The 443,621-nt window shown below is 44.5% G+C and overlaps 1 protein-coding gene across 1 annotated transcript; it reads right to left on the bottom strand.

Moving 5' to 3' along the window:
* Positions 1 to 44,034: 44,034 nt before the first annotated feature.
* On the bottom strand, positions 44,035 to 396,987 carry CAMK1D (calcium/calmodulin dependent protein kinase ID). The gene is made up of 11 exons (XM_054016595.1): positions 396,690 to 396,987; positions 241,056 to 241,187; positions 184,778 to 184,852; positions 113,045 to 113,183; positions 102,944 to 103,070; positions 87,064 to 87,139; positions 69,857 to 69,969; positions 68,019 to 68,097; positions 58,409 to 58,496; positions 57,748 to 57,886; positions 44,035 to 52,862 (listed from the first exon to the last, which is right to left on the bottom strand). Exons 1-11 carry the CDS (start codon positions 396,779 to 396,781, stop codon positions 52,741 to 52,743), a joined length of 1,182 nt encoding a protein of 393 aa, XP_053872570.1. The 5' UTR covers positions 396,782 to 396,987; the 3' UTR covers positions 44,035 to 52,740.
* Between the last annotated feature and the right edge of the window lie 46,634 nt (positions 396,988 to 443,621).

Below are 443,621 nucleotides of genomic sequence, written 5' to 3'. Positions count from 1 at the left end.
AGAAAATTGTGTGTGCACTTTGCACATGCAGACACATGCATACAATTCATGCCTTGTTTTTACATGGTTACTATGGTCACACTTTGAATCCTGATAACTAAATGTACCAATTTAGGTGTGTAATTGTAGCACACATGATTCACAGAGTTAAGATCAGAGGGACCATTAGATCATCTAGGCTGGGTGGAATTTAATGACCTGCGATATACGGGAGGTAGATTACCCCCAAACTGAGCCCAATAACTTGTGTAAATGACCTTAAACTCTACCTCATTCTCCCATCTGTAAAATGTGGATACTACTACTTACCTATCTGGCCAAATAGTGAGAATTAAAAACATTATCTAGACTTACTGAAGTGATACGTATTATTAAGCAGACTACATCTGAGTATGCAGATACTAGGAGATCCACATTTCACAAATACCCACTAGCTTTGTAGTTTGTATTACTTGTGAGATATGTGCATGTACTGTATTTAGTAAGGGCTGAAACATGGAGTCCAGTGATGTGTGTAGGTCCCTGCATTAAACACAAATGCACTGTCACTATGCTCATGGTCATGCACTGTGGTTGCAAGGGGTACAGTTTGTAATGCATGTAATGATGGAAGTATTGTCCCTTTCCATCTGAGGAAGATACCTGGTGGAAGCACGTAAAGCCAGATTTTGACGGGTCCTTGCACAGGTACACAACAGTGGTGTAACATTCTGGCTAAGTGTGAGTGTCCAAATTCACAGTCTGACAAACCATCAGGGATAGAACCTCAAAAAAGCAATTGTCTGCTGCCGCCACCTGGTTACGGTGGGGAGCTCACCCTCCTAAAAGCTGGAGCAACACCCCTCCTTCTGGGAACACAACAACATCTCAAGAGCAGTGCAAATTCTCCTTGTTTCCAACCAAAGCTCTCACATGTACAATATTTTGTGGGATGTTCTACATTTCAGTCAAATCAGGCTCCCTGTCTCACTAATTTAGGAAGTAATACATAGATGAGAGCACATCTCCCCCCATCAAAATATCCCTTAGCCTAGAGGAAGGTGCACTGGAATAGGATCCAGGAGACCATGAGGTCAAGCCTCACCTTTTCTACTGACCGGTGTTAATAATGTGCACCTTATAACCGGGGCTCCACAGTAGAGGCGTTTAAGCCAGGACCCCATTGTGCTAGGCGCTGTACAAACACAGAACAAAAGGATGATACAGTTGTACCAGGTAACTTCCATTTTTCCGTAACTTAAATTGTGTTGGTGTGGGGAACAGCATAAATTGAATTTGGGGGTAGCCTGATCTCTACCTGCGGTGTCAGGGGGAGGAAGAGAGTGAACTCCCCTCACACACAATACACACACACACACACACACACACACACACACAATCCTTTAACAGCCAGGGCAGGGACCCCCTCACACCTCCACCCACATCTGTAACAGATTGAAGAACCATTTCATTTGATTCACACAGTGAGGCAAAATCCTTAACAATGGGTTTATGGTTTAAAATACATATGAAATTTATCAGCTGTGGCGCGGCGTGTTTCAAAACCCAGGTGTTACTTATGTCAAGTCTTTGGTCACATGTCAGTGGTTTGTGTCACTCAGCAGATTTGAAGGGGAGGCCACCAACAGAGGCCTGTACTTCACAGGCATGGACTGGCCCCTAGATTGTATAGCATGAAAGTTCCCCCAGATTTAGGGAACGTGTCTATTGACAGAGCAGAGCAAACCAAGTGAGCTGGATGTTTCCCTCTCCTAAACCACAAGCATCATCATGATTTAACAACCCCACACAGGTGGCGACGAGCAAATCATGCAGCGAAGGAGGAGGATTTATGGAGGACAGTGTTAGCAGCTCTCTCTGGATTGCAGCAACAAAGAAATATAGGCAAGACAATGATTCCCATATGTCTGAATATTAATTTGGGGGAACAGCCACGCTCTGTTTCTGCGTTGATTTATTTAATTTTGTTGGCGTGCGGGTGACAGAATAATTGTGTCTGGAACTAGGGACAACAGTACTGCTTCTGATATCAATTGCACTCCACAGAATAATTCCACTCAGATTAGATTTATCCTGTTGCAATGGAGATCACAATCTGGCCCAGTATTTTTAAGGCTGATCATAGAATCATAGAACTGGAAGGGACCTCGAGAGGTCATCTAGTCCAGTCCCCTGCACTCGTGGCAGGACTAATTATCTAGACCATCCCTGAGAGGTGTTTGTCCAACCTGCTCTTAAAAATCTCCAATGATGGAGATTCCACAACCCCCATAGGCAATTTAGTCCAGTGCTTAACCACCCTGACAGCTAGGAAGTTTTTCTTAATGTCCAACTTAAATCTCCCTTCCTGCAATTTAAGCCCACTGCTTCTTGTCCGATCCTCAGAGGTTAAGAAAAATTGTTTCTTTCTCCTCCTTGTAACAACCTTTCACATACTTGAAAACTGTTATGTCCCCTCTCACTCTTCCCTTTTCCAGGCTAAACAAACCCAATTTTTTCAATCTTCCCTCAGAGGTCATGTTTTCTAGACCTTTAATCATTTTTGTTGCTCTTCTCTAGACTCTCTCCAATTTGTCCACATCCTTCCTGAAATTCAGTGCCCAGGACTGGACACAATACTCCAGTTGAGGCCTAATCCAAGCGGAAGAATTACTTCTTGTGTCTTGCTTACAACTCTCCTGCTAATACATCCCAGAATGATGGTTGCTTTTTTTGCAACAGCATTACACTGTTGACTCATTTAGCTTGTGGTCCACTATGACCCCCAGATTCCTTTCCAGGTAGTTATTTCCCATTTTGTATGTGTGCAACTGATTGTTCCTTCCTACATGGAATACTTCGCATTTGTCCTTATTGAATTTCATACTATTTACTTCAGACCATTTCTCCAGATCATTTTGAATTTTAATCTTATCCCAATAAAACCCCAATTTCTCCTATTCACAGAAATATAAAGTCTCCCTGGGCCAGAGAATCCCCCATCACAGCGACAGAGGAGAAAGTTTTACTTTTTGGGATGGAAACACATACAGAGACCTGAATGAAACAACATGACAGAACATGAATAGCAGATGAAACTGACAAAGCCTGTCAGCTGGTTCCAGCCATAAATCTAAGTAATTGCTATAAATTTCCACTTTCCCCCTATTTAACCACAAATTATTTTAATTTCAGTCACAGTAACTTTGATATTTCACCCAAGCTCAGAGCACTTGCCATACAAAACACAGTTTCCAGCATCAGTTTTAGTCTAGGCACATTCATGTTGCCAAAAATGATAAGACAAAGAGCAGCCATGTGGTCCCATGGGAATGAGGCGAGCTGTTATTTACATTACACCTAGAGGCTCAATCCAGATTGGGCTCTCATTGTGCTAGGCACTGTACAAACCTTCGTAAGGCACAGCCCCAACCCCAAAGTACTTACAATCTAAATACACAGACAAAGGGAACCAGGAGGCACTAAGAGATGAAATGATTTGCCCAAGGTCACACGGCAGGTTAGTGGCAGAGGTGGGAACAGAGCACAGCTCTCTTGAGTCCCAGTCCAGTGCCCTATCTACCAACCACACTCTCTCTAGTTGAGTTCCTATCCCAGCATTGCCATTGACCTGATGTATGACCTCGGGTAAAATCACTTCACCGCCCTATATCAATTTCTAATGGGCCAAGGTCAATGTACAGCCAGCCTTCACACCTAGGGCCAACGAGAGCATCCCACATGCAGCTGTGGCCAGAGACAGACAGTGTCACATGCCATGGATGACTGCCCTCTGATAAGATTTGCTGGTGGTTTGAGGGCTCTGCACTTGGCTGATGAGGCTGCCATAAATTGGCTTGGCAAGTGCCTCATCAGATAAGACTATAACCTCCCTATGTCCTCAGTTTTCCCAGCTGTGAAATGGGGATAGTGACACTGAAATTCAGTGACTTGTGTCGTGCAGGCGGTCAGATAAGATGATCACAATGGTCCATCCGGGCCTGAACATCTATGAATACTTCTCTCGATTCTGTGCTTGCTTTATGCTGCCTACATCCTTTAGATTCTCTGTCTCCAGTTGTGTGCACCTCAGCTGTTTATACAAATTGTCTGAGTTCTGGAATCCAGATACCAGAACACCACAGATGCACTAACAAAATAGCTGATAAGGCTAGAGCCAGTTGGAACACAGGATTTTTTTCCCCTGCTGAAAATTTTGATGAAAACAAAAATATTTTCATTGCCATGCGTTTCCCCGCAGAAAATGCCAACTTTTTGGCCCCAACGTTTGGCTGCACACCAAAATATTTCAGCTAAAGCCTTTCCTGGTTTTGAGCATTCATTCCCCCCTCTTTCTCCAACAGAATATTGAAATTTTTCATGTAAAGCAGAAAAAAAAAAAATCCATCAAAAAACAGTTCTGACAGAAAATATTTGACCAGCCCTAGATAAGGCCCTGCCCTGGCCCCATTTCTGTATGGCTAACTCCAGTAGCGAGACCCTATTCCAGAAGCTATTTACTATTGCAATTATGTTCTACTCCAACTGCCATCTTCCGAAATATGTTAGCGGTAGTATCCCCCCAGCACTGTTGTTTTGATTTGAGGACAAAGTACTGTACAGAATTGCAAGTGTCAGTAATGACAAGTTTCAGAGTAACAGCCGTGTTAGTAATATTATTTATTTCATCACCTTCTCCTGCATCTTCCTCCCACAGGAAAAAAAAAAAAAAAAAAAAAAAGTCCTGAATCACAGGTCTGGAGATTGTCATGTACATGGTATAAAACTGAGACAGTGCAGTAGGATCCAGCATACAATCAAATGAATGTAAAAATATGCTGACAGGGCAATCTGCTAGAACTGAGCATATGAGCTTTGCTAAGGGCCTGATCCTGTGAGGTACTGAGTGCCCGCAGCTCCCATGGACGTAAAGGACCATGTGGGATCAAGCCCTAAGAACTCTTGCATTCTATAGTCTGCTACAGCTACGCTGGGCAGAAGATGTAAGTGAGCAGCACAGCAATTCAGCATGCTTTATTCAAGGGTAATGCTACAGTGGGCTACAGATTAGGGTCAGTTTTCACTGTGGAATAAACAATTACCCACAGCCAATTATATTTCAGCCACAGGCAATTATTCTAGCCCAAGTGTGAATCAAAGGAATTCTTTCTTGGTGGGTTTGAGAGTGAGAATAGGCATTTTTCCACAGGTATATGAAGTAGAGCGGAGGCTGGAGTTTAATAGCTAAGTGTTTCTCTTTTTTTCCCATATGCGACACTGCATTCCACACAAGGCTGTAGTGGAACCAAACGAGCATGACTTAATGGTTACAGATGGGTCTCCTGGGATGTCGTCTTCCTCCAATACTAATTCACTGTGTGAACTTGGGTAAACCACTTAACCTCTCTGCCCTTCAATCTGCCCCCTGGAAAATACGTACCTACATCCCCAGAAGTCCTGTGAGGCTTTCATAGTTCATCTCCGCACAGGACGTTGAGGTCCTCAGATGAAAAATGATACTCATCTGCCCCAGGCAGCGACATCTACAAAAATGTCACCATTGTTGTCAGTAGAATCTTGGACAAGCCATAGGGGCCATACAAGTGCCCCATCTTTTGGCATGTGATCTATCTAGAGGCCTTCAGGGGTTTACAATCCTCTTTGTCCCTTGGCTGGTTGGCTCTCTCTCCACATAGAATAAAAGCGCCAATCCTGAGTGCAGCAAAATTGGATTCCTGCCTAGGGGAAATGTGATCCCAAAGCAGCCATTTGTTTCCTCTTGCTTCTTCACTACCAGAAGTCATTAACAGTTAGCAGCAGCAGGCCCAGGAAGAGAGCAGCTAGGCCTAAGATGACTGCAGCTGGCACAGTGAAGAGAATGAGGGTCTAGGCAGCAATGAAGCAGCCATGGCTGGGCTGGGTCAGCTGTTTCAGGCCCACAGGGCTGTAAAATGGCTGTGCAGACATTTGGGATCGGGCTGGAGCCCGAGCTGTGGAACCCCGTGATGGGCGAGGGTCCCTGATCCCAGACTCCAGTCTGAGCGGCTCCCTTTCACCACATCAGCACCCCCAGCAGACAGGCGGGAAGTGACCTCATGCTGCATCTGTTACATGGCTGCTTCTCCCTTTGCTCACCTCCTTGTGAGGATCAATGGGCCTTGATCGGCAGCAGTCCTTTTATATCTCTTGCTGGGGAGGGAAGGCAGTACTGGTTTCTTGCTTGTGGAGTCGCGTATTGCTTTCAAAGCCATGCCTTCCTAGGGCTGGAGGGGCATTTTTAATTAATAAGGGATGGTATCATAGAGAGATGTGGTTTCAAGTTGGGTGGAAGAGTCGTAAGTGAAATGAGCCTGGTGGCCGTATTCTAATCCCCATGGATGCTTGGAATGCGAACGGAGACAGTCATGCATCAGAATCAACTCAGAGTTAATTAAAGGAAATAGTACTTGGCACTTGGTTTGCATCCTCAAAGCACTTTACATATGTTAACTGAAATTAACTAGTGATACCCTCAGAGACCAAGAGAGAGGCTACTGTACCAATCTCATCCACTGCAGAGAATAAGATTACACCGTTTCCCTTTATGTTTAGTGATGCTCTAAGCAATCAGCTTGGCTCATCGTAAAATGGGCAGGTTTGTCCATGGTATAAAGCTACTGACAAAAGTATCATTACATGGTCCCCGGGTGAACGTGGTCCATCATGTTTAGTGTCACCGGAGCTAGCCATACAGAATTATTACCATATCTCCTTATTACCCCATATTCAAAGGCTTTTTCACTCAAGGAGGATTTCAATTCCTGCACATACTGGCATTCCCACATCTACCTGATTCCTATAGAAACAGCAGACAGCCGCAGCCCCAAAGCTCACCTACGTCCTATGAACCATTCCCAAAACAGACTTCTGAAAACAGAGCGATGGCTATATTTTATTTATCATCTTCCTCACTGTGGTAGAGAAATGTGTGTCACTGGGAGGAATAGCTCGAGGTCAAATTCCTTTAAAGTACGCTTAACTCAGGTAACTGAAACCTCAAGCTGAGGAAGGAAGGGACCCAGGCATATTTTCAGAAATCTGTAACCATCTTATACTTTCACTAATGCTGCTTTGAATGACCATTTGGAAGTTTGCCCCCTCAGCGATTCTAGAACTCAGATCTTCTTGTTCTGAAAGTACAAACCTCTACCACTCAAGCTAAAGGAGAATCTCCCTTTAACAGCTATCAGTACAAGACCTATAACAAAGCAGAGAAGTTCTGAGTCCATCCAGTGCAGGGTATGTGTGTGTGTATATCCATACATACAGCCGTATGCACACACGGATGCACCTATGTGCACACGCAGAGTTTGTTATAGTATTCTTCCAGAGTTAATTATCACTCTCAAACCCTTTTGAGTTCTTCTAAGCCTTCCTTTCCTGAGGTTCAGAACAGGCTGTCTTGGTGTGTTTTGTTTGGAAGCAAAAGGGTGTTAAGAGTTCCGATTAAGCTTTCAATTATCTAAATCCAAGACTAAGTGGAAACTGAGTGGAAAGTTTCCTACTAAGTAAGAGTCTTTGTAAATGCCAAGCCTGTTTCTATGCAGATAATCCCTAGACTGTTTATATGCTGGAGGAGCTGAAAGTCAGATTCACTCAGCATCCCACCCTTCAGTTACACCACAGATCAGTCTGCAGAATGGCTGCCAGACCTGCCTCAAAGAGCTGAGCAGAGGAGGTTTACAATGGAAGGTGCCCATCACACACTGCATGGTGGGAAGACCTGTCCGGTTCCAGGGTCAGTGATACTCACCATCCTGTGAGTGTAAGAAATATAGCAGCAAGGGCAGAGAGGGAAGGTCTTCTTCATATTAACTCCTCGCACCTTGGCTCTCCTTTTTTGCTGAAGCACTAACAAATGTTCTCCAGCCGCAGCCTGGATCTTCAACAATGCACGGGGAGGGGGAGGGACGAGGCAGCAAAGGCTACCGAGCTGCCCAGCCCACCTCACACTGGCAGAGAGGCACAGTTCCCCGCAGAGACCCCCATACCCTCTCCCTCATGCAGAATGTGCGGTGCCAGCTCATATGGCTCGGTGAATATGGCCCCTGCCATGGGCACTGACTCCATGGGTGTTCCGGGACTGGAGCACCCATGGGGAAAAATTGGTGGGTGTTCTGCCCCCACCCCTCCCACCCAGCTCACCTCCGCCTCCCCCCCGCCTCCCTCCTTGAACGGGCCGCTTCTCCCTCTAGCTCCCAGTGCTTCTTTGAGCGCGCTGCATTTCCCCTCCTCCCCCCAGCGCTTGCCGCCGCAAACCAGCTGTTTTGCGGCGGCAAGCACTGGGAGGGAAGGGGGAATGCAGCACGCTCAGAGAAGAGGTGGGGCAGGGATTTAGGGAAGAAGTCCAATAGGTGCAGGGAGGGGGTGGAGTTGGGGCAGGGACTTTGGGGAAGGGGTTGGAATGGGGGCAGGGGCAGGGCATGGGTGGAGTCAGGGTGGGGCCAGGGAGGGCGCTAGGAAAAGTTGGCACCTATGGCCCCTGCAGCGCACTCTGGGTGTGCAGGAGCTGACCCACTCTTACCTGCTGTCCCAGTGGTGCCCCAAATTTTCGGTTGCCCTACGCATTCACTTTTCCTGCGTGTGCCTAAGGACGGCCCTGTCTCTGGCTGACACGTAACTACCTAATTACCATCCAGGTGAAATGAACTTGACTAATTGACCCTTCAACCCTTTCTCACTCCTGATTGGGAAGGGGCTCATCCCATCACAGGTCCCTTTTCCTCCTCACTGATATCACATCCACCAATATCACAACCCTCTGTGGTAGGGCTCTATACAGCAAAGTTGTGAGACAGTCTCATGAGTGACACAGTGTAGCAATGTTTGACTCACCCCTGCGGCACCTCCTGCTGGTCATCTCAAGGAATTAGCTCATTTTGAGCCTTGGAGCGCTCTCTGCAGGCTGGTGATCTGCCTTGCCACTGGCCCCATGTCCCTCCCAGGACCCCGGTGCCCCTTTCTCTGGGTGCTGCCCCCTGGCAGTACCCCCACAGTTCTGGGTCTTCCCCCTCCCAGGGGAACCCCCACCCACTACCCCCACTTTGCCTCAGTCTTGGCTACTGCCCAGTCTCCATCTAGCTCCCATTCACTGGGGCTGACTGCAGTATAAGCCACTCATCATAGGCAAAGGGGTTTGGACCTGCTGCTTCTGCCTACCCATGGGCTGCCCCCTGCAACCCCGTACTTAATAGGCCTTACCAGGCCTGCAGCCTCAGGGGTTTCCAGGCTGGAGCTCCCCAGCTCCCTCTAGCCTTCTCCAAGCCCTGCTCTACTTTCAGTACCCTCTCAACTTCCAGGCAGCTAGGCCCTTCTTCCTCTACTGCTAGAGAGAGACTACTGCCTCTGGCTGCCCTGGCCTTCTTATAAGGCCCGGTCAGTCTGTTTGGGGCGTGGCCCCAGCTGCAGCCACTTCCCCCAATCAGCTGGGGTTTTGCTCCCTTCCCCAGCCCCAACCCCTTCAGGGCTGGAGCGGGTGCTCACCCCACTACACACAGCAAAACCCCTTGCCACTGGGAGCATCACCTCAGCCCTACTGCCCCTTGTGCAGAACTCATGGTGAACTGCCTACGTTGGGGGTCTCAGATCGCAGCATGATGCCTTCTCTCTACTGAGCCATCAGTCTGACAAGCAGTTGGGTGACCCAGGACAATAGTTGCTGATTAAAGAACTTCAGATACTTGTGTTTAAACTCAGAAGTTACAAGGACAGAGAAAGGGAGCTTGGCAGGCTGCCCCGCTCTTCCAGGTCACCAATGCATGCGAGGGCCTGCCCAAAACACTTTCCATTGTATTACTCAGCAGAAAGTTGGAGCCTTTTCCTTCAGTCTTGGCCCCTGAGACTGCTAGCCATTAACAGTGTATGTGGACTGGCAGTACTTGCAAGAACTCAAGACCCGTGGTTACTGCACTCCTTGTCCACATGCTCAACATCATCAGATCCTGCTACTCCTTCAAACACCCATTAGAGTGCCCTGGACTGATAGCTCAGCCCGCTTAGATAGACAGCACGAGACTGCGGGTCTCTGCCGTGTCAGTCCAATGCTCCTGGTTGGGCCTCTCCACTTAAATATAGTGAATCTGCTTCTCCTCTTACTTGCACTGGTGTAAATGAGGGGACCACCACCGAAGCTGGTAGTGACACTGGTGTGAAACTGGTGCAGGTTTCTGGCCCAATCCCTTCTGAAGCTAAACAATTGACTGAGTGTGTCTGTAAAGCAGCCATCTGGCTGCCTTCAGCCTGCACAGCAAAGTTTTCTGTGATCTAGAAAACAACCGACTCAGTGGCCAACTGTAATATGATCTGTGCTGAGTTGCATAAATCCAATTGTATTTCCATTCAAAGCAAAGGAACTGATCAAATGATCACTTTTGTCCAGAGACAATGGCGATTTATCATTATAAAATGGCCTTTGGCTCAGAGCATTGGTACAGGCGATTGAATTCAGCCCAGCTACTGTTGACCTGCAGTTGGCGCTGTCTGATGACAGTTTGGTGGCCTCTGTGAAATGAGGTGGGGATCACAGTCCAGTTCCTAACTGACCACCACATGATTGACTCCTCTTCCTTGTTTCCTGCTGCTTTCATAGGTAACTAGGCTTTTCTCTGCAAGGAAGAGAGCCAAAACCATGTGAGCTGACTGTTTTCTGGAGACCAACTGATAATGAACCCCAGCGGAAGGACACAGACCACAATTTAGGAATGCTGCAGCAGTAAAATACATCGCACTTCCCCTGAACCTTTCATCTGGAGCCTTTAAAGTGCTTTATAAACTTTCATTCATTAAGCCTTTCAACGGCTCTTTTTACTCAGAGACACCAAGAGATCGGTAGCTCACCCAAGTTCACACAGCAAGTCCGTGACAGAGCTGGCTTATAGAACCTGACCCCCAGTCCATGGCACCAGTTTCTAGAACCTTCCAGTGCCCAAATAGCAGGGACAGGATGTGTGAATAAGACCAAAAAGGAGGGATACAAAAACACTGACTCATGCAGGAAACTGAGAATGCTGGGGGGGAGCCCTGTTTTTAGTGTAACTCTTTCCACAACTTCTCTCTATCTAAGGTAATTATATGTCCCCCCCGCCCCCATTGCTGTAGTATCAGAGTCTCACCATCTTTAATGTCAATTAAAACTTCTACATCAGTCGGAGGATTCTGCATTTCTGACATAAATCATTTTCTACAATGGAGGGGAGAGAGAGTGGGACAGAGATAACGTTGAGACTAAAGTGAGCGACATCTCGTGAGGCGAGGGACTCTTGAGGAGGGCAGGCATGACACTTCATTGCTGTAAAGATGCAAAGAAGATGAAATGCGCTCATGTGTCTGAGAAATCACCCTGGAGCGTCTTACTCTCTCGTCCTTTCTAGCTTGGCCAATGTAAACAGGGGTTTGAAAAGAGCTGCTTTCTCCAGGTGTTCTCCCCCGTGATTACACAACGGACATGCTTGTTGGATCAGAGAAAAGGATTTACAGTTTCCTTTTTCTATTTTGCTCTGTTTATTCTAGAGGAGACACCATAATCCAAACACTAATTTTTACAAGACTCAATCAAATCCTCTGTCTGAAAACCGGCAAGTTTCTATTATGTCATCCGCTTGGCTCCTCCTGCCTGTGCTTATGTTTCAAGAATTCCCGAGAAAATGTTAGGCTGTGCTGGGGTTTTCATGCTAAACTCATTCAATGATCCAGAATCTATAGGATCAGGATTTTTTCTCTTTTTCACAGCCTCCTGTACAGCGCGCACCCCTGGGCAGGAAACACAGCTTAAACTCTTTGTGGCTTGTTAGACACACATCTGCTCTGTGTGGGTATGAGAGTTCCATCCGGGTCATTTCCTTTATGACGATGGTACACTGCACATGGGTCACCCAGGGGGCTGCTGTTGCTCAATTCCTGAGGGACCTGGTGAGGTGTAATAAGAGGCAAGAGAACATGGGAAAAGCTGAAACTGATGATGGGGACAGCAGGAAGACCAGGACAGCAGGTGTCATCATTTATTTACATCTCCAAAAGCATTTTTGTTGCACCTACACTGCTCGCTGGCTGGAGGAAACGTACGATCCTCCAAGCAACGGGAGTTTAGAATCAAACCTACCACCAGAGGGAATTTCCAGTCCAAAAACACAGAGGAACAAAAGGAAAGATGAAACACACCATCCCCATTTGAAGTATAAGACAAAGACATGACTATTCTGCAATGCTCTGTCTGTTTGAACTGCTCCCATGCATTTCTTAGAGGAGCAGGGCACTCTTTTAAGGTGGAGTGGAGGGGGTTACTTTTTTATTATTATTTTTTTTTAAATAATACAGCTACAGACTTCAACTCGGGGGATAAGGAAAGGGGAATGTCACAGGCTGTTGTCAAAACAGTATTTTCCTTTTTCTGAATGCCAATAAAAACAACCTTACTCCAAAGTGGGAAGAGAAATGATGCATTATGTTTGCCTCAAGTAATTTTTTGGCTATGCTGTAGATTATTTTATTTATACATTGTTGGGGTTGGTCTTGCTTTGAGCAGAGGGTTGGACTAGATTACCTCTTCCAACCTTAATCTTCTATGATACATGAAATACATTGTTGGGGAGTTGGTAGCATCTCCTCTATTAAAGTTGTCCAACATTTTCCATGATAAGAGATTCTTACAACTTTAATTCAGCCCTCTTGTGCATATGCATTGTGAACAGTCTTTAATGACATGATCATATACTGTCCCACCCCCACACCTCCCCAGAAACCAGGACCCTATTGTGCTGGCTCTGTACAAACCCATCAACAAAAATAAAGCCCCTGCCCCAAAAAGCTTACAAAATAAGTCAATAATTACGGGAAGGGCAGGTAGCACTGCTTATAAAGGTTCCCGCACACGACCCATTGTAAGACCCTGTTTTCAGTTGTTTAAAACGTTACCAAACTTGCACTGTTTGAGCTGAAATTTCCCATGTCAGATGTCTACCTCAAGCTGAATATTTTGGGAAAGTTTCAGCCAAAATGGTTTAGTCATTTCTGAGAACAAACCTAGCATGCGCAGGGGGCACCATTGTTTTGCAATGTTAGAAAAATTCTGGTCAGGGCCGGCTCCAGGCACCAGCTTAACAAGCAGGTGCTTGGGGCGGCCAAGGGAGAGGGGCGGCACCTGCGGCAATTCGGGGGCGGCAGGTCCCTCACTCCCTCTAGGAGCGAAGGACCTGCCGCTGAACTGCCGTCGCCAATCGCGGCTTTTTTTTTTTTTTTTTCCCAATTGCCGCTGCCAATTGCGGCTTTTTTTTTTTTTTTTTTGCTTGGGGCGGCAGAAATGCTGGAGCCGGCCCTGATTCTGGTGACCTTTTATTTGAAAAGCTCTGGCTTCCCCATGGTCTGGAGCAGGGACTTGAAATCTGGTGTGTGTGTGGGTGTGTGTGTTCCTATCAAAATCTGCCTGAATTTGGCCAAATTGCAAGCCTTTGAAAAATCTCAATTTGCACACGCTCAGTAGAGATTTCTTCAACTTTAGCAGCTAAAAACTCCACCGATTCCATACTCACACAGCATGCTCAAGCCTCTGACACTTCTTAGTACTGACCAGACTACACATGTACTATCCCCATAGCACAACTGAGCATGCTTCACCCCAGGATTATAGGGGCTCAGAAGGACTATCCCTGTAATTGCTGCTCTTTGCTGGACACCAGAGCTGTCTTTCCTGTGCTCTCACTGAGCCCCCGGCTGGTGCAACATGGAGGAGGAAACCACCTGACTTGAATGCAGAGGGGACAAGAGCTGGATGGGGGAGGGAAAGGAATAGATTGGGACTGGAGGAACAAGAAACTGAGTAACAGCTGAGAGGGGGAGTGACTGGGCAAGGAGGCTGGGCCTGGGATCTGGGGTGTGGGGGGGAGGCTGAAACTGGTTGGGCAAGGAGGCTGGGCCTGGGAACCAGAGGGAGGGGAGGCTGGGACTGGAAGCTGATGAGGAAAATGGGGGCGGGGGGGGGAGACACACTGAAATTGGATGTAGAACGGAGGAGACTGGGACTGGCTGGGCAAGGAGGGACTTGGAACCAGTTTGGAGAAGAGGGATGGGGAGATCTGACAAGGAACAAGGGTGTGGGTGTAGAACTGGCACTGGATGGACAAAGACTGGGACATGGAGCCAGAGAGAACGTGTTGAGATATTGGCAATTCAACAGGAGGTATATTCCCCTGTAGGTCTGTATGAACGCAGAGCTCCTTCATGGTGCTAGATATTACCGTGCCTTTCCAATACCACCTAAAACCCAGGACCGTTGAAAAACCCATCGCACTTACAGCAGATGTAGGTTGCTATCTGAATTGTCCTGCCAAAAATCCAACTCAGGCAACTATATCCAGCTTAAGCTCCTCCTGGTATTTCTCTTCACTTCCTAAGCTGCAAGGGGTAGTTTGGTGCCGAGAATGCATTCTCCTGAAGAATCTATCAAGGCAGTGAATCCCACACAGCTACAACTCCTGCTGTATTTCAGGTCAATACATACTCTAAGTCACACCTTTATAAGCAATCTAAAGGCACCAGCTAAGGTCCCAAGGGCACACCCACTGGAGCCAGTGGAAGTTCCTCCACGGAAGATTGGCACTGAGAGTATGAAATAAGCGAGTTTCTCTACCATGAGGCTTATTTTATGCTTCATCTACCTGGGTCAACAGTTTTCTTGCCATCCCTCCCCACGTCTGGCGAGTTGAACGGAAGGTAATGGAATGTGGTTACTTTCCCTTTGGGTCTGGACTTGCGGCCTGGGCTCCAGTTCGGGGCAATTAATCTCCCCTAGAAAACCCACCCAACTTGCGTCCCTCTAGCACAGGGGAGCACAGTGGCAGCAGCTGCTTCTTGTTTGCCTCCTGGTTGTTTACGGTGCTTCCCCTACCATTCACTTCCCCTCACTGCTAAAATACTGTGTGAGCCATTCGATACCACGGCCTCTGGCAATTTCTAACTAGCACTGGAGGGTTTCCTGCAACTCATCTGATCTGCCCTCCCCATATGGAAAGCTAAAGTAAGCCCCAAACCATCCACATAGACAGCTGGCAGATTTGAATAATGATTGTGTGGTCGACCTGGCTCCTTCTCGCTGAAGGAGCTGTAGGATCAGTGATTCCAAGGAATCTTTACATGCACCTTGGGTAACACCAGTATCAAATAAAAGGCTTGCTGTTTGTCAAGTGCTGCCTACAAGCTGTAAATTACCCTTAAAGCAACTGTTAATGAACAAGGGGCCAGGGTGAGGCAATCCCACAAGTCACAGAGGTGAGGTGACCTAATGCTGTCACTGAGGTCTCCCTGGGCTGCAAGTCAGGATGATGTTCCAGGAATATTTCCCATAAATTACCCAATTGGATGGGAAGGGAGGAAATGTCGCTGGTTTCCCAAGGCATCACATGGTGCAACATTTTTGTATCTCCTTTGATTGTCCTCACAGATGGTTACAGTTTCGTGGAGGTAGAGTTTTATCATGCTAGTCCTCCTAATCCACTCCCCCTTAACCCCCATGTCTGTTTCATCCTGTCGCAACCTGAGACCTACATTGTAAGTTTAAGAGATGGGACATTCAGGAGTGTGTTTTTCAGAGTCCTCACTTGAATAAACTCTCTCAGAGATCTGGCAAAGGAGTTACTCACATCTAATACAAGGCCTGAAGGTTCACCTGTGGCCATGGAAGAGGAAACTGGTGGACTGAGAAGCAGAAGGATGAGCCACTTGGGTAAACGGAATTCAAAAAGCTTCCCAAATCAATTACTTCATTGCATGCAAGTCCCCTTAGGTACTCAGGTGACAGACATCATTTAAGACATTGACATCAGCTATGTCAGTTAGGCAGTTATTGTACAAAGTGAAATGGCCTGTGTTGTTGTGACGGTTTGCAGGGACTGTCTATGAACAACTTGTGAATCCTTTTTCATATTTGTGAACTCTCTGTACATTTATGCCCTTACGGTTGTGGTTCTGTAACTGTATTGTTGCACCACACTTCTTGTGGCAAGGAGAGGGGGACTGGCACCAGGGTGTCTGCTTCTGAATGGGATGGTTGTTAAGGACCATCAACAACTGAATAAGCCCTGCCCTGGCAGAGCAAAGGGGTGACTGCAACCTAGGTAAAGCCAGATCTCAGCCAGCGAATGGAAAAAATCAAGAGGAGGAACAAGGAACCAAAGTGTTAGTGCTGGATTTTAAAAATTCAGAGACTGGTCAGAAGCACAAAGGGATCTTGCAGCAGGAGAAGAGACTCCATGACCTGGGCGAGAAGCCCAAACTGGAGGTGTGAAGTCCAGGAGAGAGAAGACCCGGAACCCTGAAAGGACACTGACTGAATCCCAAAGAACACTCAAGACTGAAATAGGGAGTTGTGTACAGGTATTTCTTGTTTTGCATGAATCTGTATATTTTTTTTACTGTCTAAAGTAGAGAGCAACTGGTTTAGAAATCCCTCAGCAAAGTCTGTCTTGTTTGCTTCAACGATCATGTGTCCCTCAAGGTTTATGTTACAGTATCCACAAGGGTGGAGCTCAGGGGAGGGCGGGCTTAAGCTACTCGGCAGCCTTGGATGGTTCAGTTCTGGTCTTGGGACTAGGGCAGGTGGACCATGAGAGCCCACTTCCAAGAAGGGGCACCAGACAGAGAGTCTTTGCACAGGGAATGAGTCTAGAGGCCAAGGGAGGGACTGTGCCTGGAGCCTAGCTAGATCCTGGGGAGCTTAAGAGCCCAGGGATTCAGAACATGAGTCCAAACACAGCAGCCTGGGGAGTGTCCAACAGACAGGAGCTCGACCCTTCAATCATCATTATGGACTTAAAAATGAGGAATAAAAACTATGAGTGCAAATCAATTTGCCATAGAGGTAGTTGCCAAGGCAGGTGGAACAGGGAGAATAGGAGTATTAAATGTTAGTCCGAAAGACAGCACACACTACATGGCATCCATTATAAATATAGGACTGGTCATACCAGTTTAAAATCACCAGTGCAGCCAGTCCAGCAACCTGCCTCCAGCTGTTGCCACTGACACATGCTTTAGAAGAAAGCAACAAAAAATACCCAGCCCGATAACATGCCTTTTCAGTTGCTCAGAGCTGTACACGTTGAGTCACTGACCCCAGTGGGAGATTACACTGTGATCCGCTGCGTGAGCTTTAATTACCTATATCATTATCTTAGCTTGCACAGACACAACGACATTTGAAGGTCATAAAACTATCCCGCTTTTCCAAACCCAACCACAGTGTTTGTCTCAAATACACGATCTGCAGCTGTGAATGGGACAGCTAAGAGGTTGAATGCGACATATTACACAAGGGATTGGTTCTATTATGTGATGCAGCCCCACTCACTGGCACAACAGTCATACTGTGTTCTGAGGTACAAATGCCTCCCCCAGACAGCCATATGGCAGCAAAAGCCGGTCCCCTGAGGGATAACAAATATTGGCCAACAGGTGGCTGATGCAATCTGGGAGGCCATCACTGAACGTCATTAGAAACACAGGGTCAGTCCTATTTATCCATTTCACTGGACACAGAAACAAAATAGTCAAAACAGCTAAAACCTGGGCTAATGTTGATCTATGGTCAATTGTCTACAGTTTCCAGCCAAACTGGAAAATGATTAGGGGGCTGGAGCACATGACTTATGAGGAGAGTCTGAGGGAACTGGGATTGTTTAGTCTGCAGAAGAGAAGAGTGAGGGGGGATTTGATAGCTGCTTTCAACTACCTGAAAGGGGGTTCCAAAGAGGATGGATCTAGACTGTTCTCAGTGGTAGCAGATGACAGAACAAGAAGCAATGGTCTCAAGTTGCAGTGGGGGAGGTTTAGGTTGGATATTAGGAAAAACTTTTTCACTAGGAGGGTGGTGAAGCCCTGGAATGGGTTACCTAGGGAGGCGGTAGAATCTCCTTCCTTAGAGGTTTTTAAGGTCAGGCTTGACAAAGCCCTGACTGGGATGATTTAGTTGGGAATTGGTCCTGCTTTGAGCAGGGGGTTGGACTAGATGACCTCCCAAGGTCCCTTCCAACCCTGATATTCTGTGATTCTAAGCTCTAAAATAAAGAAGCAGCCTCTCTTGAGCAAATCCATGTCCCTTCTTGGGCTGTTATTTCTGTGAGCTCTATAGTAGAGGTACCATAGGATCCACCGTGGAACAGAGTCACACGTGTGCACTGCAGAAATCCAAAGGCAAGTGGTCTCACTTTGCCATAGCAGCGATCACCGTGTCACCGGTGTCAAGCACGCCGGATGAACGTTGAGCCTTAACACGCTGTAACTGTGGAATGTTCATATCTCAACAGATTTTTAAGAGTCATGTCAGTAGCCTTCTGTATTAAAGGGAAAAGAGACAATAAACAGCAACTAATAACTAGGCTCTTACATTTACACAGTGTCTTTGAGCCCAATCTATCCCAACAGCCCTACATTTCACCTGTCCCTGAACTGCAGTCACCGCTGTGATTGAACAAGGCAGCTATTTAACAGCCCCCCGCAACAGCACTGATTAGTTTAAATGAAGACGATCACATCTAATGTAGACTGCAGGGGTATTCGTGCAGGCAGATGCAATTTGGCCAAGGCACCAGGACAGACACCCTGACTCATTACAAGTCTTTAGTGTCCAGAAGGGGTCAGGGTTTTACGTCTCATCCAGTACACTGGACCTCTGGCAGCACAGCTCCCAAGAACTGGCAGGCATAACAGTAATGGTATATTAGGTGATAGTGACTAGTAGTCTAGACAACCCATCTAGTACCTTACTGAGAAGCACAGGGTTTATTGCTACAGCCTGCCTCCAACAGTGCCCTTAACAGACTGCAGGGGCATTGGTTCAGCACATACTCTAGGGGACAAAGAGTTCCCTACCTGAATCACCAGCATTGCCTGCTGCAGTATTTTGACTTTTCCCTGGAGATCGCTAATGTCTCACTCAACCGCTCACCAGCCCTGACCTTGCTTGGTTAGTCAGATCTAACAAAATCACAGCCCGGGGATGCTACGGCTGCCAGCCAAAGATCATGCTGCAGTCAGGATAACTGACAAGCACTGAAGGCCCTGTATTTATTTTTTTGGTGTACAGCCGATTCCCGGTTCTTTCCCTATGCTTATTGAGTCGAACTACAATGTCAACATTAAAGATGTTGTTCAAGTTGGTGACTACGGACATCACATTCTGAAGTTTGCTTTCACCAATTTCTTCCTGTACATCCTTAATACCCAGCTTGGTATGTGTCTGAATACTGTATTTACTATCTATCTAAAGTACGGCTATGGTCCCCACTGCCACCACATCTTTAATCCTCGCAACAGTCTTCTGAAATGGGGAACTGAGGCACGGAGAGGCGTGAGTGCTCTCCTACAGTTAGGTGCCTAAGCCAGACCAGCTCTTTCTCAAGAAATGCCTCCCCTGCTCAGTATCCCAGTGGTTAGAACATTCATCCAGGATGTAAGAGCTCAAGGTTCAAATCCCGACTCTGCCTGATTCAGAGCAGGGATTTGAATCCAGACCTCCCACCTCCTAGTTGTGTGCCCCAAATAGGGTGACCAGAGAGCAAGTGTGAAAAATCGGGATCAGGGGAGGGAATAGGCATCTATATAAGACAAAGCCTGAAATATTGACTGTCCCTATAAAATCAGGACATCTGGTCACCCTTGCCCAAAATAATGGGCTATATAGGAGGTTATCCTGGTGTGGACCTTTCTCAAGCTCTCCTACTGAATTCAGTCCACTGTGTATGAAATACCTGAATAGGCACTGGACTGAAAAGAAAGCATGAGAATGACTCCATGGCCTGGTGGCTTAGGCCCTCCCTTGGGAATGGGGAAAACATGGGTTCAAGTCCCTGTTCAATCAGGAGAAGGGTAGATTTGTATCTGGGTGCCCCAGGGGAGTGCTCTGACTACTGGGCTGTGGGATAGAAAAGGTGGTGACCCCTCCACAGCAGGGTTTTGTGCAGGACCCAGTCTGGCAGTGTGCTGTAAAGCAGCCTCATAGCCCATCTATTGGATTGGGCCTGTCAGATGGGCGACTGCCTCCTTTGTGAATCCCACCAGGGATCGGGGGTGAGTTAGGCACCAAGCAGCCTGCTGGTGTCTGGGCTAAGACAGTTCTGTGCATACCCATCGGCAGAAGTTTTGGTACCTGGAGCACTTCATCAGTGGAAATTTCAGGGCTTATAGACTTTAAATGTTGCACTTTGGCACCTCTGGGCATGGATAAGTGCCCAATTCCCCCTTATGAATCTAGCCCTAAGTGACTTGCCCAAGGTCACACAGGAAGCCTGGGCCAGAGCTAGCAATGAACGCAAGGCTCCCATGTGGTAAGCTAGTGCTCTAATGAAGGCACCATCCTCCCCCTCCAGTATAAGTGAGAAGTGTCAGTCCACATAGCACCACAATTTCCCCCTAAACACCTGCGTGGCTGGCCGCTCCAAATGTGCCAGGGCTCTAGCGGTTAATCTATGTTGCTGCACAATACCTACGAACGCTTTAACCAGGCTCAACATTCAACCCCTCTTGACCAAGCAGCAAACAAGAAACCAACTCGTTGAGATACAACCTGAGGCTCCAGCTCCACTAATTATACGTTTGAGCAGCTACCAGAAGAACACAAAGCTGTGAACAATTATGCAGCTAAGTAGAATGCAGGGATAATGGATGGCAGGCCAGCCGTGACCCGCTGAACCTTGAATGCTGTGATTGATTACTGTGCTGGGGTCGATTCCAGCTGGTCACACAGGGACAAGAGACACTGCTGCATCTGCCAGGCGGGAGAGCCACGTTTACACCGGGAGGCTGAGTGTTTAGCACTAGGGCTCCAGAATAAATCAAACATCTGGTAGGGAGAACGAGACAGCGCTGCGCTGGCAGCACTGTGTGACCCTCATTTCAAGGGCAAAGATGAAATCGCCGTTCCAAAAGCAGGAGAGACGTTGCTTACCGGAAAGGCCCCGCTTGCAGACGAGAGCACCCTTTTGTGCCTCCCACTTCTCCCCTACTGCCATCCGCAGGCTTAACACATCTCAGCACAAGAGCCTGAGAGCCAAAACTGAATCCACACACGGTCCACATCCGTTTGGCCTCCTTTAGCGGCGTGGGGGGAGGGGAGGAATAACAGACTCCTGCTCTGTGGATCGGACACAATAACACTGACCAGTCGGTTACACATGCACTGCACCTGGTTAAGTGGTGTAGCAGCAGCCACGCTGGACCACACTCCACCTGGCACTCCTGGAAGCTCTGCGCCTCATTGTGATCTCATTGACACCGGTGTAAATCCGGAGCGATATTCAGGGCAGGTCTACACCGGCTGCGCCGCTGTAGTGTTTAAGTGAAGACACTCCTACGCCGACGGAAGAACTCTCTCCCATCTCTCCCACCACCTCCCCGAGAGGCAGTAGCTATGTCAATGGGAGAAGCTCTCCCGTAGACACAGTGCTGTCTACACGGGGGGTGGGGGTTATAACTAAGTCAATCAGGGGATGGATCGCACGCCTGAGTGACTTAGTTATACTGAGATAGGTCTGTAGTGTAGACCTGGCCTAAGCCACACCACTGAGAGAGGGGAAGGAAGCCTAAGGCTTCCAGGAGTCTCAGTTGTGGCAACCTCCCCCTGCAACCTGTGACTGAAGAGCCACCACTTAGCCCCCAGTTTTCTTTCAGTAACTGCACAGGAAAAGAAAGAAGGAAGGAACGAGACTCCCACGGAACTGAGGGCCCATGGTGCAGAGCAGGGCCAGCTCTAATTTTTTTCCCGCCCCAGGCAAAAAAGAAGAGCGCCACGCCACCAACACTCCTCCCCCGCCCCAAGTGCCACGCCGGGCTGCCCAAACCACCCCGCCCCCAGCACCGCCCAACCCCCCCTCCTCAGCACCGCGCCGAGCCACCCAATTCCCCCCCCCAGCGCCACGCTGCCCAACCCCCCCCCGCCAGCGCCGCGCCGGGCCGCCCCCCAGTGCCGCACCGGGCCAGGCTGCCCAAATCCCCGGAGCCCCGGGCCGCTCAACCCCCCACCCCAGCGCCGTGCCATGCCGCCGAAACCCCCGCTTCCCCCGAGGGCTGCGTCGAGCCGCCGAAACCCCCGGAGTGCCAGGCCGCCGAAACCCCTGCCCCCCCCAGCCCCTCGCCTCACCGCACCGGGCTGCCCAAACCCCCGGAGCGCCCAACCCCCTGGAGCGCCCAAACCCCCCAAGCGCTGCGACGGGCCGCCCAAGCCCCCGAAGCGCTGTGCTGGGCCGCCCAAACCCCCGCCCCCCCTCCCCCGGAGCGCCGGGCCGGGCTGGCCAAACCCCCGGTGCGCAGGGCCGGGCTGTCCAACTCCCCTGAGTGCGGCGCCGCGCTGCCAAAGCCCCCGCCCTCCCCCACAGTGCCGCGCCGCCAAAACACCCCCGCGCTGCCCGGCCGAAACAAAAAAACAAAACAAAACAAAAAACCCTCGAGCGGCCCCTGCCACCCCAACATTGGCCGTCCCTTCTGAGGTGCCGCCCCAAGCACGTGCTTGGTCAGCTGGTGCCTAGAGCTGGCCCTGGTGCAGAGTTAGGACATGCAAATCTGGGGCTAGGCCACACACTTGTGTTTAGGTATATTTCAAGGGGCACCATCTACTTAAATATCACCTGTCTGGAAATGTTTCTGACTGTTACAAGCACTAGCTAAGGGTCTTATAGCAGAGAAATTCAGGGATGGGGAGGGAACAGGAGGGGGGTTCTGTTTTCCCCACTTTGTGCTACAATCTTTTGGGTCAAGCCAGTTCCCCCAGTACAAATAGTTGGAGCCCTCTATTTTTGGGAGGGTCTCACACACAGCAACAGAAGACAGGGCGGCGGGGGTGTGTGTTAAAACTTGGACAACATGACAGTAAAACCACTGTAATCAGCCAGGGGATTAAGAGGCAGGAACTAATTTTAATTCCTTTTAAAACCTGTCTGGATTTCAAACTGAGGGTGCCTCTGGAAAAGCCCTAGGGCAGTTGGGGTGCAAAATCTCCTCCCACAATGATAAAGGAATCAAACAATGAACTACTTGCAGAATACAGAGTAAATTCTGCATGGAACCCACATGCTGACTGCTGATTTCTTACCCGTAGCAGTGAAACACAAATATAATACACAGAGATAGCTCAGCATTAAGAAGGGGGAAACATAACCAGAGGGAAGGCCGTTGGATGCAATCAGAGGCAGCCAAGTTTCAAAATGGCCAAATTAAGACCACCGCTGCTTGTCTCTGACAAATTGAAGGACCAGGCATTTAAAGGGAACAGGCACCTATAAAAGGGAGTGCCAACCCCAAGAGTTCAAAAATCATGAGGTTGACCCTAAAAACATGAGACTTTTTAAAAGCTTTTTTTTTTTTTTGGTCCATTTTCAGGATTTTGAGTCCCCTTCCCTCCCCCCCAGCTCCCATGTGCATCAACCTTAAACACACATGAAATGTGCACACACAGAATGCAAGCCCCTTTCCCCTGTAATGTCCAGAGCCCTTAGCAGCTACACTCCCACAATCCTTCTGGTCCCCTAGCAGGCTCCTTCAGCCCCCTCACTCCCCCAGCCCCAACCGGTGCCAGACTCAGAAACGCCCCCCCCCTTCCGGCCTGCAGGGGTGGGGGTTTCTGCTGAGTTCTTACCTCCACTAGTTCCCCCTTCCTGCACTGTGGTAGGGGAGCAGAGCTGCCGCTTCTCTCAAGTTTGGGGAGGGGTTAGACCCACTGTGCAGCATCTGTTTTGGGCCTCTACCCCACTCAGAGCACCCAGGGCACTCTGGTATTTATTGTAGCCTGCTGTGCAAAAGCGGCCCAGCAGCCTCTAGTGGCCAGGAGAGGGAGACAGATGGTTGGGACAACGTTCCTGAGCCTGATTCATCCGCGCTAGAGCCTCAGACATCCATTTTAAAGCCACAAAGGATCATCATTGTCATCTAGGCTGCAGTACTGCCAAGCCCAACTATTCAAAAGTCATGAGTCAGGTCCCCCAAAATCATGAGATTAGCTTCAAAATCATAAGGGATTGTAGGGTGTTTTTATTTAATAAGAAATTTTAGGCTTAGTTAATTTGCCTTCTGAGTCTTTAGGTCTGTGGTCCCCAAACCGTGGGCTAGCGGGCCATGGAGGAACGTCCAGAGTGGCACGGCGGGGCCTGGGCCAGCCACCATGGGGTGCAGGCAGGGAGCGCCACCCAGCCCCACTCTGCCCACAGCTCCGCTCTGGCCTCACCCCAACCCCAGCCCCTGGCTGCAGCTGCCGCACTGGCTCCGCTCCCAACTCCCATGGGATGGCTAAGTACTGCTGCAGAGAAGCTGAGTCTGAACAGAGCTATCCCCAGGAAAGTCAGATGAAGATTAGCTAGGGAGGAGACATTCGATTGTCCTAGGAGAAACCAGGCCATGTTGGCCTGAATGAAAAAGTCAGGCCCCAACTACATTAGACATTGCATCTCCAGCTATGAAACCCCAAGACAGTTGCTCTCCCTATAGGTGGATCAGAAAGACTAGGACAAAGTGCAGAGGGGAGGCATTCTTGACCCAGGGGATCTGAATATTATAAATCAAAATATATAAACAAAGTCATCTCCAGTGTGGATGCTCTCACATTTGAGGTATTTTAGGAAGAGTCTTTATAGGCAATAGGCGCTCCCATCCCCAGAGAGGCTGGTGCACTGAGCTCAGGACCAATGCCAAGTACCGGCACATCATCTAAGGGCTTGATCCTATGAAATGCAGCAGGTCTCCTGCAAGGATCTGAGACTTCCTGGGCTTGAAGATGTTCAGCATTATGTTCACACAGCCTACACACAGAGAAATTAGTAATAACATAAATACTCTTGCTGGAAGGTTGCACTGTAACACTCTCTTATTCTTTCTTTTATTATTAAACCTTTAGCTTTCAGTTACTAAAGGATTGGCACCAGCATGTTTATTGGGTAAGAGCTGAGTTATATATTGACCTGGCTAAGTGGCTAATCTCTTGAGATTGGAAGGACCCAATAGTTCAGGTGTGGACAAGCGGTGGCTCCAGAGCCTCATGCAGCTCTTCAGAAGATAATATGCGGCTCCTGCTAGGAGCCAACTCTGGGGAAAAAATGGTGGGTGCTCAACACCCAACTGCAGCCCTATCAGCGCCCCCTCTCTCCCCCATGCATCCTGCACGGTGCAATCAGCTGTTTCGCAGTGTTCAGGAGGCTCTGGGTGGGGAAGGACAGAGGAGTGAGGACGTGGCATGCAGCCTCCCTCCCCTAGCACTCAGCTGCAATCAGCTGTTTCGCAGTGTTCAGGAGGCTCTGGGTGGGGAAGGACAGAGGAGTGAGGACGTGGCATGCAGCCTCCCTCCCTCTCTCCCCTAGCACTCAGCTGCAATCAGCTGTTTCGTGGCGTTGAGAAGGCTCTGGGGGAGACGGGGGAGGAGAGAGGACGCGGAGCACAGCCTCGCCCCTCCCTCCCCCAGCGCCTCCTCCTCCCTCCCCATGTTTCCTGACCACCATGATCAGCTGTTTTGCGACGTGCATGTGGCTCGGGGGGTGGGGTAGAGAAGCGAGGACCCCCCTCACTCGGGGGAGGGGGCGGGAAGAGGCGGGGCAGAGCTGCGGGTAGGGACTTGGGGAAAGGGGTTGAGTGGGGGTCGGAGCCTGGGGCAGAGCCAGGGGTCCGACACCCCCTGGCCGGCACCAAGGTCTCCTTGAATAAAGCACACAGTGACTAGCTCGTGTGGAAATTTTTAATTAAAATTTTTCTTACACCATCTAACAATGGGAGGCAAGTGCCAACAGAAAAGAAAATACACAGATGAAAATCGAGGCTTCCAACAGGAGTGGGAGCATAAGTACTTTTTCATTGAACGTAAATGGTAAGGCCATGTGTCTTCTTTGCCAGACGTGCATCTCTCAGTTCAAATCTTCAAACTTGCAGCCTCTTTTCACTTCTAGCCATGCACATATGGATCAAGAATTCCACACGGTTCTAAACTCCGCACTTTAAAACTGAAAACTTTGAAAAAGCAAACAGATGTAGAAGCCCAGTTCTTCACCAGATTTGCCAACCGATCGCAGACTGTAACGTTCGCCTCCCATTATGTGGCCTGGCACATAGCCCTACTTTGAAGGAGAGCCTATAAAAACGTGCCTCACTGATGTGAGTTCAATCCTGTCACCAGAGAATGAGAATCTACAGAAGAAAATTTCTGGCCTGCAGCTTTCACATCACACAATAGACCACAGATTCTCCGACCTGAACAGTGACATCGAATCGCAACTGCACTCGCAACTTCAGCAGTGTGAGTATTTGAGCATCGCTTTGGACGAGTCGTGCCATGCACAGGATAAACCGTATTATCGGTATTTGTCCGCACTGTGTCTGATGACTGTGTTGTAAGGGAAGAACGCCTCGATATCGTGTCACTAAAGAACAGAACTCGTGGATAAGATCTAAAGCAGGCATTGATGTTGGTGGTTGCGAAAAGCCACTTGCCTTTACAGACGCTCACTGCCATTGCAACGGATGGGCTTCATCCATGTGGGGATCTGCGAATGGATTAGTCAGACTTTGTAAGTTTGATGAGAGCTTTCCTGAATTTTGGACATTTCACTGTATTATTCATTGGGAACAACTGGTATCTAAAAATCTCAACTTTGATCACATCATGAAACCTGTCTTGCACATTGTGAAATTCATTCTCTCAAATGCACTCAATCACAGACAATTTCAAAATCTAATTGAAGAACTGGATGAAGACGACTCCCCTGACAATTTGCCATTTCACTGCGCAGTTTGATAGCTCTCGAGAGGTAAAGTTATTTCCTGTTTTTTCGAGCTCCTGGAACCAGTAAAATTGTTTATGGAGGAGAAGCACAGAATACACCCTGAGCTTACAGATCCTGGATGGGTTCTAGACTTGGCATTTCTTGCAGACATGCTGCTGCATTTGGATAAACTAAAAGTGGACTTACAAGGAAAATTCCGGTTGCTGTCTGATCTAGTGCAAGGCGTATTTGCGTTCATGAACAAATTGCAGTTGTTTCACAAACAAATTCTTGAGGGAAAGCTGACACACTTTCCCTCAATATCTCAACTTCAAGCCAGATCAAAAGAAGATGCAGCAGAACCCCTAAAACGGAGCACAACTAGGTATGCGGCGTGATTAAAGATTGTATGGACAGTTTTGAGGAAAGATTCCAAGATTTGCAGCAGAAAAGACCTCAAATCAGATTTCTAATTGACCCTTTTAGTCCTGAAGCCGATTGTCTGAACCCCCTTTAGTCACCGATGAAGCAACATCCCAGATGGAAATAGTAGAACTTTTGGAAGATGACAGATTGAAATCTGTTCAGAAAGAGGGGACCCTTACTTTCTGGAAATCTGTACCAAAGGATAAATACCCCAACATCAGAGCTGCCGCCCTAACATTAATCTCGATGTTTGCCTCGACCTATCTTTGTGAGTCTGTTTTCTCGACACTCAAACGTGAAATCCAAGCAGCGATCCGTTTTGACAGACAGCCACTTAAGAGAACTGCTGCGTGAGAGCACAACTGAACACAAACCAAGCTTCAAGGGAATTATTGAAAGCAAAGATTGCCAGAAGTCCCACTAAGTAAAAGAATAAGTTGTTATTATCGTTAACTCTACATTATAAATGCATAATAAATACACATGATCAACTTATATAATGATTATGTATGCACGCATATATATACACACATAATCATTACATATTACTGTGGCTCTTTGGCAATGTACATTGGTAAATTCTGGCTCCTTCCCAGGCTCAGGTTGGCCACCCCTGCCATAGTTGATGAAGTTGGTTTTCAGTAACCGCTCATCATAGAGTCCCGTGTCTGGGTGGTGAGCCAGGGCTGGAATGCCTAAGGAGACTGCATTTTTGACTTCTTGTGAACCAGTGCGGTTACTTTTGTTACTGGCTTGGTATAATCTAATGTTCGAGTAACCACCAGTTGGGGGTGAGTCTGCCCTATTTCTCAGCAGTTTAGCCTGAATCTGGCATTCTCAGCTGTGACCCACTGAGGCATGACGACAAGTGTCCTGTAAACAGAGTAAAGTCCTAGGGCCAAGATCCTCAAAGATGCTTAGGCACCTAGATGCTGTTGGTTTCAATAGGAGTTTAACGCCTAAATACCTTTCAGGATCTTGGCCTAGAAATCTGACCTGCAAACAGTAGTGTAGCTAGCTGGGTGCAGGGGAAGCAGCTGCTTCCCCTCAGCACATTTCCCAAAAGCGGCACCTGCTGGGCCGGCGCTGGGGGCAGCACGGCCGGAGGAGCCATGGGGGGTGGGACGGGGACGGCAGGCACGGCCGGAGGAGCGAGGGGGCCGGCTCCTCGGCCATCGCACCCCACGCTCAGCGCAGCCCCAACATCGCCGCAGGCGCAGCCACCTCCTGCGGCGGCTCAGGGCTCGGTGGCTAAGCGCTCCCCACCCCGAGCTGGAGCCGGAGCTGGGGTCTGCCCGCGGCATGGGGCTGGGATCGGCCGGGGACAAGCAGCGGCGCAGGATGGAAGGTGAGCGGCGGGGGTCCAGTGCCTTGCACTGGGGGGTCCGGGTGAGGGGCTCCCCGGTGCCGGGCCCGCAGGGCAGGGGCGTAGGCCACGCTGTCTAGATGGGGGGCCCTGGTGCGGCGCAGGAGCCTGGAGCCCAGGGCGGGGGGGACAGGACCCCGAGAGTGGGGCCGGGCGGCGCAGCCCGGCGGGGAACACCTGCAGAGTGGGCTGGGCAGGAGAGACTGTCCCGGGACCGTGGGGGGACGGGGGTATCCACACGCCCGGGAAGCCCGCAGGAGTCCTGAGCCGGGCCCCGGGGTTAATCTGGGGGGGAAACGGGAGGAGCCGGGGGGGCGTGGCCAGAGGAGGAGCCAAGGGGGAGGGCGCCTTTTTTATGTTTGCTCCCCCTACACTTAGACCCTGGCTACGCCACTGTCTGCAAACCCTTTTCATGGGAGTAGTCCTTGCTCAGGCAAAGGATCCTAATGTAGTCAATGTGAGTCTGAAGCAAGTTCCTCAAACTGGGATCCAGAGGGCCTGTGATCCAAGCTTTATCACTAAGTCACAGATGAAAAGCCACAAGCTTTGATATTCGCTTAGTTTGCCAGCTCGTTGGGGTAGGGCGTGTCTCTTTGTTCTGGGGTGGCATATCCCCACAGCCCGGTGAGGGTCCTGTCCATGACTGGGACTCCTAGGAGCTACCACAACCGCAATACAAATAAATAATAAAACCATAGTATTAATAATCATGAATGGCCTCTAATGCTAAGCCATACATTTTTATATCGATGGTGTTATGACCTGAGGGCCTCTTCTGGGCTAGCTCTGATGCATGGGAAAAGGTTCCTCAGACTAGACTGTAAGCCCACTCCCCTCGCCTTCAACTCCCTCTTCAAACCCCATTTTGGATGTGACCCTCTACAAGAATCAGCCAGCTCATGGGGGTCAGCTTGAGCAGCAGAAGCCGGTGGTCGATGATACTGCTCTCGTTATATTTGAAACAGGTAAACCAAAAAAAAAAAAAGCTATTAAATGTGTGCTGCCTGTATTTCTGGACGTGGTTATTCTCTGGTCATTCTTATTTGGGGCACTTGGTTCCATAATTTTGATGAAAGTTTCCTGTGAAAGTTCTGTCTTCTCCACTCACAAGCCTGTCTGCTCTTGGTTGATGCGGGGGCCGGGGGGAGGGGGCCGGGGGGGAGGGCGGCCGGAGCCCTGGGAGGAGGGCGGTGAGCCCCGGTGGGGGCTCCGCTCTCCCGCCGGCCGCCGGAGGGCGGCCGGAGCCCTGGGAGGAGGGCGGCGAGCCCCGGCTGGGGCTCCGCTCTCCCCCCGGCGGCCAGAGCGCAGGGGGCAGGGCGGCGAGAGGGCGGCGAGCCCCAGCCAGGGCTCGCCGCTCTCCCCCCGGCGGCCGGGGGGAGGGCACCGTGGGGGAGGGTGGCCAGAGCACCGGGGGAAGGGCGGCGAGTCCGGCCATGGCCCCGCTCTCCCCGGGGGCCGGAGCGCCGCGTCGCCCCCCTCCAGATGCCGCCCCAAGCACAAGCTTGGTGGGCTGGTGCCTGGAGCCGGCCCTGATTGTGATAATCTAGTCTGACCTCCTGTGCAACTCAAGCCAGAACTTTCCCACAACAATTCCTAGAGCAGATCTGTTAGAAAAACATCCATTCTTGATTTTAAAATTGTCAATGATGGAGAATCCACCATTATCCTGGGTGCATTCTTCCAACAGTTAATTACTCTGTTAAAAATGTATGCCTTAACTTTCAGTCCAAATTGTCTAGCATCAACCTCCAGCTTGCTGTGTTCTACTTTTCTCTGATAGATTAAAGAGGCCTTATTAAATATTTGTTCCCCATGCAAACATTTATAGACTGTGATCAAGTCATCCCCTAACCTTCTCTCTGTTAAGTGAAATAGATTGCACGCTTTAAGTCTGTCACTACAAGGCATGTTTTCTAATCCTTTAATCAGTCTCATGCCTCTTTGGACCCTCTCCAATTTATCAACATCCTCCTTGAATTGTGGGCACCAGAACTGGACACAATATTCCAATATAGCAGCAGACACACCAATGGCAAATATAGAAGTGTAGGGCTAAGAACTGACCCCGGCGGGATCAGAAATGTACCTGCTTGGTGACAATGCACTTTTTACAATTACATTTTGAGAGCTCTCAGTTTGGCAGTGTTTAATCCAGTTAATGTGTGCCACGTTAATTTTATACCGTTCTAGTTTTTTAATCAAAGTGTCGTGTGGTACCAAATCAAACACCTTAGAGAAGGTTATGTCAACACTATTACCTCTATCAACCAGGGCCGGCTCTAGCTTTTTTGCTGCCCCAAGCAGCAAAAAAAAGCGCTGCCCCCGAGCGCCCCCGCCGAGCGCCGCGCCGCCCCCCCCGCCGAGCGCCAGAGCCCGCCCCCCGCCCCCTGCGCCAAGCGCCGCCGGAACCCCCCCCGAGCGCCGAGCCCCGCGCCGCCTCCCCCCAGCGCCGCGCCGCCGGAGCCCACCCCCGCCCCCTGCCGAGCACCGCCGGAACCCCCCTCCAGCGCCGCGCCCGCGCCGCACCCCCACCAAGTGCCGCGCGCCAGAACCCCCCCGAGCGCCGAGCCCCAAGCTGCCCCCCCCACCGAGCGCCGCGCCGCCGGAGCCCGCCCCCCGCCAAGCGCCGCCGGAACCCCCCTCCAGCGCCGCGCCCGCGCCGCCCCCTCGCCGAGCCCCGCACAACCAGAGCCTGTCCCCCAGCGCCGCGCTGCACCACCGGAGCGCCCCCCTCACCCGCGGAATGCCGCGCCGCGCTCCCCCCGCCGCCCCTTACCAGGTGCCGCCCCAAGCATGTGCTTGGGTGCCTGGAGCCGGCCCTGCTATCAACCAAACTTCTAAGCTCACCAAAAGAAGATATCAAGTTGGTTTGACAAGATCTATTGTCCAAAAACCATGTTAATTTGCATTAATTATATTACTCTCCTTTAATTCTATATTGATTGAGTCCCATATCAGCTGCTCCATTATTTTGCCTAGGATCAATGTCAGGCTAATAGGCCTATAATTACCCAGGCCTTCCTGTTTTCCATTTCTAAAAATTGGCACATTAGCTTTCTTCTGGCACTTTCCCAGTTGCCTTTGTGGAAGACATGATTTAGCCAGACACAAGTATTGGACTGAATACTGCGGTAGCATGTGAAATTTGGTGGCCTGTGTTATGCAGGTGGTCAGAGGAGATGATCTGATGGTCCCGTCTGGCCTTAAACTCTGAATCAATGAATCTATGATCCAGTGCTCGTGGAAGTCAATGGGAATTTTTCACTGGACTTCAATGGGATTTGGATCAGGGGCTGTGAGGCCCTGATTCATCAAAGCACTTAAGTACACATTTAAAATGAAACCACATTCTGCTTAAGTATCTTGTTGAATTAGGTGCTAAATGTGGTGGTGGGAGCAGAATCTAAGCCCATCATTTTTATAAAAGTTATTGGAACTTCTCCATCAAAATCCCCGGGCACCAACTGGAGACCAAAATGTCCATGTGCATGAACTTTCAGTAAAGGGATAATAAACTGACCTCTCCTGCTGGGGAGCTCTCTGATCTGAACTTTACATTCATCATCTGCTGTGTATTTAATCCCCTTTATTTTTAATTAACTGCAGATTTTCTTTGGTTTCACATTTCTGGCTCTTTAACTTCACAGCAGCATTTTCCATTTAGCACAGAAACAGGCCTGGGGACAGGCTGATGATAAGCAGCATTGGACCGAGCTGGTGGGCTGATGGCTAATAGGATACAGCCATAGGCTGGTGTCAAGGCTGGTCCTAGGTCAGAGCTTCACGAATGACCTGGAAGAGGGAGTAAGCAGCATGATAACAGAAGTAACAGTTGGCATTCAGTCGGGAGGAGCTGCACATGCCGCGGAGGGCGGAGAAGGGAGAGAGATTGGAGCAATGGGAAGAAAATCACCAACTGGATCCCTTCCTGTGTGAAGTTTGCTAGCAAATCCATCTGGTGTGTGTGTGTGTGTGTGTGTGAGAGAGAGAGAGAGAGACGCGGGTCCTCAACGGGCAGGAGACAGCTGGGATTCAGTAATGCTGAGAGAGGGGCAGGCGTGATTGTGAGAGCAGAGTACACGTGAGTTTCCAAAGGCAGCAATGGCATTCAAGGCTGCATTCACAGAGGCATCACGGCCCAAAGCCGCTGGTAGAAGTCCCTCTCCTGTGGTGCTGGTGAGATCACTCCGGGCATGCTGTGTTCTGAACTGGGCACCGCCTTGCTAGAGTTCAGGGCAAAGCAGGGGAGCTGGGGGAGCTAAGTAGAACATACTCTTCACTCCTTGTGTCCAGGTTCTTGCCATATTCCAGATTCTTCTACCACATCTGTCAAATCCACCTCTTCCTCTTTGTCCCTAATTCCAACACCCACACCGACGATGCCCTGTTTATCTCTTGCCTATAACCTTCTGCTCTCCAGCCTCCCAGCTCTTCCGCCACCAGTCTGTGCACCTTCTCCGCTCCCATCTCCCCTACCATATTAGCGCTCCAGCACATCCCACTCGAACTCGAGCTTCGTGGGGCTCAGTTCTGCAGCTGTTACCCTCCCCCCTTGTCAGGTTTCGGAGCCCAGGCGCTTGCCCCAGCCCGAACGGCAACAGTGCTATTTTTAGCCTTGTAGCGCGAGCCCTGCAAGCCTGGGTCAGTTGACCCAAGCACTGAGATTTGGTCAGGCTACGTCTACGCTACACCCCTCTGGTGGCGGTGGTGGGCCTGGGGAGCACCACGCAGCAGTGAAAGCCTGCTGCAGCCCCGCTGGGCGGTGTCGCTACACATGTCAGTGGAGCCTTTCCCTGCAGCAGGAGTTTTGCCCTGTGGCAGGGATGGGGTTCGGCACCGAGGAGGCAGCAGGACCCTACACTGCTAACCACAGCAGTGTAGATGGGTGAGTCGAGAGCCATGGAGGGTATGTAGTGGGTATACACGCAGACCCTCAAGTGTCTCTTTACTCTACTTGCCTAAGCAGTGCCTCACCAGCAGGGCCGGCTCTAGGATTTTTGCCGCCCAAAGCAAAAACAATTTTGCCCCCCCCCCCCGTTCTTTAATTACCCCACCCCCGGCCCCGCCTCAACTCCGCCCCTTCCCCAAATCCCCAGCCCTGCCTCCTCCCCCCAGGCTCTCAAGCCTAGGAGGGAGGGGGAGAAGCGGCGCCCGCGCTGCGGCCACTCGGGATCTCCCCCTCCCTCCCAGGTTTGAGAGCCTGGGAGGGAGGGCGAGTAGCGGCGCGCGAATCAGCTGTTTCGCGCGCCGTGGCAGCAGCAGCGGAGGTGAGCTAGGGCGGCCGAGGCACATTTTTAGGGGTGGCATTCTGGCGCCAGCCATGCCACCCCTAAAAATGTGCCGCCCCAAGCACCAGCTTGTTTTGCTGGTGCCTAGAGCCGGCCCTGCTCACCAGCTACGCTGCTATTTATACCCAGGCTTGGGGGGCTACCTGTGTATGTGCTCTCTGTGCCATTGCAAGAAGTGGGCAGTTCAGACATACCCTTGCGACAAGCTTTTTAAAGGTATTGATTTCCATAGGCGTTAAGCACCTAGGTGCTTTTGAAACTCCCACTAGGCTCCTCCCTGCATCTTGAGCTGCCTAAATACCTTTAAAAATCCAGGCCAAAAGCCACCTAACTCCCATTGATTTCGCTGAGAGTTAGACCTCTAAACGGCTGTGAGGAGCTGAGGCTAAGTGATTTGCCCAAGGACACACCGTCAGTGGCAAAGCAGGAACTTGAGCCTAAGGCCGAGCATGCTAAGCCCTGGACCAGCCGTCCTCTCTGCAGGCTGTGGGGATGCTAGTGGGGGAGCTGCAGAGCCACCTCTTCTCCGAGATGAGGAAAGTGGGGCCCTGTCACCTGCTTTGGTGCAAGATAGTTTATATCATGGGGGACACAGAGGCGCAGCAGCCCCAACCACATACTGTTCTCAGCCAGTGTGCGGTGAGGAAGGGGAGGGGATCAAGGGGCAGCCCTCGTCCATACAAAGGCACTGAACTGTGGACACAAAGCAGCAGAATGACGCTGGGTAATGACACAAGGAGCCAGGGACAAGCACTGGAGTGGGCGGGAGGGGTGCAAAGCTGCATGAGATGGGCCAGGGCAGGGACAGCGAGACCGAAGAACCCGCATCATCCTGCAGGTGACCCAGCCTGGAGTCACCCAGCTAGGGACAGGTGACATTGCAGCGTGACACTGGCAGACCAAATACCAGTCATGGGTCCCAGCCAGCAGGATGCATGCTCTGCCTCTGGCTGCCTGCAGGGTTGTGCAAAGTGTCCCTTGCAGCCTTGGTCCTGCTTAATAGCTGGCCCCTTGTTGCTACCAGTTGCTGTTTCCCATCCCATCTGTGATCAGCTGGCTGTGGGATGCAGGCACACTTCACTGAGCTGTTATAGCCTTCACCCTCCCCTTGATGTTCCCCTCCACATTAGCAGCTCTCTTCTGAGGTGGCTGCACGGTACACATAGAGGCTTGCAAGCTCCCTCTCTACCACCTTCTCTGACCATGTGCTGCAGGAAGGGGGCGCATACAATGTTTTGCTGTTCCCCAGGCCTCTTCTTCACCCGTAGCCATGGCCACACTTTCTTGAAGCAGTTCCTGGGCTGTGCATTGCTGGAGCACTGTGTTTAGCATGGCTGATTTGGTGTATGCTGCCCAGCCTTTCCTACATGGAGTGGGGCACCTTTTATTTGCCTTGCCCCACTTGTATGGGAGAGAGAAAAACCCCTTCTTTCTATAATATATGGAGATATACCTATCTCATAGAGCTGGAAGGGACCCTGCAAGGTCATTGAGTCACTAGCAGGACCAAGTATTGATTTTGCCCCAGATCCCTAAGTGGCCCCCTCAAGGATTGAACGCACAACCCCGGGTTTAGCAGGCCAATGCTCAAACCATGAGCTATCCCTCTCCCCATAGATATCAATATGCTGGGAGTCAAAAATATCTCACCTCTACAGAGCTCAGCAGTTTCTTATTAGTCCCTCTTGACCAATGGAGAAACTGAGGCTCAAAAATGGTGAGCTCAAGCTCGCAAAGGAAATCAGTGGCAGATTGAAAATTAGACCCCAGGCATCCTAACGCCTAGTGCCAGCCCCCTGCTCCAACCAGTAGCCCACACCTTCTGCTCCCATTCACCCTAGGGAGAACAGGGGGCCCACCTTCGGCCTGTTCCTCTGCAGAGGTTATTCAGAAACAAAGGGTTTCTCTTCAACGGAGCATCTGCTCATCACACTGGGCCTTCCCCAGAGCGCACCTTCCTGAACTTCCCCTTCCAACGTGAGGCAGGCTGTCGCTGGTGGGCCACCTCAAATCACAAAAACCTCCACGCCATCGCACGTGGCGAGATGGGAAGGTTTTTGGCTGGAGGGATGAGCAGTGGTTTGAGGAAGGGGTCCCCTTCCTTCCTTCCTTCCATCGTGTGGAAGCTGAACTGTTACATTATCAGATTTACATTCTAATGGACCGAGCCTCCTAGCAGTAATCACCGTGGATCACTGATGTGTGCATTTATAGATGATTGGAACCAGGCTGCATTCTCCTGGCTTTGAATCTGGGGCCAGGTTTTGGCCATGTGTTTCCTTAAGATCCCAAAGGAGCCTTGAAGACAGGCATAGACAATGAGTTGGCAAGAATGAGGAATTGTTTAAACTTTATGATGTGCATGTAGGAAAATACAACCCGTAGGGCAACTCAGTATATTTCTCTCTTTCTCACACACACAAAATGAATGGGCTAAAAAAAAGAGACACATTGAAAAATGACAAGTTTTTCTCTGATTCACGTATTTATCACATGTTTCAGGGATTGCTGACGGAAGCATTACAGTGATGCTATAATACTAAGCTGTGCTCTACTCATGGGCTTGCTCCGAGGAAGAACCAGGGAAAGACACTTGAAAATAAATCCACGGCCTATGGACAGAAAGGAGACAAGTCACCGTTTGCTCGTCATTTGATGGGCCCAACCCAGGAACATTGTAACTGGGCGCTGGACAACAGCAGTTAAGCCACCACTCTGACCGCTGCAGCTCTTTAGTTGCCCCTGAGCACAGCTGACTATGGGAACTGCGCCCAGTTGATCGATTGGGGTGGGCTGGAGAGAGTTAAAAGGCTAATAAATTCAATAGCCCACAGGGTAGAAAAGGCCCAGGATGTCAGTGGAAAAAGGGAGGAAGAGGATATGTGAGAGCAAGAGAGAGAGCGGGGCAGGCTTCTAATCAGAGACACATGAGATCTCACCCTTTCTTGCCTCAGGAGCTGCAAATGCTGTAAAGGTGGTGGAAAAGAACGCTGTAAATTAACCACACCAGGCATTTTACCCAAAGAAAGTCTCTGAACCATTTGTGGGATAGAAAGTAGGCAGGAGCAAATTTGCCCTGCCACAGGCATAATGTTGTAAACTGTGTTAAAATGAAACACTATCACTTTCAGAGTAAGAGCTTCCTGGTCCTGCTTGCAGGGTAAGAGGCTCTGTAGGAAAGCATGCGATCATAGTCAGTCAACAGAAAGCCTAAAGTGGAGTGAATTGTGCCTCTTTGTTTTAGGGAGCAGCCTGTTTTTGCTCTCTCTGCTTTGGGTTCTTGTGTGTTAGGGTTCTGAATTCTAAGAAATAAAATAGTGTTACGGTGACACCTTCCAGAAAGAGTATTTTAGGTTTTTAGCTAACGTCTCTGTATGTGTATGCCATGAACATAACATAACATCCCCCATTGTCATGTTCTTGCATCACAATAAATTACTTTGGAGAAAGATAGTCAGGTGGTTGCATTCTATCCAAGATTCCAAGCCTCTCACCATAGCTCAGGGATACAAATGGAAAACTGATAAAATCAAAGTGGAGATGAAATTTATTAGATGATTACAGATGATCCCAAACCAGACCTGATCCAAACCCTGTCAGACTTTGCTGTGCTATCAACCCAGGTCTGAATCTGGCCCAAATCCATTTCTAGATCAGTGTGGTCTAAGGGGGAAATAACTTGGAGCAACATCTCTCCTTCCTCCGCCCTTCACATCCAAGCCCTTGTCAAATCCTGGCATTTCTTCCTCTAGGACATCCCTATAATCTGGCCTTTCCTCTCCAGCCTCAGTCAGACCTTTGCTCCAGGCCCTGATCAGCTCTCTACTTAGTTCTTGCAAACACCTCCTCTTTGGCCTCCCTCCATCTCACCTCTCTTTCCCATCCAGCCCATCTTGTCTGTGATATGTTCTGCATATAAGCTAATTTTACCAATCAAATGCTGCTGCTGGGCCAGATTCCATAGGGCCAGTGAAATGAAAATCAGAGCAGCTCAGAAGGCTTTTGCTGTCTCTGCCGTTCCTTACATGTCTGAACTCATTTTTACCTCCCTACTTTCTCTGAACCTCCGCATCTTCTCGCCTAGCCGTTCCTCTAGTCACTTTCCCCCACACTCCGTAACCTTTCAGGTTACTCCCCACACACTGAGCCACAAATCCTTTATGCCCAGGGCTGTTCCTCTCCTATGCATCTCACCTCAGCACCCACTTCTGCAGTGATGTTCTCCTGCCTTGACCCAGGCCTGTTTAGCGTCAATATTGTTGTCCAGTGTTTTGTCTTCATCTGAGTGAGGACCCTGGAGCAGGTCTTTGTCTTTCTATTTGGTTTTATAATGCACCATGTAGGCTTAAGCTATAAATCCAGGCTTTTCAGCCGTGAGTGCCTGTAGTTAGGCACTTATTTTCAGTCCCGTAGTGAAGTGTGAGATGCACCCAGCTTGTTGAGTTGTGTGTAACCCCCTAGTCAAATCAAACTGTAGTAGCTCATGCGTTTCACTGTGGAGGTTTTGGGTTTGATGCCCACTAAGTCAGCCAAGATGGTGGCGGTCCCACATATCTCCCTGTGTGCTGATCTGGACGTATATCCATTATCCAGCAATTGCCATTAACAGTTGTCCATGGTGGTATCTGAGTTATCTCTATAATTAGCATAGGCTATAACAGTGATATCTCAGATACCTCTGCGGGTAAATGCTGACTCTCAACAGAATCATAGAAGATTAGGGTTGGTAGAGACCTCAAGAGGTCATCTAGTCCAAACCCCTGCTCAAAGCAGGATCAATGTAACCCACACACCTCCTGGGTGTGGTGTTCTGTCCCATCTAGTGGCACTGAGATCACTCAGAGTTTAAAATGATTCTGATCTACAGCCCTAGCTAAGAAGCATTTAGCTCATGTGGTAGAGGCTCATGCACTAAGCTCCAGAGGGCCCAGGTTCAATCCTGTCCGCCAACAACCAGGGTCTGGCAGTGTTACACAACCCCAACTAAATCATTGCAGCCAGGGCTTTGTCAAGCTGGGCCTTAAAAACCTCTAAGGATGGATATTCCACCACCTCCCTAGGTAACCCATTCCAGTGCTTCACTACCTGCCTAGTGAAATAGTTTTTCCTAATATCCAACCCAGACCTCCCCCACTGCAACTTGAGACCATTGCTCCTTGTTCTGTCATCTGCCACCACTGACAACAGCTGAGCTCCATCCTCTTTGGAACCTCCCTTCAGGTAGTTTAAGGCTGCTATCAAATCCCCCCTCACTCTTCTCTTCTGCAGACTAAATAAGCCCAGTTCCCTCAGCCTCTCCTCATAAGCCATGTGCCCCAGCCCCCTAATCATTTTCATTGCCCTCCGCTGGACTCTCTCCAATTTGTCCACATCCTTTCTGTAGTGGAGGTCCCAAAACTGGATGCAATACTCCAGCTGTGGCCTCACCAGTGCTGAATAGAGGGGAATAATCACTTCCCTCGGTCTGCTGGCAATGGTCCTACTAATGCAGCCCAATATGCCGTTAGCCTTCTTGGCAACAAGGGCACACTGCTAACTCATATCCAGCTTCTCATCCCCTGTAATCCCCGGGTCCTTTTCTGCAGAACTGCTGCTTAGCCAGTTGGTCTCGAGCCTGTAGCAGTGCATGGGATTCTTCCTTCCTAAGTGCAGGACTCTACACTTGTCCTTGTTGAACCTTATCAGATTTCTTTTAGTCCAATCCTCCAATTTGTCTAGGTCACTCTGGACCCTATCCCTACCCTCCAGTGTATCTACCTCTTCCTCCAGCTTAGTGTCATCTGTGAACTTGCTGAGGGTGTTATATAAAACTGATATGTGCCTTTCAGGAATGGAGGGTCTCAGTCCAGATGGCCTCCTACAGAAGTAAACATTTGTTTGTAATTTTGTATTTATTTTTAGCCATAACTAGATTGTGATGCGAAACAAAGCCATGTGGTTCTTATCCCCTAGCAAAATACAGCCAATAGCATCGCACAGCACGTCCATTGCCAGGAGAACCACACAGCCCACGGGTTGGCCTAACAAATGGATCCCTTAGTCCTGTTACTGCTTCCTAAATGAAGCCCTTTGTGAAGGTTGTAAACAGACCATCAGCCAACCACTACAGGGCCAGATGCTGCAGTTCTAAAAACAAGAACTAAAGGATGAAAGATGAAAGTTGGGTAATTGGGAATTCAGGTTTAGTAAACAAAGCCGGAGAGTCAGGAACATACAGCAATGTAATTCAAAAACCCGACATGCTAAACGGTCTGGAAGTAGAGAGCTGACTACATAGATCAAAATGCTCCTGCTACCCTGCTCCTCACAGCTCTCAGCAATTCTGTAGGATTTCTATTGCAGGAGCGCCCAGAGGCCCCACTGAGACTGAAGGTCCATTGTGCCATGCACTGTACATACACACAGGAAGAGACAGTTCTCCCCCACCCCCAGCCAAACTTACAATCTAAACAGACCAACAGCAGGAGAAAAGGAAGAAGTATCCTCCTGATTTTACAAATGGGGAAATGAGGCACAGAGAGACTAAAGCCCAGATCCTCAAATGTATTTAGGTGCCTAACTCCCCTTGGTCTGATTGGGTGTTAGGTGTCTAAATACCTGTGCAGATCTGGGCCCAAGTGATTCACTCAAGGAGTCTTTGGCAGAGGCAAGATTTGAGTGCAGATGGGTTGAGAGTAGACCAGTGCCTTACCCCCAAGAGCACTCTTCTTCTTTGCTCTTCAGGGAGGGAAGGTCTCCCTTCGCACCACCTCCGCCCCACTCCTCTGCCTCTTCCGTTCCCAGGGCCAGATCTAGGCACCAGCAAAGCAAGCACATGCTTGGGGTGGCACAATTCCAGGGGCGGTATTCCAGTTTTTGGTTGTTTGTTTTTTGCTTCGGCAGTTGCGCTCTCGAAGCTTGGGGCGGCAAATTTTTTGCTTGGGGCGGCCAAAATCCTAGAGCCGGCCCTGTCCGTTCCCCCTTTATTTCTAATAGCTGCAACTACCGGAGCTCCTAGAGAGATGGCACAAACGCTCCTTCCCCACATGTTCCCACACCATTGTCGCACTGAGGCTGCTGAGGGGGGACTCTGAGGTGTTCTGTCTTCTGGGAGTCTCATCTACCCCATGCTGATAACATAGATGGTTCCTCCCATCAATGGACAGAGCCTCGAGGAAAAAAGTGGTGAGGGACCATCAGAGCCCCTATGCAAAGGAACATCCTTTTTAAAAAAAAGAGAGCAAGTTGGTCATTGAATCAGCCTGAGTCTCACTTTCCTAATAGATGAGGGTCACCAAAAGGCACTCTCCTGAAAGCTAAGGGAACAACCCTGCACCCACTGCAGGCAGTGGGAGTTTTGCTATTGACGTTAGTGGGATTGGGCCCTAAATCCTCAATATTATCAGCCCTGGAGTGGCTGTAGTACCCTCCATTTAGGGGATGGAAGAAATGATGATGGGGACCCAAAGAGATGGTCTTGAAGCCAGAACTGATCCTGGGCATCTAGTAGAATTTAAGTCCATAGTAAAAGGCACTACTCCAACACAGGAAGCTGCACAACAGCGGCAAAGGCCAGGCCTGGGGCAATCACCCTTTAGCTCAGCCCTTCCACTGCTCTCATTCCCCTCTCTGTGTCTGCAATCCTGAAGCCCTCACTCATGCAAACCTCCCATTCATCTCAAACAACAGCAGCAATGCCTGAGCAGGACCCCCAAGGACAGGCTCCACATAGGACAGAGAGAAGTTCATTGGAAAGCCACTCACTGTATGGAATAAGAGTAAGGTATTCAAGGTACCATAATTTCTCTGCACACAAAGCTCCCCAAGCCTTTTCAGATAAGCCCAATGGCCTTCCCCTTAGGAGTGGAAGTGGCTGTGTTCCTTGGCAGGGCTACAGTAGCAATATTTTCAATAACCTTGTCTCTGTCCTGTCCCTTTGCTTTCATTGCACTGTTTTATTTTACAAAAGAAAAGGGAGGCAAAGAATGTGGTGCTGAGCCCGCGCCCGTGAGGTGAAGGCAGTGAGGTCAAGTAAACACCGACACGATGTACGCAATCCTGCCTTGGAGTGAAAGGCCTTCAATTGTTCTGCGCTGATCTTCTCTTCCTGTTTCACAGGGGACTAGTCACTGCTTAGTGCACACGAGGCAATTGTTGAGTCTACAAAGCAGCCAACAATCTTACAGCCAAGAAGTGGGGGTAAGGCTGATAGAGCTTCCTGGAATTTTATACAGAACTCAAGAGCCAGATCCTCAGTTGGGGTAAATCAGCCCCGCTCCATTTAAGTCATGGGGGCCGACATACGCCAGCTGAAGATCTGTCCTAAGGTGATGAAAGGTGGTTAAAGTCCTGTAGCGAAAGATTTTGCCTCAGTCCCCACTAACAGACCTGTGGTGAAACCACTTGTATCTCTCTGAGCTCCTCACACCAAGACACAAAATTGTGTCTTGACTAAACAGAGGACACAGAGAGAGTAGGTGACAGAGTCAGGAACATAACTCAGAACTTCTGGTTCCTAATCTTGTGCTCTACCAGTATGGTCCAACTAGCAACATCCTCTGCTTCCTGGATGTCCTTAGGAGCCATGTTTCCCTTGTTTACCTCTCCCTTTCTCCAACCCATCAGCACGTTCAAAGCTGTTCACATGCAGTCACTGTTCTCTTTAGGAAGCACTGGGTGGGATAGTTTTTGTTGTTCTTTGCTTGCCTGGAGGGGTTCTGTTGAGTGACACAAGCAGTCCCCATGGGCTGAGCTCATTGTCTGCATAGCCTTCCCAGCCCCCTGCTGAAGGCGGCTGTCATTGGTACAACGCTGAAATAATCACATTTTCAAAGGGACGAGATGTACCACAGAACCACTTTCTGATATTGCTATAATGGGTCAAAAGTTCATCTCCACTGATCTCACGAGAGGCACCTGGGGGCGTCTAGCTAACATCTTCTAATGTGACATTCTGTCAGAGGTCATTGTTTCACATAACAGCTTCAGGAGATATTTGAGGGGCAAACTTTCACATGGGAAATAAATGTACAAGTCCTTTAAACAAGTACATTTTTGCAGTGCCACAGTCCTTTGCATTATATAATTGTTTTAAATGACAACACAGATCTTTTTAAACAATGCTGTGCTGGTCCCCACAGTGAGCTATTTTGGACAGCTTTAGAAGGGACCGAATACAGCGTGCCTCATTGACAAGGGGCAGAGCTGAAAGCATAGGCACACAGAACTGACTGGTATGGAAATCCCAAAGGGGCAAATCACTTTGTAAATCACTGTAGTTTGTGCATTACACACCAGGCACTGGAGAGCCGGCCCTACATTCTGCAGCAAAGGCCTTAGATCCTACAGTGCTGTGATGGAAATACTGCTGTCCTTTGTTTCCCCATCCTTTCTGTTCCTGGTTTATTTAGAATGACAGCTTTTTGGGTCACTGATCTCAAATTCTTATTTGTTCTCTCTTTCACTACCTAGCACACTGTTGGTGCTGTTTCAATAGCAAATAAAACAATAACGTTCCAAGAGCATTTAACTAATAAATAATATATCCTCTCTTTGGGCATCATATCCCGTATTGACAAGGAGATGGAATAGATAGTAATAATTGTTTTTTTCATTGCTTGTAGGTCTGTTTGAATTCAGTGGGACTTGAGGGAGCTAAGTGCTTAGAATGATGGACTCATTAGTTCGCGTGACTGAGTGATCCTAATAATTAATATTTGTTCCATGCACCAGAGAAAGGCGACATTAAACCCTGGACTAGATCCTCCACTGGTGTAAATCAGGACAAGTCCACTGAAGTCATTGGAGCATTGGTGATTTACACTAACTAAGGCTATAGCCCCCTATAATCATCATATTCAACTTTAAGAGGAGGCTGAGGAAAGAGCATATTTTTTAAATATTTGTTCCCAAAATTAGATCTCTTACACATTAAAATTTTGTAACTACAGCAATAATAGGAGACAGTGTGGCCTAGTGGCTAGAGCACTGGCATACTACTCAAGCAACCCATGTTCTAATCCCAGTTCTGCTACTTGCCTGCTGAGTATCCTTGGTCAAGTCACTTCACACCCCCCCTCAGGTTTCCGATCTGTAAAATGGGAATAACGGTGCTGACCTCCTGTGAGATCTACTGAGGATAAGAGCTAGGTGTTATAACCATCTCAGCCATACAATTCTCTTCCTCTCCCACACATGCAGAAGGATTAGTGTATCTGAAAATAGTAGGACACTTCAGATCATGGTGATTTAATTGGATTTATTGGAGGAAAACAATTAATCATCCCTTTCACTTATCATTATGATAGAAATCTCGATATGTATACATGATTGTCAAGGCAGAGAATCATTTGCGACATAGCCCCATTAACAATTTGCAGGTTCGCAAACCCATTACGCAGGTTAAACTTTTTGCAATGCCTTAGTACATGCATGGAGTAAATACACTATTTCCCTTCATTTGGACAAGGATGTTGTTATGAAATTGTATCAATCACAAGGCCTGTAATATTAGGCACACTGACATTCCTGGATTAAAATTGTAAGCTTTTTTTTCTCTTTTTGTTAATAAAACATGCTCGCATCTTTGTAAAAATAAACCAAGAGATGTTTTGCAGTCGAGTGCTATTTCGGGAATCCTCCCCAAATGTCCCTTTGGGCAGGCTGGGCTTTTTTTGTCCCAAGCCAAATGTTAAAAATAAATAAAATGCAGAAATGCTGCTTCCCACCCAGAAGCAAAGACTCAGAGAGAAACGTCACTGGCCCGGATGAGCAGAAACATGAATCACCTAGTAACTCACTCTGAGCTGATTAACTGGTCCGATGTTCTACTCAAGTCTGTGGGATGTCAGGGCTGCAGAAGCTGGGCATGAATAAAGAGGTGGTAAATACTGACCTGGCTTTCTCACCTAGGGCAAGATTCAGCCCTTGCGACCCCAGGCTATGCTTGGTGGGTGTAGAGGGTGATGCAGGAGGGATTCTGATTGAGGACTTCCTCTGTGTGCACAGCATAGCAGCACCTCTGTCTCCCGTGGGCCCTGATTCCACAAAGCACGTAAGCACATGCTTACCTTTAGGGCACACAAATTCTGTTGACTCCAATGAGACTGATGTGCTTGGAGTTCTTTGCTGAATTGAGACTTTGCAGAAGGGCTGCCCACTGCTTTGTGGGCTGATGCGGACGGCAGGGCCATAGCAGAACCATTCCCCATCACCCCTCCCTGTATCCTGTCAGCCAGCGGGAAGAGCAACTCTTGCTTCATTCTTGTGATGCTAACCCCAAAAGCATGGAGGAGGGAGGTATTATGCTTTCCGGTGAGATTCTAGTCAGCCACTGTGCAGGGCTGCAAGGGTAGGAGAAACTAGCTCTCAAACTAGCTAGAAGGTTTTAAATTCACTCCCTACATCACCTTGGCCTTACTTTTGCTGAAATTCCCCTGCCAAGCATGCTGCTTCCAGGGAAATTGATTGTGAAGGAATGACTGAACCCATCTTCCTACTGGCAAGCAATTTCCTAGCTCTCAGCTGGATCCCTTTGTGGATTTTGAGCTTTCAGTAATGTCCGACTCTTCTGTAATATAAACAGCAAACACTGAGCAATCAGGCAAATTGCCCTCTCAGCTGATTAGTTGAGTGGGGTTCCAGCATTGATACTGAGAGCTCTGTGTGACCTCCTCTCTCTTGTCCAGCCTCAGAAAAAGAAATCACGAGTCAAAATGATTCGCAGAGACCGATCAGCAGAAGAGAAGACGAGAATCATTTCCAGGTAGTACAGAAAATAGGGTTGAAGTCTTTTGTTGATAAATACAGACTTGAATGCCTGGAGCACAATGGGTTAAATGCAACTGAAAAAAATGAGTTCTGACACTTGATGCTTTAGGAACAACATGACTAAGATATTCAGCAGCTGGCTTGGTCCACAGCAACAGAATATTCTGCAACAGATCTGCAAAAGCCAAATTCCAAGAGCTTCTCAGGAAAAGGCGGAAAATATAAATTGACTTAGCCTACATTCCAGTCTAAGTTTTGCTGTTATCTTCAAGCGCAGAGACATAGATATAACTAACATGTTTGCTTGGCAGCCCTCGCTGTGCAGTAAATCCAGTACAAGGGATTTTAATGGTAGATAATTGTTTTTAAGCATACGTGAAAACAAAACAAAAAACAGTTTTGATTTCCCTGAACCAAGACAGGTGTAACTGACGGATGCATAGAATGAAGCCGCTCTAGACAGAGATCTTCCCTTAAAAACTGCACAGCATTTAGTAAAAGGACAAAATACATTCTCAGGCTTTGCAGTGTTTTGTTCACAAAACGTCAGCTTTTGCAGTTAGCGCTAGGTAACGATGGATTTCGAGTTACAGATACATATAGTCATTTCAAAACCAAACTTAAAAGAAACCCCAGGGGACTGGGTCCAGGATGTGTTTACAGCAAAGGCTTGGGAAATGTAGAAATAGTACAATTTAATACATGCAGTGCAATATCGTGCATTAATTGGACATTTTCATGTCATTGTGAGTTTAGCAGTGATTTTCACGACACTCACACACACGCCCTGTTTTCCCTCTCTATCGTGGAAAAATGTAGGCACTGTGAATCTGACCATGCTAATAGAAACCAAAGATCAATGCACTGATCAGCTGTTTTGTTAGGTGGAGTCCTGAAAAATAACATCTGAGATTAAGACACTCGTATGCTTAATTACAAATGTAATTTATATGGATACAATCCTAAATGAAGCCAGAAAAGGAATTTATGTCTTAGGACAAACTTTTAAATATCTGTGAAATCTGTATAAAATAAGTAATCACACCAAGGGAATATTGCACACACAATAAAGAAATTGTCTAGTAGACATGAATCTAAGGGTAAGATACAACTGTACTGGAAATTTGGGATAATTTACAGGGATCACATAAAACTGCTGCTGGGTGAATAATCTTCTATTGAATAATTTACCAAATGAATTTTTGTTCACCAAATGTCTATGAGCAGATTGCAATCCCCTCATATATCTGTTACTTGAAATTACTGGCTGGATAATACTTTGCATTAGTGAGCATTCTGTTGCATTTGATTTTGATACTGTTTTGATTAGACGCACAAGTCCACATGATAGGTTTCTGTCCTTTGAGTGGATGAGCATAATTCTTAGAATCAGATTTCTGGTTCAAATGGTCATGATAATGAAAGCAAAATTCCCTTCCCATGAATATTCTCTGGTATTTATTTAGGCCCAATTCAGCAAGGTACTTAAGCATGTGCGCAACTTGAAGAACATGAATAGTGCCATTGAACTGATGTATCTGCAGAAACAACACTTTGGAGCCCTAATTCAGAAGGTACTTATGCATATGCCTAACTTTAAGCATGTGATGAATCCCATTAAAGTCAAACGGGAAGCAAAGGTAGACATGTGTTTCTGTACCTCGCTGAACTGGGGTTCCATGGTCTCTCTCTGCAAACACTCTAGCCAGTAAATTGGTTCCCGGAATATCTGCAGAGAACAAACACAGAAGTCTAAATTCTGTTTGTAAATTCAGCCCAAGGTTTTGCAGTATTTGCCCAGCTCTGCTCAAGACAGAAGTTGTTGGTTAATGGGGGTGGAAATGTTAGCACAGGTTTCACTGAATCTGACAAATACAGATCCACTTCCCCATTCACTTTTGTTCAGAATGTTCTCACTGCTTGCTAATGACTAAAGCTATTTGGGCTCGAACCGGGGCTTGTTTCCTCCTGGCTCATCTGCTCTTCCTGCTTCATCCTGCAGTGCAGGATACACACCCCCAACGCCCTCCCTGCAGGCCTGGAAGGCCCTGATTCAGTGGGAAGGGTGTGATGCTGCAGTATACCATACCCCTTGTGCATCACACAACCCTGCACCATAGTTTGCAAAGGCTTTGGTAGGCAGGGATGAGTTAGGGGAGAAGTCAGGCTAAGCCATTGGTCTGTAACCATGAAAACACATCTACAACTCTCTTCTATGGAGGAAGACTATACCAGTCACATGGTGTGTGGGTGGCATGGCAATGATTAAACTGATCCAATGCCACGCTGTCAATTTGCAAGGGTAAAACGCCTTTCTCCATGAGTTTCACCCCAGTGCGGAGATTCCCAGGACAAGCCCGAGCCACTCGAGTGCCATGATTTTTTCTATCGAGGTACTTGTATGGCCCCTTCTCATGGTGATGTCCAGATTTGTCTCCTAATGCTTCATTTGTGACATTACAATGACCACCAGGGCAACTGACTGCGATGTCATAAACATGGGATTCTGCTGTCACTGAAGGATCAGGCAGAAAAGGGGGAAAATAAACCAGGGCTGTGAAGGAGAGAAACTTGTTATAGATACAACTGTTGTCAACAATAGCAAAGCAAACCCAGGAAATACATGGATCAGAGGATATACCTCCTCTTTTTTCAAGCTGACTTCAATGTTAAAAGTCCCCATTTAATTTCTGTTTTCAGAACCACCTAAAAATAATTTTCCCCACGGAATACACATTACATGATCATTTAATCCTTAGCAGCAGCGAATCAGTGTCTACTATTGTTTTTTTTTTAAATTTCAGTCCACTATACTAACAGACAATCTAGAAGAAGGTGAACTAATAAAGCTTTTCTGAACCGACTAGTTTGATGGCACCTGCATGATAGTGACCAATGCAGAAGAGACATTACCTGCCCAGAAATAACTAAAGCATAATCGGGGCGGGTGAGTTTCATTTTGCCACAGACAGTCTTTTCCCATTCACCTGCCTCCTCACTAGCTGCGCTGCAGGGTCAATATCCAGTTTGTCTTTCAGGAGGTGATCCAGTGGGAAATCTAGGCTGCTTTAGGAATAAAAAGTCAACCGCAAAATCAGTGGTGTGTGGCACTGACACTGCAGAACTGACATTCAATCTCAGGAAGTTCCCAGGCAACCTACAGTCGCCAGTCTCCTGCAGGCGACTGGTGTTAGCTGGGTTAGTTTTATGTTTTCCTGACAAGAACATTGGTGTTGGTGTCACAGATGAGAACTGTGACTCTGGAGGTAACAATTGAACAATCGAGGCTGCAAGCAAAGACCAGAAGGAGGGAGTCCAGGAAAAAAAAAGTTAACAAATCACAGTGGTGCGATTTAAACAAATAAAGCTAAGAGGAGCATAACTCAGGGGCAAGTCTCCGAGATGGAGACCACATGCAATGAGTGAACCACTAATGGTTTGATGAGATGGCCCCTTGGAAAATAACCAGCTGTGCTTTCTTATGATACCTCACACCCACCTGCACTGGTTACATACTGTTCATTTTTACACTCATTCATAACACTGGTTTAGAACTCAACTGGCAGGCCAGGCTGGGGTGTAGTCTGCCGAGTTACACCTGTCACTAGACGTGTGGGGGTGTAAGTTGAAAAGATTTGGCTCTGAAGAGGGATAGATCCGTAGTGAATCAATGACAGTAAAAATCTCCGCTCTCCCCTTCCCACAAATACCTGTCAGATCCCCAGCCACAGTTCTTGAGAAACAAAAGCTTTCCATCTCCTCGACTTCTGGCAGAAAGAAACGTTTTACTTTTAACTTCTTCTGATCCTTTTCTTAAGGTACTAATCCACATAGAGCGATAATAAAATGATCCAATTCTTGTGGAATACCAGCAACATTAAGACAAATCTAATTTCCAGTCTAGAATGAAATGGAAACTATTGTAAAGCCACAGCTAAATGTGACACTATTCACATCCAGCAGGGAGGTATTGTAGACATACTGGACGGTGGCAGAAAATTAACCAAACATCAATTGAGGGAGTGCGCTCTTGCAATGGACTTGCCTTTCTGTATGGCACTCCTCTTTATTTTGCCGAAGGAAAACATTTATTTTTGCAAGACAGATTTGAACTGGGCCATATTCTGATTATTGTTATAAGCAATTAAATCAAAATCAGAAACTTCAGTCTGATGTTAGAAGAGAATGCAAACAGCGATAGATGGGGGGGAGGGATAGCTCAGTGGTTTGAGCATTAGCCTGCTAAACCCAGGGTTGTGAGTTCAATCCTTGAGGGGGCCACTTAGGGATCTGGGGCAAAATCAGTACTTGGTCCAGCTAGTGAAGGCAGGGGGCTGGACTCAATGACCTTTCAGGGTCCCTTCCAGTTCTATGAGATAGATAGGTATAGGGGCTGCTTGAGCTTCACTTTATATGCAGCAGCATATACAGGAAAGCACCATCGGCCAAATTCTGGGTTAAACCAGTGTGAATGTGGTGTAAATCCACTGACTCAAAATCAAGTTACTTCATATTTACACGGGTGCAACTGAGATCAGAATTTATTGGGCCAACTGAATTTATTTGGAAGATGAAGTTCTGAGATAAGTTAAGGCTTTTAGGGCCTTATTATGACTTAAATGAAGGTCCCTTTACACCAGTCCGGCAGCATAAATAGGTCTTATAGTGGCATAAATTGCATTAACAGCCACTTTAAGCCCCATTTACACTGCCAGAGAGATGGCAAGAGACCTTAGTATGAATATGAATAAGGCCCTAAATGAAAAACACTGTATGTCAGGGGGCACACTCCAGTTTTAGATAATGTAGGATTTTGGATAAGAGGGGCTCAGCTCAACAAGGTCCCCCAGCATTGACTGCTGTTCCTGTCTACCAAATCTGGGGCAGAATTCTGCATCACTGAAGCCAACGGGAATTTTACCGCTGACTTCAATGAGACCAGTATCAGGCATTTGAACGTGTTTCTTAGAAATTAATGGCTGTGGCTTTTTGATTTTGCTTTGAGAATGGAGCCAAATAACCTCTTTGAAGAGCAATTCCTCTATTAAAAACCGAGCATGCATATCAGTGCTCTGGTATGTCACTGTCACGTGTTGGTTCAGATCCTCGGCTGGTGAAAATCGGAGTAGTTCGACTGACTTCAATGGAATGACGCCACTTGACATTGGCTGGGGATCTGGCCCATTATGTCAGAGACTGGCTGCATCTCTGAGGTTTTACAAGGTGATATAGTGGAGTGTCAGATATCCACAGTGGAAAGTCAGATGCACACGAGTGTTTTATGGAGTTCACATTAAATCATTATAGTTTGAATGTCTGTGCTAGGCACAATATGATATGGGGTTGTTGGGAACCTCTGGGGGAAACTGGTTAAATCATACTCTAAATCTCCAGACTGAAAATGGTGCACAGATTAATACTGACTCAACCGAGATCTATTATATGTAATATCTTTATGAGCGGCTAGTGCAATGACATCTTTGTAAAGAGCTAGCACTATGTACCACCTGGTTTTCTTGAAATCCTGACTCCTCTGAAGCTAATGGCCAAACTCCCACTGACTTCAATAGGGGCAGGATTTCACCTTACATCTTTGACATCTCAATGAAAAGTAAATGTCATGGCTTTTCGTAGCATGTTCACTACGGCCGTATACATTCAGATGTGTCTGTGACTGGTTCATCTAATTCTTTACAGACAATAACTGACGTGGATGTGGCAACAGAATCGTTTAAGGAAAAATGATTCCTGCCTCTCTGTGGAGATGGCTGTATTTGGGGTGTAGGGAGCTAGTAATAGCTTAAATGTGCCTCAGTTTCATCAACTCCCCTTCTACCTTTTCTCCTCCTAGCAGAAAAATCAAAGCTGGGAATGACTTGTAGAGATCTGGTCACGTCTCACAAGGTTTGTAAGTGCGGTGATCTCTGAACACTGCCTTCTCTTCTGTTCCAGGATATTTAAAACATTTATGATAAAGCAGTGACAGTGCCCGTTTTTTGCCTTTTCTATGCTTGCGGTGGCGTATAGGGCACAGGTAGCTTATACACCACAATGAAAGGCAGGCTGCGTCCACATTGCAGTGTGTAGCATTATCACCACTTTACAGATGGGGAAACTGAGGCACGGCATTTTTTTTAAAAAAGGCCAAAACTTTCAATAATGCTTTCTGATTTTTGGTGCCCAGCTTGGGGCACTTGGGGCCTAGCTCTGAGCCACCAATAACTTCAGCTGAGGTCAGTGGGTTGCAGTGCTCACCAGCTCTCAATTAGCAGGCCCCAAACTGGAGGTACTCAAAATCAGAGGCCACATTTGAAGTTTTTGACCTTGGGCAGTGACTTGCCCAAAGCTCAAGCAGCAAGGTAGGGGCAGACATGGGAATAGAACCCAGGCTCTCCTGACTCCTAGTTATGTGGCCTCACTGATGGACCACAAAGGGTTTAACCAAGGAATAAGAGCTGCAGGATGAAGCATTATATCATTTTCCACATGCTTGCTGAACTACGGGCTACTCCCATCAAAGTCAATGAATGTTGCAGGTTCACAGCACGTCCTGATGGATTGTTTTCAACCAACTCTCACCATTGTTTCCAAGAAGGAGGAAGAGAGGGAAAGCAGATTGTTTTAGTGTAATGGCACTGCTAGATCCAGACAGGTGTACAGTCCAATTTTAGGAATTAAAAACGGCATGCATGCTTTTGAAACCCTCCTGTTTTGGAAGGTCAATGCAAATCTCTACCGACAGAAGTAACCTATCCCTCAGCAAACTGGAAGGAGGGATGCAACTGGAAGTACTTGCTAAAAGAAAAAAAAAAGTCTATTTCTCAAAAATTATCTCTATTTAAATAATCCAGCCGAGACCTTTTTAGTTAATGGAAAAAAATACAACATATACTGTTACCTACACTGAGAAGAGAGTAAATCACCGGGAAAAAGAATGCGCGTCTGTTAGTTAGAACATTGCTAGACTCATATATACAGCACCAGAGACTGTTAAATCCGTTCCCCCTGGAGTCATTGCAGTTTGTGCTAAATGAAACATTTCAGAATTGCAGTATAAAATATGGCCATAAAAAAATCTTCTCTCTTCTAGTCCTTCGCCGAGTGCACAATGCAGGATGAAATCACTCGGAGTAGGTACGCTCGACATGATGGCTTTCCCGTCTCTATCCCCCTCTGCTGATCACTTGCTCCCCGTGTGCACTGTTGTTACTGTGGTTGGCCTGGGTCTCCGTTCTCCTCCTACTGCAGAAATACCCGAAGAAGCAGATGAAGCAAAACTACAGAGAGCAGATGGGGACATACCTAAAAGGAAAGCCAGAAAAACAGATGAGCAAACTGTTAGAACGCCGATTTGCTGAGCCAGAAATGACCAGGGTCATTCTATAAAGTGGAGAGGAAATAGTCACTGGAAGGATAACCAGCATGGTTTTCCCATTTTTCCTGCTGCGATGAAGTAGCAGCTGTGGATTCGTTGGGGCATATTCTCCCCACTGTTCCATGTGCAGTTTCTCCCATCAATATCAATAGGAGTTTCATGCATGGATCATGAAGAGAACATGCCCAATTACGGTACCCATTTAGTTACAATGGTGCTATATTTTTTAATTGGCGACTCGTATCTTTTATAATAAAGAGTTTTCTGATTTTAAAAAGCCCTCCAGAATTGTACTAATCCCCCAGACTTACACAGACATCTGCACTAGGGATGGTCAAAACTGTTCTCCTGAAACTGTTTTTTTGATTGAAAATTGTTTTTTTGGATACATTTTTTGTGAAAAGTGTCTGCTTTCCACAAAAACCTCAATATTCGGTCAAAAAAAATGAACACCCAAACCCCAAAATGTTTCAGTTGAAAGCCCAAATATTTTGCCTGAAAAATGAAATATTTTGGTTTTTGATATTTCAACCAAAAGTCAGAAAACTCTACAGAAAATTACAATGAAAACAAAGAACAACAAATTTTGTCAAAAATTTCCACAAACCCGACCCCCTATTTTCTGACCGATTCTAATATGCACTTCAACTTCGAACAGATTTTGTACCCAGAAACGGCCAAGGTTGGCTCTGTATGTGGTTCGTGACTGCACATCACATGGTGAAACTCTGTTAGTGATGACGGTAACTAACAATGCGTCCCTGCTGTCAGAGGCCTGGGCTGCCGCACAGCAGTTTTCCTGGTACTGGTTCAGCACACAGGATTTTTGCAATGCAAACAGGATGCCCTAAGTATGTTTGTGTAATTGGTTTAGCCAGTCCTCTCTTCTCATCCTGTTTTCTGTCTGTCAGAAACTCCCAGAGTGCATTGCACCACACGCTGCTGATGGTACTCTCTGTGCATGTCCACTGATGCTCTAGTCTATCCTCTGCTAAGGCACTGGGATACCTGCCCAGATTTTCCCTGTGGGCACCAGTACAACCATAGTTAGGCAGCATGAGATACAGATGCACAAACTAGCTGTGGTGTTAGAAAGGCTGCTGAACGGTAAGCAGCTACGGTGACTGTGCCCTCACCAGATACAAAATCACAGTTAAGAGCATTAGGGTCAGATTCTCTCATCTGCTCAAGGACCAGAGGGTGGGTCAATTGACGTGGTTTAAAGTCACATTTACATTCCCTCCATCCTGAGACCGACCCCCAGTATAAACAGCCTGAAGCCTGCTACAAGTTTTGCTCAGGTGCCCCCTAGCCAAAAGGACATTCCAGCATCTGGGGATCGCTTGGGTGTAAAGATATCCCAGCCACATCCCCTTTTCCAGCATCATGGAGACCTGCTATTCTGGCTGTGCACTGTAATCCCACACGTTTCCCCTGACACAAGAGGGAATCCCCAGAGATCCAGATATCCTGGCTTTATGGAAGCTCTACATTGCTTGAGCAGCATAAAGCAGCCAGACAGGGCTAAGAGTCTGGCCCATATCCTGGGCAGGGTCTAATTTACTTATTTAGATTCACACCTCCTTTACCGACATGTAATTTATACCATCCTAATACAGCACCTCTGAGTTAGCCTCATGTCCTCACACAAGTAGGAGAGAATTAGAATGTACCCTGGAAAATCTAGTCTCAGACTATTGTCGCCCCGGCCGCGCTTCATCAGTGTTGAAACTATTACAGCACAAATATCAATGTGCAGAGGGCCAATATATTTTGTGACAGCATAACATTTACTATTAATGGTATTAATCAGTATTAAAAATCTTAGCACTGACAGCAATTGCTTTATGTAGCTCGCCATTCAGTCACAGCTGCTTGTTATGTCGAGCACTGCCGTCTGAATAATAAGATAAATTCCAATAACGGAGCCGCATAATTGGCTTCATTGTTGTATAATTGTTAATAAGCATCTCTTGATGCTGAAGGGCAGCATCTGTAGAACTCTGGGCCCCGTTTCTTTTCTTCCCCTCCCCCTCTAGCTGACGTTCTCTAAACTAAAATTAAGTTTGAAAAATGCGAAGATGAAAGTGATGGCCACGGCGTGCCAGAACCTGTACAGCTAGCACGGCTTTCCCCCAAATCCCAACAGAGAGCTGACTTTGGAGGCACTACTTGAGAGGCACTGTTTGAAACAAGACTGGTCAGTGGGTTGAAGTGAGACTAACCCGTTACACTGGCTGGCAATGAACTAAAGGTTGGTTGCAGTGAATAGCTCGCATGCTCCTCTTGTTGTATAGAGTAAAAGCCATTCACCTGAGTGAAGTTATTCCTGATCCATGTGAGGGAAAGTGAAAGGGGAATGAAGCCCCATATCTGTGAAGCAGGAAGAACCTTGGTTTTCTTTAGTCACTCACTTAGTGTGGGACCATGGGCACGTCACTTGACCTACTACATCTATCTGCAGCTGTGCCGTACTTTTCCCATGTAAGAAATTCTTTCCCAAATAAAACTAATGAGGAAGAAGGAGGCAGGAAAGAGCTCTTCAGAGATATTCCTTTTTCCCAGGACCCAGCTGATCTGCAGATTGTATTGGATGTATAAACTTTCCCTTATTTTCATGAGTTGTATTTGCAGTTCCTTTGGGATTCTACCACTACTTGCTGCATTCCCCCTAACTGTTCTCTTTAATTTACTGCGTATTCACTAGTAAGATCTCTCATTGTGTTCAGTTTGGGATGCTAGGGAATCTTGCCGTTCTTTTCTGCCTTAAATTCCAGGTGACGTACAAACATACCCAGCTCAGCATGTCTGGTCCACTCTTAATGTCCTTGGCTGCTTAATCCATCATTCTGCAACATTCCACTGCCAGATATTGTACTGGGCTATCTTAGCATTTGTAACAGCTGTAAGTGGATTTTGTTCTTGTTCTCATCCTCCCCTTCACCACCCCTTGTAAACAGTGATTTCCTCATTATAATAATCAAAACCCATTTGAGGTCAGAAGCAGTGACAGTTTAATCTTCCATTATCTACAGTTAACAGTGAAATCAGCAATCAGATTCTCTGGACCTAACTGACGTCCCGCATTTGTGTACTGTCCTCAAATTCAAAATGAAACCTCAGATCTTCATGCAGCAGGCTCTCTGCTGCAGTCTACCATGGTGAGAATGTTTTAGCTCCACAGTAGAAGTGATTTGTAGATAAGAGGCATCATATTATTCATATGCGGGTGACAGTTGGGTGATTTAAGAAGACCACCTGGGAGAAAAGTAGTGCTTTCCTGTAAGTTGCTGGAGCATGTGGAACTGGGCTAGAATGGTGTATTCCAGGCAAAAAGGTTTTAGTGTGATATATTTCCAGCAATGAAGATTATCTGTATGAATCTCTACGGTGCCTGACATGCAAATGGAAAGGGCTCTGTTTTGGCTGACATTGCTTGAGTTGGGTGGGAGGAAGCAGAGGGGTTTGGCAGCAGTTGTAGTCCTTGCAGGCGTTCTGGCTGATGCAGCCGGAATGTTTCCAAGGTGCTGGAGGGTGCGCACGCCAGAACGGGGGCTGTCACGTCTTTTAACTGAGTCCCTGTGTACTTCCTTGCATTCAGGAACGGAGTGGGGCAGGACTTTGCAAAGGGGTGCACGGTGGTGGGCAGGGGTGCGAAGGGGAGAAAGCAGGGTCAGCCAAAATCTGGCCCAATGAGTAGGGTGATTAAGGACTAAACATACAGTTCCATATGCACCATAGTACAATGAATCAAACACTGTGGTATGCTGCTGTAGAAAGGGCCAATTAAACCACCACTGAAACTGAGAAGTAACGTGCAGTCTAATAAGCCATTAGCCTATTCAGTTGCACATCTTAAATCTCCATATAACAGGACCTGATCTAATGGCTAAGTTTATATCTCCCATTTTAATTGGCTTTTTGTGATGTAAAAACCTCAAAAGAGAGAGAGCAGGGAAGAATAAATCAATGCTCAAAGGATAGGGATAAAATGAACTTCATTGTGAAGGAAACCCTGAGCTCTCCCAAATGATCCCTGTTGCTGCCACCTCACCCTTCCCTGACATTCAGAAAAATATATAGGGCAGGTGTTCAAATCCCTTAGGCCAGGGGTCGGCAACCTTTCAGAAGTGGTGTGCTGATTCTTCATTTATTTAAGGTTTCGTGTGCCAGTAATACATTTTTATGTTTTTAGAAGGTCTCTTTCTATAAGTCTATAATATAGAACTAAACTATTGTTGTGTGTAAAGTAAATAAGGTTTTTAAAATGTTTAAGAAGCTTCATTTAAAATTAAATTAAAATGCAGAGCCCCCTGGACCGGTGGCCAGGACCCAGGCTGTCTGAGTGCCACTGAAAATCAGCTCGCGTGCCGCCTTTGGCACACGTGCCATACGTTGCCTACCCCTGCCTTAGGCAGTTTTGAAATATCAGTCATGATGTATAACAATCAAGACACCGGACCAAATCTGATCTTAGTGTAAGAGGGTACGACTGCTACTAAAATAAAAGTGATTAGTGTCCACTGACATCAGAGCCGATTTGCCCCACTGATTCTGGTGTCTCAGCTAAGGGGTAAATATTACAGCCAACCAGAAAATAGTTTTTTTCTCCTTGGGAAAATAAAAATACCGTAGGGTCAAATTTGTTGGGCTGACACAGTGGGAGGAAAGTAGAGTGATACGAGCTTTGATCCAGGTTGCTGTCAAAGCTGTCACACATTGCAGGAGAGAGCAACAGAGGGTGACTGCTGATTGATCACCGGTACCCTGCTAGGAGTTGGCAGCAGCCTTGCTATGTTGTCATGTACTTACAATCTTTCCTGGTTGTTCCATCGGGAAGTGGATTGGCCAGGCTGAGGGTGCTTGCCACGCTTGCATTTGAACTGTCCAAACTGCTGCCAAGATGTAACTTTCTCATATGTCTCACAACTGCTGTGGCATTAAATGCTTGCTGGAAAGAGAGAAAAAACCCCACTTGGTTGTGAATTTATTCTTTTCTTTCAGAATTGTCAGATATGGATTTAAAAATAACAACTTTAAGGAGTTATACTTTTGTAAACTAGATACAGAGAAAAAAAAAGCGCCTTTCTTAAGCCTTGATTCTGTAACTCTTACTTCCAGTGAGTAGCGCTTAGGTAAACACTGCTGTCTCTCACGCCCTCTCTGTGCCCAACCTGCAGAAGACAGGAATCTGTTCTAGCAGCTGCAGCAGGGCCTTGACTCTTTAGCTCAACCTATAGCAACTCACATGTTTGTGTCTAGAGGTTCCTGGTTCAATCCCCAGTACAGCAGCTGTAGCTTACTGATATAAGTAGTACTAGTCTATCTACAATTCTGAGCCACAAGTAAGATATTGCATCATCCCTTTAAAAGACTGTCACACAATTCAGTGTACAGGAAGGTTGCACCTGCTTTAGAAAACAGGTCAGTGTTCCTGGCTTGCAGCGTAACCCCCTGAGAACATGGCACTTACTCTCCATTTGCTTTTTGCAAAGTTCTTTCGGATCTGAGCACTGACAGACTCATGGATATTTTTGCTGAGGGCGGTGTCCCCTGCGATCCTGAAACAGAAAAACAAGATCTTTTTACAGATGCTTTGCTCTAAAATACCCGTCTTTGACACCCCTCGCTTTAGAACTCACGGTCTCAAAGGTTCTAAGGCCAGAAGGCAGCACGGTGATCATCTTATCGGACCTCCTGTATAGCACATGCCACAGAACACCTCGGAAATAGTTCCCATTTGAATTAGAGCGGTCTTTTAGGGAAAAGATCCAATCTTGATTGAAAACATACCAGTGATGGAGAATCCACCAAAACCCTTGGCAAGTTGCTCCCATGGGTAATCACATTGACTGTGAAAAATGTGCATCTTATTTCCAGTTTGAATTGATCTAGTTTCAACTTCTAGCCACTGTATGTTGTTATATCTTTGGGCACGTCTTCACTACCCGTCGGATCAGCGGATAGCAATCGATCTATTGGGGATCGACTTATCGCGTCTTGTGAAGATGCGATAAAATCGATCCCCGATGGCTCTGCCGTCGACTCCGGAAATCCACCGCGGCAAGAGGCGGAAGCGGAGTCGACGGCGGCGCGGCAGCGGTCGACTCGCCGCCGTCCTCACAGCCAGGTAAGTCGACCTAAAATACGCAACTTCAGCTACGCTGTTCACGTAGCTGAAGTTGCGTATCTTAGGTCACCTCCCCCCCCCCCCCCCCGTAGTGTAGACCTAGCCTAAGTCTGCTAGATAGAATAACCCTCTGTTATCAGATTTCGGTTCCCCATATAGGTACTTACAAACTGTGATCAAGTCACCTCTTAACCCCTTCTGTTAAGCTAAATAAATCGAGCTCCTTCCGTCTATCACTATAAGGCACGTTTTCCAACCCTTTGATCATTTATAACGGTGACCAGAAGTGGTCAGTGTAAGCATGATTGTTCATGTATTGAAATTATGGTATCATCTATTCTAGGGTTTTTTGTCTCCAACTTCCCACTGTCGTTACCAATGGCTTAGACCAGTACTGATAGCACTGATGGGAGCATCAGTGTAACAAAGCACCGATGGACACTGGCATTTTGACCACTCTGTAATGTAGACTTGATCTAAGCAGGATTAGACAACATGGTGATTAAAAGACCACCTATAATCCTGTCTCTGCTAGCACACCCAATGTTGCTTCCATTTTATTTTGTTGGTGTGTGGCTGCTTCCTAGTACGATTACAAATCTGGGTAAAAACACCCGTTTTTTCTTTTATGTGATTTCTAAAGTTTTAACATCAATATTTTATCCTCCAAACACGCGGCAGTTTCCAAAGGAACTCCAGACTGCCTGAATTCTGTTTGCACTGGAGATTTTCCTGCCACACTGAAATGTATGGAGTTGGTCATCATAACTAATGTAAGTTTGCACTCAGTAAAGCAGATACATGGAGTCTCTTAGCAAAGAAACGTGGACTGTCTGAGATAGCTCAATCTCCACAAGACACAGCCTTAAACATTTCCAGTTCTTGCATCAATAATTCATTTGCACAAAGGGACAAATTCATCCCTCCTGTAAACCCAGTTATCTCAGTGGAATTACACGTAGGGTGAATCTGGCCCATCAAGCCAGAAGGGCTGTTATAATAACAGTCACAGGAGTCAAGGATACCATGCCATATGACAGAGGTAAATCCTACTGTCAGCCTGGCCCAAGTCCTGGGGCTCAAACCAGGAAGTAAAGGCTGGGCTCCTGGGTGATTTCACACATTCATTACATGGTTCCAGAAGTAAATTCAATCTTTGGAAAAAATGTAGCAGATGAAGCCACCTGAAACCTTCAGACTAGCAGGGACCCTGGCAAAAATAAATAAATAAATAAATAAAAATGCAGGAGTTGGTTACAGTGCCCCCAAAGTTTCTTGGAAACCCAGTGACATTGCAGAGAAACTGGAGACGATGAAATCCTCCACGTTGATAAATCTGACAGGTCCAGAGACATTGATATCTGCAGTGCCTTCCCAGCGGGAGCACAAAGGGGCCTACAAACTGGTAAACAAAGTCATTCATAAATTTCAGGAACACTATGCCCCACGCATGAATGTTGTTGGTGAAGGCACAGTTGCTTAACAAGGTACCAGCTGAGCCCATTATAGCATTTGTTTGCAGGGCTAGTGGAAAACTGTGCTCCCTGAATGAAAGTGTTAATAAACTGCATAGGAACAGTTTATGTTTCCCACTTGAGCTTGTCCAATTTTATTTTAGAAACATGGGCAGCATCACTACTTGGGAATGTATTTACATCTATAATCTCTTCCAGTGGATCCTTGCTTTTACTATTTTAAAAGTGCTCTAGAATGCACATCTGCTATACGCGACTCTGTACCGAGCCTGGATTCCATAGATAAGCAATACTTTTACAGTTTGGGGATCATTTTCTGAAGTTCAGGTGGTGTTTTGACCATTGTTTTCAAGGCTTCCAATCGCTTATGATCTGTTTCTGCCTCAATCAATTTCTGCCCATAAACATATTCATGAAACCACACCCAACTAAATACAATTGTTATCGTTTGTAAAAACAATTTGTCAGCTTGGACATAGTCCAAGTTGCGTGTTAGCCAGTTCTTTCCCTGCTCTGCCACAGACTTTCTGTATGACCTTGGACAAATCATTTACTCTCTCTGTGCCTCAATTGCTCCATCAGTAAGATGGGGATAACAGTATGTCCCTATCTCACAAAGGTGTTGTGAGGATAAATACATTAAAGACTCTGAGGCATTCAGCTACATAATGGGGACCATATATCTTTGTAAGTCCGGGCAATTGTCTTGCAGGACAACCCTCAACCAATCATAAAACAACAACAACAATAAATAAATAATAATAATAACAATACTAAAGAAATAAACAAGAAGAAAAAGACTACTTTGTACTTATATAAGTCCTTCCATCTGGAGGATCTCAAAGCACTTTGTAAATATTAACGAATTCAAGTAGCAGGAAGCTACTTAGAAAAGCAACATGATTAAGGCCTCTGTCTAATAAAAAAAGGACTGGAATAGAGTATGGCTTCATGAGGTGCTGAGCATCACACAGGACTGGACCAAGACTAGCCTAAGTGGATTGAGCTTTTCATTGCTGGGTAACTGGCTCAATCTGGCATTCGTCTACCGTACAACCTGAGCGCTCTTTGTGAGCGAGCGAGTATTTAGTCTGGTTGTGCATGGAGAGGTATCCACCTCACAAGCGACGCTACTTGGCATCACTGCGGACAATCTCAGTGCAAAGGTTGAGGACCAAATGAGCCCGAGGAGCTGAACTGTCCTAGAAGGGTGAGGTCTGAAGCACATTGGCAGGGCAGTGTGTAGAAGCTTGTTTTGTGGATACATCCAAGACTTCAGAAGCCAGTATGGGAAGTCTGACAACTTTCTCAAGAACTCAGGGCCTGATCCAAGGACGTGTGCTTGCAGAGGGAGCTGAGGGTGCTCCAGAACTTCCAGGAAGGGACAGCAATGGCCAGGTTGTTATTGCCATAACAAGTAGCACCTTCCTCCACAAGTAGTTCCCCGGAAGCTACTGGGATTGTTCATCTCGAGTAAACATAATAGAATCTAGCCCTAAAGTTGCAAAATAAATTAAATGTATTTATCAAATTTTATTTGATCTAACCTGATTTATTTTATCCATCTATCTGGGCTCAGTTCTACCTTTACTATCTATCTAGACATAGCATTACTGAGCTTTAAAGGAACCTCCAAGACAGACAAAAACAGTACACTCCCTTTTGGATGATTCTACAGCAAAATACCGCAAGCACATATTTCTTTCAGCCTGTCCCTCCCTGCCCACAAGGGCAGTCAGAATCTTTCATCTAGTATTATCTTCAGAACCCTCATGCTTATCGAAGGCAGCCAATTCAAACTTTCTACGGGCCAAATACTGCTTGGAAATACTCGGGAGTATGATGACAGGAAACGTGGAGTTAGCTGTGATGGATAACGCTGGAGGAACATAACAGTTCTGATTTTATATACACATATACAAACACACACAGATGCATACAGTATCAGAGATAGTCCAAAATAAATAGCGTGCAGGGATGAGCCAGAGAGGAGTTTGATTTCCTGTTGTACGCATCCCTGGTTCCTTCAGGGAGCCGTTTTACACTTCAAACAACACTTTCTGAAAACAGAGCTCTTTGTAAACGATCTTCCTCCTCTGGATGGGAGTTATTATCTGACTAGTGCGTTCAGCACACAAAATACACGTAGTGGGACTATTATAATTTGCAGGGGCCCAGGCAATAGCAGGACAACACGCTTCTGCATGGACAGCGGGAAATCAAGTATCTGAGTGCCTCACAGTCATGACTGGATTTATCCTCACAGCACCCTTGTAAGAGAGGGAAGTGCTGTTATCCTCATTTTACAGACAGTGAGGTGAGGAAGACAGTCTAAGGTCACCAAGGAAGTCTGTGGCAGAGCAGGGAATTAAATGCAGGTCTTTCGAGTCCCAGCCCAGCCCCATAACCACTGGACCATCCTTCCTCTCCTAGGCAGCGGTGCTGGAACAAAGTTTCTAATGGGGGTGTTAAGCACCACTGAACCAAACTGTAAACGTGTATATAATGGAAACCATTTCAAGCCAGGGGGAGCGGCAGCCCCCCCAGCCCCCCTAGTTCCAGCATCTAAGCTCCTAGGGAGCATGTAAGTGATCTGGTTTCTTTCCCTCCAACCTGACTGATGGAGGCTGAGTTAGGGCCAGTTCATGAACTACCGACCTCTCATGGATTTCAATCACAGCTCTGTGTATCCTGATAGAAAAATCAGACCTTTGCATTTCTACCTCTTACTTTTAATCACTTCACTCTTAGCTATGTGGCTATGTGCCTTAGACTAGAGTAGGATCTGAATTCTGCCCTAGCAACATACTTAATACAGACAAGGTAGTTGAGGTAATATCTCTTACTGGACCGTGAAAAAGACAAGCTTTCAATCTCCACAGAGTTCTTCAGGTCTGTGGAGCTTAAAAGCTTGTCTCTTTCATCAACAGAAGTTAGTCCAATCGAAGATATTACTCACCCACCTTATTTCTCTGATCTCCCGGGACCGACACAGCTACAACAACACTGCAATAATACATTTAATAAACATAACTGCTATCATTAATACTAGCACAGAAAATATTAAAATGTATCAAGCTGCAGCAAATCACACCGCTTCTTTTGTTACTCTAGTTTTCCATGTCATTTTCTGAAAAGTCACAATGGACTGATGAAACCGTATATTCACTTTTGCAACAAATCGTAAACGATAACCCTGGCAAAAGAGAATATAAATCACCTGTAGACTAAGCTGGAGAAGACTGTGTAAATGTGCAGATTATGCAGTTTAGGATGTAATCATCTCTACCAACAGGGCTTATATATTGCACTTTTTCTTTTGCAATACTTCATTGTAATTATTAGCCTCCTTTTTCTGCCAACTCTGAGTTTAAACATACTGTCTTCCTGCCAAGGCCATTTGATTATAAACAGCAAAGCAGCACATAAACGCAGGCAGCTGGGGAACAGATACAGTTCAGACACATGGATCATTGGGAAGAGGCGTTTAAATTTCTTAGGCCCTGATCCTGCAAACATTTAAGCACATGAGTAGCTGTACATACCCGCATAGTTTCTGCAAATTCAATGGGACTATTCACGTACATAAAGTTACTCACGCATTTAACATTTGGCAGGATCAAGCCCTTAGTTTTTCCAATTTGCTTGTTTCCTTGGGAATTATTTTACTGAAAAGATGTGATAGTTAAAGTCATAGGCACACTTTGAAGTGAGCTATGTCTGGGTAGATGCAGTCTTGGGATAACTAACGTATGTAGTTGTAGTTGTGTTGGTCTCAAGATATTAGAGAGACAAGGTGGGTGAGGTAATATCTTTTATTGGACCAAGTTCTGTTGGTGAGAGAGACAAGCTTTCAAGCTACACTGGTCATCTTCAGGTCCTGAAGAAAAGCTCTGTGTAGCTCAAGCGCTTGTCTCTCTCACCAACAGAAGTTAGTCCAGTAAAAGATATTACCTCAACTACCTTGTCTCTGGAATAAGAGGAAGAGGGCGAATTTTTATGAGCTTGCGCTGTGTAGATCTTTCTATATAGCACAAGACAATATACCTTTGGGTCTGCACTCTAAGGGAGGAGGACACCTGAGTGCTGGGACAAGTCCTTTAAGCTGAATCTTCCCAGAGCTGATCTCAGTGTCTTTCTGCAGCTGGGTGTGGCCCTGCCTGTGTGTGTGCTAGAGGAGGCTTAAGAGCTTGGCTCAGCAAGACAGGTTAAAAGGGGGCCCATGCTGGCAGAACAGGTGGGCTCAGTGGTATCTCAGCACATCAGGTGGCACCTTGAAGGGGGGCAGCCTGTCACACTTGGATTCAGCGATGCTTTACATAGCTAGGAAGGGCCTTATAAATAAACCACTGCCTTGAAAAGCCACACTTGCAGAACAGCATCTCTGCAACAGAAATGACTGAAAAACTTTTTTTTAGACAGAAGGTTGGATTCTGTGGAAAACAGCAAAACTTATGGAGCAGTCCATGATTTTCTACTGGCCTCTGGCAATGACTTGCAAAAAACAAACAAACAAACAAACAAACAAACAAACAAAAACAAAAAACGACAACACTTTTTATCTTCCTGCTCCATTGGTAGGGGTCAGCAGCTGTGTGTTCGTCTTGCCACGTTTCTTTATTTTAGTCCAGCAACCAACAGCAATGTTACCATGCCAAGACTTGGATTTGTACATTTTGTGTATGTTGGATAATAACGTTTTGGAAAATTTGTCCTTCAGAAATATAAAAGGTCACCCAATTCTCCGCTGGGAGTTGCATTTCTGGTTCTTTACTCTATTTTGGAATATCCACTTCTATCAATTGTATAATTTCTTGAGGCTCAGAATGATATAATTCGAAAACACTTTTTTTCCTTCCCAAAAACTACAAACAGTTTCCCAAATTTCCTTTTTGTTACCAAGACGATAGGTACTGTTATTGATGGGACAGAGGAGAATTGCAATGATTTATGTTTTGACTTCTCCACATTTCTCATTCATATTGATGCCGGCCATTGATCTTGCTAATATTTTACATATGCAATGTATTTATGGTAGTGGGTAGGTGGGAGGATGAAGACAAATAATCTCAATTTCCTAGATTATTTGCGTGACATCCTCCATGTCTCATGTCATTTTTTATTATTAGAAAAGAGATATATTGCTCTTTTCTCCACTTGTTTTTGCCCCTTTGATTGAAAAGACTGAGTCTCAATCTAACTGTAATCACAGCTATTGTGAGAGCCTGCAGTCATTGCCTGATGTGGTACTCTAGTTATGATAACTCTGTGCCATTATACCAAGGTTTTCAGGACTATCACTTGCTTTCTATACATTCACAATTCATTGACCTGCATCACAAGTCACTAGTTAACTAGAGGAGCAAACCATGATCCTAATTTTTGGACATTGCAATCAGCAAGGAAACCAGCATAGCAAGAAGCATGTTTTTGAATTGCACTGATTTATGAACATCAGGTTACATCCCATACCATTACACAATCTACTGCTAGGTAGTGGGGGATAATTTTCCTATATGTAAATGAAAGCAGCATCAGTCACACGTTTATAAACACAGGGTATTGCAAGGCGCATTGTGCCCAGACAATCAGCAAGTGGTCATAGTCCGCTACAGCTCCTGTGTTCTGCTGTAAAAAACTTGGAGACAATCTACCTTTTCTTCTGTCCCAGAATTTAAAGTAACAACAAAATGCAGACAAACCAATGAACTTCAGTGAAGGGTACCAAACACCCTGAATCCTAATCTAGGAATCTGTTCCATGCTACCACTTTTAAGCCTTATTGAAACTTAACATGCTTTTTAAATGGATAACGTGGTGTGCACCCAAGCTACATAATTTGCAAACTGTGCTACAAGATTATTATACATCAAATCCAATTTTAGAGTCAGATACCTAGACAAGTGTGCTACAGAACCATGTTCAAGTCTGCAGTGGGAGCAGAGATCAGAGCATATTTTTTGAATTTCCATGTTGCAGATACATGAAGCAAGTGACTGTTATGTTAACATCTCTGCATGTTCATTTTATGACAGTGCTGTAACTTGGTTGCATCCTGCATTCAAGTACACTGCTGCAGTGGGGTTGTCCAATGTAACTGAGTGCAGAACTTGGCCCATTGTGCTCCAATCCCCCTACAGGACAAGTACTGCAGTAAATCAAGCTATTGAACTTATTATTGTTCAAGCTCAGCAACTTTATAAATGGCTAAGGGTACATGCAGGATGAACTTGAGGTGCTGAGGAAACACATTGGTCAGTGTTCCATCCAACCTTATGAAACCACAGAATGCAGTGATATTTTCAGTAGCTGTGATGTTCCTAAGTGGAAAAGGATTTCTACTGTCATTGATTCCAGTATCCTTTCCATTGCAATTATTGTCATTATTGTACAATCCCCAAAAGCAGCATCTCTCAGTACAAACATGCCTGCCCAAAAGGACTTGTATCGAAAACCCTGATCCCCTGAGTGCTTAGAATGATGGCCTAGTGCAGTGGTTTTCAGGCTGCGTACCCCTTTCGAAATAATGAAGTCTACCACATACTCCCATCTGAGATAGGGTCATATTATACCTATGATTAGATTGCCAAGTCTGATTAAATAAAGTGCGTTGTCTGCCACTACAGGATTTTTCTCATGTACGCCCTGACGAGCGCTCACATGCCCCTCTTGAAAACCACTGTCCTAATGGATAGGGCACTGGCCTAATACTCAGGAAATGTGGGTTCAATTCCTGCTTCTGCTACAGACTTCTTGCATGGTCTTGGGCAAGTCACTTAGTTGTATATCTACACTGCCAAAAGAAGTGTGATCTTATCTTCAGTTAAAATAGCAGTGAAACATAGTCACTTGAGGAGGAGTCTTTGGGCTGAACTTCAGCTGTTAGCCAAATTGTGTCTGTACTGCTATTTTAACACAGATTAGCGAACTCCAGTTAAGAACATACCTTTTTTTAAAGCAGTGTAGACATATCATTAGTCTACGCTGTGCCTGTGAATTGTGGATGATATCTCCCTGTCTCACTAGGGTGTTGTGAGGTAAAGTCTTTCAGTAGTTGTTAGGTGCTCAGACGCTACTTGGATGAGGGCCATAGAAGTAAGTAGATGGCTAACTTTAATCACATCCCATTGACTTCAATCTGAGTTTTAGCAAAATGGCAAAATTCTGCATTGATTCATGCTGATGCAACCCCACTGCAGCAGTATAAGTAACTGAGAGCAGCAATTAGCTAATTATTCAAGGATTTCAATGGGACTGCTGGCAAGCTAAAACTTTTGGCAGGTTCAGAGCCTAATTTCAGATACAATGGAACAAGCAGGGAGAACTAGGGGCCAAAGACAGGGGTTGCAGCAATAAGTTACTCAGCAAAGGCTAGTATACGGCACGGTGGAGCAAACATTCCCCCCCGTATGCACAAATTAAAGAAAAGTCTCATTTCTTGAGGTCATTGCAACAGAAGTCATGTGTTAGTTGCTTACCATGGGTGCCGGGCTGCTTGCTCACAGGTATATCTTTTGTTAGGGTCTTTCTCCATCAAGTTCCGAATAAAATCTTTAGCTGTAAAAAATAAAATAAAATAAGCAAAAGCAATTGGGCTGATGCCTGGAGAAGCAAGGACACACAGTGGTATTTAAAGGTTCGTCTTAATGACACTGGTGTATGACACAATGACTTTCTTCCCCTTCCCCCGCCCACTCAGACAAGACCCTCATCAAAATGAAGTGTGCCATTCATAAGACTAGCCCAATAGGCAAGATCAATAATAATAATAAAGACACAGGAGTCAATTAGTCAAGTTTGATCGCACGGACTGAGCATTCCAACTCTGCATTAAGGAGGTCAGACAGATATTTAAGTTTCCACATTCCTATTTTAACCATTTAATAATTATTTAATAGGCCTCCCCAGAAGTAAACTAGCGGCTTCACAGAAGACACAGTCACTGGCCCCAAAGGATTTGTGTGTTACATTTTAAATGTGACGCCATGAGTGAGGGTGACCAAAAGTAGGGAGGGGATGGGGAGAAGAAGAAGGAGGGTTACAGAGCCTGTGATTACTCATTTCAGTCAAGTCACATCTGGGTGGTTCTGTTAATGTTTTGGCTGCTGTTAAATATAAGAAAGATAGGTGGTGACTGTGATCAGCTCACGTGGGCTTGAAGCAGTGTGTGTTCAGGAGACTTTTCAATGGAGAGAAGACCACTGAAGGGAGGACATCAAAGGTATCTGGGGTAACCTGAAAAATGTGACCCAAGTGCCTGGCTGAGAAGCCAAACTTGGAATAAAGTGGCTTGATTTAGGCTTCTGGGGTTAATCTGATCTATTTGGGGGAGATTCCCAAAAGCGCTCTGGGGATTTCTCAGGAAAAGTCCCACTGACTTTCAGCTTTGTTGTCCTAAATTCCCTAAATCTTCTTCTGGATGGATTTCTACGATCACCATGGTATCTGGGCACCAGATGTACACAGTATGAAATTTTGTAGTACTAGGAAGTTGTTAGCTGCCCCAAGCACAATCCGGCCTGGGACTCCAGTACATAATTGGGTGGCTAGCCCACCCTGCCACCTGTGCTGTGCCGTGCCGGATGCACTGATATTTTTAACATGCTCATTTGATCAGAAATAGCACCTGTACATCTGTCCAAGCTGGAAATTATACCTCCAACTCCAGTGTACAAATACCTTAATAACATGCCTGGGTTAAACAGCAAGTCTGGCAGATCAATCCAGAACGTCTGACTCCCAGCCTAGTGCTATAACTATTAGACCGCATGCCCTCCCTTCCCAGGGGATTGATGGGATTTTTCTTTCCTTGTTTTAGCCATTTTCATTTGGAAGCCATTGATTTCCTGGGTTTGCTTCTTTCCTGTTTACACTGCACAGATTCATCAATCTGACCAGCAATACACATTCAGGAAAAAAAGCTGAATTGTTTTCTATTATTGGAGACAGATGAAAATGTGCATTTTATTCGGATGTGCTGGAAAAACGAAAGTATGTTGTTTTCTTGGGGCTGAATACTAATTCTCATTTCATGGTCTTCTCTACAAGTCAAGTTTGGGTGCTTTATGCCTGATGCTGGGAGGAGACAGGACTTAATTTGAGGCTCTCAAAGAAATAATTTCCCATGATGCTTAAAAAATATTTGGGTTAAAATCCTGCCCTCAGTTGAACATATAGTTCCCTCTGACCTCAAGTTAATAGGAGTTAGGCATACTATGGAGATCCAAATTTCACCCTTGGAAAGTATGCATGGTAGACGTTAGTAATATGAAGGAATGTGCAAGACGTGGCTATTGCAATTAAATGAGCTCCTTACCAGAGTCCGAGATGTCATCCCAATATGGAGAGTCAAATTCATATTCCGCCTTAAGAATCTGCTCAAAGAGCTTGGAGTCATTTTCATCATAAAATGGAGGATATCCACAGAGCCTAATAAACAAAACATATCAGGGGATGTGAAGCACTTCAATCGCTTTCTGGGGAGAAGGTAACAAATGAGGAAGAGGAATTCATATTCGTGAATCATGACTGAAATACATGGCACCATTCAAGCTTCCCAAAAGAGTCACGTGCTTCTCTAATAGATGCTGTCTTTGGTCAGGAGCAAGTACCTTGTTGCAGCTACAGACAGAGTCCTGATTGCTGAAGGCCCAATCCTGACCCTTGTGTGAAGCACAAATGAAGATGGACTTTATTCAGGAATTCTCCATGGAAACCCCAGCACAGCGGCTACTACAGCCTCAGAGTTGCAGAGGCATCTGTGCTCCACCCCCACCCCCGGCTCCCTTTTCAGGGGGCATTTGGCCAATGGACCCACAGGATCAGACACAATAGCCATGATCCCCTTATCCATCCCTGCTCCTATGAGGGAGGGAAGTTTTCATGGAGTGCTGCTCCATGTTGCAGAGAGAGATCAGAACCCCCGGCACAGCCTCTATCACAGCTGGGACCTTTCTCCATAGCCTTCCTTAGCCCTTCTGAAGTCTCTGGCCCCCAAAACGGTCCACACACAATTTAAATCGACTTCCTTCCAGTGGTTTAGGGCCCAGGCAGCTCCGATCTGGTGACAGTGCAGAGGCTCCCTAGGCTGGCAGGCATGCCCTACCCTTGGAACTCTGGAGCGCAAAAAGGAAGCATGGCACCTGTAACAAGCTCTGCTGGCTGGGGCAAGGTAGAGGCAGAATCAGGACTAGCCCTGAGCACTCTCTGGTACATCTGCATTACAGCCAGGGGCGTGAGTGGCAGCTCATGTAGACACACCCGCACTAGCTGTCCTCTAGTTAGCTTGCTAAAAACAGCACTCAAAAAACACATACACACAAAAACACTCAAAAGGGTGTGGAGGCGCAGGCTTCAGTGCCGGCTGCATAAGACTGCCCAGCCCTCCTGGGCATATATTTGTGTGGGCAGCCCACGCTGAAGCCTGTGCCGTGGCGTCCTCACTGATATTTTTAGCAAGCTAACTAGAGGACAGCTAGTGTGGATACATCTACACGAGCTGCCATTCATGTACCCAGCGATAGTGCAGGTGCGCCCTCCCTTTTGTGCCAGAGGCACTAGCTATGAGGGGAAGGTTCTTTGCCCATCCATCCCATCTTACTCTTAATGTCCCACAGAAAATAAAACTCCTGAATCACTGCTAAAGAAAAGCTGTACTTATCAATCATTATTATTTGGATTTGGATAGTACCCTCAATGCACTAGGCACTGTTTGCCTACACAGTCTCTGCCCCAAAGAGCTTACAATTTAAGGGGGAAAGCAATATACTGATAAAGGGCAAGGGAGGGTGAATACACTCAAAATATAGATAATTTTATATATACATTTAAAATTAAATAAATACATTCTAGCTCTACCCAAATGCGTCTCAACCTACTCATTATTAGTTGGCTAATTTCTTGTAGGTGTCATATCATCCCTCCCCCTATGTACCTAGCATATTTATCTAGCTCCAGCCCTCATGGTATCTAGATGCTAACAAGGTATATTTGACAAAGAACTACAAATAATTTAATGCTTGATCTTTTGCATCCATATAACAAAAAAAAAAAAAAAGATCCAATCCTGGAATCCTTGTTTTATCTTTACTTAGGCAATTCTCCTGGCCCTATGTATTTATAGCTAGACATTTTGGAAGCTTAGCGCTAAGATAACTAGAATGTTAGCATACATAAAACATTGTCTGCATAGTTAGACCAGATGAGCAGTGGCATTTTAATTAAAGCATTCAAAGATTTTCCCCAGTTGTCTTGTTTTACATACAGGTCTGAACACCACAATTGTAAAATGAGAAATGTACTTTGGAGATTGATCCAGCATTTAAGAGAATTGTGCTTTTGCTCACAGTAACACAGGACCTTTCTATCTGCTCTGTTCCAACTACTATGTCTGCACTGAGTTGCACCAATCTTCATCACTTATCTTTAGGTTAGGTTAGTTCTCATGCTGTCACTTGAGTAGTGTAGGGGCCATGTGCTTCCATAATGTTCTGTCCTGTGTCAAATCTGGCACGTTACACCTATGAGGAACAGGTGTTTATTGACGCTGTCCGGCCACTGTGTTTGAGGAGGTCTTTTCCATCCTGCATTCATTGGGTCAAAGTTGAAGATGATTATAGCAGAGAAGTTGGTAGGCATTTGGAACAAAAGACCATACCACCTTTGAGAGCACTGGGTATCTGTTTGAGAGCACAGGACCTGTTTAGTTAGAAAACAGATATCTTCATTTGGCTTGAATTTCTACCACTCAATGTTTTTGATCATTCAAAGATGCTTAATCTGAATGATACTGAATTAATCTTTTTAATCTTGACAGTGGAGGCCATGTTTCAGTCCCATCGATCAGAATACTGACCATATATCCGCAGCTTTGTCTCTCTCCTTATCAGGGTGTTCAATTGGCAGAAGACATTCTCGATGAAGCACTCCATTACTGATGCTGCTTTTGCAGTGATGTCTTCAAGTTCTTTCTCGGTGAAGCCCATGTTACCAACAACAGAGCCGAGGGAGGTGAAATCACCAACAATCTTGACTGGGAGGTTGCCCACTAAGATGCTAGAGCCTGCAGTGCATTCAGAATTACTAACAGGAAGAATTTTGGTTTTGCCCCCAAATTATTTTCAGGCTGACTTTTGCAGCTGAGCTTTCTGGGGCTTTAAGCACAGCAGTCAGCTCGTGCATTGCTTTGACGACTAGCGCTATGTCACTGGCTTATCATCAAGACGCATGCCTAAAATGCATTTACTTAGTGTCTGTTCAAGCACGTGGCTTATTGCAGAGTTCTGGGGCGGCAATGCAACTCAGTCGAACACCCAACCTAATTCGGAAGAAAGCAGTTCTCTTCCCAGTTACAAGAATGCAACTTGAGGAGTCATGCAAGAGAAGGAACTTTCTACACAGCTTGTCAGGGAGGACTACGAGTTTCAAGATTAACCAGAGTGACTCCCTGTCAGAGTATTTGAGGTGTTCATCTGAGCAGCTTCAGTTTTGGTACTGCACTTGTTGCTTCAACTGTACCGCCACGTCTCATTGGTAGGCAGTCTAACCTTCTGTGCTAAATGCACTGTACAGGGCAACACCAGCTCTGCCAGACTGGGTGGAGCCCATCCCGGGGTTCTCATCTTTGCCTACAGGACCCATGCCTAGGGTCGGATGGGCTAGCAACTGCTATGAAAGTAATGAATGTGTTTGCCTCAGATCAATGTGATTTATGATATATTAAAAATTAATCTCACAAGTAGGGGTCTTTTATGTATTGAACAGAAAAAGTGTTAACCCTTAATAAGGAAGGCTCAAAGAAGCTGCTCATTAGAAAAATGTCCAGGTTAAAGATGCCAATCATTGGCCTCACTGAAACCCACCTTAAAGATAGAGGGGAAGAAAGAACAGGCAACTATCATCTTATGCAGTCAGGTGCTCAGGACACGAGAAAGGAAGGAGTGGGTCTCCTCCTTAAACGTCATATATGCAAACTGATCTCTTCGTCTGAACCAATTTCCAGTCACCTACTCAAAGCCCAGCACCAGCGTAAGCATGGAAGATGGACAATTATTCTTTGCTATGCTCCAACCAACGAAGCTTCTGATGAAGACAAGACAGAGTTCTACAGTCAACTCAGCAATCTTCTGTGAACCACCTTGAATGACGACATCGTCACCCTCCTAGGTGAATTTAAGGCTATTGTTGATAATTTGAGTAAAGCATGAAAAAACGTTACTGGGCCTGTTACCCTGGATGGTGAACACTTTTTACAGTTATGTGTTTCTCATGAGCTTGGCATTATGAACACCTGGTTTCACAGGAAGCAAATTCACCAATTTACTTGGCGGAGTAATGACGGCCCAACAAAGAAGATGTTTGATTACGATAATCTCTTGTAATTGAAAACTATCCATTTGCCACTGAAGAACATAAAGTCATCTCTGCAAATTTGTCTTAGACTAAAAAGCTCAGGCAAAGCAATGATTGGGTTACCAAAATTTGATTTATCTAACCTAAAAATCGATAGCATTCGAAATCGCGATGCAGTTGAAATCTTGAACAGGTCTGAGACCCTGCCAGAGTGTACTGATGCTGAACCTGCCTGAAAGGACTTCAGATCCCACATAATCAATGCCACTATGACCATCACTGGACCCCAAACAAAGCGCCCAAGAAGCCCTGGATCTCTGTTAATCCCTTAACCATCACTGAAAAGCATTGCGTGGCTCATTTGAGAAGTAATATGTGGTCACATATTGTAAGCTACAGGGGTGCTTGTAATAAAGCAATAGATGCTGACTGCAAACCTTTTGTGGAAATCAAAGCCATCACATTGGAGGAAGCTTCTGTGATGCTTTTCGCAGGGAGCCCAGAATGGTAAGCCACTGTATTACCACACCACCTCAGCAAGAGAGAGCTTTGCTGGAGCTTAGACGGTGTGACAGGTCCTTGCCAACTGGTTTGTCTGCCTCACCAGCCAACTCCTTGAAACTCTGCCAGTCTAAACCTTGCCTTGCAAGTATCATTCCGTGAACCCCAGTTCCCAGAGGTGTCTCTCTGCAGTATCCAGTCCCCCTCACTGGGACTCACAGAAATCATTAAGTATGCTGCCTCCAAAGAGGCCATGCGCAACCCAGCCTGTTAGAGTAACTGAGGACCCACACTTTAATATAACAGCACTGAGATGGTTTATAGTAATACTAAAGAATGCAGATTTAAGTGATACTAAGCAAGAGAAAAAGAGACAGATCTGGTTACAAAAATAACATGCTGTCTAGTAACTGAAACATAACTTTAGCAAGCTACAATCTTGGCCTAAGCAACTTTCTCATTACATCAAGCTACCAGCATCCCCAGCCTTCAAGCCAGAAGGATCCACTGTTCACAGAATCAGAGGGCATTGCTCCCTTTGTCCCCAAATGACGGATACCAACACGGCTTTTTGCTTTTCCTTATATTTCCCCAAACTCATTATTTTGCCCCCACGGTCAGGATGACTCCCTGCTCTTCTTCTCTTCCTATGGACTTCCCGTCCTCCTGTTGACTCTCGTGTAAATGGGGCGCCCATTGTTTTGGTTCTACAATGCTTTATTTCATTGGTGACAGGGAGATAGCTGCCTTCCCTCCCGTCTGGAAGAAAACCTGTTTCTCCCTTTGTTTGGTCACAGACTTTAAAGCATAATATCAATGACTATCCATAATTCCTCATATAGTGTTAATACATGCACGTCACAATTATATTAATCACCAGTGTGTCACTGGCTTTCATAAAAGACCTTACTTGATACACTTTTATAGTACAATGATATTGTATACAATCAGTTGATTCAATCATTCTTTGTGGTTCAGACCCCCTGGGGGTGTCTGGAACCTGATTGTCACACCTTCTGCCAGAAACAATGTTGCCTCCTAATATAAACACTTGCGCGACCTCACTGAGGAGAAATGTAATTCACTCAGAGTGATCTACTTCAGTTCTGGCCAGCTAATCAATACGAAAGTGGAGTGCAAGGCATCCTGGAGTGAACTTGAAATGCACCTCCAATTTCTTTGCACCCTGACATTAAGGCTGCTGATGAATTGACCCATTACACACAAAATGATCCTGGTGAATTCACTATCGACAAACTCCACAGCGTTGTACAGAAGTATAATGGAAATAAGGAGGTAGGAGTATGTGGAATTCCTGCAGAATGGTTAAAAAGTGATAGATCAGCTGTTGCTAATGGCTGCACACACTGTTCAATATCATCTGGAGAACAGATTCAGTCTATCCGACTGGCAAAAAGGCATTATTTTCCCCCTTTGGAAACAAAGGCAGCAAATGAGACTACTGCAACTATCACAGCATTACTCTTCTACCCTTCCCAGAGAAAGAATTTGCTTCTGACTTGCTGGCCCAAGCTGCCGATATCTTAAGGAGAAAGAGAGGACCACAACAAGTTGGCTTTACTCCTGCCCATCCCACGATGGAGCAAATCTTGACAGAGCGGCAGCTCATAAAAAAGTGATGAGAATTCAAGCACCCCAATTACACTTCTCTTTAGGCCCCGATGTGAATTGTTCTTTTACACACCTGTCTGATACAGAACTCGTATAATACTTTCATAAGGTTTTCTTAACCCCCAGGATGATTAACCTAAATAAAGTATTTAATTCAAGAGAGCCAGCCATTGTAAACAGACTAAGGATTTAGCTGAAACATTACTCTGTAGCACCAACAGGAGTGAGAGAAAAAAAATCTGTAAAATATAAAATAGCAGCGTTATTTATAACACAGAGCCAGCTTCCTGCCCTTAAGGTTATTTGAACCCACTTAACACAGAGAGTAAAATTATCGATATTTTGTTAACTCTGAAGATTCAGTCTGCTTTACAGATAGATTTTATATACTGGGCCAGCTCCTGATCTAAGGTACAACAGAATAAACCTGGAGTAACTCCACAGGAATTTGTAGTGTTACACTGGATTTACTGTGGTATAACTGAGGCTGAAATCTGGCCTTTTATCTTTCAAAGCCGACGTACTCTGCTGCTGACAGGTGTCCCATTTGGGCAAGTGCTCTCATCAAAGGCCAATAAGATGTTTTCACACCAGCCAAGCACTTACATTTAAATCAAGATTGGAAGTGTTTCTAGAAGACATGCTCTACCTCAGCCACAAGTTATTGGACTCCATGCAGGAATCACTGAGTGAAATTCTATGGCTTATGTTATGCAGAAGGTCAGACTAGATGATCACAACAGTCTGTCTATGCATCTAAACAAGACATAACATGCCACATGCCTGATCAATGAAAACATAAAATAAAAATAATTCAGACAACTGGGATAAAGCTCCATAGTTACTTAACTCTATGACTGCTTAAGAATGTTAACGTAACCTACATTATTATGGCAACTATCAACGCTCAGAGCCCACAGTCACAGGGACTGATCATGCCCCCACGATACGGACACGGAGAGGAAGCTATTCATCCTGAATAATACCATCATGGTTATCTTGCCTGTGCAGCTACCTTCAGGTGTAGAGATCTTGATACAAAGGAACCTACCCAGTTTCGCTCTTCAGCAAAGGGTAGAAGGGAAAGCTTTACACACAGAACAGAAACTGACTAGAATTCTAGCCTCTCTCTCTGTGTGATCTCTACTCTGTAGCCTTTCCATGCCAGAGTGGGAGAGTGCTGTTCACTTTGCAGGCTACACAGTACTGCTAAGCAGTGTAGTTGTAGCCATGTTGGTCCAAGGATATTAGAGAGCAAGGTGGGTGAGGGAATATCTTTTATTGGACCAACTTCTGTAGTCTCTCTCACCTACAGAAGTTGGTCCAATAGAAGATATTACCTCACCCACCGTGGAGCACTAAGGGTGACATTTTCAAAAGGGCTGAAGAGACTTGGGCACTGAGGAGCCTCAGGCCCACATCCTGAAAGGTGTTTCCCCCACGGTATTGGAATATTGGGACTGAAGAGTGAGATCTGTAAGGGCAGGGAATGACGGGGAGGGAAATATAAACTTATGAATGGCTCATTTGCTACCTGTGGGTTATACCGAATTGTATTTCTGTGCTGCAGGGAGCAGAGCTGCTTATTTAAATAAAATGTACATAAAATTGATATAAATTTCAACAATTGTATTTTTTTCCACTATTTTTATTTATCTAACTTTTTGTTTTAACCAGTCTACAGGGTGGTCGAAATCTCTCTCTCTTTCCTTAGGTGGGCTCTTATCCCATGATCTAGATAAAAGAGGCTCCATGGCTCTTGGCCCCTCTCCTGCATTTCCCAGTATCCTCCTTAAAAAACAAACCAAAAAGGTCCTGAGGAAATTACAAACCCTGGCTCTTGTGGTCTGCACGCTCCTTCCTGTTCCAGTGAACAGGCATGTGCATGTCCTGTCAGGCGGCTCTAGCGAGAGTAATAACTCATTTAAAGTGTACAGTATACTGATTACTTTGGCCGAGGTACAAGAGCTAAGTTAGGTTTACAGAGGTTTATGGCTGAAAAATGTTCCGCCTTCAGGTAATTGCAGGGACAGATGGTGGCAGTTAAATACTGCCCTGTGCTAGGGAGCCATACAGAAGCATATGCCCAAGAAAGAGCTCAAGGAGAGATTCTCCCTCAGCAGGAGCAGTCCCGTCCAGAGCTCCTTCAGGAGGGCCTGCACTGCACCATCCCCGAGAGGAATGTGCTCCACTCTCTGCATATGGTCAGCTCTGCTGACAAGTCCAGAACTAAGGGAGTCATTTTCTCACTCCATTCAGATATTTGCATGTTCCTCTCATCACAGCACAAGAACAAGCTCTTGTTCCAGCTGATTAGCTATTATTAACTATCCCTGATATTAACACTTTTCCAAGGTCTCCTACCATGGGCAATGCAACAGAACCTGCTAATAGGTGAACTGGCATAGAGTGAAACTCTGTGAATGCTGAACATAGAGAAGAGCCTGTATGTGGCTGGCAGTGTTCAACTGAAACACCCCACCCTGTTAGGAATAAGTGGGTTCTGACAACAAACTGAGCCAGATGGTTCAGTACCTCTATCTTGATATATCCGAGATAGCAGCAATTTTCTAGGGAAAGATGATATAGGGTGTGAGCAGGGCAGCCCTGAGAGAGGAACCCCAGGAGAAGCCAAGCATGGAGAGAAGGTGTGAGTAGAATTTTATGTCATCTTATTGTTAATCTGTTTAACAGAGCCAGAGCCCAGGAAGGGAGATGAGTTTGGATTTCACACAGAGCATGGACTGGCTTTGCAAGGCAAAATGGGAAAGGACCCTGCTCAGAGTCCCGAAGTCATCCCACATGCAATTTGTGATGGCAGTGAGTTGTAGTGGAATTCCACTTTCTGGGCCAAATTCCAGGGTCCTTACCTAGTTTTTACTTGATCCTTACTTAGCCAAAATCCTTGAGACTTAGATTTGGCCCATTGTGAAGATCCTGTGTGAAAAAAAATGACCTCACTTTCAGAAGGTTTTGCTATATTTCTTTAGTTATGCGAATAGTCGAAATAAAATACACAATCTCTCTCCAGTGGGAAAATCCTAGTTCGCCCTGGGGGAGTTTCAATCCACTGTTAGCTGTCATCATTTTCTTGAGTACTTTAAGGACTATTTAAGGGTCTTGCCACGTCAGAAATAGCAACTGGCTGTTTCTTATGTTTTCTCTGTGCCTACCATTCCCACCCTTCCCCAAATGTACTCCCACCCTGTAACCAAATAATAAAATGGGATGCTAATAAGAGAAAAACGGCCGGTCTTGCAAAAGAGAACCATGTTTTCTGATGTTCTACGGAAAGTGCTGTAGGGGCCTGCTTAATGTACCTATTTCCTTACCAAAGCAAAGCAAAACAAAACAAAACAAGCTACACAAGTTCCCACTGCATAATGGTTGTGATTCCACTTACAGGAGAGGCTCTACACATCACATGCATATTGCCAGTGTATAGCTTGCAATCAATGGAGGACGTACCAGGGTAAATCATGCACACTTTTTATTGATATAATAGCACATGTTGAAATCTCTGTGTGAGGGGTGCACAAACCCCACACTAGAGAATAAGGGGTTAAGGAGCAGCAATGGGCCCAGGTGGCCCTGCCCAGCCATATCTGCAAAGTCTGTACAAGCTGGAGACGGGGCTTAAAAGGGGAAGCAGAGCAGCTCGGAGGAGAGTAGGCAGTGGAAGGGAGCAGAACTCTGCTCTGAGTTCTGGGGAAGTACTTCCCAGGAGCTCTTGTGGCCTGAGACTTGGGAAAAGAGACCTGATCGGACCTACAAAGGAGAGACTTGGGAAGGTCCGAGACTTTATTTGTGATTCTGTAATTTACTCCATGAGCAGAAGGGCAATTTGGGTAGGAAGCGGTCCAGGGGGCAGCTGCATAGCATCCTAACGTGCAGCACATAGCTGCCCACCATTGGGCCCTGGATTGGAGCCCAGGGGAGAGGGTGGACCCAGCCTTCCCTAGCCACTCCCAAAAGACAGGGCATCAACAGAAGCCTTTACCTCAGTAGAGTCCAGCTGGGGAAGACCCTAACTGTTCAAAGGCCCAGACCCGCAAAGTGCCCATAATAAGGTGAAATCCCTGAAGCCCTTGGAGAAGCTGAAGGACAGGACTATAACTGAAAAGGGGTAACCACCTGCTGCACTCATGCCTGTCCCCAAGGCAGCAGTGGGGGTGAATGTTCCCTTTTACACTCTGTAATGGGTAGAGGTAAGGCCTGGGGCAGACAGGTCTGACTTTGAAGCAATGCCCTGTATGGGAAGTTGTCCAAGTGTTACTTATTGTTGGAATATATGTATTTTTTCTCATTTTGAGCAGAGACACTCGTTCTGGCTGACACTACCACCTCTGATTGAACTGTACGGCTCTCCAGGGCACGACAATATGGAGAACACTGAGCACATTAACAAGGATAATGAAGCTACTGAAGGACTGATTTGGGATTGTATTTTCATAGGGTTTAACTCTGGCATCCTGGCCAGTCCCGACATGGGTAACCACATTCTGCTTTCATTAATTCCCCCTGCAGTGTCGAATGGATGTTGTTGCTCATTTCCTCTTCTAAGCTATTGGGCAGCGACGCTTGGTACTGCTAAACTTGCCACAATTCTCCCTGTGGGGGGCTCTGTCTCAGTGGTAGTGGGAATTATTTCCTGTACATCAGGCTGTTACATTTTGTACTGTACTTTGGGAAAATTTCAAGATAAAGTGTTATATAATGTAAGTTATTAGTATCATTTCATGCACATCTACATCGAAGTAAAAACCAACCCAACAACAGAGATGGCACGGTCTTTGGGAAGGGGACTGCCTTCTATAGATCCCTGTTGCTTAACAAATAATAATAGTAAAACAGTAACGATGCTACTCTATCTATGATTTGTTAAATATAAATAATCAGAGGCTCAAGCAGAATGTGCTGCAGCCCATGACTCTTTTCAACTTTATAATGCAATTTTCTATTTTTTGCTTCCATTAACTTAATCTTCGCCATGTACAGGAATCCGAGGGACCAGAATTTTAGCCACTTGGCATTCATGAGCTTGTCCATGTGGGTCCAAACCCATGGGATAGGAATTTGATAAAGTCTCTCACTCTTTTTTCTAGTAAACTGAACACATACCAAAACTGCCTTGTCGCCAGTGGGAAACGGAGCCCAACAATGAAGCTATTTCAAACTGGAAAATGTTACAACTGGAATAACAGGAAGTTTCAAGCTGCTAAAATTAGTTCTTGTGAGTAATGACTTTTTATATAAAATGAGTTTTTGATAAAATAAAACTCCATTGCTGCAGATGCTGAAATCTGGATGTGATTTTTAAAAAAGCATTAGTGGCTGGCACTGAAAGAAGGGAAGTATTTCCTAAGGCATCTTCACGTATCAGGGTTACATTTTTCTGTGTGCTTATGATCTATTATACAGCCAAATATCATCAGAAATAGTAATGCATAAGAAATAGCTTGTTTTCTCAATGTCATAAGCTCAAGACTATCCTAGGAGAGTGTGTGTTTCTGTTTGGATGTAGTTAAAGCACTAACAGTAACAATATTTTAAAAACATTTATGTCCTGCTTCTGAACTGGGTTCCCCTAAACTGCCATCTTTTTAAATTCAACAACAGTGACGTGCTAAGCGGAAGTAAGCTCTGGTAAATGTTTTCTTTTCTGCACAGAAATTATTTTGAATCTGACCCCCCTCAACACACACAATGATTGGAACTAACAGCCTGGTTTGTTAAGCAGGTATTGGCTTCACCTTCACCCACTGGAACTTTTTAGCCAGTCTAGAAATAGTAGAGTTCTCTGCCTAGTTGAGAGAGTTATTTTGGAAGTGTTAGCAAATAATGCAAGTATAAAGTCAAATGCAGTCACTCATCTCAGGCCAATTATCATCTTACCTGAAAATCCTAAACTGGTCACTCTCTCTTCATCCAGTCTAGGCACTAATACTGTTCTCATCAATGTGGTATGAAAAAGCCTGCAGGGCTATTTACTATGAAGACTGGGAGGAAATCCCTTCTCTTTTTCACCAAACATGTACCATTGGCTAAGTCCATCACAGGGGCTTCCACTTCCTTTCAAAGCATGAGGTATTGGGTATTACTGGAGATGGGATGTCGGAGTAATGGTGTGGCAAATCATTGTTATTATTAAACTTTTTAATGTATATAGTAAAATTAGATTTCTATTAGATATCTAATCCAGAAGCCTTAAAATTCCACCTCTTCTTATAGGACCTCATTGTTATTCAATGGATTTCACCCTGCTGGGCAGGAAATTCCCGATAGGGTAGGTATAATTTTAAGACTTCAGAGCAGTATGTGTATCTTTTTTGAAAAACACAAGCCCAAATTGATTTTGAAAACAAATAGGAGATACTGTTGCATTGATGCCAGCAAAAAACAGTTTCACTGGTGTGAAAACAGTGTAAATTGGTAACATTGCTTGAGCCACGTCTCAAGGGCAGGCCTGAAACCTTCCATCTGATAGTTACACACCGATCGCTGGGAGGACGTATTTCTTAACCTAGTGCTGGGGGAGTACACTGTTGATCATTTTCATGAGCTCAGCTCCTGCCTTCAGACTGCTAATTATAAAACAGGGATATTAGGGAGTGTAAAAGCAACTAGTGAAACAGCAGCAAAAAGCATTTGGTTGCATGTGCCATGGCTGAATGGAGCCGAGGACATGGATAGAACATGGACTAATTTTATCTCTGCATAACCAGGCAGCACTAGTCAGGCCTGCTTGTGTGTAGCCGTAGCAACACGAGTATTTCTATGGTAAAACCTTTACACTGAACTGTAACCGGGAAAGAGAAGCTAGTAGTGGTCAAGCCTCAGGCCTGCTGTTCTCTACCATCTAGCCCCTGAGCCAGGCTGAAGTACCATGCTTAGCATAGGCAGGACTGAGGACTTGACTTAGAAATGGACAGAAAAACCTTGCTAGCCTGTCCCTCTATTGCTAACCTAAGATTCAAAGCTTCAGGAAAACACATGAGGAGGAGTGCTTCACTCAGCAACGTGCCTTGGGCCCTGCAGCCCCATATTTGCAGCTGTTAGATGGCAGGTCTTGAGGGCAGTGAACACCACTCCTTTTTAAAGGAGTATTAGAGTCCCCAGGGATCTCTGAATTGTATAATATTAGGGCTGTTGATTAATGGCAGTTAACTCACACAATTAACTCAAAAAAATTAATCACAATTTAAAAAATTTAGCGCGATTAATCGCAATTTTAATCTCACTGTTAAGCAATAGAATACCAACTGAAATTTATTTTCAAATATCTTGATTTCCATTACAACACTGAATACAAAGTGTATAGTGCTCACTTTGTCATTTTACAGTGCAAATATTTGTAATAAAAATAATAATGTCAACAAAATAAATAGTATTTTTCAATTCACCTCAGACAAGTACTGTAGTGAAATCTCTTTATTGTGAAAATGCAACTTACAAATGTAGATTTTTTGTGTGACATAACTGCACTCAAAAACAAAACAATGTAAAACTTTAGCACCTACAAGTCCACTCAGTCCTACTTCTTGTTCAGCCAATCGCTAAGACAAACAAGTTTGTTTACAGTTATGGGAAATAATGTGCTTGCTTCTCATTTACAATGTCGCCAGAAAGTGAGAACAGGTATTCGCAAGGCACTTTTGTAGCTGGCATTGCAAGGTAATTATGTGCCAGATATGCTAAACATTCATATGCCCCTTCATGCTTCGGCCACCACTCCAGAGGACATATTCCATGCTGATGACTCTCTTTAAAAAACAATGTGTTAATTAAATTTTTGACTGAACTCTTTGGGGAGAATGGTATGTCTCCTGCTGTTTTACCTGCATTCTGCCATACATTTCATGTTATAGCTGTCTCGGATGATGACCCAACACATGTTTTTCATTTTAAGAATACTTTCACTGCAGATTTGACAAAACACAAAGAAGGTACCAATGTGAGATTTCTAAAGATAGCTACAGTACTGGACCCAAGGTTTAAGAATCTGAAGTGCCTTCCAAAATCTCAGAGGGATGAGGTGTGGAGCATGCTTTTAGAAGTCTTAGAAGATCAACACTCCAATGCAGAAGCTACAGAACACGAACCACCAAAAAATAAAATCAACCTTCTGCTGGTGGCATCTGACTCAGATGAGAGAAAGTGAACATGTGTCGGTCCGCACTACTTTGGATCGTTATCGAGCAGAACCCATCATCAGTAGGGCCCTATCAAATTCACGGCTATGAAAAATGCCTCATGGACCGTGAAATCTGGTCTCCCCCTATGAAATCTGGTCTTTTAGGTGCTTTTACCCTATATTATACAGATTTCATGGGGGAGACCAGTGTTTCTCAAATTGGGGGTCCTGCCCAACAGGGAATTGCAGGGTGGTCACAAGGTTATTTTAGGGGGGGTCGCGGTATTGCCACCCATACTTCTGCACTGCCTTCAGAGCTTGGCGGCTGGAGAGTGGCGACTGTTGGCCGGATGTCCAGCTCTGAAGGCAACGCCCCGCCAGCAGCAGCACAGAAATAAGGGTGGCAATACCATACCATGCCACCCCTCCTTCTGTGCTGCTGCCTTCAGAGCTGGGTGGTTGGAGAGTGGCAGCTGCTGACTGAGGGCCCAGCTCTGCAGGCAGCAGCGCAGAAATAAGGTTGGCAATACCATACCATGCTCCCAACCAGCAGCCACCACTCTCCAGCCCCCCAGCTCTGGAGGCAGCACCGCTGCCAGCAGCAGCGCAGAAGTGAGGATAGCAGTACCACAACCCTCCCCCTCCCCATAATAATCTTTCAATCTCCACACAGCTCCTTTTGTGACAGGACCCCTATAATTACAACACCATGAGATTTCAAATTTAAATAGCTGAAATAATGAAATTTACTATTTTTAAAAGCCTATGACCATGAAATTGATCAAAATGGACCGTGAATTTGGTAGGGCCCTAATCGTCAGCATGGACGTATGTCCTCTGGAATGGTGGTTGAAGCATAAAGGGACATATGAATCTTTAGCAGATCTTGCACGTAAATATCTTGCAACCCTGGCTACAACAGTGCCATGTGAAAGCCTGTTCTCACTTTCAGGTGACATTGTAAACAAGAAGTAGGCAGCATTATCTCCTGCAAATGTAAACAAACTTGTTCGTGTGAGTGATTGGTTGAACAAGAAGTAGGACTGAGCGGACTTGCAGGCTCTAAAATTTTACATTGTTTTATTTTTGAATAACCGACAGCAGGTTTTTTTTTGTACATAATTCTACATTTGTAAATTCAACTTCCATGATAAAGAGATTGCACTACAATACTTGTATGTGGTGAACTTAAAAATACTATTTCTTTTGTTTTTTACAGCGCAAATATTTGTAATCAAAAATAAATATAAAGTGAGCACTGTACACTTTGTATTCTGTGTTGTAATTGAAATCAATATATTAGAAAATGTAGAAAACATCCAAAATATTTAAATAAATGGTGTTCTATTATTTTTTAATAGTGGATTAATTGTGATTAATTTTTTTAATGGCTTGACAGCCCTATTTAATATATGTCCATCCTGCCCCAGAATAGCTCTGCTCCTTCAGTGCTCCTGAGACTGCACAAGGCAGGATTTGGCTCTAAGGATTTAGCAGTGCCAGTAGCTTTGATTCTCTCTGCAAAATTCTTTTGCCTCCTTCTGTTGTTAAAACTTGCGCTGAGGAAAATCCAGCAGTCGGTGATGTTTTCAGAGGAGAACATTGCAGACACTCAAGCAGAACAGCGAACGAGTCAGAAATCTGACAGTATTCAGGATCGTGGTGTTGTTAAAGAAAAACCGTGCGATATACTTAAAAAAAGAAGAAGTAAACAACCATTTGGGTGGCACTGGGGAAAACAAGTCATAAAATTTATACTCAGGGCTAAAAGAAAATGCAGTTGACAGACAAACAATATGCACTGTGCAGCAAGGGATAATGCAGCAATTAAATGGTGTGTAGCTGTGCTGCATTATGCAAAAGTTATTCCTGTTGACAAGCCATCCAGTGTTTGCACAAAGGGAAAAGGAACAAAGTAGGAACAATTTGATGCTGTGGCACTTCAGTCGCTTTTGCTGCAGACTTGTTTGACTGTGACATTTGTATAAAATGAAAAAATATCATCACTGGAAATATAAGCATCAACAGGTCTAACTTGGCTTCTGTTATACTTAGTAGCAACGGGGCTGTTCCCTGCTTCAGTGTACAAAGAGAACAAGTTTGTCAGGTTAGCTGTGCCCTGGCTGGCCTATCTGAGCCAGCCTATTGCAGCAGCCTAAACATGTTTCAAGGAACCACACATGGTACAAATGCCAATTGATGTAAAGAATCTAATGCTGCAGACAACATACACAATTCCTATCTAACCCACATACACACACAGGGAGCTGGGCCCAGAATGCTGACATTTATAACTCGGCATTCCTCACTTGAGCTGAAGGGAATCTCCCATAGACATCACAAGCAGCAGGTGCCTTCTCTTCCCTGTAGGCCAACCACTAGAGGTTGACCTCACACATTCATACACACACAGCAGGTTTCAGCTGCTGCCCATTGATCCCCAGCACTGTTATAGGCCCAGCTACCTAGACAGCAGGAATGTACCACTGCATCACCATGTCCCTGTGCCCAGGGGTTCCCAGACTCTTTCCATCTTGACGCCCATATCCTTTCACTTTCTGGCCACATCACAAATCGTCTTTGAAAATGTGCTACTGGAACTCCCTGGTGAGTGTGTTACAGGTCCCCCCGTGCCTGATCAGCAGAGTATGTGAGTCAGTTACAGTGTCACCTAAAGAGTCTTCAGCTCAAGCTGTAACTGCTCTCACTTTTAGCTCTGGAGGCCTGTGGTTCAATCCCTAGTGTGGGGGCCAACATGGCAGCTTTCACATCAGATGGGGCTTGTCCAGGATTCCAACTGCTGTGGGCTCAGACAATTGGGATGAGATTCCCTTGATCAGAGGAAGAATATACACAGGCGAGTACGTGTGACAGATCCGATAGTTATAAAATTAACAGATACTTACAAAATGTATGCAATTACCCCAATAGACCAACAATCCACCGCTTTGCTGTAGGGTTTCTGGGCCAGCACTTCAGGAGCTGGAAAAAAAAAAAAAGTCATACAGCTAAATGTAATAAGACCAAAAACTGTGCATGTTGCCAACATGTAGGACTCCACTGTCATTCATGGTACCTAGAATCCCTTGGCCAACATAAGAACATCTGTACTGGGTCAGACCAAAGGTCCATCTAGCCCAGTATTCTGTCTTCCAACAGTGGCCAATGCCAGGTGCTTCAGAGCGAATGAACAGAACAGGAGATCATCAAGTGATCCATCCCCTGTCATCCACTCCCTGCTTCTGGCAAACAGAAGCTAGAGACATTCAGAGCATGGGGTTGCATCCCTGACTATCTTTGCTAATAGCCATCGATGGACCTATCCTCCATTAACATATCTAGTTCTTTTTTTAACCCTGTTATAGCCTTCACAACATCCCCAGGCCCAATTCTGTGTAATGCTCACTATTTATTTTGGGAGCTGAGACTATCTCGACTTGTTCCCTACCTCCCAAACTCAGGTCTCATATTAGCAGGCCAAACCAGAAAGTTTTAAAGCGTATTTATTGAAAGAAAACTGTGAATCCGAATGCAGAGTTAGCTCATCATCTTCCGATGGCGATTAGAGGACTGAAAACAAAAACAAACACATAAAAAAATATAAAAAAAGACAGTCAGGGCACAGGATCATCAGCTTCCCGTCAAAAGAACTTTTGGTAATGTGAAGTAAAAACAAGACAGTGTTGCACAATTGCTCAAATGTACATTTATTAAGTTGCCAGCTCTGCGGCATTGTGCTATCAAATGGAAGATTTCAGGAAACAACTCAAATCGAGGGCCATGTGTCACCGAGCTGATATGCTAAATCTCCAGGAGAGGAATGAGAGCTAGACAACTGTCACCATACCTCCTACAGCCTGACTAATGAAGCATCACAGTTGTCAGAGTCAGGGGGAGCCACTTGCCCTTCTGTCTCAAGGAGCAAAGAGACCACAATAACTGAGAGAAACTAAAAGAGCTAGGAATTAGAGCACACACAAAAGAACTGAGCCTTATTTGCATTTAAAACTGTTAGCTACTAAATCTCGAGTTCCTGTGGAAGATGGAGGTTGAACATTTATTCAAATGCTTGTGGGTTTTTTTTTTTTTTAAATCACTGAAACTTAAAAAGGCACATTTACCACATGAAAGTCTGGAGAATTATGTCTATGCTGGTAGCTTTCATTTGCAAATGCTTAACACTGAATTTTAAACCCCATGACCTTAATCTTTTTCATGTAAAGAAGCTTTTGAATTTTCAAAGCAAAATGCCCATAGTAATGCAAAAATCATTGCTCATTATATTTATAAAGTTGACCTGCGGTGTTGGGTTTAAAAGCACAGGGTTTTCTCATGAGTACTGAGAAGTTTAAGGCCAGGTTCGGCCACAACTATTCATGTTGAGTAGTACTTTACTCTGCAGGTAATCCCACTGAAGACAATGGGGGCTACTCCAAAAGAAAGGGGCCACTTAATGTGGGCAAGCAAATCACAGTCTGGCCACTTGCAGTACACAATGCAGTACATTTACAGAGTGCCCACATAAAGATTTCCTGCTGCAGAGAACGAACAGTCTAAATAAAACAAGGCAAAGGAACCCAGGAGAAAATTTCTGGAGGAGGAGGGAGTGGAAGTTATTCATGATGAGGAGTTGCTTGGAGGAGAGTGTACAAGGAGGGATTTAAGGAGGACAAGGAACTTGGTTTCAAGCCTTCTCTCATACTGCACCCTATATAAGATACCGCCTCCTTGCTCTCACTGCAATACCTAGGGGCATGGGTGAATTCTCTATCACTTGCATTCTTTACATCAAGACTGGATATCTTTCTAAAAGATATATTATCACTGAAACAGAAGTGCAGAAATTATTGGGTGAGGTTGTTTGGCCTGTGTTATGAGAAGAGGTCAAATTAGATGCCACTTCTGGCCTTAAGAGTTGTGAATCTATGAATACAGATAATAAGTCTCTGCCCCAAAGAGCTTAAAATATTACTGGAGAAATGAAGCCCTGCACCAAGAGAGCAGGGAAGGGGACGAGGCAGGCAAGGATCATGAGTTCGCTTTGGTGGCTAGGCCCACATCTTGGTGGCATTTTCTTTAAATAGATGTTTTATTTTATAGGATAAATCGGATTATGATTAAGGCTGACTTTTTGCTTGGGGTTTTTTTGCTTGGTGGAGGGAGAAGTGTAGAAGGGGTAAGTATGAGTAGTGGAGGAGGAGCTAAAGGAAAAGAAGAACGGAGGAGGATGACAGAAAGGGTAGGCGAGGAAAGGGGAAGAGAAGACGAGAAACTGGCAGGGGAATGTGTGATCTGGTAGCAAATTGAATATGGGAGACAGAGGGATGAGAGGAGAACAGACAGTTCGTTAGACAGCAGGTGTAAATAAAAACAGTCCTAAAGGTAGGTTGGGGGTTCCGATTGCATCTCCTTGTGGCTGGTGTGTAGTATATACATTACATGGCCCCCTGCTCCGAATTCTGCTTCTGGAAGAGTGAGGAATGCTCTAGGAGCTGGAACTTTAAGCTCTTCCCACCGCTGCTGGGGCAGCCTAGTGTCCTCAATGACTCCTGGGGAATCCAGAGTGGGGTGTGGTGTTGGAAGCTGCAGTCCAGCCTGCTGCTTCCTGGTGCCAGCACATAGCCCTTGGCTTCCTGGAAATTTAAGTTGAAAACCCCTAATTCGCATCAGTGTGTAAACCTTTAGAAAATAGCAGCTCCCCAGAGTCCTTGGCAGAAGTGAGTGGGGCTTTTTGCCACGGCGTAACTCATCACATATGTTTTAATGAATTAGACCTACAGAAAGAGAGGAGTGAATTCTTCCCCACTTGTTAATTTCACTCTCCCTACCTCCATTTTCTGTCTCCGTTTCTCCACAGCCATCTGTCTTGTATTACTGCATAGCACCAACAGCCTCTATATTAATCACAGTTCTTGCTTTCGCCCATCGGAGCAACACAAGCAACTGGTTCTCACAGCTCTCTCTGAATTGGTTCTTCAGATCACTTATCACATCAGTTTTCTTTAGAATTCCATTCCCCAGTGTTTCTCCCCCAGCATATTGATCATTATGAGGTTTGGTCTGACCTGGCCTGGCCTGGCCTGGGGAGGAAGGTTGGCCCACTGGTTGGGGCACTAGTCTGGGTCTTGGAAGACTTGGGTTTAATTCTTTGCCCTGCCATGGCCTTCCTGTGTGACTTGGACTAGTCACGTAGTGTCTCTGTTCTTCAGTTCTCTACTCATGGGGATATTGCGAGGATAAATACATTACAGACAGTGTAGAACAGGGGTGAGCAAACTTTCTGGCCGGAGGGCTGCAACTGGCTATGGAAATTGTATGGTGGGCCTGGAATGCCTGGTGGGGGAGGGGGACTCTATGGGGTGTAGCATAGGAGGGGTGACTCTATAAGGGATGTTACCGAGGTGGGGGTAGGGGAAACTCCTGGGGTGTGGTGCCGGGGTGTGTGTGTGTCTCTACAGGGGCGGTACCGGGGACTTCTAGGGGCCATGCCGGCAGAGGCACCAAGGTGGCCGTACCAGGCACCACCATGGGCGGAGGCACCCTAGCTGGGACAAGGGTGGAGCCGTAGGAGACCGGGAAGGGACTGGGCATGCTCCTGTGTAGGGAGGGGCTGCCAGATAGGGGTGAGGTTCTGATCTTGGAAACAGTGCGGTGAATTTGTGCCTGCGCAGTATGACTTTGTGTGTGCTGGAAGATGCTGGAATTGTGAGTCGGGGGCTGGGGAGCGCTGGGCGGGCAGAGCGGGGTAAGTCCCCGACCCCGCTCCCCGGCGGGAGCTCGAGGGCTGGATAAAAATGTCTGATGGGCCGGAAGTGGCCCGCAGGTGTGAAGGATAATGAAGGCCATATAAGAGCCATAGATAAAATATGTGTCCACCACTGCTATTATAACAAATCCTATCCTCAGATGCATGTGCGGAAGTCCTGTTGATAAGTGTCAAAAGCAGATCGGGCCATTGTTCTTGCCTTGTTTTCTTCACATGCCCCTACCTTAATTGTTGGGTTATTGCCCTTTGAAACAAAAACCTATAGCCATGCTACTTTAGCGTTCAGAAAACTCTTTTAGAGTCCCTGCCCTTCTGCTTTAGAAACCACCATCCCGAAAAAGATGCAGACATTAACAGTTATTGCAGGCTCCGATCCTGCCATTGACTCTGCATGGGTGGATCCTGAACTTCAGTGGAACTCCATGTTCCATCTACATAGTTCCCTTTGCAGGACTGGGGCCATAGTCCTTTCCTCAGTTTGCACCACTCACACCTCTCAGAAGCTGGCCAAGTACCGTACTTCTCCTTTTAGGCTCCTCTCTGCACTGGGGGCCCAATCTGGCTAGAGCCTCCTGCCGCCACAGGTGGCAGGGGGGACCCCCAACACTCCCCGCCACCACGGGTGGCAGCAGGGATCCCCGCAGTTCCCTGCTGCTGTGGGTGGCAACAGGGATCCCTGGAGCTCCCGGCCTCCCTGGCGGCGGGGGAACCCCCAGAGTTTGGAGCCTACAGTGGAGGGAGACCCTGGAGCTCCCAGCCCAACCGCAGCTGCCAGGCTTCTCATTTTATCATGGATATTTTTAGTAAAAGTCAGGGACAGGTCACGGGCCTCTGTGAATTTTTCATTATTGCCCGTGACGTGTCTGTGACTTTTACTAAAAATATCTGAGACAAAATCTTAGCCTTAATCATCATGGATCACAAGCTAAATATGAGTGAACAGTGTAACACTATTGCAAAAAAGGCAAACATCGTTCTGGGATGTATTAGCAGGAGTGTTGTAAGCAAGACACGAGAAGTAATTCTTCCGCTCTACTCTGCATTGGAGTATTGTGTCCAGTTCTGGGCACCACATTTCAGGAAGGATGTGGACAAATTGGAGAGAGTCCAGAGAAGAGCAACAAAAATTATTAAAGGTCAAGAAAACATGACCTATGAGGGAAGACTGAAAAAAACTGGGTTTGTTGTCTGGAGAAGAGAAGAGTGAGAGGGGACATGATAACAGTTTTCAAGTACATAAAAGGTTGTTACAAGGAGGAGGGGGAAATTGTTCTCCTTAACCTGTGAGGATAAGACAAGAAGCAATGGGCTTAAATTGCAGCAAGGGAGGTTTAGGTTGGACATTAGGGAAAACTTCCTAACAGTCAGGGTGGTTAAGCACTGGAATAAATTGCCTAGGGAGGCTGTAGAATCTCCATCATTGGAGATGTTTAAGAGCAGGTTAGACAAACACCTGTCTGGGATGGTCTAGATAATACTTAGTCCTGCCATGAGTGCAGGGGACTGGACTAGATGACCTCTTGAGGTCCCTTCCGGTCCTGCAGATTCTATGATAGCCTACAAATATAGGAAAGGTGTGAACTTCAAGTGTGGAGAGGAAATATTTATCGTGATACACGGGAAGTGGTACAACAAAGATCTATGGGATGAGATTTAAAGGGAAAGCCTGCATTAACTACACCTCTACCTCGATATAACGCTGTCCTTGGGAGCCAAAAAATCTTACCACGTTATAGTTAAAACTGCGTTCTATCGAACTTGCTTTGATCCACCGCAGTGCGCAGCCCCGCCCCCCCAGAGCGCTGCTTTACCGCGTTATATCCAGATGTGTGTTATATTGGGTCGCGTTATATCGGGATAGAGGTGTATCAGGAAATATTGCTTGACAGTGAGACGTATTAGGCTGTGGAATAAGTCTCCCTAACAAAGGGAATTGGCATAAACCCCACTGCTTGGGACTTATAAAGCCACAAACACTAGAAAGTCCACTGTAGGCAATGAAACTGTATTGGCAGGCAGATGCGCTGGGTGTATTTAGGGTAAATACAGCCCTTAACTTTGCAGCCATGAAGGGCCTCAATAAAACAGACCTGGTATGGTTCTGCAGTACAAAGGAGGCAGCTGGATTCCAAGAGAGGCCACAGAGGGTGGGGGAGGGCAGGGTATTGGTTGGCCTAGGGAGAGTCAGGGCTGGAGAACATCTCACTGCATGAATCCTCCTTTATAGTAGGGGTATGCAAGACTGCTTCAGCCACGACAGCAAAGCAGGATTCACAGAGCAGCTCTGCAGCAGCGCCATAGATCTGGTGAGGAGGATGTCTCCTTCGTCCACCTGCCCATAGATCCCCCCAACATCCACTTGCTTGAGCTGGGTGTTGCCCCTTAGAGTGGCTCACTGAGCAGAACAGTATTTGTAAAGAATGATTGCAGTCTACAGTACAGGAAAGGTGTGAACTCCAAGCGGGGAGAGGAAATATGAGGTACACAGGGAGAGGTAGAACACATATTTAAGGGATGTTTTTTTCTTATCTGTTGTTACAAAGATAACTTAAAGTGGCCAAGCTGGAATTTACACAGCTTCAGCCATGATAACATACAAACAATCCCTATTTTCTGAACGTTAATGCAATGGGGGTGCCGGAACATTGCCCTGCAATTGGCTACAGTCTCTGAGGAAGGTCTGACAAATGCTGTACTCATGCTTTATTTTTGCTTTATTACTCATGTTACTGCCTAAACAACTCCTTGTGTTGTTACTTGCTAATAAGGATATTCCAAAAGACTTACTGTTATTTTCCACCATTTGGCTCAAAGTGATACCAAGTAACTCAAAAGCAAACATGAAAATCTATTAATTACTTTCGTGCCTTGGCCTGGTGTCCTATCCAAGGTTATAATAAAATTACAGCTTTGACATGAGCTGAGATCTCTGCTGGATTTCTGGCAAATCAGAAATGTGGTGAAATGGCCTTTCAGGAATGCAAGACAAAGACCCAAAATGAAGGGGGAAAAAAACAGATACCCAAGGTCCCAGCTCCACGCTCCCCACTGAGAGCCCGGATGGGAACCCAGCTGCCCCCTTCGGCTCTTGGCTCCCTTCTCCCTGCCGGGAGCTTGGCAGCTGACCAGACTCTGGGTCTGGATCTCCCAGCCAGAGGCAAGAAGCCCTGGGTGGCTGCCCTCCTGCTCCCAGCTGGGAATGGGGAGGTGAGAAGCTCGGGGGGCAGCTGGGCTCCGGGTGGGGAGCTGTGTGGAGCTAAGAGCCCTGGCTCTCGGCTCCCCACACTGCCCCTCTTCAGTCAGTGGAAGTGCGCCTGGTGAGGATATGCACCACCGACAAAAGGAAGGCAGTGTGGACATCTCCCCCTGCAGTAATTACTGAGGTGGCCATAAATCAACCTAACACAGTTCGACTTAAGATTGTAGTGTAGACATGCCCTTAAGTACTTTTGAAAATTTTACTCCTTGTCTAAACTAGGAGAAAAAGGTGGTTTTTTAAATCATGTTAGCTAACCCCACTTGAAACACCACTTAGCAACTAGCATTTAAGACCTCTACAACTGTCCTCGCCTGGTGGGAGGAATGTCAATAGGACTATTTACATGTTGAAAATTAAGCATGTGCTTGAGCATTTTGTTGGATCGAGGACAGACTGCTCAGCGTGTTGCAGGACTGAGCCCTAAATTCACTCACTGACGAAAAGGCAGTAGCTTGCCTGGGACAGAATAATGTAATTGTCGTATGAACAGACTGAAATGTGAGAAGCCTCCTTAAATGAGTAAAAATGTAAAATTATCTCTTGGGAAAACACCCTAATTGAGTTGAATCGGGTTAAATTATCCTAACAGTCACCTTTTTACCGCAGAACCAATATTTCTGACAACCCTCCTGAAAGAATAAGACCTTCTCTGAACTGTTCATATTGATTTAATCTGTAGCGCTGGGATTTAAAAGCCTAGTTAATGTGCTAATGTACTACTGGTTTTAGGCATTAGACACTGACAGACCATTTCCGATACATTCTAACTTGATAAGTAATAATTTATTTTTAGAAAGAAAACAGTGATATTTATCAAGAAGTTTAACTCTAATTACACATTTTGGTTACTTAGCAAGTGACTGAACCAGGTAGATAGCAGTTCAGTGTATCACGCACCACCACTCTTTTGAAACAAAACTGAGCCTATGGGCTTGTCTACACTGGCACTTTACAGCACGGCAATTTTCTTGCTCAGGGGGGGTGAAAAAACACCCCCCTGAACGCTGAAAGTTTCAGTACTGTAACGTGGCAGTGTAGACAGTACTACCCAGCGCTGGTAGCTACTCCCCTTGTGGAGGTGGCTTTTTTACAGCCCTGGGAGAGCGCTTGCCCAGGTCCGGTGCTGCGACTACACAGCCAAGTTAAAGTGCTGTCGCAGCAGTGCTTTAACATTGCTAGTGAAGACATGCCCGGAGTCTACACTGAAAACACTACAGCAGCACAGCTGCAGCGGAGAGATTGCACCGGGGTCGTGCTTGAGTGTAGACATTCACTACAGCGCTGGGAGGGGTTCTCCTGTCACTGTAATTAATCCACCTCCCCAAGAGTTAGTAGCTAGGTCAATGGAAGAATTATTTCGTTGACTTAGCGCTGTCTATATTGGGGTTAGGTCGGCTTAGGTTCATCTCTCGGGGAGGGTGGGGCTCACAACCCTGACAGATGTAGCTATGCCGATGTAAGTTTCCAGTATAGACCAGCCCTAAACGAAGCTCCACTTTTGTCCCAGCTACTAGAGGGCTTGATCCTGTAAAGTCCTTCTCTCACCAGCATGGATAGACTTGAGTGCATTTATCACCTTTTAGACTGGAAGCTGTTTGGGGAAGGAAATATCATTTACTAGTTGAAGTTCAGCTAAAGACTTCGGGGGGGACCCTCGATCTGCTAACTTGTGTTAAAACTACAAACTGCCTTGTCTTCACTAGGATTTTACCTCGAGCTAAGAGCCCACCTTTGTTTCACTAGCGAAGACAAGGCCACAGTGTTTCTACAGTGCCTCGCACAATGGGATCCCTATTGGGTTGGCTTCTGGGCGCTACCACAATATAAGTGCTAAATAATAATAATGGATATTAATAACCTCACAGACCTGGGCCCTTATGCCTTTTGCCCGGAGATATGCACCCACGTGTTCCCAAGGGGTTTAAGAATGAAGTGGCTGAACTAACAAAAGTAGGCAATTTCTCCTTAAAATCAGCTACAATATCGAAGCACTGTGTGTTGTACCTATCTTTAAAAAAGGCACGAGGGATGATCTTGGGAGTTACAGGCCACTGAGCCTTTACTGCAGCACCAGATGAACTAGCAGAAACAATAACTAAAAAGAGACAGTCATTCAACAGCTAGATTAACATGATACGATAGGGACTACACTGGCATGGCTCCTGTGAAGGAAGACCTCACCTCTTCAGTCTACTAAAATCTTTACTAGCCATGGTACTCAGACACCATGGCAGTGGGTGCAGTGATAGAAGTGAATTAGAACAGTACTGTCATGGATCAGAAACTGGCAGAAAGATGGGAAGCAAAGAGTATGAATAAATTATTCATTTTCAGCGTGCTAAAAGGCTAACAGTTTTACAGCTCAGTGCATCAGGTGTTAGCAGAATTGACCCCTAAAACTGTTAACCTTTTGTCACTGACTTAAGTATTGTGGCTTCCGATATACACTGGTGTAAGATAGACTTACAGAACCAGGACTTAAAGATCTAAAGCTGGCTATCTAATAACAATACTCCCTGTCTCTTGTATAGCTCTTTTCATCAGTGGCTCTCAAAGCACTTTACAAAGAAGGTCACAACCATTATTCCCATTTTACAGACAGGAAAACAGAGGCATGGGAAATTGAAGCAATTTGTCGCAGGTCACCCAGTAGGCCAACCAGGAACAGAACCCAGGTCATCTGAATCCCAGTCCAACACTCTATCCACTAGGTCACAGCATCACCCGTAAATCTTTGCATAATAATTCATTTTGTGTTTCAGGGAGGAAGGAACGTTACATTTATGCAGGGTCATTGGGCTACTGCTGAAAATTCTGGTGATACTACAACCCAGAAAAGCTGTTTGATGTAGATAAATTGCAGAGAAAATATGCAGATGATGTGCAATCAGGTATAGCACTAGCAGTGGCCTCATGGCAGGCATAATTGCGGTGACTGACAGCACAATTTCACTGTGCTTGGAGAGTGTTGTCTGGGCAACCAATGACGAAAAAGAGACAACATTGAAGAGGAGCTAGCTTCTACAGAAGAGGAAAAAAAACAGAACAAAACTCTAAATATGATGCAGATGCAAAGTTGTCTGGTCTTTAGGAATACTGCAACTGTGCTGTGTTGGCTCACACCACCTGAGTCAGTATCAACGTAACCAGTGTGTTGAAGCAGTGGGGTCTATAGCATGAACGTATTCTGATTTTGAATTGTAGAGAAGAAAAGAAAATGGGGGAAAATGAACATTTAAAAGGGTAATAGCTGTTGTGAAGCAAAAACAAAATGAGAGAGGCAGACATGAAAATACAACTGTTAGAAAAAAAATGATTCCCATAAGCTTATAAAGATAGATACACACTATGTTACCATCCAATGACTCCACACAAAATTGTGGAGCTAGGAGTACGTGTGAATTTTAATAAATAATATCAACAACTTTGATAACTATAGCACTTTCTATTATTTGCAACATTAATGAATGAATCTTCATGCCCTCCCATACCGTGCTGGGTAGGTTTTATCCCCATTTTACAGATGGAACAACAGAGCAGTTTATGTGACTTTCCCAAAGACACACAGGAAGTCTCTGGGGAAGTCAGGAATAGAATCCAAATCTCTGGACTCTCCATTCTGAGCTTTAACCATACAACTTTAATCCAAATGTAATGGAGGATATGGAAGTCATTCAGGTATCTGAGAGTTCAGAGAACCTGGGGAGCCATTTGTTTTAGCTGAAGTAATGATGTGAGCATGTAACTTTGTATGTGCCAAAGCCTTTACTTGAAATCTGCAGTGCAAAGACTTGTGCACATAAAGCAGAGTGATCTGATCGTATTTCAGGATAAGAGGTTATTTAATGAGTAAGATTCAGGGGCCAATGTGCATGATTATAGTGAAAACTTGACAAAAAATGAACAGAGATAGTGAGGCAAATAGTTCAATACAGAAAGAAAGATTGTGAATGGATCTCATAGACACAAGACCTCTACCATCAGGAATCCAGTATCACCACCCTCCTAACAGAGGTCAGACAATCAAGCCATCACTTCAGTGATGAGCTGCCTTAATCTACCAGGGAGACCTAACACTGTGGTTAGAGTCCTGTCATCAGCAAGATAATGATGAATATGGAGTCACCTTTCTAGGAGTGGCAGGTCAGTATCCAGACAGTGAATGATCAGAACTCCCTAAGTATCAGTTAAAGTGGCAGAACTTTTACTCGTGTGATCAGAAGAACTTTATTTCCAGAATGTGTAAATGGCAACATGAAGAGGCAGCATGAGATTATTCTCTGCCAGATTGGAGTCAGACTCTCATGTTCAGCCACTCTTCAACAAACAGAATCTTAAAATTGATGTTTCTTACAGACTTATTGTTTTTGGCCAGTGGCCCATGGAGAACCTGCTGAAACATTTTAATTAAGAGAGCTGAGCAGCCTACATGAAGAATTATTGAATGTACTGTTTTAGCTCTTACTCAATTCCTCTATCGAGCTTCAAAAACAAGGTCTCTGATTCAGCTTGATTAAATAGAGTCCAGAATGTAACCTAGTGCAGGCTGTCTTATGTTTCACAAAGTAATAAGAGATATAAGGCCATGATTGCTGCAGAGTGATCAAGACAAAAGAAAAACTGTTTCTCTTTCCAAGGTTACCAAGATAAAATCAAGTGTATTTTGTGCAATATAGAGATCATGTGAATCCATGAATTTACACCAGGGATGAACCTGTCTCTCTGTTTCATGGGCTCTGCTGTGTTATAGTCAGGTTTTTATACCATGCTTATCACTATGGGATCTGAGTGGTTTCTATTTCCTCCTAAATCTATGTAAATTCAGGTGGCTTGGCAGTCACTAAACAAAAATCATATTGCCCAAAGTCATTAAACTTCCCATGTGGGTTTCTCAACAATTAGAAACAACGCACACAGGAGAATGTTAGAAACACAGCTGGGCCATTCTTTCACCATTATTGCAACTTGCAGATTGAAAGGGAACAGCGATCTTGCTGTGTTGGAAATCAGCGCTTTAACTGAGTGATCACTAAAGAGTGTAGTATTTTTATAGACTGAGCTCCAATTCTGCAATTGTATCAGAGCAGGTGGAGTCCTGTGATCATGCAGAACCCCAACGATTACAGGAGTAGGTGGGTGAGATTGTGTGGCCTGCAAAGTGCAGGAGGTCAGACTAGATGATGGTCCCTTCTGACCTTAAAATCTATGACTGCAGCCAGCTAGGGTTCTGACATGGTGTAAATCCACCCAATGGTATTTTTGCTCCTGGCTGCAATTCTAGTCCTAGGCCAGAGAGAGAGAGTTTCCACATTCTTCATTTCAAACATGTCAGTGTGGTTGCAATGTTTAAGGGGGCGGGAGGATTCCTACACTGCTTCAGTGGGCATCCCTGCCTGGGTGACCATCTCCACCTCAGCCCTCCAGGGGCTGGGCAACTTCAGTTTGCTCCCGACAATACTGCCATCACAATTCTGAAGGGAAACTGACCTCCTGTTCTTGCCAGTGAATGAGGGGGATCATGAGGGTCAGCCAGGAGATGCCATGAATGAGAGGGAAATGGGGGGATTGAATTTCACCAAATTGCAATATTTCTCAGTGCCCCTGGATAACAGCTTCCAGGGGGACTGTCCAGACTTAATCATCAGACCTGAAGACAGAGGGGAGCCTTCAATACTTTTTATTAGGTCCAGAGTGGTCTTGGAGCGCAAAGTAATCTGCAAAGCCCTGGATACCCCTGTATCTATGAAATTGTTGGCTGCTCCTGAATTCATGAGGGCTCATTGGATGGACATCCGTTAGGGCTCTCCGAGGATGTGTAGCTGGATGAACACGTGCAAGTGGGAAGCCCCTGGATGGAGCTTGGTGAGTGTTCCAGTAAGGACTGAGGTGCAGGGAAATTCTTATCTCACAGAGCCTAGGCTGGTTCTCCTCACTGAACCTAAGCGGACTCGTTTCCCAGATTCCTTGGAGCTCAGATGGGACAAACAGAAATGGTGTGGCCAGGTTCGCGACAACAGAAGCATATATGGTGCCGTTGGCATGGTTCCTTTTATTCGGGTGGACAACGAGCCAGATCCACCTGCATCAGTTCAGTGGGTGAAACAGGTACTGAGGTAATGGTAAGTGGATTGGGAAGTGTGGGGGCTGCACAGACCCTCCCTTTTCCTCTCTTCATTCCCATAACTGGTTATTTATGCAGAGGATGAGGTTAATAAAGGCATCCAGACTTGTGGGCATCTCCACATGGGTCACTTCATCTTTGATCTCCTCCCTCAGACCCCACCAGAATTGGTACCGTTCCACCGCCTCATACAACTCTACGTCTGCAATGAGATGGCAGAAGTGTGCCGCATAGGAAGCCATGGTACCCTTTCCCTGTGGAGTTTCTTTAGAGTGGCCTCAGCCAAACGGCCACGATGCAGGTCATCGAAGATTGCTGATATTGATTGGAGGAAGGTGTTCCAATTTGACAGGACTGGGCTGTTACTCTCCAGCAAGGGGGAGGCCCAGTCCAGAGCCTCCCCCTTCAACAGACTGATTACGACAGAGGCATAGGTCTGGGGACACAACAGGAACAGAAGATGGCACTGGTTCATGAAGCGCCAGAACGGCTGGCGACTCCTATTGAATTGTTCTGGTAGAGGCATTGTGAACCGCTGTTCAAGGCAGGGCACTGTGGTCTGTTTCCGAAGCAAAGTGATTTCCATGTGAAGCTGGCTTACTTGATCCCGCAGCCGCCCACTCTCTGAGTCAGTTGCAGAACTTGGGCCTGCAGTGCTTGGTTCTCTGCCTGGAGGCAGGCAGCCCAGTGCCTCTGGAGGCAGCAGTTGGGTTGCTAGTTCTATACTTCTTGCACTGGGCCCACCCCCTTTGGCATAGGTGCAGGAACCAGGGGTGTGGGGGGTGCTGCAGCACCCCCAGGTTTTATGGGGGCTCTGCTGCTGGCCCCGCTCCCAGGGTCCCAGCTGCTGGCCCATGTCCGGGGCTCTGGCTGCTGACCCGGCTGCCGCTCCCCACCAGGGTTCCTGCTGCCACCTCGCGCCTGAGGTTCTGTTGCCGGCCTCGCACCCAGGTTCCGGCTGCCGCTCCCCACCGGGGTTCCGGCTGCCTCCCCGTGCCTGAGGTTCCACTGTCAGCCCTGCACCCAGGGTCCTGGCTGCCAGCCCCGTGCCTGCCCCCAGCCTCGGCTCCCTTAGCCCTGTCCAGGTCCCCGCTGCTCAGAGAAACACGGCCTTGCTCCCGGCCCCAGCTCAGGGGGAGGAGGGGAGAATGGACAGGGGTAAGGGGGGGGGGGGGCTGGCTTCCAGCATCCCCACTATTAAAAATGCTCCAGTGCCACTGCCCTTGGGGATGACTGTACGGTCTGTACAAACTGTTGGGGCTGGGATGTAGGCAGCTGGGCCTAGTTTTACCATAAGCTGGATGGGTTGGATCCTTGCACCAGCCAGAGTTCAGAACCAGAAGGTCAGAAACTGAGAGTCAGATACCAAGAGTCAGGCCAGTCAAGAAACCAGGAGGTCAGGGGCAGGTAGGAAAATCCAGTCTCATTTGACCACACACACAAAACTGTATGTCAGCACAGATACAGAGAACACCTACTTCTGGCTACTGAAAACCTTAAAGTTCAGATCCTTCCTAGGTAGAAACACTAGGCCAAAGGTATCCCTGGCACAGGTGCCATTATTTCAATGTAATTATTTAAACGGAATTACACTAAAGATGAATGTTACACTGTAACCTGTTATAGTATCACAGTATTGGAACAGCTACTGCCATTTTGCATGCTCCTCTGAAATATAATGTTTGCCTTTTAAATAAAGTCTCTTAAAAAGGTATCCTGCAAAGATATTTTCCAGTATTTGTTTAATTATTCTTTTTAAACTATGCTGGTAAAGGGAGCGGGGAGTGGGGGGGGGGGGGGGAATGTAATCTGACCAGCAGTGCAACACAGCATCTTGGTACATTAACGTCTTAGACTGGACAAAGCATCAGAGCATATAAAATGGAACAATCTGAGGACTGGACTACATATAGGGTTTTTCCATCTCTATGAAATTTCCATGAGTCTATAACTCAGTGTGGCTGGACAAGAGGTTTATTTGAGACTTCAAAATAAATGCAGCTCATCCATTTTACTTACTAATACTTCTCTTGGAAGGAATTTGTGAAATGTGATCCTTTATCATTAAAAACAAAATGATACCTATGTTAAAAGAACAGGAGTACTTGTGGCACCTTAAAGACTAACAAATTTATTAGAGCATAAGCTTGAAAGCTTGAAAGCTTATGCTCTAATAAATTTGTTAGTCTCTAAGGTGCCACAAGTACTCCTGTTCTTTTTGCGGATACAGACTAACACGGCTGCTACTCTGAAACCTATGTTAAAGTGTCTCAGTTTCATATGTGATTGAAAGAAGAAATGGATAAGAAGGATATTATTCAAATGCTTCCAGTTCAACAGCAGGCACTGTGTTCAAGACAGCTCACCCTTTGAAGGAATACAATTATAGAGCTTAATCCCACAACCCAAGTTGACCACAGAAATAAATAAATGGCAGGATCAGGACACAATAGATGAAAAGGACCAAAGAAAGAGAAGCGTTAACTTCAGAAAACTCTAGCTAACCTCCTCAAAATCTTTCACCTACTGTACACCGTCACCAGAGAACAAAGAGCATTCTCTTATATTACCACCATTTTCACTTACGCTTCTTTAATATACCTCGGAATAACTGATGGTAATTATGCTCCAACCACTTACCAACATATCCTGGGGTTCCACACGCTGTGGACATGACGTCTCCTTTATCCTCCATCTTTGACAATCCGAAGTCACTGATCATGATTTTGGATTCTTCATCCTGGCTGTAGTACAGCAGATTCTCAGGCTAGGAAGAAGTTTGAGACAAATATATGAGTCCAGTAAAGAACAAGGTGACACTTTACATTTATTATATTCAATTTTTGAAGCGAAGGGAAGGGGGGATTCCCCAGAACCCTCAACCAATTCCCCATAATAATCATTCTTCAAAGGCAGTACCAGCCAACCTATTCTCGTGACTGAGAAGGATTCTATGGGGAACCAAATCAGTGCCACTGTTAAGGCAACTAGCCAGAGGCCCTCCTCTTCAGATGTTGTATGTACCATCTCTGAAGCCATTCCTTTTCTTTGACACCCCAAGCAGGAACCATGGCCCCTTCTTTCTCCTGACCAGAGACATAAGGGGATTGCCCTATATACAAACAAGGACAGTCTCTTCACTCTATGGTGATAAAACAGAAGAGTTCGCTTATATGCAAGTATAAATGGTAAGTATTATGTAGAACATTCAACACATTTTACATAGATGCAGTGGGGGTTAAACTGTAGTTTAAAAAAATCCCATTAGTGTTAGAGAATTTTTATATATATCCTGTAGGAAATAAACTATGATAAAAGAGTAAATGCCATTAAAGTTAATAGAGTTACACCAACATTGATTTGGCTCCAGTTAACTAGAAAAAATATTGCACTACTGAGAATAATGAACTAGGAGCCGAGTAGAAATCAGGAGTCTCTTCACTGAGCTCCATGGAGTTGTGCTGATGTTAATCTGGTTTGAGATCAGAATCATGCCCCAGACACCAATGTGCTACATTGTTGCTAATCCAAAATGTCCAATACATCTGCTTTTAATAATTCGTTATGTTATTAACAAACAATACAGATCTTACTAAATACAGTGCACTTCTGGGAAGTGTAATTTGAGGTTTTACCTCCCAGGGTGATTCCATTACTAAGGGTTTGAGCCTGCAAGGTGCTTAGGGTCCTCTGTGAACTCCCAGTGAAGCTGTGGAAGCAGTGGACAATCCACACCTTGTAGGGCCAGGCCTTAAACTTGTTACATTTTTACAGCACGAGATTACCAGCTTTGTGACATAGTATTGGAACAAGGTACAAATACCTACCACTATTTAACACATTTTCTTCTATAAACCCAATATGCGCTCCAAATGTGGATTTTCAGGAAATAATATATGACACAGATGGGGCAATTCAACATCATTACATTCACTGTGCCAAACCCAGCCTTGGTATATAAGGGGGCAACTCCACTGAAGTCAATAGCAATGGGCTAGGGCTGAATTTGGCACTTTATCTTATAGCAGAACTCAGGAAGTCAGACACATTTTTATGTTTCACTCAGATGCTTATGAACTCTTAAAGTATTTCAACAACACTCACACCGAGCCAAGAACCCAAGGATACCAGAGTAGAAGAGACTGAATTAAATGTTTAGGACCTGACCCTTCATACCTGCTTTTCAGTGCTCAGTGTGGCATGGTGACGTGGCAAAGAAGGAGATTATTGCAAAGGGGGCCATAGGGCCTTGAGATGCAACTACTTACAGCAGCCCCAAGGTTGCTTTAAGTTGTATGGACCAATAGCCCACAGGGCAGTCAGGATCACTGGGGCATAAGGATACTCCGGCCATGTTCCCTCTTTCCTGAATATTTCCCTTGAACTGGGAAGAGGAGCAGCGAAGGAGCCGTTACACCATCTCTATACCATCCAGATATTCCCCTTACATACGGAGTATCGTCATGGGGTAATTAAGCCAGCTTTCTGGCTGCTGTGGACCATCAGAGCAGCACCAAGCCACGTTGCTGGGCCTTAATTTGCAGGACTGAAACATAGCAGACAATGATGTTATCCCCTTGTCCTCACATGCGCGTGTACACACAAGTGGAAACAAACGTATGACCTTGCCCAGTGTCTTCTAAAGGGGCTGAGATCAGAAAGGAAACAGGGTTTCTGAAAAACAAAACAAAATTGGCTATGCTGCGTGTACTGCTTTTCTAAATGTTCTCTTGGTACCTCATGAGTCCCTCGCCTTCAATGCCCTGCATAGCTCTATCTCTGCCGTGCCTTACCCTTGGATCTTCTTCTGACATCACACAGGGATGTTAAGGGTACAGCCCCTGGGCTGGATCCGTTCCATGGTACAGTTTCATCAGGACCACGGACTTTCCATGACTCTGTGGGCTTTGTCTATATGACCCCGGAGACCACACTATGAAGGTGTGATTCATAGAGTGCATCAGTGTGTCACCACTCTAGCTCCCTGTGTGTACCTTGCTAGTGTGCATTGGTGTAGTCCTGTTTCAAACAGGACTAGATCTATGCACACTAAGGAACATTTAGTGTGAGCCAGCAAGTTCCACATGGGGGAATTAGAGCACAACACACTAGTGCACTCTGTAAATCACACTCCTGTAGTCCAGACTCTGGCGTAGCAAGCCAGCAGTACCTCGCACACAGGCGTAGAACCGCTCAGTTGCGTTTAAGAAGCACTGGGGAAGCATAAACCTGGTGGAAACTGATGTGTGTCCGGGCAAGCGGAAATGGCACTGAAGAGCGCTTACCCATTGGCTGGAGATTAGATATCTCACCTAGCAAGTCAAAGAAAAGGAAACTTCAAATAAGTCAAAGGTTGAATGCCTCCTGCAGCTGGTGGACTCCCTTTTAAATAAAAAATTTAAAAAGAGAAGAAAAGAAAAAGGGGTGAGGGGATACCCTTCTTCTACTCTTCCCTTCCTTCATTTCTTTATTCAGCTTGTAACACATGGCCATGTCTTTATCCATAAAGAGAAAAGTAGATCATTTCTCTTGACAGGCAGGACATTCGTGGAGAATTTCATATTTCTTTGTGGACATGAATGGACAGCACATGTGCTTGATATGTAAGCAATAGGTACAGGAGCGGCGCCAGGGTTTTTGCTGCCCTAGGTGGCAGCGCTCCTCCTCTGAGCATTCAGGGGGTCTGAGGTCTTCGGCGGCAGGGGTCCTTCCGCTCCACATCTTTGGGGCACTTCGGCGGCGGGTCCCGGAGCGAGTGAAGGACCCGCCGCTGAATTTCCGCTGAAGACCCGGAGCGGAAGGACCCCCTGCCGACGAATTTCCACCGAGGGCGGCAAAATGCTGCCCCCCAAATCCTGCCGCCCTAGGCGACCGCCTAGGATCGCCTAGTGGAAGTGCCGGCCCTGAACAGGTAGCTGTGGTAAAATAATACAACATTCAAAGGCACTATGAAGCAAACCAGGATGAGAAGTATGATAAATAAACAAGAAAATTATGTGAAGATAAATACTCCAAATTAGCACAGTTGTTAAAAATGCAGCCATTAATGTTTACTAATGCTTATCATGCAAGTAATTCTGCTTTTAAGGCAAGCTATGTGATTGCCCATGAAATAGCTGTCTCATCCAAATCATTTTCTGAGGGAGAATTTTTGAGGAACTTCATGCTATAAGCTTCAGAAGTACTGTGTCCAGATAAGTGGGAAGCTTTTGCAAATATCAGCCTCTCAGGAAACAAAATTGCTGAGAGAATCGAGTTAGCTGAGAATCTGAATAGTCAACTGCAGGACAAAGCAAAGTACTTTGCTGCTTTTTCAACGTCAATTGATGAAAGCACAGATGTAAACGACGCATCTCAACTAGCAGTGTTAATTCATGGAGAGCGTGTGTGAAGCAGAGGAGCTTGTAGAATTGTAGACACAACAACAGCAAATTATCTCTTTATCAACTTGGTGAAAGCTCTCAACAAATTGGATGTGGACTGGACAAGAGCTCTGAGTCTGGCCACAAACAAGGCATCCTCAATAGTAGGTAAGAAAGCTGGAGTTGCAACAAAATTGAAGACCTAATTGCAAACTATCAACCACAAGCAACAGTTTAGCAGTTTTCATTTTATTTTACATTAAGAACCTTTCTGTAGTAAAATTTTGGAAATGAATCATGTGATGAATGTGGCTGTTAAAAATGTAAATTTTATTCGAGCTAGAAGTCTCTAATCAGTTCAGCCTGCTGTTGGAAGAATGTGACATTCATTGTGGACTGCCATATCAAACTGTAGTGGCTAAATTGGAGAGTTGTATTGAAGCACCTTAAGAACATAAGAACGGCCATACTGGGTCAGACCAAAGGTTCATCTAGCCCAATATCCTGTCTTATGACAGTGGCCAATGCCAGGTGCCCCAGAGGGAATGAACAGAACAGTTATGACATCAAGTGATCCATCCCCTATCGCCCAGTCCCAGCTTCTGGCAAACAGAGGCTAGGGACACCATCCCTGCCCATCCTTCCTAATAGCCATTGATGGACCTATCCTCCATGAGCTTATCTAGTTCTTTTTTGAAACCTGTTATAGTCTTGGACTTCACAACATCCTCTGGCAAAGAGTTCCACGGGTTGACTGTGCGTTGTGTGAAGAAATACTTCCTTTTGTTTGTTTTAAACCTGCTGCCTATTAATGTCATTTGGTGACTGCTAGTTCTTGTGTTATGAGAAGTAATAAACAACACTCCCTTATTTACTTTCTCTACACCAATCATTATTTTATAGACCTCTATCATATCCCCGCTTAGTCATCTCTTTTCCAAGCTGAAAAGTCCCAGTCTTATTAATCTCTCCTCATATGGAAGTTGTTCCATGCCCCTAGTAATTTTTTTGCCCGTTTTTGAATTGCGTTCTGAGATCAGAAAGGAAAAGCCGTCACTGAATTACAGGTCAATGAATGGCTTCAAGACCTGGCTTTCATGGTGGATATTACAGAGCACTCGAACTTGCTCAACACAAGAACGAAGGAGGGCAGCCAAGTAGTGATAGAATCCTATGACAACATTCACGCTTTTGAAACTGAGCTTCAGCTGTGGGAGAAGGAACTTTCCCAGAGTAAGTTGGCACACTTACCTGCCTTGAAATCACGATGTGACACTGTTGGGACTCAGTGTGATGACACCATGGGCAAAATTGCTGAACTGAGAAAGGAATTTCAAGAATGATTCTCTGACTTCAGGAACTATGAGGAAGAGTTTGCAATTTTCAGCACAACCTTTTCTGTTAATGTGCTCGATGTACTAGAGGAGCTCCAACTGGAACTTAATGAAGTGTAGTGTGACACTGCTGAAGGGCAAATTTTCCAATATTGGGGTGTTTCCAAGTTTACCAATATCTGGATCAAATTATTCCAGGCTGAAGTCCTTTGCATCAAGAATTCTTTCCATGTTTGGGAGCATGTATTTGTGTGAACAAGTATTCTCCATTATAAATATCCACAAATCTAAGCTACTTTCTGAACTAAGCAACACACACCTGAACTCGATACTCAAGATAGCCTCAGCCCAGTCATTTGCTCCAAATGTTGATGCACTAGTTCAAGCTAAGAGGTACCAGGTATCGGGGGAGCAGCAGTAGCGATCACTAAAATCTAAAATAAATGAAATTACCAACATGGTTTCTCTTTATCTATTTCTATTTTAATAACTTTTGCTGAATGTGGCCCATGCCAAGTGGCACGGTATCGGATCAGGCCCACCATATGAAATGCATTTGACAACCCTGCATCGCGTACGCTGGTTTTACATTGGTATCTGGCTGTGTGGGAATTACCCCTGATTTACCTCGGTGCAAGGGAGATCAGAACCAGGCTCATGTCTCTAGCCCCACACTTGGGTCCCAAACTGTGCCAGTTTGGCTCACCTTGCTGCTTCCTTTGTCTCCTATTACCATAAATGACACCTTATGTAACCTCTTGCTACCCTCCCTAACCTTGCACATTAGAATGGCTTAGACATTTTTGACGACAGCAAAAGTACAATGAAAAACAGAAATGAAATTTCATATATATTTTCATGAAGTTTTCCTCCTTTTCCAACCACCCTTACAAGCAGCCTCATTCCCTTTCTTCACCCCCCTCCATCCTCACTCCTTTCACTACCCCTTCCATCGCAGAGCTCCCTCCTCACTTTCTTTCCTGACTAGAAGCTGATTGAAATTTTCTGACTTTCAAAATACTGCTGACATTTCAAAATTCAAAAATTAAACAGGAAATCCCACCTCTCTCCCTACAGTCCTGCTTTTCAACCAGTGAGAGAGGGGGTACAATAGTTTGAATTGCACACATTTTAATTTCTAAAATCTTCAATATTTCTTTTGTTTTTTACAGTGCAAATACTTGTAATAAAAAATAAATATAAATTGAACACTGTACACTTTGTATTCTGTGTTCTAACTGAAATCAATATATTAGAAAATGTAGAAAACATCCAAAAATATTTAAATAAATGGTATTCTATTCTTGTTTAACAGTGCAATTAATCGCGATTAATTTTTTTAATCCCTTGACAGCCTTCGTATTAACTGATTAATTAAAAAGGATGCTAACAAGATGAGTCTGTACTGATTAGAATCTCTCAGGACCTTTTATTGTTCAAACCACTGTCCTCCACCCTTTGTTTATTGTCATTCTTTGCTGTGTTATTTAGATCAGAATCTCTCGGGGTAGAGACCTGCCTTTCCCATCCGTTAAGTGGTGCTCTACAAATAATGATTATAATAGCAATAGTTAATTATTGATGTTACAAAGTAATAGTCCCAATCTCAATCTTGATTGTGGGACCATCTGGCCTCCATCAGGAACTTCCCAGCCTAGGAATCCACAGGATCTGCTTGCCCACTTGCAGCCTTCTGCGGCAGCCACAACAGAGTGCACTGCCAGCCCTCTGCTGGGCCCAGGTTCCCTGATGGAGTTGGGCCCACCTTTACATCCTGTAGCTGGGAATCACCAGCTCCAATCACTAGATTCTGTCCAGCTGGGTTGGATGATTCTCACCAACTACCTGCTGGGCTCCTCTCCAGAACAGGGCTGGCTGTTCCCTGGTACTCTGGCCCTTAAAGGGGCAGACTGGCCTGTTTACAGTGCTAGGGCAGCAGGTGAATTCCCGCCCAGCTACTGCCACTTGGGGAGGTGGAGTACCTAGACAATGAGAGAACCTCTCTCATTGGCAGAGGTGGCGTATTCACTGTAGCTGTTTATATGTAGACAAGTCCAAAAACTTTACCAATATGTAACGATCCAGAAGCAGAACCAATGAACAGACGAAGATAAAGACTGTACTGGTGCTAACCCAAAGCAGGGCCAACTCTGTCTGCCATGAAGAGCCACTCTTGTGCATTGTCCCATACAAAACCTGTGCAATAGCAATGCTGAGCGTTATTTTTAAAATCGGACTCTGGTCTGTCAGCCATACCCACGTGTTTTGGGACAAGTCTTTATTTTATCATTTCTCCCCAACTGGCCCTTTTTATCAGATGTGAAAAATCAACATCACCACCACTCAGCATTGCCATGTTTATGCAAAGTTAAGACAAAGCAATGAGAGGCACAGTACAGTCCTTACCATCTGCTCAACAAAGATTTGCGGCAGCAAGTTGCTTTTGCAAGACTGGAATAAAAAATGAAACCACCCATGTAAAACATAAAGCTTCATTCATGACTCTGTTACCATCAGAGTGTGACACTGCCCAGCTTCTCTTTAGGTTGGATTCCCCTTTTGTGACCTGGGAGGACAACGTAGGGGAAGAGGCCAGAGTATCAACAGCTGAGGACAGGAGATGGTTATAAAGTCCCACCAAGTCACTGACAACGGATTGGTTGGCTTGGCACTTTTCCTCAGTCTTCTGATAGCCAACAAATCCATTGGCCTCTGTAAAAGAGTACAGGTCCTATATCCTAAGAGGAAAAGTGAATCCTACCTCAAAATGAAGACGCATTTTCCATCTCTAACCTCTGCCTATCCAAGTATTTAGATAGCTCCCAACACCAGAGTCACTAGGCTCTTCAAATGTTAATTAAACTTAGCCTCACAATAACCCTGGAAGACAAGGAATTTTTATCCCCATATTAAAGATAGGGAACTGAGGCTGGGAAAGACTAAGCAATTGACCCAGGGAAACTAAACTAAGCTAGTGGCAGGAACTTAACTTAAATTGCAGTTTAGTTCAAGTCAGTGCTTTAACCACAAGACCATCTTTTCTCTCTTGTAAGTCTATATTTTGTTACAAGCTACATTAGTTTGCTCTTTCACTTTTATCCTACACTAAGTGAAAAATTTGTGACCCCAATGCTGAGTATATATTCAGTTATTGTCTTTTATTAAAAAAAATATGCCTTCTGCTACTGTATTGTTCAGGGTACCCAAGCTTAAATGTCCTGATTTTATCTAGCTACGCACACCATTACATCTTTACAAAGAAATATCTGCTTATCATCTCAATGGCAGCATTCAAAATGGACGGAGAAAAGAATGAAGAAATAATGCTATTATTTGAATAGAAGGGATGAGCGATTCTGCTATAATGACACCTGGGCACAGCGAGGAACAAAGAGTAATCTCAAAATCATACAATTACCCCGTGTTCTTCAGAAAAGAATCACTTGTGCAGAAACACTTACAAAAACGTTGGCTCAAATGGAATGACCGTAAAGGGGGAATTGGTAAACATTTTCCAAACAATTAATCCTCTGACACTCTGTATTTAAAAGCAGCACCCTGGAACCCCCATATTCACCCTGTCATATAATTATGATATATTGCACACAAAGCATGCCATGTAAGACATCATATGAAAGTTCATGATCTGCTGAAACCTATTATTCTGTCCAAATACGTATATCATTTGTGTGTATCAAGTTATGGGATTTTGCTGTATGGTTGTTACTGAAATATGTGGAAAGTTTGCTAGTGACATACAAAGGAGGCAAACCACTCCCAGGAGGATGTTCAATGACCATTAATCAGCAGGGGAATTGTATTCAAGGGATTTACAATTCAATGGCAGTTGCACAAGACCACACCAGGGGGTTGCTTAACACGTGACTCAGCAAGGCCAACCAGGACAAGTCTGGGCTAATATTTTCCAGTCACGTGGATTGAGGGTATAAAATAAGGACAGTGGCATCATGCCTGGGCCTTTCTTATCCTCCACCTATGCTGGAAGCATCAAGAATGCTGGAAAGACAAAGACTTCAATTGAGGAGACATCCAGTGGAGTGAGAAAACTGCTTGATTGAAATACTACCTAATGTAATAAAGTTTAAGATTTAGAATGTGCGTTTACCTTTTATTTTCTTTGATAACTATCTCTGACCTTTTATGCCTACCACTTATAATCACTTAAAATCTATCTTTCTGTAGTTAATATGTTTTGTATTTTACCTAAAACAGTGTGTTTTGGTTAAAGTGCTTGAGCAATCTCAGCTTAATTTACAAAGGCTTGTTTAGGTCTTCTCCACATTGACAGAGGGGCAGACTGTCTAATAAACCTACACTGGTCAGGCTTCTGACCAGGGAAAGATGGTATGGCTTTGGGATGCACCACTGGAGAGACGGGGGGAATGGGCTTGTGCCTTTCTCTGTAATTTGTGAGTGGCTCAGGGACCATTCATGCAATCTAGCTGGGTGTGGGGCTCCACATGCGGTTATGCTGAGTGATAACAGCGCCTGGAGGGGTTTGCTGCTGGTCACTAGCAAGGCATTGTGAGAGACAGCCCAGGCTGGAGAGTTAAGGGGGCACCGCAGTCCCATAGTTCCAGGTTGTAACCCAGGGATTCCGTCACAAATCCCTCATCATTATAAGTAGTATGTAGTATTTAATACATCACTGTAAATTTGCAAGGCACTTTTTCAGAAGTAAAAACACATGCGTCTGCCCAGAAGAGCTCACATTCTTAATGTAACGGAAGTCATTTTCCCCCAGGATAGATTTGCTGTAATCCCACTCACCACTAATGTTGCTGAAGGTGGCAGGAAAAGGCCCTTCATGAGACAAGATAAAGAAACACTGCTCTAGATAAAACACAGGACAGCTGTTCAGATAAGTGAGGGTATGGATTATACAAAGCCTCACTCAAAGGATGACTCTCTACTCAAAGTGGTAGTCCCACAGTAGTCGTGAACAGTGTGAGTTAGGCTTTGCGGTAATTGGGCCAGCACTCATTAATACTATCTAGAGATACAAGTAAAGTAAGTGGCCTTACCTTGAGATCTCGATGCACAATGCCCATTCTGTGCAGGTAGTAGACAGCATCTAGGACCTGCCGTATCAGAGTGCTTGCATCCTTCTCGGTGTAAAATCCTTTCTCTACTATGCGGTCGAAAAGCTCGCCTCCAGACACTCTGAAAAACATCATGGAATATGGAAGTGTGAAGATGTGCTTATAACTCTCTAAAGGTATGTCTACACTGGGGCCGACTGCAGCTTGGGTAGACGCACCCAAGCTAGCTTTAATCTAGATAGCTCGGGTCATGGAGCAGTGAAGCTGCTGACGCAGTGCATGAATAATTACCCAAGGTTCTGGGACGACTCGTACAGCCCATATGGAAGCCGATACAGCCCCAGTTCCACAGCGCTGGCAACCAAGCTAGCTAGACTAAAGCTAGGCTCCGTGTCAGCAATGTACATATACCCTAAATGATGGCCAATGACAGTAGGGTGACCAGATGTCTCGTTTTTATAGGGACAGTACTGTTTTGGGGGACTTTTTCTTATATAGGCGCCTATTATCCCCCACCCCCTGTCCCGTTTTTTTACAGTTGCTATCTGGTCAATCTAGATGAGAGTACAGAATCGGATTCAGTTCAAGCAAGTGATTGTCTAGTGCTATGGGGATGCTCAGATAAAGTAGAAAAAGCCTCAAATATTAGGATCTTGGGGGGCTTCCCATAGCACAGAAGCTGGTCAGTTTGCTTTTAACACTGAATCCACCCTAATGGGACAAAAAGGTTGATTGAAAACAATAAGGTAATAATTATAAAACAAAAAACATCATGGCTACCCTACTATAACAGAATGGCCCATCTAGTCCAGTATACTGTCTCGACAAGGGCCAAAGAAAAAGTATTGGGCCAGACTCACTAGGGCTAGCTAGCACAGGGCAATTACACTTTCCTAGGCCAGCAAGATCCATGAGTAGATGAGGAAGGACAGGGAATATTTCTGATACTGCCCAGCTGTAATGCACTTCGTGTGTGTAAGTTAAAGTCTGACATCGCCGTCTAGTGGCTGGCCCAGGATGATTATAAGGGGCTTACTACTGTCAGCAGCTTGACTCATGCTTTAGTGGTAAAGACTTGTGTTTTTGGAGCTGGAGGCAGGGTTCTATTCTCCTTCCCCGTCTGTGTGAGATTTATACAGTAATTGTGTCGGATACCTGCAGCACATTCATTCATTTTACTGCTTTGGGATTCCTACTGGGGAGAAGAAAAGGGCAGCCTCTTCCAGAGACTTCACCATTTTACCCATTCCTACTTGTTCATATATCACAACCTAGACACACGCTTATGTTTCAAGACTGTTGGGCGAGCCTGGCCTCAGATTGACTGGCAGAGCACAGTTATTAACAAGAGAACAAAGATTATGAGATCAGTTCCCCACCAGGTAACCCAGACTGGGAAAGGGTTCCATAAATCAAAGAGAAAAATAAAATGGAACCATCCCAATATTATACTTATACTACATTACACTTCTCTTCTGCTCTGCTAGAAATAACATGCTCCTTCACCCATCTTACATAAAGAATGGGCCACATTAAACTTTTTAATGGAACTTTCTGTGAAAAAAAGAGGTAGGTCTTTACTAAGCTATTGAAATCATAAAACTGTCAGCAAGAAACTTTAACTGCCCCACCAGGACAAATAAAAGATTTCTATTTTAGCAGGCAAACAAATTAAAAAAAAAAAATTAATGCGATATGTTTTCTGCAAGCTGTACCACTTAACATATAATAAATAACAGACTGAAATGTTCTTTAAAAACAAACCTAATAAAGGAAAAATAATAGAGTCATTAAATGCTCATGTGGGGGGAGCTTTACGTTATACAAACACTAGGTAATTCAGTTGCAGGCACTCCAAGCAATAATCTGTTTGAATAATGATTCTGAGATCACTTCCTAAGGAAAGTTAGGAGCTGAAACAGAAGAGACTGCTGCTCCTGGAAATTAACATGTTCAACTTGGAAACTGAAATGAAATCTAGGAGAAAATAGCCATTTAAACTGAATAATCCACCAATTAGTTACTAAGCAACTAAACTGAATGAGCCACTGAAATATTGAAACTAAGATGAAATTATTCAACAGATGTGAAACTCACTCAGGGCCTGGTCCAAAGCCCACTGAAATAAATGGAAAGGCTCTCACTGGCTCGGATAAGCTATGGATCAGGCCCCATGTGAGTCCCCTCTGTGTCACTTAATCTTTGTACTTCCACACTGAGATCAGGGCTGGAAGCCCGGATCCACAATGGTCATGCAGAGGCTCTCTGCACTCCCTATGCACCATAGAGGGGGCTCTGTGCTGGCCACAGAAACAGACTGATGCAGAAGGTGGCAGTAGAGGGGCAGGTTGGCAGCAAGTTGGGTGAGGGGCTCCTGGTCCATTATGTAGTTCTAGAGGCTATAACATCTAGCCCAGGTGGCAAGGAGGTACCACAGCCTATGGCTGCTGCAGCTGCGGAAAAGGAGATGTGATGCAGCTCCACACCCTGGATTGCGGTGATTTTTGTCCACTCTCCATCCTGGGCATTTCATTTGCACAAAGGCTGAATGCTCACCCTATAGGAATCCTCCTACATAAAGATTATCTGGTTGCTACAATAGGAGCTATATAATGAAAAGTGAATAGATACAATGGACAGGCAGGTGCTAGTCAATACCGCACAGAATGCTGCCCCAAATCCTTGGCTTTTAGATCCACATTCAATATAAAATCCAGCCAGACTCCATTCTCCTTGCCATGGAAGAGTCTCCTAAATGCTGTGCAAAGAATCTATTTCTCCATCCGCAGAAGGCAGATACCGTTTTATTGAATCTGGCTTTTATTAACTGCCTGTCTTTTCATATTTTCCCCAACCCCTCTTGTACCCTCTGGATTCACTGCACTGAAAATTTAGTCCATGCCATAATTAATGTGATTGAATACAGCATGTTTTCCTATGAAATCTCTGTGTGCTTTGTTGTGCACTCCACACAGTTCCTTGGTTTTTATTCCTGAGATATACTGCTTTACTAGACACTGATTTACAGCATGTGCTTTTATGTGCAAGGTCTCTCTCCTCCCTTACTCCCAGAGAGAATAACTCCCTACTATTTTTAATCAGAACTACTTGAGATTTCCCACACACACACACTCCACAAGTCCTTTATCTCTTAATCAAAAGCTCTTCTAACTTGAATTTAGTTCAGTTGATCTACTGTACCCAGGCTCAATCTGTTTATAATTTACTTTCAACACACGGAATATATTTTCAGCCTATTGAATGACGCATTGCAAAACAGAGCTGAAATGCAGACACACAAGATAGATATTCCCTCTTAATTCAGGACGTGACTGTGACACCAAGTATGCATCATGCAGGGACCAAAGGGGGCATATGGCAGCCTTTACTCTCTTGCATGGGTTACCTGTGTTGCAAGTCCAAGGTAATGTGCACTGGCACAAGACACTTTGTATCCTGGTGCAGTGTATCTACACTATGGGTTTGCAATGGTGCATCGACATTGGCATAACTATATTGGTGCAACAAGCCCTGGGATAGACAAAGCCTTGTCTCTTCAAACAAGAAGCTTCAAAGCCACAGGTTCTGCCCCCAAGTATGTTCTGCCCTACAGCACATAATGGTCTAAACCTGGGTCTCTCTAGCTGTGTCATCCCTAGGGTTACCATACATCCAGATTTCCCCGGACATGTCCGACTTTTTGGTCCTCAAATCCCCGTCCGGGGGGAATTTTCAAAAAGCCGGACATGTCCGGGGAAATAGGGAGGTATAAGCCAGGGTCCGCCCAGCCCCAGCACGACCGGTCGGGTCCGCAGTGCAGCCCAGCCCAGCCGCCCCAGCGACACTGTAGCGAGCTCGGGCGGGGGGGTGGGGGGGCACAGCCGCAGAAGGCGGCGGAGGGGCCGTTGCTGCCCCCGCAGGCCGGGCGGACCGCGCGCCCCAGCCGAGCCCACAGGATCACGGGGAGGCCGGGCCCAGCCGGTGGCTCGGGCTTCCCTCGCGGGCGGGGACCCCCCGGCCACTGGGGGACCCTTCCTGCGGCCCCGGCGCCGCGGGAGCTGTTTCCAGCGGGGAACGTGCTTGGCGGTGGCAGGAAGGAGGCTGCGGCGCAGGGGCGGGGAGTGTGGCGTGTGCTGCGGCTGCAGGGACCCACGCCGCCCCGGTCGCTGCTGAGCGTCCGAAACCCCCACCAGGCAGAGGCTGCCGGGTGAGCGGGGGAGCAGGGCAGGCGGCAGGCGCAGAGGCTGCAGGGCGAGGAGGAGCATAGAGGCTGCAGGGTAACCCTAGTCATCCCTGTCTTGGAAGGTGAGCACACTCTTCGGTAGCTGAGACTCAGCCCATTATATTGAGACCAGGACCTTGCACTCTGTTCTGAAGTGAGCAGGGAGCCCTAGGCGTATGAAGCGTTCATGAAGCCCTCCTGCAGTGTTTGCACTGGTCTTTGGGATGAGCTGCCGGTGGGTGTGGCACAAATTTCCCACTTTCTGAGGCAGTTACATTCAGCCTCAAGTAGCAAGAGTAGCAGTAGCTGAAGCTGGAGGATGACAGTGTAGCGACGTCCTTGTCTTAGAGGAGGGGGATGTAGTTTCCTGGCCAGACAGATACGGAAGGAGACATTTCTCATCACTGTGTCAATCTGTGTGACTGAGAGTAGACTGTCTCTGCCTCACAGCTGTCACTGTCTAATCTGACTGGATGTACTTTACCAAACGTTGGCGCAACAAGGACTGGGAGCAGCGGCAATTTTTCTCCCTTCGCTGATTCTGATCTTGACTCTGTGCAAGGAAAATGGCTGGACAGGAACAGCCAAGCGTGATTACTTGAAGGCAGTTTAATCCTGGTAATGACTCAGGTGTTATGGGAATCTGGAGTAACATTAACACAACAAGTGCCTAGGGGTGTCCGATGCATATTCAACAAAAAGGGGCTTGTGTCTGGCCCTGTTACAGTTCAGTTCGCTCTACATTCTGATGAGTCACTGCTGACCATTTATTTTAAAAGGAGACAAAGAACTAGGGTGACCAGATGTCCCGATTTTATAGGGACAGTCCCGATTTTGGGGTCTTTTTCTTCTATAGGCTCCTATTACCCCCCACCCCCTGTCCCGATTTTTCACATTTGCTGTCTGGTCACCCTACAAAGAATGGTCTTGTGAACTCAGAAAGCAGGAGTTCAACTGCTAATTCTGCCCCAGACTTCCTATGTGACTTTGTGCAAGACGTGATCTCTCTCTGTGCCTTGGTTACCCATCTGTAAAATGTCTAATACTTCTTCTCTGTTTCACACCGGGTGATGTGAGCTACTCAGCTATTATAGCAAAGGGATGTGTACCAATATCTGCACAGACAGGAGGTGGGCCTTTGGTTCCAGGGCAGATGTGGTACTGAATTTAATACAACTAACAATGACGTGTTTGAGTAAAAATAAAAAATAACAAAGTTAATACTTTCTACTTCCATAGCACCTTCCATCTGGAATGATCAACAATCACTGATCACCCAAATGAGGTAGGCCAGAATGAGTATTATCCCCATTTTTCAGCTAAGGAAACTCAGACACTGTGATTAAACGACTTGCCCAAGATCACACAGAGTTTGTGACACAGCCAGGAATAGAAGCAGATCCTGACTCCCGAGCCAATCACAATACCACCCTTGTTAGGAAAAGTACCTTTCCCTTGATCCACTGTCCCTGCTTCAAGACACTGTGTAATACTGTCTGGCTGAGTGTTTGAACAAAGAGCCGTTTTCTGGAAGTGGTGTGCTACATGTGTGGGTTGTAAGCTGAACTTTGCTTTTGACACTTAACATTTGTTCCAAAAGGTCTATACTAAATAAACCAGATTAAGAGTCAGTATAGCCTGCTTGGCGACTTTGGGTAAATCACTTTACCGCATAGTGCCTCAGTTTCCTGATCTGTAAAATGGGGAAAATGATATTGACCTCCTCTGTAAAGTACTTTGAGATCTACTGATGAAAAGCACTATGGAAGAGCTGGATATTACTGCTATTCTATTATTAGTATCCTGGGTCTATTGCAACTCATTTTCCTCACAACTGGGAAATAATCCATTGCAGCGTTCCTGGCCAGTTGGAAGACAAGATTACTAATTTTCCTAGCAGAAATGGTAGATGCCTCAGAAAAACAAGTAAAAGACATGGATCATAAGCTCTTCATTCCATGGAGCAAGAGTGGGCATGGCAAAACAAGTGAGAATTCAAAATATACTGGGGGAAGGGAAAAGAAGGACAAGGGTGACAGTAATAAGGTCATGTAGTTAAGTGGTAAGAGGTAAATCAACTTAACAGCCAGTCAGCATAGCGCTTAGACATTTGTATTGATCTCCTGGGCCAGGGTCAACATCACCCAAAGACATGATCCCATCTTGATTGTGTCCTTGCAAATCTCTGTTTTTGTTTTCTTTTTTCTCCTCAGATTAAATAAGAATAAATTGGTATTGTTGAAATAGTAGAAAAATGGGTGAAAATACGTATGATAGAGCTATATGCACACCACCCCCATGGAGCTAGCACACAGCAACTGAAATAATAAGAAATGCACAAAAGAAATAATGAGAGAAGAGAACATTAAAGTAGGGTCTAACTTAATATATATCAGCACAGTCAAATTAAAAGTAAAACAATAAGATAGAATGCACTTGACAGTGGAAGACTTATTAAAAATCTGTTATCGGAAAGCGAACAGATTAATACTGTATACTTTCTGAGTTTGTGAAAAGGGTAGGTAGAAGGAATAACAGGCAATTTGGGTTAGAGTAATATGTAGTTCCGTAAGACTGTATTGACACAGATTGCCATTGCTTGGGTTTATTGTACATAATAACGGCTCAAGTAACTGGATATTCATGATCTGGTGGTAAATTGGGCTTGATTCTCCTCTCTGCCATTGTAAATAAAGAGTAACTCCATAGAAGTCCATACAGACAGACAGGTATATAAAACTGGTATGAGATCCAAATCAGAGCCTCTGGTTTTATAGGATGAAGAGTGTCCAAACAGAAGATATTATAAATAGAGCTGTTAGACATTTGGTTCGTTAAGGAGGTGGAAGGTTCCCTTTAACAATTTTGTTATTTCTGTTCATGTGCTTCAAATGAAGCAAAGTAAAATTCAGCTGAAATCACCTTTTTTTCTGGTTTCCGATAAAAAACCTGCATGGTTTCGACCTGAAACCACAGCTTGACCAGTTTGTTCAAAACTTGACTCAGGTTCACCAAAAACAGAGACAGGCCGAACCAGATCCTTGGATCTAAACCACCAGATCTGGACTTAGCTCCAAGATCACAGTTTGAATCTATACAATAGTGGGCAGGATACAAATCCCCACTGTGAACTTTGAGAAAGTTTGCTTTTCAATCCACCAAGTTCAGGACTGTTTCAGTTGTGCCCGTGTGACATTACTGACATAACCTGTGATCATATAGATCACTGTTGCAACCACTGTTATATATTTGCAGCAAATATTGTACCAAGGTTGTCGTGTAAGGTGTCTATGGAAAGGTTATAATTTGCTGATTATGATTATGCTATCTGTATGGATGTATCATTTTTGTAGCTGAAGTTATGAATATTGGCTATGTACTTGTATATCAATGTGTTTTGATTCTAAGTAGCCTCAGTAAAGCATTTGGTCAGCTTCTTGAGAAGGGATTATTCTCAGTAAGTGTCCAATCAAGAAACACTTGACGGACAATGGACTTTGGGAGATGTCAATCCACATCTGAAATTTCTGGGAATGTTCAAACTAACATGTAAACAATGGCGTCGACCTGTAAAGACTGAGTCGTGCATGGATATGTGACTTGCCCATGTGACTCCAAACTCCATCTTGCTGTGATATTGCACAGGAGAACCAAGGGGATTCCACCCACTTCTACACCTCTACCCTGATATAATGCAACCCGATATAACATTAATTTGGATATAACGCGGTAAAGCAGCGCTCCGGGGGGGGCGGGGCTGCACACTCCGGTGGATCAAAGCAAGTTCGATATAACGCAGTTTCACCTGTAATGCAGTAAGATTTTTTGGCTCCTGAGGACAGCGTTATGTCGGGGTAGAGGTATAAATCCTATAAAAGGCTGCTGCATCTCCTCCATTTTGTCTTCAATCCTACTTCTTGCATCTGGAGGAACTTTGCTACAAACTGAAGCTTTGAACAAAGGACTGAATGACCCAGCCCAGCTGTGGATGTACTCCAGAGACTTGATTTGAACCTGCAGCTTATTCCATCACTGCTACAAACCTGAACCAAGAACTTTGCCATTACTGTATGTAATTGATTCCATTTAACCAATTCTAGCTCTTATCTATATCTTTTTCCTTTTATGAATAAACCTTTAGATTTTAGATTCTAAAGGATTGGCAACAGCATGATTTGTGGGTAAGACCTGATTTGTCTATTGACCTGGGTCTTGGGCTTGGTCCTTTGGGATCGGGAGAACGTTTTTTTTTACTGGGGTATTGGTTTTCATAACCATTTGTCCCCATAACGGGTGGCTCTGGTGGGGATACTGGGAAACTGGAGTGTCTAAGGGAATTGCTTGTATGACTTCTAGATAGCCAGTGGGGTAAAACCAAAGTCTTCTCTGTCTGGTTGGTTTGGTTTGTCTTGGTGTGCAAAGGAACCCCAGCCTTGGGCTGTAACTGCCCTGCTCTGAGCAATTTGTCCTGAATTGGTACTCTCAGTTGGGTCCCGCCAAAGGCATCTTCGTTACAGCCCGTCAGTGAGCTATGAAGTTTGGATCTGGATCTAATATCTATCTTTGTGGTTTGCAACAAAATCCTTAACTCCCCTGGGTTTGGGTTCAGGTATGAAAATTTCATGAAGCTCTCATGAGAAAGAATCAGACACCACAGAGATATCTCTTAAAATGAAAAATTACAAACTCAGTCACCATCTATTGTTTTCCATTTTTTCAACTTCTTGGTCCTCCCCACCTGGGATTTATGATGCATAGTAACTTACTATATGAGAAGATCCATTGATTTCAATGGAAATACTTGTAGTGTCGGCACTACTCAATAGGCATTTGGGTGTCAGAATCTGGCCTCAGACCAAGTTTAGGGTCAGACACGGAGTCCAGTTTCATCCATTACATTGGTGGTGTAATCGATAAATGAAAGCATTTTGCTGTCACCTCAGATTCATTTCTTCTTCAGGAACACTACAGAGGGTTCCATTGCTTCAACAGAAAGTCAGCCACATTCTGTTTTCATTCCCACTTTCCTTCAGCAGTACTTGACATTTTAAAAACTCTAATTTACTTTTATTACCAGATAAAGACAAGTCCCAAATAAAACCACATCTCCAAACATCTCATTCAACTTCATAGCTGCCTCCTAATTCCCTCTTATCAAAACCCAGGATCCAAACACCCCTGTGTGCTGGGCGGTGAACTTTGCACCTGGGACCTGAAATCTGCACCTGAGCTTTGCAGCTTGGACCCACCTTTATTCCATTTTTAAAACAGGACCAATTTATGGCACTGCATAGCTCTATCTCCAAGTTCTCTTAAGGCTAACCACCAATCCACCACCAGAGTGGGATAGATCTGCTGTAGCTACATTGCAGAGGGCACGTCACTAGTTACAATGTTAATCTTTATAAAATAATATCTATGTTGGAATTTGGAACGAATAGACATTAAGTTACATTTAAATGATCATTTATTTGATGATTCTTTTCCCTTGTTGTCAATATCCATTTTTAAGGGATAAATCCTCCCCTTAATACAGCCATTCAACTTCCTATTGCTATTAGCTGTAAATACACATGCTCCTATGCCATTTGGCAAAACATTTATATGTTTAATGCTGACAATTTAATTGTTTGTTTGTTTGTTTGTTTTTTACAAAAGTCTTATTGATGACATCATCAATGGTGGATTTAAACAAAAAACAATAAAGCTATATAGTATCAGGAGGACAATCCCTCATGAAGAACTGCTACTGGGAAGTCTGCCTGATGTCATGACTACATCTTCAAGTCACAGTGCAATAGAAGGATGTATCTTTAACAAAACTCAGTGTTTTAATGTGGCATCACATCAAAACTATGATGGTGCTTCACTGGGACTTAACATTCAACAAGCAACAAGAACGATTAAAGGTCTAGAGAACATGAAGGAAGGCTGAAAGAATTGGGTTTGTTTAGTTTGGAAAAGAGAAGACTGAGAGGGGACATGATAGCAGTTTTCAGGTATCTAAAAGGGTGTCATAAGGAGGAGAGAGAAAACTTCTTCATCTTAGCCTCTAAGGATAGAACAAGAAGCAATGGGCTTAAACTGCAGCAAGGGAGGTTTAGGTTGGACATTAGGAAAAAGTTCCTAACTGTCAGGGTGGTTAAACACTGGAATTAACTGCCTAGGGAGGTTGTGGAATCTCCATCTCCGGAGATATTTAAGAGTAGGTTAGATAAATGTCTATCAGGGATGGTCTAGACAGTATTTGATCCTGCCATGAGGGCAGGGGACTGGACTCGATGACCTCTCGAGGTCCCTTCCAGCCCTAGAATCTATGAATCTATGAATTCACCCATCAGGGATTAGGGATGCCAGGTCGCCCACTTGAAACTGGGATGATCCTAGAAATGTGGAATAGGTATGAACCCAACAGGTACAGAGCTGGGACAATCAGGTGAGAGAGTTGGTCTGAGAGAGTTAAAGGTGCAGTACCGGGAAGTTCAGGCTCCAAATATTACTTTTATGAAATGGAAGGGTTTACAAGAACTATTATTAATACAAATGTTTTCATTTAAAAAAAAATGAAAACTTGGTTTTTTGTTTGCATTTAAATTTCCTTTGCATTGTGCAAGTTCATGAGAAACGAAAGGAAATATGACTAGCACATAATCCCAAAGGAAAGACATACTAGCTGCTCTAGTCTCATTGTTCCAACTTAGTGAAATGCAAAAAGACAATGAAGAAACAGCCAAAATAAAGAAACTCATAGATTTCAGGTCCTGAAAGGACCATTATCACCATCTAGCCTGAGCTCCTACAAATATAATTAGGCAATTAAAATTCTCTTAGTGCCAGTAATCTAAGGTGTTAATAATCAGGTAAGGATGTTTGTTACTATAAAACTATTATAAATCCTGCAGAGCCCTACGTCATTCAACATGCACCTTAGAGAATTGCACCAGATGCCTCATTCACTGCACATCATAAAATATTCAAACTGAATGAGGCAAGAATTTTCCTTGCTATTGTAGCTTTAAATCAGAACTTTAAAATATGGCCCTTTCACAAATATGTGCTCGTAGGCCATCAGAGGAAGAGTACAAGACTTACTGTGGTCTGTTTTTAAAAAATACAGATATAAGTATATTATTATAGGCGGCACAGGTAGTGATGCCTCTGGTTAAGGTTGCCTGACACTTTCCATTAAAAGATGCTGTTTTCAGGTGCTTATAACTTTGCCAAATTGTAATAGTTTAGGATGAAATTTGCCAAGCAGGCTGTCTGCCTCAAGTTGTTTTTTGGGATTTTTTGACCAGATAGCAAGTGTGAAAAACTGGGGCACTTTTTTGGGGGGTGGGGAGTATAGTTGCCTATATAAGACAAAACTCATTGTATCAGGATGTCCAGTCACCCTATCCCCAAATGGCAACTAAGTCCGCTCCACCCCAAAGGCACGGGCTGAGTAGAACTTTCCCTGCAATTCCACAGGGAGACTGTCTCTCCTGTGCTCTCGATGTACCCCCGGCTGGCACCCAGGCCGTGAGGAGAAAGAAGAAGCTCCTGACTGGAGGTGAGGAACTGGGTCTGAGGGAATGGTCAGGGGAGAGACTGGGACAAGGAGGTAGGAAGGGGATAAGGACAGGGACTGGTACATGCAACCAAGATCCGGGGCTGGGGTGGTGGTGAGGAAATGAGCCTGGGCCAGGAAGAGCAGGATAAGGAGCTAGGGGAGAGTGGGTCTGGGAAACAGAGCCAGTGAGGACTGGGGGTGAGGGATAGGATGTGGAATTGGGGAGGAGGGATGGGGACTGTGACATGGGGCTGAGGGGAAGTGGGATGGGAGACTGGGCCAAGGAATTGAGGAGGCAAGACATGGTCTGGGAGGTGGAGCCAGGGAAGACTGGGACACAGGGATCAGAGCAAGGTGCTTAGTAGGGGCTGGGTGATGTAGAATGGGCACCAGGACTGGAACAAGGAGCTGAGGGGAAGTTGGGGGAGGAGGCGGCAGGAAAAAGACTGGGACTGAGTAATGCACACGCTGTACAGGCTGGGACAGAAGTGTCCGTAACCTCTGAAATACACTCCCTAGACTAGAACCCAGGATTCCTGAGTCTCAACATTCCTCTGCTGTCAGCAAATAGCTGTGAAAGCCACTGGTAAAATGTGTGCCTTATCTGCTCTAGTGCAGGCTCTCACAGAGGAAGACAACCTACTACTGCTGCGAGTTATTCTGTTAGCTCAAGTAGCAGAGGTTTGTGCTGACAATAAACCATGTGGGAGCCACTGCAATTCCACATGATGGAATATTCTGTTTTTTTCAGTTTGCTTTTCTAAAAACCTAGAAAATTAAGTAAGTAATAATAAATGTTAAAAGAATGCTAAGGTTGCAAAGTAAAATAATAAAAAATTAGGAAATTGCCTGTGGAACCTTAATTTGAATCCTGGTACATATGCCTTATGATACAGTCTTTAGTTACACAATCACATACTACTTTTTTCATAGAACCCCTCCAGAGCTGTAGCTCTTGGTGGGGTCTACACTACACTTTTTCCAAAAATTCCCTCTGGTTCTAACACCACTTCAGCTCTACCAATGGTAGCAATGATGGGAGCAGTAATACAGATGTAGCTGCAGTTGAGAGCCTGTGTTTTACATACAGTGTCACCTAACCCTGCTCAGAGTAGGTCTATGACATGGTGCTTAAAACAACAGTGGTTTGTGAGATCTTATCTATACTGGTGTGCTCACTGGTGATAGCAACAACGGAAAATGTAGGGCTACAAAAATTCAGAACACCTTGACGAGGTTTGACTTGAACTGTATTTTAACTCTACATGTAACAAGTGCAAGGCCTGGCCTGAGACACATCAGTTATGGTGAAACTAGTGACTGTCATTTATGGTGATACTAGTGGTATTATTATTAGTAAGGCATCTATCTATATTAGAGAAATTGCACTGGTAAATTTTCCTAATGTAGCTAGGCCCTGAGAAATTCTACAACAAATTTTAAATCTCAAGCTCTGCTCAGCAGCCCACAAACAAAATGAAAGGCAGATGATGGTTAAACAGTTTCCATTCAGGCTATCCTTTTAAATTTGTTTGGTGGCGCCTACAGTAGCCAAGTAAAAGAAGCAAATCTGCAGATTACGAGATTTAAAGCGTGCACATTCCCAATGTTAATTAGTTATGTGTTTGTTTTCCCTCCACAACTTTTAATTAAATCAAAAGACAAAAATCAGGGTGAATTATGGCACCATTCATTCACATTCAATGTGTTGTCAGGCTGGTTGCCAAAGACTCAGTGTCATCAACCTCCCAACATTAGAATGCATATACCATAATTCAGGCCCTGAAGGGTCTCGCTGAGATCATAAAATATTTTTTTTTTAAATGGGCAGTATAAGTTAACTCACTAATGAGGTTAGTTTTGAGGAAGATATTACTCTCTGCTTTATTCATTTTCTTAGGTGGAATTCTAGCAATTCAGTCCGAGCATGACTTCTCTTGCCCAGTTTTTATAGATATACACACACGCACATGCATATGTTATATACATATATGTATATGCGACTCTGTAGTCTGAATGTTTCTCAGTTTGCTGCAACAGAGTAGAAGAATGAAGCTCTGTAAATCCACTGTAAACACACACATCTGAGGTATTTTTCTTACATTTCTTGGGGCTGGAATACTATATTTTATAACTATTGTCCCACTTCTACCGTATTATCTAGAATAAATCGATATTTAGAATCCAGAGGAGATTCGCCACCTGACAGCAATTTAAAAGTAGGTCCGATTTCAGGACTAGTAGGTCAGATTCCATTTTCCCTTTAACCTGTTTTCCAGTGGAAACAAACCTCAATGTCCTGCCAGCATTTACTAGGAAAAACAAGGCTCTAAAAATACTCATAATTGAAGTAACTGAAAATGGAGGCCTTAAATTACGCAAGGGATGGTAAACAACTATTAAATGTGGAAATTTAAGAGAACTGCTAATGTATCAGTAAGGATTGTCTTGATTCTGAAGAGAACAAAGAAAAAAAATAATGCATGCCCCAATAAGAGCAGGTTTCAGCCCTCAACACATTTTCTCCTGTTTGCTCGAATAAAACACTAAAAATTCACTTTCCCATGTTCATTCCCCTTTTAAGTTAGATTTCCACACAGATTCCAGTGAATGAGTTTGCAGGTAGACGTGTTTATGGAATCAGTGATTTTTAAGATTATATTAGATAATAATCACAGAAGGTGAAATTCATCCGTGGGCAGACGACCAGGAGAAGTCCCACGTAAGCCTTTACTTTGAGATCTTCTACAGGATCTGTGTGGTACATAGGCTTTGAGTTGGTCCTCTGCCCAGGAGTAAATTTAACCCAGAAAATGCATTTTGAACTCAATAACCAACTATTTGTCCCAGAAATCTAATTCTAAAAGTTAAGCTCATCTAGAAAGCGAATGGAAACAATAAAATGAAAGCTAAATGTCAAATCCAAACGAGTCAACACAACTCAAATTTATCACAATATCAAATTTTAATCAGGTACTTTATTTAACAGGTTATTTATATAAAAAAACACGCATGAAAAATCTGCATAGCAAAATTATTCCCAGAAATTGTTCAGTGGCTCTTGAACAACAAATCTGAGGAAACTATAAGCTTCTTGCAGATAACTGGCGAACACAGACAGAGATGAAATCCATCAAATAAATTATTCACTTAAAATTATTCACTCAACTCTGGCCTGAATGTACCACAAAGACATTTTTTAAAAAAACCTCTTCAATTTACTTTCTCAAGATAAAATATGACAGATTCATAGATTTTAAGGTCAGATGAGACCATTATGATCATCTATTTTGACCTCATGTATGGCACAGACCATATAATTCCTGCATTAAATCCGTAATTTCTGGTTGAATTACAGCATATCTTTTAGCAAGGCATCCAATCTTGATTTAGGGACTTCAACTGATAGAGAATCCATCACACATCTTGGTTAAATTCTGCCCAATGATTAATTACGTTCACTATTAAAGATTTGCATCTTATTTATCTCGCTTCCGCTTCCAGCCATCGGCTCTTGTTGTGCCCCAGGACCACACTCTTGCCCAGATTAATGATTTTATTCTCTCTAACTCATTCTCCTCTGATCTCACAGTCTCTCTTCTTCTCCCTACATTCACTGACTCTGCCATCCCCAGAGGCTGGAAGCTACTTTCCCCATATGCATGGACACCCCACTCCCCAGTAATGCAGATGCGGGATTCAGTGCACAGTGCATGAGCTGACTGTTTTGGAGAAAGCTGCTGTGCGTTTCAAAAGGGAGCATTTCTCCCATGGTGACTCATTCAGGCTTGGGTGAGCCAAATGGGAAGAGTGGGCGGTTCCCAGGGGTGGAGCCCACAAAGCCCTCCCTTGTCTGGAGCTGAGATCAGAAATAGCAGTAGCAGAGCAGTAGAGTTGAAAGGAGTGAGGCATCTTCTCTATCTCTTGGACACCAGTGACCTTAGCAGAGCCTACGCTCTGCCCCTCTCCCTCACAGTCCCTCCACTGCTAGCTGCAATCTCCCTGACCTACATGCTCCTCTGTCTCCCCTAACTCTTCCTAGCTCCCCCCCTCCCCATCCCTTCCTTCCTTCTACTCCCATGCTCCTATTAACTCATCCCCTCCTGGCTACTCTTTCCTCCACCTCATCTGTCTTGTCTATTTAGATTTTGTTCTGTGTTTGTACAGCACCTAGAACAATGGGGACCTGGTGTATGATTGTGGCCTCTAGGCAACACTAAAATGCAAATAATAAATCATAAGCAATTGTGAGCTCCAGGGGGGTAGGGACTATTTTCTCTATGTACTTCTACAACATCTCATACAATGGGGCCTTGATTCTGTTTAGGGCTTTTCTGGTGCTACCATAATGCAAATAATAAACAAATAATAATAAGTTACTGCAGAACTGGAGAATCCCGTCAACCTTCACCCTTAATTAATCCTGAAAAGTGGGTTTTATTCATTCTATTGCCTGTGTATCAATAACAGGTTAGAAATAATGTTCAGAGATAAAACATCATGATTAGATAGCACCTGGAATTTTTTGCACTGGAAATCAACAGACATCCTCTCCCATTAGCAAGGGCTGATTTTCCAGGCCTTGCAGTCTGTGCTGATAATGAACTGCAGGGGCCTGCAAGGACCAGCTAATTTATTTTTTGTTTGGACAGAGGATGGGCAGTGTAGTCAGGCTCTCAGGGCCTCAAGGAAGCTTTTATAATGCACAAAACAGACATTAAAAAAAGCCTGCATCTGGTCCTAATTCCTAATATTCTCCAAATAAAACCAGAAGTCGACCATGTGAACCACCAAGACAGCTGTATTTGACGAGAATGCTGCCCCAAGCTCAGCTCAGTGGGAAGCTCTTAAGACAGATAGTTCTTGGGGGAGAATCCTTGACCATGGAACTCCTTAGTGGAGGAGATAAGAATGAACTGATGTCTGACCATTCATGGAGCACAATGCAAAACCCACCTGTGCACAAAGACCTTCCTGCAATAGTGTAAGGGGAAAAAAGACAAACAGAGACACCCACTAAAAGTACCTGGACATAGAAGGGGCAGAGTGCGGTCTTTACAATTTTAATGTGGCCATTAATTCTGTGTTTGGTGCCTGATGTTACTGAGATGGGCTAAACCAGATCAGATAGTTAACTGATTGACAGAAAGAGTCAGCGTCGTTAGTATATGCAATAGCAGAATGTATTGCATTTTGAAAAGAATAAAAGCTACACTTCAAGGGAAGCCTTTTGTCGAAAGATAAATCAGGATCAAAATACGCAAAAATCTCCAGGGTGCCTACATAAAACAAACAAGCCCCAAGGCTTATTTTAACAATTCCTCAATTATTGACCTACTGATAGCAGACTTAAACCAGACCGTTGAGATGTCTGTAATGAAACTCATTGATTCTGCATGAAGAGTTATTTTCCAGGAATCTATTCACACAAATGAAAACACATGCACCCTGATGTTAATAATGAGGACTCAGGCAAAATAAGGAAGATTTAAAAAAAAAAAAAGTAGTTATTTGGTACTGCCACTTTTGGAAATGTCTTAAGAATCCAGGCTGGCCTGCTGCCAGATGTTCTATTTTTACTGGGACCATTCCATGGCCCAAGGAGAGTTTTTAAATGTCTGTTTATTTATTATTGCTCCTGGGCTGCAATGTATTCTCACATATTACAGAGAGGCATTTTAAATGCCCTGCAACTGAAAACACTTCAGATTAAGTCATTGGCAGTTAATGAAAGTAACTCTGCAGTAATTTTTTTAATGAGGAGAGCAAACTGGTGTCATCCAACTTACTGTTACACTAACACAGTAAGATCACTTTCTTATGTTTTTAGGAACATAAATGGACGGTGCCATAACAACAGGAAAAAAATACACATAACATTCATTTTCCTTAATGTACTTTAAGAGGCAGATTAATGAGAAGTTTGCTCTATAAGCAAATTAAACTATTGCACTGTAAATGTTGATGCTGGGAAAAACAAAGTCAGAATGAACACAACTAATTAGACTTGTACAGGAGCTGGGCTGACTGAGTAAAACTACAGCCAGGTTCTCACAGATTCAGTAGCACACAGGACCTAAATTCTGCAGCAAGGCCCTGCTATCAGCACAATTCAGACTGTCTCCCTTGTTTTATGGAAAGCATGACGGTCACCTGTTCAGGGCCAGATTGTGCCTTGCCCCTGCATGGGTCTGCAAGTGCTGTGAGGGTGGGAAGGTAGGATACAAGAAGCATTTCCTTCTAGTGTCCCTCCCTCACAGGGACTAGACACAACTGCAGTCCCCTCTCTCAGCCATAGGTGCTGGAACTAGGGGGCTGGGGGTGCTCCCACACCCCCTGGCTTGAAGTGGTTTCCATCATATACTAGGGTTACCATACGTCCGGATTTCCCCGGACATGTCCGGCTTTTTGGTGCTCAAATTCCCGTCCGGGGGGAATTTCCAAAGAGCCGGACATGTTAGGGGAAATAGGGAGGCATAAGCCAGGGTCCGCCCAGCACGATCCGCCGGGTCCGCAGTGCAGCCCAGCTGCCCCAGCTACAATGCTCAGGCGGGGAACGGGGAGGGCTCGGGCTTCCCTCACGGGCGGGGACCCCCCGGCCACTGGGGGACCCTTCCTGTGGCCCCATTGCCCCGCGCAGCTTGGAACCCAGCGCCGTGGGAGCTGTTTCCAGCGGGGACAGACAGGCCGGGGAACGTGCTCGGTGGCAGGAAGGAAGCTGCAGCCGGGGCTGCAGGGACCCGCGCTGCGGAGCGTCTGAAGCCCCCAGCAGGCAGAGGCTGCCGGGTGAGCGGGGGAGCAGGGCAGGCAGGGGCATAGAGGCTGCAGGGGCGGGGGGGTGCAGGGGCTGCAGGGTGAGGAGGAGCAGGGCAGGCAGGGAAAGGGGGGCTGCAGGGCGAGTGGGGAGCAGGGGTCTCAGAGGCTGCAGGGGCGGGGGGGTGCAGGGGTTGCAGGGCGAATGAGGAGCAGGGGTCACAGAGGCTGCAGGGGCAGGGGGGTGCAGGGGCTGCAGGGCGAGTCGGGAGCAGGGGTCACAGAGGCTGCAGGGGCTGCAGGGCGAGTGAGGAGCAGGGGTCACAGAGGCTGCAGGAGCAGGGGGCAGGGCAGGCGGGGGGGCACAGAGGCTGTAGGGCAAGTGGGGAGCAGGGGTCACAGAGGCTGCAGGGGCGGGGGGTGCAGGGACAGGGCAGGCGGGGGGCGCAGAGGCTGCAGGGGCTGCAGGGTGAGTGGGGAGCAGGGAAGCACTTAGCAACCCCCAACCAAGATCAGAGCGGGAGGGAGGAGGGGGAATGCGGGGTGCTCAGAGGAGGGGGCAGAGTTGGGGCAGGGGCTTTGGGGAAGGGGCGGGGCCGGGGAAGGGGCGGAGTTGGGGCAGGGCCAGGCCCCCGTGGAGTGTCCTCTTTTTTCAGTGTTGAAATATGGTAATCCTATCATATACAGGGTTTACAGTCTGGTTCAATGGCTCTCAGCACCCCCACTATACAAATTGTCCCAGCACCCCTGTCAGGGACAGCCCCCTACTAATATCCTGTGGGTTGCTAGCTATGCCAAACAGGGCAGGAAGGAAAACTATAGCTCCTCCTCCCCACCCCCCACATCATACAGAACTGAGTTGATGCACCAGGGAAAACATGCTGCACTCTACTAATAGATGGAGCCATGTGTGCATTTTCCCTGTGCATAATCCCTCCCAGAATTCCTCCTAAGGCAGTTCCGTACTGCACCCCCACCCCCACAGGCAGGCCCTGTGTGTTAAAGCCCCAGTCTAACCCTCCCAATGTCTTGTGTTCCAAAAATATTATATAGCACCATCCACAAGCCCTAGGTGCAGCCCAGAGCAACAACAACAATACAAGCAGCAGAAATACACCAGCTTTAAATCACAGCCACCTAACTAATTGGCCCTGCTCAACCATCCCTCTCCCATGAAAAAGCCCAAATAAGTAGATGAGCCTTGAAGCATGCTGTGTGGCAGTGAGAGTTTGGACACTGAAGAAACGTAAATCAGCAAACAATGTTATCCTGTTTCTAATACGTAACTTTCAGGAACGCAAGTTGTTGTGATAGTGGGCAAGCATGTTTTTGTAAGGAAATTGTGGGCTGTTGGAGCTGAATTGAACTATCACTATAACAATTTAGTAAATTCTTAGTGACTTCAGGGAGTTAGTGTTTATCTTCAGTGTATTTAATTTGGCCTAGGTGGCATCTCCGGACGCTCCTGTAGATAAAACCACATGACTTCAGTTTTATAGAATAAAGGGATTCAGCTTCGACTTAGAAATAAAATGATCTCACGACTATATTTCTGTATAATGTTTCTTTAAACAAAAAGCTCACTGTTGTAATGATTATTGTTTTATTTCTGATATTTACATTGCAAGGATTTGTAAACCTGTTAATACTTACTAAATAAATGTGCAGTATTAAGAAAAGAAATATAACAATTCAAGCTTTCTTTTTCATTTTGTCATGATTTTTAAGGGTCAGTCCTGGACTTTAGATGCCTTTACCATATGTTAAAAATACAGTAACGTGAAATATAAAACCAGCAGCTTCTCTTCAACCCAAAATCAAAAATAACCAAACAGATGAAATCAAACCCAAACAATAACCCTCACTTACTGACAAATATAGCACTTTTTATGTTCCTGTGCTAGGTGCCATATATCTTCTATCCTCTAAGAATTCTGGCAGAGGAGGGGAGAGGGGTTAGAAAATGACTGTAGAAATTATTATATTATCGTTGTTTATATAATGCTCACAGCATACTACAAGATTCACAAGCAAATATGAAGAAAAAGACCTTGACCCAAAGAGCTTGCAGTCTATATAGTGAGATGAGTGCCATGTATTTGACATTGAACTCTGGCACTTAAATACTACAGGCCAGATCCTCAATGGTGTAGCCTCATTGACTTCAGTGGAGCTATGCCAATTTACATCAACTGAGGATTTGGCTCAAAATGTACTTAAATTTGAGTGTGACAAGGGATCAAGTTTGTGGCTGTTATGTTCAGATCATAAACAGAGAAATTAGATAAAAAGATAAATATTCTTGCTGGAAGGTTGCAACATAACACTACTTCATTTCTTAGAATTCAGCCTGATAACACACAAGAACAAAAAAAGAAAGAGAGAAAACAGGCTGCTCTCTATGGCAGTGAGGCACAACTCATCCCTCTTGCTTTATGATGGCTCTTTCCATACTGACCCTGTTCACATGATTTGCTAGAGAGCCCACTCGTCTGAAAGCAGGACCTGGAAACCCCCACGCTCTTATAGTGATAGCTTGCAATTCCAACATAGTCCTCAATACACCGCACCACAGTGGCATATACAGTCATCAGCCGTAACCATGAGAATTTAGCTGTGCAACTCACAAAGCAGAGCAATAATTTCAGAATAAAGTGACTTTTATTCCAGAAAAGAAAGCCCATATATGGAGCTAATCTGAAATAGCTATTTGGTTCAACTTCCCCATGTAGACAAGGTCTCAACATCATTAGGTTCAGAGACTCAGAATTAGTTAGAAATGTAAAAGACATACTAGATTATTGGGCCTGGTCTTTAAGGAGCTTCAATCCAAACACTCATTTTGCACCCACAATTAGTTGTGGGTGCAGTTTTGCAGACGCAATTAACCTGTTCAGGCATTTACACCACATCTATTACTGTAGTATCTCAGGGACTGCACGCTGCAGGCACAGATGCTGGGATGTAAACGTCTATATTGCACACGGTAAGTCACCTCTACAGCAGCAGTTATTTGAGGCTGCAAAATGAGAAACCAGTCTTAAAAATCAAGCCCACTGAATCCATCCTCCCTGCCAGGGCAGAACTCAATCCTTAGGTGCATATATTAAACTCATTAAGCTGATATTACACTTGGCCTTAGCCAAAAGATAAAGGTAAAAACATTAAAATGGTAAATGTCTATAGTCCAGATGGCCTGACTGGGTAAATATGGCACAGATGCTACTCCAGTTCCATATTAAACCAAAGCACACACTATAAGGAAACAGGATTTTTCATAGAATTGATGTTGGTAAAAAAGTCAACATTATTATTAATATAATAACCATAATTGATGTTTTCATGGCAGCTGCCTTCCTAATGGATCCTAAAGCACTTCAATATGAGACAAATCATGACTCACAGGTAGGTAGAAGTAAGGGGTACCTGAGCATCTTACTGCTATGCAAGCCAGCAGGAAGAGAGTTAGCATAGCCCAGTGGTTAAAGCCCTAGCCTGCAATTCAGCATACCTGTGCTCAATTCTCTGCTCTGCCACAAACTTTTTGAGTGACCTTGGGCAAATCACTGTCAAAGCACACTACAGAACTTTTAGTGCACGGCAGCAGGCTCCACACAGCCAATTAATGTACAGCAGGCTAGAGCACTGTACATTCACACCTTGGCGTGCTGTGCACTAACAGACCACGTAGACAAGCCCTTAGTCTCTCTGGCCCACATCTGCAAAGGTACTGAGGCTTTGTAATGCTGAGTGTTGCAATGCCTGACTTTTAGCACCTACAAAATCACAGGTACACATTGAGATTCACAAAGGCTCCCTGCAGAATGCATGGGGAAAGAAAGAGAGACAAGATGAGTGAGGTAATATCTTTTATTGGACCAACTTCTGTTGGTGAGTGAGACAAGCTTTCGAGCTTACACAGAGCTCTTCTTCAGGTCTGGGAAACGTATTTCTACACTGCAATTAAAAACTTGCAGCTGGCTTGCGCCAGCTGACTAGGACTTGTGGGGTTGTTTAATTGCAGTGTAGATGTTTGGGCTCAGGCTGCAGCCCGGGATTTGAGGCCTTCCCACCTCACAGGGTTCTAGAGCCTGGGCTCCTGCCCTAGCCCGAACATCTACACTTCAATTAAACAGCCCCTTAAGTCTGAATCCCACAAGCCCAAGTCAGCCAGCCCAGGCCAGCTGCAGGTTTTTAATTGCAGTGTAGACATACAGAGTGTCACAGCTAAATACAAAGGGGAACAGATTGTTTAGCATAAGTAATTAAAACATATTTCCAAGGGACCACTGAAGGTGAAGTGGCCCATTAACACCCCTCCGGTCACAGGGGGGGGAAGAAAGGGAGGGGAAAAGAAAAAAAAAAGGCAGCTTGCCAGGGGAGGTGGTTAGTGAGTTATAGATTGTTGTAATAAACCATTGAGCCAGTGTCTCTATTCATTCCATGATTTTTAGTGGGTGAGGTAATATTTTTTATTGGACCAACTTCTGTTGGTGAGAGAGACAAGCTTTCAAACTTACACAGAGCTCTTCTTCAGGTCGGTAGAAGCTCAAAAGCTTGTTTCCCCCACCAACAGAAGTTGGTCCAATAAAAAATATTACCTCACCCTCCTTGTCTCTCTAATATCCTTGCACTGACATAGCTACAACACTGTAGCCATGATTTTTAGTGTCTAGCAAAGTTATGAATTTAGCCTCCCAAGCTTGTCTTTTGAAGGTGGTATGCAGATTTCCTTTGAGGATAAGGACAGAGTTCAGATATACAGTGATCGTTGTGCAAACAGTGTTCATACACATGTGACATGGTATTTTTGTCTTTTATCATTTTCTTGTGTGAGTCCATTCGAGAGCACAGTGATTGTCTGGTTTCATCCGCATAGCTGCTTTCAGGGCATTTAGTGCACTGGATGAGGTATACCACATATTGTGATAGGCATGTGCAGGGCCCATGGATCTTGAAAGGTGTGTTGTGGGGGGTGCTGATCATTGTAGAAGTGGAGATATGTCTACAAGTTTTGCATCTGTTGTTCTGGCAGTGTCTGGTGCCACTTTGAGTTGGTGTGGCCTGGTCTGTGGGAGCTTGCTTCTGATGATGAGCTTGGAGAGGGCGTGGGGTTGTTTGAAGGCCAGGGGAGGCAGTTCAGGAAAGATTTATTTCATTATGGAGTCCCCCTTCAGTATGAGTTGTAAGTGTTTAATGATACTCAATAGGGGTTCCAGTGTGGGGTGGTAGGTGACAACTAGGAGTTGGACAGGGTTTTATTTCTGTATTGAAGTAGGTTCTCTCCGGGTATTTGGGTGGCCCGTTCCACAATGTGATCCACTTCTCTGGTGGAGTGTCCTTGTTTGATAAAAAGAACAGGAGTACTTGTGGCACCTTAGAGACTAACAAATTTATTAGAGCATAAGCTTTCGTGGACTACAGCCCACTTCTTCGGATGCATACAGAGTGGAATAAATATTGAGGAGATATATACACACACATACAGAGAGCATAAACAGGTGGGAGTTGTCTTACCAACTCTGAGAGGCCAATTAAGTAAGAGAAAAAAAACTTTTGAAGTGATAAGATATCAAACTGTCTGTACTGGGCTATCTTGATTATCACTTCAAAAGTTTTTTTTCTCTTACTTAATTGGCCTCTCAGAGTTGGTAAGACAACTCCCACCTGTTTATGCTCTCTGTATGTGTGTATATATATCTCCTCAATATTTATTCCACTCTGTATGCATCCGAAGAAGTGGGCTGTAGTCCACGAAAGCTTATGCTCTAATAAATTTGTTAGTCTCTAAGGTGCCACAAGTACTCCTGTTCTTTTTGCGGATACAGACTAACACGGCTGCTACTCTGAAACTTGTTTGATAAAGGCAGTTTTAAGTGTGTTAAGGTGTATAGCTTGTACTTTCTCCTCAGAACATATTTTGTGGTATCTGAGCCAAGCTGTAGATAACAGATTTCTTGGTGTGTTTGGGATGGTTACTGGATCTATGAGGGTCGGTGTGGTGATCTGTGGATTCCTTGTAGGTAAAAGTTGTCTGTAGCAGTCCACTGCTGAAGCTGACCGTACTGTCCAGGAACTAGATGCTAGTGAGGGAGTGTTCTAGAAAGAGTTTAATGGACGGGTAAGTGGTTGTGGTGGAAATCTATGAAGGAATTTATGTCGTCTGTCCAGAGGATGAAAATATCATTAATATATATCAGGTATGTCATTGGTTATCTAGTGCATTTGTCCAGAAATTCTTCCTCAAGGTAGCCCATGAAGAGGTTGATATACTGGGGAGCCATCCTAGTATCCATGGCTGTACCCATGGTTTGGACAAAGTGTTTGTTGTTGAATATAAAACTGTTATGGTAAGGATGAAATAGATGAGTTTGGCGATGTGTTTGGGATGAGTATTTGAGGATTGTCCATTGTCTTTTACATATTTGAGGCAGGCAGCCATGCTGTCATTGGAGGGATTTTGGTGTATAGAGAAGTGACATCCATGGTGGCAAGGATGGTGTTCTGGGGGAGGTTGTTCATGTCACAGAGTTTCTGGAGAAAGTTGGTTGTGTCATGGAGGAAGCTGAACCTTTGGGTGGTGAGTGGCTTGAGGATGGTTTCTATGAGTCCTGATATTCCTTCAGTAAGAGTGCCATGGCCAGAGATGATGGGTCTGCCTCGGTTCCCTTGTTTGTGTACCTTGAGAAGAATATAGAAGGTCCCTGAGGTGGGTTTGTGGGGGATGAGGTGCTAGAGTTTCTCTTGGAATTATCCAGGGAAGAATTTGATTATGTCCTTAAATTCCTATGTAAGCTGTGGTATGGGGGTCGTCTTTTAATTCTTTCTACTAGCTGGTGTTAGAGAGTTGCCAGTGGGCCTCATTAGAGATAGGCGCTTTAGACTGTGAGTCACAAAAGCCAGAATGCTAGGCTGGGAACCGCCTAAACTAGCCAATGGGAGATGCCGACAAGAGGTGTGTGCTAAGCCCCGCCCCTCTCACCTAAGTCTGGGCTGCAGAGACATGCAGCTAGCAATTCACAAATGGGAGCTGATCTCCTGGAGCCAGGTAGCTTAGGTACCTAAGCCATTTCTTGTCAGCATGAGTTAAGCAGATGCCTAATTCCACAGAAACCAGCCAGAGGAGGAGGTATTTCTACTCACCTTATAACTTTTAGCTCAATGCTTAGAGCACTCATATGGGATGTAGGAGACCAGGTTCAATTCTCCTTTTACTTGATGGGGGGGAAAGAGGATTTGAACAAGGGTCTTCCACCTGTCCGGAGAGTGCTCTGACCGCTGAGCTATGGGATATCCTGGTGTAGGGTGCCTTCCATTGTGGACCTGATGACCCATTCTATCTCCCCAGGGCGTTCCCCATCCTTCCACTTGGCATCTCTTTACATCATCCCCAGTAGCAGTTACCACATACAGCAGTCGTGTGTGTCTGTGTGCATGCACTGCCTCCATCCTGAGAGAGGGCTCAGGATCGAATGGCCAGGCTGAAGCTAAGCAGCCAAGCCAAAAAGACCTGTCACCACTCGGACTCTGTATGTAAGAGTGCATGTGTGCAGAACGTGACTAGACTGGAATCCAGGCTGGCGAAGATAGAGGCACACGATTTGGCCATTAACTCCTAGGCTAGCCAAGTAATTAGTGGGGTGGATGCCAGTTCCTCTGAGGTGGAACGTGCTCTTATGTTTTCCAAGCACCCCATGTTCTGTTTATGTTCATGTTATAAAACAACAAAGGACCGAACTGGCTCCCATTAAAGTCAATTCCAGAGTTGTTGGGTTAAGTTTAGAGGCAAGAGCAACAAGGGTGATGTCGTAGGGGGCATCAGCTATAGACCACCAGATCAGGAGGATGAGGTAGACGAGGCTTTCTTCAGACAACTAACAGAAGTTTCCAAATTGCAGGCCCTGGTTCTTGTGGGGGACTTCAATCACCCTGACATCTGCTGGGAGAGCAATACAGTAGTGCACAGACAATACAAGAAGTTTTTCGAGAGTGTTGGGGACAACTTCCTGGTGCAGGTGCTGGAGGAATTAACTGGGGGCCGTGCTCCTCTTGACCTGCTGCTCACAAACAGAGAAGTATTGGTAGGGGAAGTAGAAGTGGGTGACAACCTGGGCAGTAGTGCCCATAAGATGGTCGAGTTCAAGATCCTGACAAAAGGAAGAAAGGAAAGCAGCAGAAAATGGACCCTGCACTTCAGAAAATCAGACTTTGATTCCCTCAGAGAACTGATGGGCAGGATCCCCTGAGAGGCTAATATGAGGGGGAAAGGAGTCCAGGAGAGCTGGCTGTATTTTAAAGAAGCCTTTTTGAGGACGCAGGAACAAACCATCCCGATGAATAGAAAGAATAGCAAATATGGCAGGCAAACAGCTTGGCTTAACAGAGAAATCTTCGATGAGCTTAAACACAAAAAGGAATCTTACAAGAAGTAGAAACTTGGACAGATGACTAGGGAGGAGTATAAAAACATTGCTTGAGCATGCGGGTGTAATTAGGAAGGCCAAAACACAATTGGAGTTGCAGCTAGCAAGGGATGTGAAGGGTAACAAGAAGGGTTTCTACAGGTATGTTAGCAACAAAAAGAAGGTCAGGGAAAGTGTGGGACCCTTACTGAATGGGGGAGGCAACCTAGTGACAGATGTGAAAAAGCTGAAGTACTCAATGCTTTTTTTTGCCTCGATCTTCACAGACATGGTCAGCTCCCAGACTGCTACACTGGCAGCACAGTATGGGGAGGAGGTGAGTAGCCCTCAGTGGTGAAAGAACAGGTTAAGGACTATTTAGAAAAGCTGTACATGCACAAGTCCCTGAGGCCAGATCTAATGCATCCGAGGGTGCTGAGGGAGTTGGAGTCTTTGAAAACTCGTGGTGATTGGGGGAGGTCCCGGACGATTGGAAAAAGGCAAATTTAGGCAAATATAGTGCCCATATTTAAAAAAGAGAATCCGGGGAACTACAGCCTGGTAAGCCTCACCTAAGTCCCTGGAAAAATCATGAGCAGGTCCTCAAGGAATCCATTTTGAAGCACTTGGAGGAGAGGAAGGTGATCAGGAACGGTCAACATGGATTCACCAAGGGCAAGTCAAGCCTGACCAACCTGATTGCCTTCTATGATGAGATAACTGGCTCTGTGGATATGGGGAAAGCGGTGGATGTGATATATCTTGACTTTACCAAAGCTTTTGATATGGTCTCCCCAGAGGTGAAAATAAGCCGGTATGGTCGGGTACGGCGTACCAGCAAGAGCCAGTACGCTGTGCCGGACCGCACCGGCTTCCGCGGCGGGGATTTAAAGGGCTCGGAACTCCCCGCCGCAGTGGGGAGCCCAGAGCCCTTTAAATCGCGCCTGCAGCTCCGGCGGCCGGCCTGGGGCCGGGATTTAAAGGGCTCAGAGCTCCCCGCCGCAGTGGGGAGCCCAGAGCCCTTTAAATCACGCCCGCAGCTCCGGCGGCCGGCCTGGGGCCGAGATTTAAAGGGCTCAGAGCTCCCGCCGCTGCGGGGAGCCCCGAGCCCTTTAAATCCCCCCCCGCAGCTCCGGCAGACGGAGCTGCGGGGGGTGGATTTAAAGGGCCCAGAGCTCCGTGGTGGCTGGAGCCCCCGGCCCTTTAATTTGCCCCTGAGCCCGGGGGCTCCCAGCCACCTCTGCAGCTGGGAGCCCTGGGTTGATTTAAAGGCCCTGGGGTTCCCAACCACAGCTGGTGCCCCAGGGCCTTTAAATCTTGAGAGGCCCCGCCTCTTCCGGTTGAGTCCACGCCTCTTCCGGATGAGGCCACGCCCCCCTCAGGACTCCGACAGTACCAGTAAGTCCTGTAAGTTACTTTCACCCCTGGGTCTCCCACAGTATCCTTGCCAGCAAGTTACAAAGTATGAATAGATTATAAGGTGGAGAGAAAGCTAGTTGAATCGTAGTGATCAACAGCTCGATGTCTAGTTGGCAGCTGGTATCAAGCGGAGTGCCCCACGGATTGGTCCTGGAGCTGGTTTTGTTCAACATCTTCATAAATGATCTGGATGATGGGATGGATTGCACCCTCAGCAAGTTCGCGGATGACACTAAGCTGGGGGGAGAGGTAGATACCCTGGAAGGTAGGGATAGGGTCCAGAGTGACCTAGACAAATTGGATATTGGGCCAAAAGAAATCTGATGAGGTTCAACAAGGACAAGTGCAGAGTCCTGCACTTAGGATGGAAGAATCCCATGCACTGCTACAGCCTGGGGACTGACTGGCTTAGTGGCAGTGCTGCAGAAAAGGACCTGGGGATCACAGTGGACGAGAAGCTGGATATGAGTCAACAGTGTGCCCTTGTTGCCAAGAAGGCTAATGGCATATTGGGCTGCATTCATCGGAGCATTGCCAGCAGATCGAGGGAAGTGATTATTCCCCTCTATTCGGCACTGGTGAGGCCACATTTGTAGTATTGTGTCCTGTTTTGGCCCCCCACTACCGAAAGTATGTGGACAAATTGGAGATAGTCCAGCGATGGGCAACGAAAATGATAAGAGGGCTTGGACATATGACTTACGAGGAGAGACTGAGGGAACTGGGTTTATTTAGTCTGCAGAAGAGAAGAGTGAGGGGGGGATTTGATAGCAGCCTTCAACTACCTGAGTGGGGGTTCCAAAGAGGATGGAGCTTGGCTGTTCTCAGTGGTGGCAGATGACAGAACAAGAAGGAATGGTCTCAAGTTGCAGTGGGGGAGGTCTAGGTTGGATATTAGGAAAAACTATTTCACTAGGCGGGTGGTGAAACACTGGAATGGGTTACCTAGGGAGGTGGTGGAATCTCCATCCTTAGAGGTTTTGAAGGCCTGGCTTGACAAAGCCCTGGCTGGGATGATTTAGTTGGTGTTGGTCCTGCTTTGAGCAGGGGGTTGGATTAGATGACCTCCTGAGGTCTCTTTCAACTCTAATCTTCTATGATTCTACGGGATCCTAAACGCATCCCTATAACAAGTATGTTAATATGTCCATTTTTGGTACACAGCAATCTTATTCTGTAGCTTCTGTAACCTACAATAAATGACAGAAAAAACTGAGCTCCTGGCCTGGTCTTACAAAGAAAGAGTCTGTCTATCTGTCCAGGGAATGAGCCAGGTGTATTTATGGGATGGAGGAGGCTATTCACTTTAGCCCTTTGTTATAGAACAATATAGAAAACAGATTTCAGGCAGATAATTTATGAAGTGCTTTTAGATCTCCTTTAAATAATGTGTTATAAAACTGCATGAACATTCACAGCCAATGATGAAAATGCTCTTCTGCTCTAGCCATATTATTTATGTTGCCCTGGCTGTTATACTCAGCTCTCTAGTCCCACTCCTTTACCCCAAAGCAAGAATTGATCAATTTAAATGTTGTAGCACCACAAACATCTGGTTTCTATTTGGCTGTGGTATTCCCTGTACAATATTAAAATGTCATCAGTTCAGTTTTACAGATCACGTAAAGGCCTTAGTCAACCATTTAACAGCTAAGGAAAACATATGGCAACTACATATCAGACCAGTGACTGTATTAAAAGTTTAAGGATTCAATTAAAAGGAATCCTTTCTAGTGTGTTCTCAAGAAGTTCGGAAAACAGAAATACCAAATGTTTCTTTACAATAAATATAAAACACAAGGCTGAAAATCCCTTTTTTTCCCTAAATGTATGTATGAGAGAGGGAGTGTGTGTGTGTGTGTGTGTGTGTGTAGATATTTACACAGCACTTAACTTGGTAAGGTACCTAATTAAAGTAAACTACTGATGTGAAAAAATGTTGATATTTTTACGGAAGAAGTTGTCTCTATTTTTTTTTACTAAAAGGCGGCGGCTCTGGCCCAAACTCCCAGACTCAATCTCCCCGTGAATTCTGGGGGTGTTCACTCTGGATCTGAATGTCAGAGCTAGCTACAACTCCATGATGGTCCTAACCAGCACATTAGATCTGAACACTCTAGTACTTTGAGAGTTTAGATTCAAAGCAAGCTGCGCTCTACTTCCAGAACTGACTGCAGCCGCATTTTGAATGGCTACCCAGCTGAATTATTTCCATTCTCGAGGTCTGAGGTGCTTTAAAAAGAATGATGGCTGCCCCATGGAAATAACAGGTAGTAAAAAGGTAATGTCCTAGATGCACCAGATGCAGTGAACTGACACTACAGCCTTTTACAGGTTCCAATATGTAACAAGTGACAATGTTATGTTATGATATGATAGTAATGCTCCTACAACCATGGATGCTCATAAAACCAATCAGCTGGTGACAGTCTGTGGATACAGAACTGCTTCCGGATAGAGGTGTCTAGTGGTTAGAAAACAGGCCCTGAGTTCTATTCCCAGCTCTGTCAAGATTTTTAAGCAATGGCTTCCATTTTTGCCCTCGCCATTACTTGCAGGCATAACACAGAGTATATGGAAATGTAGGTGGAGACTTTCAAAATCACAAATGGCAATTAGGCCACCTAACAATTGTGTTTTTGAATATCTCCCACCACTGCAATGCAGCCCTGCCTGGTTTGGAGGCCAGCAAACAACGGGCACACACCGGAATACTAAGGGGCAACTTCTGTCGGGACACTGGAGCAGAACTTCATTCTTAACAAGAAGCGCTAACACATATGCAGGTCTTAATTCAAGATTAATACGAGTCTTTCCATTAACTACTCATTGTCTTTGGATCAGCCCCTTAATGGCCACAAAGAACAGACAAGACATGGTTAAAGTCTCATCCCAAACAGCCCCGCACAATAATAATCCACATGGAACTCAAGCTACAGCTGAAGGAGAAAGGACTGAGTCAACCCAGCAAAGATACAAACCAATATTTCAGAGTCTTGGTGCTTAGTTTGCTAAGGCACCATTTGCCTTATCTGTGCTGCTATGACACTTTCCTTTCCTCTTTAATATGAGATCTCTTCAGTGATTTAGGAAGCTTATTCGTTTTGTTTTGCTGAGGACTCCTGATGAGGGAGGTGGAAATCAGAGGCCAGAATCTGACTCTAGCTGCACTTCCCTAATTTAGGGCAACATTTGTTGCTCAGAAAGTCACAGATCTCATCTCCCATATTCTATTCTAATTCCATTCGCAGCTCTCCCATTAGCTCACAGTGAGACTTTGGGCAAGTCACTTGCTCACCGATGCCGCCATTTCCCCATCTGTTAAATGAGAGTGCCAGCTTTGTAAGATCCGAGTATTGTTATTACATGTGTCAAACTTCCACTGCTATCAATACTGGAAGACTATTGAAGCGGAGAGCCAGAGAGAGCTGAAAAAAAAGCACAAATTTGCTTACCTGGGAATCTATTTGATTTTAATTTTTGTGGGGGGTTTTGTTTTTTGTTTTTTTAAATTAGGTACCACTAATTCAACCTAAGAATGCAAATAGATTTTTAAATGAAAATCATACTGAAAAGTGAGCAGGGGGCATGTTGTGAAGGAGACTATGGCTTGCAGACATTAATGCCTTTTATTAAACAACAATATAACAAAATACTTCAACATATACCTCAGAGTCTGCAAATTATGCTCACAACTATGCAGAACTGCTTTACCTTTCAGCTTTGGGGCATTGTTTAAATATTTACTCTGGTACTCTTTTCAAGAAAAGTCAATTTATTACACCCAAGTGGAGATTTAAAACATCAGGGAGCCATCTGGTGGCTTGATTGCCTTCTAATTAAAATCCATCTCTTGGGTTCTCCACTTCCTCTATCTGCACTCTGTTGTTGAACTACACTGGCCAGTACAGAGCATAACTGGAAAGGAATGAAATATTGTTATGTTTCATGAAAATAAAATGTAAATATTTGGAAACCGCCAACTAGAGTACGGGCCCTAACAAAAAAGAAAGGGGGGGGGGGCATGTTTTTTGCCACCAGTTTCGAAATACAACTGGAAAGATGTTTATACAGAATGCTTAGTTGTTCCAGTGAAATGAATGAGATATTTACCTTAAGATTTTTCTTCTTTTCTGCAAACTGCTCTATATTTCATAGGACTTTTACGGGGAACATTTATGAGGAAAAAAGTTATGGTCACAGAACAAAAAAAAACCCGCACAAACAAACAAAAAAATCCTCCCTCAAAAAAAGAAAATTTTAAAGTAAGTAGTAAAATAATTACACTTATAGGAAGGACCTAAAAGAATTTTTAAAAAATGAAAAAAAACCCACCCTTCCAGTAGGTTTTCCCCACTGTCCCGTAAAATTTGATAGAGAATTATATCCTTGCTATAGAATTCTATGGGATACCTTAAAAACCTATAGAATATAACAGAGAACAATCTCCTTTCTAAAGGGGTTTGTTTTTTGTTTTGCTGGTTTGGGTTTTTTTTAAAGTCACTGCTAATTTACTGGTTTTACCTCTATTAAATTCATCAAAGAACTTAAGAATGTGAATAACATTAAGCATGTGATTAAGTACCAATTAAATAAATGGGATTTAAGTACATGCTCAAAATTAAGCATGTGCTTAAGTGCTTTGTTGAATCAGGGCCTAGGGCTGTAAATAAACAGAAGACTTAATCCTGTCAAGCGCTTGGTGAAGATCTTAAAGGACACAGCCAGACTTTTATGGCCTAACAATACACAAGTCATTCCTGTCAACTCTACTCAGGATTCCTTGGTTCTGTTCCTGGCTCTGCCACAGAACTCCTGTGTGACCTTAGGCAAATCACTTAATCACTCTGTGCCTAATTTTGCCTATCAGTAAATCTTGGATAATACCACTTACTTGCCTCACAGGTGTATGGTGAATCTTTAATGAAAGTGCTTAGAGGTCCTCAGCTGAAAGGTGCAAAGCAGAGGTATTTAGGAACTTAAATCAATGCTGAATATGAGACCAAGGAGCACAAGTCCTATTGACTATTGATGAGACTTAGGCTCCCAAGTCACGTAGGTGTTTCTGAAAATTTTACCCCTGGTTTCCAACTTCCCAAGAGTTCAAGGAGAGTCAGATCTGGTGTTCCATTTCGGGCCCATGTCCATCACAAAGCATTATTATTACCATCGCAGAGTGACTGCCAACTGGGTTAAGTCAGCTGTGCAAATGCACTGTGAGGAACATGGCCCCTTAGACATTTTGTGAGTACATAAGGGTTTTCTCTCCACTCTCATAAGAAAACCTAATGTAACAATCTGCATCATGAAGAGGGCCATTACTGTCATTACTAGATTTACCTGACGCACACAAATCAATGTACTTGCTTCTTTCCCACTGTGTGGAGCCATGCTCTTTTTGACATTCAGTCAATGAGCCCTGGTGAGAAAATAGTTCCTTTTCATTTAAGAAGATGACTAAGGCCTTGTCTACACTACCAAGTTTTGTCGGCTGCCTTTTGCTGACAAAACAGGGGAGGTGTGCGCCCTACAAAGCTACTTTTGCCGACAAAATAAAACCACCTCAACGAGAGGCATAAAGCTTTTTGTGGCAAAGTTAAAGTGACAAAGCGTCAGTGTAGATACTGATGTTTGTTTTGTTGACATAACTGGCTTCCACCAGTATCCCACAATGCTTGCCGTAACCACTCAGCTCACTGTTTTAATCTCCGCTGCCCTGAAGTCATGCAACCCTCCCCTTTCAAAGCTCCATTGCTGCTCTGTTTGGGGGACAAAGAGCAAATCTTTAATGGCGGAATGCTCCTGTTCTGCCCTGCACCGGAACACAGCGGCAGGCAGACTGCTGCTGCAGGGGACAGGGTGGGACTGCTGTGCTGTTTTCACATTTGTCAGCTCGGAGACCTCACAGAGCGGCTCAGGATGCCGCTGAGGAGGCTGTGGGAGAACTCAGAGGGAATCACAGAACCATAGGCAGGCAGGCAGGCAGAGCAGGCTGCTTCGGGAGAGACTGCTGTGCCGAGCAGAGCCAGGGGCTGACGTGGGGGGTGGGTGTCCCTCTCCCTCTTCCTCAGGATAGGTTGGTCAGCTTGTTGTCTCCCCCGCCCCAGACACACCACTCTCCTCTCCCTCGCCACCCACCCCCTTCAGTTCAAAAAGCGGTAGACAATCTACTAGGATGCCCCTGGAAAGATGGGATTGAGAAACCTGCATCTTGTGATGCTGTACCTGCCCCATGAGGCATTGTAAACCCTTCCCGAAGCACTCTGTGGCCAGTTGCACAATGGGATAGCTACCCACAGTGCACTGCTCTCTGTATCGATGCAAGAGCTGTTAGTGTGGATGCACTCTGCTGACACAAGGAGCTAGTATGGACATGCAACAGCAGTTTTAATTAAAGCGCTTTAATTAAAGCAGCATAACTTTTGCTGACAAAACTTTGTAGTGTAGACAAGACCTAAATGTCATTCATCATTATCACCTTTAAAAATGCAATGCATGTCCAATCCTTGCTCCTATTTAAAACATTTCATTCATCCACATCTGACACAGCGCGACTGTGGGGACTGCACATAAGACGGTGCTTTCCTGTAAGAAAGCCAACTCTGAGGAATCCATTTTGAAGCACTTGGAGGAGAGGAAGGTGATCAAGAACAGTCAAAATGGATTCACCAAGGGCAAGTCATGCCTGACCAACCTGATTGCTTTCTATGATGAGATAACTGGCTCTGTGGATATGGGGAAAGTGGTGGACGTGATATCTTTTGACTTTAGCAAAGCTTTTGATATGGTCTCCCACATTATTCTTGCCAGCAAGTTAAAGAAGTATGGATTGGATGAATGGACTAGAAGGTGGATAGAAAGCTTGCAACATTGTCGGGATCAATGGGTAATGATCAACGGCTCATATCTAGCTGGCAGCTGGTATCAAGTGGAGTGCCCTAGGGGTTGGTCCTGGGGCCAGTTTTGTTCAACATCTTCATTAATGATCTGGATGATGGGATGGATTGCACCCTCAGCAAGTTTGCGGATGACACTAAACTGCGGGGAGCGGTAGATAAGCTGAGGGTAGGGATAGGATCCAGAGTGACCTAGACAAATTGGATATTGGGCCAAAAGAAATCTGATGAGGTTCAACAAGGACAAGTGCAGAGTCCTGCACTTAGGATGGAAGAATCCCATGCACTACTACAGGCTGGGGACTGACTGGCTTAGTGGCAGTTCTGCAGAAAAGGATCTGGGGATTACAGTGGACGAGAAGCTGGATATGAGTTAGCAGTGTGCCCTTGTTGCCAAGAAGGCTAATGGCATATTGGGCTGCATTAGTAGGAGCATTGCCAGTAGATCGAGGGAAGTGATTATTCCCCTCTATTCGGCACTGGTGAGGCCACATCTGGAGAACTGTGTCCAGTTTTTGGCCCCCCACTACAGAAGGGATGTGGACAAATTAGAGAGAGTCCAGCAGAGGGCAATGAAAATGATTAGGGGGCTGGGGCACATGACTTATGAGGAGAGGCTGAGGGGACTGGGATTGTTTAGTCTGCAGAAGAGAAGAATGAGGGGGGATGTGATAGCAGCCTTCAATTACCTGAAGGGGGGTTTGAAAGAGGATGGAGCCAGGCTGTTCTCAGTGGTGGCAGATGACAGAACAAGGAGCAATGGTCTCAGTGGGGGAGGTCTAGGTTGGATATTAGGAAACTGTTTCACTGGGAGGGTGGTGAAGCACTGGAATGGGTTACCCAGGGAGATGGTGGAATCTCCATCCTTAGAGGTTTTTGACAAAGCCCTGGCTGGGATGATTTAGTTGGGGTTAGTCCTGCTTTGAGCAGGGGGTTGGACTAGACGACCTCCCGAGGTCTCTTCCAACCTAATCTTCTATGAAGACCTTGAGTCTACAAGTTGCACTGACAATTGCCATCTGGTGTGAGCGGTATCTGGCTGTGGTATTGATGGGAGCTGTGGAAGCTGATGACATGGGGTATGTTCACTTCTGGAAGAGAGCGAGTGTACCATCCCATGAATAAGGGGGTTATGCACACACACACACACACACACCTCAAGAGGATGATATATCCTGCAGTGTTTTGAAAGATATTGAATGACTGTAGCCAGATCGTTGAGTTGCTAGATCCTGATGGATGTTCCCAGGCTTCTGACAAATGTAGGTAGCCTGCCAGGATGTTACTGCCTGACCGAATTCATTTGGGGGGGTATATTTCCATTTTGATGAATGGCAGTTTGCCTCCCTGCATGGCACTGATGCTGATGGGAGCTTCTTGTACATATGGCTGTATTTCAAGTTGAGAGAGTTCACTCCTGGGTCATTGTGCATATAGATGCTAAAATGAATAATGCTCAGAAACAAAAATCATTTATAAACAGATGGCAAGTTATGAAACCACACAGTAAAGGAAATGCAAACACCATTTTTTATTTCTTGGCACTTAAGGTATATCACTCAAAGTGGCTTTTGGGGATTTTACTATGATATTTAACTAATATTCCTCCTCCTGTTTCTCACTCATCTTTTTACTTGTTTCCTTTATTTTAATCCTTTGTATTTCTCTGCAATCCCCATAGGAGGAGCCTCTATACCACGGTGTTTGGATGCTATGCCTGAGAGCAGCCAGAATTTGAGATCTTTGGATAGTATTTGCAGTTTTACCTTTTGTGCACAACTGTTTCTTTAGTGATTATCCAGCACGCAAGCTTTGTAAGCCTGACTCTGAAAGAGGCCATTTACTGGTGTGAAAAGAGTTTCTTGGGATGTTTTTTATAAGTTGAGATCTTTTCATTCAAAGATACTTGAGGCATCTGCAGTTATAATTACAGGACCTAATCCTAAAATCCTTGTAAAGTGGGATTATTGATGTGAGTCAAGTTACATCAATAAGTGTTTGATGGGATGGTTACCACAAATTTACCTTAACAAATTCTCTGACCACAGTACACAGGAAAATTGGAAGTGCTAGTAACACAGCTAGGTAACTTCTCAACTCAAAACGGCAAGGGAGGCAGAAGGGTCCTGGATATGGCTAGGACTAGGATTCAGGAGACCTGGATTCTATTCTTGACTCAGTCACTGAACTGTTTGGTGAGTGACCTTAAGGCATGTTCACCTCTCTGTGCCTTTGTTTTCCCTTTCCTCTCTTTGTCTTGTCTATTTACTATTCAAGGCTCTCCACCTGTCTTCACAGTGCCTAGCAAAATGAAGACCTACTCTCAGCTAGGGACTCTAGGCTCTACCATAATACAAATAATAATTAGAACTGTCAGTTAAGCACAATTAACTCAAGCGATTAATGCAAAACAAAATTACCTAGATTTAAAAAATAGTCGCAATTAATCACTGTTTTAATTGCACTGTTAAACAATAATAGAATGCCAATTTAAATGTACTATAAATATTTTGGATGTTTTTGTACATTTTCAAATATATTTATTTCAATTACAACAGAATACAAAGTGTACAGTGCTCACTTTATATTATTTTTGTTACAAATATTTGCACTGTAAAAAAGATCAACAAAAGAAATTCACCTCATAAAAGTACTGTAGTACAATCTCTTTATTGTGGAAGTGTAACTTACAAATGTAGAATTATTTTCTTATATAACTGCACTCAAAAACAAAACAATGTAAAACTTTAGAGCCTACAAGTCCACTCAGTCCTATTTCTTGTTCACCCAATTGCTAGGACAAACAAGTTTGTTTACTTTTACAGGAGATAATGCTGCCCTCTTCTTATTTACGTCACCTGAAAGTGACAGGCATTCACATGACACTGTTATAGCTGGCAAGGTATTTACGTGCCAGATATGCTAAACATTCATATGCCCCTTTATGCTGCAGCCACCATTCCAGAGGACATGCTTCCATGCTGAATTTAAATTGGTATTCTATTATTGTTTAACAGTGTAATTAAAACTGCGATTAATAGCGACTACTTTTATGATTAATAGCCTTTTTATTAATCGTTTGACAGTCCTAATAATAATACAAGTTTATGCCTGTAAGCAAAATTTGCTGGTAGTATCAACAGCTGCTGGAAGGGATGGTTTTTCTGTGTTATAAGTCTGGCTAATAGAAATCTTTATACTTATTAGAAGGTAAATTACACTAGCAGGAACAAATCTTTTATTTTGCAGCTGTATAATTATTAATAATTTTAATGAGATGGAAACTGCATCATAAGAAAAAACAGTTCTAAGTCTTTCCAGGATGAAACAAAGTTAATATAAAATCTAGTATACATTAATTTATCTGCTTAGATTGATGTCATGAATAACTTTAGGAGTTATATCAATTCTTTCTTTTTCTTAAACTAATAAACTCATTTGCACTAAAGTAATTGATTTATTCAAGATAGACCAGCCCAAAGAATCTCTTTCAACGACTTTTTTAATTAAATAATTTTCCAGGTAAGCCACCTATAAAACTTGTCAGACATACAGATCAATTCTATCTAGCCAGAAAAATCTTACTCTTGTGAAAGAATAAATCCTAATCCCTCCCTGTTACCATTAGACCGCAGAATCTCTAGCCAAATACCAAGCTGCTTGAAGAAAGAGATCTAAATACAGCATGATAAGGAACATAACTACCTATTCTCTACCATCTCTTTTATATCCCTAAAATTAGCTAGTTTTAGTTCTGATTTTCTTTGTTTTAAGGAATATTTGAAACTGTAGAAATAGAAATGGGAAAAACCTACTAGGTCCTTTAATCCATCCTCCTGCCAGTGTAAGATTGTTCCCTTTAACTGTGTAGGATGGTTCCCTAGCGCTGTGTCCTATTCTGTTTTAAATGACTTCAGCAACTGGGCTCCCACAATTTTATTTGGAGGGTGATTTCTCCATCTAGCAGATCTCACCATTAGGAAAGTGTATCCCGATGCTCATTTTAATAAATATCCTGTCACTTACTAGCCTTCTTTTTATCCCAGCACTGGTAGCCCCCTGAACAAGCTTGAGTGCCCACCCTATACTCCACTCACACCTTGATTTACTGTTCATACTGTCCTCCCTGAGGTTTGGCATTACAGATAGCTCAAAAGCAACAACTCCATAGAAACCTCAGCTTTAGCTTCCTCACATAAATTGGCTGTTCTTGATGTCTTTTCTGAAGCAGCTCCTCCTAGAACTGTTGCTAGTCTTCCTGCTGGGCTGCAGCCCGGGTTTCTATCACTCTTGTTGTGCTAGTCATCTCAGGACTTCTTCCACCCTCACCCATTGTGTCTGGAGGGAGTCTGGAAATCTTATTACTCGTACCCAAATGGGGAAGGCCTGAGTCGCTACCCGATCCTCAACAAAAGCCTGGAACACAGTTAACTGAAGTCAGTAGAAAGCCACATTGACTTCAGTGGGCTTTAGATCAGACTCCAACAACATAACATGGACACTCAGCCTAAACTTCCTCCGCTAGGAGTCAGTGTCTGTCTTAGTTCCCTCTTCCCAAAGGGGCTCTGCCACCTCCCATATGTCATAAGTAGATTTAATGAGCTACACCTGCCACAATGATTCACCAGAACTTCAGCAGCTACATGCCAGGTTCTAATTGCTGCTAACAGAGTGAGTCAACAGAAAAGCCCGGACACCTTTTCTCAATTTCCTTGTGCTACACTAACAAGTTCTTCTCTCTTTCCTTGGGGTTTGCATTCACCAGATACTTGTGCACAGTTAACATATCCCTTTTTAATCATCATTTGACCAAGCAACTAAATGTGTGTACTTTTAATAGGGTTACCATATGTCCTCTTTTTCCCGGACATGTCCGGCTTTTCAGCAATCAAACCCCCGTCCGGGGGGAATTGCTGAAAAGCCACACATGTCCGGGAAAATGGCCGGCACTTCCTCTCCCCCTGTGGCTCTGCTCCACTCCTCCTCTCTCAGATTTACAGAGCCAAGCTGCCCGAGCAAGCGCTACTGGCTTCAGGCAGCCTCCGGACCCCGAGCCCCCAGCCAGGCACTTCTCCTACCCGGCTCCAGCTGAGCTGCTCCCACGGTGCAAGGTCCAGAGGCAGGGGGGGTGCTGCCTGAAGCCGGTAACGCTGGCTCCTGCAGCTCTGCTCTGTAAGTCTGAGGGGGCGGAGCCGAGCTCGGCTGGAGCTGGGGAAGGGACGTGCCCAGCCAGCTCTGGGTCCTGAGGTAGGGGAGGGCTGCCAGAAGCCAGCAGCTCGGCTCTTACAGTCTGAGCTGGGAGGAGCAGCTCAGCTGGAGCCCAGGTAGGAGAAGTGCCTGAAGCCGGTAGCACTAGGGCAGCTCGGCTCTTAAACAGAGCCGAAGAGTCAGGGAGCAGCAGCAGTCGCCAGAGCCTGCTCTAAGGTAAGCCAGGGATGCCAGCAAAGCTGGGAGTACCATGCGCCGCTGATTGCACAGGTGGGGGGCAGCGCTGGGGGAGCTGCTCCGGGGAGTCACCAAAAAGCACTGACTGGTGGGGGAGGAAGGGAGGGCAGTGTGAAAAAGGCAGGAGTGTGCAGAGGGATCAGAGCTCTGGCTGCGATGGGCATCGGGCTGCCTTGCCTGCAAGTGGATCAGAGCTCCTGGGGCTGGGGTGTGCTGTATGGCACTCAGCTCCCCATTTGTGATGAGACACAGCAGTGTGGTGGATCACTGCGAATTGATGAAGAGTGTGACAAATTCTGTGCTGAAGTGAATAATATGTACAGCAGATGCTTAGAATATTTGGAGATGTGGCTTAGACCCCTTGAAGACTTCTCTTGTTTCAGGTGGATTACCCTGAGTGAGACACCGAATTGGAGTGATGTGGAACCTTGTATCAAGTACCTGACCGATAAGGGGATGCAAATTGATGACGTGAAGTGTTTTGATCAGTTCAGCAACCTGAAGAAGTTTACAGAAAGTTGCAACAGTGATGAAGAGTTCAGTAATTTGCTAGCACACCAGAAGTGGACCAAATATTTTGAGAAATCCAAAAACATTGAGTGTCATTCAGAACTGTTAAAGATTGCACAGTTTTTCTTTGCTATTCCTTCTCACAATGCAAATGTAGAGCGAATTTTTTCACTGATGCAAAGCCAGTGGACAAAGGAAAGGACCAACTTGAATGTTGAGTCGTTGAAAGGAATTCTACTTGTACAGTACAACTTCAGACAAACTTCTTGTAAAGACTTTCATGCCTTCTTAAAGAGCAATCAACCACTGCTGAGAAAAATGCGATCTGCAGAGAAGTATGCGTGGGCACATGAGGAGAAAGAAAACTGAAGTACTGGTGAAAGGAAAGGACTCACTACATATAAAGAATTACGTTTTAGAATTAAAGAATTAAATAGCTCAAAATGTCCGGGATTTTACCCGGCAGGGAGGAGAACTGGGTTCTCCAAGGCATCTGGGGAGCTGGGAAACAGAACAGTGTGAGCTGCGTGTCCTGACCGCTCCCAAAAACAGAGCGCTGGGGCAGATCCTCCACTGAGCAGCTTCATTAAAGTCATGGGAGTCTATACTAGTGGAGTGCCCGACTTTAGAATTGGTGCAGTTGTTTCGTGTGGCTGGGAGGGAGGAGGGGGAATGTGGGGTGCTCAGGGGAAGGGGCGGAGACTTTGGGGAAGGGGTTGGAATGGGGGCAGGGAAGGGGCGGAGTTGGGCGGGGCCAGGGGCGGGGAAAGGGGTGGGGCGGGGGAGGGGAAGGGGCGGAGTTGGGGCGGGGCCGGGGCCCCGTGGAGTGTCCTCTTTTTTCAATGTTCAAATATGGTAACCCTAACTTTTAATCTATCCTCAGTCAGTTCTGCCAGCCTCTTAATCATTTCTGTAGTTCTTGTCATGGCTAGTCTCAATGTACTACTGCTTTTTCAAATGTCACAATAAACTCAACAATCACTTGTGAGGCACCTACAGTAACCATTCTATATGCTTAGAAAAGGAAAGATTACAATGTCAAAATCACCAGGAAATCTTGAGCTCTTCATGGTACTGTACTTTAAAACTCACTAGAATATGTTTCACTTTCCACCTTTTAATGTCTCTCAAAAAATATTTCAATGGAAAATTGAGTTTTCAACAAACTGGAAATGTTCGCATAAAGCGTCTGTGTTCCTTGAAAAGTTTCAATTCCTCATTGTAAAACTGAAAATCTGAAAACCAAACATTTTTGGCTGAACACCAAACAAAAACTAAATCAGTTTTTGGGTTTTCAGTTTTCCATCAAAAAAGTTAAGATTTTCTGCTAAAACCGCTGATGGAAATGGGAAATGTGCATCACTGAAATTTTCCATGGAAAAAACCCCAACCACCTCTTCTGCCAGTCACCCCAAAATTGGCTTCATTAAAGTTCCATATGATTACGACAATATATGCCTTTCTAGAGAGTAGACAGATAAGCAATCAGATTCTTCGTTACTCCCTGCCCCAGTGTGAATTCTAGATAGCCTTCTTTGCAATTGCCAGATTTTCACAACTGGTGAAAAATTAAGCTGGACAGATGCACTTCCAGCCTTACAGATCTCGCCCTGGGCTGGGTTTTTTTACCTTTCTGTTTTTAACAGTGGAAAGGCTCCAGGCATCTGGAGTGTGGGCTTCCCCTCAGCCCACCAGAGAAGCACCTGTGTTTCTCACACACCCTGCTGGCTCTGATTCATCACCATGTAGGATTGCAAGCAGAAGTGAGAAGTAGCTCAGATGACAGCTTTTCTCCAATAAATTCCCTCCTCCCTTCACTCACCAGAGAGCTGCTCTTCACACTCCATGTGAAGTGCTGTACATCATCTTTGCATTAACTCCTACATACCAGCTGCTAGAATTAGCTTGAGATTGGCAACATCCTCCCAGTGCCTGATAACACTGGTCTACAATTTCTGAGACGTCGTCTGCTTCAGAGATAAAATGTGCTATTTATTATGTATTTTGATGTGCTGAATTCAACTATGACAATTAAAACAACTGATTGGCTACTGTTTCTAAGATATTTAAGTTTTTACATTTTATGTCTATGTATATTGTGTAGAGAGTAGAGTTTTAACCATCAATTGTAAACCTAGGTCTTTTCAGGTGTTTCTGGTTGCTTTACACGATAATATTTCACCTGTCCTGTTTATGTAACACTTTAAAAATCAGCAAAATGGTTATATAAATAAAATTTATTATGAAACAAAAGGCAAAAAACTATTATGTACATAGTTTAGTCCTATTCAGTGTCTACTCGGCGCTTCTTGGCTTGTCTCTTGTATTCATTAAATGGAGCATCTCTTGTCACTGTCCTGCAATAGTCTGCAAGCATTGATGGGCTCCATTTGCCCTGATAGCGTTTCTCCATTGTTGCAATGTCCTGGTGAAATCGCTCGCCGTGCTCGTCGCTCACTGCTCCGCAGTTCGGTGGAAAAAAATCTAGATGAGAGTGCAAAAAATGTATCTTTAGTGACATGTTGCAACCAAGGCTTTTGTATGCCTTGAGGAGGTTTTCCACCAACAACATGTCGTTGTCTGCCTTGTTGTTTCCGAGAAAATTTATTGCCACTAACTGGAAGGCTTTCCAAGCCGTCTTTTCCTTGCCACGCAGTGCATGGTCAAATGCATCATCTCGAAGAAGTTCACGAATCTGAGGACAAACAAAGACACCTTCCTTTATCTTAGCTTCACTTAACCTTGGAAATTTTCCATGGAGGTACTTGAAAGCTGCTTGTGTTTTGTCAATGGCCTTGACAAAGTTCTTCATCAGACCCAGCTTGATGTGTAAGGGTGGTAACAAAATCTTCCTTGATTCAACAAGTGGTGGATGCTGAACACTTTTCCTCCCAGACTCCAATGACTGTCGGAATGGCCAATCTTTCTTGATGTAGTAGGAATCTCTTGCACGACTATCCCATTCGCAGAGAAAACAGCAGTACTTTGTGTATCCAGTCTGCAGACCAAGCAAGAGAGCAACAACCTTCAAATCGCCACAAAGCTGCCACTGATGTTGGTCATAGTTTATGCACCTCAAAAGTTGTTTCATATTGTCATAGGTTTCCTTCATATGGACTGCATGACCAATTGGAATTGATGGCAAAACATTGCCATTATGCAGTAAAACAGCTTTAAGACTCGTCTTCGATGAATCAATGAACAGTCTCCACTCATCTGGATTGTGAACGATGTTGAGGGCTGCCATCACACCACCTATGTTGTTGCAGGCTACAAGATCACCTTTCATGAAGAAGAATGGGACAAGATCCTTTTGACGGTCACGGAACATGGAAACCCTAACATCACCTGCCAGGAGATTCCACTGCTGTAGTCTGGAGCCCAACAGCTCTGCCTTACTCTTGGATAGTTCCAAATCCCTGACAAGGTCATTCAGTTCACCTTGTGTTATGAGGTGTGGTTCAGAAGAGGAGGATGGGAGAAAATGTGGGTCCTGTGACATTGATGGTTCAGGACCAGAAGTTTCATCCTCTTCCTCGTCTGACTTAAGTGAGAATGATTCTGGTGCATCAGGAACCAGCAGTCCTTCTCTGTGGGGTACTGGGCGTATAGCTGATGGAATGTTTGGATAATGCACAGTCCATTTTTTCTTCTTTGACACACCTTTCCCAACTGGAGGCACCACGCAGAAGTAACAATTGCTGGTATGATCTGTTGGCTCTCTCCAAATCATTGGCGCTGCAAAAGGCATAGATTTCCTTTTCCTGTTCAACCACTGGCGAAGATTTGTTGCACAAGTGTTTCAGCATATGTGGGGCCCACCTCTTGTCCTGATCTCCAATTTTGCAGCCAAAATAAAGGTGATAGGCTTTCTTAACCATAGTGGTTATACTGCGCTTTTGTGATGCAAAAGTCACTTCACCACAAACATAGCAGAAGTTATCTGCACTGTTCACACAAGTACGAGGCATCTATGCTCACTTTGCCTAAACAGAAATGTGTCCCTTTGCAAAATCAAACACTGACAAATAAGAGAGCACGACACTGTATGATTTCTAGAGCTGATATAGGGCAATTTGTTCAGCAGAGTGATGTAAGCTTCGTTATGATTGCATCATCCATGACTTCTAGGAATAACATGATGCAATTCATATCATGTATGACGCAATACCAGCTTCAGATTGCATCATTCATTGTTTTGCCTAAAAAGCAAGTACTGTCCAAACCCAGTCATAGATTTATTCATAGGTCCAGTCAAAGATGTATTTTAGTCATTTCTGGTTTAAACTGAGATCCCTTCCCTTTATAACTCACTTATCCTCTGACCCTGTTACAAAAAGCCAGAAGGTTTCCTGGGGTCCAGTCTCCATCCCCAATTGAGGTTGTTAAATAGTCATCTTTCCCCACTTCTTCTCCTGATGGCTTTGTTTACCTTCTATGTAAATGTGCTTTTCTTTGCCTTTGGTCACATATCTTACATAGGAGACCCATTCAAGTCGGTGGAACCACATGCCTTTTTCTGAAACAAGCATGGCTTAGGCACTGCTTGCCAAATACATGTTAAGAACACATTTCAGCACATATCTATAAAGTCCTTTGTGGGTTTATCATACATACATCATGCAATGATTTTCGGGACCAGAGCATTACCAGTTTGTATACAATACCTTACATGGCATCTTTTAGATACAGCTTATGACAAGTGTGTTAGGTGTAGTGAATATGTCAGGTTTGATAAGAGTTGCAGACACAGAATAATGAACCACCAGTGGGCCTCTGTGTCAGAGCCACAAATACATGTAAAGTATGCTAACTCACAGTTGTTAACTTTGGTGGAAAGATCTAAAGTTTCACTCCTGTTCTATAGCTTCCCAACCAAATTTGCTTTTTCTGTGGTTTGCATTATCACTTGTTAAACAAAGCCATAGCTATCTAGGAACACGTTGCTATGCTATTGCCGCTTGGAACTTCACTGTAAAGACAATAACCAGGGCATTATGAATCTAAGCAGCTCAACTTTTGTTTGATAAGCTTATGGGGCTTTTACATAGATATCTGATCTATTTTTTACATATATTGCCGAGATTCTGTAATGTTCATTGTGAAAACTACATGTAGTGTATATAAGGTTTATAATTGTAACGAAGAGACCGACATTATAATGAAATATTGAGGAAATTGAAAAAAAAAAACCAACCAACCAAGTTAATTAGCATCACTATCAGTAGGCACAACTGAATATGGTCATTTTCTTGCTGTAGGAAAAGATTTACAAAAAACCCTTCACATTATACAAGGTTTCAAGATGCTCTATACAGGATTATGAGAACAATACAGTCTATTTTCAGCTCACCAAGAAGAGTGAATCAACAGCCTTTAAAAAACAGTCTTTCTGGTGATTCATCTACAGAACGTATGTGTTTGAGGAAACAGGGTGGATTTATATCATCTCCACTCAGCATGCAGACGTTCTTTCTTGTAGATCTAAGTCCAGGTCCATCAAAAGATCCAGACAGCTGATTAAGAGGCTGGAATCACAGGGGAACACACAAGAAAGACGTAAATACTATTCTACAGTGTAGCTACATGTATTGGAGACTAAATGAAATAACAATTAAATATATTTTGGAAAAGCTCTTTTATGTCAAGTTGAGCCATCGGTGCTTGCCAAAGGTTGGTTCTTTGGGTTAGATGCCACTTGCTATAGCTATAAGAGTTTTATCCACATTTATCAGAAAGCTCCTGTAGAAATTTCTGAAAACTTCTGGGTATATTGTTAGAAGTGGAAACCTTGTGGCCAACAGCTTCTGCTTTCAATCTTTCAGGTCTAATGGGTTCTGCAAATCAATATTTTTTTCTTCATAAGTTAATAGTACAGTATATGATTGCACTGAATGTTATGCTACATATCAAGTGAGAATTCAAGTTTGAGCAAAGTACAACAGCTTGTATTGCAGGAATTGTCCTAAAACGGGTAACTGTCACTTAATCCTGTTAAGAGGCCTGTGTTATATAGGAAAGAACTAGCTGGAGGAATAATATGTTATCTGAGAACAGTGCTGATATTCACAATCTAAACTGGGATACTCCCATGTTTGCCTTAATGTGGTGCATTCAAAGTTTGAGTAGAATAAACACAATGCGGGTTGCGTTTTGCCTTGCAAATCATCATTCAAGACCATTCAACAGGACTGAGACCTTGAGGCCATTAATATAATTTAGAACCAAAAAGCTGTATATAATAGCACATAGAGTTTGGTAGGAAAACAATTTTTGCACTAACAAATATCTGGGGGCTGATCCACCTCTGACTTACATCAGTGCACAACAGGAGTAACTCAACTGAAGTCAACGGGATTACATGGGTGTCACCCTGGTGAGAGGAGACTTGAGCCCCCTGGTGTTAGTTCATATTCCCTCTCCCACATTTCTTTCTCACTCTCTCTCTCTCTCTTTGGACTGTATTTGGTAGAGAACCAATTACCATACAAGGTTATGCTGATAAGTAAAATGGACTGAATTATGATAGATAACAGCATATATCTTTGCAAAATACTTCTAATGACTCAGATGGCTGGATACTTACTGCCCTGAAGCACGAATTGTGTCAAAGCAAGAAGACACTGAAAAGAGTATGTCATAGTGAAGCTCTTGAAGCAGTAATTTTGACTTCAGGGAAATCTACAAGTAGTACAGATGCCACAGAAACAATGCCACACAAACAAACAAACTGATATGCTACTTACAATGAAAAAGTAGGAATAAAGCTTTTGAATTGCATTTTTTTTATTAAAATGGCCATTTCATGCACAACTACATCGTCTTCCTTTTTGCAAAATAGTTATTTGGGAAATACACTGAAATCAAACTAAATGAGTCATTAGGATACATTATTGTGCCCACACTCATATTCTCAATCGTTATGCTTGTGTGTGTGTGTGTGTTGTATTCCTTTCTGTCTATCCAATGAACTTGTATGCCTCAACGAACAAGTATCACAACAATTCACAGCCTTTAATGTATTGATCCTCACAACTTCCCTGTGAGGTCAGTGGCTGCTATTATTCACATTGTACAGAAGGGGAACTGAGACAGAGAGAGACTAAGTGACTTGCACAGGGTCCCACAGGAAATCTGTGACACAGCAGTGAACTGAGACTTGGTCTCTCAAGACCTAAGCTAGTGCCCTAACCACTGGACTAACTTTATTTTCATTCCACTTGCCTTACCACCGTTCTTCATGGGTCTTTTTGTCTACTGAGCCTGTTAGCCATTTGGGGCAGGGACTCATCTTATTATTTACCTATAGCACATACCATTGTTGTAGTATTTGAGTACCTAGCACACCCCGGGGGTGCTATATAAGTAACAATAAATTTTGCAGATTTGGGGCTGGACTGTGCATGTCCCTTTGCATATAATCAGGTAAGAAAGCTGTAACAGGAAGACTTTCCTGTTTCTTGTGCCCCTGAGAAGGGTCTGGGGGCAATCTGGTCATTGAGTTTGGCACTGAACTTTCCTAAAGAGGGCTGGAAGGGCAAGAAAGGGAATCCAGTGATTAGGGCACTTGCCTAGTCTGCAGGACTATGCCCTTGGGGAAAGCATCTATTAATCCCCTGCTGTCTTCAATAAGCAGCTCCACCTACTCACAAATAAAGAAATAGATATTCCAGCTATTCAAATTCTGGACACAGCCATTCAGTCATGAGCCAGCCTGGGCTCAGATTGTTCGATCCTTAACAACACCCTCATACTAATACAAATGTTCCTCATTGTTACCTTCAGTGGTTCATGCATGCTGCTAACGGCATCCACCTCTATACTGCACACATTGGGTGAAATCCTGACTTGAATGAAGTCAATGTGAATTTTGCCATTGACTTCAGGTGGATCAGGATTTTACCCATTGTAAGTTTGGATGTCGTACTACTACGCTGTTTAGTACAGCTATATACCTATCTCATAAGAACAAATACATATGCATGTTCTTGTTGGCTACCTTTGTATATAATGTTACAGAATACAATATATTGAGTAGTTTGCATTATGATATATAAACTTATGTGAAATGACAATGAAAGATGGATGTGTAAAGTATACTAAACAGATACCTTAGTAGAGCACTTGGTGAGAGATGATAAAACTTTATATTATGTGCTTTGAAATGTTTTTCATAGTGGTCACAACTACCACTCCAACAGCACATACTCTGACTAATTCTCGGCACTTCTACAGCACCTTCAAGCTGAGGAACTGAATGGACTTCACAGACATTAAGGGCCAGATTCTAATACCCTCATTCAATGAGTCCCATTGACTTCAAGAACTAATTAATTAATATTAACTAGACTCCTATTAGGAACATATTACACCATTCCCACTTTGCAAACAGGCAAATTACAGCAGAAAGTTAGTTGACGTCACACTGGAAATCAGTGGCAGAGCTGGGAGTAGTACTAAGGTCTCATGACTTCCAGACTTGTGCCTTAACCATCCTTTCTGAAAGGCTTGGGAGACTTTCCTGCTACTAGTCTCTTTACAGCTAGAAGGGAAAGACCTAGAGTTTGTTCACGTAGGTAAAGTGGTGTGTCCTTTACCCCGCTCTGCAGCGCCGCTGTTTCCATGTTGTAGAAAGTTGTAATTCCTGTGGTAGGAATTTATTTAACTCTAGTTTAATCCTATTTAATTAAAATAATAGCAACAACTTAGTTCTTATTTTAAGAACTTATCAGACTTCCTAAATACACGAGCATCACAGTCGCACAGTCACCAACCATTGAGAAACATTATGTCTCACATGCATCCACTTTCACTTTTTGCACCATATGTTTGCCTTCTACCTAATCTCCAACAAGTTATTCGCTCCCTCTGTTGCTCACACAGAAGCAGCTGTAGTGCTCTACTATACTAAGCATTAAGCATTAAGGGATGGAGACCCAGTGTAGTGTAATCAAATTCAGAGCAAAACACTACCTCACAATTCATGAGTAAGGCTACGATTTAGTCACAGGTATTTTTAGTAAAAGTCATGGAAGGTCACGGGCAATAAACAAAAATTCACGGCCCCTGACCTGTCCATGACTTTTACTAAAAATACCTGTGATTAAATCTTGGGGCGGTTGCTGGGGGGAGCACCCGGGGCCAGCGGCACCAGCCGCCGGGGGCCAGGGACCACAGCTGCTCCGGCCCACAGGGGACCACTGTCGGGGCCAGTGGACGGCAGCTGCTCCAGCCAGCTGGCCAGGAACTGCTGCCTGGGGCCGTGGACCAGAGCTGCTCCAGCCGCCCCAGGATGGCTGCCAGGGTCCGCTGGAGCAGTGGCTGGTGTGGCAGTCCCCAGGGCCACACCGGCAGTGGTTGGTGTGGCTGTCCTGGGAGCCAGCTGCTTGGGCAGCTCTGGGGTCAGCCACACTGGCCCCTGCAGAAGTCACAGAGGTTGCAGAAAGTCACAGAATCTGTGACTTCCACGACCTCCGTGACAGACACAGAGCTCTATTCATGAGATTATGAAAAAAGGGCATTTGGACTAGCTCTTGATGCAGTTATAAACATGGGACATAGTGTAACTTCCATTGGTGCAGCTGGGGATCAAAACTGCTGAAAACCCATGCAAAGTATGTCACAGGGTGCCATGCAAAAGGGAAAGGCCAGTACAGGATGGAACCTTCCTCCTCTGCTGATCTGCCTGTGGACACAGATGGGGCTACAGGGTGCAAGCTAAGCTTCATGTGACCTGGAGCAGAATAGGGGACAAATATCACTGTAGTATATGTTCCCCTCTCAGGGCAGCGTAAATTAGGCTGCAATTTGCATGGTAAGTTACTCCTGTTCTGAAGAGTAGTAACTCCATCAATGTGGCTAAGAAACCCTGCAGAGAGGGGACTTATGCAGCAGGGGCTTGTGTGGAGATGGCTAAGCGATGGCACTGCAGCAGGGACAGGAGCTATGTTGCTTGGTCCTTGCGTAGTGTGGACAGGGCAAGATCCTCAGGCAATAGCTCTGTTTATTCCATATACATAATTTTTCTGTTCGTGTGAAATCAGAGGAATAACTACTGTTTAAGTGAACTTTTGTGTTGGTCTCTGAACATTCCCCTTTGTGAAAGGCTAATAGATCTCTCGAATTAAGCAACATGAGGCCTAGTCAGTTCTTGGATGAGAGACTTCTCACAGACACCTCTATCAAAGTTGCCTAAAAGCAGTACTGCCCTGCAAAGGAATTATCTTGAGTTCCTTGGTGATTTGGTATGTGGCACGTTTTCCTCTGACACAGTGATAAAAGAATGCCCCAGGTGCAGTTTATAGTTGGAAATGTTATCCTTTGCATGAGACATAAGGTCTTGATCATTGCCTATCTAAAACTACATATTTCTTAGACTGCAAGCTGTTTGAGGCAAAGCCCAGGCTTTCATGTGTTTGTACAGCACCTTGCACCATGGAGCACTGATCTTAATTTGTGCCTTTGTAATATACCTACTGTATACTACTGTAATATACCTATTTAATTAAAATAATAGCAACAACTTTAAATACTTCTGCAGTTTCAACTGAAGATTTTATTCTTCCTGTCCCACTTGCTTCCTGACCTAACCTGTTCTTATTTTAAGCTGCTGTTATGTCTCTCCCCACAGATGGATATCCGTATTTCAATGGCAAGCAAAGGGATTCCAATTTACAATTTGTTAAACTTTGAGGGATAAAAAGTGCTATATAAATGCAAGATCAAATTTTATTTCTCCAGATAATCTCTTTATTTTTAAATCATCTTTCATAGTATTTGGTGTATCTTAAAGAGCTACCAAAAATTCAATGACCAAAAAAAAATCATATATCTATATATATTATAGCTAGACAGTAAAGTGCAAACATGAATCAAACATCTTAAAATAGCAAATCTAGCTGTAAAATCCAGTGAGAAAGGAGCAGATTTAACAATCTCTGGCAGAAAATTTCATAACCCAGGAGGCAAAATGTTAAAGTACTTTGTCAAAATGATTGTGTTTAGTGTTTACATGAAGAACAGCATTAATCAATCAAAAATGTCTTGGATTGCAGTGACAAAAGTTCAGCCAGATGGTATTGGTGAGGGAATGGAATCAGGAAATCTCTCTTCTCTAAATGCACATACTCAACCATATTTATTTTCTTCCTCCTTATAGTTTTCCTGTAGTTTCCATTATCATGCATTACACAGGCAACAAAGCTATCTAGGAACTTCATTGCTGGCTCTATGATGCATACTAGCTACTTAGAACTTCAGAGCAACAGCAGAGCTTGAACACAGCTTCACAAGCACAGAACCCTACTGACTGACCTACAGGAGAACCACAGCTGACATCTAGCAATAAAAAGCTTATGACATACTGATGAATAGTTCTGATTCTCTCCAGCAGTTGTTGGTGGCATAGTCTATTTGTGTGTGTGTGTGTGTGTGTGTGTGTGTGTGTGTGTGTGTGTATACACTCACCAATCACTGCATTATATTGCACAATGAATACAGGTACCCAAGCGTGTCATTTCAGAAAATGTCAACATGTAGAACATTATATGTAATTATATTCTAGCCAGCAAAGCCAGAGGGGGGGAGTGGCAGACATAATGGAGCATATAGACTTATGAAAAGTCAGGGGGTGCGGGTAAACCAAGGTCAGGGGAAGGCAATTGTCCCATTGCTAAGACTCCGATTATGTCACGGAGGTCACAGAATCCGTGACTTCCAGACACCCGTGTGACATTTTCTGCCCTGGGCTGGAGCTGTCAGCAGGCATCTCCAACAGCTCTAAGCCGCTGCTGGCGACAGGCCCACAGCAGCTCCTAGCCACCGGGCAGCAGGGGGACCCTGGAGCTCCCAGCTCCTGCGGAGACCCCGCAGCAGCTCAGCTGCCACGGGGGGCGAGAGGACCCCGCAGTGGCTCAGCCGCTGTGGACAACGAGGGGATCCCACAGCTGCCCACCTGCAGCGGGAACCCTTCCCCAGCAGCTCAGCCACTGCGGGCTGCAGGGGGACCGAGGAGCCATCAACTGCTATGGGGCTGGACACTCCTCCCTCCGCATTTTGTCAGGGATATTTTTAGTAAAAATCACAGACAGGTCATGGGCTTCCGTGAATTTTTGTTTATTGCCTGTGACTTGTCTGTGATTTTTACTAAAACTATCCGTGACAAAATCTGAGCCTTACCCATAGCAAATGATGTCCCTGCATTGTGTGGCTCTCCCTCCTCTAGTAATCAATACAGTACATAACATAAGAATGGTCATACTGGGTCAGACCAAAGGTCCCATCTAGCCCAGTATCCTGTCTTCCAACAGTGGCCAATGCCAAGTGCTCCAGAGGGAATGAACAGAACAGGTAATCATCAAGTGATCCATCCCTGCCCATCCTGGCTAATAGCCATTGATGAACCTATCCTCCATGAACTTATCTACTTCTTTTTTGAACCCTGTTATAGTCTTTGTCTTTACAACATCCTCCAGCAAAGAGTTCCACAGGTTGACTGTGCGTTGTATGAAGAAATACTTCCTTTTGTTTGTTTTAAATCTGCTGCCTATTCATTTCATTTGGTGACCCCTAGTTCTTGTGTTATGAGAAGGAGGAAATAACACTTCCTTATTTACTTTCTCCACACTAGTCATGATTTTAGAGACCTCTATCAGATCCCCCCTTAGTTGTCTCTTTTCCAAGCTGAAAAGTCCCAATCTTATTAATCTCTCCTCATCTGGAAGCCGTTCCATACCCCTAACCTTTTTTGTTGCCCTTTTCTGTACCTTTACCAATTCCAATATATCTTTTTTTTTTTTAGATGGGGCAACCACATCCGCACACAGTATTCAAGATGTGGGCATACCATGGATTTATATAGAGGCAATATGATATTTTCTCTCATTATCTATCCCTTTCTTAATGATTCCCAACATTCTCTTGGCTTTTTTGACTGCTCATTGAGTGGATGTTTTCAGAGAACTATCCACAATGACTCCAAGATCTCTTTCTGGAGTGGTAACAGCTAATTTAGACCCCCTCATTTTACCTGTATAGTTGGGATTATGTTTTCCAATGTGCATTACTTTGCATTTCTCAACATTGAATTTCGTCTTCCATTTAGTTGCCCAGTGTTGTGAGATCCCTTTGTAACTCTTTGCAGTCTGCTTTGGACTTAACTATTCTGAGTAGTTTTGTATCATCTGCAAATTTTGCCACCTATGTTTACCCCTTTTTCCAGATCATTTATGAATATGTTGAACAGTACTGGTCCCAGTACAGACCCCTGGGGGACACCACTATTTATCTCTCTCCATATCTTATCAAGTAAGATATTCAGACCCCCAAACCATTAAGGGCTTATAAAAAAGAATTTTGCAAGGGGAAGAATGACACTAAACTGGGAGGCGTGGTAGATACACTAGAGGGTAGGGATCGGATACAGAGGGACCTAGACAAATTAGAGGATTGGGCCAAAAAAAACCTGATGAGGTTCAACAAGGACAAGTACAGAGTCCTGCACTTAGGACGGAAGAATCCCATGCACTGCTACAGACTAGGGACTGAATGGCTAGATAGCAGTTCTGCAGAAAAGGACCTAGGGGTCACAGTGGACGAGAAGCTGGATATGAGTCAACAGTGTGCTCTTGTTGCCAACAAGGCTAACAGCATTTCGGGCTGTATAAGTAGGGGCATTGCCAGCAGATCGAGGAACGTGATCATTCCCCTTTATTCGACATTGGTGAGGCCTCATCTGGAGAACTGTGTCCAGTTTTGGGCCCCACACTACAAGAAGGATGTGGAAAAATTGGAAAGAGTCCAACGGAGGGCAACAAAAATGATTAGGGGTCTGGAGCACATGACTTATGAGGAGAGGCTGAGGGAACTGGGATTGTTGCTTTGACAGGGGGTTGGACTAGATGACCTCCTGAGGTCCCTTCCAACTCTGATATTCTATGATTCTAATGGTGCAGTAGCCAGGGCACTAGCCAGTAACTCAGAAAACAGGGGTTCAATTCTCTGCTAGTCTCAGATCTTCAGAGGCCTTTAGGTGCTTAATTTCCATTGAAGTCAGTGGGAGTTAGGCACCTAAATCCCTTTGAGGATCTGAGCCACAGTACCCCATCTATCAAATAGGAATAACAGTACTTTCCTACCTTACAAGGAAGCTATGAGGTGATACCATAGTAACAGGGGCCCTATAAGTACCTAAAATGGACACGACTTTAAGACTGTGGTAAAACAAAAGGTATTAGATACTCTTTTTGCTGCTCTCCAAACAAACTCGTAATAGCAAGATGTTGTCAGGGCTTCAAAAAAATTTCATCCATCAAATTTCCTAAGTTGTGGAGCTGTTTCCAAATGCCCTGGACCCCTTGTGCAGTATTTAACCCACAAAATATTTCAAAGATCCTGTAGAAAGTGTATGTCCTAATGATACATTTGTCAAGTAAGAAGCCCTCATCTTCTTAAATCTTCATTGACTTCAGTGGGCATGACATCAGGAAATGTGAGCTGAAAGCATCATCTCCATCTTTAAACAGTGACGATAGAGGCATGGTAAGACCATCCCAAAGACACTGGATGAGGTTGTACATTAGCTAGCCAGGTTTTTATTGCAAGAACTCAAACCTCAGCTTTAATTATACTTCTTCTTTGCACTTCTATAGAGGCCTTAAAATTCCACCTCTCCTCCAGTGGATTTCAGGGTGTAATTCATGGAATAACATTGATTTCCTGAAAAATGACTCTCCTTTCCTGCAGAACATGTGGAGCCGAAAGAACCATAGTCCCTGCCACTTCAGGATGTCAAAGTTCTATACAAAGATGGGTTTACAGCTGGGGAGAAACTGAAGTGCTGAATGGTTAAATAATCATAATACCTAGCTCTTATATAGAGCACTTTTCATCCATAGGTCTAAAAGCGACTTACAAAGGAAGTTAGTATCATTACCTCAATTTTACAGATTGGGAACCTGAAGCACCAATGACTTGCTCAAAGTCACACAGCCCTCACTGGGAGTTTTGTCTTAGAAAGGAGTGAATAAAGAGTGCAGGATTTGGCCCAGTGGGTACAGTTTCCTCCCAGATTGAGGGATAAATAGTCTTTAACGTGGACAGGATGTGCCCATATCATAATAATCCAAATATGATGAGTGCATATTCTATAAATGCATAATCAAAAAAGCTATCATCACAAGGATTTTTTTTTCTACAAAACACTCCGTTTTTTAAAAACTAAATACCATTTTGGGGGAAAAAATCCAGAAAATTTGTACCCGTTATTTAATTTTCCAGTGAGAATGGCCAAAGCACAAAACTATGACAAGAATTCCTGCAGCTGTTATAAAAATAGTTTCTGTAAGCAGAGGTAACCATAACACTACAAAAGAAGGCAACACAGTGCTTCAAACAGGAATCTGAATTGCCTTAAAAAGTTCTAGCTATGAGAAGATCCCTCCTTAGGGCCCTGATCCCAAAGTCATTGAAAAGAATGGAATGAATCCCATTGACTTCAAAGGGTTTGGATCAGGCTCTAGATGAATCTAAGGTAAGATGCAAGCTTGCTTTCAATACAGATATAAAATGCTTTTGTATTTGATGATCACGCTTCATATCTTGGTCTCCTGCCTAATGGGACCTTTTCCCTATTAGATTTTACACATGGCCTTTTGATAATGTAATTAAAATGAAAATTGCAAATCAGCATTATATTGATTTGAATTTGCTGAAGGGAACTTCAACAAAACAGCCCCCCAGACTATACCAAGAAAAGAGAGACTGGAGCTTGGGGGCGACAGTGCTCAGAAAATTGAATTTGGGGCTTGCTTACTAATTTTTATCAGAATATAATCCTCACAAACCAGACTTGACCATCTTTACTCACATTGTGTAGTACAGTGCTCCATGAGTAAACTCGGGGAGAGAGGCAAGTTTTAAAACAGAGGTTGCCAAATAAAGAATAAAACTTCAGCAAACGGCAATTTTAGCCTTGCATTTTCATTTGGTACAGTATGTTACTTCATTTTAAATCTTTCTAGGCTTCTATGGAAGTCCTCATCTCTCCAAATCGGTGCAGCTACTTAGAGTAATAATTAGTACACCTCAGTGCACTGCCTAAGAGCATTCGACTCTATCAGAATGTACTCTCGGACTGTGCTATACATGGACTTAATATTTATTATTCATCTCCTAGTAAAGCTACTTTGCCCCAACTGCTAGGTGTTTTATTGATTTTAGTGCCGGCACCGTACGATTTAAAATTACCGGCTACATCTAGAGCCCGTGTTAAATGCAAGAGACTAATTCAGCTACTATACAAACAATAAGTAACCAGCAATGAAACTTCTGGGCAAGGCAAGGCATGAAAGAATGAAATAGTTATTCAAATCCATCAAAATGAGATGAAAATTGCTATGCCTCTAAATAGCAATCTGCCTGCTGTTTGAAGAGAAAGGGCTCATTCCTGCTCTCGGGGAGGCAGGGATATTATATGTGGCTACTGGCAGTTATACATCACTGTCTGTCTTGTGACTCATCTATATCACATGCCTGCCTAGTGCTGTGGCTAATTTTTACAAGTTATGCAGCACTGGCACATGCACCCACATAGCCAGGTGCAGAATGGAGCTCAGAAATTAGAAAGTGTAGCTCCATGAACAGCAGCCTCCAGAAGTTCCTCTCTTTTTCAGCACCCTAGTACAATCGCTAGATCTGGACATCTGACTTACAAATCTTTATTTACCTTCCCAATCTTTATGTAGCTTTTTTGTTAATAATGAGAGTTGATGATTTATTTATTTATTTTTGTCTTGCCAGTGCAGGTAGGAGGGATGCCAGGCTTCCTAAGGGAAACCGGTACCGGACTTGTTTAGCCACTTCCAATCAGTACATATCCCACACTTCAAATCATACCTAATCCTTACAATTACAGGCAGGGAATTATCTGGACATATCTCGAATTCATCTTGGGAATCACTCTGCTGCTCATTAATCTGTTACTAAAACAGCTGCCTATCCATTCCTGATCACTTCCTGGACTTGAATCCTTTCCACCCTGCTTACCTCCTCTCGGCCACTGGCACAGAGAGGAGGAGAAACAGCTTCCTATCGAGTACTTTGGAGTGTACATTGGTCAATTTAATCATCTTTCTTTCGAAGACAAAAATATGCAGAAACTGCTCCTGGAGGAATAACCATTGCTCATTTACCAGACGTACAGTACCAGTGGATCAGTTTACTATTAGTTCAGTAACTTGCACAGCCCCGATGGCAAATATTGGACTATAGTGCAATTAATCCCTGTAGATTAGATGGCATCAGTATAGTGTCATTCAATCAATACATCTTTGTAGCGTGACAAACCACAATGAACCCATAAAATCACATGTTCTGAGTCCATTAAATACTAGGGACGGCTTGAATCCAAACCCATATATTTTGCAGTTTGGGCCCATTTCTATTAAATACCAGATCTAGATTCTGAAAAACCCAGTTTTGATTCCTCTGATAGGCAGCTGACGCTTGGGAAGCACAGTCCAGGGTGCAAGCTGGAGACCTAGGTTCAATTCCCTGCTCCTCCACAGACTCTTTGTGTGAGCTTCGGAAAGCCACTTGTTCTCTCAGTGTGCGGTAAAACCACTTCCCTTCCCCATAGAGGTGTTAGGAGGATAAACATATTGAGAACTGTGTTACTACAGCGATGGGGGCCGTATAACTACCACTGACAGAAGTCAACCACTTCTTTTGTCTTGTCTATACTGTACCCATCACCATGGTGTTGGAGCATCTTGTCTCTTTTAAAAGCAAGCATATTCGCACTCACTATCATGACCACCTATCTTCTTGTTATATCCCTTTGCTTTCTTCTAAAGACTACTTACTGTGGGAGGGGCAAAGGCCCCCCATTCAACACTGATGTTCAAGCTTCCCCCTGAAGGAGCCTTAGGCAGTAAATAAGAGCAGAATTTTATTTCAGACATGTTACGAAGGAGGTGAGAGGACAGAAGAAAAGATGGTGAGAACCAAATTTCTGGACCCTTGGTGCCACAGAAAACAATGCTAATGTGCAGTGGGATCTTTGGACCTGGTTTTTAGAAGCATGGAACTCACAGATCCCACTGACTTCCTCTGGAGCTGCGGGTGCTCAGAGCTTCTGAAAATAGGGCCCTTCCATCATGTGTCCTATTCCTCATCGCCAAGAATGGGCATTTTGGGAACAGAGGCTGGCATTTGCAAAGTGGTCGAAGAGTGGCTTTCAATGGGAGTTGGGCACTCAAACTTCTTAGTTCCCACTGAATGTTCCAGTCAGACACTTGTAGGACATCAGAAGTATGGCACTATCAGAAATAACGAAGAGTACACTATGTTGAGACCTAGTTGGTTTCCTGTCCTCTTCTACGAAACCAACCAGCTGCTGAGTGCCAGGTACGTCTACACTTACGGTAGTGTGTAGATTTCACAGTAGCAGCCGTGTTAGTCTGTATCCGCAAAAAGTTAGTCTCTAAGGTGCCACAAGTACTCCTGTTTTTTTAGTAGTGTGTGGAGTACAGATATTGCCCACCCAGATAGCATGGGTATAAACAGAAGTGCAGATGGTGAGGCAAGTAGAATAAAGTGCCCTACATGCCTGAACCCTAGGGTATATATCCTACATGGACTCTCTATATGCCCAAGCAGCGCCTCCCATGTCTACATTGCTATTTTTAGCAGTGTAGTGTCTTTCTGCCTCCTCGCAGCCGGAGCCTTTCCCTGCACAGCCTTTCCTCCAGCAGAGGGGAAAGGCTCTGGCAGCTCCACATTGCCAGAGCCAGTTGCCAGTGCCTTTCATTACAACTTGTAGCCACACACTGCAGTGACAAGTGTGGACGCAGCCTGTCTTTCACTGAGGTGTATAGCTACTGTGGAATGTCTGTACTCTACGTGCCACCTTAAGTGTAAACACAGTAGATCCTGACTTTTCCATACTTAATGTACCATGTAAACTGCACAGCTCCTGCTTAAGCTACATGTTTGGAGAACTGTATATTCTGCTGTTAAAGCACTAATCCTGATGCATAGAAGTCACTGAAATATCATCATGAACTATTGAGTACATAGACATTAAGGCCATGTCTACATGTACAGTGATGCACTGGTGCAGCTGGACCAGTACTGTGGCACCGCTGCAACGCGTCTGGTGAAGACGCTTTATGCCAACGAGAGAGAGCTCTCCTGTCAGAGTTAAAAAACCACCCCTATGAGCGGCATAAGCTATGTTGGCAGGAGAAACTCTCCCGTCAACATAGCGCTGTGCACACCAGCACTTATGTGGGTGTAACTTATGTCGCTCAGGGAGGTCGAATATTCACACCCCTGAGCGACATAAATTTTGCTGACATAGGAGGCAGTGTAGACATAGACTTAGTTCTGGCTCTAGTTCTGGGTAACGAGTCATGAGAAACATGCATATGAACGAAATCCTAGAAGGCATTCTGTCCTGTAAGTCTATGTGTTGGTTTAATTAGCATCCTGATGTGATATCTGTGTGGCATTTGTACCAGTGTTTTGTAATATAGCATATACTTGCTATACTTCTTAGGGAAACTGGCAAACAAGGCATTTGCCTTAACTGTTTGTTGTTTTTCTTTGAGGCTGAATATTTTAATTTAAATGTCACTTTCAAATACAGTATATGCTTCACTGCATTCAGAGTGCACTCATGCATTGGTTATTAAAGCAAGAAATTCAATGCTTAACTACTGCTTAGTGCTTTTATTTACTTAATATTCAGCAGGCTTAGTGTGTGCTTAGGGATATAGCTTTTGATAATAATAATAATAATAATAATAATAATAAAGTCTATAGACTTAGTGCAGATATGTAAGTATCTGGTTCAGCTGGTTTCCAGAACTTTTACAAGGTTACCACAAGTCTGCGTGTGTCCGGATACAGCCCACCAACAGCAGAGGTAGAACCTGGGTTCATCAATCAAAATTCTTAGCTCGTAAATTCTTTTGGGCAGGGATGACATCTTCACATCTTTTTGTTTGATATTTAGCACAATGGGACCCCAAATGATCAGGCTGTTGCTGTAATATAAATATTACATAAATAACTATAGTCATTAACTACAGTTAGGATCTTTCAAAAATCAAGAACACCTAATGCCTGTGAGTTCAAGTTACCTTCCATGTTGCTAGTCAGCCAGATCCAGCACAGTTTAGCTTGGGAAGGGGCAAGGAGGACGGTTTATTCAGGGGAGGACAGAAGGAGTTGTTTTGTTCTTAGCTGTTTGAACTTTATATACCCCCAAAGAGAAGAACTTTTGCTTTGGCCAGAAGGTCAAAGCCTCAAGTCACCCTACCAACCCAGGAAGACTATTCCAGTGGTGAAACTGAGGGACAGACTGAATCTGGGCAAGACAACCCTTCTCTAGGATATCAGCACAACTCTTTGGCAGCAGACCACAAAACACTGGATGTTGCATGTAAAGTTAGGACAGACTGGTGGGGTCATTGTCATTTAAAAAAAAAAAACAGATATTAAAGGCCCAAATACTCAGAACCAACCTCCAAGTCAAACACATTTTTTTAAAGCACATAGGTCCCAGTACTTAAAAGCACTAAACGTCTTTTACAAGGTTCCAAATGTCCTCAATTCCATTGACTCCAATGGGAGTCACGCCCAGTGTTCCCTCTAATTTTTCCCACCCATATGTGGAATGAATTTTGTTATGTGCATCACCTCCATATTGGTGCACATAACAAAATTCATGTGGCAGGGGTGGAGCAGAGGGGTTCGGAGTGTGGGAGGGGCTTAGGGCTGGGGCGGAGGGTTTGGGTGCAGGGGGGGGTGAGGGCTCCAGCTGGGGGTGCGAGCTCTGGAGTGGGGCTGGGGATGAGGGGTTTGGGGTGCACGAGGGGGCTCTGGACTGGGTAGGTGAGGCCAAGGGGTTTGGATTGTGGGAGGGGGCTCCAGGCTGGGGCAGGGATTTGGGGGGTTATGACTCCGTCTGGGGGTGCAGACTCTGGAGTGGGGCCAGGGATTAGGGGTTTGGGGTGCAGACTGTCCCGGGGCTGTGATGGGGAGAGAGAACCCCCCCCCAGTTCTCTCTCCCCACAGCAGCACCTGGGCTGGGGGGGGGGGGGGGGGGAGAGGCGTCTCTCCCTGCCGCGGCAAGTCCAGGGCTGGGTTGGGACCATGGGAGGGGCGCCTCTCCCCCGGCCGCAGCAGGTCCGTGGCTGGGCTGGGAGAGAGGAATCTCTCCCTATTGTAGCCCTGAACGCCTGCGTGGCACTTAATAGGCCACTGCACAGCTTAGAGGGAACTTAGGTAGGGTGACCAGACAGCAAATGTGAAAAATCAGGATGGGGGTGGGGGTAATAGGAGCCCATATAAGAAAAAGACCCACAAATCGGGACTGTCCCTATAAAATCGGGACATCTGGTCACCCTAAACTTAGGTCACATGTGTTCAGCACTTCATCAAATCAGAACCTTAGGGCCACTGAAGTCAAAGGGAATTTTTCTAGTTCAAGGTCTCATTTGGACAGCCAATGTTTTGCACACAAACTCAGATGTGGGTGTTCAGACTAGCTCATTAGATCCCTTGCTCCATGCTTCATAGGTGCAAACAAAGGGCCTGCTCTTGCAAGCCATTCTCATTTGAACATTACAATTGCCTTCAACAGGACTAGCACATGAGGAGGGCCTGTATGTGCGAGTAGAGGGTGGCAGGATCAGGCCCACAATTTGTACATCAATAACTGAGTTCCACACATGAAAAAAATGTAGGTGCCAAATAAATATTTGGTTCACAGATTTCCAGGCCCGAGTGAGGCCTTCGTGAACATATGGATCTTGGAATTTGGAAGAAGCTCCTGATCATATTTAAAATCATTTTAAAAGCAGGTCAAATCTGAGGCCTAAACTTCTAGACAATAAGCACAATCCTGTTCCCACTGTAGTAACTGACAGAAGTCCAGTTGATTTCTGTGGAAATAGGACTGAGACCAGTTATAACGTAGAGTGAAGTCCTGCTCCATACTACTCTTGCAAGTATTATTTTGTAGGGGTCTCTTACTGTCCCTTACTACGTATCAAATAAATACATGCACATCCAAATTAGATCCATTTTAATATATAACTCTCTAGCATGAACAAGAAATATCAGAGTATATAATATACATCATTAAAAAGTCAGTATATTATTTGTGAATAATAACTGCACCAGTGTATCTAAAATAGAGTGGCATATCCCTGTACATAGAAGAGGAAATAACTGCTAAATCTCAGGAAACATGGTATACGGCTATTGTTGGTCAATGACCCCCCACCCCCGTTTAGTCTCTAGCAACCAGAAAGTCTACGATTAATCTCAAACAAAGCCTATCTTCAAAACAAGCCAATGAGTTCAACCAAACATTTACTCCTGGAAATATTTTAGCTTCCCCACTCCTCGCCTGTATCCCCTGGAGAAATATTGAATTCAGCAAACAAAAGAAACAAACCCCTTTCAATATTTTATTGTTTGTCTTCATTCGCAGCAGGTAACTAGTTGCTCAGATCTTAATGTTATTACATGGCATCAACATTAGGAATGGAGAAGTGGGTACCTTAGTTTGAAAGCTCATCATTTGAATTCACAGAGGAAGCATGAAATTACAACAATTCTGGTAAAAATCAATCCTAAATGCTCTATGGTGCTTTTCTACACACATCTCCATTATTCAGTATTAGCAATTTCTTTGCAGAATCCTCATGTGGAAGCGGTAATAGCTCCTATCTCATTTTCATATTTTTATATTATACGTGGGGCTGGTAGCACCACCTATTATTAAGGTCACCCAACACTTCCCATTATAAGATCGCATTTTCAGTTGCTTATAACTTCAACAAACTTTAACCATTTGGGCTGAAATTCTACATGCTGGGTGTCTGCTTTGGACTGAATTCCTCTAGAAAATTTCATCCAAAATGGTTCAGCCATGTCTGAGAACGAGGCTACAGAAAAATACATTAGTTGGTCCACGTTACAAAATCCTGGCAACCTGTTCTTTGTACAGTTCTAGCTCCCACCAGGTTTTAGAGTAGGGACATAAAATTTGGCAGGGAGGTGGCCTCTGTATCAGGAATGTATCTTTTGCTGTTCCTGTGCTAGTCAGGCTTAGAGCAGGGACCCCGACTCTCCTGTGTTCTTAATTGCACTCCTTCCCAACCCTTTTGGGCCAAGGCAGAGTGGAGGAGGAGATGGCCTGTTTCAAATGCAGAGGGGACAAAAGCCAGACCTGCAGGAGTGGTGTGTGGAGTAGGCTGGGACGAGGAGCCTAGCGAGGACTGGGACTAGCTGGCCAAAGAGACTGGGAGCCAGGAAAAGAAACAAGATGGGGAAGGCAAAAGCAGTAGATGGGGGGAAACTGATACTGGATGAGGAGCCAGGGGTCATGGGGCAAAGAGACACTTGCTAGGAAAGGAGACAGGAACTGGCACCCTATGGGTTGGGTGAGAACTGGCAGTGACTGGGCAAAGAGACTGGAGCAAGGAGATAGAGTGGGAGGACAGGACACTGACCTTTTACAAGGAGCCCAGGAAGGGAGATTGGGAGTGGGAACATGGGTGGGGGAGAAAGGGGGTTATAGCAGGCCAAGGTAAAGTAGAGATTGCCAGACACGAGGGAACTGGGACTGGCTGAGCAAGGAGACTGGGACCAGAAGAGAAGCCTGAGGAGTAGAAACTGGGACTGAGGTGAGGAGAATGGGACTGAGATCAAGACTCATGTTTGGACAAAGTGTTTGTTGTTGAATGTAAAATTGTGATGGGTGAGGATGAAATGGATGAGTTTGGCGATGTGTTTGGGGTGAATATCTCAGTGTTGTTCATTGCCTTGTAAATATTTGACGCACGCAGCTATGCAGTCATTTTGAGGGATGCTGGTGGATAGAGAGATGACATCTATGGTGGCAAGGATGGTGTTTTGAGGGAGATTGTTCATGCTGCAGAGTTTGTGGAGGAAGTCGGTTGTGTCCTGGAGGAAGCTGGGCCTTTGTGTGGTGAGTGGTTTGAGGATGGTTTCTAGGAGTCCAATAAAAGATATTACCTCACCCACCTTGTCTCTCCTGGGACTGACACAACTACAACAACACTGCATAGCCTATTACTGCTGTCACTTATTCCATTAGCTTATGTGTGGTGGCTCTAAAGTTTTCCACCCTGCTGAGGACCCATGTGGGTGTCAATACAATGCCACATGATGGAATTTCTGTTTTTTCATTTTGTTTTTGTAAAAAGCACAGAATTTTCACAGAAAGAAATATGTTAAAAGCATATTACGGTTGCAAATTCACTCAAAAGTTAGGAAATTCCAAAATTAAGGTTGCCTGTTAAACCTTAGCATGGCCCCCTTGTGCCTATGCATTATGATATATTCTTTAACTACATGATCACACAGTTTCCCCCTACGCCCACAGGATCTCTACCTTGTTCAGTGCGTAGAATGGATTCTGCTCCAGAGATGAAACAGTGTTGTGCAGTGAAGGAGACTATCTGTAGGACTCATGTTTCTTTCATTTGTTGCAGAAGTTGGATGGTATGTAATGAATGAGGCAGAGAACTACTAGGTCAGTCTCATGCTCAAGGCCGTTCAGTGGTGCTTTGGAGACATGGACTTTATCCCTGCCCTGCCACAGAGTTCCTATGTGATGCTGGGCAAGTCACTTAAAACAAACTTTTCATAGGTGGTCCCTAATTGGGTATGCCTCATTTTCTGGGTGCCCAACTTGAGACCCTGGCATCTGATTTGTAGAAATGTTTGTTAGGAGACTGGGTGGTGGGCAGCCTGGCCTAGTGGGCAGAGCAACAGTCACAACCAGAGTCACAGTCCAAATGCCAGAGCGAAGAGCCAAGGCAGAGTCCAAGCCAGGAATCAGAGCCAAGAGTCAGAACCAACATCGGGGCTTGAATGCCAAAGCCAAGGATCAAGACAGAGCCAAAACCAGGAACTGGAATCAAAGGCCAGAACCGGATCCATGGAGTCAGAGAAGACAGGAGCAGGGCTGGTTCCAGAGCATGAGCAAGGCTGAGACAGGACTGGAACACAGCCAAATACAGGGAAGAGTCAAGGCTGGGTGAAGGACAGAAGGAAGCCAAGCAGAGGGAAGCAGAATCCACAAGCATGTGCATTAAACAGCTAGGGAGCTGCTGCTGGGCTTAAGAAAAGGCCTGCTAACTTCCTCAGAGACTCAGGCAGGGCAGTCCGTCAGCTGGCCTAGCTGATGTGGCCCAGCTGTGCTCGTTAGTCAGTCAGGAGACTCACAGCTGCAAGGCCTTATTCCTGACAGTGCTGAGCACTCACAGCTGCGACTGAAGTCAATGGGAGCCATGCTTTAAACACAGAAAATGTGTACAACACTAAGTACTCTGAAAAATCAGGCCCTTGGTGTCTCAAACTGAGCACCCACAATGAGTGGATACTTCTGACTATATCTCTCTCTACCTCAGTTCCCCATCTGTAAATGGGGATAATAGTAGCCCCATATCTCACAGGGTTGTTGTGTAAATAATGAATATTTGTCAAGCATCGTGATATTACAGCAATGAGCACTACACGGAAAAGCCATGAGAAAATGAGTAATACTTTTTTCAAAGCAGTGTTATATAGACATGGATTTGACATTGATTTTGTGCTGTTTTGGAAGCATCACTTGTTGATGTTATTTGAACAAAACAAATTTGGTGACTTTTTTTTTTAAACTAGAAAAACTTGCTTTCATGCACTGTCAAAAATTGCAAACATTGCACTACAAGCTCCGAAGCCTTCTAAACTGTTTACTCCTGGGGTTTTAAAGCATCTAATGTGCTGCAATTCAATGTTATCAGAGTGCGGCTTACCACACTTCCTGTGCCTTGTATTAAAAAGCTAGAACTCTGGAGTGTATTCCCTGTTCTGTGTAGAAGGGAAGGTTCTTTTTCTATTAACACTATTCAGTGTTACTTACATCTAGAGCACAGATGGATCCAAGCTTCAAAATTTAGATCTAGATTTCAACCACCACAAAGTGTGGAGGTGCTCAGATTTGCCTTCGTTATAGTCTATCAGAAATAAAGGCCAGCCACCAAATTCAGATTCATACTCAGACATTGAATCCTCCCAACGCTGGGGGATCTCTCACAAAGAGGAAAAAGACCTTTCTGCCTGTAAACTATCTATGGTTCTAATGTTCCTGCCGATTATCTCTATTTTAATCAAAATGCCCTTTCCCGGAGTATAGCTGAAGTTATACGCTGCTCCTCCAAACAAAGGAGGTTTTAAATAAAAGTAAAACATAGTAGGACTGGCTTTTTCAAGGCAAGAGATAAATGAAGACTACAAGCTAAGAAACACAAGAAATATAAATAACAAATTAGGCAGAGATGTAATCAAATGGGTGCCTGGCTCAACATAATGAATCTGAGCTATTGTAGCAACAAGTTGATGTTCCCTAGGAAACATCATGTGTAAATCTTCCTATATGGAATCCAGGAAATGGGGCATGTTAAATTGATCTTAATTCTTAGGAACTTAGTGGCATTCCAGTCCTAAATGCCAAACTTTCAGAAGTTCATGCTATGGGCCAGCACACAGCAGGGCTGAATACTTATCTACATCCTCCCCCCTTGGGTGATTTGACCCTCTCCCCACGGAGTGCTGGAAGAAGAGTATTTCCTTGCTGTATCCTATGCAGAGCCAGAACCAGTCTGGCTTTGTTTGACTTGCAGCAAGTACCTGGGATAAAGGGCAATAAAAAGATCTAGTAATTTCTATAGGATTTTTCCTCATATTTTAACAGACAGGAAATACAGGATTAATTTCAGTCTAGTGTATAGCAATCAGAACACATGCAGCAACTTTTCATTCTACCTGAAGGAAATATTTAGTGCTACACCCTCTATTGGTTTCAGTGGAGCTCCAATGCACCTTAATGGAGCTGTGTTCATTACCCCAGCTGAGGTCCTTAAAATCCAACTTCCAGTCAACCTGTTTTACAAATATTTAAATAACAAGAAGAAAAAATTTGCTACAGAATGAAGAGGTAAATTATGAATGAGAAGAAAAGTACATTGATAAATATCCCCCTGGCATGCCAAGTTATAGCTAAACTACAGAAACATGTAAGAGGGCCCCTCTTCATTGCAACAGCTAGCCTGAGCTAGGATACTCAAGATACTCTATTCCAACAAGTGAGGGTGATGACCACACTGCAAACAACACTGGAGCTTCACAGAGTGATTGGATTAACAGAGTGATTGTATTAGCATCCCATGAGTTCTTGTAACTATAGCTGCTGCATTCCTACTGAATTACCAGGTCCAATGTCAGCAGCACCCCAACTTCAACCCACCCAAGAAGGCCAGCTGGCAGGAGTATAAAGCACCCCTTAACTCAGGGGTTTTCAAATGGGGGATCGTAACCCATCAGGACGTCGTGAGATTATTATGTGGAGGGCCATGAGCTGTCAGCCTCCACCCCTAAACCCCACTTCACCTCCAGCATTTATAATAGTGTTAAATATAAAAAATGTGTTTTTAATTTATAAGGTGGGGTGGTCACTACTACAGAAGTTTGAGAACCAGTGACCTAACTTAAACTAAAGACAATACTGTGTGTAAGGGAGCTGGGTTAGGGCAAAACTCAAGTTATAGTTTGAGCTATCAATGCAGTGAAGACAAGCCCATAAAATTTTAGAATTCAGACAAGGGGAATATCTATCTCCTTGATAGTGTGGAATTGTTCTCTATGAGATATTTCTAGTGCTTTGTCCAGACTGCTTTTAAATAACCTGAGCTATGAGGCTTCCACTACTTCTTGGGTCTGAGATCTCACAGTGGAGAAGTCTTTCCTGATATTCAGATTCAGCTTTCCTCCTCTTAATTTCAGCCCAAACGGTCCCTTAGCAGGTTACCAATAACAGAGAAAACAGGTGAACTCCAGTTTCACGGAAATAGTAGTGAATGTCTGAAGCCTTAAAATCACAATTTCAGAATAACGGATTTTGGATTAAATAAAAATTTGGATTCAGGGCAAGACACAAATTTCAGGCAACATGCAGATTCAGATATGTGGCGTTTGGAAAATCAGGGTTTGCCTGAAATTAAATAAGTTAATAAATAATAATAATAATTGATATTTTACTAAAGAAGTTAAACAAATGCCAGTATTCTTAGACAATTGGTCATAAAATTGATATTTTGAGAAATTCACTTGGTTTGTTGGAATTTTTAGGACTCTGATATTCCTTTGCAGCTTCTCCTGCAGTACTCTGGGCAGGGACTGTCTTCTTTGTACAGGATCTAGCACAGTGAGTCCCCAATCTTTGGTTAGATTCCAAGGTGCTATCATAATAAATAATATTAAATATATCTGGCACTGGGATGATCCAGCTGACTGAGAACTGGAACATTTATAGCATTATGTAAGTAGGAGGACATTTTGATTTCAACTCAGGGTTTCCAAATCAGGTTTTTGAAAAGCAAAATGTTGAATCCCGGCCAATGGGAGTGTGGATCCGGTGCTCGGGGCAGGGACAGTGCGTGGAGCCCCGTGGCCCCCCGCCTAGGAGCCAGATCTGCTGCTGGCCACTTCCGGGCGCAATGTGGTGTTGGAACAGGTAGGGACTAGCCTCCCTTAGCCGGGCAGCACTGCCAATGGGACTTTTAACGGCACTTTGCAAAAAATATTGACTTTTAAATTTTTTATTTTTACATTTGATCAATTTTTTTTATCCAAAACATTATCAAAATCATTACTGAAATCTTGCATTGACCCCAAACCCAACACTTTCCATTCATGTTTTTCTTTTTGTCTTTTGTCCATCCAGTCCTAGTTTTGCCCTCTCTGATACTTCCAGCTTGTATCAGTTCAGTTAATGAGTTGGCCACATCAGGATCAAGAGATAAATTCTCAATGTTGCCAACACAGTTGTCTCCGCATAAGAAGTTTACATGATTATAATGGGGCATGGAGGGACAGAAATATTATTCAGAGAGCTAATGTCAAGGTGAGCCTATATTTATACATATTTCCATTGGTGGTGGTAAGTGATTTCCATCTGACTTTCTTACCATCCGAGAGATCAATATTTGGACAGGTGTTCAGTGTACACCTCTCATCTGCTCCACTGGTATTGTTTGAGCACTGTGGTCAGACAAGGCAGACATTTCCTTTCACAGTTGGCTAATGGGTACAATCTTCTCATTTCCATATTTAAATACACATATGTGTGCTTATCATCTTTGATCCTCTATATCGCAGTACAGACTACATCATCCAGGGCTCATTCTTATGGTTGCTTTTACAATCTTTTATTTCAGAAGAATGAAAATGGGGAGAGAGAAAAACTAACCTAATTTGGTTCCCAGACAACTGAATTGTAGCAATTTTATACATATGGGGCCTGATACTGATCCCCTCGCACAATCCAGCTAGTACTTTACTCTGTGAGTAGCCCCGCTGATTTGAATGAGACACTGACAGATATGGTAATTTCTTCCATAATCTTGGGAGACCTTATTAAGTTTAAATATCTTTAGGGATACACTGTGTTAAAATGAAAAGTTTATGTATTATGCCATAGGTCATATAGCCATAAGCCAGGATTGTATGTAACCTCTTTAGGGGAAGATGTGATGTGAGGCCTGGGAGTTCAAAGGTCCATATTGAAAATGTGCCGGAGAAGAATAGACTTTGGTCACAATAAGTGTGAAGTATATTTCCTGGGGAATACCTAGGGAGAGGTTAATGCAAATTCTCCATCCCCAGTTATGTAAAAACCCAGCCTTTTGAAGCTACAACCTGAGGAGTGGGTCATTGTCTGCTGATTGCCTGTTCATGGAGATTGGATATCAAAGGCATGAGCTGTATAAAGTTGTGGTTTTGAAGGACTAACATCTACCAGAGCCAAAGGTTGGAGTTGGGGATGACCTCTAATCAGCTTTTTAGCATGCATGCAGGTTCTTTTACATTTGTAATGTGTTTTGTCTATAATACTTTCACCTTAAGAATAAATGTGCTTGCTTAGAAAGAGCTATCTGGTAACTTATAACTGCAAGCAATACACTGGTCATAGCCTCTAGAGGGAAAGCAAAGTGCAGACACTGGCCTTTTAGGCAGTCTGGCTTGCTGGAGATGTCACAGTGTAAATCAGGGAGCTGTGCAGCCTTAATACCCTAGTCAGCAGGGAACGAGACAGGGGTTTCAGCCCAAGAAAGGTGACAGCTGAGGAGCCAGGAGCCTAGAGTGGGTGCCCTTGGTAGACCATGAGGAGGGGAATGCAGGTGCAGTTACCCTGAAACTGTAACAGAGACTATTCACAGAATAATATTATTACACAATTTCAGCAAGAGCATCAATGTCTGGCCCATAGTGTTTTAAGCATCACTTCACCCATCTTCAGGGTCTTCCTCAGACTATAGCAAAATGAGTACATACTTCTAATCTGTTCTCACCTTCTTGGTTAAAGAAACAAACAAACAAACAAAAACGCTGACAATTTTGACAAGATGGTTAATTAATGGCATTACTTACAGTTGCATGACCAGGTACAAGTGGTTTGGACTCTCATATATGTCTTCCAGTGCAACTATATTTTCATGTTTTATTCTGAAAAGCAATAACAACAACAACAAAAGGTGAGTGCAAGGTCAAATGGTGAACTTTAAGCAGCTGCCCAACAGAAAGCTATTTTTAGTTAGATGTTACTTGGCGCTTGCGATTTACACAGTCAGAACTGAACCCAGTTCCGTATAAGCTGTCAGGAGTGCCTGGCAGCCCAGGAAACTGTTACTACTTAGCTAGCAGGAATGTTTCATGATGAAATATTTAAAGCATTAGACTTTTTTCTTCTCCTGTCAGATGAATAAAATGAACATCCAAGGTGGTATTTGGATGTTGAGTTCTCAGGACAGTAGCACATCAGAGTATAGGGATTTGCAAACTGTAGATTTACTGAAGCCAGTGTGCAGTTAGTAGCCAAGAGTGCAGGGATATGCAGATATACAGATGCTGACCGCAGTGTTGACATCTGAGAGGCCACAGCTGTACAAAATCCTCATACTCCAAGTGGCTCCATTCCAACACAACACCCCATAGACAGCATCTTCTCAGCACTTCCTCATACCATTGTCAATCAGAACAATATACTTTATGCTTCAACGGCGCTTTCCACCCACAGATCTCGAGCACCATAATAAATTAATTATTCAAACCATGACTCCCTAGTATTGTCATGACCCTCATATAGAAACCTTCTTATAATTTAAAAAGCCAGCTGAGTAGTTGGTATCAAGGCACAGATCACTGCTGCTTGGTATCACTGGGCCCCTGCTTTGTTAAAAGTGTTAACTTTTGGAGGCGAATCACCTCATCAGACAACAATCTCATTAACTACTTGGAGCAAATCGTCTCTGGGATTATTGCTTAAGCAATTCCAAACAATTTCTAAAGCATACATTTAATTTGTATTAACCCTAAACTTAAGACCCTAAAGAGACTAACCATTTAACTGCAAGGGCTATAATATTAATTATACAAAGTGGAGAAGATTGCCTTAAGTGTGAGAGAAATCCCTGAAAAACTGTAAGCAGAATGTGCTGATTAAAGAACATACACACATTCACACACACAGGCAGAAAGAATAGCAGAGGACACTCATCAATGAATGGTAAACCCGGTAAACTTTTTGGGGCATAATCCACCCCAAATTTATGAGAGATGCAATTAGGTACACAAAGCCCAATACTGAGCAGCGCTAAAGCATCCGACAATCCCACTGAAGTTGATGAAAGTGCAGAGTAGCCGGCATCCTGCAGGCTCTGCCTCATCATAATGTGCACATATTGGGTTGGTCCAGCTTCCAGTGAGAGCACTGGAAAGATTGCCATAGACGTCAGTGAGAGAGAGAGATCAGACTTACATTCAGGAATGAAAAGCCACATTCATATAAATGACAAAAAGTAATGATCTGCCTTAAAACCTCCATATTCAGGAAGTTCTGTATCAGTGGCGTATTAACCGAAATCTAACGTGCTGTAGGATATCATACAGCAATATATGTGTGGCTATAGGTCTTCTGCTCTCCGTAAGGATCTGAAAAATCCTTTGTTGCTCCAGTAAATTGTCCAGAGAAACAGCATCATAGCTCAAGCATTATAATATACATAAGAGAGCACTGAAGAAGATAAGCTTTTAAGTCTTAATTCTGGTGTGCAGGAATGGATGTCTAGTATCTTGGCTTTTCTATGGAAATTTTCCAAAATTATATAGCGCAGCTGCCTTAAAAAATTTCTCCAGTCACCTGTCCTGTCTCATCCCAAAACTCAAAAGATGGTAACAGGAAAGCAGGACTCCCTGGTGCCTGATTTTCATGATGAAATGATGAAAGAGGCAGTAACTGAGCAGATCAACCAGCTGTGTGTTTTTTCCAACCCTCGCTGACTTGATGTCATTTACATTCTAAGCTGGATTTGTTTGTATTTAAATAAATACACAACATCAGCCCTCAATATGGATCGAGAGTTTGTAAAATTCCATTAGGAAGAACACAGCCAGTTTTGCCGCAGTGGCTCCATCAGATCAGCAGAATCGGCAGCTGCCTGGCCTGCAGAACATGTAGGAACCATTTATCTGGTGTGGCTCTGTGATGTGACAAGCAGGCTTTTTTTTTTCAGTTTGCCTCAGGCAACTCAAGACCACAAGGGCCTGATTTTTGGAAGTACAGAGAAGCCACAATGCTACTTGAAGTCAATGGCTCAACACCTCTGAAAATCAAGCCCTAAGGCTAGTGCTATATTTTTGAGCTAAGGGAGTAGAAAGCATCTCCCAAACAGTCAACTTTTATTTTCATCCTGGCAGGGTGGAGGAGGGCTGGAAGGTCTACATTTGAAGTTAAAAACTCTTCAAAGAAAAGAGAAGTTCACAATAAATGCTCATAAGACCTGCTACGCTAGCAAGAGCAGCTAGAGAAGGCATATGTGCTTGTTACCAATTAGCTGGCTCTCTCAATGAAGGCCGAAGATGATCAAGCTCTATACCTTCCAGCAGAAATCACTATAATCAATGGGAACCACTGACTGTTCATCTGCCGTGACATTCAACTTGAGCAGAAATACAATTTAAAAAACAACAGGAAAGAGAAATTGCTTCAAGTTCTGATAAAGAATGATTAAACTTTCTTCACTGGCGCACCCACCTGATTGTGGTAATGGACATGTGTAAGCAGGATAAGCGACAAGCCTGGTGTACCAGATGTGTGTGTCTCTCTCTCTCTCTCAGACAAAAAGACTGACTTGTCCCAGGTCACACAGGAAGTTTATGGCAGAGCAGAGACATAAACCCATGTTAACCACTGGCCATCCTTACTCTCTTGAACTTTCCTGTTCCCTCTCCTCTCTTGCATAGTCATCTCCTTCCCTCCTTCTCACTCTAATTTAAGGTTTCGCGTACCAGTAATACATTTTAACATTTTTTAGAAGGTCTCTTTCTATAAGTCTATAATATAGAACTAAACTATTGTTGTATGTAAAGTAAATAAGGTTTTTAAGTATCAGAGAGGTAGTCGTGTTAGTCTGGATCTGTACAAAAGCAACAAAGTATCCTGTGGCATCTTATAGATTAACAGACGTATTGGGTATTCACCCACGAAAGCTTATGCTCCAATACGTCTGTTAGTCTATAAGGTGCCACAGGACTCTTTGTTGCTTTTTAAGGTTTTTAAAATGTTTAAGAAGCTTCATTTAAAATTAAATTAAAATGCAGAGCCCCCCAGACCGGTGTCCAGGACCCAGGCAGTGTGAGTGCCACTGAAAATCAGCTTGCGTGCTGCCTTTGGCACGCGTGCCATAGGTTGCCTACCCCTGTCCTAGAGTATGCTACCCGACCCTAGACTTCATGGGAGAGTCCTGATTGCCACACATCCGTTCCACTTCCTGCTAACTGGAAGAGATAAAAAATGGACCCTGTATTTATTCTGAGCTAGACAACATATTGATGTTCCAGCACTACTTAATGACACAACATTATGACAGGACCATGGCAGTGACAGCACAGTGTGTAGATACCATAGAGCTGACAGTTTAGATTAGAAAGATAATGTCCACAAAGAAAAATACCTTGGTTAAAAAACAGTTATGGTTGCTTTAAAGAAACCTCAGCCTACACAAATCATTACAAAATGTGTCCAGTTAAGGCATACTCCAGTAACAGACCTCGGTCCTCCCACACATCACATTCACCATTTTCACAGACAGGTACTGTCCCTCTATAGACAAATCCTGTGCACCTCCATCATGCAGGCAAAACACACACCATGTTGTCCTCCATGATTAGTGTCCCTGTCTGTGAAATGGATTTAATACTGCCTACTTCACAAGGTTCATGAAAATGGTTCACACAACATTTGTAAGGTGCTGAAATAGAATGAGGATGTCAATAAATAAATCAAAGGAAAAGGCCTCTAGTCTCACTCCATCATTCTGCATCTCAAATACCAGGCACTAAAGGGCTTTTCCAGCTAGTGGAGAAAGGCATAACAAGAACCAATGGCTGGAAGCTACAGACAGACTAATTCACATTTTTACAGTGAGAGTGATTAACCATTGGAACAAACTACCAAGGACAGTGGTGGATTCTCCAGCTCTTGATGACTTCCAATCAAGACTGGCTGCCTTTCAGGAAGATATGGTTCAGTCAAACAGAAGTTACTGGGCTCAATGCAGGGGTAATGGGTGAAATTCTATATAGTCTGTGATATGCAGGAGGTCAGACTAGACAATCTAATGGTCCATTCTAGCCTTTAAAAAAAGCTATGACTCTACTTACATCCCTTTTCCAAAAACAAAGGCTAGGAAAATAAAGGAAGGCCGTTACTGTATCTGCATCAGCACTAAGAGAGGGGAACAGTGCACTTGAGCAGCATCTAACACCTCAGCTGAAGCATCAAACAACCAACCTGAGTTTATACCAGCAAATTGATATGAGCAACCAAAATGCCACCGACTACTATTCTAAAAGTAGCAGTGTACAGACAAGAGCTCCCAGGAGCTGCTTGGATTTGTTTTAAAACTTATCTATTACAATGCACTAGGTACAGGGTGGGTTTCCTTTGCTCAGTATTTATTTGTTTGTCCTGTCCTGTTGTAAAACAACTGAGAGCAGCTTTGATAAGTGGAGCGATAGCAGGTTGTCTTCTTTCATAGATGTTCACTAAGAACCACTGTGTCCACTATTAGGGAAATCTACGTCACAGCTTCCTAAAGCAAAACTGAAATTTCGGAAAGGACGGATTCTGCTCCCAGGATGAGACCTATCCCACTAACTTCGATGGGAGCAGGATCTGTCTTTGAATGGGAACTGATATTTCTCTGCTTCATGCAGCAGCAGATGGTGGTGACTAGCACATGGCACTGAGTGTCCAGAGACTCAAATTTATCCATAGTACATTGGGCACACACAAGGCAACTTACATTACATAACACCACCTTAAATGCTGAAGCGGTGACTCAGGGGGTGCATAGGAATCTGAGCTGGCCTTTGCACTAAGGGGTGAAATTCACTCCCATATTTATAAAACAACTGCAAGGTCCTTGGATGGATACTGCTGTAGAAGTGCAAAGGATTACAATGTGGAAGTGGAGATATAATGAGAGAAAGTATATCCATGAATAACTAAGAGGTTTCTACACCTCCGCCAGCTCCTGCTTGTCCCAGAGCATCGCTTGTATATTACTAGAGATCACTAATTATGGAGGCAGCATTCTCTGTTGATTAAAGCAGGGGACCCAGGTTTTATTGCTGCTGTGGCTGCTGACGTGCTGTGTGACCACAGGAAGGTCACAAAACTGCTAGTCTAGTGTGTAACTGATGATAATTAGCCATCTGATAAAGCACCTTAAGAACCTGGATGAAAGCCGTATGCAAGTGTAAACTATTAGGATTTCATTTATAATTATATTGATCACATTTGGCATATTTCTACATGGGGGTGTAGGATCACGGGTGGTTGTTTAGAAGGACACTAAATAAAAACCATGGGAAAACAAGAAAGGTGTTTATGAAACACAGGTTTCCAAAACAACAACTGGTTGCTGATCAGACTCTGTCAAATATGTGGGGCATAAAATTAAATGATGCAAACATGTGACCAGGATGCAGGGTAAATACTTTGCTGGAGAGAAGAAAAACCTCCTGTCTCACTCATCCTGACATTCCCCATCCTCCTCCCCACTCAGTCCCCTGAAGCTTGAAGGCCCAACTAGACCATCCTCTGGGATTGTATACTCCAGTCGGGATCTTATTCTCTTCTTGCTGAATTTTAGTCATCATCCCAACAGGGATGCATCTTATATACTCATGGTTGGGTCTAAAATATTCTATTGATTGACAGAACAATCCATAGCAACTTAAAGCAGCCAGGAAAGATCGCTCAGAGCACTAAGTACTAAGACAGCAGCAATTGCACACAAAGGAACTGCTTGAAACCATGTTTACAGAGAACAGTGTGTGTGTTTTCTAAGCTGATATACAAAAGGCCACAGTGGAAAGTTTGGAAGCCTAGGCTTTTAAAAATCACTGTGCAAGCCTGGGTTAGTAACCAAAGCTTGTCACCCTCTGAGGGCTCTTCAGCAGCCTGTATCAAATGAAACTGCTGGTTCAGTCAAACTTGCATCCCAATGTCAGCACCACTGCTCCCAATGGGCAACCTTGCAGGCAATCTCAGGACTTGCCTACACAGGAAGTTAGTGCGCAGCAAAATAAAGTGTGAATTTTTAGCACACTGGCTACTCTGTACTAACTCCCTCTGTGGACACTCTTACTAAAAGTGCCTTTGTGCACTTTAGCTTAACACACTTTAAACTGTACTAAGCTAAATTGCCCAAGGGCATTGTTTGTGCACAGAGCATCCACCCAGGGAGTTAGGTCCAGTCTACACTACACGGTTAGGTAGACATAATTTGCCTTGCGTCAACCTACCTGTGGAAGTGTCTTCACTTAAATTCGGCTCCCATAAGTGCCTCTCTACGCTGATTTATTAACACCACCTCCCCGAGCAGCATAGTGTCATGGTCAATAGAATTAGGTCAACGCAGTGACAATGTAGACACTGCATTGCTGATATTGACTGTTACTGGCTTTCAGGAGCCACCCACAATGCCCCACACTGGTGAGGACGCACACTACCGACACAAGGAGCCAAGTGTGCACACACACACACAAGCAATTTAATAACTGCGGAGGCTGTATGCCAACATAAGTTAAGTCAACATAATTTTGTAGTGTAGAAATGGCCTTAGTGTGGAGTAGCTAATGGGTTGTAAATTCACACCCTTGCTTGCTGCACATTAACTTTCTGTCTGGATGACCCCTCAAAAGCGGCTGAGGACTGAATGGGCTACTGAGACTGGACTGCTATCTTGCCTCCAAAGTGCTGTTCCTCCAGGGAAGAGTGGAAGCACATGGGGTGAAACAGAGTGTGGCAGGTTTTGTCGATAGTGGATTTTGGTCTCTAGTGTTTTCAGTCCAGCACCTTTCATCAGCAATAAAGCAGATGCACGAACATGCACACACACACAAAATAGAGATAAAGCAAGGAAATAAACTTAAAGAAGCCCCTGCAGTAAATTGGCCTCAGCTTTACATGGAGAAGAGATGTGGACAAAAGCAGCCAGATGCTGTGTGTTTCTATGACACAGATGACTCTGCATAATGGTAGTTCACAAAGCTAAAACATCTGCTTTTTTTTGTTGCTGTCACTGTAAGATCACGGGTTTTAAGACAGCCATGTTCTTATGTTTCTCGTTATTGAGCCATAGAAACCTGAAAGAGGTTTTCCAGACTTAATAAATACTCCCTTGAACCAAATAGGAAACAGCAGAAAGGAAATGCATTGTGTGCTCGAAGGGGGGAGGAGAAGAAAGATATCCTGCAATGAGCGCTACAACTTATCTACTATGCCCTTCCTCAGAGGTCACTGCAGAGAAGAGTGTTGTGAAACATCCCCCTGCAGTACAGCGTGCTGCAAGGGACTCCCAGCAGGCATTCAAATGTAGCTGGGACAGCCAACTCTCAGGACGAAACCAGACGGCCTCCACAGCTCTGTTCCTGTTAACCCTGGAAGAAGATGATTTTAACATCGATATTACTAGTCGATTTAGTTACCTCAGGGTTGGAATTACTTTAACATTGGCTGTAACATTTTGTATGCAAAGAAATGGACCGATGCATGTGTTCACTAATTTCTAATTTGTTCTGAAATGGTTTCCCTGCCTTGCTCTAGAGCTATGAATGGTCCCTTAGAATATGTGCTAACTATTATGCTAAACTATCTGTTCAATCTTGTATTTAGTTGTGACATTCTTAGTACCTTTCCCGGACCTGAAGAAGAGCTCTATGTAGCTCGAAAGCTTCTCTCTCTCACCAACAGAAGTTGGTCCAATAAAAGATATTACCTCACCCATCTTGTGGCTTTCAGTTATTTCTGTATCCACCTATGGCAATGCGTATTCTGTATTTAACACACCTTTGATTCAAATAACTTCCCAGGAATTGCTCTTGCTTTAGAGTAATTCCCTACTATGACCTATTTTGAGCGGCTACCTCATTTGTCACACAGCTTGTTACTGGCATCAATCCATTTCCTTGTCTTTAGAATCTTATTCATCCTCTCTAAGATCTCCCCTTAGTCTCCCTTATTCTAAGCTCCACAGGGTAAATCCAGGAAGGACTTTCAGGTCCTTGAAGCCTTGAATTATTTTAACTGCCTTCCTCTGCATACAATCTTTTCCCTCTCAAATGTTGGCCTTAAACCCTGGTAACTGGCGAGGCATAAAATATTCAAATGAGATTTCACTAGTGGAGTACACTACACACAACTTCCACATGTTTAGAATTCCATGGTTGGAAAACCTAAGCTTGCATACGTGACCACTGCCAAACCCATAGTTCCTGAACTGTGTCCTCTCATATATTATACTCACTGTGACTATAATCCATGTGTTTATTTTTTAGTTTCCAGCCTTGTTACACTGCATTTTGCAACGCTGAATTCTGTAAGCCTCCTATGCACGCAAAAGCTAAACTCTTCCAAGTCACTCTGAATTCAGTAGCATCTTTACTCTGTTGACTGGTCCAACCACTATTTCAGATGTATTATGTGTTAAAGAAGGGCTTGAACTATACCCCTGCATCCAAACATATCCTCAACTTTTGTGCAGGTCACATCTGGCTGTGAACTCTGTGGCTGTCCCAACTCTCACTAATGGGACAAATCAAATCCCTGGACATAAACACCTATGAATTTTGGGTTATCCAGCTCTAGATATGAAGTGTGTGATACAAGCCTATCACTAATATATATATACACCCAGGGCAAATTTAACGCATAGGCAAACTATGCAGGTGCCTCAGGCCCAAATGAGTGGGGGGCCCCCAAATCATTCTCCTTCTCCACTTTCCCCACCTTCTCCTCCTTTCCACACCAAGGGGGCACCAACCACCCACAGCACCACCCTCTGCCCCAGCACGGCAACCCTAATCAATGGAGGTGCCAGGGAGCCACACCCAAGCGGCGCTGTGCGGTCACAACACCTGGAGGCGGGAGCAAGGCCCAGCCCCACAGGATAAGAATGCTGCTGCTATACAGTGAGTGTAGGGTGGGTTCACTCTCCAACTCTCGTCCCCACCCCCACTGCTCCTCCACCCCATGGATTAATCCAGCTCTCTATATACCCTTCCCAACAGCATTGCTTTCCAAATCAAATAGACATAATGACCTAGAATAAAAGAAAGTATACCCCTGTATGACTGAGCCGCTTCTATACCTCTGCCAGCTCTTGCTGTCACAGAGACCAAGACCCAGAATGAGAATCACTTGTATATTACTCCAGATCATTAATTACGAAGGCAGGACTCTCTCTTGGTTACAGCAGGGGACCTGGGTTCTATTGCTGGTTTGGCCACTGACCTGATGTGTGACATAATTACAGGAAAGTCACGTAACTGCAGCTAATACTAAGACACCTGGTACAGTATTTAGAGAACCCTGGATGAAAGGCAGATACAAGTGTAAGTCTTAAAAGGGGCTCTGAGGGCTAACTCGGGGGCTTCAGGCTGACTGGGTGTCTAAGGTGAGTGGTTGTGATACAGAGATGGTCACTATATTAAATCCAGCTCAGGCCAATAGTAACCAAAAGCTAACGTCATGTGAAGGCTGATCAGTGGATGTTGAGAAATGAGTCAGAGGTTGTCTGTCCCTTTCCAAGTGTCAGTGTTACAAAAATCACTGCCACTCCTGAACTAACTGCAGCCTCAACAAGCAGCACTTTGGATTGAACAGGCGTCAAGGTGGTACTTTTCTTCTACGCCCAGAGCATGATTCAAAGCCCATTTAAATCAATAGAAATATTTGTTTTGTTGTCAGTGAGATTTGGATAGAGCCCCTAGAAAATAGGGCTGGGGTTCATTGGAAGGGGAATGTCTGACCACAGACAGAACAGCTATCCTGGTATGCCATACCACAAGATGAGAAAGCATTCCTGGTTTACACTGAATGAAGATTTCATTGATAACTGGTACAGCATTCTTTTCCTAACCTCAGTGGATCTGACATGACTGTGATGTGTGCAGGGATATCCTGTTACATCTAAAACCATTTTGCAGGCAGTAAATTTACGTAAAGAGATATTAGTCATCCCTGAAATATTCATTTCACACAGACACAGGGATTTTTCTAGCTGTCTCCTTGTATCTCTGGCATTAGTTTGAATATACACAAATGTAGAGTGAGTGCCACACACCGTGATCAGAGGAGTTACACAAAAATGTCGAGAGCTGCTAGTCTAAACTGTACTAGGACTCAAGAGTTTTTAAAACTGTTTGATTGCTTCATGTAGAAGATAAATAATCCTTAAGTCTTTTATGTAGTTCATTTCACACATAGCCCTCAAAGCACTTTACAAAAGTGCAGAAATCCCAGAAGCTCCCTTCTACGGGTGGGGAAACTGAGGCACAGTCAGGGGAAGTGACTTTGCCAAAGTTCACACAGCAGAACAGAGCTAGGAACATAACCCAGCTTTCCTGACTCCTGTGCTGGAGTCTTATTAACTGGACCTCCCTGCAAATTCTCTACATAGTTTAGGTAAGGTACCTATCAGTTTGGTATCTATGCATTCTTGTCTTTACCTTCATGGCTCTTCACAATTCTGCCCTTGCCTACTTCCCCCACAATCCTTCTACTAATCATGCCAGACCCAGTCGCCTGCTTCTCCAGGTCCCACAAGCTCCTTCAAGCTTCCTTCCATGCAATCCCCTGTGAAAAGCCCATGGTCTTCAAATCAGGACCACAGCGACACATGTGCAAACCCTCTGAAGGAAATAAGGCTTGCACAGGTGTCACTGACTGGGGTATAGTGGATAATTCTGCTATGAGTTGAGTTAAACCTGGTTATTGTAGCCAAAGCCTTACAAAAAGAAGCCATTGTAATCAGGTGGCTGAAACAATAGCAGTGCCACCCAAAAACCATGGAAAAGCTGAGTAGAAGCTAAATTCTGTAGCTCAAGGAGTTTCAAATGTAGGGGCTGGGGCTTTAATTGATGGAACTGGGGGGTTTTGGGTGGGGAGGAGGTGAGAGGGAGACAGGCATGCAGTTTTTCCTGAACCCTTCTCAGAGTAGGACCATGCGTTAAAACGGGACAATCTGCTGTGTGTCATGTAGGATACCTGTTAGCCAAGGATCTGCTTTGCCCGTGTTAAGGGAAACCGGAGAGGATTAGGGCAAGAACTTGGCATTCAGACCCCACAGCCAAAGGAGGAGGCCTGGATGCAGCCGTGAGTCAGAGGCAGAGCATCAGGCAACAACACAGTACTCAGCCAAAGTGGTGCCAGCCAGCTGCCTGTTGGGCTGGGCTGCCTCCATTGGCAGGAAGATCAAGGACTTAGGAGTGGGAGGAAAATAAGAGTCCACCCTAGGGGCTGGGAAGGAGAATCTGTCTTGGAGAGGAAGGAACAGCCTGAGAGTCTGTGAGTGGGAAAGGTTGGGCTGGGATGAAGAGAATGCCAGGGAGACAGGGATTGAAAGAAAAGCTGATCTGACAATGTCCTGAAATTCTGATGGATCTGGGGCTTCAATCCTAGGCTGTGCAATGCAAACTAAGATACTATAGTTATGGTAGCCATATAAACACCTAGAGGGCACTGATGTAATCAAGAGGAGAATTTGGCCCATCGTGTGCACTGGGCTATGTTCATAGTCACATCCAAATAGGAATATGCCTGGAAATAGTATTTTCCCCATACAGAGTCAAACAACAAACACTCTGCCCAATTCATATGGGGAACCAGTTCAAATTCAATATGAAACACTCCCTTCTGCCCCACTGATGAAGGCAGCAAGTTCCAAAGCAGGCTCAGCTTGCAGGCAAGGTTTTCACTCACCACAAAATGTGTGGCACAGCCTCAATTATCACAGGTCTGTCCCATCAGCCCCCAACCTGCAGAGCAACTAAAGCCTGTTTTGTTTACCTGAGACCTTGCCACGTTGGTTGCTGGATTTCCCCATTGGGCTGGTTCCTGCAAGAGGAGCTGCAAATGTTCACAGGAGGCAGCAGGATTGTGCAGGGCGAGTTAGTAATTGCACTGGGTTTTGATTTCATATATGAATGCCAACAAAACCAGTGCCTCTGAGCCTCAGTTACACCCTGCCCCCAGTTTCGGACTAGCCAACTATGGGCTGACAGGGGGGTTTAAGCCTCATAGCCTTAGGCTTGAAAATAAGAATTCCACTGGGTCCTCAGGTATCCTAAAGGTGGCATCTCAGCCCTCCTGCGTCCTAGGGCTGACCTTGGCCTACCACGTTGTGCAACAGAGACTCCCTTGATTTTCTGCAGTCTACCTCAAACGCCTCCACGCACAACAACCCTCTACATGACAGACCAGAGGGGGCAGCCACATGCCACAAACTCTGCTCCGCAAAGAGCTTGGGGAGCCGTATGTTCTGGGGAAGGCAGAGTGTGAAATTAAAAGGCAATGTAGCTACCCGTATTTCATAATCACTATCGTCAGGACCTTTCCTCGGTCACCCATGTAAAGTGCTTATGCCATGAGTCATGTATATAGTGTACTGTAACAAAGTACGTAGGGACACTTTCCAATAGGGAAATAATGGGGGGTGGCTCTCGGGCAAATGCCTATTCTGATATTGTGCCAATTTTAAAACTAGTTATTTATTATACATGACTGTACTCACCCCCATGGTTCCTCTAAACTCAGTGCAGACAGCACCACTATCCAAACCTATGGGCTGATCTATGAAGCCAGCATAACTCTTATCGGTTTCAGCTAAATTACTGACTTACACCAGGGATTGTGAGAAGAGACTCAGGACCTGGGTCTTATGCTACTGAACATCAAGTGTAAAGGCTAAAGATGGGCAGATTTGTTTTGCTTAACTTAGAACTCGCACTAACATTGTGGGTTCAGACACACGCTCTAACCCATTTGTTATTGGATTCGCTATGTTCTTAGGAGAGATGGGGGGGGACAAAGAAGAGAGTCGAAGAGAAGAAACACTCAATGAAAAAAATTAAACACACTGAGCAGAATCAATTCATGGAGTAATTCAATGGGGCCAAATCTGGTAGCCTTACTCGGGCAAAACTCCCAGGAGTCTTACTTGGCCACATTCCAGTTTCTGTTACACCGCCATAGAGACTAGAATAACTCCATCAAGTGAAAGCAAAACTTGACACAGTGAATGGTAATGACTGCTGCTTGACCGTGATAATATTATTAGCATAAATTCTCCTTAATAATGGGGTATTTGGCTGGTGCTGAGGAGTTAAGTGGTATTTAACCAGGTGATTAATAGGTCTAAAATGTTATACTCTAGAGCAGGGGTTCTCAAACTGGGGGTCATGACCCTTCAGGGGGTCGCAAGGTTATTACATGAGGGTCGCAAACTGTCAGCCTCAACCCCAAACCCCGCTTCACCTCCAGCATTTATAATAGTGTTAAATATAAAAAATGTGTTTCTAATTTATAAGGGGAGTCGCATTCATAGGTTTGCTGTGTGAAAGGGGTCACCAATACAAAAGTTTGAGAACCACTGCTCTAGAGGTTTAACACAGAAGTTGACAAATAAAGATTTTTTTAAAAGAAAAATATGAAGTGTTGTAGGTATCATTTATATGTTTGTACTTTTAGCAGAAAAAAATCTGGAACCACAAACCCTCAAAATTTATTTGGAGCGGCAGGGAAAGAGCAGGTGGCTGTGCTATATATATTGGTCCAAACCCAGAGCTAAACATCCCTAAAATGGTGGGAATTTGAAATCCAGATATGCATTTATCAGAATCTTTAATCAGTCTTTTAAGACTTTTTTTTAAAATAGCCTCTTCTTTCAATTGGTCACGCTAGCCACTTAACTGGGACAATAACCTTTCCAATTTAGAGGACTGTACCATTCAGTTACCCTTACCATGTCAGGAAACTGGGAGTGAAGTTTTCAAAACCATCTAGTGAAAACAGGACTTTGACTCTTAAGTTCCGTTGACTTTCAATGAGATTTAGGCTTACAAGGCTAGATCCACAAAGGGATTTAGGCACCTAATTGCCACTTTAGGAGCTTAAGTCCAAATATTTAGATCCTTGAACCCACATCATCCATCTCTCCTGTTGAAACTGTTCAACTTTGTATAAATAATTAAATAGACACTAGAGCAGGGACTCAAATTTGGCTCACCTACAGGCCAGCTAGGTGTCCTAACCACCATGCTATACAGCCATTCTCACACTTTCTCGCTCAATGAGTATTTAATTATTGACAGATAGTGGCATGGCTTCAACAGAAGAGAATGAGAGAGAAAGGCCACCCCAGCATGTCTCAGAACCCACTGGTTATCTGAAAGATGGGAGATATGAGTTCAATTCCCTGTTCCAAATCCGGCAGGATGGGGGACTTGAACCGAGATCTCCTACATCCCGGTTGAGCGTGCTAACCACTGAGCTAAAGGTTATGAAGGAGTACAGCTACTACCACTTCTGTTTTTTGGGAGAAAGAGCACAGGTGCCTAACTCTACGGTTCATGGCTGTGGATCCTAAGTGGAGATAGGGACCTCCCTCTGACTAGTGTGACCATATTTCCCAAAGTAAAAACGGGACACCGCACGGAGCTGGCCTGAGCCACCTGGCATCGCTGCTTGCCTGAGCCCCCCATGCAGAGCTGGCCCAAGCCACCTGGCATCTCCACTCACCTGAGCCCCGTGCTGCCCCAAGTTGGAGCTAACCACCTGAGCCCCGTGCTGCCCAGGGCTGGGGCTGACCACCCAAGCCCCACCACCCAGCACCTCCTGTCACCACTTGCCCACCTGAATGTTCTTCTGCACCCCTTCAGGAGAGCACACCCCACTTTTTTGGCAAAACTGGGCATTTGTTCCATTTGCTAAGAGCATATGTGACAAATGCCCATTTTTGCCAAAAAAAGTCGAGACCTCTGGGACAGGCCTTGAAAAGGGGACTGTCCTGGCCAAAACGGGACGTATTGTCACCCTACCTCTGACCTGGATTTTGACCCCTAAATCCCTTTGGGGTGGGGTTTAAGGCACACCCCTCTGCTTGGCCTCTTCTATTGCCTAGCTTAGCTCAATGTGCTGGTTTTAGGCACCATTCTTAGGTGCCTAACTCTCCCCATGCATTGTCTAGGGAGCCTGGGTGCCTAAGTATGGATTCCACTGGACGGCAGGGTGCCAAATATTCTTCATTGCAATGCTGAGTTTAAGACCTTTTGTGGATCTAGCTCCTAAATGCCTCGGTCACTTTTGAAAGTGTTACTTCTCCATAGCATGGAAGGTTAACAACTGTAAGAATTCCTTTAATAATGAATGCTAACAAATCAGACAGCATTATCCACAGTAATAACAGGTCGCAAACAGATTATTGATGTTATAAACAGTAATTAATGGCATGGGACAACAAACCCTACATGCCAAATACATGTAAGTTCTCACTGTAGGTGCAGCAGGGTAGAAAACAGTATTGAAATGACACAGAGATTCTTTTTTCATCATTCTAAATTACGTGACTGCCCGTTCATTAGCTGTTTTTATGGCTTCATGAATCATAGGCAGGAGCAGGAATTCTATGAAAAATAATGGCCACAAGTGTATTTCAGAGACTACAGGGGATAATGATGGGATGTTTGCCATTGTGAGTTCTGAGGTTTCATTCACCAGAATCAGAAAAATAGGAAAGATGGAAAATTAGTTTGTTTCCTGGCAGTTAACAGTCTGATTTCCAACCAGTCAGAGATATACACTGCAGTGCTATAGTTTCTAATACTTTATGCAGCCAAGTCACACATCCAAGTCACACACGGTGACTCATTTTTTCCAAAACGTTGTATCTAATTAATTCAAGGTGTTTAGAATGAAAGGTAGCTATTAAGTGGTGTCTGTAATAAAGGGCACTAGATGCTACATAAGGGCTGATGGACATAGGGTATTTTGATAACATAACTCTTGCCTTTGATGTGCCAAAGGCTTGGTGGTACATCAGAAATGAATCTTGTGTTACTTCTTTTAATCCATTTTCTTTCCACCTTACATCCATTAATAAAAATATGCTGGATTGACAATGCAGGGAGAGAACAAGACCCAACATTCCCCCACCAAATGTACCTGAATTCTGATTTAGAAGGAAAGTATCTTTGGAGAGGAAGGTGATTAAGCAGTTCAGCCTCTGTCAAGAGTAGGTGTCTGTGGAGGAGGTGGTAGTGATTTTGTGGTATTGACCCTTGTCCACTGCATGCTGGACTGGGACAACCAATTCATATAGGCAACAGAACAGTCATCAGAGGATAGCTGTTTTCCATCACTACCACAAGTTTGCATGGTGCTATTTAAAGTGCATGTCTAACCTCACAATTACAGATAATTATTTTCGCACACCATGATTTTTGAGAATGATACTTAAAACCTCTTGTACAGTAATTAATGTCATGATTAACACTGAGCAGTCTTTAAAGGTTTCCAGGTTCCTTTCTGAATGATCATCCAAAAGTTCTTAGGTCTTGTTATCTGCGGTCTGGAGATCTAGAGTTTGCAGAATGTCTGAACTTCATCAGAAATAATAGCAACAGCCGTTCCCACAATATTTCCAGTTTGTCTCCCAGCCAAAACGTGGCATTGCAGAAATTCATAGCAATTGGATGTATTATTGTGAATCTTTCACATAGGTCTATCAAGACCTCTTGGGATTTAATTCTGAGCTACTTAGATACGATACTATAATCTATTGTAAGGCTTGAACATCTTTTCCATTTAAGAATCGTGTCCTCCTTTTTTTCCCTTTTTAAAATTGCTTTAGCTATCTAAGCTGTATTTCAGCTTATATATCATTGCATTATTCTATGTTTCTGTCAACTTTAATAAATAAATAATCTTTGATCAAAAAAACCTATTTCCTTCCAAATGAATTCTTTTTTTCATAAATGAGACCTATAAATGAAATTAAGACTCCAATCCTGAAAACAGTTAAGTGTTCTCAAGAAATTGTAACATGCATAGAGTTACATGGAATTTGTTAAGAAGTTTCATGCAGATTTTAAATGGGGCTGGAATTATCATGGAAACAAACCCAGTCTGTAATACAGCATAAACTGCTCACAGTGTATTTGAAATGTTTAGGGAAAACACACAAACCCAAAGAGCCAGAATAGCTTCTACACTGCTATAAATCAGGAGTGTGACTCATTCAAGTCAATGGGCCAGATTCTCAACTGTCTGGCACCCGGTGTCCTCATTTACATTCCTGCAAAATCTTTGTGCATTCTGATTTGGTAACATTTTACATTCATTTTGCACTGATCCAGATGACTACACAAGGTAGGAGGCAGTGGAAAATCAGCCCCAAAAGGGGTTACACTTGTGTAAAACGGGTGTAAGTGAAAGAAGAATCAGGCCCGTGGTTTTGATAAAATACGTATTCCTAATCTGCCATGCAATTAACGTTACACCAGTCATACATGTGCTTAATATAAACACCATTCAATTTTATCAATTGTGATTAAAACTGAACTCGCTGAACTGTGATTTACAGATTCCATACCCAGATATGGGAGGGTGGGGGCAGAAGAGGACCTGTTGGTTCTGAGATGTCATTTATCCTTTTGACACGTATAAATACACTTCTGAGCAGATAATGAGACTCTTCAGATCTGACAGCGTTTAATCTTTCAACACAAGCAGTAAAAACACCTTTAAGTAGGTAAATCCTGCATTAGTCTAATTATTACTCATTCATTTTCTTTTGTTTGCCTTTTTGTTTTTGTTTTCACTTCTTATTTTCACCTCTGACTTTGGATTTCTCCTCCCCAGCAAGTTAACCAACCTTTCATTAAAAGTCCCATCTGTTTTAAGGCAGAAAGTTCTCTCTGTCCCCTGACAGAATCTCCATAATGCATGCTGGTAATCTCTAAAGCTGTTATTTGTTCCAGTTTTGCTATGTAATTATAGTGTGTCAGGTATTACGTGGAAAGATTTGTGCTTCCATTTGTGCAGTGTGTGAGCATTTGCTCAGGAGAACAAAAGGGGCCTGTGCGGTGCTCCTTGAAAAATTCCAACTAAATGGAATAAACATCAAATGTGCCAACTAAATGAAACACACATAAAATCTGTTCTTCACCCCCTACACTAGCTCCCTGTAGAATTTCAAATCAAGTTCAAGGTTTGGGTCCTTCAAGGCACCCCAGGGCCTGGCCTAGGGTATCAAAGGGTATTTCTACAAAGCAAAAAAACCACCAACCCCACAGCACCAAGTCTCAGAGCCCAGGGCAATTGACTCAGGCTCATGCTATGGGGCTAAAAATAGCCATGTAGACATTCAGGCATAGGCTGGAGCCTGGGCTCTGAGACCCTTCCACCTCGCTGATTCCTAGAGCCCAGGCTCCAGCCCAAACCCAGATGTCTACATTGCAATTAAACAACCCGTTAGCCCGAGCCCTGCAACCCTGAATCAGCTGGCACGGGCCAGCCATGGGTTTTTAATTGCAGGGTAGACATACCCAAATAAAGCATCCTACCCTGCACTGAGTTTTTATACCCTGAAAAGGGAGGGGAGATAGCATCCATGTGAAGGTCACTAGAGACTTTGTTATTGCTAATCAAGTTTACTACAGTGAGGGGCAGCAGTATTAAACACTAAAACAAACAAATAATATACACCAGCTTCAGACAATTAATCCTCACAACACCCTTTGAAGGTGGCACTTATTGTCCCCCATTTTATCAATGGATAAACTGAAGTAGGAGGTTATGTGCTATGCTCAAAGCCAAGAAGGGAGGGAGTGTCAGAGCTGGGGTTATGTACCTGATCCAATGCCCATTGAAGTCGGTAGTTCATTTGCTTCAATGGACTTTAGATCACGCCCTAGAACTCACTGAGACGTTCCTGCCTTCCAGTTCTCAGTACGGTCATTAGTCCACAGTTGACTCTAGGGAGCTGACCTATGGGCCTGTTTTGGGCAAATTAAATGGCTGGGGTTTCTGCAGGCACTTAGCCCCCACAACTCCAGTTGACCATGAGGTGAGCTGGGGGTGCTTAGCACCTAAGAAAATCAGGCCCAAGTTTTTATTTTCCAAGGTGATGGAAAGCCTCCAGCATGGCCTAATACAGGGGTCGGCAACCTTTCAGAAGTGGTGTGCTGAGTCTTCATTTATTCACTCTAATGTAAGGTTTCGGATGCCAGTCATACATTTTAACATTTTTAGAAGGTCTCTTTCTATAAGTCTATAATATATAACTAAACTATTGTTGTATGTAAAGTAAATAAGGTTTTTAAAATGTTTAAGCTTCATTTAAAATTAGATTAAAATGCAGAGCCCCCCGGACTGGTGGCCAGGACCCGGGCAGCGTGAGTACCACTGAAAATCAGCTCACGTGTCGAAGGCGGCACACGTGCCATAGGTTGCCTACCCCTGGCCTAATACATTCCCTTTGTAAAGAAGGCTCCTTGGGTACATAGCGCCAAGTCAGAAAAGGTCTCTTAGCTGAAAAAGAAAAGACAAGTTACAGTGCATCCCTTTCCATAGCGCCCCAGAGTTCATGCGAGTCTGACAAAAGGGGTGGATACCTTTCTGGTTTTTGTATCTGCATTCAGGGAATGTCACAGCCACCCGTAAAGCTGGGTTTACAGAACCTACCAGCAGCACAGGTAAAGAAAAATATTACCCCTCACTTGTGCTGTTTATGAGCTGCCAATGCTGATGGCAGACTTTACCCAGTGTGGAAGTTTGATAGATAAAGGGTCTGATTTTACACCAGGGTAATCAGGAATAATTCCACTGAAATCGAAGGAGTTAATTAGGCATAGAACTAATACAAGTGAGATCAGCATTACAGCCTGATGTGATCATGATCTGCAAACACACTGCTTAGGCAAAGTAAAGGGGGAATAAGGCATTTTTTCCTTATGGTGGCATTTTATTTTTGTTTCATTAAATTAATAAAAAAGTCTGTAGTGCTCTCTTTGAAGGCCAATTTCAGGGCTGTAAACTCACTCGCCTTTAGAAGAAACAAATTCATTTAATCACCCAAGGTACCCTCCCAAACACTGTTCTTGGAAGAGCTGTGTTCTATACCTCGTCCCAAGAAGTCAAAGGGAGAGAAATTAATGAGAGAGAGAAAATGGTGGGGAGAGACTGAGACAGTGAGGAGAGGCGAGAAGAGAAGAGAAGGTGAAGGTAAAAAACGGATAGGGGAGAAAAGGTCAAATCAGCAAAGAAAAAACACCACGATGTCCCTGCTGTGGATGAGGGAGCAGAGGAGGGACCCTCTCCCCAGACCAGAGTACTGTTTCGCTACAGGGAGGAGTAACAGTTTTGGGGTTCAGTCACTAGACTGGGACTCAGGAGATCTATATTCTTTTCCCAGCTCTGCCCCCAGACTCTGTGCAACTGTGGGCAAGTTAAATTTCTCCATATAATGGGGATGATATTTTCTTTCCCCCCAATTCTTTGTCTGTCTTGTCTAATTAGACTGCAAGCTCTTCAGTACATGGACTGCCTCTTATTGGGCATATGTACAGTGCCCAGCACTATGGGGCCTCTAGGCAGTATTGCAATACAAATATTAAAATGGCAGTCAAAGGTAAAATCTCCTGTTGTTTCAATGGGACCAGAATTTGCCTCAGTCATCAAAAGGAGAACAAAATGTAAAGGTTTCTTTCCATAAGCACATTAATATGGTTTGTCATAGCTGCAGGGTAAGCTGAGCTTCAGATCCCTTTCAAGTTTCAGAGTAACAGCCGTGTTAGTCTGTATCCGCAAAAAGAAGAACAGGAGTACTTGTGGCACCTTAGAGACTAACAAATTTATTAGAGCATATGCTCCAATCCCTCGGATAGAGACAAGCACCTACAAGATCTCTATCAAGCATTCTTAAAACTACAATACCCACCTGCTGAAGTGAAAAAACAGATTGACAGAGCCAGACGAGTACCCAGAAGTCACCTCCTACAAGACAGGCCCAACAAAGAAAATAACAGAACACCACTAGCTGTCACCTTCAGCCCCCAACTAAAACCTCTCCAGCGCATCATCAGAGATCTACAACCTATCCTGAAAGATGATCCTTTACTCTCACAGATCTTGGGAGACAGACCTGTCCTCGCTTACAGACAACCCCCCAACCTAAAGCAAATACTCACCAGCAACCACACATCACTGAACAAAACCACTAACCCAGGAACCTATCCTTGTAACAAACCCCGATGCCAACTCTGTCCACATATCTATTCAAGTGACATCATCATAGGACCTAATCACATCAGCCATACCATCAGGGGCTCGTTTACCTGCACATCTACCAATGTGATATATGCCATCATGTGCCAGCAATGCCCCTCTGCCATGTACATTGGCCAAACCGGACAGTCTCTACGCAAAAGAATTAATGGACACAAATCTGACATCAGGAATCAAAATACTCAAAAACCAGTGGGAGAACACTTTAACCTGTCTGGTCATTCAGTGACAGACCTGCGGGTGGCTATATTACAACAGAAAAACTTCAAAAACAGACTCCAAAGAGAGACTGCAGAGCTAGAATTGATATGCAAACTAGACACAATCAACTCCGGTTTGAATAAGGACTGGGAATGGCTGAGCCATTACAAACATTCTATCTCCCCTTGTAAGTACTCTCACACTTCTTATCACACTGTCTGTATTCGGCTAGCTTGATTATCACTTCAAAAGTTTTTTTTCTCTTACTTAATTGGCCTCTCAGAGTTGGTAAGACAACTCCCACCTGTTTATGCTCTCTGTATGTGTGTATATATATCTCCTCATTATATGTTCCATTCTATATGCATCCGAAGAAGTGGGCTGTAGTCCACGAAAGCTTATGCTCTAATAAATTTGTTAGTCTCTAAGGTGCCACAAGTACTCCTGTTCTTCTTTTTGCAGATCCCTTTCAGTCCCTCTGGAATGCAAGCTTCGGGTGACAGGGATGGCTTCCTTCACCTCTCTCCAAGGGTGGAACCCTGTAGTGCAACCACTCTTGGACTGGATCTCTGGGAAGCAGCCCTCCAGCCACAGTGTTACCATGACAGGCCCAACTTAGATTGGCTCCTGGAAGCCGCTTTTCCTTTGGGGACCTGTGACCCATGGCTGATTAATGTGACTCAAAACAGCGTCTTAGCAACACTTATTATTTATTTACCCAAAGACACAGAGCAAGCATGGAAAAGGGATAAAACAAACAAAAAAAGGACTATACAACTCGGTCTTATCTATGTTTTATTCCTTCCTTGCATGTTCTGGAAAACCCCATTTAACCCAGCTACCTCTGTCTCTGGGCTGAGAGAAGCAGGCCGTACTGCTGCAGCATGCTCTCTGGGTGTCTCTCTGTCAGAGACACCTCTCCACGTGCTGCCCACTCAACCCCCCTTCCTCCATAGGCCAAGATCTTTAAGTTTTAGTAACCCCTTTTATCCTATGTTTGGGCCTGGGCAGCATAAATAGGATGGCCAGGTGTCGGGTTTTCGACCGGAAAGTCTGGTCTAAAAGGGGACGTGACACTGTCCGGTCAGATCTACTGACTGGACACCCAAAGTCCAGTTACTGTCAGAGGGGAGGTAGGGAGGCGCTGTGTCATCACCCATGTCAGCCCTTACTCAGCCAGGGCCATCTCCTACCTGTGTCAGGCAGCTGCAGCTCCCAGCCCTGGCTCCACAGGCAAATCTCTCCCAACCCAGGCAGAAAGGGAGGAGGGAGGGGGGAAGAGCACAGAGCGACGGGGTGGGGGGAGGGGAAGAGGAGTAATGGGGGCAGGGCCTCGGGGAGGAGGTCGGGTAGGGGCTGGGCCTCGTGAGGAAGACGAGGGGCAGGGGACGTTCCGGCACTCCTGCTGGAGTGTCAGGTTTTTAAATATTACAAAGTTGGCAACCCTAAACATAAACCTTGCTAGTTTAGTTGGAACCAGACATGTGGGTATTTCCCCCAATTAATAGCGTCTCCATTGTTTCTTCAAGGACCCTTGGTATTCTCTCTGACCTATCTTATCTTTGCCATTGGTTCACTTCCTGTGTATTTCCCTCTAACAGCCTTCTTTGATTTAACTCCTTGAGTCAGGCAGGATAATATTAAACAAGTAAACTGAAGTGCACGTGATATTCATCAAAATTATACAGATATTTCCCTCATTCTCCACATAGCTCTTGACATATCTCAAGCAATCCCATTTAGAAAGGGGAATATACATTTATTAAATACACAGTTTACCATCACGGAGCCAGCAGCTGCAATATCTCACTGTGTAACTTAAAGTTACCTTGGGCTGAAATATATTTAATTTTGATGAAACCAAGATATTTAGGGATGCAAAAACATCATCATCCCAGGAGGAAGAGTCTGAAAGAGAAATCCCCTGGCTGAATTTTGAGGGAAGGAAATTATTTAAACAAATACTTATTTTCTGGAATGTAAATGGATTTTCGGTGTTGAGCTGTATAGACTCACACATGTTCGGAGGGACTTTTTCCCTCTTTCACACTTTCTTTTATATATTGGTATTCATTTCTGAGTCCTGCCTGAATACAGTATTATCTCAAGTGGTTGCTCCACAGACATCATGCATGACAACAGAGGTATGGTTGCAGTCAGCACTAAGTGTGTAAAGATGTTTTGTTGAAAGGTTGAACAGTAATCAGATGAAATGGACTTTTGTGGTTTCTAAATCTTCTTTGTTCTCTCTCTATTACAAACCGTGGACTGCAGAACTCATGAGTATTGTGATGGTTTTTGATTAGTTGCTTTTTCCTGCATGTTGTGCCCCTATTAAAGTGGTGAAAGCAGGTTTTAGCGAACACAAAAAGTGAAGTACTACATAAGTGATACAGAAGCTTTATTACAGATGCCATGGAAACAGGTCCCAAGCACAATAGCTGGAGAGGGGGATAAAGACATCCACATTTAATTACGCAACTACGCTTTTTAAACCAATTTTTGTTTAAATCATTTTAGATTTTTTAAGAAAAGTTAGAACAAGGTATAAAAATATTTGGGGAAGTCTCGAGATTTTGCATCAATAATATGTTATAGATTTAGAGGAAGATGCAGAAATAGACAAAAGTCAACCTTTCTAATAGTCTGTAACTAAAAACCAATTTGATAATTTCCTTTACTCTTTGCAGAAATATGCTCTTTTGACTTCCGGGTAAATATGTTACTTTCTGGGCCAAAATTACAGGATGTGTGTGTGTGTGTGTGTGTGTGTGTGTGTGTGTGTCAAAAGTACGACATTATAATGGATGCTGGTTGCAACCTACACTACAGAAACACTTCTACTTCATAATATAGACACACGTACCTTATAGATACACATGTAACCCACTGGTGAGAGTGCCTGTCACAGGATTCCCCTCTGTGCTCAATCCACAGAGGATATGAGTCTGGTTATAGCCCCAAATACAGAGCTCTTGCTCAAGTTGTAGCAGCTCACACATTTAACTCGACAGTCACCATTTCAATCCCTAATGTGTTGGCTAAGACTGCAGCTTTCACACATGCACGTTATTATAGGCATGGAAGATAAATCAGCGACAAATATAGAATCTACTAATGAGAAAAATGTGCCTTTACTTGCAGGGTTTGTTTTTTTTTTTTAAACAGACACTGAATAAACAAAAGTGATCACTAAGATAAAGATCCCACACTAGCAAATATTACACCCAAAGCCTTAATAGCTTAGGGCATGTAAAGAAACTTGCTCAATATAAAATACAAGATGCTACATCTTCAAGACAACATTTTTTTCAGTTGAATGCCAGTTTGACAAGTGTCACACCCTACACAATTATTTGCTGTTGCACAGTTCCATGTGAGGTAATTAAAATTAATAATTAGAGGACATGTTTATTTACATGTATGTACACAATGACATTCCTTAGGGGCTTGGTTACAATGTCACGTGAGCATGGAGCCACACCTGGCTACCTGAATAAAATCATCAGTGCAAAATAAAAAAACCATGTACGATCTAGTCCAGTATGCAACTTCACTGGGGTTCATGGCATTGTTTAGTACACAATAGATTCATTGAAAGAAGGAAAGATTTAAAAAAAACTGGCAAGCATCACCACCTCATCCTCATTGGAGGACATTTGTCCAGCTGTAGTGAAGCCTTGGGGTTGTACTGGCCTCATGACTGGCCCTGGGCACTCAAATACAGCAGTCACTAAACCTACCTTCTTTCAACGCTAGCTAGCGTCTAGTCCTCTCTGGCCATCACCATCATTCTGGACTATTGTAAGGCACTCTACCTAGCTCTGGTCAAAGAGTTCACAAAGAAACTGGGGCTCATGCATAACAAAGTTTGCTTCTACAGTGAGTCACATCAATTATCGTATTCTATTATCCCAGCATGCTACAACCTGCACTGGCTCCACACAAACTACAGCATCCACTCCTAGTTTCTAATAGGGCCCCTGGTCCAAGACTGGGGCTCCTAGGTACTACCATCGCAATACAAATAATAAATGTGACTAGTAACAATACCTTTGCTATCTTCAGATCATGCTGCCAAACTCATTTCTTCAACAATGTACTTCCCAAGGAACCAGAACAGAAGAAAACCCAGCAGTGTGCTCAAATATAGAGGACAGGGACAGTGACCTGCTCTGGTGCCTATGACACTCGTAAAACACCAAAACACCAAAAGCCTTGTGACTTTAAGTCTGGAGACACTAGTGCTGACATGCATGGCATGAACTGACAATATTGAACTTCTTTAGCCTTTCCCAAGTCAGAAACACACATGCAAATTACAAAAATCAGACTGTCTACTGTCCAGCAAAACAGGGCTCCTGAGTGTGTTTATTTCAGACAGGCTGTTACCAGCTTCTCTTTAAGACAAGCCTATTTGGTAATACATTGTGCACCACTTCTTCTGTATGAGACAATTTATACCAATAAAAAAGTTTTCTAAATGGTTAAATTATTTTGGGCATCTCACTAAGAAACTAACATAGAAAAGGAACTGTTGCTTCAAGCAGCAGATTGTTCTGTCTGTCTGTATGCAACATGCAAAATTAAAATGGTTTATTCTGTGTCATCTGCTCACTTAGTGTATGAGCTCCTGAACTAGCTACTCCTTCACAATACAGATATGGATTCCTGTTGATTTATTGACTCAAACAGTAAACGATGACGGAGATCAAATCCCTTTTTCCATAATGGGCTAGATTCTGATCTCAATTTCACTGGCATAGAACTGGAACAAATCCACGCATGTCAATGGATTTACATTGGTGTAACTGAAATTAGAATCGGGCCCTGTGTTTCATTCTTAGTGATGAAGTTTGGAGATATTTTCCCAAGTCCAGCTATGGTCTGACCCAGGATTGTCTTGGCTCATTATAAAGTTAGAGGCCAGCTGTAAAATTCAGATCTATAGGCAAATCCAAACTTTGCCAACATTTGAGGGGGTTCAGAATTCTAGTTTAGATTTCTACCTGTTCATAGATTCCAAGGCCAGAAGGAACCATTGTGATCATCTAGTCTGACCTCCTGTATAACACAGGCCATAGAACTTCCCCAAAGCACTCCTCTTTCAGGAGTGTTTTCTGTTCTAAATTGGGGACCAACCAGCCTTGCAGGGATTGACATTTTGGAACCTCTCATACCTTTTTTGAGTTCAAGTTTGTGAAACCTTTTTCTTGTGATTTAGACCCTTTTCTGACTGTCTGCAAGGGAGATTCAGTAATAAAACTACCCAAACACACCCATATGATATACATAGGAAGTCACTGTCAACTAGCATATAGACCACTTGTCCGGAGACACGGGTTCTATTCCTGGCTCTGACATTGGCCTGCTGTGTGACCTTGGGCAAGTCACTTCACTGGTATGTGCCTCAGTTTCCCCAGCTGTAAAATGCAGATAATCACCCAGAACTTTTAATGAAAGTGCTTTGTGACCTATGGATGAAAAGAGCTCGGTATTATTATTTTATATATGAACTTATTTCCCTATCTAAAGGGGTGCCTGTGCTATACATATTAGGGAAAGGTGAAAGAAGCCCAGTGTTGAGGGCCCACACAAGGAGCATTTTTGCTATCTATTGCAGGCTTGAAGGATCATGTTCCATTGAGGGAGCTGTGCAGAAAAGCATGCATAACTCCTGACTACATTATACGTTCTGCTCTAAGCAGTGCTCTTTCATAAGCAGCATAATTCCCCAACATTATCAAAATTGAAAAGGATGAGGTGTGAAGAAAACTGTTTACAAACCTGCAAGACCAACTGTTCAGGAGGCTCAATTTTATTTTTAACACAAGGCAAAGCGGGGGGTTGCAAAGCAGCTTTTAATTAATTTTTGTTTTTATCCCACAATCCTTTGGCTCTAGATGATGGTGCCAAATACCAATTTTTATATAGCTCAATAATAGGTACATTTCTGCATCAGAAAAAATATTTATTTGGGGCTTTGTAACCATTTGATGAGCTTTGCTGCACAGCCTTGTCCTGCTACTAAGTAGGAGAATCTCAGAGCTAAAAAGCACATGCCAGGCTGCTGAGAGAAAGAGATGCAAATAAGAGTTTAGTTTGCACACAGACCCAAACAAGCATTTTGGAGCTTTCTCCCATGCATAGGCGCTGACTCCGTGGGTGCTCCAGGGCTGCAGCACCCACAAAAAAAAAATTGGTGGGTGCTCAGCACCCACCGGCAGCTCCCCGTGGCCCCACACCACACCCCCTGATCCAGCTCACCTCCGCTTCTGCCTCTGCCTCTTCTGCAAGTGCGCCGCCACGTCCTGCTTCTCCCCCCTCCCTCCCAGCGCTTGCGCTGCGAAACAGCTGATTTGCGGGGCGGGGGGGGGGGAAGGTAACGCAGTGCACTGGGGGAAGAGGCGGGGCCAGGGTGGGGATTTGGGGAAGGGATCCAATAGGGGCAGGGATGGGGCGGAGTTAGGGCGGGGACTTTGGGGATGGAGTTGGAATGGGGGCAGGGCCAGGGGCGGGGGGCGCGGGCACCCACCAGCGCTGGAAAAAGTTGGCACCTATGCTCCCATGCTGTCCCTAACGCTTGGGAGAATCTCTCTGTAAACATCCACAAAACTCACTCATTGTCCTCCTTCCAATCCCTCCTTAAAACTCTTTGTCGTGAGGTCTACAAAAAACTTGACAAAGGCTAAGCAGCTGGTGTGCTGAGTCCACAGGTTATCATGCTGGCCAAGATTGTCTCACTATTTCCTTGCGCTCCCCCACATAGGTGCTGGAACTAGGAGATGGGGGTGCTGCTGCACGCCCTGGCTTGAAATGGTTTCCATTATATCCAGGGTTTACAGTTTGGTTCAATGGCTCTCAGCACCCCCACTATAAAAACGATTCCAGAGCCGCTGCTCCCCCATCTATTTGCTGTATCCACCTGTTGCCTCTTGTCTTATATTTAGATTGTGGGTAGACAGGTATCATCTTTTTGTTCTGTGCCTGTACAGTGCCTAGGACAGTGGGATCCTGGACTATGACTGCAGTACAAATAATAAATAATAATAATAATAATATGCAGTTTGAAATAATGTATTCATTTACAGGGGATGCCACGCCCCTGGGCCGAAACCTGAGGTCCTTATTCAGAGCCTCATCCTGAGGGGTGCAACAAGAGATGCAGACCCAAACCCCCACAAAATTCCCTGTGCGGGACAGTCTCCCTGATTTCTGGTCCAGTCCATTTATGACTCTCTTTGAACCCTCATTACATCCTACTTCCACTGCCGCCTTTCCTGACAGTCCATGCTGTGTCTAATCACTATTATCCCAGTCTTAGCTACACCTTAGTGCATCCCATTGCCAACACTGCCTGCTCCCATTGCAGCCTCCTCTCCTTATCCCTTAGGGTCTCTAATCTACCCTTCTCTTTCTCCCCTGCTGCTTCCCCTCCTCAGTTTCCATACATATACCCTGTACTTTGCTGGTACCAGAGGTTGAGCTCACAGAGTTAAATCAGCTCCCAACCAGTGAATCAGCATTTCAGCTGAGTTAATCTAACCCTACTGCAAGAGTTTTCTTTATAAACAAAGAGAAAATCCAGCCATGGATTCTTACTAACTCAAGTTTTCGTTTCAGGATCAGACTCCTGCAGCTATATTATTTTTCTCCCATGGATCTTCTATAAATCATGGCAGATCCATCCCTTAGCTTCATAGGATTCTGGAGAAGAGAGTATATAAGAGAGGAGGCCGTACGTTGCCCCTTAGCACCATGGGGTTTGTCTAAAGACTTAGGGAGTTTAGTCTGTCTAGTTTATCAAAAAGAAAATTGAGTGGTGGGTTGATTAAAGCATGCTCTTCAATCTAGCAGATGGTATAACATGATCCGTTGGCTGGAAATTGAAGCTAGACAAATGCAAACTGGAAATAACGTGGAAATTTTTTAACAGTGAGAGTAATTAACCATTGGAAAAATTTACCAAGGGTCGTGGTGGATTCTACATCGGCAATTTTTAAATCAAGATCAGATGTATCAGAGATAAACTCAAGGAATTATTTTGGGGAAGTTCTCTGGTTTGTGGTATACAAGAGGTCAGACTAGGTGATCACAGTGGTTCTTTTTGGCCTTGGAATCTATGAGTCTATGAGAAAATGCCAGGTATTAAGGAACTCTTTAATGTAGCGGAGAAAGACATAAACAAGAAATAATGGCTGGAAGTTAAAGCCAGACAAATTCAAATTAGAAATAAGGTACTTTTTAAAAAAACATTGAATGTGATTAACAACTGAAACAAACTACCAAGGGCAATGGGCTTGTTACTGGGCTCATCTAGTTACTGGGCTCAATGCAGGAGTAATTAGATGAAATAATGTGGCCTGTGTTACACTGGAGCTCAGACGAGATAATTTAATGGTCCCTTCTGGCCCTTAAACTCTATGAATCTAGGAATAAAGGAAGGTTTCATTTTAGAGATATGTCTAAACCAAAAACCCTGTTCCAATACGCCTATGGGGAAGTTCATGTCTTGATCTAAACTTTGCGGGTTGGGCCTATCTCTAGGTAGAATGAAGGTTTCATATATGAACACATTTGTTCAGATCCACAAGGGGACTGAGGCACCTAAACCCCAGTTTTAGGCACCACTGCAATCCACAAAACCCCCACGTGGCTGCCATCTCACCTTGTAGGCACCTACACTTACTTAGTGCCTAAACTTCCGCTATAACGGTCCTATAGGTGCCTATGTTTCTGCCTCTGGGTGTGCATACTGCTGCCTCACTCTATGTGGACAGATGCCTATTTCTCACCTAAACCCAGTTACAATCCACAAACAGGGGGCAGATAGGTGGAGGAGGGATGTAGGAGATCCTGGTTCACTTCCTGCCTTTGCCTCATAAGAAGATATTTGAACAGGAGCTCCCCGGCCACTGGACTATAGCGTGATTCTCACTCTCTCTCTGCTCCAATTAATACTCAATTAAAGTGCAACAGCTTCAACAGGAGAGATTGAGCCAGACCCCTATCAGAATATCTCATAGTCCTGTTTAAGGTACTCACCAGAAAGGCAGGAGGACCCCTGTTGGAATCCATTCTCCTTATCAGTCCTGGGGGAGACTGAACCAGGGTCTCCTACGTGGTGGAGAAGTACCCAAACCACTGGACTACAGGGGAGGCTACAACTGCTGCTTTTCCCAACCTCTCTCACTAGCTGTTTTCTGTGGAGTTAGGCAGGCACCTAAGCTGCCTGACTCCAGAAGCAGGATTCCTGGCTGTAATTCACTACCAGAGATAGGCACCTAGCTGCAGCCCAGACGTAGGCACAAACTCCCAGAGGGGCAGGGCTGAAGGGACATCCCTTTCCTCAACACCTCCCCTTGGTTAGTTTAGGCAGATCCCTACCTAGCATGCTGGCTTTTGTGGATCACATTCTTAGGTATCTATCTCTCCCCATTCATTGTATAGGGAGCCTAGATGCGTAACCCAGGTTTTGTGGATCCCACTGTCGTTCCAGTGACTTCCTAGCTGCCTAGAAATTAGGCGTTGCAACATGTAATCCCTTTGTGGATCTTGGCCATGGCTCTTTAACAACAGAGTTTTAAAGGGGTTTCCTAAATTACAAAGGTGCAGAACAAGTCCTTGTACTCTGAATGGAGAGCCACAGTATGGAGAAGCCCAACCGTTAATGGAGAATGGAGTTTTCTCTTCACGACAGGCACAGGAAAAACACCTCTGAGGAAGAAAGAAAAGAGGCAGACTAAAGAGAAGGCAGCAGACCTTATATTGAAGGCTTCCTGTTTGTATCTGGTACACAAGAGAGAAATTGTTCATCCGTGTTAAAGTGACTCTGTCATGCTGTGAAGGTTAGCAAGGTACCGATGGCCACCTGCTGATTCAGTGCTGCCTAGGAAAGCTAAAGCTGCGTGACAGGAGAACAAAATGTGCACTGCTCAAATGAGCCAATTTACCAACTGAAAAAAACCCTCTTTTCACCCTTCATGCCCCACTGTGTAAATTACTCCTCCAGTCACAAGCAAATGGATTGAAAAAAAAAAAAAAAGCCACACCCAGTGCTAAGGAGACTACCAAATGCAAGTAAAGCACCTAGCATGCTTTGAGTGCTATAAAATATTCATTGTTCCAGCCTGAAATCCTATTTCCTTCAAAAGAACTGAAAATCCCAGATACCCACACATTGTGAAGAATCCTGTGTTAGCCTGGTAGTGGTCTAGTGATTGGGCTCACTACTGACATGTAGAATTGAGTCAGATTTGGATGCTGGCCCATGACTGCTAGGGGTTGGAGGAGATACTACATTATTAGCCCATAAGTGGAGGGAACAGTTGGCATCATTCACCATTGACTCATGATGGTTAATTAAGGCATAGTGATGATGAACTCTGAAGAGAGTCCCATCTAGTCCTCTACAACTAGAAGGAGCACCTAAGTGAGTTAGGCACCTCATTCCCATTGAGTTAAGGGACTTCAGTGAGAGTTAGATAGTTAACCTGCTTAAAGAAGAACAGGAGTACTTGTGGCACCTTAGAGACTAACAAATTTATTAGAGCATAAGCTTTCGTGGACTACAGCCCACTTCTTCGGATGCATATAGAATGGAACATATATTGAGGAGATATATATACACACATACAGAGAGCATAAACAGGTGGGAGTTGTCTTACCAACTCTGAGAGGCCAATTAATTAAGAGAAAAAAAACTTTTGAAGTGATAATCAAGCTAGCCCAGTACAGACAGTTTAACCTGCTTAGGCACCTTTGAAAATCCCACTAGGTATCTATCTGTCTCTTGTCTAAATGCTTTTCAAAATCTGGCCCTTAGGGTCCCATTCTGCACTCATTGACTTCAAAGTCTGCAGGATCAGATCCTTAACATTCACAAAATTCCCATATATGTGGAATGGTGTAGAGATGAACCATTCATATTCACTTGAACCTAACACTTTTTTAAAAGTACTTACCCCCACAAATCATCTTGCTCAGACTGTCTAGCCCAGTTGTGTTAAGAGCATGTACAGAGAATGAGAAAAAAGATTGTTCCCAGCCTGAACCATCATTCAGCCAGCTGTAAGTCATAGGAGACAACACTAAGGAACTGCCAGAAACACTGACAGCAGTCTTCCGCTCCAAAAGACATTCAGAATGATCCCAAATATACTTGGCTCTATTATGAAAATAGCTCTCAAGTTAGAGCTGAAAGAAAATAATGTCACCATAAGCAAGCAAATTAGAAGTACATGCAGAGATGAAAGTAAGCTGGTACGCCCCGGTACGGCATACCGGCAAGAGCCGGTGCGCCGTACCGGGGCAGCCCAGCTTCCCAGGTGGCAATTTAAAGGGCCTGGGGCTCCCAGCAGCAGCTGGAGCCCCAGGCCCTTTAAATTGCCGCCAGAGCCCCGCTGCTGGAGTCCGGGGTAGCGGCAGCGGGGCTCCAGGGATTATTTAAAGGGCTGGGGCTCCCGCTGTCTCTACTGCCCTGGGTCCTTTAAATAGCCGCCGGAGCCCCGCCGCCGCTACCCCAGGGCTCCGGGGGCTATTTAAAGGGCCGGGGCGGTAGAAGCAGGGGAGTCCTGGGCCCTTTAAATAGCCCCCAGAGCCCTGCTGCCGGAGCCCTGGGGTAGCAGCGGCAGCCGGGGGCTCTGGCAGTGGTTTAAAGGGCCCGGGTGGTAGCGGCAGCCGACCCTGGGCCCTTTAAACTGCTGCCGGAGCCCCCGGCTGCCGCTGCTACCCTGGTGGGGGAGGGGGAGGGCACTTTCCAGTACAGGGTGGGCCAGGGCTGGCTCTGACCCGCCCATCCCCGTCCCTTCTGCCCGAGGCTCTGCTCTTTTGGGGGCCAGAGCCGGCCCCAACCCAGCCCCGTACCGGTAAGTCCCTATGTCTACTTTCACCCCTCAGTACATGCTTCTAAGGAGGCGGGGCTGGGGGGAGTTTCAACAAATTCAGCTATTGAGTTTCATGGACTCAGTGTGACAGAAGGAGGAGATTTCAATCCATCATTCCAGTCCTCTCAGGACTGAGCTTGGTGGGGAATTGCTGTCATAACGTCCACATGCAGAGACGAGGGGACCCAGTCCAGAGGGGAAGACATGGAAGGAAAAGTGCTGCCTCCAGGACATGCATTAGTTGGCCCTTCACAGAAGCTTTCCCTGGATGCTCCACAAGGTTCCAGCTCTGGCTAGAAGGAGAGATGACAGAGGGGGGCTGGCAGCTGTCTGCTGGAGTCTCTTAAGTTCCTGTGGAGTAAAGCAGCGTAAACTGGTGTGCAGTGAAGGCCTGATTCTGGTCTCAGTTATGCCAGGGTAAATCCGGAGTAATGCCATGGTAATCAGTGGACCTATGCCAGTGTGAAATTGTTGTGGGAGACGAACCCATCTCAGAGACTGCAGAGAATAATCCTCCAGGGAGCAAATGGGGCCCACTACTAGCCCATGGTACTATCCTTCCTTTTGTATTTTTGCTCAGGCCTAATTATTCTGCTCTCAGTAACACTGTTGCAAATCTGGACTAACTCCATTAACTTCAGTGGAGTTACTCCGGTTTGGCACCAGTATAAATGACGGTGGAATCTTGCCTTCCACCCTACTAAGAGTTCACAGGCACCCTATTATTCATAAAAAAAGGTATGGGCAGAATACAAGAATATTCTTGCTCAGCATCATATTTTCCTTCTCACTTTACTATTGAAGAATCAAAGCACAGTGTAAACTCTGATCTCCGTGAAATTATGCAGGCACGTGTGTCTTAGTGTGAAGCAGTGAAGAGGTTTAGGGTGAACTCTGTAGCCCCTAGAGTCAATTTTATTGTTTTTCTCCTATTTGGTATGAGCTGAGGCTTGGATTTTTATAAGAGCCTATAGTTCCATTATTTATCCTGGGTAAATCCCCATATTTTGTAACCAGTGATGTATGTGTTGCAATAGGGCAGGGATGATGCCTTTAGGATTCTGGACCCCGCTGAGCACATGAGCAGCACAAAAATGTTTTCACACACGCACACACACACACACCATAAAAAAGGATGAAAACCAAAATTTTACGAAAATTTTCATCAACTTCCTCCAGTACTAAAAAAATGTTAAGGTAGCCTCTTTGCACAACTGTATTTTATCCATCCTAACAAAGTTGTGGAAGACCAGAATAGGGAGATGGTATCGATAGAGCACTGGTCTGGGACTGTGAAGGCCCGGGTTATTTTCCCCACTCTGCTACGGGCCTGCTGGGTGACCTGGGGCAAGTGACTGCCCCTCCCTGTGCCTTAGTTTCCCCATCTGTAAAATGGGGACAATGATACTGACCTCCATTTGTAAAGCACTCTGAGATCTACTGATAAAAGGCCTTATATAAGAGCCAGGTACAATTATTAATATAGTTTTGTGTATCATGTCACATACATATGTTTGTGGTGATTCATAGGCAATACTTTTAAAAACTAAAAATAACCCTTTCCGCTTATTTTTCCATCTGGAAGAACACTATATCCCTTCCATCTAAGGAAAGACTAAAAAGATTAGGGCAGTTCAGCTTAGAAAAGAGACAACTAAGGGATGATATGATAGAGGTCTATGAAACCATGAAGGATGTGGGAAAAGTGAATAGAGAAGTGTTATTTACCCTTTCCCACAATATAAAAAACAGGGGTCACCTGATAAAATTAATAGGCAGCAGGTTTAATACAAACAAGAGGAAGTACTTTTTCACACAATGCACAATTAACCTGTGGAACTCATTGCCATGGGATGTTGTGATTGCCAAAAGTATAAGTGGCTTTTAAAAAAGAACTAGATCAGTTCATGGAGGATAGGTCCATCAATGATTATTAGCCAAGATGGTCAAGGATGCAACCCTATGCTTGAGATGACCCTAAATATCTGACTGTTAGAAGGTGGAAGTGGAGGAAAGGGATTGATCATTCCAACTGCCCTGTTCAGTACACACATCTAAAGCTCTGGTACAGGTCACTGTCACAGACAGGATACTGGGCTAGATTGACCATTGGTCTGACCCAGTATGGCTGTTCTTATGTTCTTTTAGGAAAATGTTTTGAATAGCAGTTATTTTCCATTATAATTCCAGTGATGGGTTCCCAACAGATTTCTGAGTAATCAGCTCGTTTTGCTTCTGAAGTGCTAAATAATGGCAAAATCTAGGAATCTTTACTATGCCAAATAGAGCTACCACATGCAGACTCTTCTGTTTGGTATATGGTAAAAAGTAATTAAAAGAAAGTTGAAACAACAAGCACATTCCATGTTGATGTCTATTTTTCAAACAATTATGCCTCAGCGTGTGTTATACATCACTGTCAGTGCCCAATCCACCGCATCTGTGAGGCTATTATAGCTCCCAAGTACAGAGCTTGCTCTTTAGATGAAGCTGTAGATATTCATGATTTTAGTTCTAGAGGTTCCCAGTTTACCCGGTATGTCAATCAAGGTGGCGGCCAAGACGAGGGATGCAGATTTGCAGCGTATCCAGAACACACTCAAAGACTTCAAATGAATTTTGGTTCGTGCTCCTGCTGCACTTTTGGAAATAGAACAGATAAAATGTACAAGATTTTTGACTAAGCTCTTGATTGTACAAGCAGGAGTCTCCATGAGTGTGTATAAACACACTCTGAACACCTCACTGCTGTGCATAATTCGTCTGTTCTAGCTTTAGCATTGCAGCTATCAAGTAAACATTTAAGATTACTTGTTAACATTTCCTTTTCAACGTTTTCATTACAGTCATTTGATATTGTACTTTTAGAGAAGAAATTTATTTAGTTAAAAATAAAAAATACTTTTATTTTAAAAAGCAACTGGTCGCCTATAAATAAGGTTGTGTTAACTTATTATGTCTGCTCTTCTGGGGGAAAAAATTGCACAAGTGAGTTAAAGGAGGCAATAGTGTCTGTTTAATGTTACCCTCCGTAATTTTAATTTGATAAAACGTCTGGCAAAGTAAAAGCTTCTTGCCACATTTCCTTAGGGAAATGATTCCATAGGTCATGTAATCACATAAACTGTCAGTACTGAAAACAAAACTAACCCACAGAGCTCTGTATCTCTTATAAAGATTTAAAACCTGAGTGACAATATCTCTGCTAACCACATACAGAAATAACTAAGTGCGGATGCAATTCAGAGGAAATATTAGTCTTTATTTTGCCAAAGGTCTTGTCTACATAACGTTCGAGCACTGACTTAACTAAAAGGGTTTAGAATCTAATTTACACAGTAGAATCTCAAGAGTTACAAACAACAGAGTTATGAAACGACTAGTCAACCACACACCTCATTGGGAACCGGAAGTACACAATCAGGCCGCAGCAGAGACCAAAAAAAAGCAAATACAGTACAGTGCTATGTTAAACATCAACTACTAAAAAAAAAAATAAAGGGAAAGCAGCATTTTTCTTCTGCATAGTAAAGTTTCAAGGCTGTATTAAGTCAATGTTCAGTTGTAAACTTCTGAAAGAACAACCCTAACATTTTGTTCTGAGTTACGAACATTTCAGTTACAACATTCTCCATTCCTGAGGTGTTCATAACTCTGAGGTTTTACTGTAGTTACATCAGCGCAAATCCCTAGTGTGGACACTTATTTCAGATTAAGAATGTCCTATTTCCATTTTGATTAAATTGATTCCTTACCAATATCAGCAAAATCAAAACAAGCTGTTCTTGATCTGAAATAAACCCTGTCCACACTACTCCATGCTCAACTGTTAGACTAGCTCAAAGAATAAGTAAATCTTTCATATCGGTCTCCTAGTCAAAATACAAGGCCCAACCCTAAAAAAATGTTCTCATGCAAAACTCCCACTGAAGTCAAGGGGAGTTTTGCATGAGTAAGGATTGTAAGACTGGGCCCCAATATGTGATACAGATGACTCCTTTTATCATAATGGGCCAAATAACAGTCTTATTTATATGGCTATAATTCCAGGATAGCTCCAAAATTGTGGGGCTGCTATTGGATTTACACTGGTATAACTGAAAGCAGAATTTTATGCAAATACTGTCCCATCTACTTATGGCCGGATGCAAAACCCATTTAAATCAAGCTTCCATTGATTTCAAAGAGTTTTGGATCAAGCCCTTAATCAGAAAAATGATGTAAACTTTTATTTTAGACAAACAATGGGTTAGCAGGTTATCGGCAGGCTAAATTCTTAACCAGGGTAAAGTTGATATTGCCTGTCTCTCAACATATGACAATTTTATTTCTCAGATACACATGATTTGTCATTCTGTTACAATCACATTCAGCTCTTGCCTATATCTGAGCTTGGAATTTGGCCCAAACTCTTTAGGAAAATACTTCCTTTGGATTTTATTTCACTTATTTTCTCTTTATCTATTATAAGATGTGTATGTGACAGTGGTTTAAAATACATTTAATAAAAAAAATTAAGTAGCTATTATAAATAAAAATGACCAAATTACAAGATAAATAAAATAGTCCAAGACAATTTAAAACACTAAAAGAAATACACATTAAACACAGACCAGTTCTCTAGCCTCCCAAAGAACTGAATTTCAGATCACACACAGAATATATTGTAGGAGTCGGAACCTGGACCCTCACTCCAGCTACTTTGCACCACTTCAACACTACAACGCAGCTGGAAAGCCAAGGGGACTGGCCCCATGAAGATTCCTCCAGTGTAGGAGGGCATATCTGGCCAAATCTACCCCAGCATATCTGAGTGAAAGGCACCATGGCTGGAACATCTCTATGTCTTGGCAATACAGCCTTTAGAAGCTGTTGGCTGTCAGTGCAAAGAAGAGCTGCCACTGGAGACCAGACTAGCAGCTGATCAGGCCCAGAATTACAGGTGTGGATAATGATGAGTTAATGTCACCTTTGCCCCACATCCCCATCAACCATGCACTAAGTGCAACCTTGAATCTAGGCCCAAGTATGTGAACATATATAATATTATATGGCATTATGCAGCTTCCCTTTTTGCAAAGTCCTACAGAAAATCATATCCTCTCAGCTGGAATTTTTGAGCCATCCCCTAAAATTTAACAGAAAGTGACCTTTCTTCTACAGAATTCTACAAGATGATTCAAAATATCTATAGTGATAATACTCTCTATTAAATTCATAGTAACTTCTACAGAACCCTGTTACATTGCTAGAGAAATGTATGGGTTTAGTCCCAAATAAATTCCACGGCACTCTTGCATAAGGCCTTACCCATATCCAGAATATTCTGTGGGAGTTGTTGGGTGCTCCATGCTTTTGAAAACGAGGAAGGTGCCTAAATGTGGAAGTGGGGCCCTGATTTATAGCTCTTGGATTTAGCCGAGTGGTTGATCCAGATTCAGTCTCAAGCAAACTTCCCCAAACGTGAGAAGGTATTTGGATCCAGCGTTCTGGTTCTGGCCCTTCTCTACTATAAAGCAACCAAGAAGTATTTTTTTTTCACATAAGCAAATGCAGTTTTAAATGTCCTGAATTCAATCAAGAAGGGCCCTGAATTGTAAGGGTATCTATCCTCGCATGAGAACGTTGGACAAATGTACAGGCAAATGAAGAGGAAGACTGAGCCACAGGGTCCCACTGACACTTTGAATAGTGACCCATTGTCCCTCCACACAAGTCACTTAACCTCACGTTTATCCATTTGTAAAGCATCTATAGTAACAGTGGCCCACCCTCTGCTATCAGGCAATTCAGAGTAGTTCCACTGACTCCAACTGAGTTATTTTGTATTTTACACTGGTGTCACAGAACAGAATTTGGCCCACAGGTAATATTACATATCTAGCTTCAAAGGTATTAAGGATAAAATATGGCCCCAGGGTTCATAAAGCCCTTTGAGTCCTTGGATGAAAGAATGTAAATGCAAACTACTCTAATCTGGTGTCAGAATCCTGTTTCTGATTTCTGGAATAGTTATTCTTCAAATACTTCCCGTGTGTCTTCTTGCCAACTCTGATCTATTCGGAAGTTGCATATCAGTGCTTTCAGATCAGAGAGGGAGTTTTGCTGCATGTAGTTAAGCCGCACTCTTAGCAGTTTAAGGCATGGATATGCTTATTACAGTACGCCAACCCTCCTTGTTCTGTCAGAAAGCCAAATAAAGATAATGGACCAACTTCTCCTCTCGTTTACACTGCTACAGTTCCATTGATCCAATAGAGTTGCACTTGTGCACTAGAGGAAAATTCAGTCTAATTAAACCAAAACAACAAAGCCTTTACTTTTATCTTTCTTTACACGTTAGTAGAATCCACATAGCTATCCATTCTTGCTTAATTAGACATAGCTTCTTTCCTACATAGGCATAATTCACATGGGTTTTCCTTGGTTTCTTCTGGATTATTCCTGAGGTTAGCTAGCTAGTTCCTAAAACCCACAAATCTTCTGAAATCTATGTTTATCTGGGGAAAGAGAAAAATCTGGTCTAACAGTAGGCTGTCCCAAATGGAGGCCCTGTTTGCCTCTGTTCTTACCATTGAACAGTGCCTTACAAACAGTGGACCTGATTCACTGCTCTGGTACACCAGTTTTACACCAGTGTAATGCCATTGATTTCAGTGACATAAAACGGATGTGAAGGAATAGTGAATGAGGCTGTAAGACTACACATATGGATGTACAAGTCATTTCCCACATCACTGAAATGCAGCCATCTTTGATCTGGAAAGTGGTGGCCAACAATACATCATGATGTTTTAGTGCAAGAACCAAAGACTAGTACATCCAATTAATACTTCAAGGTGAAGTCACCATAGACAGGAAGACTGTAATATACAATTCAGAATTTGACCAGGACACCCTTATTCTTGCAAATCATGCAATGAGATTTTTAACTAGAGCTGGACACATTTTTTTATTGAAATATTTTTAAAATTATTTTAAATATTTAAAAAATAAAATGGCTTCTCATGTAAAATTTTCATTTTGGTCAAAAATTGTCCATTTTTTTGACAAAAAGAAAAAAAATAATTTTTTCCCAAAACCTGAAAAAAGTTTTACTGCAAACCATTTTGAAAACTTCTTTTTTTAATTTTGCTTTTTCATTTAAAAACCAAAACATTTCTGAGGATTTTAAATATATATATTATTATTAGAGAGACAATGGGGGCGAGGTAATATTTATTTGACCAACTTCTGTTGGTGAAAGAGACAAGCTTTCCAGCTTACACACAGCTCTGTAATTAAAGACTGTATTATAATGCATACATACTGGCGAGCTAATTTAAAGTTGCACAGTGAACCTTATTTCTGGTATTTACCAACATTTGAGTGCTTGATTTTGCATCCTTAATGTTCTTTTGTGGTAGTTTTCTGTATTAATTTATATATAAAATGTAAGATAATTACTACTATTAATGTTAATGAGATATAGGGCTTGATTCTGCTACCACTGAAATGAACAGAAGTTTTGCCACTGATCACAGTGACTAAGGGGACCTGTGTGTAAGCTCGAAAGCTTGTCTTTCTCGCCAACAGAAGTGGGTCCAATAAAAGCTTTGCCTCACCATCCCTGTCTCTGAACAAAACACACAGTTGGCACTGAAAAGAAGTTCTTACTAAGGCTGCAAAATCCAGACCCTGAATCCGCAAACACTTTAAAATGGATATTTCAGAAGCAGCTGCTTCTGCAGTTACATCTGAATTATTATATAGGTCAGGCCTTTGAGCTATGATGTTCTTTAATCAACTCTGACCTACCCTTTCTCTCAGGATATGTCAATTTTCAGTTGAGTCAGGGTTTAAGTTGACCTTGAACAACAGTTATATAACTGAGATTCAATATACCAAAAAAGAAAAAAATAACGCCCTACTGCCCTGAAACAATTACAGCAAAATTGACTTATCACACTATGTACTATTTAAATGATCTAGGTATATGTAGTATTATGATGATCTAGCTATATATAGTAATATGGTGTGTTAAAATACATAGACATATAACGTAACATTACTAAAGCAATTATTGAACATATTGCATGTAGATGAAACTGGCTACAACTCCGTAGAACTGGAGAGGATATAAAGGATTTTGTGACTCTTACTAGTCTCAATGGGATTTTTCTCTCTCATTTAATGTATTTTAGGATTTTTAAGACGCCTTGATCTGCTTCCCCGTGTCTACTTAGGTTTAATCTACCAGGAAACATAAACCAGTGATGTTTAGCAATCCTGGGTGTCAAAGCATTTCAATTGGTCAGAAATAGGATGATTTTTAACTGTGGAATTTGATTCCATCTTTTAGCAAAAGTACTTTTCTTCTTCAGGTCATGACATGGGCATAAGCAGCAGAGAGTCTGTTGTTAAAGCAGCATTCAAACAGTACAACTGCAAAAGATGCACTGTCCCATATGCAGGTCAGAATCATCCCTACACTGGTGCCTGGGACAGATGGGCAGCAGTTCATGCAGTCTGCACCTCCCCTGTTCAGGAGCTTGCAGGATCTGCCCCTGGGATCTGCACTAGCTTGTGCCCTCTTATCTAATGGAACTTTGCAGCAGCTGCCCCCATTCCACTCGTGACTTACCCAAACCTGGGGCTGCTGAAAAGATGGTGCAATACCTCATATTTCAGTGGAAGAAAGAAATACATGTAATGCTGCTGCACGTTGTCAAAAGAGAATGCCTTGCCAACTCCCACAGCTGATCAGCTCACGCCATGCAGTCTGATGTTCAGATTCCCCTTGCAGTAATTGCGATATAAACACCCGCTCTAGTATGGCACAGAATAGAATATCCGCTCCTATTACTCACTTCATTCCGCCACTCGTGAGTTATGAGGTATCCCAAACTGGTGGCAATTCAGAGCATACACTGCCAATCTTCACACACATTATCTAATACATGGTGGGGGCTCCTAGACAGCACCTTTTCTCTCTACAGCTCCTGTGTTTCTCTTTCCTCCTCCTTGATTCAGCCTGTTGTCATGGCCCTTTCTTCTTCACAGCAGGCACTCAGGGCTAGAGTTTCAAAGGGATTTAGTGGGCTTTTCCACTTTTAGCCACCTCAGCATCTTGCAGGATCCGATCCAATGCACCCAACTGGACCCTTCCCCAGGGGAGGCCCACAAAAGGGGTTTGAGGAACCCAACTTCACATTGTCCCTGGGACGGGTGATGTGTTTGAGACTTCCCAGAGGAAAAAGCCTCCCAAAATCACAGAGTCAGGGCCTGGTGGGGGCTCCTATCGAGTCAGGAGAATAGGGAAGGTGGCAGGGCTTCTCTCTTGCAGGCTGACTACCCAGCAGACTGTGGATTTGTGTCTGCTTCGCAGAGGCTGAGGGGATGATCTGGCCAATCCTACATTCCGGAAGTGCCCTAAACTTCCTAGAAGCTAATGGGAGACTTGGGTGTTAAAGGAGTCCATGATCAGGCTAACAGGGTTACCTGCACTTCACCTGAAGTTCCAATATCTGCTCTGAGGTACCGGCCCATCTTTTGCTTAGGAGGAATTGAGAGCTGCGTTAGTATTTCTCCATGAGAGCATCAGGTAGAGCTCCCTGTGTGTCAGCAGCCTCTGCCCTGCCAGGACACGGAGTTGGCCTATACTCTGCATGCCCTCACTCCCACATGGGTGTTTGGCTAGTCGACCCATATAATAATAATACCCTTAGCTCTTATAGAGCACTTTTACATCCATAGATCCCAAAGTGCTTTACAGGGGAGGTTTATATCATTATTCTCGGGATGAACCCAAGACACAGAGATGAAGCCATTTGCCCAAGGTTGCCCAACAGCTCAGCAGATATACTTGGGTTGTAAACTCTTTGGAGCAGGGACGCTTTTTTGTTCTGTAGAATGCCTAACACAACGTGGATCCTGGTTCATGACTAGGGCTCTTAGATGCCACTGCAATATGAGTAATAAATAAGAATAACAACAGTACAGTCAGGAATCCTTTGGTCATAGTCCATGGCCTATACCTCAGTCACGAGTCACCTTTCCATGCTGCTATGATGAGAGTAGGAGGATTTGGGACCATTTGCATGTCTCCTCCACAGCCTTCCAAGCCTACATAGAAACACTATCCTTCAGTATCCATGGTGAGGGCTGGGCAGGATCTGGTCATTAGGAAGCACTGAATTTACACTGATAGTGATTTAAACTTCTGTCATTACAGCAAAATAGCAACAGCATGAGCCAGCCAGGTTTTAACAAGTAAATCTACATAAAAGCTTGCTCTGAAAGTGATTGCTTAATATAACGACCAGCTGTCTCTTCAATTCTTGCTGAGGCAACCTATGTTCTCATTATTATTCACTGAAAAAAAAAGCTTGTTTTGTCTATACGGTAAGTTTCAGAGAAATAATAACTTTACTTGACAGACTGAGATGCCAAGTGGGTCTCCTCCCCCCCTCCCAGCCATGCTATTCATTTCCAAAAAGGGAAGAGTGCTGATTACTATGAATTAAGGCAGTGGCCAGTGTCTGTCTGTCTGTCTGTCTCTCTCTCTCTCTCTCTCTCTGGCCTAGTGACTGTGGATAAACACTTAAATGATTATTGGGCCAGAGAGCGAGAATGATTCTGTAGTCCAGGAGTTAGGCAGGGCATCCACCTAAGAGATGGGAGACCCCAGTGTCCAGTCCTCTGTTCCAATCACTCTTTCTTTCTTTATTCACAGTGGAACAGCTTCAACAGGAGAGTCTGAGGGAGCCCCACATGAGGTTATCCCATAGCTCTGTGGTTAGAGAGAGTCTCCTGGTAGCTGGGGGACCTCTGTTCAAAGCCTTTCCTTCCCCCTCTGGCAGAGAGAGGGGAATGGAACCCAGGTCTCCCACATCCCAGGCAAGTGCTCTAACTGCTGGGCTAAAAGTTACAAGGTGGGTGGCAGCAGCTCCTGCTGCTTTTGAATGAGACCTGATCCAGTAGGCACCCCCTGATTTTGCTTATCAGATCAGGCCCCCATGCAACTTAGGAGGCTGAACGCCTGTCTTCCCCGGGTTTGTATATCCCTCTAGGGCAGGCCGCAGGCTGCCCACCACTGCTGTAGGGCCTAGGTGGGCGACAGACAGCCAAACGTCTAGAGAGAGGCAGCAGTGAGCATGCCCAGAGGAAGATATAGGTGCCCAGGGAATTTTACTCTGAAAAATCTAGGCATGAGGTGAGTTTAGGTGCCTATGGGGTTCAGTGCGAGTTTTGTGGAGCCAAAACTGGGACTTAGATGCCTAAAACAGGGACTTAGGCACCTAAGTCTGGGGTTTAGGTGCCTATGTAGTTCCATGGATCTTACCCTTACTGTGTGAGAATATTATAGCAGTCACCAGTGAAGCCTGGTTACTGGGTGACAAGGTTATGTTAAACAGGAGTACTTGTGGCACCTTAGAGACTAACAAATTTATTAGAGCATAAGCTTTCGTGGACTACAGCCCACTTCTTCGGATGCATATAGAATGGAACATATAATGAGGAGATATATATACACACATACAGAGAGCATAAACAGGTGGGAGTTGTCTTACTAACTCTGAGAGGCCAATTAATTAAGAGGAAAAAAAAAAAAAAAAAAAAAAACTTTTGAAGTGATAATCAAGCTAGCCGAGTACAGACAGTGTGATAAGAAGTGTGAGAGTACTTACAAGGGGAGATAGTCAACGTTTGTAATGGCTCAGCCATTCCCAGTCCTTATTCAAACCGGAGTTAATTGTGTCTAGTTTGCATATCAATTCTAGCTCTGCAGTCTCTCTTTGGAGTCTGTTTTTGAAGTTTTTCTGTTGTAATATAGCCACCCGCAGGTCTGTCACTGAATGACCAGACAGGTTAAAGTGTTCTCCCACTGGTTTTTGAGTATTTTGATTCCTGATGTCAGATTTGTGTCCATTAATTCTTTTGCGTAGAGACTGTCCGGTTTGGCCAATGTACATGGCAGAGGGGCATTGCTGGCACATGATGGCATAGATCACATTGGTAGATGTATCACTTCAAAAGTTTTTTTTTTTTTTTTTTTTTTTTTTCCTCTTAATTAATTGGCCTCTCAGAGTTAGTAAGACAACTCCCACCTGTTTATGCTCTCTGTATGTGTGTATATATATCTCCTCATTATATGTTCCATTCTATATGCATCCGAAGAAGTGGGCTGTAGTCCACGAAAGCTTATGCTCTAATAAATTTGTTAGTCTCTAAGGTGCCACAAGTACTCCTGTTCTTCTTTTTGCGGATACAGACTAACACGGCTGTTACTCTGAAAGGTTATGTTGTTACTGCATCTGGTTAGCTGGTGCTGAAACCCTGCAGGGTAAGAACTGCTGACTCACTGGGGCAGCCATGGCTCATTAGAGTCCATCCTGAGTATAAAGGAGGTAGGGGCCTAGGACAAAGACCTCTGAAGGGGAGTTGTCAGAGGGGTGGGGAAGAAGGGTTAGATGATATTATATTTTTCAATGATCCTCGCGTTCGTTTAAAATAAACCCCAGGAGAGGGTGATATTTTTTACAGGGTTTGTTACCGTTTGTCTGTTGGGTGGGGACTTTACCTGCTTATATTACTTAAATTGCAAGCTCGTTGGGGTCTTTTTGTTATGCATGTACAGTACCTTGCACAATGGAATCTGAATCACTCCTTCGGGTATTACTGCAATACAACTAATAATGTTATTAAGGTTCCATAGCAGTTTCCATTCTAATCTCCTGTTTTCACAAGGTCATAACTTTCTGAAACCTCTTGGACTGAGACCCTTTTGGCTATTTTTGAGTTATGAGAGAGCAATAATTACACACACATACTTTCCCCAATTTTAAGAAAATGTTAACCAATTGGGGTTGTGGAAAGGAGTTAGGAATCTTTTTTCTGGGAAGGGGGTAGGTATAGTTGGAGGGAGGGTGTTTGTTTGTTTTTTAAATAAAAGTGGCTCAAATCTGAAATTGGGTATGGGCATGTTCTGTGGTAACGAGTTTAAGGGCTTTTTCTAGGTTTGTTGGGGGAAAACAATCAGATCATTTATAGGAAATTGGAAAAAAACCACTGTTGAGCATGTTCGGTGGGAAATAGCTAAAGCAGACTATGGTTACTGTAGCATACGGTATTTGTTTCACAACACACAGGCTGCTCAAATCACTGATGTCATATTAAAAACATGTCTAAGCTCTGGGACATGCACTGTTCTTAACCATGGTTTATTGCTTCTTTTTAGTCAGCTATTGAACTCAATGGGCCCGAATCTCCATTTTGGCATGCTGGTTTTCCACAGATGTAATTCCACTGACCAGTGTAGTTTCTCTTGACTTAAACCAGTGCAACTGAGAGGAAAATCCAGCAGATTTCCCCCCCAGTGTTTTAAAAAGAGAGGAAATTTTAAAAAAATTAAATAGAGCCACAAATTGGTGCTTGTTTGGAGTCTAACATTTCTTTTCACATCACCTACCCTCTATGAGAACCTGTTTAAAAGTAAATTCATCTTTCGACACATTCACACCTGCACAATAACCATGAATGGAAAAATTTTGCACTATTCTACAAAAGCAACTGAGTGGAATTCATTGACCTATTTGCTTAAAAAGCAGAAAGTAAATCAGACTATCCCACCTCCATCCCTCCCCCCACATCCTGTATTTTTCTTGGGGGGTTCCATTTAGGGTCACAGGGTGCTAGTGTAACACACTGGTGAGTGTGTGTTACAGGTGCCCCACTGTGTCCCATCCACAGGGGGATATGAATCTGTTGCATCTCCATCTAGAACGCATTGTCTTTTTTAGCTCAAGCTGTAGCAGCTCATGGTTTCAGCTCTGGAGGTCCCCAGTTGACAATCAAGATGGCAGCCATCACACATGGCCCTTGCACAGATGTGAAAGTGGAGGGGAAGGAGAGGCAAGGAACACCTGGGGTCTGATCCTATACCTGGTAAATGCGCACTGATTTCAATGATACAGGATTGGGTCTATGGTCCATCCATTACAGTCCTTGTACTTCTCTCAGTGAAAGGTCTGGTTGAGGCCTGTGGCAGTAGCCATGCTGGCCACCCCAAACGGGAAGGAAGAAGTCCACCATGGCCCTTCCTCCCCCAACTCCACGTTGGCCATCAGAACAGTCCAGCAGCAAGGCGGAGAACACACTCTTCCCTATTCCTTTTTAGGTGGGGCACCGACAGCCTAATCCAAAACCCACTAAAATCAATGGGAATCTTTCCACTGTGGACTTAGGATCAAACCCCTAGTGCTTATTTAGGCCTTAATAAATGGTAAGCAGCTTTCCTCCCCTAACCAACTGTAGCACATAGTATCTCAAAATTTCCATTTAAAAATAATTAAATCACTGAGTGCCCTAAAATAATAAAGCCCAGATTCTGATCTGAAACTAGATTTTGTGCACAGAGAAATATATGTTTACAACTTTGGCCAACCTTCTGCGTTCTGTGCAGTTACATACAGCTGGGGTAGCAATTAAAAAGGCTATTAATCATCATGCTTCAAGGCGTAATCTGGTCCCTGGTAGGGGGCTCTTTTGGGGTAGTACTGAACACAGGTGCACTATGGGATTTTCATCCTTGTCTGAAGTATCCGATGCTTCAGCAAGGTATTTTAGCACGTGCCTAAACTTAGGCACGTGAACAGTCAATTGACTTTACTGGGACTGTTCACTATTTAAAGTTAGGCATGTGCTAAAGTATCCTGGTGAAATGGGGCCACCAGCTTTTGTCAGGGACAGGCCGCCAGACGAGATGCACCATTGTTCTGTTCTGGTATTGCATTGTTTGTGCTCCTCCTGCACAATGGGGAATTTTGCCATTGATTTCAGTGGAAAAGGAATGAGCTGTCACTGAAGGAACACTTAAGACTGGAAGGTGTAAATATTGACATAATGTAACTTAAAGGTTCTTTGGTCTTTTTCCTTTTTACAAACAGACTGTTGGGTTTCGGTGGAAAAATAAAATGATCGAATGTGTGTGATTCACTGTGGGACTCAGAGAAGACACTTAGGCTACATCTACACTAGAAACTTCAAAGCGCTGCCCACGGCAGCGCTTTGAAGTGTGAGTGTGGTCACACGCAAGCACTGGGAGAGAGCTCTCCCAACGCTCCTGGCAATCCACCTCCACAAGGGGAATAGCTCCGAGCGCTGGGAGCCTGTCCACACTAGCGCTTTAAAGCGCTCAAACTTGCTGTGCTCAGGGGGGTGATTTTTCACTCTCCTGAGCTAGCAAATTAGAGCGCTATAAAATGTAAGTGTAGACAAGCCTTCAGATAACTAGCACAACTGTGAGTGGAGCCGTGTCTATAAATGTTTAATTTTGGGGCAGCAGCAACGCCCAACTCTATGGATAGAAAAATCAAAAAGGTAAAACCTTCTGCTATGCAAATATTTCCCACAGACCACTGGCCTCCCACAATATACAGGCACGTTCTCCTCACAATGCTTAGTACTTCGGTCAGTTCACCCACACAGAGTGATGGAGAGAACACTGTAATAATGTGAGACTCGAGAGTCAGTCCTGCAGTCTTTTCTCATGTGAACAGTCCCTACTGAAATCAAAGGGATTGCTGTCATGCATCAGGACTGCAGGACGGACCCTTGTATACAACATTTTATTCAAGGATCTCAGAGTGCTTCACAGACACTAAACAATTCAGTTTCACAAAGGGGATTTCCAGGAGCCACTAGTGGGATGGTGGCTGCATACTTTACAGCTCCCTTCTCCACCTCCTAAAATCCACAACTAGCGGCAGCTGAATCACTTTTTGTCCCCATCTAATAGTCATAAACTCATACACATTAAGGCCAGAAGAGACCATCATGATCATCTAGTCTGACCTCCTGCACATTGCAGGCCACAAAACCTCACCCACTGACTCCTAAAATAGACCCCTAAACTCTGGCTCACTCATCAGTGAGGCTTCGTTTTAATCATGGGTATTTTTAGTAAAAGTCATGGACAGGTCACGGGCAGTAAACAAAAATTCACGCCCTTGACCAGTCCATGACTTTTACTATATACCTAAAACTGGGGGATAAGGGGCGCTCGGGAGGGTGGTCCTGGGCCCGCCGCAGGTGCTTGGGGCGGTCGCTGCAGGTGCTTGGAGTGTATGTGTGTCACTCCCGGGAGGGGTGTCACGGTTGCTCGGGGGCAGGGGTCGCGGCCCGGGGGTGCCACAGGTGCTCAGGGGGATGGTGGGGTTGGTGGGGTTGAAGCAGGTTCCCTTCCTGGCTCCTGGGAAGCTGTGACCCCAGCTCCTAGCACTACGTGCTGCCTCCGTTCTGCCCCAAGTCCTGGTTCTGCAGCTCCCATTGGCTGGGAACTGCAGGGCCGGTGCCTGCAGACGGAGGCAGCAGGTGGAGTGGAGCTAGGAGCTGAGGGAGGGGAGTTCCTGTCACCCTTCTGGGGAGTCCCCCTTCCCCCGAGGTAAGCTAGGGCTCTTGATCTATTGAATTTAGCCCTCTTTTACACCACGTCTTTCATCCCATCTAATTTCCTAGATTTGGGGTTTAAAGTAAACCCAGAAATATTCAGTCCATTTGCCATCAATGTACACTTATAAGAGATACCAGATCTAAATAATGTAATGAAGATTTCTGTTTATTGATTAATCCCTTCAATTCCCTGATATCTTATTCTAATAATTTTTTTCCAATTTCTCTGTACATAAAAATAACAATAATTATAATAATAAGTAAATAAAAAGATTTTGCGGTCTGTTCAAAAGTCTCTGGCGGTCCTGATTTGGCTCACAGTCAGCCTATTGACTACCCCTGATCTAGATACTAAGGCTATGTCCTCACTACGGGGGGGGGGGGGGGTGTCGATTTAAAATACGCAAATTCAGCTACGCGAATAGCGTAGATGAATTCGATGTATCGGAGCCGACTTACCCCGCTGTGAGGACGGCAGCAAATCGACCTCCGTGGCTCCCCTGTCGACGGCGCTTACTCCTACCTCCGCTGGTGAAGTAGAAGCATCGATTTGGGAATCGATTGTCGCGTCCCAACGAGACGCGATAATTCGATCCCTGAGAGATCGATTTCTACCCGCCGATTCAGCCGGGTAGTGTAGACCTGCCCTAAGAAGGAATGTCAATATGTCCAACCTAAACATGCCATCTCCCATTAGTTTGACCCTGATGTCTGCACTATCCCAGACTCAAACGAACTGCTTTCATTTCTTCAGATATTACCCAGATTACCAAGACCTATGGCAACACAATCTGCAAATTTGGCCAGTAAATTTAAATTAAACATGAATTTCCTAGAAAAGAAACAAAAGAAGGAAATAGGCCAATTATTCTCTGCTAACTAATGGTTAACACATTTTAGCCAGTGCTTTGAACTGCTCTTTGAACCTCTGGTTAAGATTAATCTAGTGGAAACTCATGGATGAAGTGGACCCCTCTCCGATTGTTCAAAACAGGTGCCGCTAAGTCAGCCGAATGTTGGCGCTGCGATTCAGCAGGCGCTAATTTAACCCCTAGCCTCCAGGAATACTCTTACATCTGAATGTTTGGCCAGAACTTAATTGCAGTTATTTTTTTCCTGACAAATAAAATTGTGTTACAAGCTAAACATGTAATTTTAAACCTAATGGATATTAATTGGAAGCTAAATAAATATGAAACATTTTGGCACTAATAATTGCTAAAAGACTAGTGCTACAAAAAGGGAAATCCAAAAAGCAACCCACAATTGAAGATTGGAGCACAGACATTGTAAGGTTGGCTACCCTGGAAAGAAGTGTATACCGTAACTGAAATACCCCATATCTCAGAGGTATGGAATGCTCTCCTGGAAGTATCAGGATGATCCTATTAAATGTGTAGAGGCCCCTCTCACCTTCACCTCTTCTCTGCCCACTTTCTTCCCTCCTCTTCTCTTCCCCCCCCCCCTCTAAAGTTTGCTTCTTTCATTTATCTTATTTTAATAATTTTTTTCCAATTTCTCTGTGTATAAAATAAGGATAAGGCAGAAGAAGATTTAAAAACTAGTTGAATTTGTATAACTGTGCAATACAAATCATTAATTTATACTTTAACCATTCATATTATATATAATCAAATGTTTTAAGTATAGTTAGAATCATAGAATATCTGGGTTGGAAGGGACCTCAGGAGATCATCTAGTCCAACCCCCTGCTCAAAGCAGGACCAATCCCCAGACAGATTTTTGCCCCAGATCCCTAAGTAGCCCCCTCAAGGATTGAACTCACAACCTTGGGTTTTTAAGACTAGGTAGCCAGTGTTTGACACTTTCTGAGAAGTTTATGCATAGTTTGTTGTTTTATATACATTAATTTAATAAAAAGTTAATAGGGAAAAAATTGTTTCACAAACTATAGCTGCGTAAAATAAGATGTGAGATACTTAAGGTGATAGCGGAAATAAATGGCGTGCCAGAAATAGGATCCAGGAGTCCTGAATCCCAGTTTCCTGCTCTAATATTAGGTTTTATGATATGTAAAGTTGATCCTAAATAGAAAGGTAATACTACGCTCCATTTTAATATATGATATACTCACTAGGATCCAAATCGTCAGTCTGGCACTTCAGTGGTATGTAGCCTGCCAGAGCTGCATGATCAGAGCTACGTGGACTTGGAAGGGAGGTGCAGACAAACCTCCTCTGGAGCAATGGGGTAAGTGTAACCCACTGGTCAGGAGTTCTGTCTTCTCCCTCCTACATTTGACTGGGTGGGGATTGGGTTGTTCATCCTCAAGGGGCCTTGTCTCCTAGCAGCTGTCATCCAGCGAAGAGTGTTGTCACACATTGCCCCTCTCAGATTTCCTGTGGTTGCCTATCAGTTGTGAGGAACCAACCCCCATATCATGGAGTCAGGGCAGTCCCGTGAGTGCTGAGTGCCTCCTCAGTGTCATCTCCTAGCTCTCAGGTGAACCCCCCTCCCCCCGCCCCGTGCCTCTATCACTACAGGACTGTAAATAGTTTAGGTGGTTTCCTTATGTGATGGATACTACTCTTGGCCAAGTCACTGGGGACGTGCACTGGGGACCTCCAGAGCTAAAAGAATGGGCTGCCACAGCTTGAGGTAACGCTCTCTAGCTGGGGCTGCAACAGACTCTCATCCTTTGCAGATCGGGCACAGGAAGGGGGAAGACAGAACTCCTGGCCAGAGACTCTTCCCCAAAGAGGTCACAAATATTCTGCTTGTGCTACAATTAGAGTGGCCCTTTCTCTTCTCCCGTGAAAGCTAATGGCATTAGCAACCTCCATGGGGACAGTGCAAGGACAAGGGGAAGGACTGGGATCCAAAGAGGTCTGCATATTCACATGCAGGGGCGGCTCCAGGCACCAGCGCACCAAGCGCGTGCCTGGGGCGGCAAGCCGCGGGGGGCGGCCTGCCAGTCGCCGTGAGGGCGGCAGTCAGGCTGCCTTCAGCGGCATGCCTGCAGGAGGTCCGCCAGTCCCGCGGCTTTCGGCGGTAATTCAACGGCAGGGGAAGGCCTGGGACCAGTGGACCTCCCACAGGCATGCCGCCGAAAGCTGCCTGACTGCCGTGCTTGGGGCAGCAAAATACATAGAGCCGCCCCTGTTCACATAAGATGCTTTTTCTGAAAGATAAGCTCTCGTTCAAACAGGAATTATTTTGGGGAAGTTCCATGGCACAGTGTTATGCAGGAGGTCAGACTACATGAGCACAATGGTCCCTTCTGGCCATAGAATCTATTAATATGCGATCGCCACATCTACTCCTAGTAAGCTCTATACTTCTCTCTCATAGAATGGGGATGAATCTCTATCACCTCCTACAGTCATGCACCATTCTCAGGATCAGACAGCTGGGTAAGGGCTACCACCAATCCTTACGGTCTTTTAAATCAGCCCAAGGCTCTGGCACTCCAACCAGTAATTAGACAACATACACACTAACCGTTACCCTGGGCATTAAGCTCACCAGAAGCAAAAGCAGGACAAGTAGAGATACCTTGGCAGCCTAGTAACCGCGGCTCAGGATCCGCCCAACCATGTTTAAAGCTATGTCTAATATCTGCCTATCAAATAGAGAATTTATTTGGAGTGTCTGTTTGAACAGTGAAAGAGGCTGATTACCCACCCCCTCGTCAATTGTGAACAGAAGGGTTTTAAAAAAAAAGAAAAAATCAGTGTTTCCCTGGTGCCACACACAAATTCAATACTGGGATCATTAACAAAGTGAATCTATTTTCAGAATAAATACAGAGACCTCCTAAGGTTGTATTAGCAACAACTAAGTAGGAGACATTAAGAGATAAAAATGAACACGTCTTTCTCTTTGCAGCAAACTCCTAATGTGCAGTGAGCACAGAGGTGGATTTACAGTGAAACACAGGGTGCCCTGGCACAGGGAGCCCCAGGGCTGGGCAGATGCGAGAGTAAAAGATTGGTCCTGCCGTCTCCTGAGGCTCCTGCTGCAGGCTCCGCACTCACCAGCAACCAACCTCCCCTCGCCTCCTCCCCCGAGCGTGCAGTGTTCCTGCCCCTCCCCATCCATCCCAGCACTTCCCCCACTGCCAAACAGCTGTTTGCTGGCACTCAGGTTGAGGGAGAGGGAGGAGCAGGGCCACAGCGCCCTCGGGGGAGGAGGCGGAGAAGAGGCAGGGGCGGAGCCTTGGGGAAGGAGGTGGAATCGGGCAGGGCGGAGCAAAGGCGGGGCCCCCTCCTGCACACTAACTCCCTCCCAGACCCTGCACCCCAAACCCCTGCCCTCCCTGACTCCTGCACCCCCACACACTCCCAGTCCTGACTCCTGCACCCCTCTCACACACACCCTGCCCTCCCTGACTCCTGCAACCCCCCACTCCCCCTGCCCCCCACACTCCCAGCCCCCTGCCCTCCCTGACTCCTGCACCCTCCCCCACATCCCCACCTGCACCCCTCGCACCAAATGGGAGCTGCCCCAGGTAAGTGCTCCACACCGCAACCCCCTCCCCCAGCCCTGAGCCCCTCCCGCACCCGAACTCCTGGCCAGACCCCGCACCCCAAAGCTTTTTTATATTTTTTGTATAAAGCGCTCTTATCCAAAGCGCTTTACAATAGTTAGCCAACAGTACAACAATGGTACAAACAATATTAAGTGGTCCGCCGAGACCCTCAGCGATTTTCAAGTGGTCTGTGGAAAAATAAGTTAGACTACAAAAACAATCAAGGTACCTCACTTTATTTTCATTTACTTCTTATTACTTATAGAAGGAGGATGAAGAAAAAAAGAATGAAGTACGGGGGTGGGGGGGAGATAAGAGAGAATGTTCTTTTTCTTGGCCGGGTCCCAAGGAGGGGCCCCAAAAATGAAGCTGAGCATAGGGCCCCACTAACTTTAAATCTGCCACTGAGCGGGCAGCAGACCAAGTGGATCTAACTGTATGACAAAGAAGGCATTTTTCATCCACATGCTACTTTGCCATTGCAGTTAGAATGGTGTAGCCTGTGCTGCTGCCGTCTCTTCTCTCAAGAAGTGCTTTGTCAGAAAATAGGAGAAATGCTTTACAAAACAGAAGCAATAAATGACCCCACATGATTTGTCTGCTCTGCATTCCTGGGGTCAAGGTTTATGCAAAGCCATCATTACTGTAGGAAAATTACCAGTCTCGTACCAAGATGTAAACATCGGTGGATGGTTCCATCGAAGCAACATCTACTCTAGGCTGCCTGATTGTGCTGCTGGCCCCTGTTGCCTGGATGTGGCCACTAAACAGCAGATGAGCTTTGTTGCTTGGCAACAATACACAACTGTCACAGCCAGGTCATGGGCAGCAAGACCTAATAGTCAGAGCCAGAGTCCACAGTCACAAGACAGGAGTCGGCTGGGTGAGGAGACCAGGAGGTCAGAAGCAGGCGACAAGCGGATCAGAACCACGAGGCATGAACTTCATAATCAGGCCAGGTCAGGATACCAGCGGGTAAGGGACAGGAGACGAACTGGAGGTCGGGAACCACAAGTCATATGCCAGGAGTCAAGCTGGGTTGAGATACCAGGAAATCAAGCAGGAGAAGCAGGAGCAGGTAGCACAAGGCACAGAGTCTAGAGCAAGGCAGAGCCTAGTTGTTCAGACAGTTTCCTGATCCTACTGCTGGCTTAGGCAGGGCCAGGGGGCCAAATAGCCACTCTGGGACTCTGCCAACTGGACCTTAGGGGCAGAGGCTCACACTGGGGCTGGGTTTCATGGGTCCCAGGTAGGCCATTGTCAGCATGCTGCCAAGTAGAAGGCTGGAGTGTGACTGTTCCAATAAACCTTGCGGGACCGGGTTTGAGACCTATGGTTATATCAACAACCTGTTCTGCAACTCGCTCCTTAAAACACAATGCTTTCTCTCAACCTTCCCTTACCAATCTCCTCTTTGGGGCAGCCCCCTCCCACTCTTGTGCCTGAACCCTACGTGTTTTTGTTGTAGGGGGTCTTATTTAAGCCTTGATCTTGCAAAAGGGGAAGACCCCTGAGGCCCCATGGAGCCCCATCCACTTCACTCCATGGGAATGAACCCATTCAGCTACTGGGATGGTTTGCCTGAGAGTGACTGAGTTTGCCCTTTTGCCCCAATCTTTCAGCTCTTGCTATCTGTGTCTTTAGCATGATTGTGGCACTTCTCATCTGAAGGTTTGGGATTGGTTTAGTTGCACACTGCTGAAATGATTATCAATGTGTACCTTATAAATGATCAAGACTTGGGGCCTGATCCTGCAGTCTTTGCACACCAAAACCTCCCATCAGAGTCCGTAGGAGTTTGGACTGTGTGTGAAAAATGCAAGGATTGGGCCCTAAATGGGCACAGTTTATGCCCAGACGTTCCCAACCACCTGCAGTAAGCTGAGCAACTCAGTCACATTTACAAATCACAATTCTCGTTCACTGACCACAGCCCTTCCTGCTCCGCAGAGCGGACGAACGCGCCAATTCAAACCGTAGAAGGGGATGCGTGTATTCAATACTTACTTTCTCAGGACTGCAATTTCATTCTCTATGCTGCTTTCCTTCCCCTTCAGTGCTTTCTTGGGGATGCACTTGACTGCAAATAGTTTTCCACTAGCCCTCTCTTCAGCCAAAACTACTTCAGAAAATGCACCCCTGAAAGAAGGAAAAGATTGGTTTCAAAATATATCCTTTCTGTACCTGTACTTCAAGTGTGGATATAGGTCTATGAAAGCTGCTATACCCATTTTTGTTATCAAGAACAACATTTTACACATAGCATCATTCATTTGCTTTATAAACTATGCATATGTTAACATTCATGGCATATTCCTGTTGCCAAGACTTACTGAGCAAATGGACAGTTTTAATAGAAAATCATGTTCTATGATTATGATTATGATTATTATTTGTATTACCACAGCACCTAAAAGCTTAGGCATGGACTGGGACCCCATTGTGCTAGGAGCTGTACAAACAAAGAAGAAACAGAAAAGTCCTTGCCCAAGGGGTTTACAATCAAAGTAGTATAAGCACAGGTCTGGAACCTAGAACCGCCAAAATTCTATTCCTGGTTTTGCCACTGACTTAACATGTGACTTCAGGTAAGTCACTTAGCATCTTTTGCCTAAATTTCCCACCTATAGTAATACTTCACTCTCTGGGGTTTTAGGAGGCCTCGTTCATAAATGGTCATAAGGACTTAGTGATCCTTGGCCAAGACACTTGGAATAACTTCCCAATTATTGTTAAAAGTGCTATGGGATCTGAAAGGATCACCAGAGGTCAGGACCAGAGCTGTAAATCTCCCTTGAAAGATGGCACATCCAGCAGCCCAGTGTGCCCCAGCAACATTTATTCAATCCTGCTTCAGATGGAGAAGAAGAATAGCTAATGAGTCTTTTTACGCAATGTAAAACTAACCCTTGGAACAAACAGCCACAAGAGATTACTGAAGCAAAGCGCGTAAGAGGATTCAAAACAGGATCAGGCATGTACATGAATAATATGAACATCCACAGTTACATCAGATAGGAGAAAATTTATAAAGGATATATATGTTTGAGGGTACTAGCCAACCACTAACTTCCAAGAGTGTGTGGGGGGTGTGGGGAAGCTCGCCTTTAACGTACATCTCTTATATCTTCTTCTGAAGTATCTGGTACTGGTCAGAGACTAGATGAACATTGGTTCTGGTTCAGAATGGCAATTCCTACGGTACGGCTAATGAAAAAACATTTCCTGCAGCACCTTGGTTTGCCCTATAGGTCTCACAGCCAATTGCTTATCTGACAAGATCACAGCCTAAGGTCATACAGCTGCATTATCATCTTTATATAAAATAAAAAGAACCAGGATATGTTTTCCTTCAATCAGTAGATTATTCTGCCAGCCACATGGCACTCCATAAAAAGACAAGTCACTAGCAGCCTGAACAAACCACAGCCATGCTCCAGCAAGCTCTTAAAATGTTAATATTTGATCACAACCCCATTAAACTGCCATGAACTTTCTCGGACTTTTCATTTCCCAGGGTTGCTGGTTATGTAAGTGTCTGTGAATAAACATAAGCTTTTCCTTTTCATGGCCAGGTTCTTCCTTCATGATTCATAGATCTGATGACACAGTCAAGCATTTGTGACCTCACAATTGCTCCCGTGGATGTAAAAGAACTGAATGAATCATTGCATGAATGGATAAATGAATCCAGGAATAGCAGGAGCATGGTGATTAGGAAAGAGAATGCTTCCGTTTACATAGAAAGGCTTTTGTAGTTAATAGTAAGAAATAAGGAAACTATAACAGGAAGTTAGGAATAGATTATTGGGACTGCTGCAAAGTGCATGTTGTAAATTTTGCCTACATGCAGAAGTGACCTTTTAAGCAAGGGATAGCATGGTGTTCCAGCGAGCTTTCACTAAACAATGGGCCCAAATTCTGATCTGACTTGCGCATTTCTACAAACAGGGTTACCTCACTGACTTCTGCTGAGTGCTTCTGTGGTTAGATAATACCTTTTCAGCACTCTGTGGAACCAACGCACTGCATTCTGGGGCTCACACACATAGTATCTAACAGCTTGTGCAATAAAGAACCAAGCAGGGCAATAGGATTTTGAAAGACCTATGCAGTGATTTCATTATGTCTGAATACTTGTAATTATTTAATGAATGAAATTATTCTTTAAGCCAACCCTAATGTTTAGAACAGCCTAGTCAATGATCACACATGTCCTGATTCAGCTAGCTGCTGAGAACCTTCAATTCCCATCGACTTCTGTAGGCAATGAGGTGCTCAGCCTCTCACTCATAGGACTGGCCCCAAGCATCCTCCTGTTCCTCCAAAGAACTCCTCAGGTCCTGTTCTCGGAGGCTTTTGATGCATACAATCGACCCTGTGCTCTGCATGTGTTTGGTTGTGTATCACAGCAGTCTCTTGTCTTTAGCCTGTAAGTGCTTCAAGGAAGGGATCTCTTATCCATGCAGCTCGTTTTACTTATTGTGCAGTGCTGTATACATTTAAGGTGCTGTAAAACTAAAGCTTCCTTTTTGAGCTCAAGTTTATTACTGTTCTAAAACAATTAAATAAATGAAGGCCCAGCCTCTATGTTTCTTGTCAGTAGGTGCTACTCTAGGAAATGCCTGGGTTTCAGCTGCCATAAAAACTTTAATGTATTTCCTCCTCCGTTTACTGGCAAGGCTCTGGGCACAGAAGTTGTACCCAACCCTGGATGTGAATTTATTGCCCATTGAATGTTTTCTGGGAAATTAGAGTTCTACTCATTATGATTAACACCCTATTTCTTTAATGGTTGTTTTCGTTAGAAGGACAAAATGGGACCATCCTCGCTGAATGACAGCTTTTGGCACTCATAGACCACTTTTCACATTGCGAGTGTTGAACAAACATAGGGCTAGATTCATGCAGCCTTTGGTGGTGAAAAGTATTCCCAGAGAGTGACAACTTCCAGCAATGGTGGGCACCTACAACCGCCTCTCCTTTGGGGCCCCACAGCCCCAAAAGTGGCATCACTGGTTAGGAAGAGGATGTAACCACGGGGGCAACGAAAGACAGCGACAAGCTTAACAATAAAAGGGTATTTTGCACAGATAGGCCAAGATTTAAAAAACATTAGACTAAAGTTAGGCACCTAGGTGCTGAGATTTTAAAGCTACTAAGTGATTTGGATGCCCAATTCCCTTAAATGGGAAATAGCGAAGAGTGAGACTTTCAGAGTGCCTAAGGGAATTAGAAGCATATTTACTACTCCTAAATCCATTAGCAATTTACAAAAATCCCACCCAAGCCTCCAAAACTTTTAAGTATCTTGGAAAATCCCAGCCTACATCTATAATTAATATAGTATATTAGATAAATACGGAAAGTGATTTTCAAAAGTGAAAATCAATGGGAGCTGGTGGGTACCCAGCTCTTCTGCAAAATCAGACCCCCTTTTTAGCTGCCTAAATATGGACTTAGGAGCTGAATTTTGGGCTTCTATTTTTAGAAGTCTTGGCCATGCAGTTTTTCATCCTAGGGGTTTGGGTCTTTGCAAACCTCTAACTAAGCCACAAAATGCTTCTGTGATCTAGATACGTTTTTAATACATGTTTCAAAAAAGGGTATAACAGAAGCACAGAGGGGTTAAGTGACTTGCCCAACATCACACAGCCAGTGACCAAACTTTGGAGGACAGTCAAGGAGTCCTGATACCCTATCACCGTCTAAAACCATTGGACCATGCAGCATCCCACAAGACGACCATCTTCTATCATTTGAATTTGTTTGTATCATTTCCCATCCTAATTACTCTCGTTAATATAGAGTTACAAGCACAGATTAGGGTTTCAAGAACTTTGTTAGAACACGTTGTAATTGCATCCAAATGGAATCCATCTTTGCCAGTTTTCTAATAGAAAACAATAGCTACAATATTAAACTGTAGTGCATATAAAGATGTATTAAAGTGCAAGAATCTTTGCCCTTCCACATTTCTCTAGTATTTGTTCAAACTGTGATTTAAATATGAAAATTCAAATCCTGAGATAAAATGAATGAAATGCACTTATGGCAGATTTCAGGGTAGCAGCCGTGTTAGTCTGTATCCTCAAAAAAAAACAGGAGTACTTGTGGCACCTTAGAGACTAACAAATTTGTTAGTCTCTAAGGTGCCACAAGTACTCCTGTTTTGTTTTTTTTTTACTTATGGCAGAGTGCATTTGCCATAGTATCTCAATGTGCTTCATTGCCACAAAAAATACAAATACGGGCCCTATCAACCAAACAGCCAATGAAGGAATAAAACTTATATTTTCCATTCACTGAAATTTACACATTGAACAGTTTTCCACTGCATTAGCAGGTGCTCTGTCATATTAAATCAACAGTAGCCATGCAGCAGATTTCACATCGCCAGGTTCTATATAGCTAACGATCTTAATTATGATACAGTTAGGTTTTGCTGTGTACTTTACCCTAGCCATGCTATGGAAAGTAATCAGCGAGCACTAACGGTGAGGAAATACACCGTTTCCAGTGTGAAGAGTCCTCTGAGATGTGAAATTGACCAAACAACAGTAAGCCATTTCATAAAAAGATCTTAAACAACCACAGATTGTTGTTTCTCTCTTCCTGGATTCTCCACAGGCAGGCTAAGGGCATGTCTACACTTGTACTTTACAGCACTGCAACTTTCTCGCTCGGGTGTGAAACACCCCCCCGAGCACTGCAAGTTTCAGCGCTGTAAAGTGCCAGTGTAGACACTGCACCAGCGCTGGGAGCTACGTCCCTCATGTTGCTAGTGAAGACATGCCCTGAGTTTAAATCACCAAACACACCGACACAAATAAATTGGAAAAACCTTCACAGGCACTTTCATAACAGGTAAGCTCTGGCATGCCCTAAGGTGCCCTAAGGTGCTAGCTGATCATACTGTCACCTCTTATCAGCTAAGAGACTGTGTGGTTTACTGGTCAGAGCAGGAAGCAGGAGTCAGGTTCTGTTGCTGGTTCCACAACTGACTTAATGCCCATTATCATTTTCCTCCCCCACGCACACCACCAAAGCCAACACAAAACTAATAACTGAAAGTAAAATTTTTGGTCACAAAGTTGTGGGTCTGTGTAGAAAGGGACCCACACTGCCAAATTCAGACCTGGACTTGGCTCCAAAGTTCCCTAAAGTTCATGGTTATTTGGATGAGAGGACGTGCTCCAAGCCCAACTCTAGTCTTTGAAGTTAAAGGGCATTTTGCCTGAAAAAGCACTGCAGAATCATACCTTATGAGTTAAAGCCAAAAATTTCAAAGTTGGCGCTTGCTTAAAGTTAGCCACCCAAGTTTGAAAATTTTGCATTATACCTAGTGGGCCATATTAGTCTCTAACACAGGGGTCAGCAATCTTTCAGAAGTGGTGTGCCGAGTCTTCATTTATTCACTCTAATTGAAGGTTTCGCGTGCCCGTCATACATTTTAACGTTTTTAGAAGGTCTCTTTCTATAAGTCTATAATATATAACTAAACTATTGTTGTATGTAAAGTAAATAAGGTTTTTAAAATGTTTAAGAAGCTTCATTTAAAATTAAATTAAAATGCAGAGCCCCCCGGACAGGTGGCCAGGACCCGGGCAGGTGAGTGCCACTGAAAATCAGCTTGCGTGCCGCCTTCGGCACCCGTGCCATAGGTTGCCTGCCCCTGCTCTAACATAACACTAGGAGAAATTTGCTCCAGTGTTGCTTTAGTAACGTCACTCACAATGTTCCCTCTCTCCCTGACTTCTATTGCACAACACAGCTGTGCTGCTTGTTTTCCCATGCAGACCATCTATCACAAATTTAAAAAAACCCTCTCACTCACCACGCTGTTATTACGTGTTCCAGACAACGGACAATGCTGTTAGGCTTACTTAAAAATGCTGTTGCTGTTTGCCTAATGGACAACTGAATAACAAGGGCAAGGGTCAATGTTATTCTTCACCGCACTGCTGATGAAGCAAGTGGTTCTTTCCTGCATCACTGCCATTCCTCTCTGCAGACACAGAGCCGGTTCCCCAATGAAGCTCCACATTTTAGGGGGTTCGTTTTGTTCAAGGTAAAAAGTATTGCAATATTATTTAAACAATAAAATAGATTACATTTCTCTGCTGATATCCAGGCTCCTTTCCCACACCATGGGAGTTGCCATACTGAATTAGGCCACTGGTCCAGCTACTCCAGTAGCCTCCAGTGGCCAGTATCAGCTGCCACTGAGGAAAGTGCAAAACTCTATAGTAGTCAGGTATGGGTTAACCTGGGCGGTGGGGTGGCCTAAAGCGTAGGGCACTGCCGTAGGGCTAAGGATACCTAGGTTCTATAACTCTGCCACTCACTTCCTGTGTTGGTTGAGCTAGTCTCTTTGCAGCTCTTCCATCCTTGTACTTTAAGACTGAAAGATCCTCAGGGCACTGCATCTTCTATGTGTTTGCAGAGCACCTAGCAAAATGGGGCCTTGATCTCAGCCAGGGCCTCTATGTTACCCTACTATCAAAAATAATAACTTGCTCCCAAGGAAAGTTTCTTCCTATCCCCCATTAGATAGAGGTTGCCTTATGCCCTGAAACATGAGGTTTTATAGCCTTTGCAAAAACTGCCTGGTTTTCTTGCTCCAGTATGTTCCATGCTGGCAAAGAACCCCATGAAAATGCAGTATCGCAAAATTTCCATCTTAAACAGTCATAAGAAGAGACTGGATTTGTTTGGATCCATCTCCCATTTTGTTGTACTATTAGCTACAATTATAGATTAGTGTTTTGACAGTCTTTGTCACCACAATGAGTTATAAGAATTCTAATGTTTATTTTAGTCTGTGATTTCTTTTTGTTTCAAATCTTCGATATTTTAAGTTCCCAGACAAAAAAAACTTAATTCAGCTGGAGGTATGGTTGAAAATACACGTCGGAGGAAAGCTCTTTGGAAGAAGGCTGTAGTTTAACAAAAGAACGTTTGTTAGAAAGCCAGGAAATTCAAATTTAAGGTTGTAAGCAATAACAAAAATGTTTGAAACTATGGAAATGCACAGGTAAGATCACCCTAACATCCTTAACGCTACCCGAGTCACCTCCTGCAGAACAACTGAAAACCAGAAGATACCTCCTTGTTAGCAGGAAAAAGGTTTTATTACACTAGGAAACTGCAGCAACACTGAAGAGAGAATTGATACTGAAAACTAGCCCTTTGCTCTGGGGTAAGTTTCACCCTAACAGAATATATTACATTAATTACAAATGCATTGTTAAGCATAATGTGAAACTTTCTTAGCATGGTTAAACTTTTGTGTTCTCCCCCATGCAATAGTTGGTACATTGCACACAACTAAAATAAAGCAGGGAGCTTTTTCCTGCATTGCTTTCATCAAACTGCTGCAGTCCACACACAAAATACTGAACTCGGGACTTGCCAGGAAAGGAAATGAGGCCTTGATGGTTTCTGCTCTAAAATATATTCTTGTCTTATTTTCCCACTAGGATATATGGCCTAGTGAGCTGAACAAGGAGTTAAGAATCAGGAACTCCAGTGTTCTAATCCTCTGCTACGGACTCACTGTAGTTTGTGAAGTTTCTTAACTTCTCTGCCTTCTTTGCTCCATCTATTGGGAGAGGAAGGTGATAATACCTTGCTAGAAAAGTTATTTGTACAATAATCTGCAAATGAAAAGTGCTATTGTCATGATGGTTGAAATCTGCACAAGATTTACTGATTTGGGAACATATCAAGCCTTTGCAATTCACCCTAAAAGAGGCTCCAACAAATACATGGGACTTGTATGCACAGTCACCACACAGTTCTGCAATGAATACATCTCTATTCTACAGCAATCGAGCACTGGAAAAGCCGGGATATTGCAGGCGAGGACTAACGTGCAATGCAGATACAGCCGTGTAAGGATGTTTGCAGATTGACTGCTGCATTATGCTTGGCACTAGAAATCCCATCTGTCCCCCAGATTCAGGAACACTCCATTCACTGACAAATTTATAAAGAGAAAATGGATATTCTTAGTATTTAAACAAACACTAAAGTTAAGTTTTCTACCTGAGCTTTTTGCTTCCTCCTATGTGAGATATTATTGTATTACCATAGTATCAGAGTGCCTCATAATCTTTAACGTATTTCTCTTCATAACCTCCCTCTGACCATCCTTCCTTGCTAATCAATATAGAATTAAATACGCTAACACATGCTGTCATTGTATTACATTAGATATTACATAGGGAAGAGACAAGTAGAATACACTACGGATATGCAATACAGATGAGTGGGCAAGTTCACACTGTTGTAGACCACTGAACTTTAGCGCTTCCTGGTAATTTTTGGTCTTAAAACTGCAACCCTAACATTGCCTTAACAGAGTTTGTCATATTTAATTTCCCATGCTATTGCAGGATTAATGCATCATGACTAGGGTTACCATATTTCAGCAAGCAAAAAAGAGGACGGGAGGAGCCCCGCCCTAGCCCCGTCCCTGCCCCTCCCACTTCCCGCCCCCCCAGAACCCCCAACCCTCCCCCCGTTCCTTGTCCCCTGACTGCCCCCTCCTGGGACCCCTGCCCCTAACTGCCCCCCAGGACTCTACTCCCTATCTAAGCCTCCCTGCCTCTTGTCCCCTGACTGCCCCAACCCTTATCCACACCCCCACCCCCAGACAGACCCCTGGGACTCCCACGCCCCATCCAACCACTCCCCACCCCCTGACAGCCCCCCCCAGAACTCCCAACCCATCTAAACCCCTCTGCTCCCTGTCCCCTGACTGCTCCGATCCCTCTCCCCACTCCTGCCCCCTGACAGCTCCCCCCCAGAACTCCCAGCCCCCCACCCCCCCGCTCCTTGTCCCCTGACTGCCCCCTCCTGGGACCCCTGTTCCTAACTGCCCTCCAGAACCCCACCCCCTACCTAAGACTCCCTGTTCCTTGTCCCCTAACTGCCCCCTCCTAAGACCCCCCCAACTGTCCCCCAGGACCCTACCCCCTACCTGTACCCTGACTGCCCAAAACTTTCTCCACTCCCCCCAAAAAGCCCCCCCCCCGTTTCTTGACTGCCCCCTCCAGAACCTCCCTGCCCCTTCTCCTGTCCCCTGGCCCCCTTACCCAGCTGCTCAGAACAGGGTGTTGGGCTCTGTGCCAGCCGGACACGTGGCTGCGCTTCCCAGCACAACAAAACCCGGTCCCTGGCCCTGCACAGTGCTGCCGGACCGGGCTGCAGGGGAGAGCTGCCCTTGTATCAGCACAAAATGCTCTCGCTCCCGTTTTGCTACACTGCATGGCAGAAACCGCTCCCAGTTGCAAAAGGGGAGGGCTGCACTTTGTGCTGATACACTTGCTCAGAATGCAGGGCGGAGCTCCTCTACAGCTGCTCCAGAGTCCAGCCCGGGACTTTCCTGCAGCCCTCCCAGCCGCTCGCTCTGCTCTGCCGGGGGAGGGGGGAAATCCCGGACATTTTGAGTGCTTTACAAATTCCCCCCGGACGCTATTTTTAGCACAAAAAGGAGGACATGTCCGGGTAAATCCGGATGAATGGTAACCCTAATCATGACGCCAGGGTTCCCCCCCATACCGCCATGTTTTAATGTGGGAGAGTAGCATACTGGCAAAGTCTGTGTCATGTCTCCCTCTACTGGTCTGCTAGAGGATATCTGCCTACTACTACTATGAGCTAATGGAGTCACACCTTTAGTTTGTGCTCCAGTGTTGAAAATCCCCAGTTTGCACCCGGCTGGCGACCCATACAGGAACTCAGATCCTTACAGTAGCAAAGGGTCCATATCTCGTGTCCAACAATTCCCCTTAGCCACCTTCCAGCTCTCAACCAAGAGGATTCTTTTAAAAGGTGCCACCAAAAAGTGCAAAATTTTAGACAACATCATCATCCCTCTTTTCTCAGCATATAAATGAAAGACATTTGTGACTCTGAAGGGAGCTATTAAATGGGATGGGTCAGCAGCACAAGAGACTTTTTTTCTCTAGTTGTCAGAGCTTAGCAGCAAACCCAGCGTTGGTCCTCACAGATAAGGAAATTCCCAGAATTATGTAAATCAGCTGGACAGAAATGAAACAAACGAACTGACAGTTCAAATATATGCCTCGGTGCTCAACACTTAGCAAACTGCAAACACAGCCATCAGAGATGCCCTCATTTTAACACAGGAAATTGTCAAAGTGATTAGCCAGATAATCTAAGCTGTTAATTGGTGGCTGTTTGGGGGGAAAAAATCCATGAAAAGGGCTTAATTAAAGCTCCTAGAGACAGAGCCACATAGGTGGAGGGAGGGAGGAAGGTGAGATGTGCCACCTAAGCAGTGATAGCTAGAGGCATTGTGTCTGCCTAGAACAGAGAAAGTCCAGAACTTCTACACTGCAGTTAAACAGCCCCTTAGCCCAAGCCCTGTGAGCCTGAGTCAGCTGGCAGGGGCCAGCCACAGGTGTCTAACTGCAGTGTAGACATAGCATAGACTCCATGTGGAACATACCCACAGGCGTGTCATGCTACATCTTAGGAAAAAGGGGAGCCCGGGCCTCCGGCATATGCCAATGTGCAGCAGCAGAGGGAGCTTGGATCACAGCCCCAACCCACCCAGACATACACCCCAAAGGGGAGTTCATCATTGCCTGCAATGCTAGTGTTCCCACTCCCGGCACTCAGGGACCGCTGGTTATCTCCAGGGCAAAAGCACTAAGGGGGAGAGAGGCTCTAACTGGCCCTTAATGTACTGACGTGAGAGAAGCCATAACATATAGATCACAGCAAGCTTTTCATAAAGAACATCTAGGGGTTTAGCTGCAGTAAATGTTCAGAACTGAAAAAGATTCAGCTCCGTGAGAGGCTAGAGAGTGGTGCAGTTCTCTTAGCAGAAGAAATCTGTTCTCCCAGAACCCCACCCATACCAGGGCTAGGTAATATACTAAATGACAAGCCTTACATCATCAGAACAAGCTCTCTTTGGCTGGTTGTACCCTGAGGGCAGGACACTTACCTAGCAACTTCTCCTATTAATTATTCTTGTTATTATTGATTATTTATACTGGAAGATCACCTGGGAGCCTCTGTCACAGACCATCACCTCACTGTGCTAGGGGCTGTGCAAACACAGAACAAAAAGACACTCCTGATCCCAAAGAATTTACAAACTAAGGAATTAACCCTTTCACGGATCATAATTTTTTACAGACCAAAAAAATAAATAAAAGTACAACGCCCTGCATCTGACTACAAGAATGCTGTTTTGCTATGAAAATGGAAAAACTGTCTGTTTGCAAAAAAAAAAAAAAAAAACATTTCCACATGCAAGAATATTTGCTATTTTGCTCATTACAAAATGTCACCATGTGAATAGCTGTGTTCACTGACAAAAAGAGTGTCTTTTCCCCTCTCCCAATGGATCAAATCTCATATGCTAGGAAACATTCTAGAAAATATCAAGTATTATTTGAAGGTTGTAATATTATTTTCCAACACTTTTGTGAATATCACTCCTCGAGTGCCATCCACTGAGGAGCAGTGGGAGCTGTCAGGAAAGTCTGTAGAACCTCACATTTCTCAAGCCTTTTCCTTGGGAGGATACCACTTCTGGAAATTTTCTTGCACATTTCTCCATATTTCCTCACACTTTTTAAGGGACTACTATATGGTGTGTCAGTGTATTCTACTGCTGCTTTAGTACTTAGAATGTAATGGATAGGAAGAGAGAGTGAATGTCTCTGTGTGTGTGTGTGCGCGCACGCGCGCATGCGTACATACATGCTCATGTGTGCTGCTACCCTCTACTGGAGAGATTCCGAACTGTTCAGATGTTTATGTAAGCCTTCTACTGCTGACAGGCAGAGGTGTTTCTTTTTTAGTTCAAGAGATAGTAGCCTGTGGTTTTGGAGCAGAAAGATCTGAGTTCTGTCACATGATAGTCTGGGTGCGCACCATGGTGTGCAGCACACTGTGAAGTCCTATGTGATCTAAAATATATTGCAATAATAATGCTCTGTACTTACATAGCGACTTTCATTTGAGAGTTTCAAAGACCTTCACAAAGGTATCATTATCCCCATTTTACAGACGGAGTTCTGACGCCCAGTCCTCTGATCTAACCATTACACTCAATCTGTCTCCCATTTGGAAAGCGGTTCCAGACATTCATCTCATCCTCCGAGTCCAGGCCACCAGCCAGTTAAAATTAAAGCTCTCTTGATCTAGATCACGGTTAACTTAATCTATCTGCATCAACAGGCACCTTTAATAACAAGTAATACAAATATATGCAATCAGCACCTAATATTGTCCTGTACTTGTATCTTATATGACAGATTAATAGAAATTGATTATTGTTTCTGGCCCACAACAAGTATCTGATCAGCTTTGCCCTCATCACACAGTTATAATGAAAGAACAGCTCTCGCCCGTTTTTAGGGTTCTGAAGGCCAGATCTGAGGGTACACTTTGGGACAGCCCTATTGTTGAGCTGTTCAACTGGAAAAGAGCAGCTTAGTTTACCTTGGGTTTTTTTTGTGTGTGTGTGTGTGTGACTTCATCATACCCCAAACCAAACTCTTTTTTTCCAGGATATACATTCAATCATGGGGGAAATTCTGAGATCATTGATTAGTAGCAGACGTTGCACGCAGCAATCCCACTTTAATTGGTTATCCCACATTAGTCACCAAGCTGGAAATCCAAAATAACTCCCTTGTTTTGTGGTCTCAAATCTCACCTCAGATCCTTTAATCTGCTAGCAGTTTGTCTTCCCATGCACTCCCTCTAAAGGGCTGTGGTACCCTGTCCAGAGACCCCGCGAAGTTTGGTATCAATTCATCGTCCTCAGTTACCTGTTGTGTGCAAATTTTAATAGGATGCCATATGTCTTCTTCCAAGACAAAGTTATAAGGGGATAAACAAAACTGACCCAATACTGTCATGCCTCCCTTATTTCAGCCCTCCTTCCTGAACTGCCCCCCTTTATGATTAATCTTTACCTCTATTAAAAAGCCAAGTGTTATCTTTAAAGACCCATTACATCTATTTCCCTTGCGGCATAATTGCATTAGCATTATCCTGAATCAAAGGCTGTACAAACAGCTCTCAGCGTTGAGCTTTTTCTCCATTATACTCATCAGAAATGAACTACTAAGCAGTTTATTTTCTCTCCAAAGTGATCACAAAGTGTTTTTCTCTGTCATCTTATAAGACAAAAGGAGCTCATCATCTCCTAGGGCTTATCTAGTAGGAGCAAGCTAGCAAAGAAGTAACCTCTCTGTTTTGAATGCTAAACTCAAACCTTTAAAGAGGCATAACTGATCGGCATAACTGTTTTCCAAATCTCTCTCCCAATTAAGACACTCCGATACCGGACATGTATTACAGCACATCTGTTTTCTGGTGATCCTGTCTGATCATGTAAAGCAGATTACATCAATTAAAAACATCATGCTTTTTCCCCTTCTTGACATGGTGCTTTTCATGTGAGAAATGGTCTGGTGGGCAATGATTCATTGTCCAAAACAGCTGGGGCAATTAAAAAACAATCAGATGGTATCCACGGGGAAATAAATAAATCATGAGTGAGGCTTGATTTTACTTAGAAATTGCTGACAGCCTTGGGCAGCAGGGTTCCCGCTGTCAAACCCAGATGGCCAGGCTCCCGCTGTCAGCCTCCCTTGTCCTCGCAGGGCTGACGGTGGGAGCTCCTGCTTGCAGTCTCCTGCTGTCAGTCCCAGGAAGAGGGGCTCCCACCGTCAGCCCTGTGAGAAGGGGCTCCCCTGCCAGCCTGGAAAGTGGGAGAGAGGCCCCCACTACAGCCCCCCCCCAAGCCTGGGAAGGGTGAAGAACCCTAAAAGCAGCAGAGGTGAGGCCGGGAGGGCTGAACTATGGCCTGGAGGCTGCAGGGGGGGTTGAAGTGGGGGGAGGGGCTGTATGATGGTGGATTCTGAGCAGATGGGGTGAGTGCTGGGAGGGTGAGCTGAGGGCAGTGAGCGTCGAAATAGGGGGTCTGTGCTGATATGGTGGTGATGATAGGGGCTGGGGTACAGATCTGATGGGGCACTGGGAGACAGGATAAATTGCTGGTCAGGAGACGGGCAGATGTGGGGTTGAGAGCTCCTGCAACAGGGGCCAAAATCACACTATCCAATACATGTGGGAGAGCGAGTGACACTCACTGTCACATGCACACACCCTGGGGATGGGCGGGGGAGTTCAAAAATCAAGATACTGACCTAAGAAACACAATAGCACCTTTTTAAAAATCTCATGACTTTTGGGGGGCCCAACTCATGATTTTGGATCTCTTGAAATTGGCAATACTGAGTTTACTAAACAAAAGGTCAAAGGTTTAAGTGATACCAAGTATGAGGAGTAAAGACAGACAATTACAAACAAAAAGTAAAACTAGGCTTCTAAGACTGAAACTTAACTTCAGCAAGTTACAATCTTTGCCTAAGCAGGTGTCTATCCTACACTCACTTCCCAGAGACTTCAACCCGCTTGGTTGAAGGACCCAACCTGCTGTGATTTCAAGAGTTCTGGCCCCTTGAATCCCCCAAGTGATAGACCCCTATGTGATTCTCTCTCCTTTTTTATATAGTCCAGTAAACCTTTGAAATGTATTCTTTGAAAAGTAAGCCCAGACAAAGCCTCTCTCTCTTCTGCTGGGGGATAGATGCCATGCTTTCCGCCAAAATTCACTGACCCTCCTTCAAGAAGAAGAAAGGTTTCCTGGAGGGGTGCACTCTCCACCCCTTGTCATGATTGTTAAGAGGCTATCTCCTTCCCCCACTCGCTAGGTCAGGGGTTCCCAAACTATGGTACGCATGCCATTGGGGGTACGCGAGACATCTCTGGGGGGTACACATGAGAAATTGTGTAATGGTGGATTATATCTATTAATTATTTTATTTATTGCATTTTCATAAGAGGCTACTCAGACAGAACTTTAAAACTATGGAAATGTATTATATAAAATACAGTAGTTAATTTACAGCAAGATGTACCAATGAGAACACAGATACACTGAGACTGAGACACTGATGTACAAAGCCCTCACTTCCAATCACCATACAGCGCGGGTTCAGTTGCCCAGCAACTGTACATTCTAACTGAGCTCAGAACTTAGTCAGAGGTTTTTTCAGTTGTATATGTCGCGCTATAAATATATCTGTTTGTAACAGTGAAATATGGACAGATGGCTAAAGACAGGTAGTGTTAAGAAGAACACACAAAGTATCACTGATGAGAAGGGATGGGGTATGTGGTCAGCTGGTAGGTCTGGAAGAGGGTACGCAATAAAAAAAGTTTGGGAACCTCTGCACTAGGTTGGTGGCTTTGTTTATCTTGTATGTAAATGTGCTTTTCTTTGTCTTCAGTCATGCCTTGCCTAATGTACATCGCAGACACATTCAAGCAGGCAGAATCACATGCCTTTGTCTGGAACAGGCATGAATTATGCATTGCTTGCCATTTTAAGAACATAATTCTACCACATATTTATATCCCATTCTAGACATCCTGTATACACATCCCACGATGATTTCCAAGACCAGTGTGTTACCAGTTTGTATATGATCCCTTACATGACACATTTTAGATACAGATTATGACAACAGTGTGTGAGGTGTAGTGAGTATGTCAGGCCTGACAAGAGTTGCTGACAGAGTAGTGACGCACCAATGGGTCTCTGGTTACATATCCCCATTTTACAGATGAGAGGTTAAGGGTCTGAGCTTGCTCTGGTTGAAATGATGAAGGCCCAGGTCCTAAGTGAGTTGTGCGAAGGAATAGTAAATCAACGTCATAGCTAGGATTAAGTCCAGCAAGTCTCCAAGACCCATGACTAATCCACTAGACCACAACCCTGCCCTCTTTGAAGAACAAACTCAGCTTTGTCAATCAGATCCTGAGGCTAAGACTCAGCGTCTAAGATCTGCCTTTTCCAAATTAGCCCTTTTGACCTGCATCCACAGGAAGAACTCCCCCTGAATTTGATGATACGTCAACCCAAGTAAGGACTGCAGATGCAGGCCATTTCGTGGCTGTAGCACCACACAGCTGAGCCGTTTTATAATATCCCCTTTGTATGGCTATGAAACATTAATTGGCTTGTTCTTATTCTGTTGTTACCCATCCAGCCGGGCATGAGAATCTGTTTTAAATATTTGGACTCAGAAGGATGTATATGTTGTATCTTTGCCCACTCTTAATCACAGCTTAGAGTTAAAACAAGGAGAGAACGTGACAGAGAGAGCGAGCACCACAGAATGCAAAATTTGTCATTGTTCGGAATCTAACTCTGTTAATATTAACAACCTCAGCAGCTAGAATTCCAGCTGCAGCCTCATTTTTAACAGACTTCTCACAGAACAACAACAAACAGGTGTTTGCTTTCCCAGCTCACTGACTCCAGGGTCCGAATTGTGGTTTTATGTCCAAGCTGAGGAACATTAAGAAATCTAATGGACTAGTTTGCCTAGTAACGGGTGCATTTAATAATAAACATTCTGGAGAAGATTAGTTCAGTGCAATTGTACAGGGAAGTTACTGAGCAAAGCTGGAACATGTTACCGAGCAAAGCTGGAACTTCTGCCAACAAGTTTGACTTGCTTTTTAAAGTACACTAAGGGCCTAATCCTGTTCCCATTGAAATCAGTGCAATTGGAGTTTTGCTATTGACATTAATGGGACCAGAATTTGGTCCTTGGTTCACGTGTAAATTGTTCCACTGATATCCCTGGTTATTCACAGAACAGGTACAGGACCAGCACAAACTTCCCCATATTAACCACTCAGAGTGCCTCAGTGATGTTTTGAAAGGACCATTCCTGAGATTATTGGGTAGTTCCAGGTTTGCTGTGGTGTTGTAATAATTGGGCCTACAAATTTACCTTAATTGTGAGTTTAACTGTGAGAAAGTTTATAAAGTGTCACAATAACCTAGAACAGTAAATGTTGATGAGAAAAGATGCAAAAGGGAGACAGAAATTAGTCCAAACAAGGTCTACTGATATAACTCAAGGACTATGTTCAAATCGTACTTGGTAAATAAGAGCAGTATGGGACCGGAAATCAATGAACCCAAATTGGTGTGTCGGAAATTAGGCCTAACTGGTGGACAAAATAATGAGAAGACAAGCTATTCTGACCATCACTCCATTTGGAGTCCTCAAAAAGAGACTCTAGGGTTGGAAAAAAGCTGGCTACTGGTAAACTGTCTGACTGAAACACAAGAGCAGGGGGAAGGAGCAAGTTTCACCATTATGGCTGCCACCCGCACCATCTCCTGGGACTCCTGACCACCTTCATGATAATCTTGAGAGATGTGCTGATCAGACCAGGCCAAAGAGAGGGACCCGGATGACAGTGCCACCTCCACCAGCTCTGGCTAAATCCCAAACACCTCCTGAGATGCGAGACTTTATCTGCACCCCACCTCCAAATGGATCCTTTTCCTTCCCTACCTTATTTCTCCTCTCTCTACTTTTTCTGTCTAATAAGAGTCTGGCTTAGCCAGCCAAGACTGAATACTTTGCAGCACTGCTGTAAGCCTGTGACCAGAAAGGCAGCTAAAAGCAAGGCCCTAAACAACCTGACGCTGGTACAAGTCTGCCAGGTCTTGGAGTGGCTGACAAGACCACGTGCTGTGTCTGTTTTTCCAGCAGTGAGTTTGCAAGTGAAAGTCAACAGCCGAGACAGAAGCTGCATTTTTTCTTTGCTGTTCTTTTCTTTTCCCCTTTGTGCATCTTATTTTGTCTTCTAGGAAACAGAATTGGTTTTAAAAACAACAGCAATGACAGCTCCAACCCATTTCAATTAACTTCTTCTCTTCTTAGCTTTTCCCCAAATAGGACAGTTATCACTAGAACATCACCTAAGACACTGTGACACAAGGTGTTTTTTTCCTTCTAAAGACTCTCTCCAGCTAAAAAGAAAAGGAACAAGGAATGCTGTTAAAGTGAATGACTTATTTAATACTTTGAAATGTATTCAAATATTTTAACCTTCCCCACCTTCTTTTCTGTTTCTTTAATAAATGGCTTAAAAGATTTTTAATGATGTGTTTGCTATGGTACTGAACAGGCGGAGGTCTCTGTATGCCAAACCCTAAACCTTGTTTAATACTGTTTAATGTTGGACAGTGACTGTGTCATGTTAATACCTTTGACTTTTTGTGCCCATATATTCCATCTACACAAAAACAACAGTGACCTACAAGGAAATTTCCCAAAGGCCTCAAGAATTGGAAGTCACCCCAAATTCCATTCAAACCATGGCACGTTAAACACAGATTCTACTGATCTGTGGTTCTGAGTCCTGGTAGCAGGGAGCCCGTGATCCAACACAACTTAGATCCACAGAGCCAACTTGGTGTGACCCCCACCAATAGAGAAGTGTCAGACCAGAAGGCACAGGTGGTGACTGGAGTAGGGCAGGGGCTGTTCCTGGCTGCCCAATGCTGCCTCTTGTGTTTGAAGTTAGCAAGCAACTGTGTTGTAATTATTATAGGGCATAAGGGGGCATATGCTGAGTTAAACTCAAAGGCAAAAGGCAGCAAACAGCAGGAAGTCAGCTCACTTGGCAGGCCAGTCATTGTGACATCTGAGCCCACCAGAGAATCGCAGCATGATGTGGTGACAGTGCCGCTTCCAGTGCCTTTATCTGAAAGGAAGAAAGACCATAACTGCCCCAGGACCTTAGAGGGGAAGACAGTAGGTAAACTCTGCATTAGCTACCAGCGCCTAAACCACCCTGGGAAATCCCACTCATTCCTGGAGGCCCTTGGCACCTCATTCTAATATTGAGTAGTTCAGTCTCCACAGTAGATTCAGCCTTTGGCCTCTCTGCTGACACGGTCAGAAAAGGGGTGAATTGAGATACAGGTCCCTCATTGTTATGCGGACACTTGTTTGCCAACAACAGAACTGAGGGTGAAATTCGCCCCTGTGCAAAAGGCCAGGAAAGGGCCTATGCACCACTTCAATCCTATTTAAACCCTCAAAACAGAGTTTAAGTGGTATGTAGGCCTCATGCCGGCTCTCTGCATGGAGATGAATTTCACCTTGAGGGCACAAACTCACTTTGGGTGACAGTCACCCCCGGAACAGAGGACAGCATAAAATCTAGGTGTGATGGTCACCATACTGGCCAACCGGGAGTTAAACCAAGATAACGGCAGGAGCCACTACAGCTTAAGCTAGAGAACTAAGGGCAGGTCTACACTACCCGCCTGAATCGGTGGGTAGAAATCGATCTCTCGGGGATCGAATTATCGCGTCTGGTCAGGATGCGACAATCGATCCCCGAATTGACGCTTCTACTCCACCAGCGGAGGTAGGAGTAAGCGCCGTCGACGGGGGAGCCGCAGAGGTCGATTTGCCGCCGTCCTCACAGCGGGGTAAGTTGGCTCCGATACATCGAATTCAGCTACGCTATTCACGTAGCTGAATTTGCGTATCTTAAATCGACCCCCCCCCCCAATGAGGACGTAGCCTAAGCCTCCCTTGGTGGGGCTGTAACAGACTCACACCCTCTGCAGACTGGGCACCAACAGGATCTCTAACACACACTCACCAGCAGGTTACATATGTCCTACTTAAACCCATGCACATTTCACCCAGAAGTCACTAATAGTAATGGCTCTCAGTCACTACTGCCAAACTAGAGGTCAAAGTCTCTGTATGCCATTCTCAATCCCCATAAGCTCCTCATTACTTGCTTTTCTGAGAGCAATGACATAAGAGGAATAATCTCAGTACGGCAACCCTTTCAAGAAAGCCAACCATAACTAACTATTATAGACTTGTGACCTTCCCTGTTGGAATATGTTAGGAGAAACAATCTGACAACCACTTCTAGTCTATTCTATCTGATATATAATTACCGTACATTATATTCTCATAATACGAATATGAGTTTCCTAGGAGATTGCTGCCACGCACCCAACCTATTTTTAAAAATAAAACTTCTAAGAACTCATTTCCATCTCATGCTGTTTTGTACACATTGCACACACAATGGCAGACACTGCTGTCATTGTGCTTCTCATCAATAACACAGTTCAAAACAATCTGGCGTGGATCTCGGACAGTATGTTTGAGAGGACACTGTAATATGCATACTGATGAGTTAGATAGGTGGAAGGAGGGATCCATCCCTGGAAAACTGAAGCTGCTAATTTTCACGTTTCTTTTAATGCTATCTATTAATTTAACATGAACAAAAAGGAAGTGACATATCTTCCCAGGTTGAAATTCACCCCAGCAGACCTATTTAAGCCCCACAGTAGTTTGGTATGAGGACAGTGTTGGAGTGGCAAGGAAGAGGGGGGCGGATTTTGCACCCTCAATGCACTACAAATGGTGACTGGATATTATGGCATGGAATGGGCCACTTCAGGAGAGCAGGGGAAGGAACCAGTGGGTCCAACCTTCTGCTGACCCAGCTGCTGAGAATACCCGCCTGAAGAAGGTGGCAGTGATGAGCTTTGGCTAGCATTCCAGCCCATAGGATGGAACCGACACTACAGACAGGCTGCACAGTAACAAAGCAGATTGAGAGAGGTGCATTCCATCCCTCTAACCCCTCCGTGGAGTTCTGGACTACTCTGATTGAAAAGGCTTTGGGCGGGGGGGGGGGAGGAGAACGGGGATGTAGTGAGTTTCCACCTAAGAGCACATAAAACTCTTGGGACATTTTAGAAATGTATCAAAGTGGGACAGCAATCCCGCAAAAGGAAGGCTCACAATGTGTAAATAAGCTTTGTGTCTTTTAAATATATGACAGCTAGTAGGTCAGCCTGACAGACAGATTTTCTAATTTAGCTCAAATAGAGATGTGTAATAGTTACAACAAAAGACAAAGTAAGTTGATATTTTGGGGGTGGGAGGTTTTTGCATTTTGCTATGAACTGGAAAGCTTGGGTCCATTCCATTTGGAAATTCACATTTCACCTTTTCACATATACCTTTTGCACAAAAATTAGCCCCTTTCACTTGCAAGTGAAAAGGAGCCGATGCCAAGTGGGAGGGGACTTCAGATTCAACAACTGAAATGTGAAATTCCACATAGTTTGGGTGTGAAAGTTGCCACTTCCTTTAATTTAAAGGAAAAGCTAATGCGAGGAGCATGAAAGTCATCCAAAGCAGTGGAAATGTGCATGCTAAATTTCACAGAGAAATGTTCGGTAGTTTTGCACACTCCAGGGTTAAATGATTTGCTTCTGCCATGCGTCCTGTAGCGAGGCCTTTACCACAATATTTACTAAGGGACAGTCGGGATTCTCCGTCACTTGAAGTCTTTATATCAAGACAAGATGTCTTTCCAAGAGCTATGCTCAACTCAACCAGAAGGAATCTTCTTTTCTCCACCCTTATCACTCAGCCTCTTCAAATATTTTTGTCTCCACTTCTTGGTTTCTTTTTCCCATTCAAATGCTAGTTTTGAACTCTTAACCACTAATCTTTCCTCTCTTTTCACTCACCCATAGCCTGGCTCCCTTTCCCCATGGCCACTCTTTCTTCCTCTCTCATTATCCTTCTGCCCTCTCCTACCACCTGTCTTACCCTTCATTTTTTCTCTTTATCCTTTCTTTCCTTCTCCTTCCTTGTTCTCTCTCCACTCCCTGTCCTGTTGTCAGCCTTCTGTAAGTACTTCTAGTAGGGGTAGGCCAAAATTTTCCATCAAAACTCTTTTTTACAAGACAATTGGGTTTTTAACAAAAGGAAAATTTTTGTGGGAAGTGTCTACTTTCCTCTGAATTTTTTTGTCATGTTTTTCAGCCAACAAATATTTTTTTCAATTTTTAGCAGTTTTTGGCCAAATAACTAAATAAATTAGTTTTTCCACCAAAAACTTGTCAGTGTTTGAGTCTTTTAGGAGTCTTTTTGTTTGTTTGTTTTTCCTTTCTAAACAAAAAGTTACATTTTTCCATTAAAAACCTTGATGAGTACCTTTTCATCTTTGTCAAAATTTTCTATGGGGAAAACAGAAGCTAATTTTCTACCCAGCTGTAATTTTTAGTGTTAGATGCTGGACACAGGTTTCTCCACTGCTCGCCCCTTCATTGTGTACCTATTTATCCTTGGGCAAAAGGAGGGAGTGGGCAATATCTGATATCCACATAACATAGGTGTAACTGACAACATGGGGCGCGAGGCTGAGAATCAGGTTCTGGACACAGATAGATGGGTCACATCTTCAATTTTAATGCACTATGGAAAGTGAGTGCAAAATAGGTACGGAACACTACCCAGTCAAAATGGCAGCGTTTTCACCTACTTTGCACAGCGTGAGCCAAATTATCTGATGACAAATATCACCATTGACTTCAATGGAATTATGCCCACAGAGAATTTTGCCCTATGTCAAGATGGCCAGGGGAGACTTCATTACCAGTAGGTCAGCACCTGAAAAGGTAAGTCATGGAATTTAGTGAAGGAAATATCGTTTTAGATTATCTGCTCCTTTCCCCTGCCAGAGGAGGATTGGTCCCTATGGAATTTGTGCAATGTCTTTCTTTAATCTGGTTTTTAAATGACTCATATGATGGGGCTTTCATTGCTGGTGCAGACCGGGTGGCCCTTTCCTAAGTCCAACAGACCTAACCATTGCAAGATATTTGCCACTACTCCATTTAAATATCTCTCGGATTCATTTTATCCCTTGACTTGACAGCCTCTTGGATCACACTGAACAATTTCCCTCCCTTCTCTGAATTTACATCCTTCAAACACTGGCATCAACATTAGATCAGATAGCTGTTTCTCACCATCTCTCCTCAGAAGCCAGTTCCTTCGGCCTTCATTCACTTTGCTTTGAAATCCCTACAGTTTGTTGGCACCTTTCTCATACTGTTGTGCCCAGAAGGGAAGGCAAAATTCTATATGCCAGCCTCACTAATGCTCTGTACGGAGGGAAGTATCACCTCTCAGGTCTGAGACATGACAACTCTGTGAATGCAGCCCCAAAAGTCACAGAGGGCCCTTCTGTTTTGTGGTTGAGGCTTGTTCTATCTATATAGGGTACTTATCCAACCCCCATTACTATAAGAGCTGAGCAGCTCACAGTCTTTAACATATTTACCTCACAATACCCCTGTGAGGTTGGGAAGTGATATAACACCCATTTGACAGAACGGGAACTAAAGCACTGAGAGGCTAAGGGACTCTTTAAAAAAAGACTCTGTAATTGATCAAGATCTTAAACTCAGGTTACTCAGTCTAGTTTCCTAACCACATGGCCATCCTTCCTCCTTGAGAAACTGCATTACAAGCTCATGTGCAGTTGGCTGTCCACTGTTACCACAGACCTTTTTCAGCATTATTGCTTCCAAGTATCTCTCTCCTGTGTGACTGAGTGACTGTCCCCCAAATACATATCATCTGGTATATGTATTGAAATGTGGTTCTGCTCTGAAAAGTGACTTTGTGAAAATGGCATCATTCCACACTGATCTTGTCTCGGTGGCTCCATATCAAATTTGCTCATTTCACAAGTAAAAAAGATAGTGTAGTCTGTTCCAGCCCTGCACACACAGCTTTAGCTTTAGCGGGTCATACAGGTGTTGCTGAGATTGTAGAGATAGTCCTGTAAAGGGAACTGCATTAACTAGTCTGCTGATGATGCACAAGCCAGAAAAGAGTTCAGTTTATTCTCCCAGGGCTGCGTTAGATCCACAAGGCAGTCAGGAGCAAGAGTAGCAAAATTTAATTTTTCACTACAGAAAGCAGAACAGAGTGTGAATATACCCAGCAAACATATAGGGGAAGTATTTTTTCACACAAAGCTCCGTCAGTTTGTCGAACTCTTTGCCAGAGGATGTTGTGAAGGCCAAGACTATAACAAGGTTCAAAAAAGAACTAGATACATTCATAGAGGATAGGTCCATCAATGCCCATTAGCCAGGATGGGCAGGGATGGTGTCCCTAGTCTCTGTTTGCCAGAAGTTGGGAATGGGCGACAGGGGATGGATCACTTGATGATGACCTGTTCTGTTCATTACCTCTGGGGCACCTGGCATTGGCCACTGTTGGTAGACAGGATACTGGGCTAGATGGACCTTTGGTCTGATCCAGGAGGGCCGTTCTTCTGGGAGAGTAAGATGGTTCCATTTTTAGAGTCACTTCTCAGAGTAGGACCGCACTTTAAAGTTTTATTAGCCTTTATTAAAATTATGCCCCGTTTCCTATATTGCTCAGTTGCACACACGTAAAAGGCAGTAGTATTTCAGCACGTAAACCAGCGACTTTTTGTTAAGTCACTGCATTCGATGGTTCAGCAAACTCATTTTCTTGGTTCCTGCATTTGTCGGCGGATTCATTTACATAACTTAAAGTAAACAGTGTAAATACACATTGGCTGAGCTGACAACAAAGCCTTTATGAGGAAATAAATCTTTCCAATTTGTTGGCAAAAGCTTCAGAGGAGCACTTATTTCACAAGGACGTTCGCAGGTGTTCGTATTAAACAATTTTCAGGGCGGGGGTTTAAAAAGCCTCAGATGCGTCGAGCGACTGACAATTAGTGTTTATTCATTTCTATGTGATGGGGGAAGTTATTTCATCTTTCTTATGCATATTTAGCAGCGCATAGCACAACCAGCAACTCAGGTCTCTTTTTCTCCCACCAGGGAAAGTATGTTTATTTTAAGCCTAGGTTCTAAAATTATTTATTGGCAAATAATTTATGAGCAGGAGCCTCCGCAGGTACATATCCGCATAGCTCCATGGAAGGAGTGATGCTGATTTATTCCATAGAGCTAGATCACTTTACACCAGCTGAGGATCTGGCCACGTTATTTTAAACATATAACCTTCTTTTTAATTACACATAATATGTACATTGACCTCTGTGCAAAGGGCTAGTTCAAGGCCTATCCATCACTTAAGTTCCACGGAGGGCCTATTTTGATGGCTTAAGTGGAGCTTACGTTGTGCATGGTCCTTTAGCTTGCCTGCCACGTGAGGCTGAATTTCACCCGATAAGAATAAAGCACAAGCATCACCAAGTGTCTTTTAATGGCCTAAATTAATAAAAGGTTCAGCCTCTCATAATTTTTAGTTAACTTAGAAAACACACAGGGCACAACTGAGCCATCAACATCTTCATGTGGTTCTCCCCCTTCCAAACATGGGGGGGGGAGAGTGGCTCAGCTGTCACCATGGTGCCATTTCTTCCTTCCATCACACCAGGGACTCATTCAGAGTGGGTGGCCATGGGAGAAGTGGGCAGAGTGCACATAGTGCTTTTAAAAAAAAAAAAAAAAAAAAAAAAAAGAGGCAGTTAAGGTGATGCATTTTTAATGTGTTTGTATATGGGGAAATGAAATGCCTTGACTTTATAAAAAAGTTGCTACTAAAGAATTAATAATGAAACGGTCTAGGTCCCTTCCCACCACTATGTCACCAGTTCAAAGCCAGGATCAGTAGTGCTAGGAAAGTTGTTACCGGGTGGTGTGCATTCAGTGTGTAATGAGTTTGGTGGACCCAATCCAGATATGTGTCCACAGAGCAAAAACCACAACTAGGGACCTGCACCCATCCTGACAGTATCAGCAATAGTGCCAAGGAGCCATAGAGAATGAACTTGCCTATTAACCCTAGAGATTGCCCCTCCTTTGTACTGCCAGCTCCTGGACTATCTTTATTCTGTGGACAAATGAGGAGGCTTAACTCCTCTAGAGTTATCAGTCCGTTAACAAGCACTCAATTTATTTCAGATTCAGAAAGAACAAAACAACATTTATAAAAAGATATATAGATTTTCAGCCTCAGGGGCTTAATAAAACTAAACAATTTGGCATGATTCATATTAGACATGCTCGAGCACTAAAAGTTTTGATGAAAATGATTGTGATGTGGTGTATCTAGATGAAAAAACAAACATCTTTTTTCTATAGCTCTGGGTTTGGAGATGAAACAGAGCAACTCTCCTGTTGAGATGCATGTGCAACTCTCGATAGCACCAGTCAGAATTATAAACACACACAAAAGGAGATTACACGCTGATATGTGCAATAAAAGCACAAGGAAACACAATTCCTGTGAACTTATAAAACATATGGCATCTTCTTGCCAAGTTCCTCTAACGTGAATCTTTTCAAGATACTCAGCCACAATTGATATTATCTTGGAATATTTGCATACAAGAAAGGGCTAGATTGAAGTTTCGAACTATGTGCCTGTCCAGGGAAGTGAGAACCACTCTCTTATGTGGCAGCTTTCAGAGTGGTAGCCATGTTAGTCTGTATCCGTGAAAAGAATGAGGAGTCCTTGTGGCACCTTAGAGACTAACAAATTTATTTGCGCATAAGCTTTCATGGGCTAAAACCCACTTCATCGGATGCATGCAGTGGAAAATACAGTAGGAAGATATATATACACAGAAAACATGAAAAAATGGGTGTTGCCATACCAACTATAACGAGACTAATCAATTAAGGTGGGCTATTATCAGCAGGAGAAAAAAACCCACAACTTTTGTATCACTAGAAACATTTTTTTTCTAGGCCATAGGCGCCGACTCCGTGGGGAACAAACGGTGAGTGCCCCCCTATGAGCTCCCTTCATCCCCCCTAGTGCCTTCTCCATGGATCAGCACATCCCCCTCCCTCCCGCCTGCCGCAAACAGCTGTTTTGCGGCGAGCAGGAGGCTGGGAGGGAAGGGGGAGGATCGAGGATGCAGCGTGCTCGGGGGAGGAGGTTGAACTAGACGGAAAGAGGTGGGGCGGGGTGGGGTGGGAAGAGGCGGGGCAGGGGTGGGGCCTTGGGGGGAGGAATGGGGTGGGACGGGGCTTGGGGCAGAGCCAGGGGTCGAGCACCCCCCAGCATTTTCAAATGTCGGCGCTTGTGAGCTAGGCAAAGGAGATTAGGCAGGCAGGGGACTCCTGGGTAGCTAAAAGGGCAGAATGAGGATAGCTGTTTGTTTTTAAGTGGAACTAACAGTGGCTAGAAATGGGCATTCTGGGACAGTCTACTTAAAATATCATGAAACTAATCAGGTGAGTTCCAGTCATCATGCTGATTCCTTGGGAGTAGTGTGTGTAACCCTTACATGGGGGAGCACTCACACATACGGGTAAGGTGAATGACTGCAGAAAGCACACCTGGCTTGGGTGAATGCTCACTAATGGGAGTAGGGGTTGCACAACCTAACTTGTTGCTTGTATGTCATATCACTTCCCCGCCCCCCCAGTGTTAAATCTGAGTTTTGCCTTCTACTGACCCAGTCCTGCAAACCCTCCCAGGTGTAGTGGTCACTACCCAAAGTACATTGTCTTCCACGGGGACCTATTGTTGTGTACCTCCTGCAGGGCCGGCTCCAGGGTTTTGGCCGCCCCAAGCAGCCACAAAAAAAAAAAAAAAAAAAAGCCGCGATCGCGATCTGCGGTGGCAATTCGGCGGGAGGTCCTTCGCTCCGAGCGGGAGTGAGGGACCGTCCGCTGAATTGCTGCCGAATAGCTGGACCTGCCGCCCCTGTCCGGAGTGGCCGCCCCAAGCACCAGCTTACAAAGCTGGTGCCTGGAGCCGGCCCTGACCTCCTGGCAGGATTGTGACCTAATATTGCAAGGGTCAGAGACCCCTGCCCACACTCACGCATGTGTAAACCAGGAAGACAGAGGAGTTACACTTCCTAAGTAATAATAACTATACTGTTCCCAGTGAAGCCAATGAGAAAATCCCCAGTCGACGTCACTGGGAACAGGACCGGGCCTACCACTTTCTTTTTTAAAACACCCTTTCCTCCCTGGAGCGAAGCGTCGTATAAAATGCGATTGGGATTCCCTGAATTAGTTCTGGGACCACCTGATGGGATGCACAAAGATGATATCTATGTTATGCTTGTCTCTAACATCTGTGATATTTTCCCCAAGCCAGTTGCCTCATAATTGACTCTGTATGATTAAATTGCTAATTGTACTACAATGGTGCTCTCTCGCTGGTATGTCGTCCTTCTGTTTAATTCATAAATGCCACTAGGAAGGCACAATATACATAAAAATTACCCACATCAAACACAGTGCACGCAACCTTTTAATCCAGCCTTTCCAAATTTCACACGTTTTTGAGTCTTATCCATTTAAATGGAGGGGCAGGCATAGCATCTGACACAGGCATTGCATGGTATGATCAGCTCTGGATGCTATTTTATATTTAAATCTCGATTTACCCATAGGACTGCCGCTACTTATTTAAAAATCAAATGCTACAGCACACTTCTACTCTGAAAAAGAACTGTGTAGAAACAGCACCTTCTTACTCAAGGGATCTGGTCTTTCTGTGTATTTGGTATAATATTTACTCACACAAATGAGTCCTCCCCACCGAGCCAGCCCAGCTAAGGAAGAGTGAGCTCACTTCTGCCCCTTCTTGTGCACTGTCGGCAGAATGGTTAGCTAAATTCCAATCTGTTACACCTGTGCAACCCCAGTTAAGAAAATGGAGGTTGCACAGGCCTACCAGAGCATAATTTGGCCACCAAACTCTTTATTATGAGTGACGATGGCTGAGAAGGAAAGAACCCAGCTTGACTCAGACCCCAGCTGAGTTTGCAGGAATGGCAGTAAGAAAAAAAAAAAAAAAAAAAAAAAAAAAACAGCTTTTACTTGTAAACTGAGTATGGAATATATGGAAATTATTGAGATAATAAACATGGAACCTCATTAAGCCACTACTAGAATAATTTTTTAGAGCGGAATTTGCTCTTTAAAGAAACTCTGCTTTGGAGAAACTGCATTTATCCAAATCTTCCGATGTAGCAGTTTTGTATTGTTTCACATGTAATTACGTTACAGGAGTATACAAGGAAGGAGTTCCATTCCACCTACTACTGAAAGCACCAAAAAGCCATCTGATAATATGAGTGAGGGTAGTGTAATTTAAAAAAGAAAATTCAATGAAGTTTCACAGATTGACTGAAATTCACCCTTCTGCAGGGACTAGGTGAGGCTTATGCATAACTGAAGTCCAATTTAAGCCATATTTTAGGGGCTTAAGTAGTCCTTTAAGTCCTTGTGCTGTCTGTCTGCAAAGGTGTGAATTTCACCCGCTGAATGGCTAAGATTCAAGCCCAATATTTTGTTTGAAAAATAGCAATTGTGCAATTTAGGGGAAGTTGTATGGCAAGGTCACCTGGCCCACTGATGCTGAAAAACGAGCGTGAACTGCAAAATTCAGATCTCTATTCTGAACACTTTGAAATGTGAGAACTGGGGCTTTTGTTCAGCCTATTTCTAATCAGAAGCTGCAGGTTAGATATGCACAACCTTAAAGCTAAGGATTAGAATAGAGGAGAGGATTTGGCATAGTTTTTGGCTTCTCAATAATTATTAAAGAAGACCAAAAAGTCTCCCCAAAATAATAATTTTTCCTTATCTTGTGTCTCATATCAGAAAATCATACTTGTCTATCTTAGAAGACTCTATGGCCAACTGGAGAACTAGTAAGTTTATGATATTAGAGAAATGATACAAGTGAAACTTTATTGATTGAGAGAAGTGATTTTTATTCAGATAATTTAAAATTCTTTTGATTTTTTTGTTAGCACATTGGGAGAAAAGCTTTCTTCCTTAAAGATTCAGCAGCCTTATCCCTTCATTTAAAGGTTAAGAAAGGTACCACTACCAAGCCACCTGGGGGTCCTTCAACAAAAATAGGATGATTAAAGTTAACATGTGGCAGTTGAGAGTCTCAAAACTGATTAATGGACAGAGCCACTAATCTCAATGGAAGATGTATGGCTGTGATGGGGTGGACTAGGTCCAAAGGCCCCCTGCTGGAGGCCTCAGGATCCAGCCACAGCATCCCGGGAAAGGAGCAATGGAGAGGTCCTCCAAGCCTGGCTAGAGTGGCTGCAGGGGAAGCAGCCAATCAGAGAGGCTACAGGGAGCAGCCAATGAGGGCCCAGCAGGCTCCCATAAAAAGAGCTGCAGGCCAGTGTGAGTTTGATGACTCTGCTTGCAGGGATTGGGGGATAGGGTTACCATACGTCCGGATTTTCCTGGACATGTCCTCAAATCCCCGTCCGGGAGGAAATTCCAAAAAGCCGGGCATGTCCGTGAAAATAGGGAGCGGTCATGGGGCTTGGATCTGGGCTGGAGCCACTGGGGCTGGAGCCGGAGCTGCTGCCGCTGGGGCCGGCGGTGCTTGGCCACCGGCCGGCGCCGCTCGGCCAGGGTCAGGCCGGAGCCACTCAGCCGGAACCAGGGCCCGAGCCAAGCCATGCCACAGCCGCTGGGACCGGGGCTGTGGGTGCTCAGCCGCCGGCCGGTGGTGCTTGGCCAGGACCAGTGCCCCGGGGCCCGAGCCAGAGCCGCCGGGGCCAGAGCCACTTGGCCGGAACCGGGGCCGGTACCCCAGGGCCCGAGCCAAGCTGGGCCAGAGATGCTGAGGCCAGAGCCGCTCGGCCGGGGGGGCCGGACTGGCCCGCGCCTTCTCGCGCCCCCCTGCCACCACCCCAGCCCCAGCTTACCTGCTGCCTGCCTGTTTCAGGCTTCCCGTGAACATTTGATTCACGGGAAGCTGGGGAGGGGGAGGAGTTGGGACGGGGACTTTGGGGAAAGGGCGGAGTTGGGGTAGGCTGGGCGGGGAAGGGGCAGAGTTGGGCGAGGCTGGGGCCCCGAGGAATGTCCTCATTTTGTTTTTTTTAAATATGGTAACCCTATTGGGGGAGCAAGAGGTGCTCCTGGCTGGCTGCAAGGGCTAAGGCAGGTAGTTGCTGGCAGGACCAGGAAAGCAAGGGAATAGCTTCTGGCTGGCTGCCAAGACTCAATTAAGATGGGCTATGGGGAAGTGACCCAGGGAAAAGCAGTTGAAGAGACGTGGAACATGGATGCTACTTAGAGGGTCCCTGGGGTGGAAGTGGAGTAGTGGGAGGGCCTGGGTCTCCCCTGTCCCAAACAGTCATTGGGGAAGTGACTGTGTCCTGAGAGAAGGGAGTTTAGACAGGTCCAGGAAAGGGACTGTACGTAGAACTGTTACCCCTGGAAGAGGGCTGAACTAAGACTGACCCAGCTGGGGTCAGAGGACTAGAGGGCAGGAGAAGAGCCTCCAGGGAGGAAGCCCTGGGGGTTGCTGCTCCACCCCTGAGCAGGAATCTTTGGACGTAAACTGGCCAGCTAGGATACTGAGATAGGCTCTATTAGTCAGACTGAGGACCGGAGCCCAGAGAGGGCTACAGAGATGTTGCCAATTGAGGGGTACCAGGATTGGCCTTACTGGGCTATGAAGAGACTGAGCTGAGGAGGGCTATAGGATGTTACTGAGATAGGCCCGGTTGGACAGTACACTCAAGAAGGGGTTTGTTTGCACACTGACTGTGGGTGACTTGGCTGGAGGGCTGAGTCACTGAATATCCGCCCAATAAGTGCAGCGGCTGACGGGGGCACCGTGAACTGAGAAATTGAGAAAACTGTAAGCACACACATGGCTGGGGGTGCTCACGAGAGGTGGGTGCCACCCCACTACAGCCAGGCTCTTTCTTTCTTGTCCATGCATTTGAAAGCTATAATGGATGCTAGCCCAAATCTCTATTTGCCTGGAATGTAAACATAATACCATTCAGCCTGAGCACTTAAATCAAGCTCAGAAAAAGAAACAAAGTTAAATGTAATCTCTTCCCTTTTGTCCATCGGGTATGGGAACTGTAAATAAGAATAACCGTCTGTTTGCTTGTTATTTTCTTAGACTCTTTTGGGCAAGCTGAAAACACGTGAGTCAGTGACTGTATTTGCTGAACTGAGGGGTGACAGCAAGTGATCTGCTGGAAAGCCCATGGAGGATAAACCTCACAGGGCGGACCTGATTCACACCAATTTAGAATCTGTCCCTTTGGCTTTTCCAGACCCCTACACAAGGGATTTCCATATAGAAATTAGATCAGACCAGTGATCCGTCTAGTCTAGTGTCCTGTCTCCCAGAGTGGCTGTTATAGAGGAAGATGCAAGAAACTTTGCAGAAGGCTGTTATGGGGGGTAACCTGCCCCCAGGGAATCTTTCTTCCTAATCCTCCTTGGTTAGTTGTTGGCTCATGCCCTGAAGCTTAAGCGTTTGTATCCCTTCCAAATCCCAGCATTTTTAATCCTTACTAACGTAATTCTGGATGTTCTTGTTATGTGTATAAATGCCCAATCCCTTTTAGAATCTGTTAAGTTCTTGTCCTCAATGATATATGCAAGGGAACAATTTAGCCCCTAACTTCCATATTCCCCTTTTCCTTCTTTAAAACCTAAAACTGGTGATTATTGTGCTGAAATCAAGAGTGACACAGTGCATCATTTAAACATTTTTCACACTGCATTTAATTTCTTTGCTTTAAGTAAAGAACACATGTTATTCCGGTCAAAGAAATCCAACAGAGCTCATTCTGCATCTCTATTAATGTCAGTTTGCTTTACTCCAGTTACCATTTTTCCCCGTCACAACTTACTGTTTTAAATGTTTTGAGAGATTCTGAATGTTATTGTGAGGCATTTCAAAGGGTTTCTGGTTGCAAGGGAAGCCAACGCCATATCTGCCGTTAGCTACTGAGTGCATCCTGTCCTGGACTGTCATATCCTGGTACCAGTGTACAATGACAGGTATGTTAGTGACTTCTGCAAAGTTAAATCTCTAAACTGCCCGTAATGATTCCAGAGCTGCCCTCATTTGTACAGCAAATCCTTGCTTCGGCTGTGTTTGTCATTTTAAGGACTTGCAGGTTTGGTTTGTGTGTGGGCATTGCTAATACTAGAAAGCATGTGCCCCAGTGCAAACAATGCAGGTATAAAGGCACTCTGTTTTGTGCCACACATTTGTTGATCCAAAGTAGCTCTCTAGTTTAAGCTTTCATTTCCCTTGTTGAGCCAGATTCATTCCTAGGATTAAATGAGTTACAATAACAGGAGGATTATTAAATATCTTAGGGGGGAAAGACTCACCTAAAGTTAAGTAGAATTATCCATCTGCATGAAAGGTTCAGGAGGCTTACAAGTTGCCTGCCAGTAAGAAGTCTAAACCCACTTGCCACAGGTGGCTGCAAATAAAAAAGCAGGAGGGTCCCTCTGTCAGTGAGATCTAGAGGCAAAGTTCCTGCTCTTCTCAGCGGTAGGGAAATCAAGCGCAAGTTGCTGCCTTGATCCTACATGGTTAGAATGGAGAATCAGGCCTGTTGTTTTTGTCCATTCTCTCCCCATATTGTGATTACAGATGGGCCAAGGAGACCAAGATTTGGTTTAGCAAAAACGGACGGGTTTCAAATTCACATTCCATTTTTATCCAAGCCACCAAAGTCCAGATCACAGGTTTGGGATTTGTCCCATCTCCACAATGAGCAAAATAGGGTCAGGTGTTGATTTTACAAACCACAAAGAACTGGGACTGGCTAGGATCCATTTTCTCTGAACCACCAACATTTGAGGGAGAGAGCGCCACACAAAAGGTTCTAATTTTAACTCCTCTCTTATCACAATACAGAATAGTATCGTTTCCACCTATCACTGATGAAAACCTCTCCTTCTCAGCTAAGTGAGTCATGGAATCTGTACTCAGAATCAAACCATACAGCATGTTCTGTTTGGCGATGCTCTTAAAATGCAAAGTTTGGATCCAGATCTATTTTTTCCCAAATTTTGGGGGTGCCTTGATTTGTACCATATCACCCTGTCTTATTAAATACCATCTACTGAAGTTGGGTTTCTTGTCTTACCATCACTTTCTAAGAGAAATGAGGGAACACAAAATCTCAGTGGAAGGCTGGGAAAAAATGGATGAAGGTCAAATGCAAGTTTTGACACACACTGTTGTGTGATAGTGGCACCTGCATGTCCCACAAGAAAACTTGCAAAAGAAAGAAAAATAAAAAGTAAATCTGAAAGGCAAAATGCAATAGCATTTGGTTGGGATGTTTTTTAAAACTATTTTCATGGCCTAATTTCCTCCTACAAACAGAGAGAAACAGATAATTTTCTACTTAATATTATCTCTGCTTGATAGTAGCAGCAATAACAAATTTTCCACCTCATTTCTCCATCAACAGGCTCCCTTCCCCACTCTTCCTCTCTCCCCTTTATTATATATGGTTTGACTGCAGTGACAGTCACTTATCTCAGAGCTGCTAGCTGCAAGATTGACTCACAAGAGTACTTTTTTTGTTCACCTGTCTCATTGACTTATTTAAAAGGACAGTGTCAAGTTGGAAATAATTTTTTTTAAATGAAATCAAAATCCCTTGCCTCTGTTAGACTGACTACACGTCAAATTATTTTTAAAAAGGAAGGAAAGGCTAGTTTTCTTTTTGCCATTTATGTTATTTGTTTTTTTTTTTTCTCTACTTAATATTATCTCTGCTTGATAGTAACAGCAATAAAAGTAGCCTCCAAAACATAAGCAGGTCTAAGTCTCTTGTTTATGATCAATTTCCAGCAAAATTTCATACTCCGTTGTTCATGCACTAGCAGTAATGCTGCAACGTTAGGTTTCAAATCATTATAGTATTGCCAATTCTCATGATTTTATCCAGGGGTGTCAATTAATCGCAGTTAACTCAAGCGATTAACTCAAAAAAATTAATCGTGATTAATTGCACTGTTAAGCAATAGAATACCAATTGAAATTTATTAAGTATTTTTGGATGTTTTTCTACATTTTTAAATATATCAATTTCAATTACATAACAGAATACAAAGTGTACAGTGCTCACTTTATATTACAGTAACTCCTCGCTTAACGTTGTAGTTATGTTCCTGAAAAATGCGACTTTAAGCAAAACAATGTTGAGCAAATCCAATTTCCCCATAAGAATTAATGTAAATAGGAGGGGTCAGGTTCCAGGGAATTTTTTTCACCAGACAAAAGACTGTAAGTTTTAAATAAACAATTTAATACTGGTATACAGCTATAATGATTGTGAAGCTTGGTTGAGGTGGTGAAGTCAGAGGGTGGGATATTTTCCAGGGAATGCTAAATGATGAACTATCACTCGGCTGATCCCTTAAGGGTTAACACATTGTTGTTAATGTTAATGTAGCCTCACACTCTACAAGGCAGCACGAATGGAGGGAGGGGAGACAGCATGGCAGACAGAGACACACACTCTGTGTGTGGGGGAGAGAGAGATGTCCATTGCTCCATTAAGTACGCTGACCCCACTCTAAGTACACTGCCTTTTTAAGTAGATCAGCAAGCTGAGACGGCAGCTGCTGCCAGGAAGCTCCCTCCATCCTGAGCCCTGACGTGTGTCCCCCCGATCTATGGAGAAGGGGTAAGTGGGGTGCAGGAGCAGGGGGGCGGGGGACACCCTGACACTAGCCTCCTTCTGCGCCCTCACCCTCTCCCCCCGCACAGCAAGCAGGAGGCTCCTGGGAGCAGCTCCAAGGCAGAGGGCAGGAGCAGCACATGGCAGTGGGGGAAGGGACAGCTGAACTGCCGGCAATTGATAGCCTGCTGGGCAGCTGCCGCACAGGGGACTTACGGGAACGGGGAGCTGATAGGGGGACTGACGGTCCACCCTGGTTCCAAGCCCCCATCACTAGCTGCAACGGGCTGCTCTTTCTGCAAGCAGTGGACAAAGCAGGCAGCGGCCAAATGACGTTATAAGGGAGCATTGCGCAACTTTAAACGAGCGTGTTCTCTAATTGATCAGCAATGTAACAACATTAACTGGGACGACTTCAAGTGAGGAGTTACTGTATTTTTTATTACAAATATTTGCACTGTAAAAATGATAAACAAAAAAACAGTATTTTTCAATTCACCTCATACAAGTACTGCCGTGCAATCTCATTATCATGAAAGTGCAACTTACAAATGTAGATTTTTTTTTTGTTACATAACTGCATTCAAAAACAAAACAATGTAAAACTTTAGGACCTACAAGTGCTCTCAGTCCTACTTCTTGTTTAGCCAATCGCTAAGAGAAACAAGTTTGTTTTCATTTACGAGAGGTAATGCTGCCCGCTTATTTACAATGTCACCTGAAAGTGAGAACAGGAGTTCTCATGACACTGTTGTAGCTGGCGTTGCAAGATATTTACATGCCAGATGCGCTAAAGATTCATATGTCTCTTCATGCTTCGGCCATCGTTCCAGAGGACATGCTTCCATGCTGATGACAGTCGTTAAAAAAAGAATGCGTTAATTAAATTTATGACTGAACTCCTTGGGCGAGAATTGTATGTCTCCTGCTCTGATTTACCCTCATTCTGCCATATATTTCATGTTATAGCAGTCTCGGATGATGACCCAGCACATGTTCGTTTTAAGAACACTTTCACTGCAAATTTGACAAAATGCAAAGAAGGTACCAATGTGAAATTTCTAAAGATAGCTACATCACTTGACCCAAGGTTTAAGAATCTGAAGTCCCTTCCAAAATCTGAGAGGGACGAGGTGTGGAACATGCTTTCAAAAATCTTAAAAGAGCAACACTCTGATGCGGAAACTACAGCATCCTAACCACCAAAAAAGAAAATCAACCTTCTGCTGGTGGCATCTGATTCAGATGATGAAAATGAACATGCATCGGTCCGCACTGCTTTGGATCATTATCGAGTAGAACCCATCATCAGCATGGACGCATGTCCTCTGCAATGGGGTTGAAGCATCAAGGGACATCATCTTTAGCGCATCTGGCATGTAAATATCTTGCAGCGCCAGCTACAACAGTGCCATGCGAACATCTGTTCTCACTTTCAGGTGACATTGTAAACAAGAAGCAGACAACATTGTCTTCTGTAAATGTAAACAAACCTGTTTGTCTGAGTGATTGGCTAAACAAGAAATAGAACTGATTGGACTTGTAGGCTCTAAAGCTTGACATTGTAGAAAATGTAGAAAACATCCAAAAATATTTAAATAAATGATACACCTCTACCTCGATATAACGCTGTCCTCGGGAGCCAAAAAATCTTACCGCGTTATAGGTGAAACCGCGTTATATCGAACTTGCTTTGATTCACCGGAGTGCGCAGCCCCGCCCCCTCTCCCCCCAGAGCACTGCTTTACCGCGTTATATCCGAATTCGTGTTATATCAAGGTAGCGGTGTATTCTATTATTGTTTAACAGCGTGATTAATCGCGATTAATTTTTTTAATCGCTTGACAGCACTAATTTTATCATGAGTTGTGAGGTATTTGGTGGTTTTGCAAAGGTTCAGCTTCTGGAAATATTAACTGAAGCTCAGCTTTCATTTTTTTTCTAGAAGAGTAAGTTTCTAGCCCTTGTGGTTGCAGAGAAAAGCCTGAAAACCTAACCTGAGTGCACCCTAGGCTCAAAAAACAGAAGGCAAATATAAAGAATACCAAAATTATTTTAAAAATCTCATGACTTTTATGCCAATCTCATGATTTCACTGAGGCCTGACTCATGGTTTTTGAACTCTGGGTCTTGGCAATACTGCATTTAGGACTTGATTCTCATTTACACTGCAGCCCCTTACACTATGAAAATTAGCTCCACCCCCCCACCCCCCCAAAATCTCAGAAATAGGAGGAAGAGGAAAGAGCTTCTCAATACAATGATAACTAACGGTGGGAACTCCCTGCTCAGTAGCACAAGGGGGACTCTTTAATCTGACACCTAGGAGGGCAATACAAGGGATCCTTCACTCCCAGGTCTGTTTTAATTTAGGATTGTGGTCTTCCTGCTGTGTGATCCAGGTGGACACGGGGGAGAAGATGGTTCTGGGTAGAGCTGGTTGAAATTTTTTTTTTTCATGGAAAAACTGTCTCTTAAATGAAAAGCTTCACAGAAAATCTTCTTTCTTTCTAAATTTCCCAGTTTTTTTCCTACAAAAAGCTAACGGTTTAAAAATTAATTTTAAAAAAAATTGGTTTTCAGTTTTCAAAAATCACTGTTTGGTTTTCCATTGAAAAACAAACATTTTCCATGAAAAAAGATAATGAAATTTTTTTTTCTTTTGAAAATTTCCCATGAAAATATTTACCATTTTCCAAGCAGCTCGAGCGCTGGACTTGAGCTCTTCCTCTCCTTCAACTCAGCCTAGGCAGCATCACAGTTTCATCACCCTAGGACTGGGTGTATTGGAGGACTTTCCTTCCATCGAGCTGACACTTCTACAACCTTTCAGGTTTGAGATTCCAAAGAGCAGGGTTATAATGTTCTCGATCAGGCCTTGACTTTTGACCCCACTCTTGCATTTTCTTATGCGCCCATCATCATCAGCATCTAGGCAGCCGCAAAGCAGAAGTACTGACAGGCTAAGTAGCACATAGATGCTATGGGGAGGAGATCTCCAGCAAATAGATTAGGTTACTGACTTTTATGTGAAAGTCCTCTGTCTAGCTATTTGTTCAGATATGCAAGTCTCCAGTTCAAAGACTGTAACTGAGCTGAATAAAAAATTCCTCTCAGTTTAGAGGTTTGATTTCTACTGAAATCCTGTTATAAAATCCAGCAGCGTGTCACCTCTCAGACACAAAGTCTCCTTGCAAGGGCCTTGGAATAATAATAATTAAAAAAAAAATCAGTTCAATCAAAACATCTTGAGGGCATCTTTACATGAAAATTTGTATTTCCCTTTCAAGTAAACATATTGTTTTCAACAGCAAATTGCAAGGTAAAAATGTTAAATATACATATCAGGGTAGTTTATTCCGGAACTGCTCGAAGATACACTTCAAGCAGAGACTACAAAGACACACTTTGTGCAACAACTGCCTTATCACTTGCTCCTAAAATAACCCTGTTTTTATGGCAGGAATAAAATCTCCAGCACACAGCATGGCAATGCATTTCCTGCCTGGTTCTGGCCCAATGCGGTGTACAATACTAGTAGAATAATATGCAGAAAAGAACATTTAAATAAAAATACCCTTAATCCAATCTCTGGTTTTCCTGCGTTAGTGACCTTTGGTCCAGATTGTGGCTTTAAGCCCCTGCCTGAGTTGCGAGCACATGGCATGTGACAAGATGAGAAAACAACAGCAGACAGAAAATAAATAGTATTTTTACCATTTCCTAGTAAATGCTGGTCAGAGAAGTATTTTGCATATGGACAGTGTTAGCGGCTCTGCTGAAGGATAAAACAGAGAGGGACACCCCCTTCAGGGTTTTGTATCGTGCTAAATCTAGCCAAAAAGGGGCTTTATTGAGATGAGAGAATTTAGGGCTGGATGGTCTCTGCTTTCATGAGCTGAAAAGGTGTGATTCAGATCCATTGAGATTCTCTTGGAAGGCCCAAACAGAGCCTGGTTGTGGGGCCGTAGCAGTATGATGATGATGATTTATTATCTGTATTACCGTGACTGGCCCCCATAAGGGAAAATGGGGCCAGCCACACCTAGGCCATAATTAATTAGCTGCTTCTCAACCTGAGGGGGTAGGACTAATAAGGGTCAGGTGACAGCTGAATGGATACCTGGGCCTCCGAAAAGGACTGAAGGTGTCAGCCTGGTGTTAGAACCACAGGCAGATGGCATGGCACGGCACCACACCTGTGGAGTGCCCTGAGCCAAGGTCTGCAGCACGAAGGGTACTCTAGGGGAACCAGCCTGGGGCCAGTGTTCTCTAAGTTAACCTCCCCACCCCCAAAGGGAGCTGGGAACAGGACCCAGAGAGAGGACTGAAGAGAAGCCCCAAAAGGCAAAAGAATCTTTTTGTTTGTTTGGGACTTTTAATTTGAACTTTTGCTACCCTGGAAGAGGTGAAGTTTTTGGTGACTTGGCCAGAGGACTAAGCCACATCTCCAGCCTCAACTGTTATCTGGAAAGCTAAGGAGACCAATCGTGGGGGAGGGAACCTGAGGCAGAGAGTGCCAGCCATACTACACTTGACCAGCAAGGGGTGCTGTGGGGAAGCCATGCCTATCTACAGCCCCCAACTTAGATCAAGGCCCCACTGTGCTAGGTACTGCACAAATGCAAAGCAAGAGATAGTCCCTCCCCTGAAGAGTTTAAAATCCAAATAGACAAGAAAAAGGATGAGAGGGTAAACAGCCACAGAAAGAAGTGACATGCCCAAAGTCACATGGTAGGTGAATGGCCAGTTTGCCAGAGAAATTCAAATAAGGCATACGTGTCTATGCATGAGGGTAATTAACTAATGGAAAAATGTATCCAGGGATGGGACGGATTCTCCACCAGTTGAAGCCTTTTAATCAAGATTTAGTCTTTCTAAAAGACGCTGTAATTCAAGCAGAAGTTACGGGCTTGGTGCAAGAATTATTAGGGGAAATGCAATGGCAGGTGTTATGCAAGAAGTCACACTAGATCATCATAATGGTACTTTCTGGCCTTAAAATCTATGAATGAAATATTGACTCTATAAAAGTCAATACCAAAACCCCACTGAAGTCAACAGGCTCACTGGGTGAAATTTTGAATCTATGAAATGATTGGTATCAGATTTCTGGGCTGTAAGAATACAGCTATTTGGTCTGCTTATTTTATTCCATCAATAAACACGACTCCAGTCCTATGAGCTCTCAATCTCACACTGGATTATGTTAAAAAACAAAATAAAACACAGCCCACAACAACAAAACAAAGAAACTAAAATGATAAAAACACAGAACTGCAGGATAATACCTGATCTGAACTCTTTGTAAAACATGCTCTCCCAGGAGCAGTTTTCCTTCTACCTTGGTTCTCTTCTCTCCCCTGCCTTTCCTCTGCCCCTCTCAGGGTCTGTCGTCATCTCTTATTATGCTTATTTGTCTTATTGTAAGCTCCTTAGGTCTCTGACCTTTCTTCTGATTAGTCTGTCAAGCAGAAATGTGCACTACCAGCACTATGTAAATTACAGAGGAAAGCACAGAACATTAAGTGTTTGTAAAAATGTGTAAAGCACCCAAAATGCAGTGATCTATTAGACACTGACCATGTGGTAATTGGAAGAATCCTGTCATAGTTCTAACTAACTAAACAATTCCCTTGACAGGCGTTACATAATTTTCAGCAGGGTTACAAAGGTAGCGCAACAGATGCTGTCATTATGAGCCCTGATTGTTTATGAGAAAGGAACAGGGTTATCTGTTCATAAAATAGATCTACATGAAAGCTGTTAAACAGAAGCTAGAGAGATTGTTGACGTGGCAAACTAGAAATAACTATACTTTCACTAAAACTCTTTAAAAATAAATAAAAATGATATAGAATAGAACGGGAGACAAGATCCTCCGTTCTAACACACTTCTCCCCCTGTCTGTCTTATCCAGTGTAGATATAGCTTGTAAGCTCTTTGGGGCAGGGGTTGTCTTTCTCTTATGTTTGTACAGGGTCTGGCACAAATGGAGCCCTGGCTTCTAGGTACTATCACAACAGCAATAATAATAATTAATTAAGGGGCAGCTATGGAAGAGAGCCCCCTCAGACAACAACAAAATAGGGGACTCCTGCATGGGATTCATAAAAGGCTAATTCCCTTTGCCTTATTCACTGCTGAGCGTCTTTATTTTCTTCCTTTCAGTATGCAGGTGATTGGATTTTTCCTCTAGAAGATCAGCTGGAAATACAGACATTAAAAGCACCATTTCCTACTTGAGGGGTTTTATTAATGGTTAAGAGCCTGATTCTCCATTCCCACACACTTTGTGCGGTCACTCACACCAGGGTAACGTGGGTGGGAAATGCTACCACTCATAATGGTAGTATTGCACACCCACTTCGTACTAGTGTAAATGACTGCACATGGTACAGGGCCACAAAGAATCATTCCTGTATGTTCACTGTCTGTTTATTTTACACAATCTGTTCCTCCATGGAGGGAGGTGGGGGGTAATAGTATGGTTGAGACCAGCAAATATTTAATTCCATTACTGGTACTCTTAAACTTATTAGGTTCTGAAATGATTTGATTGGGGCCCAATCCTGAGAATCGGTACTCATGGACTGGTCCCATTGACTTACAAATGGACAGCAGAGTTCCATGCCATCCTGACCTCCCCCAGATAGAGAATAATATATACTGTTCAGGAGGTATGTTATTCACCCTAAAAAGGTGGGATAAGTCATCATGAGGTGCCTGTGGGCTACATTTTTCTGTACCCCAGCTAGATGGCCAGTCACCTGTTATTGGAGACACAAAAGGTTCTCCTTCAATGGTGCAGGTCTGAATTAAAAGAGAGCTGGAGGAAGAAGCCGGTGAAGAGAGAGAGAGGAAACTAAACTGGGGATAGCTCAGCGGATCAGCAAAGCTTGCTGTACACATTAGCTCCTATTTCTCCACATCCTTCCAATCTCTATGACCTCTGTAGGTGAAACGTGTGTTGTGTGGAAGGAAGGTGAGGAGCAGGGTGTAGATCAGATTGTCCTGCCCCTGCTGGTCTGCAGATTCACAATATCTGCTACTTATGGGCCATCAGGCAAGGACATTTTGGAGGCCTGCACTATTGCACAGGACTCTGTGACGTTGCACTCCATCACATTTTATGGAAATAGGCTTATGAGTATAAATATAATGTAACTGGAATATGCTTTATGCAAAAGGTCTCTTGTAAGGTATCATTACAAAGCTTATGATCTACTGAGTGTGTTCATCCTATTTGTTTGCATGTATTATTTCTATGTCTGGAGTTAGGAGAATAAGATATAAACTTGTATTACTGAGGTAAACATATTAAGTGGAAGCCATTAAGGGTGCTTCAGAATCAATGAACTGTAAATGGCTCTGTTTACTTGCAAGCCTTCCTGTGTTCCTGTAAGCCAGCCCAGGAAGAATGAGGGAATCCATCTTAAACCTGGTGCTTTTCCATTTAGAAGGAGGGGTGGGGATCCAGAAAAACAAAAGATTCCCGCCTTGTGCCAAAGCTATAAAAGGGGGTGGAAGAGAACAAAGGGGGGTCCCCAGTCATGAGAAAGCCCCCGCTTTTCACCTAAGATGCCTGCTGGAACTAACAAGGACAGTACCAGGGGAAAGGATTGGGTCCAGACTAGGAAGGAGGCTAGTCTGTGAAGGAAGCTTACTGGAACATCTCTGAGGGTGAGATTTACCTGTATTCAGTTTCTTAATGTATTAGGCTTAGACTTGTGTGTTTTGTTTTATTTTGCTTGGTGACTTATTTTGTTCTGTCTGTTATTACTTGAAACCACTTAAATCCTACTTTTTATACTTAATAAAATAACTTTTGTTTATTAATTAACCCAGAGTAAGTGATTAATACCTGGGGGAGCAAACAACTGTGCATATCTCGCTATCAGTGTTATAGAGGGCGGACAATTTATGAGTTTACCCTGTATAAGGTTTATACAGAGAAAAATGGATTTATTTGGGGTTTGGATCCCATTGGGAACTGGGTGTCTGGGTGTTGGAGATAGGTGACCTGCTGAGCAGTTTTGGGTTAAAGTCTGCAGTTTTGGGGGCACTGACCAGACCTGGGTCTGTGTTGCAGCAGGCTAGCATGTCTGGCTCAACAAGGCAGGTTTCTGGAGTCCCAAACTGGCAGGGAAAACGGGCTCAGAGGTAATTCCAGCACGTCAGGTGACAGTGCCAAGGGAGTCTCTGTGACCGAACCCATCACAGACTCCACCTGTAACTTGCTGATAAACACCTATCTATGTGCCCAAAAGACATGAGCACACAACTCCCACTCAGATCAAGGGGACTTGCACACATGCAGCTAAAGTCAGAATTTGGCCCTAATCATATTTTAAAATCCATTTTCAGATTGTTTAAACAAGTTTTTTTTTTTTAACCTCAGACTAGGAGCATTCAACAAAAGGCAAATCAAAACTCATTTCAATTTAGTTGCTTACCCTTAATTACATTATTTCCATCCTTCTGTAAAAATGTATTACTATAAAGCACAGAGGGATAAACCTCTGTTGATGTAATATTCATTTGTACAGAGTGGCATAGTTACTTTTTAGTAAATGTGAATTACTTATGAGAGTCATGTACGTGTCACTATAGCTGTGTTGGTCCCAGGCAATGAGAGTAATGTCTATTTGCTCAGTTTACAAATGAAAGCCGCCATTTCCTTTCATATCCCTAAGAAATACAGCTGATAAAACATATTGCAATGATTCAAGTGCATAGATTATTATGATGATTTATTTAATCCAGAATCAGAAACAACATCAAGTCAGAACAGAACTGGGGAGTCTATGGCCAATTTCTGCTCTTATTTTACTGTGAGCATGGCAGCCAGGAACCATGGTGATATGCATATTAGAAATGCATAGATTAAAGAGAGAGAGAGAGAGAGAGAGAGAGAGAGATTATCATAGGCTGACAGAGAGAAAGGGACTGGTAGATAGTATGGTGATGAATGCCATAGAAGTGCTAATACAGATATGAACTAGACAGCCACCCTCGTGTGGATTGGAGCTATTGCAGAAGATAAAACAATGGTGATCCAAAATCAAAGTTTGCACATCACACACAGTCTCTCTCTTAATGTGTAGGTAATTAGTTTAATGGGATTTTTTGTGGGGCGGAGTTATGTGTTTTGTTTTTGCTGAGTGAGTATTCAATGCTTGAGAATGGTACCAAGCTATTTACATCCTTGGATGGTGGGCAGAATCTACCAGAATAACTAGAGGCCCAGCCCGTAGATTAGCTGAGGGAGGTTCTACAATGCCCAGAATTTAATTGAGGGCTTGTCTACACATGCAGTGCTGCAGTGGTGCAACTGCACCGATTCAGCACATCTGGTGAAGACACTCTATGATGACGGGAGCATAATAAAACCACCTCTGCAAGCAGCGGTAGCTATGTCAGCGGGAGAAGCTCTTCCACCAACATAGTGCTGTGCACACTGGCACTTATGTCAGTGTAACTTGCGTCGCTCAGGGGGGTGGTTTATTCACACCCCTGAGTGACATGAGTTATGCCGACATAAGCTGTAGACATAGCCTAAATACGGGGGACAAATAATGAAAACACAGGGACAGGAGTGTGGGTCAAAATGAAGGAACCAGACAATGCCCACTGCCCCTAGAAGGAGTCCAAGGAAGCAGTGGATGTCACCCGAAGGAACTCTGCCCAGATGCATCCATCAACTAGGAACTGGGAAAATGGCTCAGTCACAAAACATATATACCACTTGCCCTTGAGCTTCTTTCCCCTGGGCTGATGAATGGCCATCTTGGCCAATGCCAGGAAGTAGTTCATAGAGCCATAGATTCCAAGGCCAGAAGGGACCAGTCATCATCTAGTCTGGTCTACTGTATAAACAGGCTATAGAGCTTCCCTGAATTAATTGCTGTTTGAACTAGAGCATACCTTTCAGAAAAAGCATCCAATCTTGATTTAAATAAACTTCCAGTGATGGAGAATCAACCACATTCCTTGGTAAGTTTCAGAGTAGCAGCCGTGTTAGTCTGTATCTGCAAAAAGAACAGGAGTACTTGTGGCACCTTAGATAAATTTGTTAGTCTCTAAGGTGCCACAAGTACTCCCATTCCTTGGTAAGTTGTTCCAGTAGTTAATTACCTTCACTGTTAAATATTTCAAGTCTGATTTGGGTTAGCTTCAACCTCCAGCCACTGGATCATGTTGTTCCTTTGTCTGCTAGATTCAAGAGCCCTTTGTTATCAAATTTCTGTTTCCCATGTAAGTACTTATAGAATGATTTAGTCACTTTTTTCTTTGATAAACTAAGTAGATTAAGCTCACTGAGTCTTTCTTAATAAGACATGTTTTCTAATCCTTTAATAATTCACATGGCTTTTCCCTGAGCCCTCTCCACTTTTTCAGCATCTTTCTTGAATTGTGGACGCAGAACCGGACACAGTATTCCAGTAGCAATCACACCAGTGCCAATTACAGAGGTGAATAACCTCTCTACCCCCTATGAGATTCCCCTGTGTAGGCTGATCAGGTGGTCTCAGGACCAGCGTGACTGTTCCATCCAATGAAGTCCTGATCATCCACCAAACAGGTAAAGCAGGGGGGAGTGCAAGTGACAGCTTCTTGCTTCCCCACCAACGTGAATCAACCCTCTGCTGGAAAGGCAAACTTAAAAGATAAGCACCTCTGTCCACTTGGTCATTGGCCTGTCTGCGGAGATGATAATTAATGCCAGTTCTGTGGTGTGGACACCTGCATCCACTGAGAGCTGGACTGAGATCAACTCATTTCATATAAGCCATGAAAAAGCCATCAGAGAGCAAGCGTTCTTCCAGCCACACAGCTGGATTCAAATCAGGTTCCTAGAGAGAAGTGACTAGAAAATTCTCAAAGCGGCAAACTGTGCAGCCTTTTCTAGAGAGGATAAGTACTGTATCAGAACACCTGATCACATGGAAGAACTATTCCTGCAGCCTACATTTTCCAACAGCCTTAGACTGCCTGATTATCAACAAAATAGAGCTATGGAAACCACCATTCATAGAAAAGAAACCAATAAGTACTTGTAATTTGAGTCATTCTGCTCCTATAAATAAGGATCCCCTACCCTCCTGGCGTGTAGACAATGGTTCAAACAAATAAATTAGCTGAAAATCCAGAAGAATCCAAAAAGGATTATTAGGGTAATATGTTTTCAACAGAGCACTCAAGAGCTGCAAACGATGGCTCACCAAACAGGCATGTCTTAAATGCCCTGCGTAAGAGGAAGCCGTGAAACATGAGAACCTGACTTGTAGTTGCATAGTTATTTGAAAAGGATCCAAGTAAGAAATATCTTAAGCAAGAAAAAAACTAACACTCCACGATATACGCTAGTCATTGAGTTCATTTTGTGGTTCTCAGAGCAACTAGCTAGTGTGGGGAAAGAAAGAATGAACTTCATTACATTTCATGGGAACACAGAGGCAAAACCAAATTCCAAGTGAAAGAAATGTGACAAAATCAAGCAAACATGGAAACGGGTGAGGATTAGGCCACAACCAGAAAAATTTGTGCTCCAAAGATTTACCCACATAACACTAAGTACAGACCGAACCCTTCAAAGATTTAAGGGTTCCATTGCCCTGCATCTTGTAGTAATTTACACTAGTGCAAGGTAGGAGTAAAATGTTTTGGTATCATTTTATACTCACTTTGCAGAAATGTAAGGCTAGGTCTTCACTGGCAAAAAGGGAGGGTGGGGAGGTTTCACATTGAAATAGCTAACTGTAGTATATACTGTAACAAGTAATCTCTTTATAATATTCCCCAGTGCGCTTTTGTGTTGTACTGTTTCAAACACCACTATGTTAAAGCGCACTAGGGAATCTTTAGTGAGAACCAGCAGGATCTGCTCGGACCAATTAATGCACAACACGTGAGTGTGCTTTAGAAATCACATCCCAATAGCCCTCATCGCTGCTCCTTATAGACAAGCGCTTAGGTGCAAGTAACCATTTCTGCTGTTTTTCCAGGATTCATTGGATAAACACAGTTTGGGGTTTTGTGTCAGGGAGTTTTATTGGTGTTTATTGGTTTGTAACAGGGCAGCTTGCCCCTGGGCTGGAGAGCCTGGGGCCACACCAACCCTGATTACAGAAGGAGTCCCACCTGAGGGGAATCAGGTAATTTCCTATCAAGAGCAGAAGGTGGATGCAGTAAGCTCAGAGGCTGTAGTGAGAGGCTCCTGCAGGGAAGATCAATATGTAAGAGAGTTATTCCAGCTTGGAAGGGCCATGAGTAGCCTGCTAAGGCAGGAAGGATTCTGACCAGACCCGGGGAGTTTGGGCTATATCTGGCTGAAGGCAAGACTTTCGTGTTTAGTTCTGAACTGTAAATTGATAAATCAGGCCTTAACGACAGCTGTTGTGTCTAGATTAGAAAAACCCAGTGTGGCGTTTATGTGGGGATCCAAGAAGAGAAACTGAGGTGAGGGCTGCATGCAGGGCTCCCTTGAGGCCACCAGGGGGTGCTGAGAGGCAGCCACTCATCTACACAGTTCAAACCAAAAATCAGAAGCCCTAATTATAGGGTTGATTATAGGATCATTTAGAATAAATATATTAATCCAATATTATCCCTAGGTACATTAGTCTCTCATAAGTGTGACTGAAATTCAAAGAGATCCTTAAGACTTTGTACACTCTTTTAATAAGAAAGAATGGATTTTGGAGGTCTTTGCCTCTTATTCTTAGAACAGATCACTATATTAATTTTCTCCTGCATCTGGATTATTTTAAATTATTATAAATTTCGAGGAGTCCTCCCTGGGATTTTTTTAAACTAACATCAGATTACCATTTAATCAATAAAACATTAAACAACAATCAGGATTTCTCTACTGTTTTGCATCCTTGTATCTCACAACATGTTACAGATGAAAGTAAATATCATCCCATTTTACAGATGAGAAAACTAAGGCACAGGAAAAAGGATTCACTCTGTCAGTTAGTGGCAGAGCCAGGAACAGAAGCCAGTTTATAGCATCCCCTCATAAGTGCTTTTTATCCCATACAAAGAAACCAATTGTAATCTCTTTAGGGCAGGATTCTCTTGTTGTTCTATGTTTGTAGAGCGCCTGACATAATGGGGGCTGGTTCATGCATCGGACCTTTTGGCACTACCACAATACAAATAAATAAATACAATTAATAATTAATTACAGGTAGTTATGAATTTCACCATCTTACCTCAACAATATTTACCTTATGTATTATTCCTTGAAACTAGTCATTTCTTGTTTGGAGGTGACAGATTTTCAAACCATTAACATTATGTGACAGTTAAAGCTGTCAGATCTAAGTATTGTTCCTCCCACTACCCTGTCTATTATTTGTAGAAACTACTTCCCAAATGCTTGTGTACGTGGGCACAACCACACTATTTGCCCAGTTAAACAACTGCTTCCAACATGCTATCTTCAGAAAGGTTATTTTAATGGTGCTGATCAGATGTCTAGTTTATTTGGTGGTAAATTTCCAACTGAATTACCTGTAGCTCAGATTCCCTGGCCATGTTTTGAGGTCCTTGCTAGATATGATGTCAATGGGAGCTGCATAACTATCACATTCCTCCCAATGGTCTATATTGTACATTACGGAACAAAAAGACCAAAGTTTCTCAGTATGTGGCAAACGGACACTGCGCCTCTATTTTGTCAGATTCAAATGCCGTATCATTGTGGTGTATAAGCAGGGCCGGCTCCAGGCACCAGGCACCAGGCAACCAAGCACATCCTTGGGGCGGCACCTGGTAAGGGGCGGCAGGGGGAGCGTGGCGCGGCATTCCGCGGGTAGTGGGGGGCGCTCCGGCGGCACGGCGCTCGGCGGGGGGGCGGCGCGGTCGCAGCGCTGGGGGGGGGGTTCCGGTGGCGCTCGGCAGGGGGCGGGGGCGGGCTCCGGCAGCGCTGGGAGGGGGGGTTCTGGCGGCGCTCGGTGAGGGGGGGCGGGCTCCGGTGGTGCGGCGCTCGGCGGGGGGGGCGGCGCGAGGCGCGGCGCTGGGGGGGGGGGAGTACGGCGCGGCGCTCAGCGCTTTTTTTTTTGCTGCTTGGGGCAGCAAAAAAGTTAGAGCCGGCCCTGTGTATAAGTCAAAACATGGGAACGACCATAAACTGGCTTTAACATTAGTGGGTGCTACTTGGTTGTCTCAGTGAGGCAGTGTTCAGTAGACATGAGAAAGTGACATGATGGTGAGGCAGTCATAAGGAACGTGATGACAGTTCCAAGTGCAGGAGCTTTGTTTCACAACACTTATCTCACTGTAATTAATTTTGAAACAAGTTATCATTCATTTTACATTTCCATAGAGTTCCCAGGTCAGAGAACACAACCCTGGATGTTTACCAAAATATGACATGCACTAAGCTCTCCCAGATCAAATTAATTGTGATTTAGGGTTTGATAGATGCAACTTCTTTTTTTTTTTTTTTTTTTAAGATATGCTCTAGTTCAAAAGGAATTATTTTGTGGAAATTCTATAGCTGGTGTTAAACTGATGGTCAGACTAGCTGACTACAAGGGTCCCTTCAAGCCTTGGAATCTATGAAGCACAGGCATTGCATGGTTTCACAACTGGACACTAGAAGATTTAGATTTTGCTGATGGCACAGCTCTTCTCCATGACAGCTCAGCCAACATGCAAGCAAAGACCAGATGATTGTCCAGCATTGCAAGAAAGTCCTGTGTAACTGCAACTATTGGAAGACAGGATACTGGGCTAGATGGACCATTGGTCTGGCCCAGAATGGCCATTCTTATGTTCAATCTCACCTTTTAAGGGCTGGAGGGCCTGGAGCTAGCCAACCCTGATTACTAAAGAGGCATACCTGAGGAAGATTAGCTCTTTTCCCTATGAAGGGCAGCAGGGAATGGGGGCAGCTCAGGAACTTGCAGTGAGTGAGACAGATTGCTGCAGGGAAGACCCTGACACCAAGGGAGTTTAAATTGGGGACCGGGCCCAGAGCCTAGGGAGCAGGAGAAGGCCTTGACTGGGTTTGGGTCTGCAAGCCAATGCCAGAAGGCTCAGCTCCAGCTGAGAAGAGCTGGGAGGACAGGCTGTGAGAACAGAATGGGACAGGAAAAAAAGCTCTGGTGGTGAGAGAAGACACTAGGGCTACATATGAACTTGTGTGAAGTGATGGACTTTATTTTGGGACACTGGGGATTATCATGAACTGTTTCTGTCATTAAACCAGCCCCAGACAAGGGGGGATATTAACCCAAATGCCCGTCTGCAGTTCTCAAGGGGGCCCTAAAGTGAGGGGGAGAGGCAGGGTGCCGCAGAGTGACCTCAGGCCAGGAGGCGGGGCTCAAGAGTCAGCTGGCCCTGTTACAACACGGTTAATAATTACCTGTAAAACAACAAATCTAACGAGAACCGCAGCAACTCCCAACTCAAGCATTATGTTAGAAGGTAAAGGCGTGCAAGAGGCGAGTCAATTCAGATACCTTTGCAGTAACATGCAAGGCAATGGGGACACCCAGAAGGATATGAAGTCATGAATTTGGCAAGGCAGCAGCTGCGTTCACCAGCTTAAACAAGTTTTGGTCATCAAACATCTACAACTTAAAGAGCAAACTACTAATCCTCAACTCAAATGTTATTTCCACCTCAGCATAGGCCTGTGTAAACTGTTAATCCACAAAAGGTACAACTAGATATCTAAATGCCTTCCAAAGCAAATGCCTTAGAAAAACAATAGGTATTAAATGGAATGAATTTATAACGAATGCCAAGATTCATCAGAGAGTTCAACAACCCCTTAACTCAAAAGTTATCCAGAAAAGAAAAAAACACTGGGGATGTGTGCTAAGACTGAAACCAGAACATCTATCATGGGATACATGGGTAGCTGGAGGAACACATAAGAGGGGCCAACCAAAAGAAACCCTCTGGTGAACCAAACTCAGAGAGGGAAAACGTATAGGACTTAACAACACTGGGGACATGCAAAGAGTGGCCCAGGATAGTTAGGGATGGTGGAGCCTTGTTTGTGGTCTAAGTGGTGTCTGAAAGTGCAGGAAGGATTCAGATCCAGATAGGGCTTGACCAGGCACAAAGATGGATTGGTTTAACAAAAGGGGGGATTTTATACCCATTACAGCTTGGGGCATGGACCCTCTTAAACCAATTTAAACCTGAGTTACTTCAATTTAGTTTGCTTTGGTAAATATAGAGGCAAAAGCTAAACTGACAATCAGTTTACAATTGATCTACAGCTTGGTCTCCATATAATTTTTGTACTGGTATGCTATGCTGATTAGAGGTGGGATTTTTTACCGCTATAGTTTTACTAGTACAGTCTCTAGTTTGGATGCAGTTATAGCAGTATAGACATTCCTTACACCAGTATAGCTGATTCCCCTTCCTGTAAAGGAATAGCTATACTGGTGTAAAACACCTTTATAACAATGTAGCTGCATCCACACTAGGAGGGGTTGTATGACTCACTATACCAGTATATCACTACAACATTTCTAATGCAGACAAGGCCTGACATTGTGCACACAGGGATTTGCACTCGTTTAACTAAGCTGTTTTCTAAATCTATTTTAGTTAAACTGGTGCTTATGTGTAGACTAGCTTCTACATGCACACAAACCCTCAGAAAGAAAAGCAGGGAATCACTGTAAATTTTAAACCGTATTCACAGCTAATACTGATGCTTCTTTTTCCCCTTTACCAAAAGAAAACAAACACTCTGATAAATGTAATCGTTGGTAGCTGCGTTCTGATAGGATTGTGACACACCTACTCCGCCAAAATGATTGAACTTTTCAGAATGTTCACGTGTTCAATAGGAGAGACAAGAAGCCTTTAAAACTATTCCAATGTTCATTTCATGTCCTTCCTATCCTCCATCCCTACCCATTTTTGACCCTTTCCAAGGAACATCATGTACAGCAGCACATTCCTTCAGGCTCAAACGGCCCCACAGGCTGTGCTGAAATGCTAGAACAATGTACAATAGGTTTTCTGGTCTCTTAGTACTCAGTGTGGTGACGGCAAGTTTGTTTCGCGATCTTCGGACATGGGAAGAAAGACCACACTGAGGAACAATATTACGGAAACTGGAGGGCTGGAGGACCGGGGATAGAAAAGCTAACAAGGGAAGGTGGAAAGTTCTCCCTTCCCACTATCTGATCTACAAGACCACAACACAGGAAACAATTGCTACCCATCCATTATCTGAAAAACAAATGGCATGGTAACATGAAGTGTCCCTATAATCTTCTGAAAGGTGTCCTACTAATATTTAGGCCTCATATAACATTTTTTATTTTCAAAGCAGAGGATGGCTGTGATCTACTGGAAATCCAGAGACTTTTTTGCTCAAACTTTTTAAAGCGACTGGTGATTTTGGGTGCCCAACTCAAGACCCCTCCGAAGAGTCAGATTTTCAGGAAATACTGAGCACCCAGCCCCCAAAAATCAGGCCCCGTTAAAGAGATCTCATTTTGGGCACCCAAAGACAGAAGCCCCCAAAATCACAAGTCACTTTTGAAAATTAAGGCCTTTGTCTTAATTCAGATCTCTCTAACATACACACACCCTGGTGTGAATCAGGAGTGACTCCCAACAATGGAGTTACATTGGCATAAAACTGGTGTATGTTCAGAATCCTCGGGCAGAATGGACAAAGCCCCAGCAGTGACTGCAGAAGTCAGAGGGGGTAGGGAGAAGGGGCTAGCTGAGGCTCTCCCTGGGTACTCCCCCAGGCTGGATCTCAGACACTGGGGGGCACTAGACCCCTTAAATACAGCCTAGCCCAGACTGGACAGGAGCCCCAGCAGTATCTCTGAGAGCATGGCTCCTCAGAGGCACCCACTGTAAATGCAGAATGGTGGGATATAACCATGCACTGCAAGTATTATGTTTATTTTCACTGCCATTCCTTAATATTGCCCTAACCTTGCTTTTTCATGTAATCAGGCACTAGCTGGTAAAGAGAACGTGTGGGACTGGGACTGGGACTGGATCTACCGGAGGATCTCTGACTTAAGCAGTAGTCGTCAATATGAACAAAGCTGAGAACAGCTGGTTTAAAAGATAATGTCTATGATTAAATGTTGTCCATTGTTGAGCTCCAAATCCAATATGTCAATCTGGCAGATGATAGCATTCTTTACTTTTTGCAGTCCTAAATAGCAAACAAGTGTAAGCATGAACCATCCAGCTTCTTTAACTCATCATCTTAAACAGATTGCATTTCTCTGAAATTAGCAAAGCACCATTAATACCCAGCAAGCAAGATATAAAACACATATGGCCCGATGCCTTCAACTCAGATAGAAAAAGAAAAGGCTCCATATACTCTCTTTCTCCTATCTCTAGTTCTTGCCTCTTTAAACATCCAAACACCACAGAACAGGGCTTAGTCCCTACTATATATACATCCTGTTGTAAACAAATCAGGGTACAATATGCTCTTACACACTATCTGTAACAGACAGAAATGTTCATGGCCAGCTTCCAACTTATCAACTTTGGCAGCATCCATTCATTAACTTTGGAGTATGTGTTCCTGCTGAAATATGCAGTAGGATGCTGAGAACTCTTGTTTTAGCTTCCCCGCAGTCAGTTTTGAAGTATGATGAACTTTTCACATTTCTGACACTCCACCAATACCCTCCGGTCAGTGACAGATGTTGGTTCAATCAACCTGCTGCTGTTAGAATAAGTCATGTCTTCCATCGGAACGTCTCAATAACTTCACTGGACAACATAAAAGCCAACACCTTTCTCACTCAGGCAAAACTCCCACCGAAGATAACAGAGAACCAGATACGCTTCTGGTGAACAAAAATGGAACTACTATGGAAGCTGCTGCCAAGACCTGGGGTCTAGTCCGGACCCTGTTACTGGTTTGCTGAGTGATTGTGGACAAGTGAGTTCTCTTCCCAGATGTTTCCCTATCTGTCTTGCTGCTTCTACAGTGCTCCCAGACTCTTCCAGCCAAAGAGTGAAGGACTCAGTCTGACTCTAGATTCCCCTTGGATGTTTGTATACCTTGACCTACGGATCTGCCATTTTTATTAAGTGTCACAGATCCACTTTCTTTACATGATATTTAAAACACTTTCTCCTGCCACCATTATGATAAACAGACTAACATGTTGGCTGGTATCAGATGCTCTGCTGGAATGCTATAATTTTCTAACGTCACAATATCTGTCCCATTGCTGCCAGAAGGGAAAGAACAGGAGTACTTGTGGCACCTTAGAGACTAACAAATTAACGAACTCTCTTTCCTTCTCTACTGCAGTGGGATCACACCAGTGCTGCAAAAGCCTGTGCCATGTTAGGATTCCAGCTCTGTCCAAAGTGAGATCAATATCTGCAAAATACTTAGGGGCAAATTCTTATTCCCCACATAAAGCCCAGCTAGGTAGACTTCATATCAGGGGAACTCTGCTGGGGCCAGGGTACAGAATCCTCTGTTCCCAACCCTGGCATTGTGGCAGTTATGAGAGCTGTATATAAAAATAGTATCCATATGTAAAGATAGGCATCTAGTGGCATGCAAAAACAATAGTGCCTGCGGTATTTAGGGTTGCCAACAGTCCCTTATTACAAGGGATGTCCCTTATTTTTTCATCTCTCTACAACATGATCAGGAGCTGCTTATTAATTATTATGATGATGATAATAATATCAGGAGCACAAGTGGGTCAGAGGTGCTAAGAAAACAGTCCCTTATTTTTGAAATATCTTAGCAACCCTAGCGGTATTGTTCATAATTTTACAGGTTCAATAAAGTTAGGGTTACAATATCGAATAAATAAAAAAAGAGGACCCTCCACGAGCCGCCACTTTCCCAGACATGTTCGGCTTTTTGGCAATTCCCCCCGGACGGGGGTTTGACTGCCGAAAAGCCGGACATGTCCGGGAAAAAGATGACATATGGTAACCCTAAATAAAGTTGTTGTCGCTGGGGCCGGGCCGGGGGCTCGGGGGCTCGGCCGGGGCCGGGCCGGGGGCTCCGCCGGGGCCGGGCCGGGGGCTCAGGGGCTCCGCCGGGGGCTCGGGGGCTCCACCGGGGCCGGGAGCTCGGGGGCTCCACCGGGGCCGGGGGCTCCACCGGGGCCGGGGAGGGGGGCGGAGTTGGGGCGGGGGGGTGGGGCCGGGGCCCCGTGGAGTGTCCTCCATTGGGAGGCACAAAATATGGTAACCCTAATCCTGCCCCCATCTGCCCTCAATGTCCCCTGCACAGTTGCAGAGAAAGCTGCCATGGAGTAGGGCTCCTAAGTGCATGAGGAATGTAGAGCTCTCCCTTACCACCATGTAGCCTGCAGTTGAACTGTGGCAGTTTCACTGATTTTGGGGCCTGGGGCATCTATGTAAGGGAGGGCAAGATTTGTATATAGTTTGTGAAGCACTGTGGGATGAAAGGTGCTGTTTAAATGTACATCATCATTCTAGAAACTAACGTGCTAACCCTGTGCAATCTAGCTACCTTGGCAGCCTTGGAGAGTTTGTATTTTGTAAGGTTAATGCTAGAAGAAGAATTGTGTCTGACCCAAAGGAAATATGATCCCAAAAATATTCCTGTGGGTTATTTTAATAAGGAATTTCAATGTCTGCTGAGAAGGAGTCACCTCTAGAAGCCTACATCCTTTTTCAGTGACTGTTCTGTCTGCCTGGGTTCACTGCTAAATATCAGTGAGTACAAAAAATTAGAGTTTTCCCTGTCTCCTAAGGGCTGGGTTAATGGGATGAAAAAAATTGGAACATAGCCAGTACTACTTACCTGGAGTGTTTAAAAAATCATAGGTCAGGCCCCGAAACTATAAAACTAGCTGAAAAATCTTGAGATTTTACAAAAATAATACTTGTGGGGTCCTTATATTTGCCTTCTAGTTTCTGAACCTTTAAGATTCAAGATTTCACATTTGTCTCTGCAATCATGAGGGCTAGAAACGTAATTTTTAAAAAAAATGAAAGCTGAGAGTCTCACATAATCACATGAATCTGGGAGGCAGGGCTTTAGGAAACAATTGTGAAACTTACGATAAAACTGCTGAGTTGGCAGCACTGCATTGCAAAGTGAAGAAAAACACTTGGTGTTAATCCTACCAGGCTTGTGCTGAGAAAGGGTATAGGAACCTTGGCCAGTGCATCTATCTGCTCCAGAAATCCTGGCAGCCAGGAAGATGGGATTGTGCAGTGGAACATAATTTTGGAAAGGAATACCATGCAGCCCTGGCTAGCCTGTGTTGCAGATAGCTGGTAGAGGGAGCTGCCCACAGCTGGCTTACTACCGCCATCCTTGAGCATTAAGATGGAACTCTGCCCTGCTGCTTTGTTGTGGGGAGAAGCTCCCTACAACCTCCTCCCCTGCCGGTGCACAATGGAGGACAGAATCTGTCCCTGAATATTAGCTGTTGTGAACCTCACCCTCCTTTCCCCTCCATCTGCCCTTACTGTTAATATATTGTAATGTAGAATGTTAAAATAATTCAGATGGTATGTGCCCCAAACGTGGTTAGTTTTTTAATAGCTCTTTAGATCGGCTCCTGCCTGCATGGTGACATTTTGATCACACCACCTAGAGAAAGCTTCTTTGCTCCAATGATTTACTGCGGAGCATGGGCAGTGCCGTATCTCTGCTGAGTACAGTGCAACCAGCAGCCTCATTTTTATCGTTTTTAGTGAGAGAGAGAGAGAGAGAGAGAGAGAGAGATGGATGGAGGGATGCTGGTTGGGCTTTAGGAGTTCAGAGACCTGCCCCCAACCTGCAAAACTTCTCTGAGAAATTAGCCTTAGAGCTGACAGCGCGTGGCAGAGGACTTCAGAGTAGCCTGCACAGATGTATCAGTTAGGAAATGAACCTTTTGGGAGTGAGAAGGAACAGAACAGTTCCTGGAGGTTTTGCTGCATCAAGCAGGCCAGATTCATCTCTGGTGGGAAACCCTGATAGAGAATGGCCTGACAAGAGACACCAGTCTTGGTAAGAGCCAGTGCATCTGCTCTGTTCCTCCCCTCCCCCAAACTTTTTATTTTCTTTAGCAATTACTATGTAAACTCACTTCCACTCCTATAGGTTTCATATAATGCCATTTCTGTAACTGTTTATTTTTTGTCAATGAATATTTCCAATTACAACATTGGAACTGTGTGTGTTTATATATGTGAATATAACATTTTTTTATTTTTTATTTTTTTTTTTGCTGTGCTGCTCCCCATGTCCATAAAGATGCTCTGGGATGAAAATAAGAATGTAAAATATAGTCTAATAATGGTACATTTTGGGCAGGCACTAGGGGGATTCTTATAACAACCGCTGTGGAATCTTTAACGTCCACACAAAGCAGATAGGTTCTCGGTTTTTAAGGTCTCATCAAAAAGGCATATATAGGAGGATCGTCAATTTATCTTCTCGTTCACACCAAACCACATCCCTATTCTCCTGTTTTCTAGCTCTCCTCAAAACTCCCTTCTTCTGCTTAGCCTTCCTTCAGCTACATTCACCCCTGTATTGCCACCTACCACTCTTAAACAAGATCTTCGACTTCTCTTGTTGTGTTGTACCTGACTCATTATTTACAGCCTGATCCTGCAGCCCTTCGTCACACCACTAACTCTTATCCACGTGAGTAGCCCCTTCAAAGTAATGATTTACATGTGAATAAAGCGTGCGGAATTAGATGCCTAGATCGTTAGCACACAGACCTTGTCTACCTATGTGTTTTGTGAAGCACCATGCACATGCTATAGAAATAAATTCATAATAATAAAATAATAATAATTAATAATAATAAAATAACTAAAAGTTAATAGTCCTTGGAGGTAGCAGAGTGGATCTCATACTGGACTAAAGGGAGGGTAATTGTGGGGTGGGAGGTGGGGTGTCTATTCCTGGCTGTGCCACTGACTTGCTGTGTGACCTTGGACAAGCCACATCACTTCTTGGTGTGTCTGTTTCCCCTACCCCCTTTGCCTATCTTGTCTATTTAGATTTCAAGCTCTTCATGGCAGGGACTGTCTCTCGCCATGTGGTTGTACAGCACCTAGCTCACTGGGATCCTGAACTCAGTAGGGGCCCCTAAGTACTATTGTAAAATTAAAAAATGGGCCATATCCTGAAGTCCTTATTCAGTGTTTGCTCAGGCAAAACTCAGACTGCAAAGGGATATTTGCCTGAGCCAGGAATAAACAAAAACTCAGTAGGGATTCCAAGATGTGAAATAAGACGACATAAATAATTGACCAAACTAGGCCCTTCTTAGTTTGTGACATCTGACAGCATCACAGCAGAAGTTGGTTTGATAAGAATCCACTTTGTGTGTATGTTTATTCTGCAGAGTCTCACGTTTCCATGTCAACATATTTTCTAAAGGACATTTTTGATCCCCTACCGAAATGTAAGAACTGCAGACAGAAAAACAACCGCTGGTACAAATACTACAGATTTTTTTTCCTCCTCTTTTCAAATATTTGCTTCGGAGAGTTCAGCTCTTGGAAGCATGTCATATTGCTGCTGTAATATTTTATAAAGAACTGCATTTACATGCAATTACATTCTCGCAGTAACAATCTCTCTGTAGTGAAATATCATTTATTCTGCCTGGCTAGTGATTTCAGAATTTTTGTAAGCTGCACTTTAACTTTTTTATAATATATAAAACATGAACATTCCTGAGTAAACAGCTTCACAATCCAATTGCTTTTAATTTTTTCTGTACGTCATTTCGTTCGGTTGTCATTGAACACAGCTGCTAGACAGGAAATAGAATATTCTGGGCTAACAATTGGAATTCAAACAGCTGAAAATTAGGTATAAAGGGCAGTATCATACTTCTTTAAGAAAAAGAAAAAAAAGCTTTTCTTGATTTTGTAAGCTAGATTTATGCCTAGGGTCCAATTTCAAAAGTATCCATCTAAATTGCATGTATAAATCATGCATTTGCACCTGCAAACACCAGTTACGTAGGCAAATGGGCAATTATGCACATGGGTGGATGTCTGCTCACACTCAAAATCTGGGTTTGTAAATGTAATTTGTGCAGCCACTTTTGAAAACTTGCAAAACTGCCCATGCAACAAGGCTGTTTGTGTGCGCAGATGTAGTTTGCACTTGGAAATCAAGTGGCTAGGCGAGCAATTACCTACTTGCAAATGCAAGTGTGGCAATGAAAAATTCCAATTGTCCTCAATGGGCTTTGGATCAGGCCCACTAGAGTTATGTCAAGTAGTTCCATTTGAAAACCTAGCCCCTACGTGTCAATCTCCCAAGGAAAAGACTTATAGCGGGGTAGCGGGGGGGTGCCAGAACAGCTGACTGGCAGCCAGCCCCGGGGTAGCGGAGCAGCAGCTGTCAGAACAGCAGCTACGGTCAGCCCCATGAGCAAGTGTCAGGGCTGGAGCAGCTGCAAGCCCCGGCAGCGCTCTGTCACCCCCGGCAAAGTATTTGTAGTAAAAGTCAGGGACAGGTCGCCGGCTTCTGTGAAGTTTTGTTTTTTGCCTGCAACCTGTCCCTGACTTTTACTACAAATACCCGTGACAGAATCTTAAGCTTTCAGGGGCATGGGCAGAAATTTAACTTTGACCCCTTTTGGGGGTACATGTTCTGTGACCTTCCTGCCCCAGCCCCAGGAGAAGCTCGCTTTTCCCTCCCCCCCCCACCTCCCCAGCAGAAGCTCACTCTTCCTTCCCCCCCACCCTGGGCCAGCAAGAGATAGCTCTTCCCTTCCACCCCCGCAGCCCTGGAGGAGCTCGCTCTCCCACCCCCCCGCACCACAGCCCCGGGGCCGGAGGAGTTCTGTGAGCCCAACAATTATTGGGGGGGCCGTGCCCCTGCTTTCCCCCACCTTGTGTACGCCCCTGATCATCACTGATAAACTTTGCAGATAACACAAAAATTGGGGGAGTGGTAAATAATGAAGAGGACAGGGAACTGATTCAGAGCGATCTGGATCACTTGCTAAACTCGGCACAAGCAAACAATACGTTTTTTTTTTAAGACCTGTAAATACATACATCTAGGAAGAAAGAATGTATGCCAGATTTACAGGATAGGAGACTATCCTGGTAAGCAGTGACTCTGAAAAGGATTTGGTGTTCACGGTGGATAATCAGCTGAACATGAACCTCCAATGTGATGTTGTGGCCAAAAGACCTAATGCAATCCTGGGATGCATAAACACGGGAATCTCAAGTGGGGGTAGAGAGGTTATTTTAGCTCTGTATTTGGCACTGATGCAACCGCTGCTGTAATACTGTGTCTAGTTCTGGTGCCCACAATTCAAGAAGGATGTTGATAAATTGGAGAGGATGAAAAGAAGAGCCACGAGAATGATTAAAGGATTAGAAAACCTGCCTTACAGTCAGGGGCGTGCACAGGAATTTAAATGTGACTACTTTTGGGGGGCATTTTAAACACTGGCTCCCACCCAAATACAGGTATTTAATAATGGGCCCTCCAATCTAGCAGAGAAAGGTATAACACAGTGGTCCCCAATGCGGTGCCCGTGGGTGCCATAGTGCCCGCCAGGGCATCTATGTGCGCCCGCCTACTGACAAGGGAGCGTCCCACCGCCAAGGAGCGCAGCCACCAGACAAGCAGCCGCCGAAATGCCGCCAAGAAGCGGCAACGTCAAGAAGCATCGCCGTGGAAATGCCGCTGCTTCTCGGCGGCATTTCGGCGGCGACACCTCTTGATGACACTGCTTCTCGGTGGCATTTCGGCGGCGGCGCTTCTTGGCATTGCCGTTTCTTGGCGGCTGCTTGTCCGGCGGAATTTCAGTGGCTAGTAGTCCGGCGCCCACCACACTGAAAGGTTGGGGACCACTAGTATAACACAATTCTCCAATGGCTGGAAGTTGAAGCTAGACAAATTCACACTTGGAAATAAAGTGTACATTTTTGACAGTGTAGATAATTAACCATTGGAACAATTTATCAAGGATCGTGGTGAAAACTCCCTCGCTCGCAATTTTTAAGGCAAGACTGAATATTTTTCTAAAAGATCTGCTCTAGGAATCATCTCTGGCCTGTGTTATACAGGAAGTTAGACGAGATGATCACAATGGTCCCTTCTGGCCTTGAAATCTGTGAAAGAAGTGCAGTGGCTTGCTGAAAAAAAAATTGACCTAATATTTAAATTACCCATTTTTTTCTTATTTCTGGTTTTATTAAAAAGGCATTTCCGGGGGAAATCTTTGGGATTCATTTGTTACATAGATCTTCCTTTACATGTTTTCTCTGGCAAATGATCACTGAACTCAGCAGTTTCTGTATCTAACTTTGTTTCCATTTTAAGCACTAAAAAACAGTAATACCAGATGCTCATGCCAAAGAGTAAACATAAAATAGAATAATGTAGATGATCCCTCTTTAAACCCACATAAAATTGATTCAGGCACAATAGACCACAAATGGCTAACTTAAAACAAAAGGCTCTTGAAATGAAAGACAAAGACCTCTTCACCTTCAGCTTCAAGTAGGCATTTAAGCTAATGAGCACTACAAATCAATGAATGAATTCTGAGCTGCTATCTTGCAGGACTTTAGACAGATTTCAGTAAACAAATGAAGACCTAAAAATAAACATATGGGAAAAAATATCTTGCAGGAAATTACTCACATATAAACAGAGAGCAGAGGAGGAGGAGGGAATAAGAGGTTAGAAGAAGATAATGCAAAGGTAACTTAACCAGTGCAGGAGAGAAAAGATCTGTCAGGAGTCATCAGTTCTACCCTGCTAGGGTTACCATATTTTGAGTGTCCAAAAAGAGGACACTCCATGGGGCCCCGGCCACACCCATGCCCCGCCCCAACTCCGCCCCCTCCCCTGCTTCCCGCAAACATTTAATTCGCGGGAAGCCTGAAGCAGGCAGCAGGTAAGCTGAGGGGGATGTGGGGGTAGGCGCAGCCCAGTCTGGCCCCCCCAACCGAGCGGCTCCCTCCGGCGGCCGGCCCCGGCCCCAGCGTCTCCAGCCTGGCTCGGCTCCTGGGGTGCCGGCCCCGGGCCAACCCCCGGCCGAGTACCCCCGGCCCCTGGCCTGGCCCCGGCTCCCGGCCCAGCACCCCTGGCCCCGCACCGCCGGGCCCGGCCCTCGGCCCCGCACCCCCGGGCCAGTCCCCAGGTGAGCACCCCCGGCCCAGCACCGCCGGCCCCCAGCCCAGCACCCAGCGGCGCCAGCCCCTCCCTATTTTCCCGGACATGTTCGGCTTTTTGGGATTTCTCCCTGGACGGGGATTTGAGGCCCAAAAAGCCGGACATGTCCGGGAAAATCCGGACGTATGGTAACCCTATACCCTGCATCTATTAGAAAATCAGCAACTATTAGATCGGTAGCTCACTTCATAATCAAAATATTACCAGCTCACACTAAATATATGGGCTATGTTCCCCGCCCTAAACTGACTTCAGGCTATGTCTACACTACACAGCTTTCAGCAACATGGCTGTATCTCTAAAAGTCATGTGGTGTAGCCACTGTTTGTTGGCTCTCCTGCAGACAAAAAACTTCTACCTCCAATGAGCTGCATTTGCGTTGTCAGCAGGAGAGCGCTCCTGCCAACAACACGCTGTTCACAGTGGCGCTTGATGCGACAAAACTTTTGTCTTTCGGGGGGGTGAGGGGGTTAAGACCTCTGAAAGACAAAAGTATTGTCGTTCAATTGCCAGTGTAGACAGAGCCTCAGTAAAAGTTGTGTATACAAATCCAGAGATGGAATTTAGCGCCCTGAAAAGCAGAACTGACTGAGTTCTGATAACATCACAGTGAGAGCAGCTAACTACAACAGCAAAGTTGTAAGTGGTGTCCGAGTATCTTCCTATGAGCCCTATTCAGAGTCTTCTTCTGTTGAATTTTATTATTTGATGGTTCAGACAAAGTGTTTGTTAAAATTCATACAAAGTGATCACCTGGCTTCCCCTGGGTTTTGGATGAGATTTTGATATGGAGACGGTATCTGTTATAACCGGAAAAACTCTGATTTTTTAAAGGATATGTATTGGTATAATTTTAACTTTTCTGAAATCTCTCATTCACAATTGTGTTGGAAGGCTGTGAGCCACCTACTCAGAATAAAATCAACCTTTATTTTAGAGATGGGCCAGAAACAAAACCCCAGATTTGGGCCCTGGTGTTCAAACTCCAAACCCAGGTCTGACTTCTCCTGTTCGACAAGGAAGTCCAACCAAAACCCTGGCTATAACTATTCCTCCACATTTTGAGGATTCAACAAAGTCTAGAACCATGTCTTCTTCTGGCTGTATATCTCTGATATAGGTAAATATATAACAGGTTTCTGGCTGTATATCTCTGATATAGGTAAATATATAACATTGGTGTTTATAAGTGATCCCTCATAGCATGACAGGCAAGGTTCTCATCAACTACACATGCACTTTGGTACATATAAGTAAGATAGAAATGGAACAACATTCATCTATCTAGGTACTTATATACCACCCCTTCCATCTCATCATTAGCAAACAATACCCATCTTTCTATTTATCTTCCTTCTGAACCTGTAAGAGAAATAGCTTGATTGCATATAGGTCTTTGTTTTTATTTCTTTGTCTCTGTTTATTTGTGTGTGAATAGGTGCGTGTGTAAAGCAAAGTCAAAGGACTGAGTTTTGCATTTAGTTCAGGAAATGGTGAGTCATTCTTATCCCTTACAGGATGAGTGCCATAGGCTAGATCCAGCTGCTGTGAAAGTTCCATCTGTTGCACCCATGAGTAGAGCTGGTTGGAAAAATTCTGAAGAAACATATTTTCATTGGAATTTGCCAGTTCATCAAAGTTGCAATGCTGTGTGGAGATAGTTCAGTTTTGACTAAGTTCTGACAGAACACAGACAGGGATCCAACAGAACCTGGCCTTCCAGAAACTTGCCTAGTTTCCCAACAGCTTGGGTCCTTGGCAACCTGCCTGCCGGACTGACTAAGAGACGAGGAGCCCCATCTTCCAGGGTCCGTAGCTCTGGGGCACCCCGCGAGGCCAACTGCCCTGAAGCAGGTGGTCTATTCCCTTGTGCAGAGAATTTCTAAAATTTTGGTTGTCGTTCTGAAGCGGAACAAAATCCAATTTCAAAATATCGAACTCCTCCACAAAAGGAATTACCTTTCTCTGCACAGCTCTACCCATGTGCCTGTTTATTGGCATCTTCATTGTACTAGTGGAACACAGCTACCGTGGGAGGTCACGTGGCCTCAGGTATTAAGGGCCAGTCCCATGGAAGGCTTTGAAAATCAGGACACAGACCTTGAACCGGGCTCCGTATTCAACAGGGAACCAGCATTGAGAGTGGAGCACTGGGGTGACATGTTCACAGAGACCAGGGTTGCTAAGCAGATGGCTGCTGCATGTGTATTGTTTGGCACTTCCAAAGGGCATGTGGCTTCGTTCTTAGGTATAAACTGCAATAATAAAAGCCTGGAAAATGAGGGGTTTTCAAGACACAACCAAATCAAAGTTCATCTGCGAATCTGGTACTTTCAATGCACATTAAACTCTCCTGCTGTCCTGGCACCACATGAAGAATATGCCTACACTGCAGTGTAAGCTCAGGGTTAGAACTCAGGATCAAGCCTAACCCACCTTCTCTCAACACACAAATCGTTCTAACCCAGGACCCCATGGGAGTGGAAGGCCCAAGCCTGAGTCAAGCTGAGACTATTGCTTCGCAGTATAGATGCAGCCCCACTGGACTTGTGCTCTGGGAGTCTCCCAGAAGTACAACAATCCCACAGGCTGACTTTCTTTGTCCTCTGAAGAGAGTCAAGTTTAGTGGACAGTCAAGTTTTCCCACACTGCACCACGAACAAAGGGCTAGAGCAGCCACCTGTTGAGACGGCGCTAGGAAGAATAGAATTTGGGCAGTTGGAGTCGGGCCTGCATAATGCAATGTAGATGCTGGAGCCGCAGGTTGGGACCGAGGGTTCGACAATTCTTAACCCGGGGATACAAATGAGTGGAGATGCTCAAGCCCTCGGTTAACAAACCCAGCATCAGCTAACTCAAGTTCCACTAACCCTGGGCTTACATTACACGGCAATTAAACACCCACAACTGGCCCGTGTCGGCTGACTCTAGCTAAGGGGCTCGGGCTAAGGGGCTATTTAATTGTGGTGTAGAGACTGTACTCTTAGCACTGCCTCTTAGGGTGCTAAGTGAGTCGCAGCTATGTAGGAGTGTGACTCTGGCACTGTGTTGCCCTTGCTTTGTAACACTTTTAAACTGTGCTGACAGACTAATGTATAGTAGGCCTAGGGTGACCAGACAGCAAGTGTGAAAAGTCAGGACGGGGTGGGGGGTAATAGGAGCCTATATAAGAAAAAGACCCAAAAATCGGGACTGTCCCTATAAAATTGGGATATCTGGTCACCCTAAGTAGGCCTGCACATTGAAACCATCGTCCAGCCAAGGATTCCAAAGGCACTTTACAGACACCCCTGCCATGTAAATATCCTCAAATTACCAGTGAGGTAAACTAAGAAGCTAAGGGCTAGATTCACAAAAGGACGTAGGGGCCTAACTGTCACTTTAGGCACCTAAATCCCAGCATCAGGCCCCTCTGGGATCACAAAGCCCCCGCTCAGCTTCCCCTGAAACCTGTAGATGCCTAAACTTGCTCAGCACCTAAATTTTCACAGTAAAAGTTTCCTCGGCACCTCTGTTTCTGATTCTGAGCATGTGCACTGTAGACCCACGCCAGGTGTCCAGACACCAAAGCCCCAGAGTGCTGCCTGAACTAGGGGAAGATAGGTGTTCCTCCACCTAACTCACATGCAGGACCAGAGCCAGTAGGCGTGATCACAGCTTGCCTACCGGATTGGGCGCCTATGGAGAAGCTTACATGAAATGGTTGGGGAGAGGGGACAAAGACGATCTCCCTCATAACCTTTAGCCCAGTGGTTAGGGCACTTGTTAGAGGGCTTTCCCTTCACCCTCTCCCCTGGTTCTTGTCATGCAGACAGAAAGTGGAAGACCAGAAGTCCAAAGTGCAGACAATGAGATGTTTATTGGGGTTCATTCCAAGCAAGAATATCCATAGCTCTACACACCGGCAGAGTCTGTTTCCCAGTGTCCCGTTCCCAGCTCTTACACGGCAGAGCCTTGCCTGTGTCCCCATTCCCACCTCCTCCTTCTTAGCAGGCCCAAATATACCTACAATGCACACCCCTGTCCCACCCCTTACCACTTATGGTCATGTTCCATTTTGGAGGGTCGTGAGTCTGGGGGCTTCGTCCCACCGCTTTTGTATCCCATGGGAGGGGTAAGGATATATAAGGGCAGTCAGCAGCGAACCAGCTGAGCGGCGAACAGCAGAGGCTAACAGCGGGAGTTTGCCTGGGAGCTGTCCGAGAGGAGGTACGCTAAGTGCTGCATTAGGGGGGCTGTGTTGGTGAGTATCTGAGTGTCTGCTGCTGGGACAGTTGGTCAGTTTGACCGTGTGCTTGATTGCTTGCTTGTTTGTTTCAAAAGTGTGAATTGGGAGTGCTTTGTTCCAGCTGGGCCTTGAGTGGGCCTGACTGGTATATAAGGGCAGTCAGCAGCGAACCAGCTGAGCGGCGAACAGCAGAGGCTAACAGCGGGAGTTTGCCTGGGAGAGCGCACTGAGGCTTTCATCTGCAGGTTTCTCCGAGTAGTTCCTGCAACAGTTGAGGAAGCTCCTAAGAGGACGGTGATATGGAAGGTGAGCGATCAGCTGTTGTAACCTGCACAGGTTGTGCGATGTTTGTCCTTCTTCCGCAGGACAGAAGCGACTTTGTCTGCACAAAATGCAAGCTGGTCTCCATATTGGAGGAGAAGGTTCGAGGGCTGGAGAAACAAGTATCAACTCTGCGTTGCATAAGGGAAAATGAAGATTTCCTGGACAGACGTCAGGAGATGCTTCTACGGCCACAATGTTCTGAAGATTCAGAGCAGGCGCAGCAGGGACAGAAGGATTGTGAGGAGGTTTGGCAGCATGTGACCTCCAGAAGAAGAAAGAGGAGCGTCCATGCACCAGCAATGGAGATACAGGTGAGGAATCGTTTCCATGTTCTCTCTACAGGTGCTAATGCGGAGAGTGGACTAGATGGCCCATCTGAGGGAAGGGAGCAGAAGGAGACTCCACCGATTGGAAGGCAAAAGATGCACTGTCCTAGGAATGGGGGTTCCACGACCACCACTCCCATGAGGAGGAGGAGGGTGGTGGTGGTCGGGGACTCCCTCCTCAGGGGGACTGAGTCATCTATCTGCCGCCCTGACCGGGAAAACCGAGAGGTCTGCTGCTTGCCAGGAGCTAGGATACACGATGTGACGGAGAGACTGCCGAGACTCATCAAGCCCTCGGATCGCTACCCCTTCCTGCTTCTCCACGTGGGCACCAATGATACTGCCAAGAATGACCTTGAGCGGATCACTGCAGACTACGTGGCTCTGGGAAGAAGGATAAAGGAGTTTGAGGCGCAAGTGGTGTTCTCGTCCATCCTCCCTGTGCAAGGAAAAGGCCGGGGTAGAGACCGTCGAATCGTGGAAGTCAACGAATGGCTACGCAGGTGGTGTCGGAGAGAAGGCTTTGGATTCTTCGACCATGGGATGGTGTTCCAAGAAGAAGGAGTGCTAGGCAGAGACGGGCTCCACCTAACGAAGAGAGGGAAGAGCATCTTCGCCAGCAGGCTGGCTAACCTAGTGAGGAGGGCTTTAAACTAGGTTCACCGGGGGAAGGAGACCAAAGCCCTGAGGTAAGTGGGGAAATGGGATCCTGGGAGGAAGCACAAGCAGGAGAGCGCAACAGGGGAGGACTCCTGTCTCATGCTGAGAAAGAGGGACGATCGTTGAGTTATCTTAAGTGCCTATACACAAATGCAAGAAGCCTGGGAAACAAGCAGGGAGAACTGGAAGTCCTGGCACAGTCAGGGAACTATGATGTGATTGGAATAACAGAGACTTGGTGGGATAACTCACATGACTGGAGTACTGTCATGGATGGATATAAACTGTTCAGGAAGGACAGGCAGGGCAGAAAAGGTGGGGGAGTTGCGTTGTATGTAAGAGAGGAGTATGACTGCTCAGAGCTCCGGTATGATACTGCAGAAAAACCTGAGAGTCTCTGGATAAAGTTGAGAAGTGTGAGCAACAAGGGTGATGTCGTGGTTGGAGTCTGCTATAGACCACCAGACCAGGGGGACGAGGTGGACGAGGCTTTCTTCTGGCAACTAGCAGAAGTTGCTAGATCACAGGCCCTGGTTCTCATGGGAGACTTTAATCACCCTGATATCTGCTGGGAGAGCAATACAGCGGTGCACAGGCAATCCAGGAAATTTTTGGAAAGTGTAGGGGACAATTTCCTGGTGCAAGTGCTGGAGGAACCAACTAGGGGCAAAGCTTTTCTTGACCTGCTGCTCACAAACAGGGAAGAACTAGTAGGGGAAGCAAAAGTGGATGGGAACCTGGGAGGCAGTGACCATGAGATGGTCGAGTTCAGGATCCTGACACAAGGAAGAAAGGAGAGCAGCAGAATACGGACCCTGGACTTCAGAAAAGCAGACTTCGACTCCCTCAGGGAACAGATGGGCAGGATCCCCTGGGAGAATAACATGAAGGGCAAAGGGGTCCAGGAGAGCTGGCTGTATTTTAAAGAATCCTTATTGAGGTTGCAGGAACAAACCATCCCGATGTGTAGAAAGAATAGTAAATATGGCAGGCGACCAGCTTGGCTAAACAGTGTAATCCTTGCTGATCTTAAACGCAAAAAAGAGGCTTATAAGGAGTGGAAGATTGGACAAATGACCAGGGAGGAGTATAAAAATATTGCTCAGGCGTGCAGGAGTGAAATCAGGAAGGCCAAATCACTCTTGGAGTTGCAGTTAGCAAGAGATGTTAAGAGTAACAAGAAGGGTTTCTTCAGGTATGTTAGCAACAAGAAGAAAATCAAGGAAAGTGTGGGCCCCTTACTGAATGAGGGAGGCAACCTAGTGACCGAGGATGTGGAAAAAGCTAATGTACTCAATGATTTTTTTGCCTCTGTCTTCACGCACAAGGTCAGCTCCCAGATTGCTGCACTGGGCAGTACAGCATGGGGAGAAGGTGGCCAACCCTCTGTGGAGAAAGAAGTGGTTCGGGACTATTTAGAAAAACTGGACGTGCACAAGTCCATGGGGCCGGATGCGCTGCATCCGAGGGTGCTAAAGGAGTTGGCGGGTGAGATTGCAGAGCCATTAGCCATTATTTTTGAAAACTCATGGCGATCGGGGGAGGTCCCAGATGACTGGAAAAAGGCTAATGTAGTGCCCATCTTTAAAAAAGGGAAGAAGGTGGATCCGGGGAACTACAGGCCAGTCAGCCTCACCTCAGTCCTGGAAAAATCATGGAGCAGGTCCTCAAGGAATCAATTATGAAACATTTAGAGGAGAGGAAAGTGATCAGGAACAGTCAGCATGGATTCACGAAGGGGAAGTCGTGCCTGACTAACCTAATTGCCTTCTATGATGAGATAACTGGCTCTGTGGATGAGGGGAAAGCAGTGGATGTGTTATTTCTTGACTTTAGCAAAGCTTTTGATACTGTCTCCCACAGTATTCTTGCCACCAAGTTAAAGAAGTATGGGCTGGATGAATGGACTGTAAGGTGGATAGAAAGCTGGCTAGATCGTCGGGCTCAACGGGTAGTGATCAATGGCTCCATGTCTAGTTGGCAGCCGGTTTCAAGTGGAGTGCCCCAAGGGTCGGTCCTGGGGCCGGTTTTGTTTAATATCTTTATTAATGATCTGGAGGATGGTGTGGACTGCACTCTCAGCAAGTTTGCAGATGACACTAAACTAGGAGGCGTGGTAGATACACTAGAGGGTAGGGATCGGATACAGAGGGACCTAGACAAATTAGAGGATTGGGCAGAAAAAAACCTGATGAGGTTCAACAAGGACAAGTGCAGAGTCCTGCACTTAGGACGGAAGAATCCCATGCACTGCTACAGACTAGGGACCAAATGGCTAGGTAGCAGTTCTGCTGAAAAGGACCTAGGGGTCACAGTGGACGAGAAGCTGGATATGAGTCAACAGTGTGCTCTTGTTGCCAAGAAGGCTAACGGCATTTTGGGCTGTATAAGTAGGGGCATTGCCAGCAGATCGAGGAACGTGATCGTTCCCCTTTATTCGACATTGGTGAGGCCTCATCTGGAATACTGTGTCCAGTTTTGGTCCCCACACTACAAGAAGGATGTGGAAAAATTGGAAAGAGTCCAGCGGAGGGCAACAAAAATGATTAGGGGTCTGGAGCACATGACTTATGAGGAGAGGCTGAGAGAACTGGGATTGTTTAGTCTCCAGAAGAGAAGAATGAGGGGGGATTTGATAGCAGCCTTCAACTACCTGAAGGGGGGTTCCAAAGAGGATGGAGCTCGGCTGTTCTCAGTGGCGGCAGATGACAGAACAAGGAGCAATGGTCTCAAGCTGCAGTGGGGGAGGTCCAGGTTGGATATCAGGAAAAACTATTTCACTAGGAGGGTGGTGAAACACTGGAATGCGTTACCTAGGGAGGTGGTGGAGTCTCCTTCCTTGGAGGTTTTTAAGGCCCGGCTTGACAAAGCCCTGGCTGGGATGATTTAGCTGGGAATTGGTCCTGCTTTGAGCAGGGGGTTGGACTAGATGACCTCTTGAGGTCCCTTCCAACTCTGATATTCTATGATTCTATGATTCTATGAAGGAGTGAGGTTGTGTTCTGGTCAAGGCCAGGCCTTTCTTTGTTTTTAGTGTGTCTTATGCCCCCCTCCCAATCCCTTACCCCTCCTAACTGGTTGCTTGATCTTGGCTTGAGAGAGGAGCCAGGCAGCCTTCCAGTGTATGCTCATATATTACACTCCCATCATACCCTGTAACACTTTAATTCTATCCCTTATCTCTTCCTGTTATACTAACAAACCCATCTGGCCAGGCAGAAGCAGCACACACAGTGTCTTTGTCCTTTGTTCACACATGTTAGTATAAGATATAAGAGTATCAAAAAGTCAAACCCAAAATTCTATCTCAGGCTGACAAACAGGCCTATATACTAACAGTACTCACCTGCGATGTGGTACTTTCCACCTGAGGGGAAGAAGGGATTTCAGTTTGGATCTGCCGCCTTTCAGGTGAGTACCCTAACCATTTGGCTATGGATCAGACCCTTTGTTTTCAGTTTTTACTTAAAAATTCCGAGATATTACAAAAGCTATTTATTTTTTTACTGATTTTCACCCAAATTTTGGACTACTCGTGTGCATGAAAATACCGGTTATGTTAAGAAAATCCAATATATTCCATTAAGTAAATGTGTTTATGTTAATAATACATTAGCCTGAGTATAAATGCAAGGTTGTCTGTGAAAGTACAACAATGTTCTAGAAGATACACAGACACATTCATGTGCGTGCACATGTGTACATACTGTTAATGTACAGTCGGTGATATAAAACACAGCATTAAAGTGCTTTTACCTTCAATACTTCTACTTTTCTCTATTTGTTGCTTTTTATTGTTCTCTCATTCCCCAATATTAGCCCCTATATTTATCCAGAAAACAATTTATATATATATATATATATAAAATTATTATAATTTTTTGCACTGATTTTCATCCATTTTACTTTTTGTAACAAACGCTGATAAATTCCCCGGAATTTTTAAACAAAATAAAAACTGAAAACGAAGAGCCTTTCGCTATGGGATATTCTGACATGAGGCTTACTCAGTCTCTCCTGTTGACGCTGTTCCACCGTGAATAATTAAGGCTATGATTTTGTCATGGATATTTTTAGTAAAAGTCAGGGACAGGTCACGGGTAATTAACAAAAATTCACGGAAGCCGCAACTTGTCCTGACTTTTACTAAAAACGTCCCTGACAACATGGGGAGGGAGGAGGGTCCAGTACCCTGCCCCCTGTCTACAGTGGCTGGGAGCTGCGGGGACCCACTGCTCTGCAGGGCTGGGAGCTGGGGCGGGGCGCCCTGTGGGGCTGGGAGCTGGGGAGAGGACCCCGGCTGCTCATGCTGGCTGAGCATCTGCGGGGGAGCCCTGCCAGTGGCAGCAGCTGGGGAGCTTCAGGGTTCCTGCGCCACCCACAGTGGCTGGGAGCTGTGGGGGGTCCCTCCACCACCAACAGTGGCTGGTCAGCTGCAGGGCCCCCAATGTCACGAGATCTCTGGAAGTCAAGGATTCCGTGACATCCGCGACTTTGTGACATAATCGTAGCCTTATGAATAATACAGGCAAGAATCAGACTGTCAGAGAGAGAACAGGCACAAGAATGATTCTGTAGCCTGGTGGTTAGAGCATTCACATGGTAGGTGTGAGACCCAAGATCCAGTCCCCCTGCTCCAATGCCTTTTTAAAATTATTCGTCCACAGAGGAACAGTTTCAAAAGGAGAGATTGAGAGAGCCCCACATGAGAATATCCCATAGCTCTGTGGTTAGAATACTCCCCTGAGAGGTGGCAGATCTCCCTTCTTCCCCTCATGTAGAAGGGGGACTTGACCCAGGGTCTCCGACTTCCCAGGTGAGTACCCTAGCCCCTTGGCTACACCTTATGTGGGAAGATGTTGCCCTTTCCTCCCCCCAACTTCTTACTTAATTGGCATAGGTGCCAAACTCCACGAGAGGAGGCGCCTCCCTGCAGCCTGGACGTAAACAGCTACCTCTGTGAGGGGGCGAGGCTGAGCACACACCCCTCGGCTTGGCACCTCCCATTGGCTACCTTAGGTGAGGAGCCGCCTAGCACACTGGTTTTTGTGAATCCCATTCTGAGGTGCCTGTCTCTCCCCATTCATTGTGTTGGGAGCGTCAGCCAGGGCTCCTGATTCTCTGTGCTGGGCTCTAACCCCTGGAAAGACAGCACTAGCCAGAGTACCCTTTTGAGCTACCTTTTCACAAAGACAATTTTTCTCTCTCTTTTCATTATTTTTAACATGTTCCATAATAGAGCTCAATGCCCGTAAAGCTATGTCACGCCTTAATTCTCTAGTGTGCATTTATCTAAGTTCATCTGTAGCCCCTGACCCAAAGTACCTCACATGCACTAATTAATTTATCCTCACAGCACTCCTGAGGGGCCAGCTGAGGCACTGAGAAATTAAATGACCAGCCCAAGATCACACAGGAAATCTGTGGCAGAGCCAGGAATCACAGACAACTTGCCAGACTCCAGCCCAGCGTCTTACCCACTAAACCAACCTTCTTCCCTGTGAAGGCCTGGAAAAAAGTTCCCAACAGAGCCAAAATGCAAGGGATTTCAGTGAAAATTTCAAAGTGCATAAGGGATGCCCCCAAGCTGTAAACACAGCTATAGTAGGGTGCCCCAAACACCTACCCCATCTTTCCAGGCAAGGACAGAGTGCCATAGTCGCCATCTAGCAGCTTGGCTGCCAACTCACCACATACTGCTACAAGGAGCTTGATGCCTTCACCCAGCCCAGCAGTGTTGTTGCTGCAGCACGATAAGCTCAGCTCAGCTTTCCCTGAGCAACCAAGGAGCAGAGGTGATGGCAGCAGAACACGTTCCCACAGCTGCCTTTCTGTTGGCAGCATTTGGAGAAGGAGATTGCAGCCTTCTCTGTACTCTCAATCTTTTACCTAAAGCAGACGCTATTATTATTTACCTTACCGTAAGTTCTTAGGAGGTCCAGGCATTTACTGGACCCCACTGTGTGAGGTGCCGTACAAACAACACAAAAAAAGACAATTCCTGCCCCAAAGTACTTACAGTCCAAGTATAAAACAAGTCATGACAGATAGAGACAGATGGGGGAGCACGAGGAAACAATGGGACAATACTGGTCAGCATGGTAAGCAGTGGTCTCGGCACACCAGCCGCTTAACCGTTATTTTTTTTTTTGTAGGCAGGATGGCAAAGTAACTTCTAGCTGCCCCTGGCTCTGCCTAGCCAAAAGCAGAGTTCAGTTTTTCGCTCCAGTAAAACTGCAGTAAATGCCCCAACTAACAGACCTAAGACTCAGCTCAGGTCTTAAGTAAAATATTCTTTTGTTGGCAATTTTAGAGAATCAGAGAGATAAATAAGAGGTTAAAAATAAACAAGCATATGCATATCAAGAAAAACACTAAGGCAAGCAGTGTGAGGTTAGCTCTAAACATGGTGCTGAAATATTTCTCTAGGCCTACTGCAGTGATTATTAGCTTGTGCTTTTCTCTTAGCCATATGCATTATGTAAAGTAACCGTTTTCCATGAAAAAATAAAAAATATTGAAGAAAGCAGCCATTTTAAAACTGAGCACTTTTACAAATGTATGCTGTTCTTTAAAGATACAGAAGGGTGGTGTTATGTTTGCAGAACAACCGTATCCTACTAAAGGAGTGCCATGTAGTCCTTTAATATTAGGAGTGGGTATTGTTTGCTCTTTAATAATAAACAAAATAATACCACATCAATAGGGACTTACTTGGTCATGTCAGAGGAAGACAGATGATTACTTTGTACTGGCATGAAGAGTGAAGTCATTTAGAAAAGGAACAAGGTAGTTTTGCATGAAGGTGAAAATCCTAGTAATCAGATTACTAGTACCTCATCAGAAGCTCCCCCAATTGTTCCTTCTAGTAACCATGTTGTAGGGAGAGATTGAGAATGTAGGTAAAGCAGCCATTGCAAAGCTTTCTTGCCAACTTGGCTGCTATCCAGACTGGAGTCCCATTGGTAACTCAATTATATGGTTCAAAATCTGCCCCCCCCCACACACACACACCTTTGCCACTCCCTTGGCTTCAGCAGGGTCTGTGTGGTATGGAGGGAAGAATCTGTCCCTTTGAAAATACCATCAAAAGTGACACCGACACCCCATTATCAGTCTCAGATGGAAAGATTCATGAAGACAGAACTCTTCTGTCACCCCTAGAGGTGGCCCATGCAGCTCCAGTTGAGGCATATTGGTGTGTGTGGTATCGGATAGCTTGCACTACCCCTGCCTGTTCTGGGGATAGAGAGAGGACTTCAGTTTCCCATGTTGTCAGGCAGACACCTTTATCAGGCACTCGAGTCACTTACAAAAATTAAATCAATGCAATCAAACAGGGAGGGGAAAAAAACATCAGGATAAATTATTTTCAAGACACAATTCCAGTTTTACAGTCTGACTTCAATTTTGGCAGCTGCACATCTCAAGGATGCACATTTAGAGTCAGATTTCATTTATTGTTTCCGGGATTTTGAAAATAGAAGAAACAGGAAAGAAAACATGTCTCTCGGACATGAATTTATTTAAAAACTGAAAGGAAGCGAGCTGCTTGTATAACTCCTGAGTTGTGTCCCTTTAAAATCAGGTACCTGTTTTGATTTAAAAAAAAAAAAAAAAAAACACTTTTAAAGTAGCCAACATTTTGTTTTCTTTCAAAAAAAAAAAATTAAAAGTAACCTTTAAAAATATCTGTTGAACGTGTGGATTTTGGTTCTAGTGACAATAGCTGGACAGAGAGCACTGGAGACTGAAAGCTTTTATCCATGGGACAGGTGTAACACTATTACCACATGCTGCTCTGACAATGTGCCTAGGCCCTAAGCAGGAGGTAGGTAGGGTGACCAGATAGCAAGTGTGAAAAATCGGGACGGGGTGGGGGGTAATAGGAGCCCATATAAAAAAAAAAGCCCCAAATATCGGGACTGTCCCTATAAAATCGAGACATCTGGTCACCCTAGAGGTAGCATGCTGAAGCATTGGGGTGGCGGGGAGGGAGAGTTCGTTCTATCGAACTGGGTACTTATGTGGCCCCACCACTGCAATGTCTAAGCAGACACTGAGAAAGCTGGGAAATATCTCGTGCTGTTTGCATTTCACGTAACAAAGACACATGGGGGCTGCTGGCACTTCAGCCCAGGTTGTCTCATCAGCTCTCTCAATGGCTCCACTTCAGTGTCCATTGTGCAGTAAGTCCTTGGCTTCTCTGTTGAGAATGCCCACAGTGGTATCAATTCTGATAAACGTGGCACCTGTTCTCTGGGAATTGCATGACTCCTAGCAAACATTCTACACAGATATATAGCCCCCTGGTGGAGCAGCCTGGGTCCCAAAGCAGGGTAGAGCCTAAGTATTCCTCCATTCTAACCAGCTGTCACCCACCTTGAGACCCATGGGTCCTGTGCACCTCCTCTCCTTCCTTCCAAGAGCAACAAGGGGCAGTGTCTCTTCCTGCTGCTAGAGCATCTCTCTCCAGCCAACCAAGTGCTGTGTCTCTGAGCTGCCCTGGCACGTCACTGAGGGTCCTGGTTCAGCCCCTCCTGGCTGTTCATATTTCAGGCACATTTGAGTCCTTCCTCTTTTTGGAGCCTCAGAAATAGCCAGGGCTACACATAGGTCACCAAACCACTAACAATCTCTGCTAACTTGGGCTGCATTTCAACTGACAACCCTGATCCAGCAAATACAGGTACTTACGAACAGGAGTGGTCCCTTCAAGTCCATTGGGACTACTCCTGTACATAAAGCCACATGCTTGAATAAGAGTTCCCAGGATGAGGGCACTAGTGGTGAAACCCATGCTATCTATACACCAATCTACTGAGACATCCACACCAGCTAAGATATTGAAATTCAGCACAAGAGTTACATGTGGAGAGCATCTACAGCATACTGTTTGTTTCGTATACAATTATGTATTTGTAAATGACGTAATTTTAGGTTCTAACGATGCTTTTGTGGTTAAAATTAAAGTCTGTTTAATGGTGTAATTACATCCAAGAAGAGTCACACAACAAAAGCTTCATTACAATGATGTTAAGTATAAAGTGTATGTTTGGTAGAATCTTCCCATTTATTCCAAGTACCACAATGCAGAATACTAGGGACAGGTACCCTGTCTCCTTCTCAGTCTCGTGCAGCACCAGGCACATTGTCAGTACTGAACACACAGAAGTGACAACATCTGCCATATTAACAACTCTTAGCACTCTACATTTCTGAAGTGCTGTACATGGATTAGTCCTCATCACCCTAAAGGATCCAGTGGTTTGTAGACCCCGTATACCCAGCACCACTGGGGTGGGAGAGTAGCAACCAACCATGAAGCAACACGGGGCCAAGCAAACTTAGCAAAGTGCTAGTGGGCTCTTTAACCACCATGTTGAGCAGACAACACAATGGTTCTTAAGGCTTCACCTGAAAAAGTCCATGTGACAGAATGCTGGGAATCACCCTGTGGGTCACTGTTTAACCCAGGGGTAAGCAACCTATGGCACGCGTGCCAAAGGTGGCATGCGAGCTGATTTTCAGTGGCACTCACACTGCCCTGGTCCTGGCCACCGGTCCAGGGGGCGCTGCATTTTAATTTAATTTTAAATGAAGCTTCTTAAACATTTAAAAATCCTTATTTACTTTACATACAACAAGAGTTTAGTTCTATATTATAGACTTATAGAAAGACCTTCTAAAAACGTTTAAAATATATGACTGGCATGCAAAACCTTAAATTAGAGTGAATAAATGAAGACTCGGCACACCACTTCTGAAAGGTTGCCAACCCCTGGTTTAACCCATCAGTCCCTGGGGGAGGGGATTTACAGAGAGGACTTCCTGATTACCAGATCAGATTGGGGCTGGGTAACTAATGAGCTAACTGACTCATTAACAAGGAGATTGGGTAGAAGAACATAGGAAGGAAAGGCACGAGAGGAGAAGCAGAAGAGAGAGAAAGTTTAGCAGGGCCTGACAAAAGGGAGTTCTCTGACAGCTCCAGCCCCGCCACAGCTGCAACCACTGCGGAGGGGGCTGAAGCTGAAAAAGTCAGAAGATTCATTAAAGTCATGGAATCCATGACCTCCATGACTAAATTGTATCCTTATACGTGGTACTCACTGGAATCTGCTTGGGACAGATGAAGGATTGAAGTTTCCAAATTGTCCAGGGGCAGCCGCTTTGTGATGCTCAGGCAGCCAGAGATTCCCCTAGCACAATGGAATTCCCCAGGTGGCTTACAAGGCTTTATGCTAACCACAACCTCCAGGTAAGGGGCATGTTCGGGGAGTGTCCAGGGGATGTTCTTGGCCAGTGGAGTAATCCCTAGGGGGGAACACTGTCTGCAGCCCACGTAACTTAGCTTAAGTAAGTTACACTAAGGATCAAAACTAGCCCCAGTGGGCACGGGAATGGCAAAGTGGGAAGGCAGCTTAAAGCCCATGCCCGCCTCACCACACAAAGCATAAACTCAGCGCACATGACAATCTGGCCTTAAGTATTTCAAATTAGCTGCTTAGCCCAGTAAGCCAGGTCCCCTCTAGCCACATCGGTGAAGCTTTGGATAGCCCAGTATTTCCCAGTGCATTGGTGTGAAGTCAGGTGAGGGGTGATTCATTCCTAAACGCCACTTAATCCAGTTTCAGATTGCAAGGTGTCTATAGACCGCTGTTGGGAAGAAAGTGTAACACACCAACTCGTGAAGGGGGGAACCATTGCATCAGCTATTCTCTCCTGGAGGGAGTGGACAGAGAGGGAATAACTAATGTATCCCAAACTAAGAGCAGGGACATCAGGAGAGTCCAGAGGTGGGGAGGCAGGGTTGAGCCCTCTCTCTGTTGCTATTCCCCTCTGCTTGTGGTCCATTCACAGTCAATACATCAGAGGGATAAATACCAGAGAGGGAGAGGAGTTATTTAATGTAAGTGTCAATGCTGCCACAAGAACAAATGGATATAAACTGGCCATCAACAAGTTTAGGCTTGAAATTAGATTAAGGTTTCTAACCATCAGACAAGTGAAGTTCTGGAACAGCCTTCCAAGGGGAGCAGTGGGGGCAAAAAACCCTATTGGCTTGAAGAGTGAGCTTGATAAGTCTATTGAGGGGATGGTATGATGAGACTGCCTACAATGGCATGTAGCCAATCTGCCACTGCTAGCAGCAAATATCTCCAATGGCTGGAGGTGGGACACTAGATGGGGAAGGCTCTGAGTTACTACAGAGAATTCTTTCCCAGGTGTCTAGCTAGTGCATTTTAGCCACATGCTCAGAGTCTCTACCTGATCGCTGTATTTGGGGTCAGGAAGGAATTTTCTCTCAAGTCAGATTAGCTGAGACCCTGGGTTTTTTTTTTTTTTTTTTGCCTTCCTCTGCAGCATGGGGCACAGGTCACTTGCTGGTTTAAACTAGAGTAAAAGGTGGATTCTTTGTAACTTGAAATCTTTACATCACATTCCGAGGACTTCAGTAACTCAGTCAGAGGTTATAGGTCTATTACAGGAGTGGGTGGGTGAGGTTCTGTGGCCTGCAATGTGCAGGAGTCAGACTAGATGATCATGATAGTCCCTTCTGGCCTTAAAGTCTATGAGTCATTTTTTCCCCATTTCCTCCCCAGTGACTCTCATGCTAATGGCAGTAGAGAAGAACTACATGTATTTGTATTCTTCTCTATGTAAAGAAGGGAGAACAGAACCTAATGAAGACAATCTGTTCCCTACTCCAGTCAAAAGCTCCTATACGCACCCATCTGGGCATAGGCCCACTGAAGCAACTGTATTGAAAGCTGTTGTGTCAGGCCTGGAATCTCATTTTGTACCCCTGGCAAGACTCCAAACATCCTCAGCAGGCTTTGTACTACGTCACCCTTGAATAGATCATTTTCATAGAAATTATAGAAACAGAGGGCTGGAAGGAACCAAAAGAGGTAATCAAGTCCAGCCCCCATGCTGAGGCAGGACCAAGTAAACCAAGCCATTCCTGATTAACTAGAACTTTCCTAATTAGCCTCTTCTTTCCTTATGAAATATTTGTACAAACTATAATTCACTACTCTGTAGCTCAGAGGAGTGTAAAGCTATGTCTACACTACAGCACTTGTGTGCACAGTGTTATGTCGGAGGGAGAGCGTCTCCCACTGACATAGCTTCTGCTGCTCACGGAGGTGAGGTTTTTATGCCAACAGGAGAGTTCTCTCCCATCGGCACAGAGTGTCTTCACCAGCTGTGCTGCAGCAGAGCTGTACGTATAGAAATACGCTAAGAATCGTGGGCTTTTACTCCCCTTCGTGCACATGCTGCTTGATAAACCTTGATTACTAGTTGTTCTATTATTAATGTATTTACCTAACAAAACTCAGCCCAGAGGGAGCACTTGTTTTTTGGTGAGATCCAGCTTCCTACCTTCAGCATATACAATTCAACTTAATCTGTGAACCAGGCGTCAGACAATCTGAGTACTGGCATCAGGGGCGACTCTATGTATTTTGCCACCCCAAGCACGGCAGTCAGGCGGCTTTTGGCGGCGCGCCTGCGGGAGGTCCGCCGGTCCCGCGCCTTCGGTGTACCCGCCGCCGAAACTGCGGGATCGGTGGACCTCCTGCAGGCAAGCCACCGAAGGAAGCCTGACTGCCGCCCTCACGGCAACCAGCACGCTGCCCCCCGCGGCTTGCCGCCCCAGGCACGCGCTTGGTGCGCTGGTGCCTGGAGCCGCCCCTGACTGGTATTTAGTAACATATTCAGATTTCATAAGTGGTGAATGTAAATGGCGCTCTTCTAGCTATGGGCTTGTCTACACTGGCACTTTACAGAGCTGCAACTTTCTCGTTCAGGGGTGTGAAAAACACCCCCCCCTCAGTGCTGCAGGTTTCAGCGCTGTAAGGTGCCAGTGTAGACAGTGCACCAGTGCTGGGAGCTATGCCCCTCGTGGAGTGCTCTGCCGTGACTACACAAGCCACGTTGCCAGTGTAGACAAGCCCTATGTCTGCAGACACACCACCTGGCGGTGTATTATTTTGAACTACTGCAAACTCTGAAGTGCGGGGCTTGTGCAATGTTGCTGTGTGATTTTAAACAGCTGCTGCATTCTACTCCAGAGGTGACCGATTTCAGTGGTGGATAATGTGATCTATATGCACATCCCTTTCCAACCTCAGAGGAGTGTTCTGAGGTTTAATTGATGAATGCTTGCAAGTGCTTCAGGATCTTTAGATAACAGAAGCTATAGAAGTTCAAATGACAGGCATAATTGTTATACTAGCGTTGGGTTTTTTTTAAACCCTGGCTACAGATCTTTTTGTAATTGCTGTCAAATGGCAGGAAAGAGATAATAAACACAAATGGAAAGTGGTAGACAGATAAGATTCCTGAAAGTTAAAGACTGTAGAGTGCCTTTAGGATTAGGCACCTAAATGAGATGATCAGATTTCCAGAGAGTGAGCTACTGGGTGCTGATTTCTTTTGGAAATCAGGCCTTATCCATCCCATGATGCTTAAGTCTCCTTACAATTTCTCTACGGGTTTGTCTTGAGCACATTAACATTATTTGAAAGTAGTATTTACAATTGGTTGTCTCTCCGAATATATGAACAAATTCTGTCCTCAAGCACCCCCTGAAGTCAATGAGATGCCCCCATGCTTCAATGAGAGGCCCTGCATGCATTTCTATATCCAATTAACATTTCAGTGGCATGGTTTAATAGCCTTGTGACAGAATGCAGAGGGTCCAGCTTGTTACCAGCAAGCAGGGAGTTAACACCCTGTGTATGTAGCTCTCCAAAGTCATACCGTACATGCTAGGGTTAGGGAGCTGCAGAGCCGGTGTTGGCGCTTGGGTCGTGGGCAGCGCACGGAATCCCCATGGTCGCCCCGTGCCCAGGAGCTGGACATGGTGGCTGCTTCCGGGAGCCGCACAGAGCCAGGGCAAGCAGGGAGCCTGTCTTAGCCCTGCTGCACCGCTGACTGGACTTTTAGCAGCCCGGTCAGCAGTGCAGACCAGAGCCGTCAGAGTCCCTTTTCCGGTCGAAAACTGGATTCCTGGCGACGCTAGCTACAGTAAATGTAGTCTGTTCTGGAGTGTTGCTTGTCTGCTTTACACTTAACTGGATGTAATGCAAGGTCTCTATTTCTCAGTGCCCAGTTTCTTTAAGGGTAACTACACTACTGAATGACCACTGCTCTTGTGATCGCACCAGAGATGAGAGGTGCTGGAAAACACCCAAGCAGTGGGTTTTTGTGAGCTCTGTGCATGTGTGAATCTTGCTCCTCCTCTGGGAACGTAACATATACTGGGCGGAGTAACTGATGCAGGGTTGGGACTGAAGGCCCAATCAAGGCAAACCAGGGAATGAGACAGAAGTATCCTCTGACCATCAAGGGCTGAAAGCCTCCTGAGGAGACAGTGCTCCACAAGCAGCTGTAATAAAGCCAGCATTGCCAACCCCAAGCATTCAAACACCATGAGATTTTATCAATACTAAATTCTGGCTTCTTATTAATATTGTGTTTATGATTTGTATTACCATAGCACGTATGGGCTCTTGTTGTGGACCAGGATCCCACTGAGCTAGAGTTGCCTTTTAGTTTTTAACACTTTAGCTTTTATCTGCAACCATGAATGCTAGAATAGGGTTACCATACGTCCGGATTTTCCCGGACATGTCCGGCTTTTTGGGCTCCAAATCCCCGTCCGGGGGGAAAGCCCAAAAAGCCGGACATGTCCGGGAAAATCGGGACATGCCGGCCGGCGGTGCGGGTGCTCGGGGCTCGGGCCGGGGGCTCGGGCCGGGCCCGCGGTGCGGTGCCTGGCCGGGGGCTCCGGGGCTGGGCGCTTGGGGGCTCCGGCGGGGCCGGGTCGGGTCGGCCGGGCCGGGGCCTCCGGCGGGGCCGGGTCGGGTCGGCCGGGCCGGGGCCTCCGGCGGGGCCGGTCGGGTCGGGTCGGCCGGGGCCTCCGGCGGGGCCAGGTCGGGTCGGGTCGGCCGGGGCCTCCGGCGGGGCCAGGTCGGGTCGGGTCGGCCAGGCCGGGGCCTCCGGCGGGGCCAGGTCGGGTCGGGTCGGCCGGGCCGGGGCCTCCGGCAGGGCCGGGGCCGGTCGGGCTGGGTCGGCCGGGCCGGGGCCTCCGGCGGGGCCAGGTCGGGTCGGGTCGGCCGGGCCGGGGCCTCCGGCGGGGCCGGTCGGGTCGGGTCGGCCGGGCCGGGGCCTCCGGCGGGGCCAGTTCGGGTCGGGTCGGCCGGGCCGGGGCCTCCGGCGGGGCTGGTTGGGTCGGGTCGGCCGGGCCGGGGCCTCCGGCGGGGCCAGGTCGGGTCGGGTCGGCCGGGCCGGGGCCTCCGGCGGGGCCGGTCGGGTTGGGTCGGCCGGGCCGGGGCCTCCGGCGGGGCCGGGTCCGGTTGGGTCGGGTCGGCCGGGCCGGGGCCTCCGGCGGGGCCGGGGCCGGTCGGGTCGGCAGGGCCGGGGGCTCCGGCGGGGGGATCGGGGGCGCCAGCCGGGCCAGGGACTCGGGGGCCGGGCCGGCGGTGCCAGGCCGGGCCGGAGGTGGTGGGCCGGGGCCGGCACCCCAGGGCCGGGGACAGCTTGGACCGCGCCTCCTCCCCCCCACACTCCCCCTTACCTGCTTTAGGCTTCCCGCGACTCAAATGTTCGCGGGAAGCAGGGGAGGGGGCGGAGACTTTGGGGAGGGGGCGGAGTTGGGGCGGGGCTGGGGGCGGGGCCGGGCCCCCGTGGAGTGTCCTCCTTTGGGAGGCACAAAATATGGTAACCCTATGCTAGAACCTATAATTTTTTTTAATGCAAAATAAGATTTTCAGGTGATAAAGTAATGCCAGGAAGGGATGGTAAGAAAAAAAACAACTATTAAGAGCTTCATGATACGCAGGCCTTTTGCTATAAGAACTTTATTGCTTTTTGTGTTGTAAACTAGGTACAGCTGAACCACAGACAGGAGGCCAGGGCTTCCAGGAACCTTCCGGAAAGGCTGTTTTTTACTGCAGAGCAATTCCACCAACTTCTAAGGAGAATTGCTTTTCTTTTTCTTCTCCTGTTGCTCGAGGGGATGTATGAGTGTGTCAAAAATTGTAACACTAAGTGATAGTGATTATGTGCACTATATCAATAAAAATAAAATCAGGTAAATTGAAAGTACCTGCTCATAAGGGAGGGCATTGAAAAGACCAACCTGTGGTTACTGAATGCCTAGTTGGATTTGGAACAGCTGCAGTGTCCCTTTAAAGTCTCTTTAGGTCTTCAATGGAAATGAATGTGATGCATTAGGCTATGTCAGGACTCATTATATCAGAAGGATGTGATTAAAGCTGAAGTTGCTCTACAGAATTAAATGCATCTTCAGCTGCAGTACAAATTCTAAGGGATGCTGTCTTCCATAGGATTTCTCCTCCCCCCATCCGAGACATGTTTAGAACCAGGTAATTACTTGTAGATAAGGCATTTTACTACAATAAGCCAGTAAAAGGGCCAAAGGTATTGATTGTGACACATCCTTTTAAAATAGGGGGTGTTATTGTTATAAGAAAGGAAGGTGAAACCGTTTAGCTGTGCGTTGTATAATTACACCAGCAGGGCTAGGGCTTTTCAAATCATGAATGACTCTGCACTAATTTTAAAATGTACTGTCAGCTATTGAATGTCACTTGCCTTGGCGGTAACAGGAAAACATGGGAGCGAATACACAACTGATTCTTACTCTCTCTTTTCTACCATCAGTGTTTCTAAACCCCTGATTCAGATCTAATTCCCTCTGTTTTTACATATCTGTTTTTCTGGACAGTGATTACACTGAGGCGTGGAGGAAGAGGGCTCACTATACTGTACTGTGTCAGTGGCGCATAGTCGTATATAAAACTGGAAAAATGAAAAGGGCATTTTGTTACAAAATTTGACTTTTCTTAAATAAAAAATAAATTTGCTCCAAGTCATTGCAATGGCAGGAATGAATGAATAATGCCTGATCCTGCAGCCCTTACTCATGACTCTTCGCCTCGATTTCAAGAGTATACAGGAGGATCTGATCTGTTCTTGGGTAGAGATGTGACTTCTCACAGTGAGTAAGGGCTGCAGGACTGGGCTCTTTATTTGTTCCTCTTGCTATAATTTTCTTTGGCTAATTGTTTGCTTCGGTTGTTGGTCGGGCTGGTTACTACTCATAATAGCATCCACTTGAGTTGTCATGGCATCCCATCTGCTCAGAGAGCAAAGCATGTGCTCGCCTGTGATATAAAATTATTCTGCTTAACTGCCAGGGGGCAAATTTGTCACGTACACATGGGAGAAAGAAGAAGGGAAAACATCAGCTATGGGTTGTCTTAACTCAGGAAGTTCCTTCGAGAGGAAATGTAGCCAAACTCCAAACATGGAGACAATGGACCTTTCTGTGCCTGCCTCCTGTAGATAGCTAACTGCTTGGTTTGCAAAATAAGCAAGGAGGAGGGGGCAAGTAGAAGAACAATAAGGGGTCATAAGAGGGCCAGATACATGTAGCTTGCTAATTATGTATGGTAATGATGGCAAATTTTGACCAATCATAAAGCAATAGATTATCATCGTCAACTGCATATAGTGCTTTGGTGTAAGTGTTTTCTTTGTTCTTGCTGACTTATGAGCTCAAACCCAATTACAATTGAAATAAACGGATCGCCCCTCCCGGGGCTCCTTGCTTGATTAGCTGTATCCGTCTCTCCTTATTCCTCAGCTGGAATGGACAGGAATTTCTATGACACCTGCAAGGCTACTATCAGTGGATTTAGCTGAGTGTGAAATGAGCCAAAGTTGTCACACTGCAGCCGCTTGGAAAAGCTCAGCGTAACAGCAAAAGCCACTGAAGTTCGGGAAGACAGTCATTAACACTAAATTTTTATTTGTAAGGGGTTTCGTTGCTTTGTTTGTTTTCCCTCCCCCACACACACACACACACCCCTCAACTAAATGCTAGAAACTCTTCTTTTTAATAGGAACTCATGCATTCACCTTCTGCAGAGCCTAATCCCAGGAAAGCTTCTGGCTTCCCACAAGTGAAAGGGCAAGGGGCTCTCTCAGGCCCTATAACTTACAGTCAGCGGGCAACATATATTATGGGGAGAACAGAATTTCAGTTGCACACATACAAAATGGGAAATGAGTGCCTAGGAAGGAGTACTGTGGAAAGGGATCTGGGGGTCATAGTGGACCACCAGCTAAACATGAGTCAACAGTGTAACATTGTTGCAAGAAAAGCGAACATCATTCTGGAATATATTAACAGGAGTGTTTGTAAGCAAGACACAAGAAGTAATTCTTCCGCTCTACTCTGCTCTGATTAGGCCTCAACTGGAGTATTGTGTCCAGTTCTGGACTTCATATTTCAGGAAGATGTGGACCAATTGGAAAAAGTCCAAAGAAGAGCAAGAAAAATGATTAACGGTCTAGAAAACATGACCTGTGTGGAAAGATTCTAAAAATTGGGTTTATTTAGTCTGGAGAAGAGAAGAGTGAGAGGGGACACAATAACAGTTTTCAAGTACATAAAAGGTTGTTACTAGGAGGAGGGAGAAAAACTGTTTTCCTTAACTTCTGAGGATAGGACAAGAAGCAATGGGCCTAAATTGCAGCAAGGGTAGCTTAGGTTGGATATTAAGGAAAATTTCCTGTCAGGGTAATTAAGTGCTGGAATAAATTGCCTAGGGAGGTTGTGGAATCTCCATCATTGGAGATTTTTAATAGCAGGTCATTAGCCAAACACCTGTCAGGGATAGTCTACATAATACTTAGTCCTGCCAAGAGTGCAGGGGACTGGACTAGATGACCTCTCGAGGTCTCTTCCAGTAAGATTCTATACAGGAGTTTACATCCATTGCTGTGGGCTGAAAGTTCATGCCGGCATAACTGCTAGATGTGTTTGTGGCATAGGGGGAACAGGCACGTGAGCACCACCCTACAGGCTGGATCCAACGACCGCCAGAATCAATGCTCAGACTTCCACTGACCTCAGCAGTAGTTGCTTCAGGACCCAGAGGTGGTTGACTATGATAGGGGTTTTCAACCTGTGGTCTGCACACCTGTGGGGTTCCCAGACTATGTCTAAGATTTCCAAAGAGGTCCACTCTACACCTCCATGTAAAAATTTTTAGGCATCCACAAATGAAAAAAGTGGAAAACCACTGCTCTATGCAGGTTGCACTGCATTGTGACAAGGCTACTCCATTTATCTGGCTCTCCAGTTTCCAGACCATGCATATGTAACCCACTGGTGAATGTTTGTAGCAGGTCCTCCTCCATGTAAACACACAGAAGACAGGGGTTGTTACTACCCCTAATTACAAAGCCTTGACTCATTAATGCAAGCTGGAGCAGCTTATGCTTTTGGCTGTAGCGGTCCTTGGTTCAATCAGTGTAGAAGGCCATCATCACACATACATGGGCAGAGTCAGTTCTATGGGTGGGAGAAGGGAGAGCAGGACAGTCACCCTGGGTGCCAGCTTCCAGGGAGCTGTGATTGTTGTGAGGGGGTTTGCTCAGCCACTTGTAGGGAGGTGCCAAAAACATTTTCCGCACTGGCCAGCAAAACACCTAAGGCTGCTCCTGTACATGGGTCCTTCTAAGCATCTCCTGTAATCCGGTCTATATATGTTTTTTGCAGCCATCTCCACTGGAAGAACTAGACATTTTTGTGCACTGCTGGCTGAATTTCACCCCGTGCAAAATACTAGCACAAGGGCTATTCATCTCTTAATTCCCCCTCAAGCTTAAGGATGCATTGGCCTTGAATAGCCCTCTGCATAGGGGGTGAATTTCACCCTTCTGAGAGCATGCTATCTGCCAACGTCTGTAACAGGTTTTCCAAATATCAAAGTAGCAGAGTTTTGCTACTTACTTGCCTTAAAAAAAACTACACACAAGCACACACACGCACCATCACCATCTTATAGCCCTTAGAAATTAATAAACCCCTAGTTCTCAGTCATTGAGTAACAGCATACCAATTTATGGCCGGCTACAAATATATCTATCCATTTTGCTTGATGCATCATTGGCAATCAGTTCACTTCTGTAAGTTCTGATCTCCATTATATGATTATGGGTCTTGAATATACGAGTAATGTTCCTTGCATTTTAGATGCTATCGGTCAACAGTCTGCACTCCATGCCTCTTCCCATATATCTCATTAGGTCATAAGTAACACAAAAATTAAACTGATCCCGAGGTAACAAGAAAATCAATCTCCTCCTGAAAATCATTCCAGTTTAAAAACCTCTATTAATCTTTCGTCTGCTCAGAGACCAGAGAGAAAAAATTACAGCAAGAATACATCAAAGTGAACACTGAAAAATATTTCAAATGGCCAAAAGCTTTGTTGAAATAATATTCTTCCTAAGACATTCAGACCAGCGTTTTTTGAAAGAGAGATAATGTCCCAAGGTTTTTTCTCAGTAATTTCTGTGTGCTTTCAATTTTCAGTAGATCACAGCCATTGTAATAAGTGCATTTAGAGTTTTAAATACACATTTCTCTACTAACAAAAATAATACACTCAAGTTGGTAATGAGATTACCTCACACCTAAAGTTAATTAATCGCAGAAGGGTTTTCTACAAAAGAATAGTCAGACTTCCTTTTATCTTTCCCTTCCCCCATATTTGTTGGCATCTACCTGTTGTCTGTTGTTTTACACTTGGGTTGTAAGCTCTTTTTGTTGTGTGTGTGTGTACAGTGCCTAACTCTTTGGGGTTTTGGTCCATGATTAGGGTTCCTAGGCACTACGGTAATAAATTATTATTATTTATTAGTTATAACAGAGTGATCTTGTGGTTAATGCACAGGACTGGGAACCAACAGATCTTAGGTTCTGAGTCTGACACTGATGCTCTGTGACATTTAGGCTAAAGTTTTCAATCTTGTGTATTGATACACAGGCACCTAAATCCATATTTAGGCACATAAATGAATTATGATTTCCAGAATGTAGATGCCTAAATATGGACTTAGGTGCCTAGCTATATGCACACAAGTTTGAAAAATTTGGCCTCTCTTTTTGTGCCGAAGTTTCCCCATCTGTAAAATAAGGATAATACAGTAATCTTTACCTACCTCCCAGGTGTGTTGTGAGCCTTTCATTCACTGGAGTTTGTAACACATGCTGCGAGACGCGGATGGAAGTGCTAAGTGTTACTATTTCGTTGATGTCACTTCCAAGCACAGCAGTCTCCTCATTGCTCTATAATGGACTCTGGCTCATCCCTTTGTGTGGATATTCCTTTTCTAGTGCCTGTTATTTTCCCAAGTCACTAGTGGCACTTATACCAAATGGATGGAGTTTACTTGCAATGGACACATTGGCCCATTCACATTCTGGTTGCACATAGGAGCTGGATTCTGGCCATAGCGTCCCAGCTAGGATTTCCCCTGCCAGAGGGGACCTCACTGTTGACATTAAGCCAGTGGAGTCATCTTCTGCACCAGCTTCTCCCCCAAATCTGGCACAAGGGGCATATTGAGATGGGGGGGTATGAAGCTACTCTATGCTACAGTGATCTTTCACTGGCATAAAACCTCTAAGGTATCTTACACCCAGGGCATAAATTAGAGCAGCCTAGGGATTGCTCTAGTTCACACTGGAGCCAAGGCTGGCATAAAATGGCCACAGGATTAGGGGGCCATTACAAGCTCCTTCGAAGCCTCACATATGTCTGTGGAGCAGAGCTTGGAGGCAGGAGAGAAAGTAGTCCATAGTTTTGTACTTTTCTTTTACACTGGGACATGACTGATTCCGTGAACTAGCATGATATATCATGGTGTCCCTAAAGAACTTGCCAGCTGCCTTAGATATCTAAATATTTGCAGTGAGATGACCCCAATATTTCTGTAGATGGTGTGTACCCCTTCCCCCCCCCAATCACCTGAATATCTGAGCACCTCACAATCTTTAATGTTTTTATCTTCACAACACCCCAGGCAGGTAGAAAGTACAGAAGGGAATGGAGGCCCAAAGAGACTGTGGTCGGACTGGAAGTCTGATGGAGCTGGGAAATTAACCCTGGTCTCCTAAATCTCTGGCTAGTAGCATGATCACTAGGCCATGCTTCCTCTCTACATGTAGCATTCAAGGTATTTAGTATAGTAAGTACATTCGAATACTGCAGATACTGAGGAAACCTTATCTATTTTAGGCAAAGTTGGCACATTTCTGAGTGTCACCATAGTGCAGCATATGGGTATTTTCTTTTATTTCACCTTGACAATTATGAACTACCACCTTTATTCCTATTCCGTTTATCCCACGGGGAACTCTCCGATTAAAGAGCCAGGAAAATTAGTCATCATAGACATGTATTCCTTGTGACGAACTGCAACCTTGAAACAGAATAGGTTTATTCAGCAGTGCTAACACAGATGAACTTTACATATCTAAGTCTTGAGGAGTTTATTTTTCCTTTAGTATAAAAAGCTTCAAACTAAAAAAATGTGAGACTCTCCTGCCAAAGGAAGCCCTTCCTGTGGCCTGGAGAAAGGAATTATTTTGTTCTTCAATATGGTTAAGAGACAGACAAAAGAAATCGACCGCAGAGAGTCTGATTCTGCCAATCTTCCTCACATTGAACGGTGTCTTACTATGCACATAATCTTACGGATTTCAATATAAGGGTAGCAGGACCTGACCCAAAGACTTTTAGCCACTTGTTCAAAAAGCAAGGGCCTCAATTCTCAGCTACTTGGGCTTGCAACATTAAAGCCCCAGGAGTCCAGAAGTTAAAATAGCTTCAGACATTTCTGACCTAAACAGAAACCCAGTCACCCCACAACACTGTTTTCTAACTAGAATCATAAGCTGTCAGGAAAGGGCCTGTTATAATTATACTTCCATCTGAGGTTCTCAAAACCCATCAGTCACTAATTCATTATGCCTTGTGATATCCCACTTTGAGGTAAGTGGATATTATTTTACTGATGGGGAAACTGAGGCACAGAGCAGCCCTGTGGCTTGAAGAAGGGCACAGATGGGGTCAGTGACAAATCCAGAAATAGCACTCAAGATTCCTGAGTCCCATACCTGCATCTTAACCACACGACGACCCTCCAACCTTTGATTAGCAAGTCTATCCTGTGTAAACCTCCAACACACACACACACACCGATTTAAAAAAAAAATAAAGCCAAAGAAGGCTAGACAATTTTAATACCTATCTCTGGCTCCTGAACACATGCACAGAGTCATCTTGATTTAATACCCACTTTGGATGCAAAACTCATGCTTGCTTGGCTCCCTACGCTTACGCTCATGTGTTAAGATAGTATATTGCCAGCTAAAAGCTGCTATGTTGTTATTATTAATAATCATTTATGTAAGTCACTGGGTCCCAGATGCCAGCCAGAAATGGGTTGAGACAGACACACTACATAGTGCTGCAAATGCCACCTCTCCTCTGCGGCAGCAACACCATCTTGTTGGCATCTGTAGCAGGTCAGTCCAATGACCAGCTGACCTAATGGTCAGGCAGTGGATTCACAGTTCTTTTCAATCTGCCTGTCCCAGAGAGGCCCAGCCAGGTCAAATATGACTGGCCTCAGTCTCGCCTGCTCCCCCTCCCCTCTGTCATGACTGAACACCAAGGGGAGGAGAGGAGGCACCCAAGACAGGGGACCCAGGCCTTCCCACTCCACCAGATGCCAACCCCGAGCCCTAAAGGGGCAGTAGTGTCCGGACCACTTATTGGTCTACCCCAAGCTACCCTCCCCCCAGGTCACTTCCTACCAAGCTATGGGTCTTCAATTTGGGTGCACGGTCACAGTCTTAGTAACATTTGCTTCATGTGCCAGGGGACAACAATGGATTCTTCAGGGCCTCTCAACTCCAAGGGGTGGGGAAGAATATGAATCATTGCTCCTGGAGTTGCTTTACCAAGACTGCAGTTGTTCTACCCACAGTTGCGGTTGTCAACTTTACCTCCTAGCACAGCCTGCAACTCCTTCCCCCTGTCCCTGGGCTACTAGTGCCCTTTTTAAACTGACCCTCCACCTGGAGCATTCCTTGCACAGCTGTGGAGGGGTAGCACCTCCCTGGCCCAGTACTGCTCCATGCCTTGCTCTGGTTTAGTGTGGGGGGGGCTGTAAACTCCATCACAGCACCTGACCACAGTTATCTGTTTTTACATTAAAAAAAATCAAATCGTGGCTCTCATTCACCTTCTGCAAGTTTACAGTGAACAGGGCAGTAATAATTGTTTCCTTAATCATGCAAACTAATGATACTATCATTATAAATGCTGCGTGAAAAATTACCAAAGTATAAAATGGCAACAAAGGATTATATTGGAAGTGTAACCCACTGCTCAGAGTATATGTCCCCCTCTGTGCCCAATCCACATAGTATGTGAGTCTCTTACAGGTCCTAGCTGGCAAGTTTGGCTGTTTAGCTCGAGCTTCATACTTTCTAGTGCTGAAGATCCCAATTCAACCCCTGCTGTCAGCCAGGATGGCGACCCTCCTATAAGCACCACTTTTGCTCAAGAACGACTGCATGCCAAATTGAGGGCCAAATTCTGACCTGCTTTGCATGATTGGCATTTACTGCCAGACGGAAATATTGAGGCTAAGAAACCAAAGGAATAAAAAGAAAATGACCTCAATCTGGTCTGGGAGTCAAGAGATTCCCTTTCACCCGCACAATAGGTGCCAGCATTATTTCTACCAACCAACCAACGACTCCACCCAACTACATACTAGATTGTTCAGTCTTGCTCAGTTCTTGCAAAGTGCCAGCAAGATTCAATGTTCTACTAAGTGTAAAACCCTCAGTGAGGGGAAAAGTCTGCACAGACAAGAAATGTTCTTGGTTGGTGTCCAAAGAAAACCATGTGTTTGCAACTCAGAGCTACAATGGGAGTGTTTGGTCTTTTTTCAGTAATGTTACGTTATGCTGAAAAGAACACTTGCTGACAGAAAACAGCTCACTGAAATTCAAAGGAAAGGGAGAATAATGGCGGGCAACTTTGGAGGAGATTTTTCCCCCCCCAAATTAATCCAAAACAGATTTATTTTTAGGTTAAAAAACAAACAAAAAAATCAACACTGCTTGGGTGTTATATGTCCTCTTTCCAGCAAGTCATCAACATATACAGTAGAACCTCAGACTTACGAACAGCAGAGTTACCAACTAACCAGTCAATCACACCCCTCATTTGGAATCGGAAGTACGCAATCAGGCAGCAGCAGAGACCCCCCAAAAAAAGCAAATACAGCACAGTACTGTGTTAAACGTAAACTATTAAAAAAAAAAAGGAAAGCAGCATTTTTTTCTGCATAGTAAAGTTTCAAAGCTGTATTAAGTCAATGTTCAGTTGTAAACTTTTGAAAGAACAACCATAATGTTTTGTTCAGAGTTACGAACAACCTCCATTCCCAAGGTGTTTGTAACTCTGAGGTTCTACTCTATGCTATAGGCCACATTCTCCCGTTAGATACATGCACACAGCTGATGGCAGTGGGAGCTCCTCACATCTATTTGGAGAGGCAGGGCCCAAGACTAGGACTCAGAAGACCTGGCTTCTACTGTATGAAGACGTATGACCACAGGCAAATCTTTCTATGCTTTTCTTATCTTTTCCCCCCTTGGTCTGTCTTGTCTAAATTGGAAGCACTTAGAGGCAGGGGCTAGGAATGGCTAAAACCTGCTCACTTTACTCATTCAAGAGGTCCATTGTAGTCAATATCCCTGAATTATGCATGAGCAAGGTAATCAGGATTTGGCCTCAAATGATAAAGTCATAACAAAGATTGTCATCATTCTGCAAACTGACCCGTGTACACCACACTCGGAGGGTCTCTCCCCAGAAAACTGTCGTTTTTTTGCAGGGGGAAGGTCAGTCAATTTTTTTTTTTTTTTTTACAAGTGAATTTCACTGCTACTGAAAGGTGACAGAATGGCAGCACTGCAAAATGAAGTCCTCTGTTTATCCACAGAAAAGAGACAGCATGAGTAGCAGCCATGTAAACTTACGCCATATGGCCTTCTGCTGACAAGAGCACCAATTCCAACAGGGGCTTGTTTGCAACATTGAAACCTGTCTACTAAGAACTTAGCTATGACCTCCAAATTGTTTCACAAAGGCCATCAGATTGTAACAGCTTTTGTCCTGTATTGACCTGGGTCATAGTTTATGACCCGGACGTGAAAGGCTCAATCTCCCAATCCCCAGAACTGCTGCTCCCCTACCCTTCGTCCTCTTGATGGAATGATGAGACAAATGAACCATGCCTCAGTAAACTGACATCAAAGTGCAAAGCAAAGAAGCAGCTGAAGCTCAAAGAGCAAAGGGACACTAATGGTTGAGACTGACTACTCCAACGGCAGCATTAGTAAGCGGTAAGTGGATAGAGAGATGATGTCAAGGCAGAGCTAAAATGTAACCTATGACTATGGCGTTGGTTATTCTATGACTCAGAAGAGCAAGACTGCTTGTGTACATAATGCTGTCCAGGACTTGTTATTGTTGGTCACAGACTCTGACGGCACTGGGGTTTATATTCCTATGTAAATAGAAAAGTCCTTATAGGTGAAACTTGGACAGTGGGTTATATTTTTGCCGCTACCACCCTTTAATATGATGATTGCGGGGGGGGGGGGGGGGGAGGAAATCACATGTAAAGCAGCATGCTTTTACAAGGTGCTTCATAGATACACCTTGCCCCCTAAGGAGTTTACAAATCATAGGTAAACAGGGCAAATGAAAGGCATGGGCAGAGGGTGGGGTAGGGAGGAGTTTAGGAAAGGAAGAGTGTGGTGAGAAGGAAGAAGTATTTCTAGTGTAAAGGCGGCTTTAAGGATGTATCGGAAGGAGGATTTTAGAGATGGGGCTTGGTGAAGGGACACACAAGGTTCTTCCAGGCACAAGGAACAGCACACTGGAATACATACAGCAAAGAGTGTGGAGAAAAGAGGCTGACCTGTCCAAAGACTTTCCACCCCTCCCCTGTCTCCCAAGCAGCCACTCCTGCAGCCCTTCCCCTTAACCCCTTGTTTGCTGGGATCAGGGAGTGCCCCTGCTCCCTACTGAGTAATGTTGTGCATTAACCCTGCTGGAAGGTGGGGGACGGACAGAAGCTGTTCAAAACTCAGTGGTTTCACTTCACTGTGGTTCACTATGGGGCCTGATCTCAGGCAAAACTCCGACTGGCTAAGGAAGGACCATAGAAACAGGCTCCATTTGCCATCATCTACTACAAATCCACATCCTCTGAGGTTCAGGCTTGAACTAACCTGAAAATTTGGCTGAAATTGCTACATTTTGTGTGATTTCAGTTTGCAACTATATATCCCTCCCCAGTACCCAGAGATGGAAGAGGATTCCCCCTATTAATCTAAAAGGGTTATTGGTCTCACCAGACCTGGGTTCAGAAACTTTCAGGTTTTATTATGGGTGCTCAATGCTAGCAGGATGAAATTTACCCATGTAGATGTTCCCACAAGGCCCTGTACAGGCCCTTTGCTCTGGAGTTAATGGGAACACTGTCTCAAGTAAGAATTAGCTCCTATTAAGAACCGGTGAAAAACTTGTAGTGGCATCCACTAGTACTGCCAGAACTAAGAGTCTTGGGGTTTCCATTTATACTCCCAGTGTTATAGAGTTAGAACAGATGTACAAATTGGCTGCAGGCTGGAAACTTGGCATACAGGGTCTGAACCCTGAAGTGAGAAATACATTCCTTTTACAATGTTTCTAATAAAATAATATTGGATTTTTTGTATTAAAATACAGTCTTCAATTATTGTGTGTTAATTATTAGAAGGGGATTATGTTTTGCTGGTGTTGAAGTATTTTTTAAATTGTATTTTTTAATGTTTTTTGCTGAAACAGTGAAGCACTCTGCACAGCACTGTGGAGACAAGGGTTGAGGGAAAGTTTAGGAAATATAGGACCAAGCTGTGCAAGTACCATCATATCCTTAGCACACAAGCATGGAAAGCAGCCCCTTAGCTGCAGCTAGCACTTTGGTAAAATTCTCCCCTGAATAGAGAAGTCTGCTCAATGCACCAGGCACCACTCAAGTCCTATGTTAAGGAGAGAAGTGGAACATTAGGTCTTGAGTGGATCCTCTACACAGGAGTGAATTTCATGCCTGAGTGTAGAGTGGTCCATGACCAGGTGGCTTGAGAGTGTGGCTAAGGCCCCATTCGATTAGGGAGATGCCTGGTTTGCAACACCTTGGTGTTTCAGGTTGTGCACCAAAAACTGAGGCATCCAAAAACTAGTGGACACTTTTGAAAATGTAAGCCCTAGCCTCTCACAGGTGCAGGGGTAATACTGCTTATCCACCTCGCCATCATGAGGCCTACGTTAATTCATGGTTGTAAAGCACTTTGCGATCCTTGGATGAAAAGGATAGTATAAGCACCGTGTAGGACTACTCAGATGTTATTAAATCCTGACAGGTCCATTGGACTGGAGGTTGGGCTTTTCACATGATTAACTTCAGCTTTTCCATTTTAAGCCTGCTGTCCCTGCACGGGTTAAAAACACTTTAATACCCAGGAACACTCAGCCAAATTGGAAGGCTCTAATCCCTCTCTCATTCATCAGGTGCATATTATACTTGAGGCCTGGAGCCTGGTCCCACTGAGGACAAGGGGAGTTTTGCCACTTACTTTGATAGGAACAGAATTGGGCCATCAGTCTGGATCTCTGCATTTTGTGCCTAGCCTCTAGGAAGAAAACCAAACATTGTGCAGCAGTTGGCGTCTCAAGCTGTGCATGCTCCTCTTCTCACTGACCTCTCAGGGACTGAATGTCTGGTTACCGTGCAAACCCATTTTAGGGAAGAGGGGCTAGGAGGGATTATACTGCAGGAGGCACAAGCCCTCTGGCACATCTCAGCACACAAGGGGAGTGCACTACACCCTTAGGATGATGTAGCCGGCATGCCTGGCTGGCTCTACCGTACAGGGAGAATGGAGAAGTGCCCCAGGGTTTGCTCCACTCACCACCAATGCCCCTCCTTGTGGCTCATTTGGGGATTAGCTCACCATGAGTTTGACACCTCCTCTTGCGGTTTCTCAATCCCCTGGTCCCAGTCTCTCACTCAGTGGTCTCCCCCACACCCCATGAGCTGCAGCACTTTCTCCTCATGGCTTAGCCCCTCTAACTAGGTCACTATAATTTCCCCCCTTTCAGGATATCCAAAGCCTCTCTGAACAAACTGCTTCTGGCAGTGTTCAAAGTCCACCACCCTGTCTGTGACACTCCCCTAGTAGCTGGAGGCAGGACCCAAGCCTGCCCTCTACACTAGGCTCCAGCCTAGGAACCCCACAACCAGCAGCTAAGGTCCACGCAGTCTCACCCTTGCTACTGTTTTCCCTAGGCTTCTTCCTACTCCTTTCTCTCACCTCTGAGAGCCACTGCTAGCGCTCTCACTTCCTCCAGCCCCTCTACTCTCCTCCCTGGCTTTAAACAAGCCCCTCCTCTTCCTGCCCAGCTGGGCTTCAGGTTCAGTTAGAGTTGTGGAGCCAGCCTACACCTCACTCAAGTGTAGCCCATCCTGTCAAGTAGCCCCTTCTGAGCCATTTTAACACCTTCAGGGGTGGTGTGGGGTGAATATCACCTCACTACGGGGGTACAGCTATGGTTTCATTTCCTGCCCACCACTGCCTGCTCCCTTTGGGGTGGATTGTGCCCCAGAGAGTGGTACAAGGGTGCAGTCCCCTGATTGCAGGGTCTGCAATTGTGCTCTGTTCCTACAGAGAGGGTTCACAAAGGGGGTGGAGTGGGAAGAGAGGAGACTCATGGTAACCTCCTCTTATCCTCCATGCACCCACACAAGGACAGACAGTTTAGCCCTCTGATTCCAAACTCTTCCTAACTTTCACATACTACAGGAGGGCTGAGGGATTTGTATTCTATTTGCAGGATTCCCCCTCGCTGCTGCTACTGCTCTTTCCTGGGTGGCAATACCAAGTAGGCAAAAGGAAACTTTAGGCTAAAGATCAGAAGCAAATGAATGAAAATTGGCAGACTGCAGGATACAGTATCACCATGGAAGCAGTGGGAAACCCATCGCTTGAGTCATTTCTGGCTACTTTGGACAAGGCAATGGAGAATATTATGTAGGAAACTATCCTGCACTGGGCCAGGGGCAGAAGAAATGATCTCATAGGTCTTTTCCATCTCTGATTTCCAGGCTTTCTGTGCCCCTGACACAAACCCCCAAAATAGGTACAGTAGGTCAAGATATTAGTGATGTCATGTGTTTGGTCTGAAGATCTGGCCAAGGGTAAATGTGCTGTACTGGGGTTGCATGAGTAATTCCTAGACACGGTTCCAAAATACACCGCTCACTCAGAGCAAAAACACCAAACCCAAAGATTTACCCAAGACAGGCTTCAATTAGAGTACAGTGGTTGTGCAAGTATTGGCATAGTTACTGCACAGTGAGTAACTCCAATGGACATAATGGGGACATATTCAGTGACTCATCCTAACACTACCATATTATCCCCCGCTACCACAACTGTGGGCAAATTGCTTAATCTCCCACTGCCTCTGTCATCCACCTCTCAAATGGGCAGGGCCTCAGTTTTCCCATCTGTGAAGCAAGGGTAATATTTTCTTTCCCGACTGGGGCATTGCACGGCGTAATTAATTGACTGTAAAACATTTCAGCCCAGATACTCAAAGGTATTTAGGAGATCAACACCCATAGATTGCAGTGTAAGTTAGGAGCCTAAATACGCTTGAGGATCTGGGCCTTTGAAATCACAAAAGCACAGGGTATTATTATAGTCATGGGAGAGACAAGCCCAGCTGGATTTTGCACTGCAGCTCATTAACTAATCTCCTCAGTATGTATAAATAACTCCCATTGGTATAAAAGGAGTTGAAGGGAAAAAATGAACCTCTCAGGGATCAGTAACTGCTGCCTCCCGGCAATCTTCTAGCCAAAGCAAATGACAAATATTAGAGACAAATGAGGAAGCTCAAACAAACTCTAGGCTTCTAATGTAGCCACCGCTAAAGACAGAGAAAGGCTGGGGAAAATATTCCTTAACTGTTGTCACTGCTATTACTGACCAGATACTAATGAGAAAAATAATATTTGTTGAAATCATTAATCCATGTAAAACAATATAAAATGTACTTTACAATCTGGTTTCAGGTGTAGGTTTTATTACCAAGATATTCTGTATTCTATGGTTTTGGGATTGGGTCAGGATTGCCAACTCTTGCAATATTTGGCATTTTTCCCCAAAGATCCAGATCCTGGAGTCATATGATTACATGGGGTTTCATTTTGAAATATAAAATAAGTTTCTAACCATCATGGCTACAGAGAAAAGCTTGAAAATATGAACCTTCAAGACTCAAAAAAATCACCTGAGTAGATACCCACAGGGTCCAGATGGGTTTGTACTCAAGCAGCTAGCTCAAGCCACTGCCAGTGTTACCCCTGGCTAAACTGCTATTTTTAGTGCACTGGCTAGAGCAGAAGTAGTGCATGCCTGTCTGCCCAAGCTCAGAAGCACACTCCCAGCAGCAGTGTAGATGTGCCTTAAGTCCAGGTTAGAGGGCAGCACTGCTCTCTGCCCAAGATTCACAACCATGAACCCTCTCCTGAAGTTAGGTGCCTAAGCCTTGTGAATCTAGCCCCTAGCGTGTGCACCAAGTGAATTCTCCAGGGCTAGCTAAGAGGCTTGCACAACCCCAGCATGTTAGCACGGTGACATACAGAGATCCATAACAAGCAGAAGAATCCCTCCTCCTCTTGCTCTGGGCCCAAATCCCAAAATCCTTACCAGCATGCAATGTCCAAACCAGCCCTAAGAAAACAGTCCCCAGACAACTCTTGCTCAGGGCCCAATTTGTAACAGTCAAGCTCGCCTGTTATTTAGGCTCAGTGTGAAGAGATACTCTAAAAGAAACTGAAATCAGCCATGTGCTAAATGAAGGGGGGGGGGAGCAGCTCCCTTTTATGGACACCCAGCCAGCCAGTTAACTATAAAATTCCTCTTAGTAGCTGTTCTCTGCTTGCTTTACCTTTAAAGGGTTAACAAGCGCACAGGTAAAAGGAAAGGAGTGGGCACCTGACCAAAAGAGCCTATGGGAGGGCTAGAAGTTTTTAAAATTGGGGAAAAACTTCCCTTTGTCTGTGTGTTGTGGTTCTCCGGCGAAGAGGGGAACAGGGCAGCAGTTATGCTGTGAGAAGCTTTAAAACCAGGTATGAAAAAGCATTAAATCATACCTCAACCCTACTTATCTGAAACCCCAAATATGTAAGTAATCAGGGAAAGTCTAGGAAGATGTGATTAGGGTTAGTTCTTTTATTTCTTATTGGCTTATGGACTCCTCTGTGCTAACCCCAGATGCTTTTATTTGCTTGTAACCTTTAAACCAGTGGTTCCCAAACATTAACAGCCTGCCAACCCCTTTCACTAAATTGTGACATCTCGTGAACCCCCTCCTAAAAATGAATATTTCCAGGGATTTAAGTTTAAATTTCCACAGTGTGATGGATTCGCTTGCTTTGCTCTGCATAGCTCTTGGAAGTCTGGAACCACTGGAGAAAGATAAAGTCTCAGGTCTGGTTCGGCATCAAGTCTGGTTCTGTATTTGGTTTTCAGATGTGCATACGAGGAAAATGCTTTCTTGCATAAGTATGTTGTTGAAAATGGTAACAAAACTGCAACAGCTTTTTCTGCCAGAAAGGGGTACTCGTTTCTTAAACTCAGCCAAAAGTTGATCAATGATAGATTTCTGAAACTCCTTTTCAGTTCGTAATCATAGGAGATCTCAATCAATTTATCTTTTTCCTTGGTGTTTAATATCTGTGTTGAGAAAGTGGTATCATCAAAAGGGTTGCGAATTCAGTCATTATCGCCTGACATAGCTGGAAAGTAATCCCTGAAAGTTGTGCAAAGTCCTTTTAGGTGTGCAATTATATTGGTTTTAGTGCACTGATCCAACTGAAGTTAATGTTCTGCCAGGAAGTCATGAAGATTACTGAAACACTCAGTTTGATTGTTTTCCAAACAACTTTCCCAGAACTGCAACTTCTTTATCAGGGATTCAACTCGCTCTTGCACATTGAAAACTGTTATATTGAGGCCTTGAAGAGATAAATTTAGGTCATTAATTCTTGAGAAAATATCTGCTAAATAAGCTAGGCTCTGGAGCCAGACATTATTTTCCATACAGCTGGCAAGGTGGAAAGGGTGGCTGCTGGAAAAAAAAATAGGATTTCCGTTCTAACCTCAAACAAGCGCACAAGGATTTTACCCCTTGAGAGCCATCTGACTTCAGTATGGGCCAACACACAGTCGTGTATACTACCCATTTCTTCACAAAGTACGTGAAATATTCTGGAGTTTGTTGGCCATGATTTTATGAAATTCACCCATTTTCACTGCATTGTCCAGCACTTCTTTCAGTCCCTCTGGCATGCATTTTGTTGCAAGGGCTTGTCTATGGATGCTGCAATGAGTCCAAGAGACTTTTGATGCAACCTTTTTTGTTCGAGCTACAAATCCAGTATACTTCCCCCTCATTGATGTAGCCCCATCAGTGCAAATGCCGAGGCAACGAGACCAATCTATTTCCTTTTCTTGAAAATATGCATTAGTCAGATTGAAGATATCTTCCCCAGTTGTACGTTCTTCCAATGGTCGGCAAAACAACAAGTCTTCTTCAACCATACCTTCATTCACATAACGTACAAACAGTAGCAAAATAGCTAGATTAGCTACATCAGTTGATTCATCCAACTGTATAGCATAATATGGACTATTTTTCACTCTATGTACAATTGTGGTCTCTACATTATTTGACATGTCATTAATTCTTCGTGACAACGTATTATTGGACAAAGGTACCATGTCAATCCTTTTTGCAGCCTTTTCTCCGAGCATGCAATGAACTATGTCTTTTATACATGGACCAATCAAGCTCTCTGCTATGGTATGGGCTTCTGATGCTTTTGCTACTTGGTAGCTCACGCGGTATGATGCTTTAAGTGCATTTTCATTATCAGTACTTGCTTTGGATATAAAACTGGTAATGTCACTTTTCTTCTCAGCTAATTTTCGCTTGAAAAAATCAACAGGCTTGTCGAGTTGTGCAGGATGCCTAGTTTCTAAATGGCGCCGAAGTAGAGAAGGTTTGAGGCTGCTGTTTGCTAGAATATCACCACAAATCACACACAGTGGTTTTGGATGTTCTTGATCACCAATGCATGTAAAGCCATATTTTATATAATCATCGTCATATTTTTTTTTCTTTGTAAGTGACTTTCCAGGACCATCATGATCATTAGCCTTAGATTTTCCACAGTGTGGACTTGAGGAAACACTAGCTGATTCCAGCGTCTTTACACTTTCCTTTTTCAGCCACTTATCCGTTGAACTTGTGTTCAAAAGTTCTAATAAAAATAACAGAGAGAGGCTGCTAACAACCAACAAACTAGAAACTGAGAAGATTCACTCACTGAAGCAAATCAGCACTCCAGAGAGAAGGACAATTACTGAGACACCTTAACACTCCTACACTGGCTACAACGTGCTTCTGGCTGGTTTGGCTCGCAAACAGCTTTTCTTCCGCCGAGGAAGGTGCCCTGGGAGGGACAAATTAGCTTGGACCACCCCCCACGTTCAGCGTGGCCCCCTGCTGACTGCCCTGGATGCAAACTTCCCCTGCCTGACAAGGACAGGGATCCGAGCTGCCACCTGCACCCCGCATGGAGTGCTGGGGTTCGGAGCTTCCGGCTCCCCCGCTGACAGGGGAGGGCTGGGGCTGCCGGCTCAAACTGGCCAGCCCCGCTCTCCACGAGGCTCGGGCTGCTGGTTCCCTGGCTGACAGGGGAGGGCTCGGGCTGCTGGATCAAACTGCCCGGCCCCGCTCTCCCTGGGGCTCAGGCTTCTGGCTCCCCCGCTGACAGGGGAGGGGCTCGGGCTGCCGGCTCAAACTGCCCGCTCTCCACGAAGCTCGGGCTGCCGGCTCCCTGGCTGACAAGGGAGGGCTCAGGCTGCCCGCTCAAACTGCCCAGCCCCGCTCTCCCTGGGGCTCGGGCTGTCTGCCCTGCAACTGGGTCCCAGCAGAGTCCTCTGGCTGCCATTAATGAAATTTTTCTTGCGAACCCCCTGAAACGTTCTGCGAACCCCCAGGGGTTCGCGAACCCCACTTTGGGAACCACTGCTTTAAACTGAACCTCAAGAGAGCTATCTTGGTGCTTAATTTTTGTAATTGTTTTTTTAAGACCTAGCAAAAAGAAAATACATCTGGAATTTAGGCTCTCTTTTTGTGTTTAATAAAGTTTACCTTTTTTAAGAACAAGATTGGGTTTTTTTGTGTCCTAAGAGGTGTGTGCATGTTGTTTAATTAGCTTTGGGAAACAGCTGATTTCCTTTGTTTTTCTTTCTCAGCTCTTCCCCAGAGGGGGGTTGAAAGGGCTTGAGGGTATCCCACAGGAAGGAATTCCCAAGTGTGCCTTTCTGGGCTCTCAAAAAGGTTTTTTGTTGTTGTTGTTGTTTTACATTTGGGTGGTGGCAGCATCTACCCATCCAAGGTCAGAGAGAAGCTGTGACCTTGGGAGTTTAATACCAGCCTGGAATGGCCAGTATTAATTTTTTAAATCCTTGCGGGCCCCCACCTTCTGCACTCAAAGTGCCAGAGTGGGGAATTAGCCTTGACAAGCCATTTGGCAAGCTAGGCAAGGATATCCAGTATGAGTTTGCAGTCTCTGTGTGGCTAAAGCTGGAGCATGAGAGAGAATTTAAACGTTTCAGACAGACAAGCAGAAGGTCCTTAGAGATCTTTCCTCCTTCAGAGGTATCATACTCATTTCATTTCTGAAATTAATAAACCCTAGGAGACCTGAGCTCTAACAACCACCATTCAGATCAAGGTCTGCTCGATCCGTGTTTGTGATTCAACAAGGGAAATGCTTAGTAAAGTGAAATCTGAAGTGAATACTATCCTGGGACTTTATTTAATGTGTCTAGTCTGTCTCCCTTTGTCAACTCCAGCACTTTAAGAAAAACGACCGATGCTCCGTCGCAGCTTTGAAGAACAAAACACAGATTTGTTACAGTGCAATTTGTGTCATCTAAAGCAGTACAGTGTGTTTTATTTTTAAAGCAGGAAAAAAATGCTTCTCTTATGAAATTCTGTGTAACATTTCTTATATTAAACACACGTTTTCAAATACAGCAACACACACTTAATTCTTGTTAACCTCTAGGCCATAGGCCAATTCCTTAGCTGGCATAAATTGGTGCAGTGCTAGTGACTGCAATAGAACTATCCTGATTCACACCAGCTGGAGATTTGGGCCCTTGTGTCTTGTGAAATTCTAATTGATTAATTAGATCCTGACTACCTAAATTCTCCTTGCATTTTTATTGGGAAATAAGGTTTTTCCCCTCCTGCTTTAAGCTGGTGTGTGCAGTGTTAAAAAGCTGCATTATTCTGCCCCAGAGATGGCTGCATTTCAGCGGTGGGTGAAGTAATTTCTGTACAAATAATACATAATTTGAGATGAACCTTAGCCACAAAATTCAGTCCCAGAACGACCCCAAATTCCAAGGTGGCTGGAATCAAGTTTCCAGACCCATATCTCTATAGTATATTTTGCCCTCCTATAGCCTCTTTCATCTGAAGATATCAAAAGATTTCATAAATGATTGAATTAGTCCCCAGCCATGCCTGTGAGACAGGTACCAATTTCATTTTACAGATTGTGGATCTGAGTCTCAGTTTCCCAAAGGTATTCAGGCTATTCAAAGGTATTCCATGGAAATCAGGTGCCTAAATACCTTTGTGGAGCTGGGCCTAAGCGATTAAGGATGGGATTTCCCAAAACTCCTAAATTATTTAGGTGTGCAAGTCCCATTGATTTTCAGTGGTACTTCTGCTCCGAGATCGCTTGGGCGCATTTGAAAATCCTCGCCTTGGTGATTTGCCCAAAGTCACAGAGTGAGTTTGAGGTAGAGCCAGCAATCGAATCCAAATCACCCAACTCCCACTCCTGAGCTTTAGCCACAGAACCACCTGTCCCCTCCCTGTAGTAGTTAAAATGGGTGAAGAGCTTTTGGTAGGAAAGGTTCTATATTAAAAAATAATCATCACTTATTTGTTTTTATAGGGTAGCAACCCTGCTCCTTGGTTAGGGAGGACGTAGGAGGGGATAGCAGGGGCTAATGCAGCCTGCCCCATCCCAGGCAGATTCTACGTAACATGCAAGGGAGAGAGGCAAACTCACTTCTTTTGAAGTCAATAGGAGCACACAGGAACACAAACAGCCAGAAGCTGCAAGTCAAAGATTCTCACCCTCCACCTTGAAAAGAGACACCCTTCACACAGGCCTCCCCCCATAACCATAGATGAAAAGGTGTCCTGGATTAAATGCTCGCTGCACACTTCAAAACCCTATTTGTGGTGATCTGTCCTGAAATAGCACAGCTGGAAATGCATTCTTAAGAGCAAGGGACCTTGTGCTGAGACAGAAATAACACAAGGAGCGCCTCCCACCGAGTTCATTTACCTGTGGCACAGATATTGACCTATATATGCTACACCTTGCCACAGTCAGAACCCAGCACTCTCACTGAGCAGCCCATGGAGGGAGTCAGATCCAGGAGTTGACCACACTGGGGTCAATGACAGGCAGACACTACTGGGCAGCGCAGAAATGCATGCCATAATAATGGTACACACAGGGGCCCATAACACAAGATAGCCTCCTCGAGTCAGAGTTGTAGAGTCTCATAGACTTTAAGGCTAGAAGGGACCACTGTGATTTAGACCAGTGGTCCACAAACTGTGGGGCGAATGGGGGGCGGGGAGGGAGCATCCCCCAGCCCCACTCTGCCCCCAGCCCAGCTCTGCCCCCAGCCGCAGCTCCACTCTTTCCCCCACCCCACTCCTGCCCCAACCCCAGCTCCACTCCGCCCCCTACTCTGCCCCCAGCCCAGCTCTGCCCTCATTCCCTCTGCACCCCTACTGGCCAGCTCCTCTCCCAACCCCAGTTCTGCCCTCAGCTCCGCTGTCAGCCCAACCCCCTCTGCAGAGCCAACTCTGCAGTAAGGGGCGGGGGGGGGCAAGACAGATTCCATTACGGGTAAGGGAGGGTGTGGCAGGAAAAGATTGGGCACCACTGATATAGTCTGACCTCCTGCACATCCCAGGCCAGAGAACCTGACCCATCCCCTCCTGTAATAGACCCATAACCTTTGGCTGAGTTATTAAAGTCTTCAAATTAAGATTTAAAAGACTTCAAGTTATGGAGGTTAGGGTTTTTGCCCCCATTCATCCTCTTGGAAGGCTGTTCCAGAACTTCACTCCTCTGACAGTTAGAAACCTTCATCTAATTTCAGGCTTAAACTTGTTGATCGCCAGTTTATATCCATTTCTTCTTGTGTCAACATTGGCACTTAAATAACTCCTCTCTCTTCCTGGTATTTATCCCTCTGATGTATTTATAGAGAGCAATCATATCTCCCCTCAGACTTCTTTTGGTTAGGCTAAACAAGCCAAGCTCCTTGAGTCTTCTCTGGTAAGGTAGTTTTTCCATTCCTCTGATCATCCTAGTAGCCTTTCTACGCACCTGTTCCAGTTTGAATTCATCTTTCTTAAACATGGGAGACCAGAATTGCACACAGTATCCCAGATGAGGTCTCATCAGTGCCTTATATAATGGTACTAACACTTCCCTGTCTCTACTGGAAATACCTCATCTGATGCATCCTAGGATTGCATTACCTTTCTTCATGGCTGTATCACATTGGCCGCTCATAGTCATCCCGTGATCAACCAATATACCTAGGTCTTTCTCCTCCTCTGTCGCTTCCAACTGATACGTCCCCAGGTTATAGCAAAAATTCTCATTGTTAGTTGCTAGGTTCATGAGTTTGCACTTTGCACTATTAAATTTCATCCCATTTCTATTACTCCAGTTTTCAAGGTCCTCCAGATCTTCTTGTATGGTATTCCAGTCCTCCTCTGTACAGTAGAGCCTCAGAGTTAAGAACACCAGAGTTACAAACTGACCAGTCAACCGCACACCTCATTTGGAACCGGAAGAATACAATCAGGCAGCAGCAGAGAGATGCCCCAGCAAAAACCAAATATAGTACAGTGCTGTGTTAAATGTAAACCACTAAAGAAGTAAAGGGAAAGCAGCATTTTTCTTCTTCATAGTAAAGTTTCAAAGCTATATTAAGTCAATGTTCCATTGTAAACTTTTGAAAAAACAACCATAATGTTTTGTTCAGAGTTACAAACAACCTCCATTCCCAAGGTGTTCGTATCTCTGAGGTTCTACTGTATTGGCAGTACCTCCCAACTTTGTGTCATCTCAAATTTTATTAGCACACACCTACTTTTGGTGCCAAGGTCATGGGTGAAAATGTTAAGTAAAACTGGTCCCAAGACTGATCCCTGAGGAACTCCACTAGGAATCTCCCTCCAGCCTGAAAGTTCACCTTTCAGTATGACCCGTTGTAGTCTCCCCTTTAACCAGTTCCTTATCCACCTTTCAATTCTCATATTAATCCCCATTGTCTCCACTTTAATGATTTCCCATGTGGAACTGTATCAAATGCCTTACTGAAATCCAGGTAGATCTACTGCATTTCCTTTGTCTAAAAAAAATCAGGTATCTTCTCAAAGAAAGATCAGTTTGGTCTGGCATGATCTACCTTTTGTAAACCCATGTTGTATTTTATCCCAATTACTGTTAAGGACCTCCTTAACTACTTTCTCTTTGAAAATTTGTTCCACGACCTTGCATACAACTGAAGTCAAACTAATGGGCCTATAGTTTCCTGGATCACCTTTTTTCCCTTTCTAAAAAATAGGTACTAGATTAGCAATTCTCCAGCCTGCTTATAGAATAACCTGGATCCTAAGGTCAGGTGGAAGGAAGCGCTGCATCTACATGGCTCATTAGCTTATTAGAGACAGACTGATTCTTACAGGATAGGCTCCAGGCAAGGCTCTGCCAACCAAGTACCTGGGGTCACCCAGTTACAAAGGATGCCATGAGGTCTGCTGCCCCCTCGCCAGCAGAGCTGAGCACAGCAAATGATGACGCCCACAACTTTTAAGCATATACTGCAGGGCCAGCCCTGGCATGGAGCAGTAAGCAAGATTTGTCAGTGCAGCTGACTCTGGAATGAAGTGCAGGAAGTAAAAATGGGGATGCCAAGGGAAGAAGCTGAATTTACTGGAGGTTCTGCGCCCCTGAGAGCCCAATCCAAAGGCCATGGATGTCAATGGAAAGACTCTCATGAGCACCAGTGATCTTTTATCAAGCCCAGAGATGATTGGAGGAGGGGACAGGCCTTCTCTCCTGAAGTGTTTTGGAAACGGATGCAGTTTGAACATATTTTAATGCTGAAGGAAATGCAAAGTATTTTCTCCCTCTTCTACCCCTTTGTCTTTCATTCCCATTTTCTTGCCTTTATAGCTTGGGTCTCCTTATCGCTCCAGCAACTTCCCGACACTATGTTTCTGCCTCTGGGCATGTGTACTGCTGCCTCCCTTGAGGTGTGTGGATGCCTCTTTCCCAACCTAAGCCCCAGAGCAATTCACAAACCAGCCAAAGGTCAGCATTCGACCCCACCTAAGTCGCATACAGGGACCGAGCTGGTAGGCGTGCTCAGAAGTTGCCCACCAGATCAGGTCCCATTCAAAAATCCAGCTATCGGAGGAGCAGGAGGTGGCGATGCCAGTATCATCTCCCACTGAGGAGTGGCTGAGCCATCACAGGACCAGAGAGAGAATATGAGAATGACTCTATAGTCCAGTGGTCAGTGCAACCCCCTGGGAAGTGGCAGATCCCAGGGTCCAGTCCCCCTGCTCCAATCACTTTCCTTATTTATCTACAGTGGAACAGCTTCAACAGGGGAGATTCAGGGAGCCCCCACATCAGAATATCCCACAGCTTAGTGTTTAGAGCACCCTCCTGAGAAGTGGGAGACCTCTGTTCAAATCCTTTCGCCTGCTCTGGCAGATGGGGGACCTGAACCCAGGTCTCCCACATCCCAGGCAAGGGATGCAACCACTGGGGTAAAAGTAAAAGTGCCTAACTGATTCCCTAAGGAAATGCCTTAGGCTCCTAAGCTGCCTATAAGCAGGAGAGAGGTTCCCGTTTGTGGATCAATAAGCAGGGCTAGATTCCACCCTGCAACCTGTACTAAGGAGACTAGCTCCGAGAGAGGGGTGGGGCTTAGCATACATGCCTCTTGTCAGCCTCTCCCATTGGCTAGCTTAGGCAGCTCCCCGCTTAGCGTGCTGGCTTTGTGGATCCCAGTCATCTCTCTCCCCTTATGGGGAGCCAAGGTGTGTAACTCAGCCTTGTGGATCCCAGTGTTGTTCCTGTGATTTCCTTGGTGCCCAAGGTTAGGCACCATGATACTCATCGTCCAATGCCTAAGTCCCTTCGTGGACCCCAGAGTTACATATGACCGCTCATGACACCCCATGAGGTAGTGTCCCCATTCTCCCCATTCTCTAGAGAGTAAGAGGAAGTCACAGGTTAAGTGACTTGCCCAAGGCCACAAAGCAAAGGGGATTAGAATGCAGGAGTCCTGACTCCCAGTCCCTTACCTTAACCACCAGACATTTCCTCAGAACCCAGGTCTTTCCTTTCCTTCCCCAGTTTTTGCCTCCCCTATCCCCACCCCAGCTGTCTAGCTCCTTCCCACTCACCCCTCCCATCTCTTCCCTCCTCCACCCCCAACCTAGCACTGACTCTTGCTTCTCCTCTTCCCACCACCTCCCCCATGACATCTGTGTCCATCGAGACACCAAGCTGTCCTCCACCATCCTTCAGGATGCGCCTTTGTGCTGCACTGAGCTGAGCTGACACACACAGCACAGTGCTTCCTCCTCCACTGGGTCATATGAAGGCCCACCATCTGGATTGCCACCCCAAGGCATTGCACCCCCTAGAGCTTGGTAGCTGCCGAGATTACCCGTCCTGAGGCCTAGTGCTACAAAACACCAGCAGACCCGAGCGTGGTTGCTAGACTGCCTCAAAATCCAACATCCTCTCCTTACAGTTAGCTATTAGCACATTCTGTTACGATGTTTTTTGTCAGCAAATTGCGTCCCTCTCTGTATTAAAATTAGTTGTAGGGTGGGTGGATTTAAACTGGCCATAGCACTAGGCAGAGATTGTATGTTTGCTTATTGGACTTGATTGAATTGCATATTAAGCTATTGTAGGTGTTTACTGAGCACCAAATTACTGTAGTACCTAAACCCTAATTTATTAGCTAACGCCCTGCCTATGGCCTCCTATAAGTACAGTAAAATTGTCCTCATACCACGTCTCTCTTTTCTTGGCAGCCTTTAAAGCTAAGGGGTTGTACACATTGCGGCTTCTCATTGCACACACCAAGAGCTCCTTGCATCCCTACGTCCCCCTGCAAGCTCCCTGTGTGCCACTCTCCCATCCCCCTCTACTTCATGAACTCCCTGCAACCCCTCCCTTCTTTATGGGTTCCCCCTATCTCTCCTTCCCCCCACCATTCTCCCAATTCCCATCCCAGGGCTCCCCATTCTTCTCCCCATTGGGGATTGTGTGTCTCGCCATTCCTCCATGCCAAGGGTCCCTAGTCTCCCCTCCATGCCAGGGGCTAGGTGCACCCCCTTTCCTTCATGGCACCCTAAGAGAGAGAAATATAAGACTGGGAAGGCAACATTTTACAACTTTACTGGGAGGAGGGGCAGAGCTGGAATTGAGGTGTTGTTATGCTGGAAGGTGTTAATGGCTGCCATCAACCAGTTCTTTGATCTACAGACCATTACAGAGGTGGCTAAAGTGGCTGGCTTTGCTAACCAGATGCCAGAGGCTCCGTGTGTCCCCCATTTCTTCCTTTTGCTTTTTTTCCAATTTCTCCCCAAAAATCAATAGGGTTCTGCCCATTGATTCCTAGAACACTCCCTGAGAGTTTGGAATTGATTTGATGCAGCGGTCAGAAGTTACCGTGTTGCAGACAGAGAAATGGCACTGAGTTGAGAGAGAGGCCAGGTCTACACTAGGAGTGCTTTGCTGGTAGAGCTATACCAGCACACCATGCCAGCAAAGCGCTCCTAATGTGGATGCAGCTTACACCAGCAAAACTGTGCTTCCTGCCGTTCCTGCAGAAACACACTTTTACTGGTATAACTGTGTCTACACTAGATGCTTCTCCTGGCACAGCTATGTCAGGTCAGAAATCACACCCCCTAACTATGCTGGCAGAAGTCAATAGCATACACCTGGCCTTAGCCCTCACTTTGCTTGACCAACAACATTATGGACCCAATCCCCCACCCCTCATGCAGCCCAGTCTCCCTGTGAAATCAAAGGGAATTTTGCCTATATGAAGACTAGTGAACTGAGTCCCATTGCTAGAACAGTATTACCTCCCACATACTAGCCAAAACACTCAGTACATTTCCTCCCACTTCCATTTATACAGCAACCATCACATCCAGAGCCACAGACAGCCCCAAACTGCCCAGTTAATAGCTGGCTCTGAATTCAATCCAAACTCCCCCAAAACTCAGGCTGGTTTTGTATCCAGTGTTCTGGTTCAGGCCTATTTGCCCCTGTAAGGAGAAAATCCAGAATGGATATATTATTCTAGATTTTCTTCGTGCCCATGGTTGTCACACTATGCCTCATCCCTCATTTTCACATGTTCTTTATTTCAGTCCCACCCTCCTTCTAATGACTTTGAGAGATGACAGAGGATGAAAGGAAGAACAAACCTCACATGACAGGTGTGAGTTACAACATAGGCCCAACAAAGAAAATAACAGAACACCACTAGCTGTCACCTTCAGCCCCCAACTAAAACCTCTCCAGCATATCAAATATCTACAACCTATCCTGAAAGATGATCCCTCACTCTCACAGATCTTGGGAGACAGACCTGTCCTCGCTTACAGACAATCCCCCAACCTGAAGCAAATACTCACCAGCAACCACACATCACTGAACAAAAACACTGACCCAGGAACCTATCCTTGCAGCAAAGACCGATGCCAATTCTGTCCACATATCTATTCAAGTGACATCATCATAGGACCTAATCGCATCAGCCATGCCATCAAGGGCTCATTCACCTGCACATCTACCAATGTGATATATGCCATCATGTGCCAGCAATGCCCCTCTGCCATGTACATTGGCCAAACCAGACAGTCTCTACGCAAAAGAATAAATGGACACAAATCTGACATCAGGAATCATAACATTCAAAAACCAGTAGGAGAACACTTTAACCTGTCTGGTCACTCACTAACAGACCTGAGGGTGGCAATCTTGCAACAGAAAAGCTTCAAAAACACACTCCAACCAGAAACTGCTGAACTCTAATTGATATGCAAACTAGATACAATCAACTTAGGCTTGAATAGAGACTGGGAATGGCTGAGCCATTACAAACATTGAATCTATCTCCCCATATAAGTATTCTCACACTTCTTATCAAACTATATTGGGCTATCTTGATTATCACTTCAAAAGTTTTTTTTCCACTTACTTAATTGGCCTCTCAGAGTTGGTAAGACAACTCCCACCTTTTCATGCTCTCTGTATGTGTATATATATATCTCCTCAATATATGTTCCATTCTATACATCCGAATAAATGGGCTGTAGCCCACAAAAGCTTTTGCTCAAATAAATTTGTTAGTCTCTAAGGTGCCACAAGTACTCCTGACCATTTTGATGCACTACTGGAAGAAACTCAGATGCTTCAATGATGAGGGCGGTATACGAACCTGAATAGAATGGAACAGAATAGATGCATCTACACTAGGCTCATCTAATCGGAGTAGTGATTCCTTGGGGCAGGATCTGGTTGTGCTACGTTTGTAAAGTAGCTACATTCAGTACTACACAAAAAACACAGAAGATAAAATAAGCCAATGAGGGAGTGAATCTCCATTTATGTGAGCAGGAAGTTACGGCTTTAAACAGCACCCTCCCAAATTCAATTAATCAAAACAGCCGAATGTCCCTTCTTGAAGCACCAGGCCTCAAGATCAAATTAATATCAGTTGAGCAGCTGGAGCACAAGTTACTGTGACAACTGAGATCAGATCAGAGAGATATAACAGACTCGAGTTCTCTGGTTGTGGACCACAACACCCAACGCAACTTTCCATGAGGTCTGCAAAGTGCCTGAATTTTTCCTAGCATGGTGGATAGGTTTATTTGACAAAGGATCTAGGATTTCTTTTAAAAAAAACAGAGGAGAGCTCCCCATACAGTGAGTCCAGAGCATCTGAGAGCCAGTGAGCTACACTATCCCTCAGTTCTTTCCAAGAAGCTCTGTAGAATGCGGTTTGTTTAGGTTTCAGTCTAAAAGGAACTCTGCACCCAAGGGAACCCATCCAAAATTCTGGGCACCCTACACAGACATTTAAAAGACATGATAACATAGGAGTTACAAGACAGACATCATCTAAAGCAGCAGCATCTCGCCTTCTTCCCGAACCTGAAGAGCTCTGTGTAAGTTCGAAAGCTTGTTTCCCTTACCACAGAAGTTGGTCCAATAACAGAGATTACCTCACCCACCTTGTCCTTCTTCCTACACAACACTTTATCACCAGGCATATAACCAATACAGCTTGAAATCCCTACCATGCAAGGCTATGTTAATACTCCTGGGGTCTAATTCTCTCCCAATTCCCCAGTCCTCCAAAGAGAAATTCTCATTGATATAAAGAATGAGCCATTTTTAGCTTTACTCAACAAGTGGCTACATAAAGCAAGTGTGAGGCAGGAGCAAAACATGAGAACAAAGTACACAAAGTATATTATGTTTTATGGGGCATATTTATAACCGAAACAGAAATCTCCATAGAGATCCCATTAAAAATGAGAGGGGGGAGGACTCAGATAAAGGATCTTACAGAGCTCAGGGGGAAAAATAAACCTAATCTAACTATACCAGTAGCTAGTGAGTTACAGACCTCAGCAGACAAATCATTAACTTCCCCAGTGACTGTCTCTGTTCATTAGAATAAGCTCCATTAGGGAGAACAGAGCTGTAGGGGAGCCACTAAGATTAACTAAAAATAGTAAAAGACCCACGGAGGAATGGTCTTGTTCTAAACTCTTCACGCAGTTTAAGATAAAACTTTAACCCAGATGACCAGGCGAAATGCATGTGAAGTAATTCAAGCCCTCAGCCCTGGGGGGGCCGAATTGAACCATTTACAAACATGCAAACACAATTCATGTGTTGATATGGCCAGCGGGGGATGGGGAAAGAACACCCTACCAACCCCATGCAAGAAGGATTTGTTTATTTAGGAACTCATTTATCATTCTCCCTTTTGGGGGCGGGGGTTGTTTAAGGGGGTATTTGCGGTTCTCAAAATTGCTTGCTTAATCCTCGGGCAACATGTGACCAAGGCATTTTTTATATAGAAATAAGAGGCCATTCAATTATGTTCAGGCTGTGTTGGAAATAAACCAGAAGAGTACTAAAGAGCAATGCCAAATAAAAGAAAACTCTGTTAAATGCATAGCTACGAGTTAAAACAGTAATCTAGAGATGAACCAGGAAGGCCCACTATTATGGACCAATGGAAGTGGCCTATGGGATTCATGCATGGAGAGAATATGTCAATTTCATACATGTTATAGGGGTGCTGTAAGGTATTTAATACATATCAACACATATCTGTGTCTGAAACATACAAGAGTATGACAACATACAAGTCAAAAATCCTTAACAGTTAGAAACATCCACTAGATGAAAACACATAAAATCAGTAGATAAAACATAATCTACTTACATAGCATTTGTATACAAATTATATGAGAGTCTGTATATATGGAAAAAGAAGAACAGGAGTACTTGTGGCACCTTAGAGACTAACAAATTTATTAGAGCATAAGCTTTCGTGGACTACAGCCCACTTCTTCGGATGCATATAGAATGGAACATATAATGAGGAGATATATATACACACATACAGAGAGCATAAACAGGTGGGAGTTGTCTTACTAACTCTGAGAGGCCAATTAATTAAGAGGAAAAAAAAAAAAAAAAAAAAACTTTTGAAGTGATAATCAAGCTAGCCGAGTACAGACAGTGTGATAAGAAGTGTGAGAGTACTTACAAGGGGAGATAGTCAACGTTTGTAATGGCTCAGCCATTCCCAGTCCTTATTCAAACCGGAGTTGATTGTGTCTAGTTTGCATATCAATTCTAGCTCTGCAGTCTCTCTTTGGAGTCTGTTTTTGAAGTTTTTCTGTTGTAATATAGCCACGAACACTTTAACCTGTCTGGTCATTCAGTGACAGACCTGCGGGTGGCTATATTACAACAGAAAAACTTCAAAAACAGACTCCAAAGAGAGACTGCAGAGCTAGAATTGATATGCAAACTAGACACAATCAACTCCGGTTTGAATAAGGACTGGGAATGGCTGAGCCATTACAAACGTTGACTATCTCCCCTTGTAAGTACTCTCACACTTCTTATCACACTGTCTGTACTCGGCTAGCTTGATTATCACTTCAAAAGTTTGTTTTTTTTTTTTTTTTTCCTCTTAATTAATTGGCCTCTCAGAGTTAGTAAGACAACTCCCACCTGTTTATGCTCTCTGTATGTGTGTATATATATCTCCTCATTATATGTTCCATTCTATATGCATCCGAAGAAGTGGGCTGTAGTCCACGAAAGCTTATGCTCTAATAAATTTGTTAGTCTCTAAGGTGCCACAAGTACTCCTGTTCTTCTTTTTGCGGATACAGACTAACACGGCTGTTACTCTGAAACTTGTATATATGGACTGGACATTTATATGGATAACAAGACTGTCCAGAGTTGTAATAAAAGTTTTTGAAGGGATATTAAACCTCATGCCTCAGGGCTATGAAGGGATATTAAACCTCATGCTTCAAGGTTTAAGCCAATTTCTAAGTATTAGAGATCAAGATGAGACATGGGGGGGTGAGGGGAGATTATCACACAACTGACTCCTGCAGGTTTCTTACATCTTCCTCTGAAGCATCTGGTGCTTGCCATTGTCAGAGATAGCATACCAAGCTAACTGGATGTCAAGTCCGAGCCAATCTGGCAAGTCCTATGTTCCTATTTTGCTCTGAATGGGATATAATTTGGAAGAGTTTCCATTTTATCCAAACTATCAAAATTCAAGGAGAGTTCAGATAAAAGAATCAAGTTCTGACCCATCTCTAGATTAAACCATAAACAGAGAATAAAGTTTTCATTCACGAAAGGTTACACTGCACTTGCAGTGAGATCTACTTAAAGTAGATACTTTCTGAATGCCGGACTAAAAAAATATTAAGTATGTAACTTGGTGAAGATAATATATATTTGTTATACTGTCTGAAGTGGCTCATGACCATGCGTGCCAACCTCAGGGCAGACTGTCTGGTTGGCACGCATGGGCAGAGACTCCAAACTGGTTGCACGTTCTATACAGGGATGCTGGAACAGTTTTTATAGTGGGGGTGCTGAAAGTCATTGAACCAAACTTTAAACGCTGTATATAATGGAAAACACTTCAAACCAGGGGGTGCTGCAGCATCCCCACACCCCTAGTTCCAGCACCTATGGTTCTATAATTAGATTTCACCAACCCAGTAACAAATGTGAATTCCTTAAGCACTGTAACAGTCTTACCACAGGTTTCAGAGCAGCAGCCGTATTAGTCTGTATCCGCAAAAAGAACAGGAGTACTTGTGGCACCTTAGAGACTAACAAATTTATTAGAGCATAAGCTTTCGTGGACTACAGCCCACTTCTTCGGATGCATATAGTTACAGACAGTCCCCTTGGGCATTCCTGTCTATCCCACCACTCAGGCAAGCTGGACTGTGATAGTTGGTTGCTATACAGCAAAGATCACAAAACATTCAGGTCGCTTCTAGTCCCAGGAGACCAGTCACTTATCCCAGGTCAATTTGTACCTTAGATCAGAGGTTCTCAGCCTGGCGTACTCATACCCCTGGGGGTGCCCAGAGGTCTTCCAGGGGGTACATCAACTTATCTAAATATTTGCCTAGTTTTACAACAGGCTACATAAAAGCACTAGCAAAGTCAGTACAAACCAAAATTTCATACAATGACTTGTTTATACTGTTCTAGATGCTATACACTGAAATGTAAGTACAATATTTATATTCCAATTATTTTATAATTATATGGTAAAAATAAGAAAGTCAGCAATTTTTCAGCAATAGTGTGCTGTGATACTTCTGTATTTTTATGTCTGATTTTGTAAGCAAGCAGTTTTTAAGTGAGGTGAAACTTGGAGGTACGCAAGACAAACCAGACTCCTGCAAGGGGTACAGTAATCTGGAAAGGCTGAGAGCCACTGACTTAGCTCTCTCAGAAAAGACAATATAACCAATCCTGTAATAAACGAACTAAAGATTTATTAACTAGAAAAAAGAAATGAGCGAGTTATTACAAGGTTAAAACAAACATATACAGTATACACAAATGAGCTGCAGTCTATAGTTTCAAAAGGTGACAGAGTTGTAGTAATCTGTCAGCTCTGAACGTCTTTCAGGGCTAACCCAGGTTGACCCTGGAGATCTCTGCTTCTGCTTCATAGCTCTGGCCCTGTGAGAGTCTAAACAGCAAAAGAGATTAAAAAATTTCTTGTCAGCTATTTTTATATCCTTCTTCCAGAATTCAAGGTGATGGGATGAGCCCTTTTGCACATTGTCCCTTACTCCCATGAAGAGGCTATTAACAAAGTCTTTGTATTGTGATGTCTCACAACGGCCCATTTAGTTTTGATAAGCCTTCTTGATGGGCAGGAGACAATCGCGCCTAACTGGATTCACAGTTTCAGAGCAAACATTTTTACAGTTACAGAGCAAGAACTTAAATATTGCCTTATGGCATGTGATATAAGTGAGATTAATGCATGAAGCAACTTGCATGCATTTCATAAAAATCTAAACACATTATTATAAGTCCAATACCCATTTTAACCATACTACCACACAGGTGAAACAGACTGGTTTCCAGCAATGAATTTGTCAGTGCTTGGCTGAGGCCTGAAGCCTTGGCAATTGCTGGCACCAGATCTGCCAGCGTCACAGTATTTTACCATTACTTTTATGTTTTCATGTGAAGAGTACCATGTGGAAGGTCTGATCAAAGTTTCAAAAGGGAGATATTAATATACTATTTTAGTGTGTTAGTTTTATTAAGACAGCGGGGGAAAGAGGCTAACAGGATTGCACTGTCAAGAAAACTAATATATAAATAGTAAAAGAAGTCAGTGGGAAATTGATTGCAAGGTATGAGCCTCACATATACCCCGCACACACACACTATGCTTCCTACTCATACATGTCTTCAAAACCACTTTCAGCTCTGTCAGCAGGGTGAGTCTGGGAGGATGGCACTAAGGATAGACTCGGTCTTACTGCAGCCTGCTGTTGTTGCTGATTTGAATGCCCAAACTGCTGCTTCTACGACTGAGTCAGGATGAGACAATGGTCATTAGCTTATCTTTTTGCACAGAAATGACAGCAGTGTCCATTACTTTTCACTTGGTCTTTATCATGTTGGATAGAGTAAGCATGTGTTTTGTCATACATCACTTGTCAGTACAGCTCATCTTATCAACTCAAAATGCACAGCATTGCCTAGTGAAACAGGGACAGTATGAAAATGAAAAACATTCCTCAGAGGAAGGACCTGCTTTTCCATTTAGATCTATGGCTCTGTAGTTAAGGGCATTTTGATTAGGGAGAGGTCATTTACCCAAACCCTGGAAGAACAAAAATAGGATTTGGATCCATGCTACCAATGGCTTTGGTTTTGCAAAACTGAAACCACCTGGGGTCCATCATGACATTATCTCTCTCTCTTATTCTCTCCCTCGCTCACTCTTTCATTTCACTAGTTCTCTGTCAATATAGTGTTCCAATGGGTAATAGCCAAATTCTGCTCTCAGTTACATTGGTGTAAAGAAGTCCATTATAGTCAATAAGCTAAATTGACATTAGATACGCCAGTTTTGGAGATAATCCACATTCACAGCAGTGTAACCGAGAACAGAATTTGTCCCTGAAGCAGTAAGAAGATTGGAGACATGCAGCTCACACAACTTTACTGAGCATTCCCACAAACTCTAAATACAAGTCATTATTCTGTAAATTGTTTGCTCCGCTCTTGCTCCTATTCTGCCTTAGACCCCAACTGGAATTCGGTGCAGGGAGCATCTGCAGAATGAGGCCCACATTGAAAGTGAAGTGTAATCGGTTTTCAGCCCAGCGACATCCTTACTGATATCAATGGGAGATTAAAAGCCCACGTAGCCCGTGAACATGTGCCGATTAATGTTGCACGCTGAACCCAGCGAGCTGAAATTTACATTGTGAACAAAGAGGCCTTTCCAACAGGATTTACAACAAGACGGTCACCTTGATTTGAATGATTCCTTTGACCAAAAGGTCTTCTGCTGCCGTGTCTTTGACTGTGCACTGTTGCACCAAGAAAGCCTACACTGATTTTCACAGATAAATCATATCCATAACATTTAGCTTACAAAATACAGTACATTCCTTGAAACAGAACTCAGATTATACAGGCCATACGTCAGATTTCAGGATAAACATAGCTGCATACTTTACGCAGCATGAGGGAGGAAAATACAACGAAGTCATTATCAGGGCTCTAGTTCCTATGTCTTCTCAGAATCTTTTCCTCTGTTTCTGCCCCAGGGTTTCCCTCCATTTGCTGATGTAGGCATTTATTGACAGGTGGATACTCAGTGAGTTGATAGAGTAGGAAGTCAGTACTTCCTTTGCCATTGTGAACTGCTTGCTCTTACTCCCACGCTTGCATCGCCAACTCCTATGAGTCTCAAAGTTGATTCCGAGGCAGATTTGCTTCGTGGGGGGCATGGTACACCATAGGGCTACCACACAAGGAGGAAGGACATCTAATAGCCAAGTTAATTTTAGTTACTGAGAGGGGAGCTTCATCTTTGTATGAAGATCTTACCATGCAGGGAGCATGGCAATTGTAAGGAACGGCAGCTATGCATGATGGTGACAGGTGCATTACAGTAGGGATGGACAGACTGAATAAAATGTTACAGGACAGTGAGTGGCAGCTCTTCAGAGCACATCTATGCTCCTTGCACTCTCTCTCCACCTTGTGCATTCACACAAGATTGAGCATAGCCCAGCCCTCAGAATCCAGGAACTTGTAAACCAAGCAAGGACATGCACTCAAAGGGAGCTTGAAGGCTCATTTGACCAGTGTGACAGCAAACCAGGAATGCTCACATTCCCTGGTCATTGCACGTCCTCTTCCCATCTCTCAAATGTAACGGAAGAGCTCGCAAAGGAAAGTGCAAAGTGTCTCAATGGGTGTTAAATGGTGTAACATGACAGTTATCAGAGCTGTAAGATAAACTGCTCTGCTGTATGCGAGGTTCTATATTATATCTTTGTTCAAATTCATCCCCTATGTAACATTGCTGGATCCAGACAAGTGGCTGAATTTGTCCCTGTATGTCTGGTCACCCCCCACTATGTCAATATGGAATCCACTTAAATAAATACCAGTAAATACTAGGACCACTTACTCTAAGTATTCAGCTTATTATGGCAAAGAAGAAAGAAGGGGGGGGGCTAGTAAAGCATTACTACCTACCAGTATTAGCAAAGAATAACTGCCTACTCACATACGCTGTTGCTAAAATGGCAAATCAAATGGCTAACCATGGGAATTAGATACTTGGGGGTTTCTTGGAATCAAAGGTTATTCCTTTCATAAATGTGTGTTGATATAGCAAATTGGAGTAAAAGACCTTTACACTCTTATAAATAAAGAGCTTGATCCTGCAGACCTTATTCCTGCAAAAACTCTCATTAAACATTCAGGAGGAATAAATGAGGTGCCGGAACTGACTAGTCATCATTCCTTATTTGATGGGGATTGGAAAGAGTAATGGAAACAGGTCATAGGCCCGATCCTGCATTGCTTTTGCACCCCAAACTTCCATCAAGATGAAAGGGTGCTGAGGGAGGGGGGTGAGTCAGAAATGCAGGAGCAAGCCTTACAAAAGTAGGACTGGGAAAGATCAGTATATCAATTAATTGTCGATTTGCATGAAGGTCGGACTCTGATTTCTTCAATGAAAAGGCAATAATGGTCTAGTGTTCAATGAAGAATTATCAGTCACACTTTATTCTAAAGTTCTATTCATACATAGTTTACTAAAAGGTTAATAAACTATTAATAGATGTAAGCATGTGACAGACAGGAGCAATGTGTCATAGATGACTATAAGGACATCAGTAGAAGGGATCAGACAGTTATAAGCAATCTGTTGCATGTAACAAACTATAACAACTAATTAACCATCTATTAAAACATCTATGAATCATGTATTAACCCTTTACAAACTATTTAAAAATTGAACCTAAACAAAGTGTGAGCAAATCATCATATAAAGGACTGAACAGCTGTTTTGTCATGTCCCGCATTTTAATGAATAATAAATAATAAATAATAGTACTTAGCACTTGCATAACACTTTTCAAACGTGCATCTCAAAGCACTTTTAAAGAGTGAGCATCCTATTCCTTATCCCCACGTTAGAGGGAGAAACTGAGCCACAGAGCGGTTATGAGACCTAACATAACAGTGAGTACAAGACAAAGTCAGGAAGAGATCTCAAGTGTCCTGACTTGCAGTCCTGAACCCTCATCCCATGGTCCATACTGCTTCCCCTTCAAACTGCTTTTTTTGTTTCTATTATTGCTGCACATTTGCAGGGTATACTTGAAATTATCCATGCTATTTTGCAATAGTATTCCATTATATTTTAGATACAGATAAATATGGGGGGGGGTCCAAGGGTCTGGGGAGAAGACCACCACTTATTTTATTTTCAGGAGTCATTAAATGAGGTTTAAAATAAAAAATAAATGTATTCCATATAACATCTCTGTCTCTGGCCAGATGCTGGAAAACACTTCAATGGGGAGAAAAATTAATTTTTCAAACTAATCAATTTAATCTGCTTTTTAAAAAAATTAATTAAAACCAACCTTACGAATCGGATTCAAATGAACCAGATCTGACTGTGCTATGCACTGGAGCTAAATTGTCTTAAGATCATGCAGGCACAGCTGCTCACCAGACGCAGGGCTGCTGCACAAAGCATCCTTTCTCCTTAGAACCGTAATTAAATCCCCAATCAGGTTAAAACAAAATCAGAATCTTTAAAAACAGCATGTTTCTGGCTCTCATGAAACCAGGCAAGACTGTCCTTCAGAGAGCTGCTTCCTGGTAGAGGGGGAAACACTAGGGAGGGCATTTAAATGACTTGTGCTGTTGAGTCAACACCACCAATCGTTACAGAATTTCTGGCTTGTGAGACACTGTTGCTGGAAAGCTTGAAATGCTGAGGCTGGAGAGGAGACTGGAAATCTGATATGGACAAATACTAACTGACATTAAAACAATGTTCCTTGAGGAGTGCAGCAGATACCTATGGGCATGATCTTGCTTCCATTGAAATCAGTGGCCAAACCTCCACCAGCTTCAACAGACACAAAATCAGGAGCTGAAATATTAAAGCTGAGAACCCTTTCATGCAAGATTGGTCAGTCTCTCTAGTCCCCCACCACTCCAATTTGTCACCCGTAAAGGACTTTAATAGTAGGTTTCAGAAAAGGCTTTAATAGTTCGACCCCACTGTAACGATGCAGTTCTGGCGGGACCCAACTGAGAGTGCCAATTCAGGACAAATTGCTAAAACAGGGCAGTTACCGCCCAAGGCTGGGGTTTTTCCACCTCTAAAGCAAACCAAACCAGCCAGACAGTGAAGACTTTGGACTCACCCCACTGCTAACCACAAGCCACACAAGCAATTACCTAAGACACTCCAGTTTCCCAGTATCACCACCAGTGCCACTCGTTATGGGGACAAATGGTTATGAAAACCAATACCCCAATAAAAGAAAAAAGGTTCTCCTGATCCCATAGGACCAAGCCCCAGACCCGGGTCAATATACAGATCAGATCTTACCCACAAATCATGCTGTTGCCAATCCTTTAGCATCTAAAATCTAAAGGTTTATTTATAAAAGGAAAAAGATATAGAGGAGAGTTAGAATTGGTTAAATGGAATCAATTACATACACTAATGGCAAAGTTCTTGGTTTAGGCTTGTAGCAGTGATAGAATAAACTGCAGGTTTAAATCAAGTCTCTGGAATACATCCGCAGCTGGGATGGGTCATTCAGTCCTTTGTGTAGAGCTCCTATTTGTAGCAAAGTCCCTCCAGAGGTAAGAAGCAGGATTGAAGACAACATGGAGATGAGGCATCAGCCTTATATAGTCTTTTCAGGTGTAAGAACACCTCTTTGTTCTTACTGTGGAAAATTACAGCAAAATGGAGTCTGGAGTCACATGGGCCAGTTCCTGCATACTTTGCTGAGTCTCAAGGCATATTTGCCTTCTCTCAATGGGTTCATTGGATAGCTGATGGTCCTTAATGGGCCATCAAGCAGGCTAGGCAGAGCTAACACCAGCTTGTCTGGGATGTCACCCAGAAGCATAGCATAAATTTGAAATACAGACACTATAGAGCCGATATTCATAACTTCAACTACAAAACTGATACACCATATAGACAGCATAATCATAATCAGTAAACCATAACCTTGTCTTAGACACCCATTTGACCCTCTTTATACAAGGTTTGGTGCCACTACAGGACTTTGGTTGCAACCATGTTCTATATGGTCCCAGATTATGTCAATAACGTCACACCCACCAAAGGGCTCTTGCAGCAATGCTGAACTCTGGAATTAGAGTTACACCAGGGGTTCTCAAACTGGGGGTCAGGAGCCCTCAGGGGGTCGCGAGGTTATTACATGTGGGTCGCGAGTTTAAGCCTCCCCAAACCCCACTTTGCATCCAGCATTTATAATGGTGTTAAATATATTAAAAAGTGTTTTTAATTTATAATGGGGGGTCGCACTCAGAGGTTTGCTATGTGAAAGGGGTCACCAGTATAAAAGTTTGAGAACTACTGAGTTACACCATCCCAGGAGGGCAAGGTAAGATTAAGATTCTACATTATGAAAAATATTTAGACGTAGGGACTATTTATGCAGGGGAGAAGAAGCCAAGAAGAATTCGGCAGGGGGCATGAAAGGACTCTACAACCTGCCCCCGCCCACAAGTCCTTCCACAGGGTTCATGGCATGCCTTGGCGAGAGTGGGGAAAGGCCTCTATGTGGTATGCATATTCCAACCCAACAGAAACACAAGCAGCAAAGCCAAGAGGATAGTATGCTGCCAAAACCAGCATTAACATGTGCTCTTTGCTGAAGATACATGAGATGTTAACCATCGGAGGGCATGTCTCAGGGGACAGCACAGAGGGGTAGACCCAACCATGGAGCCACAGCCTCCTTTTCCTGTAGATCCCTGGATTCTATAGAACTTTCTCTGCCACCACCCGATGCCCCACTTGTTGAAGGGAGCACTGATCTGAACTCCACCAGGATCTCCTGGCTGACTTTCCTGCACCCTCCTCCCATCAATTTTACCATGGGAGGTTACAAAATGAGCATTAGATATCAACCACTAAACCATTTGTAAAAATTCCTGCTCTTCTGCATAATGATCCAGAAATAATTTTCAGCAGATTGTCTGCATTGATGTGACACTGCAGGGTCCGAATCACCTTTCAGTGTAAATGCCAACTCAGATAAAGGGTAAGCATGGGCTTTCAAAGCTGATATGGAGAACTCGCATTATAAATCTCAGAGGTACTCAAAACAATGATGATGTCTATTTTCAATCAAAGGGAAAGTTAATGTTTCATTTCTGTTGTCTGTTCAACAACAGAAACTCCCCTCCACATAACAAAATTCAGTGTGAACGTCTATAATGGAGGCTTCCTTCAGGAGGCCAGCTCAAATGGAGGGGAGAGGTAGTTTGGGGTTTTTTTGTTTTTCTTTTTAAAGGCTTATTTGAAAACGATCATCCTAAGAGCAAAGTCTTATGTATGCCAACTGAATCTGTGCAAGGAAAAAAAGGGCTGCCTCCCTCAGTGGAATGAGAAAGATTAGCTTAAATTTCCAGAGACATTTAGAAAGCTGGTAAAAAATAAGCAAGAAAGTGAAGGGAACAAAGTCAGTCCTAGTTGAGGGAATGTTGCCTTCTGCCAGCAATGGAAGATTTTACAAGTTGGCTCTTTTTTTATTATTCTTTTTGCCTTTTCTCCACCTAAGTATGCGGCTGGGAATTTCCACTGACTGCCAAACTATAGTAACCCTTCAACTGCATTATAAATAACATTCATTCAAAGCAACAACATCTTACACACTAATGTAAAGTAACTGCATTAGACCCAACTAGGCGAAGGCACGTTGCTATATCCATCACATCCTGCCTCCAGGACCATTAGCAGTATTACATATGGAACCCCTGCTTGCTCGGTGTGTCACTTTGTCCTCTTCTAGTGGTGGCTAGGCCAGATAGAGATTGATGACCTTGCTATAGCCTTGGCTAAGAGAGCTACATCTTTTAGTGTAGGTAGTAGATGCTCATCCCTTAAGCTCAAAAGGCTCCAGGTTTGATCCCCACTGCCTACAACCCACCAATGGGGCATTACACATAGGCAGGATCTAGTTCTGCACAACCAAACCTTCCACTGACCTAATTCTGGACTAGTGATTAAAGTACGGATCTAGGAGACCTGGAATCTAAGCCCAGCTCTGTCACAGGTTTCCTAAATGACTATGGGCAAGTCAGCCCATAGTCTTCAAAAGTGGCCCCTGGTTTTGGTTGTCTAACTTGGGCCTGATTTCAGAAGTGGAGAGCACCCAGAACTTGGCCTCTCTGGTGAGTCTGTGAACAATTTGTTCCAGCTAGGATGGCAGTTTTTGCATTGTGGATACTAGTCTGCTAGGAACTGGTCTGACACCACCAACTAAATGGATGTACAATCTTTAAGTCATAACCCAGCCACCACGTGGCAGTGACTTCCAGTCGCTAACACAATGGACTGGATTCAAATCATCAACTTAGGGGTCCCATTTCCATATCCCTCAGACATCCAGCCTGTTTCTGGTTTTCTGTCAGAATTCTGGCACTCTTAGGCCACTGTCCTGTGATGGGATTTCATTACAATTCCTTGTGGGTACAGAGTCCCTCCTGTGCTGGTCCTACTGCAGCTTGAGATGAACGATGGTCTTAAATGGGATTTTGGCTGGGGAAATCTGGTTATTTTACTTTATTCTTTTTAAAGTTATTTAAGGATTCATCTGAAAAGAGCAGTGCTTTCTGTAAACACTGCAGGTCCTTCAGAGCAGGAAATAAAGCCCTGTAAATAATGCATATTTCCTTTGATTTCCTGCAGGGTTTCATAGGCCTTTCAGTCCCTCACAGCAAATCTTTAATGTTAACTGCAGTCTTCAGTTGCCTCTACCACTATACGGGTAGTCCACCAACAAAAATTATACAGTCCACACAAGAAATAGACTCAAACTAGACACAATAAATTGTTTATGTTCAGAGCTGAGTTGGCTTCAGCCCTCATGCCAGAAAAGCTACAGCTCTTCAGAGATCCGAGTGACCCCTCCAGACCCCGACATGTAAGCACTAGATCTCATTGGGCATGTCTACACAGTCCACAGAAGCAAGCCTCACAGTTTGAGCTAGCAGGGCTTGCGCTAGTGCTCTAAAGATAGCTGTGTAGACAGTGCTTTGAAGTTGTGGCTTGAGCAGGAGTTTGGGCTCTGAAGCCTACGGAAGGGGGTGGGCTTCAGAGGCCAAGCCGCAACATCAAAGTGCGGTCTACACAGCTACTTTCAGAGCACTAGTGCAAAACAAAAATGAAACAAACAAACAACTGGACCGGAACTGTGCCAGTTGGCATTGATTAATACACAGGCTGGCAAAGTGCCGAACGGGAAAGGACTGACACTTACACCTAAATGCTTTGCTGAATTGGGACCCTAACAGTGTGTCTACACTGCAACAAAACACCCACAGCTGGCCTTTGTCAGCTGACTTGGGCTGCCAGGGCTCAGGCTGCGTGGCTACAAAATTGCAGTGTAGACATTTGGGTTTGGGATCGCTGCAACTTTCCCAGCTTCATGTTTTCAGTCCAAACGGGCTCATTGAAATCTCTGAAAAATCCCAGTGGGTTAAGCCATTTGGTAAAAAGCCTATGAACAAGGGTGAGCAAGAGTACAGTATTTTATACTATTAAAATAATAATGTATTTGGCTTGACACTGGGGCCTCAATTCAGAAACACTTCAACGCGCTTAAATCCATCTCTGTTCAGGACAGCACTTAATCACATGCTTAGCTGCAAACACATGCTTATGTGCTATCCTGAATAAGGTTGTTTTCTTGAGGTCTCAGGCCTGTTTGAGCCCCCTCATTCAGGCTGAAGAGCACCCTCAACTCCCGAGGAGAAAAATGGAATTTCAGGGCTCCCTGTATCTTGCAGAAGGTGCTCCGGATTTTGCAGAATGAGGGTCAATGTAATTTGCTTTTTCTATGAGTTTATGAGAAATTCAACAGGCCATCCATCAGCCAGCACTGTACTTCAAAAAAGAAAGAGATAAAGTGCTTTACTTTCTGAGTATATAACTTTGCATAATAAAACTGTTTAGGGCTTGGAGATTTTCTGATGGATGCTGAACACTCTAATGCAGCACACTTCCCCGACAGATGTAAATCATGCAGCTTTAATGAAAAATCTCTCCACAATTTAAGCTGCACACTTTCCCTTTCTCCAGAGCCAAAGAAAAAATAAAAACGTTTTCCACTTATAAAAGACATTTTAGAACAGCAATGGGGAAATGGGAACTAGGCTCACCATGATCTTGTACTACAGTGCCTTTAATAAGTGAAAAGAACAAGGAGTATTTGTGGCACTTTAGAGACTAACAAATTTATGTGGGCATAAGCTTTCATGGGCTAAAGTCCACTTCATCAGATGCACGCAGTGGAAAATACAGTAGGAAGATATATATATACACACACACACACAGAGAGAACATGAAAAAATTGATGTTGCCATACCAACTCTAATGAGACTAATTGATTAAGATGGGCTATTATCAGCAGGAGAAAAAAAAGTTTTGTAGTGATAATCAGGATGGCCTATTTCAAACAGTTGACAAGAAGGTGTGAGTAACAGTAGGGGGGAAATTAACATGGGGAAATAGTTTTTAGTTTGTGTAATGACCCATCCAGTCCTAGTCTTTATTCAAGCCTAATTTAATAGTGCCCAGTTTGCAAATTAATTCTAGTTCTGCAGTTTCTTGTTGGAGTCTGTTTTTGAAGTTTTTTTGTTGAATAATTGCGACTTTTAGGTCTGTAATTGAGTGTCTTACTAACAAAAAATTATTTAATGCAAGTGAAGCCCTCGCGTAGCTCCTCCTGTCTCCCATTGCTACAGGCAATCCTACAGCCATCCCCAAAAGTACTTTCACTTTGCATCCCCTCCCAGCTTCTCCCAAGCCATACCCACCTACAACTCACCTAGCAGAGGAAGGGAAACCCCATAACGACATTATCTGGGTTTCAATCTCTTTACCATTTCCTGGTAAAGTCATACATCTACAGCAAACATTGTAAAACCACCAGTGGGCTGGATACAAATATAACAAAACCCTCTAGAACTGCCCTGTCTGGATTCCCCACCCACACTGAGACGAGTTATTCAGCAGTGTCAGAAAATGTGAAATATTCAATTTGATTTGGCTTATTTGCCCAATTTCTAATTGGTCCTCTGGGGACCAGTTTGCTCTCCCTGGAGTCAATGACAAAAGGCTCATTGTTGTCCATGGGAGCAAAACAGGGCCTTAGCAACACTGAGTGTCTCACACACAAGCAGCACTCACAAGATGCTAATGCATCATTACGACCTGAGTCCTAACACACTAGAATATATCTTAGTGTGAAGGTGAAGACTTTGATAATAATTTACATTAAGCTACCTCTTATATAGTATTTGTCATCTGTAGCTCTCAAGGTGCCTTACAAAGGAGATCAGTATCATTATCCCCATTACACAGATGGGGAAACTAAGAGAGATGCAGTGTCTTGCTGAGGTCACCCAGCAGGCCAGTGGCAGTGCTGAGAAGAGAAGCCTGGTACCTGAACTCCAGCCCAGTGCACTATCCACTAGGCAACCCTACCTCTCACAGAGCACATTTCATCTCAATGGTCCAGGCCTGCATGATTTCTGCTCCCAAAACTCACTGACCTCTGTAGCAATTTTCCATACACATGGAATTTAGGATGGAGCCCTATCAATTTTCCAGCACTAATGAAATGCAACACTGTCTCTGGGGTAGACAGTACTGGCAGCACTTTTGATTTGATCGCCAGTCTCGTGATATCTGGTGTTTTTCTCCAGCTCCCATGTCATGCAATTATAAGAAAACCTTGGCTTTTCATTTTTCAGATGGGAACATAAGTTTCTACCCACTGTGGTTGTAGAGAAAAGCCTGAAAATGTGACCCTTAAAGGCTCAAAAACCCGAAGGCAAATAAAAAGAACCCTATATATATAGGTTTTTTCCCTCAATGAGGGTTCTTGAGGGTTCTTTTTTCCCTCAATGTCTTTCCCTCAATGTCCGTCCCAAAAAATCATGAGACTGATTTAACTCGTTGATTTTTAAGACAGTCTCATCATTTTTTGGAACCTGACTCCTGAGTTCTGACTAACTAAGGTTGGCAATCCTGGGTAGACAGCAGCAGCCAGCACTCAGGAGAGAAGAGACCTTTTGGTGAAGGACATTGAGGGAAACCCATTCCCTTACACACAGCTTACTGGGAGCTTTAATATGCATGCAGAGCAGCAGATATTCTGCTTTTAAGTTCTCATCTGACTCCATCCACAGTAAACTTCATGGAACTGAATCTAACCTCCTTGGAGGGATGAAAGGTTAAATCAGTCCAGTTGGGATTCAAAGTCCCAGGGAGTCTAGGTATTTAAAACCTGTGACTCGGTTCTATAAGGGGCTGAACACCCCCACGTCCCATTGACTTTAATGGGAAAGCTTATCACCCTGCATGATCTGGGGCCTGGTGCTTTAAGAGTGAGGCTTTCAAAAGTTCTCAGCATTGGCCTAATTCTGGAGTCAATAGTAAAATTCCTACAGTCTACAGACTTCACTGGGAGCAGAGCTAAGTCACTGCTGAAAATCCCACCCTAAGTCATTCTGACATCTGCTTGCACTTGTCAGACAGCAGAGACAGATACTGATGGGAAATGAAATCCTCTATTTCTTTTCACAGCCAAGGCATGAACATGGCAGCTGTAATGAAACCTACAGTCAGTGCAGACTCCAGCTTATAAAAAGGACTGAGCTGAGGACACAAAGCTAAACTTGACATGACAGCATCTTAACAAGTCAGCCACGTTGCCCCGCACAAAAAGGAAGACTTCATTGTGGACTCTGTGTGTGAGACTGCATGCATTTTCTTAGTCCAATCTGTGGATTTTTCATCCAGCGCCTGCCTGGCATTATTTTTGCCATCAAAAGCTCCATAAGAGAATACACAATGCTATGCTGAAGGGCAAGGCTGACAAAAAGCCCATCAGTCTGACAGATAAATGCTGTTTAAGGATTACTAATCTTGATTGTTCCTTGAACAAAGTTTTGCTTCAGGAGCTCAGGCAGGTATAAAAGTTTAATGTGTGTCCTTTTGTGACTGACAGCATCCAATTATAATTTCAAGGAGCTTTTCTCCTCCAAACTGGGGGGAAATAGTTTAGCTCTGACACATTTACAGACACAAAACTATCAGCAAATTGGAGAGACCAACGCACACAGTGGGGCAAATTTATCCCTGAAGTATGCCCATTTAAATCAATAGAGTTATGCCAGAGATTAACGTGTGTGTGTTATATAAAATGTACTCTTAAGGCCCAATTCTGCTCTCACTGACATCACTGAAAATGCAGTGAAGTCAGTGAGATTGCATTAGAGTAACCATTGGCAGAGACCTTATTCCTTACAACACAAGTTAAACATAAGTATTTAGCAACAGTCACAGCATAAACAGATGCCAGCAGATGGTATTACACTGAATAAAATCAATCAAGGGCATATACAATATGTCAAGAGTGCAGTTACAAAAACAAAGAGGAGACCTGTACATCTGTTTCTTAATGAAGCCATTAATAAAAAAACTATTAGCCAGCAAACCGAAAGATAAAGTCCAGGAGGACAGCAACAATGCAACAATAGATAAAGAAATGCGGTATGTATCCCAGTTCGACAGTCAAAATAAAACAGGAAGTTAAGCTGACACTAAAGGACCAGATCATGCAAGGCATTGTCATGCAGAACTCTGGTAGACATATGACGACCCAAGATTTCAGGCTCATAGTCAGACTCGGGGGTTTGCAGTGATTTCTCCTCATACGACCTTGCAGGAAAGAGTAACTATTTCCCATTCTGCACTGCTCTTCAACCACTGTGACTTCCTGCTAACAGAGCAGAGGAAAGGACCAAAAATAAGATGTTTTAGGTGAACTAAATTATCCCCAGGCTACCTTCCAAGAGTGACAAAACAATTATTGTGGGGAGAGTTAGAGCTGTCTTTGACCTGGAATAACCAACTGTCTCGCCATAGTTACTGCTTGCAGATGCCTACATGGCAGATGGCATATAATTGCATTCTCTGGAGTGCACTATATTTCTTGTATTTTACCAGGAGGAGTTTGCACTGGCCACGTTAGTCACAAATGGGGAGTAACTGCTAACCTACAGTTAATGTCATATATTGGTTTCCATTCTAACCTCCTCTTTTCACTCTATCAGAAATTTCACCTTTTGTGACGAAGATTTCCATTCATGGCCTCTGCCTGAAGCTGAATATATTTTGAAAGTTTGAGCAAACCAAACAAAAACCAAACCAAACAAAAAAATCATTCAGCCATTTTTACCTATAAGGAAAGTGACAAAATATATACTTTTCCAATAGTACAAAAAAACCTCATGACCTTTTTTCTAAACAGCTCTACAGCCTAGATGGCTGGAAGTTGAAATTTGAAATATACCATTGATGTAGTCCTCACTGACAAGATATGCCTTTGATGGTACTGGTTTTCATTTGACTGAGTTATGAGCCTTAGAAATTAGCATATTAAGTATGTGTAGAGAATGTTTTTGCTAAGTTTATTAGGCATGCAGCTAAGAAAGGACTTGCTGCAGGAGTATGTGTGGCTAAGCAACCCCTGCCATATCCCTCATTATAACTGACTACGTGGTTCACTATGACATTAAGCTTGCCTTCTCTCTCTAGGCGCTTATATGGCCCTTGTAAAAGAAATTCACAAACTATAGTGACAAGTCTCATTTATAGGTGATGGGAGCCATATAACCTAGATCAGTGGCTCTCAACCTTTCCCATGCCAAAACTCCAAGTTACAACAGAAAAAACAAAATTGGGAACCTTCCTGTCTAGCCATAAAGAAAGGAAAGGTGGCCATGACTCGGTGAAATCTGCCTGTGACTTCCAGTTTGAGAACCCATGATATACAACAAAGTTAGGTGCCTAGCAAAATGTGTAGGCAAGTATACTGATGGCTCCTTATAGACAACGTAAAAGGCAACAGGGTTGAAAGAGAACTCCCCATCCTTTGTAAGGGGAGCAGAAGAAAGCCCTACTCAGATACACCTTAGGCAGTGCTTCATTTGTAATGAAAGAGGTGCCAGGTGCCAAGCAATTATTTGCTTTCATAACTGGTGCGGCAAGCCCAGAGGTGCAGGGGCTATGAACTGCCAAACCTAGAAGTGCTGGGGCTCAGGCCTGGCACAAATTAAGCGCTGGCTTTTCGGTGTTCCACATGTGGGGCAGGTCTGAAGACGAACACGAGGTTCAAACACGCTACATTTCAGAAGGTGTCAAAGAGCAGATTTTACATCATGCCAGACAAGTGCATGGGGAGAACAGAAGAGAACAAACAAAGAATAAGACCAGCTAACACCTACATATTTAAGACTCAGATGACCTGAAACAAGCTGGGTTGCCATGGAACTGCCATTTAACAGCAGCATATAATATGGATCTCACAGAATCAGAGTGCTTTCCCCTCCCTCCCCCCAACTTTTTAATGCTGGTGAAAGTACCACACTGACAACAGAAGAAAATGAAATCTATTTATCCATAAAACAGGCACATCACCACAGACTAGCTTCCCCAGTGCTGCCCTCCTAATATTCCTCAGTGTGATTAACCGTCTAAGGGCAGCTGCATATTCATACCAAATCAGTCTTGCTGCCAAGTATGCCATCCCCACCGGCACAGTTCTGGTCCAGTTGTTTGTTTGTTTCATTTTTGGTTTTTTAAAGGTTCATAACCTACCGCTAGGAACGGGCCTAAGACCATCAGCTTTTTCCCACAGGACCAAACAGACATTATAAACTGACAAATTTCACCTGCAAGATTACAGCCAGCAGCCAACCCACTGCATCATCCAGGACCATTCAGTGCAATATAATGAAAGGCATGGTTTGCAGTAAACCCCCACATCTCTCCAGCTTACAATGCTCATTCGCATGTGGATTTGGGATTTTTTTTTTGGTTCCTAGAGAAAAATAATTTAAAATCTCTTACATTTGCTCCAACCTTTCTGCTACTAAATAAATAAATAAAACACCAAGAACAATTTAGACTGAGAGAATCAATGGGAGCTGAGTGCCACACCCGCTTAGGTCCCTTGGAAAATTTCAGCCTTAGAGCTGAGCAAAAAGCATAGCTACACTGTATATTGAAGCAATACATCATTAATTTAGGTCCAGACCACACTATGATTAGACCAGAGATAGATAAATGACAAGTGATCCAGAAAATAATGTCATTATTGGCCATGAAAGACTATCTGAGCAATACTGTTGAAAACAAATGAATGGATTGGGATTGTACTGATAAAACTCATAACATTTTTATGACACGGACTGAAAAACACAGCACACTTATATTATATGCTCTATAAATTGATTTTTTCATGGTTCTCTTGTCAAGCCACTGAACAAACTGAATAATTGCTTAAGGAACTATGATAGAGATGTGACCAATTTTTGTGATTTTTCCCCCCTCATATTAAAATGTAGTGAGACTCAGGAAAGTAACATTGTGGTGTTCTGTTTCCTCACCATGATTTCAGGTATAACTGGTTCCATTTACAACTCTTAAGGTGAGTTCAGGAACCACTGGCACTGCAAACTCAACCTGGGATCTGCAAGTCCAGTTGTGTTCTGACTCAGACATCATCCCCAGCAATGCAGATCCTGCAATCAGAATGTACTTTGCTGATGGGGGAGGAGAGGGTTAAAGATGCAGGGGAAAAAAATCCTGCTCACTCCTCTGCAGATGTATTGGTTCTGCAGGGTAAAGTGGAACAAAACTTCTGTGTATCAGTGAAGTCAGCAGATGTGACTCAAAGACACTCTGGACCCAATTCTTCACTGCTTTATACCTTGCATTGACATTTGCGCCATGTAAACTGCACATAAAACACTGCCGTTGTGACTTGGTAGCAGTTTGCATCCAATCTGCACAGTTGTAATGACAACGCAAAAGACACAGAACAATGGAGAAAGACACCCTGAGTGTCTGAGTACTATCTGTTGACTTCACTGATACAAACAAGTTCTACTCCTGTTCACAATGCTGAGCCGATATGTAATAAGCAGAAGATATCTGGAATCAAAAATATAAACTGCTCCTTAAATGGTATTTCTGCTAATCATTCCCCTTGTCTTTCATGTTCTTGCACTGCTATTTAGTATCATTTACGGTAACAAAAATTAAGGAAATGTATTCCACAATCCCATGGGCTGATTTTCTTTGTCCTCAGGACAGTCAAGTTTGGTGGATAGTCATGTCCTCCCTCACTGCACTGCGAACAATGGGCTAGAGCAGTTTGGGAGGATGCTAAGAAGTCTGGGATATGGGTGATTGGACTCAGGCCTCATAATGCAGTGTAGATGCTGGAGCCCAAGGTTGGAACCAAGGGTTCAACAATTCCTAACCTGGGATTACAAATGAGTGTAGATGCGCAAGCCCTAGGTTAACAAACCCAGGGTTTGCAACTTGAGTTCTACTAACCCTAGGCTTACATTGCAGTGTAGACATACCCATAAGCCATAACTGACCCCAAAGGAAGAACTCCACTCATAGCCTCCCAAGCTGTGCAAACCCATGGAAAGTTGTGAATCCGGCTACCACACCCAGTTAAGTGATTCATGTGGAACAGGAAAAGGACCCAGAAAGCAATTATTCAACATACCAGAAGGGATGGCAAAAGAGAGAGAATCAGGTGAAGAAAGAGGAGACTTCACCTCCCACCTACACTGGGGTCTCAAGTCATTTGAATGAACAACGGGCCACTCGTTGGTTCCTTTGTTCAAACTTACTCAACACTGGCATTCTCCCTCTTGTAATATTCTACACCAGGGGTTGGCAACCTATGGCACGCGTGCCAAAGATGGCATGTGAGTTGATTTTTAATGGCACGCTGGAGCCTGCCGGGACTCCAGCATGCCATTAAAAATCCTGCCCAGCCCGGCCCGCTCTCCTCTGCCCTCCGCTCCCCCCGCGGGGGCAGGGAGCAGAAGCATAGCCGTGCAAATGGCACCACTCTCCTGGCACGGCAAGCCGCGGGGTCTGCACTCCTGGCCGGAGCGCCGGGCTGAGCGCAGCAAGCTGCCGGCCCCTCCCCCGCCTTCTCCCCTCCCCTGGAGCCCTGCTGCCCCGCACGCAGCGCTCTGGGGGTCGGGGCTGCGTGCTCCCGCGGGGCAATGTTTGGCTCCACAGGGAGGGAAAGACGCTCCCCGCTCACCCGGAGCCCTGCCGTTGCACACGCAGCGCTCTGAGGGGCGGGGCTGTGCGCTCCCGTGGAACAGCATATCTGGCTCTGCGTGGAGCCTCATGGTAAGGGGTCCGGGGCCGGGGGGGGGGGATTGGATTGGGGTGGGGGCAGTCAGGGGACAGGGAGCAGGGTGGGTTGGATGGGGGGAGGGTCCCGGGGGGGTGGTGGTTAGTGGCGTGGGTCTCTGGAGGGGGCAGTCAGGGAGCGGGGGGGTTGGATGGGGCATGGGAGTCCCAGGGTCTGTCAGGGGGTGGGTGGTGGATAGGGGTCAAGGGAGTCAGGGGACAGGGAGCAAGGAGGGTCCTGGGGGAGGCAGTTAGGGTGGGGGGGTCTCTGGACAGGGTGGTCAGGGGACAAGGAGCTGGGGGGGTTGTATGAGTCGGGAATTCTGGGGGTCCTGTCAGGAAGCAGGGGTGTGGAGAGGGGTTGGGGCAGGCAGGGAGCGGAGGGGGGGGTTGGATGGGTCGGGAGTTCTGGGGGTTCTGTCAGGGGGCGGGGAACGGTTGGATAGGCATGGAAGTCCCGGGGGTCTGGCTGGCGGCGGGGGTGTGGATAAGGGTCGGGGCAGTCAGGGGACAGGTAGGGGGTAGGGTCCAGTCAGGGGACAAGGAACAGGGAGGCTTAGATAGGGGGTGGGGTCCTGGGGGGCAGCTGGGGGCAGGGGTCCCAGGAGGGGGTAGTCAGGGGACAAGGAGCAGGGGGGTTGGGAGTTCTTAAGGGGGCAGTCACCCAGCCCTCTCCCTGAGCCCTGACCCCCCCACACATACCCCGCCCTCTGCCCTGAGCCCCGCACACACCCCAGGCCCCTGCCTTGAGCCCTGTACCTCCGTCATACGCACCCAGCCCTCTGCTTGACTCCTTCATCCCACCCTCACAACCCTAATCCTGACTCTGGCACCTCCACACATCCCCAGCCCCCCCCTGTCCTGACACCTGCACCTCCCCACATCCCCAGCCCCCCCACACCCTATGCACCTGCCACATCCCCACCCCCACCTGGAGCACCAAATGGGAGCTCCTGCACCCCCCCCATTCCCATCTGCACCCCTCGCATCAAATGGGAGCTGCCCAGGAAAGTGCCCCACACCCGAACCTCATGCCCCAACCCTGAGCTCCCTCCCTCATTTTAGCTCCTGGACCGACCCTTCACCCCCAGCCCTGTGCTCAATGCACTCCCACCCTCAGCTCAGTTCAGAGAGAGGAAGGGAATGGCCAGAACCAGGGAAAAGGTAGGTACCCACTGTATGTGGGGAGGGCTGGGACCCCAGACTGGCAGCGGGCTGAGCTGATCCGGCAGCCAGGATCCCGGCTGGCAGGAGCCGGCAGATGGAACCCCTGAGCAGCAGTGAGCTGAGCCGCTCAGTCCACTGCTGGTCTGGGGTCCTGGCCGCCGGCCCCGCACAGCCCGCAGCTGGTCTGGGGTTCTGACTGCCGGACCCTTGCCAGCCGGTGTCCCGGCCGCAGGCCTCGCTCAGCCCGCTGCCGGCCTAGGTGAACAGAACCCCAGACCAGCAGCGGGCTGAGCGGCGTAAGATCAACATTTTAATTTCATTTTAGATGAAGCTTCTTAAATATTTTGAAAACCTTGTTTATTTTACAATACAACACTAGTTTAGTTATATAATATATAGACTTATAGAGAGAGACCTTCTAAAAAACATTAAAATGTATTACCGGCACGCGAAACCTTAAATTAGAGTGAATAAATGAAGACTCGGCACACCGCTTCTGAAAGGTTGCCGACCCCTGTTCTACACATTATATGGGAAACTTGCCAAGTGAATGAGGCAGCACGAATGCTCAAAATGAAGTCATAAGAAAGAAACTGGAGAGGAACTGGCCCAGTCTAGATACTTACATGCCTCCTATTCACTATCTGTCTTTCTTTTAACTCTTGAGAATGTTGTGCACATACACTACAGCTGCTTTGTAACTTGCATGCATGGTGTACTCCACCAGACACCATATGAGTTAATAATCCTGGAAGCACTACAGGAATTACCACCAAAGAATAATGTCAGACGTTAGAGATGGGAAAGAACTGTTATATCATATTATCCACCTCCCCCTGCAGGATATAGCCTTCATATAGCGGATGTTTCAGATATGGAACTGAGAATAGATGCTACATGTAGTTAACTTGATTTCCTATTCTTAGTCTAGCTGAAAAGGATTTTCCTTCAGCAGATGGAAAGCTACAGTAATGCACCACAAAACCAGCATCATGAAGCCACTGCATATAGCAGAAGATGGATAGAAATTGGCTTGAGCTGCAAGATTTGAATCTAGAGGCTAATTTTAATCCATGTCTGGGGGTATTCACATGCTGAGTTTTGGTTTTGGCCCATCATTAAAAACAACCAGCCAAATTCAGCCATGGTGTATGTGGGCATGACTTCACTTGAATCTGACCCAGTATTCCCTTGAATTTGACATTACCACAGAAATATGAACTACATAATAACACCACAACACATTTATACAGCTTCTTTCATCCAAAGATCTCTGGATATTTTCCAGCACTGGTTAATGAAGCCACACATGTAAGGCCGGTATCACAGTATCCATTTAACATACAAGTACATAGAAAGTTGCCTCAGTTCACACATGGCAAAATCAGGACCAGAACTTAAAAGTCAGACTTTCCATTGTTCTACCATAACCACTGGACCACATCAAGAGAAGAGTTGCCTCAGCACCATCCCATCCCCAAACTAGACATATGTGTGTGGGATCTGAGTCATAACATGAAACTGCAGGTGGTGTTCAGGTCCTTGATGGGAAAAGGTTGAGAGCCACTAGGCTCAGAGTATGCATTACACTGTCCACAGAAACTGTGCCTTATGGCAGAATGACAAATTCATCATCTGGGGTTTTATCTGCACGCTTTGTTTTGTTTTTTAAACTTTGCATTTCTATAGTACAGCGGTTCTTAACCAGGGATCCACAGCTCCCAGGGTGGCTGTGAGCTGGTTTCAGGGGGTCCCGAACCCCAGCGCCCCCGCGGGGCTGAAACCAGGAACAGAGCCACAGGGCTGCAGCTGTGAGCCCCACTGCCCCATGGGGCTGAAACTGGAAGTGGAGCCACGGGAAGCCCTGAGCCCCAGCACTCCCCCAGGGCCAAAACTCCAAGCCCCAGCACTCCCCCTTGTCTAAAGCCCTGACCCCAGTGCCCCCATGGGGTGAAAACCCCACGCTCCCATGTCCCACCTGGAGCCCTGAGCCTCCCTCACCCCGTGGCTGAAGCCTCAGTCCCCCAGTGACTGAAGTCCAGAGCCCTGAATGCCCTCCCAACACACACATACCCGGTGGCTGAAGCTAGGAGCCCCAAGGCTTCCCACTGGTCCCTGGAATTTTTTAAATATTTTGCGCGGGGACCTCTACTAATGAATTAAATCTCACAACACTCCTGTAAGGTAGGTTAGTATTATTATTCCCGCTTCACAAACAAGGAGGGGAAAGCAGAGAGGCATTAAGAGCCAGATTTACAGTGGTATTTAGGCACCTAAAGACACAGATAGGCATCTAGTAGGACTTACAAAAAACAACTTAGCAGGTTAGGCACTGATCTCCCATTGACTATTGTACATTGGCAACCTAGGACATTGGGGGGAGGGATAGCTCAGTGGTTTGAGCATTGGCCTGAGCATTAGCCTCCTAAATCCAGACTTGTGAGCTCAATCCTTGAGGGGGCTAGTTAGGGATCCTGAGCAAAAATCTGTCTGGGGATTGGTCCTGCCTTGAGCAGGTAGTTGGACTAGATGACCTCCTGAGGTCCCTTCCAACCCTGATATTCTATGACATAGATGTGACTACAACCAAGACCTCTCAGTACTGTGCTTTAACCAAGAGACCATCCTCAGTCTTTTGACTTTCCTCTATTGCAGATAATGCCACACAACCTGTCCTATTAATATATTTTCAGTTTTATTTCTGTTTATGATCTCTATTAATATGTCAGGGATGCACCTGCTTGCTTGTCTGAATAAGAATTATCTGAGCTGTCAGTAAAGAATATTAAAGTTGCTTGATTTTTTTTTAAAATGGGAAGTGACAGGACCGATTATAACAGTTGATTCAATGTCCTTGATTGTGAAGCTCTCTAAAGCCTTTTATCTAGGTCTATCTTTTAATAGGCTAGGATTTATATCTATAACATCTCTCTGAACAACATGGTCTCACGGCTTCTGCTAAAAGTACACTGCATTAGACAGTGCAAATGTCAATTCCGCATTAGAAATATGAATAGAACAATCCAAGGCTGATGTACTTTTGTTGGCCAGCTTCCTTTCTCAGTTACTTCAGTGTTAATCTGGAGCAACTACAGCAAACTGGAACAGCTGAAATCAATAAAATTACTCCAGATTTACATTGGTGTAAATGACAGCAGACAACTCTCTTTTTCCTTCAGACATCTCTTACTAAAAGTGATGCACAAAGAGTTTTCTATATATCTAGGTTCTTACATGGCCCTTATCACTCTAGTATCTGAGCACCTTACACCTGTTTACCTTTGAGAAGCTTTTCTTTTCTGCTGAAACTTAGCTCATTCCGAGCTTCTTTTCTACAGGCGAGCTGATTCTTGCCTGGTAAAAAGCACAAGCCCTCCCCAAGTCAGTAAGGTGATAGTAGCTTGGAAAAGAGATGACTAAGGGAGCATATTATAGAGGTCTATAAAAGCATGAATGGTGTGGCGAAAGTGAATAAGGAAGTGTTATTTAACCCTTCATGTAACACAAGAACCAGGGGTCATCCAATGAAATTAATAGGCAGCAAGTTTAAAATAAGCACAAGAAAGTACTTCTTCCCACAACCCAGACTCAACCTTGGAACTCATTGCCAGGGGATGTTGTGAAGACCAAACTATAACTGGGTTCAAAAAAGAATTAGATAAATTCATGGAGGACAGGTCTATCCATGGCTATCACCAAGATGGTCAGGGATGCAACCCCATACTCTGGATGTCCCTAAACCTCTGACTTCCAGATGCTAGGACTGGACGACAAGGGTTGGATCACTCGGTAATTGCCCTGTTCTGTTCATTCCCTTTGAAGCATCTGGCCTTGGCCACTGTTGGAAGACAGGATACTGGCTTAGACGGACCATTAGTCTGACCCGTATGGCCATTCTTATGTTCTTATTAGGTTTTCTCTCACCCTTTCAAACCCGTTATTTCCTTTATTATAATTTCTAGCCCAAGTAAACCCAGATGAAAAAAAAGGAACCTATTAGGGTGGGGCAAGGGGATATAAATAGAAGTATAGGATTGAAATTAAATAAGACCATTTACACTGATATCAGGACAAAATTCCTAATGGCAAGAGCAGTTAGACAATGGAATAGTCTCTCCAGGGAAATGGTGGAAAAAAGCTTAGATTGAGAAAAGCCCAGGAGGATGGAATTCTGTTGTGAATGATCCTGCACTGTCCATGTAGATAGACTAACTATGCTATTCCCTCTTTTCTTTCTATGATTCAAAAATTCCTCTTTATTTTTAAGCAGCTGGGTAATAAGAGTAAAAATAAAGTAATGGCAATAGTGCATAGATAGTGCTTTATATTTTCAAAGTCTTTTACAAGTGTTAACTAATTAAAATTAATTAGAGATACAGGCCCAGCCAGAAAGCCATATGTCTAGAAAAAGCTAGTGATGACCCACCTTCAAGAGACAGCATAGTCCAGTTTATAGGGGCACTGAACTAGGATTCAGGAAACCTGGGTTCTAGCCCTGATTTTGCTACTAAGATGTTGTGTGACCTTTGACTAACTCTATTTCCCACCCTTTGTGTTACCTATTTAGACTGCAAGCTCTTCTACATAGGCATTGTTTCTTACTATGTGCTGTATATACTACTATGTGCCTAGCACAATGGAGCCCTGACCTATGTTGAGGACTATCATAGAGTTCAAGGCCAGAAGGGACCACCAGATCATCATGTCTGACCTCCTGTACATCACAGGCCACCAACAGCACCCAGCTCCCACACACTAAACCCAACAACCAAAATTAGACCAAAGTTATTACAGTCCACAGCTGTATACGCCTACTATAATACTACTAATAATAAGAGTGATTTTATCTTTACATTTCCCTCATCAGGGCCAAGATCCAAACATATACAATACGTTCAGCATTTGCCAAATCAAAACAAAAAAACAAAAAACAAAACCAAGATCATTCTCAAGTGTGAGTAGGTCACTGTGCTGTAGCATTTCGAACTACCAAAGCTCCACCCTTTTCTGAGAACTCTTACATATCAAGCATTATAAATGTAAACATATTTCTGTGTGGTAGAATAACATAGCTGGGCCAGCATTTTTAATGGGGTATTCTGTTAAACCACAGGGATATAACCATGTTTCTATAATATTCTAACACTGGAATAATGATGCCTTGCACTAACAGAACAACCTTCATTTGAAGATCTTAAAAGGTGTGCAAGCCTGAATTCATTTTCACAACACTGCTGAAAAATATATTAGTGTCTGATGCTACCCTCATAGAAACCTATGCCATAACTGCCATTGACTTCAGTGGTCCAAGCTCAAGCCTTATAAACAGAGAACCAAGGTAACAGAGTTTAATAAAGACCAAGATGTGTCGATCCAGGAACCAAAACTCACAAATCATTTTCTCCAGAGGTACAGAGCATCCATAACTCCTATTAACATTGGCTTGGATTTGTGAGTCCTCTGCATTTCTGATGAATCAAGCTACTGCTTCAGGTGCCCTCAGGTTTTGAGAGAGAGAGAGAACAGGGCAGGAATAGAATGCATAGAAAATTAAAGGAGAGAGCAGGTTGTCAATTCCAAGGGCCTCTGTTCAGAGCTCCTAATCACATTGCTGCTGATGTTAACTCTCCATGTTCATTTTGCACTGTTAAAAAAAGTCTTTTATTTTGTTCTTCCTGGAAAGTGTAATTAGACTAAAACTATATTGTTTAAATTGGAAATTTATGTGAAAATTAAAATGGATTCCTTATGAGAACTTGACTTTTTTAATTCAAAAAGCACCTCTCCACATGCACTTTGCCTCCATCCTCTGAAAAAAAAAAAGGGTATTTTAGTTCTTCTCCCTGGTTACATAGGCTGTTTGTCCAAAGTTACTGTTGTTTCTAAATGTGATATCTGATACTACCAAGGAAAAGAGCAAGAGAAATCATTTATCTATTGCAATAGGAATGCTGAAGCTCTGGTCTCAGATGTTTTACAGTCAAATCAAATCCAAGAGTCTCATTATCTCAATAGATTTTTCTCAGCACAGCTAGTGTTAAAAAGAAACAAATTAGCTTTTCAATTCAGCCAAGAAATTTGAATAACAAAAATACATATTAGTTTAATTTAACCTGTGCAAGCTGTTTGGTGATTAAATCTGGCATAAAACTCCATACAAAGATTTCAACGTGAAAACACCAGAAAAGGGCCTTGGAAAGTTCATTAAAAAATCGTTTTTTTATAGTTTCCTTTTTTCAAAAAGAAAAAAAGAATGATTGACACATCTACAGAAAACTACAGGAACTGCTAAGCCAGACAACACACATCAGTGGTTAGATTAGATAGATAGATTTTATGAGTCATAATGATTTTTGAAAATGATGACAACAGAAATATTTTGATAGCTAGGCTATTTCATTTGTCATTAAGTAATATGTTTGCAGCTATATAAATTATGATTATTATTATTTATACTGCACCACTGATGTTCAAATCTATTTGCAGACTGATAAAGTGCCAGATCCCTGCCCCGAGGAACTCTTTCATTCCTCATCTGATTCATTAACCTGCTTACTAATAATATCTTTTCAGTTCAACTTTGTTTTCATACTACTGGAAATGACTGGAAAATTAGGTCCTATTAAATAATCATGAGTGTAAACTGTGACTCACCAGTTAAGTGAATGCCATTACTGGCAATAAATTGAGAACCTTATTATAAGCTTTCATTATTATCATACAAACCAAAACAGTGCAACTTTATTTGGTATAGACTGTATCCTTTGATGCTTTACAGGTGTAAATAAAAAATCATTCAAAACCATATTCGGCATGTAGCAACATGTAAATACACAGTGAAGTGTGAAAGTATTCGAAGTGAGTAGCAGAGGGAGAAAAGAAATTTTTTTCAGCTGATATTTGAAAAGAGGTGGATGGTGAAGGAGGCAGGCAGGCTGCTCCAGATGGCAAGAGATGTAGAGAAGAAGGATTTCACACCAACAGCAATGAGATGAAGAGAGGAAGGATAGTCTCGTGGTTAAGGCACTAATGCAGGACTTGAGAAACCGAGGTTGAGCACCGTGCGCTACCACAGATTTCCTGTATAACCTTAGCCAAGTTAGGGCTTGTCTACACTTAAAACGCTGCAGCAGTGCAGCTGTACTGCTGCCGTTGCACCTCTGTAGCGCTTCAGGGAAGATACTACCTATTCCGACAGGAGGGGTTATCCCATCAGTGTAGGTACTCCACCTCCCCGTGAGGCAATAGCTAGGTCAATAGAATTCCCCTGTCAACCTAGTCCTGTCTACGCCAGGGGTTGGGATTTTTCACACCCCTCAGCAATGTAGTTATACCAACCTCATTTCCTAGTATAGACCAGGCCTCAGTTTCCCTGGGACTGTTGCTGCACACCTCATGTAGCCATTTATACCTGTGCAGAACACTACTGAAGAATGGCAGTATTTTATACTCACTTTGCTCTGGTCTACCAGGTGCCATGCAATGGTAAATTGCAAACTGATGAATTATTACACTGGTCTACAATTTTTGCGAAGTCGTCTGCTTCGGAGATAAAATATGCCATTTATTATGTATTCTGATGTGCTGAATTCAAATATGACAATTAAAACAACTGATTGGCTACTGTTTCTAAGATATTTAAGTTTTTACATTTTATGTCTATGTGTATTGTGTAGATAGTTTTAATCATAAATTGTAAACCTAGGTCTTTTCATGTGTTTATGGTTGCTTTACATGATAAGATTTCACCTGTCCTGTTTATGTAACACTTTAAAAATCAGCAAAAGGGTTATATAAATAAAATTTATTATGAAACAAAAGGCAAAAAACTATTATGTACATAGTTTAGTCCTATTCAGTGTCTACTCGGCGCTTCTTGGCTTGTCTCTTGTATTCATGAAATGGAGCATCTCTTGTCACTGTCCAGCAATAGTCTGCAAGCGTTGATGGGCTCCATTTGCCCTGATAGCATTTCTCCATTGTTGCAATGTCCTGGTGAAATCGCTCGCCGTGCTCGTCGCTCACTGCTCCGCAGTTCAGTGGAAAAAAATCTAGATGAGAGTGCAAAAAATGTATCTTTAGTGACATGTTGCAACCAAGGCTTTTGTATGCCTTGAGGAGGTTTTCCACCAACAACCTGTAGTTGTCTGCCTTGATGTTTCCGAGAAAATTTATTGCCACTAACTGGAAGGCTTTCCATACCGTCTTTTCCTTGCCACGCAGTGCATGGTCAAATGCATCATCTCGAAGAAGTTCACGAATCTGAGGACAAACAAAGACACCTTCCTTTATCTTAGCTTCACTTAACCTTGGAAATTTTCCACGGAGGTACTTGAAAGCTCCTTGTGTTTTGTCAATGGCCTTGACAAAGTTCTTCGTCAGACCCAGCTTGATGTAAGGGTGGTAACAAAATCTTCCTTGATTCAACAAGTGGTGGATGCTGAACACTTTTCCTCCCAGGTTCCAATGACTGTCGGAGTGGCCAATCTTTCTTGATGTAGTGGGAATCTCTTGCACGACTATCCCATTCGCAGAGAAAACAGCAGTACTTTGTGTATCCAGTCTGCAGACCAAGCAAGAGAGCAACAACCTTCAAATTGCCACAAAGCTGCCACTGATGTTGTCATAGTTTATGCACCTCAAAAGTTGTTTCATATTGTCATAGGTTTCCTTCATATGGACTGCATAACCCACTGGAATTGATGGCAAAACATTGCCATTATGCAGTAAAACAGCTTTAAGACTCGTCTTAGATGAATCAATGAACAGTCTCCACTCATCTGGATCGTGAACGATGTTGAGGGCTGCCATCACACCATCGATGTTGTTGCAGGCTACACGATCAACTTCCATGAAGAAGAATGGGACAAGATTATTTTGACGGTCACGGAACATGGAAACCCTAACATCACCTGCCAGGAGATTCCACTGCTGTAGTCTGGAGCCCAACAGCTCTGTCTTACTCTTGGGTAGTTCCAAATCCCTGACAAGGTCATTCAGTTCACCTTGTGTTATGAGGTGTGCTTCAGAGGAGGAGGATGGGAGAAAATGTGGGTCCTGTGACATTGATGGTTCAGGACCAGAAGTTTCATCCTCTTCCTCGTCTGACTCAAGTGAGAATGATTCTGGTGCATCAGGAACCTGCAGTCCTTCTCCGTGAGGTACTGGTGGTATAGCTGATGGAATGTTTGAATAATGCACAGTCCACTTTTTCTTCTTTGACACACCTTTCCCAACTGGAGGCACCATGCAGAAATAACAATTGCTGGTATGATCTGTTGGCTCTCTCCAAATCATTGGCACTGCAAAAGGCATAGATTTCCTTTTCCTGTTCAACCACTGGCAAAGATTTGTTGCACAAGTGTTGCAGCATATGTATGGGGCCCACTTCTTGTCCTGATCTCCAATTTTGCAGCCAAAATAAAGGTGATAGGCTTTCTTAACCATAGTGGTTATACTGCACTTTTGTGATGCAAAAGTCACTTCACCACAAACATAGCAGAAGTTATCTGCACTCTTCACACAAGTACGAGGCATCTCTGCTCACTTTGGGTAAACAGAAATGTGTCCCTTTGCAAAATCAAACACTGATAAATAAGAGACCACAACACTGTATGATTTCTAGAGCTGATATAGGGCAATTTGTTCAGCAGAGTGATGTAAGCTTAGTTATGATTGCATCATCCATGACTTCTAGGAATAACATGATGCAATTCATATCATGTATGACGCAATACCAGCTTCAGATTGCATCATTCATTGTTTTGCCTAAAAAGCAAGTACTGTCCAAACCCAGTCATAGATTTATTCATAGATCCAGTCAAAGATGTATTTTAGTCATTTCTGGTTTAAATTGAGATCCCTTCCCTTTATAACTCACTTATCCTCCGCCATTCCCAAGTCAAGGGTCGTATATACTGACCCAATAGCATATCTTGAAAACTGGAGCCAATCAACAATTTTAAGCATCATTTTTGTTCTCAGTGACCCAGAATTAGTAAAGTTTGACTACATTTATTTCAGAAGCATTTTGGCTGTAGAGCAGTGTTATTAATGATTTGTATTACAGTAGCGCCTAGGAGCCCCACTCGTGGCCCAGGAGCCTGTTGTGCTAGGCGCTGTACAAGAACAGAACAAAAAGCCCCAAAGTGAGTAAGCATATGAATGCTGAATTGCTGCTCTAACCATCTCCTCCCCACCCCCTTTTCCCACGCCATTATATAATGGGAATGACAGTACTTCTCTATGTCACAGGGAAGTTGGGAAGATAAATACATGAATGGTTCGGAGGCACTCAGCTATTGCAGTGATGGAGGATATAGGAAGACAAACTGTGGAAAGAGAAAGGAGGGTGGTGCTAGATGAGGGGGGAGGAGCTGAAAGGGAAGTAGTGGAAGATAACATTTGTAAAGTAAACTGGTGCATACCAGGGAACATGTATTGTATGTGAACTGGCTATCCCCCAACAATCTGCCTTCTTGAAGTCTTTGATTAAACAATATTTTCAGACCTGCCCTGGATGTTTAGGAGGCCTACGGCAATCTGACCTCTGTGGTACCTGGGCAGTAGTTTTGCCTGGTTTAGTGGATCAGTGGCCACTTTAATATCTGATATCTGATGAAGCATCATGGCTAGAAAGTAATGCTATAAATCACTGCAGAGCTGGGAAGAATTCCCTCTTTCAGCCAATGGATAGCAGTTTTTTTCTCTAGCCTTTTTGATTCACTAGTTATCAGACCTTAATTCTGATTACCATCTTGCCTTTTTTCCCCTCCCATTTCAATTCACTATTACCATTAACACTAGACCCAATGTTCTATACTATCTAAGAGCCTAAAATCCACTTTGCAAATTGTAGGAACTCATCATTTCTAACGCTAGTAAATGCTGGTTTCTAAAGTCAGGCTGCAAAATAGCAATCAGAATGACCTGACTTTAAAAACATGAGTATCACCTTAACTTATTCTTCCCAATATTTTTATTGATCCTGAATGATAATTGTGTCCATTAAAACTTCTCAGCAGTTTCACAAAATGTAAAGAAATGTTAGTATTTGGACCTCAGCTTTGAGTCCTCCACCCAGAGAAGCCAGAGAAGTTGTTGTATGTCCCATGCTGTTGTGACATCACAACCAACTCCTGTATCCTTGTGCTCCAATGGCACAATGATCCATAGAGTTTAAGGCCAGAAGCGACCATTAAATCATCTAGTCTGACCCCTGGCATAATACAGGCCATAAAATTCCATCCAGTTATTCCTGTATTGAGCCCAATAACTTGGCTTTGACTAAAGCATATCTTACAGAAAACTTATTATACTGTCTTGATGTAAAGACTTCAAGAGATGGAGAGCCCACCACTTCCCTTCAAAGCTTGTTCCAATGGTTAATCACCATCACTGTTTAAAAAAAAGGGAGGAGGGGGGCTTATTTCTAATTTGAATGGCTTTAACTTCCAGCCATTGGTGCTTATTATGCTTTTCTCTGTTAGATTCAACAATGCTGTAGCACGCCGTAGTTTATCCATGTGAAAGTACAATACCTTGGTACTCATGTATGTCCTCTTAACACAATTAAGCAGAGAGACTATCAAACTGAGAAAAACAGATGATAAACCCCAGTATTTTCTCCATTTAACTCCACTCGACAGTCACAACATGTGAACAGGAACTGCTTGTGATGTCAGCAGCAGAGACGGAAGAGATGAGCGTGCCTGTTGTGTAGTGCCCCTTGATGGCCAAACATGGCTGTGCAGTATCCTGCCTCTTATTTCCCTTTCACAGGTTCCCAGGAATAATCCAAAGAGGTGTACGTCCAATAACAAACCCCCTTATCGGGGACTGATTTATTAACTCTCTTCCACCTCTTCTGCCCCAGTCTCCTCCTGGGCACATCCCTCCTCCTGGAGGTCTCTCTGCCTACAACTGCAATCCTCTCTACCAGGCACAATTTCCCAGGCTCTGCTCAGTCTCTCCCCTTAGCTCACCTGGGCACATCCATTCCCAGGTCTGTAGTCTCATCCCTTTGTAGTCTGGGGGTTGCGGTGCTTCTGAACTCTGAGCCACTGAACTCTCTTCCCAAACTGCTTCCTTCAGGAACCCTTTCAGCAACAGCTCTCACTCCCCACCACCACCCCCAGCTTCCTCATCCTGTTTCCCTTTTTATAAGGCCCAGATGCCTTCCCTTGTGCCCAAATGGACAGCACATAATCAGTCACAGGTGCACTGGACCCCCCACCTTCCCTTTTAAAGGGGCCAATCGCCCTGTGACAAATTCAAACAGCCCCTCAGTCTTTTCAGGGATAGGGAACCAGATGAGGGGCAAATATCAATTTTTTCTTTAAGTTTCAAGAAGCTATTGAAGTTTCACAGAATTAAATTACAATAACAGGAGTGAAAACTATTTAATAATTTAGGTGGCACCCACAATTAAAGGTTTCATGTTTCATGATTCATCTTGACAGCGAGAATACAAATGATTTCAAGAGGTGCAAACTTTTCTTATCTTAGGCCATCAGAAAGAAAGTTTTCTGATCAGTGAGAGCCAGGACCAACCATTTACCTGAACCCACCTATCAGCCCCTCCTACCTGCATTATCACCCAAATGCACATGGCACCATCCACCAAGAGGTGTCCTCAAAACTAACACATAAGGTGGATATCTTCCTGCATCAAGTGGAGGAGGAGGAGGTTGGGTGTCCGCTTGCACAAGAGAGGAGGACTCCTCATTGTTTTTACAAGGGAGGAGGTTTATCCACCTCTACTAATAGCATAGCATCTTGGTATGAGACCCAGCCAGTCACCCGCAAGCAAAGGAGTGAGTTAGTGATGAGAGACAGCCTCTGTGAGCATGAGGAGTGCGTGGGTGAGTCAGTGTATGTTGAAAAATGTACGTGCATAGGTGAGATTATTATGTGTGATTGAGCCACAGCATATGTGAGAGTGTGCATGGGTGCAAGAAGAGCCTTTAGTCTGGGTGTGAGAGACAGAGACGGGGTGTGAGAGGAGAGTGCTTGTGGGACAGTCTTTGAGTGAATACGTGACAGAGTGCGAATGAGCATATGGGAGGGGAGCGAAAAGTAATGTCACGGTGAGTTTCGGAATATGGAAGGAAGAGTGAGGACACCGGACTTGAACAGAAAGGCCCTCAGACAGTGCCACCACCTCTAGCTTCCTTCTACACTGCACTTTACAACAAGGTTGAGACATAGTTACAGTTCACTTGTGGCCATGCACAACAACTGGGTTATTATAACATAATTTGGGGTTGTCTGTGCAAATAGGGCTATATCTCGTTACTACCAAATTAAGGGAATCGCATTCCACCCCTATCTTTTCAGAACAAGAGCAACAGTCCCATAACACAGATATAACAGCGTTTGCTCCCTTCTAAACATGCAAAATGATGGCCCCAACAGAGCTATAACTGTAATGTAAACAGAGCCTAAATTCTACAATGATAGATGCTTTAGAAATGCAGGATGATTAGATTAAACAGACCAGCTGACCAACCTAAGGCTTTCTCCCCTTCCCAATCTCTGTTCATTTCCTCTGGAGCACCTGGCATTGGGCACTATCAGAAGACAGGATACTGGGCTAGATGGACCTTTGGGCTGACCCAGTAGGGCCATTCTTATGTTCTTAACCTAATGCATAGACAGCATTCTGCATCTCATGATCTCTTGGAATGTCACATTATCAGCTTTAAAAATTGACACTGACCTAGCTTTAAAATTTCAAGGGCTTACAGACAGAACGGTATTTAAATGATTATCTATTTTCTTAACAGATTCCATTGCTGTTGTGAAACTTTACATCTCCCAGTGGCAAGTCGACGCAGTTTTCCACCTGTCCAAGTGGGTAAATTGATTGTCTAGAGCTACAATAGGTGAATCTGTTGAACTTTGTAAAGATAAACAGTGGGCCAGCTCCTCAGCTAATGTAAATTGATGTAGCTGTACTGACTTTAATGGAGCCATGACAATGTACATCAGCTGCGGAAGTGGGCCAATATTTATCACTATGTTTTTGTTTGGTTTTAGGAGAAATATATTTCCTTCTGCATTGACTTTCCTCTTAGTTATTTGTCCCAACACAATATTCAGGAGTGAACACATACAACTTCAAAAATGGGGATAAAGGCAACAAAGGCACTACCAAATTTACCTACATAGAGTCTGGTTCACCACCATGTTATTCTATTTTTACACCAGTGGATGGGGTGAAACTGGAATAACACATGGATAAATCAGGACCATCATTTCCAGTGCAAAATGATGTCAATACAAAACAAAAGAACCCAGTTCCTGAAGTCAATGGGAATTTTGTTTGAGTGCTAGGCTCTCAGAGAGATTTTTCAACAGTATTCTCTCACTCTCGCTTTCCTTCCTTCCCATATCTTCATCTTCTCACTTCTCCTTTCTGAGCAGTTTCCGCTTTGGTCTTTCTTTTCTGCCCTCTTCATCTCCATTTCTGTCTCCTTCCCCTTTTTTCTTCTCTGTTTACATCTCTCTCTCACACACACCTCACTCTTTTATCTCTGTCTCTTTATATTTGTCTCTCTTATGTCCTTTCCTGGTGTCCTCTACTTTCAGGATTGCCAAGGAGCAGAGATTTACTGGGATTTTGCTAATGAACAAAAGCTTTTTCCCTGTAGTCCAAGCCCTAGTGTGAAATTGACCAGGGCTATGTTTGTGACTCTAGTCAATTTCACACTGCTACCAGCACCAGGGGAAAAACTTTTGCAAAATTGTATGATCTAAACCAGTTTCATACTACAGCCAACTCCTTAAGAAAACACCACTGCACAAGAGCATTCACTGAAGGCAAATGACCAAGACTTCAGCATTCCAACAGGAGGCAGTTACCTATGTGTCCCTTGCTACTGTATTATATTTGAAAAACAGTTTTTTTTTCACTTTCTGTCCTGATTTGGGGGTTCTGTGATTTCCTTACCACAGCTTATTTCATCACAGCCACTTAGAGAGATGCTGAGAACACAGAAAAAGGGCTGCTCTTGTGTTATAGGTGCTTTTAGCACTTTGACATCCTTAGATAAAAGATGACAGAGAACTAGAAAATATATGCACCTTCATCTAGTACCTTTCATCTGAGGGCCTCAAAATTTTTCACCTCTGAGGCAAATAAGTATTATTATACAATTTTTACAGATGGGGAAACTGAGTCACGGAAATTAAGGTCCCATCTACACTATGAAAAATCTAGTATATTGTGGAATTAGCTTACATATGTCATTTCCAATATGGTTCAGCATTATATTGTAGAAGGGACCAAATCAGGCTTCAGTTTTGTTTGTAAATCATATTATAAAGGACTTGATCACTTGAACCTCATGGCCTGAGATAACTCCCAATTAAAACACTGCGATCCTGTCCACAGACTTTAATGGGGGGGCCTTCGGGGTCTTGGACCCCGACCCTCAAAGTTATTTATGTTCCGATCTTCCATTGATTTCAATGGAAACTAGGAGCCTTTCCTAAATACCTTTGAGGATCTGGGCTTTGTGAGTTGGACAGCAAATGGTCTAATTTGTCAGAAGATCTGAGCACTGACAAGTTCCATTTAAGTCAATGAGATTGGCAGGTGTTCGGCACCTTTGAAAGTCAGTGGCAGAAACAAAATTAGAACTCAGATTTCCTGATTAACAGGCCTGCACTCTGCTACTAGGGCATGCTCTCTCCAGGAGTGGTAAAGGAACTGATTCACAAATATTGGGTTTTAAATGTAAAAATATTTATAATTGTCATAATAGGGCCGGTCCTACTTTCCTTATGCCAGCTCCCTTTGACTTTGATCTGTCTTCCATAATATGTTAATTATATCTATTTAATTTGCCTTTTTTTTGCAAAACTTTGCAGTTTAACTATTAAACTAAGTCACATCTAAAAACTTCATTGCTTGCAACTATAGTTAAATAGAATCCTGTGACCACAGTTTGCAGATTGTGACATTAACAAATAATCTTTAAGGGCACAAACTACTCAGTGGCTACATTTAATTAATTTCAATGGCAACAGTAACACCAGTACATTTGAACCATTGGATAAAATGCACATAGCCACTTTGGGTCTCTAATGTGCTTCCACTGATTTCAATGGAGACATGAGCGATCAGCCCCAGACATAGGAAGTCTTCAATGGCACAACTCATACAATGCGGAGAGAACTTCACAGACAATCTTCTGTGGTGACAGAGGTTTATAATTAGGCTTGGAAGGATTCGATTTTTAATCAGTAGATGTCAGTAAATATTGATTTCATCATATACACAAACCAACAAAAATATTTCCATTGATAATAACTGAAATTTACAAATAGGCAAAGAGAATGTACTAGAATTTACTTTGTACATTTTGACATGTGATGTCGACAATTTGTGTTTTAATGGTTATAAAACTTTAACTTTTTAATCTCAACTTCTACATTAAATAACAATTATCTGTCACCCCTATTGTCTGACCCTCCCATAATTTTCCACAACTATGAAAATTTAATTACATGAAAATAAAAAATGCTTTAAAATAAAAATTGATATTATCCATTAAAAAAAATTGAATTATGCCAAGCCTATTTATAGTGGAAACCACAGGGAACAGACTTGCAGCTTTAATTAATCTCTTCATGTTATGATTTTACTTTTTCCAACACCCTTTAGTGCAGGCAAAGAATTACATACCTAAGATGACAAGTAAGGACATGTTTCCTATTACACCAAATGTTGTCAGTACAAGAGCTAGACAAAGAGGATGAGAATAAACTAAAATAATAACAACATTTAGCACTTATACTGCCCTTTGCATCTTGAAAGAGCTGTAAAACATTAGTTCAATTAACTAAACTACGCATTTTACTAAATATTACAATGTCTACTTATTATAATCCAGATGCATGACCTAGTTCAACATTAAATGTCTAGTCTGATTCTTACTCACAGTTTGTTCACAAGGAAATCAAAAGTGAACCAAAAATATACTAATGTTTACAGAGAGCCCTCCCTTGGAAGCAGAAAGAAGTTGAAATACTATGTTAGACTAGTCTAACTGTATTTTGTAAGTAGCACATACAGTGCTCAGTATGTAAAGTACAACCTAGAATTAATATCACTTATAGTCATTCTAAAGTTGCGTGTAAAGCTGCTCAAAATACAGCTGCCAGGGACACGCAGAACATGACTGAGCCAGATGCTATAGAAGCGTAAAGTCAACAAATACAAGCAGTCCATACGCTAACCTCTCCTAGAACTCATGGCCATCCACATCCATAATGTCTTTTAAACAAACTTTTTTTTAAACAAATACACACGCCTCCTTGCTGAAGTGAAAAGTATTTTACTACATCCTGTTCCCTTTTTTTTTACCATCTGTACATGTTTATTCTGAACCTTCAAAAAGTCTAACATTTTACTAATCTTTATGAACAGACACAAAATAAAACAAAACAGTGAAACCAGCAAAACTATGGTAACATACTAGATGAAACACATCCAACCCACTCTTATTATTTCTGATCTTTTTTCTACGAAGAGACTGCCATCAGCTTTAGCAGAAAGCATGAAAGTCGGACTACCTTTACCATTGCCCAATCAAGATAGCACTCTCTCTCTCTTTCTCAGCCTATGTATATTTTAAATTACATTTCTATTAATATTTTTGATAAAACAAACATACTAGTCTGAATAGTGGGGTCAGCTGACCAGAAAGTGAGTTGATCAGGGGGGTCAATATTAGGTATACACCCATTTTCTCTGTATACAAATATATTGTTATTTCTATTACTGATTCAACCTACTTCTTGCTACACACCCAAAGGAAAAAAAATGAGATACTGTATATAAGCGGGGCTGTCTTTTGGATGCTTTGGTGCCCACCAAAGTGCTGGATGGAATAGCACACACGCACAGGCACTCACAGTTCCACAAACCAAACAACACAGGTACACTCACACGCTTACTAAAACACATATAGCCAGCAACATATGCATACATAGTCTTATATGCGTAATAATAAATATCAAGGCATACACACTAATTCTAACACATTTTCCAATATATATGAAACACCACACACACAAAAATGACACAATCACAAATCAGCAAGCCTTCAAATGCATACAAACACATCACACACATACATCCTCAATCCACACAAACACAAACCTTCTCAAACACACATTCATGAGACAGAGACACACCAACACAAAGGTATCCGGACGGACACACACACACCACGATACACAGCACACACCTCCTCAATACACACAAACCTTCTCCAACACACACTCACGAGACAGAAACAAGAAACACGCCAACACTAGTGCATCCCGGACGGACACACACACTCAAATGCCTACAAACACGCAGCAAGAGACACTCTTTGGCTCGTACACACGATCGCACCCCACCAAACACAACCTCGGGCGCAGGCTGGCATACGGACACCATGCACACACACACACTCAGATTAAACACTCTAACACACACCCCATCTGTCTGTAACTCACGCACACACGACTGATGGGGATGGATGGGCAGGAGCCAGCCAGCCCGGCCCCGCCAGCGGAGCGGGACGGTGGGTCCGGCTCCCATCACCCCCCAGCCCCAGCAGCAGGACCGGCTGGGCGGCCGCATCCCGGCCCGATCATCACTTACGTTCCCAGGGTCTCCTTGAACTCGAAGATCTTCTTGATGTCCTCGGCTTGCTTCTTCCAGGAGGCGCTGCCCTCCCCGTTCTCCCGGGCCATGGCAGCGGCAGCGGCGGCGCAGCTTTCCCGCCCGGGCAGGAGCCGGAGATGCTGAGTCCAGGGCGGGCAGCGGGCGGCACGGGGAGCTTTTGCTTTCTCTTCTGCTGCTGCTTCCTCTTTCCACCCTCTCGTCTTTCTGCTGCTCTCCCACTCCGACTTCCTGCTCGCTGCGGCGCCGTGTGTTTCCTCCTGGCTCCAGCGGACCCTGCTTCCCCCCTCTCCCCTCCCGGCGTCTTCCTTCCCTTCTCTCTTCCGTCCCCCCTTTTTTATTTTTCCTCCCCTCTTTCTTCCCCCCTCCCCTTTCCTTGTTTCCTCCCTCGCTTTTTCTCTCCTTCCTTCTTCCCTCTTTGCTTTTGTCCCTTTCCGTCCCTCTCTTCCCGTCTCTCCTTCCCCCCCGTCTCACCGATTGGGGCTGCTGCCTTCAAGGGGGATTTCCTTGGCGGGTTTTATTCCCCCCCCCCGTCAGTTTGCACCCCCCCCCCCGGGGGTTCCCAGCCAAACTCAGCAGCAGCCCGGCTGCAGGGAGCAGAGGACACTTGGAAGCTGCTGCTTGAGTTACTTTTGTTGCCCCCCCCCCTCCTCCAAGCAAAGCCCCGAGTCCTTTTCTCTCTCCAAGCGTGCGCCCCCCCGCCCCGCGTTAGTTTGCTTGCAGGCGACTAAAGCGGGGGTTAGTGCGCGCCAGGCGAGCCTCGCTAGTGCGTGAGAGCCGCGGAGCGCGCCAGGGTCCCCGCCTCGTCTCAGGCAGCTGCCGCTGCTGGCCAGAGGGATTTCACTGCGCCGGCACCGTGGCGGTGGCTGGTTGTTATGGCAATGGGAGGCGGAGGGGAAAACAGCGCCCCCCCCCTCTACCCCCCCCCCCCCCAGCTCCAGCCTCTCCTGCTGCCGCGCCGCCTGTCAGTGCCCCTCCTGACTGAATGACTGGCGATAATTCGCATTGCACCAAAACGCGCACGTCAAACCCCCCCCTACACACAGAGCCCAGCCAGCCCGGAGGGGCGGGGGGCGCCTCCCTGCGCCTGCAAGGCGCGCGCGGGAGCCCCGAGCCCTGCAGGGGAGAGCCGCCCGCCGAGCTCTCCCGCCCGCTCCCCCCGCTCCCTGGCAGGCGCAGGGGTGAGTGCAGCAAGGGCAGGAATGCGACAGGGACGCTGCAGAGGGCCGGCGAGCCCGGCCTGGGAGGGGCAGCGAGCTGGGGGTCCAGCGCTTGATTTGACTGGACGTGCCAGGAGTTTTCCGCCGCCCGCTGCAGGCTGCGCTGGAGCTGCCCCAGACCCCACCCAGCCACCCCATTTTTCTGATTGGCCCAGGCAGCTCCAAGGCCTTGTTGCTAAGGGATTGTCAAACAAGGGGGCCAGATGGACTCCTATCCACTGGAAACTGCACTGTTGTCGGTCTTTGCATTGCTGTAGCGCCCAGATGAGGGGCAGAGGGTGCATTGTACAAGCACAGCAGGAAAAAAAAACCATGGCCCAAAGAACTTCCAGTCTCAATAGACAAGAGAGACAAAAGCAGGGTGATTATCCCCATTTTGCAGATGAGAAACTGAGGCACCGAGGGACATTATTGATTTACCCAAGGTCACACAATAAACCTAATCTCCTGAGTCTCAGTCCAGTGCCTTAGCAGCAAAATCATCTTTCTGCTCTAAAACTCAATCCCCCCTGAGTGTCTTTACATAGGCCACCAAACAACCTTCAACTCAAGGAAGGCATTGCTGGCGAGCGCTGGGACAAGATCATGCAGCTGACAGTCAGGAGACATGGATTCATATCTTCCACTGGCTTAGTGAGAAACCAGGTTCAAATAGTTAACTTCTCTGTGACTCGGTTTCCCCACTAGTAAGATGGAAGTAAATAGGCCAGTGTTTTCAAAAGCGGGTGCCTAAAATTCGACACCTAAATCAGTAACCTAACTTTCATAAGCATCTAGTAACTGGGGGTAGTCCTCTTGCCTTCTGTGGGTTTTGGATCAGGCCCAAAATCTGGCCCCTACTTTTAGGAATCTAAATATGGATTTAAGTGTCCAACTTCAGGTACCCGATCTTAAAAATCTGGCCAACAATACTTACCCATATTTAAAAGGCATGTTGAGATTTTCACACGAAAAGCATTTTGTAAGTGAAAAATATTATTAATTACTACAGTAATACTACTAATTAGATGCAAAGTATTATTAATCATGACAGACGGGCTGGATTTCAGCCAGCAATTTAGGGGTAAAAGTCACTGTAGCCCATATTGCCAATCCCATAACTGCCTCATGTAAATACTACCCTTGTCCTCTACCCTCCACCAACCACATGTATGATACTTGCCTTTTTTAATATAGTAAGTGACAAAGTTCACTCTCAAAGTGGAAAATAGTAAGAGGGGTAAAGCTCAAAATGCTGTGAGATTCTTTAACATGTGTAAAGTTTTTTATAATCTTAATTTCAAGATTAGAAAACAATGTCAATAATTTACAAATATTGACAGTGAGATAACACCAGGATTTGGGGGACAGCAGTGGATTCATTTGGGTCAGAACTGAGAGGCACCTCATAATGAGGGACAACCATGAAAGGTAGTATACTAAGTTATTTCAAATTATATCGATCTAGATTACAGTCTCACAACACAATATGGTAATAAACTGGCTAGTTTGCATGTGTAATACTGCCCTCTACTGGATAGAATAAGATCTGCTTAACTGTGTGTCATAGGCCTTACAGTATTAAAAGTTCTCCTTTCGCTCAAGGGGTAAGGATGTGGCAGTTCTTATGTTCATATCATCATCATCATAAGAATCAATAGAGTCATAGAATCATAGGAATTGTTATGGTCATCTAGTCTGACCTCCTGCACAATGCAGGCTAAAGAATCTCACCAATCAAATCTGCCTCAAGTTTATAACTTCTCTTTGAGGGCTAACATAACATAAGCTTCCATCACTATCATTTATGATGTCCCCATTTTGCACATCACGTTCTACATTTGAGTATGATCAGGCTGAGAGATTTTCACACGTCTCTATGCCTAGGCAATGCAACAGAAACTCACGCTACCTACAATTTTAGCTAGTATTGTGCATGCTGCAACTTCTAGGCACTAAAACGGGGTGAGTTAAGTTTTCTTTTGGCAATTTAACTCACACTCTTATCGTGCTAATATAATATACTTTTCTGTGCGCTAATAGAACACATATTTGAAATAACTAGTAAGGTAGGAATCCTCAGTAGCCTTTACACTTTTAAGTACATCAGACACTACCATAAGCCAAGAATCATCGACACAATAGACCATATCAGCTCTTTCACAGTCATTACAGTCTATCATGTCAGGGTGAACTCAGAGAGACTGTAATACTATTTGATTGACATGATCCTAGAGAGATATTGTAGTATATTTTAAAAAATGAAAAATCTTACCCTAAGGTGAAAGTATATAACAATACATGCTGGGGTAGAATGGCTATATATAACTATATTACATGTAATTATACACAAAAAGTACATTAAAATAACTTTATTAAGGTTGCAAAATCAAGCACTCAAATGTTAAGAAATACCAAAATTAAGGTTGCCTGTGCAACCTTAATTCGGCCCCTTTTAGAGTGTATATTATGATACAGTCTTTGATTACATGATCACAAACTATTTTTATTGCAGCTCTGCCTATAATAGATATTAGGTTATGGAGTCTTAATGGTTTATTTGGTCATCCTAAATGAGTGCCAATAAAACCTGTATACCACAGCATTCTATCAAGCATTCTCTAGCTACAACCTTACAGAAAAAAAAAATTGTGTCTGGGTTTTTTTTTGGCGAATGTTTTAGAGGGTTTTTCTTCAATTTTTATTTGGACAGGTGTGTGCAGCATTGTAAAGGTGCACTTTTCTAAACTGGTTCAGAGTCCTCAGATGGGACCCCTTAACTCATCTTTCAAGTCCCAAGTTGCCTACTGACCCAAATTGTATTTTTATTCCATTTTTGCAGGTTAAAATGCTCTAAGTCCTTACAGCATCGTAAATCAGTCTAAAGCCTTCGATCAGTTTAAGTTCTTTAAGATGATCTGAGGCCCTAGCTCAACATAAACTGCTAAAAACCAAGTCCCAAAACACACAAGTTGGGGACAAAAATATTATAAAAGTTTGGAGCTTATTCTGCTTTAACGATTGGAAGGGGCTTATGTTGTTGTGACGAGGCGCACTCACCCCGCACCGGACAGGGAACGGTTAACCCTACATTGTGGGTTGAGGAAGCCACACCCCCTTTACTTTCCTGGACATGCTCCAAGTGCATGGGTATAAAAGGGAGCAGCTCAGCTCAGTTGGGGCTGACAGCTGGAGAGGGAAGATGTGCTCTGTTGGTTCCAGCCGAGGATCAGCTGAATCCCAAGGCCATGGAGGCCAGAGATACTGTAACCCAAGCAGATACAAAGGTACCTACCGAGACCCTGCTGTGTCTGGGGACAGTGCAAACAGGGGAACCCGGATAAAGCAGAGGTGCCCAGACTGCAGCAATGGGAACTATGGTAGGAAGCAGCCCAGGGGAATTAGATAGTGGCCTGGTTAGTGAACCAGTGTTGTGAGTCAGTGGGTTTATAATAATAAAATAAAATAATATATGGAGATATACCTATCTCATAGAACTGGAAGGGACCCTGAAAGGTCATTGAGTCCAGCCCCCTGCCTTCATTTGTGTTGCCCTTTTCTGAACCTTTTCTGAACCTTTTCCAATTCCAATATACCTTTTTTTGAGATGGGGCGACCACATCTGCAAGCAGTATTCAAGATGTGGGCGTACCATGGATTTATATAGAGGCAATATGATATTTTCTGTCTTATTATCTATCCCTTTCTTAATGATTCCCAACATTCTGTTCACTTTTTTGACTGCTGCTGCACATTGAGTGGATGTTTTCAGAGAACTATCCACGACTGCAAGATCTCTTTGAGTGGTAACAGCTAACTTAGACCCCATCATTTTCTATCTGTAGTTGGAGTTATGTTTTCCAATGTGCATTATTTTGCATTTATCAATATTGTAGGGAAAAAAACATGGATGGGAGCAGAGGGGGAGTAGAGAGGAGTCAGGAGGGGATGGGGTAGATAGGAGCAGAGTGTGAGGGGGGCAGGAGTGGAGAACAGAGGGCTTGTAGGAGGGAGAAGTGGATAGCAACAATTACTAATTCAGATTTAAATCTACTAATTTAAATCTACTAATTTTGCAAGCAGTGGGGTATGTGTGTGACCACCCCTTGGGTCCAACAAACACAACAAAGCACACTGTGGCCGCCCTAGGGCACGTGTGCAGACGATGCAGTGCAGGTATGATAGGAGGCAAATCCTGGTGATTTTGAATGGGTTGGGGCACTTCTGGATTCACCACCCAAGCAACAGGCAGCATGTTGCACTCTAACTGCCTGGTGTGGACCCTACTGGACTATGATGATGCGTTCCAGGAACCTACAGTGCACCAACAGGATCTACACAGGACAGTATACAGCCTGTGGCTCGGTGGTGAATCCAGCACCCCAAGCCCAACTGACAATCGCTGCAGCTGGCCTCCTAATAGGCCTTCACTGTGCAGTCTGCAAGGAAGGAGGTGGTGGAGGAGGAGAGAGGGAATGTGACAGAGGAGGAGGAGGATTATCCCAGGAAGGAGGTCCAGGCTTGGTACTGGCCAAGGTAATTAAGGGCCCTAGGTGTCAGAGTAGGGAAACTTTCCTAGGGCTGATCCTCCTTTTCTCCCTATGGGAGGTGTGGGCCCAAGGGTTGCAGTCCCCCTCCTCAGCCACAGATGGGGAGAGGAAATGAGGAAAGCTCCCACTTTCTGTGGGGAGAGAGGTCTGAGTCTCTGTGGAGAAAGGGAGGGGGAAAGAGGTCCAAACGATTTCCCTAATTCCTCCTGTCAAGCTGCCTGCACTGGCTCAAGAGCAGGAGTACCAACCTCAGGGCAGATGGTTAAGAACCAAGGCACAAACCACAAATGGGTTGTGAGGGCTAGACTTGGATTTCACCAACGCAGTATCACCCGTAAATCCTCAGGCACTTTAACAACCTAAACATTAGTCCCAGACTGTCCCCATGGGTACTCCGATCTATATCACCATCCAGGTGAGCATGCCTTTGTGGTAGATGGTCCCTTACACCACAAATTACAGCAATATTCAGGTTACTTCCAGTCCCAAAGGACCAGCCGCTCACTCCAGGTCAATCGCACCTTAGATCTCACACCAAAGACAACATTGCAGCCAATCCTATAATAAACTATATAAAGATTTATTAAATAGGAAAAAGAAATAAGAGTTTTTTACAAGATTAAAGCAGGTAACATATATATATATACACACAAATGAGTTACAATCTTTAGTTTCAAAAAGTAACAAAAGCCTCTATAATAAGCAAGCTCTCTATGTCCTTTAGGTCTATCCCAGGCTAAGCTGTGAGGATCTCTTGCTTATCCTTGATAAACCTGGCCCCCCAGAGTCCAAATAGTATAGAGATAATCCGTTCCTTCTCCTTGGGGTTTTTATCCCTTTCCTGCCATGTGCTCTGTGCTGCAAACTCAGCTGATGGGAGGAATTTGTTTGCATGACTCCTCTTCAGGGTGGTGGAGCAAGCCAACTGAGTCTTTTTTCCTCTTTAATGTCCCACAGTAGTCCCTCTGGTGTTGATGAACCTTTCCTGTTGGGCAGGACATAACACCGTCTGTTGCAGATTAGCACTTTACACTAGCTAATCTCTCGCTCCTGTCTGGTGATTTATATAGTCCCAGAGGCTTATAGTTCAGCCATTCAAATATTACATTACAATATGGGATACAGATGTTGTAAGTCAGATTAATGCATGCAGCAACTCACAAGCATTCAAAGTCTAAACGTATTCCAGTACCTGTTTTTAACAATACTAACACAGGTGAGCCAGACTGATTACAGCTATGTAGTTGTCAGCATTAAATTGAAGCTTGGAAACCCTGGCATGAGCTGGCACCTGGTCTACCACCATCACACTTCCTTAATTTCCGCCCCCCCTCCGCAAACATCAGTAAAAGTCTCAGAGCACGTTTGGCACCTCTGGGATAGAAGTAGAGGGAGGGCAGGGCAAGATAGGAGTAGAACGGTACAGGGGCAGGCTGGAGTCCCAGTAGTAGAAGGGTCTATACCCACTAGACCACATTCTGGAAATGAAGCTAGGAGTCCTGAATCTCCCTTTCTCTGCTGTCAGCAAATAACTGTGAAACCCACTGACAAAGTGTATCTCATGCCCTTACAGTGGCTGGTCCACACAGAAGATAACAGCCTACTACTGTTTTCAATTACTCCATTGGCTCAGAGATCAGTGCTGAAGATCTAAAGATTCAAACCCTGCTGATTATAGAAGTTAGTCAATATTGTTCCATGAGATAAAAAAAGACAATCTGAAAAAAATTATATTAGGTAATTACATTCACTACATTAGAAGAACATTATTAAGGTTGCAAAGTGAAGCCCTCAAATTAGGAGATGCCAGAATTAAATTTGTTTGAGCAACATGCATTATGATACAGTCTTTGATTATATGACCACATACTTTTGGGGTAGGGGGCAGGACCCCTGCTTCACTTTCAGTGTGCAGGCTGGACAGTGCTCTGGGGATGAATCCGAGTTTGATATTGAAGAGACTGATAGTGATAGTTACAGAGACTGTAGGTCCTCTGCCTGATTTTCTGAGTACCCAACAGGAAACAATTGTGGCCAGATTTGCAGAAGAGCTGAGATTTGTGACTGCAACTGTTAGTGGGAGCTGTGCTTTGGACATGAAGTGCTATAAAATGCTAAATACTCTGAAAAATCAGGGGCTAGGTATTGCAAATTGATCTTACCCAAAATAAGTGGACCGCTTTGGCCTGAATCAGTCTGTTCCTCAATTCCTCATCTGTAAAATGGGTATAATACCACTCCCTCACCGCACTGGAGCATTGTGAAGATCAATTAATTAATGTCTGTGCAGTACTCAGGTACTATAGTGAGGGGTGTCATAGAAAAGCCTATGAGGAAATTAATTTTCTATTCAGTACATGGATTGAATGGTGACTATTAAATAAAGCCTAGGTCTATACATTGAATGAGAAGGATAAAAATAAATGTTGAATAATTATAAATAAAAAGCAAACAAACAGCAGTGTGTGATCATGTAATTAAAGACTGTATAATGTATACACACAATGGGCCCTGTAATGTTCCCCAGGCCTACCCAAGCTTCTGAAGCACCTTGCTACCACCTGCCTTTAATGTGAGTGAGCCTCATCTGTGCCAGCCCGGGGTCAGCTCCCTGACACCACTGGCAACATGAGCACTCCCCTCTAGGTCTCCTCATGCCTCATTCTCTCTTTACAGGTTAATGATAGGTACACTTCAACCCGAGCATCCCCTGGAGTGTCCATCCCCTTATCTACTGGACACTCACGGAGTGACCAGACCTGCTGTTCCCACAGGAACAGTACACCACAACTTGCTAGTCCACCTTAGAACACAGCTCCACTTAACGTGCACTAGTTGGGTTTGTTTATAGAGAAAGCAAGTATAAGTTTATTTAACAATAGAGATTCATAGGATGATAAACAGAAATTTTGGTGTCACAGACCCAGAGGATCAGTGCTACACCCCCAACTTGGGACAGACTCTTGGAGAAACCCCTTCTGATCGGGTCTCACTTTTCCTTCAGGGTAGGCCTCACTGTCTCCTGAGACTGAACCTCTATCGTGCTTCACCCTGTGAGGTCTGTTCAGTGAGTCCAACTGAGATATAGAATCCTGGCAGAGACTTGTACACTCTGCTGGCATTAATGCACCTCACCGAGTATTTATAGTGACACTCACGTAGAGTTTCCAAAACAGTAGGGCTTATTAATCAAGTGGAACACCGCATTGGAAGTCCTTAGGTTAGCACAGAGAAATGAAGGTTAAAGCATAGCACATTCTAGTTAGCCTAGAGCAATCCACCAAACCAAGCTGAAATGAACTCCATTTTCAGGCTCTGTCTCTCTCTCTCTCTTTCTGATTTCCTTCTTTAATCAGCTTTCTGGTAAGAGAGCCCAGATTCCTTCCAGAAACCACCCCTTTATTCCATACCAGTCCTTTGTTCTTGAGCTGGGGTTTCTGCCCAGCTTCCCTGCTGAGAGGCTGGGAAATCCATGAGTCACTGGAGTTTGCAGGGAACTCTCTGGTCGCCTGCGTTGGTTTCAACCAGTTCCTTGATGACTCTTCTTTCCACCCAGACAGGATAGATAGGTCAAACTAAGAGACATAACTGTGTGTCCAAGAACAAACTTAGTCCTCCCCTCCCCCTTGGGTACCGTAGCAATGCAATGTATAGGGAAAACTGAGGTGCACACAGGCTTCATAAAAAAAATTACAAAAATTCCCACTCCATCAGACCTGGAAACAAAGGGAACCAAAATAATAACATGCTTTCTATGGCCTCAACTTAACTAACAAGTACTCCTGCTGTCTACAGAAGTGTATCTGACCCAAAGTTCTTCCCAGCATTTTCAGCCAAGTCTGGCTGAGATACCTTTTTGGAGAAGCAAATACACTGTCAGTTTACTTCCTTGGTGAAGGGTGCCAGGGCATCTGTCAGCATCTCCCAGTTATTCCAGACCAGTCCTTTGCTCTTCAACTCTAAATAGGATGAGCATACATCCTGTTTTGGCCAGGACAGTCCCTTTTTTAAGCCCTGCTCCAGCTGTCCTGACCCTTTTGGGGAAAAAGTTGGCATTTGTCCCATTTGCTCTTGCCAACTTGATCAGTTCCAGTGCACAGGGGGCTGGCAGGGTTACAGTGACCAGCAACAGCTTCACACGGAGGGGGGGACAGGGGACGACTTTGGGTAAGCAGCTGGGGCCAGCCTCATACGGGGGATGCGAGGGGGGGCGGAGAGCAGCTGAGGGGGTCCAGCATGGTGTCCTGTTTTCCTTTTGGAAAATATGGTCATCCTACTTCTGAAACAGGATCATCTCCCCCCCCCCCCCGCCCCCTTTACCTCTTCCTATTAATTTCCTTCTGAAGTCCCTGGAGAGCTCTTCATTAGCATTTGACTCAGGATGCTAATTGACTTCTATTGTAAGACACACAATTGTTAGCTGGGGAGATAAGTGTCTCCCATCTCCTGTCTGGAAGTTTGTCTCAAGGCACGCTACCTCCAGGAGACCTGCCTTTAACTACAAGGGCTTAAGAACATAATTTTATATATATATATATATATATACACACACATACATACACACGTATCTTCTTACACCTTATCCGCACATACATCACACAATTATCATGATGACCAGTGGGACACAGGCTTTCTTAGAAAGCCAACATGACATTCTTTGGTGAACTACAATGTAAATACCACTCCCCAAGGATCCTTGTAACCCATTTGCCCCCTGTGTCCACTGACAGTTGGCATCAAGAGGTCCTTGGGTCAGAAAGCCAAATTAAAGTTGCACAGGATGTCAGACTAGATGATCACAATGGTCCCTTATGGCCTAATAATCTACTAAACAACGAACCTTAATTCTGGCATAATTTGAGAGCTTGACTTTGCAACCTTAATGTCCTCTAAACATAGGGGTTTTAAATGTAATGTTAAATCTGTTTGAGAAATAGTATATGATCATAAAGTTAAAATCTATGGGTCAGATCATTGGATAGTAAAACTCTGAAACCTATAACTCCTGTGATTTACACCAGCTATGGGATGTGGTGCTCAGTGCCAAATTCTCTTCTCTCTTCGGTTTACATTGGTGGTTTCAATGCAGTTGCATTAGGTGGGAAAGCAATATTTGGCTGTATGTCATCATGCAAAGTTAAGGTTAATGCTGCACATTTACAGTTAACTTTCACATTTCCTGACTTTTGCATGCTCATCTGTGCATTAATGTAGCATGAACATAATCAGTTGCATTGGTGTCAATCCAGAGTAGTTCCATTGAAACCAGTGATGTTATTCTGAATTGCCACCAGTATAAACAAGTGCAGAATTCAGCACAAAGCTATAGAACTATATACTACAATTACAGAGTCAAATCATAATAGCAGAGGGAGAAAGAAATTAAGAGACACAAGCAGGGAAGAAAAGATATGGAAAGTAATTCACTACCTCGTGAAGTAATCACTTCTCTCATTTCAACAGGACACTCAACCATCTTTTATATTGTTGTTGGTAATACCCCTCTTAGAAACTGGAAATTAAAATTTCTTTATCTCCTAATTTTCTCCTTTTCCATTTGGCAAACACTTCGGTTTTCCTGTGTTTCTAACAGAGCTGAAATTAACTTGGCTCATTTTGTTCTTTCCTTGTCTGAGTATTAGCATCACTGAATAGCGAAGGGGGAAGTGTTTGTTAATTAACCACTGCTACTGTATTATGTCCAGTCCTACACTTCTCTCTCACACACAAAATCTCATTGGCCTCAACAGGAGATGCACCTGGGACACTACTGCTGGACTGGAGCTATATTGTTTTTGATGGTCCCACAATAGGGGTGATGTTTTTTTAAAACTTCGTCAATGAAGTGGGGATTATTAGACAAAGATCCCATCCAATTACACAATTGGGAAATCAGTTGCATTAGTGCCTATTTAAATAATTAAAACTTCTAAGCACCACAGCAGAGTAGTCTGCATTAGGGTCTTTATTGCCTGTAAAAGTGGTTTATTTCAGTACTGTCCAACCCCTAAACATTCAAAAGTCATGAGTCAGGTTTCAGGAAATTATAAGATTGACTTAAAAATCATGAGTTTAAAAAAAAAATCAATAAATTTTGTACTTTGTCTTCTGGTTTCTGAGCCTACAAGGGTGCATTTAGGATAAATTTTCAAGCTTTTCTCCACAACCATGAAGCCAGAAAGGCACTCTTTTTAAATGAAAGCTGAGATTCTCACATAATCACTTGGCTCCAGGAACAGGAGCTATAAAATAAAATAGTGAATAGCATGGACTCACAGTAATATCAAAGGAGTTGGCCACACTTCTCTCACTAGGAAAAAACTTCCATGCATGGAAGGAAGCCTGAACCCACTGAAGGGGAGATTTCTGTCAAGGCAGCTCCTTCCCTCCCCTGTAGAAGCCCCACATGGGAACTGTGAAGGGATCAGCCACCCTGAACAAGGAAGGTGGGTCGGAGGAAAGCAGAATGGGAGAACCACATGGCTCCTCCAAAATTCTTCTAGCCAAGGAGAAGCCAGGATATGAAGCCCGAGTTTATATTCATTTACGCTCTTCCCCCCTCTATGTTATAGACTTCATGGGGCAACCACCAGCATCTGGGAGCAGCTCCTTGGAAGCAGAGCTTTGCTCCAGAAGCACAGTGATAGGAAAAAGCCAAGATGCATCCACACAAGATGCCCCCTGTCTTTTGCAGAGCCCCCAATAAATGTATGGACCCACAGATTCTTTTCCATACTGGAATAAACCATACCTAGACAACGGAATAATTCATGGGGAGCTCCATGAATGGAAACTAATGGAATTTCCTTGCCCTGGGAGTGTTATTCCTCCAAAGGGGGCAATGGGACCCATAATCATCTACCCACCGACTTATTTAGATTATAAACTCATTGGGGCGGGTACTGTCTTTGTTTTTTTGTTTGTATAGTGACTAACACAATGGTGTCCTGGTCCATGACTGAAGCTCCTAAGTGCTACAGTATTACAAACAAGAAATACTAACAACAACATAAACATAGTCTTGGGTAGCTACAAGGATGCATCAGAAACCAAACTTTAAACAAAATAAAAATTGTTCTTCTTTCATTAATGGAGCACGTCAAATTTGGCAAAAATAAAATCCACTTGCAGGTCAAAATGATAAAGGCTCTGATCCTGCAATCCTTACTCAGGCAAAATTTGCATTGACTTTAAGAGGCTGCTAGTGCTAGGGACCACAGAGCTGGTCAAGTGTCAGAGTTTCTGTTCTATGGGATATTTTGAAATTTTGAAAGCAGAATTTCAGAGTTTTCTCGAAAGGAAATTCTGAACAACAACAAAATATTTTGTTTAGAAATTTCAAAGTGAAATTGACCCAAATTCCAAAACTCCAGCTCAGCTGTGACTCCCAAGAATTCTAGGGGCCTGGCTCCCCATCAGTCCTAGCAGACAGCCTGTAACTATGCTGGTTCTGGCGGGACCCAACTGAGAGTGCCAATTCAGGACAAATTGCTTAAAACAGGGCAGTTACAGCCCAAGGCTGGGGTTTTTCCACCTCTGAGGCAAACCAAACCAGCCAGACAAAGAGGACTTTGGTCTCACCCCACTGGCTAACCACAAGTCACACAAGCTATTCCCTTAGACACTCCAGTTTTCCAGTATCACCACCAGTGCCACTCGTTATGGGGACAAATGGTTATGAAAACCAATACCCCAGTAAAAGAAAAAAGGTTCTCTCGATCTCAAAGAACCAAGCCCCAGACTCAGGTCAATATACAAATCAGATCTTACCCACAAATCATGCTGTTGCCAGTCCTTTAGAATCTAAATCTAAAGGTTTATTCATAAAAGGAAAAAGATATAGATGAGAGCTAGAATTGGTTAAATGGAATCAATTACATACAGTAATGGCAAAATTCTTGGTTCAGGCTTGTAGCAGTGATGAAATAAACTGCAGGTTTAAATCAAGTCTCTGGAATACATCCGCAGCTGGGATGGGTCATTCAGTCCTTTGTGTAGAGCTCCTACTTGTAGCAAAGTCCCTCCAGAGGTAAGAAGCAGGATTGAAGACAAGATGGAGATGAGGCATCAACCTTTTATAGTCTTTTCCAGGTGTAAGAACACCTCTTTGTAATTACTGTGTAAAAATAACAGCAAAATGGAGTCTGGAGTCACATGGGCCAGTCCCTGCATACTTTGCTGAGTTGCAAGGCAAATCTGCCTTCTCTCAATGGGTCAATTGTATAGCTGATGGTCCTTAATGGGCCATCAAGCAGGCTAGGCAGAGCTAACACCAACTTGTCTGGGATGTCTCCCAGAAGCATAGCATAAGTTTGAAATACAGACAGTATAGATCCAATATTCATAACTTCAACTACAAAATTGATACACACATATAGACAGCATAATCATAACCAGCAAACCATAACCTTGTCTTAGACACCTTATTTGACCCCCTTTATACAAGATTTGGTGCCACTACAGGACCTTGGTTGCAACCATGTTCTATACGGTCCCAGTTCAAGTCAATAACGTGACACTGCCAGAAGACAGAAGCCTAGATGCACAGGGAGCTACAGCTGAACCAGGAGACTCCATGTCCTGGGACCTGGGGCTCCCAGGGTTTTCAAGTTCCCAATACTGCAGCAGGGAGACTGGAAGCCCTGGGGTACCCTGGCTCCAGGACAGTCCACATGGCAGGGCTGAGCCACAGACCCTAGAAAGAACAAGACTCCCTGCCCCAGGGTAGTCTGTGCGGTGGGGCTGTCCTGGAGCTGCGGATCCTGGAAACCTGGGCTCCCCAGTGGCCCACCAGACAGGCTAGCAGGAAAGCTGTCTGTGGATTGCCAGATTGTCAAACCCAACATGTTTCTGCAAAACATCTGGGGTTTGATGAATTGGCCTTTTCTGACAAAACCCTGTTTTGTCAGAAAATTCCTGACCAGTTCTAATTTCCAGATGGGAGTCACAAGTTTTGTTTTATTTGTTAATTTATGTATTTTGCACCAGCTGATGTTTTTTTACTCAGTTTTTAATGGAATTGCTGACATGCACTCAACTGTCTAAGTGCTGGAATCAGCCACTATAATTCTTCCAGCTTTCCAAATTCTTGTCTACCAAGATGTGAATAGACTGTGAGAAGATCTCTAAAAGGTAAGTTATGCAGAGGTTTGGGAGAAAGGAGGATTATTAGGAAAATGTCGAATCTCATTTTTTCAGAGATCTATAACTCAGCTGTAAAAATGTGCTTCCATCTGATTGGTACGAAAGATAAAATTCCATAAAAGTTGCTATACTGTGTATAATCAAAGGGGTGTTTCTAATCTAAGTGCCAAAATGCAGGTGCTGTCCCTGATGGAACTGATGTTCATGTTGCACTCTTTGAAACTATTTAATTGAATAGCATATTTTAAACACTCTCTCTCTTAATTAAATTTGCATAAGCATATAAGGTGAGCTGGGTCAAGGCTCTTTATCAAACTCCATTCCTTTTATGTAGCTATATCCATTTTCCCTAGCACACACTATTCTTTGCAAGGCAGACCTGTCAAGGCTCCTGTAACAAGAGCCACATTGCTGAATCAGACCTTCTTCCACCACTTCACATATTTCCATGCTGCCTGTCTTTCAGTCAGCTCTCTGCCCTGTTGGGGTTACGAGTAGCTACTGCCCCAGTCACTTGAATGATGGACTGTTTTACAGCCGTAACAACCAGGAACTGCAACGGAAGAGACATTTTGCATGCAGATTTGTAATGCATCAAACTGAAAAAATAACAACACTATTTTATATTTCATAGCTTCAAAATTTAGCAGCAGCATTAACTTATTAATCTGCATAGCCTCACCCTGATAAATATCATCATCCTCATTGTGCAGGTGGGGAAACTGAGGCACAGAGGGGTCACTGGCCTGAATATCAGAAGCACAAATACAGGAGACAAAGCCCCTCACTGTATCGTAGTGAGTTACACTGACCATCTGCAGCACCTAACCAGAGTTTTAGTGGTTTGCCCAAGGCCCCTCAGCGAGTTGGTGGCAGAACTGGGGTTAAGCTCTCATGAGTTAGTTTTGTTTGTGAGCTCGGGAGAATGTTCACCACCCAAGTCTCTGGGCACCACAGAACATTAGCAGTGAAAGCTCAGGTGACTCCCCCCCTTCCCCATGTCTTCTTCAGAAAGAGGGAAAAGGCAGTGATGGAGAGGAGCAGAATTGAGAGACAGGATGAGGGCTCAACTGGTGGGGGCAGAGGGGAGCAGAACTGAGGAGAGGGGCAGGGAGGGCCCTCAAGGGGAGATTGGTCACCTCTCTTCTTCTTGAGAAATGTCTGCTCATCAACTGTGGAGTCTGAGCACTGATAAAATCTGATCCGTGCCATGCTGATGTGGTGGGATTGCCAATGCTAGTTAGCTAAGGGGTTATACTGCCACCCATCATCTTAAGATCTGAGGCCCAGATCCACAGAACAGTCCAAGGTATTGTGACACTGAGCACCACAACACTGAACTTTTAGGTGCCTAGAAAAATCCTAGGAACCCAGTACAATCCACAAAGCCTAAGTGAGGCGGCCAATGTCCCTGTGGTGCCTGAGGATGAGATTCACAAAGCCAGCATGCTAGGAGAGGAGCCACCTAAACTAGCCATCTTAACTATGTCGCTCAGAGGGTTGGATTTTTCACACCCCTCACAACCCCTGGGTTGACCTAATTTTCTAGTGTAGATCAGCCCTGTGTCACATGTGGGGTATGATCAGAGGCCGCCTAACTCCACCCAAAACAGTGGGCAGGGGACCTGTACCATAGAAACTCTATGGATAGAAATTCCATGCTTGAATAATAAGAGTATAGCTGTAGTCATATACTATCGGACTAAGATGGTAACAGTGATTGTGAAATGCTCAGGGAGACTGGAGAGACTACAAAACCAGAAAACTCAACAATAATGGGGCCACCGGAGGACTGAGGTGCTAAAGGAGCACTCAAGGAAGTCAAGGCCATTAGGAGAAGCTAAATGAATTGTTTGCATTGGTCTTCACACCAGAGGGAGATTCCCACACTTGAGACATTATTTTTAGGTGACAAATCTAAGGAACTGTCCCAGATTAAGGTGTTGATAGAGGAGGTTTTGGAACAAAATGACGAAGTAAACAGTAATAAATCACAAGGACCAGATGGTATTCACCCAAGAGTTCTGAAGGATCTCAAATATGAAAATGCAAAACTACTAACTGTGGTATATAACCTATCACTTAAATCAGACTTTGTGCCTGATGACCAGAGGGGTTTTATTAATTTTTTTCTTTTACCTTTCCCATGCTAAGGATTTAGGGGTAGAAGGGAGTGTCTGTGTTGTGAATGTCATTCGCTGCAGGGGAATGTTTACACTCCGCAAAATGGTTTCCATAAAAATCCCACTTCTGTTCATAGAGATTTCACCAAATCAACCTATTACATACTTTGGGCCTGACCGCCACACAGTCTCTTTAACAAAAGAGTTTTCAACTCTGTGTGGCCCTCACTTTATCCCTGTTTAACCTGGCTTTGGAACCCAGCCATCTTTCCCTATGGTCACTCACCAGAATGAATGCCCACTCTGTTTTCACATTCATTCCGAAATGAGCCTTGACAGATGATGGGATCTAGTAAAATGTATCCATAAACTTCATCTGCCTGACTTTCCAACATCTAAAAGCCTGCCGGCTTCTTCTAAGCTATCACTTGCTGCTGAAGGACTTGCTCAGAAGTGAATGCACAGTATCTAAAGCTAAATAAACCCTGAGATTGTAATAATCCAGTTTCTGGTTCTAGTTATAGAGCAAATCTACAAGGGCTGTCTGAGCACACAGACTTTTTTTAATGCTTTTATATAGTTCACACACGCACTTACACACACACAAAAAAAGGAGGAAGAAAGATGATTTCTACATAATTTCTACAAAAGGAGCAGTGCACAAATCTTTTTCATCTACATCTCTAGTGATGCACAAAGCTGTAGGGCAAAAACCTATGGGAATGTTTTCTTTCTTATCCAGATGGATGGCACACGCCTATGAAGTGTTACATAACCAGGGTTTGTCAGTCTTAATCAGCCTTAACTTAGAAGCCAGGGTCAAATGGTAAGTAGGTGACACTGGCCTGCGAAGGAGCAGCTTTGTTTATTTATCTTACAAAGATTTCTTAGCACACAGACCCAGAGGGATTAAAACTCTTTGAGATCGCATGCATGTACACACATGGAGACAATCCCTTGCTAACCTTCTATGGTAACCTTTCCAGGCTGGAGACAACTGTTTGTAGAGTGCAGTTCTACTTGGACTAAGTTACACCTTTTTACCCCACAGACCAGCACCTACTGGGTGTATCCAGAGTCAGCTCTTGCATTAGACTATAACAATTACTCCATTAGTTCTGCAAAGCCAACACAGCTAAAAGAGAGTGGGCTGGAGGCTATTCCTTCCGCAGCATCTACAGAATTGTTTAATAAGTTCCAATCAGTCAGACCTATGCAAACCCCGTTGAAGGCAATGGGACTGCACAGGTATCACTCAGGGCATATAGCCAGGAATTGGCAGAATCAAAACTAGAACCCAAGTGATCTGATTGCCAGTCTCCTACTCTAATCACTAGACAATGCTGACTCCCACGTATGTCCTGGGCTATCTGTATAAGGAGGTGAACTGTACGAGTCTATTTGACTCCAAATGTTCTTTTTTGTGAGTCAAATGAGCAAATGGGAATTTCAGCTGTTTTCCCAAACTTTCACTCAACTGTTGTTAGCCAAAAAGGCTATTGCAGAAGTACACACCAACTACTAGAGAAGTGGTTACTTGTTCCTCTCTGAACGCTAGCTGTCACATCAGATCACCCTTCCGTGAGTCCTGCTGAGCTCAATGCTATTGTTCCTCATGGTCAAACTAGAACACAGTAGCACTTCAGATAAGCAGCTGCCTCTCAGAAGCAGACACACACAGTGATGGAAGAGCCTGTGGAGTTCACCAGATGGTATGTGACCGTTCACTTCTCAGGAATGTTTTTCAAGTCGCTTGCTGTGTTTCCAGTAATGCCCCCTTTATTTTGCTTCTTTCCTGCCTTTTCCCCTTGTCCCGTTCTCCCACTGCCAACTACAAACCTTCCACGCTACCTCTTCTACACTAAATAGCCCCTGAACTAACATACACTTCAAAATCCCCTCCTTCTTCTCCTTTAAAAATCTTCTCACAACCCTCCTCTTCCATGATGTAATCTAATTAAAATGTCCACCCGCCCCTCTCTCTGTCGATGTATTGTATCATCCCATTGTATCCCAGGCTGTACCCTTACCCTATTATCCCTTTGGATGGGGAACCTATTGTTTGTCACACCTCACCTACTGGACAAAGCTGTGTTTTCCTATAGCACCATGTAGAAAGTAATCCAGATCTATGGAATCACATTACAGGCCCAGGAATATTCTGTGACACTCCAAACATAGGATTATAAATGACATGGGTAAGACTTAGAGAAGGGAGTGCGGAATCACGTTTGCTCTGTAGATGTCCATCCCTAGAATATTTCCTAAGAGAAAGGTGGACAGTTTAAAGGTCTCCTTTCCTTTCCCTCCTGCTCTGTATTTTTCCCTAACCACTCCTGCTGTCTGCCATCAATCTGCCTCTGTACTGCCATAATACACAAAGTAAAACTATTTCCCCATACTAATTTTTCCCCTACTGTTACTCACACCTTCTTGTCAACTGTTGGAAATGGGTCGTCCTGATTATCACTACAAAAGTTCTTTTTTCTCCTGCTGATAATACCCCACCAATTGTCAGGGCCGGCTCTACCATTTTTGCCGCCCGAAGCAAAAAAATAAATAAATAAAAGGCTTCCTGACTCTGCCGCCCCAAGAATGGACGGAATGCCGCCCCTTAGCTTGTGCCGCTTCAGACACGTGCTTCCTCCGCTGGTGCCTGGAGCCGGCCCTGCCAATCACTCTCCCCTACCCTCACTCACTTTCACTGGGCTGGAACAGGAGGTTGGGGTGTGGGAGGGGTGAGGGCTCTGGCTGGGGGATGCAGGCTCCAGGGTGGGGCCAGAAATGAGGGGTTCAGGGTGTGGGAGGGGGCTCTGGGCTGGGGCAGGGTGTGGGAGGAGGTGAGGGCTCCAGCTGAGGGTGCGGGCTCTGGGGTGGAGCTGGGGATGAGGGGTTTGGTGTGCAGGAGGGGGCTCCGGGCTGGGTCCAATGGGTTTGGAGTGGGCTGGGGTATGGTGTTGGGGTGTGGGACTGGTGATGAGGGGCTTCTGTTTCAGGAGGGGGCTCAGGGCTGGGGCCAGAGGTTGGGGTGCAGGCTCCGGGGTGGGGCCAGGAATGAGGGGTTTGGTGTGCAGGAGGGGGGTCAGGGTGGTGGCAGGGGATTGGGGTGTGGGTGCTGTCTCAGGGAGGAAGTTTGGGTGCAGGAGGGGGTTCAGGGCTGGGGCAGGGGGTTGGGGTGCAGGCTCCAGGGATGAGGGGTTTGGCGTACAGGAGGGGGGTCAGGGCGGCGGCAGGGGATTGGGGTGTGAGAGGTGGTTTGGGTGCTGTCTCAGGGAGGGAGTTTGGGTGCAGGAGGGGGTTCAGGGCTGGGGCAGGGGGTTGGGGTGCAGGCTCTAGGGATGAGGGGTTTGGCGTACAGGAGGGGGGTCAGGGCGGCGGCAGGGGATTGGGGTGTGAGAGGTGGTTTGGGTGCTGTCTCAGGGAGGGAGTTTGGGTGCAGGAGGGGGTTCAGGGCTGGGGCAGGGGGTTGGGGTGCAGGCTGCAGGAGGAAGTTTGGGTGCGGGACGGGACTCAGGACTGGAGCAGGGGGTTGGAGTGTGGGCTTCACGAGGGAATTCTGACTGAGGCAGAGGGTTTGTGCTGCTCCCAGAAGTGGCCCTAGGTACAGGCATGGCCAGGCGGCTCTGTGCGCTGTCTGCACCTGCAGGTGCTGCCCCCGCAGCTCCCATTGGCCACGGTTCCCAGCCAATGGGAGCTGTAGAGCCAGCGCTCAGGGTGGGGGCAGCACGCAGAGCTTCCCTGATCGCACCTGTGCCTAGGGGCCACAGGAACATGCCGGCCACTTCCGGGAGCCACGCAGACCTAGAGCATTTAGGGAGCCTGCCTTAGCCCTGCCGACTGGACTTTTAACCAGAGCCACCAGGGTCCCTTGTCGACTGGGTGTTCCAGTCAAAAACCAGACGCCTGGCAACCCAGGCCTGGTGTTGCAGGGAGGGAGCTGAGGAGTTCTCCCTTTGCTCATGGGGTGAAGAGGGCACTGAGCCACCCTGAGCCACAGGGCTTTCTCTGCTATCCACTCCCTCCCCTCCTGTGAGAACAGTGTGAGCTCCTGAGGTAAGAGAGCTCTGCCTGCTTCCTGCAGCAGCTCTGGCTCTTCCCCCGGAGATGGGGCCAGCAGCCACTCAGGGTATGTCTACACGGCAATTAGACATCCCCAGCTGGCCCATGCCAGCTGAGTCGGGCTCGGTCTAAAAGGATGTTTAATTGCAGTGTGGATGTTCGGACTCAGGCTGTGGCCTGAGCTCTGGGACCCTCCTTCCTTGCAGTGTCCTAGAACCTGTGCCTGATTGTCTACACTACAATTAAACAGCCCCTTAGTCTGAGCCCTGCAAGCTCAAGTCAGCTAGTATGGGCCAGCCCTGGGTTTTTCATTGCAGTGTAAATATACCCTCAGATGGGTTTTCCCCCAGACAGGGCTAAAATTCACTAGATGAGAGGGCTGGAGCTTCTTGTGTCATTGCCAGACAGGCTGCAGCCCCAGCTGAAGTCCCGTCACTCACAGAAAAATCAAGGGAGTTGGCAACAAGATTGCCGATCAGCCCCATGTCTTCACCATCCATTCTTGCACCTTCCTCTCAGCATCTGGTGCGGACCACAGTCAGAGACAGGACCTTGAGCTACATGATTCACTGGTCTGATCCAGTGCATTAATTCCTATGTTTCTCTATTCATGCAATAGTAAGATTGCGCAGCTGAGCACTAGAAAGTCAGGCACTGTAAAAGGGCCCCCGTTCTGTAAAGCTTTACGCTTATGCATTCTCCAATTGTTCAATGGGATCCCACGTGAAAAATCTGATTGCCTGAACAAGGACTGGGCCCAAAGATGAGACTAAATACTCAACCTTATCTCTGCTCCCTCGTCTGTAGACACGTTCTGATTCAATCTTTAATTATGTGAGCTCAGATTGTTTCTCAAATAGTACAGCATACTTTTCCCCTACAATCTACTTTGCTACCCTAAGCACTCTCATTAATTTCAATGGGACTACTGACAATAGCAAAATTAAGTGTGTGTCTAAGTACTGCTAGGATTGAGGCCTAAATCTTTAACAGGACCTGAGTCACTGATCCATTGCATTCCAGGGGAGTCACTTCAGTGTAAAATTGGAGTAACGCAGTACCTTAATTGATCGTTCTTTGTAAACACTTAGGCTTTATTAACTGTAAAATTCCTAGTAAAGCACTCTGAGACATAACAGAAAAACCCAAACAAGCCCCTAAAGTATATACATTTATCAAATAGAGCAATAATCCTGCATCTCTCCTTTCTTACATTTTCAAACAAGCACAAGCCCATGTCGTTCTTCATGCATGGGAGGAGCTCCCTGTAAAAGCTACTTCATTGTTCTCCTGCAAATCCCTCCTTAAAACTCGTCTTTGCTGTAATGCCAACAAAAAACTTTATAACAGTTGCACAGCGGGAGTGCTGAGATCACTGCCTGTCATGCTGACCAATATTAGTGCATTGTTTCCTCGTTCTCCCCCATCTGTCTGTTTCCACCTGTGGGCTCTTGCCTTATATTATGGCTATGCCTACACTGCACTGCAGTGTGTACTACAGGTGTGTGCAATGCAGAGCACACCAGAGTGTTGTGATTTAAGTGCCCTGGGTGGATGGTGCTGGCACAAACTAAAAGGTTCCTAGTTTGTGTTAATATAGATGACCTTAATGTGAACTAGGAACCTTCTAGTTCATATCAGCAGTATCCACATGGGGCAGTTAGAATGCAAGACTTTGGTGCACACTGCCATTCACACCCCTGCAGTCTACACATGGCCTTAGATGTAAGGTCTTTGGGGCAGGGCCTGTCTTTTTGTTTTGTGTTTGGATATTGCCAATGACTGAGGCTCAGAGGTGCTCCCATGATACAAATAATAAATTAATGTAAAAATGGTGTTTAGATTAACTGAAAGGAATTCTGACACTTGGTATACGTGGTAGTGAACATCCTGCACTGACAAGAGTATGAGCTAAAGGATCTAACAGGTATTTTCCAGCTATAATTTCCATGTTTCACTGCTGATTGTTCTAGTCAGTAGAATTGTACTGGGGCTAAACTAGTAGAAACTTGTCCATTGAAGATACTGGGTGTAGACATGTCTCTTTTCTAGAGCCAGAATGCTATCCAGTGGTTAGGTCATGGGACTGGGGCATCTGAGGCTGATTTATACTAGCTGAGATTCTGCCTTCTTGACTCTTCTGTTCTCTTATTAACTTTCATGCTCTTTTCTCTGTGACCCAGGGCAAGTCACTTGGGGTGACATCATGAGCAGTAGGCAGAGGCCCATGCTGGGGCAGTGCAGAACTACCTTGAACCTGGGGAAGCTTAGGGTATGTCTTCATTACCTGCCGTATCGGCGGGTAGCAATCGATTTATCCGGGATCGATATATCGCGTCTCGTTAAGACACGATATATCGATCACCGTCGCCTTCGGAACTCCACCAGAGCGAGCGGCGGTAGCGCAGTTGACGGGGGAGCCGCAGCCGTCGATCCCGCGCCATGTGGACCCTAAATAATTCGATCCAAGATACTTCAACTTCAGCTACGCGAATAGCGTAGCTGAAGTTGCGTATCTTGGATCGATCCCCCCTCCCAGTGTAGACCAGCCCTTAGAGAGTGCAATATTCAGACCAATGTTGCTGGATTTCCCCCCCTCAGTAGTCCATATTGTCCAACAGATGTCCTAGACACTGTGAGTAATGCCTCTGACTTGCACTGTAGCTTGCACAGGGCAGAATTTGGTTCACTACGTCTGTGATCAGTTCAAGCGTTCTAAATCCCTGCCAACATGTAAAAAGAATATTGAAAAAACACAGTGCTCCTTAACTCATTCCTATTGTAACATTATTTTTAAAAGGTTACGGGACAGATCTTCAGATGATCGGAATAAGTCGGCATAGCTCCAGATTTCAACTTATTCTGAGGATCTGGCTTAGTATTTGAAAAATTGGAAAGACCTAAACTAAGTAGAATATTTTACTTTTATCCCAATTTCTGAAAAGAAAGGAAAACTATTCCTCTAAAGGGAGACATGATAAAAATGTCTCCAGTCTAGAGGTTATATGCAGTGCAATTTTAGCCTTGTAGGTCCTAGGATATTAGAGAGACAAGGTCAGTAAGGTAATACCTTTTATTGGTCAGACCTGAAGAAGAGTTATGTGTGGATCAAAAGCTTCTCTCTCTCACCAACAGAAGTTGGTCCAATAAAAGATATTACCTCACCCATCTTGTCTCTCCAGTCTAGAGACTCCATTATTTGGCTTTGTTAGCTGAGATCTCACTACTGGCAGAAATAACAATTTGCTCTTCTAATTATAAGAAAACCTTTGGATTTTCTACTTTCTTGGACAAAACTAAATTAATGGCTAGGACTGGGTGTGGGGGGCGGGGGGGTTCCTTATCAGTATGCTGAGAATTCTGGGAATCCTGCTTTCATGTTAGGCTCAATAAAATGACAACACATGCTAAGTTCCCCAACCTTTGCTGGACCAACAGTCTGGTACAGTCATTAAAACATGCTGTAGAAAATATCTTTCTGCTGATGGAGTATACACAGGGGGCCTGGAATTATGTGTCTGAAAGCTACAAAAAGTAAATTTTTTCTTGTCCAGTAGGAGAGAATAGTTCTTTCTATTGCCAATTAAGTTTTCTAGCCCTTTTAGAAACTATATAAGAAATAATGTTATTATAGCACCTGAAGGAGCATAACCGAGACAGACTCCATCAGGAGAGACACAACAGAGTCACTTTTATAAGAGCCCATTTATTATAACCTTTAAAAAAAGCTTTTGGATTCTGAGTACCTAACAGTCAATGGATGACTTAGGTCTTGTCTCCACACTCACATTGTACCACTTTAACTATACCAGAGTAGTTAAAACTATACATGCCCCCTCCCAGTGTGGACACAGTTATACCAGTGTAATTGTGGTTATTCCTGTACAGGACGGGTATATCTTGTATAATGTCATTCATGCTAGGGGTTGTACTGGTATAATTAATGTAAAAAAACAACAACACTCCCCTAACTGACATAACTGTACCTTAACAAAAATAGTGCACAGGCCAGGTCTAAGCTAAACAGGGTATCAATAGATTAGGGTCACCTAAACCAGATTGTTGTATTATGGTTAGGATTACTGACCTACTATCTGTGTTATTGAGTTGTTTCAGAAAAAAAGAACAAGCAGCTCTTTGACAGAGCTAGATATGCTATGCTTAACTTCACGTCCTAGCAGTCCTCTCTCAGAGTTAAATTTACATGTTAGTTAGGGTGACCAGACGAGAGACGTGAAATATCAGGACATGGGGGCAGGGGGGATTTAGGGAGGAATCCAATAGGGCAGTGAGGGGGCGGGGCTGGGGGCGGGGCAAGGGCAGGAATTTGGGGAGGGATCCAATGTGGGAGGGAGGCGGCGGAGTCAGGGCAGGGGGGGCGTGAGCCCCCTCCGCCTGTGCACCGGAGCGCAAAATATCGGGACAATTCATGTCCTGACCAAACATTGGTCGGGACGCAGGACAAACAAGTAAATATCGGGACAGTCCTGATAAAACCCTAATGTTAGTCAAAGAAGGATGTGATTCTACCATTAATGGGCAAAGTAAGTTCAGTACTTTGTACTAATTAATCACTAGTTCATCTCAATGTACTTGAGAAACCATAATTAAGAAAGCTTCATAACTCCTTTGTTGGGAAGCTATTGCATCCCCATGTTACAGATAGGGTAAACTGAGGCACGAAGAGGTTAAGGTTACATAGCAAGTCAGAGGCAGAATCATAAATAGAATCCGAGAGTGCTGACTCTCAGTCCCCTGCTCTAACTCCAAGACCATAATCCATTTTTATTAAAGGTGGCTTAGAAAAGGCTGATGGCTTCAGAAGTTCAATTTAGACACCACCCCCCACATGAGTATGATGTAATTTAGCATACACCTTCTGGGAAAATGTGCTATCAAGTACAACCCATGCTGCAGTAGGCCTGGGTGTTTTGCACTGAGAGGTCAAGGGCTTTAATACTTGGCCATGTATGTAACCTTGCCCTCTAGTAGCTGGATGCCTGGGAGAAGATGTAAATTGTAAAGATTCCTGCAAACTCCTGCTAAGTGCAAACCGACCCATTTAGTCCATGTAGGAGCAGTGAGGCCCCCTTCAGAGCAGAGAGTCCATGATTCACTTCCCAGCAGTGAAAGTTACATAGAGTCTGACCATTGCTGCTTAAAGTGGCAAACTAGAAAGCCTGAGATTTTCTTCTTGGCTACCCCTCCCCTTCATCACTATGGAGGGCCAGATTTGGGGAAAATGGCACCCTGGGCCAACTTGCATTTTGGTGCTATTTTTCATCAGAATGTCATGCATACTAAGTAAAAGACCTTACAAAAGCCTATTAAATCTATGCCGTTACCTTTATCAACTAAATTTATAATCTCAGAGAATGAAATCTGCTTTGTTTGATGAGACCTATTTCCATACAATCATGTTGACTAGCATTAAGTCTAGTCCTAATCCTTTCATTCTTTATCAATCTTATCAGCTTTTCCATTATTTTGCCTGGGAATGATGTCAGACTAACTGGCCTATAATTACCTGGGTCATTTTGCTTACCCTTTTTGAATATCAGCACAACATAAGCGGTCCTTTGGATTTTCTCCAGTATTCTAAGATTCATTACAAATTAGTATCAGTGGGCCAGAGATCCCCTCAGCCAACCCTTTTTCGACTCTTGAGTGCAAGTTATCTAGGCTGCTCATTTTAAAATGTTTATCCCAAATAGATGTTAACATCTTCCTTGGTTATAATGAACTGGAAAATACTTCACCATCCTCATGTGTTATGAATACATCTTCCTGCTTCTTTCCAAATAGAGAACAAAAATATTTATTGAATATTTCTGCCTTTTCTGAATCGTTATTAACATCTAAGCCTGGCAATCTAGTAAGGGGTCTCTACCATTGCTGGGATTGCTTTTGTTTTTAATAGATTTTAAAAACTGCTTTTCATTGTCCTTAGCCTGCTAGTCATGGATTTTTCCCTGGTGTGTTTAGCTTCCACATATCAATTTGCTACATTCCATAACTTCTAATTTGTATCAGTTGCTATTTCCCCCTTTTTCCATTGGATATAAATTGCTTTTTTTCCTGATTGCTGCCTTCACTTTGTCACTGAACCAGAATGGGCTTTCAGCCAAACTTGTCCTCTTTCTTGATTGTGAAAGTGTGGCTTTTTGGCCATCCAATAAAGTCTCCTTAAAGAACTCCCAGTTTCCATTCACATTTTTGTCTAAATGTTTGTTCCCAATCAATGTTGTTCATAATTTGATTAGCTTTGGGAAATTAGCCCTTTTTGAAGCATCAGGTAAACACCTATTACTGGTTGGGATAATCTCTGTTAGCCCATATTGAATGCAGTTAGGTCATGCTCACTGGTCCCTCGGCAACCACCAATTTCCAGTCCAGGGATTAATTCAGCTTTCCCAATATAACAAGGTCCAAAATAGAGTTACTGCATGTTGCTGCAATACCGTTTGTGTTAGAAAATCATCATCTATAATTTTTAGAACTCTAATGATGCTTATCATTGGCTGCCTGAAGCTCCAGCATCTGGCTCCCCCCGGACACTGGCTGACAAGGTCATGCTAGAGTGTATTCAGGTCAATTCACTTGTATATTAGATCAAATTGATTGTAAATGTAGAAATGGATTGGGTATTTAAACTTCATAAAACCTAATGGAAAGTTACTGATATTGTTTTCGCTTATCTATTCCTTTCATAATATAATAGCAAACATTTTCATGGTAAATACCCTTGCAACTAAATTACCCATTAAAGAAATCTTGTGAATGCTAATGAAGGACTTTAGGACCTTTGCATTTTCTGTTATTTCACAGCAAGTGACCATTATGTATATAGTGAAGGGTCAAATGTTTAAGTGCCTTCCTCACTCACTATCATCAAAGGAAAAACCCTTGTGGGTAGAAAGAAAGTCAGCTTGTCTTCCATGAGAAGATATAAATATGGATTCAAGGAAAGATCCTTTAGCTCTGGGCTATTTGGATTCTAACAGCGCAGAATAACTCACTGAGAAGACACAGATCCCCAGAGTTATTCTGGGTAGCCCTGAAGGGACTTTTGGGAGACTGGCAGCCTTTGGAGTTACAAGCTGTGATTTACCTGTTGTATTTTTACCTGCTTTAACCTCTCAATAACTCTCATTCTTCTTCTTAGCTAATAAACCTATAGTTAGTTTACTATAGAATTGGCTGCCAGCATTGCCTTTGGTGTAAAGTCTGGAGTATCAATTGATCTGGGGGAGAGACTGAGGAGCAACCTGATGTGGTGTGGTTTTTGGTTTTAATAACCTTTTATCACAAATTTCAGTTTGTCTGGGTGGCAATATAGACTGGAGAGGTTAAGGGGACTGTCTGTGACTCCATGGTAAGACTGTTACAGTGATCCAGGAGTTCATATTTGTTATTGGCTTGGTAAAATCTAATTATAAAACATACCGCCAGTTTAGAGCGTCTGCCCTTGTTTTCTGGCAGTCTGCTCTGAGATAGTCACTCTCAGTGTGAGCCATTCCAGACAGTGTGACACCCCCCCATAACAACACAGTTGCTTTCCACAGAGAACGGGGAAGTGTTTAAGGAGTAGCTCATCCTGTTCTTTGATTTGCTTCTGTGGTCTGTAACAGACCACTATCAGTACACCCTCTTTGACTTTGTTAGTTAACACAGTGATCCATATGCATTCGAGATACTGTGGTTATGAGTTAAACTTTAAAACAGGTAATGGTGTGTTTAACGTAGAGTGCCAGCCCCTACCATCCCTTTTACCCACTCTATCCTTCCTAAACCGCCATAGGCAGTGATTTTAACATTCCAGTCATGAGAATCAGCCTATCAGATTTCAGTAATGGTAATTACATGAAATTTCTTCTCATTAGTAAGAATTTCTAATTCCTTGTGCTTGTTACCCAGACTCCTAGCAATATGTTTACATTATATTGTGTGTATGTATAGATATAAATTAAAATTTTTCTTCTCTTCACATTCTTTGTCACATCGGTTCAATTTGTTCACAGCACGCTGAATCTGTGTGTGCTTGTACCGCATGTGCTTTCTTAGTACTTTCCTCTTACATTGCTAGTTTAAAACACTCCTGACTGCTCCACCTGAGAAGATTAGTCCCCTCTACCTGTGAGATGCAAGCCATGCTGTTTGTACAGCTCCCGTCTCCTCCTGGACTATGGCCCAATGCTCCACAAAACCAAAAGCTTCAGCTTCACACCAGGCGCACAGCCAACAGTTCTCTGGGGTATCTTCTGCCTTCTCTTGCTCTTAGGACTGGAAGGATCTCTGAGAAGATCACTTGGACTTTCTTCTTCAACTCCCTTCAAAAATCCATTTCCTATCCCTATTTAAAGGAAGGGAAACTGAGGCACAAAGAAGTTAAGTGCCCTCCCCAAGGCCGCACAGCAAGTCAGTGACAGAGCCAAGATTAAATTTATGAGCTGCTGGCTCCCAATTCTCTATTCATTTCTCTAGATTACATATGGCCACTTGATATAGGGCCCAATCCAACTCCATCTGAAGTCAATTGACTCCACTGGGAGTTAGATGAGCAGTATAGTCCTTATTTCAAATGAGTGTGACCAACAGCGGGACTCAATAGTATTAGCACCACTGAAATGTAGGAGGCAGCCCTCATAGCCCCGAGGAAATCTCTGAAAGCCTGAAGCTGCTAAGGTACGGCCCTGACCCATCTTTTATCTGAAGTACTCACCAAACCAGAACAAACGACCAAGTGGTGGGGGGATGACATTCAGAATTGTTCCAAGAGTGTAATGTAGGCTGTTGTTGTTGTTGTGTCTGTTGCCCTGAGCTGCATAGCTCCAATTCAGGCATAAAATTTCTTAAACGCAGCTCAGGTTACATTCTGCACACAGGACATAATCTGGTGCCCATGGGAGTCAGTGGTCATTGACTCAGGCCCCCTAGCTGTGTAGCTCAGACACATTTTCCCCCCTTCTAGACCACGTGCTTCAGGTTGCTGGGAAACCCCAAGTAAAACCCGACAGACTATTATACCCAGGGTCAAATTCTGGTCTCATTAAAGTCAGTGGCAAAACTTCCATTGATTTCAATGAGACCAGCCTTCGACCCTCAAAGTATTATTAGAAAAGAAACCCTCCACCCCTTATTTAATTGGACAGGCATTCGGTTCGTTGGCACACGTCGAAATGTTGTGGGACAAGGAAACCGAGGGTGCTTTGCAATCCCTGTGGTCAATAGGAGCTGAGTGTGGCTCAGCACCTTTCAGGATCTGGCCTAAGTACCCTCACTGAGACTAAGCCCATGTCATTAGGAGTCAGACAGGTGCAAATTGGCTCCTATGCTTCAGACCATCACATAGTGTTTACGGTGGCCCCGGTATGGGTTCCCTCTTTAGGATTCCTAGTTTAACGCTAATGACTTTTCACACGGAATATTGGCTTTAGACAAATTGGCCGTCCTAACGAGCGGTTTTTGTTTGAAGTACGGAAGCTGTTCTTTGGAAGGAAATGAATGAAGGTAGGATGGAAGGAGGGAGGGCGAACAAATGAGCTGCTCACTTCCGTACCAGAAATAGTTATCATCCAAGTTACAAGGACTCGCAACGTTTCAAAATGCATCTCAGAAATTCCTCAGTGGGACTATCTGCTCCCCCATAGAGCTTTTGGGCATTGAGCTAAACTGAGCTGTGTCACTGGCTGTACATCTTGTTGGGCAGAGGGTTTTGCTGTCCTTTGCCTGCTAGGTAATGTGTGCTGTCACCCAGCACACAAACAGCTACAAGCAGGAGGCAGGGGTTCACCCTGCTACTGCTTAGAGCAGCAAAATGGAGTATATCTCCTCATAGTGGTCCCTCAGGCTCGGAGGGAGGCCACTGCGTGTCGCTGCATCAGGCAACCAACAGTCTATGGCTCTGACCCTCTGGCAGGCAGAGCGATAAGCAGTCCCCAGTCCAAGCCTTGGGGCTCAGGAAGGGCCAGTCATAGTCAGAGGCCCTGGCCCTCTGGGCGAGGGTGAGCAGGAAGCAGGCTTCAGCCTAAGCTTCCTGGCTAAGGGAGCCAGCCAATGCAGTCTGGGGCCCACAGTCTCTTGGCTGGGGCAGGCCACAAGCAAAGCACAGGCTTTCTGGCCTAGAGGTGCATAAGCTAACATCCCAGGGATGGGGCTGGCATCAGAGGATAGGGGGACCCAGGCCCTCCCTACTCCCAGCCCAGGCCCTGACAGTGGCGAATGGTTGCACCACAGGGTCAGCGGAGATCCCACCAAAACATGCTGACTTGTGCTCCAGCAACAAACCTGGACTAAAGTCTGGTTTCCCTGGTCTACTTCTTAACACAGTCTGGGTGGGGGGGTTCCATGGTCCAAGGGTCCTCTGTCTCCACGGGGTACACTGCAGACAGCCATCCCGGCAACTCCTCCCCAGGGTTGGTCTCCTGCAGGGAGGGTGCTGCACACTGCAGGTTCAGCTTCGGAGTTTTGCAGCAGACTGGAGACATCTGCCTCCTTTCCTGGCTCCAGTCCAACTAAGCTGTTTCTACTTCCTGTCACACCGCTCTGTGTTTCCAGCATGAGGGGGTGAGGCTGGCCCAGCTCCGCCCACCAGGAGGAGCACAGTGGTTCCTTGGGCTCAGGTCTCATGTCCTCCGGGGGGCCCTGCAGATCAGCGCCTCCCCCTTGCCGCGATTTCGCGGCATGCAGGAGGGTGGGAGGGAGGGGGGAAGGAGCGAGGATGCGGCACACTTGGGGTGGTGGAACTGGGTGGGGTGGGGGTAGAGCGGGGTCAGGAAGAGGCAGGGTGAGGTGGGGCTTTGGGGGAAAAGGTGGATTGGGGGAAGGGCCTGGGTCAGAGCCGGGGTTAAGCACCCCCTGGCACTTTGGAAAGTCAGCGCCTGTGACCAACATTACCCTCTTTGGCAGGTTCTTTCAGTGCAGGACATGTTGGCAGCATCCGCCTATTTAGTTACTTATATGGCCTTCATCACTGAAGCACGAGCATTGAGCACCTTGCTATTTCTGTTCCTCCTTGCATCACCCTCCAAGGCAGGATTTGGCTTTAATTCTTTTTTATGCAGTATAGCTGTAGCCATGTAAGTCCCAGGATATCAGAAAGACGAGGTGGGTGAGGTAATAGCTTTTATTGGACCAACTTCTGTTGGTGAGAAAGACACGCTTTCGAAAGACAAAGAGCTCTTCTTCAGGTGCACATACATACACACACACACACCAATTTGCACGATCAAGTGCAATAGTACAGTTTCTGGGCCAAATTAATCTCTGGTGTCATTCTATCAAGGATACACTTAGCTCTAAATGCACTTTGTATATTGATTCAATAAACTATCTAATAATCTTAAACCCACGTTACAACGTCTGTTGGGAAGTAAACAATTCTGTGGGCCTTATTTTTTTTTTTTTTAAATTCTCTCCCCACTGGTGACTGTGGGGTGGTATTTTTCCTTTTAATTCAAGGGCTGATGAGTTCAAAAACACTATGGACTGGGATGGAGCCACCTTGTGGAAAACTCCTTTAGCTATTTAAACAAATCAGACTATTGCAATTTACTTTTTAAAAGAACAATAGAACTTAGCACCTTGTAAACTAGGGGCACCTGCTGGTGAACCTCATAGAAGCTGAGGTTTTGCAAAACTCTCAAACTACATTCAGATGCACAAAACTAGCATGAGTTTTCCCTGGTTTTTCAGGATGGTTTCATTTAACAAGCAAGCTATTTTTCTGCATAAAGGGAACTCTGTGCTATGTGACGCTTAGCAAAGAAACACACACAAAACACCACCAACCACAAACAAAAAAACCACAACAAAAATAATTCAGCTGGCACAAAGGGGTAAGTTATGACCTGTATTTTTTTCCGGGTTGGATTGCTTCTCTGTCCCTTGCTCTGGTCCTTCTTTCAACCTCCCCATATTTGAGCCTCAATCCTGGAAAGATTTATGCACCCCTTTAACTTTACCCATTGTGAGTACTGTAGTTTCACTGAAGTTAATGGGGCATGGGTGAAATCCTGACCCCATTGAAGTCAATGGGAGTTTTACCATTGGTTTCAGTGGAGCCCGGAGTTCACACAGCACATGCAAAAATAAGCACATGCGGAAGTCTTTACAAGATGAGGGTCTGGATTTTGCACTCTGCTGTGCTTTACTCTGCATTTTCACTCTGGTTTTATTTTCCACTTGAATTACACGCTCTCTCTTCTCTGCGCTATTGTCCCTGCAGTCTCTCCTATGCCAAATGAGAATCTGCTACCATTTGAGATCTAGCTAAACTTTCAAATCCATGAGAGTTATAGAAGATTGCCATTAGGCAAAATGAATTCTTCAAAGTCCATTCTCTAAGGAGCCAGATGTCCTGTATTGAAGTTTCCCACCACAGAATGAAATTATGAACATTTAATTTCAGATAACTGTGTAAGGAAGGGTAGATATTTAAAAAGCAAAATAAAACTAGCTTTTAAATGGAGCTGAATGATACTTTAACACACCGAATAGCAGCTCAGGCCTTTAATGACCAAACAGAAGAAAGAAAAGAAGCGAAGTCTAGACTTCAGAATCTGCAAATTGCATTTTTAATAAAATGGATGATCAGGCTTCATAATAGCACCTGACTTACTTTCTTTGCGAATATAACATATTTTTAGTGTTTAATGTTAATTATTTTGTGTAGTGTTAATTAATTTAATATAAAGATGAACCTAACCCTGTAAGTAGAGGAAACACATTTGAAGGGGGGCTGTTGCCTTTAACTAGGGCACCAGTACCGGATCTATGAACGGAAACATTAGCTGGGATTATCTTGTTTAATGAGCTGTCTGAGCCTTATGGAAAACTTTGAAAAACATTATGGGCCAAATTCTGCTTTCATATATACATACATTGATGTCAGAGCACCAGATGTGACTTAAATGGGAATTCAAAGCATGGATCTGAAAGAAAGTTGTGGACAGATGTTGGGACACACACAGCTCTCTTATTTTTGTATAATTATTTTGGTCTTTATTAACAAGACCTTTGTTTCAACTCCATCTGTTCCTGCTACTTATTCCCTGCTTGGGGGCATGAACCTGCTGCTGCTCCCCATAAAGAGATCTTCTTGGCTTGTAGCTAGATTAGGGAGTTCCATTGATGAGGTATTAACCAATGTTCCATCTAATTTTTTACATCCATGTGCAGAATGAATTTTGCTATGTGCACCAATATGGAGGTGATGTGTGGCGGAGGTGGGGCTGAGGGATTCTAGGGTGACCAGACAGCAAATGTGAAAAATTGGGACAGGGTATAGTGGGTAATAGGAGCCTATATAAGAAAAAGATCAAAACATCAGGACTGTCCCTATAAAATTGGGACATCTGGTCACCCTAAGGGGTTAGGAGTGTGGAAAGGGGCTCAGGGCTGGGGCAGAGGATTGGGGTGCATGGGGTGAGGGCTCTGGTTGGGGCACAGACTGTGGTCAGGGATGAGGGGTTTGGGGTGTAGGAGGGGGCTCAGGGCTGGGGCAGAGGGTTGGGGTGGGCGGGTGAGGGCTCCGGCTGTGGGTGCGGGCTCTGGGGTGGGGCTAGGCGTTTAGGGTACAGGCTGCGCTGGGGCTGTGGCAAGGAGAGAGGACTCCCCCCAGCCCTCTCTTGCTGCAGCAGCCTTGGGGGAGGCACCTCTCCCTGGCTGTGGCAGCTCCAGGGCCGGGGGAGAGGCACCTTTCCCCAACCGCAGCAGCGCCGAGGCTGGGGCTGGGGGAGAGGCGCCTCTCTCCCCCTGGGCAGCCCTTAATAGCCTGCTGCGCGGCTTAGAGGAAACTTAGGTCATAACTCTCTGCAAGTGACATCATAATCATCTGCCGTGGAAATAATTGTGATGTCATACAAAGAAGATTACATCATCATGTGGGGAACAAGCAGCAAAGGAAAAAGAGGTCTTAAAAACAGAGGGAGAGATTCTGTGTGGTACCCCCTGGAAGTACAGCACAGAATGCACAGCTAAGGAGTGGAAGGTGAAGGTGATTTTAAGCCATCCTTGTGCCCTTGCTATTCTGTTATGCAGGGCTGGTGTGGAGTTTCTGGATGCTCTAATTTACAGCAACTTCCTGAGGACAGCCTATAAGGTGCTTGCAGCTCAAAATGTCCATAGTATAGTGACTGTTCCAACATGTCCCCTCCCACTCCCAGCATCCCCCCATGGGAAGGCTTAGAAGTAGGGGAAGGAACAGTGTAGGACCACTTATGGTAGCCCTGTGCAGCTGCTACAGGGCTTATATGGCCCCAAGGTGCCACTGGAGAAGCAGATAGAGGGCAGAGTGGAGAGGAGAATCCCATCCAGAAATTCTATTTGCATGCAAATGTCCTTATTGGGTAAAGATCAAAGGAAGAAAAACACCAAAATTATGCTATATATAACACAGCATGTAGAATAGCTCCTGGGTTCCAAAGATTTCCGTGAGGTGTTAAGGGCATTTTCCAAGAGAAGCACATTTCTTTGGCTGTAAAGCCTGACACTCAAAGCCAGATGTTTAGAAGTAGCAGTTTCAGGTGTCTGACAAGACTCTAGTTAATTTATTCCAGGGCTGGGTTTTTTTCCCCACCATGATGTTATTTTTAAAGTGGATTCCACAGCCATGAAGTCATTCCAGCCCTCAGCCCTCAACATGTGGGAGCCTCAGACTGACTAACTTATCATCACTCTACAGAATTTAAAAAATACTTCAAAGTTTAACATAGCCTCTTTCTCTAGTGTGGAAGTCTATGTAAACAGCATAGGTGCAGCCATGTGCTGGAGGTAATAATTAAGGAGAATTCTCTCTCATAAGTATTGAAACAATGTAATTGATAAGGAATTAAATGTGCAGATTAAAGAGAAGTGGATGATCTCGTATTTAGGAAACGTATGTCAAAGGGAACTAGCCTAGAAGAACCTCAAGCTGAATTGTTTCCACAGTGGATTGGAAAATCATGTTTGCACTTAAACTTTAAACTTTAAACAAAAGGAAAAGGGGACCAGAAATATAAAGATGACGATCTTTTGTGCTTTAACACATGAAGTCAGGTGCCAGCAGTCATTGCTCTTAAACAGTTTTCCAGTCTACGTCTGGAGTACCATCAAGTGTTGGTTTCTGAAGGGATTAAGTTGTAGGCCTTGTCTCCCTGTCTATAGGAAGTCCAGTGGTAGAGGCACCAGCCTAGGACATCGGAGATCCAGCCTCAAGTCCCTGCTCTGCCACAGAATTCCTGTGTGACCTTGGGCAAATCACTTAGCCTCTCTGTGCCTCAGTTCCCCACCTATAAAAGATGGGATAACAGCACTCCCTTGCATCACAGGAGTGTTATGAGGATAAACACATTAAAGATTGTGAAGTGCTTTGAGAGCTAAAGAAAAGGAATATTAAAGCTAGGTATCATCATCATATCAACTACCAGAACAAACCCATAATGCAGTTTAATCTAGTTTCAAACCCCAGGGGAAGGGGAGCACGGTCCCAGTATAAACTGTGTATGCTAGGGAGTGGCACTCATGAGAAAGCTCTGAAACTAGAGCGGACATTGCACCAATTTCAAGGTTTCAATTGACTTCTTCATTATTATTTTTTTATTTTCAAAGGGAAAAAAGTCAACAAAAAATTTAGTTGAAATTTTTTGAGGTTTTCCAATCAGCTGGTTGAAATTTTTTTAAAACTAAAAAAAAAAAAAAAAAGACAATTTTGACAGATTTCAAAATTTTAAAAAGTAAAAAATATTTCAGAAGATTACTGGGATTTTTTTAAAAACTTTTTTCCACCAGTTAGTTCCCTGTACAAAAAGCACTGAAGAGCACCAAATCCTGTTTCTCAATAAGGGCACATTCCAAGAACAAGGGCTTAATTCAAGACTTTTCCATCCGTTTACCACCACAATCATATCTCCTCCTAGAAAGAAATAATACCCATTTGCAAGGGTTACATAACTACAAAAGATGATGGGTTAGGTCTCTTCACAGTGCAGTAATGTTACAGAGAAAACAATTCTCCTGAAAACATAAATTATCACAAAGACAGCCTTATCGTCTGCAAATCACTGTTGCCAGTCAAATGGTTGCTATGACAAACTAAATTGCTCTTCATTCACTCTGGGTTATTTCAATGCTTGATGTTGAATATTTGTTTCCAAAAAGGAAAATTATAAACATTGGAAGTGAAATCCTGGCCTCAATGAAGTCAATGGCAAAATGCCCATTGATTCAATGGGGCCCGGATTTTTACTATATTGTTGCTTCCCTTGCAGTCCCATTGAATGTACAAGAATTTACCACAACAATGAATTACACATCTGCAAGTGGAAAGACTGCAAGCAGGTGAACAAAAACTCAAGACACCATGGGAACGAGTATGCTATAAATACCCTCCCGGAGACAGAACTGGATGGACCCTGCACTGTCACATCTAGCAATACACAAACCCCTGCAGAAGAGCCAGACAAATTCTTGTGATCCAGCCACCTGTCTTCAGCGAAGCCTGTTGTCTCATTTGAACTTTTGTTTACGAGCAGCGGTCGTAGCTGCATACATGTTCCAGCTACAGGGGAACGTTTACATCTCCCTCTTTGATTTGTTTTCAGCAGAGTATATTCATGAAATCATGAAATTTCTCTTCACACAACAAATAGCCTAGTCCTGCAACTCTTACGCAAGTAGCCACATTGATGCTGGGTGATTTGCCAGCCTCTGAATCAGGCCCTGGGTGAATTCAGTGCTGATTTAAGAACTCTGGAGAATTAGGTCTTCTTTTCATTCATAAAACAGGTACCATTGGGTAGTGACAAGACACACTTCACCACTACCAGCGATCTTCAACCCTGACGTGGCATGGATCAGTTGTGGTTAGCTCCGTCTTCATTTCAGCTCAGTCAGCCTTGGCTGACCGGGGGGGGAGGGGAGTACGCGGAGGGGAAGGGGGGAAGAAGAGCGCCACTAGGACCCAGAGTGTAGAAAATTGTGTCTGCTGCTGGTGCATATGTATTCTTTCTGCTCTAGATGCACAGAGATGGTGGAGTGCTGTGCTGGAGGAAGGAGGGCACAAGAGACATAACAGGCAGGCAGGAGAAAAGGTGAGAGGGAATCACGGAAAGCAGCAGGAGTTGCAGGGAGAGAGAAGAGGAGGAGCCTCTTATGTGCCTCTCTAGCAGCCCCAGGAGCCTGGATTGATTAACACCAGCTTCTCAGGGAGCTTCCTGTTTCCTGCTGCTTCCCTGAACCCACTTGAGGAGAACAGGCAGTCAACTGAAGTAGTAGGAGCCAGTTAGGCCCTTAACACGCTGATATCTTCCCTCACTCAGGCCCTGCTACCAGCCTGCTTATTTGTCCCCTTCAACTGAGTATTGAGAGCCACTATAGCTGGCACAGAACAGCAATTATGAGTGAAAGAAGAAAATCCCCCTCTGGGGCAGCATTCAGAAAAAGAAAGAAAGCAAAGGAAGCTTTTCTATCTAAGCAGGAAGGAGCTCTCCTGAGATACATAGACACAAATGTTCACGGTGAGCCTTCTGGCCCCAGGGAGGATGTGAGTGGTGAGGAGGTGCCTGATCTTCCAGTTAATCAGAGTGCAGGTGACCTGGTAGCTACTGCAGCATCCATATCTCCATCTCAAATGGATGTAACCATGCGCATTCCTGAAGAAAAGTGTAGATCAGAGAAGAGTGTGGTAGAGGTGCAAGAAACAGCTGCTGCTGAGTTTAGTTCCTTAAGTCTAGATCCAGGACTGTGGACCCACTTGAGCAGTAGCCTGAGGGACTTCCTTGTACTGCATGGGCCACAACAAGTGAAAAACTTCATGTTCCCCAAAGACAACGAAAATAGAAGTTTCCATCCAATACATTACTGGCGTGAAATCCTCAATGGTGATGAAGTGAAGAGGCTATGGCTTAGGTACTCAAAAACTCAGAATGCTGCATACTGTTTTTGTTGCAAACTCTTCCAGTCTAATGTTCAAGCCACACTGGGTTCTACAGGAGCAAAGGACTGGAAAAATCAGGCTAGAAACCTGGCATGCCATGAGAAGGCAGCAAATCACCAGAGAGCATTCCATAGGTGGAAAGAGCTTGAGATGAGACTAAGGTTAAAGGCCACCATAGATAATCAGCATCAAGAGAAGATTGCATCAGAGGCTCTTTACTGGCAAAATGTTCTGAAAAGGCTCATTGCCATTGTGAGAATGCTTGCTACCCAAAACCTAGCACTGCGTGGCACTTCAGATCAGCTGTATGTGCCAAACAATGGAAACTTCCTTAAAATTGCGGAGCTGATGGCGGAGTTTGATGCTGGAGCATCTAAGAAGAGTCACCACCCAAGAAATGTTCACACACCACTACCTTGGAAAAACAATTCAAAATGAGATCATACAGTTACTGGCAACAAAAGTCAAACAGAAGATTGTGGAAGATCTGAAGTCAGCAAGATATTACTCTGTTATTCTGGACTGCACACCGACATCAGCCGTACGGAACAAATGACTTTAATGGTGCGTTTTGTAACAAAAACAGAACCAAGTGAAAATGTCTCTGCAATGGTGACTGTCAGAGAGCATTTTCTAGAATTTATTGACATTGATAACACTACAGGAGCTGGTATGACAAATGTGCTTCTTAAAAAGCTGGAAGATATGGGAATTGTGATAGTGACATGAGAGGTCAGGGCTATGATAATGGTGCCAATGTGAGAGGAAAGAAAAGAGGAGAGCAGACACAGATCCGAGAGTTAAACCCTCAAGCTTTTTTTGTCCCATGCAGTTCTCATTCATTGAACTTGGTGGTCTGTGATGCAGCATCAGCTTCTAGTGAGGCTGCTGAATTTTTTAATGTAATTCAAAGCATCTATGTTTTTTTCCCAGCATCAACTCATCGATGGCAAATTTTGAAGCAACATCTGGGAACATCCTCTCGGACACTGAAACCACTGAGTGCTACACGATGGGAAAGTCGAGTGGAAGCGATAAAGCCTATCAAACACCAAATTGGGAAGATAGATGATGCTATAATTGCCAATACGGAGGGTAATGCTATGACAGGAACTGTTCATGGGAGAACAGTGGCAGTGGGAAATGGAATCACCAGAAACATACGGAACTTCAAATTTCTGTGTGTCTTAGTGTTGTGGCATGACAAACTGTTTGAAATAAATGTTGTAAGTAAGAGAGTCCAAGGTGTTGACCTTGATATATCTGGAGCAATGGAACAACTGGACAAAGCAAAGTCATACCTACAGTCTTACTGGTCAGATGAGGGATTTCAAAACGTTCTGAAGAGTGCATAGAAGTTGGCAGAGGAACTTCACACTGAAGCTATTTTCCCACCCATTCAAGAATACAAGAGTCACCAAAGAAAAAGATATTTTGATTACGAGGCACGGGATAATCCCATAAGAGACCCCAAACAACAATTCAAAGTTGAATTCTTTAACCAGGTGCTAGATGGTGCAATACAGTCAGTTGAAGAATGTTTCATGCAGCTCAAGGAACACAGCAGTATATTTGGGATGTTGTATGATATTCCAAAACTAATCACTATACCTGAAGACCTTCACCAGCAATGCAGGGCACTAGAGATAGTGTTGACACATGATGACATGTGCAATATTGAAGGGAGTGATTTAGGTGATGAACTGAAAGCCCTTTCAAGATACATTTCAGCAGGATCAACTCCAAAGGCTGTTCTGGAATATATGTGCACAAATAAGATGACCATCCTCTTTCCAAATGCTTTTGTTGCTCTGCGCATACTTCTAACAGTTCCTGTAACAGTTGCCAGTGGAGAACACAGCTTCTCCAAGCTGAAGATAATAAAAACACATCTACACTCCACAATGACACAGGAGAGGCTGGTCGACCTTGCAACCATCTCAACAGAGCATGAGCTGGCCCAGATTGTGGACTTTCAGGAAGCAATTCAAATCTTTGCAACCAAGAAGGCACGGAAAGCACCACTTTGATTATTTTAGATAAAAATGCCAGTGTTTACTATGCAGACAAGAAAAGTTACATTTGCTGTTCAGGCGTTTGACAGTTAAGTGTTACTTAACATTTTTGAACAAGGCATTTTAAGTTGTTAGTTCTCCTTTATTGAGGTAGGTAGCAGAGCAGTACCATGAGAGGAGTAGAATAGGAAGAAGGCAGAATTGAGACCTTTCAATGTTTTGGCCCAAGCGAGGGGGCATCATTTGAACTCCTCGCCTCAGGTGCCAAAATGTTGTGGGCCGGCCCTGTGTGTGAGGATTATTTTTGCGATGCAGACACCTTTCCGCTAGGTGGTGGACTGAAAGACCACCACTTCATATCAGACAGCTCAGCAAATACTCAAGATGGTAACAACTTTGGTCTGGACTGACCTGGGCTGAATAAAAAAATGTATCCCACAGGAGAAAGGCTCTCATGATCAATTTCCTTTAAAATGAATTAACCTTGTTTCCTATAAACGAACACCCATGTGCTCTACTCCTCCATTTCCCTCATTCCCTTCACTCTGCTTATGGCTTCTCCTTAGCAGCTCCCATGGTTGCCTTCCCTTAGTCATTTTCATGCCTTTTCTCCGGCCATCCCTTTCACTTGGAACCCAACAGCTGTCCTTCTACACCAGATGATCCCCTTCTCTTCATTCAAAAATGTTCCCCAGGAGACACATTTCTACCCTGAAGCTGGATAAAGCCACCTACTAACATTGAATAAAGGTGGAAATTATTTACCAAAACAAGTAAAACAACACAGTCAAGACACTACTTGCCAGAGATGATGTGTTATGAAAGAACCGCCTCCCCTTAAAAGTGGCTCTCTCCTCCTGCCATGTACTGCTGCCCATCGTAAACCATTTCTACTGCTGTGTTCTAGCCCTCTCTGAGGTTTTGTTGATAAAATTTAGAGCCCAGTCATGCAAACCCTACTATGAATAATTAGACCTTACTTATGCAAAACAGTCCTATTGACTGTAATGAGGTTACTCGTATGTAAGGGGTTTCAGATGGGGTCCTTAGGTCAAAGTCATTGTCCTAGGATACCTTGCCTTCGATTTTAGTTTTATTTTACTTTACACACATGCTCCCCTCCACCCCACCCCCCCATTTGTGTCTCAGCTTCTTTTCAGGGAAAACAGCACCACTTCCACCCCATCAAACACACCAGAGCTGAAAGAGGAAGATGGGGGAGGTCATTTGAATGTGTGTTTCTGTCCTCACTTCCCTTTACTTATTCCTCTTTCAGTCTGATGCTTTTTGAATAAACACCACATATCAAAACAAGGATGTGGTGCTTTAGCTACATCTTGCGACTTCTCCCAACATCCAGCCCTGAAATTCTTAGTTAGGCAAGTTTCAGAGTAGCAGCCGTGTTAGTCTGTATCCGCAAAAAGAACAGGAGTACTTGTGGCACCTTAGAGACTAACAAATTTATTAGAGCATAAGCTTTCGTGGACTACAGCCCACTTCTTCGGATGCATATAGAGTGGAACATATATTGAGGAGATATATATACACACATACAGAGAACATGAACAGGTGAGAGTTGTCTTACCAACTCTGAAAGGCCAATTAAGTAAGAGAAAAAAACTTTTGAAGTGATAATCAAGATAGCCCAGTACAGACAGTTTGATAAGAAGTGTGAGAATACTCCCACCTGTTCATGCTCTCTGTATGTGTGTATATATATCTCCTCAATATATGTTCCACTCTATATGCATCCGAAGAAGTGGGCTGTAGTCCACGAAAGCTTATGCTCTAATAAATTTGTTAGTCTCTAAGGTGCCACAAGTACTCCTGTTCTCTTTTTAGTTAGGCAAAACACCCACTGATACGGGGAAACTCTGGGAACCCTTAAAGTGCTTCTTCTCATCTGCTGCTGAAGTCAGTGGGAGTGTTGCCTGAATAAAGACTTCAGGAATGGGCCCTTATAGACAAACTTTCCAAGGTACTCAGAATCCAACGGCTCCCATTGTTTTCAGTGGGCATCAATGTCTCCAACTCCCCTACAGAATAAAATTACTGTACAATGTAGCCTCATCGGAGTTCGGAGTCTGAATTTAACCTAGGGTAAGGAACTGAAGCTTGTTACCAGCTGAGGACTGTTCAGTGGCCTATATGAAATGAGTTGAGGATCTCAGTCCAATTTCCAGGGGACCAGTGCCCACAGCACAAAAAACATGGCCACCCATAACCACTTGTTGGCAGTCTCTGTAGAGAGGCCAAGGACTGAATAGATTTGGAATCTTAACTATCAGGCTCCCTTTAAAGTTGTTCACTGTAGCTCAGGGTTCAGACCCACTAGCAAGGCAGCATATGAGGACCTTGCAATGCTGCTGTCCGTGTCACCTGGCACCTATGCTATGGAAATTATGTCCAGATTTTTTTTGAGAGTGTTGTACAAATGAAGGCTCTTTTATAGTTAGTATTAGGACATGGGTAGGAAAGAAGGCATATCACTGAAATATTGCTAGAGGGTGTTAGGCCAATCCCAGCTGTTAAACAATGTGATCAGGAACTGTTGGGGTTGAGCAACGGAAAACAGTTTCTCTAATGCACCTTTAATTTGCATGTACAGGTTTGCATAATTAACCCCTGGAAAATGGCTGTTCCTGCAAGTCCTAAGGTAAAATGTTCAGATGTTTTAGGAGCCTAACTCTCATTGTGACACATTCAGAACTCAGTGGAAACCCTTTTTCTCCCTATAGTTCTTCACACAGTTAGTCATGTCCACTTACACACCCCAACACCCAGCCAGACACCCGCACACTCTACCTATTCAAATTTTACTCCTGCAGATGGAAGAAGATCAGATTTTTTTTTTAAAGTGACTTTGGATATTCTCAGATATGACAATGATAAGTGTTATGCAGGTACTAGACAGTATATTTCATACTTTACCAATATTGTGCAATATTTAGCATAAATTTAAAACATCTCAGAAAACAAGAATCCCACAATTGTATTATGCAGATAAATGCAATTTTAATTACATCTAGTCTCAGGATTAGCATATGACATGGAAGGCTTTATTCTTTTAAGGGAGCTACTAAAATTCATCAATAACAAAGGAGCTACAAATCCAATTTCTGATTGAGTTTTCATTATTTAAAACAAACCAACAAACAAAAAACAAAACATCCCAAAGAACGCCCCCCTCCCCAACATGTTAAAAGATTTAGAAAGGAGTTTCATGATACTGTGAATAGCCACAGTTTAAGCCTAAAATGTATATAGGGTAAAAATGATCTAAACTTATTTAAAGTACAGTGATACCAAGCCTCTAACGTCATGATTTATCTAGAGCTCATCATGTGTCAAAAGCTGTGTGACTGTGGCCCCTCAATTACACTTGTAAGCACCGTCTCAAAGACCCAAAGATATGTATTCTATTCCTGTGTTATTTCCTAAAATGATAGGTTTGAGGAGAAATGCTATCCAAACACAGCCCTATCTGCAGGACCCTGCCACTTCAGAATGAAGAACTTTGCCAGGCTGATTTGCTTATTTACATTTTGGCTGCCACACTAGCAGATGTCATTCAGCCAGATGTCCTTCCCCTCCAGCTAGAAAAGAGACATCAAGAGTTGTTTCAGCACATTAAAGGGAACTAGCTTAAATGAGTACTAAGGAAGCAAATTCTATTGTTATCTATGCTTGCCCATTTCCATTCTACCAACAATGCCAGCATTGACGGCTTGTCCTCTCCTCCTACAAAGATCCATGCTTTCCTCTGCTGTGCCTTAAGCATGGAACTGATCTGTAAAGTTTTTACCCTCTCCTCTAAGCCAACTTTCTGCCCCTGACACCTACAAGAATTCCCCAAGAATGGCGATAGGCTGATGGGCAGTTGGGAAAGCTGATATTTATAAAATACAAAACAGAGTAAAGTGCATGTATGTATATGCAAGACATATCTGTCCTCCTCTCCCCCTCCTTTGTAAAATGACAAGCAACACAGATGCTCTGTTTGCAGAGCATCACACATAATACGGCCCTGATCCTTCGCGTTTTACAGTAATAAATATTTAATAGTAAAAATGCTGCCCAAGATCTCACTACATGCGAAGGGTCTGCTAGCCTTTTATAGACCTATCAAAAGAGCCTTTACACAGAGTTAGTGACAAATTAGGAGATACCACATTCTTTAGGATGTCATGGCAATATGCATTGCCAATTAAAGGCTGTATTGTGACTCTTATCCTAAGGTCTATATTCTCACTCAAGTGTGTCTCATTGGGTTTCAACTATGCTTACTATGGTGTCCTGGGTGTCAGCCATACATGGGCACAGAAGGATATATGAAAGATTTACACAGAGTGCCTGACTGAGAATGTTGGATATGTTCGTGAGGATAATTTTATGGCCATATAAGGTGTCTAGAGTCCAACAGGTGGTATTCATTCTGCCAAAGGAGGTGGTACAGGGGGGAGAATACTTCCCTCATTCATATTTCCCTTTCCAGATTTGGCAAAGCAGCACACTCAGAAATGAAATCTGCAAATCTGAATCATATAAAATATTATGCAGAGCAAGGTGATTTTTTTGGTTCTGTTCAATATTATATTTTCTGTTTCTTCTGATGTTGAGATTAATCAAACCATTTATCAGTGGGATTAGGAAAGAGGAGGGGGATATTAGGAAAGCAAATGAGCCAAAGGAACTACAAGAGAGCCCCCATGGCCAAGGGAAGGAGTAAGGCTACATTCATCAGAGTCCTCTTCATTAAGTAGGCACACCGTACTGCAGGTAACTTTTACTCTTGGTAATTTTTAAAAAGATGTAATATTTTTAATGGAGGAGTTCAGTGGAATATTGTTAAGACTGCTGTCCACGGGAGAAATTAAACACAGCTATTACTGACTGAGGCATAATGGGGAGGATTTTCTTAGCACGCCAGGAAGAACTGCAATCCAAGAACCATGACTGTCCCACTGAGATGATGCATAGCTCAGACCCTAAGCAATTCCACCATTTTATAAAAGATGTTACTAGTTAGCAAAGTGTCTTTTCACTGTCTGTACAACTATCCTGCATGCACCTACCTCCATTTTCTAGTAATTTCCTTATACTTACTATATACTTCACACTTAAAATAATGTTTGCTTATATTTTTAATTGTACAATGTAAGGATCTGATCCTACAGCCCTCATTCACATAAGTAGTCAATAGAATTATTCACTCATGAACATGGGCTTGATGAAATGGATTCTTGTATTTCAGTAATTATCATGGTTCTGTGTAGAAATTCATCTATGATCTGACGTAGGACTAAAGGGGTTGCTACATGTGAAGTAGACAAATATTCAAATAGAGGATTGGAGAGGTTAATATTGTCCTGGGGCCATGGTATTGACACCCTGTCTACCTTTGTCTGACCAAAAAGAGAATTATCATTAATTTTTCTCATGGTCTTTAAGTACAGTACCTCCAGAAGAATGTTATGAGACCCTCCCTTATGAGTGCTACAAGAAGACTTCTGAGAATAGAGCTCCTCAATCTAGCAGGAAAAGTTACAAGATCCAATGGCTGGAAGCTGAAGACAAACAGTGAGGGTGGATTCTCTAGTACTTGAAGTCTTTAAATGAAGGTTGGGTGTCTTCTTACAGTCATGCTCAAAACAACCAGAAGTGATGGACTTAATGCAGCAATTCTTCAGTGAAATTCTATGGTTTGTGTTATTCAGGTGGTCTGACGGATGATCCTAATAGCCCCACCTCCGGCCTTAAAATATATGCATTTCCTGAACATTTCCTTCATAAGTGATTCCTACCTGATTTAGCAACGTTTGATACCTCATGCTTAAATGGCAACTCTTTAATATGCACCTCAGCTTCAGAAAAAAACACATTTTGTAATTTCAGACTGCAAGA

This window comes from Malaclemys terrapin, chromosome 1 (genome assembly GCF_027887155.1).
Source record: "Malaclemys terrapin pileata isolate rMalTer1 chromosome 1, rMalTer1.hap1, whole genome shotgun sequence".
NCBI lineage: Eukaryota > Metazoa > Chordata > Testudines > Emydidae > Malaclemys > Malaclemys terrapin.
This window is presented reverse-complemented; position numbering and strand designations above follow the sequence as displayed.

What these genes read in the sequence shown, in the direction of transcription:
- CAMK1D (XM_054016595.1), bottom strand. Translation starts at nt 396,781, where the DNA reads ATGGCCCGGGAGAACGGGGAGGGCAGCGCCTCCTGGAAGAAGCAAGCC. An exon ending in TTGTGCATCGAGATCTCAAG is followed by an intron (nt 103,071 to 113,044) that starts GTAAGGCCACTT and finishes ACTTCTTCCTAG; the next exon opens with CCTGAGAATCTGCTGTACTA. An exon ending in TGGAACAACCAGGAAAGATT is followed by an intron (nt 52,863 to 57,747) that starts GTAAGTACATGA and finishes CTTTCCTTTTAG; the next exon opens with GTATGTCCCCATCTGCTCTC.